Source organism: Mauremys mutica, chromosome 8, assembly GCF_020497125.1.
Source record: "Mauremys mutica isolate MM-2020 ecotype Southern chromosome 8, ASM2049712v1, whole genome shotgun sequence".
Lineage (NCBI taxonomy): Eukaryota > Metazoa > Chordata > Testudines > Geoemydidae > Mauremys > Mauremys mutica.
The window spans coordinates 1,506,382-2,073,316 of NC_059079.1; the positions used below are offsets into that span (position 1 = coordinate 1,506,382).

A 566,935-nucleotide genomic window follows, 5' to 3' on the forward strand; every position below is an offset into this window, starting at 1 on the left:
CACCGCTGTATTTGGCCCGGTGCAATGGCTGCTGGGATCCTGCGTCCAGTTCTGGTGCTTCAAGAAGGATGTTGATGAATTGGAGAGGGATCAGAGAAGGGGTCGAACCGACTATTTTAAAGTCCCGGTTGGATGTTTTCCTACAGCTCTGGCTGGGAGTTGCTCTGGGGACGTTCTGTCCTGGCGCCTGTGCTATACACGGGGTCAGACTCGGGGACCTGGACTTTGACATGTACAAAACCTCTCTGGGCTCTGCTCCACTGCACGTTGTGAAATGCAGCCACCGAGTCCCTCCTGGGTTTCTATTGCCTTTGCAAACTCGATATTTGTAGCCGAAAACGTCATCTGTGTCCTGTGGGGCAGGAGGCGACGCTCGGGGGCTGGGACTCGAAGCAGGAGGCAGCGCAATGGCCCTGGAGCCCTAGTGACTCGAGGGGGGGCCCTAGCCTTCAGCCCCCCCTCCCCCCATTGGCTCCCTCTGAGCCTGGGCAGCTTCCCTGGAGCCTGGATTCTCCTGCGCAGTCACAGTCCGGTTGGTGGAGGGAGGAGGGGAGGTGACGTGCTGGGTCTCCCCTCCCAGGTTCCCAGGGCCTGGCCGTATTTGTCCAGTCCCTCTCCTGGAGGTGGCAGGCCCAGGAGCCGTGTGCCTCTCTCCCTGCACGAGACGCAGACACAAGGCCCCGCTTGTGCTCCCCGGCAGCCCCGCCGTGCAGCCGCAGCACAGTAGCGCTCTGTTCCTGCTGGGAGAACAGGAAAGCAGCCAGTGGAGGCAACCCTCCTGCGTGGGCGGGGAGCAAGCTGGGGGATCGGGGGTGGTTCTAGCCAAGCAGTGCATCACAGGCCCCGTCCCCCATTCCCAGGGCTGTGCAATATTGATCCTTCTCTCACAGGGACCGTCTGCATCCTGACTCCCGTGATGCAAAGGGGAAACTGGCCAGGAGCAGCTCGGCTGCAGGTTCATGCTGGCTCTGGAGCACCCTGTGGTGCTGATTTCCTCCTGGCCACGCAGCATGATCCACGGGACGCAGGCATCAGAAGAGGGGCGCTGAGGCTGGGACCCAGGTGCCTTGTCTGGCCCATCACAGGCCTGTTACAGAGACTGACAGTGGTCACAGCCCCTGGGCAGGAGGCACTTGCTGTCCCATGTGTCGTCTCAGTGTGGCAGACTGGGCAGCCGTTCACCCCTCCTGCACTGGGATGGTCACAAGACCCATTAGTCCAAGTGACTCAGCCTGACGCTGGGAGAAGCCGGTGGCCAAGGCAGATGCTGAGTGAGGTGGGTGCAGCGGGCTGGGCTTGGCGCCAGCCGGAGGAGCTGCCTGGCCCCCCGTGCTGGGAGGGGGAGCTGCCCCTTCTTGGGGGAGAGGGTGTTGGACCTGGAACTGACCGAACCCACTAGGAAACACAGGGGTCTCTGCCCCAGCCAGGGCCCTGCGCACACGCCCTGGGGGCTGTGCAGGTCTGTGTTTGCCGTGGGTATTTCTGTGCCAGCGCCTGGGGGCAGAGGTGCCTGTGCCATGCATTGCGGGGGGTGAGGGATGGTCGCTGCAGGGTTAAGGTACCAGAGCGGGGCTCCAGGAATGTGGGTTCAGTCCCTGGCTCTGCCGTGTGAGCCCCCCAGTCTGGACAGCTCAACCTGGGCATCCATTCCTGTCTCTGCAATGGTGCTGACCCAGCCCTGGCCCCCATGGGGAGAGGATGAATCCATCAGAGCTGGGAGGGGCTTGTTTCCTTTAGGCTGGGCACAGACATGCCGGGCTGTGGGAGGAAAATGGTCTGTCTGGCTGAGTGCAGGGCCAGGGGTTGTGTTGAGCTGGCCAGGTGTCATTTGACAGGGAAGGCCCAGCTCGCGGGACTAGTGGGGTGGGACAGGCTGGCACTAGAGATGTCTGTGACAGTGCCTGGCATGTCAGAGATCCCTGATAAACTCCCCTAACCTAGCTGTGAATTCCAGTGTGATATTAGCACCTGGCAGTGGGGGCTGTGGGTCAGGACTCCGGGGTACCAGCAGAGCCATGCAGGGTGAGGGGGAGCCTGGGGCTTCAGTAGGAGGGGGCTGCGGGTTGGGAGTAAGGGGCACCGGCAGAGGTGGGAGGAGCCCAGGGCTGGGGTAGCAGGGGTCTGCGGGTCAGGAGTGAGGGGCACCGGCAGAGGTGGGGGTAGCAGGGGGCTGCAGGTCGGGAGTGAGGGGCACTGGCAGAGCCCGGGGCTGGGCTAGCAGGGGGCTGCGGGTTGGGAGTGAGGGGCACCGGCAGAGCTGGGGGGAGCCTGGGGCTGGGCTAGAAGGGGGCTGCGGGTCGGGAGTGAGGGGCACCGGCAGAGCTGGGGGAGCCCAGGGCTGGGCTAGCAGGGGGCTGCGGGTCGGGAGTGAGGGGCACCAGCAGAGCTGGGGGGAGCCCGGGGCTGGAGTAGCAGGGGGCTGCGGGTCGGGAGTGAGGGGCACCGGCAGAGCTGGGGGGAGCCAGGGGCTGGGCTAGCAGGGGGCTGCGGGTCGGGAGTGAGGGGCACCGGCAGAGCTGGGGGAGCCCAGGGCTGGGCTAGCAGGGGGCTGCGGGTCGGGAGTGAGGGGCACCGGCAGAGCTGGAGGGAGCCTGGGGCTGGGCTAGCAGGGGGCTGCGGGTTGGGAGTGAGGGGCACCGGCAGAGCTGGAGGGAGCCTGGGGCTGGGCTAGCAGGGGGCTGCGGGTCGGGAGTGAGGGGCACCGGCAGAGCTGGGGGGAGCCCGGGGCTGGGCTAGCAGGGGGCTGCGGGTCAGGAGTGAGGGGCACCGGCAGAGCTGCGGTGAGTGATGGGGAGCCCAGGGCTGGGAGTTGGGGTTGAAAGGTGTTGGCAGAGTTGAGAGGCGCCCAGGGCAGGGGATGAGGGAATGGGACGAGGAGAGAAATGCGCGGCTGGAGGTGGGACTCGGGGAGTGTGTCCTGCATAATAATAAAACGTGCTGTTTGCAGGGCAGGCGCTGCTGGCGAGCAAGCATGACAGACGGGAGTTGGACTGAGCCAGCACAAAAGGCAGGCGCGAGGGAGCCGGTGGCAGCTCCTGTCGGCACTCGCTGGCCTGGCAGCCCTGCTCTGTCCTGTGGCTCGGAGCAGAGGCCCAGCGCGGCCCCTGCTCTCAATAGCTCTTTGTGTGCCGCTCTGCGAGCTGAAACGCCCGTTTCCCGTTAGCTGGGGGAGGGGCAGGTGCCGTCTCTGAGCTACCTGGGCCTGAAGTGGAGAGATGCAAAGCTCAAGTCAGCAGAGCTTGGCCGCCCGTCAGAGCCTCCCCTCCCAGGGCCCGTGGTGCCCCAGCTCCGGTCCTGGGCTGCCCATGCCCGTAGCTAGTCGCGCCAGGCTCTGCTGTCCAGGGCCCCAGGAAGAGGTCAGGGAGCGATGAAGCCGCGGCTGAGGCTGGGGTGGGAGCAGGTGCTGGCACTGTGTGAACCCGGCAGGAGCTCGCCGTGGGGAGCAGCTCTCCAGGTGAGGGCGCATGACGCGGGGTGTGCACCTCTGTCTGCCCCTCCATCCAAGGGGCTGCAGCCTTGGCATAAACTGTGCTAGCAACTTCCCGCCTGCCCGGCTCCTCCCAGGATCTGTGCCCCATACGTGGCATGGACTAGCCTGGTCTCCCCTGGCCTGATCCCAGGAGCTGGGTTTGGGGGCAGGAGCTGGGGGCCAGTGACACAGGCAGTCAGGGTGGCTGGGCTGGTCTCCCCTGGCCTGATCCCAGGAGCTGGGTTTGGGGGCGGGAGCTGGGGGCCGGTGACACAGACGGTCAGGGTGGCTGGGCTGGTCTCCCCTGGCCTGATCCCAGGAGCTGGGGGTCGGTGACACAGGCGGTCAGGGTGGCTGGGCTGGTCTCCCCTGGCCTGATCCCAGGAGTTGGGTTTGGGGGGTGGGAGCTGGGGGTCGGTGACACAGGCGGTCAGGGTGGCTGGGCTGGTCTCCCCCGGCCTGATCGGTGACACAGGCGGTCACGGTGGCTGGGCTGGTCTCCCCTGGCCTGATCCTGGGCGCTGGGTTTGGGGGCGGGAGCTGGGGGCCGGTGACACAGGCGGTCAGGGTGGCTGGGCTGGTCTCCCCTGGCCTGATCCCAGGAGCTGGGTTTGGGGGGGCGGGAGCTGGGGGCCAGTGACACAGGCAGTCAGGGTGGCTGGGCTGGTCTCCCCTGGCCTGATCCCAGGAGCTGGGGGTCGGTGACACAGGCAGTCAGGGTGGCTGGGCTGGTCTCCCCTGGCCTGATCCCAGGAGTTGGGTTTGGGGGGTGGGAGCTGGGGGTCGGTGACACAGGCGGTCAGGGTGGCTGGGCTGGTCTCCCCCGGCCTGATCCCGGGCGCTGGGTTTGGGGGCGGGAGCTGGGGGTCGGTGACACAGGCAGTCAGGGTGGCTGGGCTGGTCTCCCCCGGCCTGATCCTGGGCACTGGGTTTGGGGGCGGGAGCTGGGGGCCGGTGACACAGGCAGTCAGGGTGGCTGGGCTGGTCTCCCCTGGCCTGATCCTGGGCGCTGGGTTTGGGGGCGGGAGCTGGGGGCCGGTGACACAGGCGGTCAGGGTGGCTGGGCTGGTCTCCCCTGGCCTGATCCCAGGAGCTGGGTTTGGGGGCGGGAGCTGGGGGCCGGTGACACAGGCGGTCAGGGTGGCTGGGCTGGTCCCTGCTGCCCATAAGCTGTGAGTGGCTCTGACGTGCTGCTAGAGGCCCCGTAGCTGCTGGGGAAGCGTTACCCCACCCCCGATGTAACGGGCATGGAGATGCGGGGGCTGGCCCAGCTCTTTATTGGATCCCCCCCTGCCGTGCCAGGCGCTGCACAGCACACGGCCCCTGCCAGGGCCTCCCTCCGCAGCTCACACCCGTCAGCGTCACGGCAGCGCCGCTGCCTGTCCTGGGGTGTGGAGGCTTCCTGGGCCGGGAGCCCTGCCGGGGTGGGGGGTGCAGAGGGCTCAGTGTCAGGCTGATGCTCGTGGTGCTGGGCCTGTCCTGGGTCCCGGCTGTGCTGACTCTTGGCTCTGACAGCCAGGTCTTGCCAGCTGCTCCTTTGGCCTGGGGGACGTGCACACGACTGCCGGGCCAGAGCTGTCTGGCCTGGGGGCTGCTGAGGGGAGCCCAGGGGAGCTGACCCCAACCCCCGTGCAGCAGGGGCTGCGAGCCACACAGCCCAGCCCCTGTATGGTCACCCCCCCGCCCCCGCCGGGAGGCAGCTGAAACGTCAGGAGGCGGGAGGGCCGCAGCCCCCAGTGAGCAGCGGGGCTGGGCGACGCGGGGCTCTGAAGCCAACCCCAGAGACGCTGGGGCTGGGCAGTGGGGCCAGGTCCTCCGTTCGGGTTCTTGCCGGGCCCCACCTTGCTCCCTGCCCCCCCCACCCCCCACACACAATAGTAACATGGGGCTGAGCCATGGGCGTCAGGCACCAGGGTCTAGGGGCCGTACGGGGGTAACAGAACGTGGGGTGCCAGGGTGCATGTGTGTGTCTGTGTGGCAGGGCACAGGCTGGGGGTCGGAGGGGCTGTGCTGGGGCTGGGGGTGGGGTGCTTAGTTGGGGGGCAGGGCAGGGGCTGGGTCCGTGGGGTGCCAGGTTGGGGGTGGGGGACACAGCTGCGCTGGAGGACACCAAAGCGCAGAATTTGTTGCCTGTCTGTGCCCACCAGGCTGGCAGCCGAACCTGTTCAACAGTGGGGTTCAGCAGTGGGGTGTGACTCAGTTCCCCTCGCCCCGGGGCTGGGGGGGGCTGCTCCCTTCGCTCTGTCCATCCCACCGCTGGGCTCGCCCCTGGGAGGGCGCCTCTGTCTCACCCCACGGCAGCGAGGGCGGGAGGCTGGGGAGTGGGGATCCTGTTCCGGGGGGATGAGCTGAAGGGGCAGGAAGCCCCCGCCTGTCCCTGCTGAAGCCCCCGGACTCCTTTGGCTGCCCCCTCGGCAGGGCCCGTAGTCGCCCTGTCCTGCTGGGTGCCAGCAGGGGCTGCTCCCGCCATCGGCGCATTCAGAGCCTGGGGCTCCGGGTGCCCCCCACGTGGGCAGCTGCCTGCAGGGGTGGCTCCAGGCCCCAGCACACCCAGGTCCTCCGAAGCTGCGGGACTAGCGGACCCTCCGCAGGCTGCCGCCGAAGGCAGCCTGCCTGCCGTCCCTGGGGCGGGAAAATGCCTAGAGCCGCCCCGGCTGCCTGTCTGGGAACTGGGGGTGATGGTGAGTAGCCACGGCAGCGTCGCCCAGCACGTCCCCGGGGCCGGGTGCGGGTGCGGTGAGCGGCTCCGAGGCCCGGCTGCATGGGCTCCTGGCGCTGGCGAGGGGCCGATGCTGCGGGTGCCAGGCCCTGGGCCCAAGCATGGGGGTGCGGGGGAGCGAGACGTCTGCACTGCTCCCCCCGTCCCTCCCTGCACTAGGGGCCAAGTGTCTGGTGTTTCCCACCGTGTGCGTTGCTGGCCAGCCGCTGGGCTGGAATCTACCAGCTGGGCCGGGTAAGGCCCTGCCCCGGGCGGCTCTGCCCATTGCCGTCGGCAGCCAGGCAGCCCAGGGTCAAACTCCGCCCGTGAGCCAGGGACCAGAACAGCCCTTGGGACTGAGCCTTTCCCAGGCTGGGGACCTGGCTCCTTTCTCAGGGTCTCTGGTCGCCGTGGGACCCGCTGGCTCCGGGGCGCTCCCATGCCCGCCGTCCAGGAGCCACAGCAGGGGCGGTGGAGCTCCGAGCAGACCTGGGGCAGCAGTTGAAGGGACTGGGACCCGTCCTGCCAATCTGGGGGCCCTCGGGGCAGCAGCGTTGTTCGCCGGCGCTGCCAGCCCCTGCCAGAGCCTGCCTGCGACGGTGCTGGGGCCAGCCGGAGCTCGGCCTGCTGAGGAAACATTTGGCTCCATTTGCTTCTAATCACACTAATTGCTCTCCGGCTGCAAAGCCCTTGGGGCAGGGCAGACGCTGCGTGTACTGACAGCCTGCTCCCCCGGGCCCGGTGCCCCTCCCCAAGGAGGCGCTGGCACAGCCGGATCTTAGCAGTTCTTGCTGCTCAGGCACCAGCCTGTTGCCCTGGGGATGCCCCTGCTCCGGTTTAATTGGCCACGAGCTTCCCCTCGTCTGCCGGAGACAACGCGTCCCGCTTGCCAAGCATCTGCTCCCGAGTCGCTGCCATGGGCAGGCCCCAGTGGGCGTCCCAAATGCCAGGGAACTCGCAGGCCGGGGAGGCCACTATGTGCCAATTAGTTTGAAAGCCTCAGAGATAGTGGGGGAGTGCGTCTCCTCCTTTGGGACAGCGTGGCGGAAGGGGTGGCTTGGGCTGGGCTCGGTGTCCAGTCCACTCCTGTGTTCTGGTGAGTTATTCGGTCCCGTGATCAGGGCAAAGGCAGCTGAAGGGCTTTCGCTGTGTGTGGGTGAGGGGGGAATGCACGTCCTGCACCCAGCCGAGGCCCTAGGGAAGGTCCCTCCTGACAGAGCCCAGGACAGCGTTGCCGAATGCGTGGGGGAGCACGACCCCTCGAGAGTTAGCAGCTCGCTGCTGCCTGAGTACACGCACGCCTTGTGCACGCTCACCTTCTCTGTCGTGCAAGTGCATCCCACAGCGGGAGTGCTGCTGCAGGAGGGGCCCAGGTGGGTGCAAGGATCCCCATGAACCGTCCCTCCAGTTCCCGGCAGCCCCAGAGCTGATCTCCCTCCTCTCCTGGGTGATTTTTGTTTCCCAGCTGGTGAAGTGGAAAGGCTGAAGCGATCCCTTTTGCACCTGCAGCTGGGCAGTTCCTGTAGCTCTTGCTGGGCTCCAGAGGGTCGGTGGGATAATCTTTCTGCCTTGGATTAGCAATTTCTTTCTCGCTCAGCTGCCAGGGTAACAGATACAGCAGCATGACTTCAGTCAGCCCACTCCTGGAGCTATTTTTAGGTCTGCCTGTGCTGATGAACAGGAGATGAAATGACAATCTCTCTCTGAGCCCCTTTCACCGCCTGTGCACCAGGATTACAAACTGGAGGTTGGCTGCCTGTTGCCAAGAGGGAAGCTCTGGCGTCCAGGTGAGGCTGGGACATGACAGTTTGGGCACGAGAAGGGACGCTCCTGATCTGGAAAGGAAGAACAAGCTGTAATAGCAACGTTATCTGCCACAGCTCTACTGCATGTGTTTGCGCGGCAGAAATGCCCAACGGTGCAGTGTCTGTTCTATCATTATGGAAGGTTTCTGGTGCCAATGAGTCAGAGGAGGGAAATCCAGCTGTGTAATGCGTGTGGTTTGAGTGTGTCTTATGGTGTCTGGTATTAATTAGAGCTGATCACATAACACACACAGTGGTTTGCAAATATTGTTGGGGTTAAATGTGGTGAGTTCTCGCTGCTGCTAGTTGTGGGGACGTGGGGTTTGCTACTCATGGTGGCTGCAGCTTGGAGGGGAGCGTTTGTGAATCCCCGAGGTTTCACAGAGTCTGTCACCGGTGACTGTTTTCTCGGAAGTGCTTGTGTGAAACTGTTTGGCATTCTCCTTTTTAAAGAGTCATGCAGTGAGCAGACACCATACCATGTGATTTACATGTGGCTAATCGCACGCTACCAATAGCCAAGGGCACGTAGTCAAAGTGAGGAGTTCTTGGCCATTCCTTAGGGGGCTGTTTGTCCTGGGAAGGCTTCCAGGCCTCAGACCCATGCAAATATTAAATTCCCCTCTAGGGGTTGGGTAAAGTCCAAGCACTTCCCTCCTGGCTGCCTCTGAAGTTGGAGGAACATGGGTAGTCTGGGCAGCTGTCGGCAGGCGTTGCCAGCTCTCCTCGATTGTGGGCACAATAACCAAGGCCTCTCCTCAGGGAACTAAAGGCCTCCAGGGAAACCATTTGCTCTGGAGGGCCCGTGTGCAGTTTGGAACAATCCCCATTTTACAAATGCCAATTCATCCTGTAATAAACCAGAGGGAGACAGAAAGGGTGCAGAGGCAGTGCGAGAAATCAGGCCAGGTGAGATGGTTACTGGATCTGTTCAAAGGACGTTAAAGGCCCAGACATCACTCCGTCGGCTATGCTTTCCATCTCCTAACACGGGTCAATGTGCCGCATGCCCATTGGCAGTGTACAGATAGCTCAGAGGGAGCCATGCTACCAGGAGAAGCAGACATGTCCATTTTCTTTCCTTGGCGCAGAGTATGCTGCCCAGGTACTGTGTTCTATTCCAGGGTGGGGCTGCCCACCTGGGGGTGCAGTGGGCAAGGATGCAATGCTGGACACAGAGTTTAGATATCCAGGTGAGAGAGAGGGAGAGCAAATCCTGTCCCCCTGCTACATGCATAGTCCTGGCGACAGAGGAACCTGTGTGGTGCTGAGGACAGCAGAGCAGAGGTAGGACTTGAGAAACTTTCTCAGGGTGCCTTGCAGCTCAGGAATGAGCTAAGTGGAGTGGATTTTTGTTCACAGCAGGGACTATATTGCTGCCCTTCGGGGATCAGGTGCATTTCTGGGGAGGGGGAGGGGATATTCTATAGAGCCCAGCCCTGTTCACTGCGGTATTTAAGCACTGTCTAAGAATGCTCTGAGACGTGATTTGCATGTGCCAGATGTGACATGTCCCTTCTCTCCCCATGGGCAGAATTCTATGTGTAACGTGGGATGTTGCTTTGGTTTTATCAATTAGACGTACATGCTGCTCTGTGTTTATATCCGTGAAGCCTGGTTGGAGAAGTGCCTGGCACAGGGAGCAGTAGGTGGGGAGTTTTGAGGAGCTTCTTCAGGTCTGGGGGAGCTCATTCCATGATCTGGGACAGGCCCCAAGAAAGCACTGTCTGCCACACAGACAAGCTTTATCCTTGTGTTAGACAGTCCTGTTGTGCCTGACAATATTGAAAAATTGGAAGGGATTCAGAGAAGAGCTATGAGGATGATTTAACGTCCGGAAAACCTGCTTTGCAGTGAGAGACGAAAGGAGCTAAATCTATTTAGTACATTCAAGAGAAGGTTCAATGGTGGCTTGACCAAAGTCTGTTGTTGTCAGTTGCTGGCTGTGTGTTCTCTCTGCGTGCTGCACTGGCTGTGGCCAGAGAGCCCACACAGCAGGCTCCAATCCAGCTGCCCCAAAGACCACAGACTCGGTTTCTGTAACGAAGGCACTCGGCCGGGTTTGTTGCCCATGCAGCACGCTCATAGATCCCCGGGTCAACGTCTACACATGCACATGTGACAATGGACGCAGCTCCGTGAATGCTGGGACTTTCCATTTCCCCCCTTGGCCAGACAAAGACACCCCCTCGGACACCCCTCTTTATACCTCAACACAAACAAGTTACGCATTGCCCCGCTGATGTGCTTAGTTACCACCCTTCGCCTTGTACATGTTGGTTTGATCAAAATATCTCTATCCAGCACGCTGGCATCCTGACCTTATCTCTAAGGGGGTCGGTGTGTCCTTGTATCATCTTCGGGGAGTGTTTACACACCATAACCTTCATTCGGGGTGTTCTGGTGCCACCCTTCTGGAATGTGTTCACGTGAATACTTAGCACCTAGGAGTGCTTGTCTGCAAGGCCAGCCCTGCTCTTGCCAAGTTCATGTATTGGTCAGTGACCCTGCAAGCAGGCGTCTGCTTTGTAACGGGGCAGGACCTGACTTTAGTTTGGTGCGTGGGCCTTACACCAGGCCCTTATACTCGGCCTCAAGTCTCAGGCTCTCTTTCTACTACATCTCAGAGAGAGCCCCTTAATCTAGCAGACAAGGCCAAACAAGATCCAATGGCGGGACATGGAAGATAGCCAGATTCAGACGGGAAATAAAGCCCAAATGTTTAACAGTGAGAGCAAGTATTCGTTGGAATGACTGACCGATGGACGGGGTGGATTCTTTGCCACTTTGTCTTTAAATCAAGACTGTTTCTAAAACCTATGCTGTTGCTCCATTACAAATTTCTGAGATCAGCGAAGGAATCACTGGATCAGGTTCGATGACCTGTGCTTTGCAAGAGGCCAGACTAGATTAAAATAGTGGTTCCTTGAAAACATTAGAATGGCCACATGGGGTCAGACCAATGGTCCATAAAGCTCAGTATCTTCTCTCCGACAGTGGCCAGTGCCAGATGCTTCAGAGGGAATGAACAGAACAATCGTCCAGTCAGAGGTTTAGGGACACTTACAGCATGGGATTCCATTCCTGGTCATGTTGGCTAATAGCCATTGATGGACCTATCATCCATGAATTTATCTAGTTCTTTTTAGAATCCTGTTATAGTCTTGGCCTTCACAACATCCCCTGGCAAGGAGTTCCACAGGTTGACTCTGCATCGTGTGAAGAAATACTTCCTTTTGTTTGTTTTAAACTTGCTGCCTGGTTCTTGTGTTATGAGAAGAAGTAAATAACACTTCCTTATTCACTTTCTCCACACCAGTCATTATTTTATAGATATCTATCATATCCCACGCTTAGTCGTCTCTCTTCTAAACTGAACAGTCCCAGTCTTTTAAATCTCTCCTCATATGGAAGCTGTTCCATACCCCTGATCTTTTGTATTGCCCTTCTCTGTACTTTAGAATCTAATGTAAGCAGAGTCTGAATGAGCTCTCTTGACATCTAGTGGTGAGCTGTGGAAAAGGACTTCAGGAGTTGATCTTGTTTGCATGGGCTCACCTACCCTGCCTAGGTGCTCAGCATGATGGGATTGCTTGCCCAAATGGTCACTTTCGGCTGGGATGGGATCCCCAATCTCCTCGTTATTGAGGCAGAAGTAATACTCTTGGCACGGCGAGTGGCCCGCAGGGTGGCTGACGGAGAGGCCTGGCGAGTGAGTGTCCGAGCAGTGGAGCAAGTAGGGTGCCTCTTTACCCCCCCACCCCACCCAGGATGGGAGGTGAACTCGGCAGATGAATCTCTGAACTGTGGGGCTGCACTGACCAAGGACAGTGAGTGGGGTGCAGAGAAAGGATGGGCCCACTAAGGGGACTTTTGGGTTGCTGGACTTAAGAACCTGAGGGGAAACAGACAGTGCCCAACTTACTTGGTGGTGGGTTTTTTACTCATAGTTTATCAACCCTGTTTGTGGTGTTTCCCCAAATTAATGCCATTATTTCCCTCCTTTTATTAAAGGTGGTTTTTTGCTACACTCAGACTCTGTGCTTGTGAGAGGGGAAGTGTTGCCTCTCAGAGGTGCCCAGGGGTGGTGTGTAATTGTCCCAGGTCACTGGGTGGGGGTTCGAGCCGGTTTTGCATTGTATTGTTGAAACGGAACCCCTGGATACTGAACCCAGCCCTTGTTGCTGCCAACTCTGACTGGCAGAAGGGTCACACTAATGTCTCTTCTGACATAGGGCAACCAGAACTGCACGCAGTATTCAAGATGTGGGCGTACTGTGGATTTATATAGAGGCAATATGCTATTTTCTGTCTCATTATCCGTTTCCTAACGGTTCCTAACATTTTTGCCTGTTGCTGCACACTGAGCCAGATCTTTTCAGAGAACTATCCACAATGACTCCAAGATCTTTCTTGAGTGGTAACAGCTAATTTATTCCCCTTCATTTTGTATGTATAGTTGGGATTATGTTTTCCCCTGGGCATTATTTTGCCCTTATCAACTTTGAATTTTATCTGCCATCTTGTTGCTCTGTTGCCCAGATTTGTGAGATCCCTTGGTAACTCTACACAGTCTGCTTTGGGCTTTTGTACTGGCTGCAAACTTTGCCTCCTCATTGTTTGCCCCCTTTTCCAAATCATTTATGAATATGTTGAACAGCACCGGTCCCAGTACAGATCCTTGGGGGACCCCCCTATTTACCTCTCTCCGTTCTGAAAACTGGCCATTTCTTCCTGCCCTTTGTTACCTGTCTTTTAACCAGTTACTGATCCATGAGAGGACCTTCCCTCTTATCCCTCAACTGCTTACTTAGCATAAGAGCCTTTGGTGAGGAACCTTGTCCAAGGCTTTGTGAAAGTCCAAGTACCCTATATCCACTGGATCCCCCTTGTCCACATTTGCTGACCCCTCAAAGAATTCTAGTAGATTGGTGAGGCGTGATTTCCTTTACAAAAGCCACGTTAACTCTTCCCCAACATATCCTGTTCATCTGTGTGTCTGATAATTCTGTTCTTTACTGTAGTTTTAACCAATTTGCCTGGTACTGAAGTGAGGCTTTTGGGCCTGTAATTGCCAGGATCGCCTCTGGTGCCTTTTTAAAAATCAGCGTCACATTAGCTACACTCCAGTCAGCTGGTATACAGGCTGATTGAAGCAATAGGTTATATGAGACAGCTAGTAGTACGACAATTTCATATTTGAGTTCCTTCGGAACTCTTGGGTGATACCATCTGGCCCTGGTAACTTGTCACTGTTTAATGTATCATTTTATTTCAAAATTTCCTCTATTGACACCTCAATCTGGGACAGTTCCTCAGATTTGTCACCTAAAAAGAATGGCTCAGGTTTGGGCATCTCCCTCACATCCTCTGCAGTGAAGATGAATGCAAAAAATTCATTTAGCTTCTCCCCAATGGCCTTGTCTTCCTTGGTGCTCCTTTAGCACCTCGATTGTCCAGTGGCCCCTCTGGTGGTTTGGTGGCTTCCTATCTCTGATGTACTTAAAATTAGTTTTGGTCTTTACATCCATGAATCCTTATGTTAATTCTCACCTTGGATCTGGAATTTTCATCTGCGCACACTGGACTACAAGAGAGAAGTGGCTTTTGTGAGGAAGGAGTATTTCAGGTGGCTGAAGGTTTCAGTTCTTTCCCAGTGCAGTGTCTGTGGTTGGCAGGGTAAGGCTGTTGGTGGAGATGACTGTAATGTTTTGATTCTGTATCTTCTTGTTTTGACCTTTGCCTTCCCAGCAAACTTAACTCTGCCCCCTTCACATGTGTGTTACACCAGGTGATCCTGTAACCCTGGGCAAGATCCTATCCCATGGATGTGTGGCATGGACATTAGATAATATATGGAGATACACCTCTCTCAGAGAGCTGGAAGGGACCCCGAAAGGTCATTGAGTCCAGCCCCCTGCCTTCACTAGCAGGACCAAGGACTGGTTTTGCCCCAGATCCCTAACTGGCCCCCTCAAGGATTGAACTCACACCCCTGGGTTTAGCAGGCCAATGCTCAAACCACTGAGCAATCCCTGCCCCCATGGGCTCTGTTATTGCCTGAGTTAGCAAGACTTGCCTAACTAGCTGTGCCGCTGACCTTGAGTGGAGCCTCTCTCTCGCCTCTGGCCATGTGCAGAGCTGGGGGTACTGGTGGAGTTTGGGGTTCCCTCTTTCCCAGGCTGCAGCTCAGGCATGTTGATACCGGAGTGCTCACCAAAACGTGTGGCTGCTGGGCAGTCAAACGTGGAGTGAGTGAGTGCTGATTGTTTGAGTGGCTGCAGGGCCACTGATCTCCCCGCTGTGCCTGGGACAGTGATAGTCCCTGAGCAGACACCACTTCCGCAGAGATCAGCTTCCACTCCCTCCCCAGGGGAATGGTAATCGCTGGCACTGATGTGCGTGTCCTCACTGCACTGCTGAGTGCTGAGACCAAGAAACCTTCCCCTCTAAGTGTCCTACTGTGCCAGCTGCAGCTCCTTAGCATCCCTCCCCCACGTGGTGAGGCCCAGTCCAGAAGGCAGATGTCAGAGGGGAATTAGCAGGGGAGGCACATTCCTATACCACGCAGTGTGTCTTTGGAGCTGGCTCCTGCCGGGCACTCGGCTGGTAGTGACCAGCGCAATGCGAGCGGCAAACGAACCTGACATGGTGGGTGATGGAACAGCAGTGGCACCCTCCCCTGGTGAGGGAGGGGTGCACCACTCGTGAGTTGTTGTGGCCACCATTCCACATACACCCCCTGGGTCTAGGTCTCTCCTCCAACAACCCAGCAATCCCGTCTTGTGTTGCAGTGAGAGCCCCAGCCCCAGGTATTCCAGAGGGACATGCCAGGTCGACATCGGAAGAGGTTTGCAAGTATAACGATCCCGACAACCCCTCTGTGCAGAGAACAGCTTAGACCAGTGATAGAAGGGTTCTGTGGGAACAGCTTATGGCAGTTTGGGTGTAAAATAAGTGACACTGGTGACACCTGTGCAATGGCCCTTTACGGGAATTGTTTGGACACCCCACCTGTGACTGATCAGCCGATGTGGTGAGACAGGGATGGGGTGATAACTTGAACTCACCTCGTGCTCATAAAAATCAGCAAGCAGCACAGGCGAGTGGGATCGCTGTAGAGTGTAGGAAGGATCTTGAAGGAGTCCCTGTGGCTGCCAGGTGTGTGGCCTGCAGGAAGCAGCAGGTTTAAAACAAATAAAAGGAAGTTCTTCACGCAGCGCACAGTCAACTTGTGGAACTCCTTATCTGAGGAGGTTGTGAAGGCTAGAACTATAACAATGTTTAAAAGGGAACTGGATAAATTCATGGTGGCTAAGTCCATAAATGGCTATTAGCTAGGATGGGTAAGAATGGTGTCTCTAGCCTCTGTTTGTCAGAGGATGGAGATGGATGGCAGGAGAGAGATCACTTGATCATTGCCTGTTAGGTTCACTCCCTCTGGGGCACCTGGCATTGGCCACTGTCGGTAGAGAGATACTGGGCTAGATGAACCTTTGGTCTGACCCGGTACGGCCGTTCTTATGTGAAGCAGCGTAGGAAGGACAAGGGAGCTGGGGTTTAGCCTTGACTCCCAGGTAGCTGGCCTGCCGAGTGCCGGCCTGCAGAGACCAGAAACGCCTAGGCGAGGGGAAGGGCAATGACTGATGTGTCGAACTTGTGTTTCTTTTGAAGAAATAAACCTGAATCCCTGAAGAAAACAGACTGGAATCCTGTGGCTGGAGAGTGCAAGGCCCGGTGAGCTAGACCACTGGCTAACAACTGGCAAATGCACTTTTATGTGGGTATAGCCAGAGCCATCCCTAGGGCACTGCAAATTGGGGCAACAGCTGGGAGCCCCGCGGGCCGGTGCTATTGGCGGGCAGGGTCCGTTCCAGAAGTGTGCAAGGGGTGGGAGGAGTGACACATGACCCCTGGTTTGCCAGCTTGGGGCTGAGAGGGTGAGAGGGGAAAGATGTTTGAGGTGGTGGGACATCCCGGAGAAGAGGGAGGCTGGACAGGGGGATGGGGTCAAGGTGAAGAGTGACCTGGATGTTATCTCCCCTGCGAAGGATCTGAAGTCCTACAGAATCAGACCATCCTTGATCCCCAGGAGCAACTGAACGTCAGTTCTGTGTGACTGACCATGTGCAAGGCCAATGCAGCTCAAGGAAGGCAAGCAATGAGCAGGTTAAGAGGAACTTGGACCAGCTGTGAAGATTGTGCTTGGCAAGGAGAGTATGTCAGAAGCTCAGTTAAATCACGGCAGGGGGCTGTTTGCCAGACCGTGATTATAGTCAGAGCCACAAGCTTACTGCCCTTTTCCCGGGATGTCCTCAGCATGTAGATTTCAGAGCTCAGAATTGTGTTTTAATCCAACCAATCTATTTAAAGTAGAGGAGTGGGCACTTTCCCATGGCCAGGCCAGGAGCTCCTTCCCTGTGCACATGCCCTCAGGCACTGGCATTCTCTTCCTCCAGGAACATGGGCAAGGCAAGCATCCAACTTCATCTGTGTTTGCTTTTGGCCCGTTTTCAATGAAGTGGTTACAGTTTCTGTACCACGGGAACCGTTTGTTTTTAAACTCAAAACCCGCTCTCCAGGTTTTGTTTGAACTTTCAAAAGAAGCCACTTCCCAGAGAGAACCCAGCGTGGGAAATGCCATCGCACCTCTGGTGAAAGTTAGACTGATCTCCAGGGGGCTACAACGGGGGCTGCATGGCAGGTGTAACCCGAGTAGGCCCTACAAGAGCTGCTAGAACACACAGGTGTCAGCTCAACCATGGCCATATTCTAGACTCCTAGCAGCTGAAGGTGAAAAGAGCCTGTTTGATCACCCAGCCCGTCCCTCCAAGGCTGTTCTCTCTGGTATTTTCTAGGGCTATGGCCAGTCTGGATTGAAATGCCTGCAGGTGATGCCCCCCCCCCCCTTTCCTGGGGAGACGATTCACAGCCTGATTCATATCAGTGTCAGGACATTTATTCAGATATTTCACCCCACCCCTCCAGATTACACCCCTTTGTGCCACCTTAAATTATCCCTCCATCCCACCCTGTCATATTTGTAGGCAGTTACTTTTGCGATACCTTTCCTAGGGATGCAGATACATTTTGCACCAGTCTTTACCGTCTGCAGATGGGCTTTTGCCCCAGCCTCCTTCCTCTCCTCCCCGTCCTCGACCCTCCACTGCCAGCCTCACTGCCCCACCCCACCTTCCCCCTAGTCCTCCTCTCCCTCCCTTGCCTTCAATGGCCCTTTCTCCCTCACCTCACTTCTGCTCAATATTGCAACCCCCCCCATCAGAACTAACATGGTATGTGCCAGTGGCCTGACCATAGGGCTTTCCTTGTATCCCTTTTCTCAACGCTTTGTCTCATTTGTAAAAAGCCGCTGTTCCCAGCCTGTTTGTGTGTAACCCAGTCCGACTCGGAGCTGTTCGTTTTAGTGACGACAATCCGATTCTACTGCTGTCAGCCCTGCAGAGACACCAGAGCTACAGGAGAAGGAGCTGGATTCTTTTGGGGCTTGCACATCATTAGTGTAACTAACTGAGCTCCAGCTGCATACTCCTGATGACAAGTGGCAATGCCTAAGGAAAACCCAGCTTCGCTTCCAGCCCCTGTGGTTCATTTGCTGGCTAGGCTGTTAGAAAGAAACCTCTTGCACGCCAAATAACTGAAGGGAACTTGATCTGAAGTCGTTAAGAGATGGACTTCAACACAGAAAAACCTCTGGTGTTTATCCCCCACCCCCACCCACCCACACACACATGGTGTCTTCTTAGGGTACATCCACAGCAACTAAGCCATGCAAGAGATTCATAAGGAAGATGTAGGATTCATCAACACAGAGAAAGAAGAATGGGTTAGATCAGGGGTCTGCAACCCGCGGCTCCGGAGCCGCATGCGGCTCTTCAGCCTCCTTGTTGTGGCTCCCTTCGGCCTTGACAAAAGAAAAAAAAAAAGAAAAAAAAAGAATAACGGTTATTTATTAATTTAATGTTTATTTATATATTTTATTTTTGTTTATTTTGTTGCACAGTTATCTTGGAGTTCGAGCTGATACTTTAACATCGAATTTTTAAAAAGTTTTTATAATTTGTCAATTAAAATATGCGTCACATCCACGTCTATAGCCCTTGCCTTTACCTGCAGGCGGATTCTTGAGTGTGCGACCCCCGCGGTAAGCTAACCATGAATACATCCCAAAAAAGAAAAATCTCAGAAGAAAATAGAGAGTTTAATTCTGCATGGACAGATTCCTTTGCCTTCACTGCCAACGACACTGGCTTACCTGTGTGCTTGATATGTGGCGAGAAATTAGCAAACAACAAAAAATGTAACATTGAAAGACATTTTCAAAACAAGCACTCAGCATTTTCTGAAAAGTACCCAACTGAAGATGGGCGAAAGAGAGCGATTTCGGAACTACTACGGAAAGTTGAGCAGAGCAAACATACTTTCAAGAAGAGGATCAACTCTCCAAACTCAGCTACAGCTGCTAGTTTTGTGGCAGCTCATGAGATCGTAAGGAGGGGGGAAGCCGTTCACAGACGGAGAATACATGAAAGAATCATTCATTAAAATATCAGAGCATCTATTCTCCGAATTAAAAAACAAACAGGAAATTATTCAGAAAATTAAAGAAATGCCCCTCTCTGCAAAGACCGTCAAGGACAGGACCATTAAAATGGCAACAAACATCACCAGTAAGCAAACTGATGACATCAATTCAGCTCAAGCATATTCAATTGCCTGTGATGAGTCAAGTGATGTAAACGATATTGAGCAGACAGCACTGTTATGCAGATATGTGAACTCTGATGGGCCGCAGGAAGAACTGATTGAACTCATACCGCTAAAGGGCCAAACGCGGGGACAGGACATTTGTGAGGCTGTTTTGAGTTGTCTAAAAGCCAAAGGAATAAACACCACTCACCTGGTGTCAGTGTCTACTGATGGTGCACCCAGTATGAGAGGAGCACAGAAGGGCTTTGTGAATTTACTTCAAAAGTCGCTGGATCGAGAGCTGATGATGTTTCACTGCATCTTGCACCAAGAAGCACTATGCGCTCAAACATTCCCCCCTGAATGTGTGGAAGTGATGAGCCTCGTTATTAAGATAGTGAACAAAATAATTGCAAACGGGTTAAACCACCGACAGTTTTGTTCATGGTTAGATGAAGTCGAGAGCGCATATTTGGATCTCCTGCTGCACAACAGAGTTCGGTGGCTGTCAAGGGGAGACGTGCTGAAACGCTTCGCTGCTTGTCTGGAACATGTGAAAACCTTCTTGGAAAGCAAAGGCCTCAGCTATCCCGAACTGGGAGACCTCGATTGGCTGGAAAAGTTTTATTTCATGGTGGATATGACAAGTCACTTAAACACGCTGAATAAAAATCTCCAGGGAAAGGGAAGCACGGCCCTGCAGTTGCTGGAGGATGTTCTGGCGTTTGAGCGCAAGATGACAGTGTTTGCCAGAGATGTACAGAGAGGTATGCTCTCTCACTTCCCCTCCCTGAGAGAGTTCAAAGAAGAGAACAATCACATAAATTGTGATTATTTACACCGTGCAATTATGGCAATGCAAGCTGCATTTGGAGAAAGATTCAGCGAGTTCAGAAAGGAAAAAAACACTCTGTCCTTCCCTGTCACACCGCTGGACATCGACCCATCCCTGCTGAACATATCCGCATTCACAGGGATAAGTCAGCCCGATCTTGAAATTGAACTGGCCGACATAGCGGATAAAGACTTATGGGTGTCCAAGTTCAAAAGCCTGACAGCGGATCTCGAAGAAGTCGCCCGTCAGAAGGCCACTCTTGCTAAAGAGCACAAATGGAATGATATTGAAAACCTCCCCAAACCCGACAAACTTGTTTTTGAAACATGGAGTGCCATTCCCGACACGTATATGAACATGAAAAAGTATGCATTTGGAGTCCTGGTCATCTTTGGCTCAACATACTTATGCGAGCAAGTTTTCTCGAGCATGAACTTCATAAAGTCCAAATATCGCTCCCACCTCACAAATGAGAGCCTACAGTCCTGTGTGAAGATCAAAGTCACATCTTACAGCCCCGACATAGGGAAGATCAGCATCGAGCTTCAGAAACAGAAGTCACATGAAACAGGTGAGAACATTAGCATTTAATAGGCTATTATTATTCAGAAAAAAACATTTATTTCAGACCCGGAGCTGATGTAGTTTTTTATTGTATGTTCAGGTGCTTCGGTTGATTGCTGGCTGAGAAAGAAACCCGAAGAGGATGAGAGCACACTGAAATGGACTTGTCAAAAAAAGTTCCTAATTTTATGTTTACTTTTTTAAAACTGCTAGGCTGCAACTATGTTTTTTTATATTAAAGTGGGCTACGTTTTATTTTAATTTTACACAAATATGGGAAGGACTCAAAAAGGCCTGCATAGTTCAGTGTTTAATTTATTTCAAAGTAGGCCTACACATGCACACTGCACTTCTGTTTGTTGTATTCTGTTGTTGTAACAGGTAAAATTAAAAAAAGATTAAAACTTTTAAAAGTTTATAAGCAGTGTTATGTTTTGCGGCTCCAGACTATTTTTCTTTAGTGGAAGAGGGGGCAAAATGGCTCTTTTGATAGTAAAGGTTGCCGACCCCTGGGTTAGATAAACTGTTAGGAGGAGTTATTTGATATCACATTTGTCTCAGTGGGTCTTCTCTGGCCTCACTGCCTGTGATCCTTTGAAGGGTCGAAGTCCATGGTGAAGAGCAGCAGGTCTAATTGTGGTGTCCTGCCCTGCTTTGACTGGCTCTAGAACTGTGCCGAGTGCTTTCCAGAGTGGGGCTGTCTGCTCCCTGGGCCTTACCATAACCTCACTGGGATTTGGCCAACCTTGGTTCCACTGGCCAGGTCCAGCTCATGAGCCCTGCAGAGCAGCCCTTTTTCCTTTTGCTGCAGCCTCTGGAGGGGGCCCCAGCTGAGATGCTGTCCTCTGAAACACACCTGAATTGGAGAAATTGGTAGCAACATGTGAAAGTGATCATCAGAAAGAGGTATGAAAAGGAACAGCTACTGCAGTCTCTCTGCCAACATGTCCTCTAGTTCAGGGGTTCTCAACCAGGGGTACGTGTACCCCTGGGGGTACACAGAGGTCTTCCAGGGGGTACATCAACTCATCTAGATATATGCCTAGTTTTACAACAGGCTACATAAAAAGCACTAACTAACTAAGTCAGTACAAACTAAAATGTCATACAGACAATGACTTGTTTATACTGCTCTATGAAATGTAAGGACAATAGTTATATTCCAGTTGATTTATTTTATAATGATATGGTAAAAATGAGAGAGTCAGCAATTTGTCAGTACTAGTGTGGCTGTGACACTTGTATTTTTATGTCTGATTTTTGTAAGCAAGTAGATTTTAAGTGAGGTGCAACTTGGGGCACGCAAGACGCATCAGACTCCTGAAAGGGGGACAGTCGTCTGGAAAGGTTGAGAGCCACTGCTCTAGTTGTCTCATGTCCACACCCATCCTGGTGGGCTGAATTCTCCTGGAACGTCATGCCCTAGCGCTACTGGCCAAAGAGTTTTCCTCTCTCCTTCTTGTTTGTGTCATTTAGTAGATTTTGAAAGTCTCACTTCTCTTCTGAGATACCAGATGTGTGTCTAGGAGATGGGAGAACCCACAACGTCTGCAGAGGGAGACCACACTTGCGTAACCAAAGTGCTCTGCAGAGCAGATACAGTGCAGGAAATAGAAGGGCTATCTTCCTCGTGATGCCCTGGCAAAGAGCCTCACGCTCCAGATCCGTTTCTAGGTGATAGTGTGCACATGTTGGTGATAGTGTCAGACACCAAAGATTAAAGCGCAGGGCAGGGAATTAACCTACTCGCGCGGGAACTGTACTAAGATCACCAGCTCATTTGACACAGGTTGTTGATCAGCTGTCAGATAGTGACCAAAAGTTGTTACTGCTGATTTAGATCTGATTTGTATTTCCACTTAGAAGGAAAGAGCTCCATATCCCATTACCATCCCCTGAGCCGTCCAGCTCAATGACCTGGATTCAGCAAGTGCTGAGCTTGCAGCGCGCAAAGTTTCACTTACAGCAGGGGTTCTCAAACTGAGGGTGGGAACCCCTCGGGGGGGACACAAGGTTATTGCATGGGGGGTCGTGAGCTGTCAGCCTCCACCCCAAACCCTGCTTTGCCTCCAGCATTTATAATGGTGTTAAATATATAAAAAAGTGTTTTTAATTTATATGGGGAGGCGGGTTGCACTCAGAGGCTTGCTATGTGAAAGGGGTCACCAGTACAATAGTTTGAGAAACACTGACTTATAGTATGTCTCTGTCACTGGCTTGCCGTACAATGATTGGCAGTTCTCTGAGTCTCACTTTCCCCACCCTCCAGGGGGTGTTGAGGTTCAGTGAGTTAATGTTTGCAAAGTCTGTTGAGATCCTGAGTAGATGCTGGAAAAGAAGCTGTAATGTTATTTCTACTGACAGTAGCAAAGGAAAGTGGGGGTAAAAGGGGTGTGTGTGTGTGTGGTGGCACTCTGCATTACACCATAACTTGTTTCTGAATTATCGATAACTCAGAACCAGAGGATACTGAATGCTTAGGCAGCAGTGTGCTCACAAACCAAGCCCAGGCAGGTGTATGGGTGGGGGGCTGCTACAGACCACTAACTCAAACCAGAGAACAGAAGTTGCTCCTTAAGCATCTATATGTAATGTGTGGAAAGAATAATATCATTGTTATGAGGGTTTCAATTTGGCAGACACAGGTGGGAGGTTTCATGCAGCTAGCAGTAAAACAGCTTTCTAAAATGTGTAGATGATTTTCTAATACAGAAGGTATTGCCACCAACATCATGATGGATAAAGATGAATTAATCAATGGGCTGGAAGGTGGTGGTTGACTAGGGACCAGTGATCATGACATGATTATGGTCAATAAGGGCAAACAAAAAACAGTCCCAGACAGTAATATATATGCTTGATGCTTCAAAAAGGCTAATTTCCCAAAGCCGAGGAAAAGTATGAATGCAATTGATTGGGAGGTAAAATTTAGTTAGAAAAATGTGAAAGAAAATCGGGACTTCTTTAAGATGAGTTTATTAGAGGGCAAAAAACCCCGATTCCACACTCAGGAAAGAGGACAACTTTGGTTTAAAACCCATCCTGGTTCAGTGGCAAAGTGAAGGCAGCACTTCAGAAACAAAAATGCAATATATAAAAAATGGGGGGTGGGAATAGAAATCAATATATACATTTGAAGTAATGAAGTGTAGAAAACTGATAGGGGAAGCTAAAGACATCAGAAAAAATCCATGGCTGGCAGGGATGAGGACAATAAGTAGTTTAAGTGTATTAGGAAATAAAGAAATTTTAACAATGGTATATGTCTATTTCTAGATGGAGATGGTAATATTGTCTACAGTGGTGCAGAAAAGTGTTCAATAAATACTTCTGCTCTCTGTTTGGAAGGATGATGTACTTGTATCATATGAGAATAAGGAAGTACTTTCCAGTCCATTGTTTAACATTCTCCTTAGTTACTAATGTCTGCTAGGGATAAACATTGTAAAATCAGCAGGCCTGTGCAACTTGCATCCAAGAGTTCTAAAAGAGTTGGCAGAGGAGTTCTCTGACCCAGTGATAATTTTTAATAAATCTTGGAATAATGGGGAAATTTCAGAAGACTGGAATAGTGCAAGTAGGATGACTTGGGTAAGGCCAGTTAGCCTAACATCAATGCTGGGCAAAATAATGGAAAAGCTAATACAGGGTTAAATTGATAAAGAAATAAAGGTTAGGCATATAATTAATGCCAGTCTACACGGTTCCTAACTTTCTGTTCGCTTTTTTGACTGCCACTGCACAGTGAGTGGATAGTTCTGTAAAAACATCCATGATGACTCCAAGATCTTTAGCTGTTTTCACTCAAGAATTTAGACCCCATCATTTTATACATATAGTTGGGATTATGTTTTCCAATGTGCATTACTTTGCATTTATCAACATTGAATTTCATCAGACATTTTGTTGCCCAGTCGCCCAGTTTTGTGAGATCCCTTTGTAACTCTTTGCAGTCAGCTTCAGATTTAACTATCTTGAGTAGTTTTGTATCGTCTGCAAACTTTGCCACCTTACTGTTTATCCCCCCTTTTCCAGATCTTTTATGAATATGTTGAACAGCACCGGTCCCAGTACAGATCCTTGGGGGACTCTGTTACTCACCTCTCTCCACTGTGAAAACTGACCATTTATTCCCACTCTTTGTTTCCTATCTTTTAACCAGTTACTGATCCATGAGAGGCCCTTCCCTCTTATCCCATGACTACTAACTTTGCTTAAGAGCCTTTGGTGAGGGCCATTGTCAAAGGCTTTCTGGAAGTCCAAATACACTATATCCGCTGGATCACCCTTGTCCACATGCCTGTTGACACCTTCAAAGAATTCTAGTAGATTGCTGAGGCATGATTTCCCTTTACAAAAGCTGTGTTGACTCTTCCACAACATATCATGTTCACCTGTGTCTCTGATAATTCTTTTGTTTACTACAGTTTCACTCAATTTGCCTGGTACTGAAGTTAGGCGTCCTGGCCTGTAGTTGCTAGATCACTTCTGGAGCCTTTTTTAAAAACAGCATCACATTAGCTACACTCCAGTTATCTGGTACAGAGCCTGATTTAAGCGATAGGTTATATAGTACAGTTAGTAGTTCTGCAATTTCACAGTGGAGTTCCTTCAGAACTCTTGGGTGATACCATCTGGTCCTGGTAAATTAAACAGTAATAAGTCATCAGTTTGTTCCACAACCTCCTCTATTGACACCTCAGTCTGGTACAGTTGCTCAGTTTTATCAGTTAGGAGTAGGAGCAGGGAAGTGATTTTACCTCTTTATAAGACATGGGTGAGACCAGTCCTGGAATACTGTGTCCAGTGCTGGTGTCCACATTTTAAAAAGATGTCAAAAAATTGGAGAGGGTGAAGGAAAGAGCCACAGAATGACTGGAGAGTTGGAGAAAATGCCTGACAGTGAGAGACTTAAAGAGCTCAATTAGTTTAGCTGATCAAAATTAAGCTTGAGAGATGGTTTGCTTACAGTGTGTAAGTACCTTCACAGGGAGACAATATGGGGCACTAAATAGCACTACTGGAGTAAGTGATACCAAGAACCAATGGCTGGAAGCTGAAGCTAGATAACTTCGACTTAGAAACAAGGCACACATTTTTAATAGTGTGGGTGATTAACCACTGGAACAAACTACCAAGGGAAGTGGTAGATTCTCCATCTCCTGGTGTCTTAAAATTAAGACTGAGTGCTTTTCTGGAAGATATGATTTAATCAAAATGCAAATTCTTATGATCAATACAGGCATAACTGGTTGAAATTTAATAGCCTGCGTTACTCAGGAAGTCAGAGTAGACAATCTAATGTTCCCTTCTGGCTCTAAAATTTCTGAATCTATGAAGGATTCTGGGAAGCACAGTCTGGGAAGACACTGCCATTCTTAGCTGGTTGGTTCAAGTTCCAGGTATTTACCAGGCGGGGCAATAGTAACAGGGACTTTCTTCCCTGTAGCAACTGCAGGTGGCAGAATTTATCACCTAAGGTATGATCATTATAACTTGTCATTCAAATGGAACCCGTTTGTATTACTGTATTTTTATTGCAATAGTGTCTAGTGGCCTCCACCAGAGCAGGGTCCCATTGTGCCAGTGTGACTGAGACACCAATGAGAGGGGGAGGGGGACGGACAGGGTATGTCTACACTACAGCCGCGAGTGGGCCCCCCCAGGTGAACAGCCGTGCTAACTTCACTCAAGCTAGCAAACTAAAAATAGCAGCGTGGACATTGTGACGTGAGTGGCATCTTTGTCTAGCCACTTGAGCTCGGACTCGGGGGGGTTGGGCAGCTTGGACTTGGGTGGCTGCCCATGCCTCAATGTCTGCACTGCTATTTTTAGCACGGTAGTGCAGACAAAGCTAGTGTGTCTCTCTCTCCCTGGGCTGGGTCCTGTAGACATACACAATAATACCAGCATGTTTTAGCCCAGATTATCTAAGAACTGTTAATGCAGTCAGTAGCAATTAATCACAATTTGTATCCAATCATGGGGATTTGCATTGCTTGTGCTTGGGGAGCTATATCAAATTCCGTGATAGCTATCTGATTCATTAACACCTACGTTAGGGTGTGAGGCTTCAGTGAAAGTATTGGCAAGAGAGCTTGTGTGATGCAGAATGGCCCAAGTGAGAGGGAATCCAGCAGAGTGATTTATATGTTTGGCAACCAGCATGAACAGGCAGGAAGCGACATTTTCATTCTGGGACAATTTACTGCAGAGAAGAGAGACACAAATGTCACTGGCTTTTACATTCTCCTAGCAATGGAAACATGCTCCTGCCCTGCTGATATGCTGCTCTTACAGGCAGCCTACTGCATCTTCTGAGTTAACGATTGTACATACCATATTGTGGTACTGCTAAGAGTCCTCAGTCTGGCTCGGGGGTTTGCTTTGCCGGGGTAGGTACTGGACAAGCACAAGGGCAGATGCAATCCCTACCCCAAGGAGTGTACAGCCTCCTCTTTAGGAATGGCAGGAACATTTTCATAGGCTAGGACTGATTGACAATCCCTGCCCTTTCACTTGGTCACTTTGAACTGAAGAACTCCACAGAATTCTGGAAAAGAGGGAGGGCAATATGTTGAGATTTAATCAGATTTAATTATTCCCCAGCTGTCCATCTTCTAGCAACATCCAGCTTGACATCTGCTTGAGAATGTGTAAGCTATGCAGGGTCATGTTCATACTAAAGCCCTGGTATATGAGCTAAATTACTCCACTAATCATTGCCCTAATTCATCTCATGGTGATTAGACAGCTGCCTGCAGAGGGATGGCAGTACCTGTTTTCCATGGGTGCACAGTGCTTGCCTCCTCAGATTTTCAGTTTGGGTGCTTTCACCTGATACTGTGAAGTAGTGTGTGCTGACACCTGATAATGTGGAGTAGTGTTTTCAGAGGGACAAACCAGAGGCTGACTAACAAGCCAGAATCTTGTCATTATTGTCTTAACTATCTAGATTCTTGCTTCTCTGGCCCTTTGTCAAAACCAGGTCATCTGCTCTGCCTGGAGACCATGTGGTTTAATTTTATAGACTCCTAGACTTTAAGGTCAGAAGAGACCATCATGAACATCTATCTAGTCTAACCCCCTGCACGTGGCTCATTGCACAGAACCTCACCCACTCACCCCTGTAATTGACCCCAACCTCTTCCTGCGTTACTGAAGTCCTCAAGTCATAGTTTAAAGACGTCAAGTTACAGAGAAAACCTGCAAGTGATCTGTGCCCTATGCTGCAGAGGAAGGCAAACCCCCGGAACCCCCTCAGTCTCTGCCAATCTGAGCTGGGAGAAAATTCCTTCCCAACCCCAAATATGGTGATCAGTTAGACCCTGAGCATGTGGGCAAGACCCACTAGCCAGACACCTGGGAAAGAATTCTCTGTAGTAACCCAGAGCCCTCCACATCTAGTGTCCCATCAGCAGCCATTGGAGATACTTGCTGCTAGTGTAACCCACACACCACCTGGCTGCGGTGTTCTGTTCCATATAGTGGCACCGAGACCACTTGGAGATTGAGTTTGGTACAGCCTAGGTGAATAGCCACATGGCTTTTAGCTCATGCAGTACAGGCTCATGCATTTAGCTCCAGAGGTCCTCGGTTCAATCCAGCCGATGACCAGGGTCTGTCAGTGTTACACTATCAGTCGTAGATTGGCTACCTGCCATTGTAGGCAGTCCCTCATACCACCCGCTCCATAAACTTATCAAGCTCAGTCCTGAAGCCAGTTAATTTTTTTCACCCCACTGCTCCCCTTGGGAGACTGTTCCAGAACTTTTCTCTTCTGTTGGTTAGAAACCTTTGCCTAATTTCAAGCTCAAACTTGCTGATGGCCAGTTTATATCCATTTGTTCTTGTGTCCACACTGGCACTTAACTTAAATAACTCCTTTCTCCATGGTATTTATCCCTCAGTGTATTCATAGGTAGCAATCATCTCCTCTCAGCCTTCGTTTGGTTAGGTTAAACAACCCACGCTGTTTGAGTCTCCTCTCATAAGGTAGGTTTTCCACTCCATGTAGTAGCTCTAGTTTTCTCTGCACCTGTTCCAGTTTCAATTCCTCTTTCTTAAACATGGAAGACCAGAATTGCACATGGTATTCAGATGAGGTCACACCAGTGCCTTGTTTAGCATTATATCATGGTAACACTTCTCAGTCTCTACAAGAAATACCTTGACTGATGCATCCTAGCATTGCTCTAGCCTTTTTCACGGCTGCATCACATTTTGTGATCAATCAGTACACCCAGGTCTTTCACCTCCTCTGTCATTTCCAGCTGATGCATCCCCAGCTTATAGCAAAAATTATCATTGTTACTCCCTAAATGTATGACCCTGTACTTTGCACTATTACATTTCATCCCATTTCTATCACACTAGTTTGCAATATTGTACTGGGTTGAAGGAGCATAGTCCTAGATTGGAGAGGAGATGGTAAGGGATAACCCGCTCAACCTAGGTGCTGACTCCAGGGCTGCTCCAGGGCTGGAGCACCAACAGAAAAAAATTGGTGGGTGCTCAGCACCCACCGGCAGCCCCCCCTTCTCCCTCCAGAGCTTTTTGCCCATCAGCGCTGGCAGCTCCACCGATCAACTCCCCCTCCCCTCCTAGCGCCTCCCGCCCACCTGATCTGCTGTTCCAGAGTGTGCAGGAGGTGCTGGGATAAGTGGGGACAGAGTGTGCTTGGGGGAGGGGGTGGGAAGAGGCGGGGTGGGTGAGTGGGGGAAGGGGTGGAGGGGGGATGGGGCCTGCGGCTGACCAGGGGTTGAGCACCCCCCCGGACAATTGGAAGCTGGCGTCTGTATGAGGATTATTTGGGGTTTACAGAAGAGCTATGGAAGAGGCCAAGAGACTTTCCCTGTCCTTGTCCATAGACACCGCAGGGCATGCCCAGCTGGAGTTTGCTGTGATTGCATTTTCTCTCGGTTATGATCCCTTTTCGTATTTGTGGGTTTTCTTTTTTCTTTTTTTTGGATAAACATCCTCCTCCTAAAACGTGTCTCTAGGCTGCCCAAGCCAAACTCTGACCCCTTGTATGGGCTGCACTCAGCCGTGGCAATCTAGTCTGACCTCCTGTATAACACATGCTAGAGAACTTCACTGAATTAGTTCCCATTTGAACTAGAGCAGACGTTTTAGAAAAAATCCAATCTTGATTTTAAAATTGCCAATGATGGGATGATCCACAACTATCCTTGGTAAATTGGTCCAATGGATAATTACCGGTAATCTGATTAAAAAAATGTGTCTTATTTCTAGTCTTCAACTTCCATCTGTTGGATCTTGTTACACCTTTGTCTGCTAAACTGAAGAGCCCATTATCAAAGTTTTGTTTCCCATGTGAGTATTTATAGACTGTGATCAAGTCAGCCCTTAACCTTCTCTTGGTTAAACTTAACAGATTGCGATCCTGGAGTCTCTCACACTAGACAGGTTTTCCAGTCCCTTAATCATTCTTATAGCTCTTCTCTGAACCCTAATTATTCAACATCATTCTTAAAATGTTGACACCAGAACTGGACACAGTATTGCAGTAACAGTCTGACCTGCGCCACATATTACCTACTCCTACTTGAGATTCCCGTTTATACATCCCAGGATCCCATTAGCCCTTTTGGTCACAGCATCACAGTGGAAGCTCATGTTCAGCTGATTATCCACCATAACTCCCAAACCTTTTTTTCAGAGTCACTGCTTCCCAGGATAGAGGCCCCAATCCTGTAAGTATGGCCGACATTCTTTGTTCCTAGATGTATAACTTTACATTTGGCCATATTAAAATTAATAGATTTACAGGTTCCAAGGCCAGATGGGACCCTTGTGATCATCTAGTCTGATTCCCTGTATAACGGAGGCCAGAGACCTGCCCCCAAATAATTCCTAGAGCAAATCTTTTAGAAAACATGCATCCAGTCTTGATTTAAAAATGGTCAGTGATGGAGAATCCACCACAACTCTTGGTAAATTGTTCCAATGGTCAGGGGCAGCTCTAGCAATTTCGCCACCCCAAGCATGGTGGCACGCCGCGGGGGGCGCTCTGCCGGATGCTCCACCGAAGCCGTGGGACCAGCGGACCCTCTGCAGGCACGCCTGCGGGAGGTCCACCGGAGCCGCCTGCCACCCTCCCAGGGACCGGCAGAACGCCCCCCGCGGCATGCCGTCCCAAGCATGCGCTTGGCGTGCTGGGGCCTGGAGCCGCCCCTGCCAACGGTTAGTTACCCTCCCTGTCAAAAATGTATGCCTTATTCCCAGTCTGCCATTGGATCATGTTAGATCTTTCTCTGTTAGATTGAAGACTCCATTATCCAATATTTGTTCCCCATGTAAGTGTTTGTAGGCTGTAATCAAGTCACTCCTTAACCTTCTCTTTGTTAGACTCAGAGTTCAATCATCACTATAAATGCATATTGTTTGCTTGTACCCAGCTCACCAAGTGATCCAGATCGGTCTGTATCAGTGACCTGTCCTCTCCATGACAACTGTGGGGCACATTGTCATTTTTGTGTGTCAGACCTGTCTGACACCCATGTGTCCTAAAGCAAGTACAATATAATACAAGTGCCATTTGGATATCTCAAAATCCTTTGCAGAATTAGATAATACAGTTGCAACATTTTTTTGCTGCAAAGTCAGTGAGGTTTAAAAATCTGGATAGTTGAAAATAGATGAAGAGCTGATGGGGTGTGGAAATGGCAGGAGCTGCAGAGAAAAGGGCTCTTACACCCAGAGTGGAGAGTTGTGCTGAAAAAGGGAGAGGGGGTCAGTGCTACACAGGAGCTTGGAGTGGGGGAATAAGAGGAGAAGAGAGAAGACTATGGAGGATTTTTAAAGCAGGGAGAACGGGTTTGAACTGAATCCTGCAATGACCAGAGACCCAGTAGAGTTTTTTTGAGGATGGAGTCAGGAATGTCTGGAGCTTCATCACAGGTGAAGCTCAGGCGGTAGTATGCAGGAGGAAGATGGGGGATGCATGCATTTGATTAGCACCAGGTAGAGTTCAGTTAGTGGATTAGATCTCTTTCCATGTATTTTGCCATGCAGTTTACCAGGCTAATATTATTTGCAGGTGTTGGCATCAATCTGGGGGCTTTTGTTTTTTGAGATGTTTGGGAACTGTGATCCACAGCCAGAAAACGCCATCACAGTCGACAATGCTGTTGACAGGTTCCTGAGAGAGAGAGAATGAATGGTACCTGGAGACTGGTCACCCCACCAGTGGTCCATGTAGGACATGCTGTGGGCGGGGAGGGGGGTGTAGGAAGCTCGTGCTGCCATTGCTTATGCTGTACTTATTCTGGGATAAACAGAGAATTTAACAGTGGTATAAATCTGGAACCCTTTACCAAAGAAAAACCATGGTGAGTTATTTTGGGCTTATCTATGGCAGGCATGGGAGAAGTGGTTATACTTTGTTTACTGCTTCCTTTGAATGCATTGTTCTGCTCCCTTGAAGAGCTTCTGCAGCCTCTTTTCTATCCCTGGGACCTGACTGGTGCCGTTGCTGCTATTACTTCCCCAGTGAGTGACTTGTCTGAGCTCTCTGAATCTGTATGGCCTGCTGGCTTTCACTTAGTGAGCATATCTCATCCTTAGTATGGATCTGATGCACTGGAGCAGAGCAGTCTTGTCTTGTTTCCATTCTGCAGCCACCTGAAGGAAATGTCCAGACTAAATAAATAATTTTAGGTGGATTTAGGGACACGGGGGGGAAGCTCCATATTTTTGACATAGGCCCTAATTCTTAGGCTCATGGAGCTCTTCTTTGATTTTTTTTGTTACCAGTGCAGCATGGGCGTTAGAGATGGGGCAATCCTCGTGGCTCCCATACAGTCTGCACAATGCAGGATTGTTCCCTACACTACCTCATCTGATAAAGATTTTCCTGATACCCCACAATTTTCCTTTACCTCCTTGTTCCTCACCTCCTTGTTCCTCTCCCCCTTGTGCCTTCATATCCCTTCTTAAGCCCCAATTCTGCAAGGAGCTCTATGTAGGAATGGACTTTTTGCCCCCAGTGACAGGGCTCTCTGCAACCAGCATCCATCCCCATGGAGTTAATTGCCAGATCAGGATCTTAGTGTGCTCACCCTTCCCATATATTTTATGCTTAAAGCCCAGCTGTACTGTTAATGCACAATCCTGCAGTCACTGAGGGAACTCCATTCCTAGTGCGGACAAAGGCAGTGGAGGAATCTACCTCTTCGCTGGAGGTTCTCAGCACCCTGAAGGATGACCGGATTTTTAGTTCTTCTAATCCAGTCCCTCCAGGGCTTGGGCATTTTTGTTGCTCTGATCGGCACGCCTCCCCCTTCTCCCAGCACCGCCTGACAGGCCCAGGTGCAGTGCCCTAGAGCACTGCCTGCAACGAGGCGCTACTGCCAGGCTGCTCCCTGCCCTGAGTCACGACTGACCTGGAGCAGAGCTGGGACTGTGGTGTGACCGCTCTTCCCGTCTCTGTGAGTGCCCGGGGGTGAACGGCTGTCACGGGCTCCTAGCACAGCCCCTGCACTGCCAGCCCGGCTCCCTCCCGGGGGGCTGGGATGGAGGCAGCGCCAGGGCTCGGGGTTAGATTTTTCCACGTGGGGCCGGGCTGATGTCAGGGCTTGCGAGGTGGTAGCAGCAGCTGGGCGCGCAGCGTGCAGGGCTGGCGGAGGTAGCTGGGTCTCCGCCCCTCACTCGCTGCCACGGAGCCCCAGGGCTTGGACAGGTTCCTCTGGCCAGCGGGGGTGGTGGGTCCTGGGGGGTGACCAGTGTGGGGCGGGGGGATGTGCAGTGGAGGGGGGCGCTGTGTAGCGTGTGTTGGGGGAGGCGTTGTGCAGTGAAGGGGGGTTGTGGTGTGTGAGGGGGGAGGCGTTGTGCAGTGGAGGGGGGTTGTGGGGTGGGTGTGAGGGGTGAGGCGTTGTGCAGTGGAGGGGGGTTGTGGTGGGGGAGGCGTTGTGCAGTGGAGGGGGGTTGTGGTGTGTGAGGGGGGAGGCGTTGTGCAGTGGAGGGGGGTTGTGGTGTGTGAGGGGGGAGGCGTTGTGCAGTGGAGGGGGGTTGTGGGGTGGGTGTGAGGGGGGAGGCGTTGTGCAGTGGAGGGGGGTTGTGGTGGGGGAGGCGTTGTGCAGTGGAGGGGGGTTGTGGTGGGGGAGGGGGGAGGCGTTGTGCAGTGGAGGGGGGTTGTGTTGGGGGAGGCGTTGTGCAGTGGAGGGGGGTTGTGGTGTGTGAGGGGGGAGGCGTTGTGCAGTGGAGGGGGGTTGTGGGGTGGGTGTGAGGGGGGAGGCGTTGTGCAGTGGAGGGGGGTTGTGGGGTGGGTGTGAGGGGGGAGGCGTTGTGCAGTGGAGGGGGGTTGTGGTGGGGGAGGCGTTGTGCAGTGGAGGGGGGTTGTGGTGTGTGAGGGGGGAGGCGTTATGCAGTGGAGGGGGGTTGTGGTGTGTGTGTTGGGGGAGGCGTTGTGAGGGGGGGGCTGTTCCCTGGCGCCGAGGCCCGGGTTCGAGTCCTGCCGGGTGCGTGAGTGAGGCGGGACCAGCTCTCGCCCAGGCACCCCCGTGAGGGGCGGTACCTTGGTGGCCCCCTGGCGTCCCGGGGAAGGACTGTCGGGCCCGCGCCTCCTCCCCTCTGATTGGGCAGCGGGAAGACCACCGCCCCGTTGGATTGGGCAGTGCTGTGTCCATCCGCCCCCCCACTCGGCGCAGGATGCTCCGTGCCCTGGGATTGGCTGGGGGCCGCCCCGCCCCTTAGAGCAGCCTGGAGCCCCGGCCGGCCCGGCACCTCCTGTCGCCGCTACCCGGCCTGGCGGCGTCCGCCCGAGGGGCCGCCGGGGCCTGCGCGCCGCGCCGCGCCGGTGAGAGGAGGGGCCGCCGCCGGGCGCGGGGGTCGGCGGGCTGGGTCGGACAGCGCCGGCCGGTGTGTGGGGGGCTGGGCCCCCTCCGCGCCCCGAGCGCCCCCCCCAGCGCCCCGCCCCCGGCATCCCCGCCTCAGCGCCCCCCCCCGGGCCCCCGCGTCCCTTGTCCCGCCTCAGCGCCCCCCCCGGGCCCCCGCGTCCCTTGTCCCGCCTCAGCGCCCCCCCCCGGGCCCCCGCGTCCCTTGTCCCGCCTCAGCGCCCCCCCCCGGCCCTCCCCACCCCCCCGGGCCCCCGCGTCCCTTGTCCCGCCTCAGCGCCCCGCCCCCGGCATCCCCGCCTCACCGCCCCCCCCCGGCCCTCCCCAGCGTCACCCCCCTCAGCGCCCCGAGCGTCCCAGCGTCCCCTGTCCCGCCTCAGCGCCCCGCCCCCGGCATCCCCGCCTCAGCGCCCCCCCCCCCCGGGCCCCCGCGTCCCTTGTCCCGCCTCAGCGCCCCCCCCCGGCCCTCCCCAGCGTCACCCCCCTCAGCGCCCCGAGCGTCCCAGCGTCCCCTGTCCCGCCTCAGCGCCCCGCCCCCCGCATCCCCGCCTCAGCGCCCCCCCCCGGGCCCCCGCGTCCCTTGTCCCGCCTCTGGGCCCCCCCCCGGCCGTCCCCAGCGTAACCCCCCTCAGCGCCCCGAGCGTCCCCCCGTCCCTTGTCCCGCCTCAGCGCCCCCCCCCCGGCCCTCCCCAGCGTCACCCCCCTCAGCGCCCCGAGCGTCCCAGCGTCCCCTGTCCCGCCTCAGCGCCCCGCCCCCAGCATCCCCGCCTCAGCGCCCCCCCCGGGCCCCCGCGTCCCTTGTCCCGCCGCAGCGCCCCCCCCGGGCCTCCCCAGCGCCCCCCCCCCAGCGCCCCGAGCGTCCCAGCGTCCCCTGTCCCACCTCCTCGCCCCGCCCCCAGCATCCCCTCCTCAGCGCCCCCCCCCGGGCCCCCGCGTCCCTTGTCCCGCCTCAGCGCCCCCCCCGGGCCTCCCCAGCGTCACCCCCCTCAGCGCCCCGAGCGTCCCAGCGTCCCCTGTCCCGCCTCAGCGCCCCGCCCCTCAGCGCTCCCGCGTCCCTTATCCGCCTCCCGGCCTCAACGGCTCCTATCGGTCTCAGCGCTCCCCCCCTCAGCGTCCCCGCGTCCCTTGTTCCCCCTCAGCGCTCCCCTCAGCGTCACCTCCCCCAGCGCCCCCAGCATCCCCGCCTCAGCGCCCCCCACACCTCAGCGTCCCCTTATCCCGCCTCAGCGGCCCCCCCGCCCCTCAGCGCTCCCTTGGCCCGGCCTCAGCGGCCCCTCTTCTCTTGTCCCCCCTCAGGGCCAGAGCTAGAGCAGGGTGGGCATTGGCATTGTGGCCCCTTTGGGAACCAGGGGCCGCAGGGCCAGTCCGGGTGCAGGGCTTGGGGCCATGTGGGTGTTAGGGTGTTTGTTCAAGGCTGCCCCAGGGAAAGGGGGCTGATTGCTGCTTAGCACTGTGACAGCCCTGCTTGGGCATGGGGAGGTGGGGTGGGTTAGGCTTGGCAGCCTCAAGTCTCTTTACTTCTTGTTGTGTCTGAATGTCGTATGTTCCATTATTCAAATTGCACTAACCTTTCTGCAGAGGTGGATCTGTGTCTGCTCCCTCGTCTGCCATTGACTAGGACCTTGACTGGAGGTGCTACACAGCTTCCAGGGCTGAATGAAGTTTCTTGTTTCACTCCTGAACTGTTCAGTTCCAATCTAAATGTTTCTGAGCTCTTCAGACAGAATGTGGCTAAGCTTGGTAGATTTGCCACTCATATGTGGGCTCCTGCTAAGCATGGCTTTGTGTGCATGTGTGCTTGAGCAGCAGTTTATGCTACTGCAGGAGCAACAGGAACCAGTGTCACCGTTGTCTTCTCCAGAATGTATCTCGCCATATCCCTGTTGCAGCTAGTCTCCAGGACGGAAAATTGCATCACGTGACTCTGGCCAAAAGGCACAGAGCTGACTGGTTACCAGAATACAGATGGACTACAGGCCCCTGCAATCACCTGTCATTATCCAGCACTGCCCTCTGAACTCGCTTGGAAAGCTGGGAAGAGAGTTGTTGAAGAAGAATCCCTTCCACTCTCTCTAGATTCCCTAAGCCACCTCAGTTGACCTTGTGGTAAATGGTACTAAAGATTGCCGTCAATGACACCAGATTTTTGCCTATCTCTAGAATGATCGTTAATTAAGTACATCAGTGCAGTCTCTAAATAGCTATTCTTTTGGTAGCTGTGTGTTAAGAATGCTCCTTTAACACAATCCTTAAATCCAGTTTTGAGAATCTTTCCTGGCCATGTCTGTCCTCCATACCAATGCTGTCACTAGCTATCACCTGAAGGGCATGGGTACACCTCATAAATTGTAGCCCAAATTTCCCCCAGTGCATCCTGAACTACTGTAAATGAAAGACGTTCCCCTAATGAAGATGGTACATTTTTTTTTTCACGATTGATTTTGATCCCAGTGAAACAGTCTAGGTGTGGGTATTGTCATTTGTATTTATACCGTAGGTGGAAAATCCTTACACTGATAAATGCTCAGAACTGTTTCTGTGTGGAGGCAGGCTGCTCACTTATGCTGGTGTGGGCTTCAGAGTCTTAGTGATGGAAGAGGAAAGAACTCTTGGTGTCCTCCACAGCTACAGTGTGTCTGACGTCTATGGTTCCATCTGATGAAGGCACCTATGAGGAGAATGGAGGGGTTGCTGTACTTAGTGGTTGAAGACACAAGATCACAATCTCCTCCTTGGCCATTGCCTGGAGCATGACCTTGCTGTAATGTGGCTACCTCCTCCTTTTCCCTTGTCTTGAATCGTCTTGGTGAAGAAGGTGCTATCTGTCCTGTAGTGGTTCATGTGATGTAGAAGAGGCTTGGGGTAGCTGCTGTTCTTATTTTCCCTCCATTGGTCCCAGATGTCTATCTGTAGGCATCTTCTTTGCCAGACTAATTTTGACTAGGGCTCCCTAAGCTTCAGAAATGGAGAAGTTTCTTTAATCATCCTTTTAATTTTAACATTTCAAAATGATCTGAGGGATTCTGATGGTCATTGTGGGAGCGACACTACTAAACCCTGTCACAGTGCTAGAAACTGTAAAGCTACTGCCTTCTTTCTGTGTCATGCAGTATTAGATGGTCAAAAGACTGAACTAAGCAGCATGCAACTCTTTGCTTAATCTTATTCAGAAGTGTGCATAAGGGAACAACAGTGTTATGGGCTGCTTTCTCCTTAGATAACTGCATTACCTGTAGTACTACTTAATGTTACATTTGCCCTGCAAGTAGAAGGGTAACATTTTTCTTCCAATGTACTCTTGTTGTGCTGGCAGGTAGTAATAATGCATGCTGAACTGCTCCTGGGCTATGAATGTTACTCATGGTTATGGGGTAGAGTGCTATTTCCTTTAGTGATGCCCAAGTGTGCCTTTGGGGTTTTAGCTGATTGTTGGCTGGGATACTGAGGGTTTTGCTCTGCACAGAGGCGGCAGGGTGGGTAGAAAATGAACCTGCAGTGATGAATGCTACTCAAAAGCAAAGTAGGCATCTTCAGGAAGCCTTCCTGGTGGATGACCTTTATTTGATATTACAGAACACAGATCTTCTGGTTGCAAATGCACACGAATATGGGAGGCAGGGTATGGGAATTCTGTCAGTTCTACAGTAACTTCCATTGTTCTGTGCAGCTTAGGCCCATAAAATTTACGTCACTCGGGTGTGAATAATCCACCCTTTAATGGAGACAAGGTCTAAGAGTGTCACAGCTAATTATAAGACCAAACAGCTAGTTTACTGTAAGTAGTAAGTACATATTTAAAGGGATTCAAAGTGAAGTGGCTTGTTAACTCCCCTGTACTCATAGGACAAACAGCAGGGGAGTGGGTTACAGATAGTTGTAATAAGCCATAAATCCAGTGTCTTTTTAAGACCATGATTGTTAGTGTTTAGCAAGTTATGAATTTAAGCTCCCAGGCTTGTCTTTTGAAAATGTTGTGCAGGTGTCCTTTGAGGATGAGGACTGATCAGATATAGAATAATCGTTTTGCGAAAAGTGTTCACACACAGGTGATGTGGTATTTGTCTTTTATTATTTTCCTGTGCAAGTTCATTGAGAGTGTAGTGATTGTGTGGTTTCACCCCCATAGTTGTTCTTGGGGCACTTAGTACACTGGATGTGGTAACCACATGTTGTGATAGGCATGCGTAAGATCCTTGGATCTCTAAAGATGTGTTGGGGAGTGCGTTGATAATTGAAGCCGTGGAGATGTCTGCATGTTTTGCATCTGTTGTTCTGGCAGGGTCTGGTACCGCTTTTAGATGGTGTGCCCTGGTCTGTGGAGAACTTGCTTCTGTTGATGAGGTTGGGGGGTTGTTTGAAGACCAGAATAGGGGATTCAGTAAAGATTTCTTTCAGGATAGGGTCCCCATTCAGTATGGGTTATAGTTATTTGATACCCTGTGTGGGTTCCAGTGTGGGGTGTTAAATAATTACTTGGGGGTCTGTGCTTGGAGGAGGTTTTATTTCTGTATTGAAGCCAGCTTTCTAACTACTTATGCTAAGCTTGTCCCTCTAGTTCTACAACAACATATTCTTGGAACCTTTCACTGGGGTTTTGTAGAATCTCCCCAGCATTTCTGAAGTCTGCTATTAAAGTTAAGCTGAGGGGATGTTAATGGAAGACTTCCTTGGTGTGAACTTTTGCTGTGTTTGAAACAGATAGTTTAGAACAAGGCTTGGGGGGGGACGACCCAAACCAGGCACCATTTATAAGTAGACATGAAAGACAAGGTCGGGGTTCCCACCAGCAAGATCGAGGAATACCACGTGGGTGAGAAGTCTACTGTCCCCTCCCCTAGCTGCTTAGAGGAGTGGAGGGATTTCTACTAGGATGCCTTAGGAGCCCGCTTGTGGGGCTTTTATCATTCGTATCAGCCTGTGGCTGGTAGATTTCAGATATACTTAAAGATCCCCATTCCTCTTTTTGCTTAGGCCTGGTTTAAATATAGTTTTTGTATTGGTGTAACTACTATGGTTATGGGTGTGGCATTTTTAAAAAACTGAAATAGTTATACTGAGGTAACAGATTTCACACTAGGGGGTTGTGCCCCTGTACTTTATTCACCTTCCTGTAAAGGTATAGGCTCTTTCAGTAAAAGCATTTTTATACTAATATAACTGGTCCACATTGTGGAGTTGTACTTCCATCCTTCCTTGAATGGGTTACAGGTTTTTGAATCTGTCCACTGGTACTGAGTAAATCTTTAATTGTCATTGCTGAGAGTTATACTTAAGAAATCAACCATCTTCTTCCTCTAACTGGCACCCTTCTCATCTTCACCACACAGGACACTAGTGCATTTTCCTTCCCCAATAAGCTGTTTTGTGAACTTTCCCATATTGCAAAAAGAACAGGAGTACTTGTGGCACCTTAGAGACTAACAAATTTATTTCAGCATAAGCTTTCGTGGGCTACAGCTCACTTCTTCGGATGTATAGAATGGAACATACAGACAGGAGATATTTATACATACAGAGAACATGAAAAGGTGGAAGTATGCAAACCAACAGGAAGAGTCTAATCAATTGAGATGAGCTCAACAGGAAGAGTCTAATCAATTGAGATGAGCTATCATCAGCAGGAGAAAAAAAACTTTTGAAGTGATAATTAAGATGACCCATAGAAGGTGTGAGGAGAACTTAACATAGGGAAATAGATTCAGTTAGTGTAATGATCCAACCATTCCCAGTCTCTGTTTAGGCCTGAGTTAATTGTATCTAATTTGCATATTAATTCGAGTTCAGCAGTCTCTCTTTGGAGTCTGTTTTTGAAGTTTTTTTGTTTCAAAATTGCCACCTTCAAGTCTGTCACTGAGTGGTTAGAGAGGTTGAAGTGTTCTCCCACTGGTTTTGGCATATATCATGTGCCAGCAATGCCCCTCTGCCATGTACATTGGCCAAACCGGACAGTCTCTACGCAAAAGAATAAATGGACACACATGTGACATCAGGAATCATAACATTCAAAAACCAGTGGGAGAACCAGCATGTTGGTATAGAGTGTTTAATGCAGTCTGTTATACAAATTAACTAATTAACACCTTTGAGGATGACATTGGGTGAAGTCTTGAAATGGTGTTTTGTGCTGTCTCCTACTGGTGAGAGTAGTAGATGTAAAATTTAAGCACCCAAGTGAGTTTTCTTCCACTTTGCTAATTAAGGAACCTGTAACAGGATTATGGGGGGAGTTGAGGGAACTGAAATCTATAATTCCAAACACCCTATTTATTACTTCTCAGGAATTCCTGCATGCTCTGAATGTTATGTTTTTCTAATGACACTGTCTGGGCTTTTCTATGCTGCCTCCCTTGGAAGAAGCTTGTTTAGGGTCTGCTTAGCTATGATAGCCTGACACTGTATTTTACGAGGTCAGCTGGCTGCGCGCACACAGTGAATTGAAAGTGAACTGAGCAGGCTTCTTGTTGTTATGTAGTGTCCTAATGGCTCTTTTGAATGGCCATTACTGACTGAGACCAAAGTTATGTTAATGTTAGTTTCACTGGCATCATATTTGGATAACTTGTATGAGTTTTACATTGCTCAGAACATTGACTTGCTTCTTGACTTTCTCATGTTTATAGTGCACTTGCTCTTGAATGAATTGCAAGCTAGATGGTTTAAGGTTCAAACTGTTTTTCTCCTCCAGGTCATGTAGAAGAGCAGATTTCGTATGAAGATGGGATTGTTGGTGTTTATGCGTAACCTGCTGCTAGCCCTTTGTCTCTTTCTGGTACTTGGATTTCTTTATTACTCTGCATGGAAGCTGCACCTTCTCAGATGGGAGGACACAAGTAAGTATAGGAACTCTTGCCAGTCCGTCTTTAAATGCTCATGAAGTAGTTGTTACATGATGATGTGGTTTTGGGTTTTGTGTGTTTCAAGTTTGACGTAGTAGAGTGATGGGAATAAACCCAATCAATTGTTGGAGCTTCAGCATATTGTAGAGGTTGAATTTGTAACTATTTACAGATCCTCTTCATGGCTTTGGATTATCGATGGGTACAAGAACAAAGTTCATGCATCTAATATACCAATTATAGGCTTGCCATTTTTAGGTTTTATTATTTTTTTGTGGAATGGGATCCTTAATTATATTGTCCAAACTAATTGACCTTTGGAATTATTTGCATCTGTTCTGGGATGAAGTGTTGCTCACTGTGTATTTTTTTAAATCTTTTTGGCTTGTGGCAAACAGGTAAAGCAAGATGATCTCTCTCGCTCTCGCTCTCGCTCTCTCTCTCTCCAGGTGCTTTTGAATGTCTTTAGTGGGCTCTTCTTTCCATCTCTGGATGTCTACATTCTCTATCCAGCATCTCCTTATTTCTTCCTTACATCAATTCTCATTTTCCCTTTCTCCACTACCTTCAGTACTTACCAGTTATCTGTCATCTTGAAGGATGTCTCCTCCATCCAACTGAAAAAAAGCTTGTCCTTATTTTTAAGTTATGAAAGCAGTTACTCAAATCCATGCTGATTATTTAATGTTCCTTTGCATATAACTTTGGTCTGCAACTGTTTTTTTCACTATGCTATTTCCGTAGTACAGGGTACTCCTCACTTCCACCTTTCTTGGTTTCTTATCGCATCTTGTCTGATGACTGAGTCCGTGAGCTATAAGTACCCAGCTCTCCCTTATAACATCATTCAGACAGCAGGAATGCTGTTATTGAGTTTGTTTTTAACCTACTATTCAAGTAGGTTAGAAGATACTTTAGATTGTAAGACCTTCTGGGCAGGAATTGTCTTTTTGTGTGTGCTCAGCAACCAGCACAAATGGTGCTTCAGTCCTGATTGGGGCCTTTGGGTGCTATTACAATATAAATATTAATAGCTACTGCTATTAATAACCTGTGGGGAAGTGCTTCCATTCTGAATGGAAGGAACAAGCCGAGTGAGGTTTTAAAATGAATGCAGTGGCACAGCCTGTCAGTCTGAGAATGCTGTGTATCTTCATCCTTCTTTTTCTTCTTTATTTTTTTAACAGCATCAAAAAGTGTTGAGGCTTTCCAGAACCTGTTGAAAGACATGGTTCCTACCCAAACAGATCACAATCTGATTTTAATTTGCTTATGCTATCTGTTGTCTGTACTGTACGTGGTGCATGACAAGATGTTAGCCTAGGCTCTGAATTTCCTTGATTTTTTTTTTTTGCACATTTTTGTCATTTGTTCATTTAGCTTTGTGGGTGGTATGCTAAAATGACTGAAGTTTTTAATTCCAACATGATTCTTTATGTGGTAATGACAAATGCTTAACTTCTTGTTCAGCCTTTTAAGTCAGCACATGTGACATCCCAGATCTCCAGGAATGCAACATGTGAATGCATGATGCTGTTGGTTGCTACAGGACACAGCCTAGCAGAATAGCTTCTGAAGCGCCTGCTTTCTGAGCAGGTTTCATATCCCTATAATGCCCAGACACAATGAGATGAATGCAGGATGAAGTAGCAGCTGTACAAATACACAGAAAAGGATCCTGCTTAAGATGCATCTTACTGATCTCACAGACTGATAAGAGCAGAAAAAGAGTTATCTGTTAGTACAAAAGATGTTACCAGGAACATTACAAATGATGTCTTATTGATCCCCAAAGGAGCACTAACAGATACTGGTGTAAAAATGCAAGTTTTCCTAAGTCCAGACAAGCCTCAGGTTCCCCTTAGATTCTAAGTGTGTGTGTGTGGTGCATATAGTTGATTTTTTTCCCCCAAATACTCTCTCAACTTATTCTTTGAAAGAAAAAGTATGAAGTTTAACTTATGTTTAAAAACAAAACAAAAACACACCCCACAAAACCCTAGGGAACCACATACAAAAACCTGTTAAAAGGAAGTTAAGGTTGCAAAGTCAAAAGACTTGAAATTTAAGAAATGCCAAAAGTAAGGTTGCCCAGGCATTCAGTATTCTTTTTATCCTTATTATTCAGTGTGTGCCCTTACCAAGTAATTAATGAGTGTACAGCATACACATGAGAGAGCAGAATTAAGGTTACATTTACTAACTTAAGTACTTGACTTGACACCCTAAATATACTGTTTCTTTAAGTAATTCTATATACTCTTTATCCATCTTCTATAACCAATGTTTTTGTCCTGACTGAATGATTGACTGAATGACTCTTCAACTTTTGTGGTGTGGTGTTCATCTCCCTTGCCATTCTGCTCCATTCTTTGTGCTACCAGCAGCATGAAATTCACTGTAATCCTGATGACTGATGCATCTGTGCTCTCTTCAGAGATCATGATTCTAGTGAATTTAACTCTTACGTTGTGCTTGCCATAGAGTGGTATGGAGTACAGTGAAAGGTGCAGAGAATAGGAGAGATGCCACCAATGACCGAAGCCCCTGCCACGTCTGGGAATTGATTAGGTAAAATATGCCTAGGTGATCCTGTTAGATGAGTGTGAATGGTGACACTGTAAGGAATCTAGCCATACTAGGCTTTAACCTGCTCTCTAAGCAGTTGCTGTACCGTTTGAGCTAAAGAAGAATGCATGGCCAAAAAGCTTCCTTAACACAGAGTTAAGGTTCCATCTAGTTTAAGGCCAGAAGGGACTGTAAGATCATTGAGTCTGACCTGCTGTGTATTCTGGGCTGTTCATCCAAATATCCTTATATTGGGCTCAATGACTTTAAAGCATTTCGGTCCTAAACATTGAGTGCCATAGGCAGAGAATGGGAGAGATGCCACCAATGACTGAAGCCCCTGCCATGTCAGGGAATTGATTAGGTGAAATATGCCTAGGTGATCCTAGCAGGGGATCCATGCTGTAGAGCAGTGGTTTTCAAACTTTTTTCCTGGGGATCTAGTTGAAGAAAATTGTTGATGCCTGTGACCCAACGGAGCTGAGAGGTTTGGGGTGTGGGAGGGGCTCAGGGCTGGGGCAGAGGGTTGGGGTGCAGGGGTGAGGATTGCAGGATGTGTCTGGGAATGAGGGGTTCAGGGTGTGGGAGAGGGCTCTGGACTGGGGAAGGGGGTTGGGGTGCAAGAGGGGGTCAAGGCTCTGGGCTGGGGCTGCAGGCTCTGGGGTGGGGCCAGAGATGAGGTGTTTGGGGTGCAGGAAGTGGTTCCAGTTTTGGGGAGGCTCAGGGCTGGGACAGGGAATTGGGACACAGGGTTGGGGTGCAGCCTTACCTCCGGTGGCTCCCGGTCCACAGCGCAGCCGGGTGCAGAGGCAGGCTTCCCACCTATCCTGGCACCGCGGCCCACGCTGCGCCCTGGAAGTGGCCAGCAACAGGTCTGGCTCCTAGGCGGAGGTGTGCAAGTGGCTCTGTGTGGCTCTTTCCAAAGGCACTGCCTTCCCCCCAGCTCCCAGCCAATGGGAGTGTGGAGCTGGTGCTCGGGGTTGGGGCAGCACGCAGAGCCCCGTGGCCCTCCTGTCTAGAAGCTGGACCCGCTGCTGGCCGCTTTTGGGGTACAGCAAGGTATCGGAACAGGTAGGCACTAGCCTGCCTTAGCTGGGCAGCACCGCCGATGGGACTTTTAATGTCCCAGTCAGTGGTGCTGACCAGAGCCACTAGGGTCCCTGGGTGCTGAGCAAGGGGACCCAGTGCCTTACATGTTGCGACCCAATACTTGGTTGTGACTTGAACGTTGAAAAACACTGCTGTAGAGGAAGGTGATGGTGAGGGTCCTCCCAAGGTCCCTGCCAGTCTGATCTGGGAGTGAGGGGGTGGAATTCCTTCCCAAGACAAAATCTGGTGATCAGTTGGACCCTGAGTATGTGAGCAAGATGCACCAGCCAGGCATCTAAGAAATAGGATTATATGTATGAACTCAGAGCACTAGTCCGTTCCATGTCCCATTACCAGCTGTGGCCAATCTCTGATGCTTTAGAGGAAGACGGGGGAAACAGACCCCAGAATATATCAGGCCGATTGTCCATATGACGGGGAGGAATCTTTCCTGACCCCTGCAGGCATCTATCTGAAGCATGAGATTTGATCATAGTTATTGTCTTAATGCAGAGCTACAAGTGTTATGAGTATGTTCAGCGCAACACACAGCTTCCTGTTTTTCCCATGGCCTGTGAAGGAGGGGAATGAACAGTGTGATTCACAGATACCAAGGCTGGATGGGACCATCAAGACTAACCAGTCTAAACTTCTCTCTCTCTCTCTCTCTTTCACACAAACACTGTAGAATTTATTTCATAAGCTGAATTCAAGCATGCTTTTAGAAAGATATCTAATTACACCTAATGACTCCAAGGGGTGTTGAATCTACCACCTTCCCTGGTAAGCTGTTCTAATGTTGAATTTTGTTTACTGTTAGGAGATTGCATCTTGTTTCAAGGTTGTTTGTTGAGCTTCAGAATCCAGTGGCTGGAAGCTGTTATGTTTTTGTCAGCAAGGTTGAAAACTCCCACACTATCATATATCTTTTTCCATGTGTAAGTACCTATACACAGAGATTAGGCCACCCCTGAACCTTCTCTGTGATAAGTTTAGTTCCTTAAGCCTCAGTGTAAGGTTTGTTTTTCATCCGCTGGATCATTTTTGGGATCCTCTTTCAAAATCTTGCTAGTATTTTCACATCCTTTTTCAAGTGAACAGGGCACAGTACTCCAGCATTGATCTGACCAATAAGGAGTATAGAGGCAAGATCTCTTACTTCTACTTTATATCTCCTCCTTATACATCCAAGGACTACATTAGCCATTTTTGCCACAGCATTGCAGTGAGTGCTCATGTTAGGGGTCATTGTAGGTAATCACCTCAAATCCCTTCTCTGAGTCACAGCTTTCCAAGCCAGTCTCCCATCTGGATAGATACAGATTGCATTCTTTGTTTCCAGATATATTACTTTGTTAAAACATGTTTTGTTGGATTGTAACGATCTGCAAAGGTGATTCAGATCACTCTGTCAGTAACCCATCTGTCCTCCTTGTTATTTAATACCACCAATCTTTGTCATCTGCAAATATTACCAGTACAGATTTCATTTAATTATCTGGATTAATTAAAAAAAACCCAACTGAATAGTGTTGGACCAAGCACGGATCCCTGAGAGACCCTGCTAGATATGCCCTGCTCCTTGATGTTTTCTCCATTAGCAACAATATTTTGAGATCTGTAACTGAGCCAATTTTAATCCATCTAACGTGTAAGCCTTGTTAGTTCCATATAATGCAAGTTTTTTAATCAAAATGTCATGTGGAACTAAGTCAAATGCCTAGGAGAAATCCAAGTGTACTGTATCAACATAGTTGCCTTTTATCAGGTAGACCTCCAACAAACCAAAACAAACCAACAACCACCCAGGCTTGTTTGGCAAAATCTGCCTTCTGACTGGCATTAATTATATTTTTAGCCTCTAATGCTTTGAAAGTCCTGAGTTAACCATTCCATTATCTTACCCAGGATTGATGTCAAGCTAACTGGTCTGTAGTTCCCTGGGTCGTCCCTTTTGTGCGCGCTCTCCCTCTCTCTCTCCTCTTTTTTTTTTTTTTAACGCATATTAACAGCCCTCCAATCCTTTGCAATTTTGCCAGATATCTAAGATTTGTTAAAAATTAACCTTAGTGATTCAGAGAGCTCCTCAGCTAGTTCTTGTAAGACTCTTGAGTGTAAGTTATCTGGCCTGTGGAACTGAAAGTGTTTAACAGATGTTGCATCACATCATCCTTTGTTACATATGGTAAACTTTCTGTTCCACCTGCAATACCATATGGGATGGACATATCCTTCTGGTTTGTTTCAGAGATAGACCAGTAATATCTATTGAATACTTCAGCCTCTTCTACATCACTATTTACAGTTTTACTGTCGGCATCTGGGAATGGACTTATACCTGACACGGGGTTTTTCTTGTTCCTAATAATTTTGTTAAAAATTTCTTCTGACTGTTTTTAACTCTTGTGGACATTAATATTTCATTTAAGGGAATCCTTTAGCTTCCCTTAAGTCACCTACATTTTTAATTTGTAACTTATATTCACTGCAATTTACTTCCCCTCTCTTCCATTCTTACTTATTTTATTACTGCTTTTACATCCACTTTTAACCAGGATGGCTTCTTGTCTAGTGTAACTTCTTTTCATGTCTATGGAATCATGGATGTTTAGGTACCTGGTAGGATGTCCTTAAATAGCTCCCAGTTTTCATTAACACTTCCCACTTTAAATTTAATGTTCCCATTTATGCTGACAGTTGTTTTAAACTTGAAAAACTGGCTCTTTGGGAGTTCCAAATATACATATTATTGGTCAGTGCTGTGTTCTCTTTGCGCAAAGTAAATGTACATTGATTGCGATCACTGGTGCCTAGGTAATTGCTGGTCTTAGGTCAGCACCTAACCTCCTTGTTTGTCAGAATGAGGTCCAATATTGAATTATGTTGGGCCTAATTTTGCGGGGGGAGGGACTCTGTACATCCTTTCTGTAGCACAGGCGACTTGCTACGTGTAGCATAGGTGTGAAATGGCCCATTTATCTCAGTGGGTGCTGTCAGCTGAATGAGGACACCCTGTAGAGATATTACATGTACTGAACATGCCTGTTCTTGTTTGCCATCACAAACTCAGTCTGTCATGCCTAGTGAACCTGGTAGGAATTCAGTGAGCATCTCCCAGCACAGAATTGCTCCAGCTCTTCTTGTGTAATTTTTACCATGGTACCAAGTCCCCCTCATATCAGCCCAGTGGCACACTACCATACTAGACTTTATATCATGCGCACAATAATGCCCCCCAGCCTGTCCCAGGATGGGATTTGGCACTAGATGATTACTGGTGGAGTGCTGAAATTCCTCAGACTGGCACTCACCCTTCCCTTCCAAAAGATAAATCTGCAATAACTTGAAATATTTTGTTTTCTAAATTGGTTCTAGATAGTGTTTAGTATTTGAGCTTAGGGGCAGTCCAAGGACAAATGGTTCCAAATATTTGAGAATTAAAAGCAGGTGATTTTGGGGTGCTGTAACTTGGGAGCTCCTTGACCAAATGATCCAAGACGTGCACCACCAACATATACCAGGGCTTTGGAGCAGAGCGCTGAGCTGGAGCTGGAGCGCGGAGAAGCTCTGGAGCAGTGGAGCTGCAGGTTTTTGCCTGGAGCTGGAGCAGAGCCGGAGCACAGGTCCAAAGCCCTGACATATACTCCGATCCCTTAACAGTTATAGCAGTTTTCAAGAGACCTAGGCATATAGACTTTAGAACTGATTTTTTTTCCAAGGTGCTCTCACAAAGTTGCCCAACTGTAAGCATGGCAATTACTATCGCGCCTCCATAATTCCCATCAGTGTTCCTGCTAATATTTTCCATTCATGTGCGGAATGAATTTTGTTATGTGCAGCACCAGTATCGAGGTAATATGCGGATGTGTGCCATCACTTCCATACTTTCACGGCAACCCTTATCCCACTAAGAGCTCACAATGTCCCACTGCTAGTACCATCTTAGGGATGATCTGTCTTCAGGTGATGTCTGCAATACCTATCTGTTCATTCCTACAAGCCTCCTTCTACAAGGATCAATACATGCTTTGCAAACTATACATATAAATGCACCACTGAAATGCAGCCACCTTTGAGGAAGAAAGTCAGCAGCCAGCTAGGCCAACAGCATAGAGAGCACTGTGCAATAGTTTGGAAAGAGGAGGGGAATTTTGGATAGGAAGAATGTTTTCCTCTTATGCAAAATGCTTGAAATATTCAATGTTCAGACTGAGCTTCATCTGTAAAGGTCTCATATGAATGTAAAATATAATATCGCAATTTAGAAATCAAAGTAAATGTTTTTTTTTAAATCAGGACACTAAGGCTCAAAATATTTTTAAAAAAAACTCACATTCCCTTTACTATCATCCTCTTGTATTAACAATACAAAGCACTTTAAAAGTCCTATAAACTATTCAGCCTTCATGTTGTTTATATTTTACACTGGATTAGCTTGGACAATTAAAGTAGCACAGTCAAGTTCACCTTCAGATTCTCATGCACACACACAATGTTCCAGTGTCTCGGTTATTACAGTGAAACACATACAGCTCTGTAAATTTACACAGCACTTTACAAATACATGGGCTCAGGCAAAATTTCACTTGACATGAAGTTCTCCCACTTCTTTCCATGAGGCCACTCACATGAGTAACAGCTACATGAGTAATACTTTACTGGATCAGGCCCCTAGATAAACCACATTTCCTCCTGCCCACAAAAAGCTTTGCAAACACTGTGAGGGGTTTAAATTCACAACAGGGAATTATTGTTACTGGAAATCAGACAAAAACAGTCACAAAAACATTTCCATTAGACCTAGTTTTGGTAATTTCCTTTTAAAACACAAATAAAAAAGCCAACAATATTTAGTGTTTTTCATTTATAAATATCACAGTGTTTTACACAGGAAGGTCAATATTATTATTCCCATCTGGAAAATGGGGAAACCGAGACACTGTGTGGGTTGAATTGGGGGTACAGAATAAACATCCCAACCTGTGGCCAGAACAGATACATACCCTCTTTGCAGTTGCTGTTCCAGACCCTGCGATTCCTGCACACTGGTCTAGTTATATTCCTTGCCATGTCCACTGGATACATATAACCATGGACTTTTTCCATTCCTTGGCCCATTCCTTAAGCCCCTTTCTGTAATGGCCTATGCATAGTTAGTGTGGAACCCAGTTCTGTGACATGCGGGAAGTACAGTGTCCTCTGTGCGCTCACTGAACAGTTCATAGAATCATAGAATTCAAGATCAGAAGGGACCATTATGATCATCTAGTCTGACCTCCTGCAAGATGCAGGCCACATAAGCCGATCCACCCACTCCTGAACTAATTCTCTCCCTTGACTCTGCTGTTGAATGCTCCAAATCTTGATTTAAAGACTTCAAGTAGCAGATAATCCACCAGCAAGCGACCCCTGCCCCATGCTTCGGAGGAAGGCGAAAAACCTCCAGGGCCACTGCCAATCTACCCTGGAGGAAAATTCCTTCCCGACCCCAAATATGGCAATCAGCTGAACCCCGAGCATGTGGGCAAGACTCTCCAGCCAGACCCTCTGGAAAAGGCTAACAATATCCCAATATTGACCCTTTGTACTAATTACCAGTGTGGCATGTTATTGACCTATTGACTAAACCTGTTATCCTATCATACCATCCCCTCCATAAACTTATCCAGCTTAATCTTAAAGTCATGGAGGTCCTTCGCCCCCACTGTTTCCCTCGGTAGGCTGTTCCAGAATTGCACTCCTCTGATGGTTAGAAACCTTCGTCTAATTTCAAGCCTAAATTTCCTGACTGACAATTTATATCCGTTTGTCCTCGTGTCCACATTAGCACTGAGCTGAAATAATTCTTCTCCTTCCCTGGTATTTATCCCTCTGATATATTTAAAGAGTGCAATCATATCTCCTCTTATCCTTCTTTTGGTTAAGGAAAACAAACCGAGCTCCTCAAGTCTCCTTTCATACGACAGGCTTTCCATTCCTCGGATCATTCTAGTGGCCCTTCTTTGTACCCGTTCCAGTTTGAATTCATCCTTCTTGAACATGGGAGACCAAAACTGCACACAATACTCCAAATGAGGTCTCACCAACACCTTATATAACGGGACTAGCACCTCCTTATCTCTACTAGAAATACCTCGCCTAATGCATCCCAAGACCGCATTAGCTTTTTTAACGGCCACATCACATTGCCTACTCATAGTCATCCTACGATCAACCAGGACTCCTAGGTCCTTCTCCTCGTCCGTTACTTCTAACTGGTGCGTCCCCAGCTTATAACTAAAATTCTTGTTAGTCATCCCTAAATGCATAATCTTACACTTCTCATTATTGAATTTCATCCTGTTACTAATACTCCAGTTTACAAGGTCATCCAAATCTCCCTGGAGGATATCCTGATCCTTTTCCGAATTGGCAATACCTCCCAACTTGGTGTCATCCGCAAACTTTATCAGCCCACTCCTACTTTTGGTTCCGAGGTTCCGATAAATAGATTAAATAAAATCGGACCCAAAACTGAACCTTGAGGAACTCCACTGGTAACCCCCCTCCAACCCGACAGATCACCCTTCAATATGACCCTCTGCAGTCTCCCCTTTAACCAGCTCCTTATCCACCTCTGGATTTTCATTTCGATCCCCATCTTTTCCAATTTAACCAGTAATTCCTTATGCGGTACCGTATCAAACGCCTTACCCATTCACATGTAGTGTAACCACGACAGTTCTGCTGCACTGGGGGACTTTGTGTGGCAACCTATTTTCCTGGGTGAATTTCAACAAATCTGTGCAAACCTGACATTCACCCTAATGAGGGTTGCATACGGCAACAAACGGACCCCGTAGTTTTCCCAAGGGGAGCTCAACCAACATATACTTGTTTATCATCAGAATATGTCTTCACTATATTTGTCTTACCTAGAGGTCTGTTCCTTTGCAATCTATAAATGAGAGAGGCTCACTCCTTCAGGCTGATACTTAAAGCTTTCATGGAGTGCTTGACACATGCTCTTACTTCTGAATTCAGAGCACAGTTCAAGTTGAGGGACAAAGTTATATTGATCCAGTGACTAACCTCAATGCAAGAAAATTTCTGCCAGCTGATCCAAGTATAATTGATCTCTCATGCAATGGTAAGCCAGGAACAGTGAAGTACTAATTTTGCCATTTTTTAAAAGCATGAGAAAAAATAAATGTAGGTAGTGTAACAGCGAAAAAAAAATTAAATGATAGGTAATGGCCAAGAATGAGGTTTATAAGACCTTTACATGAAGTTAAAACTTATCAACTGGTGTTTTATCGAGGCATTATCTCCTGGCTATTCAGATGGTGACAAAACACATTCTGGTAATTGATACTATGCTGACCAGGGGAGACAGGCATCACTTCGGTCCCCGCTGCTGGCTCTTTGACTCTAAATTGACAAGTCCCTTTGCAGTGGATGTTGGTGCTACTCCTTTGGCAGTGCCAACAGGTGGCTCTTTTGTTGAAAGGGTTTGGTTGCACACTCCAGGGCCCTCTTTCAGGCAGAGGGCTAAGGAAAGAGGAGTGGTAGAAAAGTGGGTCAAATATGTAAACATCGTTGTTGGTTAACCAATTTAAGAAAGCTACTTGCCAGCATGTGGGTCACACTCTGAGGGCATGTCTACACTTAAAATGCTGTCGAACTTCAGTGAAGACACTACTATGCTGATGGAAGAGCTTCTCCTGTCAGTATAGCTACCACCTCTCACAGAAGTGGATTCACTATGTCAACAAGAGAAGCTGTGTACACTGTCTGCGTAGTGCTGTATACACTGGGGGTTAGGTTGGTATAACTGTGTTGCTCAGGAGTGTGGATTTTTCATGCTCCTGAGCAGTATTGTTATACCGATGTAAGTTTGTAGTGTAGACCTGGTCTGATTGTCTGTGTATAGCTACAGCCGTGGTCCAGCAGCCTCTCAGCATGCATCTATCACGCTCTGGCTTCCACCAGCTTTGGTTATCACTTGCAGAGTGATCCTAACACACTCCTAGTGCTGGATTTTTCCCAAAAAACATATGTTTAGCATGGGACAGTGCAGACATATTAGGTCTGTTGCCCATCTAAGGGGATCAAGATACAACAGTTTGCCACTTCAAATGGAGTTACTGCCACAGTTCACTACACTGGATTAGTTTTGATTAGAGGATAAAACAAGTTTGTTTAACTACAAAGAGAGAGGTTTTAAGTGAATACAAGTACTAAGACATTAAAGTCAGAAATGGTTACAAGAAAAGTAAAGAGAAAATGCTATTACTAAACTTAAAAAACTAGCCCAAGGTGAAATTCTTACCACATATTTCGGCTAGTATTTCTGACCCAATTTCAGGTCAAGATCTGCTTTCGAGGTCCAATGGCTGGCTTCTTTTGTCCTCTGAGGTGAAATAGAGAGATGAACAGGGAGAGAGAACTTGGGGTGGTTTTGCCCCTCACTTTTATAGTTGTCACCTTTTTGAAGTGTATTTTCCAGAGAAAGACACACAGATAAAGCTCTTTCCAGCTCAGAGAAAGGAGACGTGGAGTCTTGTGGGAAAGAGGTTTCATGCCATTGTTTGCTAAGATGCAGAATTTGTTTGTTCCTGTCCCCCTTCTTTACCAAAGAATGGCTACATGATAGGTGATGGTCCATCAGCTTTGATGGCACCTGGCTAGAGGTCTTTTGAGAAACAGATTTACCCATTCCTCAGACTTGTGTGGTAAACACACGTTAGTCATGATTTCAGCTTATGTTCATACCTTTGCGTGTAATGTTGCTACATGCATTTCACCGTGATATTACTGACCAGCAAGTTACTAGTTTTTAAATGATACTTTACAAGGCATTTTCTGTGAAAAGATTATTATAGTAGTGTGTTGGGTGTGAATCCAGGGGTGCATTCCATCACAACCTCCTGGGTCTGAATTTTTGAGTTTGGTTTGCTCTCTTGAGTTATTACAACATCCTTGGAAAATGGACAGTATGGTCCTACAAGTTTTCTCCATTTTACTTTTTTCAATTGTATAATATTTCTATCAATATGTCAAGTATAAAAAAAACCTATCTGTGCTTTTGATATTCTTGTCAAAACTTAAATAGTCAAAACAGTAATACTGTGGTGTTGGTCTGAAAGTATCCTAATAATGGTATTGGTCCATTACTAAATGGAAATGGTAGAGTTATCAATAATTATGCAGAAAAGGCAGAATTGTTCAATAAATATTTGTTCTGTATTTGGGAAAAGACAGAGGATGATAACACTCTTTCTAGTCCTCTGGTGTCTCAGGAGGATATTAAACAACAGCTACCAAAATTAGATGTATTTAAATCAGTAGGTCAAGATAACTTGCATTGAAGAGTTTTAAAAGAAGTGGCTGAGGAGCTTGCTGGACCGTTGATGTTGATTTTCAATAAACCTTGGAGTACCAGAAGACTGGAAGAAAGCTAACGTTGGGCTAATATTTAAAAAGGGTAAACAGGATGACCTGAGTAAATTATAGGCCTTTGGTCTGACATGGATCCTGGGAAAGATAATGGAGTGACTGATATGGGACTCGATTAATAAAGAATTAAAGGAGGGTAATGTAATTAATGCAGATCATGGGTTTATGAACTATAGGTCCCAGCAGACTAATTTCATATTGTTATTTGATGAGGTTACAAGTTTGGTGGACAATTCAAGAAGGATGTTGATGTATTGGAGAGGGTTCAGAGAAGAGCCACAAAATGATTAAAGGATTAGAAAATATGCCTTAAATACAATGAGCTCAGTCTATTTAGTTTAGCAGAGAATGTTAAAGGGTGAATTGATCACATCTATAAATACCTACTTGGGGCACAAATAGTTAACAATGGATACTTCAATTTAGCAGAGAAGGTATACTGTGATCCCATGGCTGGAAGTTGAAACTAGACAAATTTAGACTGGAAATGCCTAAATTTTTAACAGTGAGAGTAATTGACCATTGGAGCAGTTTACCAAGGAGTTCTGGTAGATTCTGCATCACTGGCAATTTTTAAATCGAGATTGGATATCATTCTAAAAGCTCTGCTATAGGAATTATTTTGGGACAGTTCTCTGGCCTGTGTTATACAGGAGATCAGACTATATCACAGTAGTCCCTTTTGGCCCTGGAATCTATGAAATGTAAGTTAATGACACTTATATTAATGAGGAAATGTTGAATGTTTGAACAATTAGCTGTATGCGTTTGTATTTGTCCGTATAATTTTCTTACTGTTGTACATTTTTGATTGCTGAACAGCATGACCAATGCATATTTTATGCTTACTAATGCTTTTATTCGTTTCTGTAGAAGTTTTGCAAAGTCTCCTAAAGGTTCCTGAAAATCACATGGCAGGCATCCACCCTGTGGTACTGTAAGTGTGAAACCATTGCTGTCCCAGCTTTGCAAGAGGGGATAGTTCTATTTAGGAATGCTACCAATTTGAGTAATTGTCTATTTAATAATGCTTAAATCACTAGTAACTTTATGGCTTGTTTTACTTACTGCACCATTCTATATTCTGCAAAAATACTGTATCCATTAAAAAGAAAGATTTAAGAACAAAGTGTATTGGGAAGGTTCTCCTAAGAAAGGAATCCAATCACAGGTCTCTGGATGAACAGTTCTGGTCTTGCTTGTTTCTCTTTAGAAACTTAAGGGAGTTCAGGATGGAGAAGAGTACGCTCTGTAGTGAGCTTTGGTAGGCTGGAAGGATTCAAATTGAGGGACAGTTACAGCCGAATGTTTACAGTAGTGAATGCTGGAATCAGGACTTGGAAAGCAGCTTTCATTTTACACCATTATTTTTAAACTTGCTTATAACTTTCTAACAATTTTCCTTCAGGGTTGAAGCTTCCCAAAGCTGACTATTTTTGGAAAGTATAGTGTTACTCATGGACTATTCTCCTAATGATCTGTGGGCAAAGGTTACATAAATACTGATTAACTGCCCAAAAACTTTATTAATGCAGTTAAGGTTATTTAGTGCTCCCTTGTGGACTTACAGACCATGGACAGTGGATAAACATAACCCTCTGAAAACCAAGAAATACAATTAAGGTTATGTGTCCAACACCAAACCTGACCTACCCCTAACAAATTCTGCCATTTTGTGTGTTGTCTAATCCAATTCTATACCATCATTCCCCTTTGTACACTCTGTGGCCCTCACTGCTAGATGCCAGAGCTTGTACTGCCTTTTGAGGAGAGGTTGCAGCAGTTGGGGTCCTTATTTTCTGGGTGTTTATACATAACATCTGAAGAGAAGATCACAATGGGTGTGTCCTATGCTGCAATAAAAGGCTGCGTCTGGCCTGGGTCAGCTTGAGCTTTGGAGCTATAAAATAGCAGTGTAGATGTTTGGCCTCAGGCTGGAGCCCAGGCTCTGAGATCCCATGACAGGGGAGGATTGCTGAGCTTGGGCTTCAGCCCATGGTAAACATCTACTGTGAAATGACATAGCCTTAGATTATGAGCCTGAGTCAGTTGACCCAGGCTCTGAGAATCAGTTCCAGGGTTTTTTTATTGCAGTGCAAGTATACCAAATGTCTCCTTTTGTCTCTGACATCTAAGAATATGTGAAAGGAGTTTCAGGTTTGCTCAGACAGATGCCATTGACATTGCCCTAGGTATGTCAAGAAAATGGGGGAATATGATTGCTTATCTCAGTCTAATACTCTTGCATATTCTCAGTGCCCACTAGAACTCTATAGCTGCATTGCCATTCACCGATGCCTCTCTGCCACACTATTGTACCAGGGAGTTGTAGCCAGCTGTTAGCATATATCACAGAGCAGAACAAGGCTCAGTCAGGGGCAGCCAAACATGGTGTCCTAGAGGGAATTCTGAGGCCAGGGATGAACATTTATCAATATCTGGCAATTCTTCAGGGGTTTGTGAGGAGTAGGTAAATGGTTGAGTGTAAGTCAGGCTTAGCTAGCTACTGTTCAAGTCTAACCTAAGGTTGGCCAAAACCTAAGAGGAGTTCTTTGAATGCTTGTTCCTATCCATTCCAACCAAGTGTGTGCGTGCCACGGGCACGCCAGCTGGATGATTTTTCCCTTAGCAGCATCCGTAGGGTCGGCCTGGGCGCCCCCTGGAGTCGCGCCTTCATGGTGCCCAATATAGCACCCTGCCGGCTCCCCACCCCCTCATTTCCTTCTTACTGCAGTGACGGCTAGCTGGAACATTGCTCGCTCTAATGGCAAGTGCTTTGGCAGTGTCTTCTGTAGTTTTTTGTACAAACGGTTTAAATAGTTAGAAGTTCGTTAGTTACAGTTGTGGTAGTTTAGCTTTGTTTGGGGGTTTTCCCACCAACAACTTCTTCCTCCTCATCTCCGGAGTATGCCTGGGTTCCCAGGGTTTAAGGTCTGTGAGGATTGTGGCAAGTTTATGCCCAAGAATGACCCTCACTCTTCCTGTCTGCAGTGCCTTGAGGAAAGCCACCAGAAGGACAGGTGCAGGATCTGTAAAGGTTTCCGACCCAGAGCCCTTAAAGACTGGGAGCAGAGACTTAAAATCCTGCGAATAGAGGCGGCACTACGCAGTGCTCTGGCGCTGACTAAGGACCTTCGGCACCACCACGGCCTGGGCCATAAGACACCATTGTCGGTGTGGAACTGCTCTCAATCCCCAGTGCTGCTAAAGAAGAAAAGGCCGGAGAGGGGTCAGTCCCTCCCGCCAAAGTCTAAAGACGCGGTGGTGTCCATGGGTATCTCGGGACAGAACACCTCGTCCCTGCAGCCCAGTCAAGTCTGAACCCCCCACGGTCCCCGGATCACCAAGATGACCAGCTCCCATCTACGCCGGAGGCGTTTGAGGTGGCCAAGGACCTGATGTGCCTCTCGGTGCCGACCTCCTCACAGAGGAGGGACAAGTCGCCGGTGACTGCGCGGCCCCACTTCCAGTCTAGGGGCAAACCAGTGCTGATGGCACACCGATCTCCAGTCCCAGCGCACATCTCCCTGCCACAGCCCATCCACGTAGGAGAGCCGCACCAATCCCCGGCCTCTCGGCACCGCTCTCCGGCAGCACAGGGCACAGCTCCTCCGTGGTTTTCCTGTTCGGAGACCCCAGAGTCGGAGGCGGACTCTTACCGCCTCAGCAGGTCCAGATCCTGCCGGAGTCACCACTACTACTCGGCACCGTGGCCTCAGCAGTGGCAGCCATAGTTTCAGTGGCCCTTTTGGACACCCTGGGCATACCACCAAAGCCAGGGACAGGTCCAAGGTCCCAGTCGGTGTCATCAGTGTCCTTTGTCCCACCGCAGACAACACTGGCACTGCCGACCAGAGCGCCAGCCCTGCTGTTACAAACAACAGCTCCAGCACTGACCCTCCCATCAGTGGCATCGGCAATGGCTTTGGCTCCGACTCCACCGGCATCGATGAGGTTGGCACTGCCGCATCCAGTGGCTCCTGCACCAACCGCAGCACCGAGGCTTCAACCTCCAGTGGCCGTGGCACCGCATCCCACGGAATACCGCGTGCCGAGAGATCCAAAGGGTGCTGAAGGCAGTGAGCAGGGTCCACTGCCAGGCCTCTCGTCATCCTCGCCAGACTAAGTGGTTGCAGGGGCATCAGTGGCCCCAGCTCTGGAGGATAATAGGGTTCTCCAGCAGCTCCTACGCTGTGCTGCCCAAAGCCTGGGTATTCAGGCAGAGGAGGTGGTGGAGGAATCGGCCCCAGTTGTGGACATTCTTGCACCCTCAGGTCCATCGTGGGTAGCCTTACTGCTGATAAAGATAATAATTGAAACGACTTAATCCCTGTGGCAGACCCCTCCTTCTTTGGCCTCTATGGCCAAAATATATGAAAGGCATTATTTTGTCCCTTCACAGGGGTATAAACACTTATACCCACCCACCCCCTGACTTGTTGGTAGTTGATGCAGCCAATCAGCGGGAGCACCAGGGTTTCCAGGATCCCACCCCGAAAAATAGGGAGGCGAAGAGACTTGATCTGTTCGTCAGGAAGGTCTGTTCAATGGGGGGGACTACAGCTCTGCATCGCAAACCAACAGGCTATCGTAAGCAGATATGCACGTAATATCTGCGCTGCAATGGCTAAGTTTGCAGAGCTCCTGCTGCAGGACTTTCGTACTGAGTTCTCCGCATTAGTGGAGGAGGGGAAGCTGGTCTCCCGAGCTACCCTACAGGCGGCTTTGGACGCAGCGGATGCAGCCTCAAGTACACTAGCCACGGGGGTTGTAGTGAGGTGGGCTTCCTGGTTGCAGGTCTCTGGTCTACCCTATGAGATCCGCAGGGCGCCCAGAGCCCTTTGAATTCTGCCCGCAGCTCCGGCGGCCGGGCTGGGGCCGGATTTAAAGGGCTCAGAGCTCCCCGCAGCGGCAGATCTATTTTCCAACTGTAGTGAGTGGGATACAGTGTGACGGGTTACTTTTAATAAACACGCACAAAGTGAAAATGTGCTAACACTAAAACAAGTAAAGCTCTCGAGGGGTTTCTTAGAAAATATTTAACCAATGACTTGCTGCATACTAAGACTAACTTTAAAGGGACATTTCCTGTTAAATATCTATTTAACCTTGTGAAACTGCTTTCAGAAGCTGTTTATACCCTGAGGCGACTCTAGCTTTTTTGCCGCCCCAAGCACGGCAGTCAGGCAGCCTTCGACGGCTTGCCTGCGGGAGGTCCCCAGTCCCGCGGCTTTGGTGTACCCGCCGCCAAATTGCCGCTGAATCCACGGGACCGGCGGACGTCCCGCAGGTAAGCCATCGAAGGCTGCCTGACTGTCGCCCTCACAGGGATTGGCAGGGCACCCCCTGTGGCTTGCCGCCCCAGGCATGCGCTTGGAGTGCTGGTGCCTGGAGCTGCTGCTGTTTATACCCTACATCAGAAATGAATTTGTTTAAAAGCACCTCATAGTTCTGTATAAATATTATTATAGGACTGACTAGAGACCCCAGTCAAGTTTGTGGCCCCATAATGGTAGGCACTATGCTAATGTATTGAGAAACAGTCCCTGCTCCGAGAGTTTGCAGTCTAAACAGACAAGACAAAGGGTGGGAGGGAGGGGAAGCAGAGTGATAGGGAGATCAAGTGACTTGCCCAAGGTCACACAGTACTCCTAGATCTAGTGACCTGCTGGCCAGATCATGCTGTATTCCCGATAATCAATAACGCTACATCTGCATACTTCAGAGAACCAACAGCTTATCCAAATTGCTTTCTGGGGGCAGAGATCTTCTACTAACTTTTGTTGCAAATGCAGGATAGCAATATTTCAGAATACTGTATACACAGTGTTCTAAAAGTTGGTAACAATCTAAATGGCTGATGGTGGTATGATGTAGAATACCACAGCTATTAGACAAGGAGTAAGAACTTTGGTAAAGGTTGCTAAAAAACAATTAAAAAAAATACCCCAAGTACTGTGTTTGGAAATTGGGATTTTTTTTTAACCTTTGTAGTTTTCAGCTGTTTTGGCAGTAGAGCTTTAAAAAAAAAAATTGCAAGATTTTTTTTTTATAATGGGAAAGTGTATTTTCATCTATCCTCAGAAACATTGAACTGTGTTTATTAAAACCTTTTTAAAAAATCACTTTCAGGCCCAGATTAAGCCTTTAGAATTATCACATGAAAGATGAATGAAAACGAGGTTATAATGGAAATACTCGCACAACCTTAACTATAGCTGTTGCTAGTGCTTTGGCTATAATTACAAGACTAATTACTATGAATTTAGTTGTCATGACCCTTCTGCTTTGTAAGGTTCTTCCCACGCAATCTCAACACTTGACATCCCAAGTGGACCATAAGTAGTGTTCTACTTACATTGCAATGAAAACAGCAATAGATTTTGTATGTCTAGCACTGCTATATGATCCATTACTGATTAGTGAAGTCTTATTTGGGATATTAAAAGGGCCAGTACCACTTGCAAATATGATTTATTATTACATTTTTGTTATCCTCCACATATTCTAGTTTGATGTTTTTGTAGATGTACAACAGACTATTAAATATAAAAACCTAAGTTAATAGAACATTCAGATCACATATTTAAACACTAGTCAGATACTGAGACTGTTAAGATCATCATTGCTATGCTAACTGACTTGTATTTTATATTGTCCATTAAAAATAACAGCATGTTACATAGATGAACATTTCCCAGCTTCTGAATGCTTAAGTTAGATTTGCATATACTGCTTTAGCTCTGTGTGCTGTGTGTACATGCATTAAAGGTAGTCTCTAATCGCAGGATCACATTTTGCTAATACAATATAATAAACTTTTTATAGAATTTTAGGCACAAGCTTTTACAGTCTGTTACCATGTGCGTCGGACAAATGTCATTTATGCATGAGGTGATCCGTACAAAGTTATGTGACAAATTACTCCTGAGGGCATTCTGCGCCAAAAAATTAAAATTTCTGTGCACAATATTTTAAAATTCTGCAAGTTTTATTTGTCAATAAATAAATGCAGGGGCTCCAGCATGGCAGTGGGGAGCACAGGCCACTGGTTGTATGAAGGTGGGAGATCACCCTGCAGCCTCCCCACACCCTACCCCGGGACACAGACTCAGTGGTGAGGCTGCACCAGACCCTGACACAGCACAAGGCCTGGGCCTATCCCAGAAACACTCTGGGGCCCTGCCCCTCTGTGCCAGGTGCACCAGGTGTGAGGCAGGCAGGCTTAACCAGGCAGGGTCCAAGTGTGGAGGGGATCCAGGTGTGGGGTGAGAGGATTCTGTGTGTGACAATCTGGGTGCAGACAGCTCAGTGGGGGGTTGAGACATGGAGGGATCTGGATGCACAGAGGCTCATTGGGGTGGGGGGTTCCAGGGGCAAAGGGACTTTGTAGGGGTTTCTAGATGAAAGTAGTTGGGGCTCAGTGGAGGGGTCTGGATGTGGGGGCTCAGGAATGTGCATGGGGTGGGGCTTGTCAGGGTGGGGGTTTGAGTGCAGGGAGCTCAGTGGGGGAGGTCTGGGTGCAGGGGGACTCCAGGTGCAGAGGTTGTGGTTCAGTGGGGTTTGGGAATGGAGGACTAGGGGGGTTCTGGCTGTATGGGGTGATGCTTGGCGGGAGTGTCTGTGTATGGGAGGTCCAGATGCATGGGGGTTGGGTGAATGGGGGAGCAGCTCCCCACACAGTCACCCCTCCCCCCACAGGCGGTGGGTCTGACACAGTCCCAGCCACATCTTGCAGGGGAAGAGGAAGTCCTGTCCTCCCCTGCCTCCAGCCCAGCCAGGACTAGCAGCTGATCCTGGCTCAGGGTAGGAGCCCCTGGCTGGGGTGTCCCCAGCCCTGCAGTGATTTATCTCTCTGTCAGCTGCTCTGGGTTCCTGAAACGATGTACCTGCACAGCTAGGGAGTGGTTTGTAACTGCACTTGCAGGTTCCCTTTGCTTCCGTGTCAGAGAGTCATTTTCCTGCGGGGAAGCAAAGAAATCTGTGGGGGATGTGAATCCTGTGCCCATGTAGTGGTGCAGAATTCCCCCAGGAGTAACAAAGATATATTATATGTGTTTCAGTATTTGAGAAATAGTATGTTTTCATGCAATTAAAGACTGTGTATTAAAACATACACAGAAAGAGGTAGAGGTAAGTTGATGTTTCCTAACTTGAGTGCTTAACTCCTAATTTTTCAAAATAGTTTTGTGCAACATCCTTGTTTTAAAAAATAGAAAAAAACTGTCTTGCTCCTTGATTAACTAAACTCCTCTACAGTATGCTGTGCCACACATATCACATGGCATTGTTTCAAAGGATGATTTGAAATCTTTGGATGGAAGGTGCTAGAGAAACCTAAGCTGCTGCTATTTGTATTTATTTGCCACTCCTCTTGTCTTCTCATACAGCCCTATGGAGGCAAACATATCCTGTCAGCACTTAACAAACAGCATTGCTTATGAGAGCTGCATCACAGCTGTGAGTGGGGATGATGGCTTACCAACACACATTCTATGAGAGGAACAACAAGAAGCAATGGTAATAAGATTGCATAAATCCATGGTACCTGAGGAGACAATCCACCAGTCAGGTATCAATGCTTGTAGTGAATATAGCTGGTAATAAGGAACCTGACATTGATAGAAATTTCAGTTTCAATAACTTTAAGAGCCACTTTCATTGACTGAGTTTGAAACCTGTCTAGAAGGCTAAAAAGTCCAGCCTCTGTTGGATTAATTACTGTTCTTTTGTATAGTGTTTTCAAATATACTTCGTTCTCTTATGTAGTACCACTTTAGTTGTTCTTGTATCTTTTCAAGGAGGGAGTTTCCCCCATAGCTACCTTTTTTCACCCTTTGTTTCCCCCCAAGGAGCTTAACTAATCTGTGTTAAAGTTTTCTTAAAAGATTCATTTAAAAAAAAGGTTTGAAATTTGTTCAAGTATGTGATTGGAACTGAGTGGAACCTGGGACAGTTTGAGGTTTGCATTTAATGTTAAATCTTTCAGTAGCTTGGCTAACAGAGCTAGACAAAAACAATATGAATCTTTGCTCAGCTGTCAACTTTGTTGCTTGTGATGTGAAATCAATGACTACACTGGGAGTGGGATGTGAAGAGCTGTTTATATTTGTGAGAAAAGTGTTAGCAGTTTCGTGATGTTTGCTGACAGCCATGTACCTCCTTAGGAACTCTAGATTCTGCCTTTTATGATATCCCTGAGAAGTATTACTACTTTCAGTACTGAGCTGTTTTCTTTCCTTCCTATTTGTCTCTTATCTTTATATAAACAATGATTTTGAAAATGACATGTGTTTTGTAAAACACACAGAACACTACTTGCATTTCTGTTTGAGGACTTTTATTTTCCCTTGTTGGCTTGGTGACTTTGTCCTCTGGCTGGCTATTGTTTTGTTCAGAGATTTTTATGTTTATGAAGCCAGTGTAAGACTGCTGGGTCTATAGGGCTGGAAAAAATCCTACTTAGTTTCTGGAGTTTGAAAAGTAGTAGTACAAAGTGGCTTAGTGAAGTGTTTGCTATGATTGCAACATACCACTTGAGGGCAATATATCTTTTTTTTTTCTGCTCCTGTGCTTGATCCTACTTGAGTGTCATTATTCTTTTATTCATCCAGTGCAGTGCAACATTAACTGTGATTGTTAGACACTTTCTGTTGCATATTGATCAAATCTCTGCCATTTTATATATAAAAGAGCATAGCATACATCTTTTATTACTGTTCCGAAGCTATGAATCCTTAACAAGCATATGCTGCTCTCTGGGTAATTAAAATATACATATTTTTGCCAAAATGTTACTAATGTCATTTACGTTCTCTGCAGATCATTTCCTTTCATTCCTAAGAGAACCAAATTTTATCATGTTACTTTTCCTCAGTGATTCATTTAGTATGATTAACGCTAAGATTTTGTCATGGATATTTTTAGTAAAAGTCACAGTCAGGTCATGTGCAATAAAGAAAAATTCACAGAAACAGTGACCTGTCCTTGACTTTTACTAAAAATATCTATGATAAAATGGGAAGGGGCTGGGCAGCTGTGGGGTGGCAGGGAGCTCTGGGGCCCCCACAACCCATGGGGGCTCAGAGTTGCAGGGGTTCCCCCTGCCCTGCTGCAGCCTCCGGGGAGTTGTGGGGTATCCCCACTGCCCATGGTGGTTTGGCGCTTGGGGGCCCGCTGCCTTAGGCGGTGAGGGTACCTCACAACTCACTGCTGCGGGAGGCAGTGGGACCCTGCACCTCCTAGCCGCCGGGGCTGAAGTCACAGAGGTCTTTGGAAGTTATGGATTCTGTGACTTCTGTGACCTCCATGACAAAATCGTAGTCTTAAATATGATATCTCAGGAATTCATGTCAGTGACTTGTGACAAGGTTGGTCTCCTTGCAGCAGGTTGAATTCACCAGTGTGTGGCGGACCAGTACATAGCCTATACAATGTTTAAATTCTACAGGATCCTGGTCTTGATCAGTGCATGGGATGGATGGGGTTTAGTGAACGAGTCAGCTGCTCAGTATTTTGCTGTATCTTCATAATTCAGTATGTGTCCCCATGCCTTATTTACTGCACAGCATACAAAGCTTGCATTGAATTAGGAATTTTTTAAATTTCCTCCTGGGCTTTTTAATTGCATTCATTACTCTAGTATTTGACAGTCCCAGAAACATTAATGAAATTATCTTCATAACATCCTACTGAGATTGGAAAATATCATAAATCATAGAAGGTTAGGGTTGGAAGAGACCTTAGGAGGTCATCTAGTCCATCCCCCTGCTCAAAGCAGGACCAACCCCAACTAAATCATCCCAGCCAGGGCTTTGTCAAGCCGGGCCTTAAAAACCTCTAAGGATGGAGAGTCCACCACCTCCCTAGGTAACCCATTCCAGTGCTTCACCACCCTCCTTGTGAAATAATGTTTCCTTATATCCAACCTAGACCTCCCCCACTGCAACTTGAGACCATTGCTCCTTGTTCTGTCATCTGCCACCACAGCCTAGCTCCATCCTCTTTGGAACCCCCCTTCAGAATGTTGAAGGCTGCTATCAAATCCCCCCTCACTCTTCTGCAAACTAAATAAGCCCAGTTCCCTCAGCCTCTCCTCATAAGTCATGTGCCCCAGCCCCCTAATCATTTTCACTGCCCTCTGCTGGACTCTCTCCAATTTGTCCACATCCTTTCTGTATTGGGGGACCCAAAACTGAATGCAATACTCCAGATGTGGTCTCACCAATGTCAAATAGAGGGGAATAATCACTTCCCTCGATCTGCTGGCAATATTTTTACTAATGCAGCCCAATATGTCATTAGCCTTCTTGGCAACAAGGGCACACTGTTGGCTCATATACAGATTTTCACCAATGTAATCCCTGGGTTTACTCTGGTTTACAGAGAGAACTGTAGGCACAGAAGGTTTATGGCCAAAATTTGCAAAATTATCTGTTAATTTTGGTTGACGTAACCAACTTGAGATGTCTGGGATCTGATTTTATTTCCAAAGCTGCTGAGCAGTCACAAATCCCATTGACTTTGATTGGAGTGGTTGGTGTAGTCAGCACTTTTGAAGATCATATCCTACATGTTTGTAGTTAGAAACCCAGAAAATGAGGACTGCCTAGCTAGTGGCCACCTCTGAAAATATTTTGGTCTAAGTGACTTGCCCAACATCCTATTAAAAAGTCCATTCCAAGCTCTGGATGCCATTGACACTTTCTAAATTATACAAAGTATGAAATAAACTCAGTTATTCCCACAAACACAATACCCTGTACACAGCAAAGACGACAATAACAAAAACCTTAAACCCTCCAAAATCATCTCTATTTAGTTTCATAATTCTGTTTGCTCCTCATGAGTGAGGGAGAAGTGGTGGATCTTGCAGTACACCCAGACAGTTAGAAACCTGGGTTCTGTTCCTTACTCTGTCAAAAGTCAAGTGTGTGATCTGGTATTTCATCTGTAAAATGGAGCGCGGATGATGTTTGTCTGCTTCCTTGGGTAGAGGTGAGAGTTCTTGCTTAGGCCTGGTCTACACCTAAAATTTAGACCAACCTAGCTTCATCGTTCACAGAGACGTGCCATGACATTTTTAGTCAGGCATGCAAAATAGTGTCTTCTCTTCAGTGTGACCTCACATAGACCATACATGCAAGGTCGCGCTATGCAGAGGATGCCACTTTGTTTGCATGTTCGTGGGCTGGATGGAATCATTTTGCAGTCACAGCCCGTCCTGGGGCATGCTACTGATCGCTCAGGGCTGTGAAAAATGTTGTGACCTGTGCAACGTAGTTAGGTTGACATAACCGCCACTGTAGATGCAGCTAGGTCAACAGGTTGATGGAAGAATTCTTCTATCTACCACCTCTTGGTGATGTGGATTAACTATATCGATGGAAAACCACTTCTGTCAGTGCAGGAAGCATCTGTGCTATGAGGCTGCAGCACTGTAGCTGTTCTGCTGTAATGTACACACACCCTTAGTAACAGAGGTGATTGTGAAGTGTGTAGAGCTACTAACACTGCTCGGTGGAAGAGGTGAGAGTTGAGCTGGTGGTCCAGGGCATCTTTCACTGAACCAAATTTGGTCTATGTCCTGTCTGGAGCGATAGCGCTGCATGGTTATTTCAAAATGACGAGAAAGGCTCTGCAGAATCAGAGAGCATGTGCAGTGAAGTTGAAATGTTCAGAAAATTAAGAATAAGTTGTTTAGCAATTTCTACTGTGCATGTACAGAAGATGAGTTTCTTTAGTTTATAACTGTGCCAAATCTGGGCATATGATCACGGGGACAGTAAAAATCAACTCCCTGACTTCAGGACTTCCCCTGCCAATTTTCAGGTTTCTGTTGCAAATCACAGACCTGTTCAAAAATCGGCTGAAATAATGTAACACTGGCTAACCTACCAATGTTAGCACTAACCAATGTTTGCACTAACCTTGTTCTCAAAAACAACTGCAACGTTTTTGATCAAACCAAAACATTCAGGCTGAGAAAATTTAAATTACTCTGTGTCTCCAGACCCAGGCAGAATTCATACAATGGTACTGAAAGCAACAAAAGACCAAAGAATTATAGAAATGTAGGGCTGAAAGGGATCTCAGAGTCATCAAATCCAGCCCCCTGTGCTGAGGCAGGACCAAGTAATTCTAGACCATCTCTGACAGGTGTTTGTCCAACCTGTTCTTAAAACATCCAATGATGGGTATAAAACTACTTCCCTTGGAAGCCTATTCCAGAGCTTAACTATCCTTAGAGCTAGAAAGCTTTACCTAATATCTAACCTAAATCTCCCTTGCTGCTGATTAGATCTATTACACCTTGTCCTACGTTCAGTGAACATGGGGAATAATTGATCATTATCATCTTTATACCATATTTGAAGACTGTTATCAGGTCCCCTCTCAGTCATCTTTTCTGAAGAGTAATGTGCCCAGTTTTTTAACCTTTCCTCATAGGTCAGGTTTTCTAAACCTTTCATCACTTCTGTTGCTCTCTTCTGGACTCTCTCCAGTTTGTCTCCATCTTTCCTAAAGTGTGGTGCCCAGAACTGGACACTTTATTTCAGCAGAGGCCACACCGGTGCTGAGTAGAATGGGACAGTTACCTTCTGTGTCTTACAGAAACACTTCTGTTAATATACTCCAGAAAGATGATAGCTTTTTTTCGCAGCTGCCTCATTTTGTTGACTCTCATTCAGGGTATGGTCCCCAGATCCTTTTCAGCAGTACTACCACCTAGCCAGTTAGTCTCCATTGCACAGTTGTGCATTCGAAGTTGCCTTCATAAGTGTAGTACTTTGTACTTGTCTTTATTGAATTTCATCTTGTTGAATTCAGACCGATTCTTCAGTTTTGTCAAGGTAATTTTTAACTCTAATCCTGTCCACCAAAGAGATTGCAATCCCTCCTATCTTGGTGTCATCAGTAAACTTTATAACATACTATCCACTCCCTAGTCCAAGTTATTAATTAAAATATTGAATTAGTACCAGACCCAGGACTGACCCTTGTGGGACCCTCCCTGTTTGACAGTGAACGATCAGATCCAGACTAACACGGCTATCCCTCTAATGCTGTTTTTAAAGACGTCAAACTATAGTGCCAAGTACTGTGTTAATGCATCATTGTAAAAACACCACCTGCCCTGGATGATTGCTAACTTCCTAGCCATTTTTTAAGAGAAACAAGGGTGACTGGGTTGGGGAGGGGACGGGGATGGGGGGTGGGGAGGAGGAAAATCTATTACAAAGTGCTTAGATGAACATCTGATGGATATAAATCAGCACAAATACTTCAAACTTTTAAGGTTCTTTGGAAAACTACAGATTTAGGTCAACATAAGGCAGCTTATGTCAACCTAACTCTTGTGCTCTGTGTGTGTGTAATTCCTTTGCTAAACCTGTATTTCTTGCTTTACTGCCATGTCACTAGTGGGGTTACTTAGCAAACCAGAGCTTCCACAGGCTAGTTGTGAGGGAATGAGTCTAAGCAACAGGGGTTTCAGGAGTGCTGTGGCACTGATTCCGTGGGCTAGGTGGCTGGACTACAGGGTCCCACTGTCGAAGAAGGGTGTCCTACATGGGATCTGCATCTGGGATTGTTCATGAGAGACCCAGAGCTAGAAGCCGTAATCAGACACTGCCCATGCTCGGGGACTTAGAAGAAATGGGGTTCAGTAGTTGAATTACATAACAAAAGGCTGGTGTCCAGAGAGTGGGCTGGACCCAATTGTGACAGTTGTATTCAGAGAAACTGAATGTGGCATGATGCCAAAGACCATATCTTTATGTATTTTCACTAGTCACAAGGCTTTCAATGGGCCTGTCTTCTCCGGTCCCCTGGATTTCCCTAGATATCCCTGCACTGTCGTAGCTCTGGTTATTCAGCTGGATGTGAAGGCACTCCTTTTACTCTAATCAGTCTTACTTTGATCTCTAGACTAAGGGACTAGTGGTCTAATCTATTGTTCTTTCTACAATCCTCTGTTCTTTGGGGCTGGTCTTCTGTTCTTATATCATTAACGTTTTCCTCAATATAATCTGTTCTAGTCGTATGCATTTGTCTGTTACCATGAAGAAGGCAAGCTTCCCTAGACAGCAGGAGTCTTGGAAGTCTTCATGCAGTAAATTTTGTTTCGTAACTTACAGAAGAGCCTAAACCATGAATTGACACTCCTCCCCTAAACTCCTTTATTTAGATATTCAGCTGTGATTTATAGCCTACTGAGGTATCAGGTGGATCGGGCAGGACTTTGTGGGTCCCTGGGACTGAAGTACCATACTAACTCCATTACCTCTAAAATCACCCCCATACTCTGTGCTTGCTGGAATCTAGCTTTTTTCTGCAAATTTCAAAATTTCACTGATGTCATTCTAGGTAAAACTAAATTGAGATGTTGCGGGATGTAGGGGGCTCCGAATTAACCGAGACTCTGTTATCTTGAAGTTCTGTTACCAGATAGAGGAGAGAGATGATGTGGAGAAAAGAGCAGAGTGGGTCATGCAGGACTTGTAGACCCTGAACCTCTGAGCCATGGTTCTTTAGGGATCTCAAACTAGTGGAACTGTTTGGAAGAAGAGAGCTATTGCATCCTCCTATGCAATCAGATGGCCAGAACCATGCAGGGATGTTGGATGGGAGGGAGAGAATGTAAATGGTAATTGTGTCATTTGAGATACATTTCACTAATCCTTATTAGGTACTTTCATTTGTGCGCCAATGGAAAAACTGGATTGGCATGGGAACCGTTTCTTGCATTTGAACATATTCCATTATTGCCACCGGCTGTTAGTGTTGGGCACGTCTGGGTTGTGATTACATGTATGGAGGCAGTGGGAATGTTGGACAGAGATCAACTCTTCACCGGAGTTGCTGTAAAATTATATTTGCAAGCTATTTCCCGAGCAAGAGGCTGTTAATAGTGCATTCCTCTCAAATCCAAGAAGTGCAGTGACCTTGCTGAGGATATTTTCCCTTGTGAACATGTGTCCAAAGATCATTTCTGCTTTTTCTCTGCTGAGGGAGGATAAGTTGGGTCCCCCTCTACCTCCCCAGTGGTTGAGCACCCACAATTTCAGTGAACTTAAATGAAAGCTGTGGGTGCTCAGCACCTCTGAAAATCAGGCTGTACTTTGAAATTAAAAAGTCTTAGATATGGCAGGCAGGTGCGTCTGTACCCACAGTACATCAAGTTCTATATTTGTTTGTCCTGAGTGCCAATCCATGGTAGCTGACAAGCTACTTTCAAAAGTAGAGAGACTTTACATTCACTGCATTGCCAGTTTACACACATTCTGTCCCTTTGCTGAATCTCTTCATTTACCGTACATCTATCCTATCTTCTTTGTCCCATACAGTGTGCCATAGAGAGGGTCATGGCAGGGTGACAGTTCCACATAATATTGAATCTTGTTGGACCTTGAAGTCCCATCATCTTGCATTTCTGAACTTTTTCCAAAGAGCTAGTGTGGCAGTCCCACAACTTTCTAATGGGTACTTTGAGGCATTGTGTATATTCATTTTTTTATGAAGTCCCTTTAAATAGTCTTTTAAAGTGTTTTTGTGTTTGTAAATATATGTAATACAACATGAGTTTTTCTGTTCCCCTGATGGCTATAAAGGTCTTTTCAGCAGCGGAAAAAGAAACTGACTAAGGTCCTGATCCTGTACTTGAATCCATTCAGCCAAAAGAGTTCACGTGCGTGGATCCAGTTGCGGGATTGGACTCTGAGTTAATATCCAGGAAAATGAAGCAGAATGCAGGCAAATGCACAAATAACAAATTGAGAATATTTTGTTACTGACTTTTTTCAGTGTTGGTAATCTTGGTTTTTGCATAATGTGTATCTGAGGATTTACCTCCTCAAGAGTGTCTTTTCCAGACCTCATGAAGTTTTAGTTGGGACACTGCACATAAAAAGGAGAGCAAGACCTTGGGGAAGTAAATAGCTTTGTGTCTTAAGCCAGGCTAGTCAATCTGAGAGAGACCAATGTAGAGTGCCTTGACTTTGAGAGAGACTAGATGGATTGTAGGGAAACCCAAATATCCTTGGCTTACAAATAGATGCCTTTGTGAATTTCCTTTGAGGGGGGATTTGATAGCTGCTTTCAACTACCTGAAAGGGGGTTCCAAAGAGGATGGATCTGGACAGTTCTCAGTGGTACCAGGTGGCAGAACAAGGAGCAATGGTCCCAAGTTGCTGTGGGGGAGGTTTAGGTTGGATATTAGGCAAACCCTTTTTCACTAGGAGGGTGGTGAAGCACTGGAATGGGTTCCCTAGGGAGGTGGTGGAATCTCCTTCCTGTGAGGTTTTTAAGGTCAGGCTTGACAAAGCCCTGGCTGGAATGATTTAGTTGGAGATTGGTCCTGCTTTGAGCAGGGGATTGGACTAGATGACCTCCTGAGGTCCCTTCCAACCCTGATATTCTATGATTCTATGTTTGACTAGTCTCACTTGCAACATTAGAGGGCACTGTTGCTACAAGCTGCACTCACTACTGATGGAGAAATGAGCGGTGTGGATTTTTGTAGTCCTGTCTTTGTGTTGGTCTTTGGAGCTATGTAATTGACTGTTACAAGTTTTTCTTTCACGGGTCACCCTCCATGCTTCTCTCCTGTCCTCTGGCTTTGCTATGTGGTTGTGCAGTTTCATGTCCCGCATTTAAGTAGACAGGGTATGGCTGAATTGTTCCAGATGCTCACTGGTTCTTTCAGATTTTTCACTGGGCTGTCTAATATATCCTGCAGCCTTTTTGCATGTTAGAAGGCTTTTAGAACTTGAATGATGCCAGAGTTGCCTAGTTATCTTTTGCATTCTCTGTTTTGCAACTGATAGAGCCAGATCTAAGTGTTGTTTCCAGTCTGTTTAAATCAAGCACCTTTAAAGTTCAAGGATGCATTTACATAGGAGTACATACATACTGTTACAAGTGATCAGAAAATGTTGACTTGTCCACCAGCAAAGCCCATCAGTAGAAAGGAGCTTCTCTGGAGAAGGAGGGGCAAAATTGAGTCCAGTAGAGGGGGAGAGGAGATTTTTCTTCTCCTTTTCTTCCCCTCTCTTACCTTCTGTTGCTCCAGCACATAACAGATCCCCAGCCAGAGCATCAGTGAAACGGATGCAATTCTACAAGCTTCCTTTGTTCAGTTTGCTATTTCCTTTGAGCACAGCAGCAGCAAAATGAAATTTACCATAAGAAGGTCTGTTTCACTTTTATGCCTCCTGGAGCTCTGTTTGCTTAAAGCTTCCCAACATGGGGATTTTTCTAGCATAATTCTGCTGGTATAATATAACTCCTTATGTGGCTACTCTTATTGTGGAATAGGTGTGTCTACATGAGGAATTACACTGGTATAACTATGTGGTAAAATTCCCCATGTAGATAAGCCCTTAGGAAATTTGCCCAGGGACCACTGACAGTAGGAGAGTAAGATGGTGTTAGGTTTTTTTCACATACTCTTTGAGCTTTCAGGGAAGCAAGCCCAAATCTGATAGGGAAAGTCAGGTCTGCATCTTCTTTTACTGGGAAAGTGAAATTTGAACCAAAATTTCAGTGTTCTGAAAATGCTTTTACTCCATGGCTAGTTTGGAAGGTCTCGCCTTGTGCTGTAGAAAATTGTTTAAAATTATGTCTGTTCCAAAAAGAGGTGCTACAAGATGGTTATGGAAGGCCCTCTTCTGGGTAAGGGGTCTATTCCTTCTACGAGATCTCTCTTCATCCTGCGTTCATGTCAGTACTCTAATGATAACATCACATTTTTCATTTTGTAAACGGTCTCTGGAAGCATTCACTGTGGGTAATGCAACCACTGATGACTGATCAGACACCCCAGTGAATACAAGCAAGGAAACGGTCTTCCCCAGGCCCAGCCAGGACTCCTCTCCTGGATTTCCACTGTGCTCTCCTATCCTTTGGACCCCCAGCCTATGGCACAAGGTACTAGAAAGATCTCAGATGAGATAACCCTACCAGATGCTAGTGGTATCATGTTTCTATATTTAGTCAGTATCTGGGACCAGATCGTCTAGGGTAGGATCACACATCTTCCCAGAGCTGGCACACATACTTGGGGTGTTCCTCTCTAACCACTAAAGCCCTTGGCCTTATGGGCCAGGTGCAGTAGATATCAGTGGTGGATAAGCATGATGGAGAATCCACATAACCCTGTCCACCTGACTATGTGTGGGGCATTAACAATTCCAAAAACTCAGCCAAATGTAAAAATGAAAGCCAGTGTGGTCTGACTGCGTTAACAGCACAGAGTAGCTGTCTCTATTACATACTAGCTCCATCAGCAGCAGCACTTGAGCTTCAACCCACACCCCCGATGGGTCAACTAGTTTGAGTTTAAAGCACCACTTACCTCAAGCTACAGGCTTTGTGTTTGTTCATGGGACTTGGGTTAGTGGCAACACTCGAGTTGTGTCTTAGCTAACAATGTTGAAACGAAGACAAGCCCAGAAACTGATTAAACCCTTCTGCAAGACACTGCACCTTCTTTTCCCTGTTCATAACCTACACTCATGGGTAGATCTGTTCCTAATATCTGCCAATCTCATAAATAATATGGTTAGTGACAGTACTGACACTATTGATCTCTCTGATCATGCAGCTGTCTTCCTGGATTTGCAATTTACCCTCATTCGTAGATTCCATGGACAGAAGGGACCATTATGATCATCTAGTCTGACGTCCTGTATACAGGCCGTAGAACTTCTCCAATTTAATTCTTAGAGCAGATCTTCTAGAAAAACGTCCAATCTTGAGTTAAAAATTGCCAGTGATGGAGAATCTACCATGACCCTTGGTAAATTGTTCCAATGGTTAATTATCCTCTCTGTTAAAATTTACACCTTATTTCTAGTTTGAATTTGTCTAGCTTTGACTTCCAGCCATTGGATATTGTTAAAACTTTATCTGCCAGACTAAAGAGCTCATTATCATGTATATCTTATAGACTATGACCAAGCCATGCCTTAACTTTTTCTTTGTTAAATTAAATAGGTCGAGCTCCTTGAATCACAGAAGATTAAGGTTGGAAGAGACCCTAGGAGATCAGCTAGTCCAACCCCCTGCTCAAAGCAGGACCAACTCCAACTAAACCATCCCAGCCAGGGCTTTGTCAAACTGGGCCTTAAAAATCTCTAAGGAAGGAGATTCCACCACCTCCCTAGGTAACCCATTCCAGTGCTTCCCCACCCTCTTGGAACCCCGCTTCAGGTAGTTGAAGACTGCTATCAAATCCCTCACCCCCCACTCTGTGACCAGTGGAGCTGAGGCAGCAGTGCCATAGGAAACCTTTTAAGCACTGGTGCCTAATCACAGGAGACTAGGGTTGGAAGAGACCTCAGGAAGTCAGATAGTCCAACCCCCTGCTCAAAGCAGGACCAACCCCAACTAAATCATTCCAGCCAGGGCTTTGTCAACCCTGACCTTAAAAATCTCTAAGGAAGGAGATTCCACCACCTCCCTAGGTAACCCATTCCAGTGCTTCCCCACCCTCTTGGAACCCCGCTTCAGGTAGTTGAAGACTGCTATCAAATCCCTCACCCCCCACTCTTCTCTAAATAAGCCCAGTTCCCTCAGCCTCTCCTCATAAGTCATGTGCCCCAGCCCCCTAATAATTTTCATTGCCCTCTGTTGGGCTCTCTCCAATTGGTCAACATCCTTTCTGTAGTGTGGGACCCAAAACTGGACACAATACTCCAGATGTGGCCTCACCAGTGCTGAATAGAGGGGAATAATCACTTCCCTCGGTCTGCTGGCAATGCTCCTACTAATGCAGCCCAATATGCTGTTAGCCTTCTTGGCAACAAGGGCACACTCATATCCAGCTTCTTGTCCACTGTAATCCCCAGGTCCTTTTCTGCAGAACTGCCGCTTAGCTAGTCGGTCCTCAGCCTGTAGTAGTGCTTGGGATTCTTCCGTCCTAAGTGCAGGACTCTGCACTTGTCCTTGTTGAACCTCATCAGGTTTCTTTTGGCCCAATCTTCCAATTTGTCTAGGTCACTCTGGACCCTATCCCTATCCTCCAGCATATCTACCTCTCTCCCCAGTTTAGTGTCATCTGCAGAATTGCTGAGGGTGCAATCCATCCCATCATCCAGAGCATTAATGAAGATGTAGAAGAAACCGGTCCCAGGACCGACCCCTGGGGCACTCCGCTTGATACTGGCTGCCAACTAGTTATCGAGCTGTTGATCACTACCAGTTGAGCCCGACAATATAGCCAGCTTTCTATCCACTTTATAGTCCATTCATCCAATCCATACTTTATTAACTTGCTGGCAAGAATACCATGGGAGACTGTATCAAAATCTTTGCTAAAGCCAAGGTATATCACATCCACTGCTTTCCCCATATCTACAGAGCCAATTGAGTCTCACTACAAGGCATATTTTCTGATACTTTAATCAGTCATTCTTGTGTCTTTTCTCTGAATCCTCTTCGGTTTATAAACATAAATCTTCAATTGTGGACAACAGAACTAGACACACTATTCCAGTAGTGGTTGCAGTAGTGACAAATACAGAGGTAAAATAACCTCTCTGCTCCTATTTGAGATTCCCACGTTCATGGATCTAAGGATTGTATTATCCCCAGGGGCGGCTCCAGGCACCAGCATGCCAAGCGTGTGCCTGGGGTGACATGGCACGGGGGGCGCTCTGCCGGTCGCTGCGAGGGCGGCCAGCAGGTTGCCTTCGGCGGCATGCCTGCGGAGGGTCCGCTGGTCCCACGTCTTCGGCGGACCTCCCGCAGGCGTGCTGCCGAATCCGCGGGACCGGGGACCTCCCGCAGGCAAGCCGCCAAAGGCAGCCTGCCTGCCGTGCCTGGGGTGGCAAAATACCGAGAGCCGCCCCTGATTATCCCTTTTGGCCACAATGTCACACTGGCAGCTCTTGTTCCTCTGATTATCCACCACGATTCCCACATCTTTTTCAGTTACTGCTTCTCAAGATAGTCCCTCATCAAGTAAGTATGGCTTACATTCTTTGTTCCTAGATATATATGTTTACATTTAGCCATATTAAAAGGCATATTGTTTGCGTGCACCCAGTCTACCAAGCAATCCAGATCACTCTCTGTCAGTGACCCGTCTTCTTCATGGTTTACTACTTCCCAGTTGTTTGTGTCATCTGCAGACTTTATCATTGATGGTTTTATGTTTTCTTCCAAGTCATTAATAAAAATGCTAACTAGCGTAAGGCCAAGAACAGATCCCTGCATGACCCCACTAAAATGTGCCCACTTGGTGATGATTCTCTGTTTACAATTACCTTTTGAGACCTATCAGTTATCCAGTTTTTAATCCATTTAACATGTGCCATGTTAACTTTATATTTATCTAGTTTTTTAATCAAAAACTTGTGCGGTAGCAAGTCAAACACCTTACAGAAGTCTAAGGCCATGTCTCCACCACAAAGTTAAATCTACTTAAGTTATGTCAATGATCATAAACTGCTGTAATTACTTCACTTGTGCATGTTCACATAACACAGTTTGTGTCAGCGGAGTGCATCCACAGTTGGTGCTCTAATACAGACAGGGAGAGCAACGCACCGTGGGTAGCTATCCCACTGTGCAAGTCGCCACCTTCTGTCGCTAGGAGTTCTGGGAATGGATTGCAGTGCATGATGGGGGCGGGCTCATGGCGTAGAGCCTCCACGTAGGAGCCGGAGGGGGGACATGCCGCTGCTTCCGGGAGCTGCTTGAGCTAAGTGCTGCCCGGAGCCTGCACCCCTGACCCCCTCCTGCGCCCTATCCCCCTGCCCCAGCCCTGATCCCCCTCACACCCTCCGAGGTGTACTTTTTATAATTTTTTAAAAATCCAAATAAATAAGACTTTAAACTATTTGGAAACGCCATGTTTTATTCCTTGAATGAGTGTGATCAGTGGTCCATTGTTATGCACTATAAATGTGTATATCAAGCTTCCACTTTTACTAATCACCTTGTGGCATAGGTGCCAGCTCTGGGTGGTCTGGGCTGGAGCACCCATGGAAAAAAAATAGTGGGTTCTCAGCACCCACCAGCAGGCCCTGCCGATCAGCTCTTCCTCCCCACCCCAGTGTCTCCCACCTGCTGCTGATAAGCTGTTCTGTGGCAGGCAGCAGGTGCTGGGAGGGGGCGCTCTTGGGGGAAGGGGCGGAGCAGGGGTGGGAAGAGGCAGAGCAGGGGGTGGAGCCTTCGATAAAGGAGGGCCTGGGGCAGAGCACCCTCAGGGAAATCAGAAAGTCTGCGCCTGTGCCCTATGGGCTCTCCTCCTCCTCTCTTCTACTTATCCCTTTATTTCCCTGCTTCCTAGTCTATTGATCTTTTTTTCCCTTGGGAGCTGCATTCCTTCCTTTCATTGTATAATTGTATATCTCCACGAAGTCAATAAAAACTTACTATCAAAAATGGAGAGGCAGTGGGCTTGCCACAGACTGGGAAGTGGCCATTTTCCGGTCTGGACTGGGTCACAGGCCTGCCTGCAGTAAGTCTTTTTTAGTTGGCTAGCCAGGGGCGGTTGCACTGGGGAGGGAAGGCAGCTGCTTCTCCATAATAAGGTTGATAAAATAACTATTGCCATTTATGAGGAGCTCTGCTAGTGGAATAATCCAAAAATGGTGAAACTGTAAAGTGTGTTAATCTCAGTAAGTCTATGAAATCCTGGCTTGTGGTGGCAGGTGCCTGGAAACACTAATAAGAAATTAGGTTCCGTCACAGAATTTTAACGGAACACTGGTCTTCCTGAAAATATCCTGTTTTGGTTTTTTTTGCGGAAATTGAATACATTTCAAATTGGAAATTACTCTTGACAACTCTCAGTTTCTGAAGTTCCAACTCATGGTGAAATTGAGCTGGCAGTTTCTTATATGTCTAGCTTGAAGCCATTCAACATTCTGAAGATGTTCATGTTGAAACGGCTGTTCTTCTGCGAATGGTGGTCCCTACTGTATTTCACTGAGGGTTACTCATGTGCACCATGCTCCTGGAGCTGGAGAATTTGAAAGCAGTGTCTGTTGGTCCTCATGTGTGCCCTGGCTCACCTCATGCCTACAGTCTACAATCCCTAAGGGCTAAAAGGTGGGTGGACCGACCACCTCTTCTGTTCCTTCTCACCGCTGCATAGTTCAAGTTGCAACCTTTAGTGTCCACAGTTTCAACTTTGTTCTACAAAATAATCATATAGGTTTTAATAGTTTTTACTGTTTAGCATTAGATTAGCCTAAAAAACCAGGGGAGACCTCCCCCTCAATGCCCCATTTGAGTACCGGACTATGTCCAGGGCTCCAGGCTTCAAACTGGGTGCTTCCTAACCACAATTCTTCTAGGTCAGTGACAACCACCAGCTCTGCTTGTACTGCCTTGGGGAAGCACACATCACGGCAAGGCGCAGTATCTGGCAAGATGATAGTTTGCATCTCTACCTCTGCCCAAACCTCCCTTCCTGTCCCCTTCGGGGAGCACGCTTACAAGAGTATTGTCAAACAAGAGATGATCTCCTTACTGCAATGAGGAGTGATTGAACTCATTTCCCCTCAATATCAAGGGAGAGAGTTTTATTCAACCTGCTTTTGGATACCCAAAAAGAAGGGCGGTTGAAGACCAGTCCTTGACCTCTGCCATCTCTACTGCTTCATTTGCAAACTCAGATTTTCCATGATCATATTGGCAGTGATAATTCCATCTTTAGAAAAGGGCATGTGGTTCATGGCTCTCAGTATAAGGGACACCAACTTTCATGTAGACATTCATCTCGCCAACAGATGCTTTCTCAGATTGATGATGGGCTCCAACTATTTTCAGTCCAGAATATTCAAAACAGTGACCACCCCCGGAGTCTTTTACCAAGATATTCTTGGTAGTAGCGGCCCATGTCAGATGTTGTGGTCTCATTGGCTTCCCGTATGTCAATGACTGGCTCCTTGTTGCCAGTCCTCACGGGGAACCTGTGCATCAATTTCCATGATGCAACACCTCCTCTCCTCACTAGGAGTCAGCATAAACACTGAAAAATCTGTTCTCAGCTCCGCACAGATTCTGGACTTCATTGGGGCAACCTTAAATTCTACAACCGCAAGATCAGACTTGTCTAAGAACAGGTTCCAGTTAACGAACAATATCATAGCTCATATCACAAGCAGCCATCGAGTACTGGTCAAGACATGTCTGTTTCTCCTAGTTCACGTGGCCTCATACCCATATGTCACCCCGTTCTCCAGATTCCACCTTCATTGCCTTCAAACTTGGCTGCAGTTGGTATACTTCTCAAGCTGCCATTCCATCAACCTCATGGTGACAATTCCAGCCAAGTTAGTGTCTTCCCTGTTGTTGCGGACAAACCCTCAATAGATGTATGGGCATCCCTTTTCTCCCTTCCTCTCCAGACAGGATCATTGTTATGGACACATCCCTATTAGGTTGGGGCAGCCCTCATGAACAGCCACACACCCTGAGGCTTCTGGATGTCTGAGAGCCCAGGATGCACACCAACATCCTGGAGTTGCGAGCAGTCCAGAAAGCATGCGAGTCCTTTCTTGCATTCATTTGCACTCACCATTTCCTTATAATGCCGGACAATGTTATGACTGCCTTCTACATCAACAAGCAGGGTGAAGCAAGATCCACCTCCCTGTGTGCAGAAGCATACAGCCTCTGGAACTGGCATATCAGCAATCAAATCACCCTATCAGCAGCCTACCTTCTGGGGAAGCAAAATGTGCTTGCAGATTCCTTCGGCAGACATTTCACAGTTGACCACGAGTGGGAGCTCCACGACTTGGTACTGTACAATATTTTAACTTGATGGGGAACTAGGGATCTGTTTGCCTCTCAAGCAAACAGGAAATATACCATGCATTGCTCTGAGGAGCCCTAGATTGCCACTCCCAGGGCAACGCTCTGCCTGTGCCTTGGTTGGACCAATTCAACTATGCCTTCCCTCCACTACCTCTCCTGCCATAAATTCTACACAAAATCCAGCAGGACAGTGTGTGGGTCATCCTGATTGCCCCCTTCTGGCCCAGACAGTTCTGATTTCCCAACCTTCCACGCATGTCATCCCGACCACCAATCATCCCACCAATCATCCCAATGTTCCAAGTGCCTGACCTAGAGGAATGGCAAGATCAAACACCCTGATCCATGTCTGTTCTACCTCAGGGCTTGGTATTTGGATGGGCATCGTCCTTAGAACTTTCATGCTCCACAGCCATATGAGACCACCTCTCTAATAGAATGGACACTACTAGAAAATGTTTCTATTCTTGGGCACACCAAAGAGGCAGATCCTTCATATGCTATATTCCATAACAATAAGGTTTCTTTGTGTCTACACCCCAAATTCACACCTACAGTAGTTTTCAGAATTTTACCTTAACTAGTCCATTCCTTTACCTGTGTTCTTCCCAAATCTGTCCACTTCCACAGAGGAACAAAGACTCCATTCCCTCAGTGTTTGGCAGGCCTACCGACAGAGAACAAAACCACTCAGGAAATCCCCGAGACAGTTGGTTGCTATTGCAGAAAGAATCAGAGGGCATGCCAAATCCACTCAGATAATCTCCAAATGGATCTCTGGTTGCATTCTACTCTTAGCAGTTTTGGAACCTTCCCACCCCTGGTAAAAGCTCATTACACCAGAGTGCAAGTAAGATCTCTGGCATCTCTTTAGGAGATACCCTCCTTGACATCTGTAAGTGGCCACGTGGTGCTCCGTTCACACATTTGAGAGACATTATGTATTGGTGCAGGACTCTTCTGCTGATGGCTCCATTGGGAAAATGGTACTCCGCTCAGCCCTACTTCTCCATCTTCACACCCTCCTTCCTCCCTATTTAAGTACTGCTTGTCAATCACTCTCTTTGGAATACAATAGGGATCATCACTTGAAGAGGAGGAGGAGGTTTACTTACCTGTAACTGGAGGTTCTTCAGGATGTGTGGTCCCTATCTGTATTCCACTGTCTGCCTCCTTCTCCTCTGCTTTGCATCTTATCTGATGTGTGGTAGAGAAGGAACTGGAGAGGCAATCTGTCTGCCATGCCCGTTATCCCATCAGTCGGAGGCATGAGATAAGCCAGGGAGCATCTGTGGACCAAAGGACACTGCTTTCAAATTATCTGGCTCTGGGTGCATGGCACACATGCGAAACCTACAGTGGATACAGATCGGGACCTGTGACACTGAGCCAGAGAGGGTTAAGCAACTAGCAGATGTGTTGATTTAAGAGGGTTGTGTTGGTTCATGAAACTTGCTTTAGTTAGGTGCTTAGAGTTGGTTCTAAGTCCACTGATCCTTGTTCAGATCAAATACTTCTCTGTATGTAACTTTTGGGTGCTCTGGGAGTTTATTTTTCTCACTGGATTATTTCTTTGCCAAGTGCTAATTTAAAGGGATTCATTATATTTTCATGTTCAGTATAGTGAATAGAATGTTTTTTTTCTTTCAAAAGACTCCAGCTATATTTGTCTAGGGACTGCATAGTTTCATAATTTGCTTCTTCATTTGCTGCTGCACTTTCAATAGTTTTTATTGCCCTGCAGCTTTCTGCATATAGAGATGACCAGCAACTTAATGTGCCTCAAAGCTGTTCTGATGAAGGAGGTTCTTTTTCTTCTGAGATCAAACCAAAAAAATCCAACAACCTAGAAATGGGAATCGCAGCACGTGACTGAGCAGAGCTACCACAGTCTTTCTCTGATTTTGAATTTGACAACTTTCAGATCCTATATCTGTCGTAAACGTTGTGTGAGATGATCAGTTTTTAACCTACTAAGAGTTGTGCTGTTCACATTTCCTCTTAAGTGACTTTGTTCTAGAACATCTTTACTCCTGGTATATTAGAGTTGCATTTTTTTTGGAGGAACACATGTTTCACATCTCTCTGTATTTAGGGGTTAGAAATAAATCATGGTTCTTTGGTGGCTAGAGATGTGCACTGTTTTTCTTTATTGTAAAAAGCGACAGAGTCCTTATAGACTAACAGACGTATTGGAGCATGAGCTTTCGTGGGTGAATACCCACTTCGTCAGACGCATTCACCCATGAAAGCTTGCATCCGAAGAAGTGGGTATTCACCCACGAAAGCTCATGCTGCAAAACGTCTGTTAGTCTATAAGGTGCCACAGGATTCTTTGCTGCTTCTACAGAACCAGACTAACACGGCTACCCCTCTGATACTTGACACCATGAAAGCTTATGCTCCAATACGTCTGTTAGTCTATAAGGTGCCAGAGGACTCTTTGTTGCTTTTTACAGATCCAGACTAACGTGGCTCCCCCTCTGATACTTTATTGTAGAACACATTAAATCACAAATTTCACTGCAGTATGAAGCCAGTGAGCCTGTAGGGAATGAAAAGCCAGTAACCTCTTGAAATTCAAATTCTGGTGATGCTGCCAGTTAAGGCACTGCAACCATGCAAAGACAGCAATGGAAAACAGATCCACAGGCTGGGTCTGTTAAATATCAACTTTCATTCAATAAATGTCCTGTTTTGGGTCTTAGTAATGAAGAAAAAAGTAGGGCATTGCCACTTTCGACAGCGGGTACCTGTAAAGTGCTCTTTGTCAGAAGATAGTGTATCCCTCATATGCCTCTTTTCTTGTACCTTAATCCTGCCTGTCTTTTTTTTTTTTTTTTATTGTTCTCCGTAGAACTGAGAGAGCGGGGAAGTGTCAGTGTAAAGCTGCTGTGAGCTTGCTGACCGTTCTTTTGGCAGCTGGGCCAGATGATGTATGCTTTATGGTTTTGGGAGGCTTTTGACCACTGGCTTCATATCAGAAATACCGGTAGTAGATCATTTTCAAAGAAACCCAAGAGCACATGTTCCATGGTGGAAGTATTTACATTTCAGGAGTACTGGTTACCCCTTTTGATGTAATAGAACTTTTGCTGCAATGTTTTTTACCCTTAACTTACTAGCAGGTACTTTTAACCTTAATTCTAAAAACTTTTTTGTCTGGGAATTATATGAGTGATAATGTTTTGCACTTACTTATCCAAAACTGTCAAAAGTGCTTTATGAGGTTAGGTATTAATCATCTTTTTAATTAAAAGATGCTATCTATATGAAATTAAACATGCCCTCAACCCTGTTTTACAGTCCACTGCATCTGTACTATCCAAACCTTGCCCTTACATTGACATATGAAAGTGATTGAATCCTCTTTCCTTTCCCTTTTGGGTAAACTATATAACTCTTAAAATACTGACATTTCTCTCAGTTTTAACTACATTTGCAAGAAAATCAACATTAAGGAACATTACATTACAAACCCAAGAAATTCAGACTTGCAATTACATTTAAAAGAAATCAAACATGTTGGAGTATGGAAATACACCAGTAAGGCACCCAAACAACCTTAACTCTGTCCTATAGCAACATCATTCAATAACCATATGATTATGGCATTTTAGTGTTTGTGATCTCACATTAGTTTTAAACTGATTTTTAAAGACACATTTGAGTTTTTTCTATATATTTTTCTCTTCATGATGACAAGTCACTAATAGACACTCTCAACCTTAATGCCCTTTTAATGTAGTTTTTTTTTTTTGGTCTCAGAATTTCTTTGGCATTTTAAATAATTATTAAAAGTTTCATTCATGCACCAAACAAGAAACCCGAAGGGAATGCTACCTTACTATGTTGCTAATGATTTGAAGACCTGTATTATCACCCTTAATTTCCTTTTTAAATTTTTTATTTTTTAAGGACATATTGGAGCAGCACAATGTGCTGTCCAGTTGATCTCAGTTTACAGCCAGAGTAGCAGCCAAAGTGTACTGGTAACTTTTTGGCCTTAAGTTGCAGTTGATTTATTGGTTTAGAGGGCTATGTTACAGAGATAAGTGCTGTGTGATAGGAGGGATGGGGGAGCCCAGTCTTGAGTCCAAGTGTCTCTGTATTTTAACAGTTTCCCTGTTGTCCTGCTTCAGTCCTTCTAGCACTCCTGCCTCTGTGACCAGTGGAGCTGAGGCAGCAGTGCCATAGGAAACCTTTTAAGCACTGGTGCCTAATCACAGGAGACTAGGGTTGGAAGAGACCTCAGGAAGTCAGATAGTCCAACCCCCTGCTCAAAGCAGGACCAACCCCAACTAAATCATTCCAGCCAGGGCTTTGTCAAGCCGGGCCTTAAAAACCTCTAAGGATGGAGATTCCACCACCTCCCTAGGTAACCCATTCCAGTGCTTCACCACCCTCCTAGTGAAATAGTGTTTCCTAATATCCAACCTAGACCTCCCCCACTGCAACTTGAGACCACTGCACCTTGCTCTGTCATCTGCCACCACTGAGAGCAGCCTAAACTGCCATGCAGCCATGTAGTCTTTAAAGAGCAGTGATAGTTGAGTCTACCAAGCTACCAATGAGAACTCCTGACACCTATCCAAACTCCATCATATCACTGACTCATTACAATCGATAGGCTTGCAAAACAAATGGTGATTGGTTTGAGTTACCTCTGTTACTATGGCTTCTCTGAAGAGTCACCTGAGCTGTTGCCCTGATCTGCCTGCAGCCTATGTAATCATAACAATTAGATACAGGTCATTAACAACTTAGGCCTACTCTACATTACAAAGTGAGGTCCATGTAAGTTACTCTGCGTTGACTTATTTATGCATGTGTCTACACTCAAATTTGTCTCTGGCTAGCACAAGCATCCCGCTACAACGATGTACTAAAACCATGTCCCCGAATGCTGCAGATCTGTGATTGACCTATTTTGGTCAATGCAGTGTGAGTGTAGACATTGCATGACCTATGTTGATCCTCTCAGTTCTCCAGCCAGTGTCTCACAATGCCCATGTCCAAAGTAGTCATTGTCACATTGTAAACTCTATTGCCCAGGAGTCACAGACCAGAGCTCTGTCCTCCCCTTTAAAAACCCTAGTGTTTTCCTGGTTGCCTGTTTGGCAAGCACACCTTGCAGCTCACTTTTGTTGTATGCATCCAACTAGCCACGGCTCCATGCACACACAGGGTTACTAAACATGCTTTTGCCTGGAGCAGGCAAGAAACGTTGGATCTCCTGGGCCTGTTGGGAGAAGAGGCTGTGCAAGCCCCCACTATGGACCAGCTATAGAAAAGAGGATGTCTCTGAGCAGATTGCCTGGGGGATGCAGGCAAAGGGGTACAGCAGGGATCAGCAGCAGTGCCATGTGAAAACAAAGGAACTTTACTAGGGATATCACAAGATGAGGGAGAGCAGCAAGAAATCTAGTGCTGCCCATCAGACTTACCGTTTTTACAATGAACTACATGCCGTACTTGGCAGGGACCTCACCAGCACCACACAGACCACTGTGTGTACCTCTGCGGAGCCCAAGATAGACACTCCTGCCCTGAACAGTAAGGAGGAGGAGGGGGGAAGACATGGTGGGTGACTCCAATGATGCCACGAGCCAGGATTCATTTGAAACTCAGCAGGAGTCTAACCAGTCCCACCAGGCAAGTGCAGATGAACTGCTCATGAAGGGGAAGGGAGTTCCGGTAACTCTGTGGATGCATTTGTTCTTAAAATGTTCTAGTTGCTTTTCCTTCCCCCTTTCCCCTGCCATTTAAAGATGGCGCCTGGCCTATCCACAAGTGGACAAGACAAAGATATTGACTTTTCATTGTTTTACCGGTATACCATGAGAAAATAAAAAGTTAGAAAGGTAAATTCAGAACCAATTCCTGCACAGTACTATTTCACTCTGATTACATGATCCACATCCATTTAGTGTCCAGTGGTAGGGTAGAGGTGGAACAGAGGTAGAGTCGGTATCTGCCTTTCAGTTCCTTGTTGCCTTGGGGGGGGGGGATTGGGGAGCACTTTATTTATGTGAAGGAAGATGTCCCTTTTATCCCCCTGAGAGATCTCGCTTAACTTGCGTGGGGATACTCTTCAATCCCCTCCCAAAGGTTTCTAGGATTGGCGGCCTTATTTCTTCCTCTGCAATAGGAACTTTGCCATGCGACTCTGCAGTGAGGTTGGCTGGTACCGTTGCAGCAAACAGGCTAGTGACATGTGCGTAGGTGGCTTGGGGGAAACCAGCAGCAGCTTAGTTCTCTGTGCCTTTGTGACATTCAGGAGTAAGACATCAGCCAAAATCCCTACTGCCAGTGAAAAATAGTGCTAATGTTCACTGCCCAGCCTTCTACTTGTACCCATGGAATAGAGGCTGAAATTGTATAGCTTCATACTACAGAACTTCACCCCCCAACCCTTCCTCTCTACCACACCGCACTCACCGTGGCTGGAGCTGGAACACGGTGCTGTACCGAGGATCCCCAGAGCTGAAGTGTCAATGGGCATTTCTTCTTCAAAGCATTGATGGGAATATGGGAAGGGAGTTGTGAAACATCTTTCCCTTTCCATTGTGACTGAAAATCTAATGGTGCATCTGTTCTTAGCAGCAGCTTCTGACATGGTGGCCTGGAGGGGAGCCTCTTCCACACCTGTAGAATTCCTGACCCTGATGAGAAGGAAGAGGACTAAGGAGGACATGTTCTGTGAAATCCCACAAGCCAGGGCCTCCCTGCGCTGTGAACACAGGGCTTGGAAGGCCAATATGACTGAGAGCATGGAGAAGGACAGAGAGGACAGGCAAAAGGCCTGGGAGTCCCAGGAGGACAAGGAGTGGGAAGTGCACCAGGACAATTGGTCTTCTGAGGCAGAAAACCCAAATGCTGCAGACCCGGTTGACGTACTGGTCCCCAAATCCTGGACTCATCAGCCTTTCAACTCCTGGAAAAACTCCATGGTTGCTGCTCCTTACATCTTTGAGTATGCCACGTGGTATTATGGACCACATCCTTATCCCTTCCACTCCACACTGGGGAACAAGGAAAACTTTAGCTTCACATACACTGATGTGTGCAAACCACAGATTGGTGTATGTGTAGCCACAATGGAACAAAGTATCTTTATTAGTTCAGAACAAATATTGCAGAATGCATAGCTGCAGTCAAGAAATCAAACAGTACTTATAAACGTGCATCAAGTACCACAGAATTTATAGCCTCAGGAAAACACCCAGCCATATTTATATATGGACAGCAAGCACCACACAGTTAATAGTGGCAGGCAAAGTCTCAGGCACAGCAGTAGTTATCTTACAGCAGGCAAAAACCAAAAAATACATAATTCAAATTACTAGTGAGGTAATTTGCCAAAGACTCTTCGATCTACCAAAAGTCTTCCTTTTTGTTGATGTACTCAGTAGAATGGTAGGCTGGTCCCAAAATAGGGATGTGTGTTCCATCTATTGCTCTACCACAGTTCAGGAACCCCGTGGCCACAAATCCATCCACTATTTCTTGCACATTGCCAAGAGTCTTCAGTCCTGTGTGTCAGGAGACAATGGCCCTATACACTTGCATGACAGTGGCTCCCCCTCATGGATTTTCTAACTCCAGAATGATTTCCTACTGAGTGATAACAATCTGGCATTGCAAGTTTCCAGAGTGTGATCGCCACTTGATTCTCTGCTATCAATGCTGGTCTCTTTCTGGTGTCCCTGTGCTGGAGGGCTGGGGCAAGCTTGGCATACAGATCCAGAAATGGGGCTTTTCGAACTCAACAGTTCTGCAGTCACTGCTTGTCATCCCAAACCTGCATTGGGACCAAAAGTGACACTCCGCTGTCTGCAGCTGCTCTGTGAATGCCACAAGGAACCTAGAATGTATGTATGTATTTATTTATTTATTTAGCTACATCCATCAACAAATTATCCTTGAAGATACCCTCATCTTCCTCATTGTGATCTCAGCTGTTGCAGTGCTTCCTGAAGGTCTGCAAATACAGGGAGAATTGTGTGTCCTGTATTCATAGTGTTCATGATAACAGTGCTGAGCTCTGTGAGCTCCATGCTTCTGGCAGAAATGCCAGACACAGAAAGCCACTGTGCAGGTTTGTGGAAATTTTTTTAAAAAGGTGCAAAAATTATGGGATGTGGAATGTATTATGGTATGGAGAAAGTTGCGTGCTGGGTACTTGACCTCTAGCTCACAGAAACCCCTGAGTGAATTGTTAGTATCCCAGAAAACATTGCAAAAATGTCCCAAAAGACATTGCTCTGGGCGACGTGGCACACTGGGATTACCTACCTATGGTGCACTGCACTTCATATTGGCTCAACCACATGCAGCGCCAATGCAAGCAGCCAACTATGCACACACCAGAGCACTATACACACTTTGGTGGCGGTACACCAGTGTAATTTGTACTGACCGAAGTTTGACATGTATGCATGGCCTTAGTTTAACTATGATGTAATTTCTTCAAAGATAGACTACGTACAACGTTTCAATTAACGTTAAATCCATGGAAAGTGTCAAGAGTTTGTGGTGTTTTGTCTTTATTACTAGTTATTCAGGACAAAGAAAAGACTGAAAAAGATGCTGAATTTCTTAAAGGACTTGTTTTAAAATTATTTTTAACTCGTAAGCTAAGTAATGGATTTACTTGTAAATTCTCAGAAAATGTATTCTATACTTAAAAAGCAAGTGCTATAAGTTTGGGGGCGATGCACTGTATTTTTCATATGTAACAAAGGGGCTGACTACATCAAATACAAAATAGAACTTAACCTTAACTGTGAACCCTTCACCAGCACCTCCAGAATACTACTATTTGGTTTTCTGGACAATGAGGCCTAACCAGAAATGAAATATCAGAACATTTGAACTTTTAAGAGAACTAAGCACTTTAAGGAGATCAGGTTTTTTTAGGATCTGTGTGGGATTGATCAAAAGTTTTTTCTTTCTGTCATTAAGGGGAAAGTCTTCTGGGATTCAAGATCCTCTCCATCCCACACTACACTCTTGATCTTTCTCCTCTTGACTGAGGAGTAAGTCTGTGTCTCCTCTGCCCTTTAAAATGAGGCTTCTGGAAGCCAAGCTTACCTCACCTTGAGCTTCTCCAGCACCCTGGCAATCCCCAAACCTCTGGCCATACTAGCTTGTATGGGCTTCACCTTCTGGAGGGTGAGTCTTCCAGGAGAGTAGTACAGTCAAGCTCATCTTCCTCCACAACTCCTGAAATACCTGAGGACACCCATAGCCTCAGTGAGACCACCCTCTAGTTCATATGTATGCAGATGTACCTTCTAGTAGGGATGATGATTGGGATTCCCCATGGGATTAGAAGTAGGACCAGCTGGAATCTCACCTGTTGTCTCTGGACAGCAGGCTGGGCTTAGATCCTACTTCCCTGCAAGATATCTGGAGCTCTCAACATCTGTTTCGATGGCTCTGGATCCTAACCTGTTGTTCGTCTAGGGGAAGATCTGGCCATTTGTGCTCTTCAAAGCTAGGGCTATCCAATCTTAAGAGATCAGCCAGCTTTTAGTACACTTTTACTGAAACTCTGGATCTGAGAATAAGCAGCAAGAAATTGTATGTTACCGACTTGCTGTGGAATTCATGGAGGCTTTTCTGGACTGTAATACAAAAGCATTTAGGGCCAAGCATGCTGTTGGCATTCAGTAAATAAATATATTTTTTTCACTGTTCTTTTGGGGTGAAGTTCCTCTCTGACTTGCAATTTGTGCCTGCCCTGTCTTTCACCTCTGGTTGACTGACTACCTTGTGCAACAGAAGCAATCAGAACGTGGTGTGTGTATACTCTGATGCTATGCAGCACTGCTGTTGCTGTACAGCCTGTGCTTATGTGAAAACTGGATACAAGCGTGAGCCCGGTACAGGGCTCCTGTCCGAGTTGTGAAGCGCTGTACGTGGGCCACTTTTGTACAGCAGTCCTTAACTGGTTCCCTGATTCCACCTGCAGCAACTGTAGGAAGGGGACCATTTCTCCTGTTTTTCAAGGACAAACACCAGGCAACTCTGCCATGTCATGGCATTCCTGTGCTGATACCAAGAGAACTTGTACTTCAAATGTTGAGGTTTTTTTGTTGTTTAAATGTGCCTTGCAACAAAAAAGCAGAATACATCTTAGGCAATTTCTAAAGCGGGAAGTAGAAAGAGAAGCCTGTGGAAGATTCTGGGAACTACAGGGCAATGACCTGAGCTGTGTCTCTGAGGAGCTCCAAACACAGGAACACTGATAAATGAAGTGTCACATTATGGTCTCTCTCACAGCTTCGTATACCACTGAGTTGGGAAGGTTACATAACTCCATATTAATATTAGTCTTGAGATTAAATCACATCAAACTTCCCAGTTACTGAGTGACTGTTCCGGAACTGTCAATAAAATCCTTCTGAAACCTTTGCCAGCTGGAGCATGAAAACTAAAGGTTTCCATTGTGGTTACTGCTGGATAAAGGAAATAATTTTAAAATACTTTAAGCACGTTGAGCATGCAGCAGTGTTTGGAATATGAATATTGTACTTCGCTTTGCAAACACACTATTTGTTCATGAATGGCCTGATGGAGAGTGGCCAAATATGACATCAGTAAACATAAGGAAGCGGGAGGCTTTGTAATAGTGCAGAGAAAAGGGAGATTGATCACCTCCCCCATAATATAACAGCGAGAGAGGCTTGATTAAATTAAAAGGTAACTTTCAGCATTGAGAAAAAGAAATACTTTTCAGCCGATAATTAACCTGTGGAACTCAGTGCTACTTGATACTATTGAGGTAAGTAATAGAATCATAGAGTCATGGAACCATAGGGTTAGAAGGGACATCAAAGGTAATCCTAGTCTAACCCTATACCAAGATGCATGATTTGTTGTGTCAAAAGCATCCAAGGCAGATGACTATTCAGCCTCCTTTTGAAAAATCTCCAGTGAAGGAGCTTCCACAACCTCTTTAGGCAGTTTGTCTCATTGTTCTATTGTTCTTACAGTTAGGAGGTTTGTCCTTAGATTTAATCTAAATGTGCTATGCTGTAGTTTGGACCAGTTGCATCTTTTCCTGTCCTCTGTGGCAAGAGAGAACAACTTTTCTCCATCTTTTTTATGGCAGCCTTTCAAGTATTTGAAGACCACTATCATGTCCCCTCCTAATCTCCTCTTTTCCAAACTAAATACACTCATTTCTTCAGACTTTGCTCATGTAGCTTGCATTCCATTCTTTTGATCATCTTTGTCACTCAGCTCTGGAGCCTTTCCAGTTTCTCTACATCCTTTCTGAACATTGGTGACCAAAATTGGACACACTAATCCAGCTGAGGCCTAACCAATGCTGAGTAGAGCAGTACTATCACCTCCCATGACTTGCATGCTCTATACCTCTGATAATGTAACCTTAAATTTCATTTGCCACCCCCCCCTTTTTTTGGCAACATCATCACATTGATGACTCATGTTGAGGTTGTGATCCACCACAACTCCCAGATATTTCTTACCAGTGCTGCTGCCAAGCCAGCTCTCCCCCATTGTGTATTTGTGCATTAGGTTTAAGGGTAGCACCTTACCTTTGTCTTTGCTGAATTTCATTTTGTTGGCTATAGCTCAGTTCTCCAATTTATCAAGATCCTTCTGAATTTTAGCTCTATCCTCCAAAGTATTGGCAACCTTCCCCCCCAGTTTTATGTCCTCTGCAAATTTGATCAGTAAGCTCCCTATTCCTACATCCAGGTCATTAATAAAGCTGTTAAACAACATTGACCCAGAAAAGATCCCTGTGGAACCCCACTTGAGACCTCCCTCCAATTTGACGACATCCCATTAATAGTTACTCTTTGTTTGCAGTTCATAGAATCATAGAATCATAGAATCTCAGGGTTGGAAGGGACCTCAGGAGGTCATCTAGTCCAACCCCCTGCTCAAAGCAAGACCAAACCCAACTAAATCATCCCAGCCAGGGCTTTGTCAAGCCTGACCTTAAAAACCTCTAAGGAAGGAGATTCCACTACCTCCCTAGGTAACCCATTCCAATTCTCACCACCCTACTAGTGAAAAAGTTTTTCCTAATATCCAACCTAAACCTCTCCCTCTGCAACTTGAGACCATTACTCCTTGTTCTGTCATCTTCTACCACTGAGAACAGTCTAGATCCATCCTCTTTGGAACCCCCTTTCAGGTAGTTGAAAGCAGCTATCAAATCCCCCCTCATTCTTCTCTTCTGCAGACTAAACAATCCCAGTTCCCTCAGCCTCTCCTCATAAGTCATGTGCTCCAGCCCCCTAATCATTTTTGTTGCCCTCCGCTGGACTTTCTCCAATTTATCCACATCCTTCTTGTAGTGTGGGGCCCAAAACTGGACACAGTACTCCAAATGAGGCCTCACCAGTGCTGAGTAGAGGGGAATGATCACATCCCTCGATCTGCTGGAAATGCCCCTACTTATACAACCCAAAATGCCATTAGCCTTCTTGGCAACAAGGGCACACTGTTGACTCATATTCAGCTTTTTGTCCACCGTAACCCCTAGGTCCTTTTCTGCAGAACTGCTGCCCAGCCATTCGGTCCCTAGTCTGTAGCAGTGCATGGGATTCTTCCATCCTAAGTGCAGGACTCTGCACTTGTCCTTGTTGAACCTCATCATATTTCTTTTGGCCCAATCCTCTAATTTGTCTAGGTCCCTCTGTATCCTATCCCTACCCTCCAGCGTATCAACCACTCTTCCCAGTTTAGTGTCATCTGCAAACTTGCTAAGGGTGCAGTCCACACCATCCTCCAGATCGTTAATGAAGATATTGAATAAAACCAGCCCCAGCACCGACCTTTGGGGCGCTCCACTTGATATCGGCTGCCAACTAGACATGGAACCATTGATCACTACCCGTTGAGCCCGACCATCTAGCCAGTTTTCTATCCACCTTACCGTCCATTCATCCAGCCCATACTTATTTAACTTGCTGGCAAGAATACTGTGGGAAACTGTATCAAAAGCTTTGCTAAAGTCCAGAAATAGCACATCCACTGCTTTCCCCTCATCCACAGAGCCGATTATCTCATCATAACCAGTTGTTTAACCAGGTATGTATCCACTTAACGGTAGTTCTGCCGAGCCTCCAATTCTCGAGCTTATTTATCAGAATGTCATGTGTGACTGTGTCAAAAGCCTTGCTGATGTCCAGGTATATTCTGTCCACTGCATTTCCCCCAATCCACCAAATCAGTTACCCTGCCAAAGAAGGCAATCAAGCTGGTTTGGCATAATTTGTTCTTAGTAAATCCATGCTGACTGCTAGTGATTACCCCTTCATCCTCCAGGTATTTTCAAATTGAATGTTTTATATCTTGCTCAAGTAGCTTCCTCAATATCGAAATTAGGTGACACAGTGGTTTTCATTCAGAGACATCAGAGTTCTTTCCAGAGGTGTGAGTGTGCATATTTTATATATGAGGAAACGTGACATAGTGAGATTGAGTGACTTGGCCAAGTAAGTGACTCATGCACTAAGTCAGTATTGTAACTGGGGGCGGAGGGGTGGATCTAGATGTCCTTGTTTGGTACTCTAGGTGCATTGGTCCACACTGCCTTCCTAGCTTTGTAAGTTTAAAACTGTGATGTTTATATGAATAAGTATAGCATCCATAGAGAGGCTAGCTTGGATAAAATTATATGGGTGTTTCAATTCTCCGTTCTGCAAGGGATAAGTGGATTGTTACTTGGGTCTGGGAGAAATTTCCCCCTTTTTTAATCTTTCACAGTAATGAGCACTATGGGAACTTTAAGCCTCTAGCTGCCTCAGGTTAGGAAATAACTTTCCCCATTGTGGGGTTTGCTGCCCCTTCCTCTGAAGCATCTGGCACTTGGCACCATCAGAGACCAGATACTGGGTTAGAAGTACCACTGGCCTCATCAACTATGGCAGTTTCTGTGTGCAAAGAATGAAATAACAAGGGAAGCGACTAGAGGGCGAGTGATGGGGAAAATTCATTCTCAACCTGATTGCAGAACTGAGCTCTTACATTTTGATGCTATGAATGTAGTGGAGGCTGTTTTCTGTTGCTTTATCATGGTTGTGCTCTATGGAGAGGCTATACTGAGATATGCTTTAATGCTAAGTTGCTGTGGAAATTGCATTAGTTGATAGATGTATGTATAATTTGGAGAATACATGCTAAAGTAAATCCTGTGTCCTTGTCTGAAATACTCCCTGGTGAAACAGTCTGATATCCTGTTGGCTGCTTAAATTCTTACCAACAGCAAAACATGAAAAATAACTGATGGGCAATGGGTTTTGGGCAGAAGGATGTTAAAGAGCAAAGGACCTGGTGAACACACACAGGAGAGGAGGAACTCTGTTTCTCCATGAGAGTGAAGATATAAACCTTTCTTTTTCCCCATTCTTGTCTCAAGTGGGTAGCAGTCATTCTGAAATCAAGTCAGGTGACTATTGGAATTGTCTTAGAACTTGCAGCCTGTGTGTGCCAAAAACGGAGCCATCATCTCTTAAGAGGTCTTAAACTGCTGGAAGTGCAGGGAATGGGAAATGTAGCAGAAGATTAGGACTCCCACTAAAAATCAGTAAGCGGTTTCTCAATACTTTTTGGTAGTTTTAGGGGAATCTTGTTTTGAGTCTAAGGGGCTCTGACTTGTTTTGGGTTATTTAGCTGTACATTATTTTTAATTTTTTTCTTATGGATTTATACAATTGTTTTTGGCCATACATTTGCTGTATGGTTTAATGGGACAAGAACCTAAGAATGGCCATACTGGGTCAGACCAAAGGTCCATCCAGTCCGCTATCCTGTCTACTGACAGTGACCAATGCCAGGTGCCCCAGAGGGAGTGAACCTAACAGGTAATGATCAAATGATCTCTCTCCTGCCACCCATCTCCACCCTCTGACAAACAGAGGCTAGAGACACCATTCCTTACTCATCCTGGCTAATAGCCATTAAAGCCTCACTATTGGCAGAATTGAAGATTTTGGTTTTCTGTAGATTCATAACTTCCCCCAGGCCTGTCCTGTTAAAAAATGGAAATTTTGTTTTGGACACTTGGGTTGGTGTTGAGCAGAAACATGTTTCTATCTGAGCCAGAACTTGCAAACCTCCCCACACCCCCACCCCAGTCCCAGGTCTGTTTCCCAATACGGAGGTGGCCATGTGGTACCCGGAGTAGGTATTCCAATTTAATGAAACAGAAACACAGTAAGTATGGAATGGAACCTCATTTTGAGGCGGTTTATTAAAGTAGAAAATCCGGAATTTATTGGAAATGGTTTTTACAATCAGATGTTTCCTGTTGTTGGATTCTAAAGTGACTTTTTTCCTCTTGTAAAGGGAATAAGACTGAACTTTGGGCTCAGTTCTCCTATCAGTTGGAGACAATACTTGACCAAGGCTTCATTCACATGGTTCACTTGCCAACAGCTTGCAGTCCCCATGTTTCACGTCACCATGCACATCTGCAGTCAGAAGTTTGTGTGTGCGGTATATATGGTGTGTTATAGATATTCACTCTTGTGCTCATGATATTGAAAATGTTGTAATAACTCAGCAGCGAAAATGTGCGTAAGGTTTTAATTTCTTGCAGTGCTTATGCATGGGAGTACTTTTTGTATTTTTTAAGTGTGTGTGTGTATTGAGAAAATAATTGATGAGTAAAATCTTAGACTTAGTTCCAATAAACCTCACTGTTAATGGGTAAAGTGATATATAAATGGCATTCAAGTAAATGCCCAATGTTGTTGTTTTAAAGCAAAAAATTAACCTTGGTAACGTTCTGCAGCTCCATTTTGGTTAGCAGTGGGGGAAGCGCTGCTGTAGATAAGGTTTCTGCAGCCCCCAGTGTTCTTAACACAGTGCTGTCTTACCTTGCTCAGAAAAAGGACAACAAAAGTAACATGAATTAATGCTGCCAAAGGGAGTGAAGTGAATATAAAGAGCTTGAATGAAAAGACCCGGAGGAAAAGCAATGCTAACTTGAAAGTAGGATCATCGGTAAATAAGGAGCATAAAATTCACACCTTTACTTGATTTGCCTTTACTTTCCTGAGTGTTCCTGTGTAGATATGGCCTGAGAATCGTTAAATGGATGAATTCCTGTTCTAGTCTGTGTTTAATAGGAAAACTAGGACACCTGGGGAAGCCATAGGTCCCCCTGAAAGGGGCCAGGCACCCCCAACCTCTGCAGTCAGAAGTGACTCTCAGCCAGCTACCTCTCTCTATCTGATGTAAAACTGTTAACTCCTGTACATTAAAGTGACCAGAAATAAGTTTAATAGCCACAGGTATGCCTTATTTCTTCCCATCCCCCCACTCCCCCCCCGCCCCAAATTCAAAGAGAGCTGCTTTTGCTGAAATGTTTAGGTTTATTTTTTCATAACTAGCCATAAACCTTTGGGTGCTTGGGAAAGCTGGGTGAGGCAATATCTTTTACTGGACCAACTTCTGTTGTTGGAGATGATTCCTCACTTTTTCCAAAGTCCTTCTGCAGAGTTGGTCTCATAGCCTGGGATCAACACGGCCACAACAACAATGGAAGATACCGAATTTTGCCATCTGAAATGGAAACTCCACAATATAAAAAGGGAAGCTACATTTAACAGCAACATCTACTTCCTTACCAAATGAAGAAACAAAACATCATCCCCAGAGGACTCACTAGCTATAATCCTCTGAACACTATCTACACCTCTAAATATGCTGAAGAACTCTGCAAAAGGACTTCAGAAAAACTGAGGAATCATCTGCTGCATCAGAAGTTGTTCCAATGAAAGATAATACCTCACCCACCTTGTGTCTCTCGCTTAGAAGAGTGAGTTACTGCATATGTGCCCTAACAAAACTCTTCAGAGACATGTTTATTCTGGGAGTTAGTTCCAAGACAGAATGTAAAGTCCATTTAAAAAAAATCCTAATATCTTATTTCTCATAGTTATTTAGCTAATGACCCATACTGTACGTTCAACGCAGTCTGATTTTTAACTGTGTCCCCAGCTGGCTGACTTCCCTTCCCCAGCCAGGGCAGAATCTGTCTCTTGGCTAGTGATGGGGTACACTGTGCCACTCCTGCTTTACATTAACTTTGATTAGGAAGAATCACCTGTGTTCATTCTAGGCTGGATATGTTACTAACTGGAGGTAGGAAACAGCCCAAATCTGTGATGTGTGCACTCCTCATGCTGTATAAATAAGACTGAGACTTTCTCTGTGAAGTCCACGTGTGTGTACATTGATTTGAACTACTCTAAGGCAGTTAGTATGATGACTGAATTTGGCTAGTACAAGGAATGTTTACCAATACTCACCCCAAACTTGGGATCCAGTTGAGGACTGGGGCCTTATTTTGTAGTTTTGCAAATTATTTTTGGTCCAGTTCAGTGTTTTTAAAAAAGGTAATACAGTCAAACCCATTTATCTCGACCTCGGTTAACTTGCCAATCGTATTAAGTCGACGTTTTAGAAGTGGAACCGCCAAATTCTCTCTTTGTCTTAGCATTTTCTCATCGGTTATGTCGATTCTTTTATGTCGCCGAACCCTAATATCTCGAGCACAAAAGAGGGCCAAATTTGCCACTTAGCGTCGGTTATCTCGATCCCCATGACCAATCGCCGGCTTTTGAAAATGTTAGTTATCGATGTTACGTACCCCTCACCCAGGGTGCGTCTTATATATTAGTATATAAATAAAAATGATCGTACTTGGTTCACTGCGCATGTGCTGAGTTCACGTAGCACGTGATCACGGTCCATATGGTCGTTCACTCCCATGCAAGTTCACTCATTCTTGTTGATCTTGTCTGAAGGATAACATGCTGTAGCTATTCTGTTTATTTTTTCCCTTCTAAAAATGTCTGGAGGTGTTAAGAGAACACTGGACAATCAGTCAATAGAGAAAAAGTATGAAATCATACTGCAGCTAGAAAAAGGAACAAAACCGGCAGACCTTAGTCGTCAGCATGGCATTCCAGCAAACACCATTTCAGGATGGAAAAAGAAGGTCGACGTGATAAAGCAAATGTACGAGAAGTCTGTCTTTGATCCAGCAAGAAAAAAACTGCTGGAAGATGCGGACGAAGATTTGGAACCAATTCCCTCAGCTGGTGAGGTGGTAGAAATGCTACAGAAAATTCGACGGTATGGTTCTTTTGTAGGAGATGAAACTGTTTTAGACAGCATAAATAATATTGAAGCATTTGTTTTCAAGCAGACTGTTAAAGGCAAAAAGCAACAAAGCATTTTAGACTTTGTAAAGAAACCATAGTAACCGCGTGTACGATACTTTTCAGAGCTGTGTCAGAGTGAAATGACTCGCAAATTTAATTTTGACACTGGTTAGCTTTTTGTAAAAACGAACTACACCCCGCACGTTTTTTGTGATTTTGTGATTTTGTGAGCGATCTTTGTGTTTGCAATGTTGGAGAATATAATAAAGGTTTGTATCGAGAATCGACGGTGGTTTGTATTGTATACTGGTAAATCTCTGCTGTTAGTTGGTGCACATATGCCTTTTGTTGTTAGCAAACATGTATGTACATTTTTATAGCATGCCGATCGCTTCATCAAACAAATCGCGTGCATGTACATTCTCATTTATTAACGCACATCATGTACATAAAGAAATTTCAAGCACACGTTAATATATTGCCGCCATATTGGTTTTCGTTATCTCGATCATCGGTTATCTCGACGCTTTTTGGCAAACCCCTAGGTCGGCAACATAACCGGGTTCAACTGTATTGTATTTTCATCTTGGACTCTGTTCACAGACCTTGTAACTTGGGGGTTGGATTTGGCAATAAAATTTGCCCCTGTTGTGTGCTACAACAAGGTCCTTCTCAGGCATTTTAACCATTCTTTTCAGAACTAGTGGACAGGTAAAAATGTGTGTAATCGAGAGCTGGATTGATCACAGATGCAGTCTTGGGTTTGTTATGCTGTTTTTGTCAGAACAGTTTCTGTACAAGTCTAATCTAAATTCACATGGTAGACATGAACTCCAAAGGTGCTGTTACAGTCTGGGCTTTTAGTATGCAATCCAAGGATTCATACACCTGTAATCAGGGTGGATTTGATTTAATCAGGGTTTTCTACATAAAAGTGCATTCTTGTTGGTGGTTATAACCTTGATACATATTCTTCACAACTCAGATGTAGGTTTCACTTTTAGAAGGTACACACTATACATTTTTACACAGTGATTTATTTTGAAAACTTTTCACATTAGTTTTACAGCTATATCAGAAAATGAATGATTGTTTGGTTATTTAATTTACCAAGGGTAATTGAAGCAGATATGTATGAAGTCATTGGGAGGTGAGCTATCTCCAATTCAACAGGTTAATCATTAATATTTGGAGGATTTTCTTGCCATACCGTATTAGGAGGAGAACATCACCAGACAGACATTTAAATTGTTTTATTTAACTAAAACAACAACGTTATGTATTCTGGATTTTTTTTCTTCAACAGCAAACATATAATTTTTTAACAAAACAAGCATATGTCCCTCTCTTCTCACATTTATCTCCAGACTTCCTCTCCTTGTCCAGATCTATTCCGCCCCCAACAATCTTCTATTCATTGAACTTTTTGAAACTTTGCACTTTTAGAGAGAGGTAAGGGATTGACGCTGTGTACACAAATTTGCAGACCGACGATAGAGCTGAGGTCTGTTATTTCTCACCTCTCTATATTATTTATTTATTTTAAAACATTTTTGCTGCAAACAAGCATGTTACCTCTGGAGACACTAATCCACAGTTTGAGAACTGCAAAACTAAGCATCCCTGATGGTATCTTCTAGACTGAGCACTGAGTCCCATTGGGTAGATAGAAAGATTAACCTAAATAATCTCTACAGAAGCCTGTGGAACCCCATAAGATTGGGTCCCTAACCCATGAACTATTGGCACTCATCTACAAAACTTTTCTTAAACATTACATGGATATATTGTCTCATACTATAGAATTAGAATTTAAAATCCCTATTCCATGATGAGATATCTTTGAGCTATAATGCATCTTAATTAAAACTATCTTTAGATAAGTTTTTTTCTCAAAAAGCATTTTATCAAAAAATCCGATTTAAATTTAAAAAATCTGATTTTTTTTTAACTCATTGATTTTTATCCACCCTGCCTGTGATGGATTGCTCCTTTTTTAGAGAAGTAGTATTAACAAAGTAAACACATTTTGCTACCTATAATTAATTTAGCCAATGCCTGGTAACTCCTCTCTGCAACCAAAGCTGTCTCTTGGGCTGGCATTTCTTTTCTCCTTTTTGAGGTGGGGAGTGTTCTGATACTGTTGGTTCTTTCTGCCAAGCGGATCCACTGTGGTGTGTCTACTGTACAAAGTGGTGAGTGCTAATCATCCTCCACTTCCCATGCTGAATGGTGGAATGTTTCTCTTTAACATGGCTCAAACTGCTCCTGTGTTTTCACTGCGACATGGCCTTTGCAGAGCTTTGGAAGGGATCAGGAGACCAAAACCTAGTGAGTTGGGAAACCCTACACACCTTCAAGTCACTAAACAAGTAAGAGATTAATAGTGTCTCCAACTATTTAAATTCTTAAATTTTCCCTACTATCTCTTAAACTCAAATAGGCAGTAGTGGTTTTGGTAACTAATGAAAAATATTGATCTTATCCTTTATCAATGTGCCATTGAAAATAGGAGGTCTGTGTTTGCATGACAGACCATTTCACTTACAGTACAATCTTCTGATTCCAAAGTGGAAAAAGTGACTCTAAAGCCTCCCTTGGACTGCAATAGTAGCCTTCTGATTCATGAATGTTGTCATTGGAAATGCCACCCTAAATTTAGGTACCTGGTGATCAAGCTTTGGACACTTGCGGTCTCTGGTGATCAAGCTTTGGATGTGGGAATTTTTAATAGCATTCAGTGCTCCCACTGGTTCTGTAGTGGGCCTGACAGGATATCTGGAGAGCAGTGTTGTGGAATTAAAAACACTGCTGTCCTAACAATGTTCATGATGCACAATTTGGCAGAAAGAAGTACAGTTTCTAAAGCCTGTACTTTTTTTAAGGAGATGGGCCAGAGTGCCGTCTCAGCATATTGCTGTGTTCTGAGTATGGCTTGGTTTGTGGAGTATATTACTATAGTGGTATGTGACATCCTGGCTGAGTTAAACCTTTATTACTAAACTCTTATAACTCCTCTGAGACTAATGGTTTGCGTTTTGTGATTTCTCAGAACCACTTCCAAAACAGCATGCAATATTAGTTGGTGAATGTCTTTTTTTTGTTTTTTTGTTTTTTTTGGGGGTGGGGAGGGGGATGGATTGTTGGGGGGTTAGTCTATAACGAAAATCTGTTCCTGCTGAAAACATCTTCTCTGTGTGTGTAGGATTTGAAAAGATATTACTTCAGCTTCTTTGGTTTCTGGTGGGATAGGGCAGTCTCTCAAAATCCTCTGAGAGAGAATCTGTAAAAAGAACACAAAAGCTGGGAAGTAACTTCACAAAGAAACTGTTTTCCAGTAAAAAGTATTAACTGAAAAGTTGAAGTAACACTTTAGAAAGGTGAACTAAAACTGGATTTGGCTACATCCACTGCACACTGCTGTTGTTCACTATGCTCTGTCTTTTACCCCATCTTACGTTCAGTCCTTGCGGCTGAAGTAAGACTCGATGGAAACACAGGTAATCATATCTTGTACAGGGCATCTGAATTGACTGAGTAGTGGTAATATTCAGCAAACTGGTGTCTTTACTGAATGATGAAATCAGTGCAGGGACAGCAGTTGCGTAAAAGAATGGCTGCCTTACTTGTGCCTGCATCAGTTTGGCCTTACTTGTGCCTGCATCAGTTTGGCCGTACAGCTTGCTGGCTGCTGGAGTTTTGATCACATATTGCTCATAATCGTTGGTGTATAAGTACTGTCAGGAACTGTCTGTGTTGTATCCAGATTGGATTGATTTAAATCAAAACAATTTAAATCACCAGTTTAAATCATAATTTAAATCAGTAAGGAGGAAACCTTGATTTAAATTACTAATTTTAATTGTGTTTTGCATTTGTACTTTTTATTGATTCTCATTAGCTGGTAACCATTAAACATGTTTGCAACTAAAATCTAGCCTTTACACTAAATTTGGTGCTTTTTTTCTAACCAGGGGGATACACTATATCTATATTATCTCAACCCCCTTGTCTTAAATTTGTTTGAGCAATTATGTAGCTTAACTTACTTTTATTTAGATTCTTAATCTGTACATTTGTAATATGTTAGCAAATGGTGAATGATGCATTTCTTATTTACTAGATTATATTTTTACTTGTGATTTGTGTAAAGCTTTGTGGGTGGGAATTCAATTAAAAATACACAAACAGAATTTTAGATTTTGTTGTGAAATAAAACACTTGCTACATAAGAAAAAAGGCTATAAAAGTTTATGAAAGTATGTTTTGTGTTTATAACTAACTGATTTATAAACAAAGGAAGTATTATCTGTAATTAATTAATTGTTTCTGGTTACTGTGCCCTTCAAGATTTTAGAACTAGTAGATGTCATCCTCTCACACGTAGGTTTTTATTAATAGAATGAAAAAGGAAAACAAGCTTCCCTGCTTTTTCAGTTCCCAGTTGGTTTCTTACTTTTGAATGAACTAGTCATTGAACTGAACATGTTGAATAAACTGAAATTAAGAAAATACACTCTTTGCATCTGCAGAAGAGGCTACTGCTGTCAAAAGCTGGTTTAGCACTTCAACAAACTCTGGTTCTAGGTGCTTAACAAGAGTCTTCCACCAGATCAGTGGTTTGACTTACTTTAAAACTTGGCAGCAGACATGTATAGCATAATATTATTTTTTGTATTTAATTTAAATGATTTAAATAGATGATAGGTTTAAGCCTTAACATAGGTTGTCATAATTTCAAATATCAGAGGGGTAGCCATGTTAGTCTGGATCTGTAAAAGCAGCAAAGAGTCCTGTGGCACCTTATAGACTAACAGATGTATTGGAGCATGAGCATCCGACAAAGTGGGTATTCACCCACGAAAGCTCATGCTCCAATACGTCTGTTAGTCTATAAGGTGCCACAGAACTCTTTGCTATAATTTCAAATGTAATTTTAATTGTTTGTTTAAAAAAACCCTATATTTAATTTAAATTTAAAAACAGATTATTTTATTGTGTTTTATTTTATGTTTAACCACTTACTTGATACAGAGTGGATAAAAATATCTATCCGCTCGTGCTCAGTAACTCTTACTTGGAGCAGAAGACTTGTCTAACTAGCTGTGCAGCTGATTTAAGCAAAGCCTTCTTCTCACTCCTGGCCATGTGCAGAGCCTATCAGAGCATGTGGAATTTGGGAATCATTCTTTCCCATGCTGCAGCTTCAGTCACATTGATGCATGCTCACCAGGCTGTGTCATGCTTACAGAACTGGTGGCTACTGGACAGGCAAATGTTTAGGGAGTGCTGATTGTTTGAGTGGCTGCAAGCCTGCAAGGCACTCATATGCTATAGCTCAACCAGAAATGATGGGCTTGATGAAGGAATTATTGGGTGAAATTCTGTGGCCTGTGTTATGCATGTAGACAGATGACATTGTCATAATGGCCCCTTCTGACCTTCAAATCTTATATAGCTTTTGAAAGAGATATAAAAGTCAGATCCTGACCCCCTGATTTTACTAAAAATCCCATGGCTAGAGAGCCCTGTGCGGATACAAAATGTGAATCCACATCCAATCCATAATCCACAAACAGGATCTGTGGATATAAAGCGGATATCTTCAGATTTGCAGGGCTCTACCCGTTCATTTTGTGTCTAATCTAAAAACTGCTGTGGTGACTGAAGAGCTAGTGAAATTATGGTTTAATCTAAAGAGATAAGACTGAAAGCTGAGCTGCTGAGAAGACAAGGGATTTTAAGACAGACTTTTAAAAGTTTTATGTTTTTGTTTTGTATTTCACACTATTTATCTCCCAGTGCTTAAGGAAAAGCATGTCTTTGTTTAAGATTCAGCATCCTTGCCTCTTCAGTTTATCTGTCATAAAGAAGGGAAAATTGTAGATGAAAATTTCCTAACTCAAAAAGTGTTGCATCCAGCACATTACATCCAGCCTGGGGGAATTCTATATAAGACCTCTTCTTGACTGATAAAGAAGAATTTATTTCAGAATTAAAAATTAATGGTTCCTTAGGTACCAGTGATTGTGACTTAATCATATTTACAGAATATTGTCTAGTAATATATGTTTTTGACACTTTAAAAGGTCACGTTCACAAATCTGAAAACAATTATGAGCCAAATCAGGTGGCAGGAAGAATTTAAACAGAAAAATAAATGTGAATAATAGTTGGGAATTATTCAAGAACCATTTACTAAATGTCCAATATACCACAATTCAGGAAGAAGGCTGTATTGTTTAAAAAACCAAAGTAGTGTAGAGGGGAAATAAAAGCAGCTATAAAAGAATGGAAGAAAGGGGAAGTTGATAGGCATTAATATAAATTAGAAGCTAGGAATTGTAGAAATTTGATAAGGGAAGAGTTAAGGACAATAAGGAATTCTTAAATCAGATTAGGAACATATTTTTATGGCTGACTTAGAACAACGCTTCCTTTGCTCTCGTCCCCTTACGCCCCTACTCTACTTGCACTACATTGATGACATCTTCGTCATCTGGACCCATGGAAAAGAAGCCATTGAGAAATTCCACCATGATTTCAATAATTTCCATCCCACCGTCAACCTCAGCCTAGATCAATCCACACAAGCAGTCCATTTCCTGGACACTACAGTGCTAATAAGTGATGGTCACATAAACACCACCCTATACCGGAAACCTACTGACTGCTACACTTACCTACATGCCTCCAGCTTCCATCCAGGACACACCACATGATCCATTGTCTACAGCCAAGCTCTAAGATACAACTGTATTTGCTCCATTCCCTCAGAGACAAGCACCTACAAGATCTCTACCAAGCATTCTTAAAACTACAATACCCACCTGCTGAAGTGAAAAAACGATTGACAGAGCCAGACGAGTACCCAGAAGTCACCTCCTACAAGATAGGCCCAATAAAGAAAATAACAGAACACCACTAGCTGTCACCTTCAGCCCCCAACTAAAACCTCTCCAGCGCATCATCAAAGATCTACAACCTATCCTGAAAGATGATCCCTCACTCTCACAGATCTTGGGAGACAGACCTGTCCTCGCTTACAGACAACCCCCCAACCTGAAGCAAATACTCACTAGCAACCACACACCACTGAACAAAAACACTGATCCAGGAACCTATCCTTGCAACAAAGCCCGATGCCAACTCTGTCCCCATATCTATTCAAGTGACATCATCATAGAACCTAATCACATCAGCCACGCCATCAGGAGCTCATTCACCTGCACATCTACCAATGTGATATATGTCATCATTAGGGTGACCAGATGTCCCGATTTTATAGGGACAGTCCCGATTTTTGGGTCTTTTTCTTTTATAGGCTCCTATTACCCCCCACCCCCTGTCCCGATTTTTCACACTTGCTGTCTGGTCACCCTAGTCATCATGTGCCAGCAATGCCCCTCTGCCATGTACATTGGCCAAACTGGACAGTCTCTACGAAAAAGAATAAATGGACACAAATCTGACATCAGGAATCATAACATTCAAAAACCAGTAGGAGAACACTTTAACCTGTCTGGTCACTCAATAACAGACCTGAGGGTGGCAATTTTGTAACAGAAAAGCTTCAAAAACTGACTCCAAAGAGAAACTGCTGAGCTTGAATTGATATGCAAACTAGATACAATCAACTTAGGTTTGAATAGAGACTGGGAATGGCTGAGCCATTACAAACATTGAATCTATCTCCCCATGTAAGTATTCTCACACTTCTTATCAAACTGTCTGTACTGGGCTATCTTGATTATCACTTCAAAAGTTTTTTTTTCTCTTACTTAATTGGCCTCTCAGAGTTGGTAAGACAACTTTCACCTTTTCATGCTCTCTGTATGTGTGTATATATATATATCTCCTCAATATATGTTCCATTCTATGCATCCGAAGAAGTGGGCTGTAGCCCACGAAAGCTTACGCTCAAATAAATTTGTTAGTCTCTAAGGTGCCACAAGTACTCCTGTTCTTTTTATTAGGAACAAAAGGAATCCTAATAATGGTATGGTTCCTTGACTAGATGTAAGTGGTAGAATTGTCAATTATAAAGCAGAAAATCCAGACGTGTTCCATAAGTATTTTTGTTCTGTATTGCGGCGGGGTGTGTGTGTGTGTGTGTGTCTGTGGCTAAAATAGGGAAAGAATGAGTTAGCCTTGGTCTACACTAGTAATATGTTGGTATAACTAGCTTGCTCAGGGGTGTGAACAATCCACATCCCTGAGTAATGCAGTTCTACTGACCTAACTCCTGGGGTAGACAGCGCTGTGTTGATGGGAGGGCTTCTATAGCCTCTTGGGGATGTTGATTACCTGCCCTGACAGGAGAAGCCCTCCCATCGGCCTAGGTAGCATCTTCACTGAAGTGCTAGAGTGGTGCAGCTGCAGCCTTTTTAAGTGTAGCCACGTCCTTAAGAATTACTTAGACAAGATGTTTTAAAGTTGCCAGAGCCTGGCAAAATACGTCCTACAATACTTAAGGAACTGTCGGAAGAGATCTCTGAGTCATTAGCGATCATCTCTGAGAATGTGTGGAGGCCGGGAGAGATCCCAGAGGACTGGAAAAGTGCAAGTGTAGTACCTATCTATGAAAAGGGAAACAAGGACAACCCAGGGAATTGTAGACCAGTCAGCTTCACTTTGGAACTCAGAAAGATAGTGGAGCAAATAATCAATTTTTACTCTCCTAGGGCAGTGGTTTTCAAACTTTTTTTTCTGGTGACCCAGTTGAAGAAAATTGTTGATGCCCATGACCCAACGGAGCTGGGGATGAGGGGCTCAGGGCTGGGGCAGAGGGTTGGTGTGTGGGGGTGAAAAGGCCCTCTCCCCAGGGAACAATTGGGGTGATTGCTGCGGGGTGGGGCTGGGAATGAGGGGTTCAGGATGTGGGAGGGGGTCAGGGCTCTGGGCTGGGGGTGCAGGCTCTGGGGTGGGTTTGGGGATGAGGTGTTTGGAGTGCAGGAGGGGGCTCCGGGTTTGGGGGGCTCAGGGCTGGGGCAGGGGATTGGGGCCCGGGCTTACCTTGGGCAGCTCCTGGTCAGCAGCGCAGCAGAAGTGCTAAGGCAGGCTGCCTGCCTGTTCTGGCATTGTGGACCGTGCCCCAGAGATGGCCTTTCTGGGGTATAGCATAGGGGCGGTCTCTTAAAACCAGTAATTGGTAAAGTACAAGCTCTAACCACGTGCCTTGTCCTCCAAACAAAAAGGCAAGTGAGGCAATTCTTGGGCCTGCTGGGATATACCAGAGGTTTATCTCTAACTTCACTTCACTCATGGCCCTCTAACAGACCTTATAAAAAGATAGTAACCCCAGAAAACTCCAGTTGGATGGGAATTGTGAAGATGTTTTTAACACATTGAAGCCCCGCCTGTCAATTGCCCATGGTTTTTAATCTTGACTTTTTGCAAGAATTTATATTACATACAGATGCCTCAGATATCGGAGAAGGCCCTGTGCTTTCACAGGACTTTGCAGGTGAGCAGCACTCGGTCCTGTATTTAAGTAAAAGATTGTTCCCTGGGGAGAGGGCCTTCTCAATTATCAAAAAACTAGCACTGGCAATTTAAGCGATTCGTAGATTTTCTCAGTACTACCTGCTGGGTAATCCCTTCTCATTGATCACTGACCAGGCCCCTGGCATTGGTTGAATACCATGAAGGACTCGAACCCACGTATAATGCAGTGGTACCTGGCACGTCAACCTTGTAGGTAAAGAGCGTGTTTTTTCAAGGGAGGTCGGCGACGCAGACACTTTGAACCAGGAACTGCTACCCATTTTGATGGATGGAGCATGTGATGGGGCACACCTTAATCCCAGCCAGGAAAAGGTTAATGAGGTCCTCTGGGCTCAGCTGACACTAAATAGGCATATGTACAGAGCCTCTCCACTGCGAGGAAATGAGCTTAAAAGGGAGACTGTCACAGGAAGGGGTGGCAACCAGGAGGGAGACTGCTGTGCTTCAGAGTTTGCTGATTCCTGCAACAAAGCTGCTGGGAAGAAGACTGCTTGTGAACCTCTACTGCCTATAAGAGCCCACCAGACCAGGCACAAGCTGATTGCAACATGGCGGGATGAAGATAAGTCCTGATCTGGAGTCTAGCTGTATTTAACCTTCAAAGGCAAGCTAGGCCGACGAAGTGGGTATTCACCCATGAAAGTTCATGCTCCAATTCGTCTGTTAGTCTATAAGGCGCCACAGGACTCTTTGCTGCTTAGGCCTCTATAGACTCTCGTGAAACACTCAGAGACCGAGTGTTCCCACAATTGTAAGGACCTTTAAAGGAGAAAGGGTTCTCCAAATACCCAAATGGGATCTACGAAGACCCAGTTTATCACAGGATGACTTGATCACATTCGATAAGTACCTACACGGGGAACAGAAATTGGGTTATACTGTAGAATCCTCTTCAGTGTAGCAAACAGAGGTCTAATGAGATCCAGTGGCTGGGAGTTGGAGCTAGACAAATTCAGACTAGAAATAAAGTAAAATTATTTTATACCTCAGCATCATCCCCCAGCAATGGGGCATTATTATTAACTATTCATGATTTTTTAAATAATGTGTATTCTGGCTGTGTCAGCAAATGCAGGCATGCACAAAAAGAGACGGTCCCTGGCTCAAACAGGATCAGCATTCAAATCCTTTTTTTCTATGATGTAGATAGCAAGCTGAAGCTTCTCCCACTTCTCAACACATGTGAATCCTCTGGGTGCTCCAAGCATTAGACTCTTGCTGTGCTACACAGCTAAACAAATAAATAAAACCCATGCTGAACACGTAAGTGTATCTATCTGTCAGGTTTCATATGTATAAATCATTTATTTTTCATCTGCTAATCACCATCTGAGATTCTCAAACTTCAAACAGCACCCTCTTTTGCTAGATGCCTGTTATTGTCTGTAACACTGGGGAACAGTGGGCATGGATACCTGACTGGTGAAGAGGTTCATGTTCCTCCTGATGGAACATAGCAAGGGGGATTACCTCCTTACAAGAAAAATGCAGAGTACTGCAAGAAACACAATGCAATGATTTGTAGTTCTCTGCCTTGTAATGGCAACGGGGGTATCGCTCAGAGTGACATCTGTAGGCCATATATGCTGGACTGTGGTGTATTTTCCAGATGGCATGTGATTCCTGCCGCAGTACAACTAAACATACTCTGAAGGTATGGATTGATTCATATGCACATTAAAATGTGGAGTATGCAGCCTCTACATGATAAAGAGAAAAGAGAAGCCTCTTGTAAACAATTCATGGATTTATTTAAAAGGGGAAAATGAACTTGTACTCTTGTGTTACAGATTCAGTGGGTCTTTCCTTTGACTCCGTTGGACGTACAGTAGGCTCAGGTACAACATCCCCTTCTTCCTCCTCTATCTCCCTCACAAAAAGGCTTTTATTTAATTAGACTTGGTAGCCATGTTGGGAGGCAGATAACAATGAGTCAGATCTTGGTGCAGGATTACATTGAAAATTGGCTGTCTAACCAAACTGGCTAAATATATCCCTTTGTTATGAGCACTGGAAATGTTAAGGGACTTATTGTGGCACAAGGTCTTGTCTACATTTGAAATGCTACAGAGACACAGCTGCAGGAATGCAGCTGCATTGCTTTAGTGCTTCAGTGTAGACACTACCTATGCCGATGGGAGGAGTTCTTCCCTCGGTTCAGGTAATCCACCTCCCTGAGAGGCGCTGTCTGCACGGCGATTTAGGTTGGCTTAACTACATTGCTCAGGGGTGTGGATTTTTCACATGCCTGAGGGGCGTAGATGGGTTGATCTAATTTTCTAGTGTAGGCCACTTCCAATACTCAGGCCATGTCCACACTAGTACTTTTGTGGGTATAACTTACATCGCTTTGAGATGTGAAAAAAACACCCTCTGAGGGACATAAGTTACACTGACAGAAGCACCAGTGTGGACAGCCCTATGGCTACAGGAGACACTCTCCCGCCGACATAGCTACCACTGCTCGTGGGAGCGGTTTAATGATGTCGACAGAGAGCTCTCGCCTGTCAGCGTAGAGTGGCTATCTGAGCAATCTTGCAGCAGTGCAGCTGCTTCGGCACCGCTGTGAGCTCGCTGCTGTAGATGTGAAGTCAGTCAGGCAGAGGAGCTGGGCGCACTCAGTGAAGTTAATGGCCCAGTTTCTAGTGTGAAAGACATTGAATTGATGTTGCCCACTGACTGGGGAACAACGGTTTCATTCTGCCAGGAGAGGTTCTCAGCTGGACGTGCAATTGAATTATGTGAGGGAATGGTGAGGAGGAATGCTCTGAGGAGGGAGGAGGGGAATTTCTATAGTTTCTCAAGCAGGGCTATGATGTTGTTTTCTGCAGAGCTAAGCAGAGTTAATGAACCCAAGGGGAGCGTCTGGATGATTACATTGCCCTCTGAGTATGACCATGTGTATTACTGGCCATCACATAATTAAATTGAAGCAAAAAACAAAATTGAAAGGTTCCTTTGTGCTTGGGCTGCTTCAGGGAACTAGTGAATATTAGCTTGGCTGTCTGCAGCACAACATGGTCTTTAGTTAAGGCACACGGCACTGAGGTAGACGTTTCTGTAGAGTAGCCACAACATTGGATAAAATTCAGTTGACACAGTTTATAGGGGTGTGTGTGTGTGTGTAAAGTACCTATGCAGGGGTTCTCAAACTTCATTGCACTGTGACCCCCTTCTGACCAAAAAAAAAAAAATTGCTACATGACCCCAGGAGGGGGAACCGAAGCCTGAGCCTGCCTGAGCCCCATCGCCCCGGGTGGGGGTGGGCCAAAGCCGAAGCCCAAGGGCTTGAGGCCTGTAACCTGAGCTCTGGCGCCGAGGGCTGACCCTGAAGCCTGAGCTCTGCTGTCCAGGGCTGAAGCCCTTTGGCTTCGGCCCCAGGTGGTGGGGCTTGGGCTTTGGCCCCGGGCCCAGCAGGTCCAACACAACATGTCCTTTTATACCTGCTAAAAGTCTGGCCTGATTCCCTTCCCTTTTCAAAAATGAAATTTGCTCCTGGATTTCTTTTGTCCAATACTCTTTCCTCCCAGGTTGGTAGGAATAGTTTGCTGCCTTCCAGCATGGTACTAGTCTTCTGCCTGCGCGCTTATCAAACAAAGCCTGCTGCCTGGCACTAACAATGAAGCTTGAGCAGAAAACTCAGACTTACCCTGGCCTTGGTGTCATTTAGTTCATTTTTAAGCCCGAAATGCATTCTGATGTTCTTTCGTCATTCTCTAGAAAACTGATCTGTGAAGAGTGCATGATCTGATTCAGGAACAGCTTAGGGTTGCTGGCACTCCGTGCAGAATGGAAATGCCGCCAGGTTTTGGTGAAAACAGTTGTCTTGGTGCTTTGCATTAACCCCTCCCCCAAACCCTGCGACACTAACTACTGTGCAGAGTTTTCTCTTGTACTAAAGGACAGTTTCTTTAATCCTCAGAATTGGGCAAGAATGGAAAAGATTAAAAGTATATGAAATCTCTGGGTGAATTCAGAGGGGCATAATTGGATCTTGGTTTCCCCTGAATCTTTGCTTAGCTACTGACCAGTTTTAAAGCATAGTTAATTCCATGGATAATCTGAGTTTGGCATACCTGTACAGAATCCTGACCGGTTACTCATCAATGTGGAGTTACAATATTATCTTCCTATGTGCCAGTTTTCTATGAATGTTAAAAATAGGAGCATTATCACCGGAATGGGGTGTTACAATTTGAGAGAAGATAAATAATTAGAAATTTAATTTATTAATGAAAAACAAATTCTCTTGATCAGTGTCTCTGAAGTCGTATTTTTGTGAGGGGTGGGGAACAAGGCTAGTTGTAAGCAGGCTGACTTGCTGGGACTATTTGAAGAGACAAGTCCCTGCACTCTGATTTATTACATCTCAGGGAGAGCAGTTGGAGTCCTGAGGAGGTCAGTAAAACACCCTTCTGTAACTCCATCTCCCCCAACAAAATCCAATTTCTCTCTTCTTATTATGAAGCAACCTGCTACTCAGGAGAGAGGGACTGAGAAATGCCCAAGAGAATAGGTTTTCCAGAGATCTGTGTGCTAAATTGCCCTTGTATTAAAAACCTTGGATTTATTATGCTGCAAATTCTAGCTCATGCTGAGAATTGAGACATGTAACACTGCTCTACAAGCAAAATGCTTCTGAAATAAATGTAGTCAAACTTTACTAATTCTGGGTCACTGAGAACAAAAATGATGCTTAAAATTGTTGATTGGCTCTAGTTTTCAAGATATGCTATTGGGTCAGTATATACGACCCTTGACTTGGGAATAGCGGAGGATAAGTGAGTTATAAAGGGAAGGGATCTCAATTTAAACCAGAAATGACACAAATACATCTTTGACTGGATCTATGAATAAATCTGTGACTGGGTTTGGACAGTACTTGCTTTTTAGGCAAAACAATGAATGATGCAATCTGAAGCTGGTATTGGGTCATACATGGTATGAATTGCATCATGTTATTCCTAGAAGTCATGGATGATGCAATCATAACGAAGCTTACATCACTCTGCTGAACAAATTGCCCTATATCAGCTCTAGAAATCATACAGTGTCGTGCTCTCTTATTTGTCAGTGTTTGATTTTGCAAAGGGACACATTTCTGTTTAGCCAAAGTGAGCAGAGATGCCTCGTACTTGTGTGAACAGTGCAGATAACTTCTGCTATGTTTGTAGTGAAGTGACTTTTGCATCACAAAAGCGCAGTATAATCACTATGGTTAAGAAAGCCTATCACCTTTATTTTGGCTGCAAAATTGGAGATCAGGACAAGAGGTGGGCCCCACACATATGCTGCAACACTTGTGCAACAAATCTTTGCCAGTGGTTGAACAGGAAAAGGAAATCTATGCCTTTTGCAGTGCCAATGATTTGGAGAGAGACAACAGATCATACCATCAATTGTTACTTCTGCATGGTGCCTCCAGTTGGGAAAGGTGTGTCAAAGAAGAAAACGTGGACTGTGCATTATCCAAACATTCCATCAGCTATACGCCCAGTACCCCACGGAGAAGGACTGCCGGTTCCTGAGGCACCAGAATCATTCTCACTTGAGTCAGACGAGGAAGAGGAAGAGGATGAAACTTCTGGTCCTGAACCATCAATGTCACAGGACCCACATTTTCTTCTCCCATCCTCCTCCTCTGAACCACACCTCATAACACAAGGTGAACTGAATGACCTTGTCAGGGATTTGGAACTACCCAAGAGTAAGGCAGAGCTGTTGGGCTCCAGACTACAGCAGTGGAATCTCCTGGCAGGTGATGTTAGGGTTTCCATGTTCCGTGACCGTCAAAAGGATCTTGTCCGATTCTTATTCATGGAAGGTGATCTTGTAGCCTGCAACAACATCAATGGTGTGATGGCAGCCCTCAACATCGTTCACGATCCAGATGAGTGGAGACTGTTCATTGATTCATCGAAGACCAGTCTTAAAGCTGTTTTACTGCATAATGGCAATGTTTTGCCATCAATTCCAGTTGGTCATGCAGTCCATATGAAGGAAACCTATGACAACAACATGAAACAACTTTTGAGGTGCATAAACTATGACCAACATCAGTGGCAGCTTTGTGGCGATTTGAAGGTTGTTGCTTTCTTGCTTGGTCTGCAGACTGGATACACAAAGTACTGCTGTTTTCTCTGCGAATGGGATAGTTGTGCAAGAGATTCCCACTACATCAAGAAAGATTGGCCACTCCGACAGTCATTGGAGCCTGGGAGGAAAAGTGTTCAGCATCCACCACTTGTTGAATCAAGGAAGATTTTGTTACCACCCTTACACATCAAGCTGGGTCTGATGAAGAACTTTGTCAAGGCCATTGACAAAACACAAGCAGCTTTCAAGTACCTCCGTGGAAAATTTCCAAGGTTAAGTGAAGCTAAGATAAAGGAAGGTGTCTTTGTTGGTCCTCAGATTCGTGAACTTCTTCGAGATGATGCATTTGACCATGCACTGCGTGGCAAGGAAAAGACGGCATGGAAAGCCTTCCAGTTAGTGGCAATACATTTTCTCAGAAACAACAAGGCAGACAACTACAGGTTGTTGGTGGAAAACCTCCTCAAGGCATACAAAAGCCTTGGTTGCAACATGTCACTAAAGATACATTTTTTGCACTCTCATCTAGATTTTTTTCCACCGAACTGCGGAGCAGTGAGCGACGAGCACGGCGAGCGATTTCACCAGGACATTGCAACAATGGAGAAACGCTATCAGGGCAAATGGAGCCCATCAATGCTTGCAGACTATTGCTGGACAGTGACAAGAGATGCTCCATTTAATGAATACAAGAGACAAGCCAAGAAGCGCCGAGTAGACACTGAATAGGACTAAACTATGTACATAATAGTTTTTTGCCTTTTGTTTCATAATAAATTTTAGTTAGATAACCCTTTTGCTAATTTTTAAAGTGTTACATAAACAGGACAGGTGAAATATTATGTAAAGCAACCATAAACACATGAAAATACCTAGGTTTACAATTTATGATTAAAACTCTACTATCTACACAATATACATAGACATAAAATGTAAAAACTTAAATATCTTAGAAACAGTAGCCAGTCAGTTGTTTTAATTGTCATATTTGAATTCAGCACATCAAAATACATAATAAATAGCACATTTTATCTCGGAAGCAGACGACTTCTCAAAAATTGTAGACCAGTGTAATAAGACATCAGTCTGAGTGTGGTCTCTGCCCACTGAGGGATAGCTTTCCTTGTTAAACAGGAAGAGGAGAGAGAAAAACTGAGACTTTTGTTCTTCTGTCGTCCATCCCATCACACCTTGCTGCGAACCCAGGAACTGGCAGTGCCCAGAAAGAACCTATAGCTGCACCAGGCCCAGCCATTCTGAGTAGGTGTTGTTTCAGGTCGGGGTATGAAAGGCGGAAAAGTTGAGTATTAAAAAAAATAGTTTAATAAATTAATTATTCAAGATGAAGCTGTCAATCTCAACATCATTCCTAGGATTTCATATTTTAAACAAGCATAAGGAAACTTTCTATTGTTACCTATCAGCTCTGAGTTCTTGGGGAGTCAGGGGGCAGTGTCCAGCCTGTCTGACTCATGAAAGACACCCCTCACCCCCAGCTTCTGCGTGAACCAAAGCCGATCAGAAGCAAGACTTACAAACAGCAATGACAAGACGGTGGAAGACACACCTAAACCCCTCCGGACAAGGGTGACAGCTTGGAAGTGCTGCTTGACCCAGCCTGCTGAGTCGAGGGACATATAAGGCGTCAGCTTGGTAGTGTTGATTAACCTGGTCCTCTTAGATGCACTCTGTTAATGTGTGTGTGTATTTGTCTGATTCTGGGGCTGGAAGAATCTAGCCCTAGGGAACCTAGGTCCTGCAGGATAGCTCCATTGGGAGGGGACTTGCAGAAGGGAAAAGTAGACCTAAAAGTAGATGAGAACACAAGTAGTACATTGATAGAATTATAGAAACCCCCCCCCGCCCCGAAGAGTAACCCTAATAAAGACCATACCCCAAAGTAATGGGCAAATCTGGTAACACTATTTACAAATGGGCAGACTGGGTACTTCGTTTAACTTTTTAGAAGTGCTCAACCATAACCACAAATTCACGTCTTTCTATGGCCAGAATAATTTCTTGAATTGACTGTAAGACTTCATTTTGGTTTTGTATTTACTGTTCTGCTTATGTGCAATTCTCACCTTTCAGGAGTGCTGAAAGACTGCTGCTCTCTTAACTCTTCAGCAGGTGGAGGTCAGGGGGTAGTCAGGATAATGCTGTGAAATGTGCAGAAGGATTGTCCGGTGGTCACTGAGCACCTAGCTATGTGTTGATTCACAGAATAGCATTGGCATGGAGCCTGTGGCTAGCTGATGTGATGAGAGATGGAGTGAGGTTTAGAAGTGTAAAAAGACATATGGCCCTAAATAAAGGGGGTCCCAGAGGCCACATCATGATCTTGTCTGATAGTTGGGGCTGGATGTTTCTGGGGTTCTCCTCTGGGCCATGCATCAAAGATAAAATCTTGAGCAGCAAGGGAAGGGTCTGTGCTTTAGTCCTGGGTGTATTGTCTGGACCAGCTTTTTAGTTGGGGCCAGACATCATAAGAACCTGTGTTCTGAACTCTGGGGTCTTCAAAGCAGAAAACAAAGTAGAGAGGGAGTTTGAGTGGAGCCTGGATCTCATTCACCTGGAATGGACGCTAAGTGCTTTTTTATAGTTGCTTTGTTTTACATTCAGATGCTGGCTACACCCACTTAGAGCTTAAAAATCAAATTTATATCTCCACTAATTTTGTACAAGAGGTTGTTGGGTTTTTTTTCTGTCTGAGAGCAAGCAGATTAATTGCTCTGCTCTAGGCGTGGGGAGGATGAAGGTGCATTGAAGATATCTTTCCCTACAAAGACTACTGGAAGCTATACGTTGAGCTTTACTCGCCATCTTGCTAACATGCAGATTGAAAGTGGTAAGAGTTTTGGTACACACATGCCTGTGTGTAAATCGTATCTGTGCACCTGTCAGAACGTGAGGTTTGATCCACAGTTGCCAACTTCAATGTGGTAAATAAGCACCCCGACTTTCACAATAAGCCAAAAATCAAGCGAATCCTATTTCAGAACAAGGCCAAAACAAGCCAGTCCCTAAGAACTCCGACACCCTATGTGACTAGATCCCCCGGCGTGAGTCTGGGACTATGGTGGGCCCCCTGTGCTCTCTGCCCCTGCTTGTCCCTTGCCACTGCTTGCCAGGAGCCGATCAAAAAAAAAAGAAACAAAAAGCTACAAGTCAAACAAGCTACAAGCCAAAAACTAGCCAACAAGCAACTCACAAGCCAATTAAGCCAAAAACAAGTCCAATTTTTGCATTTTTTTCGTGGGTTTGGCATGTCTTGGCATGTCTGGTTTGATCTCAGCAGTACCCTTTGGTATAATAGCAGCTGGTTTAAGCTGCTTTGTTCAAGCAATTTAAATAGTATACAGGTTTTGAGCCTCCCACATATTTTAAGGTTGGTTTCTAATCTGACCCTTCTCCTCTGGGGGAGTAGTGTGAACTGATGAATATAAAGAGTGGTTTTCAAAAATGTGTGAGTGATTTAAGAGCAAAAGACCTATAGGGATTTAGGTGCTTGTGAAAATCCCACCCAAAATGTACTGTAAAGAAAAGTATGACACAGAATGCAGTACAGAGCTAAGTGCCAGAAAGAGAGTCTGGGATCCTAAATGACACATTTTAGATGGACCCCTCTGATCAAGTACTGACTGCTTAGCCGTTGCGTGTTTGGGGCTGTGTTGGTATCCAGAGCTCCTTCTGCTGAACTCCTGGACCCTGATTCTTTTCTTCAGGAAAAGCTGGAAGGTGTTTCTCGCTCTACAGCCAAAAGGGGCTGTGAGGTGGGAGGAAATATAGCACCTTCTTTTGCAGCAGCCTGCTCTTTATTCCCTAAGGCACACATAGGGTTAATTTGGTGGGTCAGAGGGTTTTGTTTAGTACAGTGGATTTTGGTGGTTTATATTTACTTATTCTGTAGAACTGCTTTCCCTTTTTGTTAATCTTTGATTAATGGGACTTACTTCCTATTTTATTTATCTGACTGTAGTCTAAATGGGAGATGGTGGATTTTTGCCAATGACTTTCATGTGCTAGTTTTCTGATGTAGACAGTCTTTCCATGACTTGACCAACATACTCAGTATCCCTGTCTGTTCCCTCACCACTCCTGTTGAGTGCAGCTGTGAGGGTGTCCATTCGGAAATGCTGAGAATTGGTTTATAATGGATCTTACAGTAATAAAACTTCAATGTCATTTTTCTTTGTCTTTGGTATCTCTGCAGATTGTCAGCCTCCCCTGTAGGTCACTGAGAGCTCATGCACATTACTTTTTTATTAATATTATCTTTGATTTTTACTAGGAAATATGATACAACTTCTAAAATGGAGAAACATATTCTCTTGAAAGATTCACTAAGAGATCATTAACTGTATTTACGCAAGTGGACACGTGGCATTGAGTGAAATAACAGTTTATTTAGCAAAGAATGTGAATTGATTTAAGCAGATAACTTCTTGGGAGAATAAAGGGCATATGCAGTTCATGGGGTGAAATCTTTCACCTTCATACTGGAATTCATTCCCTGAATTCAGGCTAAACCAGACTAATAGATTTTCCTGTCCATGGAAGTTACTGTAATTTATTAGGAAAGGAAAAAACTCTCAAGATTTACACATTCCATTCACTTTATTACGAAAACTGGAACCGCTCAGCCTTTAATAATACTAAAACATTGTGTTTGGAATGACATCAGTTGTCTCATTCTCTGAACTAGTGAAACTGGCACCTATTTTGAGGGCAGGGTCATGACTAAGGCTTTTGTCATGGTTATTTTTAGTAAAAGTCATGGACAGGTCATGGGCAATAAACAAAAATTCACAGAAGCCGTGACCTGTCTGTGATTTTTGCTTTTGTGGCTCCATGGTTTTCCCTGCCAACGTGGTGGCTTGGAGCTGTGGGGTTCCTGCTCTACCCACGGCAACTGGAAGCTGCTGTGGGGGGGGGAGGCCTCCACCCATGGCAGCTGGGAGCTGCAGGGTGACCATATTTTCCAAGGAGAAAATGGGACACCCCCAGCTGCTCACCCGAGGCGTCCCCCTCCTCCGGCACGAGGCCGTCACCCATTTTTGGAACCTTTCAGGAGGCCTCCTGTCACTGGATCCCTGCCAGGGCCCCTCTGGCTGCCAACTCCAGAGTCCCGCAGCCCCTGGGGCTGAAGCAGAGAATGTCACAAAGGTCTCTAGAAGTCACGGATTTCACCTGCAACATAAATGTAGCCTTAGTCATGACTGCTACTAGAGACACCTCTTCTGATGGATCATCCATGGAGTGGTATTGGGGACTGCTTCTCAAATGATTGCTCACTTGCTCTTCTTTCTGGTTGGGAATGAATTAGGTAATCACTTTGTCTAATGAAGAGGACCTCTCTAGTATATTGCTTTCTACAGGATATAAAGCTGGGGCAGATGTCTTAGGGGCACCAGGTCAGAGATTACAGGGAAAGGCAAATTAAGGGATATTACTTACTTTTGCTGTCAAATTTGGAACAATAAGTAGTAGTCTCATGATTTCTGGTGTCACCAGTATTCTCAGGGGATTGGTGATAGGATATGGAGCCTTTCTCCTTGAGCATATAGGTTTGAGTTGCAGCTGTGTTGGTAGAGTTAAAAAATCATTGCCGTGTGATGTAATCTGTGGAAAATGAAGTATTGGTCTCAGGGTATTGGATATTTATCCACATTACCTGGCACAATTATTGTGGTGATTATTATAGGCTGAGCTGGTAATGGCTTTCTACACTTAAGGTTGCCCAACACTTCTTATTATCAGACCCCGTTTTCAGTTGCTTGTGACTGTGCCAAATTTGAATGGTATGGATTGAAATTTCCTATGCTAGCTGTGTCTCTCAGGCTGTGTCTCTCAGGCTGACATTTTGGGAAAGTTTCAGAAAAAAGATTCAGCCATTTCTGAGAACAAGATTTGGGAGAAATACATTGTTTTGTCTGTTTTTAAAAATGAACTTATAAGTGTTTCTTTGAGAGAAGCTCTAGTACTGCCTGTACTTTGGAGTCAGAACGTGAAATTTTGTAAAGGGGGATTGTCAGCATGGTATCAGGGATGTGCCTTCTGCTGCGCCAGTTAGAAATGAATGCCAAGTTTTGTAAGTCTTTGAAAAATCTCAGCTCACGCATGACCAGTACAGACTTGTTAGAACTTGACAGCTAAATTCCCCAGTTCCTACATGTACTGGGCGTGCTCCAGACTAGGGTTGCAGGGGCTGAGCGGCACTTCCTCTGCCATTGATGCTCCTGGCTGCTGTGCCGCCAGGTGCAGGAACGGAGCACAGGGAGACTGTCTTCTGCTCTCAGTGCTCCACCTGCTGCTGCTCAGGCAGTGAGCAAGAGGAAGCTGCCTGACTTGAATGCAGGGGGAGCAGATTGGGAAGAGGAGCAGCATGGGGCAGATAAAGGAGGAGCTTGGGGGTACGGGACTGGAGCTGGGCCAAAAGGCTGGGCCTGGGGTAAGTAGACCAGGCCACCTTAATTCTGGCATTTCCTAATTTTTGACTGCTTGGTTTTGCAATCTTAATGGGTTTTTTTAAAAAACACTTTTTGTGTTTAATTATTTATATAACTCTCCAAATCATGCTACGTGCTTTTATAGCTTTAAACAGGTTCCTGCACCAAAGAGATTGCAATCTAAGCAGTAGAAAAAGGAATCAACTCGAGTCCCTGCTTCTCCCAACACTTTCAATATTACCTTTCTTTAATCTGGACCTATGTTAAATATTGAAGTTATTTAACCCTTTGTTTTCCCTTTCCTATTTTAGTTACTTATAACCCACTTATTCCTCTTCCTCGCTGATTCACATTTCTAGTGACCCTTAGCCTATCCGCTTGCAGTCCTTCCTACCCCTTCCTCTGAATAGTCTTCTCAGTCTTGATAGAGACTGAACTGCACCAGGACAGGGTTGACACATAGTTGGGGAGAACTACTACTACTAGAGGACTTCAATCTTCTGAGTTGTCCAGCTTAATTCCTCTGACAGTCAGTAAAATTTAAACAAAGGAATTGGACTTGCGTTCCCACCATGCTGTATAAGAAGTTTAAAATTGTAATTCCATATGTAGGCCCTGATCTGCAAACAAGCAGCAATTCTTTCTCGATTTTTGTGGCACAAATCATTCTATTCACAGTTATCAAGTAGATGTTGAAGGGGTAGCACTTGTGCCTTCTGGTGTGATTATTTGTGGGTAAATGTTTCAAAATCAGGCTCGTAGTGGGAGGCCAAAAATACTGTGAGCCAAATTCATCCCTGATATATTGACTGCAGTTGAGTTCACACCAGTGAAGAATTTGGCCCACTGGGTTTCTATATATCTGTGTGGCTATCACTGTAAAACACAAATTTGAAAACTTGTATTTGGTTTAATCCTTCATGTCCTGGGACGGTCTGTTTGGGTGGTCTGTTCACAGTTTACAGAGATTAGACTAAGTGCTTCCCACTCACAGACCAGCAGCTGGATTACTGTTGGATGCTTGGGAGAAAGGGCCATATTTGTGCCAGCATTTAACTTGGCACATGATTTGCATCAGTTATAGAGCTTGCTATGCTTGGCTGTACTTCTGTTTTTATAATCCCTGTTACACTTTTATTATTAAATTGTTGACAGCCATTAGGTTCTGATTCAACTCTGGTCTTCCCTACAGTATATAAATGTGTTTTATTTCTGACCTGAGGAGATCTCATGCTCTTCTGGGGTTGGAGGAAATTTATTTCCCATGTTCATTCAATTCTGAGCTTCCCCACATTACTCTGCTGTTCTTTGTCAGCTGTGGTCTATAATTTCCTAGCATGAGTGAGAATGTAGTCACCAGGTCTGTTCAGTTACATCTACCTCTCAGCATAGTGCTTCTTTAGTGTATTTCCCCTGTGGCTTGGAGGGGAAACCCTTTTCCAGATTCTCTCTCATACTGTTCTGCCAGTGAACCCATTGTAAGAATCTTTGTATTTGTTTGTTTATTTTAATATCTTTTTTGGCCTATTATTTTCTATATCACTCCTGTTGTCATGAATGATTTAGCCACAGTGCCTTGGAATTAATGGGAAATCCTGTTGTCCACACCAGAGTGGCATGAGAGACTATGCAAATAGAGAAATCTGAGGGGCATCTTTCTCTGAGGGAAATACTGTAACTATGAGCTCGGATCAGGGTGTGTTTTCCACACACAAAGATGTGTGGAAAGACAGTGAGAGCTGTCTAAAGAGAAGGACCTGGTTCCTCTTTTCATCTTAAAAATGCACTAAGACGCTGTAGCGGTAGGTGTAGTATAAGATTGTAGATCAGAGGTCAGCAGCCTTTCAGACGTGCTGTGCCGAGTCTTCGTTTATTCACTCTAATTTAAGGTTTTGCATGCCAGTCATACATTTTAATGTTTTTAGGTCTCTTTGTATAAGTCTATAATATATAGCTAAACTATTGTTGTATGTAAAGTAAATAAGGTTATTAAAATGTTTAAGAAGCTTCGTTTAAAATTAAATTAAAATGCAGAGCCCCCCCCCCCCCGGACCGGTGGCCAGGACCCGGGCAGTGTGAGTGCCACTGAAAATCAGCTTGAGTGCCAAAGAGGTTGCCTATCCCTGTTCTAGATAGATCTTAGGGTCTGTTAAGGCTATGAAGTTTGCTCGGTAGTACTTTGAGAATGGCTCTCCTGTTTTACCACTTGAGTATACAATGTGTAGTGACTGGAGACTTGATTTTGTAGTAACAATATGCTAAGCGTAATTTCAAATAAGAATACTGTATGGACTTGGGCAATGTCCGCACTGCACTGCAGTGTAGACTATGGGGGTGTGAGCTGCACAGCACAACAGAGTGTTGCACTCCAGCTGCCCTGTATGGACCCTGCTGATGCAAACTAAAAGGTACCTGGTGTGTGTCTCCACACAGGGCAGGCAGAGTGCATCACTCTGGTGTGCTGTGCAGTTCGTACTCAGCAGCACAGTGTCGACAAACCCTAAGACTGCGTTATGCACTCCGATTTCCAAACGTGCTATCATGGATTGCTTTTGTGCCCTCATTGTGCTTGATTCCAGTCATATGGATAGTAATTATAAAGCCTCTGCCTCCACTCACCAGAGTGCTTGTACAATTGCACAATATCATAAAGGCAGGTTAAAAACAAAGCAAAGTAAAATAAAAATCACCTTAAAATTGAAAGTGGATGAATGTACCGTATTTCTACTGTGTGGACATAGCGTATCGTTGTGGGCCTGTTTGTTCAGTGGAGCCTGAACAAAGAAGTCTTGTGGTGCTGGAGTCTTGCTTTTCAGTGTTGTGCTGAACAGTAAGGGTTGACTCTGAACTGTGTTTGAATGAAGTTTGCACCTCAGAAGGCCTGTAAAATGAACTTCTATAGCAGAACAGACAGCACCAAGTTTCTGACATCAAATAGCTATCACCGGTACTTATCTCTGAGTGCCTCATAATCTCTTAATGTATTTTATCCTCACACCACCCCTGGGAATGAAGGCAGTGGTGTTGTCCTTGTTTTTCAGATAGGGAACTGAGGCACAAGAAAGCAAAGTGACTTGCCCAAGGCCACCCAGGGAATCTGTGGCAAAGCAGGGACTTCAACTCAGGACTCTGTCCTAGGCTGGTGCCTTAACTGCTGGACTATCCTTCCTCACTGTTAGTGAAGGTTGGGTCTATAAATCTATAAATAGCCATTGGTAGAAACAGAGGAATTCCCAGAGGTCCATCTAGTCTAGTATCCTGTCTCTGACAATGGCCAGTACCAGATGCTTCTGCAGGGTGTTTACATCTTCCTCTGAAGGAGGTTGTGAAATAAGCTGCCTTCCACAGTAGGCCTCAACCTGATCTCCAGTAATTAGAGATTGGCTTAAGACCTGAAACACGAGGTTTAATATCCCTGCTAATCTTTATCCTTAATTGTAACAACTCTGGATATTTTTGTTATCCATACAATCCCTTTTGAGTCTTAAATTCTTGGCCTCTGTGTGGCAATGTGTTCCACAGTTTAATTACACATTGTATGAAAAAGAATTTCCTTTTTTCAGGTTTGAATTTGCCACCTTTCAATTTGATTGACTGTTTCATTGTTCTTGTATTATGGCCCAGGGAGGAAAGAAGTTTCTGATCTCCCTTCTCTAGATCATTGATTCCATTATATACTTTTATTATTCATAGATTCATAGTTTAAGACCAAAGGAAGGGACTGTAAGATCATCTTGTCTGACCTCTTGCGCATCACAGGCCATTAATTTTCACCCAGTTGTCTCTGTATTGAGCCCAATAACTTGTGTTTGACTAAAGCATCTTCCAGAAAGGCAACCAGTCTTGATTTGATCATGTCCCATCTTATTCGTCTCCTCTCTCAGGCAGGGCCGCCCAGAGGGGGGGGGCAAGAGGGGCAATTTGCCCCAGGCCCCGAGCCCCACGGGGGCCCCCACCAGAGTTTTTCGGGGCCCCTGGAGCAGGGTCCCTCACTCGCTCCGGGGTGTCCGGCAAACTTTGTGCGGCCGGGCGCAGGAGCTTCTGCCGCTCCCGGTCTTCGCCGGCGGGGGGGTCCTTCCGCTCCGGGGCAGAAGGACCCCCCCGCTGGCGAATTACCCCCGAAGACGGAGCGGGACCCGCCACCGAAGTTCAGCCCGGTCTTCAGCGGTAATTCGGCGCTGGGGGGGCCCTTCCCTTCCGGGACCCCACCGCCGAAGTGCCCCGAAGACCCGCGGCGGGGCCCCCCTCTGCCGAATTACCGCTGAAGACCGGGCTGCGCTTCGGTGGCGGGTCCCGCTTCGGCGGTAATTCGGCGGCGGGGGGGTCCCCGCCGCGGGTCTTCGGGGCACTTCGGCGGCGGGTCCAGGAACGGAAGGGCCCCCCCGCTGCCGAAGACCCCGGGCCCCCGGAATCCTCTGGGCGGCCCTGCTCTCAGGGTAAGTAATCACACTCTTTTCATATGAGCCTTTCCTGTGCCCTGGATCATTCTCCTTGTTCTTCTCTTAACTCTTTTTACTTGAATCTTTTTGAGATGGGGACACCAGTCCTGCACACAGTATCCAGGTGAGGCTGCACCACTGATTTATACAAAGGCATTAGAATATTCTCACTGGTCACTATCATATTCCTGATTTTTCCTAACATTGTGTTTGGGGTTTTTTTTTGACCCCAGCTCCACGTTTGAATAGAGGTTTTCATTGAGCTGTCTGCAGTGACTCACTGGTCCCTTTCTTTAATTATTCAATTAATCTAGAACTCTGTAAGGTGTCTGAGTAGTTTAATTGTTTTCCCTGCTAATGTGAGTTACTCTGCTTTTATTGAATTAAATTTCATTTGCTGTCATGTTGCCCATTCATCTAGCTTATTTAGCTCTCTCTGAAGTCCTTCACAGTCCTCTCTGGTGCTGAGTAACCTAAAAGACTGTATGCTATCTGCATATTTTACTCCTGGGGGAATTTTGCGCAACTGTGCATGCATAATTAATGAGCTGAACATATTTTTAATTTTTTGTGCAGAAAATAAGCTTTGCCAAAATGTTGCTGCAGTTCCGCCTTTTGCCCACCAGAGGGTGCTGTGGTGATAGCACAAAGCAGTAGCTCCCGGCCAGCACAGGGAGGGAATAAAAAAAGCCTGCCTTCTTCGCAGTGCCTGTCAGGCCAGGTCAGGAGGCAGGGGCTATGGGGAGACAGACAGCGTGAGGTGCTGGGCGGGGGGAGTCAGATGGGCTAGTGGGGGAGGACAGACTGGGGTAAGGGCTGAATGGAGTGGAGGCATAAGACCACAGGGAGGAGGGAGGTGCAGAGGGAGGGCGTGCAGAGCTACATAGGGACAGGGGTGTGGCTGAGTGGGGGCACAGAGACACTGGGGGATGGGTACAGAGCCACATAGGGACAGGGGCGTGGCTGAGTGGGGGCACAGAGACACTGGGGTACAGGGACACATAGGGACAGGGGCGTGGCTGAGTGGGGGCACAGAGACACTGGGGTACAGAGCCACATAGGGACAGGGGTGGGGTGCAGAGCCACATGGGGATGGGAGGAATCAAGTGGGTGTCTGAGTGGGGGTGGAGGGACACGTGGACTGAGGTTTCAAGGACACATGGGGATGGGACAGATGTGCTTGACTGAATAGGAGAGGCTAGGGGTCAGCCAGGGTCTGCATGGGGGAAGCTCCCTAACAATCCCTTCCCAACCCTCAAAAAACCTGTTCCATACTTTTCCCACCCATACCAACAACCCTCCAAGTTCACACCCAGGCTCCTTCCCAGCAATTTACTTCCCTCTCCCTCAGCTCCTCTGTTACCCCTGACTCCCCCAAGCCTTTGCACTGCTTCGGAGGGGTGCGGGAGATACGGTTCTGTATTGTAGTTTAAATGAATTATTACTCAGAGTTCTGTATTAATATACCTAGTAAGGAATCTATTTGTCAAAAAACATTTCTTGAATCTGTTTTTGTAGTCTGTATTGTTACAGACATACTTGCTGACAGGTATTTTGAAATAAATGACCAAAAATAATTGAAACTGGTGTGGTTATATTGTGTTATTTTGACAAATAAAATGTGCAGAATTTCCCCAGGAGTAATATTTACTGTCTCCCTACTCATTCCCTTCTTTCCAGATAGTATATTAAACATCACAGAACCTAGTTATAGAATCCTAAGATCCCTGCTGTTAGCCTTTTGCAACAATTAAAATGACCTTTTAATTCTAGTCTTTGCTTTCTGTCTTCTAGACAGTTTTTTGTCCATGAGAATAGTTCGCTTCCCACCCTGTGACATTTTAGCTTGTGTAGTAGACTTTTGTGTGGGGCCTTGTCAAAGGCATTTGGAAGTCTAAGTAAATTGTACACATCAGGTTGTTCGGTCATCTAATCCAGTCCCCTGCACTCAAGGTAGGACTAAGTATTATCTAGACCAGGGGTCGGCAACCTTTACTATCAAAAGAGCCATTTTGCCCCCCTTCCACTAAAGAAAAATAGTCTGGAGCCGCAAAACATAACACTGCTTATAAACTTTTAAAAGTTTTAATCTTTTTTTAATTTTACCTGTTACAACAACAGAATACAACAAACAGAAGTGCAGTGTGCATGTGTAGGCCTACTTTGAAATAAATTAAACACTGAACTGTGCAGGCCTTTTTGAGTCCTTCCCGTATTTGTGTAAAATTAAAATAAAACGTAGCCCACTTTAATATAAAAAACCATATAGTTGCAGCTTAGCAGTTTTAAAAAAGTAAACATAAAATTAGGAACGTTTTTTGACAAGTCCATTTCAGTGTGCTCTCATCCTCTTCGGGTTTCTTTCTCAGCCAGCAATCAACCGAAGCACCTGAACATACAATAAAAAACTACATCAGCTCCGGGTCTGAAATAAATGTTTTTTTCTGAATAATAATAGCCTATTAAATGCTAATGTTCTCACCTGTTTCATGTGACTTCTGTTTCTGAAGTTCGATGCTGATCTTCCCTATGTCGGGGCTGTAAGATGTGACTTTGATCTTCACACAGGACTGTAGGCTCTCATTTGTGAGGTGGGAGCGATATTTGGACTTTATGAAGTTCATGCTCGAGAAAACTTGCTCGCATAAGTATGTTGAGCCAAAGATGGCCAGGACTCCAAATGCATACTTTTTCAGGTTCATATACGTGTCGGGAATGGCACTCCATGTTTCAAAAACAAGTTTGTCGGGTTTGGGGAGGTTTTCAATATTATTCCATTTGTGCTCTTTAGCGAGAGTGGCCTTCTGACGGGCGACTTCTTCGAGATCCGCTGTCAGGCTTTTGAACTTGGACACCCATAAGTCTTTATCCGCTATGTTGGCCAGTTCAATTTCAAGATCGGGCTGACTTATCCCTGTGAATGCGGATATGTTCAGCAGGGATGGGTCGATGTCCAGCGGTGTGACAGGGAAGGACAGAGTGTTTTTTTCCTTTCTGAACTCGCTGAATCTTTCTCCAAATGCAGCTTGCATTGCCATAATTGCACGGTGTAAATAATCACAATTTATGTGATTGTTCTCTTCTTTGAACTCTCTCAGGGAGGGGAAGTGAGAGAGCGTACCTCTCTGTACATCTCTGGCAAACACTGTCATCTTGCGCTCAAACGCCAGAACATCCTCCAGCAACTGCAGGGCCGTGCTTCCCTTTCCCTGGAGATTTTTATTCAGCGTGTTTAAGTGACTTGTCATATCCACCATGAAATAAAACTTTTCCAGCCAATCGAGGTCTCCCAGTTCGGGATAGCTGAGGCCTTTGCTTTCCAAGAAGGTTTTCACATGTTCCAGACAAGCAGCGAAGCGTTTCAGCACATCTCCCCTTGACAGCCACCGAACTCTGTTGTGCAGCAGGAGATCCAAATATGCGCTCTCGACTTCATCTAACCATGAACAAAACTGTCGGTGGTTTAACCCGTTTGCAATTATTTTGTTCACTATCTTAATAACGAGGCTCATCACTTCCACACATTCAGGGGGGAATGTTTAAGCGCACAGTGCTTCTTGGTGCAAGATGCAGTGAAACGTCATCAGCTCTCGATCCAGCGACTTTTGAAGTAAATTCACAAAGCCCTTCTGTGCTCCTCTCATACTGGGTGCACCATCAGTAGACACTGACACCAGGTGAGTGGTGTTTATTCCTTTGGCTTTTAGACAACTCAAAACAGCCTCACAAATGTCCTGTCCCCGCGTTTGGCCCTTTAGCGGTATGAGTTCAATCAGTTCTTCCTGCGGCCCATCAGAGTTCACATATCTGCATAACAGTGCTGTCTGCTCAATATCGTTTACATCACTTGACTCATCACAGGCAATTGAATATGCTTGAGCTGAATTGATGTCATCAATTTTCTTACTGGTGATGTTTGTTGCCATTTTAATGGTCCTGTCCTTGACGGTCTTTGCAGAGAGAGGCATTTCTTTAATTTTCTGAATAATTTCCTGTTTGTTTTTTAATTCGGAGAATAGATGCTCTGATATTTTTATGAACGATTCTTTCATGTATTCTCCGTCTGTGAACGGCTTCCCCCCTCCTTACGATCTCATGAGCTGCCACAAAACTAGCAGCTGTAGCTGAGTTTGGAGAGTTGATCCACTTCTTGAAAATATGTTTGCTCTGCTCAACTTTCCGTAGTAGTTCCGAAATCGCTCTCTTTCGCCCATCTTCAGTTGGGTACTTTTCAGAAAATGCTGAGTGCTTGTTTTGAAAATGTCTTTCAACGTTACATTTTTTGTTGTTTGCTAATTTCTCGCCACATATCAAGCACACAGGTAAGCCAACGTCGTTGGCAGTGAAGGCAAAGGAATCTGTCCATGCAGAATTAAACTCTCTATTTTCTTCTGAGATTTTTCTTTTTTGGGATGTATTCATGGTTAGCTTACCGCGGGGGTCGCACACCCAAGAATCCGCCTGCAGGTAAAGGCGAGGGCTATAGACGTGGATGTGACGCATATTTTAATTGACAAATTATAAAAACTTTTTAAAAATTCGATGTTAAAGTATCACCTTGAACTCCAAGATAACTGTGCAACAAAATAAACAAAAATAAAATAATATATAAATAAAAATTAAATTAATAAATAACCGTTATTCTTTTTTTTTTTTTTTTTCTTTTGTCAAGGCCGAAGGGAGCCACAACAAGGAGGCTGAAGAGCCGCATGCGGCTCCGGAGCCGCGGGTTGCAGACCCCTGATCTAGACCATCCCTGACAGGTGTTTGTCTAACCCAGTGGTCTCCAAACTTTTCATCTGGTGGGCGCCAGACGAAGGACCGTGGCGGCGGTCAAGCATCCGCCGAAATGCTGCCAAATTCCAAGCGGCGTCATCGAGAGGCGTCGCCACCGAAATGCCGCAGAAATTCGGCGGCATTTCGGCGGATGCTCGACCACCGGCCAGGACGTGGGCGCGTTTAGATGCCCCCGTGGGCACCATAGCACCTGCAGGAACCGCGTTGGGGACCCCTGGTCTAACCTGTTCTTAAAAGCCTCCAGTTACAGAGAGTCCACAACCTTCCTAGGCAATTTATTCCAGTGCTTAACCACCCTGCCAGGAAGTTTTTCCTAACGTCCAACCTAAACCTCCCTTACTGCAATTTAAGCCCATTGCTTCTTGTCCTAACCTCAGAGGTTAAGGAGAACAATTTTTCACCCTCCTCCTTGTAACAATCTCTGATGTACTTGAAAACTGTTATCATGTCCCCCCTCAGTCTTCTCTTGTCCAGACAAAACACACCCATTTTCTCCAATCTTCCCTCATAGGTCATGTTTTCTAGACCTTTAATCACTTTTGTTGCTCTTCTCTGGACTTCCAGAGAAGATCCACATCTTTCTTGAAATGTGGCACCCAGAACTGGACACACGACTCCAGTTGAGGCCTTATCAATGTGGAGGCCGAGTGGAAGAATTCCCTGGGTTGTCCTTACTCCCCTTTTTATAGATAGGCACTATATTTGCCCTCTTCCAGTCGTCTGGAATCTCTCCCATTTTCTATGAGTTTTCAAAGATAATCGCTAATGGCTCAGAGATCTCCTCAGTCAGCTCCGTGAGTATTCTAGGGTGTGTTTCCTCAGGCCCTGCTGTCCTGAAGGCATCTAACTTGTCTAAGTACTTTTTAACTCGTTTCCCCCTATTTTAGCCTCAGATCCCACCTCATTGTCACTGGCATTCACTCTGTTAGATGTTTGATCACTACTAACCTTACTGGTGAAAACTGAAACAAAAAAGGCATTTAGCAGTCCCGCCATTGCCACATTTTCTGCTACAGACACCCCTCGATTGATGCATTCGTTCCGTTCCGAAAAGCCTTGCGTAACTCGAATTTTGCATAAGTTGGAAACCTGTACATTACGCAAAAATTTCCGCAACTCGAAAATCCTATTTCTGGCTTATGGAACTTTTTCTGTAAGTGTGAATTTGCGTAAATCGGGTCTTGTGTAACCCGGGGAGCATCTGTATTGTCTCCCCCCCACACCACCTCCCATTGAGTAATGAGCCTATTCTGTCCTTGGTCTGCCTCTTGCTTCTAATGTATTTGTAGAATGTTTTTTTGTTACCCTTTATGTCCCTCGCTAGTTTAATTTTGTTTTGTGCCTTGGCCTTTCCAGTTTTGTCGCTACATGCTTGTGTTGTTTTTTTATATTCATTCTTTGTAATTTGACTTAGTTTTCACTTTTTGTAGGACTTCTTTGTTTTTTTTGAGTTTCAGATAATTGAATATCTCCTGGTTAAGACCCAGTGGTTTCTTGCCATACTTCCTATCTTTCCTATGCAGTGGGATAGTTTGCACTTTTGCCCTCACTATCGCTTTGAAAAACTGCCAACTCTCCCGAACTCTTTTTCCCCTTAGATTTGCTTCCCATGGGATCTTACCTACCAACTCCCTGAGTTTGTTAAAATCTGCCTTCTTGAAATCCATTATCTTTATTCTGCTGTTTTCCGTCCTACCATTCCTCAGAATCATGAACTCTCTCATTTCACTTTCACTCAAATTCTCAATCAGTTCCTCACTATTTGTCAAAATCAAATCTAGGACAGTCTCTCCCCTAGTTGATTTCTCCATCTTCTGAAATAAAAAATGGTCCCCAATTCCAATAACTTGTTGGATAATGTGTGCCCTACTGTATTATTTTCCCAAGAGATAAGTCCCCCATCACCACCAATTCCTTTGCTTTGTATGATTAAACTGACTAACCTGATTGCCTTCTATGATGAGATAACTGGCTCTGTGGATGAGGGAAAGCAGTGGATGTGTTATTCCTTGACTTTAGCAAAGCTTTTGATACGCTCTCCCACATATTCTTGCTGGCAAGTTAAGGTAGTATGGGTTGGATGAATGGACTATAAGGTGGACAGAAAGCTGGCTAGATCGTTGGGCTCAACGGGTAGTGATCAATGGCTCTATGTCTAGTTGGCAGCTGGTATCAAGCGGAGTGCCCCAAGGGTCGGTCCTGGGGCCGGTTTTGTTCAATATCTTCATTAATGATCTGGAGGATGGCATGGACTGTACTCTTAGCAAGTTTGCAGATGACACTAAACTGGGAGGAGTGGTAGATATGCTGGAGGGTAAGGATAGGATACAGGGGGACCTAGACAAATTGGAGGATTGGGCCAAAAGAAATATGATGAGGTTCAACAAGGACAAGTGCAGAGTCCTGCACTTAGGACAGAAGAATCCCATGCAGTGCTACAGACTAGGGACCGAATGGCTAGGCAGAAGTTCTGCAGAAAAGGACCTAGGGGTTACAGTGGACGAGAAGCTGGATATGAGTCAACAGTGTGCCCTTGTTGCCAAGAAGGCTAACGGCATTTTGGGCTGTATAAGTAGAGGGATTGCCAGCAGATCGAGGGACGTGATCATTTCCCCTCTATTCGACGTTGGTGAGGCCCTGTCTGGAGTATTGTGTCCAGTTTTGGGCCCCACACTACAAGAAGGATGTGGACAAATTGGAGAGAGTCCAGCAGAGGGCAACAAAAATGATTAGGGGGCTGGAGCACATGATTTATGAGGAGAGGCTGAGGGAACTGGGATTGTTTAGTCTGCGGAAGTGAAGAGTGAGGGGGGATTTGATAGCTGCTTTCAACTACCTGAAAGGGAGTTCCAAAGAGGATGGATCTAGACTGTTCTCAGTGGTGGCAGATGACAGAACAAGGAGTAATGGTCTCAAGTTGCAGTGGGGGAGGTTTAGGTTGAATATTAGGAAAAACTTTTTCACTCAGAGAGTGGTGAAGTACTGGAATGGGTTCCCTAGGGAGGTGGTGGAATCTCCTTCCTTAGAGGTTTTTAAGCTCAGGCTTGACAAAGCCCTGGCTGGGATGATTTAGTTGGGGATTGGTCCTGCTTTGAGCAGGGGGTTGAACTAGATACATCCTGAGGTCCCTTCCAACCCTGATATTCTATGATTCTGTGATTCTATTTTGTTAGTTGTTTTAAAATAGTCTCATCCACCTCTTCTTCCGGGTTTGGTGGTGTATAGTTGGCACCCTGAATGACTCATCTCCTAGATAGAAAGAAAAGAAATAATAATGATTGCAGGGGGTGGGGGTGCACCCAGCCATGGTATAGGGAGGATAATGGGGGACCATGGTATTGTCGGGGGAGGTGGAGGGCATACAGAGACTCTGACATGGGGGAAATGGGGGACACACAATTTCTGGCAGGGGAAGAATGGGGACCTGGGTACAGGCAACATTTGGGACTTGGAGGGAAAAGGGAGAATGGGGGCAGGGCCGGCTCTGGCTTTTTTGCCGCCCCAAGCAAAAAAAGCAAAACACAAAAAAAACGGCGGGGCCGGAGCAGCGAAGCAAAAAACAAAACAAAACAAAAAACACCTGTGTACACCGGCAAAGCACAGACACACAGGAAAAAAAAAACCTGCAGGGCGGCCGGAACCAGAGTGTAGGGGGACTCCCTGTGCTGCAGACATGCAGCGGAGTGCGGGCCCGGTGGGGAGGGGGAGGGAGAAGGGGGCGGCCAGGGCTTCAGCAGGGCGGTCGCCACGCGGCCTCTCCTGCCGCACCGCCTGCCGGGAGGGCTCTGCGTCGCTCTGGTCGGCTGGGAGGGAAGGACGCGGGCTGCCCTGCCGAGTTTGCTGCAGGTACTCCCCTCTTCTGTGCCGCCGCCCCCTACAGGGGGGCCAGAACGGCAAACCAAAAAGAAAAAGAAAAAAAAAGGCATCCGGAATGCCGCCCCTTGGAATCTGCCGCCCCAAGCACGAGCCAGCTCGGCTGGTGCCTGGAGCCGGCCCTGAATCGGGGGCACAGAGCACCTGACATGGGGGGATAGTGGCAGTGGCATGGGCGGGGAGACAGAGCCTCAGGGAGGGGTAAGGGGATTGCATGAGTCCCTGAAATAGAGGGAGAATGGAGGAATGCAAGGAGCCTCTGCTGCATGCAGTAAACTCAGCTACAGGTGCTGTGAAGTGTGCAACCCATTGTGAGCTTGGATCTTAATTCTCCTCATTTACCAAGGGTGAAATCGTGGTCGCATTGAAGTCAATGGAAAAACCTCCACTGACTTTGGTGGGGCCAAGATTTCATCCCAGGTACGTAGTTAAGCTGTCTCCTTCTGGCTGTAGAGTGTGTGGATGACCCGTGAGCTCATAAGCAATATTTACACCAGAGTTTCCCAAATCATTTTATAATGAAGACTAACTCTTAGCAGTGAGGCCATCTTATAGGCCGCCTCTTCTCAACACCCCCCAGTTACTCAGTTTCACAGTAGCACGGGCTATCCTCTTGCTCCTTTCCCCTGGTATGTGCAGGAGCAGCATTTTCATTCTTTTTCCTTTAGTATGTCCTGATTGTTACACTCTTTGGAGCAGGGATCATGGTTTTGTTATATATTTGTACAGCCCCCAGTTCAATGAAGCCTGGCGGAGGCTGCATGTATGGGGGCCCCTAGGCACTACCACAATACAAATAATGCATTATAGTAATAAGCAAAAATTAAGTCTCTTGGGATGTATCACCTGGATTCTCAGAGAAATCATTATTTTACTACAATAGTTTAATTGATTTACAAGATCACACGGTATTTCTAGTTGTTAAAATAAGTGTTTGCATTCAATTCTACACATGAATCATAGAAACAGACTTTCCCATGGGAATGTTTCTGTAGCTGTTCGCTGTTGTTCCTGAGAGGCACAGATTCTGACTAGCTCATCCCCGGATTCTCATTGCAGGGCTCCAGAGCTCTCCACTCCTCTCAGATGCAGTTCCTGCATTACCAGCTGTACCCAGAGCGTAACTGTGCCCCTGTTAGCAACCCTGGTCAGGAGAGCACTTCTTTAATCACAAGGCTGGAGGCAGGGGGTGGTCTTAGGCAGTCAAGAGAAATTGGAAAGCTCTACCAGTTCCCGAAGTGAGGAAGACATTTGCATGGGTGAGTTAGTGACCAGACTAGCCCCACTCCAATCAGGAAAGCATTATATGCCTTCCTATTCCCTGTCTTGCATGGTGCTGCTTCTTTGGGCTCTTCCTGCAAAGGTCTCAACTAGTTCTAATGACTTCGGAATTAATGAACCTGAAGATTCAGAGGAATTATTTTGGGGCTGTGCATTTAATTAATGTTACTCTGTAATGTGTATAGGTTGACTACACTGTATATTCAGCTGTCATTGCCAATCAGAAATAGTTGTGCTGTTCAGTGAGGAGTTGCTGTCCTGTTTTGTGGTGGGAGAAGTGACTAGCTGCTGTTGTTTCATGAAGTCTCCTGTTTTTGTCTTTCAGAATATGACAAACTGGGCTTTCTTCTGAAACTGGACTCAAAACTGTGAGTAGAACAATGGGAATGCTACTTTCCTTTGCTTTTTTTGTTATGGTTTCTATTGCAGACAACAAAAATTCTGGGTTACTCGTGCAGTGTGTGGATTGGTTGAGAGGACAGTGCATTGTCAGATGGGAGAGCTGAGGTTAGGAGCAGACTGAAGGTTCCTGCTTTCTGGGTGTCACTGCTGCATGCCTAGCCAGGCTGGCAGAGACTTTGGTTCACTCCCTTTCAATTCTTGATGGCTGATCAAGAGGATAGTAACATCAACCTTAAACTATGCCTGTCTTTCTGCCTTATGAGTCTTATTCCGAGTCTTCAAAATAAGGAAAGGTTAAATAAGCCTGAGGAAGCATGGAAAATAGTAAGCTGTAATGTAACTCAGAGGTTGGAAACTGATTCCTTCACATCTGGGCCATTCACACATGACCCCAGAAGCTTGTTGAAAAATTGGAGATGGTGCAAAGAAGGGCCACAGAAATTATTTGGGGGCTGGAAAAAATGCCTAAAAGCAAGAAACTTAAGGAACTTAATCCGTTTAGCATATCAAAAAGAAAATTAAGAGGTGAGTTCAATAAAGTGTATAAATACCTTCACAGGGAGATACCAGGTACTAACTGGCTCTTTAACATAGCAGAGAAAGACATAACAAGAATCGGTGTCTGGAAGTTAAAGCCAGACAAATCGAAATTAGAAATAAGGCACAAATTTTATCCATGAGAGTGATTAACCAGTGGAATAAACAACCAAGTGGAGTGGTGGATTTTCCATCTCTTGAAGTTTTCAGATCAAAGGAGGCTGCCTTCTAGGAAGATGTTTTAGCCAAACACAAGTACCATCATCTCTGGTTTTTTTCTGGCTTAAAGAGTAGTAACAAAGTAGCAGAAGATACTATGCATGTATCTGAGATGATAGAAATAATTGTGTATTAGTTACTGTATAGAACCCCAAAAAAACTGCATGAAAAGACTGTTTAGGTTGGAGGTTCAACTCCATTCTACACATGGGAAACTGAGGCACAGAGATTAAGTGAAAAATAGTTAACTAGTTAGGGGTGCCCAATTTGAGAAGCCGTGGGCCTGATATTTCAAAATACTTAGCGTTTTATAGCACTTTCTATGTTTAATGCAGAGGTCCCATTGACTTCAGTTACAGTTGTGAGCGTTTGGCACTTCTGCAAACCAGACCCCAGGTGTTTTAAATTGGGTACTCAAAAAATGAAGCTTATAACTTGGTCAAATTTGGGTAAATTTTCACAGGGATGATCAAAGGTACATCTTTGACACCAGGCTGACCCTCCCCTCCTTCCCCTGCCAAATTTCAAGTTTCTATTTCAAAGCATGGAGACGACAGGGCTCCTCAGTTAAACATCCGTAAGATTTTTTTTTTAACAGAGACAAAATAATGTATTTTCCACCAATATTGTTCTCAGAAATGACTGAAGTGTTTTTGATCTAACTTTCCAAAAACATACAGCCAGAGGCAGAAATCTGGGATAGGAAATTTCAGCCCAAATTGTTTACGTTGGCAAAATTATAAACAAGTGAAAACAGTGTGATGGGTTGGACCCCTCGGAATGCTGCCTGATGTGCTGAGATACCACTGAGTCTACCTGTTCTGCCAGCATGGGCCCCCTTTAACCTGTCTTGCTGAGCCAGGCTCTTAAAACCTCCTGTAACACACACATAGGCAGGGCCACCCCCAGCTGCAGATCTGCTCTGGGCAGACTCAGCCTAAGGGACTTGCTCCAGCACTCACATGTCTACCTCCCTTGGAATACAGACCCAAAGATATATTATGAAATTCGCTCCCTCCCTCAATGTGGAGAGAGGTGTGCACACTACTTGCCCCCACAGTTAGAAATTACAGAAACTGGGTTTAATAATAAACAAAACAAATGTTTTTAAGTATAAAAGGCAGATTTTAAGTGGTAAAAGGGGTAACAAACAGAACAAAGCAGATTACTAAGCTAGTTTCACTAGAGAAATTGGTTACAAATAGTATTTCTCACTCTAGATATTGTTGCAGGCAGTTCACAAAGGTTCTGTGGTTCAGAGTTCCAGTTGTATTCCTTTTCAGACTGGACCCCTGTCTCAGTCTGGAGTCCCCACTTGCCTTCCATTTTGCAATCTCTCTTCTTGGGCAGACAGGCCATGGAGAGGAGGAGTCCTATTTGCCTTCCTCCCCAAACGTGACCCCCCTTCTCTTACAGTGGAAAGTTACAAGAAGTCCCAGGTAATGTTTTCGTATCAGGTGACAAGACCTGTAGGATCACAGTGTCCATGAGTCAGGGGCAGTATGGAGTGTCCACAGCAAGGCCAAGCTTTTCACAGTCCATTGTCTTTGCTGATGGGCCTTCCGCCCTGTCTGGCTTTTCCATTGTTGTACCTGAAGTGGCCTGGGTCTGAAGAGGTGTTTTTTGAAAATGGATTATCACTGTTCATGGGTTAATACTGGGTAGGAGAGACTAACCAGAAGGACTGTGTACCATTTATAATGTGTATAGCAATAATTTTCCTGCATGCGCCAGTCATGATGGGACTTTACTTTCTGTATTGCTTTGAAGAGGACTGGACAAAATACAGCTCCTTCTCTCCACCAGCTACAGTGATACTTCTTATCCTGTTGTGTTTTGAGGCTCCCCTGTTTCTCATATTCACATCTGTACTGCTTGGGTCTCAGGTGTACTCCTTCTGCAATGATGAAATGGGAATAGAACGATTGAGAATGGAAGAGAAAAGATGGGCTAAAAAACAAAATGGATCCACATGAAAACTATATTTAGCCATCCATTCTCTATAGCAGGGCTTACTCCATTGGTACTTCAGACCAAGGAAAGGCAGACCCATACCAGTATTACTCTGAAGAATTTGTGACCAGCATTTCCAGTAAACCAAACCCCACATTTCAGCACTATTGTTATATACATTTTAAATAAATGTTTAGAACAAGAAGAAAAAATATTAACAGTGAAAGTAATTAACCATTGGAACAATTTACCAAGTATTGTGGTGGATTCTCTATCACTGACCATTTTAAAATCAGGATTGGATGGGTTTTTTTTTTTTAAATAAATGCTCTCTCTGTGTGTGTGGCGGGGGCGGTTCTCTGGTCCATGTTAACCAGGAGGACAGTGTGAGTAATCCTAGTGGTCCCTTCTGGCCTTGAAATCTGTGAATCTGGGCAATCTTAATGCAGGCCTTTCCTGATATTTGAGTACTTCTCTGCACGAATTTAACAGTAGCCCTCTTTGGTCGGAAAATGTGCAGGGGAGATCCCTATCCAGCCAGATGGGCCCAGGAAAAGGAAAGTCTCCATAATGGAGCCAGACTCAGGGCAGAGACTCAAGCTGTTAAGAGCAGCTACAGAAGCTGTCTCAGCAGGCACTGGTGGACACTGATGATACCAGACTATACTTGCTACAGTTTTTCCTCTGGATATTCTTTTCCTTCTGCTGTTTGACGAATTGCTCTGATCCACCCCTCATCATCACTTGTCTCCCTCCACCCTGTCCTCTATGCTCTTCTCATTCTCCCTTCCCGCCTTCCAATCACCTCTCCCTTTGTCTTTAGCTTTTAGCTAATCCCTTCCAGCCTTCCCTTCCACTCTGCTTGTGTGTTCTCTCTTTCTCCCACCCTTTGTCTGTCTTGTCTATTTAGATGGTAAGCTCTTTGGAACAGGGACTGTTTGTTATTCTGTGCTGTACCTCGCACAGTCTTGGTTGGGGTCTCTGGGTGATAAAATAATAATATATTTTCTTTACTGACTTCTTAAATGAAATCTGTATATAGCATCATAAATGTGCATGTTTGGCACCCATCATGTGAGTTAGTAAAACACTCCTGAAAAGCTTGCAGACTGAGGCCTGACATGAAGAAAACAAATACTGTGAAATTAGATTATGGCTATGGGGCAGGAAGTGCTGCATGGATAAGATCATGTGGTTGTTTACGGTAGTTGCCATTAGTGGATTTGGTATTGTGCTCTCCTTGTATTCTGAATACATGCTATAAACTCAGTGAAAGGCAAAGCTTAAAAGCTAGGCTAGCTAATAATTTTTCTACAGAACTTAATAATGAAGATAGTACTGTGGTGGGAGCAGTTGGTGTTGGACACCTGGGCTCAAGGCCTGATAGATCATGTGTTCTGTGTTGAAGACCCTGTTGATAGAAATGGCTTCATTACATGGCTGCTGCTGTAGATGTGGTTGGTATTCTGCCACTCGTGTGTAATTTTATAATGTTGCCTTAACTATTGACAGCATGTGAGAACCTTGTGTGACCAGGTGAAACACTTGGGGCAACAGAACTCAGTTCCTCCTGATTCCCGTACTCTTCAGTTGTTCCATGTCTGTCTTTTTTGTCATTAGTTGGTGACATTTAAGAAATTCGTGAAGGACTAACCTCCCTTGTGAAGGTAGCCCTGCAGTAAGACGTAAATGCCTTGATTCACAGTTTAAAACAAATTATACACAGGAAATTATTTAGCTGGAATAAATATAGGGTGATATTTCACATTTGGCAGTTTAATTTTACCCTTGTTGCTATCTCTGCCTCTTTTACACTGCACATGCCCAGTCCAGGTTATTCAGATTGATTTATAGTGTAGTTGTTATAATTATAGCTATATAACAATTCTTTTGCTTTTGGAATTCTCCTGTGTTTATGGGAGTTGCATGGAAACCAGATTTGTTTTTCCCCCTTTGTAGGAATATCTGGAATTGCTTTGAATTCTATTTTCCTTTGAAATCTTGTTTCTGATGCATACCTTCCTGAAATGTTTAGCAAGGCTGGCCTTGCAGGGGGAATCTGACTTGGAAGTGGAATGCAGATCTTTATAATATTGTGCTGTTTGTCTTTTAAAGGGACATCTGGAAAATAGTTCTCTTTGCACAGACTGTTTCAGGCCAAAAACCTTGTCATTAGTGAAGAAAAATCACGCATCCCGAGGAACCCTCCTCTCAGCTGGGAGGAAAGCTTTGCAATATATATGTAGGAGGTAGAGACTTCTTGTTCTCTTCTGGCATGTATTGGCTAACTATTATGTAGACTCATTCTGTGGGAATACTTTGCATTTTTTTTAAAGGTGGGGTTTGTTAATGACTAGCAAGTGGCAAGAGAGAGGGGGGCGAGTGGCAAGGTGGACAAATTTGCAAACGGCACAGGTTCTGAGTACCTTCATGGATGCTCAGGGAAAGAGGTCTGTTAAGTGACTCAGTGAGTTGTTTATTTTTATTTATTTACATTTGTACCTATCATATATGCAGTTGCAGAAATTAGAATCTCTAACCAAAAAATATGCATAGCGCATGAAACAAATTGGACTCCTAGAAGACCTTCCGATTCTAAGAATACTTTAATTTGTCTCGCTTCAACTTCCGGCCATTGGATCATGTTAGTCCTTACTCTGCTAGATTGAGGAGCCCATTATTAAATATATGTGCCCCATGCAGGCACTTATACACTGCAATCAAGTCACCCCTTAACTTTTTCTTTAAGCTAAATATATTGAGCTCTCTGAGTCTGTCACAACAAGGCATATTTCTAATCCTTTAATCATTCTCATGGCTCTTCTTTGAACCCTCTCCAATTTATCAACATCCTTCTTGAATTGTACACTGGAACTGACCACACTATTCTAGCAGTGGTTGCAGCAATACCAAATACAGAGATGAAATACTCTCTACTCCTACTCGAGATTCCCCTGTTTATGCATGGCAGGATCGCATTAGCTCTTTTAGCCACAGCATCACACTGGGAGCTCCTGTTCAGCTGATTGTCCACCAGGACCCTCAGATCTTTTTCAGAGCCCTAGCTTCCCAGGATAGAGTCCCCCATTGTGTAAGTATGGCCTATGTGCTCTGTTCCTAGATGTATACATTTGCATGGAACCATATTAAAATTCATATTGTTTGCTTGTGCCCAGTTTACCAAGCAATCCAGATCTCTCTCTGTTGGTGACCTCTGTGATCTTCATTATTTATTACTCCCTTAATTTTTGTGTCATCTGCAAGATTTATCAGTTTTGGAACAGATTGATAAACTAAACAGTAATAAATCATCAGGACCGGATGGTATCACCCAAGAGTTGTGAAGGAACTCGTATATGAAATTGCAGCATTACTAACTATTGTTTGTAATTTGTTGCTTAATCAGGCTTTGTACCAGATGACTGGAGTGTAGCTAATGTAACGCTGATTTTTTTTAAAGGTTTTGGAGATGATCCTGGCAATTGCAGAAGCCTAACTTCAGTACCAGGCAAACTGGTTAAAACTATAGTACAGAACAGTCTCATCAGACAGCTAGATGAATACAATATGTTGGGGAAGAGTCAACATGGCTTTTGTAAAGGGAAATCATATGGGGGAATCACCATTCTATTGGAATGCTTTAAGGGTATCAGCAAGCGTGTGGACAAAGGTGATCCAGTGGATATAGTGTACATGGACTTTCAGAAAGTCTTTGGCTCTAAAGGCTCTAAAGCAAATTATGCAGTCATGGGATAAGAGGGAAGGTCCTGTCATGGACCAGTAACTAGTTAAAACATAAGAAACAAAAGGTAGGAATAAATGGTCAGTTTTCACAATGGAGAGAAGTAAATAGCGGGTGCTACAAGAATCTGTACTGGGACCTGTGCTTTTCATCATATTCATATATGATCTGGAAAAGGGGGTGAATAGTGAGATAGCAAAATTTGCAGTCTATAAAAAATTACTCAAGATAGTTAAGTCCAAAGCAGACTGCAAAGAGTTACAGAGAGACCTGGCAAAACTGGGTGACGGGGCAACAAAATGACAGATGAAATTCAGTGTTGATAAATGCAAAGTAATGCACATTGGAAAACACAATTCCATTTAGACATACAAAATGAGGGGGTCTAAATTATCCGTTACCACTCAACAAGGAGATCTTGGATCAACTGGAGAGTTCTCTGAAAACAGCTGCTTAATATGCAACAATAGTGAAAAAAGCGAGCAGTGTTAGGAACCATTAGGAATGGGATAAATAACAAGACAGAAAATACAATAATGCCACAATATAAATCCATGGTACACCCCCACCTTGAATACTGCATGCAGTTCTGGTCACCCACCCCATCTCAAAAAACATATAATTGGAAAAGGTATAGAGAGAGGCAACAAAAATGATCAGGGGTATGGAACAGCTTCTGTGAGGAGAGATTAAAAAGACTGGGACTGTTGAATTTAGAAAAGCGATGATTAAGGTGGGATATGCTAGAGGTCTATAAAATCATGAATGTTATGGAGAAAGTGAATAGGGACGTGTTATTTACTCCTTCACATAAAACAATGACTAGGGGTCACCTGATTAAATTAATAGGTGGCAGGTTTAAACGAGCATAATCATAGAATATCAGGGTTAGAAGGGGGTCATCTAGTCCAACCCCCTGCTCAAAGCAGGACCAAACCCCAGAGAGATTTTTACCCCAGTTCCCTAAATGGCCCCCTCAAGGATTGCACTTGTCCTTGTTGAACCTCATCAGATTTCTTTTGGCCTAATCCTCTAATTTGTCCAGGTCCCTCTGTATCCTATCCCTACCCTCCAGTGTATCTACCACTTCTCCCAGTTTAGTGTCATCTGCAAACTTGCTGAGGGTGCAATCCACGCCATCCTCTAGATCATTAATGAAGATATTGAACAAAACCGGCCCCAGGACCGACCCTTGGGGCACTCCACTTGATACCGGCTGCTAACTAGACATGGAGCCATTGATCACTACCTGTTGAGCCCGATGATCTAGCCAGCTTTCTATCCACCTTATAGTCCGTTCATCCAGCCCATACTTCTTTAACTTGCTTGCAAGAATACTGTGGGAGACCGTATCAAAAGCTTTGCTAAAGTCAAGGAATAACACATCCACTGCTTTCCCCTTATCCACAGACCCAGTTATCTCCTCATAGAAGGCAATTTAGGTTAGTCAGGCATGACTTGCCCTTGGTGAATCCATGCTGACTGTTCCTGATCACTTTCCTCTCCTCTAAGTGCTTCAGAATAGATTCCTTGACGACCTGCACCATGATTTTTCCAGGGACTGAGGTAAGGCTGACTGGCCTGTAGTTCACCGATCCTCCTCCTTCCCTTTTTTTAAAGATGGGAACTACATTAGCCTTTTTGCAGTCATCTGGGACCTCCCCCAATCACCATGAGTTTTCAAAGATAATGGCCAATGGCTCTGCAATTACATCCACCAACTCCTTTAGCACCCTCGGATGCAGCGCATCCGGCCCCATGGACTTGCGCTCGTCCAGTTTTTCTAAATAGTCCCAAACCACTTCTTTCTCCACAGAGGACTGGTCACCTCCTCCCCATACTGTGCTGCCCAGTGCAGCAGTCTGGGAGCTGACCTTGTTCATGAAGACAGAGGCAAAAAAAAGCATTGAGTACATTAGCTTTTTCTACATGCCCATGATGCCAACCTGCCTCGCCCACTTATTAGATTGTCAAATAATCAGCTTTGTGCTTCTCCCCTGCTGCCCCAGATTGCTTGTGAGGAGTTCCCTGTAAACGTCTGCATAGCTACCTTATTAACTTCTTCAAATACCTCCTTAGAATTCTCTTTGCTGTGTACACTAAGACCACTGTCTATCATGCTGTCTGATGTTTGTGTTTCCATGTACTTCCTTGTCTGTGTGTCTGTGTCTGTCTTTTGTCTCTTATCCTGTATGTAGATTGCAAGCGGACTGTGGCAGGGATAGTCTTATTTGTTCTGTGGTTAACAGCACTTGGCACAATGGGGTCTGGGTCCAGGACTAGGGCATCCAAGCAATGACGGTGATATCAATAACATCCGCGGAGACGAAGGAATGGTTACGTAGCAGTAACTTGGTTCTTTGAGGTGATGGTGTCCATCTGGAATACATAACCTGCCTCTGTCCTTGCTTTTGGAGTCCTCAGCTAACTCTGGTTTAATTGTGAGGGAATTGAAGGAGTGTGGCAGTTGCCTCACCTGTTATGCCCTCACATGGGCTCATAAGGAGGCATTGGGTGCATGCGCACCCCCAACAGGCACTGCTGTCTAACCTCTCCATCTGAAAATGGGACTAAAAATACTACTACTCTCACCGTGGTTGTGAAATTAAATTTAATTAACATTTGTGAAACACTCAGATATGATAGTAATGAGTTCTATAGAAAAGCCAATGAAGAAATTAGTAATTGTCTCTCCAGAGCAGGGTTTGAATAGCATGTAGTAAATAGGGAATGGGACCACACATTGAACAACAAGGAGAAAATTAATATTGAATAGCTGCTCATTAAATTAGCACCATCCGTTCTGAGGCAAGCGTCCTATGAAAAAAATAGTATGTGATCATATAATTAAGACTATAACATAATGCATATGCACTGGGGGGCCACATTAAGGTTGCACAGGCAGCCTTTATTAAGCATTACCAAACTTTTGAGTGCTTGACTTTGCAACCTTAATAATGTTTTTTGATGTTGTTTTGTGAGGGTAATTTATTTTAAATTATAGAATGAGAATTATATTGTGCTAACTAATTCAATGTAATTGACATAAATATTTATTTATTATGTTGAACAAGAAATATTTGGACTATTTTCAAACTTGAGCAGTAAAGCATGGAATGGAAACATAACCTAATGCTACCAGCCATTTTCACAATGAAGTTTGAATGGAGCATCATTGCATTAATGGCAGGTCTAAACGCACTGATAGCACTTGACTTAATAAAATGATCGTTGCTGATGGGTGACTACACAGTGATGCAGAAGGATACTAGTGTGTAGTGTGAGACATAGAAGTGAGATATTTATCGTATATGTGCAAAAGATTTGCCAAAAAGAAACTATTAGATCAACTTAGATGATTATAATGGCAACCACTATTAATAAATAGGATTTTGTATACATTTTGGGCTTACATCAGCTTTTTGGGTGCTTATTTAAATAAAATGAGGGATGTTCTTTAAATCTTCTGGGCTCAGTGGCTAGACACTCTGTGGTACTGAGTAGTTGGCATATGTTGTCTTGCAAATTTATTTTGTAGTGGAGATGTGGGAGATGTTACAGAGATGTTTGAATATGCAGTGTAATCACAAACCTGATCTCATAAGAAATAAAATGTGAAGAAATTGAGGTCTTTGTAAAAAATAAACGGAGAGCCAAAAAAAACTAACTTTCACCCTCCAAATTCAAATGAAACTTGATCCCGACTGTTAGAGAGCCATAAAAATGGAGGGAGCCTGTGCTAGGAATACAGACAGATTGGATTACTGCTGTTTGTTTAAATTCCTTCCCTTCAGAACTTCAGTAACAGAGCTGAAACAAACCTTTTTCTCTTCACGTTGTTTCTGGGGTGCGAGGTAGATTTGAAAGTGTGTGTGTGTCTTTACGTGGTGCTTTGCCATCAAAAACTGCCCAAAAAAACCCCAAGTGGTAAACTTGTAGAATTCTAGACTTCCTTGGTACTTGTTGCTGAGAGATTTGTCCCTGCCTATCTCTACATTGATTTTTATCTTTTTCTTTCTTTCCCCATAGAGTCATAGAAATTAGACATATCACATTTTTTCCAATCTGCCAGGGTAGGAACATTCTCCGTTGTGTATTTCTCATTGTTTCCACAAGCCAATTTTAACTGTCTAAGGTAATGGAGCTTCCATTGTTCCCCTTGGGAAACTATTCTATGGCTTAATGCATCTCTTTCTTTGCATTATGCGTAAAGGATATATACACTTGTTCTGAGGTCCAGAAGGAGATGGGAGGCAGACCATTTGAGAGTCTCTGGGTAAAGATAAGAGTTAAAAATAGGGGTGATGTCATGGTGAGGGTCTGCATAGACTACCAAATCAGGAAGAGGAGGTGGATGAGGCAATTCTAGAACAAATAACAGAAATAGCCAAAACACAGAACCTGGTAGTAATGGGGGACTTTAACTATCTAGACATCTATTGGGAAAGTAATACGGCAAAACACAAAATTGCCAATAAGTTATTGGAATATACTGGGGACAACTTTTTTTTTCCAGAAAGTGGAGGATATAACTAGGGGCATAGCCATTTTAGACGTGATTCTGACCAACAGCAAGGGATTGGAAGTGAATCTGAAGGTGAAAAGCAGTTTGGCTGACAGTAATCATGAAATTTCAGGATTCTAAAGAAGGAAGGAGCGAGTGCAGCAGAATAAGGAAAATGGACTTAAACAAAAAAAGATGTTAACAAACTCAGAGAATTGGTAGGCAAGATCCCATGGGAAGAAAATCTAAGAGAAAAAGGAGTCAGAAGAGCTGGCAGGTCCTCAAGGAAACAATATTAAAGGCAGTACTGCAAACTATCCGGATGCAAAGGAAAGAAAGGAAGAATAGTAAGAGGTCAATATAGCTCCACCAGGAGCTCTTTAATGACCTGAAAATCCTACAAAAAGTGGAAACATGGTCATATTGATGAGGAACACAAAAGAACAAGCACAAGAATGTAGGGACAAAGTCAGAAAAGCGAAGGCAGAAAATGAGTTACATCTGCCAAGGGACATAAAAGGCAACGAGAAGAAGTTCTTTAAATACATTAGGAGAAAGATGAAGGAAAGTATAGGTCCTCTACTTAGCAAGGAAGGCGAGCTAATAACTGGTGACATCAAGAAAGCTGAGGTGCTTAATGCCTATTTTCCTTCAGTCTTCACTTAAAATATTAATGATGACCAGATACTCAACTCAATTAATATTGACAATCAGGAGGAAGGAATGCAAGATGAATAGGGAAAGAACAGGTTAAAGAATATTTAGATAACTTTAGATGTATTTAAGTCAGCAATCTCAGAGCCATTAGCAATTATTTTTTAGCGCTTCTGAGGACAAAGGAGGTCTTAGACTAGAGAAAAGCAAACATGGTACCTATCATCTTTAAAAAGGTGAACAAGCGGGACCTGGAGAATTATAGACCAGTCTGCCTAGCTTCAGTACCTGGACAATTCTGGAGCAAATTATTAAACAATCAGTTTGCAAGCACCTGGAAGATAATACGGTTATAAGGAATAGTTAGCATGGATTTGTCAAAAACAAATCATGCTAAACCAACCTAATTTCCTTCTTTGATAGGATTACTGATGTAGTGGATGGGGGGAAGCAGTAGATGCAGTATACCTTGATTTTAGTAAGGCTTTTGGTACTGTTCCACATGACTTCTCATAATCAAACTAAGGAAATGTGGTCTAGATCAATTTATTATAAGGTAGGTGCACAACTGGTTGAAAGACCATACTCAAAGAGTAGTTATCAATGGTTCACTGGCAAATTGTGAGGGTATATTTAGTGGGGTTCTGCAGGAGTCAGTCCTGGGTCTGGCACTGTTCAATATTTTCATTAATGACTTGGATAATGGAGTAGATAGTATGCTTAGGAAATCTGCAGATCACACCAGGTTGGGAGGGGTTGCAAGCACTTTGGATAACAGGGTTAAAAGCCTCACATGCACCCAGATGAGCAAAAGCTTGATTCACTAGATGTAAGCAGAACATTGGCCTTCTAGTTGGATCCTCAGCACAGTTATTTGTCAGGATTGCAGACAGGGCAAAGTGGTTTCCACTCAGAGGATTTCCTCTTGCATTCGGTTGTGCTGCCAGTTAGCTAATATCACACCACTCTCCAAGAGCATTGGCTCATTTGACTAGAGTGCAAGTGGCTTCAGCAGTTTTGCTTGGACAAGTTCTATTAAAGACATTTGTAAGGCAGCAGCCCGACCATAATTTCATACTTTTACTGCTCATTTTGCCATTTCCCATCAGTTCAGGAATGATGCCAGTTTTGGATGGATTGTTTTTCAGCTGCTGTTTAGGTAGACTCTGAACCCACCTCCACGTTAATCTGCTTGTGATTCACCTGCAGTGGAATAGATTTATAATCACTTGACGAATTAAAATCAGTTACCTACCTTTCTGTAACTCTTATTCTTTGTGATGTGTTGCATATGTCCATTCCACGACCCACCCTCCTTCCCCTCTCTACTAGAGTCTACCCAGTAAGAAGGGACTGAGGGAGATTGGGAGTGGCTCCACCTTCGTATACTGGCATGCAGAGGCACATGCTACATAGGGCATTCGAGCCACCCTGATGGGAACCTCTGTGTGGAAAAAGTTATACGACGACTGTACACATGTACAATGGAGCAGACGTGCAGCACATCTCAAAGAACAACAGTTACAGAAAGGAGGTAACCATTTTATGTGAATGATAATTGGGAACTATTTTAAGAACAATTTATTAGATGCCTCAAAAACACGATTGCACATTGAAGAGAGAAGACTACACTGGTTAAAAACCAGGTTAGCTTAGAGAGGGTAAGTGAAAACAGCAATAAAAAAATCTAACAAAGGGGAGGTTGACAACAATGAATATAAATTAGAAGCTAGGAATTGTAGAAAATTTAAAGGGGAAACAAAAAGACTCCAGAAGAAAGTTGTGACTAGCAGATTTAAGGACAATAAGTAGTAGTTTAAGTACATCACCAAGAAAAGGAATTCTAACAGTGGTATTGGAACACTACTAGATGGAAGTGCATCAGTTGTAATGCAGAAAGGTAAAAGTGTTTAATAAATATTTCTGTTCGGTATTTGGGAAAAAGCCAAATGATGTAGTCAGATAATCTGATGATCAGTAAGTACTTTCTATTCCAGTAGTAACTCAGGAGGATGTTAAACAGGAGCTACTGAAGACAGACATTTTTAAATCAGTCCATCTGGATAACTTGTATCCAAGATTTTTGGGGCAAAAATGGCTAGGGAGGTTTCTGGACCATAAATATTGATTTTTAATATGGCCTGGCCACTTAAAATTTAGGTTGAGATAACTGCAGTGTTCAGAGGTGTGAAAAATCTGTACCCTGGAGTACTGTATCTATGCTGACCTAAGCCCTTGGTGTAGACAAAGCTAGGAACAAATAATGTAGGCCATGTTACAGGGTGGAGGACACTATCCTGGGAAACAGTAACTTGCGGCCATGGTCGATCATCAGCTGAGCATGAGCTCCCAGTGCAACACTGTGGCTAAAAGGCTAATGTGATCCTTGGCTGTTCCAACAGGAATTATGTTTGTCCATCGTTGTCGATGAAGACCTCAACAACTCATTCATTTGATGACCGGCTCTGTGCGTCCGAAGATGACTGATCAGTCTGATTCGGGCGTGGAACGTCCTGTCACACGTCGGGCAGACATGTGATGGCACTGTCGATGATGTGCGGGCAGCTCTGGACTTGCGCAGCTCACGCTTTCTTTCAGCCTCAGCAGTACGCCTCGCCTCAGAGGTATTACTGCCTGTGTGAATGAGGCTGCGCCATGCTGGACGGTTCAGTGCGAGGGTTTCCCATGTGACGGTGTTGATCTCGAGGGACTTCAGAGAGGTCTTCAGCGTGTCCTTGAACCGCTTCTTTTGTCCTCCATGGGAGCACTTTCCCTGGGTGACTTCTCCGTAGAAGAGCTGTTTAGGAATGCGCTTGTCTGACATTCTCACGACATGTCCAGCTCATCTGGTCTGGGCTCTCATCAGCAGTGTGTGAACTGACGGCAGACTGGCTCTGGTAAGGACTTCAGTATCGGGCACTTTGTCCTGCCATCTGATTTTTAGAAGCTTTCGCAGACAGAAAATGTGGAAGTGATTGAGCCTTCGTGCATGACTCTGATAAACAGTCCACGTCTCGCAGACGTACAGTAGAGTTGGAAGCACCACTGCTCGGTAGACCTTCAGCTTAGTCGGTAGGCTGATCCCTCAACATTCCCAGACGTTGGAGCGCAATCGGCCAAATGCAGAGCTGGCTTTAGCAATTCTGCAGTTTACTTCATCATCGATTTACACTGCTCGGGAAAGGGTACTGCCCAGGTACGTGAAGTGGTCCACTGCCTGAAGTCTCCGTCCATTTACAGTGATGGACAGTTCTGAGTACGGAGCGTGGGGAGCTGGCTGGTGCATGACCTCAGTCGTCTTGATGTTAATGGTGAGACCGAAGTTGTTGCATGCAGATGAAAACTTGTCCATACTGGCTTGCATTTCTGGCTCTGTACTAGCATTCAGAGCACAATCATCGGCAAAGAGAAAGTCTCGAAGTACAATTTCCTTCACCTTGGTGATGGCATGCAGTCGCCTCAGATTGAATAGTTTCCCATCAGTTCTGTACTTCAGGCCTACTCCTTCAGTGCAGTGTTGAAAGGCATCAGTCAGAGTGGCAGAGAATATCATGCTGAACAAAGTGGGTGCTAAAACACACCCTTGCTTGACGCCATTGGTGGCTGGGAAGGCCTCAGATGTTTCACCGTCATCCAGGACACGAGCCATCATACCGTGATGAAATTGACGTACCATTCGTATGAATCGGTCTGGACAGCCGAATTTCGACATGATCCTCCACAGGCCCTGGTGACTGACAGAGTCAAACGCTTTTGTGAGGTCCACAAAAGTTGTGTAGAGTTCATGATTCTGTTCTTGACATTTCTCCTGTAGCTGACGCGCAGCGAAGATCATGTCAATAGTCCCACGTCCCTTCCAGAAGCCGCACTGTGATTCTGGCAGTAAGCCCTGCTCCAGGTGAGTGATCAATCGGTTCTACAGAACCCGTGCAAGAACTTTCCCCGCTGTAGAGAGCAGCGAGATTCCACAGTGACTGTCACATACCTGGCAATTGCCCTTCCTCTTATAGAGGTGCACGATGGACGCGTCTCTAAATTCCTGTGAAATGGATCCCTGCTTCCAGAAGGACTGAAACAGCTCAGTGAGTTTCCGTAGCAGCACGGGTCCACTGACTTTGTACACCTCTGCTGGTATGGCATCTGACCCTGGGGCTTTGCCACTTGACAGCTGGTTGATGGCTTTCTTCACTTCGTCCTCTTCTGGTGAAGCATCCATGGAGTCATTGACTGCAACCTGGGGCATCTTGTCAATGGCCGCATCACTGATGGCTGAGGGGCAGTTGAGAACTGCTTCAAAATGTTCAGCCCATCTCTGGAGAATCTGCGTCTTCTCTGTAAGGAGCACAGTGCCATCAGAGTTCAGGAGGGGAAAGCTCCCAGAAGACTGTGGACCATAGAGTGTGTTGAGGGCTTCATAGAACTGCTTATAGTCATTCTTGTCCGCATATGCCTGTATTTAATCTGCTTTGGCGCTCAGCCACAAGTCCAACAGGAATATCGAGTATGAGTAGGGAGGTTATGTTACCTCTGTATTTGGCACTGGTGCAACCGATATTGGAATACTGTGTCCACTTCTGTTCTCAAAAATTTAGAGAAGGAAGTTGAATAATTAGATCAGGTTCATGGAAGAGCCATGAAAATGATCAATGGACTGGAAAACGTACCTTATCTGAGACTCAAGTGCTCAATCTGATTAGTTTATCAACGCGAAGGTAACAAATGAAAGGATGGGCTGAAGAATAATAAGATCATGCAATTATCTTAACTTAGGCATGAGCACTGCTTCATGGGTCAGTAATAATTTTTTGGGTCCTTTACACATTTTCTTGGTTCACTTTTTATGGGTATCATAGTAGAGGTTACCCTTAAGTGATTTAAATGATCAGACTCTAGTATTTCATTTATCAGAAATCTGAACGTGATATGTTGTGTAACTTTAAGTAAGACTTTGCACCTTTCTGTGCCTCAGTTTCCCCATCTGTAACATGAGAATGAGAAATACCTTCTTCCCAGGGTTATTGAGGCATATTTCACTATGCGTAAAATACTTTGAAATCCTGCAATGAAAACTTTTCTATAAGGCATCTAGTCATAGACTAAGGAGATGATAATTCCTCTTTATATTTCTCTTGTGGTCCCACCTGGAATATTGTGTACTATTAGGGTACCTCACTACCAGAAATACATTGGAAAGTTGAAGGGAGTGCAGTGTGGCAAGTTACCTCCTTCACCTCGTTTGCCTCAGAGTTTCTCCCTCAGAAGGTGGGGGCCTGGAGTAAATCAATCCTACTCTGTTGGGTTTCTAGTCTTCACTCTGGTTTATTGTTCAATATATTTACAAGGTGGCCTCAGGGTTGGCCTGAGTAGTTCTCCTAAGCAAAACAACAAAACCCCCAAACTCGGAACAAAAAAGGATTCTTTTCCCTGCCCCCTTCTGGGGTGTTGCCTTATTACGCTGGCTTCTGGTGGCCAGTTCTTTACCAAAGAACAGTCAACTTCCTATAAGGAGAACAGACAGCCTTCCATCCAGGAGAGACCTTCGCTCCCTGCTGCAGTTTGCTTCTCCTGCCATCTCTTCCTCTCACCAGAAGAGGGGTTTTTAAAGAAATCTTTAAAAAATCACTGGCAGCCCTTAATTGGCCTCAGGTGTCTCTAATTAACATGAGGTAATCTCTTTTCAGTTTATAGGGGAAAGGGCCTTCACCATTTTGGGACTGACATATCTGGCTTCCGCCACTCTTCTATCTGTCAGGTCTGACTTTGTCACAGCAGAGAGGAGACACAAAAATGACCAGAAGACTATAGAGTTTGATTTAGGAGGAAAAAAATAGATGGTAAAAATATGTTTTATATATAATGTAGCTGGGCTAAGTGATGAATCAGTGGTGAAGGTTGTAAAAACCATGAATGTAGGGGAAATATGTATGATGGTAGAAAGGTGGTAGGGGTGATGGGATGAAGCCGAAAGCAAAACTTAAGTAGAACATCAGGGAAAATCTTTTTGACAGTGAGATTCATGAGGCTCTGGAACAGTTTTCCTAGGGAAGTGGTTGAAACCCATCACTAGGACATTTAAAACTAAGCTTGACAACACCCTGCTTCTGTTTTGATCCTTGGAAAGCACATGTTTTCTGGAACTGTCCTCCTTGCATTGAATCTTCTGCAAAATTATCGTAAGTCGTCGTCTTAATGTATGTCTCAGCATCACTCTCTTCCTGCCCTAAGTAGCTGAGGCTGTGAAAGCTCAGTGCATTTCATCGTTTTCATTTAGACCAGCAAATGTTATCTAAAACAACTTGTTCTTCTGCGAATAGTGTCCCTCTAGGTGCTCCGCTTCAGGAGCGCTTGCGCCCTGTCCCTTTGATTGGAAATATTTGGTAGCTGTGCCCATTGGGCCTGCATGTGCGCACCATACATCCTCATGCCCCATGCCGAGACTATGTGAGACTGCAGTGGCAACCCCCTCCAGTTCCTTGTCAATTACCTTTAGCTTGAGACGGAGTCTGTAACCTGTGCCTGTTATCTATTTAGCATTTAGGTAGACAGTTTATAGTTACTTACCTTTTGTGTTTTCTTTGCCCCCCCCCCCAAAATTAGTTTAAAAATAAACCCTTTCATTCTTAGATATAGTTAGATAGTAGTTTAGAACTTCCCCTTCTGGTGGTTGTCCCTTTTGTTGTTTTCCTTTGGGAATGCTGGATTCTCCGGTGTTTAAGAGGTGAGTCTCCTGTTGTGAGACTATTCCCATCAGTAATGGGCATTCTCAGTGCTTCTGTTGTTTGGGTGATACCCATATTCCTAATAAGTGCAAGTTCTTCTTCAAGTGATGGTCCCTGTTGTATTCCACTGAGGGTTTTATGCATGTGCACCATGCGCCTGAAGCCGGAAAAATGTAAAAGTAGTATCTGTTGGTCCGTGCATGTACTCTGACTCGCCTCATGGTTTTATCCGAGGTGATAAAGGGTGGGGCAGACTGACCATGTTTTCAGTTCCTTCTCACTGCTGCATTGTCTGGGCCAGAACGAACAATGTCTGCTTCTATGTGATGGACTTCAACAAACACACTTTTATATTGTTAGATTTTTACAAAATTTCAGGTTTCAGAGTAGCAGCCGTGTTAGTCTGTATCCACAAAAAGAACAGGAGTACTTGTGGCACCTTAGAGACTAACAAAGTTATTTGAGCATAAACTTTCGTGGGCTACAGCCCACTTCTTCAGATGCATAGAATGGAACATATATTGAGGATATATATATATATATATATACATATACAGAGAGCATGAAAAGGTGAAAGTTGTCTTACCAACTCTGAGAGGCCAATTAAGTAAGAGAAAAAAACTTTTGAAGTGATAATCAAGATAGCCCAGTACAGACAGTTTGATAAGAAGTGTGAGAATACTTACAAGGGGAGATAGATTCAATGTTTGTAATGGCTCAGCCATTCCCAGTCCCTATTCAAGCCTAAGTTGATTGTATCTAGTTTGCATATCAATTCCAGCTCAGCAGTTTCTCATTGGAGCTTCAGACTTCTTATCAAACTCTCTGTACTGGGCTATCTTGATTATCATTTCAAAAGTTTTTTTTCTCTTACTTAATTGGCCTCTCAGTATTGAGAGGTTCAAAGTACCATGGAAGACCTCCTTTTTGATGGTTGCAAGCTCTTTGTGTACTCAACCCCTGGCCAAGAGACTAAAAAAAAACCCAAAACCTCCCATCAACTACAACTATATCCTCCCAGACATCCATCTCCTCCAAGTCACAGTTTAGATGGTGGGTCAAGAGTCTCAACCATCCAGCTGATGGGACTTTACAGCTGCGATATCCTACCCGCCCTCCCTTCTTTTGGGTGCCACCTTTACCATTTTCAGGATGCACGGCAGCATACAACATCAGACAAATGAGATTTGGAATCCATACCTTCTGGTTACACTATCCATTTCAAGGCTCTCACTCCTACCCATCCCTGTCCTGCCTCAGGAACCTTTCTCACCATCAATTATTAGAACAAGAAGTGACCTCACTGTTAAATTTAGGAGCAATAGAACCAGTTCCTGTACAACACAGAGGAAGGAGATTCTACTAAAAATACTTACTTGTACCCAAATGGAGGGTGGAGATCAATTTTAGCCATCACGTCAGGCGCTGCCTCCCGATAGTCAGGCCTTGTGGTTGCCGTGGAGGTTGAAACTAGGCATAGGGTTGGGACTGGGCTGAGGGTAGTACTGGAACCAGGTTCTGGGGACAAGCAGGGGTCAGAACTGAGATCAGAGGCCCTAGACAGGCCCAAATCAATACTGTGGCCAGAGACCACATGCAGGCCAAAGAGTGAAGCTGGGTGGTCAGAATCTGAGAGTCCAAGGGGGTCAGGAGTTGGAGGTAAGGCTGGAGTGAGTTGATAAAAGGGCTGGAGCAAGGTCAGAGTAGGGTAAGGACAAGGCTGGAGGAGACTGGAACAGGGCTTGGGCAAGGTTGTGGCAGGAACTGGATCAAGAGCAGGCTGGGAGTCGAGAGAGCCTCCTGTGAGGCACCATGAGAATTCCTGGTCAGGTAGTGCTTTTGCAGACTGATTTGCAGCTCTGGTGAGGTAGAAGAAATATCTAAGCCTGGGGGGGTCATCTGACCTAGGCTGCGCTCAGGAATAGGCTGCTGCTGCATGCCTGAAGGCTGAGTCACTGCAGGCTCCCGTGGAAGGGTAAGTCAATGCAGATGAGTTGTTATAGCATGCCTGATTATTCACTCCGGTTCTGTTTGAGGGGCAGCTGAGCAAGCAGCCCTCGTTTGGCTGTGGGTTTGCCTCACACTTCAAGTCACTAAACAGATACGTAAAACAGAAAAAATTCAGGATGGTGACTCTGGCACCAATAATTCCGTCATTAGAATTAGGAGATTGGTTCGTGACTCTTGACCTACAAGATGCATTTTCATGTCACCATTCCCCCATCGCATAGGAGATGTCTTAGTGTTTGTTGTTGAGTTGGAAGCACCCAATACAGGGTGCTCCCTTTTGGGCTATCTTCAGCACCCAGGATGTTCTCAAAGAGTTTGACAATAGTTGCTGCCCACCTAGGTCATTTGGGCATAATTGTTTTCCCGTACCTAGATAATTGGCTGATAAAGAATAGAACCTGTTGGGAGATGTTGGAGTCTGTAGATCACGTGTTCTCTGTTTTAGTCTGGACCTTCAAATCAATCTTGAAAAGTCTGTTTTGAGTCCACTACAGCATCTAGATTTCATAGGGACTTCCCTGGATGCACTGACAGGGAGAACATACCTACCATCCAGCAGGTTTCTTGCATAGTGAACCTCGTCTCAAGGATTCAGCGCAGTCCTCAAGTTACGGTAAGAGATTGCCTTGAACTGATGGACACACATTCACATTGTCTTTGTAGTGCAGCATGCCAGGTTACATCTCCAGGGTCTACAGGGACAGCTTTTAACAGTTTATAAAGCCAGCAAACACAATCCAGGCAGGTTACTGTCTGTTCCCCAGTGGGTTCTACGCTAGTGGAAGGACCCAACCAACACCTGTGCAGGTTTTCCATTTGTTCAGCTTCCTCTACCATGATGATAACATCAGATGCTTTGCTTTTTGGTTTGGGGGGCATTATCTGACACTTCCCAAGGTACAGAGCAAATGGTCGCCACAATAGCAGCTTCTCCACATAAACCCTTTGGAATTGAGTGCAGTCAAAAATGCTTGCCTACGCTTTCTACCTCTTATCAAATAGAAGTCAATAAAGATAATGACAGACAACGTGGCATCCATGTATTATATCAACTGTCAGGGAGGAGCACATCCCATCTCTCTGTGCTGAAGCAAGAAAACTCTGGAACTGGTGCAAAACCAAACATGTAGTCATCTCAGCTTCTACCTCCCAGGTATTCAAAACACCATGGCAGATGACCTCAGCAGACGTTTCTCTCTAAATTACGAATGGAAACTAAACTGCAGAGTCCTTCACATGATATTACCAGCTTGGGGGCTCCCGTAGGTTGATCTGTTTGCCAGGGCAGCCAGTGCAAAATGCATCACATATTGCTCCATAGGATGTCTTGATCCCCTAGCTCTACGAGTCACACTTCTCATCTCATGAACAAAAGGACTTCTCTACACGTATCCATCAACATCATTTCTCTTGAAGAGTCAACAGGATTGGGCCAGAGTCATACTAATTGCACCAATGTGGCCAAGACAAGTCTGGCATCCCTATCTCATCAGTCTTGCCTCTCGTCCTTCATGGAAGCTTCTGATCATTCTTTACCTACTGACTCAAGAAGCAGGTCAAACACTTCAGCCCAGCTTACATATTGTGAGGCTCCAAGCAATGGTTCTCAAGGATAGAGAGGTTTTGTTGCTGAAATGTACTACAAGTTTTATTAAATAGTAAAAAACCATCTACAAGAAATACGTTAGCTCCAGAAATGGAAACGATACCATCTTTGGTGTAACAGTCCATCAGATTTTCCCAACTCACTCTCCTCTTCCTAGGATACTGGATTAGTTGTTGGAATTGAAGACATCAGGTCTTTCTGTGAATTGTGTTAGGGTACGTTTAGCAGCCATACCAGTCTTTCACACATCCATAGGGGATTTTTCTCTCTTCGCTCACTCAGCTGTGGCAAGATTCCTTTGAGATTTGTCAATATCTTCCCACAAATCGGACACCTACCCCTAGCTGGGACCTGAACCTAGTCCTTAATGGCCTTATGAACCATCTGTTTGAATCACTAACTGTGTTTATTACTAGATTTATCTGTGAAGACAGCCTTTCTGGTAGCAATCAGTACTCCCCTAAGGGTAAGAGAATTGGGGGCTTTAATGGCCAACCCCCCATTTATGGTGTTTTTCAGAGAGAAAGTGTTGCTACGGGTCCATCTAAGATTCTTACCTAGAGTCCTCCACTGTTCCTTTTCAGGTGACTCCTGAGCCGTGTCCCCCTTGTGCAGTAACTGGAGTTCTTTGAGGTGTGTCCCCCTGTGGGTCTTACACTACCTGTCCTTCTCCTCCTCCTCTTCAGAGTTGCTCTTATGGGACTTTGTGGTGAAGAAGGAACTCAGGACAGTTCACCCGTGTAGCCCTGATAGCCTTGGCATGGGGCATGTGGATATGTGGGGTGCATGTGTGGGAGAATCGGGCACCACTACCAAAAAATTCTGATTTAAATGTGCAGGGCATAAATTCACCTGAAGTGGAGGGACAAGCATCTTGAAGAACTTCAGTTACTGCACAAGCTGAGTAACCTCTCCTTTTCATCCTTTCCCTTTTTTTTTTGTCAGAAGAATTCTTGTCAATTATTTCTGCCTTCTTTCTCAACTTTCAGTGTCCCTATAAACACAATTCCCTTATTTTGCTTCTTATGGTGCTAATGTTAAAATGGATGTAGAGTGCAGTCCTATGTAGATGGCATTGCAGTCATGTAACTTAGAGATGACAAAGGCATGAATTATGGTGAGAAGGTCTGTATTTGTGATGAAAAGTTGACTGTACTCAAAAACAAAACAATGTGAAACTTTAGAGCCTACAAGTCCACTCAGTCCTATTTCTTCTTCAGCCAATTGCTCAGACAAACAAGTTTGTTTACATTTACTGGGGATACTGCTGCCCGCTTCTTATTTACAATGTTACCAGAAAGTGAGAACAGGAGTTCGCATGGGACTTTTGTAGCCGGCATTGCCAGGTATTTACGTGCCAGATATGTTCCACATTTGTATGCCCCTTCATGCTGGCCACCATTTCAGAGGACATGCTTCCATGCTGATGACGCTCGTTAAAAAAGCAATGTGTTAATTAAATTTGTGACTGAACTCCTTGGGGAAGAATCCTATGTCTCTAGTTCTGTTTTACCTGCATTCTGCCATATATTTCATTTTATAGCAGTCTCAGATGATGACCTAGCACATGTGATTCATATTAAGAACACTTTCACTACAGATTTGACAAAACACAAAGAAGGTACCAATGTGAGATTTCTAAAGATAGCTACAGCACCCGACCCAAGGTTTAAGAATCGGAAGTGCCTTCCAAAATCTGAGAAGGATGAGGTGTGGGGCATGCTTTCAGAAGTCTTAAAGAGGAACACTTTGATGCAGAAACTACAGAACCTGAACCATCAAAAAAGAAAATCAACCTTCTGCTGATGACATCTGACTCGGATTATGAAAATGAGCGTGTGTTGGTCCGCACTGCTTTGGAATGTTATCGAGCAGAACCTGTCATCAGCATGGACGCATGTCCTCTCGTGTGGTGGCTGAAGCATGAAGGGATATATGAATCTTTAGCGCATCTGGCACATAAATATCTTGCGACGCCAGCTGCAATGGTGCCATGCGACAGCCTGTTCTCACTTTCAGGTGACATTATGAACAAGAAGCGGGCAGCGTTATCTCCTGCAAATGTAAACAAACTTGTTTGTCTGAGCAATTGGCTAAACATGGAAGTATGACTGAGTGGACTTGTTGGCTCTAAAGTTTTACATTGTTTTATTTTTGAATGCAGTTATTTTTTGTACATAACTCTACATTTGTAAGTTCAACTTTCATGATAAAGAGATTGCACTACAATATTTGTATTAGGTGAATTGAAAAGCAGTAGAAATATTTGTATTAAAAATATAAAGTGAGCACTGTACACTTTGTATTCGGTGTTGTAATTGAAATCAATATATTTGAAAATGTAGAAAACATCCAAAATATTTAAATAAATGGTATTCCATTATTGTTTAACAGTGTGATTAATCGCAATTAATGTTTCTAATCACTTGACAGCCCTAATAAGTATGTATATGGGGAACACACATTTAATAATGGAGTCTGCAATCTAGCAGCAAAAGGTCTAACACAATCTAATGGCTGGAAGTTGAAGCTAGACAAACTCAGACTGGAAATAAGGACTAAATTTTTGACAGTGAGAGTAGTTAACCATTGGAACCAGTTTACCAAGGGTCATGGTGGATTCTCCATCCGTGACCATTTTAAAATCAAGATTGGATGTTTTTCTGAAAGCTCTGCTCTTGGAATTCTTATAGGGCAGTTCTCTGACCTGTGTTACACAGGAGGTCAGACTAGATGATCACAATGGTCCCTTTGGCCTTGCAATATATGAATCTGAGCATTTTTAATCCAATTTTCTGAACAAAGGCTGCATTGTTGTCAGGTGGTGAACATAAGCATCACCTAAGGTGCCCAGTGTAGATAATAGACAAGATTTTAAAGCAAGCAGCAAAAAATAGTAAGCTCAGATAATACCATGCACCATGTTTTCTGCTGCCTCATAAAGACCGTCTTATAAAGTGCTCTGTGAATGAGGCCATATCTTGTTTCATAGCAAAGGAAAATAATGACAGAAGAAAGGAAATCCATGTTTGATCCCCAAAGAAGCAACTGATTCAGAAGTTACCTCTAAGTATAAGGTCATCCCAGAGGAGGTACCTGTTTGTTCATTTTAATGCTCTTACTCACCTAGTAATCAGTGCACCCTTTTGTTATATAGCTGTCTGGTTACTGATGTCACCCAGATTTAAACCAGATAACTGTGTGTGAATTCAATTGATGAATTACGTGTGTACTCCCTGCCCTCTTGTACAGCTTCTTCTTATAGAGGAAGGATTGTAGTCTGATTTAAGCAAAGGCTTTAATTCTGTGCCAGGATTTTGGATCTTGTTGAAAAATCATAAAACACGTTTATATAGTTAAATTGTATTCACTTGGATAACCTCATGGGATACATATCTCAGTTTTGTGGAGGTCTCGAGGGGACTGAGGGACAGCAGTCATACAATCTTACTCCAAGATGTTTCTTTGACATGGCCCATGTTCTGTGTTAGACAGCATTAGAAATAATTATCAATGAGCATCTTTGTAACAGTTTCTTAAAATTTGAAAACTATGGTGACTGATGTTAATGTGGTCTAATAAATATGTCCCCAATGGGATTAAAATGTAAAATTCCTATTTCAAGGGCTCTGTAAAAGGCTAACCCAATGTGAGTAGAGTCGGGGAGATAAACAAGTGCTAAATGATTTGCGATAGCAGCTGCGGTTGGCTTATGCGTGCTGTTCTGCCTCTGGCACTCTGGAACATGAGTTTTATGACTGCTAAGAAATGTTAACTGCTTTGCCCCTCAGGCATCAGCAGTTCTGGATATTTTTGTGGTTTTCCTAATTGACAGCTCAAACATCCGCTACACTGCACCCACTGGGCACCGTACATGAGTCAAATGCACTGAACACTTCAGCCTATTAATTCTTTTACAGGAATTGTGTGGATGATGGCATTTTAATTTGATAATGAAGGCAACAGTATAGAAGCAGCATGGGGGAAAATCTGCATGTTTTGTGAGAAGGGGATTTTTGTGTGAATTCTGGGATCATTTTCAAGTTGATCACTGTGGTTTAAATAGTTATGTCAGTCGTTAGCTACTCAAACTGTATGCCAGTAATGACTCTCTACCATGGTGGCTACAGATATATTCCAGTTGCTTTCAATTTCATGTCAACTTTGCTGACAGCATTTGGTAGTGGTCCAGAGGCAGGTATTATAGTGCCTATGTGTGAGACAAGGAGGAAGTAGGGAGTACTAGTTCAGGAGACACTGTTATTCAGTAGTTAGTGCAGGGATTTTAATCAAGACTCTAGGATAAATTCCTGCTTCTCATTGATTCAGTGTTTTGAAGTCATATAATTCAGTGGGCAAGTCATATAATTCCTGTATATTTGAGGGTAGCATAAAAAAGGTCAATTCATTTATTCATGCCTGAATATCACTGATATCATGACAGAATTCTAAGCTCTTACACAGTTGCCGTAGAGTTGAGCGCCAGGGCTGTCTCCGACCGTGGCAGAGATCATCGTATCTCACTGGAAACCACTGCCCACCATAAAACTGGACAGCCCCCAGACAATAGCCGCCTCAGTCTACCTCCTGCAATGGGTGCTTGTAGCTTAGAGTTTTATAACTTGACAAGAGGACTGTAACCAATGCACCAGGCAAATCAAGTAAAAGAAAGAAAACATCCTTAAAGATAGAAAGCTGGAACATTTGCACCATGACAGCTGTATTATCTGAACACCTTGAACAGATCAACGATGCATGTGAAACTGTTGTGATTAGTGATGAGCTGAAACAACTCAATATGGATATCGCATCCCTCCAAGAAACACGGCTAGCATCAAGCAGATTTCTCAGAGAAAAAGACTACACGTTTTTCTGGCAGGGGATAAGTGCAGAAGAAACGCGAGAGCGCAAAGTGGTATTTGCCATCAAGAGCTTACTTCTGGGGATGGTTGAGCCACATACAGATGGATCAGAAAGAATTTTGGCACTATGCTTGTTCACATCTGAGGGCCCAGTCAACCTTGTGAGTGTTTATGCCCCAACACTCTTTTCATCTTCTGACATCAAGGACCAGTTCTGCGACTAGTTGAACACCACCATCAGCAAGATTCCAAAACACAAATATGTTTTTCTGCTAGGGGACTTTAATGCAAGTGTGAGAGTTGAAGCATGGGCCACCTATCTTGGTCAACACGGAACTGGTAAGATGAATGGAAACGGTCAGAGACTGCTAGAATTTTGTTCCTATTACAATCTCTGTGTAACAAACTCATTCTTCCAGATAAAGCCACAACACAAAGTGTCTTGGAAACATCCCAGATCTGGCCACTGGCACCAACTGGATCTTATCATCACAAGGCATATCAACCTTAACATCCTCCTCATTACCTGCAATTATCAAAGTGCTGATTGCGCCACAGACCACTCTCTGGTACACAGCAAAGTCAGACTTAAACCAAAGAAAATACACAGATCTAAAGTAAAAAGATTTCTCATATTAACATCAGTGCCATAGCGGACCAAGAAAAGTCACAGGAGTACAAGAACATACTACAACAAGCCCTTGACACCAGTGATTGTGCCACAAGCACCCAGCTGAAGTGGGAGCAACTGAAGAATACAATCTACGATGCAGCTCTGTCAGCCTTGGGAAGAAGGAAACAAGACCAACGACTGGTTTAACGGCATATTCCGGTGTGTTGACACCAGTCAGAGGCCAAATGCATAGCTCAAACCAACTACAAGAAAGTCCCAAATGAAAAAGCCTTACAAGCACCGAGAGTGGCAAGAACCATGGTACAACAAACTGCTCGACGCTGCACCAATTACTGTTGGCTGCACTTATGTGTAAGCATCCAAGTAGCAGCTGATGGAGGCAACATCAGAAACATGTATGACGAGATCAAGAAAGCCTTGGGTCCAACTTAAAAAAAGACAGCCCCATTGAAATCAACAACCGGGGAAATAATCAACGACTGCACCAAGCAGATGGATCGCTGGGTAGAACACTACTCTGAGCTTTACTCTTGTGAAAATATTGTTATGGATGCAGCCATCAGCGCCATCAAAAGCCTACCTTTTATGAACCAACTCGACAATGAACCAACCGTTGAGGAGCTTAGCTTTGCCATAGATGGCCTCTCCAATGGAAAAGCCCCTGGAAAATACTGCATACCGTCCGAGGTCATAAATGCGGAAAATCTATTCTACTGCAACATCTTCATGGTTGCTCTGCCTGTGCTGGAAAGAAGGCGAAGTACCACAAGAAATGAGATGCCAACATCATCACTCTCTCTATAAAAACAAGGGTGACAGGAGCGACTGTAACAACTATCATGGCATTTCCCTTCTTAGCATTCTGGGAAAAGCCTTTGCCCGAGTTGCCCTCAACAGACTTCAGACCCTTGCAGACAGAATCTATCCTGAATCACAGTGCGGCTTTCAGAGCAGAAAGGTCTACTATCGACATGATCTTCTCACAGAGATAACTACAAGAGAAATGCAGAGAACAAAAGAAGCCCCTCTACATAGCCTTCATCGATCTCACAGAGGCTTTTGACTTTTTGTCAGTAGAAGTGGACTATTCACGCTTCTAGAAAAGATTGGATGTCCCCCCAAGCTCTTAAGCATGATTCAATCCTTCCATGAAAAGATGTACGGCACAGTCCAATATGACGGCTCAGTGTCTGAGGCTTCCCAGATTCGTAGCGGAGTTAATCAAGGCCATGTACTTGCCCCAACTCTTTTTGGGATCTTCTCCTCCCTGCTACTGAAACAAGCTTTTGATTACTGAACTGAGGGACTCTACTTGCACGCAAGATCTGATGGAAAGCTATTCAATCTTGCAAGACTCAGAAGACTCGGGAGGCCCTTATCCAACGCCTCCTCTTTTTGCTAATGACACAGCAGTGGCACCCCACACAGAAGCTCATCTTCAAAGCCTAATGGATAGTTTTCCAAAGCCTGCCAATACTGCGGGCTTACTATAAGCCTAAAAAAGATGAACATAGTTTGCCAAGGAGTTGAGGAAGCACCCTCCATCAAGAGCAACAACTGTGAATGTGAAATGGTGAATGAAATAACATACCAGGGGTCCACTATTGCAGTCGATCTTTCACTTGAAACCGAACTCAACATCCGCATTGGAAAAGCCACCTCAACAATGTCTAGACTTAACAAGAGGGTATGACAAAACAACAAACTGACAGACCCACAAAGATCTGCATGTATGGCGCATGTGTTATCAGCACGCTTTTGTATGGGAGTGAGACAGGGACTTTATACTCTCATCAGGAAAAGAGGCTCAACGGCTTTCATTGCCTTTGTTGAATCTTTGGAATCTCCTGTAGGGACAGAGTCACCAACACTGAGGTGCTCAAGGGCAGCATACAAACACTCCTCAAACAGACACCTGTGCTGGCTTGGGCATGTGTGCTGAATGAATGATGGGTACATACCAAAGGACATCCTCTATGGTGAACTGGCATCTAGTAAAAAACTCAAAGGATGCCCAAAATTGTGTTTTCAAGGATGTGTGCAAGTGAGACCTCAAAGAAATGGACATGGATGTGGACAAATGGGAATATCACACTCAAGACCACAGCCTTTGGAAACAAGAGCTTAACAAAGGTGTCTGGAGTTCCGAGAGGAAGCCATCCAGTTTAGCAGAGGAGAAAAGAGCTTGCAGAAGGCAAAGCCCAAAGGTCAAAACGTCACCTTTAAATGTGACAGATGCAGCAGAGATTGTTCCCCTCAAGTGGGTCTCTTCAGCCATGTTCGCGGCTGCCAGAAAGCCAACTGAGTAAATTCTTTACCTCTCAAGGATGCATACCCATGGTCTCTTGAGACTGAAGGATGCCTACTACTATTACATGACACAATTGTGAGAAGTCTTTTCAATCCATTACTAACTTTCCATCCATCTTTTCACTGGTTGACCCCTACTGTCATGACCCTCCACCATTCCTTCCATAGTAACTTTCTTCAGGTTATTTCCATCTCTACTCCTAGTGTGACCAAAGTACGTAAGTTTCCATCTGTTGATTTCTGGCATCAGTTTTCTCTCCAATAATATTTATAATGTAGGCATTTTTCTTTTTTTCATCCAGGAGATACCTTAGAATGTTTGCTAGCACCACATTTCAAAAGCTTCAGTTTTCTTCTTGTCAGAAGCATTAACTTCCCATGATTCACATCCATAAATTCTGCACATATGTTAAAGAGGCTTGGGGACAAAACACACCCTTGTCTCACACCCTGGCCAGTGGAGAACCACTCGCTATGATTGAATTCAATGAAAGTCTCTACCACCACCACCAGACCATGGTGTGAATAGCAGATTAACATAGTATTACAGTAAACCGGAAACAGCAGATTAGCAGTCTCAGCCATAGGTTTGGAATACCTAGACTCCCTGGAATGCCAGGTTCAAATCCTGGCAGGGATGACTCAGCTTTTTCTACTGACATAAGTGAATTCTACATTATGCAGTTTGATGCCAAGGTCTGTTGGAGAAAACCTTAACAAATTGAAGGGCTTTCTGTCCTGTAAGTACTTTACTGTCTGAACAGTGAAGATCCAGTGTCACTTCAGAGTTAGAGTTTGCCTAGTGCATCTCAAATTTTACCCTCTTTCCTATACATACACACATCCTTACACACTTTACAGTGTGCTGTGGTCTGGCTGACTGGCATATCACGCTCCAACTTCTGGCTGCATTTTAGTGGTTCTGGGGTCTTTTGAGTTAAGAAGAGCCTCTTTCTGTATATGTAAAATATTTACCTCTCTCACAGAGGTGTCTGAGTTATTTGATGTTTGTAAACTACTTTGAGTTCCTTGATTGGACAGCACTGTCCAAGTCCACACAATCATCATCATTGATTAGTAGCACTGCTCTCTGTTTGACAGGAGCCAGGCAGTCTTGGTGACCCAATTATTTATTTAGGGTGGGATTTTTCAAAATCAAAGGAAGTGAAGAACACAAACCCCATTGAAAGTCACAGTGGGACTTGTGCTGCTAACTCCTTAGGCACTTTTTAAAATCCCACCTTTACTGTTTTCCTTTGTATGATGATAGCACCAAGCAGGAGAGGGACCCTGTTGTACTAGGCCCAGCATACAGACATAGTAAGGTGTGGCAAAGTTCCTCCTCTCCTCTAGTAGGTCCTGCGCTTATTGGCGGATTTCCTCCCCTCAGTGGTCTTCCCCTTGGATGAAACCCACAGTCTGGATCAACTCCTCCTATGTCTGATTAGGAGTAGCGAGGCTTGGGGGGGAACCCGGGCCCGCCCTCTACTCCGGGTTCCAGCCCAGGGCCCTGTGAATTGCAGCAGTCTCTATAGTGCTACTTGTAACCGCTGCTTGACCGCTACAACTCCCTGGGCTACTTCCCCATAGCCTCCTTCAAGCACCTTCTTTATCCTCACCATAGGATCCTCCTGGTGTCTGATACTGCTTGATTGTATGGTGTTTCCTCAATCCTCCAGTAGTACCCCCTCTCAATTCTTAGTTCCTTGTGTCTCTGGCTCCCAGCTCCTCATACGCACTTCCTTCCTCTGGCTCCTCCTCCCTTGACTGGAGTGAGCTCCCCTTTTTATACCAGGTGCCCTGATTAGCCTGCCCTGATTGGCTGCAGGTGCTCCAATCAATGTAGCTCTCTCTGGTGCCTTCTAGAAAGTTCTTAATTGGCCCCAGGTGCCTTAATTACCCTGGAGCAACTGCCATTTTGGTTCCCATGGTACTAGGGATTTGCTTAGCCTGGGGCTAACATACCTGTTCCTCAAAAAGAACAGGAGTACTTGTGGCACCTTAAAGACTAACACATTTATTTTAGCATGAGCTTTCGTGAGCTGCAGCTCACTTCTTCGGATGCATAGAATGGAACACACAGACGGGAAATTTATACATACAGAGAACATGAAAAGGTGGAAGTATGCATACCAACAGGCAGAGTCTAATCAATTGAGATGAGCTATTGTTAGCAGGAGGAAAAAAAACTTTTTGAAGTGATAATTAAGATGGCCCATAGAAGGTGTGAGGAGAACTTAACATAGGGAAATAGATTCAATTGGTGTAATGACCCAACCATTCCCAGTCTTTGTTTAGGCCACAGTTAATAGTATCTAGTTTGCATATTAATTCAAGTTCAGCAGTTTCGGGATGTCCGGGATGGAAGCTGGAGGTATGACCACCCTATACCGGAAACCCACTGACCGCTATACTTACTTACATGCCTCCAGCTTCCATCCCGGACACACCACACGATCCATTGTCTACAGCCAAGCTCTAAGATACAACCGTATTTGCTCCAATCCCTCAGACAGAGATAAACACCTACAAGATCTCTATCAAGCATTCTTAAACCTACAATACCCACCTGCTGAAGTGAAAAAACAGATTGACAGAGCCAGAAGAGTACCCAGAAGCCACCTACTACAGGACAGGCCTAAAAAAGAAAACAGAACACCACTAGCCATCACCTACAGCCCCCAACTAAAACCTCTCCAGCGCATCATCAAAGATTTACAACCTATCCTTAAAGATGATCCCTCACTCTCACAGATCTTGGGAGACAGGCCAGTCCTCGCTTATAGACAGCCTCCCAACCTGAAGCAAATACTCACCAGCAACCGCACACCATACAACCTAAACACTAACCCAGGAACCTATCCTTGCAACAAAGCCCGATGCCAGCTCTGTCCACATATCCATTCAAGTGACACCATCATAGGACCTAATCACATCAGACACGCCATCAGGGGCTCGTACACCTGCACATCTACCAACGTGATATATGCCATCATGTGCCAGCAATGCCCCTCTGCCATGTACATTAGCCAAACCGGACAGTCTCTACGCAAAAGAATAAATGGACACAAATCTGACATCAGGAATCATAACATTCAAAAACCAGTGGGAGAACACTTCAACCTCTCTAACCACTCAGTGACAGACTTGAAGGTGGCAATTTTGCAACAAAAAAACTTTAAAAACAGACTCCAAAGAGAAACTGCTGAACTTGAATTAATATGCAAACTAGATACTATTAACTGTGGCCTAAACAAAGACTGGGAATGGTTGGGTCATTACATCAATTGAATCTATTTCCCTATGTTAAGTTCTCCTCACACCTTCTATGGGCCATCTTAATTATCACTTCAAAAAGTTTTTTTTCTCCTGCTGATGATAGCTCATCTCAATTGATTAGACTCTGCCTGTTGGTATGCATACTTCCACCTTTTCATGTTCTCTGTATGTATAAATTTCCCCTGTCTGTGTGTTCCATTCTATGCATCCGAAGAAGTGAGCTGCAGCTCACGAAAGCTCATGCTAAAATAAATTTGTTAGTCTTTAAGGTGCCACAAGTACTCCTGTTCTTTTTGCGGATACAGACTAACACGGCTGCTACTCTGATACCTGTTCCTGAGTACTTTCCTGTAGCCATCCGGCCTTGCTCCATCACAAAGGATAGTCCCTACTTGGAAGAGTTTACAACATAAATAGACAAGACTGCGAAAGGAAGTATTATTACTTTCATTTTCTAGATGAGGAACAGATGGATTAAGTAATTTGAATTAAGATCTGGCAGATCTGAGAATTGGCCCCATATCTCCAGTGTTTTCAACCTGTGCCTTAACCACGAGCCTATGAAGGTTCTAAGAAAGAAAATTCCCAAGTAGGAATAACTTTTCCTTTTCTCCAACTCCCATCTGTTCCCAAATGTGTATAAGCTACATTGCTTAGATGTAAACAGCTCTTCTTATTAAATCAACAGAAGGAAGCTGTTCCTTAAAATGCAGATTTCTCTGTAGCATATATGGGTGTTCCCTTGCCATGAGAGATTATGTTGTGATAAATGGGCCTACAAATTTCCACTAATTGTTCAACTGTAAAAAGTGAGAGAAAGTTCATAAAGTGCCACAATAAGTGATCACAACAAATGTTGATGAGAAAAGACACAAAAAAGAGAGAGACTGAATTAGTCCAAACAGAAAGGGCTGTACTGATTCCACTCAAGGACTGTGTTAAGATGACTGGTAAACAAGAGTAGTAGAGGAATGGAAATCAATGAACCAAAATTGGTGTGTTTAAAATTTGTCTATTGGAGGTCAAAATAATAAGAGGATGGAGTATTATGCCCAACACCCCTTTCTGGGGTTCTTAAAAAGAGAAGACTTTTGGGAAAAATTAGCACAAGAAGCATCTGTCTGCCAATAATTGCTGGAGCCAACTTTATCGTCATGGCTGCCATCCCTACTGTCTCCTCGGACCTGGGACCTTCTTCATGCTAATCCTAAAAGATGTCCTGATCAGACTGGGTCAGAGAGAGGGTGCCCAGATGACATCGCCACCAGCTCCATCTAAATCTTACATGCCACCTGCGATGTGAGACTTTCTCTTCTCGTCACTCACTCACATATACACACATATACCCACCTCTCCCCCACACTGTGCCATGTTTGTCTTCTTTTCCTTCCCCACCTTATTTCTTCTCTTTCCTAGCCTCGTTTTTCCTTCTGTATAATAAGTGTCTGGCTTAGTCAGCCTAGACTGTGTATTTTGCCACACTGCTGTGAGCCCGTGATCATAAAAGAGGCGGCTAAATGCAATATCATAAACAGCCTGATGCTGATACCAGTTTTCCAGGTCTCGGAGTGTCTGGTAAGACTGTGGGCTGGGCTGCTGTTTCTCCAGCAGTGAGGTTGCAAGAGTCAATATCAGAGACAGAAGCTTCATTTTGTATCTCTGCTGGTCTTTTCTCTCCCCCTTCCATGTGTGCGTTTGTCTTGTTTTGTCTTCTAGGAAACAGGATCAGACTTTAACAACAACAGCTCCAGCCTGTTTTAATGAATGTCTTCTCTTTTCCCCAAAAAGGATAGTTATTGCCATCTTAAGAGACTTTAGAAGGAAAACCCTCCATGTTTGACAGACTCTCTTGGAAGGGAAAGAGAACAAGGAATGTTGTTAAAATGAAAACATTAATTAATACTTTACATTTCAAATGCTTTAACTGTGTTTTCTCCCCCACCCCATGTCTTTAATAAAAGGTTAGAAGGATTTTTAATGGCGTATTTGCTGTGGTACTAAGAAGTCTGTGGTCCCTTAACCTTGTTTAAAACTGTTCAGTGTTGATAGTGACTGGTCATGTTAACACCTTTAACTCTTTGGATCTGCATATTCCAAATGAATACAACAGATCCCAGTGCCAACAGGTGTGGGAGGACAAAATAACTAGAGGCGGGATCCATGTAGGCAATGCTTGGAGAAGAAAGAACAGTTCTGGTGGTAACTGAGATTCTTTGAGAGGACTGTCTGCATGGATCCACACTACTCGCCTTCTCTCGCCACTATTTTAGAAACTTATAAAAATGTCATTGTTGAATAGTTGCTATCAATGGTGCAATATATCTCTGTTGCTGTAGGACCATTTCTCATCAGTTTTTTGTTTGGAATAATTTTTGTGTAGTGGCTCGCATCTAGGTATCTACAGATATCGTAAAAGCACTAATGATTTATGCCTTGCAATATATCTGTAATATGGATGAGTATGATTATCTCCATTTTGCGGATGGGAGCAGAGGCACAGAGAGGTTTGCTCAAGGTCACACAGTAAGTCTGTGGTAAAGTTGTGTACTAGACTCAAATCTCCTCTCTGAGTGCTAAGCTTTAACCACTTAGACTGTGTGTCAGTCACTGCTCTTTTCTTTAGGCTTCTGTATGTGGAGACCCTTGAATTATGTAACCGGCTGTGCTATTAGGCCACTTCCCAATAGAACAAGGGCAGCTCTGTCTATTTGGCTGCCCAAAGGATCCATCCCCTTTAAAGTCTAAACAGTGGCTGATGACTGTAGGCTAGTAGAAATCTGCTTTGTAATTTGATTAAAATGTTTGAAACTTGTCCTGTAAGTAATACTTGCACTGACATCTTACTTCTAGCATGTAGTAGAAAAATAGCCTGAACAAGTTCTCTGTTACCTTTTAATCTTCACTTCCTTTTGGAGAGGCAGACGTCTAAAATAGTATCTGGCTAGCTTTAATTCCTTCCTGGAGCTTCACCTTCCTAAGAGTGTGAAGTCCCTCAATAGAAGTAGTGATTTAGTGGTGTTTCAGATATTTCTGACCCCACCTTGGTTTGATATTCTCCCATATTAGCGTAAAAAAACAAACAAAAAAACTTTTGTTTCTGTTAATATTCTTCATAGCTGTTTTGGAGAAGCATTGTTAAGGAAAAGATTTAAATAATAAAAGGATCAGGGTGACACACTCAGCATTTACATACCCTGGAAAGTCTTGACTCTCATCCTTTTTTCCACAGGCCTCCAGAACTAGCATCAAAGTATGCAAATTTCTCTGAGGGAGTTTGCAAACCTGGGTATGCATCAGCGCTCATGACTTCCATCTTCCCAAAGTAAGTGATCAGTTCCCCAGTGTTTGTAATTTACAGCCCTGCTCTTCCCAAACTGTCTTCCCCCTCTGCATGCAGGATTCTATGTAGGCCTGGCTTAACATGAGTAATTGGCTGTGAGTGAGGCCTCCCATTTACCTCCCTAATCCTGTCTCCCCAGAAATGATCAGCAGGCTGGGAACAGAATATTTGTACTAGCTAAGATAAGGGGGGATACCCAGGGAACCATTTACAGTTGACAAGATGATAATGAATCAGATAAACCTGGAATGTAAGATGAAGTAAAGAGTAAGTCGTGCATGGACAGTGTGTGTTGTACATGGATTAGTTCCTACAAAGCGACCGAGCCAATCCCAGAACATGTGATGCAATGTATAGTAAATACAATGTAATGTACAAATGTATATAAAGGAAGAGGTTTGCTGTGTAGCTTTGGATGTGTGGTATACTCTGTACCCACCCCCTATGCTTTAGCCTGATCAACTCAAGTGTAGTTTGATTGTATGCTAGTAAAGGAGGCTGAGTGACGAGACTGGAATTGAACTGAGTTTGTGGGGAACCAAGTGGAAGAGGTTTCAGGGGAACCTTGTAGGTAGCTTGTCTTGTAGATGGTTGCTGCATTATTTTGCTATTCTAGTTTCAGTGGATGCCCCTTGTGAAATCCTGGCTTTATGGAAATCAATGGGGGTTTTGCCATTGACTCAGTGGGACCAGGATTTCACCCCATGAATATACAGTACAGTATCTTCAATGATGCAAGTAGTAGATCAACAGAGAGTGTAGGCTCAGTGCCAAATTCATTGCTGGTGTCAGGTGCAACTCCATTGAAACTACAAGTGCAGCTCCACTGAGTTGCACCTGCTGAGTTAGTGGTAAATTTAGCTATCTGAGGTAGAAGGGTTATAATCTCCTCTACCTGCACACAAGGGCGAACTGGGCAGCAGAGTTTTCTAAATAGTGTTTAGAGAGCCCAAGGCATACTATGAAGAGTCTGCTGGTCTTGCTGTATCTCATTCACTTTTTCCAATGAAATATCACACTAGTCTCCTCATCTTCTCCTCTGAACAAGTCTGCTGTAATATTGTCAACCCTAAGTGTTCAAAAATCATGAATCAGGTCCCCAGAATCATGAAATTGGCTTAAAAATAATGAATTAAAAATAATGTTGGGGTTCTTTTGATTTGTCTTTTGTTTTTTGAGTCTTTCTGATACTTTTGGGTCACATTTTCACGCTTTTCCCGGAAACCATGATGTCTGGAATTTTTTTTAAATGAAAGCTGAGATTCTTCTTCGAGTGCTGGTCACCATGTGTATTCCATTGTGGGTGTGTGTATACACCTGGAGTCAGAGAATTCTTGCAAGCAGTGTCTGTTGGACCACTCGTGCGCCCTTTACTTTCCTTGTGCTTCCAACCAAAGGAATAAAGGATGGAGTGGCCAACCATCTCTCCAGTTCCTTCTTGCTGTCTCGTAGCTTTGCTCCGAACCTCCAGAGTCCAGAGCTTTTCTTCGATTCCTTTGCTCTGTAAATATTTCAAAAGTTGCCTTAGTGCCTTTTTATATGGTTCTTTATAGTTAGTTTTACAGCTTTTAGCAGAGTTTTCTAATTAAATAGAATCCCTGCCTTGGGGGCATCTCCCCCCTCCCCCCCCAATGCATCATTACGGGTATTGGATTATGGCCAGAATTCTGGGCTTCAAAACTGTGTCATGTCCCCATTCTTTCTCAGTCAGCGACAAGCATCAGCATTGTTTGTACTGTCTTGGGGAGGCCCACATCATGGCTAAGTGTAATACCTGCCGCTTTTTCCCTAGCCATACCCATGAGGTGAGGGGACTCTGGCTTAGAAAACCCCTCCTGGAGAAGGCCATGAGGCTGCAGTTGGACCCAGGCTGTGAAACACTCCCCCACGCCCCTGGTACATTGGCTGGTTACACCGCATGCCTCCTGCTGTGAGGTCTGACTCTGTTGCTGGGGAATCCATACCCACAGAGCACCCCATCACGTTTTCATTGGGTAGGCAGAGAATGCTTGCATAAGCATAAGAGCAGGTCTACCTCTAAGTCTGCTTCCGAGATGTCTGACACAGCTCTTCCTAAATCGAGCAAATCCGCTCTTTCAACTCCAGAAGACTTATTATGTCCTGAGTCCCAGAGCCATGTCTCAAAAGCCCGTAAACCAGAGTACTGGACCCTGTACCAGTGACACTCACTCCACCAGTACACTCTAAGTAAAAAAGTTGGAATCTGTTGGTTCTGGCACAATCAGAGCTTCTACCACCAACGGTACTCTTTCTGTCTTTCACTCCAGCCACATGGAGTCTTCTTCCTCCGACGCCATCAGCATGAACGTATCAGACTGCTTGCATTGCAGGGAGGCAAGACTTATACTACACTGTAGGACATCTTTGCTCTCCCCGAGGTCCTGTTTCCCCCATCATCAGGACCTTCTTGCACTAGGGAGATTGACTCTACCAGGGGATGTTACCTTTGACAGAAGCCTATCCCCTCTTCCATCTTCCAACTGCAACTTTCCTCTGTTGGAGCTGCTGTTGGATCGAGACCTTTTCTTCTCTTTCTTGGGAGAGTCTGAAGCTCCAGAGGAGTCACTGTCTCCTCCTCTGAGAAATGTTATCCAGACAGGAGATCCAGAGCTTCCTGGTACTAACCTCCGCCTCAACATTTACCTTGGGACCTTTGGTACCCCATGCCTTGGGGATACCCAGATCCCCCTCCTGAACCAACATACTGTATGGTATGGGACCTGTATGGAAGATAGACAGAGCCCCCATGTGGTCTGCAAGGGAATCACTCCACCATTGCCCTCTAAGGGAACAATCAGCCTCCTCCTGACCTCATGGTGGAGGATGAATACAAACCAGTTTACAGTATTGTTGTCATCTTCTCCTGATGAAGCAGTAACCCCACTATCTCTGTTCACTCTGGATGACCGTAAACAATTTCAGGATTCATTGCGAAGGGTAACAGAGAAACTCCAGATCTCTCTAGTGGAGGTCCAAGACCCAAAACACAAACTCTTGGATATCCTGTAAACCACCAGTTACAGTTAATAGAGCTATGCCAGAATTTGCTAGAGCAGTCTGGCATACAACAGCCACATGTGCCCCTAGTCCCAAGAGGGTAGAGAACAGTATTTAGTTCCAGCGAGGGGAGCAGATTTTCTCTTTACCCACCCTACACTGAATTCTCTCGTTGTGTATGCTGCCAGAGAGAGATCTAGACATCATCATCTTAAATCTTCTGACAAGGATGCTAAACATCTAGATTTCTTGAGAAGGATCACTTTCACATCTACTAGCCTTCAGCTTTGTATAGTGAACTGTCAGACAGTGTTGGCCGAGTACTACTGTCTCAACTATTGAAGATTCACAGATTTTTGTAGACAAGCTACCACAGCAGGACGGAGCTCACTTCCAGGCTCTTATTGAAGAGGGTAAGCTGATGGCTAGACCCTCACTTCAATTAGTGGTTGATGCAGCAGACACATCACCTAGAATGATGGCAGTGGCCATCGTGCTGTGCCATGAATCATGATTGCACACTTTGGGGCTTCCCAGTGAGATCCAAAACACCATGGAGTCCTTACACGAGGGACTCCAGTGTCACCCTCCGCTTCCTGGGTGTAGATACACCTGTCCCAAAAGGGAAGTATCACAGGCAGCTTGCAAACCTAGACCAGTGTCTCAACAGTTTTATCACCAATGGTCTTATAGCCCTCCACATACTAGAGAGAAAGAGTACAGAGTCATTTGCCTGCAGCTCCCATGTCTACAGAACCATGTCAGTCCCATCCCCCAGTAAAAAGATATTTTTGACAGATGCTCAAGAGCTGCACACCATTTATGATGCCACCAGTACCCAATTGCCGCATATCCTTTGGGGTCATTTAGCACTCAGGGGAGGGATAGCTCAGTGGTTTGCATTGCCCTGCTAAACCCAGGGTTGTGAGTTCAATCCTTGAGGAGGCCACTTAGGGATCTGGGGCAAAAATTGGTCCTGCTAGTGTAGGCAGGGGGCTGGACTCGATGACCTTTCAAGGTCCCTTCCAGTTCTAGGAGATTGGTATATCTCCAATTATTACCTATTACTTTGTTTTCACAACTGGAGTGTCATAACCACAGACGAGTGTGTGTTAGATATCATCCATTCTGGCTGTGCGCTCAGCTTTACTTCCCTACATCTTCCAAAACCCTAATCCCCATTCCTCTTCAGGGACCATTCTCTGAGGGGATTCCCAGGCCAGTGTGTGAAATCCCTTCTCCAGCAAGGAGCAATAGAGCGCGTTCTTCAATACCAAAGGAAAGGCTTTTACTCTATGTACTACTTAGTCCCCAAAAAGACAGGAGATTGGAGACCTATTCTCAATCTCAGCAATCTCAACAGCTTTATTTGTAAAATGACATTTCGCATGGTCACTCTGGCATAAATAATCCCATCGCTGGAAAATGGCATATGGTTCACAGCTCTCAGTATGATGGCATTTTCTCAGCTTCACGGAGAGACCTGAATAGTTTCAATACAGGGTATTCCCATTTGGCCTTGCCACTGCCCCTAGTGTCTTTACCAAGGTCTTTCTGGTAAGAGCAGCTCATTTCAGACAGAATGTCTTCTTCATTTTCCCCATCTTGACAATTGGCTTCTCGTTGCCAAGACACATCAGGAAGCCTATAAGTCAACTTCATCAGTGCTTCAGCTACTTTCCTTTCTGAGTCAGTGTGAATTGGAAAAGTCTGTCTTTGCTCCAGTGTGGACTAGACTTCATAGGGGCCACTGTAGATCCAGTCATGGTGAGAATTTACCTATCAAGGGACATCAGCAACCATAAGCAAGCTAAGAGATCCGGTTATGCACGACCCTCAAGCTTTTTTTCCCTCCTGGGCACATGATTTCACGTACTTACATTACCCTGACTCCACCTAGCTTGCCTTCAGACGGCGCGCCGGACCAAACACAGTATAATGCCATAACAAGAATTCCTTGCAGAGTCACGTCTACCCTGAAGTGGTGGAAGTATTCCCATCAGGTACATGTAAGCATCCCCTTCCTATCCTTCTTGCCAGGCAAGGTGATCCTTACAGACACTTCTGTCTTAATGGTGGGCCCACATGGACAGACATATGGCACAGAGCACTTGAAGATCCCGAAAGACCAGGATGCACATCAACCTTCTGGCACCCTGGCTAATCCAAGAAGCTTGCAAGGTTTGTTTACAATTCATCTGTCCCAATATGTCCACATAATATCAGACAACAAGACAAGCCTCTTTTACACCAACAAACAGGGAAGGGCGAAATCAGTCCCCTATGTGTAGAAGCAGTCGCCCTGTGGAATGGTGTATCAGGTATTGAATCATCCTGTCAGCAGCTTATCTTCCAGGAACTCAATGTGTTGGTGGACACCCTCAGCAGGGATTTTGCCATTGATCACAAGTGGGAATCACATGACTCAGTAGTAGATAGCTTCCTCGTTCAGTGTGCTCCCCCACTCGGGATCTTTTTGCCTTTTGAATGAACAAGAAATGCAACATATATTGGTGCAGAGGAGCTCTAGGACTACACTGTTAGGGCGATGTGCTCGTTCTCCCCAGGCAAACCACCTGAGCTATGCCTTTCTTCCCTTACCGCTCTTACCTCAGGTGTTACGGAAAACTCGTCAGGACAGGGCACCGTCCTCATCACCCCCAGTCGTCGCGCAGACAGTTTTGGTTCTCACATCTCCAGTGATTGTCATCTCGTCCTCCATTCAGCATCCAGTCCTTTCCCAATCTCTTGACCCAGGAGAAGGGCAGGATCAAGCATCCCAATCCCAAAGTCTTCATCTGATGGCTTGGTTTTTGGATGGGCATCAAAATTAGAATATCCCTGCTCTGAAGCAGTACAACCCATTCTGAATAATAGCTGAGAGGACTCCACTAGCAAATGCTTCCCTTCAAACCATTAGCCACCTGTTCTATGTCTCACGCCTCAATGAAAGGTGCATTCCTTGTGGCCAGAAGGATGGGTGAGCTGAGAGCCCTAATGGCGGATCTGCCATATACAGTGAAAGCTGTTTTATCTGGCATGTTGGGGGAATTGGGGGTAAGTGAAAAATTCTGGTTAACTAAGAGGGAGGGAGTTGGGTTTGGGATGGGACTCGGGGCAGGGGGTTGGGGCACGGGAGGGGATGTGGGGTGCCAGATCTGGCCAGTGCTCACCTCGAGCAGCTCCCTGCAAGCAGTGACATGACCTGGCTGCTCGTAGGCGGAGGCGCAGCTAGCTGGCTCTGCGTGCTGCCTCCGCCCGCAGGTGCCACCCCTGGAGCTCCCAATGGCCGGGAACTGCGGCCAATGAGAGCTGCGGAGCCAGTCCTCAGGGCGGGGTGGGGGCAGTGCACAGAGCCTCCACCTAGGAGCAGCTGGGACATGTCGCTGCTTCCGGGGAGCCACGTGGAACCAGGTAGGGAGCCTGCCGGCCCTGCACTAACCAAACTATAAACCGGACTTTCAATGAAGATCAGAAATGCCAGTTTATAGAGCGTTCCAGTTGGTGCAGTGCTGGATAATACAGCTTTTTCTGTACTATGTTCCAAAAGGACAAAATCTCTTTACATCCTAAATTCACCCCTAAAGTAGTTTGAGTTTCACTAAACCAGTCAATCCATTTATCTCTGTGTTTTCCAAAACCACATGCATCTGAAGAGGAGAGGAAACATCATCCCCTGGATGTACGATGCACTCTTGCCTTCTAACTGCAGAGGGCAAAACCAATTAGTAGATCACCTCGACTATTTCTTGCTATAGCAGAAAAACTCTGAGGTCAGGCTATATCCTCACAGAGGATGTCTAAGTGGATCTCTGTATGCATCCTGCTCTATTGCTATCTGCTGCATCTTCCTCCCCCCTCATGAGACGAGGGCTTGTTCTACAAGAACACAGGCAATTTTAGTGGCATCACTTCAGGAAGTACCTTTACTCAACATCTGCAGAGCAGCTACATGGAGTTCCATCCCCATGTTTGTGAGACCGTATGCACTAGAGTAGAACTGCACTGCATCCTTTGTGACACCTGTTCTCCGAACGGCTCTGCATCCTTGCATCCTCCTCCTATTGGTCAGTTACCCACAGTGGAATACACCTAGGGACCAGCACTCAAAGAAGAAGAGGTAGGAAACATTGAGGGGAGGGAGTGGCCAAAGCCCTGCTCCCCAAAGGGAGCTAGGCTTGAGAGAGGTGCTGTGAACCCTCTCCTGGAGTTAGATGCCTCACCCAGGTCAGCACTTTCTCAAGAAAGGAGGAAGTGCTGGTGCCTTCCTTACGCTCAGGTTCTCTGGCCCAAGTGAGTGCTGAGCTGTAGTGTTGTTCTCAGTCACTCTTTCTGGCCCAATGACTGTATATTTCAGACAAGGTGGAATATCTTCAACAGGAGGGATTGCGAGAGCCCCACTCCAGAACACCACCTGGAGCCCATTGGTTAGGGCACTCACCTGGGATGTGGGGGAGCTGGGTTTAAGTCCCTCTCTGAATCAGGCAGAGGAGGGATTTGAATCCAGGTCTCCCACATCCTGAGTTAGTGCCACTGGGCTTGTGGATGCCACTTCTCCCATCATATTTTGTATAGAACCGGATCTGATAGGCATGTTCTTAGGCAGCCTCTGGGCACCCCAACCAGAACAGGTCCTGAAGGCAAGATGTAAGGAAACACTGAGTTTGTGAATCCTGCTGAAGCTTCGACATGATTTAGGCACTGAGCTGCTTGGTGCTGTCAGAACTCAGGTGGCTTTGTGCAGGCTCAGTGTTGCTGGTCCCCTCTGGCAGTGGGGAACCAGCTCTCATTTTCCCAGCCTGGCAGTGGGTCACACCAGAGTGAGGATATTGCTGCAAGATTACAGGATTTTCATTGAAGCTCCTTTCATTCTTAATGTCCAGTCTCTGCCGTCTGTTACCTGGCCTATCTGCCATGGAAAATCTACATGCAAGAGAGTGTATGTAATTTTAGCAATGATGTCAGTGACATTATAGCAGATTCTTAGTGTGAGAGTAAAAAACACATCTGTTGTAGAAAGGGGAGTAACTGAATAAAGAGGGGAGGATGTTAAAAGCTGAATAAAATAGTTACCTCTTGTTTTACTGAAGTAATGGGCTTTGTTTTATATTCACTGATTCCACATATTGAAAATGTTAAAGTTGAATAAAGCCATACTTTAAAGTCTTTGAAACTAAAAGTCCTTTGTCTCTGCCTTCCCTGTCTAGGGGGAGAGGTCTGAAACTGACTGGTGTGTATGCCGCCTTTAGAAAAAGCAACAAAACAAAAAGCAGACCTCTCAATTTGCTGTGAAGGGAGACGAACAGCCCCTCTCTCAGGAATGTGACTGCTAAAAATCTATTTTGCTTGCTTGAGAGTAGATGTAGAGAATGAGCACCACCATATTTGCATATCAAAAGGATACCCCTAACCTCTGAGAAGGGTTAGGCTGCACAGGCTTTGAAATAGGTAACTGTGAGAGGGGAATACTGGATTATGAGGCTGAAAATTACTCCTCTGAATCTCTGTGGCAGTGCTTCAGGGCTTGACCAGTCTCAAATTAAGGACTAGGATAAGAACTTCATGGATGGGCAGACTATCCCCCCTCTGCTTGCTGGAGAGTTTTGTGCAACTTTCTCAGAAGTGTCTGGCGCTGACCAATGTCAGCTGCAGGTTACTGGGCTAGATCTAGTCTGACAATCCTTATGTTCCTATGTCTTAAACACCTTTCTTCCTAGTGTAGACAGGGCCTCAGAGTGTACAGGGATAAGCTAAGACCAGTACCTGCAAATTGGATTCTGTTTATTGAATACCAACTTACACTCTAAAGTACTCTAAAGAGATTTAGAAATCCCCTCGTTATTTTTGATCTTTTCAGAGGTTGAGAAGTTTTTTTTAAACAAAATGCTTTTCAGAAACAAAGTTGGAAAATAAAACAGAATTTGAAAGAGATGTATCAGTGTAACTCTAAGAATTTAACAGAAGTACAGTATGCATGTATATGGCAATCATAAGAGAAGGCATTAGACATAATAAAGAGAAGCAGCTAAAGTATCCAGCCTTGGTTGTTTTAGAAAAATTGTTTTGTTCAAATTCTAAAAAAGGAAGGCAAGTTGTATTGAAATCAATATGACCTATTTGTGTCCCAGACACTTTTAAGCCAAGTAAGTCTGTCAGGAGGATCTTTCTTTTTCCAATACGCAGCTAAGGAGCATATTGTAGAACCAACCAGTGAGAAATTAAGTTTAGAATTCTTTAACCTATAATCCTTTTTCACAGGGAAACCCAAAAGTTTCCATAAAGTGTCCAAGAACAGTCTGGATCCATTGATTTCAAGGACTAAATCCAAGATACCAATCCAAACTTGGGCCACCTTCAGACACTTCCACCAAAGGTGGGGTGAAAGTACCACTTCCCAATGCCTGGCAACCTCTCGGCAAGCATGGAATTAACACTTAAACATTTTGTATTTGGAACTACACTTCATAGTGACTTTCTTTTATAGGGATGCACATAGACAGGTTAATAGGTCTTTTCCAAATTTGGGACCACTGCTCAGAATAGTTGTCTTCTATCAGTTTTGCCCCTTTGTCATATTTATCTTACTGTCACTGTTATCTTCTATGCCAGTTTTATGAGTTCTGTGTAATTATTGGAAATTAAACTTTTAGGGCCTGAAGAATCGTGTATTATTCCTTTTCTGTAATAGATGTCTGAAAACCCTTCCAACAGGTGTGTTAAGTGTATTATGTCTTAACTGTAGATATAGGAGAACAGGGATCTGGGGTAGTTTAAATGTGTATTAAAATATATCTAAACTATTCCTATTCTTAAATAACTGACCCATAGATCTTAGTCCAACCTTCTCTCCAGAGTTCAAATGTTAAGTACTAGTTCTCTTGAGAAAAATCCAGGTTATTTCGAATTAGCGTAGTAGGGGCAGGGCAAGACTATTTAATATAGCCATAAAGTTTAAGGCCCAAAGAGACCATTATGATCACCTAGTCTGACCTCCTGCATAGCACAGGCCAAAGAACTTCACCCATTGATTCTGACATCTATCATATCCTAGTTATCTTGATTTAAAGATTTCAACTGATGGAGAATCTATTACATCCCTTGTTAAACTATTCCACTAGTTAATCACCTTCACTGTCCAAAATGCATATCTTATTTCCAGTTTCAATTTTTCTGGCTTCAGCTCCCTACCGTGGGATCTTTTGTCTTTTCCTGATAGCTTACAAAGCCCTAAGTATTAGATATCTTCTCCCTGAGTAAGTACTTATAGACCATGATCAAGTCATCTTTAACCTTCTCTTCAGTAGCACTCCGTGTGTTTGGCTGTCATTGTAAGGCATGTTTACCAGACCTCAGATCATTCTTGTAGCCCTTTTGTCAAATCTTTCCAGTTTTTCAACATTCTTTTTAAAGTGTAGAAACACCACAGTATTCCATTAGGTGTTTCACCACTGCAGTATACAGGAGTAATGACACCTCCCTACTCCCAACTAGATACTCACCTGATTATGCATTCAAGAATCATGTTAGCCCTTTTAGATGTAATATTGTACTGAAAGTTCATGTTCAGTTGATTATCTACCATGACTCCTAAGTCTTACTCAGAGTCACTGCTTTCAGGATGCAATTTTCCAATCTGCATATATGGCCTAGGTTCTTGTTCCTAGATATATGACCTTGTATTTGGCTGCATTAAAATGCGTGTTGTTCAATTGTTCCTAGCTTACTAAGAGATCTAGATGGCTCTGTATATGTGATCTATCCTAATTCTCATTTTCTTCTCCATCAGACTTTGTGTCATCTGTGAACTTTATCAACTGTGACCTTCTATTTTCTTCCAGCTCGTTATTAAAAATATTGACTAATAATGTGTTGGGAATCAGTCCTTGCAGGAATCCATCCAGGGCATCCTCACTAATTTCTCATTCCTCATTAGCATGTACTTTTTGAGATTTTTCAGTTAGCTAGTTTTTAATCTATGATATGTGTCATATTGATTTTGTGTAGTGCTAATGTTTAATCAAAACGTTGTACAGTACCAAGTCAGATGCCTGACAGAAGTCCAAGTTTATTATGTGAACTCACTTACCTTTATCAACCAAATTGGTAATCTCATCAGAGAAGATTAAGTTCTTTTGACAAGTCCTATTTTCCATAAAGCCAATTAATTATAGTACCGTCCTTTAGTTCTTTACCGATCAAGTCTCATATCAGCCATTCCATTGTTTTGCCCAGGACTGATGTCAAACTAACAGATTTATACTTACCAGTTTATCCCATGTAATCTTTTTAAAATACTGACACAACATTGGCTTTCCTCCTGTCCCTGGGGACGTCCCCAGTTTCCCAAGATTTATTACAAATTAACATGAACAGTCCAGAGTGCTCCTCAGCCTAAACTCTTCAGGGCAAGTTATCCAGACCTGCTGATTTTAAAAGGTTTAACTTGAGTAGATTCTGTTTAATATCTTCCTTATTTACTGTTGAAGTAGAAAGTATTTAATCATCATTAGATAAATGTATCATCCAGTTTTCTTCCAACAACCGAGCAAATAGTTATTCAATACTCCTGCCTTATCTGCATTATTATCAACAATTTTATCTAGTAACAGGCCATTATCGCTGCTAGGATTCCTTTTGTTCCTGATTTTTTTTTAAATCTTCCTTATTGTGCCTAACCTTATTGGCTACTGATTTTTTCATTAGAAACTTCAGCTTCCCTTATCATTAGCATGCATATCTTAATTTCTATTTACATGCATTGCAATTAGCTTCCCTTTTTTATTTGTTTCATATTTATTTTTTATTGCTGCTTTCTCATGTTCCGTCTTAAGCAGCATGTTTTCTGTTAACCAAAGTAGCCTTTTTTTGGTCAGGTGCAGGACTGCTGCCTGAGGAATGGTGTGGAGAAAATTAGAAGTAAAAGCACCCTAAGTGACAACCAGTTACTCAAAGTTCAGTGAAATAAGCTATTTTTACTGGGACTTAAGTCAGCTTAAAGATTTCAGTACTCAGCTAATGTTTTGACCTTTTAATGGGGAAGGCTAACTTGCTGCATTTGTGTTAACACCAGAGCGCTCTATATGCCTGGTCTATTTTGTGTGGGTCTGCACATGACTGTCTCCCCTTTCTTTCTGTACGCCCTATTCTTGATCAGAATAGAAAGGACATTTTTACCCACAAACCACAAATCTGCTGTTCATATGCTCGTTAAACAGGGTTCAGCTGCGTACAGCTTTCCAACCACAGACTCGTGTGATGATGGGCTAAGACCAAAAATAAGATTTGTGGTGGATTAGGGAAGGCGTGTTCATAGCCCATGAATGAGCCTGAATTTGCTGCTGAGAAGAGATAATATGGGGAAAGGGTGCTTAAAGGTATTTGACTCAGTGACTGGAATCCTTACGTGCTGAATGTCCCTCTCCCAAAAGAGGTTATCTCTTGAGACTGCCCTTTGACCTAGAGAGTGAAGTGGATTTTGACCAAGGATGAGAATTTCAAAGCAGGAGTAGAGAGAAGAGGGGAAATTCAATAGCATGGTGGAACTGTTAGGTCATAATGTGACCACAGGAATGAATGGGCATACAAGGCAATGGAAAAGATGTATATGACCACAGCTGTAGTGGTAAGAGCCTCTCTTAGTAACCCAAGTCATTGACATGAATCATAGACTTCCTTATTTTGTTGATGGCTGGGAGCAGAAAGGCTACAGTAGTTTGGTTAATTATTTTGATGCAAGCTTTCTAGAGATTCACAGATTGTCATTCTCTCAGTATTAACTCATTCCATTCCAAGTCCTTTCATCTTTAAATCCACAGCTCATTCTCCACGCTGAGAAAAACAACCCCCATTTGAGCACTGCTGGGTTTACATTTCCCTGCTGAGCTCTCCTTTTTAAATAAGTTTCAAAATACATTTTAGCTCTCACAGAAGAAGGGGACCAATAGTGCAGAGTAGAGCCGTGCATAGAACGATAAGTGCTGTGTAAATTTCCACCCACTGCAATTCTGCCAGTGCCCCTCAGCTCTGTTCTGCAGCATCCCTTGCTGTTCTCATCTTGGTCTTTATCACTTCCCCCCTCCCTCTCTCTCTGTCGGTGCATGTCAGTTCTGACCTGAACCCTGCTTCTCTTCCAGTCCTGGGCTTCTCCAAGCTCTACAGGTGATTCTCAGTCCTAACCTGCAGTACTCCCAAGGAGAGAGAGTACTGGATCTTGACAAAATGTATTCTTTTTTTTTTTTTTTAATGTGGGTAAAAATGGGGAAGTAGAATGAGAGTATTACACTCTCTTTCACTGGGTACCTGAAGTAGAATTTGAAGTTAAGACCCACGTAATGAAAAGCTGAAGAGTTAACAGATCATGCCACCAAACTCCATTCCACAGTGAGTGTTGCCACTTTTCCAAATATTTCTTCTTCAAAGTTAAATGGGCATGCATTTTTTAAGACGTACATTTAGTGCAGAGTCTAGCACCATAAGGTCCCAATCTGGTTAACCCTATAGGTGCTTTCACAGATAACCTATTGAAAGAATACAGATTAAAAAAAAATCAAGATTTAAAATCCTACGTGGAACACATTGTTTACCTTAAAATTAAAAATCAACATATTTTAAACTAAAAGGTCTTTCTCCCTTGCCCGGTCTCCTCCATCACATGCTCTTGGCTGCTTGTAAAACAAAATCACATTCACCTCAAAAAGAACAGGAGTACTTGTGGCACCTTAAAGACTAACACATTTATTTTAGCATGAGCTTTCGTGAGCTGCAGCTCACTTCTTCGGATGCATAGAATGGAACACACAGACGGGAAATTTATACATACAGAGAACATGAAAAGGTGGAAGTATGCATACCAACAGGCAGAGTCTAATCAATTGAGATGAGCTATCGTCAGCAGGAGGAAAAAAAACTTTTTGAAGTGATAATTAAGATGGCCCATAGAAGGTGTGAGGAGAACTTAACATAGGGAAATAGATTCAATTGGTGTAATGACCCAACCATTCCCAGTCTTTGTTTAGGCCACAGTTAATAGTATCTAGTTTCCATATTAATTCAAGTTCAGCAGTTATTCTTTGGAGTCTGTTTTTGAAGTTTTTTTGTTGCAAAATTGCCACCTTCAAGTCTGTCACTGAGTGGTTAGAGAGGTTGAAGTGTTCTCCCACTGGTTTTTGAATGTTATGATTCCTGATGTCAGATTTGTGTCCATTTATTCTTTTGCGTAGAGACTGTCCGGTTTGGCCAATGTACATGGCAGAGGGGCATTGCTGGCACATGATGGCATATATCACGTTGGTAGATGTGCAGGTGTACGAGCCCCTGATTGCGTGTCTGATGTGATTAGGTCCTATGATGGTGTCACTTGAATGGAGCTGCCAGCTCTGTACACATATCCATTCAAGTGACCCTTGCATCCGAAGAAGTGGGTATTCACCCACGAAAGCTCATGCTGCAAAACGTCTGTTAGTCTATAAGGTGCCACAGGATTCTTCACAAAGAGAATGGGAGTTCATGGGGAGGGCGCAGGTGCTCCACATGCAGAGCGCTAGATAAAATTAAATCAGTCTGATTTTATAGCAGGAGTTCTCCCTCACTTATATCCTGTTGTGATTTGAGGGACTATTGTGAGTTAATAGGTTTGTGGGAAAAGTGACGAAGATATTAAACTAATAACTGAAATAAATCTCTCTGATAGGAAAACACAGCAGGGGTTAACAACCACAGCAGATCCAACTAGCTCAGTTTAGATGAGTTGAATTAATCTATGAGGACAACTGCAGCCTTTGAATTGAATAGACACTTAACAGCAGCTACTTCAGCACTTGTGCTGAAGCTGAACTGAGGTGAATGTCAGGTTTCAGAGTAGCAGCCGTGTTAGTCTGTATCCGCAAAAAGAACAGGAGTACTTGTGGCACCTTAAAGACTAACAAATTTATTTTAGCATGAGCTTTCGTGAGCTGCAGCTCACTTCTTCGGATGCATAGAATGGAACACACACACTTGCATCCGAAGAAGTGGGTATTCACCCACGAAAGCTCATGCTGCAAAACGTCTGTTAGTCTATAAGGTGCCACAGGACTCTTTGCTGCTTTTACAGATCCAGACTAACACGGCTACTCCTCTGATACTTGACATTCTCTTTGTGATACGTGTTCAAAATGCTGGTATCGTGGGTCTGTTCTTACCCATGCAAGTTAGCTCTGCTGGCGTGGTCGGGTTAACAGTGATGCCACTGCTAATTATTAGTGCACCAAGACCTTGTATAGAGAATGGGGGGAGGAGTTCAAATTGTTCACTGGGTTTTTTTTAATACTTCAGTGCATTTATTGATACATTTCAGAAAAATCTAAAAATCAACCCACCAATAATAATATTAGAAGAAGAATGTATAAAACCTTTAAAAAAGAGACAGCTTGTCTGAAGTGGGGATTCCAACTCCCAGGTACTGTAATGCATCCTGTCCTTGAAGATGAACTTACTTGTAAAGCTTGACCAACCCTTAATAGTACTGCATGTGCAACATGTCTTCACCAACCCCATGAGTTCACAGTGCTGAACAAAAGTGTCCTGGGGAAGCTCTGGTTGTAATTGTTTCCTTCAAATATGCTTTATGCAATCTTTATGTTTTAAAAAGCATTCCTCTGTTCAGTTTAGGAACCTCTTAAAAGTTTAGCATGGGACTGTATTGTTGTGTTGAACTAGAGCTGTTGGATTTTAATTGGGTCCATAGTTATCTTGAAATTGTATCCCTTCACCACAAATTCAGTTCAGTTCTGCACTGACACAAGGTCTTTGTACCTGAATCTTAGTGTCTAGTTCTAGATACAATATGGCTTCAAAATGTGTAAAGCAGAGACTGAAGTCATGTGGGTGACTTGTGTGGAACCAAGACAGATGAATATCAACATTGAGGGCCATTATCTAAATCTGGTTTCTGCGTTCATTCAAGTACCTCATGGCTGGTCAGCAGCAAATGACTGTAGGCAAGGCTGCTGAGCTTAGCGGAAGTCTGGCCCAAAATAAATAGAGTGCTTTATGATAAACAAATACCCAGGCTACTTAAGAGGCAACTATACAAAACCATAGTAAGGTCAGCTCTTCTGTAAGTATCAGAGACGTGAGCGACCAAAAAGGCACTTGAGAAGACATGAAGCCATTGAAATGAGATGTTAGGGGGTGGGAGTGGCAGTGGGAGGGGTGACATTGCTGGACCACATGTAGAATGATGTCATCGGGAGAGAGACCAAGGTCTGTGATATCCAGGCAAAGCTGCAAGAGAGGAAGCTGAGATGGTGTGGGTATGTACAAAGGATGGATGAAGGGGATCCTGTTAGGAAGGCGTTTGAGATTAGAGTTTGGGGATTTGAGAACAAGAAGATAGCCAAGAAAATGGTAGTCCCATTGTGTACCAAGGGATGGAGTGAATATGGAATGAGAGTTGGTCTGGCAAGCCTGGAAAAGCCTGGTCTGGGGATCCAACCCCTGCTAGTTGGGAAAAGGGAAAGAAGAAGAAATCTGCTCAGGACCATGTGATTGTTGGGCATGACTGTATTATGTTGCTCTTCTTTGAGTTATGGTCCCTGTTGTATTCTACTGAGGGTTTACGCATGTGCACCATGCATCTGGAGCTGGAGATTTTGAAAGTAATAGCATCTGTTGGTCCGCATGTGGGCCCTTGCCTCACCTCATGGTTTCATCCAAGGAGATCAAGAGCCACATTTCCAGTTCTTTCTCACTGCCGCATGGTCCCAAGAACCTCCAGTTGCAGGTAAGTAACCTCCTCTTGTTATGGTCGTGTCTAGAGGCCCCAGCTGAGAATGGGGTCCCATTGCTCTAAGTGCTCTACAGACTTAGTCAGAGGTCTCGATACAATTTACTTTTGAAACGGATGGCATTCCTGTGCTAACATACTAGAACGGGGACAGTATTCAGACTCCAGGTCATTCTTCAACTGAGATATTCTGCCATGGACTTTGTTCAGTCTGGATAGTATATGACAGAGACAGAAACTGTTTTAAGAGTCTGGGATTTTATTCAGCTTCCGAGTGACTGCTGCAATCGTAACTCACTGAGGAAATTTGCAAATAACAGTGACAGGAAAAAGGCTCCTTAGAACGCTGATCTGGTAAGTTCAGCGTGGGTTCCTGGAGCTCAAACCATAGGCTGAAACTTACTTTCCTCTGCTGTTCTGAGACAAAGACCTAAGGAGATAGATAACCTGCACACTCTTCACAGTTCCAAGGGTTGAGTTCTGGGTGACAAATCAATACAGGCATGTTTCCCTCAGGAGAACGCTAACTACTACCCACTTCCTTAGGTGGCCCCAGCGCTCAGTCTGTCAGACCTCATGACATCCCAAACCAGTAGAAATGAAGGATAAAATAGCAACTAAACAGAATAAAAGATGCTCTGAGCTATTACAACAATGAGTATTTCAAACTGCTATAAAAGTACCGGTTTCCGTGGATGCTGAGTAACTGATGACTGAGACTCTTAGGACTTCTCTACAATTAAAATGCTGCCACACTTCAGTATAGCTGGGAAGTGTTCTCCCATTGGCGTAGGTATTCCACCCCTCCAAGAATTCTCCCATCCACTTAGCACTGTCTACACCAGGGTTTAGGTTGGTTTAACTGCTTCGTTCGGGGGTGTGGATTTTTCACGCCCCCCTAGTGACTTAGATATAACAAGCTAATTTCCTAGGGTAAATCAGGCCTAAGCTCTCTACCTCTACCACATTTCCCTCCCTTTCCCCAGCTATTCCAGGAATCTCTGTGTTTATGAAACCAAAGTATGATCAAATTGCACAACCAGTCATCCAAGCAATTTTGTTGTTAGTTCCACATCAAATCCCAAACTGGTACTTAGTGGTGCATACAGTCAGTGCCTCTCTCTCTCTCCTTCTTCTTCTGCACCTGCACTCATTAATTGCTGAATGTCTAAAAAACAAAAGCCAGCTCTAGTATTGTTGCCTAGCTGTCAATCTTATGTCTAGAGATAATTTATAGTTGAGCTAGGAGAGAAATCTGAAGTCTCTTCCTATTCCCATCCCTGGTCACCCTCCAAGAAGTTTCCCGTAGCCAATTTATGCTGGCCGTGAATGTGAGTAATGAAGACCTGCCAATATATGCAAGAATGTTAGGCAAATTAGGAACAGTCTGATTATGAACCCGCCAAAACTACAGAAGTCAAATGAGAACATAAGAAACCAGATACATTGGAGGAGTTCCTCTCCCAGTGGGAGTGCTGACATTCAGAGGAGGCTCTTTTTCAGATGGTGTGGACCAGAAACTGGGAATGAGTGACGGGTTGGATTGCTTGATGATTACCTGTTCTGTTCATTCCTTCTGGGGCACCTGGCATTGGCCACTGTTGGAAAAGAGGATATTGGGCTAGCTGGACCTTTGGTCTGACCCAGTATGGCCATTCTTATGGACAGAGGTTACCCAGACTGTACTGGATTGCAGAGGAAAACATCACGGCTGTACTGCCATCTGGGTTCCATCAGTACAGTGACCCTCTCCGCTTGTGCTTTTTACTGTAGTCCTGGGCTAAATACACAGTGAAGGAAAATCAAGGAGTGAATTAGGACAGTATTATATTTCTTCCAAATCCTGCACATGAACTGTGCAGCACCCATCTCCTCCCTAAGTGTCAGTGTGAGAAATAATCAGTTGGCAAACAGTACCACTCAGGATGTCCCCGGGTGGTCTTCTGTCACAGTGTGGTGGCTGCTTTTCATTCCAAAGAGAGTTCTTGCTTTCTCCTTGGAAGAATGCTCCTCTTGGTTTCAGTTGAGGGAGGAAATAGGAGAGTTAAGCTGGAAAGAAGGGACGTTTACAGGAAAATTAGCAGCCTGGAGAATCTTTCTGTTCCTGAAGGGCTCTTACAAACTGATGAAACACAAAACAATCAAAACTATCTAACCTTGAAAGTGGTCACTTTGCTACACACTGAAAACAGAGGGTGACTATAAGTGGATTGTATATAGGTAGCAGAATTTTTTTTTTTAATAATTTCAACAGATATCAATGTTTGTTTTAAGAATTTTTTATCAATTTAAATTGTCACAGTTGTACAAAATTGTGTTTTAATCCTTTTATGTTAGATTTGTATTGATTACATTTTCAGTTGTGGGAAATTAAGGGATATCAGACAGTGGGGTTGCTCAGACAACCAGGATTCAAAAAGTTAGATTTATAATTATTAAAACACAAATTGTCAACAGCACATGTCAAAATATACAAAGTAAATATCTTTAAATCAATAAGTTCTCTAAGTTCTCAAGCACCATTTTTCTTTCTTTGCCTCTCTGTAAAGTTCAATTATTAATCAGTTAAAATATTTTTTCATCAGTTTGTCTGTACAGTGAAATTGATATTTACCAATTAAAAATCTCATCCTTCCAAACCTATGGACACACAAACCTGCTTCACACAACCACAGTCAATGTGTGGAACTTGTTGCCAGGGGATGTTGCAAAGGCCAGAAATATAACTGGGTTCAGAAGGGAATTAGACAAGTTCCTGGAGGATAGGCCCATCAATGGCTATTAGCCAGGATGGGCAGGGACACACACCATGCTTCAGGTGTCCCTAAACCTCTGACTGCCAGAAGCTGGGGGTGAACGACAGGGGATGGATCACTGGATAATTGCCCTTTTCTGTTCATTCCTTCTGAAGCACCTGGCATTGGCCACTGTCAGCAGACAGGATACCGGGCTAGATGGACCATTGCTCTGACTCAGTGTGGCCATTCTTATGTTCTTATAATTACAATAGTCTTAACTAACACACACACACACCCACACACACACACACACACACACACACACACACACACACACACACACACACACACACACACACACACCCACCTCTGGTGCTCGCAGCCTGGAAGCCAGGGAGCGGGGATATGGGTAGGGGAGTTTGGCCTAGAAATTAGAGCAGAGGACTGGGGAGCCAGGACTCCAGGGTTCTGTTTCTGATGGTTGTGCCTTGACTCCATGATTTTAGACAAGTCACTTTCCTGTCTGTGCCTCACTTCTTAGCAAATGGGGACACGAATATGTCCCTCCTGGGTGGGATGGGGGGTTGTGAGGCTACATCCCTGAGTGGCTCTAAGGTGCTTTGGATTGGGGGTGGGGTGAGCACAGCCAGTGGCTACCCCATGCTCTCAAGGGGGTAGCCCTGTCCTGCTTTTATCCTCCCGGCCTGGTAAAGTGTTTTACAGCCCTAGCAGACTGGCAGAGTGCTGGTCTCTGACTCTGTTCCCCTCTTCTCCCCTCCCCAGAACCAAGCAGCCATCAGGGCAAGGAACAAAGAGCAGGTCTGGATGTGCCGGCAGTGGGTCTAATGGGGTGGGGAAGAGGCCGGGGGAGGATGCACTGCCTCTGGGAGAGGTGAGCTGCGCAGAGCCACTGGTGTGTGTCCCCTGCTCCCCAGGGTGGATGGGGAGCTGAGGCCCCAGGCTGGCAGTGGCTGCCTAGCCCTGTGTAAAGTTGCCAGTGGGAACCCGCTGTGTGCTGGCTTGGGGGTCAGGGCATGGAGGTGTGGGGCAGAGAGCCCGCGGAGGTTTGCACCATCCCATGGCCAGGCTGGGATGTGATGTGGCATACACTCTGCTCTAGAACACCAGCTGTGGGGGTGAGGAGGAGGCCTCAGGCGTGTGGAGCAAGAGACAGATCCTAATTCTCTTTAATTTCAGTTGGAGTTAGGTGCCTAAATACCGTGAGGATCTGGGCCAAGATCCTCAGCCACCTGCTGTCATCACCGTGTGCGAGTGGACGATACTCCAGGGTTGCCATCCACACACAACATTCCTGGCCGGCTGCTGGAGTATTTGCATGGCACTGTGCCATCCAGCTTGCTTCGCCCTTCTCCAGGCCTCTCCATCCCAAGGTTTACAGGCAGCCATTGGCCACCCTTACAAACTTTGGTGCTTTAACTGTGCCAGCAGAGTTAAAGTGGCAAAAACTCCTTGTGTAGAAGCAGTTAGCCTGGTATAAAATTACTTAGACTAGTTTAGTGTATTCTGGTTTGGTGATGCCAAGTAAGTTCCAAAGGTATGAAGTATCTCGTCCCAGTGCAAAGGCATCCATACATTAGTGCTAAAATCACTTCCCAGCCAATATGGTTGTGCTGAAAAATCATGATAGGTCAGGGCAAATGGGCTTTACTGCCAGGTTATTCCAATTTAAGTGCCTGCATGTGTCTGGTTTTATTTCTACTCCTAAATAATTAGATGTGTCTCTGGTTGTGGGCTCTCTGCTTTCTCATGTCTCGATCTGAAATGGTCATTTACAGGCTTGGATTTATTTATTTAAATTAATTGACTATTAAAGCAAGAGAAAAGAACTTTTTTGGGGAAAGAGCTACTCCAAATATTAGGAGCTGTTACAGTTACTTCAGGAAGGAGGAACAGAAGCAACTGACCAGAGCTGGGCAGTCAGTGGAGAAGCAGTTTGGGGCTTTCTTCATCATCATGGACTGCTGCAGGACCGGTCTGCTACAAACTGTACAAGAACACCACCCTGGACTAGCTTCTCACTGCTGAACTCTGCACCTGCAGCTCAAGTACTTTGGACAGCAACCTTTATGGTTCACAGCACAATGATCCTTAAGCTGTGCATCTTACACTTTGTTTTTGGAGGCGGGAAAACAGCTTTTGAAGAGTGTGCTAACAGGAATGCTCAAAGCTGAACCTAGTTGTTCACCAGGCGGCAGATGAGAGAGGAGCAACACAAGCAAGCTGTTCCCTGTGTCCTGTGTTTAGATTTCGATGCTGTTTTGTAATGCGTGGTGTGATGGATGGATAGATATTTAAAGCTACCGGCTCCAGGCTGCCTTAATGTAACCTGTGTCTTGGCAAACAGGCGCCTCCATGGAGCAGGTTGTGGCAGACTCTCTGCCTTTGATTTGTGTTTCTTGTTTACTTAAACATCACCTGGGGGATTGAGACAGCTGTAACGGAAGATGTGGGGCTCAAAGCTCTGTTGAATAAGTTAGCATGCATTCTCCCACTGCTGAACTTGTTCCTGCTGCCCTGTGCCTGTTGGCAGGGGAGTATCCGTAACTCCGGGAGGGCAGGGTAGACGTACAGGTCCTGGTGTAAGAGGACAGGAATGTAAAAACCTCACCACCTTCCTCACAAAGCCTGAAATGCTGTCTGGGACTATTGGCCCCCAACAGAATCAGCCTTTGGCCAGCCCTGCTCTACAGGCAAACTACAACGAACTATTTATGGAACAACAGGATATTAAACAGTTTATAAAGGCAGAGTCTGTTTACTTCTGCTGTGTAGCTGGTCATTTCAAGTGGGGATTTCCTCATATGTCCAGGATAAAGAAACTTGGCTTAAATAAACACGAGTTTGTAAGGAAACTGATGACCCTACACTGGACTGGCTCAGCATTCACTGCTGTTAAACTATCCTGGATCAAGTTCTGTTCTCACTTACCTTTGAACTTCTTTGGGTTGCATGAGAATAACAGTATTTGGCTCCTTGAATGTTGTGAGCATGTGAAATTACTTGGGGGTTCCTTGATGGTACAGTAAGAGTAGAACTCCTTGCAGGGATGGGAGCAATGTCTGTGCTTTTCCCTTTGCTTTCAGACTGCTATTTGAAAAGCATTTTTCTGTGCCCTCTGTGGTACACATTAGATCAAGAAAAGAGAAGTTATTTCCCTGCAAAAAGAGCAAGACAGTTTTCTGTCCTGCTCAGCCAGCCAAGTAGGATTTTCTCCTGGGTTCTGCAGGAGAGGTAATTTTAGCAGAAAGAGGAAGTGTCCTTGCCCTCCTCCCAGTTCAGTGCGGCAGCCAATCTGGGAAGTTCCCACACCCCGGCCCAACTAGAGGGCTTGAAGTGTCTGAGAGATACTGACTGCAGAGGCACCCCTGGGTAACATGCTTTTCTTCCTGGCCACACAACTCCGGCAGATGAGAGCTAGGGCACTCCCAAATCAAGCCCAACCAGGAGGCATGGGAGCGTCTGGAACGAACGGCTTTGTTCATATCCAGCAGCAGGACTTGACTTCCCCCATGTGGCAAAGCAACAGAGATAGGCAGGGCCTAGACTAAGCCCTGACCCAGGGTCATGGAGAGTCTAGGGAATGGACTGAGCTACCCTCACAGACAGTGACGTCTCTCTCTGGATTTGGCAGAGGACCTTGTCTGGGGAATGAAGCTGAAGGAAGCCTCGGGTTCCCCTTCTATAAACTGGTTAACGCAGAGAAGCTTTGTGCTGGGAAGCTGATGCATTAAAGTATTTCTCCTTTAGGGTTTTTTCTAGCATTCAATGCTAAGACCCTGACCATGCTAATAGAAAAAGCGTCCCTGTCCTGCACCCCTGTTTGCTGGTTGCTTTCTGTCAGATCAGCTGTGTAGCAACACAGTTCTTGCAGGCGTGTAACACTTCAGCATGTAGTGTGTTTTTATTCCTGGAAAACCTGGATGAGGAAAGAAGCAGCACCCTCTCTGGAGTAGCACTTCCCTCCTTCTCACAGTTAGCATCCAGACACTGCTCTGCTTTCTGAGTTTGAGGAAGCAGTGACAGTAGCTGGCCTTCTGACAGTAACAGGAGTTGTACTGTGAATGAAGCTGCAACAGGTGGCTGTAAGATGCAGAAAGAACCCACTCTGAGTTTCGGATTCAAGGTGAAGTTTATCATGCTGGCCATTAGAACTATCATCTGTCAAACACATGTACTGGGGAAGTCACAGAGTCATTGTGACAGATGCCATTCGGGGGTCACCCGTACAGACTCCTTTTAACGACTAGAGGCGCACTTTTTAAGCAGTTTGTTGTCTTTGTTGTTAAATATTTGTCTTTATTCATGTACTATTTGTTTCATTTTGGTGAAGGTCCTTAGCTTTTTGCAGTGAGGGTCAGTGAGCTGAAAGTCACCCCCATCAGTGAGTTTATTATGGATATTTTCACTGACAGGGCTGTCTTTATTCAGTTAGATTCAAAATATTTGAACGTCATTTTATGATTAACAGTTAGAAGATTCCATCATAAGAACAAGCTAATACCGGGAGGGTGGTTTATTCTGAGATAATCCTGTCTCTAGCTAGACGAAGGGAATGTTTGTCTCATGGGATTGCAGAGCCTTCCTTGTCCTGTACCCTCTTTACTCCGCTGAAGTCAAATCAGCCGAGTTGTTTCCCAGCACACTAATTGCTCTTGGTTTATTACAGAGACTACTTGGTGCCCTTTCTGGAGGACTGTTTGTTCCGGACAGCATGTTTTAGGATATGTTTGTATGTGCTGGCAGATTTTTCAGGTTTTTATTTTTTTTTAAAGGTCACCCTGGGTTTAGGAAAGTTTAGAGAGCAGCAACAGCTAAAATAGACACAAGTAATTCAAACAAATCTAGAATCGTGGAATTCTCTTCATTCTAGATGCTTCTCAGTCTGAACTGCCCTAGAATTGCCAAATGACTTAACTGAATTGACCCGTTCCGAGCCAAACTCCGTTTCATTTGTTGCTTTTTGTGCATCACTGCCTTAGGACTTTCATAGTCTTCTAACCCTGCGATCGGTTATTGGTTTATCTCTGTGCTGCATGGCTGTCTCCCTGCTGCATCAGTCCAGTCATTCCCGGTGGCCACAGCCCACCCCGGAAGCCACTCTATGCATGCACTGCTCCTATGGGCTGCTGCATCATCTCCAGGTCATGCTGTTCCATTTGCTCCATGGGCTGCCAAGCTCCATCTCCACGCTGCACCGTTCCTTTGGGTCACAACACTGTTAGCGTGCACCTTGGGCCACTGTTCAGCTTGCAGCAGCAGCGTGCTATAGATTCATCGCCTCGTTCGAGTCACACAGGCTATTGCCTCAATAATAGGGGTTCGGTCCTGCTGGCGTTGCATTACTTTGTTGTCTCTGAATGTGTAAGACCTGTTCAGCAGCCATCTGATTGGAATAGTTTGATGTGTTGCCATGGTAAGCAGCACTGGAATGCACGTTGGGAACACCAGAAATGCAACCCAACACGCAGGAAATAGCAAATAATTTTAATGGGTGAGGAAACCTGAACCTTTCGAGTTCTGGACTGGCTTCTGAAAATGGAAGATCAGCAAGGTGATGTGGGAGCCCTGGATCCAAGCCGCTGAGTAATGGAACCAAACTGTCCCGTGAGTGAAATTATGTATCATACGGAGCCATAAACCATGGGATTCCATTCAGGAATTGCTTCACAAACAACCTGAGAATATTCCTAAGATTTGACCTTTGCCTTCCATCTGCTCAGCTCAGCTCTCATCTCATCCTTAGGGATGGGTGCAGAAGACTGGGAAGGAAAGAGAGGAAAAGGAGGGGAGTGAGATGAGGCAAAAGGGTCCTGTGATGGAGTGTCTACCCGCACTCACCCTGCAGGGTTTAATGCAGGCCAGATAGGCCAGTTAATCAATTTGGCAGCTAATTAAGGAGGCTCAGCTGGGCAGGAGTAGGCAGGGCCTATAAAGCCCAGGAGCTGAAAGGAAAAGGGGCTGCTGGGAAAAGACAGACACCCCCAGGAGAAAGGGAGGAGTGAGTGGAGACTGCAGGCTGCAGTCAGTCCCTGGAAGAAGGAGGCGGCTTTGGGAACTGGCAGGCCCAGGAAGACAAGGGGAACCAGTAGCAGGAAGAAGCCCAGGGATAGTGTAGTGAGGGCAGAGAGACCAGGCCCAGACTCCTGATCTGAGTGCCCCTGGGCTGGAAGCCAGAGAAGAGGGCAGGCCCGGGTTCCCGTACCAGCCACTGGGTGAGTGGCACTGAGGCACTGAGCGAGAGGACTGCCTAGGTCTGTTGAGGGGCTAAACCCTCCCCAGAATGGGGGAACATGGACAGTGACATGGCTGGAGGGCCAAGCCATGAAGAGGACACTGGGGTTCTTGAGGCTGCGAGAGGGGTTGCAAGCAGACCGCAGAGACAGAGTGATGGTGTGCACAGCACGGACAGGGGGCATCAGCCTCGAGCTAATCCCCAGAGTACCAGGAGGATGTGCCATTCTGGCAATGAGTGATGTGACCCATGACAGGTCCCAACATGTCTGTCTGGAGTAGGGAGGTACCTCAGTTTGAAACAAGTGATCTACCTCTGCCAGATGCTTCCACGAACCAGCCCAAGGAGTTGGAGCCTGGGATGTTGACCAGTTTGTCCACCTTTGGGATAGAGCAGAGGAAGGATGATGCTTTAAGGTGAGATATCACTGAATTGCTGTCATTAATCAGACGGTAGTGAAACCTGCTCAGAGTGTTCTGGACACTCCTGGAATGCAAGAGAAGAGAGAACAGAAGATCAAAAACCAAACTCCATTTGGAATAACAGAAATCCACAGTGTTGAGTGAATTCACTCAAAGGTGACCCGAAATGTTACGTGTCACTCTCGGGAGAAGATTCTGAATTACAGAAATGTCAAGCTGGAAGGGAACTTATCTGGTCATCAAGTCTAGTCCCCTGCACTGAGGCAGGACCAAGTAAAATTAGACCATCCCTGACAGACGTTTGTCCACCCTGTTCTTAAAAATCTCCAGTGAGGGGGATTCCACAGCCTCCCTTGGAAGCCTGGTCCAAAAGTTAACTACTCTCATAGCTAGAAAGTTTTTCCTAATACCGAACGTGATATCCTATATCAAAAAGAGTTACATGCAGCACAGGGGAAATCTATATTAGACCTCACCATGACACACACAGAGGAATTGATCACAGAGCTAAAAATTAATTGTAACTTAGGTACAAGTGATCATGACACGATTACATTTGTTATGTGCAAACACAAAGTCCAGACCAGTGAGGTGTGTGTGTGTGTGTGTGTGTGTATTTTCTTAGTGCTTTAAAAGGGTCAGTTTCATGGAGCTGAAAACAATTATGGGCCAAATCAGCTGTGAGGAAGAATTTAGTGAGGAAAAATGGGAATTGTTTAAGAACACCCTACTAGATGTCCAAAAAGCTACAATCTGACAGTTGAGGAAGAAGGCCATATTGGTTTAAAAATGACTTGGTTTAGGGAGGAAGTAAAGGGAGCTATAAATATATAACAAATGGAAGAAAAGGGAAGCTGATAGTAATGAATATAAATCAGAAGTTAGGAATTGTAGAAAATTGGTGAGGGAAGCCAAGGAACACAAGGCAAAATCTATGGACAGCGGAGTTAAGGGCATGAAGAAGTTATTAAAGTATATTAGGAACAAAAAGAATCCTAACAATAGTATTGGAGCATTACTAGATAGAAATGGTAAAATTGTTGTTAATAAAACAGAAAAAGCAGAAGTGTTCAATAAATATTTCTGTTCTGTATGTGGGGAAAAAATAGATGATCTAGTCAGGTCATATGCTAACAATCTTTCCATTCCACTAGTATCCAAGGAGGATGTTAAGTGCAACTACTGAAGTTAGAACATTTTTTAAATCAGCAGGTCTGGATAATTTACATCCAAGAGTTTAAAAGAGCTGGCTGGGGGAGCTAAGTGGACCATTGATGGTGCTTTCCCATAAGAAGTCTTGGAACACCAGGGAAGTTCCGGAAGGCTGCAAGAAAGTTCTTGTTGAACTAATATTTTAAAAGGGTAAATGGGATAACCCAGGTAACTACAGGCCTGTCAGTCTGACATCGATCTCTGGCAAGATAATGAACAGCGGATACTGGACTCGATTAATACAGAATTAAAGGAGGGTAATGTAATTAATGCCAATCCACATGGGTTTATGAAAAACAGATATCAGGTCAGTTTGATAGGATCTTTTTTTGATGAAATTACAGGTTTGGTTGATAAAGATAATAGTGTTGACTTCTGTAAGGCACTTGACTTGGTACCAAATGACATTTTGAATAAAAAAACTAGAACAATATCAAAGTAACATGGCACATATTACGTAGATTAAAAACTGGCTAACTCCGGTCTCAAAATGCAATAGTAAATGGGGATTCACCATGGAGTGGGTGTTGATGTTCTAGTGGGGTCCTATAGGAATCAGTTCTTGGCCTGACGCTATTTAACATTATTATTAATGAGTTAGAAGAAAACAAAATCATCACTGATAAAGTTTGCAGATGACACAAAAATTCGGGGAGTGGTAAATAGTGAAGAGGACGGGTCATTGATACAGAGAGATCTAGATTTCTCGGTAAGGTGGGCACAAGCAAACAATATGTTTTAATATGGGTAAATGTATACATCAGGGACAAAGAATGTTGGCCATACTTACAGGATGGGGGATTCTATCCTGGGAATCAGTGAGTCTGAAAGATTTTGGGGGGGTCGTGGTGGACAATCAGCTGAACATGAGCTCCCAGTGCAACACTATGGTCAAAAGAGCTAAGGAGTAGAGAGATTATTTTACCTCTATATTTGGCACTAGTGTGTCTAGTTCTGCTGTCCACAATTCAAGAAGGATATTGGTAAATTGGAGAGAGATCAGAGAAGAGCTACCAGAATGATTAAAGGATTAGAAAATGTGCCTTTAGTGATAGATTCAAGGAGCTCAGTCTATTTAGGTTAATGAAGAGAAGATTAAGAGCTAATTACCATTTATATGTACGTGGGAAACACATTTAATAATGGGCTCTTCAATCTAGCAGAGAAATTTATAACACGATTCAGTGGCTTGAAGTTGAAGCTAGACAAATTCAGACCGGAAATAAGGCCTAAACCTTTAACAATGAGTGTAATTAACCTTTGGAACAATTTACCCAGGGTCATGGTGGATTCTCCAGTCGGGCAATTTTTAAAGCAACATTGGATGTTTTTCTAAAAGATTTGCTCTAGGAATTATTTTGAGGTTGTTCTCTGGCCTGTGTTATACAGGAGGTCAGATTAGCTATCATATTGGTTCTTTCTGGTCTTGGAGTCGATTAATCTATGAATAAGGTAAATTTCCTTTGTTGCAGAATAAGTGTATTACTACTTGTTCTGCTTTCAGTGGCATGGAGAACAATTTATCACTGTCCCCTTCATAACTGCCCTTAACCTATTTGAAAACTGTGATCAGGTCCCCCCCTCACCTCACTTGTCTTTTCTCAAGATTAAACATTCTGCCCAGTTTTTTAATCCTTCCTCATAGATAAAGTTTTTTAAACCTTTTATCATTTTTGTTGCTCTCTTCTGGACTCTCTCCAATTCATCAACATATTTCCTAAAGTGTGGCACCCTCTTTGGACGCAGTGCTCCAGCGGAGGCCTCACTAGTGCTGAGTAGAGCAGGACAGTCATCTCCCATGTTTTACATACGACACTCCTGTTAAAAAACGCCAGAATGATATTAGCTTTTTCCACAACTGCATAACATTGTTGGCTCATATTCACTATGTGCAGTACTATCACCTAGCCAGTTATTCCTCATTTTATATATGTGCATTTGATTTTCCTTCCTAAATATAGTGACTTCTCAATTCTTTATTGAATTTCATCTTGTTGATTTCAGACCAATTCTCCAAGGTCATTCTGAATTCTAATCCTGTCCTCCAAAGTGCTAGCAACCCCTCCTAGCTTGATGTAATCCGCAAATTTTATAAGCATATTTTCCATTCCATTATCTAAGTCTTTAGTGATACTGGACCCAGCAATGACTCCTGCGGAACCCACTTAGATATCTCCTCCCAATTTGAGAGAAAACCTTGATAATTACTCTTTGATCTTTCAACCAATTTTGCACTCACCTTATAGTGATTTCATGTAGATCATATTTCCCTAGTTTGCTTATGAGAATGTCATGTGGGACTGTGTCAAAAGCTTTACTAAAATCAAGATCTATCACATCTACTTCTTTCCCCCATCCCCCCTAGGTCAGTAATCCAGTAAAAGAATAGGGTTACTGGCCAGTCCTGCATCATAGAATCATAGAATCTCAGGGTTGGAAGGGACCTCAGGAGGTCATCTAGTCCAACCCCCTGCTCAAAGCAGGACCAAACCCAACTAAATCATCCCAGCCAGGGCTTTGTCAAGCCTGACCTTAAAAACCTCTAAGGAAGGAGATTCCACTACCTCCCTAGGTAACCCATTCCAGTTCTTCACCACCCTACTAGTGAAAAAGTTTTTCCTAATATCCAACCTAAACCTCCCCCTCTGCAACTTGAGACCATTACTCCTTGTTCCGTCATCTTCTACCACTGAGAACAGTCTAGATCCATCCTCTTTGGAACCCCCTTTCAGGTAGTTGAAAGTAGCTATCAAATCCCCCCTCATTCTTCTCTTCTGCAGACTAAACAATCCCAGTTCCCTCAGCCTCTCCTCATAAGTCTTGTGCTCCAGCCCCCTAATCATTTTTGTTGCCCTCCACTGGACTCTCTCCAATTTATCCACATCCTTCTTGTAGTGTGGGGCCCAAAACTGGACACAGTACTCCAAATGAGGCCTCACCAGTGCTGAGTAGAGGGGAATGATCACATCCCTCGATCTGCTGGAAATGCCCCTACTTATACAACCCAAAATGCCATTAACCTTCTTGGCAACAAGGGCACACTGTTGACTCATATTCAGCTTTTCGTCCACCGTAACCCCTAGGTTCTTTTCTGCAGAACTGCTGTCCAGCCATTCGGTCCGTAGTCTGTAACAGTGCATGGGATTCTTCCGTCCTAAGTGCAGGACTCTGCACTTGTCCTTGTTGAACCTCATCATATTTCTTTTGGCCCAATCCTCTAATTTGTCTAAGTCCCTCTGTATCCTATCCCTACCCTCCAGTGTATCAACCACTCCTCCCAGTTTAGTGTCATCTGCAAACTTGCTAAGGGTGCAGTCCATACCATCCTCCAGATCGTTAATGAAGATATTGAATAAAACCGGCCCCAGCACCGACCCTTGGGGCACTCCACTTGATACCGGCTGCCAACCAGACATGGAACCATTGATCACTACCCGTTGAGCCCGAGGTCATTTCAGCTCAAAACTCCTATTTACAGACACTTTTAATTTGGGGGGGGGTCCTTAATGGAGTGTTCGCAAACTTGCAGATAGGTGGCAATGCAGGTTGGTCATGGAGAAGGGGGAAATCTTACTTCTGAACCATGTTGAAGTCTTCACTACTGCAAGTTATACTTGAATTTGTAAACTAGATTGACTCCCCTGGTTTGGACTGAAATGACAGCCTGCAGATGAGAAGACCAATTGTGGAACATTTTGAAGGCGCTAATTTTGGTATGGTTAATTAGCATTCTGTGTACTCCCTGGGTGCACTTTGTGCATTGAATTAATGCAGCTCTGTGTTTACTGTCATGTATTTGTTCCCATGTCCTCCCCTCAGCGTGATGGTAAGGAGAGTTATTTCTCTGAAAGAACAACAATTGCGGCTATAGCGTCTTATGTAGGAGGGTGAAGGAAATGTAAAAGGACGATAATTCTGGTGCGAAGGTCAAACCTCTGCCTGCAGATACTTAGGAGACTCGTGTTAAAGGAAAAGGCAAATCGTTCCCATTTCAGTCTAAAGGAGAAGCATCTCTTGAGGGCACTGCAGGTGAAATAGCAAAGCCCATGCCAGTGACAATCACTGCATTTTCCAGCAGTGTTATCTGTTGTGTGTCATATTGAAGCTACCTGTTGTTAGCATTAATAATTGTATGCAAAAATGAACATTAATGCAGCTAGATGTATGGCAGATATTTAATAACCTGAGTAATTTTAGGTAAATTTTTCAAAAGTGCCTAAAACTTGTGTGTCAGAATGAAAATATTAATGGAAAATGTTACATGTGAGCAGTGTTGCTTAGTCAATGTTAAAAAGCTGAACATTGGAATCTCTTGGCTTTTGTGTGGTTGTATTCTCAGCTTAGTGCAATACTATATTAATGTTAGTTTAAAAAAAAAATTAAAAGGGAAGAGACTGTGACCAACAAAACAACAACTCAAAAATCCTTCACTGCATCTTCCCTAAAAACCCTTCACTAAGCAGTTCTAGCTTAAAGGTGCCAGGAAAAAATGAATAGAAAATACTTTCATAAGCTGAGAGAATTTTTGCTATCTCGAACCATTCATACCTTTGAAAGCACTGAAATGCTTTTCTCCAAACCTGTATTGTTTCCAATGATCACAAACTCTGTAAAATAAACTAAGCTTGAGGTCTGTAGATTCAAACCATCATTTTCAAAGTTGGATGCCTATAAATTAAGTAATCCAGATCCATAGTTTAGGCATGTGAATAAACAATTGACTGATTTTTCATAGGTACTTCAGACAATTAGAGCTGCATGAGTCAGTACCTCTGAGCACAAGACTATTTTAGTTAGGTGCCTAAAAAATGGATTTAGACTGCTTGCCACTAGGAATCCATGGTTGAAAACGTTGCCCTCCATCATTGCTGAGCAGGAATGCACAACATTCTATTTGGCACATTTGGAAAAAATGTCTTTCAACTCCAGCAGGCATTACTCAGAAGTGACTTGACTGAGTATGTGCTAAAGCTTTCTAAAATAAGTCCCCTTTGGGATGAAAGCTATTACGGATCAATTCAGCTCAAAAGACGTTTGAAAAGGCTGTGTGACAGGTATCGAGGCCCTCCCTGGTCACTAGCAATGAGGGGCTTCACGCAGCTCTCCCCCCTCCTTTCCTTGCACAGGTGCTGGGGAAGATAATGAGGTAAGGCTGGGGTCTCCTGCAGGCTCATCAGCTTCCACAGGAAGAAGGCGGACATCTCCATGAAGGTAGCTTCTTGGGAAACAGGAGTGTGAATTAGAGGTGTGTCTTTGGCCTGTGTGCAATGGGTTGTGTAGATTGGTCAGTATGTAGAGTATGTGATAATGTATTGAGGGTAAGCAGGTTTTATGGGAGTTCAGAGAAAGTGCTATGGGGTGCGCCAAAGATTTAGGAAATGGGATGGTTGGGGATTCAGCTGGTGGCAAAATGTGGAAGTGTGTGAACCTTAACTCCGAATTTCTCCACGTGTAATACAGTGTTTCCCCCACCCTAATTCTGTCTTAACAAAATGTCTTGTTTGGGTGTTTCATGGTCATAATAGAGCTTACCAGTGGCAGTGTTGGCTCCACATGCTGGGTCCATGTGCTCTGAAGATCCCCTGGGTCTCAAAAGGCTCCAGCAACAGTCTCAGCCTCTGACCTCTTGAGCACACTTCCTAGGCACAGACTCTGCCTGGTGCCACCTCTAGGAATGGAACCCTGTGATCCAACTGCCCTGGGTCCCCAGGATAAGTGCTGATCCCTCAGTTGCTCCAGCACATCTTCCCCAGACCTCTATCCTTGTGGGTTCTCGGATTTACAGTTTAACCCTTCAGTGACTTGACAGTTGAAGCAAGTAGGACACAGATGTTGCAGAGTAATTTCTAAACCAATCTTTGTTTACTCACAAACAGAGCAAAGGAGATACATAGATGTAGGCAAAATAAGAGACATCTGTGATCAGCTCCCTCCCTCAGAGTCCTCACTACTCCTGAGTGTTCTTTAGGTTTGGGTTGGTGCCTTCGGAGTCCCAGGTTCTTTCTGCTGGATGCTATTTCACCAGCCTCAGGCTTCTCTGACTCCTACAGCAAGCTTCCTTCAGCTGATTCAGGTCTGTGGTTACATTTTGTTCCCAGAACTTCCCAAAATCTCTTTTAAAAGCCAGTTCCAATACCTTGTTTCTTGGATTCTTCTTTTCTGCTGGGGATTTTCTACTGCTTCTACATCTCCACCTTCAGGCAACCTGGACAGAACTGGTTTCATCTGTGCTATGGCCATCCCATTGTCCTAAGGTTCTCCAGTTTGAATGGCAGGATTTTCAGGTTAATGATTTAGTTGTTCCTGATCTGGAAGATACATGACGCCAGCTCTGGTAGCAAATGGGTGATTCAGTATATACAGCAGTTTCATAAAATCAGTCGGAATTTATAAGTTTCAGATAGACAAATTTCCCAAATATCACAGGGAATATAAGTGTTTATATCTGAATTTTGCCCACCAAGGGTTCCATGAATGTTGGAAGTACATTAAATATGGCAGATGTATGTATGTTCTTTGTGGGTTGAGTTGGGTACTCCAACTACCTACCTTTTGAATCAGCAGGCGGTCTGCTCTAAACGACTTGCTGGTTGGATGGATTTTGCAACTCCTGAGGGCTTTGCCTACAGGATGACCCTTCTGAGGTCATATTGGGATCTCTATTGGGATTTGCCATGCTTTTCGGTGGATTTGTTCCTTATTGCTTTATGCACAATGCTATGAATTCCTGTCCCTGATTTATAATGAAGGATTGAACACTGGGCTGCTTCTCCTTCTGTGATACAATTCTGTACCATCTCGTGCGTCTCCTGCTGAAAGCCTCCAGTAATGAAAATACTAGTTCAGTGTGGAGAAGATTTTGGTTGAACTCAAGGACATAGAAGAATGAACATAAGACCTTTTCATTCGGCCAACAATTTACAGGCTTTTTTTATTCTAACAACCAGTTACCTAATTATCACCTCCCCAAACTCCAATTTTTTCTTACACCCCACTCCCTGGCTGCCACCAGGAAGTGTAACAGTTCACAGACATGTGATTTGAATTAAACTACTGCCGTGCCCCATGTTTTTGTTCTTTCAAGGATATTTCATGGGGCGGGTAAAGCTTTCTATTTCTGTCTGCTATCTATCTAAACTGATCTCTTGCTTTGTGCCTTTGCCAGTCCAATAGGCTGGATGCTCAAATGATGTTAAAATGAAACTCTCATATCAGAGAAGTGGGAAAACAATTACCTCCTCTATTAGTCTCCAGAAATATCATGCTTTTATCCTGGTTGACCCCACAGCTAGGTACAAGGTTTTGAAGTGAGGTCATGTGCTCTGAGCTGTGCCCTTTCGGAATGTAATCGCTCCTGTGCCAATTGCTGAATGAGTCATAAAAAGGCTGTTGAGAACTAAAAGAGAAGCTGGTGGATTTCTGAACTCTGCTAAGATAATTCTAGGACAAAACTGAGGGCGTTTAAAGCTTTTTATTACCCCTATTCCCCAGCTTTGTTGCTACTGCAACTCAATCCTGACCTGCAGCACCCCAGCTATTCCAGTCCTGGATCTCTTTTCAGTAGACACAGTTCCAGATTGTGTGATGTATTCTGATGTAAGCTTATTTATAAGTGCCTCCGAGGCCACCTCTGTTAGAATTAGAAGGTGCTGAGCTATCTGAGTAAATCTGATGCATGGAGTGCATCTGAAGAAGTGGGTTTTTTACCTATGAAAGCTTATGCCCAAATAAATCTGTTAGTCTTTAAGGTGCCACCGGACTCCTTGTTTTTTGTGTGGATTCAGACTAACACGGCTACCCCCTGATACTTGAGTAAATCTGAGGTGTTTATACAGTTATTATGAAGCAGGAAAACTAAACCATAAAATAGAGAAAATCACTTTTTTGTCAACTAATTCCTCCCTCTTCCTCAACTCAATCAAAGGGGAATAATCAGTAGCCTGTAATAATAGCTCCTAGGCAACAGCAATCGAGAGTATTTTCTTTTAAAACAAATGGTATTCACATTGTAAGGGCACCCTCAGTTCAAAGTCCGAGGGTTGGGAATGTATAGCTTAACACATTGGTTGAGTGCCCCTTAGGTGCTTTCTGATGGGGACAGATGCCCACTAGGAACTGGATTAAGGTACCCCACAGCTTTTACTTGTGATAGGTGCCAGGCTTGACCTGGGGTCTCCAGAGGTGAACGTCTCTAGCCCATGACTCCAATGTACCTCAAGTTCTACTTGTCCTAATATTAGCTCATTTGAATAGCTCCCATGAAAATCAAATGCCATTTTTCTATCTTGAAATCTCATCACTGTGAGCTGGTTGGTTGAGAACTGCCAGAATTTGTCAGACATGTAGGTCTAGCAATCCATTGTTTCTGAGACTTGTACAGGGGAGGAACTTGACTAGTCTGATCTGAACGTTCCTCGTTATGTAGGGAGTAAGCAGGGCAGGTGCTGACCAGTGTACAAAGAATCCATGAGGAGGACTAAAGGAAGCCTTTGCTTTCTTCTCTAAGAGTTCTCTTTCACCTCTTTGCTCTCACCTTTCACTGACCTTCGCAACATTCCCTGGCATTCGCTTTAAACACTGGTGAAGAACTGCAGTAACTACACAGTGTCTTGGGGAGTAAGACGTAGAGGCAGGACTGAGGGACCCTTCCCTTTTTACATTCTCAAAGTAGCTACAGAAGGTAAATTAAAAAAAAGTTGTACTTGAATTTTAAGTAAAATTGGGCTCTTTTGTAACTGTGTGTATGTGCCTGGGGGGAGAGGGAAATTATCTGTTCTCCTGTTCAGAACTTGTCTCTTTCATGGTACAGGAGGAACACTTGCAGGTACTGAGTGGCAGGAACTTTGTAACCTGACCTCCTGCCTCTCGTCTTTCCAAGTCCCTGTGGTAGGAACAACTTCAGCGAAGAGCAGCAGAAGCTCCCTAAAAGTGAGGGGGGGCACTGGCGCCTGAACTGGGGCCATGTCTCTCCTTTCCCCGAGGCCCTGCCCTTGTGCCTCCCCTCCCCCCTGAGGCACCCTGTCCCCCTCCCCTCCGTCGCTCGCCCTTATGGCCGGTTAAAAGTGAAAGGGCATAGTCCTCCCAGATTTAAAAGTGATGGAGCCGTGGCCCCTCTTTGGGGGGCGCGTGTTCCAGCGCCCCCCAAAGCACTGCCAGAAGAGGAGGTTTTGGGCTGAACTGATACAGTCACCACAACAGCATAGCTTTCATTCAACAGTTCTGTGAGGGCTGAAGAATGAAGGGACTGAGCGGCTAACGAAAATATGCAATCTCTCATTAAGTTTCTGTACAGGAGGACTTGAAGTAGCAAATGTGTTCCCTAAATTTAAAGAGAGACAATAGAAGATGGTACTGGGCACTACAGATCAATTAGTCATACTTCAATTAAAAATAGAATTATAAAACACTTGGATGGTCATGAGATGATAGCAATAAATGAACAGAGGTTCTATAAAGGAAAATTGTACCACTCTAATCTGCTAGAAGTTTGAGCGTGTTAGCATTGGTCTGTCTCTTGGTCTTACCCAGACTTACAGTCAATCAGCATTTGACTTGTCATCTGCTCTCAGACTTCTCCTTCGTGCCCTCTCTTCCTGTCTTCCGTGATACGGTTATTGATTCTCTCCGTAGATTCTTAGATTCCAAGGCCAGAAGGGCCACTGTGATCATCCAGTCAGACCTGCTGTGTAACGCAGGCCAGAGAACTTCCTTGAAATAAATCCTGTTCAAACTAGGGCAGATCTTTTAGAAAAAATCTAATTTTGATTTAAAATCGCCAGTGATGAAAAATCCACCATAGCTCTTGTGCTCAGTTCCAATGGTTAATTATTCTCACTATTAACAGTTTACACCTTATTTCCAGTCTGAATTTCTCTATCTTTAACATCCAACCACTGGATTTTGTTATATCTTTATCTGGTAGGTTGAAGAGCCCATTATCAAATATTTGTGCCTGTAACAGGATGCTGGCCTAAGAGGCACTGAACCAGCCCCTGTTAGCTCAGAACCTGCTAGCACAGCTCCCATGCAGGGGAACTGGCTGGAGCTGGCAGGTGTGGCTCATTAAGGGAGCCTGAGAGTAATCACCTGTGAGCCTGCTGGGGCGAAGGCCTATAAAGCTGGCAGGAAGGAAGTGGAAAGGCGGTAGGGGAACAGGAGGAGTGAGGACCTGCTGCTCCTAGCTAGCAACAGGAACTAGCTGTCCCCCGGGTGGCTACCTAACGCCTATTGAATTGTACAGAGTTGTATGTAGATGGTGATGGGAACGAACACAGGGAATAAAAGGACACTGGGGTTTGCAAAGTAAGAGATCTCCGGCTGATTTGTACCATGAGCGATGAAGCGCTCGTCTACAGTGCCCCATTAGGTACCTAGAGATTGTGATTATCATCCCGTAACTTTTTCTCTGCTAAAATAGATTCAAAAGGAGCTTAATCTATTTAGCACTATAAATTATGCTTTCTAATCCTTTAGGCGTTATTGTGGCTCATCTGAGCCCTCTTCAGTTTGTCAGTATCCTTTTGAATTGTGAGCACCAGAACTGGACACAGTACTCAAGCAGCAGTTGTACCAATGCCAAATGCAGAAGTAAAGACCCCTCCTAAGGGGATCGTTTCTCGAAGACCAGCCTCTTGTTCTGCACTTTGCTTCCTGCAGCCCTTCATTCAGACCTGAAGCAAGGGCGCTTCACACAGCATTCCACTCACCCAGGCTAAACCAGAGCTCTGGATCTCCCTTGCCCCATTCTCCATCACTCTGGAGAACACCACTATTCTGCCTGTCACTCAGGCCCATAACCTGGGTGTCATCTTCAACTCAGGGTATGTCTGCTCAGTGACTAGACACCTGCAGCTGGCTCCGGGGCTCAAATTGTGGGGCTGTTTCATTGCTATGTAGACTTCTGGGCTCTGTCTGGAGTCCGAGCTCTGTGAGCCTCCCACCTCACAGGGTCCTAGAGCCCAGGCTCCAACTTAAGCCAAGAAGTCTATGCAGCAATGAAACAGCCCTGCAAGCCCACATTGGCTGGCACGGGCCAACCAAGGCTTTTTCTTTGCTGTGTGGACCTCTCTCTAGGTCCCCGCGTCCAGGCTATCTCTGAATCTTGCCAGTTCTTTCTGCAGAACACCTCTAAGATATGGTTTATCCTGTCCATCGACACAGCTAAAACCCTCATCCAGGCTGTTCTCACTTTTTGAGTACTGCAACAGGCTTGACTCTGGCCCTGACAAATGCAATCTGCCCCGCTCACCTCCATTTGAAATGCTACTGCAAAGATCTGTCTCCTCGCCCCTCATTTGGAGCACCTCATCCCCCCACCGGCTCCCCCTTCTCCATTGTATCAAACAAACTACTAGTCTGCACTTTTAAGCCCCCTTATGCCTGTCTCCACACTATCATCTTTCCTTCATTGTCGAGATGTGGAGTCCTGCCTTGGATCAGTAGTGATGCCAACCTTCATCATCCACTTGTTAAATGTTCAAATAAGCACCTTTGTGCTTTCTCCCTGCTGCGCCTGATGCTTGGGAGGAGCTGCCCACAAATACCTGCAAAGCTGTCCCCTTCAAACTCTCCTTTGCTATGATGCCTACAAAAAACTGGGTAGTGATTAGGCTGGCTCGTGCAGTGAGACCACTGTCCCTCATATTGACCAATATCGACTCTCTGTTTCCTTGTACCTCCCTGTCTGTCTGTATCCACCTGTTGTCTCTTGTCTTATATTTAGATTGTCAGCTCTCTAGGGCAGGGACTGAATGTTTGTTCTGTGTTTGTACAGCTCAGAGCATAATGGGGACCTGGGCCATGCCAAGGCTCCTAGTGCTACGATAATAAAAATAACAGTATATAAAGGAGAACTAGTTGATATAACTTATGTGGTCTTTCAAAAAACCTCTGACAAAGTCCCTCAAAACAAACATAATAGCCATTGTATGAGAGGGGAAGCACTGTCATAGGTTAGAAATGGGTGAAGATACTGAACTTACAGAGGGAATAAAGAGTCAGTTTTCAAGATGACAAAAAGCTAACAGTAGGCATCCAGGTTCTGTACCGAGGCTGGTGCTCGATACACTTGTTAAGGACCTGTATGAGGGGATTGAATGGGGATGTGGCAAAATCTGTGTATGATGCAAAATTATTTAGGGTAGTTAAGGCTAGAGAAGATGGTGAGGCGCTTCAGAGCAACCTAACAAATCTACCTGACTGGATAGCAAAATGGCAGATGAAACTCTCTGTTGACAAATGCAATGGGAAGAACAATTTGAATGTCTCATGTACTCTCCTGGGTTCTATATTAACTGTAACCACTCAGGGAAAAGATTTGAGCATCTTTGTGGCTATCTCAAGGAAAACGTGTGCTCAACACTCTGTGATGGTCAGCAAAGTAAACACAATATTAGGGTTCATAAAGAATGGGGTAAGAGATACTGGAAATGTTTTGCCATTGTTCTCAACTAATGGTATACGCTCCCCTGCAGCATGTGCCGAAAGGATAAATGTCACTCTTATTTACCCTCTCTCATCATAGAACAAGGAGATCTGCAACTGAATTGAAAAGCAACATTTTAAAAACTGGTTAAAGAAATGCTTTTTTACCTAATTAACCTGTGGAATTCAGTGCCACAGTATATCACTGAGGCTAAGAGCTGAACAGGATATAAAAAATGAGACCATCCACAGATACCTTAGATAGGAAAAAAGAGGAATATAATATATACCCTCCCGCTTCGGGGCATTTGTCAGTTACTAATTGGGGAGAGTTCTAAAGAAATGTCCTCCATGAGTGGTGTATTCCACAATTGTTCAGTACAGCGTTTTTCACATACATCTGAAGCATTTGTTACTAGCCCTTGTTTTAGATGAATCGCTGGCCTATTCTGATACCACTTGTGTTATGTTTCTAAGTAACACATGTTCCACTGTCATGTAGGTGGATCAACACACATGGCTGTGCACATCTCATAGGAAATGTTTTTTCGAACCTTGACCTAGTCTGATTTTAACTGTGTGGTTAAGTGATTCCAGCTCCTAGCACAGCACTATGTCAGCACTTCCCATATGGTTCTTGGTCTTAGGTCATTTTTGCTGTACCAAAGACCAGGTAACCAGATACAAATATGTGCATTTTACTGGGCTTCCCACAAAATCAGAGACAATTGTGGGTACACAAGACACTCCTGCCCCCGTTCCTGTGCGTGTGCGCGCATGCACAGACACTCCAAACCTGGTCATCTACTGGTGTTGAGATTACCTTGTTGGGACCGTGGAATTACACTACTAGACTGGTTCATAGCTACCAGTGAGACACTTTTTCTCTCTCCTTCCTGTGTCTCAGACTTGTTCATATGCCAGCTCTGTGACAGCTGCTGACATTGCTACAGAGACAGTTTTCCTACTGAGGTTTGTTCCCACGCTAGCTGTGGGTCAGGGGAGGGCCTGATCTTGTAGCTATTTGTCATTTGTAACTGCATGTGCTCCCCATTTCCATGTGAAAAATTTGCATTCAAAAAGCCACATTTTACTTCTCATGGTGCTGGACAACCTTGTCGAGATCCAGTCAGAGCTGCTGATGGAAGACATGGTTGCTTTTTCCACCCCTTCCTGTTCAGAACATCGTGTTCTAGGGACCTCCTGGCATTGTGTTCTTTACAAAGCAGAAGCACGATTCCCTTGACTTCCTTTCGTTGTTGGCATTCCCCGGAGCGTGTCGTGTTTTGTACAGCTCTGATGAAATGGCAATGCCATTTTAAACCTTTATGTTCAATTGTTTACAACTTCCTCAAAATCATTACCTTTCGGGCTAACATTTTTCATGCTTGGTCTGGAGCCAGAAGTAGAGGTTTTTGTGGGGAAAGAAGGCTTAATAGCAATTGGTTCAGTGGGTTTGAAAAGCATGTAGTAGTTTGTTTCAAAAGTTCTCAAAATTTCAACTTCTCTTTGGATTATTGAAAACCAACTTCCCCAGAGTTCTGAGTGACTTCAGGTGTGCTGTGATGTGTCTGAAGAAACTAGATTTTATTTAATGGTCCCAATTAGTATTCAAGACTCGCCATTTTTGAATTGCATGCAGAACTTAGTTTTACACTAACTTCAGAAAGAGGCACCAGGCTGCAGTGTACAGCAGAAGCAGATGTTGGCTATCTGCATTTCTTAAGGTCCATCACCATAGGATTTAGGTTGTTCTGACTAAGACAAGGGAGATTTTCTGACACGGAGACCTTGAGGTATTTCGCTACATGATTCATGTCTTCTACAGACTCTGGACACTTCACTTGGTGCGAGTGGTGCTCTTTGGCTTTTAACTACAACAGTAACTCTTGGTCACACTTGAGGTTTGTCGTCTGTGCAACATTTGAAAACTTTTTAATATAGCTAATTGTACCTCCTGGCTAGGTAGGCTGTGAGCTCTTTTAAACAGGGACTGTCTACTACTCTGCATTTGTGTAGTGCCTAGGCCTTAGGCACTAGTGTAATAAACATAGCTAATAATAATATTAGCTACAGTTATGGTTTTCCTTTTATTCAGAATTACTATTCTCAATTGCTTACAGAGCTACAGTATAAGTAGGAATTCCAGATTTAATTAATAAAACTTGACTGGATCTTAAGAGCATGTGTTTTGTTGTTGTTCGTTGCTTTTAGCCCAGCCAGTATCAGAAGGTTTGTTGATTTGATCCACCTGAAGCCTGACATCTAGCACTTGAGAAACAATCATTGTTTTCTGCAAAACAGAATGACAGCTGAAGAATGTCACTGTGGAAAAATACCAGGGAAGGTCAGAACCCTTCACCACATGCATACCTAGAAGGAGGCATGTAAACAAGTGACCTCATTTTCAGAGGCCTGAGGACCTGAAGCTCCCATTGAATTCAGTGAGAAAGACAAGTGTTCAGAACCTTTGAAAATCAGACTACTTTATTTATGCATTTAGGTACCTAAGATTAGGCACTGATGTTCTGACAAATGTTGGCCTGTTAACTTGAAAGTTTTAATTCCATTGTTTCTGGACATCATTGCCAAGCACACTCAATCTGCAACTCAGCTGAAAACAGAGGGTGGGAAACAAGGGTGGAAGGGAGGGATTGGTACGACTTGTGCTTAGCCTGATCATTATAGGTCTTAATAGGAAATGTGAAATAAGGTGAGATGTTACTCAGGTGTTTGCTCGTGTCATGGGTCAGTCTGGAGCCAGTTTGAACTGTTGTGCAAGTGAGCACCTGTAAACATCCATAGGAAGCAGTTCATTTAGCTATTGAATACGAATATAGTAGTGCTATTTTGCTAACTAATGACTATCTGCACCCTTTTCCCCCCAAAGTATCCAGGGCTAGTCAGCTGAACCAGTCCCTTTCATCCTTTCAGTTCAGCCAGGAAAATTGAGTGGCCCGAGTGATTGGATTATGTTGTGTATTTTAGCCCTTTTAGTGCAATGCGCAAATACGGAAAAATTGTTTTTAGAGAGAGACATTTTTGGAAAGGATTTCCAAGGACTCTCTTAAAATACACTATGGAATTTTGTTATGGCTTTGAGCTATAAATGAATTTCACTTTTTTTTTAAAGTTGTTTTTTACTACCATTTTGTATTACCCCTTCTAACATATATTCTCACAAGATAAAAATATTGTAAAAGATAGCTGGGGAGTTTAATGATGGTTAATGTTGCCTGAGTATTTCCAGTATAGCCCCCCTATTTTTATTCACCAATACCGTCCCAAAGCATTCCATTGTAGGTGTACGGGCGCCCACATGCGTGGCCATCAGAGATTTTTGCCTTGGCGCTATCCGTAGGGCTGGCTGCGTCGCCCCCTTGAGTGCCATGCTCATGCACTGGTATATCAGGTGCTGCCGGCCCTACTCCCTCCCGCGGTGGTCAGTCGGAGTGCCTTCCGGGCTTGTCAGGGGCTGGTGGTTTCTTGTCTTGGACTTTGTGCCTTAAGGCCTTGTATATAGTTATCCTTTGTAGTTAGTGGTAAGTATCTGTTGATTAGTTGTTTATTGTTAGTTAAGGTCCCAGCGGAGACTTTGCCCAAGGCGGGACATGCCCCAGTCTCCAGGTTTCAAGCCCTGTGACTCCTGTAACGGGCCTATACCTGTTAGTGTGTGTGTGTCTCTCTCTCTCTCTCTCTCACACCCACCCACCCACCCACCCACCTGCTGTCTCAAGTGCCTGGGGGAAGCACATGTTAAAGAGATGTGCCGGATTTGTAAAAACTTTCGGCTGCAGAAGGAGCGGGACATCAGCCTTAGAGCTCTCCTTATGGAGTCCGCCCTGCGCCCGCGGCGAATCTCCAAGAACCTCGACATCGGTGTGAAATGCAGCACCGGCACTGGGCTCCGCCCAGCACCGCTCTTCGTCACCGGTACTGAAAATGAGGGCGAAGAAGCATGGTTCCCGGCACCGGTAAAGAAGGGTCAGGCGATTTTGAGAAAAGAGCCTGTCCCAGCCCACTCGGCCATCCCGGAGCCCCACGGTTGGCCTTCTCCATTTGGAGCTGTTAACCCGGTGAAAGGTGGTCCTCCTGCGAGCAGGACTGGACCAACTCCCCTGCTGGCACCACCGCCTTCGAGAGGCCCTCAGGCATTGAAGGAGTACTGGCCTGCACCCATGCCGCCAGCGCAGCAGGTGCTGCAGTCTTCAGCAAAGGCTCCCTAAGAGGGCAAGCCAGCCAATAAGGCTCCCCAGGGAGCGGTGGAGTGCTGCCGATCCCACGAGACAATGGCACGCTCTCCACCTCTGCGCCACTGGACGCTGGTGCCACTATCAAGATCAGCACAGACTTACCATTGGTGGCCAAGAATTTGGACCTGGAAGTGGGGAAGATGGCTGAGCAGGAGGATTCCTTGTTCAATGTCCTGTCAAGCTTGACCCTTACCTGTGTCCCACTACCAATGCACAGCGGGGTCCTCAAAATTGCCCAGGCCATCTGGCAGACACTTTCCTCCATCCCTCCCACCTCAGAATGGGCTGAAAAGAAAAGAAATACTTTTTCCCAACCAAAAGTTTTGAGTATTTGTATACCTGCCCTTCCCCAGCTTGCTGGTGGTCTCTGCGGCCAATGTAAAAGAAGCAGGGGCACTCCAGCTTGACCCTGAAAAATAAGGAGGCCAAGCGACTGGACTTGTTTAGAAGAAGAATGTTTTCACAGACGATCAGGGTTGGAAGGGACCTCAGGAGGTCATCTAGTCCAACCCCCTGCTCAAAGCAGGACCAATCCCCAGACAGATTTTTGCCCAAGATCCCTAAATGGCCCCCTCAAGGATTCCACAGCAAGTTTACAGTTTCAAGTGGTAAACCACCAAGCCCTTCTGTGCTGTTATAATTTCAACGTCTGGGACTCCCTCCGTAAGTTCAAGGAGTCCCTCCCACAGGATCAGGCCCAGGAGTTTGACACCCTGGAGCAGGAGGGCACCACGACAGCCCGTAGTGCCCTGCAGATGGCATTGGATGTGGCAGGTTTGGCAGGCAGGGTGGTGGCATCCCCGGTGGCGATGAGGCGCAGCACCTGGCTTCAAACCGCTGGCTCTCCCAGGAGAAAGGGAGGGGCCAGATCCTCAGCCCTATGTCAGGAGGTGCTCAGCCTCTGGGACTTCTGTGTGTGGCATGCCATTCATCTAATCGCCACCCACCTAACTGGCTCCAAGAATGTCCTAGCAGATCACTCCAGCAGGACCTTCTCATCTTGCCACAAGTGGTCCTTCCATCCGGAGATGGTTGACATAATCTTCCAAAGGTGGGGACTCCCCAGGTGGACCTGTTCACATCCAGACAGAACAGGAAGTGCCACCAGTTCTGCTCCATCCAGGGTCTGGACAGAGATTCCCTTTCAGATGCCTTCCTCATCCCTTGGTCGGGAGTGCTCATGTACGCCTTTCCGCCAGTGCCGTTAATCCACAGGGCCTGGTGAAAGTCCAACAGGACAGAACAAAAGTCATTTTGTGGCCCCTGCATGGCCCCGCCAACACTGGTTCAGCATGCTGTTAGACATGTCAGCAGCCACCCCTCTTCCGCTGCCTCTTCGACCGGATCAGCTATCGGAGAACCACAGCAACCTGCTGCATATGAGCCTCATTGCGCTGCATCTGATGGCTTGGCTCCTGCATGGCTAAGTGCGGATGAATGGGCGTGTTCAGGCCATGTACAGCAGGTTTTTCTGGGCAGCAGAAAACCCGCAACCAGGGTGACCTACCTAGCAAAATGGAAAAGGTTCGAGTATTGGGCCTTGGAACGGCGCCTTCGGGCCTCGCAGGCCTCGCTGCAGGATGTCCTGGACTACTTGCTTCATCTCAGGCTTCAAGAGTTTTCCCTCTCTTCCATTAAGGTCCAACTGGCAGCCATCTCAGCATTGCATTCCCTGGTCCAGGGAAGGTCTCTCTTCACCCATTCCATGGTGGCACGATTCCTGAAAGGACTGGAGTGCCTCTACCCACACATCTGGGATCCAGTCCCCCCTTGGGACCTGAATCTTGTGCTGTCAAGGCTCATGGGCCCTCCCTTTGAACCCTTGGCTTCCTGCTCTCTTCTGCTTCTCTCTTGGAAGGTTTCTTTCCCTGGTCACTATAACTCGGCCTGTAGGGTGTCTGAGATCAGGGTGCTCACCTTGGAACCGTCCTATATAGTCTTTTTCAAGGACATGGTCCATTTGCGCCCACACTCGGTGTTTCTGCCCAAGGTTGTTTCCCTGTTTCATATTGGCCAGGACATATACTTACCAGTCTTCTGTCTGAAGCCTCATGCATCGGATGAGGAGCACAGGCTTCATATCCTGGACGTCAGGAGCGTGCTGACTTTCTACATAGATAGAATGAAGCCGTTCTGTAAGTGGATGCAGCTGTTTGTGGCAGTGGTGGATAGGATGAAAGGTCGCCCAGTGTCTGCTCAGAGGATCTCGTCCTTGGTCACAGCCTGCATCCACTACTGCTATGAGCTGGCAAAGGTGCCCCTGCCGGTGATTGTGACAGGTCACTCGACTAGGGCACCGGCGTCATCGGCAGCCTTACTCACTCAGGTGCCGATCCAAGAGATCTGTCGGGCTGCGACCTGGTCGTCCAGCCACACATTTGCATCGCATTATGCACTGACCCAGCAAGCTCGAGATGACGCTGGCTTTGGCAGAGCAGTGCTCCAATCTGCAAGACTGTGAACTCCGAGCCCACCTCCAAGGATTCTGCTTGTGAGTCACCTAAAATGGAGTCGACATGAGCAAGCACTCAAAGAAGAAGAAAGTTACCCACCTTTCATAACTGTTGTTCCATTACCTGCCCCTCTGTCGGAGTTGTCGGCAAGAAGGAACCGAGAGGGCGTAAGGCCGGCAGTGCCTGATATACCAGCGCATGAAAGCAGCACTCCAGGGGGCGACACAGCCAGTCCTATGGATACTGCTAAGGCAAAAATCTCCAATGGCCGCGCACATGGGCGTACGCTCACACCTACAATGGAATGGACATGAGCAGCACATCTTGAAGAATAACAGTTACGAAAATGTGAGTAACTTTTTTTCTCCACACGTCTCAAATCTCTGTGTGAAATCTCGTGAGATGTACAGCAGCAGTGGTCAAGGAGCCTATCCACAGCTGACTAATCTGCTGATAAATGCATATTGGGTTTTGATTCGGGGCAGCAAGAGGTTGAAGGATGTTAGTGTAATAACACCAGTGAGTATAGTGGCTGCAAAGGTGAATCAAATTGACTGGCGCCTGCAGTGGAAATGGGACAGGAAAGGTCATCTGGGTTCATGATTTTTGTTTGTTTGTCATGTTAATCAAGTGGAACCTCCATTAGCCAGTAGTTCTCTCCCCGGCCTAATCTTTAAGCTCATCTCACAGGTCTTAGGAAGGTATTTTCACTATAATGTGATGGGGAAAGGACAGCATACCCTTCCTGTTCCCCAAGTTTTATTAACGTGTATAGAATGTGATAACACCATTTCCCCTGGAAATTAGAATCAATTTAAATTGGCGTTGGTGTCCGTCCTACGAGCACAAGGATGTCCAGTTTGGAACTAGCTCTCTGCACCTCCATCTGTGTCTGATAATTTTCCCCACCTTTGGGGTAAACTTGGGCCATTTCTGAAGGGAACGGAAAAGCCATTTGCTCCATTGTTGTGTGGCCTGTCTAACATGGGCACTTTCTTCAGTATCCATTCCTCAGGCCGTATCTCTCAGAGCAGTTCTCAGAAAGAGGTTTTATAAGCTCAGTGTCTTACCCTTGTTTTGTTAAAATATTTGTTTATTTTTTTAAAAATTTATTTAATGTCCCCAAGGATCAAAGGAGAGAGGGTTATATTAAACAGCGCCAATGTTATCTGGCAGATTGGAAAGCATGTTGCTTTACTGATAACTCTGAGTCTGGGGGCTGGAATTAGTAGGGCAGGCAGACAGAGAAATACATGGAACTGGGCACAGGGTCCCTATCTCACATATCAATCACTCTCTGGAACAGCAGGGAGACCTGCTGGCACTGGCGCCTGAGGAGGCTGCTTTTTAAAAACCCTTTCTAAAAAGGCTCACTTTTCACTTGGTGTGTATATTTTTGTCTGCTCGGTCTATCTCTCTCAGCCAAAGGATGGAGGATGCTAAAATCACTGGGGATTCTTATATATGCTCAGAAGGAAAAAAGGTCTCTCTCTGGACTTCAAAACAGCCACAGTTGGCTGACACTAGTGGGTCTTGCAAATGTAATGGAAAGTGGATTTCCTTAGTTGAATAACATCTGGGATATTTTCCTGTCCAAATTGGGATGGATTCAATAATACTTGCTTTATAGTTTCACTGTAACAAAATCATTACATTCTATTATTAATGAATTCTAGTACATGTTTTATAAAATGCTGGCTTGACCATCCTTCAGTTAAATCACCCTGCACCTCACTGTTAAAGGGAACAACCTCATTCTAGGAGCAGGTGAACTATGCACCTTTGATTCACAGAACTGTTTAAAAGTTGCATGTGTGTTCCTTGAACAGCCCTATGCAAGAAGCAGCATGCCCAGGTAAATTCTGTTGGCATTAGGAATTTGTCCAACAGAAACCATTTCTACCCACAATGTTAGTTAGGGTATATTTCGTGTCCTGGATGTCAGAGTATGCCAGTGCTGATCCCAAGCTGGATATCCTTCCTACCCAGTGATTAAAAATAGGGCTGTCACACAAGAGCAAACTGGATAAAAGAAATCACGAGTACAAAGAGAAATGTACTTATCCAGTGTCGTGTGTGTGTGTGGTTTTTTAACCTTTTCCTTTTATTGCAGAATTGTTTTGAGTAGGTCTTTCTCCTTCCCAGCTCAGATTTCCTCCTCCTTTCTGCAGTGAAATCATAATCCTGTGTTTAACATCAGTTGACTACCATGGCAATAACTGATGTCATAAAAACAGCTTTATGAAATGGGGGTGGAAGCCTCCTGAGTTATACACAAATTGACTTGATAGTTAGCAAAAATGCTAACTAAGAAACGTCATAGTTGGAGTATCCATGTGATCCTCATTGCATGTTCATTTATGCAGTGGCCTGACAAACTGAATGAACTACCTTCTTTCCCCTGCCGTGGTCCTTCTGGGTTTAATTGCCTGCTTACCTTGAGTGCTGTTGGTGGGCAGCCTTGCTAGTGGCCTCTCTACACCAGTTTCTGCAGCTCTTCTCTTCTGTCACTTGCATTCTTCTGGCCCCCTTCCTGTGCTCCACTTACATCTCCTCCACAGGCTCTGTTTCTCTGTAACACCTTTAAAATGACTGTCAACCCAAGGTGGTTTGTTTTGTTTTGTTTTAGAACGGCAAGTTGGGTTCTTTTAATATGCCTTCTGGTCTGTGAGCCTTTAGCTCTTGGGGTACCTCGCCAAGCTTTTCTTGCAATCATGAGGCCTAGAAGCTTTCTTTCACAAAATAACTTGACACTGGGAACCAGGGCCTCAAAAAAAGCACCAAATATTGTGATAAAATTATGAGAGTTGGCATCATTTCTCTTAGTATCTTGGTGCAGTTTGTTGCCTTTTACGTCCTTGGTTTCACCCCCCACAAATAGAATTTCTGGTGTACTCAGATCCTTCTATGGCACTCCTCACTGTGGTACCTGAGTCTAAACAGTCCTCTTCCAGACAAGTCTTTCCACTATAAAAATAAGTCAACATTAACACCGCTTCTACCACAGAACCCCTACCACTAAAAACATCTTAATACAACACCCCTCCAACCCTACCCCCAGCAGCTCTCTGACCCTGAAAAGGGGAGCAGTATCAGAGACTTCTTGAAATCCACTAGCGATTTAGAGTCTGCTATTGATTCGTATGTGGAAGTAACTCATACTGTGGTGTTGGTCAGCAGCATAGAATCCCAAAATAGACCATACAGTAGGAGTAGGATGGGAGCAAAGAACTCCCAGGCAGTGAATGCAGTTTAGCATTTATTTTCCAAGAAACCTCCAGTGCAGTTCAGGACAGTCGCACGCAATCACTGCAGCAGTGGCAGGTAGTGAAGAGATGGCTGAAGCAGTTGGACAGGGAAAGGCTTTCATGTCCACATTTGTCTCTGCATACAGGGTGAAGAGCACTGAGATAATCTTGTAAAAACCTTTGACTCTGCACAAGGATAGTCACTGTTTTAACTGGCCAGAGTACTTCTGAAATACGCTTAGTAAATTGGACAGGGTTAATGACAATGTGAGCTGTGCCCCTTGCTTGCATTCCCTGTCATGTACACTTTCCTCTGCCCTAAGGCCTGTTCAGAAGGGATGACACGCCCTTTCTCTGTAGTGCCGTTAACACGCACTCTTGAGTAATAGTACAGGCTGTGTCCAGCTGATGACTGCTCTCCCCCTTCCTCTGTTCTGTTCAGTCATTAGAAACAGCAGTTGCCCCCTGTCCTGATGAAATGTGATCTGGAACATAATTGTGCTAAACTTTGTCTGACTGATGGAGTTGCTGACTCCAGGCTGTGCGTGCCTAGGCAGGCCAGTATCTGTGAGAGCTGAGCCCCTGTGCCATGGAATACGGATTGAACCCTTGCTCCCCTGCTCCCCGTGTCTCCCTTCTTTACTTTGCACAGGAGGCTTTACACACTCAAGGCTGCAATTTCATCCTGTTTCCAAATACCATGACACTGTAACCTTATCTCTTCGGCTCAGTCCTCTCTCTGCGGCCCTGAACGCCCCACCTGGCTTCTGGTAATAAAGACTAGTTGTAATAGAATCTTGCAGCGCTGACAGTAACACATGAAATACAAAACATGACACTGAAATAATATTAAGAGACTAGTTTTTAAACCAACATCTTTCCAACCCCATGTCTGAAACTCTGCTTTTCATCTCTTGCCTCATTGTGCTGGGTATCAGAGGGGGCTGCAAACAATGGTGGATTTTGCAAGCTGCAATCTCCGGGTATAATGGGGCAGGTCAGGACAGCTTTTTTCTGCCTTAACTGAGTTTCCTGGCTTTTGACAAGTTGGCTCCAAACACTTAAATACAAAACCTCTCTCTTACAATAAAGTTACTTTTATTTCTTGTCTTTCACAGTATTTGGAGAATCAGTGCGGGACACACTTAGGGCTTCTTCAGAGCAGGTGAACTGGTGACTCGTGTTTTTAATTTTGTAGTCGTCATATCTCCAAAGAGTCTCCATTATCATGAGTCGTCATTTCCATTGCACAGAATCACTGACGGTTGCCTGTTCCTGCACTTTGTTAGACTGGCTCGCACATGTCAAGACATACACAGCAACAGTCATTAGCAGAAGAGATTGGATCCTCCTAGTCCTGGACTGGTGTGCATGATTGTGTTCCTGCATGCGTGTGAGCAGAGGCTAAGTGTGAGGTAAGGTTAAGTGTGAGGAAGCAATCCCAGCTGTGCTCCTCCAGTCTCAATGTCACGTTCTGGTGAGGAAACTGCTTTACAGCTCTAACTCTGACGTGACTCCCTTCGTCTCGACTCCCTTCCCAAGCATTAGAACATAGGAATATAAGAATGGCCATACTGGGTCAAACCAAAGGTCCATCTAGCCCAGTGTCCTGTCTGCCGACAGTGGCCAATGCCAGGTGCCCAGAGGGAATGAACAGAACAGGGAATCGCCAAGTGATCCATCCCCCGTTGCCCATTCCCAGCTTCTGGCAAACAGATGCTAGGGACACCATCCCTGCGCATCCTGGCTAATAGCCATTGATGGACCTATCCTCCATGAAGTTATCTAGTTTTTTTTTTAACCCTGTTATAGTCTTGGCCTTCACAACATCCTCTGGCAAGGAGTTCCACAGGTTGACTGCACTGTGTGGAAAAAATACTTCACAGGAGCAATGGACATCATGTGACAACAGATACCATATTTCAGGGAAATGAATGTCTGATGCCATTGATGCTTCCTCCTCCTGGGGTCAACCCTACCAATGACTATCGGTATTAACACTGTTTCCATTACTGCTTTGCCACCATGTTTCCAGCACACTCACCACTACTCCAGGAACCTATTGCTCCAGCTCTGCTCATTCTCAGCCAGATTACAGTTCCAAAAGGTATCCAACAGACCTGCCTTTCCCATGGCATCTGGTGAACCAGACAGCTGTTGTTCTACTCAGATCATCTCTTAGAACAACCCATTTAATCACCTAGCATAGTCCAAACTGTCAGGAACACCCCAAAGAAACAGAAAAGCAGACATAGGAAACCAGATTCCAGACCTCTAACATCTGTACATTGCACAGGACCACTAGCTGGGCATGGACCAGAGCAAGACAGCACATAGCAACATGAACTAAATGTGATTTTGATCAACAACAGGCTCTGCTGCTAACAAACCATACACTACTGCATCAGCAATGAAGCACCCAGCGTAGCCTGCATCATTGAGACCTGACTGGATGACACCACGAACCCTGTGCAAGTTGCCTTGTCTCCTCAGGATACTTGGTACATCACAGACCTATGCAGGACAAGAAGGCAGGTGGTACTGTGTTAATCTTCTCTGCATATGTCAAATCCAAGAGGAGACCTGAGGCAAGACAACTTTATTTGAGTTCATTCATCTGATAATAGAAATCAGAGCCAAAGCTAAAATAATTTTTTATGCTCAGGTACAGACCACCTCACATGGAAAGGGATTAATGAAGGAGCTCACTGGCACCTTATTAGTGATGATTGTGAAATACCCCAGACTTGTTGCCCTAGGAGATCTCCACAATCATACTGACAAGGCTGCAGATGCAAAAGCCCTTCCCTTCTTACGTGGGTCATCTCTGGTCCAACCCACGCAGCCAGTCCTACTTTTGGTCTAGATGTCAAGACTGCGGACATCGCAACCCAGCCGCTGTCTTGGACAGACTATCACCTCATTAACACAGTGGTCAAAGGGCTTCCAGCTCCCAGGCAAGAAGAAAGACCTGTGAGCCTGATGTGATCACAAAAACTCATGGACTTGAACAAATTTCAAAGGCTGCTAAATGACTGCAGCACTCTGCCCATAGGTTGAGTAGCTGAGGAAGGATGGTCCACCAGTTAGAGAACTAGCCTGGGACCTCCAAGACCCTGGTTCAGTTCCCTGCTCCATCTCAGACTTCCTCTGTGACCTCTGACAAGTCACTCAGTTGTTCTGGCCCTCTGTTCCCCATCTGTGGAATGGGGATGAAAGCACTGCCCTTCTTCTCAGGTGAGTTATGGGGCTAAATACATTAAAGATTGTGAGGTGTTTAGAAACTATGGAGGTGGGGGGCTATATAAGCACCTTAGAGGACCTCGTGAATCATTATCATTGTACCCTAGCCTTGTCCATTGACATGGCCTAAAATGGCCCCTTCCTCCCCATTACCCATGCAGATTTGCTTGGTTTTCAAATATCATGTGACAGATGAGGAGAGCAGGGAAACTCAAGTGATGATAGTAGAAAACAAAGGCTGAATCAGACAGGATCAAATATAACAAATGTCTCCAAGTCTGTGCTGAGGCCGTATTAAAGGCCAAAAGAATCTTATTAGCCTCCATTGAAGCTGCTGACTCCTGCCCCAAGGAGCTGTCCAGGGTGGTAAACCACTTCATCAATCATGAGTGACCACGACCTGCATCAGATCCCAGCACCAAGTGTGGCAAAGAACTGTCATCCTACTGCCGTGATAAGATCACATGCATTCCAGAAGCCTTCTCAAACACCGTGGATCTGCTCCACCTGCAGCCAACAGCCCCCTGCATTACCAGCATTCAGTACAATCACTCATTGAGAAGAGCTGGACACCCTAAAGGAGTCTGTACCCAAGACCTGTGAATCTGACCATGCCCTTCCTGGCTTGTGAAAGAGAGTCATGAACAACTGTTGCCACTCCTGATCAAAATAGGCAGCCCCTCATTCAAAGAAGGAATCTTCCCTTCCTCCTTGAAACATGCAGTAATCTGAGCAACACTGAAGAACCCCAAACATAGTATACATCTGTTTTAACCAACTACCACCCAGTGTCAAGCCTCCATTCCTGAGCAAGCTCGTGGAGAAGCTAGCCAAAGGCCAACTATAAGCTCCTCTAACTGAAGCTAACGTTCTAGCTCTGGTACAGTCTGGATTCAAGCCAGGACATGGAACCAAAACCATGTTAGTCGCACTGATAAGATGATTTGTCAATAGATAGAGGGCAAACATCCATTCTCATTCTCCTGGACCTCTCTGCACTGCATTTTGACACTGACCGTGAAATACTGCTTTCTCCGTTGAGAGGTGGCAGGGGTCCAGAATAATACACTAAATGATTTCAGTTCTTCCTGGAGAGAGACACCCAAAGAGTTGTAATAGGAAATTGCACATCTACCACTAGACCCCTCACTTGTGGAGTCCCACAAGGAACAATTATCTATCTCCAAGTTCGTCTCAAAATGTATATGCAGCCATTAGGTGAACTGGTCAGACAACATGGACTCAAGTGCCAACAATATGCAGGTGAGACACAGCTCTACTTTACCCTAAGAGGCTCTTTCTGGTGGTAGGTTCTTGTGGCTCTCCTGGAGCAATCAGAGACTGCGTGGTAGGTTTGGGGAAGACGCTCCACCAAGGCAGAAGTCTCCTTTCACAGCATAACTAAGTACCGGTTGTGAAGGCCTGTTACACGACAGCAGCAGTTCTCAAACTTCATTGCACTGCAACCCCCTTTTGACAACTCAAATTACTACATGACCCCAGGGAGGAGGTTGGGGAGGGGGAGACAACGCCTGAGCCCACCCCCAGGCCCTGCCACCCCAGGTGGAGGGGCCAAAGCCGAAGCCCAAGGGCTTCAGCCCCAGGCAGGGGGCCTGTAACCTGAGCCCCGCTGCCCAGGGCTGAAGCCGAAGCCTGAGCCCAGGGATTTAGCCCTTGGGCTTCAGCTTTGACCCTGGACAGTGGGGCTCGGGCTTGGGCTTTGGCCCCAGAAGTCTAACACTAGCCATGATGATGCCATTAAAATGGGGTCACAACCCACAGTTTGAGAACCCCTGTCCTACAGTATTACTGTAGCCATGGGCTGGTAACTCCCTCCTTAGAATGAGAGCTAACCATCAAAGTTGGTGGTGCTAGAGCACAACACTGTGCAGTCAACACCCTCTAAGTATTACCATGCAGAGCAGGACAAAAAGGGAGAGCCTATAACCTTCTTGGGGACAGTATATTACCCCTGATCTCTCTCACAGCTGCAAAGATCTACTCAACGTCAGAGAAATCTGTGGTTAGTCTGTGACTAAGGAGAACCCTATATCTCGGATTAGCTGCTGTTCTCACTCAGCTTCCACCTAGAAGTTCTCTGATATCAGAACCCAGGAATCCAACAAAATCTGGGAAGGTATAGACACTGTTTGCGTGGAGACTGTAGGTGCAGAAGGCCCTGGGAACATCAGCATTGAGACCAATACCTCACATGCAGACAGAGAGCCCCTCGGGTGCAGATGCTGCCATTGATGAAACAGCACTTCAGTTCTGTTGATTTCTGAGTTGCCGCAGGGTAGAGTGTGATCTAGTGGTGATGTTATTATTGAGAACTTTGAAGCCATCCACCTTTGTGGCTGGGGTCCAAATTTGGGGTTCCTTTGGAATGTCTATTGAGGGCTTCAAAGGAGCCACCCAGAAGCAACTGATTGTCTCATCAGTGCTCTGTGCCAGGAGCCCAGATGCATCAAGTGGCCCAGGATTCTGGAAGGAACTAACTGGGATGTTCAAAGGGCAGCAGCTTGAAGGCTCAAGAAGGGGCTTTGTTGTCAGCCTGGCCCTACCGCTGTCTGTGGGGCCCAAAATCCACCTAGACCTTGGATGTTCCGCCTGTGTCATGCTAAGAAGCTGAGACCTTGTAAAACAATCCTGCACAGATGGTTATCTTTAGAGAAGAAATCTTTCAGCTTTTCCTCTCCCAGCCAGCCATTCATGGCACAGCCTGCCATGTTGACTGAGGAACGGAAGTGTGTCGTTTGCAGGATGGGGTTAATCCTTTTACATCCCGTTTCTTAAACTGCTTCACCTCCCTGGAGCTTGAGGAATCTTCAAGCTCATTTGATTTTTGACAGGGGATTAATGTCAGGAGAGATGTGAAGTCAGGCTAGGACAAGCCTCCCCCTTCCCCTGCACTATCTCTAGAGGAAGGGGATGAGAAGCAGAATGTACATCAGGGCTGGTTGGAAGAGATCTCTTACCTAAATTAACCTTTCTCTTCATGCTTCCATAAGTGCTGGTGTCTCAAGAGCTGAGCCAGTTATTCTGGGGGGCTATGCTGGGTACTTAACAGGGGTTTGTCAGGTTTGGTCGGTCTTCCACTAGCCTTTTTATTACTAAACTCTCTAGCTCTTGTGCCTGCTTTAGAAGGTGTTGAGCTAATCCTGAGTACATCTGAACCTGAAAACACAGAGGAGATAGGTTTCATGCCAAAACAAACAAGTTGTATGTGTCTATTTTAGAAATCTGATTTTGGAGGCTATATGCTGCCTTTGTAAGCTTTGCAGATGTAATGTGCATACTGCGTACATGACATTCCATCACTGGAGTGGGTTTTTTCCTTCTCCCTCTAGTTCCTATCTGCTGCTCCTCACTAATAACAAAAGGTCAAGACCACAGGAGAACTCTTATCAGTCTGTGAGAGTGTCTTAGAAAAAACCTGCAGTTCATGAGGACTGTAGCCTCTATACAGTACTCAGCGGCTGTCAGCCTCACTTCTTGTTGCATTCTTACAACTTAAAACAGTCTCTCTCATCCTCATGCATTTTCTCCTCCCTTCGCAGGCACGTGGCCGTATCCTGTTCTGCCTCTTTCTTGGGCCTCCCTCATTCAAGGGCCAGCACTAGCTTCCTCTTCCTCCACTTTTGCTCTAGTTTCGTCCCTCACAGGCATTTACGGCTAGATTAAGTGTTTGCCCAAAACCAGCATGTAAAGACAGGCGGATTTGTTCAAGTTGTTGGGCTAGATTTTGATCTGACTTAGACTTTCTGAAACACCGCTATCATCAATGGTGGTAGATGAGGATCAAATTCAGAATTTAGCCCAGTATGTAGGGAACTGGATGAACATACACATAATGTCACGTGACTAGGTCAGCACCTGAAACAGACAAAAACGTAGTCAAAAATAGCAGAGCTACTAATCAAGGTGCACAATGTCGGAGAAAAACTTAGTTCTCACTTTTTGGTTGGGTGCAGCAAAGTCAGATACTTAATTTCTCAAGCAATTGCATAGAGGGAGAGAGTGTGCTAGGACACAGGGTTTCCCCCTCCTATGCAGGTCTCTCTACAGGTAAACAATTACAGCAGCATTTATACTTTTTGTTACATACAATAATAAGCAACAGCTGCATTTTGTTTATACATAGGTCATCCTGATATCTTATTTTTCTCACTTCTATTTAGACGCTAGTCTACATTCCACCTTATCGACACAAGGTCGCAACAACTTCTCACACAATTCTTTCCCACTCGCCTCACGCGATCCTCGCTTCTACAAATCTCGCGTTAGTAGGGTTACAGCTAGCCTGACTCTTGCTCTACTTCCACAACAATGAAATGTTCAGAGAAGCTGGTTTGACAGCTTCCATCCCAACAGGACAAAGCTAATAACTGTAAAGACAGTTCTGTGCCAAAGGAAAATGTAATCCTCCTCAAAAGTGTATGTTTTCGAGCAGGACTGTCTCTTGTCATCTGTATCCGTTGTTCTGAGCCTCTAGGGTTTGGTTTAGGAGAAGATGACTTATGATCAGGTGCAGGAGCTGTAGTATGAATCCACACTCAGAGCTGGTAAGGCCTCATAAGTAGAAACATGTCAAGATCATGTGTCTCCTTAATAATTAAGGAAGAACTGATTGGAAATGCCTAGTTTTGTGTTCTGAGCAGGATTCCTATAATCCAATATCTGTGTCAGTTATCCATAGTCCCATATAGATTGACCTATTTGGGGATATTTTTCTTGCAATGCACTTATTTCCAGTGAGCAACATCATGCAGAGAGATTCTTAATGGCTTCTGTATTGTGACGGGGCAGCACCGCCCTGCACCAGCCCCAGCAGTGTCAGGCCGGAAGCACTGACGGCGGAAGTCCCGGCCCATCCATACTGGGCATGCTCCAAGTCCTCTGGGAGTATAAAATGAGGGAGCCCAGCTCAGTCTGGGCTGGCGGCTGCAGGGGAAAAACCTGACCGGGAAGCTCCTGCGAAGGACCAGCCACCGCTCGCGGAGGCGCTGGGGACTGTGAAGCCTCTCCAGGCTGGCTCAAAGCCCTACTACAGGAGGAATCCGGCAAAGTGACTGACCCAGAGGCCCACAGGGAACCTAGGGACTCGTGGGAGACCTGCACATTCAAACCGGTAGGAAGTGACCCGGGGTGGGGGGGGCGGTGATGGACTGGTACCTTGCCCCCAGCAAGCCTCAGCGTGTTTCGGTCGGACCCCCCCGCTGAGACAGGGGCAAGGTCCTACACCATGGTTAGGGCCGGAGGCTGGGACCCAGTGGAGTGGGAGAATCTCTGGCCACCAGGCCACATTGCCCCGCAACCTGGAGTGACCCTAGAGACTCTGGCCACTAGGCCACATTGCCCTACAGCCGGGGGTGATTCTATGGACTCTGGCCAATAGGCTGTACTGCCCAGTAACCAGGGGAGGGTCTATGGACTCTGGCCACTAGGCCGCATTGCCCTGCGACGAGGGGAGGTTCTATGGACTCTGACCACTAGGCCGTACTGCCCTGCGACCAGGGGTGATTCTATGGACTCTGGCTAATAGGTTGTACTGCCCTGCGACCAGGGGCGGGTCTATAGACTCTGGCTAATAGGCCACATTGCCCGGTAACCAGGGGCGGGTCTATGGACTCTGACCACTAGGCCGCATTGCCCTGCGATGAGGAGCGGGTCTATGGACTCTGGCTAATAGGCTGTACTGCCCTGCGACCAGGGGCGGGTCTATGGACTCTGACCACTAGGCCGTATTGCCCAGTAACCAGGGGCATAAACCCTCACATATATAAGGAGGACAAATCTCAGAGCTGGGAGCAACATCTATTGCATCTTGTGTAGTCTGTCGTTTCACCCTGTCACTGTGGTATCTGGATATGCCACTCAAATGTCTTTCTTCTCCTTTGTCCTCCTGGACCATCAGGTGCATAGGGCGTCAACCCGTTTCTGCCATTTATTTCAGTGTTATGCAGGTCTGCTCAGGCTTCTGAGTTTTATGTTGACAGATTTGGCTTCTTTCTCTGTAGTTCTGCTTAGTGTTTCTCAGGGTTGCCCTCTTTTTATCTTCTGAGATGCTGTCAATATTAAGAAAATAAGAACGTCCATCTTGTCCAGTATCCTGTCTTCTGACAGCGGCCAATGCCAGGTGCTTCAGAGGGAATGAACAGGGCAATTATCCAACACCTGTTGTCCACTCCCAGCCTCTGGCGGGACACCTGGAGCATGCTGTAGCATCTCTGATCATCTCAGCTAACGACCATTGATGGACCTGTCCTCCATGAATTTATCTAATTCTTTTTTTTAACCTAGTTATATTTTTGTTCTTCACAACATCCCTTGACAGTGAATTCCACAGATTGGCTGTGCGTTGTGTGGAGAAATATTTCCTTTTGTTTGTTTTAAACACGCTGCCTATTGTGTGACTCCTGATTCTTGTCTTATGTGAAGTTGTCAATAACACTTTGTTATTCCCTTTCTCCTTACCACTCATGATTTTATAAACCTCCATCATATCCCCCTTTAGTCGGTTGTTTTCCAGGCTGAATAGTCCCAATCTTCCCTCAGATGGAAACATTTCCATATACCTAATCATTTTTGTTGCCCTTCTCTGTTTGTTGACCTTTTCCAATTCCAATATATCTTTTTTGATATGGGGCAACCAGAACTGTATGCAGTATTCAAGGTGTGGATGTATCATGGATTTTATATAGTGGCATTATGATATTTACTGTCTTATTATCTATCCCTTTCCCAATGGTTTATAACATTCTGTTCGCTTTTTTGGCTGCTGCTGCACATTGAGTGAATGTTTTCAGAGAACTATCCACAATGACTCCAAAATCTTTCTTGAGTGGTAACAGCTAATTTAGACCCCATCATTTTGTATGTGTAGGTGAGATTATGTTTTCCAATGTGCATTACTTCGCATTTATTAGCATTGAATTTCATCTGCCATTTTGTTGCCCAGTCACCCAGTTTTGTGAGATCCCTTTGTAACCCTCACAGTCTGCTTTGGATTTAACTATCTTGAGTAATTTTGTATCATCTGCGAATTTTGCCACCTCACTGTTTATCCCTTTTTCTAGATCATCTATGAATATGTTGAATAGGACTGGGCACAGTACAGATCCCTGGGGAACACTGCTATTTATGTCTCTCCATTGTGAAAGCTGACCATTTATTTCCTGTCTTTTGAACAGTTACTGATCCATGAGAGAACCTTCCCTCTTATCCCATGATTACTTACTTTGCTTAAGAGATGTTGGCTAGGGACCTTGCCAAAAGCTTTCTGAAAGTCCAAGTACACTATATTCACTGGATCACTCTTGTCCACATTTTTGTTGACACCCTCAAAGCATTCTAACAGACTGGTGAGGTATGATTTCCCTTAACAGAATCTGTGTTGACTCTTTCTCAATACATCATGTTCATCTATGTGTCTGATCATTCTGTTCTTTACAATAGATTCAACCAATTTGCTTGGTACTTAAGTTAGGCTTAGTGGCCTGTAGTTGCCAGGATCACCTCTGGAATGTTTTTTAAAAATTGGCTACATACATAGGTTACATACCACAGTTAGTAGTTCTGCAATTTCATATTTGAGTTCCTTCAGAAGCCTGGGGTGAATACTCTCTGGTCCTGGTGACTTTACTACTTTTAATTTATCAGTTTGTTCCAAAACCTCTTCTACTGACACCTTAATCTGGGACAGTTCCTCAGATTTGTCACCTAAAAAGAATGGCTCAGGTGTGTGAATCTCCTTCACATCGTCTGCAGTGAAAATCAATGCAAAGAATCCATTTAGCTTCTCCACATTAACCTTGTCTTCCTTGAGTGCTCCGTTAGCACCTCGATTGTCTAGTCACCCCCCACTGATTGTTTGCCAGGCTTCCTGCTTCTGATGTACTTAAAATTTTTTTTGCTGTTTTGCTGGTCTTGCTAGTTGGTCTTCAAATTCTTTTTTGGCCGCCTATTTATGCTTTTACACTTGTCTTGCCAGAGGTGATGCTCCTTTCTATTTTCCTCAGTAGGATTTTACTTCCAATTTTTATTACTTGACATAGAAGTCATGCTGGTGGGATCCTTAAAGCATGTTCCAAATGTGTTCATCCTTATCTTTTTACAACTTTGACACTGGGAAAGGGGTGAATGTGGGGGTGAGTGGTAGGAGGCTAGGGAGGAGAATAACGACAGGGGCACCTAGTCCAAACCTTTGTAGACGTGTGCAGTAAAGATTTAATCATTCATGTTGCTTGCTACACTTTGTCTCTATTATAACATGTTTTTATTTTATTGGGAGGTTTCCTGGGAACACAGCAGAGCAGTCAGCAGCCAGTCTAACCAAAGGTTTTGTTACATTGGGTGGGGAGAAGCTGGAGACAGGCAGGAGAGGGTGGGAAATTAGGATAGGCAGTAGGCAAGCCTTGGACTGTTTGTTTGAGAAAATCTATATTTTACTAGCTTCTCGAGGAGGATTTGGGGTGTGTACAAGTGGCTGCTACTTGATCTCAGGGCAGAATAATGTGGTGGTTCAAAAGACGACTCGTGTGGGGGTTTGAAACTGGTCATGCAGGTACCTTGAGCTCTGAGGGAAAAGAAATATCTACGCTGACGGTTGACAGCACGTTGATTCTGGGCCATTCCTGGGTCACGGGGTTGCAGAAGCTTGTGGGAGAGCAAGCAGTGCACCATGACACGGGGGTTGCTGACTACAGGCTGATTGGGGCGCAGAGAGGTGGTCTGCACTGGCATCTTGTTTTGCCCACTCTGCAGCCTCTCACCGGTGACTTACGAGGTTGTGAGCTACTGGACATAGTGATGATTCAGTCAGGTCAAAATGATCTGGGCCTTGTTCCTGATGTGCACCTCCTACGGGGTCTGAGGGCAGATATGGAACACATCTGAGAGATTTGTCAGGAGCTGTGATAGTTTTCTGTGCCTTGGCTGAGTGTCTGAATGTGATGTGGCATCTATCCAGCCTTCTCTGCTCCCTGCTGGACTGACACGCCCTGCCTGTGGAAAATCCATTCAGAGTGGGTAGCCAACAAGAGAGTCCTCCAGAGGCCGAGAAGGGCCACAAGGAATACAGACCAATCAAGAACCAGTAGGCCAGTTTTGCTCAGAGGCAGAGCTGGGTGAGACTTGCCCAGGCAGGGTCTTGCTCTAAGCCAGGGGTAGGCAACCTATGGCATATGTGCTGAAGATGGCACACGAGCTGATTTTCAGTGGCACTCACACCGCCCAGGTCCTGGCCACCGGTCCAGGGGGCTCTGCATTTTAATTTAATTTTAAATGAAGCTTCTTAAACATTTTAAAAACCTTATTTACTTTACATACAACAATAGTTTAGTTATATATTATAGATTTATAGAAAGAGACCGTGTTAAAATGCATTACTGGCACGCAAAACCTTAAATTAGAGAGACTAAATGAAGATTCGGCACAGCACTTCTGAAAGGTTGCCGACCCCTGCTCTAAGCGCTGCACCTAAGCGCTTGCATTTTGAAGGTTTGAGCGAGTTTTTCTCTTTGTTTAAAGGTGCCGACAGCAACAACCTGAGTTGCTGTTTTGTTACTTGATTGTTTAGAGACTGACACCAAGCTTACGGCACAGGCTGCCAACCCTTGCAGGTGAGGGTGGAGAGCACCTGCAGTATCACTCATGGAAATCAGAGGGTTCATGGCTGACCAGAAAATGTAGGAGCTCTGACACCTCGCTGGCCCTCGGAGAGGGCGTACTCCTGTTGATCAGCGGTCAGAGGTTCTCTCTCTCAAATGTAAAGCTGTCAGTGTTTTGGAACAGAAACCCAGTCGGTGATGTCTCTCGCCGGCCCTGCCACAAACTGCCCCCTCCAACCATTCTGAAACACGACCAGGAACACCATTCGGCTGTAACATAGTTGTCCTTTGCTCAAGGCACTGCCTGTAAGTCAGGTTACAAGGGGGCGGGGAGTAACAGCAGTAGAAACCTTTGTATAGCAGAGAGCGAGCGCTTCAGGGAGATGTGTTCCCTTGGTACAGAAGTGGAGTGAGGGGCAGGTTGGAGACGGGGGTGAATGGGTTGGGACATAGCTGGGGAGGTGTGCCAAAAGTGGGCCCGTGGGACCCGCTGATGTGCGGGGAGGCGGGCTTGGATGGCTCAGTATACAAAGTGCAGGAGATGATATGTACACCTATCTAAATGACTACTAACAACACAGCTTGTCCTGTTCAAAAACCCTGTGGTGTTGTCCTTTAACAGCGGTAGATGGAATCCTGTGGGTGATGGTGAAGGGTTGTAAAAGGAAGTGACCATTTTAGGACTGTGGGGTTGGCAGAGTAAAGGTCTGTGTGTTATTGAAGCATTGGGGCATTACTGAAAGAGAGTAGCGTTAAGGTTGCATGGGCAACTAATTAGAGGCAGGCGCAGCTGGGAGGAACAGGAGGGGCCTGTAAAAAGCCCAGGAGCTGCAATTAGCAAGGGGGGGCTGCAGGAAGGCAGGCTACAGTCCCTCCCTGAGAGGAGGGAGTTGGGAGGCTGGCGTACCCAGAGAGGGTGGGAGCCAGTGATGTAGGAAGAAGCCCAGGGAAACAGCAGCAAGGTCTATGACAGTACAGGCCTTGGCTAAATGTTATAGGATCCCTGGGCTGGAACCCAGTGTAGAGGGCAGGCCTGGATTCACCTGCCAGCCACTGGGTAGTGGCACAGGGCATTGGTTCAGAAGGATTGTGATTTTCCCTGGAAGGAGAGGAACTCAGTGACCTGGCTAAAGGGCCAAGCCACAGACCAGAAGCTGCCGCTCCGAGAGGGGGAGAGAGGCTGCAGACCAGAGCAGAAGATGGGTAGAGACACCGCTGATGAGGGCGAAGCTCCTGGCAGAGCTGATCCCCAGGATGGCCAGGAGGAGGCGCCGTGAGCAGCGAGGGAACTCCGTCACAGTGCCCCCGTGACCTTATAGTCCTGGTGACAGGAGATAGGACAGCCTGGAATGATGAGCTAATGATCTTGTCCATCTCTCATTCCTGCCTGGCTTTTTGTTACAATAGCGAAGCTTAACCAGAAAAGTAGCTGCTGTGCATTTGCGGTGACTTTTTCCGCCAGGAATTCCAGTACAGTATGCAGTTGTATATCCATGGTGCACACCCAGATACACATGATGAAAAGCACTGTCACAGCAGGTAAATAATACACCGTGGGATGAAATTCTGGAGCCATTTGCCTCTATTCAGTACATAAGGGACTGTACTCTTCTGCAAGTACATTTTTCTTCATCAAAATAATGGGAAAAATGTAATTATGATCCTGTAGTCGATACTAATCGAAGTCGAGGCATGCGTGTTGTCAGTCACTGAGGCAGATTCTGTGCTCTTCCCAGCTTCCTTTGGGCACATCAAACTGGGGGGCTAACAAAGAGTTGGTCACAGGTCTGTGATTCTCTGCCCCAGGCCAAGTTAGAGCAGCCTGGGCCTGCTATAAGTTGCCTAGCTTGGTGTGGTCACTGAAACGCTATACCCAATGGGAATGGCTAGACACCTCTCTCCATCTATTTCCCCCTCCCTGACCTCAGCACACCCCTGCACCAGCAGCTGCGGGGAGGGGGTCACATAAGAGCCTGTTATGCCAACTTTTGTCTGCTGAGGGATCTGCTCCTCCTCTCAGCTTTTCACAAGCATCACTGAGGGCTTGGCTACACTTACGGTTTGCAGCGCTGGTAGTTTGCAGCGCTGGTCATCCAGCTGTGTAGGAGCAGCGCTGGTGTGTGGCCACACTCACAGCTACCAGCGCTGGTGTGTGGCCACATTTGCAGTATTAGCAGCGCTGTTGGGAGTGCTGCATTATGGGCAGCTATCCCAGCATTCAAGTGCAACAACGTGCTTTTCAAAAGAGGGGGGTGGAGGGTGGTGTACTGTGACAGGGAGCGGGGAAGATAGAGTGGATTTTTGGAGCCAACACTGTTGTGTGTTAGCTTCCTGGATTGGAAAAATCACAAAATGTTCATGAGCCCTTAGTCTTAACTCTTAATTGCATACAGCCTGCCTCCAACACGGCCCCCCCCCCCCCCCCCCCCCGCTGTTTCACTCACTCCCTGTGGTGTTTGCTGTGATCAGTGTTTGTTTTAGATTAGCAGTTCAACGGAGCTCCGATCGGTTCTGTTTCATTCACTCTCCCTGCCTCTCATTTGATTGTTTACAGCCAGGTACAGATGATCACAGCAAACAGGAGCTCTGTTCGGAGCTCCGATCGGAGCTCGTTCACAACAAAACAAAGAGAGGCTGCATAACAAAACAAAGAGAGTAATTTATAAAAGCATTCTGGGATACACCTTATACCCTGGAGGCCAATCACAGCGGTGGTGTGTGGCCACACTTGATGACCAGCGCTGCAGCACCAGCGCTGGAATCCTTATTCCCCATGCCGAGTGAGGTATACGGCCAGCGCTGCAGCCAGGGAGTTGCAGCGCTGGAAGTGCCCTGCAGGTGTGGCCACTTACTAATTGCAGCGCTGGTGGAGGCTTTCCAGCGCTGCAAATCGCCAGTGTAGCCATACCCTTAGCTAATGTAACGCCAATATTTAAAAAGGGCTCTAGGGGTGATCCCGGCAATTACAGACCGGTAAGTCTAACGTTGGTACCGGGCAAATTAGTTGAAACAATAGTAAAGAATAAAATTGTCAGACACATAGAAAAACATAAACTCTTGAGCAATAGTCAACATGGTTTCTGTAAAGGGAAATCGTGTCTTACTAATCTATTAGAATTCTTTGAAGGGGTCAACAAACATGTGGACAAGGGAGATCCGGTGGACATGGTGTACTTGGATTTCCAGAAAGCCTTTGACAAGGTCCCTCACCAAAGGCTCTTACGTAAATTAAGCTGTCATGGGATAAAAGGGAAGGTCCTTTCATGGTCATCCAGCTGTGCAGGGCCAGCGCTGGAGTGTGGCCACACTCACAGCTACCAGCGCTGGTGTGTGGCCACATTTGCAGCATTTGCAGCGCTGTTAGGAGTGATGCATTATGGGCAGCTATTCCAGCGTTCAAGTGGCAGCAACGTGCTTTTCAAAAGAAGGGCGTGGGGTGTAGTGTGTAGTGTGACAGGGAGCAGGGGGAGAGAGAGAGAGTGGATTTTTGGAGCCAACATTGTGAGTTAGCTTCCTGCATTGAAAAATCATAAAATCTTCCCGACCCCTTAGTCTTAACTCTTAAATTGCAAATAGCCTGCATCCCAACGGACTGCCTTTCTCTGTCAAGCAAACACTCACTTCCTGCCTGCCTCATCCACAGGGGGTTATCTCATTTGATTGTTCACAGCCAGATACAGATTGATCACAGCAAACAGGAGCTGTCAGTTTGTTTTTATAAGCAGCTCCGGTATCAACGGAGCTCAGGACGGAGCTCAGAGTTCACAACAAAACAAAGAGAGGCTGCATAACAAAACAAAGGTAATAATTTAGTTACAAGCATTCTGGGATATCTCCTTATACCCTGGAGGCCAATAACAGCGCTGGTGAGTGTCCACACTTGATGACCAGTGCTGCAGAACCAGCGCTGCAATCGTTATACCCCAGTCAGAGCCAGGTGTACGGCCAGCGCTGCAGCCAGGGAGTTGCAGCGCTGGATGTGCCCTGCAGGTGTGGCCACTTACTAATTGCAGCGCTGGAAAGCCTCCACCAGTGCTGCAACTCGCAAGTGTAGCCATACCCTGACAAAGGAAAGAACTCTCCAACCAGCATTGGCCTAAGCAGTCAGTTCCTGACTTTTGCCCGTTTGTGTCTGCTGCAAATAAATACCAGAATTGGAATTCAGGTGTGACATCCTCCTGCATTGGTTAGAAGTGATGAAAACTATATCCCAGTCAGTGCTGGGAGGGGTGGGGGAGTTCTATATTTCCCAAGTAGTAACCAAAGAGAGGTACTTTCAGTTTTTGGTATTTAATGTAACTCCATGCTTAAATCTGATAAATCCTCCAGTGTAAATACTGACAGTTCTTTTGGCTGTTTAATCTTTGATAGTTTCAGAGAAATATTGAATCTAATATTGTTTAGATTATAGAAAAATTACTTTACCTGACTTCCAGAGATCCCAAGGTGATTCCATGGGCTCTTCTAGCATCCTTGGGCCTGCTGCGCATTGCAGAGTTGTCTTCCTCTCCTTCTAGAGCTGTCACGCAATCCATTGTGTCCTACTTTTATGATTGTGGATTATCTTGTTAATGGATGCTTGGGTGGGTGTGACTCATTCTGTTCTGGTAGTTCATTAGATACCCCTGGCTTCTCTCCCCCTCCCAGTGATTTGTGCAGGCTCTTTCTGATTTAACCTGAATTTGTGGTTGCACCAAATTTCAAGTGATATGGAATTCAGCCAATGTTCCTTCTTCCTGTGTGGTGATTGTACTAGGATCTGAAAGTGGCTGGGTTGCATTTGTTTCCTAGCTTCACCTGCAGCTTTCATGCTTTTTCACAGCTTGCTTTTCAGTTTTGCATTGGTAGGGTGCTGCTGCTGTTTTAATGCTCTGAAATAAACAGATTTCTGATAGTTTGTACAGAGTAGAACCTCAGAGTTATGAACTGCCCAGTCAACCACACACCTCATTTGGAACTGGAAGTACGCAATCAGGCAGCAGCAGAGACAAAAAAAATATGCAAATACAGTGCAGTGCTGTGTTAAACATAAACTACTAAAAAAAACCAGGAAAAGCCGCATTTTTCTTCGGCATAGTAAAGTTTAAATGTATTAAGTCACTTTTCAGTTGTAAACTTTTGCAAGAACAACCATAATGTTTTGTTCAGACAGAGTTATGAACATTTCCGAGTTACAAACACCTCCACTCCTGAGGTGTTCGTAACTCTCAGGTTCTGCTGTACTTGCTGGGAAATGCTCTTGCTGTATTCCATGCTGACTAGTGTTCCCTGCCAGGCCTCTAAATCTGTCCTCAACTCCTGCCTCTCTTGGCAGCTAATATTTCCAGAGTTGCTCCTGCATGGTAGCGTGGTGACCTTTTCCTTCACAGTGGCATTGTCTTAGCTGCAGGCCAGTGATTCTTCATCCAGAAAAGAAGAAACTAGCTGTTGTCTTTCCCTAGCGGGAATGTTTCCACAGGCTTTCAGTCCCAGAAGTTAAGGGCAAGTTCTCTTTCATTTGTAAGTGGTTCTGGAGTCACGGTACTTGCCTGGCTTGGTGTGACATGTCTCCTGGATCATTTGTATGTTTAGTGAATGGATATTCCTGATTAGAGAAGAAAAGAACTGCATCAGTTTACAGTCTCTGTAAACTATTAAGTGCTATTTCACAACCTCCTGAACCATGTTTGCATTCTTGTGTTTGTGTGGTAGCTCAGCTAGTAGCTCTGCATGCATAGACCAAACCAATGCAGCCACCTGTGTAGATGCCCCTTTATCTACTTTCACAACTCACCCTGCACATTCATATACTCTGAGTCATACTTGTGCATCTGTATCTAAAATACACCACAAACACACTGGTGCAGCTCTACCTACATGCACATCTTTGCACCCATGTCTGCGTGAGCACCCATGCTTGCCTGTGCCCTCGCAGGTGTACCTCGACTTCCAAGAAAAGTGCTCCAGGCACTGCTGTGCCCACAGAGGCTTGCCAGAGTGCCAGTCCTGGCAAGCTTCAGTTATGCCAGACAAACCGGCTTGTGGTTGAAGTGATTAGGGATTAAATGCTTTGCTACACAAGTCTGTGTTGTCTTGCCAAGCAGCCCCTCTCTGCTATTTTAATCAGAAGGTGGTGGTTATACGAGATGAACAATTTAGGCTCCCCGTCCACTAGCCCCTGCCCCAGCAGATTCTGTATTAAGAATCCGACGAAGTGGGTATTCACCCACGAAAGCTCATGCTCCAATACGTCTGTTAGTCTATAAGGTGCCACAGGACTCTTTGCTACTTGTATTAAGAACGTGGCAGTGGCTTGTTGGCATCAACTAAAACTCATTCTAACTTGGATAGTTCTTCTTCGAGTGCTTGCTCATATCGATTCCAATTAGGTGTGCGCGCGCCACGTGCACGTTCGTCGGAAGATTTTTACCCTAGCAACACTCGGTGGGTTGGCTGGGCGCCCCCTGGAGTGGCGCCGCTATGGCACTGGATATATACCCCTGCCGACCCATCCACCCCTCAGTTCCTTCTTACCGCCTGTGTCGGTCGTTGGAACAGTGGAGCGCGGCTTAGCTGACCTCCACTTCCCTAGCTTCTCATAGTTCTCTTGTTAATTCTTGTGTATATAGTTCAGATTTATATTCCCTCCACGCCGGAGACATTTTCGACGGCGAGGGAATTGATTGCAATGACGGAGTCTGTGCTGCCTCAACCCCCGGCACCGCCGGTGCGGGTTATACAGTCGATCGGCAAACCTGCCTTGATCAGACCACCCTCCGTCGGCACCGCAGAGCGGCACCATTCACGATCGCGGTCCCGCAGACGTTCTCGGTCCCGACGCCGCTTGCAGTCCCGGCACCGTTCTCCATTTCAGTACCGATCATACTCACGGCACCGGTCAGCGTCCCGTTCGCCGGCCCGGTACACTCGGCACCGCTCCAGCTTCCGGCACCGCTCCACGCACCGTGACTCCCATAGCCACTCCTGACGTCGAGCCTCGAGATCTCGGTCGACTTCCCGGCACCGCTCCGGTCGCAGGTCCCGTTCTCGCTCCCGGTACCGGTATGCTTCCTGGTACCGATCCCTGGTGCCGTGTTGAGCGACGTCAGCTAGAGAGGGAGACTCTGCCCAGGGCTTTTCAGCTCCTCCATGGCCATCCAGACATGCATCAGTGTTGTCCCACGCGGGCAGTTCATACGCACAGGACCGTGATTTGGATGTGCCCACCAGAGTCTTCCAGGAGCCCCAGGCCCAGGACCCTGGCCCCCATCCGTGATCATTCTGGACACCTTGGGCGTACCACCAAGCCCAAGGCGTACCTGTGATCCCATCTCGCTCTCTTCCGTCAGAGCACCGGGTGCCGGAGGTGACAGTTAGCCTTCTCCCTCCGACTGGTACGGAGGAAGCCCCGGTTCAGCCACCGGACTCCCAGATCCCACCGGAACAGGAGGTCGTCCAGGAGCACGAGCCCACACAGGACCCGCTTGTCCCCGGCCTTTCTTCCTGCCACCGCCTCATCTGGGGAGGAGGAAGAACATCCTCCTCGGGCCCTCCTCCAATCGACTTGAGGGCCCATCAGGACCTCCTGAGACGGGTGGCACTCAATATGAACCTCCAAGTGGAGGAAGTCTCGGAGATAGAGGATCCAGTCGTAGACATTCTGTCGGCTGATGCCCCCACTAGAGTGGCCCTACCGTTCATTCGGACGATCCAGGCCAATGCGGATACCATCTGGCAGTCTCCAGCCACTATCCCGCCCGCGGCCAGGGGAGTCGAACGCAAGTACATGGTACCCTCCAGGGGGTATGAGTACCTATATGTACATCCTCTCCCCTGCTCCCTTGTCGTCCAGTCCGTCAATGAGAGGGAACGCCATGGCCAGCAGGCACCAGCCCCTAAATCGAAGGAGGCTAGGCGAATGGACTTACTGGGCCGTAAGGTGTACTCAGCAGGGACCCTGCAACTCCACGTAGCAAACCACCAAACCCTGCTTAGCCGCTACAATTATAACACCTGGGCGGCAGTGGGCAAATTTACGGAGTTGGTTCCTCAGGACTCCCGTCAAGAGTTTGCTGCCCTCCTGGAAGAAGGGAAGAAAGTGGCGAAAACTTCCCTCCAGGCCTCATTGGATGCAGCCGACTCCGCTGCCAGGACTCTGGCCTCAGGTGTTGCCATGAGGCGCATTTCATGGCTCCAGGTGTCGGGCCTTCCCCCGGAGCTGCAGCATACTATACAGGACTTGCCCTTCGATGGCAAAGGCCTGTTCTCCGAAAAAACTGACCCTAGGCTGCAAAGCCTAAAGGACAGCAGGGTGACTATGCGCTCTCTCGGCATGCACACGCCGGTGACTCAGCGCCAACCTTTCCGTCCCCAGCCTCACCGCCCTTACCCTGCGCCTAGACAAAGACAGGACTTTGCCAGCAGGCGTGGCCGAGGCAGTTGTAGGCATCAGTCAGGACCCCAAGGGGGCCAAAATCAGGGTCCCTCTAAACCACCAACGGGGCCAAAGCCTAACTTTTGAAGGCACGCCCGAGGACGGCGTACCAGTTATTACCCAGGATACGTAACCTCCAATTTATTTCGTCCCCCACCTCCCACCCTCCATCCTCGTCCCTCTTCAGGGACCCCTCTCACGAGCAATTCCTCTTGCAAGAGGTGCGGATGCACCTCGCCATCGGAGCTATAGAAGAGGTACCAAAGGACAAAAGGGGCAAGGGGTTCTACTCCCGCTATTTCCTAATTGCCAAGGCGAAGGGAGGTCTCAGACTTATCCTAGACTTGCGGGAACTCAACAAGTTCATGATAAAGCTGAAGTTCCGCATGGTATCCCTGGGGGCCATCATCCCATCCTTGGATCCCGGAGACTGGTATGCCGCCCTTGATACGAAGGACGCGTATTTTCACATCGCCATTTATCCTGCACACAGAAGGTACCTCCGGTTTGTGGCCAACCGTCAATATTTCCAGTTTTCGGTCCTTCCGTTTGGCCTCTCTACAGCCCCAAGAGTATTCACAAAGTGCATGGCTGTAGTCGCCGCCTCCCTCCGCTGCCATCGGATACACGTTTTTCCGTATCTAGACGATTGGCTAATTCGAGGGACCTCCGAGGCCCAAGTTACCTGTCATGTGGGCATCGTCAAGGACCTATTCCTGCGTCTAGGCCTGATGATCAATATAGAGAAATCAATATAGAGAAATGTGCAGTGAGGTGGCTCGATGGAACATGGGCCAAGTCATAGCAGGTGCGGATGCACGACGTCACCCAAGATGAAATCCTCTGGGAGGAGACAGGTAGGCCCTTCATTCGGTCTGCCAGTACGACGAAGCATGGCCCAGGCAGCACTGGTACACCATGTTGCTAGACCTGTCGATAGCCAACCCGATTCCCCTGCCTCTTCACCCAGACCTTATAACGCAGGATCACGGCAGACTTCACCACCCAGACCTGCAATCCCTGCACCTCACAGCATGGCTGCTGCGTGGCTAAACCGATCCGAGTTACGTTGCTCTGCCTCGGTACAACAGGTACTCCTGGGTAGCAGGAAACCTTCCACTCGGTTAACATATCTGGCCAAGTGGAAGCGTTTCTCCTGCTGGTGCAAAACGCACAATGTTACTCCCACCGAGGTCCCGATCCATTCCATCTTGGACTACCTCTGGTGTCTCAAACAGCAGGGCCTGGCGGTGTCATCATTGAGGGTGCACTTGGCAGCCATCTCTACCTTCCACCCCGGGGAGAGTGGCCGCTCCATATTCTTGCACCCTATGGTATCTAGGTTCCTCCAGGGCTTGGAGCGCTTATACCCCCAAGTTCGCCGCCCCGCCCAAACCTGGGACCTCAACCTGGTTCTAACCAGTCTTATGACTGCCCCATTCGAGCCACTAGCAACCTGCTCGCTGCTATACCTGTCCTGGAAGACAGCTTTCCTCGTAGCCATTACATCGGCCAGACGAGTCTCCGAGCTTCGGGCTCTCACGGTGGACCCACCATATACTGTGTCAAGGTGCAGTTGTGACCACATCCGGCCTTCCTCCCTAAGGTGGTGTCGGCCTTTCATATCAACCAGGATATCTTCCTTCCGGTCTTCTTTCCGAAGCCACACTCATCGCGAAGGGAGCAACAATTGCACTCCCTAAACGTCCGTAGGGCGCTCGCATTTTATATCGAACGGACAAAGCCCTTTCGTAAAACGCCCCAACTCTTCGTCATACTGGCAGACCGAATGAAGGGCCTACCTGTCTCCTCCCAGAGGATTTCATCTTGGGTGACGTCGTGCATCCGCACCTGCTATGACTTGGCCCATGTTCCATCGAGCCACCTCACTGCACATTCCACCAGGGCTCAGGCTTCTTCTGCTGCCTTCCTGGCCCACGTTCCCATCCAGGAGAGATATGTCACGCAGCTACCTGGGCCTCGGTCCACACCTTTGCCTCACATTATGCACTGGTCCAACAGTCCAGAGATGATGCAGCCTTTGGCTCAGCAGTTCTACATTCTGCAACATCTCACTCCAACCCCACCGCCTACATAAGGCTTGGGAATCACCTAATTGGAATCAATATGAGCAAGCACTCGAAGAAGAAAAGACGGTTACTCACCTTTGTAACTGTTGTTCTTCGAGATGTGTTGCTAATATCCATTCCAAACCCGCCCTCCTTCCCCTCTGTCGGAGTAGCCGGCAAGAAGGAACTGAGGGGCGGATGGGTCGGCAGGGGTATATATTCGGCGCTATAGTGGCGCCACTCCAGGGGGCGCCCAGCCAACCCAACCCACCGAGTGTTGCTAGGGTAAAAATCTTCCAACGAACGTGCATGCGGCGCGCGCACACCTAATTGGAATGGACATGAGCAACACATCTCGAAGAACAACAGTTACAAAGGTGAGTAACCGTCTTTTTCTGGCGTCTCTGAGAGTTTCCTGCCTTGCTGTAACTAAGCTCACCTGGGAGGGCTTTTTAACCCGCTGAGTGGGAAGTGAGTTGCAGGTTTGTGAAGTGCCACCCTTGGTTCCTCTGTGGGCGGATTCCAAGGTAGTAATAAAACCTCACAGTAGACCTGCTGTTGTTTTCCTCCTGAGCGTTTGCAATCAGCACTTGGGCAGTGAGTCCCTGGAGCCTCCTACAGAAAGTTATTCCTCCCCTGGTTCACATTTGTGTGTCTCTTGTTTTGTTTTTCAGGTTCTCCAAGCCAGCACCAATGTTCTTGGATGATTCCTTCAAAAAGTGGGCACGGATCAGGGACTTTATGCCTCCCTTTGGAATTAAAGGACAAGGTATGATGGGACTGTATGTCAGTGAGAGAGCAGATATGGTTGTGGAGTCAGGAAATTGGCCCTGTAATTTTGTTTTCCTTTGTAAATGCAGAGTGTTTTGATCTGTTGTGCTGTGGTTTCTTTCCAGTTTGAATACGGAGTACGTATGCATGCTCGGAGAGACCAGCACGGCACAGCCAGAGCTTGTGCCCCAGAAACTGGCCTTTGCGAGCACAGTTAAGACCCCAGTGAGAATCCGAGTGTAGCAGTGCCAGTGTTCTGCAGAGCACTCTACTAGTATAGACACTATTCCAGTGTCACTAAGGATGCTGGTTTGTAGTAATTTGGCTGGCAGCAGCAACTGAAATGCCCCTTCAAGCACCAAACTGATTTGAAAATCATTCTAATTGGCCATTGGCAGAAGGGCGAGTAGTGCGTGTAGTACTGCCTACATCGTTAGCCTACTTGTGGGTTCCCTGAGGATCCACAATGGACTCCAAAAACTCACTCAGATACCACAGTGATGGGCTTAGTATAAGAAAAACAGAAAATGTGACCCTTATCATTAGCTTTTATTCCTGTGGCTGTGATATTTGGAGCTGTGACACCAGTGGTAGAATATACTGAATGCAATGAGAAGGGCGCTTCTCTCTGTGGGGTAGTAATCTGGTCTGAAATTTCCTTGTTGGAGATAAGGCAGGGCAGATTATACGGAAGCAAACTGGGGCCTTGGGCACATCATAACATGGTGATGATGGTGGGGTAGGGGTACGGGTCCATTTCCATGGCCCTGCCCAACCATTTGGAGTGCTGGTGGCAGGGTAGCTCCCGTCCTCCTTCCTGAGAAAGGCAGGCATGGCAGCAGGGAAGCGTGGACAATTAACTACCCCTGCAGCCAAGGTGTGTGCCTGCTTGGGTGAGTGGAAGAGGCCTGCTTTCATTCTTCTTCTCCTTCCATGCCACAGTTCTCTGCCGGTGAGGTGCTGGTGTGCATCGTGTCGTGTGTCGTCTCCCCCACCCCCGAGCAGTGGATCTCAGGATTAACACTCCATCGACATGAATGGAGCAGTTCACATCTCTGAGCTCTCATTTCAGATTGTCGGCAGACCCAGGCAGATGTTGCTGCATCACTTACATGTGGGTCACATTTTCAAGTTTTTTCACAACTTTGAGGGCTAGAAACTTCTTTTTTCCTGCTTAAAGTTAAAGCTTTAGATTAGATTCTGATGTAACCGCGAACTGGGGGGGTCTTAGGCATGGTCCTTGAGTGCCTGTGTCTTGGTCGAGCCTTGGAGGCAGGTTCAGTTAGCTGAACGTGGCAGCAGTAGGAACAAAAAGTCTCTGATCAAAGCTCAGACTTTATTGAGCAAGTTCTCCTGTCTGGCAGTGTAGACCTTCTCCCCTCTGGTTCCCTCCCAGCTCAGTGAGAGAGTGATTGCTGCTGGGTAACTCAGCCAGAAGGGGTTGCTGCAAAGGGCATTAGAAGCCACAGTGGAAGCACAAGTGGAAATGCTACATCAAGCACAAGAGAGGGGATCTTTGCTTTAAGCAGGCGTACAAGGGCAGGGGCAGGCATCCTGACCGGGCTGGGGATGAGGTTTGAAGATTACACATGACTGCAGCCAGGCCTAATAAAACTCATTTTGCAAAACTGAATCCAAGTGGAGAAAGTTGCCAGAGGGGAATGACTGAGTAGCTTTGGCAGCTTTGCTCTGGGTTTCCTGGCTGCTGCCAGCTTGTGTCACCACCAGTGTTATGTAAATCTGGTGTTTTTTATTGGATTTCCTCAGTGAAGAAGAGAAATGGGAAATTGCCATTGTTTAAATGGCTGAGAGCTGAAGCAATGGGACAGAAACAGCTGAATGGGTTTTTTTTAATGCCCTCCTGGGACTAAACTTTGTGCCAAGTTTCAGTCTAGAGCAATTTCTGTGTGTGGGAGGGATGAGTTATAAAGCTGTGTAAAGCGGGGTTTCTAATGGCCGTGCTGACAGGCGGAGAGCTCCAGCGATGCGAATGGCGCCCCGTTTGTGTCACACGTCACTTGGAATTCGTGCATCAGGCTTTTCTAGCCATCCCACGGGACGCGTTCTGGATGAATTGAGTGACTTGATGATGGGATCAGCACCTCATTAGGGCCTTCAGTCAGAGCATGTCTAATGATATCCAAACAACTGCCCTAGGCAGGCACCGTGCTTGTGCAAGCTGAAGACTGTCAGAGCTGTGCTGTGCGTGGGAAAGACAGAGCAGACTGGGTAGCTCAGGAAATTAGGAGGAGATATGCGTACCTTGAAACGGATGGGGTGGGGTTCTGTTCGGTGTGGTAGGAAGCCCCTTAATGCTGAGAGTTGGAATTTCCCTACAAGATGTACCTTGTGAAAGGTGTTGGGTGTTTATTGGCACCAGCTCCAGCTAGGCTGAGGTCGGAAAGGTTTTATTGAGGACTTGTGAATCTCATCATGGTCTAGTCCACGTGCGGGAGTTTTGTGAAGTGATGTTACAGCAAGGGTTTGCTGACCTACTACTCAAGGCATTCCTGGAGATTCCTACCCAATAGTTACACTCTGATCTAATTACTTAAGGTAACGATGCAATGGAATCAGCAGTTTTTCAGGCAGAACCCTCCCATTCTACCTTGTATTATTGAAGCTGCTTTCTGTGTTCCAGGCTTTGAACTCCGAAGGGCTTTTGAATTCATGGCCTTTTGTTCAGTGCTTGTGTCTTTGAAGTGAAACCGGTAGCGGGGCCCTGTTTCACCTAGTCTCTGGTTTATTCATTAGGGTTCCAGGCAGGAGCGATCTTGCAGGGCCGCCCGGGGGGGAGGGGGGGGGAGGGGCAAGTGGGGCAATTTGCCCCAGGCCCCCACGAGAATACAGGGATTCTATAGTATTGCAACTTTTTTTTATGGAAGGGGCCCATGAAATTGCTTTGCCCCAGGCCCCCTGAATCCTCTGTGCGGCCCTGCGATCTTGCAGAGTCCTGTTTACAGGGTAACATGTCTGTATAAATTGAGTCAAAGGCCAGAATTGGGTCAGAAAGGCACAGGCCAGTGTTACAAGGTCTTTACACGCTATCACATCAAGAGGAGGCAGCATGTTGATTATTCTGACACAGTTCAGGAGGAATCCTAATTTTCTGTGAGAAACCTCACTGTAAAGACAGCTCCAGCTCCAGATGTGAAACATTCACTTTACACACTCCATTGCAGAGACCTCCACGTAGCTGCACCAGTAAGATCCCCCTTTCCTCAGCGCTTCACTTCTTAATTTGGCCATTGGCCTATGAGGAGGGATTTCACAGCCAATGTGCTGAGTCACGTTGAGAAGAACAGCTGCACATAAAGGTCCCCAAGGTGAGTGTAGCCCTGAATAGGTGAGGACCTTCAGAGACTGGGTGTGGCTGTGAGCCAGACAGTGAGGCCCATCATATGTTCTTCATAATCAAGCAGTGAGGCATTGGGTGCCCACCTACCCTGCCAGGAATCCCTGCAGGCTTGGCAGCTTGCAGTGCAAACTTTCCTGGGATCAGTTACCTGCTAGGTAAGAGAGAAACACTTGCAAACAGGATAAGCTGCTCAGTAGTAGACTCGCCATGAATAGTCCCTGGAGCAGGAGGTAGTAGACAAGAACTTTTCCACCTGAGGTAAACAGTTGAAAGTCATGTGGAGAGCTTTGCTGAACAATGAGCTCCCAGTTCTTTCAAACAAGTCATTGGAAATAGACAGCATTGTGGAGAAATCTCTCTGGCACCTCTGCTAGGCAAAGATCCTGACCGTGATAGAGACAGACCAAAGTCCCTCAAACTGTCTGAGACAAATATACTTCTCAGCTACTTTTAGGGGTGGTGGTCTAGTTACATCTGATCACACACAGCCAGGACACCTGTTTACATCCCAACCTGGGATCCCTCTCCCTGTATGTATGGTTCCCGAGAAGGTAGATATCTTGCATTTCTGAGCAAATGTGTCCAGTCATAGGTTTTAAGACCAGAAGGGACCATCATGATCATCTAGTCTAATCTTCTGCTTAGGGTTGCCAGATGTCCAGTTTTCGCCCGGAAAATCCAGTCGAAAAGAGGACCTGGCCATGTCCATGTGACCCAATACCAAAAGTCTGGTTACTGCAGGTGGGAGGGTGTGCCAGATCATCAACCCACACCAGCCCCTAGTCAGCTGGGGCCCTTCCTACCTGCATCTCATGGGTGGGCAGGCAGCAGGCGCCATATCAGGCTGCAGCTCCCATTCTAGCCTGGAGCAGAGGGAACCCAGCTGGGGTGGAGAGGATTGAGGGATGAGGAAATGGGAGAGCAGCGAGTGATTGGGGGGGGAGAGAAGAGTGAGTGGGGAGCAGGGCCTCAAGGGAAGAGGCGGAGCAGGGGCGAGGCTTTGGGGGAAGAGGAGGGGCAGGGGCGGGGCCTCTGGGGGAAGAGATGGGGTGGGAGGGGGTTGGTTTTCAGAACTTAAAAAGTTGGCAACCCTATTTCTGCATAACACGGGCCCTAGATTTCACCCAGTGATTCCTGCTTTTAGACTAATAATTTGTGGCTGAACTAGAAGGTAAACCAATCGTGATGAAAAGACTCCAAGTGCTGGAGAATTTGCCATGCCCTGGGTAATCTGGTCCAATGTTTGGTTACACTTGCTGTTAAAAATGTGCATTTTAGTTCCATTGTGAAATTTGCTGCCTCCTTGTAGTGACTTGGCTAAAGCCTGGAAATAGGATGCATAATTGCAAGTGACAGCGTTTCCAGTCTGTTGCAGTCACAGACTCAGATCCCTGATGAACCATCCAAGAGATCAAGAATTTGTGTATATTTAAATTCTGTTGAATAATTTCTCCTTAATTGGCCTTGTGTTTATATAAATGTACTTCCCCCACCTCAGAGGTGAAAGGTGGCAGCTGTTCTGGGACAGGAAGTGAAGGATATACTATCTAATTGAAAGTGCTACGGTGATTGGAGGCAGCAGAATGAAATTATCCACATTAGAATAGCCCAGGATACCGAAACTCTTACTCTGACACAGAGTGTCCTAGGAACTCCGATAACCCCAAGTGCCGACACCTCCAGCGGCACTGCACCCTCTGTGTTATAGTGTTGGTTCAGTATGTCTACACTTCAATGAAAGACAGTGGCATGGCTGCGGTTGGCCTGGGGCTGCTGATTCAAGCTCATGAGACTTGGCGCATGGGGCTAAAAATTGCAGGGTAGACGCTCGGGCTGGAGCCTGAGATCTGAAACCCCGTGAGGTGTCAGAGTCTCAGCTCCTGAGTTCCAGCCCAAGCCTGAACCCTGCAAGCCCGAGTCAATCGACCCGGGCTTTGAGACTTGGTGCTGCCGTTTTTTTATTGCTTGGTAGATGTACCCTAAAGTGCCACCGACAGAAGAACCATCACCATTTCCTATACAGTGTCTAATATCAGGGGGTAGCCATGTTAGTCTGTATCCACAAAAACAATAAGGAGTCCGTGGCACCTTAAAGACTAACAGATTTACTTGGGCATAAGCTTTTGTGGGTAAAAACCCCACATCTTCAGATGCATGGAGTGAAAATTACAGATCTATGCCTGTATCTATGCCTGCATCTGTCATTTTCACTCCATACATCTGAAGAAGTGGGGTTTTTACCATAAAAGCTTATGCCCAAATAAATCTGTTAGTCTTTAAGGTGCCACTGGATTCCTCATTGGTTTTATACAGTGTCTAGGTTTTCCCTTAAGGCTGTTTCCCACCAAGCACTGAGTTCAGCCCCGGGGCTTATTTTATGAGAACAAGGCGATCACAGCACAGAGTAGGATGGTTCCAGGAATCCTGAGCAGTTTAACTCTTTGCGGGTTTTTCAGTTGAAATTTCTTCTTTTCTCTTTGTACAAGTTTCTGGCAGCACTCCTCTGTTGGCATGGAAGGTTATACAGGGCTGCGTGTGCATGCAGTGTCAAGGGCCCTCTGGGGTTTCTCTGACATGTGCACTGCTTTATGGGCAGGATTCTTCAGTGAACAAACAGTGCAAAAGGGCTTACAGCACCAGAGAGACTAGTTTCAGAGTGGTAGCCGTCTTAGTCTGTGTCAGCAAAAACGAGGAATTTTTGTGGCACCTTAGAGACTAACAAATTTAGGTGCCACAAGGATTCCTTGTTGTTTTTTCAGTGAGACTAGTAACACTAGAGGAATCCACCTCTCTCAGCTGGGTTATCTGGAGTATAGAGGGACAATGAGCAAGATCGGAGGACTCCCTAGCTATTTTTGGAAATCTCAATGAATAGCATTTGTCGTATAAAAAGTGATTAAGCGGAGAAATGTGGCTAGTATCTGTCCGTGGTCTCTGATGTGAGAAAGGGAGAGTTAACAGGTTCTTTGCTGGACTTCAGTTTACACTCTGTCAAATGCTTTTGGCTTAAAAACTAAACAAACAAAATGTAATGTGTTAATCTCTCCTCCGTGTATTTAGCCAGGAATCGTGTCATTGTTTAGCAGTAATTGCCGCTCTTCAATTAGCTTTGTTTCCTCCAGAGCTTTTTTTATGCAGAAGGCCTGCTTTGCTGGCACTGAAATCTGCTTGCCTTTTGAGGTGATATCTGTTCCACTGGGCGGGACGGTCCTGTCACCATCCCAGAATTTGCATTCCGCTCGGAGATCTAAAAAGTGTGGGTTTTTTTCAGCTGTAATAAGGAAATGGGAAGTTCATCTTGATGCATCTTGGTTTTGTTTAATGTAAAATACAGCAATAAGAAGGGGACTTGCTCCCTCCCCGTGACAAGAGTGACAACCGGAATTAGTGACAGATTGTGTGGCAAAGAAATCTAAGGCTTTGCCTGGGCACACAGCCTAATTGCTGTCTTCTGCAACAGTTAATTGTCGTTCTTGTGCTGACTGTATGTTTGGATGTTTTCCTTGGTGTGTCAGTGCATCTGGGAGGAACTCTGGGTTCAGAGCTGCCCAGCTACTTTCTGTTTTTTATCTGACTTAGAAAGCTCTGCTCGCTCAGTGGAAATACAGGGTTTGTCTACACATCCATTAGACTCCCGCGGCTGGCCCGTGCCAGTGACTCAGGCTGCGAGGCCCTTTCATTGCTGTGCAGGCTGCTGGGCTCAGACTGAAGCCCAGCTTCTAGAACAGTGCTCCCCAACCCGCCAGACGAAGGACCATGGTGGTGGTGGAGCATCCGCCGAAATGCCGCCAAATTTCTGCGGCATTTCGGCGGCGATGCCTCTCGATGTTGCTTGCTGCTGACAAGCGGCGTCATCGAGAGGCGTCACCGCTGAAATGCCGCAAAAATTTGGCGGCATTTCGGCAGATGCTCCACGCGGGCACCGTGTTGGGGACCCCTGTTCTAGGACCTTGCGAGGCGGGAGAGTCCCAGAGCTGCACTGCAGTGAAATAGCCCCTTAACCTGAGCCCCGCGAGCCCAGGTCAGCCGGCATGGGCCGGCCGGGGCTTTTCTTTGCAGTGCAGGAACACGCAGAGAATGCAAGGGCAGGTTAGAGCTAGCCCAGCAGCGCCCCATTGGAAAAGCTGGCTCCCCTTTCCTTTGCCACACACTCGAGTGGCATAGCACTGTCTCCTCCACCTCTGGCTTCCTGGCATGAATCATGTTTTGACATCAAAACCAAAATTTACAATGGACCAAAATATTTCTTCCCCCTCCCCAGGACCATGTGCCTCCCTGGAAGTTACAGTGGTGCATGCAGGAAACTTACCAGGCTTTTGGGAGGGCCATCTCCTAGCCAGGTCTCTCTTCCCTGTTTCTCTCACCTCTCCAGCTGGGTAGGGGGGGTGTCTTTTTTATATTTATTGGCTGGGCAGGTTCTGTTGCACTGCTGTCTGTCCCAGATCAAGCATTTTGGCCCTGCTTGAATCCCCTCTAACTAACAAAAAAGCAATGCAAGGATTTGACATCTTTAGTTCTGTCCCAGAAGAACCTGGGATTGTGAGCCATGTTAGCTGCTAACACATAGTTGTTTGTCCTTCTCTGATGATTGGTTCAGGCAAAATTCTGAGTTAACCACCAAATTAGAATTTTTCTTTGGACCAAAGCTGGGAATTGCTTATTTCATGCAGATTTCCATGTGGTAAAAGTTGCTCTTTCCCCAGTTCAGCTAGTGGATATGGCCACAAGAAAGGAAACTTTTAAATGAATAAGTTGAGGGCAAGAAGCCGAGGATTCTACTGGAGTACAGGCAGTGGCTTTTGATTACTAAACAAGGACTCCAAGGTGAGGTTATTTTGTGACTGTCGGGGTTAAAACAATAGATCTCCCTGAACAACCTCTGGAGAAGAGGAGAATCCCTTTGTGGAGTCCCCTATTTCAGTCAAGTCTGGTGCCTCACTCAGTAGTGGGCTTCTCTAAACCTGATGAGATTTTTCTGAACAACCATCAGAAAGAGCAGGGACCAGCTCTTGGGTGAGGTCTCAAACCCTGAGTCCATAGTTAATCAACTATGGGGTGCTGAGAGCCATTGAACCAAACTATAAACCCTGTATATAATGGAAACCACTTCAAGCCAGGGGATGCAGCAGCAATCCCCGCAGCCCTAGTTCCAGCACCAATCTAATCAAATGACTTGTGAGCTCTGAATTAAAATTCCTCACGGATGTGTCTCTGAGTGACTAAGACGTAGATAATTTCCCCCCCTTTTCAGTCTGCTCAGGAGAGAGAAACTCTCACACTCTCCTGCTGACTTTTAGGAGTTGTGTCTCCCCCAGGGAAATGTAACCTCCTGATGCTTTTGTGGGCCTTAGAGGGATGAGAGGAGGTCAGACATTGAGATGTGGTGGATATGGTTTCGGGGTCACATGATGCTACAAGGCAAACAGAGAACCCAGTGGCTAGTCTAAAAATCTCATTATTTTTATTTTTAAGGTAATCTCATAATTTTTGGAGCTTAACTCATGACATCTGAATGCTCTGAGGTTAGCACTACTGGCACCGGGACTTGCTGTTCATTCAGGAACTTGACTGACGGGGACATACTGCAAATTCTCTTAGCCGCTTTACCTGAAAAGAGTGCAGGAAAGGCCTGAATCACTCACTGCCAAGACAGAAACTGGCACCTGGGAGAGCCATAGGTGACCCCTACTGGGTCAGAAATGTTCCGCTTCTCACTGACCCAATAATAAAGATTGCTGAAGTTCACTGGTCAGTCTTGCTGATGCAGCAGTGAAGTTTTCTGCCTTTCCACTTAAATAACCTCGATGGAAATGTTAGTCAGACTTGGGCTGGTTCTCTCTGTGTGGTCATTGCCTGCCTGTTTCCTTACTATTTACTTTTAGCTTTTTCCAGAAGCCTGCAAACTTCAAGGTCAACCCGAAGTCAAGTCCAGAGAAACTGCAATGCTGCCCTGCTTTTGAATCTTCTGATATCTGGAGACAAAATCTGGCAGAATATATCACAGCAACACAGGGTTCTTAGATAATATCTAGCCAGGATGGAGCAGCTTCTAGCCTGGCCTGGAAATGCAGGGAGCTTGCTGAGATGGCTTTGGGTACAGTGACTGTGCCCTGGCCTTCAAAGGATGCAGAGGCTCGGCTGCAGAATCATTGCATTGTTTGGCAATGACACATGACTCGTGTGTAGCTCAGTGGAGGGGCAGGGAGCTCCAGGGAGGTAGAGGGGAGATTCCTTGAGTAGTGCCAGAGGGAAGTGAGGGATGAGTAATCGGGCTTCATAAACAAATGCAGCTGGTCCAAAGGGCTGTTCCTGTGTTTCTTCATTCTCGCTCCCCTGGTGTCACGCAGCAGCCTCTGCATCCCCATGCTGGCAGGAGCAGAGGTGCATCTCTGGCTTCCTTGGGAGGTGAGTCAGAGGCCGTCGAGCAAACAAGACGGCTAAGGGGTCGGGGGAGCTTAAGCTTTTAAGAAAGGAAGAAGCTAGTTTATGAGGCGTCTGGGAGATGCAGCATCGCATGGACACACGTGGCATGGAAATGTTTCCAGCAAAGGCATTTGAAGGGCCCAGGCTCCTATTATCTGTGAGTAGAGGTGCTCATGAGGGATGTACCCACTATGACGTGTTGCACTCCCAGGAGTCTGCAAACATCCACAGCATCCCTAAGCACAGTTGCATTGTGCAGGCCATTGGGAGTATAATTGACTGGCTGTAGCTGGAAGAAGGGGGTTGATACTGAGTAATTTCCTCGAAGCTGCCCTGGCGTTTGACTGTCCACGTTTCATGGGAGTTGCTGAAAGCTGTGACCATCAGATGCTGTTTGGTGACCTGTGTGAAACCAATTTGATGATTTGAGTCGGGTTCCCAGTGGGAAGGTGTGTGCTTCACAAAACCATTCGAGCGGTTAATACGTGCGGGTCCTTTTGTTGGCAGGCTGAGGAGAGAGGCCAAGCACTGAATGGGTTTTGGAGCATGAACTCGCCTTCAGAGGAATGTTGGCAGGGGCCGGAGAGAGCTGTGTGGTGATGCTGCCCGTGGGACAAGAGTTAAATGGAAAGTGCTAGGGAATCTTCCCATACGTGTAGCTCCTGCTCCCATCATTCTTTTTTTTTTTTAAATAGCCCAATATTAAAGCAAGGGGCAGAGGCAGCTAAAGCCCTTCACCAAATGAATACACAAGGGTAACCAGGAACAGATCCTCCACGTGTGCCCTTGCACTGCTCCAGTCTGCGAGTCCCCGTTCCTTGCTGGGTTGAATTCAAGTAGATCAAGCGTCCTTCTTGGGCCTTGTCTACATTTGAGAAACTTTCCATGCTAAATATCTTGTGGTCAGGCTAGCGTCCCATCCACACACAAGTGCTCGGAGTGGGGTGTGTGCATATCAACTCCAGTTTGGATTAGACTTGCTTTCAGCAGGTTTAGTAGAAACTGCTCCAGTTGGCACCATTTTAGTGCCAGTGTGGACGGCCTTAGAATAGTTCAGATAGCCCTGCCACCACTTTCCCACAGTCTAGCTTGGCCTCCAAAATCTCCCAGAATCCACTGTTTCCTGTGTGTCCATAACACTGTCGGGGCATGCGTGTGCTCTGCACCGGTGCTGGCGCAGTCCTGCCCAAAGCCGAGCTCCTCGTGCTCTAAAGTGAGAGGATAAATAGCAGAGTTGCCCCACCACTCCTTCTGTTCCTTACCGTCTGTGGTCAGTGATCGGAGCATTTGTTCCCTTCTTGTCGTCTGTCCTTTTCATCACTCGAGGCTTTTAAAATCTTTAGTTTAGTTTAGTTCTTTTTAGTTTTTTTCCAGTCAGCAAGCCCTCCAGGCCCTGCCCAGTACCGGGGAGCCTGTGCCAAGGTCTCTGCATTTTAAACCTTGCTCAGGCTGCAGAAACCTTTGCCTGTCAGTGACTCTCATTCTCACTGTCTCAGGGCTTAAGCGAGGGTCACAGTGGAGACAGGTGCCCCATTTGTCCTGTTTCAAATGCAGGCAGGGGAGGAAGGAGCGTCTCACTTACATCCTCATGGAAGCTGCCCTTGCACTGGCATCAGAAGCCTCTCGGTCATCCCAGGGTCATTCTTTGACTGCTTCCCCCAGCTTTGCCTGCAGACAAGAGCCACAGGAGAGCCCTGTCTGCAACAATCTCATTCCAGGCCCATGGCTTCAGAGCAGGCCCAGCCTCAGATGCACAAGAAGAAATTAATATTGGGCTCTTCTGAGTCCAGACCCCAGGACTCCTCTACAGCTGGTCATTCTGGTACGAATGGTAGAGTGCACCCTCCGGCTTGTATAGAGGAACCTGAGCCATCGATTCCTGTTCCCTTCCAGGGACCATCGAGACTGGTTACCTCTCCAGCAGCAACGGAGCAGTTCTCCCTGCTCACAGTCATGTGTGTCTGTACTGACTACTCCCAAAGCTTATGCTGTGGCCAGCATCTTGTTTTGTCACCACTGATTCAGGGTGAAGTCCCTCATCTGGCACCGGCACAGCTGCTGAGACAGCACCTGTATGTTCTAATTCAGGGTCACCAGCGTTGGGCTTGATACTGCCTCCTTCCACTTCTGGTCAGGGACCACATTCTCTGCATGTTATGGGTGGCTAGAAAGTCATGCACACTTCCCCTGACATCAGTCTATATCTTGGTCACTGAGGACCCCACCCAGTGTCACACCACCCCGGCTCTCAGAATACTCCAATTCATCAGACTCTGAGGCAGGCTATGGCGGGTGTTGTGACTGAGAGTTAAGAGCTTCCTCCCAATCTTGTTCTTGCTCCCACCCATGTGGGTTTGAGAAGACTTCAGCGAGGGGTCAGGACACCTGGACCAGACATGCCTGGGGACTGGTACCTTACCAGACCCCTCCATTGCCCTATTGGATACCCGGGGGATGCTTCCAGGATTCATGTCTCCATCACTATACCTCAGACACATAGTTCCCCCAGGAGAGACACTTCTCCAGACAGTGCTGAGATCTGTGATGGTGGGAGCTAATCCACCTTTGGACTGTCAAGCTCAGAACTTACCTCAGCCTGCTCTGGATTTGCAGTCTGCCCTGGTAACTTTTGCCTCTCCTTCAGGTATCCACCTCATCAGCTGATGAGGCCATTGTACCAGCAGCAGCATCCTCGGTACTCGATGACTTCAAGACAGATCGGGAGCTCCACGGAGAATGGCAGCCTCTCTGGGCAGTCAGGTGGAGCTAACTGAGGAGAATATCCACCATCTGATCAACATTCTCTGTCCCCCAGTGGTGGGAAAGGTAGCCCTGCCTATTAACAAGGCCATAATACACCTGTTCAAAACTCTCTGGCAAATCCATTCCTCCCGTGGCCAAACAAACCAAATGTCAATACCAGGTTCCATTTCCAGGGTTTACACAGCATGGTCTGCATCCCACACCTGGCTCTTTTGAGATGTGGTCACACTGAATGAGAAGACCCAGCAGGCCCAGGCTAAGTCTACCCCCAAAGACAAAGATGGAAAAACTCTCAACCTGTTCTGTGGAAAATTTATTCTACGGCAGTTTAGAACACCACATTGCCAATCACCACACTCTGTTGTAGAGGTATTGCTTCTCGAAGTGCGAGGCAATATCTCAGTTTGTAAGCAAGCTGCGGGAAGGCTTGAGAGAACAATGTCAGTCACTTGTTGCTGAGGGCTGCCTCATCTCTCGATCCACTCTGCCGGCTGCTTTAGACACAGCAGATTCCGCAGCCAGGGCTATAGCGATGGTGGTGATTCTGCACAGTTCCTCCTGTTTGCAGTCCTTGGGGATTCCGATGGACATGCAACAAACCACCGAGGCCCTCGCCTTCGAGGGATGTGCCTTGTTCTCATCTAAAACAGGTGAGGCATTGTACACGCTATGGGACTTGACAGCAGGTTTGAAATCCTGGGACCTTTATACTCCAGTGGTGAAGAGAACAAAGTGTCATCCCTAATACCAGTCTAGGCAGCAATAATGCCCCTTTCATCAGACTGCCCAGTCTAAGAGGTGGCAGAGGTCCCAGAGGAGGAGACCGCTCCCTTCTGCTTCCTCAGTCTCTTCATCTCAGCATTGTCAGGACCTGAAGAAGCCAATTTGACTCTTTTGTGTCAAGGACAACATACTACCCAGCCTAGACCTTGCTACCCTTCCCCACCTTTCCAGGACAGGATATCCTATTTCCTGGGTGCCTGGCAGTCCGTCACCTTGGCCACATGGGAGATAAGCACGGCAGAATCAGGATATCCTACGTTGTCTTTCTATCCTCCCACCTCCCTAGCCACTCCCTCTTCAGCAACCCCTGTCACAAGTCTTTACAAAGATGAGATGTGCAGACCCTACATTGCTTGGGAACCATAGCAGAAGTTCCATTTCTATACTGGGGAGTAGGGGGGGGTTATTCCCCTTATTTTCTAATACCCAAAGCTCAGAACCATCCTAGACCTTTGGAAGCTCAACAAATACATCAAGAAGATAAGGTTCTTTATGGTATCCTTGGCTAAGATTATCCCCTCCTTGTGCCTGGGAGACTGATATTCTGCCCTCGATTTATAGGAAGCCTACTTCCATGTGATGAGGTTCGTCATGGGAATGACCATTATAGAATCATAGAAGATTAGGGTTGGAAGAGAACTTAGGAAGTCATCTAGTCCAACCCCCTGCTCAAAGCAGGGCCAGTTGCAAACTAAATAATCCCAGCCAGGGTTTTGTCAAGCCTGACCTTAAAAACCTCTAAGGAAGGAGACTCCACCACCTCCCTAGGGAATCCATTCCAGTGCTTCACCACCCTCCTGCTGAAATAGGTTTTCCTAATATCCAACCTAGACCTCCCCCACTGCAACTTGAGACCATTACTCCTTGTTCTGTAATCTGGTACCACTGAGAAGAGTCTAGATCCATTCTCTTTGGAACCCCCTTTCAGGTAGTTGAAAGAAGCTATCAAATCCCCCCTCACTCTTCTCTTCTGCAGACTAAACAACCCCAGTTCCCTCAGCCTCTCCTCATAAGTCATGTGCCCCAGGCCCCTGATCATTTTTGTTGCCCTTCACTGGACTCTCCAATTTGTTCACATCCTTTCTGTAGTGGGGGGCCCAAAACTGGACACAGTACTCCAGATGTGGCCTCACCAATGCTGACTAGAGGGGAATAATCACTTCCTAACCTTTAGATGCACATTTAGATGTAGCCAGGCTGGGCTGCAAGGATCATTCTGCCATGATCTTGCTTGAGCTTGAGAATGACTCTAAGAATCAGATACTAGCGGGTATCTCCCCTAAATGTGCCAAATGCAATTCTGATCCCCCTGTAGTAGACAATCTCCATTAGGCACCCATTCATGTTAGTGTTTGAGTGGTTGTTAGATTTCACTTCAGTGAATTTTTTTTTAACATTACAATGCCTTTGTAGGGGGATGGGAATAACTCTGCTTTTACAGTTTGTGGCATGAATTCTCAGTTGGTGTAACTTGCACTTTCTTCTGGCTCCTTCAACATGGATGAGACACCAATTTAGACTGTGTTAGACTTGCTTATTCACACTCGTATCCCCTTATCAGCAACGTGTAACTTACACATCACCTCTGAATGTGGCACATGAGATCCCCTTGAGTTCAAGTATCTCACACCCTGAGAGTCTAGACTTAGAGCAGCTACTAGGAGGATATAGGAACAGGTAAAGTTCAGTGGGTTGCCGCTGCTCCTAACGGACACTTACTGTCAGGTCCTCGGCGTGTAAGTTGCACTCGTAGACTCCCTGACTTACTCCACCTTGCACATAATCTTCATTAAAGGTGAAAACTTGTTTGAAATGGTCTGACCTTTCTAATGCCTTCTTTCCTTTCTCCCCAGATAATCTGATAAAAGCCATCCTGTCAGCAACCAAAGAGTATCGCCTCACTCCAGCCCTTGACAGGTAAGGTGAGACCCTTCTGAAGCAGAAGGAGCAAATAGTGACACTTCATCACATTTCCTAAACATCCCAGGAATTGCCGGTGCTTTGGACATAGGTCAGGAGCTGAGAATAGAGTTCTCATTCTAGTGAACTCCGGGAGCTTTGTTAGCTCAAACATACAAAGGGTACATTTACATTTTGACTGCTTCCTAATTGTTTGCTTCTAAAAGCACAAAAGTAACGCGTACCATTGCATAGCTACACCCTCCCCTCATCCCCCAGCAATGTACTGGCAACACAACCAAATCACGCAAAGGTTTATTCAAACAAAAGAAAAGGGGTGCAGCTTGTTCCGACAAGAACAGTTCACTAATATATCACTCTTAAAGCTGGTAGGTGTGACTACAGTGGTTGAGTTGGTGATAAGATGGATGTAGGAACTTTTATGGGGACTTGAAGGCTTGAGCTGGTATAATGCAGATTTGTGTATTCAGAACAAGCTCCTTCAGACTTTCTGGTCCTATCATAGAGCTTGTTCTGGAAAATCCTTGGCATGTTTATGATCAGCTGTCTGATCCTTTACCCTCTTGCATCCTGAGCCTTCTCCCCTTGTTTGACCTTCAGCCTTGAATCATAGACTATCAGGGTTGGAAGAGACCTCAGGAGGTATCTAGTCCCACCCTCTGCTCAAAGCAGGACCAAACCCAACTAAATCATCCCAGCCAGGGCTTTGTGAAGCTGGGCCTTAAAAATCTGTAAGGATGGAGATTCCACCACCTCCCTAGGGAACCCATTCCAGTGCTTCATCACCCTCCTTGTGAAATAGTGTTTCCTAATATCCAACCTAGACCTCCCCCACTGCAACTTGAGAACACTGCTCCTTGTTCTGTCATCTGCCACCACTGAGAACAGCCAAGCTCCATCCTCTTTGGAACCCCCCTTCAGGTAGCTGAAGGCTGCTATCAAATCCCCCCTCACTCTTCTCTTCTGCAGACTAAATAATTCCAGTTCCCTCAGCCTCTCCTCGTAAGTCATGTGCTCCATCGCCCCCTAATCATTTTCATTGCCTTCCGCTGGACTCTCTCCAATTTGTCCACATCCTTTTCTGGGGGGAGGGGGGGCAAAACTGGACGCAATACTCCAGCTGTGCCCTCACCAGTGCCGAATAGAGGGGAATAATCACTTCCCTCGATCTGCTGGCAATGCTCCTACTAATGCCGCCCAATATACCATTAGCCTTCTTGGCAACAAGGGCACACTGCTGACTCATATCCAGCTTCTTGTCCGCTATAATCCCCAGGACCTTTTCTGCAGAACTGCCACTTAGCTAGTCGGTCCCCAGCCTGTAGTGGTGCATGGGATTCTTCCATCCTAAGTGCAGGGCTCTGCACTTGTCCTTGTTGAACCTCATTAGATTTCTTTTAGCCCAATCCTCCAATTTGCCTAGGTCACTCCAGACCCTATCCCTACTCTCCAGCTTTCTACTTCTCCCCCCATCTTAATATCATCCGTGAACTTGCTGAGGGTGCAATCCATCCCATCATCTAGATCATTAATGAAGATGTTGAGAAAACTGGCCCCAGGACCGACCCTTGGGGCCATTCTGCTTGATACTGGCTGCCAACTAGACATCAAACCATTGGGGGGAGGGATAGCTCAGTGATTTGAGCATTGGCCTGCTAAACCCAGGGTTATGAGTTCAATCCTTGAGGGGGCCATTTAGGGATCTGGGGCAAAAATCTGTCTGGGGAGTAGTCCTGCTTTGAGCAGGGGGTTGGACTGGATACCTCCTGAGGTCCCTTCCAACCCTGACAGTCTATGATCACTACCCATTGAACTTGACAATTTAGCTGGCTTTCTATCCACCTTATAGTCCATTCATCCAGCCCATACTTTAACTTGCTGCCAAGAATACTGTGGGAGACCGTATCAAAAGCTTTGCTAAAGTCAAGATATATCACATCCACCACTTTCCCCATATCCCCAGAGCCAGTTATCTCCTCATAGAAGGCAATCAGGTTAGTCAGGCATGACTTGCTCTTTGATTAACTCCCTCACTAAGTGTTAATTTCTGGACCTAGGGTAAATTTTTTCAGAAGCTCTTAGGTGGCTTAGGAGCTTTTGAAAACCTTAGCCCTGTTCTTTACTGAACATTCTCCCACTTTGATCTCCCACTAACAAAGTTCTTGCTTTCTGACCAATTCATTTTTTGCCTCCTGACCCCTTCTGAGCTTCCAGTCAGACTTTCCATGACCACCAAACTCATCAGCATTCCTGATATCTCTGCAGCTGTCAGCTGCCTCCCCACTCGCCTCTGCTTTGTTGCTTCCAGAGCAGTAGCTCTGCAGTAGTTAAGGTGGAGAATTGCTTACTGTTTAAAATATGACTATTCTAGGTGCTCTAAAATGCACATCTGGATCTAAAATCTGCAGACTCAGATTATCCTGAAATTTCCTGTGCCTCATGGGAGTGTGGGGTGGGCAGGGTTAGTGTCCAATTTGGAGTTCTTTGAGAAAGGGGCTCTTGAGATATAGCCCCCTTTTAAGAAATCATGTGTTTAGAAAATTACCGGGTTCTGCAGAGGGGTTTTTTGGCTCACACCTGGGGCTCAAACAGTTGTTCTAATCCTCCCCAAACTGATCTCACCCACTCGGGAATGATCTCAAGTAGTGCACGGCTTGCACTGCTCCTTTGGGGAAGCAATATTTCAAAAGGTGTTGAGGATTAAGTTTGTAATTCCAGCTCAGTTTGAGCTGAACGGACACACTAAAGAGGGTGAAGTGCACATGTGCCACAAGACTAGTGCTCTTTTGCAGGTCAGAGGCTTTGCAGGCAGACTTATGTCACAGTAATTGGGTGGCTCGAGGTGACATGCTGTGGCCCTTTAACCTGAGCAGCATCCATGGCCTATGATTTTGAGTCCGAACCTTGGCAGCTTTTTGAGACTGTTGAGCATGTTGTTATGTCTCTGCCTGCGTTCATTAGAAACTTCTTTAGGAAGTTTTTCCCTGAGACCAAAACTTCTGGTTTAAGAGCCAGTATTTCAGAGTTCTCTAAAATCCACGTGCAGCCTCTGATTCTACGTTAGATGTGTTATCAAGGAAATAGGCATTAATTTAAGACAACGGACTCTAGTAAGTAGTTAGGGTAATATAATCACATCTCATTTTCCTCACCTGTTTCTTGAACAATGTGACTGAATGGGATCAAAGGAAAGCAAGTCACTGGGTTACTTCATCAACTCTAGAGAGCTGGAAAAGCTACTGTTGCAGCATTATTTTAAAAGGGTAAATGAAATGACATCAGTTCTGGGCAAAATCATGGAAAGTTTAATATGGAATAGAATCACTAAAAAGATGGTATCTCAACTAGTGCAAATTAACATGGGTTTTATGGGAAATGAATCTTGTCAAGCAAATTTGGTATTTTTTATGAGATTACAAGTTTGATTGATAAAGTTGTGTAGTTAGACTTCTGTAAGGCATTTGACTTAGTCCAAATGACATCCTGCTCTAAAAAGAGTATCACTATACAAGATAAACGTAGACCATATTATATGGATTAAAAGCTAATTAAATGAGGGATTTCAAAAATTAATTATAAATGGGAAATCATTATCTAGTAGATGTGTTTTTAGTGTGGCCCTGCCGGAATCTGTTCTTGCCCCAATGTTGTTCAACATTTTCATTAGTGATATGGAAGAAAATAGAAAATCAAGACTGGTAAAACTTGCAGATAACACAAATGGGTGGAGTGGTAAATAATGATGTGGACAGGTCAGTTATAAAGGCTGCTCCAGATTGCTTGTAAACGGGACTCATTTGAACATGAGCTTCCAGCGTGATGGTGTAGCTAAAAGAGCAAATGCGATTCTGGGTTGCCTCAGCAGGAGGATATTGAGTAGTAGGCAGGTGGCATTACTCCTCACGTGGCACCAGTGAGACTGTTACTATTTCAGCACTTCAAAAAAGATGTTGAAAAATAGAATGAGTTCAGAAAAGAGCTATAAGACTGATTCAAGGTATGGAAAATCTGCCTGAGAGTGAGACACTTGAGGAGCTTAATCTACTTAGTTTATCCAAGAGAAGGTTAAGAGATGACTTGATCATGGTCAAAAAGACACCTTTTAAAAATTGGCAGTCAGATCCTACTGAGGCAAATAGAAAGGAGCCTAAATCCTGGCACGTCAAATGCAAAAGTATAGTTAGGCAGGCCCAGAAAGAATTTGAAGAGCAACTAGCAAAAGACACAAAAACTAACAGCAATTTTTTTTTTAATATATCACATGTAGGAATCCTGCCAAACAACCAGTGGGCCACTGGACAGTCTAGGTGCTAAAGGAGCACTCAGGGAAGACAAGGCCATTGCGAAAAGTTAAATGAATTCTGTGCATCAGTCTTCATTGTAGAAGATGTGAGTGAGAGTCCAAAACCTGAGCCATTCTTGTTCGGCAGCGTTTCTCAAACTTCATTGCACAGCAACCCCCTTCTGACAGCAAAGTTACTCCATGACCCCGGGAGGAGGGGGACTGGGGCAGAGCCCGGGCCCTGCTGTCCCGGATTGGGGGGAGAGGGGGCTGCAGCCCGGGCCCCGCGGCCCCAGGTGGGAGTGGATCTTGGGCTTCAGCTTCTGCCCCTGGTCCCAGCAAGTCTAATGCTGGCCCTGGAACCCCATTAAATGGTGTCCTGACCCACTTTGGGGTCCCAACCCACAGTTTGAGAACCACTGTTCTTAGGTCACCAATCTGAGGAAGTGCCCCAGATTGAGCTGTAAATGGAAGAGGTTTTGGAACTAATTAATATGTTTAAAAAGTCATGTTATCCCGAGCAGATGGTATCACCCAAGACTTCTGAAGGGAACCCAAATATGAACTTACAGAACCAACTGATATGTAACCTATTGCTTAAATCAGCTCCTGTATCAGATGACTGGCAGATACCTAATGTGATGCCAAAAAAAAAGGTTCCAGAGGTGATCGTGGCAATTACAGGCTGGTACGCCTGACTTCAGTACCAGGCAAATTGGTTGAAACTGTACATAAGAACGGCCATACTGGGTCCATCCAGCACAGTATCCTGTCTGCCGACAGTGGCCAATGCCAGGTGCCCCAGAGGGAGTGAACCTAGCAGGTAATGATCAAGTGATCTCTCTCCTGCCATCCATCTCCACCCTCTGACAGACAGAGGCTAGGGACACCATTCCTTACCCAGCCTGACTAATAGCCATTAATGGACTTAACCTCCATGAATTTATCCAGTTCTCTTTTAAACACTGTTATAGTCCTAGCCTTCACAACCTCCTCAGGCAACAAGTTCCACAGACTGACTGTGCGAAGAAGAACTTTCTTTTATTTGTTTTAAACCTGCTGCCCATTAATTTCATTTGGTGGCCCCTAGTTCTTGTATTATGGGAACAAGTAAATAACTTTTCCTTATTCACTTTCTCCACACCACTCATGATTTTATAGACCTCTATCACAAGGGTCGGCAACCTTTCAGAAGTGCTGTGCCGAGTCTTGATTTATTCACTCTAATTTAAGGTTTCGCGTGCCAGTAATACATTTTAACATTTTTAGAAGGTCTCTTTCTGTAAGTCTACAATATATCACTAAACTATTTTGTATGCAAAGTAAATAAGGTTTTTAAAATGTTTAAGAAGCATCATTTAAAATTAAATTAAAATGCAGAGCCCCCCGGACCGGTGGCCTGGACCCAGGCAGTGTGAGTGCCACTGAAAATCAGCTCAAGTGCTGCCTTCGGCACGCGTGCCATAGGTTGCCTACCCCTGCTCTATCATATCCCCCCTCAGTCTCCTCTTTTCCAAGCTGAAAAGTCCTAGCCTCTTTCATCTTTCCTCGTATGGGACCCTCTCTAAACCCCTAATCATTTTAGTTGCCCTTTTCTGAACTTTTTCTAGTGCCAGTATATCTTTTTTGAGATGAGGAGACCACATCTGTACACAGTATTCGAGATGTGGGCGTACCATGGATTTATATAAGGGCAATAATATATTCTCCGTCTTATTCTCTGTCCCCTTTTTAATGATTCCTAACATCTTGTTTGCTTTTTTGACCGCCTCTGCACACTGCGTGGATGTCTTCAGAGAACTATCCATGATGACTCCAAGATTTCTTTCCTGATTAGTTGTAGCTAAATTAGCCCCCATCATATTGTATGTATAGTTGGGGTTATTTTTTCCAGTGTGCATTACTTTACATTTATCCACATTAAATTTCATTTACTATTTTGTTGCCCAATCATTTAGTTTTGTGAGATCTTTTTGAAGTTTGTCACAGTCTGCTTTGGTCTTAACTATCTTGAGCAGTTTAGTATCTGCAAACTTTGGGATAACTCAGTGGTTTGAGCATTAGCCTGCTAAACCCAGGGTTGTGAGTTCAATCCTTCAGGGGGCCACTTAGGGATCTGGGGCAAAAATCAGTACTTGGTCCTGCTAGTGAAGGCAGGGGGCTGGACTCGATGACCTTTCAGGGTCCCTTCCAGTTCTAGGAGATTGGTATATCTCCAATTATTTAATTTAATTTTTAATTTTGCCACCTCACTTTTTACCCTTTTCTCCAGATCATTTATTATTAAGTTGAATAGGATTGGTCCTAGGACTGACCCATGAGGAACACCACTAGTTACCCCTCTCCATCCTGAAAATTTGCCTTTTATTCCTTCCCTTTGTTCCCTCTCTTGTAAACAGTTTTCAATCCATGAAAGGACCTTCCCTTTATCCCATGACAAATTAATTTACGTAAGAGCCTTTGGTGAGGGACCTTGTCAAAGGCTTTCTGGAAATCTAAGTACACTATGTCCACTGGATCCCCCTTGTGCACATGTTTGTTGACCCCTTCAAAGAACTCTAATAGATTAGTAAGACACGATTTCCCTTTACAGAAACCATGTTAACTTTTGCCCAACAATTTATGTTTTTCTATGTGTCTGACAATTTTATTCTTTACTATTGTTTCAACTAATTTGCCCGGTACTGACGTTAGACTTACTGGTCTGTAATTGCCGAGATCACTGCTAGAACCCTTTTTAAATATTGGCATTACATTAGCTGTCTTCCAGTCATTGGGTACAAAAGCTGATTTAAAGGACAGGTTACAAACCATAGTTAATATTTCCGCAATTTCACATTTGAGTTCTTTCAGAACTCTTGGGTGAATGCCATCTGGTCCCGGTGACTTGTTACTGTTAAGTTTATCAATTAATTCCAAACTGTAGCAAAGAACAGAATTATCAGATGCAGAGATGAACACAGTATGTTGGGGAAGAGCCAACATGGCTTTGTAAAGGGAAATCATGCCTCAGAATTCTTTGAGAGGATCCTCAAACATGGATAGGGGTGATAGGCCCAATGACCACAAGATTTGTTAAGGGATGAAGACACCCAGCTAGGTTCATTATCAATGAAGCACTGTACTAGTGTTCCGCAGACTTTACCGGACCACTAATACATGCATGCCCGTAACAATGGACCAGCTTAGTGAACGGCAGGACTTTCCGTTCCTCCCTAGGCCAGACAAAGATACTTCCTTTCAGATACATTTTATACCCCAATACAAACAAGTTAGTACTGCCCTTCTGACATAGTTACTGCCTGCTTACCTGGCTAGTTATCACTCATCACCCTGTACATGTTGGTTTGATTAAAACATCTCTCTCCGTACTGTCATCCTGACCTTATTTTTTTAGGCGGAGTCCATGTTTTTCCTGTTATCCTTGGGGTTTGTCTTTGTACCATCCTTGATATCAGAAAGTTCTGGTACCACTTAATATCAGGATGTGTTTCTGTAAGTACTCTGTAACTAGCACGTCTTAGGAATGTGTATTTCTGCAGTATCAGCCCTGTTCTTGCCAAATTCTGTGAGCAGGTCCTGCCTCATACCAGGCCTCTAATACAAGGGCTTATGTCTCAGGCTCTCTTCTTAATACAGGGATCAAATTGACTACTTCCTCTCCTTCTTGCCTCATGTGAGGGCTATTACCACCAAGTCCTGCCACTGCTTTCTCCACATCATTTAGAAAATATATTCTTTGCTTTCTGTCCCATTGTCTAAGGCTCTTGTTCATACCCTGGGTAAGTGTCTGCCTTGACAGGTGTAACTATCACCTCCTCTCTGCCCTCTGTGACATCTATATTGCATTCTCCAGACACTCCAAAATACAGTGGCCAAAATTATCTTAATTGCCAATTAATCCAACCATATCATTCTCCTTGCCACATCTCTCCAGCTTGCTCTCCCTTGGTCAGCATGTCCAGTTTAAGATTCTGGTCCTCCCATCAAAGCTCTGCACAGCTCTACCCTTGCCTACTGCTTTTATCCTGTGATGTATCATGACTTTCCAGCAATGCCAGTCTTTAAAGCCCTTTTAGGATCTTCTCCCACTCCAGTGGCAGTGCCTTGGTGCCATTCGTGGTATGCCAGATCCCCATACTCACCTTGTTATTGGGGCCGCTGGGAGCCGCCTCGGTGCCAGCCAGGACCCCATTGTGCTTGGTGCTGTGTCAAAGACCTAGCATGCTATTCGGGGCAGGGGCTATCTAAAGGCTGGAGTAGCCTCCTAGTGAGAGTAGCGGGGGAGGGGGGTAACAAACAACCGAACTAGTTTTAAGGTGGATCTAGATAAGTTTATGAATGGGAAGGGATGATATGACGGGGTTGCCTGATATAGCAGGTGACTAGACTCGATGACCCAGGAGCTCCCCTCCAGTCCTATGTCCCTATTCTAAGACTAGATGCAAACAGCATGAGGGAAGTGGGAAAGGCAGCAGTGAGTAACGAAGATGGCTTATACCTCACATGCTGAGTTTTGCACAGCTTGATTCCTGATGGCTCCAAAACAAAAAACAAACCCAAAAGGATGGTTTTAATTTAAAAAAAACCCTAATTACATTAAAATCTGCCTTCTCCCACTAGTCCATGACTTAGCTCTTGCTGGTTGGCTGATTGTTTTTAGGGCTATTTCAAAGGAGAAGTTGGCCCTAAATTGGGCTTCCTGTCTGTGTTCCAGCCCCACATTAGCTGCTTAGAGATGTTCAAAGAAACTGACCCTGCCAGAAGCTTTCACAGCTGGAATAGCGGGATTTCTGGCTTTCATTAATACGCGCCTTGGTTGTGCTGAGAGGCTCGGTTCTTGTTGTTCTCTAATATCTTTTTAGCTGTGCTTGGAAGCAGTTCCTGAGTATTCCTTGGGCGCTGTATTTGTTAATTCTGTGCAAGTCTCCCCCTAACAGGCCTGTCAGCAGGTCAAGCCTCAGTTCTTTAACCCAAGCCAGGACATTCGCTTCAGGCCCAGTCTTCACGAACAACAGCTAAGCTCGGCGGGGGATGGGTTTCCCATACAGTTGTGTTAGGAGGTGGTTGCAGCGAAGCGAACTCTTGGTGATATCAAAAGTTGGCTCACCTAATCCCCCTTCCCCTGTTATAGTTCTGGCGCTGGGTCTTCTCTTTGGACTGATGTATGTTTTTAAAATCTCAGCCATGTGCTATAGCTTTGAAGGCACCTCTTATGTTGGGGAGCGGGTGTGGTGAGGATACCCAAGAGAGAGCATTTTGGCTGGCTCTCCCAGAATTCCTCTGTAGAGAACACACTTGAGCCGCTGCCCTCCCACTTCAGAAGGTCCGGTGTACACTCCTCTCACTGACAGCTGCACTGGGCCCAACCCTTTCTAGGGAGACCAGCACTAGGCTGAAAGTCCTTGTGTTCCCTGCTGTGAGTGTGGGTGGCCCCTTCTGGGGGAACCCGAAGGGGAAGGTCTAGCCAGAGTCTGGCCCTTCATTTTTTCTGAAGTACATGGCACAGGTTATGAAAGAATGTGCAGGTCTCTTACATATATGTTTGGTTCTTAGTAGTCTCTGATGAGTGGTTCCTTTTTATACAGTACTGTCACTTCTGCCATATGAATGATGGGTGATCTTTGGCTGAGCATTTTAATGGCTTGTATTCCTGCAGAATAATATAACACGGCCGCGCTCTGACATAGCACTTTTCATTTGTACATCTTAGAGTGCTTTATAAAGGCGTGGTCAGTATCACTGTCCTCATTTTACAGACCAGGAACCTGAGGCACAGGGAGGCAAGTGACTTTCCCAGGGTCAGCCAGCAAACCAGTGTCAGAGTCAGGAATTGAACTTAAGTCTTTTGAATCTGAATCAAGTCCTGCGTCATGATTGTGTGAGGAGAGAGGCTGCCATTTAATGTCCCCATCCTGTGCATTATCAGATACTGTGTGTCAAACAGCTATTCGTTTCTAGACTACAGACTGATTTATTTACATCTAGTGTAGTCTATATAATGAAGAGAAGGGACATTTTATTATTTATGCATTTATTTCATTATGCAACAATCAGTTGCACACATACAAAATGGGAAACAACTGCCTAGGAAGGAGCACTGCAGAAAGGGATCTGGGGGTCATAGTGGATCATAAGCTAAATACGCGTCAACAGTGTGACACTGTTGCAAAAAAAGCCAACATAATTCTGGGATGTACTAGCAGGAGTATCGTAAGCAAGACACAAGCAGTAATTCTTCCGCTCTACTCCGCGCTGATTAGGCCTCAACTGGAGTATTGTGTCCAGTTTTGGGCACCGCATTTCAGGAAAGATGTGGACAAACTGGAGAGAGTCCACAGAGAAGAGCAACAAAAATGATTAAAGGTCTAGAAAACATGACCTGTGAGGGAGGATTGAAAAAACTGGGTTTGTTTAGTCTGGAGAAGAGAAGACCGAGAGGGGACATGATACCAGTTTTCAAGTACATAAAAGGTTGTTACAAGGAGGAGGGAGAAAAATTGTTCTTCTTAACCTCTGAGGATAGAAGCAATGGACTTAAATTGCAGCAAGGGAGGTTTAGGTTGGACATTAGGAAAAACTTCCTAACTGTCAGGGTGGTTAACACTGGAATAAACTGCCTAGGGAGATTGTGGAATCTCCATCATTGGGAATTTTTAAGAGCAAGTTAGACAAATACCTGTCAGGGATGGTCTAGATAATTAGCCCTGCCATGAGTGCAGGGGACTGCACTAGACGACCTCTCGAGGTCCCTTCCCGTCCTGTGAGTCTATGAAATGGAGGTTGGGTAATTGTTTAAATAATTAGTGGGTTTCATGTGACCCAAGCAGAGTGAGGAAATGATGAGAGGAGATTGCCCGCCCTGGTAGCCCATCTCTCCATGCCACATGGGGTGTGCAATACCGGGCAGTTTGCCACCTCGGCACAATGGGGTGAGCTAAGGATGAGTGCAGCTCTGCCCTCACCCTCGACTCAGCTTCCTTCTCTTCGTTCTGAATGTTGCCAAAGATTTCCTGTCATGTCTGGAGAGATGCAGGCTGCACGGAAACTTGCCTCTAAGCAGCTCTGTGTGACAGTGAATTTTGACATGTTGTTACAAGCAGCCTTTCTCTGCGTTTCCTCCTCAGTCTCAGCTGCCGGCGATGTATCATTGTGGGAAATGGAGGAGTGCTTGCAAATAAGTCATTGGGGTTGAAAATTGATGACTACAATGTTGTCATCAGGTGAGTCCTTGGTATCCCATTTTGGATATTTTTGTATTCGTTTTCAGTATAGCACGAACAGACTGTATAGAGGTTCAGCCTCCATTGTTCACACTTTGACCAGGAACAATCGACATTGGTAGGGACGCTTAGAATGAAGTGTAAAATAAACCAAGAATGTACAGATTGTCCGAATTCTAAATGTCCGTGGTCCTCCTGACGGGGAAGGTAGTTTGTCTCACTTATCCCACAAGTGCCTCCATGCTGTCCCTTCCGTGAGTCAAGCTCTTACCCTCTCCGTACTGAAGTTCTTCCCAAACAGCCACCTCTTCCATGGTGCCCGCAGTGTGTGTGCGTCAGGACTGTCTGACTAGCTGCTATTGAAGAGCGGCTCCCAGTTAGAGTCCATAGGCCAGGTACTGTCACACACACCTTCTGCTTCGGAGCTAGGCAGGAGCAGAGCTGTGTCCTGCCCAAGGTAGGAGAGTCTGCGGCAGAAGCTGCTCGCTTCTCCCCTCCCTGGCCCTGGACACAGGGAAAAGTGCTCAGAGTGGGATAAATCTTTTCCACCTCACGCCCCCTGGAAGAATGTGCTTAATTCTTTCCAATGGTCTTGTGATTACTGTTCCTTTGGGCTGCAACAAACTGTTCCCAGAGGGCCCTTCCTGGGACTCCGACTCTGCTCAGAAAGCAGGAGGAGGAAAGGCCTGGTATTCTTTGCACTAAGCCACCCACTTCGATTTAAATCCAAAATACCTCAAAAAATGAGACGCTCCATGAGGAGTTCAGTGGTCTGGCAAAAATAAACCCATTCCTATAGCTAATAACTGGATGGGTTGCCTGTAGTGTGTCATTGCCACACCCAACATGACCCTTCTCCTCACATCAGTAAATCTGAAGCTAGTCTGTGGCCTGGGATGATGAGGGTGGTATCTGAGCATCTGTGCTGGCAGGGGGCTGTGAGAGGAAGTGAAAAAGCAGCCTTAAAGGTTAAGTGAAGCCAGGTGCTCAGCTGTGTGAGAGAGCGGGTGAGAGCAGACATCTTCTTAAATGTCTCCACCTGCTAGCTTGAGTCCCATGGAAGTCAGGGGAAGGAGAGGTGCCTTTCTCTTGTCCGTTGAGCGCCTTTCGTTCTGGGCTGCTTGGCTGCATTAGCAGGATTTGGAGGAACTAGACCTGGGTGCTAGGGGGTGGATCTCTGCAGCAGAGAAATATGAAGAATCCGTCGGTGCAGCTAGCAGATAATGCAGGGGCCCCGTCACATAGTGGGGTTCGGATTGACTCCTAACAGGGCGTAGACCAGTTTTCCTGAGGTAAAAACAAAGGCAGATGTGCCCTAGCGATCCCAGGCTAGCGCCACTTGGTGCTGCATGAAAAGAGGAGTTGAGCTGGTCTGAACTATGACACTCAGCTGACAGGGGCAATCCCCACATGCTGTTAAGTGCAGGCTTTAAAGCCTGAGCACCTCCGGGGGCTCCTCCATGGGATAATATTGGCAGTTTGGTTTCTGGTAGCATTTGGAGGCTTCAGTCAGGGATTGGAGCCCCGGGGATGTCCAGGAAATAAAGTCAGTCCCTGTGTGAGCTGGCTGGAATTTGAAGCTAGACACATTCAGACTGGAAATAAGACTTGCGTTTTAAACTGCGAGGGTCAGGTTAGGCGGAAGCTCCCTGTGAATGAGCAGGCAGAAGCTTAAGGGGAGAGAAAGTGAGGGGAGGTACTTAGTGGTGGGTGGGGCAGCCAACTCCAGGTCTGGAAGGAGGATCCCAAGGGTTCCAAGTCAATAATGTAACCAGGCTCTGCTCCCCCACCAGAAACGCAGCCTGAAGTCACTGGGACTGTGCACCAAAGTCAGATGGGGCTTTTGAAAATCCCACCCTTACGTGCCAAAGTGTGGGCTTGAGTTCTTAAATCAAGTGATTTAGTTTTGAAATTTTTGGCCTGTGTATAAGAAGTTCCCAATAACTTTAATTTCTTGAAAGTCGTAATAACTTTGTACTGTTAATACTGTAGGAATTTTGTTTTAAAGTGACAAAGATTTTGTGTCACTGAGAAAAGTTTTAATAGTACAGACGAAGCCCCGTATGCTGTAAACACTTTAAGCACATGAATAGTCCCACTGACTTGACTCTTCATGCGAGTAAAGTTATGCACCTGCTTAAGTGTTTGCAGGGCCTTAATTTTCAGTGTTTTGTTTGTTGTCTATAGCAGTGTTGTGAAATTCAGATAAGTCACTTTAGCAGTAGTGGCTCTTAAAACAACACTATAATTTACTCCATAATGATCTTTTCTCTAAAGTTTCAAGAGCACAAATTTTTAAATTAGTTTTCCAAAGCCCTAGCCTGATTTAAATCATTGGAGCTGTTTTTTGGTTTCTTAAATCAAGTGTTTTACATTGCCTTGACTGAAATAGCTTCATAACGAACCTGACTGATAACAATAAGCTATGGCTGTGGTTAGGCATAATGCTGGGTTTCATGGTCAAGGAAATCACTGCCCAATGGCTGCTACCTCACCAACCGTATGTGAACGTAAATGAGAGTCTCTGGTAGTTTATCCTCTTGTCACCCGGCAGGCTGAACTCTGCTCCAGTGAAGGGCTTTGAGAAGGATGTGGGTGGCAAGACAACGCTGCGGATCACGTACCCTGAAGGGGCCATCCAGAAACTGGAGCAGTATGAGAAGGACTCCTTCTTTGTTCTGGCCGGATTCAAGTGGCAGGATTTCAAGTGGCTCAAATACATTGTTTACAAGGAGAAAGTGGTAAGACTTGGTCTGTGTTGCTTAGGTGGATGGGGTGGGGCACTATTAGTAAGTCATGATCTTACCTACAGCGTTTGGATCTGGGCCCGGATTCTCTGCCCCTGCCCAGGTGTCTGCATTTCACTGGGTGGTCTGTCACTTCCAGGGACCCCATTTTTAATGAAATAGGCTTTGTAATGCCAGCTCAATGGATCTGGCTGCCTCTGTAGAATCTGGGCTCACACCATAAGAATGTAAGAACAGCCAGACTGGGTCAGAGCAAAAGTCCATCTAGCCCAGAATCCTGTCTCTGACAGTGGCCAATGCCAGGTGCTTTTGGCAGTTGGAGATTTAGGGAAACCTGGAGTATGAGGTTGCATCCCTGCCCATCTTAGCTAATAGCCATTGATAGATAAGTTCATGGAGGATGGGTCCAGTTCTTTTCTGAACCCAGTTATACTTTTGGCCTCCACAACATTCCATGGCAACGAGTTCCACAGGTTGACTGGGCATTGTGTGAAGAAATACTTCCTTTTGTTTGTTTTAAACCTTCTACTTATTAATTCCATTGGGTGACGCCTAGTCCTTGTGTTATGTGAAGGGGAAAATAACACGTCCGTATTCACTTTCTCCACACCAGTCACGATTTTACAGATATCTATCATATCACTCTTAGTTGAACAGTCCCAGTCTTTTTAATCTCTCCTCATATGGAAGCTGTTCCATGCCCCTAATAATTTTTGTTGCTCTTCTCTGCACATTCTCCAATTCTAATGTATATTTTTTTAGATGGGGCAATGAGAACTGTGTGCAGTATTCAAGGAGTGGGCGTACCATGGATTTTATACAGTGGCATTGTGATATTTTCTGTTGTATTATCTATCCCTTTCCTAATGGTTCCTAACATTGTTCGCTTTTTTGACTGCCATTGCACATTGAGCAGATGTTTTCAGAGAACTGTCCATGACGACTCCAAGATCTCTTTCATGGGTAAGAGCTAATTTAGACCCTGTCATTTTGTATGTATATTTGGGATTATTTTTCCATACAAAATGATGGGATCTAAATTTACTTTTACCACTCATCAATGCTTGACTTGCCAGAGTTTATGCTCCTTGAATGAGTCTCCCTATTAATCTTATGAAGCCTGTTACAAACAGTGAATTTAATTGTATACTGATCCCAAATTATGTGAAAGAGCGAGTGTTGATTTTAATCTATTTCATCGATTCATAGAGTTTAAGGCCAAATGGGACCATTACAGCGTCTAACCTGACCTCCTATATATCGCAGGCAAGTAACAAGAACCAATGGCTGGAAGTGAAGCCAGAAAAATTCCAATTAGAAATAAAGCTCAGATTTTTAACAGTGTGGGTGATTAACCACTAAAGCAAGCTGCCACGGGAAGTGGTGGATTCTCCATCTCTGGATGTCTTCAAATCCAGACTGATGCCTTTCTGGAAAGTAGGCTGTAGCCAGACACAAGTTATTGGGCCAATACAGGGGTACCTGCATGGAAATGTAATGGCCCGTGATATACAGGTCAGACCAGATGATCTAATGTTCCCTTCTGGCCTAAAACTCTATGAAATCTATGAAACCACACACACAAGTTTGAGAAGAGAGGTGAGGGATCTGTGTGGAAACAAGCTTCCACAGAGGGATTTAGCTATTTTGTCTGATGTGCTGCCTTCGTAGGCTGCTCTGTATCACATTTTATGATGTTCTGATATTCTTTCTTTAGCTGCTTGAGAATAGAGACGCCAGCATGTTGTGTGGAGCTTTAGATCAGAATCTTCAGAAATGTGGAGGGGAGGCCAGAGAAACAATATTCTCTTCTTCAAGTAGTTGACCACATGGATTCCACTTACGGTGTCAGGCACCTGAGATTAGATGCTGTTGACTGAGTATCTGGGGCCACCCTTGGGTTCTGGATGCTCTTGTGCCCTTCCCACCCCAGGCCATAAAGCGAAGACCCGGCCCAGCCATCGTATCAGATCCTTGCTACCACCCATGGCTGTCTCTTACTGTTATAGCCAACAGAGGTCATCTGCGTCTCCAAGGCAAAGGCAGTGCCTGAGAAGAAGACCCTCTTCCTGCTCCTCTTCTGCCACATACTCTGTGTTGACCTCTTATCAGCAGATTTAAAGCTATGGTCAAAAGCCATATAGAACCATTGGCTCCATCCTACCCCTTTGCGCCTCTTTGGCAGCTATCTCTTTGGTTTTGGGACACCTGGAACCGAATAACATCTGACCAGTCAGTCCTGGAGGTGATAGACTAGGAGTATTCTATCCAGTTCCTCCCTACCCCCTTCCCTGTCCCTCCTCAGGGATCAATCTCACAGGATATGGCTAAGGAAGAAAATAAACTTCTGTCTGCAATTTGGGGTGCCCTGGGAGTTCCAGGGCCAGGGATGCTTACTCACATTATTTCCTGATCCCAGAGAAGAAAGAGGGGGCGCCCCATTCTGGACCTCTAATGTCTCAACAAAGCCCCTTTGTTTCAAGTTCAGGATGGTAACTCTAGCGTCCATAATCACCACTGCTGATCCACATACCTCTCAACTTGCAAGATGCCTGTTTCCATACAGCTAGTCACCCAGCCAGGGGCGGCTCTAGAAATTCCGCCGCCCCAAGCAGGGCGGCGCACCACGCCGCTCGCGCCGCCCTTCTCCGGTCCCACGGCCGGGGGAGAAGTGGTTGCGGACGGTCCCGTGGTCCTGCGGCTCTGGTGGAGCATCCGCAGGCATGCCTGCGGGAGCTCCGTCCGAGCCGCGGGACCAGCGCACCCGCCGCAGTCATGCCTGTGGGAGCTCAAGCGGAGCCGCTGGAAGAGGGGACCCTCCACAGTCATGCCTGGAGCAGGTCCACTCGTCCCGGGGCTCCGGTGGACCTCCCGCAGGCATGACTGCGGAAGGTCCGCCAGAGCCAAATGCCGCCCTGCCAGGACAATACCGCCCCATGCGCCTGCTTGGCGCGCTGGGGTCTGGAGCCGGCCCTGCACCCAGCCCACAGGAAATATCTCAGGTTCCTGGTGGGGAAGTCCCACTATCAGTCCAGAATGCTTCCCTCCACGGCTCCCAGAGTACTTTCCAAGTACCTGCTGGGCCATGGCAGCCCTCCTGCAGAGACAAAGGATACACCTATACCCAGACCTCGCTGGCTGGCATATTCAGGGGCAGTCACCTGAACAAATGAACAGCTCCAGCCAAGTAACTCTAGTGCTCTTCGCTGCTCTGGGTCTCAGTGAGCAGAGGTGCCTGTTCTCTCTCCTGCTCAGAGCATAGTATTCACAGGAGCAGTATTAGATTCCAAAGCAGCAAGAGCTTACCTACCACAGGAAAAGGTTCACTCTCTACTGAACCCTGTCAGTCAACTCCAGGCACGCCTGAAGACATCACTTAGAGTATGCCTCGGCTCCTGGAACAGAACATGTTTGGTGAGCTCTTAGAGTTGTTTCTAATTTTCACTTGAACCAAATAAATCCATCTGCCTGTTTTCTTTCCTAAGCCTCACATTAGCCAAGGGAACCTAAACTTCACACCCTCGATGTTGTGAGGTCCTTATCCTACTACCTGGATAGGGCAAGACCCTTCAGAAACTCTCCCAGACTGTTACTGGCCTTCGTTGACAGGATGAAGGGTCAACCTGTGCTCCCCCAAAGACTATCCAAATGGGTATCTGACTGTATGGGACTGTATGGGACCTGCCCTTCCCAGCTACTGCAGAGGCCTGTATCATCTGGATTCTGTTTCAGTGAAGGGACTGAGGGGTAGTTGAGCTAACTCCACTTTTTATACCTGTAATTGAGAGAGGATGAGGGCATCCAGGGCACAGGCGTGGTTCCAACAGACAGTGCTCTTCAAAAGATGCAGATCTCACACCAGAATCTCATTTCATCAGAATCCATGTGGACCACACATCTCCAGGAACCAGTTACTGAAAAGTAACTGTTGGTTGGATAGTTGTTCTGGCCAGGAGGGGGCCAAGTGGCATGCTTACTCTAGTCATCCAAAAAAACCCAAACAGAATAACAAATCAGAGAATGAAAGATTGTCTACTATGTTCAGAGCAGACAGTTCCTGAAACCACAAGACCAGCATGTGCACACCCTTATGCAAACTAGGTATATAAGGAAATGGAGTTGGGGCTGAATCAAAGAGAGTTCTTCGTGGATCATTTCATCAGAACAAGTTACTGCATTTTATACATTCATAGATCCCAAGGCCGGAAGGGACCACTGTGACCACCTAGTCTGACCTCCTGTATAGCATGGGCCAGAGAACTTCCCCAAAATAATTCCTAGAGCAGATCTTTCAGAAAAACATCCAGTCTTGATTTAAAAATGCCAGTGATGGAGAATCCATCATGACCCTTGATACGTTGTTCCAATGGCTAATTACCCTTGCTGTTAAAAATTTACACCTTATTTCCAGTCTGAATGTGTCTAGCTTCAACTTCCAGCCATTGGATGATGTTAGACCTTCCTCTGCTAGCCTGGAGAACCCATTATCAAGTATTTGTTCCCCCTGTAACCGTTTATGGACTGTGATCAAATTACTCCTTATGCTGATTTTCATTAAGCTAAATAGATCGAGCTCCTTGAGTCTGTCAATAGAAGGCAGGTTTTCTAATTCTTTAATCAGTCTCGTGGCCCTTCTCTGAACCTTCACCAATTTATTAACATCTGTCTTGAATTGTGGACACCAGAACTGGACACAGGATTCCAGCAGCGGACACACCAATGACAAATACAGAGGTAAAATATCCTCTCTGCTCCTATTCAAGATTCCCATGTTTATGCATCCCAGTATCACATTAGCCCTTTTGGCCACAGTGTCACATTGGCAGCTCATGTTCAGCTGATTGTCCACCACGACCCCCTCCAATCTTTTTCCAAGTCCCTGCTTCCCAGGATAGAGTCCCCCATCCTGTATGTACCGCCTGTCTTTGTTCCTAGATGTGTACGTTTACATTTAGCTGCACTAAAACACAGACTCTGTGCTTGCACCCAGCTTACCAAGCAATCCAGATTGCTTTGTATCAGTGTCCTCTTTATTATTTACCACTCCCCCAATTTTGTGTCATCTGCAAACTTTATCAGTGATTATTTCTTTTTCTTCCAGCTCATTGACAAAAATGTGAAATAGCCTAGGGCCAAGAACCAATCCCTGCAGGACCTCACTAGAAACACACTGATTTATGATGATTTCCCTGAGTACGATTAAATGTTTAGACCTATCAGTTAGCCAGCTTTTAATCCATTTAATGTGTGCCATGGTAATTTTATAATCATTCTAATTTTTTAATCAAAATGTTGTGTGGTCACAACTGAAATGTCTCACAAAAGTCTATTACATCAGCACTGTTACCATTATCAACAAATCTTGTCATCTCATCAAAAAAAGATACCAGATTAGTTTGAGAGGATCTGTTTTCCATAAACCCATGTTGATATTAATTGTTGCTCTCCTTTAATTCTTTATTAACCGAGTCCTGTGTATGCTGCTCCGTTATTTTGCCTGGGATCAGTGTCAGACTGACAGACCTGTAATTACTCTGCTCATCCCATTTACCCTTCGTAAGTATTGGAATGACATGAGCTTTCATTCCAGTCTTCAGGAACTTCCCCAGGGTTCCAAGACTTACTGCAAATCAACATTAACAGCCTGGGTAGGGCTCTCTTCCCTGAACATTTGGCACATGGTGGTAAAGAAGCCAAGTGAGGGCAAAGGTTTCACTGGAAATTGGCAGCTTCCGGACTTCCTTCTCTTGTAGTAATAACCATGCTAACACTTCCAGCTGCAACCTGAAGAGCCTTCGCCAGAAGGAGCAGCTTGTGGAGAAGTGCCCGAGGGAGCAGGAAATTCTTTGATAGTGAAAGTCTGGAGGTGAGTGAGCCTGCTTGCAAGTGAGGCCAAGTTCAGGTGTTTGCCCGTTGTAGAGGCATGTCTGTCTGGCACGCTGCACTGTGCAACGACCAGCAAGTATCAGCACCACAACAACAGGCAGGGCATAGACTCTGCCCCGTCTAAACCTAAAGTGCATCTGCTGCCTGTCACCTGTAGGGATTCAATAAGGTTGATCTCTGAGTAATGCTCCTGGATGAAGGACATTCTAATGCATCTCTCTCCTTTGAAGTGGAAAGTTTCCCCTCCTGCCATGTCTTGGTGCTGAGGACTTTGGGGACCAGCAGTGGAGGAGGACTTCGGTTTTCTTTTGACTTGAAATAAATACTCTGAGATTTCTACTTCAGAGCCACATTTGTGTGTTTAGTCAGTAGGCTGTTGTGATCCTAGCTGAATATAGAGTTGGTAAGTGCATGGCTCCCTGGCTGGATTTATCATGCCACACCAAAGCTGGACCCCTCAGTGCTACAAGAAGACAGAATATCTGAGCGCTTTTTCTGGAGGCTCCCTTCTTCCCTCGTTTGGTGGCCCTGCCATATTACCTGCTTGCTGGGGCTGACTGATAACTTCGCTGCTCCTTTCTACATTGCCGGTTTCTGATCTCTGACTGATAGGGTTTGTTTGAGAGCCTCCATCCGATGCTATCTCACATCTCTGGGAAAAGCCGGGACAACCACCTAGTTGGGCCAAAGCAGCAGCTGATTCTGAAGGATTCAAAGATTTTCCCTGCCGTGCACTGAGGAGGAAACTGCTTCGTTAGAGGGCTAGAAAGTAAGTCCAAGAGCAGAGAAGGAAAGCCCAGAGATCCCCCCGTGTGTGTTACTCTTATGCCTCCAGATCTTTGACCAGTAAGCTTGTCAGGGACAGTCAAACAGTCAGAGGTGAAGACTAAATGTTGCTGTTCCAAAAGGTCTCTTTGGAAGTGGAGCAGTGTCCGTGCAGCTGCATTGTCCCAGGTGAGGGTGCAAGGTCCCACTTTCAGGCCACAGCACTCCTGGTGAATAGCTTCCTGAGATGCTGACGGGTGCCGCCTGGGATTGGTGATGTGATTCTCATGTCAACTGTAAACCAGCCACTGAGTGGCACAGTACAGAAGAGCCTCTCTTGGCTCTGGTTAGTATTGCTCATGTCATGGCATACCTGGGTCCCATTTGGGAACCCCTGGCACCACAACTGAGATCAGCATTGTTCCCTCAGTATAGAGGGGGTGTTGGTGGGAGGCCATTCTCGGCTAGTCCCTCACCTGGTCTGGAATAGCCCTCCATCTGTTTGTGCGGCTTTGGGACGGAGTGCTGCTTGAAGATGGGTATTCCCCTTGTTTTTCCTTTACTGGTAGTATTGGCATCAACTCTAAGTCTCTGTTTGTTTCTTTGGACACACCACCTGCACACTGCTCCTTTCTCTCCTGTGCCCTGCCGAATCAGGGAGTGGGGAGTGCAGGTATGTGAGGTGGCGGGCTGAACAAAGGCTTCATCATTCTGTGCCTTGGCATAACCTCTGCTGTCACTGGAGCCCAACAGCCCTGGGCGGGCGCCCTCTCTCTGTGCTGCTGTCTGCTCTGGCACTAGTGCACTTCCATATCAAGTGTGTGCAATTGCTGTCTTCTCTTTACACAGGCTTCTCCTCTCCTTTGCTGTTTCCCACTTGCTGCCTGTTACGTTCGTTCTCATTAAAATTGTAATGCAAACAAGTAATGTCTCGTTCCCTCTGAACAGACGGGTCAGATGCTCAGTGGGAGACAGCAAAGCCAGCCACTGCAGCCACCCTGTAGCATTGATTCATTAGAGAAGCCCATGCCTGGTGACGCACAGCCAGATGGGGGTGCTGTTCAGTTACTTGTTGGACTTAGGAGCCTGGCACTGGACCCTGTAGTTCCCTCTGAATTTCAAAGACGACACTAAAGCAATTGCTGCAGCTTCCTGAGCTGGGTAATGAAGTCTTGGAATCTCTCTGCAGTTACTGTGCTTTCCAAGCTCTCTGGCTCTGCCTTGAAACCTATTTTTAAATTTAAAAAATTCCTATGTGCTGCAATGGGCAGAGTTTTTCTGAAGGCCTCTCTTGACTGAAGCTAGCCTTTGGGATAAAGCCCTGGTAGGCAGAGGCCAAGAGCTATTCTGACAGGAAACATGGGACCAGTTTGTCCAACACAAGAAGCTGGAGTTTGGAAAGCAGCTTTTAAATTCAAGTTGTGAGTGGAGTGTTATGGGAACTGTGTATAGGTAGACTCCTCCCCTGTTGTTGGTGACAGTCTCCGATGTGAAGAGCTACAGGACTCTGAACAAGTCCATGTGCGGTGTTACACCCCGCACTACATCCGCCTGTTCTGGTGTAACTGTCCAATGGGAGAGGACAGGCCCTGGGCTCCAGGATGTGGTGATGTTGAGGGGAGGTGGTTGATTTGAGAAACGTACTTAGAGGTTGTGCCTGTTTCTTTCAGAGTACTGCAGTGCCGGACTCAGGGCAGCTGAAGTGTTAAATGTGACCCAAAGAAAACACCCTCCGCAGCTCACCTTTCAAATCTGGGGGGCGCTGCAGCAGCGTGGCTGCACTCATGCAGCTGTAGAGTGTCTGGTGAAGAGGGTCTGTGCTGATGGGGGAGAGCTCTCCCACTGACATAGTGCTGTCCACACCAGCCGTTAGGTCGGTGTGACTAACGTCACTCGGGGGGTGACCTGTTCACACCCCGCAGCACCATAAGTGGTGGTGTATGTACAAACCCTGAGGTTTTAAAGGCAGGTGAAGAACATTATAGTGAACCTGGACAGTAGCTGAATTGCACCTGGGGAAGAGATTCAGGACCACAGAGTCCTGAGGCATGAAGCTTCCCTGAGCCCTTGTCATTCAGTCTGGGTAGCTTTTGTCTGTCTGTCCTTTACAGCCATGACTCCCACCTTAGAAAGTGTTTTTACCCTTTGTTCTTAATTCACCTGCTGTTAACTTAATCAGGTGACACATTCTCATATTATGGGGTGGGAGGGATTTATCAGTTATGGGCTCGGTGGGGAAATCACTGGGTTAGATCTTCTGGCTTGTGCTTTTCAGAAGGTCATAATAGATGGTCATAATGGTCCCTTTTGGCTTTAGAATCTATTCAATGTCCTAAGACAGTGGTTCTCAACCAAGGGTACGTGTACCCCTGGGGTATGCAGAGGTCTTCCGGGGGTACGTCAGCTCATCCAGGTAGTTGCCTAGTTTTACAACAGGCTATGTAAAAAGCACCAACGAAGTCAGTACAAACTAAAATGTCATACAGACAATGAGTTGTTTATACTGTTGTCTGAAAAGAGACTCCCTTACTCAGCTCCAGGGGTTTTGCTATCGGCATTTGTTTTCTGTACACCAAAAAAAGTCTGAACAAGAAATATTTATCCGAGAAGTGTGGTGGTGAATCCAATCCAGATTTCAGTCATTCGGAACGGGGTCATGCCGACAGACGTTAATTCAGAAAGGAATACAGATTGGGTGATTTATGCCTGAAATACGTGTGTTCCTTGGCGGGCTTCAGAGGTTACTTGTAGAGTTAGGGCTGTCGGAGCAGTTTGTAGGGCTTGCTGTGCCTCAGAAGAGCGAAAGCTCCAGGACAGGAGTTTGATCTACATCTCCAGTTTGTGTAGTAAATGCTGAGGTAGCCATATGCCCCATCTTCATTTATCTGCCTGGCTGATTACAGTGCTGCTGGCTTCTCCCTGGGAGGGAGGCGTGTTTTTCTCTGAGAAAGGGAAGTGTCCTGCTGGCCTTAGAATATGAGTCCTGAATTCCTCATCTGTGACAGGTTTCAGAGCGGTAGCCGTGTTAGTGTATATCAGCAAAAAGAACAGGAGTACTTGTGGCACCTTAGAGACTAACACATTTATTTGAGCATAAGCTTTTGTGGGCTACAGCCCACTTCATCGGATGCATACAGTGGAAAATACAGTAGGAGGATATATATATACAGAGAACATGAAAAAACGGGTGTTGCCATACCAACTGTAACTAATCGATTAAGGTGGGCTATTATCAGCAGGAGAAAAGAAACTTTTGTAGTGATAATCAGGATGGCCCATTTCCAACAGTTGATAAGAAGGTGTGGGTAACAGTAGGGGAAAAAATTTGCATGGGGAAATAGCATAGCCATGTCTTCAGACACAATAATTAGGCCGTCTTTCAAAAGTGACTCTTCTCCCCTTACCTGTGGGTTACAGGAACAATCAGAATAACATTCAAACTAAGTGTGTTTTGTAGGTAGCCTTAAGGGTGTCATCTTGATGTCCACTTTCTCCCCAATAATCTTTCCTGCAGTGTCCTGTCCTCACACTGCGGACTACGTTCTGCTCTGGCCTGCACCATTGTAACGCCAGAGAGACACGTTAAAACCAATAGTGTCACTGGGGATTTATACTGATGGAACTGAGAGCGGGACTGGGCCTCCTGACTCGCAGAGGCAGGCTTGTGTCTCGCACGGCCCATGTACAGCTAACTGGAAGCGAGCAGGCAAGCCAGGAGAGGTGGGTTGCACCACAGGAACTTTGCATTTTTCGCTCAGCTCAGCTCAGCTAGAAATTCTCTGCTGTCAGGAGGAGTGCTCACAAATCCGCACAGATTAGACAAAGCCTGAAAGTCAGGGGGTTGTTTGTTTAGTTTTCCACGTGTTCACAATGTGTATGCAGGGCAGAAATGTCCCAACGTCAGCCACAGGAATGCACAGGCAATCATGGGTGTTGTAAAAACGGAACTTGTGCTCAATACAACAACGCCACACCCTCCCCGCAGCTCACCTTTCACCTCCCAGCACTACTGAAGTTGTCAGAGCAGCGTCCTGCACTGCAAAGTCCTTAGCTAGAAGATGTGGTCTTGCCTGTTCTTGACATGGTCCTCTGCTCGCTGAGGGTACTGGTCAGATCATATATAAAATAGTCCGTATATTTAATCCTCTTGAACTCAAAAGCCTAAGACTGCTGCTTGGAAATAATACTCTGCCCTTCCCCAGAGTAGGGAAACACACTTGGCAGAAATTAATGAATCAGGCTCATACCAATGTGATGAAGCATTATTAGCCCCCTATACAATGGAGACGCATAGGCACAGAGATGATAGGTACTTGTCTAGGTCAGGGGTTCTCAACTTTCTTTCTGAGCCCCCCCCCCCTCCCCAACATGCTATAAAAACACCACAGCCCACCTGTGTCACAACAACTGGTTTTCTGCATGTAAAAGCTAGGGCCGGCATTAGGGGGTAGCAAGCAGGGCAATTGCCCGGGGCCCCATGCCGCAGGGGCCCCCATGAAGCTATATTGATCAGGCTTCAGCTTCAGCCCCAAATGGTGGGGCTCAGGGCCCCGGGCTTCAGCCCCATGCAGCAGGGATTCGGCTTTCTACCCTGGACCGTAGTGAGTCTAATAGTGGCCCTGCTTGCCAGCCCTCCTGAAACCTGCTCGCGGCCCCCCAGGGGGCTCCGGACCCCTGGTTGAGAACCACTGGTCTAGGTTGCAGAAAAAGCCTTAGAGAGAGCTGGCGATACACTTTGGTTTTCCTGACTCTGCGCCATGTCTTATTCTCTGTCTCATTGGAGTTGCTCTTGCTGTGGAATCCCCTAGGAAGAGTTCTTCACCGAGCAGAGAGAGGAGGGGTGAAGGTGAAGGTGGCAAAGAGGTTAAAGAGAAGTGTGGATTTGGTGTGGCTTGTCAAGAATTCTCTTCACTAGAATCACCCCTTGTGTCTGAGCCATCAGTCCCCTGAGAGTGTCGGGTGGGAGACTCTTGCAGCGGAATATGGTGAAGAGTTTGAACAATGAATTCTTGATGTGGAACACTGGGGCGAGTTCTGAGAAGAGCGACTAGAATGATTAATGGATTGGGGAGGTGGGGGAGGAAATGCCTTGTAGTAAAAGACACGGGCTCAATCTGTTCCGTTTAAAGAAGTGATGTGATCACTGTCTACAGGAGGTGCCTCGGCGGGAAGAGAAATTTGAAAATCGAGGCCTCTTCAATTTAGCAAAGATCTAATGCAATCCAGTGGCTGGGAGCTGAAGCTAGACAGATTCAGACTGGAAATAAGGCTCACGTTTTTACCAGCAAGGGTCACTAACCTCTGGAACAATTTGTCAAGGGTCCTGGTGGATTGTTCATCACTGGAAGTTTTTAAAACAAGACTGGAATTTTTCTAAGTGATGTGCTCTAGTTCGAAGAGCAATCAATTCAGGGAAGTCCTGTGGGCCTTGTTAGGCAGGAGGTCAGGCTGTATGGGCACAGGGGTCCCTTCTTTATAATCTATGAATTTATTTCAAGAGGAAACTGTTTGTAGCAGAAATGAACAAAAGCCAAAGAGGCCTAGACATACACAGCAAGCGCTGCAATCTGGGGCTGGATTTCAGAAGTGCTTCATGTTGGCCTCAAACTGCTCCCGCCACTGTCACTGGGAATTTTACCATCAAGTTCTGGGGGATCAGCCAGAACATCCCACCCCAAGCTCCGCAATGAGAGAGAGTTTTCTAAGACCTTGTCCCCAAGGGAAATTGACTGGCTTAGTACAGTGGGCTAATGACTCTGTGTTAGCTGTGCAGGTGTAACTTCCTTAGTGTCCAGCACTGCCTCTCTCTGCTCCTTAAACAAGAAAGTAGTGGGGCGAGAAAATCGGTCACTGAGGGCTTGTCTTCACTGTAGGTTATGTCGGTACAACTTGTATCATTCCAGGGTGTGAATAGGCCACCCTCTGAGCAATGGAAGTTACGCTGACAGGTAAGTAAGACTGACGTAGTTACACCAACCAGCATAGACAGTGCTATGTCAACAGGAGAGCTTCTCTCGTTGACGTAGCTACGGCCGCTCGGGGAGGTGGTTTGATCATGCGGACTGGAGAGCTGTCCCCTGGCAGCAGAGCGCGTTTTCACCTGGCTGCTGTAGCACTGCTAGAGTAGACTAGGCCTGTGTCCTTCCTGTGGGAAAGCGTTCCCAGCTCTAATTCCAGAACAGGCTACTGCTGCCCTACTGAACTGAGTAGGAGTCCTAGAATTTCTCTGTAAATGTTTGCTGCAGCTTTCGGACGGTGCTGTGGGCCTGCACCCTGTGGGGATTTGTTAGTTTCTTTTGAAATTCCCTTTCACATTGATTAGCTGAATGCTAGTGCTTATGAACGTGAGGCCCAGGCTCAGCTCCCCCTGCTCTTCCAGCCTGGGTCTCCCCGGGTTGTTCTAACACTACAGCCCCTACCCCTCAGTCCTGACCCACGGCACCTCCCTCCCCCTGTTCTCATTGCTGAGATGTTTAGTGGAGGTGATGCAGTTTTATTTCATTTTCCCATTTATAGAATTGCATTTTCTAGGCCTTGGTACCTACTTATGCTCCTCAGACATGCAGCGTGACCTGGAAAGATTGTAATTCCCCAGTGGGAATGCACTGTCAAGATCTAATCCAGTTATGTCTGAGCAGAAACTTTTTCAGAGCCTCCACAGGTGGTGGTGTAACACTCTTGTCTGTTCCTTGTGTCAGTGTGACAGTGCGTGTTTGTGCGGAGATGCGGATTGAATAGCCACTTCCCTACCTGAGTGGGGAGAGCCAGGAGGTTCTCAGTGAACTGTGCAAACCAGGGCGCTGCAGGGCCTTGTGACTGCCACATCTCTTTCTTTCTGTGGCTTTTTCACTTCCTCATGCCCACCTTTCTCCCCACTTCAGGCACTGCCAGTGACTGCCAGCTAATGGCTTTAGGCTTGGTCTACACTCCCAGCTTATGCTGGTAAAACTACATTGCTTAGGAGAGTGGGAAATCCACACCCCCGAGCAACACTGTTATACAGACCTAACCCCTGGTGCAGACAGTGCTGTGTTGACGGGAGCCCTTCTCCTGTCAGCAGTGCTGCCACCTCTTGGGAAGAGAGTATCCATGCCAACGGGAGACATGTAGAAGTGGCTTCACTAAACACGACAGCAGCTCAGTTACAGCGCTGTAAGTGTGGGCCAGTAACAGTCATCATAATTAACACAGTGTCTACACTAACACTGGGTCAACCTAACTGCTAACTGCACAAAAGTATTCAAAAAAAAACAGGAGTACTTGTGGCACCTTAAAGACTAACAAATTTATTTTAGCATGAGCTTTCGTGAGCTAAAGCTCACTTCTTCGGAGCATAGAATGGATGCATCCGAAGAAGTGAGCTGCAGCTCACGAAAGCTCATGCTAAAATAAATTTGTTAGTCTTTAAGGTGCCACAAGTACTCCTGTTTTTTTTGCGGATACAGACTAACACGGCTGCTACTCTGAAAAGTATTCCAGTTAGTTACATCCAGAGCAGACTGCAAGGAGACAGAGAGAGGGTTCTCACAAACCTGGTTGTGTGGGCAACAAAATGGCAGATGAAATTCAATGTAATGCACATTGAAAAACATAATCCCACCTGTACGTATAAAATGATGAGGTCTAAATTAGCTGCTACTACTCAAGGTAGAGATCTTGGAGTAATCGTGCATTGTTCCCTGAAAACTTCCACCCAATACACAATACCCTAGTCAAAAAATCTAGCAATATATTAGGAACAATTAGGAAAGGGTATGAAAATATAATAATGCCACTAGCTAGATCCATGGTGCACCCATACCTGGAATACTGTGGCCAGTTCTGCTCCTCCATCTCAAAAAGGATACAGTGGAACTAGAAAAGGTTCAGAGAAGGGCAACAGAGAGGATTAAGGGTATAGAACAGCTTCCACATGAGGAGAAACTAAAAAGATTGGGGCTGTTGAGTTTAGAAAAGAGACAACTGAGGAAAGATATGATGGAGGTCAATAAAATCATGACTGGTGTGGAAAAAGTGAGTAGAGAAGTGTTACTCTGTCGCACAGTACAAACACCAGGGGTTAGCCCAGGGGTAGGCAACCTGTGGCACGGGTGCCGAAGGCGGCGCACAAGCTGATTTTCAGTGGCCCTCACACTGCCCAGGTCCTGGCCACCAGTCCAGGGGGCTCTGCATTTTAATTTAATTTTAAATGAAGCTGCTTAAACATTTTTAAAGCCTTATTTACTTTACATACAACAATAGTTTAGTTATATATTATAGACTTATAGAAAGAGACCTTCTAAAAACGTTAACATTTTTACTGGCACGCGAAACCTTAAATTCGAGTGAATAAATGAAGACTCAGCACACCACTTCTGAAAGGTTGCCGACCCCTGCGTTAGCCCATGAAATTAATAAGTAGCAGGTTCAATACTAACAAGAGGAAGTGCTTTTTCACATAATGCACAGTTAACCCGTGGAACTCATTGCTATGGGTTGTGAAGGCCAAAAATATAACTGGTTCAAAAAGAACTGGATAAGCTCATGGAGGGTAGGTCCACCAGTGGCTATTAGCCACTGTGACAAACTGGGATTGTGTTTTCAGTACTTGGGAAGATCAAAGCTTCATAGTGGGAAAACATCAGGGGGACGAAGGAAGTGTATCTGAGTGACACCCCCAGTGAGAGAGAATAACCTTCTGAGATGCCTTGTTTTCTTGGCAAACTTCCCATGCTGCCAGCCTGAGAGTGTTTCTGTTTATTGCTATAGTGCAGGCAGTAAAGAAGCACGTGGGGTGGAATGGGAAATACGCAGCTGAAAGCAGCAGGTTGAAAGGTAGGGGAAGCCCCTCAGTATGTCATGTCTTCGTGACACAAATAATGTGACGTTCAGTGATCCAGCAATGTCTGCCTAGGGCTGGAGCCTACGATTTCCAAAACTGATTAGCAGTTTGGCCTGCCCACCAGAAAGGGGCCTGGTTTTCAGAAAGTACCGAGCGTCCAGCCTCTGGAAGTCAAAAATTGCTGGTTCCTTTTAGTAATTGGGCATGTCTGGGAACCTAGCCACGGTGCTGCTCAGGTTCTTGTGGGAGGAAGGTCTTGCCATTTTCCTCTCTTTGATTAGGGGGCTGGAGCACATAACTATGAGGAGAGGCTGAGGAACTGGGATTGTTTAGTCTGCAGAAGAGAAGAATGAGGCGGGATTTGATAGCTGCTTTCAACTACCTGAAGGAGGGTTCCAGAGAGGATGGAGCTCGGCTGTTCTCAGTGGTGGCAGATGACAGAACAAGGAGCAATGGTCTCAAGTTGCAGTGGGGGAGGTTTAGGTCGGACATTAGGAAACACTATTTCACTAGGAGGGTGGTGAAGCATTGGAATGGGTTCCCTAGGGAGGTGGTGGAATCTCCTTCCTTAGAGGTTTTTAAGGCCCAGCTTGACAAAGCCCTGGCTGGGATGATTTAGTTGGGGATTGGTCCTGCTTTGAGCAGGGGGTTGGACTGGATACCTCCTGAAGTCCCTTCCAGTCCTGATAGTCTACGATTCCATTAAGAGTGTCTTGCAAAGACTCAGCTAGTGACTGGGAGGGGACCTTGGGCGATGTAAGGTACAGAGGTCAGACACTGGCTAACTGGAGAAGTGTGTTCCCCAGCCATGGGGCAGGTGATCGGCTTTAGGAAGGTAAGATGGGGGGGATCTGCTTTATTATAAGTGGCCAGCCAAGGAGCCATTGTGCTCTGTAAGGATGGAGGAGTGGGGAGCATGGGAGATATGGGGGCCTTTATCAGTTTCATGTATGTGGTAGCGCCCCCACTGCTTTTACTATTGAAAGACAGTGAGGTGTGCATTAAGCAATTCATGGCTGGATTCTTCCACCTTATCAGAGTGTCATAGCTGAGTGAGGTGGAGTGCCTCATTAAAAAGTATGACCTTGCTTTCCTTAGGTGAGCTGCTTGCAGAATCGGAAGTACGGGGGTTTGTTTGGGCTCTGGAGAGGGCCCAGGCTGTGAGTGGGGCTGGCCCTCCCTTTAAAACAGGCCCTGGAGAAAAAAGGGAAGGGCCCCCCTGCAGCCCTGCCCTTCTGGGCCAGGGTCCTCAACACTGCAGTGTAGGCTGGCCCCCTGGGTTGTGCTTGTGGCCTCTTTATTCACTATTTAGCTAGTGCCAAAGATGTGCCTAGCATGTTACAGGGCAGCTGGAGCCAGGTAGCTGACAGTGTAGGCAGGGCTGCTGGAGCCATGTGGGTCCAGGATACTAGAGAGACAAGATGGGGGTGGGAATAGTTTCTGGGTGGTGAGAGAGAGACGCTTTGGAGCTTACACAGAGCTCTTCCTCAGGGCTGGGAAAGGTGCTAAGAGTGTCACACAGTGGAAGTGGAACAGCTTGTTTAGCATTAGTAGTTAACACACATTCAAAGGACCATTCAAGGCTGGAGGGGCCTGGTACCACCCCTCCAGTCATAGGGGAGAGGAAGGAAGGGGGTGCGGCAGAAGGTAGGTAAGGTAAGTGGGGAGTTGTTATGTAATAAGCCATAAATCCAGTGTCTCTGTTCAGTCCATTATTTTTAGTGTCTAGCAAAGTTATGAATTCAAGCTCCCAGGTTGGTCTTTTGAAAGCGCTGTGCAGGTGTCCTTGGAGGATGAGGACTGAGAGGTCAGATACAGAGTGATCACTTTGTGAAAAGTGTTCTCCCACATGTGCCACCGTGTTTTTGTCTTTTATAATTTTCTTGTATGAGTTAATTCGAGACCGTAGTGATTATGGTTTCACCCACACTTAGTGCACTGGATGCGGTACACCACATGTTGTGATAGGCATGCGTAGGTCCCATGGATCTCGAAAGGTGTGTTGTGGGGGGTGTTGATCATTGTAGCAGTGGAGATGTGTCTGCATGTTTTGCATCTGTTGTTCTGGCAGGTCTGGTGGCGCTTTAAGTTGGCATGTCCTGTTGTGTGGGGAGGTTGCTTCTGATGATGAGCTTGGCACAGTTGGGGGGTTGTTTGAAGGCCAGAAGAGGGGCTCTGGTGGGTGCGGAAGGGGCGGGGCTGGGGTTCACCCACCGCCCATGCTCTTAACAAGTGTCCTGCTTGCTTCCCTTGCAGGGCAAGTGCTCCTAGATTCAGTGGCCTCCTACCCAGAGGCAGCACAGTGTGTCCCCACGGGCACGGCAGCATCACCCCTCGCTCTGCTGCGATCTGCTGCTGCTAAGAGTGCTGGGACTGCCTCTGGGCTGGGCTCAGATCCTTCTCCCACTTGGGCTCTTACAGCAGAACGTGCCCTCCGTGTGGTGCCACTGCACTCGGTCTTGCTCTGTTGACTTCCCTTGGTTTTGTGACCTGTTGTACCCAAATGTGCCTTTCCCAGGGCCAGAGGTGGTACTGAGAGGAGCTCATGAATCTGGCTGCAGAGAAATGTGGGTGGTGCTTGTCAGTTGTCCTGTTTCCCTCCTTTCAGCCTAAAGAGGGACACGATTCATGGGTAACAGGTGGAGCCCCACTTTGGGGAGGCTAGTCCCCCCCGACCTCCTTCCACAAGAGGCCCCACCCCCCCCGCAGCCAGAGCCCCCCCAGCAGGTCCTTGCCTCCCCTTCTGAGACCCCAGCCAGCTCGTGGGAAAAGTGTCTCTCTTCCCAAAGAACCACCTGAGCTTTTCCTATGCCCCATGCAGGTTCTGGGGCAGCTGAGGAGGCAGCATCTGCTGCTCAGCTTCCTGGATTCATCAGTCATCTCCCTGGAGTTCAGCACACACCGCCTCCTCAGCCGCCCCGGAACCTGCATAGGACATAATAATAAGCAAAAACGTCCTCGTGCAAACCCTACCACCGGCATCCTGCGGCTGTGCCAAGGAGGCTGAGCCTGCCCTGGCCTATTATACCCTCCACCTACGCCAGGATTCCATGATGGGATGAAAGTAACGGCTTTGGAAAGGTCACTGAACACCTGTGTCCAATCAGACGTAATAGAGGCTGCCCTAGGGGAACACCAGCACAAGGGGCTCACAGCTGGTGGCGTTAGCAGGCTGCCTGTGGTTTGCATTGTGGTGGTGCAGTGCATTGCTGTGCGCCTGTGGTGAGCTGTCGAACAAAACCACAAACCGCGAGATACATCACAAAACTGCTGGGTTTGCAGAACCAAACCCTATTGGTGAGAATGCCAGTAATAACGAGCCAGGAACTAGTTTCCTTCGGCCCTTTGACAAGAAGGCCAGTCTTGAGACTTCGCAGAGGTAGCAATGTGAGGATCACTCTTCTCACTTTCTTCTGTATTTTCTTTCCAGATTCAGTCTAGTGAAATTCCCGAGGAAAATGTTACAGAGGGAAAGGAGATTCCGCAGGAGGAGCCGCAAGACGTGGAAGGGAGTGAGATGAGGCAGCTAGTGAGAGACGAAAGGGAGACTCCTGAGCCATTGCAGAGCCACAAGGAGCTGAGAAAGGGAGATGCAGGCAGCTAGGGAGGTAGCAGTACCAGAGGAACAGCCATATTGAATGCACCAAAATAGGCAGGTGATTCGCCCAGAGCTGGTAATATCCACAGGTATTTTGTATCTACCCCGAGCTGTCTGAGAGCACCACAGGTATTTGCCCAGCTCTTCACGCAGGGCCACCCACATGTAGAAAAATCCTCCGCAGCATCTCCCCTTCCCCTCGATCTCATTCCTGTTTCAATCTCCCCCGTTTGCCTTTTCTGCCCCTTGTAAAACTGCTCCATTCTTGCTGTTGGGTTAAACATCACCCCAGTAACATCCAGAGCCTGGTAAAACCACACAGATGTGTGTGGGATGGGAGGGGAGTTCCAGGCTGGCCCAGGACGGCTGCAGCCTGACTTGTATGGGTGATTCTGGGGGATACGGACACATGCCCTTTAATGCATAGTAACAGCAGCCTTTCAGGCCTTGCAAAGCAGCCTAGGAAATGCTGACATTTTAGAACAATCAGATGTAAGCTGGCTTTGCTCAAATGAGTGCGTTCAGCCTTGCTCTCTGCGTCATCCCGGGGCAGTGCAGGAGCAGGGCCTGCTCCCAGGGTTGCAGAGGGCTGCCAGTTAAGGCTGTAATTCAGGGAAGGCACTGGAGTAGGGGAGGAAGGAGAGCCTGGCTGTCATGCCCAGTCCCTGGCTTCCGTATGGGTGCTGTCAATTTCCCATCTCCTCTTCGTGTGCAGGGCTGTATTTCTCACACTCTGACACTCTTGTGAGGAAATCCTGATGTAATCACTTGCAAACAGCGAGAGAGCAGCGCAGTGAGGAATGCAGAGAGAGCCCTCCAAGCAGGAGCAGCCAGATGCCCAAACAGCCACATGGGTGAATGACTGACACAACTTCAGCCTAGCTGTTCAGTGTCAGTCTGATCCCAGAGCCCTGTGCAGGGTACCTCGCAGGCAGTGAGGGAACCGTTCGCTACTTCCCACAAATTCCTCCATTTCCTGGTGAATTCCTCAGGTCAACCCTGCTGTCCTCTCCAGATTCAGCTCAGTTCCCATTGCACTTCCTCCTTGGCATCCCGCTGTGCCAAGTACAGCGCATGAACGCATGGAACACCTGAGACCTGCTTACATCTGGCTGCAATATGGGGGCTTGGCGACCATCTCCGAGGCCCTGAACTTCCTGCACCCAGGTGCCTGAGCTGACTGCCTCACCCCTTACATCCCGCTGTGAGTGGGTGAGTTCTCTTAGTAAAGGTCTGTCCCCCAGGGCCCTTCCTTTGGCTTGGCTGATGACTCTTGGCAATGAGGAAGGGTATGTGCAGCCGCCCATTTCCCAGTAATAGCAGTTTATTAGACTACCAGAGGCGAGGCCTTATCTGTTTTTGAGGGTGGTTTGTTCTTGGGAACTAAGATGCCCAGAGGCTAAGCTGACATAGAAAATACTTGTAAAACTAAAGTGAAACACAAACATCAGAGCTAGCATTGCTCTGTGAAGGGCCATTCTGGAATTCAGTCACGGGGGGATGTTAAACTGTGTTATGCTTTGTAAGTTACTGTTTTATGAAAAGTGCAAAGCAAAAAGCTTTGGTGGTTGTTAAGGTTTTGTTTGTAGCTTAAAACCAGTTTCCATTTAACTCCTGTAACCTCTTCAGAAACTGCTGGAGATGTAGTCCAGGCAATAGATAGTTCAGAGGGGCACCTTCCCCCCCAAGATTTCTGCCTTCCGTTTAGCAGTGTTCTGAGGGGACCCATCCAGAGGGACCACTGCAGACTCTGCCCCATAGGGCAGTGGGAGTGGGCAAGGCCTCGGGCTGCTTCTCACCCGGATGCCGCGAGGAGGCAGCAGTTCCCCCTGATGGCAACACTCACCGTTCGTCCATGCAGCCCGGGGAGGAGAAAGCAGCAGGTCAGCTGGCTAAGGGCTGAGCTCCCCACCCCCACCCCACTACATGGGGAGCATGATTGTAGACTTTGGGAAGCCTTGGGTGCAAGTAAAGCTGCAAACTTGAAACTAAATAGAGAGAAATGTATCCTAGGGGCTACAGAACTGTCTTTTGTTGGAGATTTTATTTCCAACCAAGGTATAAAACCTAATAAGATGAAGGTTTCAGCCATTGAAATGATACCATGTCCCCAGTCAAAGAAAGATTCCAGCAGTTCCTGGGAATGGTTAACTATCTTGGAAAATTCATACCAAATCCATCAGCTTTGAGGAGACTGCTAGAAAATAAAAATGAATGGTACTGGGCTGCAGAACAGGAGGAATCGTGGGAAGGGTTGAAACAACTGATGCAAGGGCCAGTGTTGAAGTTCTGTGCGCCAGGCGAGCCTATTAAAATTTCAGCAGATACTTCACAGACTGGGTTAGGTGCAGTGATGTTACAGAGACACAGTGATTGTTGGCAACCAATCTCATAAGCAACAAAATCACTGACTGAGGCAGAAACCAGATATGCCCCAATTGAGAACAAGCTTTTGGAAATATTGGTTGCCTGTGAGAGAGTCAATCAGTATATAGGGTGTTGAAATGGACCACAAGGGCCGATAGCATTATTTAGCAAACCGCTAAATGACTTCACCTTAAGGCTTCAAAGAATGATGATAAAGCTGCAAAAGTATGATTTGGTTGTGACCTACGTGCCCAGTAAATTCATGTTTACTGTGAATTCACTTTCCAGAGAGGTGACTCCCACTGTGAACCCAGAAAAGACCTTAGAGACAGAGATGCAAGCCTATGTAGATTTGATTGTAAAGTCAATTCCCATAGCTAGCGAGAAACTGTACCAAGTTAGACGGGAAACGGAGGAAGTTGAAGCATGGGGGACCCTTAAAGAAGTGACAATTGAAGGGTGGCCTGATGAAATAAGCAGTTGCTGTGCAAGTATAAGAGACTAGTGGAACGGCAGACATGAACTTACTGTGATAGATGGGGTGATTTTTTAAGGGCAGCAAGATTGTAATGCCAATGAGCCTCCAGAAAGAAATGCTACAGAAGACCCATGAGGGTCATTTAGGAACTGAGAAGTGTGGACGAGCAGGAGAGGTGATTGTGATGTTCCCGGGGTACAGTCTGGACGGTTGAACAGCTGTGTCCCCTCAATTCTCCAACCTGGGTGCCTTTTACACGGCTTCGCTGTGAGCGCAACTGCTCCTGGCAGGGCCGTCCTTAGAATTTATGGCTCCCGGTGCAAGTTACCTGAGGGGGGATATTGAGAGACGGGGGTGGGGAAGGTGGGGGCTCCACTGAAGGCAGTCCCCAGCCAGCGCCGCTGACCATGGACCCCTGCCCAGCACTGCCCTTCCCTCCGCTGCTCACCCGGCGTGGCTTCTGACAGGACTCCCAGGCGAGCTCAGGGCCTCTTCCACCCTGCGGCTTGGGCTGTCTCTGTGGGTGCCCATTTTTCTGGGTACCCCATATTGGCCGGGGGGGGGCCTCTGGGCCCAGGCCCTGTTGGCCTGTGTGTTAATCTGCATGGAGGGGTGATGGAAGCTCTGGCCAAGAGCCCCCCCACACCCCCAGCTTTGAGAGGAGATTCTGCTCTCCAGCACGCATGGCTCCCTCCCGGCACCCACATCACCACTCCAGCTCCTACCTTGTTGATCTTCCAGGGGGTGGAGAGAAGCCCTCCGGCCAGCGGGCAGGCTGAAGGGAGTGAACAGCAGGCGAGGGGGAGGAGCCAGGGGACTTCTTCCACTTCCCCCCTTCTTTTTTAAATTTCCCACCCGTGCTGCTGATTGGTTGTCCTGATTCACTCTGCACATGTGCAGCAAGCGGCACACAATCCCAGCCAGCCTCCGTACGGGTAGCGACAGTGGAGTCAGAGCACAGCACAAGCAGAACAGGCTGGGGCCCCAAATTTCTGGGTGCCCGACGCAGCTGCGTATACCTAAGGACGGCCCTGGCTCCTGGCCTGCTCACACACAGCCTCCAGCATTCACTCCCAGCTATATTGTCTAAGTGCTATAGCCAGCCACTTTGAATTGCACTGCAGAGCAACCCCAGCAAACTCGCAGTCCCAGATTTCCCCCAGAAATGTGCGTCTTTTACTGCCCAGCTCCCTCCTGCACAACACAAGCTCATATAAAGTCTGTCATTTCATTAACAGCAAATGATACGCACAAATCTTGTTACCCCAAATGGAGTTTCCCAAACACTTCAATCCAAACAAACACTGGTTTAGATAAAGCAATCAAACAAGTTTATTAACAATAGAAAGATGGATTTCAAGTGATTACAAGTCATAAGGCATAAAAGTTAGAATTGGCTACAAGAAAATATAAGATAAAATGCAATTAATATCTAACTTAACAAGCTAAATGAATTCAAAGTAAAGGTTCTCTCAGCACATGGTCTAGCAGTCTTACTGGCTGGACTCCTTTCTGCCAGGACACTGTTCATTTCCTTGTCCTTCCAGTATTGTTGATGGCATGAGCGGAGAGAAAGGAAAGAGAATTTTGGAGCGTCTGTTCCCCTTTCTTACAGCTCTCTTTTTCTTTGAAAATCATCTCCAGCTGGGTTTCAGAAGACAGCAGGTCTTTGAGGAAGGAAACTCTAACTGTTTCGTCGCCAAAATGTAGATTTCTCGCTCACACCCTTTTTCCTGCCAAAGAGGAGCTGCTTAACCAAGTGATGGTCCATTTGATTTTGTTGACACCTGGCTGAGGCATCTGTTTGCCTTTTGTCTTCAAAGAACTGGTTTGCGCCTGCTTTTCTAAACTTGAGACATGTCTCGATAATATTATATAGCACAATCTTATAACTTTACATACAATGTTGCCACACATATTTTACCAGGACAATAATTGGCAAATTATGAGTTTTCAAATGAGCCATTATAGTTTTGTAAACAGGGTGAACGTAGGGACACAGATTCGCAATGTTGTACTGCCCATGGGTCAAACTCTGTGATCGGAAACTGCTTTCATGCTTGAAATACAAGCCATTCCGACAGGCAGAGCTGCTGACACCTCACCCAGTCCCACAAAGGCCTTATGAGAAGGTAGGCGCTGATTTGCTTATCTGGCAGTCAAAGATTATTGTTCTCTGTATCCAGAAATGTGCACACTGCACAGTACTAGCAGTAAGTAAGCGATAGCTGGCGTGAAGAGAATCTTCTCCAGACGTGGACTCCCAGATGAAGTCTTTAACAATAATGGGCTGCAGTTTTCCAGTGAATGGACTTGTGGAACAGTCTATAGGGACAATAAAGAACCTTATGAAAAAGACTTTTGACAGTGGGGGTTGATTTGCATAAAGCTTTATTGGTTTACCGAAATACACCTCTGGCGAATGGCTCTTCCCCAGCTCAGTTGTTTATGGGAAGAAGGATCAGGTCTAATTTACAAATCCCTGATAACTTGCTGAAATCTTATGAACCATATAGAAGATGAAAGAAAATCAGAAGTGGAAGCAGAAATATTTTAACAAAAGGAGCTGTGATCTCCCATCTCAGGCGCTAAAACGCGCCTGAGGAATCACACCTCTGATACTTGGGGCTGAAGGGGTACCATTAAAGAACAGCAACATACAAGGTCTTATGTAGTTCAGACAGACCAAGGGGCCACATTTCAGCATAATCAAAGGGATCTAAGAGCTTGTCTACTCCGCTGTAGCTACACCAAAGACACTGTCTATGACGACGGGAGAGGTTCTCCCATTGGTGTAGGTAATTTGCCTCCCTGAGAGGCAGTAACTAGATCGACAGGAGAATTCTCCTGTTAGCCCAGCACTGGCTGCACCTGGGCTTAGGTCCATTTAACTGTGTTGCTCAGGGGAGCGGATTTTTCACCGTCCTGAGTGATGCTGACCTAATAGACCAGGCCTGAGGGTAATCCCAGAAAGTTCTGAAACACTGACGGTAGATGTGGACTCTGGCATTCACCAACTGACTGACTGTTTATCATCAACAGACAGAGGAGAAACAGCCGCGGAAGTAAAGAACGAGGAAGATTGTAATGAAAGGCTGATACTGAGATCAGCGAGAGAGATTAAACATCCTGGAAGTCTTATAGAGATTTGCTAACCTGCCTGGAAAACGGGTATTTGAGAAAAGTGAGTGGTAGAGACTTACTCCAGAGTGATGTGCTTGTAACCTCTCCTCTCTTGGTAGCCGACATGCTGGAAATGTTGATGGAAATGTACTAGAGTTGAGAAGGTAACGATGTGTTATCAGATAGTTGTTAGCTGTTTCTGTATATGGACATAAGAGCTCATTGGGTTTTTTAGGAGGGAAGTTGTAGAGAGATGTTTGTACAAGAATATAATTTAGAGGGACTCCCTCATAAGGAACACACAGGAATTTTGAGCCATGCCCTGGAAGCAAGGGGTGAGAATACAGGAGCTGTGTACAGCAGTTCACCACAGACGTTCTCTAGTTTGTTTTTAAAAGGTTCCTTTCTTATTCACTGGCTTGTTGTTTAACGAACCCCAAGCTCATTGCAATAACTCTGCTAGGTACCAAAACCCATGGACTGAACAGCGACGTAATTCACTTAACCCCTCCCTTTCTCTCCCCTCCATGATAGGAGGGGTGTTAACAGGCCCCTTCACCTTGAATGGCCTCTTGAAATGTGTGTTACCACTTATGCTAACAAATCCCAGACTGTTTCCAAGGAGCTGACTGAGGAGATATCTGAGCCATTAGCGATTGGCTTTGAAAAGTCATGGAAGACAGGCGAGATTCCAGAGGACTGGAAAAGGGCAAATCTAGTGCCAGTCTATAAAAAGGGAAATACGGACAACCCAGGGAATTACAGACCAGTCAGCTTAACTTCTGCACCCGGAAAGATAATGGAGCAAATGATTAAGCAATCAGTTTGCAAACAGCTCGAAGATAATAAGGTTTTAGATAACAGTCAGCATGGATTTGTCAGGAATAAATCACATCAAACCAACCTGAGAGCTTTCTTTGACAGGGTAACAACCCTTGTGGATGGGGGGGAATAATAGAGGTGGTAGATCTTGACATTAGCAAGGGGTTTATACTGTTTCACGTGACTGTCTCATAAACAACCTAAGGAAATACAACCTGGATGGAGCTATTGTAAGATGGATGCATAACTGGTTGGAAAACTGTTCCCAGAGAGTAGTTATCAGTGGTTCACAATCAAACTGGAAGGGCATAACAAGTGGGGTCCTGCAGGGATCAGTTCTGTGTCTGGTTCTGTTCAATATCTTCATCAATGATTTAGATAACAGCATAGAGAGGACACTTATAAAGTTTGCAGACGATACCAAGCTGCGGGGGGCTGCAAGTGCTTTGGAGGACAGGATTAAAATTCAAACTGATCTGGACAAACTGAAGAAATGGTCTGAAGTAAATAGGATGAAATTCAATAAGGACAAATGCAATGTGCCTTCCTAAGTGGAGTACTGTCAGTTGCACACATACAAATGGGAAACGACTACCTAGGAAGGATACTGCGGAAAGGGAGCTGGGGGTCAGAGTGGATCACAAGGTAAATATGAGTCAACAGAGTAACACTGTTGCAAAAAAAGCAAACATAATTCTGGGATGTATTAGCAGGAGTGTTGTAAGCAAGACATGAGAAGTAATTCTTCCGCTCTACTCCACGCTGATTAGGCCTCAACTGGAGTATTGTGTCCAGTTCTGGGCGCCACATTTCAGGAAGGATGGTGACAAATTGAAAGTTCAGAGAAGAGCAGCAAAAATGATTAAAGGTCTAGAAAACATAACCTATGAGGGAGGATTGAAAAAACTGGGTTTGTGTAGTCTGGAGAAGAGAAGACTCAGAGGGGACATGATACCAATTTTCAAGTACATAAAAAGTTGTTACAAGGAGGAGGGAGGTAAATTGTTCTCCTTGATCTCTGAGGATAGGATAAGAAGCAATGGGCTTAAATTGCAGCAAGGGAGGTTTAGGTTGGACATTAGGAAACACTTCTGAACTGTCAGGGTGGTTAAGCACTGGAATAAATTGCCTAGGGAGGTTGTGGAATCTCCGTCACTGGAGATTTTTAAGATCAGGTTGGACAAACACCTGTCAGAGATTGTCTAGATCAAGGTGGGCAAACTTTTTGGCCTGAGGGCCACATCAAGGCATAGAAATTGTATGGTGGGCCATGAATGCTCATGAAGTTGGGGTGCGGGAGGGGGTGAGGGCTCTAATTGGGGATGCAGGCTCTAGGGTGGGGCTGGAGATGAAAGATTTGGGGTGTAGGAGGATACTCTGGGCTGGGATCAAGGGATCAGGTTCAGAGAGTGGGAGTGGGATCAGGGCTGGGGCAGGGGGCTGAGGCGTGGGGAGAGGCTCGGGTGCAGGCTCCGAGCAACGCTTACCTCAAGCGGCTCCCGAAAGCAATGGCATGTCCTTCCTCTGGCTCCTACACAGAGGTGTGGCCAGGTGGCTCTGCACGCTGCCCTGTCCGCAGGCGCTGCCCCTACAGCTCCCATTGGAGCACATAGGAGCTGGAGCGGGGCCATGCCATGGCTTCTGGGAGCTGCATGGTGCGGCCCACAACCCTGAGCCCTGGCTGGAGCGCTGGAGCAGGGCAAGCCCTGGACCCTGCTCCCCAGCGGGAGCTTGCGGGCCGGCTTAAAACAGCTCACGGGCCGTATCCGGCCCATGGGTTGTAGTTTTCCCACCCCTGGTCTAGATAATATTTAGTCCTGCCATGAGTGCAGGGGACTGGACTAGATGACCTCTCGAGGTCCCTTCCAGTCCTACGATTCTGTGATTCTATGCTGAACAATCTGTTCCACCTTGTATTTGGCTGTGGTGTTCTGAGTGTGTTTGGCAGAGCTGGAGAAGAGCTGTTAGCTCGAAAGCTTGTCTCCCTCATGAACAGCAGTTGGTCCAGTAAAAGACATGACTTCACCCCCTTCTCTCTCTAAGGCAGGGGTGTGGAACCCTTTTTCTATCAGGGCCATTGACCCACATCAAAAATAAGTTGGGGGCCACACACAGCCCCAGGGTGGGGGGCACGGAGGCTCAGGGCTTCCCTCCGCAAAGGGGAGAGTCAGTGCTCATGGTTCCAGGCCTGTGGGGGGCACGGCGGCTTGGGACTTCCCTAGGCTCTGGGATGGGGCCAGAAATAGGTTCAGGGTGCGGGAGGGGGCCCTGGGCTGGGGCCAAGGGGTTTGGGGTGTGGAAGCAGGCTCAAAGCTGGGGCAGGGGATGGGGGGGATGCAGCTCCGGCTGGGGGTGGGACGGGGGTGGGGGTGGGAGGAGGTTCGGTGTGCGGGCTCCAGGTGGCAGCTTGGGTGCAGAAGGGGGTTCAGGGCTGGGACAGGGTTGGGGAGGTGTGGGGGGGGGTCTGGGAGGAGGTTTGGGTGCAGAAGGGGGTTCAGGGCTGGGACAGGGTTGGGGGGGTGTGGGGGGTAGGGTCTGGGAGGGAGTTTGGGTGCAGGAGGGGGATCTGGGCTGGGGTAGGGGGTTGGGTGCAGGAGGGGGTTCAGGGCTGGGACAGGGTTGGGGGGGGTGGGGGGTGGGGTCTGGGAGGAGGTTTGGGTGCAGGAGGGGGATCTGGGCTGGGGTAGGGGGTTGGGTGCAGGAGGGGGTGTGGGGTGCAGGCTCTAGCCGGGAAGCACTTACCTTCCGGACGGTAGCGCAGCGAGGCTAAGGCAGGCTTCCTGCCTGCCCTGGCTCCGTGCTGCTCTGCTCCGGCTCCGTGCTGCTCTGGCCCCTAAGCGGAGGGGCCAGGTGGCTCTGCACAGTGCGCACTGTCCACGCCCTCTGGCACTTTCTCCGCATCTCCCATTGGCTGCAGTTCCTGACCAGTGGGAGCTGCAGAGCCGGCACTGGGGGCGGTGGCAGCACGCAGAGCTTCCCTGGTCGCTCCTCCCCCTAGGGGCTGCAGGGACATGCCGGCGAGCTGGTGGTCGCGGCTCCAGCCCCACAATGGGGAGCCAAGGCTTGGGGTATCTGGCCCACGGCACAGAGACTTGCCGCGGGCCGGATGAAAAGAAGCAGTGGGCCAAAGCCCCACCTGTGCTCTAAGGAGAACGTTGCAGTTCTGTCGGCTCTTCCGTCCAGAGCTCTCAGATCACTTTTACCAAGACCACAATCTGAATCACAGCGTAGAACACTCCTGTCCTGTGGACATAGAATGTGTGCAGTACACAAACAGCTTCATCTGCCTGTGAAGTGCAGCCCCCTTTGAGGCGGGACATGGGACCATAACATGGTTGTCACAGCATCTTACACTGTTTCATTTGGGTAACAATCTGCATCCTCATTCCCTGTCCCAACCAGCTGTGTAATGTTGCTTATTACTATATAATTATTATTATAAAGCTAGGGGTGCTTGCAGATTTTTTTCCAGATCTGAACTTCCCCAAAGTTTGTGTGTATTTGCAAAGGGGAATTTGATTCAGGCCCTTCTGCATAGCAATGTTTGTACTGTCTGAGTTTAGGGCTTCTCCCAATTGTTCTAATAAATTTTCTTTTTTATGTAAATTACCTTGGAATTCAGGTGTGTTGGGGATAATCCTCAGAGACAAGGCAAACAAAATGTTTGACCTGTGGTGAGAGGTGGAAACGGTGGGACCAAGGCATCTGAGCTGTGGTGCTTTGGTCAAAGACAATAGCACAAAATGCTGATTGAAGTCATTGGGGAGCACAAGGAAAGCCGGGACTAGGTGTGTGTGCTTTTACTCTACTCTACGGATGTCACAGGGGAGACCAGTGTTTCTCAAATTGGAGGTCCTGACCCAAAAGGGACTTGCAGGGGGGTCACAAGGTTATTTTAGGGGGTCGTATGGCCACCCACTTTTACTTCTGCGCTGGGCGGCCGGAGAGCAGTGGCTGTTGGCCAGATGCCCAGCTCTCTGCCAGCAGCAGCGCAGAAATTAGGGTGGCAGTGCCACAACCTCCCCCCCCAATCATCTTGCAACCCTCCCCCCACAGCTCCTCTTTGGGTCAGGACCCCTACAACTACCACACTGTGACATTTCAGAGTCAAATAGAAATTTACGATTTTTAAAATCTTATGACCATGAAATTGACCAAACTGATCTGTGGCATTGTAGGGCCCCGTTTAGAATAGGGGCCTGTATTTGTTGGAGCTGTTCTGTTTGTGTTCTTCTTCACCCACCTGTGGATACCGTCGCATACAGGCTGTTTTCCCAATGGTCTGTTACGAAGTCAACACCACACTCGAAGAAAGCAGTAAAAAAGATGCTTAATCCAGTTTAGACATGAGTCAAAGGTCCCGCTTCCTTATCTGTCAGGCACAGCTGTCACTGGATTTATGCAGTGTTCCACTCCGCAGTCAATTACTCTTTCCCACAGCGAGGGTACGAAAGACTCAGGCAATCTGTCCTTTCTGCTGCCAGAGTGAGGGAAGTGTGTGACTGCAGAGGTCAGTTTGGGGGGCAGGCAGGCAGAATTTCACTGTTCTTCTGTTCACTGTATTTTGGGCTTAGCTTCAGCTTGGTGGTTTTGGGGGGATAACAAGAGTTTCCAGTCACAACAGTAGTGGAATTGTGGCGGGAGTAGCCATGGTCCAGAGCGAATGGTTCTAGATGCACCTAGTGTCTTTTGGGGCATTCCCTCCCAGGCCCTGCCCTCCAGCATTGGAGGAGGAGTTGTGTACTTACTGGACACATGCTGCATATCTGTATTGGAAGTCCATGTTTCTGTGGCTCGATCCTATGAGGAATGTGACTGATGCTCCCTAGGGGTATCCAGGGTTGGGAGGCATCTCACCACCACCTGCCCTTAGTGTGAGGCAGCCTTGTCTGTGTCTGCTGTGGGTCAACTCCCCAAAACCACCAGCCTCTGGCAGCACAAGCTCTGCCTGCCAGGCCTCTGCAGGCCTCGCGCTCTCTGTACAGGTAGCAATAGGCTCACACCAACCCCCGAGTTCCCAGCGCGTTCCCTGCAGTGTCCAGCCCCTTCTCCTCTGAGCACTGACAGATTTACCAGCCCTGCTGTTCCCAAAGGAGAGAACACACCAGCTTGTCTGGGGTAGTGCAGGACCACCTTGCTTAACCACAGCACTTAGATACATTCATAGTGAAAACAAGAATCAGTTTATCATCAAAGAGTCAAGTAATAGTGAGTAAGAATGTAGGAAACAAATGGTTAAATATAAAACAAAATCACGATATTTTCTAGAGAATAACCCTAACTAGCACGTTAACCTCCTGAAGTTTTGTCTCACCCAAAATTCTCTTCAGCATTTTCAACCAAGTCTGGTTGAGACCTCTTTTCCAGGAAGCAAAACCACTTGTTTTTCTTTCTTCCTTGGTGAAGGGTGCCTGGGTGTCTTCCCTGCATACAGTCAGGCAAACCTTTGAAGTGCATCTCCAAATACGGTTCTTTCTCCCCCACTGTTTCTCTTTGACCGTGACTACACTTGGGCTTGTCTGGCAGCAGAGCTGCAGCACTTCAGTGTGGAGACTCCCTGTGCCAAGCGGACTCTCCTGTCTGCATAGTGAATCCACCTCCCCATGTGGCGATAGCTAGGCTGAGGAAAGAATTCTTCCATTGACCCAGCACTGTCTATACTGGAGGTTAGGTTGGCTTAACTGCGTCTCTGCAAGGTGTGGATTTTTCACACTCCTGAGAGATACGGCTATGACCATGGAACTTTTCACTGTAAACCAGTCCTTAGTTCCTCCCTCTGAAGTCCTCACACTCAATTTACATATTAACAGGTTGCTGGATAAACATTCTTGTCTGACAGAAAACCTGTTTTTCACCTTCACTGGTGACCAGTACCTACTGACTTCAGGAACATAACTTCCGTATATATACATTTCTCCTTGTATAGTTTGTGTACATACATGTCACAATGATTTTGATGACTGTAGTGGCACAGGCATTTATTCAAGACCTCACCTGACACCCTTTGGTGAACTAGAATGGACACCCCAGACCTGGGGAATCATCATTGAGTGGGTCTGATTCCCGTGGGGTCCCGCAGGGATTGGTTTTTGGCCTTATGCTGTTTCACATCTTTATCAATGGCCTGGAAGAAAACATAAAATCATCACTGATAAAGTTTGCAGATAACACAATACTTGGGGGAGTGGTTAATAATGAAGAGGACAGGTCACTAATTCAGAGTAATCTAGATTGTTTGCCAAACTGGCCACAAGTAAACAATATGTGTTTTGATACAGCTAAATGCAAATGTATACCTCTAGGATCAAAGAACTAGCGTGATCCTGGGCTGCAAAAACAGGAATCTCGAGTAGGAGCAGAGAGGTTATTTTACCTCTGGATTTAACACTGGTGCAACCGCTGCTGGAATCCTGTGTCCAGTTCTGGTGCCCACAATTCACGAAGGATGTTGATAAATTGGAAAGGGGTCCAAGAAGAGCCAGGAGAATGAGTCTAGAAATAGACTCAAGGAACATAATCTGTTTAGTTTAACAAAGAGACAGTTAAGGGATAATTTGATCACAGTCTATATTTAACTGGGGAACAAAGATTTAATAAGGGGCTCTCCAGTCTAGCAGAGAAAGGTCTAACGTGATCCAATGGCTGGAAGTTGAAGCTAGACAAATTCAGACTGGAAGTAATATGTCAGTTTTTAACAGTGAGAATAATTAACCACTGGAACAATTGGCCAAGGGTCTTGAAGGATTCTTCATCACTGAGTTTTTAAATCGAGATTGGAGGTTTATCTAGAAGACGTGTTCTAGGAATTACTTGGGGGCAGTTCTCTGACCTGTGCTGTACAGGAGGTCAGACTAGATGATCGCAGTGGTCTCTTCTGACCTTAAAATCTATGTCTCTAGAATCTGTGACCCACGAGAGGCCTGTAACCCTCTACATCCCCTTGCCATTCGGGATTAAGAGGTTCCTGGGTCACTGTGACAAACAGGCAACCTCAGCTAGCAAGTGTTGTTACTGCATTTTGGCTGTGAATGGATTAAAAGCCCTCTAGTTCTTCCCATGTTTAAATTCTGCTTTCCTCTGATGTAAAGATCCAGAACACTACCAGGTAATCATGCCCTAGATCCCCCAGACGTGGTTTGTTCTTTAGCAATTTTATTTTACACCTACAAAGTTCTAGCTGGGTGTGTATTCCTAAGGGTAAACAATCTGATACAGAAGCTGAGGATGAGGCTACCTGAGCATTGCAGAGCTGTGTCTGCCAAGAGCTAGGAGAATCTCTGAAACACTCAGCACTGCTTAGTTATTGCCCAGAAAAAGTGCATCCTGTCACATGTGTGAGATTTGGTGAATGCAAAAAGGGTTGGCTAGAGAACGTGATTAAAACGGAGAGAAACTATCCATGGTCATTAGCAGTCATTTTATCAGCCACCTTCTCCCTGTTCTTGTTATGATCATGAATGTTCTCTCTTTGTCTCTTTTCTTCTCCTGTGTGTTAATTCCCAGTTGTTTCCCAGTGAGAGGACACTGGAAGGCGAGTAGGACAGTTCTCTCGTAATTGGCCCCATCCCCATGTCCTATGCTCCTCCCTCCTTTTTTATGTTTTCCACTTTCTGCAGCTGTGGGATATTTCTGGAGGCTAGTGGCTCCAGGGTAGCTCTGAAAAGGCCAGCTTGGCACGGAATGAGCCGTGTTCATAAGGCAGCTTCCAAAGCCAAGTGGCTATGTCCATCCCACTGGTCTCTCAAGTTTGCTGAGTAAACACTCTAGGAAGGCCAGTTAATGGGGAAGACACAATTACCCTGTTTATTTATGGTTTGTTTGTTTGTTTTTATTCTGCACATGCGTGTGCATGGCAGTTTACAGAGCAAGATAGTCTCTTATAAGCTTACAGCCTAATTCAGGTATGACCCAGCAAGGGATGACAGTAACTCTAGAGTAGAAGTAGAACATGGGAAAATATGATTCACGCACTGGAGGAGTATGTGGCATATGTCATCAGTTAGAGATTTTCTTGGATGTTTGGCTAATGATTTTTGATCAGTTGTGACCAGTACTAGTAGCTGTGTCCAAGGGGAGAATGAGAACAGCTGTCTCTGGTGGATTTTCAGAGGATGACAGGGACATGGCATCTGTGTTCTCTAACCACCTGTGCTTGTTTTGCTGTCTCCATTCCCTAGAGTGCATCTGATGGATTTTGGAAGTCAGTGGCTACCCGTGTCCCAAGAGAACCTCATGAGATCCGCATCCTGAATCCGTACTTCATCCAGGAGGCAGCTTTCAGCTTCATTGGCCTGCCTTTCAACAACGGCCTGATGGGCAGAGGGGTAGGTGCAAGGTGGGGCAAAGAAATCAGAGGGGATGGAAGAAGATGACACCAGAACTTAGTCTGTTTACACATCTGCTGCTGGTTGAAAAGGAAATGTGAAGTATGAGGGTGCTGACAACAGAACTTACCCTATTAAAAGTGTGTCAGTAGAGATTGATTGGAGCATTCGAACAGGGCACATTGTGTAAACTAGCAGAGTGAAAACATGTGTGTAAGGACTTAAAGAAACATGTATATCGTATTGTATAATTTGGGAGACAATCTGTGATCATTTAATCAGATTGTATTGTAATGCTGCATGTACACAAGGGGGCCGTTTGGCATTGCCGACTTGTGTGTGTTTTACCATGCCATCTTAATGTGCCGTTAATTTTTTCCTCCTAGATTAATTCCTCCAACCCCGTTATCAGCTATTCCTCTTCTTCTGACTCCCTTCAGTGGGTCAGTATCTTTCTGGCAATGAGAAGGTCAGAATTTGAACACAGTGTTTTAGGTGTAGTTACCCCAGAGTCATATTGAGACAGACTGTTGACTCCACACTGTGTGGTGTGATGGCTTTGCGTACAGCCCCAAACTGCATCCCAAATTGGGTCCCAGTCTTCAGTGTTGAGATGTGAGAGATTAATGTCCTCATTAACAAGAGCAAGTGTGAATCTTTTCATCAGCTCCTCTAACCTGACCTTTTCTTCAGGAATATAGCAGTTGCCAGGCCAGATCAGAGCAAGAGCCCCCAGCCCAATATCCTGTCCCCATAGTGATCAATGTGAGCTGTGCTGGAGGAAGGTGCAAAACATACATATCACACACACACAAACTACATTCCAATAACACTAGTAAGGGTGCAGGGTCAAGCTCTCAAAGCTGAGGAAATGCCAGAACTAAGGCTGCCTGTGTGATCTTAATTCCGCACCTTTGTGCATCTACATTAGGACAGTCATTATTTACACAATCACATACTGTCGCTTCCACACAAATCCTGTCTCAGTCAGTGCCCAGGGTGGACAGCGCTCACAGAATGAGCAGCTGTTCAATAGTTTGTTTTCTCCATATTGTTCAGTGTGTGGCCCTATGCCTCGTTTATTGCACACTTCAGACCTTGCTTGGAGGATAGAATTACAGATCCCCACTGGCTTGTCTCGGGGGCTCAGCACTGTAGCACCTGAGCACTTTGTGTACATTAATTTATTTATTTTCACAACACTTCAGTGAGATGAATGGGTTTTATCTCCATTTTCTCCTTTGAGTGTGCGCTGCCTGTTCCTACTCTTGGGATGCTCTGACACGGCCTGAAGGGTAGAACTCTAGCTAGCAGCACTCTTTGGAGCGCTCACATGCCTCCCTCACCCCTCTCCTCCGTCACCATGGGAAATTCCAAGGTGACGGTACAAACAGGACGGGACGGGACGCTCTCACAGCCTCAGTTCCTTCCAACCGCGAGCAGCAGAATGGTTTTCTGTGGGGCGCCAGAGTCCCCTCGGATCTGTGATCAGTTAGCTGGTTTAAATCTTAGTTACGAAGTAGTTACATTGTTGTCAGTTAGGTAATAATATAGTTACAGTAAGTTAGTTACTTGGTCTGGAACTGAAGAACAGGCCTGGTTTCAGAAGATGTGTATTTTGTCCGGTAGTGTTCCTGGCATCAGATACACGTGATAGATGCCTCCCATGTTTAAGTGAAGGACACTCACCCTCCAAGTGTTCAGTTTGCTCAGTGTTCACAATGAGGTCAAAGAAGGAAAGACAAAAGAGGCTTCAAGCAATTCTCTGAACAAGAAGTACAGTTGGCCAAATCCTCCGGAACTTGGAAAGAACAGGATTCCAGGAAAGCCCACAGGCTGGCACTGGCAGCAGACATGTCTACTAGAAAGAAAGATAAATCTTCCTCCTCTACATCTACTGCTAAAAAAAAAAATCCAGCATGGATTTGTAAAGAACAAATCGTGTCAAACCAATCTGATAGCTTTCTTTGATAGGATAACGAGTCTTGTGGATAAGGGAGAAGTGGTGGATGTGGTATACCTAGACTTTAGTAAGGCATTTGATACGGTCTCGCATGATATTCTTATCGATAAACTAGGCAAATACAATTTAGATGGGGCTACTATAAGGTGGGTGCATAACTGGCTGGATAACCGTACTCAGAGAGTAGTTATTAATGGTTCCCAATCCTGCTGGAAAGGTATAACAAGTGGGGTTCGGCAGGGGTCTGTTTTGGGACCGGCTCTGTTCTATATCTTCATCAACGACTTAGATATTGGCATAGAAAGTACGCTTACTAAGTTTGCAGATGATACCAAACTGCGGGGGATTGCAACTGCTTTGGAGGACAGGGTCATAATTCAAAATTATCTGGACAAATTGGAGAAATGGTCTGAGGTAAACAGGATGAAGTTTAATAAAGACAAATCCACTTAGGAAGGAACAATCAGTTTCACACATACAGAATGGGAAGAGACTGTCTAGGAAGGAGTACGGCAGAAAGGGATCTAGGGGTTATAGTGGACCACAAGCTAAATATGAGTCAACAGTGTGATGCTGTTGCAAAAAAGGCAAACATGATTCTGGGATGCATTAACCGGTGTGTTGTGAGCAAGACACGAGAAGTCATTCTTCTGCTCTACTCTGGGCTGGTTAGGCCTCGGCTGGAGTATTGTGTCCAGTTCTGGGCACCGCATTTCAAGAAAGATGTGGAGAAATTGGAGAGGGTCCAGAGAAGAGCAACAAGAATGATTAAAGGTCTTGAGAACATGACCTATGAAGGAGGCTGAAAGAATTGGGTTTGTTTAGTTTGGAAAAGAGAAGACTGCAAGGGGACATGATAGCAGTTCTCAGGTATCTAAAAGGGTGTCATAAGGAGGAGGGAGAAAACTTGTTCACCTTAGCCTCTAAGGATAGAACAAGAAGCAATGAGCTTAAACTGCAGCAAGGGAGGTTTAGGTTGGACATTAGGAAAAAGTTCCTAACTGTCAGGGTGGTTAAACACTGGAATAAACTGCCTAGGGAGGTTGTGGAATCTCCATCTCTGGAGATATTTAAGAGCAGGTTAGATAAATGTCTATCCGGGATGGTCTAGACAGTATTTGGTCCTGCCATGAGGGCAGGGGACTGGACTCGATGACCTCTCGAGGTCCCTTCCAGTCCTAGAGTCTATGAATCTATGTATTAACGAAGCTCATAAATGAATGAGGTTGTCCCTTCCTCAGCAAATTAGAACACATTCCACTAGATCGAAGACAGCCTCTGTGGCTGTTTCTGGGCATATTCCTCTAACAGAGCTGTGCAGAGCAGCAAGGTGGAGTTCTGCTCACACCTTTCTTAAACACTGTTCCTTAGGTGAAGAATCTAGAGCTGAGGTGAGATTTGCCACAGACGTCCTGCTGTCGTCCTCCAGTGAGGACTCCACGGTCCCACTGGCCTGGGTCAGAGAACTGCTTATTCATCTGTCCCATGGGTGGGAATGTGCAGAAGACACTCAAAGAAGTGAAAGTGACTTACCTGTAACCAAGGTGCTTCGAGATGGACTCTGCACATTGACACTCCCCGCCCTCCTTTCCCTACTGCTTCAGAGTCCTACTGACCAAAGGGCTTGGGTCATGGGGGAAGGACCAGGGGTGGCTGGAGCACCACGTCCCTTTTATACCCTTGCCCTGGAAGATCAGGCGTTCCTGGAGGGAGGGACGAGGGAGGTGTGTGAGCGCTCCAGCTACTTCTGCTAGCTGGAACTTTGCCATTCAGGCTGCCGGGCAGAACATCCCGTGAGTGGGAATAGGCAGAGTCCATCTCAAAGCACCTGGGTTAGGGGTAAGTCCCCTTCGTTTACAAGTGGGGAGCCGCGGCAGAGACAGCAAGTGTAAAAATAACCATTCATTTTGGGTGTCCAATTTGAGACACCCACAGACCTGAATTTTCAGAGTACTTACAGTAAGTTTATGGATTGCTCTGCAAAGCACAGCTTCCACTGCCCTCAGCAGCACTGTGGGTGCTCAGTGCTTCTGCTGATCAGACCCCCGCATCTCAAGTCAGGCACCCAGAAATGAGGAACTCACAGCTTGTGACCCCTGTGAAAAGTTGGGGTTAAGCAACTTGCCCGGCATCACACAGGAACTCTGTGTCAGGGGCAGGGATAGAATCTGGTTTCCCAGGGCAGCATTCAGCTCCTTTAACCACGAGACCATCCTTTCTCTTCCTGCAACGAGCGAGGCCGGGTCCTATAGACAACAGCCTCCTTCACTGCACAGCCCTGATTCGTCCCCAGGGCAAATCCTGTGCACTGACTGAGGAGTCATTTCCTAAATTCTGAGTGCTTGACTTTGCAACTGATTTTTGAGAGTGATTTCCCAGGATTTGTAAAAAGGCATACTGAAAACCCAATTCCCTCATGTGGCATCATGCTGACACCCACATGGGTCTTCAGGGGGGCTAAATCTAGCGCACAGACATCTACCACTTCAGCTAACAGAGTAACCGATAGCAGTAGTAGGTTATCATCTATGTGGACCAGCACTAGAGGTGGTTTTGCCAGTGTGTTGCACAGATATTTGCGGAGGGCAGAAGAATGGTGAGACTCATGAATCTTGGGTTCCATTCCATGCTCCTCGGGGGAGTGTGTTCTAGTGGGCACAGACTTTTCCCATCCCCCCAAGCTTGACCCTTTCTCCCCCATGTTCTCCAACCTGTTCCCATCCCAGTCCTGTCTCCCCTCCCCCCCCCCTCTGGCTCCTCATGCCAGCCCCATTCTCCGCACTTAGGCACTTTGTCTCCTTGCCCAGCAGTCCCTAGTCTCCCACCTCTGGACTCCCAGTTCCCCCTGCACACAGCTAAGTTCCATCCCAGTCTCCTTGTCTAGCCAGTCCCCATTCCTCCTGTCCCCCTGGATTTTCAGTTCCTCATCCAGCCTCTCTCTCCCCCAGCCTGGCCTCCACTCACCACCTCCCAACACTGCCCATGTTCCCAGTTCCCACTGGCTCCTGGTCTCAGCTTCCCACCCCAGGCTCCTCATCCAGCCTCGGTGTCTTTGCCCAGCCAGTCCCAGTTCTTCCCCTGGATCCTGGCTTCTCATGAGATCCGTCTTCTCTTCCCCTTTGCCTCCTTTCTCCTCCCCCGCAATGCTCTCCAGTCTGACCTGCTGGCTCCCAGGTTTCCCTCCACGGCTCCTAATCCCAGTGTTCTGGGACACCCAGTCCCAGTCTTTCTCCTCTACTGCCAGCCACCAGCTCCAGTTTCTGTCTCTCCCCAGCTCCTTGTTCCATCTCCTCCTGAACCCAGTCTGGCCCCGGCATTCAAATCAGGCAGCTTCCTGCCCCACATTGCCTGGGTCCAACGAGAGAGGCATTGAGAGCACAGAAGAGACCGGCTCCCGGCTCTCAGTCAGGTGCCTGAAACTGGCCCTGGCCTAGTCCATAGCAGCACAGACCTGCAATTGCAGGGGAGCCCTCTCAGCGCTGCACTGGAGCGTGCTGTGGACAGGCTCTTCAGGGAATTTAGCTGCTAAAATCTGAGCCTCTCTTGAGCAATGTTTCAAAGGCTTATACCGTGCCCGAATTTGGACAGATTTTCACAGAGTTGGCAAAAGGGCACCCCATCCCAAAGGTCAAGTTCAGTGGTGGGCAACCCGTGGCCCGTCAGGGTAATCCGCTGGCGGGCCGCAAGACAGTGTTTACATTGACCGTCCACGGGCACGGCCGCCTGCAGCTCCCAGTGGCTGGGAACAGCAAACCAGGAGCTGCGGGTGGCCGTGTCTGCCAACGGTCAGTGTTAACAAACTGTCTCATGGCCCGCCAGCGGATTACCACCACTGGGCAAGTTCCTTCTTCAACGCATGGCAGGATCACAGCAGGCACGCTGGGTTCCCTAGCTCTGTGCTTTCTGGTGGTAGTTTTAGATTTCCTCTCCCTGTGCTGGCACACTTCAACCATTATTCGTTAATAATGAAGTGCAAAGAGAGAGAGAGAATATAAAACCAGTTAACAATCTCAGACTTGCCTCAGAACGGCATGCCTCAGACAGCTTCTGAACTGAATCTCCCTGGCCTCTCACAAACGCCCTGTCTCTGGGTTCGTTTTATGACGCTGAGTCCTGCACCTGGCACTTGGTGAGCTAGTGCCACTGACTGGTGCTCGGCCAGCCGACCTGCTTGCTCCTAACTGAGCCAGCCCAGAGCATGCTAGTGCATTGGATCTGATGGATTAAACACGGTGTTTGTCGTGCTGTGAATGAAGAGTGAACTGTTTGGAAACATTGGGAGTTCGGTGCTTGATTTTTGTCCAAGTGCTGATAGGTGGATGCCCGAAGATAGGAAACACTTTGGATGCAGCCAGTGTGCCCCATTAAAGAGCTGCAGACAGAGTCAGTCTAGGAGGACTGTTCATGTGCGGAGGGTCGTATGCCTCTGGTGGCGTTCTGCAGCACGCGCACACACACGCTGCCATGCAGTTCTGGATGCACCAAATTTCTGCTCTAGCAAGTAGAGTTCCCTACTTCAGCCATTCCCTCCAGGTAGGAACCACTTAGCTGACTCTTGGTGTTTGCTCTAATGGCTACCCTGGGAGGAGGTGTCTGCCAGGCCCTGAGGAGGGACAGAAACCACCAGACCTTTATTTTTCTGGACTTGGTTTTATTTTTAAGCATTGTGTCTTAATACACGAGCTGTTTCATTTGCTGTGAGAGGAGCAGCCAGTGTCCGGAAATGAGAATGCTCTGAACTGAAGTTTATGAGGTTTTGATAGGTTGTTTAACACACATCAGATTGGGAAACCAAGAAGGCTTAATTGGAACCTGATGTTTCACTTCACTGGGCATTTAGAAGAAAACTAGTTTATGAGGCTTTCTGAGACGCGGGCTTTGTGGGTGACCTCTGTCGGACTGTGTAGCCGATAGTTCGCTCCATCGGCAGGGGAGCCGGGGCAGGAACAGCATGATGCAATGATTCCATCAGAGCTTGCCTGAAGGGAAGGGAGGAAGGTCCTGTGGGTGCAAATACGATGTTTAACGTAATGCAAAGTCTTCCATCAATGAGCTTCCAGGGCTGCCCCTGGTGCCCAGTCTGCCTGCACTCCAAAGGAGCATGGCTGACTTTTGCAGCAGCCCAGAAGCTGAGCAGTTACAGAGGGGAGGAGAGGGAGAGTAGGACCCTGTAGCTAATACAGACCATGTCGCCGGAGCGTTGAAATGGGACCCTGCAGGTACAGGTATTGTGACTCATTCTCCCAGACCGGGAGTGTTCCTGGAGGGAATTTGGCCCCTATAATGCAGGGATATCAATGAGCATAATCCAGGTAGTTTCACCAGTGAGGCTGTGGGGAAATAAAACCCTGCAGCTGCATTACTGCAGCCTGTTCAGTCCAGAACTGTGCTCTAGAAGCCCCTGCCCTTGGAACGGCTGTGAGCGTGCGAGGGCGCTGTGTTGTGGGGAGGGCCAAGGAGAGCCCTGAGGAGCGGTATAAAGCTGTGTCCCACGGCAGGGTCAGACATTCCACTGGGGAGTCTGCTCGGGGGCCGATTGGCGCCCTGCACCGCTCGTGTGTGTCAGGCAGGCCTCGCTCAGGAGGGTCAGGGCTCATAGACGCCTCAATAACCAAGGCCGACGTGAAATCCTCGTCAAGCGCAGTAATATTCCACTGTTTCAAGCAACGCCCAGGCTTCTAGCGCACCGCGTATGGTAACAATATGCTGCCAATTACTGTTCGGGCTTTCGCAGTGAGGTTGAGGAGGGTAAGTAAATGGTTCAAGGCTGATCTCAAAGCGTTTTTTCCAGGATTTAATAAAGGGTGAATTCAGGGACTTGCTCTGCTTTGCTAATGTAATTGGGGCCAGATGGGCCCGGAGGATGACAGCAGGTCCGAGGAAGAGGCGTGTTCAGGTTGCACGTGCAGCACGAGTGTCAGAAGGTTCCTTTAAAGCAGCGTGGGGTTAGATTGGGACACAAGCTCGCTGGGAGGGAGAGTCCAAGGCTGGACCGACCGTGAACAACGGCCCCTCTTCGGGAGTGAGCAGACGTTCCTGAGGCTGTGACAGTCTGCCTGGGGGTCGGCAAGGGATGGGGAGCACGGTTAGTCCAGACTCCTAAGAAATGAGCAAACCATTTGCGGTGCTATGTTGTCTGTGCTTTGTGGGACCAGTTGGAGGCAAGGTTGGTTGGGATCCCAGTGATGTCCAGGGGAAACTGCCTCTCTCCTAGCGCTGGGCACACAGAGGGGCAGGGGCTGGCTCCGGGCCCCCAGCAGGCTTGTATGCTTGCTGACCTGCTTCTCTTGGATGTAGCGTGTCAGTTGAGGGCTGGGCCAGGCCAGGCCATCTCTTTCACCCTGCCAGGTGGCACTGGGAGTGGAAAATCCCAAATTGGCCAGAGCTGAGTCTGTCTCATTATGTATTAGGCTACTGATAGGGAAGGGATGGGGGAGCTGCCTCACTTGGGACACATACAACTAGAGTAGGCAAAATGCTAAAATGTACAGTGAACAGTTAGGCTGTGGGAGGAGAGACTGGCGCCTTTGACAACCCTCCTCAGGCCCCGGAAGCCCCCTGTGAGCTCCTTGCAGCCCAGGTTCTGCAGACGTCAGCAGGGCATGGCTGGCCGGGAGGAGGAGGACAGGCACTTTATGGAGCTTCAGCCCCCAAGCACCTGTAGGGAAACATCCAGGGGAATGAAAATTGACCCTGGCAGCATTAACTCCTGCAGGTTTCACCCATCATCTCAAATGCCCAGGGTGAGGTTGTGTGGCCCAAGAGCAGATGGGGGCAGAAGAGTTCTGACCTTGCCAGTTATTCTGCCCTAGAAGGATTAGGTGTTTTTTAAGTGGTGTAATGTACCCACACAAGAATAGTCTGCTTTTTTGGAGGACATGCCATTGGGAGCCAGGCTGCTGAAACCATGGAAGCAGGCGTAGCAGCGTCCCTATCAGGCCAGAACCTGGCAGATAAGGCGTGTGAGCATCCCAGTGCTCCCTGGGGAGAGCTCGCCCTCACTGGTGCAGCGATAGCACGAGTCCCCCATGGCTGTTCCCGGGGTGCCATGTGTGCACTATGCAGAAAGAGGGGCCACCTCAGCACCCAGGACACTTGGTCCATCAAGATGGATCCAGAGCAATTTAATTGGTGTCCCTGTTGGCTGCACTGACTGACTGGAATCCGGGATCCCTGCGTGGTGCCCAGAAGGGCATTTCAAATGTCACACTTGTAAATGAACAGCGCCAGAAGTGCTCATGCTGCCGTGTGGATTTGCGTTTCTCTTCATGCTGGTACCGATTGTCTGTGGCACAATGAGCTGTAGATGACTTAACATCCTGTGAAAATTGGACTCTGCAGCCCAGAGTTTCCTTCTAATCCTTTGTTTTGTCCTGTTATGGAAACAGCTGAGATTTTCAGAACCTTTGTTAGGGAGATAAAAATGTCTCCCCGGGCCATCGCGCACTGGCCAGGCCTGACTTGGCCAGGAGGAGCTGTGAGCAGGAATGTTATCAGCATGTGTCAGGCACCCAGCCATGGATTCCTGCCTCGGCAGAGTGCTGACAGCCCTGCTGCACATACGGGATTAACCTTTGGCGCTGCAAAGTTAGTGCTTCATTTCCCAAAGCTCCTCTTTGCTGGGATGTAGCCGTGTCCATGACGGGCAGGCGACCCTTCCCTGGGTGCCGGTGGTAAAACCCCTGTTTGGTAAGTAGATGGGGACGCAGTCCCCTGAGGTGCCCATGGTAACCTCTGGGGGTGGGGGGGGGCAGGCAGTTCCTCAGGGCACCAGTCATGACCCTTGCAGGATAAGGGTCCCATCACACCATCATTAAGCTCTACTTTCTCGTCACTGCATGAGGGCTGTGTATTGCAATCCCTGGGTTCCTGCCACTGTGTGGGTGGGTGGGTGGAAGCAGCGTAAGGAATGGAGGGAGCTGATGGCCATCCCCATTATTCCAGTCTCAGCTGTGCTTCCTTTTCCTGCACCGTATGCCATCCTAGGAGGCAGATCAAGAACCAGGGAAAGGGGCCACTCAGCTGCATTTCCAGTTACAGCAATGATTTGAGTTAAACACAAGCTTTGAGTCTTCAAGAGAGTGAATGTACTTCTCTTCAGTCTCTGCTGGACAGTTAAATCCATCAGCACTGCCAGGCAAGCTACTGAGTGTCAAAAGAGATCCCCTCTTCCTGATCCCCATGCTGTCCTCTGCAGTGCCAATCATCTGCCCAGGAACCCTCCTAGACAACAGAGTTGGGAGTAGGGTTTTGAGGTGCCCAGTTTTCAACCAGAAAGTCCAGTTGAAATAGGACCTGACAGTGTCCAGTCAGATCTACTGACCGGACACCCAAAGTCCGGTTACTGTGGGCATGGAGACACCAGGTCATTACCCGTGCCAGCCCCTACTCAGCCGGGGCCGCCTCCTACCTGCGTTGGGCAGCTGCAGCTCCCAACCCCAGCTCTGTAGGTGAGTCCCTCCCGACCCGGGGAGAGGGGAAAAGCAGCTGGGGACGGGGGTGGGGGAAAGAGAAGCGAACAAGGGCGGGGCCTTGAGTGGAAAAGGCAGGACCTCGGGAGAAGAGGCAGGGCAGAGGCAGGCCCTTGCAGGGAAGAGACAGGTGGGGTGGAGGGGTTCTGGCACTCCTGCTTGAGTGTCCAGTTTTTAAAGATTACAAAACCCTAGTTGGGAGAGCTCATTACACGCTAGCTCAACAGTGGTCAGAGTCCTGGGATTGAGGCACAAATCATTCAGGAAAGAGAGTGACGGGCTCTCCATCTTCCATTAAATAGCAAAACTAAAATCTACTGGGGCATTACATTTCCTCTGTTGGCCAGTCACTACCTTGTCCCTTCTCTCCACCACCAAGTCACTGACAGGTTCAGGAGAATCCCCCATTTACAGAAAAAGATGAGATGAGAGGCTGGGGCAGGGAAAGCAAAGAGGCATTTTTGCTTGTCTATGATTCGGGTTCTGTCCGCATGGAGTCAGCTGCAGCCTTGGAATTTGAGCTCCTCCGGCAGGGACCACGTCTGTCTGTGTGTTCTGTAGAAGGCTGAGCACTTTCTCGGTACTTAATAAGTGACTAACTTTCTATTTAAAATGGTGCATTTTCAAATGCTGGACCTTTTGGGTCATAAGAGCTACTCGTCAGCAACATGTCAGTTTAGGAGAGCTGACCAGCAGGCACCATCTGACCACCTGAACTATGGGATGTTTAATGCTTTTAGTGACCATTCTCCACGGGAACATCTAGAACAGCTCAGCACCATAATAAAGGAGGATCAGCTCTCGGAAAAAATTTCACAGCAGTCTTCACTTGATGCGGCAGACACTGCATCCAGGTCCATTTCCACTGCAGTAGTGATGAGGCAAGCTTCCTGGCTTCAGTTGTCTGGGTTTCTGCGAGAGCTACAATCAACGATGGAAGATTTACTTTTCGATGGCCAAAAGCTTTTTTCAGATTCCACGGAAACTCACTTCATACCTTAAAGGACTCTAGAGCAGGAGTCAGCAACCTTTCAGAAGTGCTGTGCCGAGTCTTCATTTATTCACTCTAATTTAAGGTTTCGCGTGCCAGTCATACATTTTAATGTTTTTAGAAGGTCTCTTTCTCTAAGTCTATAATATATAACTAAACTATTGTTGTATGTAAAGTAAATAAGGTTATTAAAATGTTTAAGAAGCTTCATTTAAAATTAAATTAAAATGCAGAGCCCCCCAGACCGGTGGCCAGGACCCGGGCAGTGTGAGTGCCACTGAAAATCCGCTCGCGTGCCGCCTTCGGCACCCATGCCATAGGTTGCCTACCCCTGCTCTAGAGTGACACTTGGGTCTTTAGGGATATACACATCTGCAAATAAAAGAGAGTTTACCAGGTCTCAGTTGGCACAAAGATCCTGCCCTGCTCAATTTTCCGCCCTCTGTTGGCCACCAGAACCACTGGCTTAAGAGGTCAAGGTTTCAAAAAAAAAAAAAAAAAAAAAGCCTTGCAGCTATCTCGACTGCTTCAGCCCAGCCATCAACATTGTCCAGACTATAACATCAGACAAACGGGTATTGGAGGCCATTACTTCTGTTCATTCTATCCATTTACCTCCATCCCACCCTTCCAACCTCTTCAGGGACCTGTGTCACAGAGTCCCCGGGCGCTGCTCTGGAACTGCTCCCCACCAAGCCAGGCAGGACTTTGGGGAGCCTCCTCTCCCTTGGAGCAGACTGTCTGCAGGGCAGGAAGCTCACACGTAGCATTCAGCAAGTGCCCCTCCGTGCGATTCCCACAGCGAGTCCACCCAGGCGGGGTCCTGGGGAAGCCACAGGGGCCTGCACCCCCACCTTGCAGTCAGACGTGACTCTCAGCCAGCCAGTAGCACAGAGGTTTATTTAGATGACAGGAACACAGTCCAAAACAGGTCTTGCCAGTACAGACAACAAGACCCCCCCTTAGTTAGGTCCATCTGGGGCCCCAGGGAGGCCAGAGCCCTGCTGGGAGGCCCAAGCCTCCTCGAGGCTCCCCTCCATTTTCCAGCCAGGTTCCAAAAAACTATCAAACCCCCTCCAGCCCCTTCTCTCTGGGCTGTGTCTCTTTCCTGGGCCAGGAGGTCACCTGATCTCTGTCTCCAACACCTTTAGCATCCCCTTGCAGGGGGAGGGCCTGGCCATTAGTTGCTTGGCGACAGAGGGTCGGCCAGAGCTGAGGCCCCCCCCAGTATTCAGAGGGAACATTAAAACCAGTCCCACTACGTCACACCTGTCTCATGATCAGTTGCTGACACAGGAAATCTTACTACTCCTTAGTCTAGGAGCCACAGACCCAGTCCCACTTCAACATGGGAAAAGGGTTCTATTCTGGATATTTTCTGATACCCAAGAAAAACAGGAATTGGAGGCTGATATGAGATCTCAGACAGCTGAACAAGCATGTCCAACATCTGAAATTCAGGCTGGTGTCCCTAGCAGCCATAATTCCCTCCCTGGAACTAGGGGACTGGCTTGCGACCCTTGACCTCAAAGATGCTTACTTCCATGTAGCAATTCATCCTTCTCAGTAAAAATTTCTTTGTTTCACATTCAATCACAATCATTACCAGTGCCAGATTCAACCTTCTGCCTGTCATCCTCCCCAAGGGTGTTCACCAAAATCATGGCAGTCTTTCCCTACCTTGACAACTGTCTCCTCCAGGATCGGTCATGTCAGGAGGGATGGTCGGCAGTTCAAACAACAACTTAATTATTCCAAAGTCTAGGCCTGCAGATAAATCTCGAGAAATCTATCTTGACACTATATAACAAATTCTCTTTATGGGGGCATTTTTGGATTTGATCATGTCCAGAGCTTATCTCCCTCTCGACAGGTTCCTTACACTAAAGAAGAGTGCAGCTCAGCCCTCACGTTTCAACAAGGGCACATCTGCAACTGCTGGGGCACATGGCAACTTGTGTTTTTGTGACACACAACACCAGGTTGTATTTTCAATGTCTCCAGAGGTGGTTTAGGACAGTTTTTGTACCCAGCATAAACAGTCTGAACAAGCAGGTATCAGTACCCAGCCGGGTCCCACAGTCACTCACCTGGTGGATGAATCCTTCCAAGGTTTCCTGTTCAACCAGAATCCCCCTTTGGTCATGTTAACATCAGACACTTCCCCCTTGGGATGGGAAGCACACTTGGGTCCTCACGCAGACCAAGGCAAATGGTCACAACAGGAACAGCGCTTGCACATCAATCTGTTGGAATTAAGAAATGCTTGCCTGAACTTTCTTCCCCTACTCAAAAAAAAGCCCATCAAGATCATGCCAAACAACACAGTATGCATGTATTACATCAATTGTCAGGACAGGGTGCAGTCCCCTTCACTCTGCACCAAGCGACAAAGCTTTGGCACTGGTGCATAGCTAATCATCTCGGCTTCTGACCTCCCAGCTACACAAAACACCATGGTGGGTGACTTCAGCAGACATTTCTCTCTAAATTACAAGTGGAAGTTTGATTCTTCTGTTCTCAACAAAATATTCCTAGCCTGGAATTTCCAGACATCAACCTCTTTGCCACAGCAGCCAACATTAAAGTGCAGGAAATTCTGTTCCAGAAGGCGACGAAATCCCCAGTCCCTAGGAGATGCTTTTCTCATTACATGAACAAAAGATCTTTTTTATGCATATCCTCCAACTCCATTGCTTTTAAAGATCAGACAGGACCACGCCAAAGTCATTTTGATTGCACAAGCTTGGGCAAGACAAGTCTGGTTTCCTTATCTCATCACTCACCTCTCACCCTCCATGGCAGCTCCTGATCATACCTCGGCTAGTATCTCAGGGTGTGGGTCGGATGCTTCACCCCAGTCTGGACATTCTGTAACTGCAAGCTTGGTTCCTCAATGGTTCTTGGGACTAGAGATCGCCCGTTCATTGAAAGTACAAAAGGTACTTTTAAATAGCAGAAAGGAAACTACAAGGCATACGTGCCATCAGAAATGGAGAAGATAACTTTGGTGTAATGGGTGCCATCTTTCTCCTGTCCACTCATCCCTTTCCTCAATTTTGGATTACCTGTTGGCATTGAAAAATGCAGGCCTTTCTATGAGTTCCATGAAGGTTCGTTTAGCTGCAATAACAGCTTTCTATGTGCCAGTCGAAGGTTTTTCAGTATTCACGTGTCCAAGCACAGCGAGATTCCTAAAAGGATTTATCAATCTTTTTCCATACATTAGAGCCCCTACACACTTTGGGATCACAGCCTTGCTCAGCTACGTGCTCGCTGCTACATCTGTCTATGAAGATGGTGTTTGTGGTGGCTATCACTTCTGCTTGAAGGTTTATGGAGACAGGGGCTCTAATGGCAGACTGTCCTTTTACTTTGTTCTTCAGCGAGAAGATATCTTTACAACCCCTCCAACGTTTTTATCTAACATATCCCCTGAATTTCACATCAACCAAACTATTCACCTTCTTGGGGGGGTTCCTAAGCAGCATCAGTCCATACAGGAGTCAGCCTTTCACATGCTAGCTGTTAAGAGGGCATTAACCTTTCATTTGGACAGGACTAGGCCACTCAGGAAGGCCCCCTTGACCCTTTGTTTCTATTGCAAACAGGTCTAAGGGAGCACCTGCCTCCATGCAGAGGTTTTCTGAGTGAATCTCTGGATGTGTTCTTGCTTGTTATGGTTTTGCTGAGGTGACACCTTCCCTACGAGTGCCTGCACTCTTCTAGATCACACTCTACATCTGTAGCCCTACTCAAAGACGTTCCAATTGCTAAAATCTGCAGGGCTGCAGCGTGGTCCTCGGTGCGCCCATTTTCCAACCTCTGTGACCAGTTCAGGCTGCAGGATCAGATGTGGCAGCGAGCAACACAGTTGTTTCTTCAGTGACGGACTCTACTCTGAAACTCCCACCTCCTTAAAGGGTTACTGCTAGGGAGTCACCTAAAGTGGGCCCCTACAGGGGTGCTGCTCAGAGCAGAAGGAGAGATTACTCACCTTCCGCAGTAACTGCATCCCTCTGTGGGTGCGCCACTTGCCCTTCTGCTTAGAGCTGCCTCTGTGGGCTATGCCGTAGAGAAGGAACTACGGGTGCTTTGCCCACACAGCCCTAGATAGCCTCAGTACAGGGCACAAGGATGTGTAGGGTGCACGCATGGGCTGAACAGGTACTGCTACCGGAACTCTTCGACCAAAGGGACTGGGGCACATGTGCACCTAAAGTGGAGGTGGAGGGACCCACACCTCAGAGAACTCCTGTGGAGCACCCAGAGGGGGACCCACCTCAGAGAAATCGCATGGAGCACCCACAGGGGGACCCACACCTCGGAGAACTCGCGTGGAGCACCCCCAGGGGGACCCACACCTCGCAGAACTCGCATGGAGCACCCCCAGGGGGACCCACACCTCGCAGAACTCGCATGGAGCACCCCCAGGGGGACCCACACCTCGCAGAACTCGCGTGGAGCACCCACAGGGGGACCCACACCTCGCAGAACTCGCGTGGAGCACCCACAGGTGAACCCACCTCGCAGAACTCGCGTGGAGCACCCACAGGGACCCACACCTCGGAGAACTTGCATGGAGCACCCACAGGGACCCACACCTCGGAGAACTCGCATGGAGCACCCCCAGGGGGACCCACACCTCGCAGAACTCGCGTGGAGCACCCACAGGGGGACCCACACCTCGCAGAACTCGCATGGAGCACCCCCAGGTGAACCCACCTCGCAGAACTCGCGTGGAGCACCCACAGGGACCCACACCTCGGAGAACTCGCGTGGAGCACCCCCAGGGGGACCCACACCTCGCAGAACTCGCGTGGAGCACCCCCAGGGGGACCCACACCTCGCAGAACTCGCGTGGAGCACCCCCAGGGGGACCCACACCTCGCAGAACTCGTGTGGAGCACCCACAGGGGGACCCACACCTCGGAGAACTCGGGTGGAGCCCCCACAGGGACCCACACCTCAGAGTAACCTCTCCTTTTTCCCAAAGAAATAAGGCAACATTAAGTTACTGTATCAGTTGACGTCAATGTTAATATTCCATTGTATTTATGCTGCTTTCCAGAAATGGTTTTTAACAACACTTGTCCTTTTATTTAAAGATAATGGAAATATTTGGAAAATTTAGTATTTCTTTAACTGAACTAGGTAAAACCCCGTAAATGACTGGAACTCAATTACCGTAAGAAGAGTGTCAAATATTTTGAAAACCAGATTTACAGCAGCCATTTCCTTCCAGCCCAAAGGCAGTGACACGGGAATGACCCTGGCAAGGCATTAAGAGCAGCAAGAGATTTCGCATGCAGCAGTTAAAGTTCAGTGAAAGTTTCACTTGGGTCCTGTTGCTTTTAAACAGCACAGGCTCTGTGGACCCAGGCTGGTGGGGCATCTGGTACCTCCCCATGTAAACTTGCAGGCTGGGGATGGAGAGCGAAGGGAACTGTGCAGTAGACAGGGTGGAGTTCTCTCTTCGGGGGCAAGGGACAGGAGCACAGCCGCCAAACCCCACAGACAGCAGGGATTCACAGGGGATGGAAACACCAATCCCTTATAGGAACACCCTGTTCTCCTCTTCCTGTAGCGTAGGACAGCATGGAAGGAACAGGCATCTTCTAAGAACATGCTTCCCTGGTCCCAGTGAACCCCCAGAGCTGCAGTTCCCTAACAGACCAGAGCCGAGAGGTGCTTCCACTGGGTCATAGATCTTGGGAGTGCTGCTATATTGGGGCGCCTCTGTACTTTGGAGAAGAGATGGGCTGGGGGGCACCCACAGGATCCTAGGGCTTTCACTGTGGAATTGAGAGCTCACTTCATTTTTAATGGAGGGAAGAAAATCAGAGACCCAGGGCTTGTCTGGGGGCAGACAGAAGAGTTAACATTCATTTTCAGTGAGTCTCCTGGTGGCTCTCCTGTAGGCGGCAGGGTTTCACGCTTTGAGATTGTGATACTGTAGCTCAGCAGCAGTGGTGTAAACACATAATGGCTGCATATTTCTCGTGGCTAGCTGAGCGCCACAGACATGGGGGACTGAGAACATGGATTTAGTTGTTATTTAGTTTAATATCATGTTGCAAGGGAACTATATAGACCAGGGGTCGGCAGCCTTTCGGAAGTGGTGGGCCGCGTCTTCATTTAGTCACTCTAATTTAAGGTTTCACGTGCCAGTCATACATTTTTAGAAGGTCTCTTTCTATAAGTCTATAATATATAACTAAACAATTGTTGTATGTAAAGTAAATAAGGTTTTTTAAATGTTTAAGAAGCTTCATTTAAAATTAAATTAAAATGCAGAGCCCCCCAGACTGGTGGCCAGGACCCAGGCAGTGTGAGTGCCACTGAAAATCAGCTCATGTGCCACCTTCAGCACGCGTGCCATAGGTTGCCTACCCCTGATATAGACATTTCTGCTTAGTTAATGTAAAAGCTGCTGCCACAGAGTCAAGTCTTCTAATTTGATGTTATTTTAGGGGCATACGCAATTATTTTTCTAAGGACTGTGGGTCAGTTCTTAGTGTAATGGGACTAGACAGCTGTTGCTGGTGTAATGTTAGAAAACAAGAAATCTTTGGGGGTTGTTTGTTGGGGTTTAAAGAGGAGCAGCCAAAGACATGCTCAGAAATCCTCACGATAGGGACAATGCAGGAATTGTACAAGTTACACCCAAATAGGTACTTAGCTCAAATGTCTGTGACCAGGAGAAAATTCACCTTTTATTACTAAAAAGCGACACAGAGTCCTGTGGCACCTTATAGACCAACAGATGTATTGGAGCATGAGCTTTCGTGGGCGAATGCGTCTGACGAAGTGGGTATTCACCCACGAAAGCTCATGCTCCAATACATCTGTTAGTCTACGAGGTCCCTAGGACTCTGTGTCGCTTTTTACAGATCCAGACCAACACCGCTCCCCCTCTGATACTTTTATTACTAGAATCTGTGTATTAACAAGCTGTATGCAAACAGAATCAGAATTGTGTTTAAAAAATGTAAAATTGTGAGAGTTTGGAAATTCCCAGTGAAGACTGGGTGTGATGATCAATTCTCATTAGTTTATACGTTTCATACTAGAACGTTTGCTCTTGTGTGTTTACTTGGCCAGTAAAAATCCCTGCAGGCAAAGGCCACAGGAAGAGAAGGAGGGAGGGATAGCTCAGTGGTTTGAGCATTGGCCTGCTAAACCCAGGGTTGTGAGCTCAATCCCTGAGGGGGCCACTTAGGGATCTGGGGCAAAATCAGTACTTGGTCCTGCTAGTGAAGGCAGGGGGCTGGACTCAACGACCGTTCAGGGTCCCTTCCAGCTCTCTGAGATAGGTATAGCTCCATCAGCTACCACATTGGAGTGGGGTCAGAGTCCGGCCATCAGACTCTTCAACAGCTTTGTCTTCTCATGAACATAACCATTTTCATGCTGCTGCCACACAGTGTGTGTGTGTGTGAGAGAGAGAGAGAGAGAGAGACTGCAATGAATGGAACTAGTGTCACTAATGGAGAGGGCTTTATGGGAAGTACATAGAATTGTAGGGCTGGAAGGGACCTCGAGAACTCAAGTCCAGTCCTCTGGGCTGAGGCAGGACCAAGTAACCCTAGATTATCCGTGACAGGCATTTGTCCAACCTGTTCTTAGTACCCTCCAATCATGAGGATTCCACAACTTCCCTTGGGAGCCTGTCCCAGAGCTTAGCTACCCTTAGAGTTAGGAAGTTTTTCCTAATCCTAACCCGAATCTCCCTTGCTGCAGATGAAGCTGATTACTGCTTGTCCTACCTTCAGTGGAGGTGGAGAACAATTGATCACTGTCCTCTTTATAGCAGCCCTTAACCTGTTTGAAGATTATCCAGAGGTCCCCCCCCTTCAGCCTTCTTTTCCCAAGATTAACCAGGCCCAGGTTTTAACCTTTCTCCGTAGGTCAGGGCAAGGTTTCTAAACCTTTTACCATCTGCGTTGCCCTGCTCTGGACTCTCTCCAGTTTGTCCACACCTTTCCTGAAGCCTGGCACTCAGTGCTTCAGCTCAGGCCTCCCCAGTGGCGAGTAGAGCGGGACAGTCCCCTCCCGTGTCTGGATGCTTTGCTGGGGAGCTTGGAAGAAATCCGTTCAGGTTCCCTGTTTGTTTCAAGTGGTCACCTTTCTAATGGCACTAGGCAAGTCTGAGCTTAATCAATGTTGTTATTTTAGTCACCTGTAGTTTTTGCCCTTTCACGGGTACCTCCAATACACTACAACTCCCAATAAACTGCTGTGCACTCCATCCTGCTCGAGCCAAGGAGCTGTGCTCTCGGCTGCTGCTCCCTCAGGAGCAGGTCGGGGGGAGGTCTTTGTGTGGCAAGTGCTGGTCACATTGAGTAGTTCTTTGCCAGGACAGTGGTGCCAAAGAGAGGACAGAATAAATCATAATAAAATAATAATTGGAGATATACCAATCTCCTAGAACTGGAAGGGACCTTGAAAGGTCATCTAGTCCAGCCCCTGCCTTCACTAGCAGGACCAATTTTTGCCCCAGATCCCTAAGTGGCCTCCTCAAGGATTGAACTCACAACCCTGGGTTTAGCAGGCCACTGCTCAAACCACTGAGCTAGCCCTCCCCCTGGATCAATCTTTCACTGTCTCTTGAGCTCAAGAAGAGCTGGGCTACTGAGCGATGGGCAGTGCTGTTTGGGTTCACCCGCCTGGGGAGCTCTGTCGAGCAGTGACTTTACTCACCTTGCATGAGGACGTCACTAAGGCCTGTCTAAACATGGCAGTTGTGCTGTTTTAACTAAACCGGGGTAGTTAAAGCAATACAACATACTGGGGACGTCAGGTTGCCAACTTTGCAAAATTTCAAAACCGGATCCTCCAGCAGGAGTGCGGGAATCTTCCCCTAAGGCCCTGCCCTGCCCCGCCCCGCCTTGTCTGAGGCCAGGCCCCCTGCTCGTTCTTCTTCCCGCTTTCCCCCATCTGCTCTTCCCCTCTTTCCTACCAGGAGGGACTCACCTGTGGAGCCAGGGCTGGGAGCTGCAGGTAGGAGACGGCCCAGGCTGAGTAGGGGCTGGCGCAGGTGATGACCCAGCACCTCCCCCACCTGCAGTAAGCAGACCTTGGGAGTCCGCTCAGTTGATCTGACTGGATGCTGTCAGGTCCCCTTTTCGACCTGCCATCCTATGGGGTGTACAGCGGATTCCCCTGCCCCTTTCGTTGTGCTTTCAGGCTTTGAGTGGGTGCATTAGGAGCGAAACGGAAAGACGAAGGGAGGGCGGGGGTAATGAGAAGAGGGTGTTGGGGCAAACTGATCAGCCCACGGGGGAGACCATTCGGAGTGAAAATGCAGCAAACGCTCGGACACCCTCTGTGTTCTCGTTCCCTGCTTGGACGGTTCTGCAGCGGCTCTGCTGACTTCAATCTCTGGCTCCTCCCTGCAGTTCTTTCTCTAAGGCCACATGGCTGGGGAGTCCTAATGCCCTAATGGGGGGTTCCCCCAATCCAGAAGTGTGCAGGGGTGCTGGTGAGGAAGGGGTACTCCTGGCTGGCCCCATTCTGCTCCCCCCAGTGCAGTGGTACCTGCTTACACTGCTTTGAAAGCTGCTGACGTTGAGACTCCGCAGAACCCCATGCGTTACGTTCCCCATTCAGCATTAGTATTCCCCCTCTGTTATCTGAGAACCGCTCCTGGATTTAGAACAGCAGCTCCGTGCTTATGGCTATTTTAATCTCTGAAAACAAATTTACCCACTTCCAGCAAAGAATTGACCTATTTCATGCTTCCTCTCCCAGCAGTGCTCACTGTCCTAGCCCCAAGATCCAGCGGCTGGAGAAGGGCGGTTTAACCCTGTGCGTGAATCACTGTATTCATGCAGGAAAGGCCGAGCATGGTCACTTGAACAGGAGCCTCTGCTTGTGGGCTGGGAGTTTCAGATGGCGCTGGCTAGCTGGGCAGGAGGCAGCTACTTGGCAAGCCGGAGGTGGTGGTGTTGTGCCTAGGAGACCTGAGTTTCTCTACAGATCCAGAGGCTGGTGACTCTGAGAGTTGGCACTTGGCAGCTGAGGTGCAGATGTGGCTGAAGGCCCTGCAGAGGCAATATCTGTCCAAGAACCATTGGCTGGAAATCAGTTCTAAGGATGACAACTAACAGTGTCTATTCCTTCTTTTCCCCACCTCAGAACATCCCCACCTTGGGAAGTGTCGCCATCACCATGGCACTGCACAACTGTGATGAGGTAGCAGTAGCTGGATTTGGCTATGACATGAATTCACCAAATGCACCACTACATTACTACGAGAGCATCAAGATGTCTGCCATAAAGGAGGTAAGGCGCCCGGGTGCTCGCTGAACCGCCTGAGTCCTGGATTGTGAAACTGGTGCTAATGGATATTGCTTTTCCTGTGGAGGAGCATGAGCCAAGGGTGGCTGGGCTCCAAGCCTCTGCCAAGCAGACGACAGCCGGATGTTTACACTTCCACTTCCAGGGACACTCTCAAGCATAATGTATGTTACCAATGGCTACAGGCTGCTTGGGAAAGTCCTCTGGCAGACACGGGGGTGTGAGTCCTTCCCCTTTGCAGAGCTAGTGCTGGAGGCCAAAGGAAAGGATGGAAAAGCTACAGATAAATGTAAACTAGAATGGGCTAATCCTGCACTGGTGCTGGGGAGATGGGCTCGATGGGGGCTGGTAGGATTTTTCCATCTATTTTATTACTCTAACCAATATACTTTTTGTCATATGACCCTCTCCTCTCCGCTCCTGCTGAGAGCTGTGGAGGAGAGGGTTTTGCGGACGCACGTTGTCTTCCTGCTGCCTGTGAGCCCGCAAACGAATATACACACACGTCCTTCCACCTACACAGAAGTATTTGACGAGGCCGGATCGACACTACCAGCTTTTACTGGGACAGCAATCCTGGGCAGGGGTGTGACGTTTGCAACATTTCTATACTGATAAAATCCCTGGTGTAGACACAGTTATACTGACATAAAAATGGTATTGCTGGTTGTCACGGAGTCCCCGGGCGCTGCTCTGGAACTGCTCCCCACAAAGCCAGGCAGGACTCTGGGGAGCCTCCTCTCCCTCGGAGCAGCCTGTCTGCAGGGCAAGAAGCTCCCACGGCTTCACCTCCTGGGTCTGACCTTGGAGCATTCAGCATCCTCTGCCCCTCCATGCGCTCCCCACAGCGAGTCCACCCTGGCGGGGTCCTGGGGAAGCCACCGGGTCCTGCCCCCTCCCCCCCACTTTGCAGTCAGACGTGACTCTCAGCCAGCCAGTAACACAGAGGTGTATTTAGACGACAGGAACACAGTCCAAGACAGGTCTTGCTGGTACAGACAACAGGACCCCCTCAGTTAGGTCCATCTGGGGCCCCCAGGGAGGCCACAGCCCCGTTGGGAAGCCCAAGCCCCGTCGGGGCCCCCTCCATTTCCCAGCCAGCTCCAAAACTGAAAACTCCCCCCAGCCTCTCACTCAGCCTCCCCCCGGCTCCTCCCCCAGCCTTTGTGCAGTGTCCTGGGCAGAGGTGTCACCTGGCCTCCAACCCCCGTCCTGGGTTCTCAGGTTACATGCTCAGGTATCCTCCCTTCCCCAATGCAGGCTATCCCAGCACAACTCCCCTGCAACCTTCCCAGGTCAATACTCCCCACTCAGCATTCACATCTCACAGCAAGAACATTCCCACTGTGTCACACTGGTATAGCTTATTTCAGTCGGGGAACTGGTGTAAGTTGCATGGGTGAAAGTGCCTTTTTGCCAGTTTGAGCTGTGTCTGCACAGGAAGAGTTTGCTGATATAGCTAAACTTTCCTAGTGTAGGCCTGGCTTCGGCCTTTTTAAAGGTACCTCCTGTGGTTTGCCAGCTCTCGGGCATGGTGAGGGGACGGGCCTGGCAAAGGGAAGGATGGCTCAGTGCTTAGGGGTGCTAAGCTGGGACTTGGGAGAGCTGGGTTCAGTTCCTAGCTCCTGATACAGATGTTCATATATGAAGACACCTTGGATAAGTCCCTCAGTCCCTCTGTGCCTCAGTTTCCCTATGTAGCCACTGAACAAGGGAGCTTCCTTTCCTCACAGGGGCGTTGTGAAGAGAAATATCTTGGGTTGCAAGATCCTCTGGTGATGGAGGCCAGCTAGCTAACCTGTGATAGGTAAATAGTGGGCTGTGGCAACTCTCCTTCTTGTACAACCTCTGAGCCCATCCACTGGCAGGGCTTCTGTTGCCACATGTGGAAATGACCCTCAGATCTACCCCACACCTGTGGCCATGTGCAATGTTCCGCTCTTTCCTACAGCTCTTCCAGGTTGTCCAGCCATCATAGCTAAACCAGAGCTCCCACCGTTCTGAGCTCCTCGCCCCACCCCACAGGCTTCCCATCCTCTCTACATCTGTTCCAAACACCTGGTCCTCACTTCCAGGGCTCCTCCCTGCCAGCCATGCTCCTCTTCCGGTTCTGTATTCTGTCTGCTTCCCCCTGAACAACCTCCTGCCCCGTCCATGCTGCCTGGGAGTCCTCCCTGGCGCTGCATGCGATACAGCCCCCCTCTCCTCTGTCAGATTCTCCACCGTCCCGCTGAGTCCCCTAAATGAAGAGCTTCCTGGGAATGGGCCCGCTGGGACTGTCTCACCCAGGCAGCCCCAGAACTCTGCTCTGTACGTTCCTGCCTCGTGCCGAGCCCCGTGCTTCTATCTCCCCGCAGTGCCTTGCCACGATCACTTTACAGTAGAAACTCTTCAGGGTGGGACCCGTGTTCTTACTTGAGCTGTGAAGTGCCCAGCATAGCTCTGACCCTACACCCAACTGCGATCTAATGCCACAGCCCACAGCGCTGTGCAGCTGCTGCAGAGCCACCGGGGTGCTCAGCTGTTCCTCACAGACAAGGGTTGTTTCCTGGCCACGGCCAGTTAGCTCAGCTCAGTGCTCCTGCAGCAGAATCATTGCTGAGCCCTGCCTCTGTCAGGCGAGCGCGCGCACAGCTGCATTCACACAGGGCAGGCTGCGCTGGAGAACGGGGATGCTGCATGCCAGGCCTCAGCAAGCCACCGTGGGCATTGCTGCCTCCATTGCTCTGGTACAAAAAGGCCGGGGAGAGATGCTCAGCTCTCTGCTCTTGCATGTTCTCCATACGCTGCTATTACATGTCACAGGAATTTAATTCAGGTGTGTAGGGGGCTCCCGCTGGCGAAGTCCTGGTGAGTCACAGAACGTGGCAGTAGAGCAGAGCTCTCTCCAGGGAGGCTGCAGGAAGTTGCACTCTGTAGAATGGAATGAGCCCAGGGCTTTGCTGTGTCACCATTAGCATAGTCTGTGATGCAACTGCACTAATGTGGAGAGTCCGCTCCAGCACTCTGTCATGAAAACATCATCTTCTGCTGGAGGGGCACGTTTGTAACAGCTGCTAGCAAGGAAAGTTTTGTCTCTTGGTGCATTTGACAGCACTTTGTGCAGAATCTGATTAGCTGTTTTGTTCAGTTGCCCTTCCTGTCTCCCATTTAATGACCTCACTCTCTTGCCGTGTCTTGCCCTGGGCATGGGGAGAGCTCACCGGGGAGCAGGCCCTGCACTAGGGTATTTAATCGCTCACCAACAGAAGCTAGCCCAATAAAAGGCCCTCGCCCTCACCCACCTGCTCTCCCCGAGTTTGACTCGGGCAGCCTGGGAAAGAGGTGCACAGATTCCAAGGCCAGAAGGAAGCATTGTGATCATTTAGTCTGACCTCTTGTATAACACAGGTCAGAGACCTGCCCCACAGTCATTCCTAGAGCAGAGCTTTAGAAAAACGTGCAGTCTTGATTTAAACATTGCCAGTGAGTCACCATGACCTTGGTACATTGTTCCAGTGGTTAATTTCCCTCCCTGTTAAAAGTGTATGCCTCATTTCCAGTCTGAATTCATGTAGCTGTTGGGTTGTGTTTTCCCATCCTCTGCTAGACTGGAGAGGCCATTGTCAAATCTTTGTTCCCCATGCAGGTACTTAAGGACGGTAATCAAGTTACCCCTTAACCTTCTCTTAGTTTAGCTAAATAGACTGAGCTCCTTGAGTCTGTCATTGTATGGCAGGTTTTCTAACCCTTTAATCATTCTCATGGCTCTTCTCTGAGTCCTCTCCAATTTACCATCATCCTCCCTGAATTGTGGGCACAGGATTCCAGCAGCAGTTGCACCGGTGCCAAACACAGAGGTAAAATATCATCTTGTCTCCTATTTGAGATTCCCCCATTTATGGATCCCAGGATCACATTAGCTCTTTTGGCCACAGCATCGCACTGAGAGCTCAGGTTCAGCTGATTATCCACCATGACCCCCAAATATTTTTCAGAGTCACTGCTTCCCAGGATGAGTCCCCCATCCTGTAAATGCGGCCGACATTCTCTGTTCCTAGATTTATACGCTTATATATAAGCCATATTAAAATGCATAGTTTCCTTGTGACCAGCTTACCAAGCAATCCAGATCGTGCTGTATCAGTGACTTGTCCTCTTCGTTATTTCCCACTCCCTCAATTTCTGTGTCATCTGCAAACTTTAACAGGGATGATTTTATGTTTTCTTCCAGGTCGTTGATAAAAATATTAAATACAAAGGGACAAGAATGACGGGAGGGTTACATGGAGACCTATCAGTCAGCCAGCTTTTAATCCATTTAATGTGTGCCATGGTAATTTTATATCCTTCCAGGTTTTTAATCAACATGTTGTGCAGTGCTCAGTGAAGCTCCTTGCAGAAATCTATAATATCAACACTCTTACCTTTATCAACCAAACTTGTAATCTCATTAAAAAAATACCAAGTTGGTTTGACAGGATCTGTTTTCCATTAACCCATGTGTTTGGCATTCATTATAGTACCCTCTCTAATAGAGCCCGTGGGGGCCAGGAGGCCTGTTGGGTAGCGCACCCAGGACCGTGTCTCAGAGAGAGGGCCTTTCAGTTCCATTCGTCACCCAAGGGCAGGGTTAGCTTCACCTTGGGTTTGCAGTGCCCTTGCCCTCTTCGTATCGGAGGTGAGTGAGACTGGAATGGGGCTTGTGCCCCTCCCGCAGCGGGGGCACTTGGAAGGGGAGCCTGGACCCCTCCACTCCACCAGGCTCCGTTCCAGCTCCCTGCAGTGCCCTCAGCGTTACCCTCCCCGGGTCATTTCCTACCACCTACCCCTCCCGCCAGCTCCAAGTCCAATACAAGGTAACAAAAGAAAAGACAAGTAAACCTTCAGCCTTGCCCGGGCTCAGAGTGCAGCCCTGTTCCCCACAGCCAGTTTTCTTCCACGCCCCTGTCCAGGACCCCTCAGACAGGTCTGTCTTCCTCCCACCCTCCCACTTCCAGGGCCGCCCAGAGGATTCAGGGGCCTGGGGCAGGGCCGGGTCTTCAGTGGCAATTCAGCAGCGGGTCCCTCTCGGAGGGAAGGACCCGCCGCCAAATTGCTGCCAAAGAATGAAGTGGTGGCAGTAGAGCCGCCGCCGATTGCTCCCCCCACCCTACCACTTGCGGCGCTGTGCTCCGAGGCTGCGGCGGGTCCTTCACTGCACTGAAGGACCCGCCGCCAAAGACCTGGAGCGAGTGAAGGGCCCGCCGCAGAAGTGCTGCGGAAAACCTGGAGCAGCTCCAGGGGCCCCTGCGGGACCCGGGGCCTGGGGCAAATTGCCCCACTTGCCCCCCTGCTCTGGGCAGCCCTGCCCACGTCTGAATGGAGTTGCTCCCTTTTAAGCTTCCTCTCCAGCTGGAGCATGCTTTGCAGGCCTGGAGGGCAGGGCTATCATGGCTCTGTGTTATCCATTAACCCCTTCGGGCCAGTGTAGGTTTTGTACACATCATCACACTCTCCTTTAATTCTTTACTAACAGTCCTGTATCAATTGCTCCATTATCTTGCCCAGGATCAGTGTCAGACTGACAGGCCTCTAATTACCCAGGTCATCCCATTTTTAAATATCAGCACAACAGTAGCTTTCTTCCAGTCTTCTGGAACTTCCCTGGTGTCCCAAGATTTTTTTGAAAATCAGCATTAGCAGTCCAGCGAGCTCCTCCGCCATCTCTTTTAAAACTCTTGGATGCACGTTATCCACACGAGCTGATTTTAAAATGTCTAACTTTACTAGGTTCTATTTAACATACTCCTGAGATACTAGTGGAATTGAACGAGTGTTCTTATCATCATACTACATGACTACCTCATTTGTTCTTTTCCCAAACACAGAACAGAGGAATGTATTGAACACTTCTGCCACTTCTGCATTATTGATGATTCTATCATTTACATCTGTTATGGACCAATACCATTGTTATGATTCTTTTTGTTCCTAATATATTTTTAAAACTCTTTCTCATTGTCCTTAATGCTGCTGTCCATAGATTTCTCCTTGTTTTCCTTTCCCTTACTTTCATTTGTTATATGGTGTGTTTCAGTTCAAACCCACCTTCTTTCCATAACTGGCCTGATGGTTCAGTCTTTGGTTGGGAGCATGGCACCTCAGATTTACACTCCTCTGCTCCCTGAGAAGCTATCTGTCACTTTGTCCAGGGTGTTCTGTACAAAGGTAAGAAAGGAGCACAAACACGGCCAACTTAAATGCAAGAGTGTAATAAGAAAAGCCAAAGAGGAGTTTGAAGAACGGCTAGCCAAAAACTCCAAAGGTAATAACAAAATGTTGTTTAAGTACATCAGAAGCAGGAAGCCTGCTAAACAACCAGTGGGGCCCCTTGATGATCAAAATACAAAAGGAGCGCTTAAAGACGATAAAGTCATTGCAGAGAAACTAAATGGATTCTTTGCTTCGGTCTTCACGGCTGAGGATGTTAGGGAGATTCCCAAACCTGAGCTGGCTTTTGTAGGTGACAAATCTGAGGAACTGTCACAGACTGAAGTGTCACTAGAGGAGGTTTTGGAATTAATTGATAAACTCAACATTAACAAGTCACTGGGACCAGATGGCATTCACCCAAGAGTTCTGAAAGAACTCAAATGTGAAGTTGCGGAACTATTAACTAAGGTTTGTAACCTGTCCTTTAAATTGGCTTCAGTACCCAATGACTGGAAGTTAGCTAATGTAACGCCAATATTTAAAAAGGGCTCTAGGGGTGATCCCGGCAATTACAGACCGGTAAGTCTAACGTCGGTACCGGGCAAATTAGTTGAAACAATAGTAAAGAATAAAATTGTCAGACACATAGAAAAACATAAACTCTTGAGCAATAGTCAACATGGTTTCTGTAAAGGGAAATCGTGTCTTACTAATCTATTAGAATTCTTTGAAGGGGTCAACAAACATGTGGACAAGGGAGATCCGGTGGACATAGTGTACTTGGATTTCCAGAAAGCCTTTGACAAGGTCCCTCACCAAAGGCTCTTACGTAAATTAAGCTGTCATGGGATAAAAGGGAAGGTCCTTTCATGGATTGAGAACTGGTTAAAGGACAGGGAACAAAGGATAGGAATTAATGGTAAATTCTCAGAATGGAGAGGGGTAACTAGTGGTGTTCCCCAAGGGTCAGTCCTAGGACCAATCCTATTCAATTTATTCATAAATGATCTGGAGAAAGGGGTAAACAGTGAGGTGGCCAAGTTTGCAGATGATACTAAACTTCTCAAGATAGTTAAGACCAAAGCAGATTGTGAAGAACTTCAAAAAGATCTCACAAAACTAAGTGATTGGGCAACAAAATGGCAAATGAAATTTAATGTGGATAAATGTAAAGTAATGCACATTGGAAAAAATAACCCCAACTATACATACAACATGATGGGGGCTAACTTAGCTACAACGAGTCAGGAAAAAGATCTTGGCGTCATCATGGATAGTTCTCTGAAGATGTCCACGCAGTGTGCAGAGGCGGTCAAAAAAGCAAATAGGATGTTAGGAATCATTAAAAAGGGGATAGAGAATAAGACTGAGAATATATTATTGCCCTTATATAAATCCATGGTACGCCCACATCTCGAATACTGTGTACAGATGTGGTCTCCTCACCTCAAAAAAGATATTCTAGCACTAGAAAAGGTTCAGAAAAGGGCAACTAAAATGATTAAGGGTTTAGAGAGGGTCCCATATGAGGAAAGATTAAAGAGGCTAGTACTCTTCAGCTTGGAAAAGAGAAGACTAAGGGGGGACATGATAGAGGTATATAAAATCATGAGTGATGTTGAGAAAGTGGATAAGGAAAAGTTATTTACTTATTCCCATAATACAAGAACTAGGGGTCACCAAATGAAATTAATAGGCAGCAGGTTTAAAACAAATAAAAGGAAGTTCTTCTTCACGCAGCGCACAGTCAACTTGTGGAACTCCTTACCTGAGGCGGTTGTGAAGGCTAGGACTATAACAATGTTTAAAAGGGGACTGGATAAATTTATGATGGCTAAGTCCATAAATGGCTATTAGCCAGAATGGGTAAGAATGGTGTCCCTAGCCTCTGTTCGTCAGAGGATGGAGATGGATGGCAGGAGAGAGATCACTTGATCATTGCCTGTTAGATTCACTCCCTCTGGGGCACCTGGTATTGGCCACTGTCGGTAGACAGATACTGGGCTAGATGGACCTTTGGTCTGACCCGGTACGGCCTCTCTTATGTTCTTATGTTCTTATAAAGGTAAGGGAGAGTTGGAAACTCCTGACATAAGAATGGCCATACCAGGTCAGACCAGTGGTCCTTCTATCCCAGTATCCTGTCTTCTGACAGTGGCCAATGCCAGATGATTCAAATGGAATTAACAGAACAGAGCAATCATCAAATGATCCATCCTCTGTCAGTCAGAGGCTTAGGGACACCCTGAGCATGGAGTTGCATCTCTGAATGTCTTGGCTAATAGCTGTTGATGGACCTTATCTAATTCTCTGTTGAATCCAGTTATAGTTTTGGCCTTCAAAGCATCCCTTGTCAAAGAGTTTCACAGGTTGGCTGTGCATTGTGTGAAGAAGTACTTTGTTTTAGGGCTGTCAATTAATTGCAGTTAACTAATGCGATTAACTCAAAAAAATTAATCGCGATTAAAAAAATTAACTGTGATTAATCGCAGTTTTAATTGCACTGTTAAACAATAGCATACCAATTTAAATTTATTAAATATTTGGGATGTTTTTCTACATTTTCATATATATAGTATTCTGTGTTGTAACTGAAATCAAAGTGTATATTTTGTATTACAAATATTTGCACTGTAAAAATTATAAACAAAAGAAATAGTATTTTTCAGTTCACCTCATACAAGTGCTGTAGTACAATCTCTTTGCTGTGAAAGTGCAATTTATAAACTGTTTGTTTATATATACCTGCCCCTGGAAATTTCCACTACATGCATCCGACGAAGTGGGTATTCACCCACGAAAGCTCATGCTCCAAAACGTCTGTTAGTCTATAAGGTGCCACAGGACTCTGTTGCTTTTTACTGTACACTTTTTATTTTGTGTTGTAATTGAAATCAATATATTTGAAAATGTAGAAAACATCCAAAAATATTTAAATAAATGGTATTCTATTATTGTTTAACAGTGCGATTAATAGCAATTAATTTTTTTATCACTTGACAGCCCTACTTGGTTTTGTTTGTTTGAAACCTGCTGCCTAGTAATTTCATCACTAATCAAAGCATCATGAATCCCCTTTTTATTTTGATTTCTTTCCAAAGCTGGGGCTGTTGGTGAGAGCCCTGAAGGACCATGAGCTGCTCACATTTGATCTTTGTAGATAGGGTCCTGTTCTGTTTGAAGTGTGGTCATTCGATATGTGGCTGCCAGTCTAATCCTCACCTCACACACAGGTTCCTCTTACGTTTCAGTTCCTTGCTACAAGAAAAGCCATCTGCTCCCAACTATCAATAATTGATGCCCCACGAGCCTCCTTGCCTGCCCCCATGACAAATGGTTTGTGATATTGTGGAATCTGAAGAGAGGCAAGTGGATTGCATTTCTTCCTCTCATGTTAATAGTCATGGTAGCTGGTGCCTGTTAGTCACCTGGGGAGAAAGTTGGACGGTGAAGGGGACAGTTGCCTGGATTGTGCCTGCTGCTGCGTCCCTCAAAGAGCTCACAGGCTGGAGTTGACCAAACTGAATAGTAGAAGTCGGCTGAAGACAGCGTTCAGAGAAGATACCAATATGTTGTTCCCAACCAGAAGGCTTTCCCCAACCTGCCATGTTGGTAGCCTGTGCGAAATGCTGCTCTTAGCGCTAAGCCTAAGCTGAGGTCCAAGTGAGACTTGTCTCTTCCAGTTGTTACTGTGTCCCCACGGAGGCTTCATCCCACAGACCTAGAGCATCAAGTGCACTTACTTCGGCTCTGCCTGTGGGCCTCTGTGGCCCAGCCCTTCCCATACTGTCCCTGTGGCCCGGCCCGGCCCGTACCTGGAGGAGCAGTTCATGGAGTTTGCTGTATTGAAGCCATTTGTATACTAACTGTTTTTAGTTTGACAGAGCTCTGCAGAAATGGGAGGGAATCTAGCGTAGGGAGCGGGGGAGGGACTTTGTGTCTCTTAGAACACAGCTGAGGGTAGCAATGTGTTAACACTGAGGCACACTGGAGCGAGTGTCAGGTCCGTTCTACAGGACTTTCGGTGTGTCACAGAGAAGAGCCTCCCATGTTTGTTCTGGACTGACTTGGGCAGAGTGTGTCTCTAAAACGGGCTCTCCGGAGAGCTGGGAGCTGACCCCCTGAAGTAGCCATGCTGGGTGGGTGGAGTGTACCAGTGAAACTTGAATTCCTCCGAGTTGTGCATAAGGCAGAGCCATAAAGCCTAGGATTAAATGAGTCCAGGGACAATTTCCTGTCCCTCCTTGCTCTGCCAGTCAGCCACTGAAATGAAGTCAGGATTGCTAAGACAAGGGACTGCAATCTGGAGACCTGCCTTCTCGTTTTGCTCTGCCACAAACGTGCCATACAACCTGGGGCAATTCGCTGCACCTCAGTGTCCCTCTCTTCAAAGAGCATTAAGATCTGCCAATGAAAAGCACTAAGGGAGGCTAAATACCAATAACAGCTGAGCCTGCATGCGGCTCGACAAGGGCCCCTTTGGTGTGATAAGGAGTTGTGGGGAGATATTGGAGGTGGGGTGTGATGGGGTATCACGGGGTTAACAGAGGCCTGAGAGAGGGAGGAGCGGGGTTACCTGAAAAGGAAGCTCAGCTGGGGCAGCGTATAAAGCCAGGGAGCTGGGAGCAGAGAGGGGCTGCAGGGGAAGGAGTCCCCAGGATGAGGGAGGTCATCAGGGGCAAGGAGTAAGTCCGGGGCAGAGTGAGCCCTGGAGAAAGGACTCTGGCAAGGAGCTAGAAGGGGCTGAAGCAGCCACAGGGCGTAGAGTCGGCTCCCATGGGAAACCCAGCATAAGGCAAGAGAAGATAGAGAGGCTTGGTAGGAAGGAGCCCAGGGAAACAGGAGCAGACCTAGATTGCTGGTTCTAGGTCCTTGGGCTGGAACCTGGTGTAGTGGGTGAGCTGGTTCCCCCACCAGCCTCTGGTAGAGCGGCACAGAGCCCAAGGAGGGGCTGAACCCCCCCTGGAAACAGCATTCGGACAGTTCCCTGGTGCACATTGTAACCCCAGAAGGGGTGGACTCTCTGGTGAGTCAGAGGGCCAAGTTACCAGACCAGAGGCTATTGCAGAGCAACCAGCGAGCCGCAAGGGAGAACCCAATGGAGGGGCAGCGACGTTTCCAGACACAAGGAGGCGTGTTGTGAGCCCCGTTCCAGATGTCCTGCCAGGGTCTGCTTTGGGCCTAGTGCTATTCCAAATCGTCCCTAGCAACTCTGAGGGTGCAGTGAACAATGGGGTGATTCAAAGCTGTGGGGGTATCAGAGGATGGCCTGGGTCCCCTACGATGGGCCTGGGCCTGGGCCTGGTGCGGGGGGCTGGCCTGAGACAGCCCCCATTGGAGGTCTCTTCCAGCGTAAAAGACTGTGAAACCTTTCCAGTGTCTAAGCACTAGTTAGCAGCTGCAGAAAGGTGCTAGAGCTCCTCCCCAAAACCACTGTTATTCTTACAGGGAACGTAAATACAAACTTTCTCCCACCTGTGTGTGTGTGAGCATGTGAGAGAGAGAGAAAATCTCTTTGGGAATGTCCATCAAACCGACTGTTCATTGTGCTGTGTCTGGAAGGGAACAGGCCTGCGGGCTACAGTGTGCGTTTCCCAACCACAAGGTGTGTCACTGATTTACATGAGATGCCTACTTGACATCTCCCTGGATACCCCCGAAAGCCCAGTGACTCATCTCTAAGGAATTGGTTCTGATTACACAAAAAGGCCAGTGAAAGACACTCGTTGGCTCACTGCTGGGGGTGGGGGATAATTTTTCACTGTAGAAATGCTGAGTGGCATGGAGCTGTACAGAAGAGGTGAAGCACAGTCTGAACAAATGTGTACACTTGCTTGGTCTCTGCTTTCCTCATGGGACAATGTGTCATGGTCCCTCGATGTCCAGGGAAGCACCATTATCTGTGCGCAGAAGGCTTCTCCCTGCATCGTGTCCTCCAGTGTCCTGTATGGCTGTACGAACATTGCGTGCCCTGCCGCCAGGAGGAACGGCTGAGGACACCTGAATGCTGTGGTTTCTTGGCCATCCGAGAGTTCTGTGTATGTTCCCTGCGGGCAGAAGTCTGGGTTTGGAACCACTGAACTTATTCCTCATGTGCCCCTTAGGACAGTTTAGCTGCCCAGCAAGGATCCCTGTGGAGCAGAACCCGAGGGTCAGCTTGTGAGAGCTCCTGAAGGCCAGGGAGTTAATTTCCTCGTAGGTGAACTTGCTTCCCTCCACACAGGGGGCAGATTGACTTTAATGGAGCTAAGGCAGGTTAGCCCAGCTGAGGATCTGCTAAGAAAGGGTTGTTTTTCCTAGTCCCTTTTGTGCTGGCAGGCATGCTTTAAAGGACGGTGAAGCCAGGGCCAGCCATCTCCACAATGGTTTCTGGTGATCTTGAATATTTCTGATGATGAGCTTTGTGGTTGCCTCTTGTGTAGCACCAGTGCTGCTGGTAACTCTAGCAGAGCACAGGCCTTCTGGTTAATGACTTCCCTGGGGCTGCGTAGTTCTCCAGCAGGCAAGAGAGGCTGACTGTGGAATTCACTTCAGTTCACAAGGAAATGTGATCATATGTGAGAAACTTCAGAGTGAAAGCCTGCTGCTGCTCAGCTGGCCATTTAAACTCCTGCTGGGGGACAGCCAGGTCCCCACCAGAGTGTGTCCCATTCAAAGGTGTCCCTGGCAGCCCAGGCCTTCACAGAATTTCGGTGCTGCTTGGCATTGTCTCCTCCTGGGGGTGACATGAAAGGTTGTGTATGATCTGTATGAGCTTTACCTGCAGTACCATCCAGGGGGCTCATGTTTCAATCCCAATTTCTTTTGCTAATAGCTCTGGCCAGGACTTAGGCTCCATGTTGTTTGGAACGTCTTGCAGGCTTTCAGCAAACCTTGTTTGCAGTGCTCCCGAGCTCTTGACAGGGTTGGCTCATTCTAGACTTTTTTTCTTCTGCCACTTTCTCATCCCACACTGCTACTGCAGTAAGCAACAGGATGGCACCAGTAATGGTGTCGTGCATCTCAGCTTTCTGCATGAGACCAGATGATGCATTTTTGAATAAGAAGAAACCCTGTTCGGGGGGAGTCAGCAAGATGTCATAGAGAAGGTTTTGGTGATCTGCCCAACACTGGAGGACCTGGCCGTACCCTATTAACATAACCTTAAAAGCAAGATTCCCTCCCTCAACCCCCATGCATTTCCTCCTGGAGACCCCACTGGTTCCACTCGCCACCTCGTCCAATATCTTCACAGCTCAGGGATGTTCTCTCCCTCGGCTCAGCCCAAGGGGTAATCTGAAGCATTTTCATCCCATTACAAAACAGCTGGGTTATTTTGATTTCATTTCATATACAAATATTTGTAAAAGATTAAAAACATGTAACTAATAAACTCGTCTTGATGGTGATCCAGCTGAACCTTAGCAACCAATCATCTTACAACACTGAAAGCAGGAGAAACGAGACTGTCTCAGAAAACTAATAAATGTCTCTAAAGATGCACTTGCTCCAGTTACCGTTTATTGAGAGACTTCTACTGTCTGGGGTACTGGAAAATTCCCCCTGATTCTCACAGCTTGATTTAGAACAATACACTGTCTCAGTTAAGCAAATGGCAGTCCCCACCCTGTCTCAGCCATAGTTGCTTCAAGGACTTCTTCAGCCCCCAAGGAATAACAGACTAACAAAGCCACACAACATAAACAGCATCGCAGCTACGACGAGGCTTAGCAGTTCTCGAGGTATTTTTGATTCTTCTTTTCCAACAAACTGCACAACAGAGTGGGCGGTCCCATTCTGGTAATACAATCTGTTAATGGCAGCTATTGCAAGACATGGACACTGCTGAACAGTCACTGTGCAGACGTAGAGGAAGACACAGTCTGGGGCTTCTGTTCTAAGCTGGTCAAACAGGAACTCGCTGGTCTGAATTGTACTCTGAGGTGGGGGGTGCCCTGGGGATCATTTGTGTAGGGAGATCCTGTGTACCCATCTCCCCTGCCCACTCAGAAGTCACCTCCAGCATGCTGTCTCCAGACCTGTGGAGGATGCAGGGAGATGCATAGAATCATAGAATATCAGGGCTGGAAGGGACCTCAGGAGGGCATCTAGTCCAACCCCCTGCTCCAAGCAGGACCAAGCTCCAGACAGATTTTTGCCCCAGATCCCTAAATGGCCCCCTCAAGGGTTGAGCTCCCAACCCTGGGTTTATCAGGCTAATGCTCAAACCACTGAGCTATCCCTCCCCCCCATGTTGTGAGGGAGAGCCCTGCAGGGGGAACCCCTCTTCCTGTGGGATATTCTGCAGGATTTGCTTGCACCATCACTTGGTGGGAGCTGGAGGAGGGAGGCACAGAACCTCTGGATTGGTATCACCAGCTGATCAGCAGAGCTGAGGAGCTGGACCTGCTGCTACTTCAGAGGGTTTTTAGGTGGAGGAGCCAAATCCTGCACCCTGGTGGAAGAAGTTGGGGGACAGGGATGGATACATTCTGGACAGTGGATTACACCCTCGGGAGCTGTGGCCTATAAGTGCATCCGCTGGATAATTTTGGCTTTACATACCTCTCACTCTCACACCTATTGGTACCCGCGGAGCTTGTTCCCAGCAGAGCATGCATCGACCTGCAAATCTTACTGACTTTATATCTCAGGTTCTGATTTGTGTGTTCTGTCTCCCTCTAGTAATTCTTACAAAACACAGAAGCCCTGAGCAGCTCATCTCTTAGGGAACAATTTTTTGTTGTTGTTTCCAATAACTTTCTAGCAACTTTTGACCTTCAGCTGCCTCTGTGAGTGCTGTGCAAAACAGAGAAGCAATCAGTGGCCCCTTGCCAGGGTGTGGGTTTCTTGCTTGTTCTGCCTTCATGGTGACCAGCTCATTGGCACTGAATATTAGTACAGTTTGCAGTAGCTCAGGTCAAGTCTGTTCAGGGTTCCCCCCCTTGCTCCCCAAATGCCCCATGAATGTATATTTAATCTCACAAACCACTTTTACTAATAAAGGGCAGGGGAGACGGAACATCCCCAGGAAATATCCAGAGGGGGAAGAATGGGGCTGGAGGAGAGAAGAGTAAAACTGGCCATTCAAACCAAGAACCCAATAGTAAGAATTCTAGCCAAGGGTTTTGTTGCTATCACGCTACCAAAGGAATCCTCTGCTTCATGGAGAAATGAATTCAAGGTGGACAGTGACAGCCACTGAAACAATACAAATGTGTTCATGGAACAAGAGCTGTGAGTAAAGCAGTGGGGGAATATCAGGTGAAATTCAGCCCTGTGCACAAGAGCAGGCCTGGGCCCAGCCTTTGAGGTAGTGATACAGAGACTGTGTCTTGGCCCCTCTGCGCAGGGGTGACGTCCCCCGTAGGAGATTAAAAAATACTGATATGTTCCTGCAGGAGATGCAGCTAGGTAAAGACCCACCACGCAGGGTGTCAAGGGGGAGGAGTTAGGCCAGTGGTCCCCAACCTTTCAGACGAAGGACCACTATGGCGGTGGAGCACCTGCTGAAATGCCGCCGAATTTCAACGGCGATGCCTCTTGACGTCACTTGTTGACGGCAAGCGACGTCATTGAGAGGCCTCGCCACCGAAATTTGGGAGTGACGCCTCTCGATGACGTCACTTGTTAACGGCAAACGATGTCATCGAGAGGCGTCGCCGCCGAAATTTGGGAGCGATGCCACTCGATGACGTCACTTGTCGACAGCAAGCGGCATCATCGAGAGGCGTCCCCGCCGAAATTCTGGGGTGATGCCTCTCGATGACATCACTTGTTGGCGACAAGCGTCGTCATCGAGAGGCATCCCTGCCGAAATGCCGCTGAAATTTGGCGGCATTTCGGTGGGTGCTCTCCCAGGGGCCAGGACACGGGCACATTATGATGCCCCCACGGGCACCACGTTGGGGATCACTGATTAGGCCTTCTCAGCGAAGGGCCCACCGGGGTGCTACAGTCCTGTATAAAAAGCAGACACTTTGTTCTGCTAAAACTGATAAAAATGGGTGGTATGTGGTTGCCCACCCATCAGTCTGGTCCCGTCTGGGTCTGTCCTGAAGCCTGCCCTGGTGGTGCTGCTCTCCTAGCTCTGCGGTAGAGCACGTGCCCATGCGGACATCGTTCGAGCTCTCCGGTGCCTTTGACACAGCTGGACGTGGGATGTTGTTGACTTAGTCCCATCCAGACCTGGGTGGGTGTAGAGGGCATTGCCCTTCCATGGCCTCGTTCTCCTCTGACCGAGATAAGCAGGCAAGGGCTCCGCTTGCCTCTGAGCTCCCAGCATGAGATGCTGCAAGGCGCTTTCTTGTTAGCTCTGGGGGCAGAGCTGTCCGTGTGTGGATGACACTCAGCTTTGGCTCTGTCTCATGCAGCCAGTAGCTACCTCTCCAATGAGTCCATAACGTAACATTGCCTTTGTTTTTAAAGGGGCAAACAATAGCGCTGTGTTTCCATCTGAACTCTGTGCAACCGTCCGCTGCGTTTTAAATCAGCAAACGTAGCCGGGCAGGAGGGGGGCTGCCCCAGGCGTCCGGCTATCCGAAGGGTTCAGCAGCAGGCTAGAACAAAACTCCTTTAAATACAGCGTAGATGTCTAGCCTGGTGATTTATGGACTGAGAACAGAGCCATTCGAGCCTGGCTGATGGATTGTCACTGGCGTGCAAGAAATGGTGGTCAGCGTCAGAGAGGGGCATAGGGTTTGGAGACAGGGGACCTCCGAAAGGTCAGTCTGTTTTGTGCCATGATGACTGATGAGGTTGTACAATTTTAGCCATTGTTTAAAGCCACCTGTTTGACTCTACCATCCTCTTGATTAGATGGAGGCCTCAGGCTCCGTTTCTATGCGTAGGACAGAAATATACCAGCAGAGACACCCAGGGAGTGAACATTAACTACCTAGCACAGGACTGAATCGAATGTACGCAGTATCAACTGCTGGGTTATGTACTTTGGGGTAAGAGAAATGAAAGCTGCTGGCAACACAGCTGCAAACAAGACAGTAATGGGAGTCCTTCGAATGAGAGATCTTTTACTGTGAGCTCTTATCCCTGGCGGAAGAGATCCAGGATCCAGGTGAACCAAACCTGTACTGATCCAGCTGCACTGCATCCCCCGCCCCCCAACCCCCAGTGCTGCCATCAGACAGGACGAAGATACCCAGATGGGGGAGGAATTTGGTGGTACAAGGGGCTCTAACGAGGGAATATGGGATGCAGCTGAGCAGAGAAGATCTCTAGAGGCATTTAAAATTAGACTGACCAATGCCTGGGTGAGTGAGATGCACAGACCCACCAGGAGATGGATGTGCATGGATCTCATAGATCTTGTCCATCCCTAATTTCTACCACTTTCCTTATCAGGGACATTGAACGGCCGCTGTGCCCACGGTGAAAGCTCAGGATTTGTTCAGGGTTCTGTGAGTTTGAGTGTCTCTGCTCTTCTGCTTGTCCTGGCATCTCTCTGCCCTTGTGTTCACCATGCTGCTGCAGTCCCTCCTCCCCTCCCTGGACTGACGCAATCCCTGAGTGACTGTGGCCAAACTTCATCTGTCCTGGGCGACTGGGTGGGAACTAAGAATCCCTGGCATGACTGGTGGTGTCCTGTGTAATTGCCCCACAGCTCTAGGGTGCTCCGTAGCACCAACCTGGCACATGCTGTCTGAGGTCAGTAGCTGGCAGGGTCTGTGCTCTTTTGCTTGTGCTGGTTGCTGTGGTTTTGACATCCCCAGTGGATGCTGCTTTATGTAAAACACAGCAGAGGGGGAAAGGCACCAGGGCTTCACAAGGCATCAGATCTGCTTAACCCATCAAACCCAGCCTGGCAGCAGTGAGGATTCCAGATCTGTCTCGCTTGCAATATCTTGTGGCTCATGAGAAGGCGTCCGCAGGGCAGCATCGGGGCAGGACAAGAAGCAGAAGGCATTGCTTCAGAGACAGATGGGAAGTGGCACTTGGACAAAGCCTGGCTTTGCCAGACCAGTCCAGTTTCCTGGTGTGATGGCAGCCTGGGGACTGTGGGACCACTGTACCCCCTTAACTCTCTCCTGCCTGGGCTGTCTCTCACAATGCCGTGCTAGTGACCAGCAGCAAACCCCTCCAGGCGCTGTGATCACTCAGCACAACTGCATGTGGAGCGCCACAGCCAGCTAGATTGCATGAATGCTGCCAGAGCCACTCACAAATCACCCAAAGAAAGGCACCAGCCAAATCCCCCCAGCTCCCAGCCTTGCATTTTAGGAATATACCATCTTGCACCACTCAAGAGGAGCAGTGCAACTTTATTAATTGGTTCACCACTTCATCAATGGAACGTGGACATAGACCAACCTTTGCAAACCTGAGCACATTTGCCACACACTTCAGGCAAACTCGCTGGTAAAGATAAACAGTTAAACAGATTTATTGACCACAAAAGATAGATTTTAAGTGATTATAAGTGATAGGCAAAAAGTCAGAGTTAGTTGCCAAAATAAAATAAAATCTAAGCACGCAGTCTAAACTCTCAACCCTCTTAGACCGGGCAATATCTGTTGGAGTCTCAAGTCTTCAGTGTCCTTGTTGCTTGCAGGATAGATGGGGGCAGGAGAAAGGCCAGACATGGGGCCCCTGTGTTCAGTTTTATACTCTCAGTCCCAGGTACTTGGGGAGCACAAGTCCAGGTCTGTCTGATGGGCATTGCTGAGTCTCCAGGCAAGACTGAGCAATTCCCCTGGTGCGGCCTCATGCAGGTGAGTCGTCGCATTGTAGCTCCCTTGCTGGACAATGGCTGTTGATGGTGGTTTGACACCCCACCGGGCCGTTGATTACTTTCCCTGCTGTTGTCTCTCAGGAGCTAATATCTGGCTGGTTCCCCCAATTTACAGCATGTTTTAGTGACAACCATACCTCACAATTCTCATAACTTCATATGTGTTAATGATACACATATCCTTTATATGTAAGATCACAATTATATAAAAATGAGGAATATGGGGGTTCCAGGGTGCTCCCCCCAGACACAGAATGTCACACCTGGTTTGCCCACGCATTAGTGCAGTACTCAAGAGGCAGTGTTGCCTACTGGGTAGAGTATTGGACTGGGGTCTCTTCCTGTCTCTGACACTGACCTGCTGTGTGATCTTGGGGTTGGCATTTCACCTCCCTGTGCCAGAGTTTCCCATCTGTGAAACGGGGATAATGCTACTGACCCCCTTTGTAAAGCACTTTGAGAGCAATGGGTGAAAAGTGCTATGTACAATCTAGGTGCTATTAGCATTTAGTTAGTTAGTGAAGAGAACCCTCCCCTCCCCCTCCCATTGCAGCTCAGAGTCTGCCACTAGCTATTTCACATTGCAATCTGCCCTGTCCTTCTACCCTGCTGGCCTGCAGCTTTAAATACGTTTTGAGATGCAGCAAGTCCAAGATAATGTTGTTGATGGGAATGGCATGAATAAAATGTTCTGTCTGGTAGCCCAGAGCGGAGACTGCCAGGTGGGGAGTGAGTGATCAGAGCTCATCCATCTCAAAGACTGCGATGGGTAGGTGCGATGCCCCACTGCCCCTGCTGCAGTCCCATGGGCACTGCAGGAGTAAATCTTCCCCACTGCTTGGAGCAAAGGTTGAGTCCTGTTCCTATAGCTCCCAATCCCAAGGAGACAGCAAAGAACAAGAGCATGGGCACGCTGGCCTTGAGGCTGCTGGCAATGTGAAGTGGAGACCGCTGAACGGTAACCTGAAATGGGCGCGTGCCCTCCTTTTGCTGCTCTAGGCTGGGTAACGGTGGCCCCAAATGATTTCTGGGGCATAAATGACCTTGTTTTTCAGCCTAAGGTCTTACATTGCCTAGAAGACACTGTGGCAACTGGAGAGCTAGAGTGATCCGGATGTCACAAGAGGCCAGAAGCTGCAGGTCCTTGGGGGAAGGGGCCGGACGAGTTTTAAGCGTCTCTTTCACGTCACTGCCTGATGAACAAAGGAGACTGGATTTCAGACCTTCTCCCCACCTGCAATGGGTGCTGCCAAGACACAACTCCAGGAGAGCCAGGCGAGAGCAGGAGTTAGCAGTTCCTATTTACAATGGGCAAAGCAGAATTTAAAAAACAAGCTCTTGAGTTTTTAAGGTTTTTAAAAGAAACCTTTTTATACAAACCGTAAGAAGAAAAAAGGGCACAAAACCGAATGATTTAAACCCCCTTTGCTGGTCATCTTTAACCCTGATCACGCAGAGTTTGGCTCTAGGCAGCGAGTAGCCCCATTGAACTCAATAGGATTACTCACTAGTGTAAAGATAGCACGTATGTAACTGGGGACCCAGTGAGGGGAGAGAGAGAGAGAGACTTAGGCTGGTGTGAGGAGCTGGGCTAGTAAAATACGTATAATACAAACAACCAGATCCCCTGGCTCCAGTCACATTAATTGACCATTATTCTCTACAAGACAGTAATTATGCCTCCAAACGGTTAAAGACATTGAAGTTGTTAGTAGTTTCTGTGATAGGAAAATGATTTGTGAGGGAAAATTCCATCTCTTCCCAACAGACCAGAGCTCAGATCCTACTTCCTCCCCTGTTTCAGTACCTCCAGCTAAAGTGCCATGCTGGCAAATAGGGGAGAGGTGATTGAGGCAGGACAAAGCATTCAGCAGCTATGGAGCAGAGTCTGACATGAACCTAGCAACGCTGCAGAGGTGCTGGCAGGCAGCCTTGAAAAGTCCAGGGTCAAGGATAACCCCAAGGCTGTAGACCAGTGGTCTCTAAAGGGGGTGTGCAAGAGGATCCTTGGGGGTGCATGGCAGGAGGAGCGCTTTTTTTTTCTTCTTCGTCGGTTTGGGCGGAGGTCTGAGCAGTTTTATTTATTTATTTATATTTTTTGCTTCTGCAGTTCGGGCAGGAGTCCAAGTGGCTCCCCCCCCCCCCCTTCGGCAAAAATGGTAGAGCCGATGCGTCCAGGGGTGCATGCTCAAAAAAATTTTACTGATAGGGGTTTGCAATCAGAAAAGTTTGGAGACCTCTGGTGTAGACATTGGAGGCACTGGGAGGTCAGAATGGAGGAGGACAATAGGGATAGAATTGGACTGGAGGAGAGCCCGCTCCCCTGGCAGAAGCACTTTGGTTTGAGCGTCCAGTACCAGGTGACATGATCACATGACCCTGCAGTGTCAAAGCAGGCATGGGTCAAAGGCTTAGCATCCCAGGAAGCTTCTCGGGAAGGTGGGAGATTAGCATCTTCAAAGTCCTATTGTTCTCCCTAATGGTCCATCCAGCCTGATTGCATTCTGTCTGGTGGGCATTCCCCAGGTGCAAACACTTTTGTAATTGATACATAGTCAATAGCTCTATCTTCAGGTACAGAAATGATACAGGCATACAAATAAGATAATCATATTCAGCAAGTCAGAACCTTTCCAGTGATATCTCGCATGACTTACCTTGCACAAAACACATCTCAGTTGTACTATATTTATATCATAACAATAGAAGAATATGAGGCATAGTGTCACACCTGCACTGGCCTGGAAAGGGTTCATGAGGCTGGGAAGGGGCCAGTTAACCGGACAGGCCACCGCTGAGGGCAGTGAGGTGACCTAAGCAGCCCCTGAGTAATGATGGAGCCCAGCGGAGAAGGAACAGCGGGGCTGGTATAAAGCCAGGAAGTTGGCAGCATGTCATGTTATTGACTTGAACTGAAACCATACAGAACATGGTTGCAACCAAGGTCCTGTAGTGGCACCAAATCTTGTATAAAGGGGGTCAAATAAGATGTCTAAGACGAGGTTATGGTTGGCTGGTTATGATTGTGCTGTCTGGGTGCATGTGTCATTTTGTAGTTGAAGTTATGAGTATTGGCTCTGTCCTGTCTGTATTTCAAACTTCTGCTGTGCTGCTGGGTGACATCCCAGACAAGTTGGTGTTAGTTCTGCCTGGCCTGCTTGATGGCCCATTAAGGACCATCAGCTACACAATTGACCCACTGAGGGGAGGCAGATACGCCTTGTAACTCAGCAAAGTATGCAGGGACTTGACATGTGACTCCAGACCCCATTTTGCTGTAATTTTCCACAGTAAGAACAAAGAGGTTCTTACACCTGGGAAAAGCCTATAAAAGGCTGATGCCTCATCTCCATCTGGTCTTCAATCCTGCTTCTTACCTCTGGAGGGACTTTGCTACAAACGGAAGCTTTACACAAAGGACTGAATGACCCATCCCTGCTGGGGATGTTCCAGAAACTTAATTTAAACCTGCAGTTTATTCTATCACTGCTACATGCCTGAACCATAAACTTTGCCATTACTGTATGTAATTGATTCCATTTAATCACTTCTAGCTCTCATCTATATCTTTTTCCTTTTATAAATAAACCTTTAGTTTTTAGAGTCTAAAGCAGTGGTCCCCAACGTGGTGCCCGTGGGCGCCATGGTGCCCGCGGGAGAGCACCCGCCAAAATGCCGCCGAATTTCAGCGGCATTTCGGCGGGGACGCCTCTCGATGACTATGCTTGTCACCAACAAGTGATGTCATCGAGAGGCGTCGCCCCCCGAATTTCGGCAGCGACGCCTCTCGATGCCGTCGCTTGCCGTCGACAAGAGGCGTCACGGCCGAAATGCCGCCGAAATTCAGCGGCATTTCGGCAGGTGCTCCACTGCCGCAGTGGTCCTTCATCTGGTGCCCGTCAGACGAAAAGGTTGGGGACCATTGATCTAAAGGATTGGCAACTGCGTGATTTGTGGGTAAGATCTAATTTGTATATTGACCTTGATCTGGGGCTTGGTCCTTTTGAGATCGGGAGAACCTTTTTCTTTTACTGGGGCCTTCGTCCCCAGGACGAATGGCACTGGTGGTGATACTGGGAGACTGGAGTGTCTAAGGGAATTGCTTGTGTGACTTGTGATTAGCCAGTGGGGTGAGACCAAAGTCCTCTTTAGTTGGCTGGTTTGGTTTGCCTTAGAGGTGAAGAGACCCCAGCCTTGGGCTGTAACTGCCCTGCTTTAAGCAATTTGTCCTGAATTGGCACTCTCGGTTGGGTCCTGCCAGAACCAGCATCGTTACACAGCAGAAAGCGGCTGCAGTGAGGAAGACTTCGCTCACTGTCTGGTCATTAGAGAGGGCCAGGAAGAAAGCCAGCGGGAGAGTAGAAGCCCTGGGGATCCAGGCCCTGAAGGAAGGTTTACCCAGAAGGACGTTGAAGCAGAAGCCTGAGAGAGGACAGTGTAGGAAAAGGCCCAGGAGAATGGCAGCAGGGTTTATGACAGAACAGACTGTGACTGCTGATTAGAGGGTCCCTGAGCTGGAACCTGGACTAGAGGACAGGCCAGGGTTCCCCTACCAGCCCCTGGGGAAGTGGTACGGGCTGGACAATGGCGTTGAAGATGGCCTGAGACAACTTGTCTAGTGAGACTTTGATGCCCCAGAAACAGGAAAACACGTAGTGCTCTGGCCAGAGTGCAGTTATACGAGAGAGCACTGTGTGTCCTGGAGAGCGAGCGAGGATGCAGCGTGAGAAACTCACAGAGAGGGCAGCAAACCTTGAGTGGAGCCAATCCCCAGATGTGGTCACCAGGCGGCACCTGGCAGTGGGTGACATCAGGTGTCCTGTAACTTGGTGCAATGCAGAAAGCTTTCCCTTATGTCCTCCCTTCTGTGAGCCCCACTGGCAGATGCCTCACCCTTAACATTCTCCTAAGTCCCATCATAACCAGCTCTCCACTGGCACATGTGCCATTTCCACGTGTTTGTTCGTATCACTGCTGGATTCTGCAGCCCTTCAGTGAGAGCCAGTGGAGCACCTGGTTCCACCAGAACCTGCCAAAGTGCAGCTGATCCTTGGGCCACCCTGCTCCTGTGTGAAGAGCAGCAACGGTTCCCTTTTCCAAATCGCGCCAGTGACTGAAGAGCCCAAGGGCATTGAAAGTCTAGGGCTCCTAAATACCATTTGAAAAAGTGAATTAGGAGCCTAAGTATCTTAGGCACTTTGGAAAGTTTGACCCCACATCTTTCTCCCACCCACCGTGGGACACATTTGTGAGTGCCGGCTAAGCTGGGTCTGTCAGTGGGAGTAAATCCCTCTCCAGTAATATGTAACCTCACCCCTCCTGCCTGTACCCATGCAAAAGAGTCCCATGGAGAAAAGTCTTTGTGGAGCAGCACCACGTTGAAGCAATGGTGGCTGCACCACATTGGAGGCTCTGGAATTGCCAGCCCTGGTGTGGGTCAGAGCCCTTCGCTATGAGGGAATCGCTTCTGCTGTGACTTGATATTCAACCACCAATCGTGTAGTCGTAGCCCCGCAGCCACCAGCCCACCGGTTCCACATGCAGGCTGGGATCTCAGTGATGTGGCCTCTTAGTGCCAGGTGGAGCTGCTGCTGGAAGTAGCCATTGACCATGCCAGGCTTACAGGTTGTCCAAGAATGCTCCTTGAACGCCGGGAGCCAGATTCAGCCATGGTCAGAGTGCCCCTCTCCTGCCTTCACTGGCCTTTCCCCAGGGCTGAGATTGGCATGGGAGGCTTTGCACTCAAATCCTGGCTCCACTTTGCTGTTGCCTCTGGACAGGGCGTCCCTAGGTGCCAGTGTAAGGGGTGCTCTGTGGGAGTGCCTGGCATTTCAGAAAGTGGGTTTGGCCAGAGCTGGCTGTTTCTCCATTTCTGTGCATGCTGAGGGACCCAGCCAGGCTGTAGTGAGCGAACCCATAGGATTCTTCTGTTGTGTTAGACGGTGCAGAAAGAAGACACCCAGGAGGAGCGCGTACAGTCAACCCCCCCAGCACTCCATGCACACCTTGGGCACCGTTTCTCACAGCCTGACGCCAGTGAGATGGTAAACTGGCCATTTCAGAGGGGACTTCATGAGAGAGGCCATTCCAGGGAGGTTATTGCACATACATTTGAGCTCTGCATCGGAGCCCGTGTGACCCAGTGGACAGAGCGCTGGGCTGGGCTTTGGGAACCAGCTTCTGCTCCTGGCTCTGCCACGGGCCAGCTGGGTGAGCAGGTCACTTCCCTCCTCTGTCCCGCACTCTCCCCAGCTGTAAAAATATCTGCTGCTTGTGTGAAGCGCTGGACGTGAGACCCGTGTGTAGGAGACTGGTCACAGCTTGCCGCACTCTCACCTCGTGTGCTGTGATGCTGAGACCCTGCACAGACTCTGATCTCTCTAACTCAACCAGGAGGCTTTGATTCTTAAGGGCATCTTGCATTTCATTTTTTCCTCTTCAAACAGTAGGGTATGGCCGTAGTGGAGATGGGTGTCTGCCCCTGGCGGAGGGGAGGGGGGAGTGGGTTTCTGCCCTGGTGCTGGGGAGAGGAGGGAGGTGTGGGTGCCTGCCATTGGGGAGACGGGAGTGGGTGTCTGCCCCTGTGAAGCTCTGTGCAGCTTGTGGCGGGTGTGGGTCACGGCTTTGCCCCAGTCTGGCTGCTCCTGGAGTGCTGGGCAGGGTTTGCAGGAGCAGAAGGAGCTATTGTTTTGGGAGGGATTGATGGGGGGGGGGCAGGAGAGCGGGGGGGGAAGGGGCATAGCCTGTTCCCTTAACTTCTCTGTGGTGCTATTAACTCCAGGGGAGTCTCCATGCACTTGCTTGCTCAGCCAAATCCTCTCTGGAGGGAGACCCAGGAGACAGGCCACAAGCAGGTCCAACGCCACAAGCTTTCTGGGGGAATGAACAACCCCCCGATGGTCTCCGAGCTGGCGGTCTCCATTCTCAGAGAAGCCGTTTCAGTTTACAAGGCATGTTCCTTGAATGTATTGTTCGTTTGGTCAGGGACTGTCCTGGAGGCATTCTGGGCCATTCCTCATTGTTAGCCCGGAGCAGCCATCAGAACTGGAGTACGCCACCCCAGAGCAGTGGACCCCAAGCCAGGCCACCTTGCATGAGCTCAGCACTGGTGAGCCGCCGCCTGACACAGCCTCAGTCCAAAGCAGAGAGGGCTTGGATCACGGGGTGGGAGGTGCTGCTTTCCGCTGAGGTCAGCCCAGCTGCCCTGGGCTCTCCCTGGGGCAGCAGCCACCACTGCCCTGAGCCTGGGTCTCCACGTGTCCTTCCTCTGCGTGTGTGGGAACACTTGCCCTTCTGTCTGTCAATTGCTTGCTAGAGCACCAAACCCAGGGTGCCTGCCCCCCTCCCTTCCCGAAGGGCCCCTCAGCTGGCCTCTGGGCTGGATCCCGAGGCACAGCTCTTGTCCTGTGCACCCTGCTAGCCCCAGAGGGATGCCTGGCTGACCCTTCCAACCTGGCCAAGTGTGTAAGGAGCAGGCTGTTCTGGCTGAGGGCCACGTGTGGAAGCAGAGGACGTGGCTAGGAATCCTGATGTTGTTCCAGGCTCACCCTGTCCCTGAGAGCCGCGTGTGTTGGACTCAGGCCAGAAACAGATTTTCTCTGCAGGCACTGTCCCTTTCTCCATGGCCACAGGACATCTGCATGGCCCCTGACGAGGGGCCGGAGCCAGGCCTGCCTTTGCAGCAGAGCAGCTGTTTCAGGAATCCTGGATCAGGTTTCATCCACTCTGCACTGGCAGCCTGTAAAGTGAAGGATTAGGTTTAAATTAGCCTGTTGATTTGCAAAGCTCTTGTCAGAGAGGGGGCTTTGGCTGTCTGCAAGGCCTGCCATGGACCCTGCTCCTGGTAGGTGTCTGTGTTCTGAGGTCAAGTATCAGAGGGGGAGCCGTGTTAGTCTGGATCTGTAAAAGCAACAGAGAGTCCTGTGGCACCTTATAGACTAACAGACGTTTTGGAGCATGAGCTTTCGTGGGTGAATATCCACTTCGTCAGATGCATCCGACAAAGTGGGTATTCACCCACGAAAGCTCATGCTCCAAAACGTCTGTTAGTCTATAAGGTGCCACAAGACTCTTTGCTGTGTTCTGAGGGACCTCCTGTCACAGGGTGTGGGGGAGTCAGGGCCCTGCACCCCCCATTTCCTGCGATTCCCCGGGACTCTCAGCCGGCCAGTAACACAGAAGAGTTATTAGCCGACAGGAACACAGTCCCAAGCAGGACTTGTAGGTACAACCAGGACCCCTCAGCTTGGTCCCTCTGGGGGCAAGGAGCTTAGACCCCTGATTTGAGGTTCCTGCCTCTTCCCAGCCAGCCCAAAAACTCAGAGAGACCCTGTGACAAAGTGGGACTGTGAATACTGTGTGTGTGCCTCAGTTTCCCCAATGCATTTCTTAAGTCTCCAGTGTGCATAAATGGCTGACACTCTGTATCCTGGCAACAAATGGCCAGGGCCCTTCCCCCCTGCAAGAGAATAGCTAAAGGTGAACAAAGAGGTCAGGTGACCTCCTGGCCCAGGAAAGGAACTCAGCAGAGGAGCAGGGGCTGGAGGGGGTTTCAGTCTGGAGCTGGCTGGGGATGGGAAGTGAGGGCAGACGTGGGGGTCTGGCTCGCTGGGCCCCAGAATGGACCCGGCTGAGGGGTCCTGTTCTCTGTACCTACAAGCTCTGTTTTAGACCATGTTCCTGTCATCTAATAAACCTCTGTGTTACTGGCTGGCTGAGAGTCCCGTCTGACTGTGCAGTGGGGAGGCAGGACCCTGTGGCCCCCCCAGGACCCCGCCTGGGCGGACTCGCTGTGGGAAGCGCCCGGAGGGGCAGAGGATGCTGAATGCTCCAAGTCAGACCCAGGAGGTGAAGCCGTGGGAGCTTCTTGCCCTGCAGACAGGCTGCTCCGAGGGAGAGGAGGCTCCCCAGAGTCCTGACTGGCTTGGTGGGGAGCAGTTCCAGAGCAGCGCCCGGGGACTCCGTGACATCCCCCCCCCAGCCAACTCCCTCCCCTCCCCCCAGCTCCTCCTCCAGCCTTTGTCCATTTCCTGGGCAAAGGTGTCACCCAGATCCAACCCCCCTCCTAGTTCTCATGTTACATACTCAGGTATCTGGTCTCAAGGAAAGTCTCCCTTCCCCAATGCAGACAGTCCCAGCAAAACTCCCCTGCAACCTTCCCAGGTCAATACTCCCCTCTCCCTGCTGCATCACAGGCACCCACACAGTATTCAAAGAAAACACGAACTGTCCCAGTTCATCACAGCTTCCTTCTGCCAGAGCCCCCTGTCCCCACTTCAGTGCCCCCCCCAACTCCATTCAACCAGTGTGCAGCCCCCTGCCCCCGGCTCATTGCCACTCGTGGGCTGGTTCGGCTACACTCGTACTGGCCTGGCAGCCACAAGCGGCATTCTTTCCCTGGGACGGGCTCTCAGGGTCGTCACATGCCTGGGCCTTGCTGTCAGAGAGAAACTCTGTGTCTATGGGAGAGGAAATGCCCCGAGAAGAGGCACAGCCAGGCTTTAAACATCTGGGCCTGTCCCTGGGGACGGAGCTCCTCCAGCTGCATGGTGGTGGAGGAGGTCCCTGGCTTGTAGACAGCTGCATAGGGAATCGGGCTCATTCCCAGGCTGGCTCTCCGGAACGCATTCATGGCATGGCGGAGTGTCTGCCTTGCTGCTGCCTAAGGCAGGACGTGTGTCGGTGAGGAAGGTTGAACGGCCAGTTTGTTAGCTGGTATTGGAAGGTGCTGCCGTGAAAAGATTGTGCAGGCAGAGCTCAGGGCGGCTGCTGGCGGGAGGGGAACGTGAGGTGCACACATGCACACTGAGTAGGAGAGTGACTCTCTTCTTATCTCTTCCTTTCAGTCCTGGACGCACAACATCCAGCGAGAGAAGGAGTTCCTGCGGAAGCTGGTGAAAGCCCGAGTCATCACCGACCTCACCAGTGGAATCTGAGTTGTCCCAGATCCCGCGTCGGAGGGAGGCGAGGGACGCACGCTACAGCCAAGGGAGCAGGCAGTGGGAGAGCCACACAGGAATCCCAACTCAAAGGAAACACAAGAAATGCACAGGTGCTCTGCGAGAGACTTCCCGGATCTCCAGTCGGCACCAGTGCTGCACCTGCTGCATCCCTCATGGGGCTGGCAGGGGCGAGCTGGGAGTGGGGCTGAGGGCGGTTTCTTGACCGCAGCTCTGCAGCTAGAACTTTTGTGTCTAGAATTAGCTGGAAAAGCCTGAAGAGAGAAGGGAAGACAGGTCAGTGACACACAGCAGAGAGTGCCAAACAGGAGCGGTGCTGGCCGGGGCAGCACCGCCTGAATGTACAAAGTAGTCTTTTTAAAAGAAATGTTGAATCATGCTAATAATATCATGGTACAAAGCGAAGACTGGCTTGTGCCCACCTCCAGCAGGAGCCAGGCCTCCCCACATGCAGTCCGCAGCTCCTGGCCTCAGTCCTTGCCCTGGGAAAACAACTCCGTCCATGACTTCACTCCTGTTGGTGCTGCTATAATTTAAAGAGACAATGGCCTTCCGCTGTTCTCCACCCAGGCTGCTGGTGGGAGCTGAGCATGGGTTTATTTTTCTGCACTTTCCTTGCTTCCTGCATAGGCGCTGGAGCTGCCATTTATCCAGCTGCATTTTCCACAAGCTGTTTGCCCCACCCTGGCTCTGCCTTGACCCTGAGCTGGAGCCAGGAGCCAACTGCCTCCTCGGCCTTGTGTCCTGGAGGAGTGGCAGACAGGACCCTGCCTGGTGCTGAGGGGCGTTCGGCCCTCGAGCTGAGCCGGCCAGGCAGCACGCCATGGGCAGGTGCATCTCTGTGTTCAGTGGTACCAGGGTTTCTCAACAGTGTCAGACTTTATCTTTATGTGGGGAGAGGGATAATTTATTTTGAGGGAGGTCAGCGTTCATGTTGCGATCCAAAGCTTCAGTGTTCAGCAGCAGACAGCTACAGCAGGGTTAATTTTATGTTCCACACCTGGTCTTGTTCCCTGCTAATGACTCCTTGATGATGGACCCCCCTGGCAAGGGGCAGGGGAGCGACCTGACTGGAAACCTTCACTTCTCGTCCCCTTCCCAGGCATTTCCTGGCTGCTCCCACGTGGCTGGGCCGCTGCTGTTGTCAGCGGGGTACAAGTGTGTCCGTGGCTTTGGCAGCGTGGCTTTGGCAGCGTGGCTTTGGCATGCAGAATTTGCACATTGGGTTCTGTCCCTTCTGCACAGAAGGTGGCACTAGACCAAGCAAAGCAAGCGGCTGGGTGGGGCGGGAGCTGCCTCAGTTATTCTGTGTCTGTGCAGAAGAGGGGGGCACTTGGGAGGGGACGGACGCTGAGCGATGTAACTAACCTTTCCCTCCTGTACTGTAATGTGAATACATCAGGCTGTGCTGTGCGGCAGCATGTGCTCTGGATCTGAGCCCCAGGGCAGAAATGGACTGGCTACTGGTCCGGGATAACCTGGCCCCACTCTTCTCCTCCTGCCAGCTGCACTTCTTGTGCTGCTTGATTTGGGTGCTGGGGAGGAGGCCGTGCAGAGGTCACAAACCTGAGGCAGAGAAGGTGCCTTGAGGGTCCCTGTAATTCGTTTCCAGAGGGGTCAGGGTCTTGCTCTGGATTGCAGAGCGAGAACGCGGGTCCAGGATGTGTAACTAACCCAGGACAAGGGGCACGTGGAGCAGACCAAAGCCTACAGCTCGTCTCCTGCTCCTCCAGCCTTTCCTGGGGCAGGGCCCGTAAACGTGGCGAGGGAGGTTTGCCAGCGCAGGACACGCTGCCTGGGTCAGAAGACAGAACCAGCAGTGGGCGAGTTGAGCTGTGTGAGGGGCTGGTGCAGTAGGCGCTGTCGCCTGCAGGGGGTAGAGGCGCTGCCTGACACAGGCCTGGTGAGACATGGCCTGGGCTGCCCTTGGCAGGGCTGCCTGCTCAGATCAGTGCAGGGGAATGAGCCGTCTCCTTGCAGCTCCCAGTCTTGGACAGCACCTCGGCTTTGTGTCCGGGCCGCTCCCAGCGTGTATTCTCTGAACAGCTTGCAGAGGCCTGGCCCTGCTCCAGTCCCTCAGAGACAAGGCAGCTGGGGGTCCTCCTGCTCCTCTCTGGAGGGTGGGTCTGTCTGTCTAAGCCTCCCTGCTTCCTCTTTTGCCTCTGGCTCTCAGTCCATCGCTCCCCATGCTGCTGCTCGGAGGGAGCTCGTTTGAATATTCTCCCGAGTTGTTTTTCCTGTTCCATTCAGCCCAGGGATTGTGTTTCAGTAAATGTCACACGCAGAAGTTCACGCTACATTTCCCAATCGTCCAAAGCAACCCTGGTAGGTGGGGCAGAGTCCCCAGCCCAGCCCTCCTGCTCCCTCCGCCTGCCCTGCTCAGAGGGGCTCAGGGCACCTCCAGGTGCATCCTCCCTCCGCATGTGCTACAGCAGAGTGGGAAGTGCTCACCCCGGGAGCTTGGGAGGTTTGTCCACGTGCTCTCCAGGCCGGACCAGACTCACTTCCCTCCCTCTTGTCACGTCAGTGCCATTGTTGTTACCTTTGCGGTAGGGCAGGACCCACCAGCCGGGGCGTGCAGGTGCAGAGAGCTGGCTCAGGGCCTGCAGTGGGCACTGTTGGCCAGCCAGCCGCAGGAGCTGCTTTCCTCACACCTGTGCCAGGCAGGGGGCAGTGGAGCAGAGGAGAGGGACTGCTTGTATTACACAACAGCCATGCGTGCTGGACCCCTTCCCTCCCGCAGCGATTGTCTGACTTCCTGTATTACACCAGCCATAGCACATCCCCTGACCAATTCCTGCTGCAACCAGGGCAGCCCTTAGCAAAACGTCCCCTCTAGATGTGCAAGTTGCCAGGCCAGGGAGGCGAGGAAGGGAAGTGACTTCGGCTCACCCTGTTCTTCAGCTGGGTCACCTGCACAGCGCCTGCTATTGATCCTTCTCAGAGCGGTGATCAGTCCCCCGAGACCTCTCCTGCCCTGGACTGAGTATAGCGACGCTGGCCCCTGATCCTTTCGGTGCCGGAGCAAACCAGCCGCAGCCCCGGTGTGTGTGCCAGGAAGTTGCCCCTCGGCGTGGTTCTAGGTGGGTTTTGTGAGCGATGCTCGTGCATGCCCGTCCTGCCACCTCCAGATCCCTTGATCCTTAACAGGTGCAGACACTGGCAGACTGTAGCCCTGCCAGCCTGCCCTGCTCCCGCCCAAGCACTGCAGCTACGGTGCTGCTGATTCAGATCAGCGTAGTGCTGAGCAGCCCCAGTCACGGGCCAGGGCTCCGTTATGGTAGGTGCTGGACAAAACGAATAGAAGGACAATCCCTGCCCCGATCTAAGTTAAGCCAAGAGACAATGGATGGATATGGACAGACAAGGGAGCACGAGGAAACAGTGGGACATGGGTCAGCATGAGCGGCCCTGGGCTCAGCACACCCCCCATAACCGTTGTCAGGTTGCTTGTTGATGTCACAGCAAAGGAGCGTTTTAAGGGGGACTTTGCCCATGCTCGTCGCCACAGGAGTGAGCGTTATGCCAGGGCTATCCCCATACAGGCCTGTGCCCACTGTCCCTGCGACAGTCAGGACTAAGGGGTTTCTTCTCCTGTCCTCTACCCTCTGCTGTGCTGCCAGCTTGCTGGTTCCCATGCGTCCGAGTCCAAGGTCCCTTTGCTCTGTTCTCACCATGGCTGGAGCTGGCTGTGCGCAGTACCGGTGCAGTGCGATGCTCGGGAGGGCCAGCGGCATGGAGCTGGGTGCTGCATGAAGCATTTCGAGTCAGACTGGCCCTTTGAGCTCCTGGCCATGTGCTCTGTGACCCATCTGTCTGTCAAGGTGGCCTTTCTGATAGCTAGAACATCAGCCAGAAGAGTCAGTGACCTGGGAGCACTTACAGCGGGTCCACCATGTACTACCTTCTATAAAGAAAAGGTCAGATTCATATCCAAGGTAGTTTCATGAGAGCCAAGTCATCATACTTTTTCCTAAACTACATGCCTTGGAATAGGAGAGATCTCTGCAGCCTCTGGACTTCCCGAGGGCTTGGCTTTTTATCTGCAAAGAACAATGGATGTTAGAAAGGCACCTAAGCGATTTGTTTCCATAGCAAAGTGATCAAGAGGTCAACCTATATCAGTGCAGAGACATTTGAAATGGACCTTGGGTTATATTGCATTTTGTTATAGAATCATAGACTATCAGGGTTGGAAGGGACCTCAGGAGGTATCTAGTCCAACCCGCTGCTCAAAGCAGGACCAATCCCCAGACAGATTTTTGCCCCAGATCCCTAAATCCCTCAAGGATTGAACTCACACCCCCTGGGTTTAGCAGGCCAATGCTCAGACCACTGAGCGATCTATTAGCTGGCAGCGCCCTGGCAGGGATAAAAGGGCAGGCTACTTCAGCTGCAGCCCTGAGAGACGTACCCATCTTTGAGGTATGTAGGGCAGTGACTTGGAGCTCTTTGTAGGCCTTCATGAGACATGACACCCTGGAACACTCAGCAGCTGTGGATACGGCTGCGGGGACAGCCCTACTGCAGGCGGCTATCACCCACCATCTGTTTGACTACTGCTTGTTCATCTTCCATGCATGGAATACAATAGGGACCATCGCTCGAAGAAGAGGAGGCTACTTACCAGCAACTGGAGGTTCTTCAAGACGTGTGGTCCCTGTCTGTATTCCACTGCCTGCCCTTTGTTCCCTCTGCTGTGTAATCATTACACTGCAGCGAGAACGGGCAGCCTACGTGCCCTTTATGCCCTCGGCTGGGAGCAGAGCAGAACTACAGCACATGTGCCGGCCAACGGACGCTGCTTGCAAGAAATTCCAGCATCAGGCGCGTGGTGTGCATGCGTATCCCAGGCATGGAATACAGAGAGGGGCCACACATCTTGAAGAGCCTCCAGGTACAGACGAGTAACCTTCATGGATTTGCTGAGCTCTCGTCTGTGCCCAGGGTAGATGTGATGGGCGGGAGGCACAGTTTGCCCTGTCCTGTCTCTGCATTTCCCTTCTCATTGCTGCTCACCAGCTTCCTCTGTGACATCTTGAGACTCCCATCTCTTGTGAGATGCTGTCAGAGACCCCCCCACACACACACTTGTGACCTTCCCACCTCAATGCAGGTGCTGGGAGGGGAAGGGAAGTGCAGAGATGGGACATGGCACCAAAGGGGGTTGGGTAAAGGTCTGTTAATTGGCATTTACCCAACTGTGATGGGAGCTCTTAACTGACATGCTGGCCAGGTGCTCAGGGAAGCCACCGAGAAAGAGATAGGGCCAATGAATGATTTAGTTGGGTCTGGTCCTGCTCTGAGCAGGGGGTGGGACTAGATGATCTCCTGAGGTCTCTTCCCACCCTGATAGTCTATGAGCCTATGACTGCTTCACAACGCCTGTGAACGAGAGCAGAACCAGCCAGAACCCAGTATTCACTATGCACAGCCTGCATGAAAGCCAGCGGTACAATCCGAGACACTTCCTGTGGTATGAGTGAGCCCCAGGCCCTGACCCTGACCCCTCGATTGTCCCACGCTGCGGTTGCTCACGCCAAAGGCTCGGTGGGTCTTTGTATTTTACCCAGGTGAAGTATTCGAGCTCGTGGAGTTTTTAAAATAGTTTTAGTTTCTATTTTTTGAATTTCCCCTGTAGGCACAGAGGCCTCGCAGGGAGGGCAGAACTTTTGTGGGCTTCTCCATGGCTTGTGTCACATCAATTCAGTCATATCCCAGAAGCAATAAAACTATCAAACTAGCCCGGTTGGTCTCTTCATTCTGCTCGTTGGTCTCCCTCCCGCCCTCTCCTAGAGGAGGTGTTGGGGGGGACTTGCCTGCTGTTTGCCTGTATCTCTCTACAGGTGTCACCCCTGCATGTTCATTAACCCTTAAAGACCTGCATGAAAAGGTGACTATAGGACACTGCTCCAAGAGTGCAGCTCACTCCTCACCTGCTCTCCCGGATTCCGCGCCTGCTTGTCATTGGCATTGCATGGAGAGACCAGGGCGTTCCCCTGCAGCACCAGCACACTTGGAACACGAAGGAAATACAAACTGTCCTGCTCCCTCCCTGGTGGTGCGTGGGGAAGATGGGCAGGATTTTAATTGCAGCCAGCAGCAAGCGTTTCACCTAGTGCTGTGGGACCCAGGCCTGCTGGGTACCAAGGAGAAAGGGGTGGAAGAGCCAGCAGGAGAGCCGTCCCGGGAAGAACACGGTTGGTAGCCGTGCAGAACCTGGGCTTCTTTTAGGGGTGTCCTTGCCACGGTACTAGGCTGCAGGAGAATGAGACTGGTGAGGTCTGTACAGCCGGACGTGCTGCTGCTGGCAGGGCACATTACACACACACACAGCCTGCCAGCCTGTGCTTCCTGGGAGGTGCGTGAGCACGGCCGTGCCTCCGGCTCACATGAGCTGCTGCTAATGGTGGCTCTGACACCTGGGTTCTCCAGTTCCGCTTGTAACCCAGGATGCACTTCCAGAGGCTGTTGAAATGCTTTGACACCTGGTGCAAAGTCTGACTCCTGCTAGTGTCTATCGGGCGTGGGTGGGAGGATTTGGGGTAAACGGCCCACGTACGATTCTGAGCCACGCCACACGAGGTGTTGTACAGCACTGAGCTTCTTCGCTAATGTTACTGGGGAGTGGGGCCCGACAGTGGCCATGCCTGAGCGTTTGTTCACCTCACCTCCAGCCACCAACTGCTGCTCCTGGATTCAAACTCCTACCTCCTCTGCAGGCTCCGTACCAGCATCACTGTTCCTGGGAGCACGAGTAACAGCAAAGCCTGGCTGAGGGGCCTGTCCTTCCTTCCTCCCACTTCCGAGAGCTGCCCGAGTGCCCAGCTAGCAGCTTGGTGGGATATAACCGAACCAAAGCTGCTCCCGCGATGCTCTAGCGCAGACGCTGCCCTGCCAGCCCTGGTCCATGTGGTGACTTTGTGTTCCTGACTGGCGCAAGGCCTGGCTCGCCTGTAACCACACACACAGTAGCAATGGCTGGGTCGGGAGCCAATTAGCCCAAAGGAATACAAGGCTAATTAGGATGAATTAACATTTGAACAGCACTTTGAAAGGCTAACACGCAGCATGAGGCTGCTGTTCAGAGTGTGTTTGTGGCTGCCTGCCGGTGGGCACTGTGGAACCCGAAGCAGCTCCGCGTGGGTTCCTTTCTATGGAGGAAGAGCCGGACGACCTAGCTTAATAGAAACCTGGCCAGTGACGCCAGACACGGTAGGAAGAGCTGTGCCGTCCCTGCCTCTCGCGAGGAATTGGGGCGTTTGCCTGACGCGAACACGCTCTGGGTGTCTCTTCCTCTTTGTCATGCTATTGCCACAGTGACAGCATCGCCTGCGGTGGGGGAGCCATGGGAAGGCCAGAAGATTTGTATTCTCGTGTTTGTGATGAAGAGGAAAACACACGGCAAATCCAGCGGTAACGCAGGACGCTGACCTGCTTAGCCCACATGCCCATGTCACGAGGAGTGTGTGGCTGGAGAACCAGGAGGTAGTGAGTTAATGCCCTTCGGCAGAGCTCCCTGATGGTGAGCATCCACGGAGCACACGAGAGAGAGAGACCATGGGAAGGGGGCGCAGGGACCAGTCGCCCAAGGTCATTGGGCTTCCTCTTCCCAAAGTGTTTTAGCCCAAATAGCAAAATGCCACTAACAAGGCTTTAGCCCCCTGGAAAGGCAAACCCGGGGCAGGCACAGGAGTCTCTTCTTACTGTCTTGCAGAGACTGCAGATGCTGGTTCTCCAGGGAGCACTGGGAGGAGGAAGCACAGATACAGATTTTGCAAGCACAGGAGCCAGTCGGCATCCTGCTGGAAGGAGGGATAACGCTCCGATTCAGAACAGGACCCATGCGGGGGAGGAAAAGCAAAAAAGAACCAGTTCAGATCCTTTGAATACATGCTTACGGGGGCAGTGTCCAGCTTAGATCAACCTCCGAATGCAACCCCTAAGAAAGGCAAAGAGGGGGAATCAGAGTAGACATCCCCCTCACCAGCCCCAAACAGAATCTTACATTCCTCTCAATGCTGCCTTGATAGGTATCAGAACGGCCACACTGGCTCAGACCAATGGTCCATCAAGCCCAGTCTCCTGTCTGCCAACAGGGGCCCATGCCAGGTGCTTCAGAGGGAATGAACAGAACAGACCAGTCACCAAGTGATCCATCCCCTGTCGTCCAGTCCCAGCTTCTGGCAGTCAGAGGTTTAGGGACACTCAGAGCATGGGGTTGCATCCCTGACCATCTTGACTAATAGCCATTGTTGGACCCATCCCCCATGAACTTATCTGGTTCTTTTTTTAACCCCGTTATACTTTTGGCCTCCACAACATCTCCTGGCAACGAGTTCCACAGATTGACTGTATGTTGTTTGAAGAAATACTTCCTTATATTTGTGTTAAACCTGATGCCTATTAATTTAATTGGGTGACCCCTAGGGCTCGTGTTTATGTGAAGAGGTAAATAATACTTCCTTATTTACTTTCTGCAAGTAGAAAGGGGAGTTCTCACGAAAACCTAAGAGACGGAACAAGGTGGCTAAGAAACCTTATAATGAAACCAGTCTAAATCAGAGTTTGTTTCCCTTCCTAAGGTCAGTGCTGCACTGACCTCCCTAGCTAAGGACACAGCAATACCTACAGAGCGAGACTCAAGTCCTGGGAATCCCACAGAGCTGAGGATGGACATACCACTCGCGAAACACTTTGAGACACCTGCACATCTCCAAGACTTTCCACTGAATCCACACGCTCAGTCTGAGCAGTATGGGCCTGGATGGATGGTCTGTCTGACTCTGTCCCCCTCAGATGCAGAAAACACCTCGGTCTGGGGCTGCCTTCAGTTCAGACTCTTCTTTGAATGTCCTCAGGTGCTCAGCAATAGTCATGGGCTTCAGTGCTGCTACCTGGTGGCATGTGTAAGGCAGATGTCCAGACTAAGTGACTTTGGCATCAGTTAGCATTCAGGAGGGAAATGATATGGGGAATCGATGGAGGAAGTGGTGTCTGACTCCTTAGCTAAAGAGAAAATGACTCTGGCTCCTGCCCAGCTCCACAGTGGGAAATAAAAGTTCCTGTTCCAAACCCAAGCAGTCTTTTTAAGGCTTCCAAGCCAGCAGTTTAGCAGACTAAACGATTCCAGCTACTCCAGGTGAAGGTGGCCTAGAACCAGAGGTGGCCGCTCCAGGGGGTAACACATCCACTCAACTGTCTGGTCCTCTCGGACACCCAGCGTCTCCTCCAGCTTGCAGAGCGTTGGCCTCAAACCCCTTCCAGCAAGTGGGTTCTGGAGATTGTCCAGAGAGTATGTGCCCTGGATCTCCTCCGTTCTCCTCCCAGATGTCTCTGCTTAATGAGATCCCGAGGCTGCTGAGGTTCAAGACAGAAACGTTAAAGTCCCCCTGGCAGCTGTCGACAAAGGAGAGGGTCTGTTGTCAACAGGCAGCCCATTCGTCGATCTTCGTCCATAAGTCTGACCGAGTGCTCTCCATTTCCCCCTCTGGATCCCAGCACGTCCAGTTCAGGTCGTCACTCTTTGGCCTGGCCACGAACCACAGGGTAACTGCAGATGTGTTCCTGGTCTTGGTAGCGGCAGGCACGAAGGAAGGGCTCAGCTCTAGCCATTCCTTGACAACCTGTTGCTCAGAGCACCAGCCAGAGGCAACATGGCACAAAAGGACAGCCTGGATCCTCAAGCACCACAGGTTTTTGTGTCTCTGAACTAGGAAAAGCGCCACCTACCCCACAGCACGAGCTCCCCTTGGCGGTGCCGTCCCCTAGGCCAATACGAAGATGCCCCTGCTTCCACTCTTCTTTTGTCCACTGATACAACCAAGTTACGCATTACACTCAAGCTGCTTTTCGCTACCACCCTGTACCTGCTCATTCAAATAACGTGTCCTCACCCATTACCCTGTCAGCCCCTCCTGGTCGTGCGAGAGGCTGTGTGTCTGTGCCATCTCATAGGAATGTGCGTACGTAGTTACTGGAGAGCCCTGTGGGGTCATGTACCACTCAGGACTGGGCTGACCTGGTCCTGCCAAGATCTGCTTTGGTCCATACGCTTAGTCGTGCCCAGGGCTCCAGCAAGGCCTGGGGGGGCGTGGAATCCACACAGCCTCACAGGGGGGTTAGCTCTCAAGAGACTGAACAAATTAGCTGCTTTGGCCAGGACAGTCAGCAGCCTCCAGGACACTTCAGACCAGCCCCGGTGTCCCTGCTGGGATGTTTGTATCACATGGAGGGTGCAGTCGGCTTGAGCACACATGAAACCGCTCCACTCCTTTCTGCAGTTCCCGTCTCCTACCGCCAGGACAGCCCCATAATACAGAACTCACCTGTAGGCGAGCTGGACAGACCTGTGCTTGCACTGATGCCAGCCGGGAGGGAGCGGTAGCTCACATGCAGATGGTGAAGTCAACACAGGCAGTTTGGACAGCATGCGGGGAGTATAAACTGGGTACTGCTCAGGGCAGTTCCCTAGAGACTCCGCATGGGTGAACAGCTCCTTGGTCCTGATCATGACAGACAATGGCCAGTGCCGACAGAGAGGGTGGGGCGAGGGCCTCATCCCTGCAGAGGGAAGCCCGTTGGCTGATGTCCTGGGCAGAACAAACCCTCCAGTCTCTGTGAGTGCTACATGTTCAAGGACAGAAAACCACTGTGGCCAAAGTCTTAAACCAGAAATGTTTCAGTTCCCAGTGAGGAAAGTCAGGGTCCCACTGAGACCTAGTCACACCACACACACTTCAAGCTCCTACCTGCCCCCAGTCATCCATTCAGACTCCTCCAGATTTCACAAGCTGGACAGCTCAGGCATCCCCGGATGCTGCCTTCAGGAGGAGAATGGTCTGCAGGGTAGGCTCCCCGTAGCAGAGGAGGAACTGAAAACTCTGTATCTACTCCCTTGTGACACCTCCTTGAGGGCTCACCACTATAAAACCCTGTTGGGCACCAGGTCTGTGGGCCTTGTAGACACAAGAAAATAGGACAGTTTTATTTGACTTACTGAAAATGTCCTTTCTCTGAGTTAGAAAGCCCACAGCTTCCCCCTCGCCCCCCTTCTGTGGAGGCCGTCCTGAGCCGTGGGATAAAGAGTTCTGTTTGGTTTGTTCCAATTGGCTCAGCAAGTTCTGCTCTGCAGTAGGAATTGGTTATTGCAACACACACAAGTTCAGTAAGAAGCGTGACGAAGTCAGGCCGGGCGGCTGCAGGAGGCTCTTGGGAGGCCGAGATGGGAGCCCTACAATGTTAACGGCCCTTTTCCCTACAAGCTGAGAAGGGGTTACCTCAGGTCAGTCAGGGACACCTGATTCCAATTAGGGGCTGCCTGAGGCCTTTAAACACCCTCCTCTGGGCACAGAAGGGGGGAGGAGAGAGAGACAAGCTGCTGCCCCGCTAGGGAAATGAGAGGCCGGGCTCCTTCCCAGAGGGGGAACGGCCAAACCTGGGTGCCGGCCAAGGGACGGACTGGCACCCGGGTACCCAACAGGACGACACCCTGCCCCAGCGAGGAGGCGGCGAAAGGTGCCCTCCGCCCCGGGGTTTTGTTTCCTTTTTGTTTGGTGGAGGATCACCCCTTAGGCCGACCCTCAGGCCTACCCTGAAAATACGACCAAGGGAGCACAGAAGGGAGAAGGCAAAACCCTGCCTGGAGTGGGGCTGATTACCCCAGGCCTGCCATGGCCAGAGGGAGGGCGTAAGTCTGGCGAGACGAAGGAGGTGCCTTGCCACACGAGCTTCAGGGCACGGGCCTGTTGTCCTTTGCTACAGACACTGTCTCAAGTGGTGGCTCATCAGTGTCGCTGGTGGTGCCTTCCCCGCGGGGTCAGTGACTGACGGGTCTGGTTCTGCTTCCTTAGCTGTAGCCAGGCTGAGAGAACCTCTTCTGTGTGTCAGACTCATTTTTTCTGGACTTCCTCTGACTTGGGTGTCCAGTTTCCATGACACTGCATGGAGGTAAATCTTGGTATAAGCCAGGGCACAGACTTCAACCTACGCAGCCTTTTGGCTACTTCTTTTCTTGGTTCTCCATGTTTCTACTGATGGAAACCACCAGTGACTAACCCGTTCCCCATCAGTTCCTCAGGGCCCCCCAGAGACAGCCCCGGCTCACAGACCTTCATGAACTTTTACTTAAGGTTGCTCAAGTGCCCATCCTGCCCAGCAAGTGGCCGGGACTTGAGGTGCCGAGGTTAGCGGAGCGGCACATCACCAGCAGCCCCAGCTCCCACGTGCGCTGACCCCGCGACTCCCTTGGTCACACACTCCTAGCACCGAGCCTGGGAGTCCTGCTCACGCACGTCCCCTGAGCTCCCTCGGCCCGACGGAGGCAGCCTCGGGTAGCCATGCCTGCGAGGTCACCAGCCTCAAGGGGTTATTTATCCCAGAGAGCGCACAATTAATTATAGGTTTTACCGACTCCAGGGTTTTTGCTGCCCCAGGCACATGCTTGGGACGCTGGAGCCTGGAGCCGGCCCTGTTACCAACCAGCTGGGCAAACCCCCATCAGGGATGGTCTGGGGGTACTTGGTCCTGCCTCAGCAGGGGCCTGGGCTGGCCCCACATTCCATGATTCTGTTATGGGGGGGCAGTCACGGCTCCCCAAGCTCCCAAGGGAGCCCTTCATGTGTCCCAGTGGAGCCCCGGGGTGACGGACTGCCCGGCTCAGCCAGGCCCGGCTCAGCCCTTGGTGGTTGTGGCCGCCCCGCCTGAGGAGCTCCGGCAGCGAGGGAGAGCAGCTGCCAGCCTGACCAGACCGGCTGGGGGCTGAACCTGCCTGGCAGCCAGGGAAGGTGAGTGCGAGGGGCTGCAGGAGTAGCTTGTCGGGACGCTGCCCAGCCTGCCCCACAGCTGCAGTCTCCAGTCGGGCCAGGCCAGGGAGCAATTTTCTGGGTGCTTCTGCTCCCCCCTGCTGTCTCCCTGGCCCTGCTGCCCCCTCCACCTCTGCCAGGTCGGGACTCCGCGAGGCAGGGATGTGGGGAGCAGCTGCTCCGGCCCGGCCTGTCTCTGACCAGCCCAGCCTCGCAGGTGCAGAAGGAGGGGCAGGAAACCTGTAATGAGCCATTCTGGGATCTGGTGCCTGGGGAGCCCCTCGGTCACCCCCCTCAGACAGCCCAGCCAAGACGACAGGACCTATCACGTCCAAGCTTTCTGTACTTTGAAACCATGCTAATGCACTTCTGGCCATTCTCATTAGCCATGCAAATGGCCAGCGCTGCTGAGCCCTTGGTCTCCTTGAGAGCTTGTGGCAGTGAGTTGCACAAGTGAATTGTGCATTATGTGGAAAAACAGTGTGCCCCTTTAGGGGTCTCAGCTTGCTCCCTCTCCATTTCATGGGCTGTCCCTTGGACTGTGCATTACGCTAGAGGGTAAAGAGCTCCCAGTCTGTTTTATGGCCCTGCAGCACAGCCCCTCATTTGTCAGAGTCACTGAGCACGTGAGGTTACATTTAAAAACTGGGTTTTAACTGTTTGCGCTCAAAGTAATATCAGCGCTTTTAATCAACAAGACTCAGTTTCCCTAAGTGGTAATTGTGAGAAATCAGGTGTGACTTGAATAATTATATGGATCTAAGGCCGTTAGTGGGCCCCTCTGAGCACCTCCCAACTGTTAGTGCCCGGCAGGGCCAGCTGTGGTCTCCATTGAAGCCCAGAGAAGCTAAGGGACTTGCCCAAGGTCACACAAAGTCTGTGGCAGAGCAGGGTCTTTCAAGTCCTCGTCTAGTGCCTGGCCTGCTGACACGTCCATCCTTCGCCCTCCCTTAAGTGAACAGCAAATTGCTCTGGTCGCTCTGGGGTGACTCCTGCTGCCTTCGTGATCCAGCGGCTGCTCGAGTTTGGGGAGTGAGCGCGGGCTCACTGGGGCTTGGACCGGAATTCAAATTGGCATCACTGTAACTGGGGCTTAATTCTTGCTCCTTTGGAAAGAAAAGTGGGAGCTGGTCTAATGCCAGACACATCCCATGCTGACTACGGCCCCAGGAGAACAGCTGTCCGCCAGCGCCAGGGCCAGAGAACCCTTCAAAGGGTTACGCTACTTGTGGTGCCGTCTTCACCCCCCACCAGCCTAGAAGGGGTTAAGGAGTCTGGGAAGGGGCCAATTAGCTGGATAGGCCACAGCTGAGAGGAATTAGGTGGCCTAAGTGATCCTGGAATGATGCTGGAGCCCAGTGGAGAAGGAGCTGGAGGGGCTGGAGCCAGGAAGCTGGCAGCAGAAAGGGGCTGCAGTGTGGACGCTGGTGCTCTCTAGCCTTAGAGAGGGAAGGAGGCCAGTGGGGAGAGAGGAGCAGCGTCGGGTCCTGGCCCTGAGCGAAGAGCATGTCCAGAGGAGGTGGAGGTGAAGCAGGAGCAGCTCAGGGAAACTGTAGCAAGGTTTGGGGCTGTGCAGCCCTTGGCTGCTGGTTGTGGGTCTGTGGCTGGACCCTGGAGCAGTGGGTGGGAAGTGGCCGACCAGGCAGTGGGGCAGGAGGCTGCCTAGGACAGTTGTCCAGTGGAACTTTTATACTCCAGAAGGAAAACACGGTGCCCCGGCCCTCGAGCCGAGCCACGAAGACAGAGCCCCCCGAGGCCCAGAGCGAGGCGGCAGGGCCCACCATGCCTGGCAGAGGAGGGGGTTGGACCTGGGAGGAGCTAATCCCCAGAGCAGCCAGGAGGTGGGGAATGGACCACACAACTGAGGTAACTTGGTCCAAGGCCTCCCGGAGTCCGAGCTCCCCCGTGTACTGGAGGGGAGAGTGGCCCTACGTGTGCCTCGTTTGACTCCCCATGGGTCCCCGCTGACCCGAGTTGCTGCGCTCTCTGCAACCTGGCTTTTCTCCCAGGTGCAATAGCTGAGATCCAAGGCACAGACCCACGCTGGCAGCTCTGCCCTCCTCTGCCTCACGGCGGTGGGTGCTTGGCAGCCGTCATGCAGGAATCGCCAGCGCCTTGTGAGCCAAGACCACAGTGGTGCAGCTGCCTGGTGACGGCCTAGCGGGAGCCAGGTGGAGCCAGGACCCAGCCGAGCTTGGAGCTGGCTTTGGCCCCTGAGGGGCCTCGGGCTGCAGGAGCCGGGTGAGGCACGCCGGGAGAGGAAGCATGCAGAGAAGGTCTGTGGTTTGCCGTGGGGACTTGCCTTGGTCTGCTGGGTTGGGCTGGGTTTGAAGCCTGCCCTGGCCTATGGGAACAGGGCTGATGCATACTGAGGTGTGCAGTGGTTGGAGCCCAGCTCTCCTGCTCTGAGGCAGCTGCGCTGGAATGCAAATCTTGACAAGAATTTCTGCTGACGAAGCCAGGAGGAGGAGCTGCTGCCCGTTCCCAGGGCCTCTCTCTGCAGGGCATGGACCGTGTGCGTTGCTTCCACCTGGCTGGCTGGCTGCCCCGCCTCATGCACCAGCTCCGCTGGGGGCGCCTGCTGGGCCGCCTGCTCGCTCCAGCCACCTCTGGGCTCCTGCTGGAGACCGGGCGCCTTTTTGTCTTTGCCCAGCCCCCCTCGCCAGGCCACTCATGACGCCTCCAAGGACGGGCCCTGGGCCAGGCACTGCACAGAGCTCAGCCCTGCCCCCAAGGGACCCCCAAGCGGTGGCAGTTCGCAAGGAGAGCTTCCCCCTGCACCCTGCCAAGGCCTGTGGGCTGTGTCCTTTCGCCAGCCCCTTAGTTTCCGGTGAAAACTGACTCTCTGCAAGGAAGGGCCAGTAGCGTTCCCTGGTGCCCCTGGAAAGTGTGGGAGCCATTTTCCTTCCCCCTGTCCCATTGCTCACCCCAGAAACCCCCCCCCCAGCATTTCACCCCTTGTGCACCCAGGCAGCTGTCTCAGAACTGACCAATCGCAGCCACCTGCTGCCCAAGGAGCCTGCCCTGGATTCGAAACATCAGGTTTGTCCTAGGGCTAGAACCCCCCAGCCCTGGACCTAGCAGGCTCCTTGCTGCTCAGCAGCGCCTCGTGGGCTGCAGGTGTCAGTGTCTCCAGAGCAGGACCCCTGCCCTTCCCCTGGGGAGCCCGTGCTCCAGCCTCGCAGGGCTCCTGGGGCGTGTGGCCGGAGCGATACCCGGGGCTGCTGCAGGCGCATCGGCCACCCTGCTGTGTTGCTGGGGCCCGTGGAGCCCGGGGCCCTAGCGCTGGGACCTGTACGGGGCAAGATTCTGCCCAGAGCCCCGTGGCCCAGGTCAGTGGCCAGGGTCGGAGTGGACAGGCTGGGCCCAGTTGTTCATGGGACCATGTGGGGGGCAGTGGTGGCAGGACGGAGGGGCCAGGCAGCAGCCCCTCAGGACGACCACACCCCTGTATTGTCTGTCGCCCTGAATCCTGCTCTTCGGGGGCTGGGGCTCTGCTGCCACCTGGCCGCAATGACTGCGCCCTCCCAAGCAGAGAAGGGCTGGCCTAGCACCGCTGAGCAGAGCCGGGCCTGGCCCATGAGCACTTCGCTAACCCCACGGGGGGCCCCAGCAGAGTTCCCAGCCCCACACCCCCCGTCTGGCTTCTCCTCTGCTCTGGCTCCCCCAGGGACCCTGCCTGACTCCGCCTGAGGAGCTGAATCTCTGGCCAAAGCCGCTGGGTTTTACTGCACAGCACCGGGGCCGGGATGCTTCCCTGGCCTGGGGCTCACCAGGCACTATCATGGCAGCGCAGAGTCTGCAGCCCAGCAGGCCAGGAGCGGGACAAGGAAAGGGCACCTGGGGCGTTAACAGACTCCTTCGCTGGGGCCGGGCTGAGCAGCCCTGGGGCTGGGATTCCACCCCTGTGCCCTGGACTCGTGGGCGTCCTGCAGCCTCCAGCCCTCAGCAGGAGACGGGCCCGCAGCCTGGAGCCGTTCGTCTTTGTTCCACTCGCCAGCATGTTCCAGGCAGCCTCAGCTGCTTCCCTGTCAGTCCCCAGGCCTCTGCCTTCCCCAGGGAGCTGCACAGCTGTGACTGGCGCTGGGTGCAGAAGGAATCTGGGTGTCCAGCCTGGCGTGGGACCAGGCCCTGTTCCCACCTGCTCCAGTGGCTGACCCGGGCGCGTTAGTGCAGGGGGAGACTGGGCAGGGAGGCAGCTCAGGGGAGAGCCCACCAGGCAGGAAAGCAATGGGCCCCACCCGCCCTTTGGGATTTCCGAGTGAGGAACGACTGGCGCCGCTCCCCAACCATGTCCTCAAAGCGCCCACGTGCTCCCAACTTCCCAGCGCTGCTGCCAGGACCGGAGGGGGCAGCAGGGACCAGGAGGCACCTGTCAGCCCATCAGAGCCGTGCCCAGCGCGCTGCCCCCTGCCCCCAACCCAACGGGGAGCTGTTCAGGAACGACACCAAAGGGCAGTGGTGCGGGCTGCAGCACCAGGCCCTGGCAGGGAGGGGCTCCTGGACCCCTGGCTTGGCTCCTTGGGAAAGGAGAGGCAGCATGAGCGGCGGGGGTGGGGGGGGGGCAGATCTGTTAGAAACCAGCCAAGCCCGATGGAAACATTGTCAGTGCTGGCGACTCCAGCATGGCCCCTGGGCACTAGCGCCCCGTTCAGTGCCCACCTTTGTGCCAGGCGGAGCTGGGCCCCAGGCAAGGCTAGCTGGGGGGCCGGGGGTTGGGCCCGGCTGGGTTTGGCGTTGCTGTGGCTCTGAAGGGCCGCGCCAGGTCGGCTCAGCACACAGCGGGGCAGAGCAAGAGGGATGTGGGGAGGCGGTTGAGCTCCGAGCTCAGGGCTCCAAGGCTAATCCGGCTGCATTAGCCAAATGGGTTCCGCGGAGAAAATGCCGCCGGCTGCAGTGTAAGAGGTGCCAGGCCGCAGGCCTGCAGGCGTTAGTGTGGCAAAGGGGCAGGCTGGGGGGAGGAGGGGGGGACAGACCTGAACTGGCCACGCTGAGGCCAGCATGCAGCAGCCCGAATGGCCACGGTGAGGCTGGCCTGGCGCCAGCCCGGTGTGTTACATGACCCCGTGTTCCCTACGCTCACAGCGAGCACAGGGCCCGTTCCAAGAGCTGGTTACAGGGAAGGGCGCCCAGCCCCGGGCAGCTGTGCACCAGTGGCAGAGCAAAGGGGGGGCCCTGCCGAGGGGCTGCCGGAAAGTGCAGGAACAGCCTCGCGCTTTGGCCCGGCCGCAATGGGATTAAGCACAAAGGTGCCCGAGAGGTGAAGCGACTATTTCCGTGGGCTCAGTGGTGCGAGCGGATTATGCGGGGTGGTTTATTTGGGGTGGGTCCAGGAGCACCTTGGGTGGGCAGGGCAGAGACTGGCAGAGGGGTCAGTGGAAGGGCTGGGCACACACAGGAAGGGCAGAGGTTCTGCAGTAATGAAGTGAGAGGGGCGAGGAACTGAGGACTCAAAGGGGCGTTAGGGAGCTTTGTCCCTGGGCACTGCTGTGGGCTCACACCCACTGCTGGGGTGAGGGCTGGGCAGGTCAGAACCACCCGCTGGAACAAAACCTGAGAGAACGTGAAGGGTCCTCATGGCCGCCCTAAGGGGGTGTCGGGCTGGAGAGGCTGAGTGGGGCCAGCTGCTGCCCACCCTAGCACCTGAGTCTGTTACCCAGAATCCCCTGGGGCCCCCACCCTTGCACCCCCATCTCTGTTACCCAGAATCCCCAGGGGCCCCATCCTAGCAACTGAGTCTGTTACCCAGAATCCCCTAGGGCCGCACCCTAGCACCCCTGTCTCTGTTACCCAGAATCCCCTGGGGCTGCACCCTAGCACCCCTGTCTCTGTTACCCAGAATCCCCTGGGGCCGCACCCTCCCACTCCCATCTCTGTTACCCAGAATCCCCTGGGGCCCCACTCCTCTGTTACATGATTTGGCCCAAGCAAACCAGGACAATAAAGGGACAGGCCTGAACTTGAGCAAGCCTGTGTCTGTCCCTGGCTGGGGGGGGGTCCGTGTGTCTGTCCCTGGCTGGGGGGGGGGTGGTTCCGTGTGTCTGTCCCTGGCTGGGGGGGGGTCCGTGTGTCTGTCCCTGGCTGGGGGGGGGTCGGGGGAGGGGTCCGTGTGTCTGTCCCGCTGGCGTGGGGGGGGGGTCCGTGTGTCTGACCCTGGCGGGGGGTGGGGTCCGTGTGGGGGTCCCGCTGGGGGGGGGGGGGGCGGGGGGGGGGGGTCCGTGTGTCCGTCCCTGGCTGGGGGGGGGTCCGTGTGTCTGTCCCGCTGGCGTGGGGGGGGTCGGGGGGAGGTCCGTGTGTCTGTCCCTGGCTGGGGGGGGGGTCCGTGTGTCTGTCCCGCTGCCGGGGGGGGGTGGTTCCGTGTGTCTGTCCGGCTGGCGGGAGAGGGGTCGGGGGGGGGGGTCCGTGTGTCTGTCCCTGGCTGGGGTGGGGGGTCCGTGTGTCCGTCCCGCTGGCGGGGAGGGGTCGGGGGGGGGGTCCGTGTGTCTGTCCCTGGCGTGGGGGGGGGGTCCGTGTGTCTGTCCCGCTGGCGTGGGGGGGGGTCCGTGTGTCTGTCCCTGGCTGGGGGGGGCGGTCCGTGTGTCTGTCCCGCTGGCGGGGGGGGGGGGGTCCGTGTTTCTGTCCCGCTGGCCGGGGGGGTCCCGGCCGGTGGGTGCCCCCAGCTCCGCCCCGCCCGGGGATCAGGTGACGGGGCCGCTGGAATTTGACACCAGAAGCGGCCGGGCGAGGAGGATGGAGCCGGCTCCTGCCTCCCAGAGGCCGCCCGCGAGCCCCGCCGGCAGCCGCAGGTCCGAGCCCGCCCGCCCGGCCCCGGAGCCGCTTCGCCCGGCCCCGGAGCCGCTTCGCCCGGCCCCGGAGCCGCTTCGCCCCGCTCGGTGAGTCCCGGCCCGGCTCGGCGAGTCCCGGCCCGGCCCCTGGTCCCACCTGCCAGCTCCGGGGGGGGGCGAGCGAGCTCCGGCCCGCCCGGCTCTAACCCGCCTCCTCTCCCGCGCAGGGCGGCGCAGGCAGCGCCGGGCACCTGCCCCCCGGGGCTCGCCATGCGGACAACGTGAGCCGGCCGGGCAGGGCGGCGAGTCCCGGAGCCCGGCCATGGCCCCCGGGGCCGGCTGAGCGCCGGAGCCCCCCCGGGGATGCGCCCGCAGCGCAGCCAAGAGGTACCGGGTGGGGCCTGGGTCTGTCTGTCCCGGGACTGCGGAGGGGGGTCGGTCCGTCTGTCTGTCCGGGACCGGGGGGTCGGTGTCCCGGGCCGGTCGGTCGGTCCCGGGACGGGGAGGGGTCGGTCTGGTCGGTTTGTCGGTCCCGGGACTGGGGTGTCCGTCGGTCGGTCGGTCGGGTCGGTCGGGGGGGGGGGTCGGTCTGTCCCGGGACTGGGTGGGGGGGAGGTTGGTCTGTCGGTCCCGGGACTGGGGGGTCGGTGTCCCGGGCCGGTCGGTCTGTCCCGGGATGTGGGGGTCGGTCGGTCCCGGGACGGGGAGGGGTCGGTCTGGTCGGTTTGTCGGTCCCGGGACTGGGGTGTCCCTTGGTCCGGGGGGGAGGTCGGTCTGTCCCGGGACTGGGTGGGGGGGAGGTTGGTCTGTCGGTCCCGGGACTGGGGTGTCCGTCGGTCGGTTTGGTCGGGGTCGGGAACCCCAGTGATTTTGTCCCTTTGGCGGCCGCAGGGAGCGGACTCGATGCCCGCCAGGGACCGGTGCCCGGGGCCAGAGGGAGACGCGTCCCAGCCGCGACCCCCGGAGCATGTTCCGCAGGCTCCCGGCGCGCACGGTGAGTGGAGCCGGGCCTGGGGGCTGGGGGTGGAGGTTTCCGGGCCGGGGGGGCCAGGCCGGGGTCCGCTGCAGCCGTTTCCCTAGACTGAGACCCGAGCTGCAGCTGGCCCTCCCCGGGCAGCAAACGTGGGGTTGTTGTGGTAGGGTCGCGCCGCCGTGGCTGGGGGGCGGGAGTTGTTGTGGTAGGGTCGCCGCCGGGGTCGCGCCGCAGGGCGGGTTGTGGTAGGGTCGCTGTGTCCAGCCTGCCCTGGGCTGTGTGCAGGGGAGGGAGGCCCCGAGGTGGGTCACTCTGGGGCCGCCCCCAGTCAAGGCACACGTGGCCCCACACGCTGGGCCCAGCTGAGCCGAGCCACTCTGGGCTAATCCCCTGTTTAGTCTCTGGCAGCTGCCCAGATTAGCTCCGGGCAGGGGCCTCCCTCCTCCGGTCCCCGTGCCTTGTCCCCCCGCCCCCGCCCCGCAGTGCGTCTCCTTCCCAGCCTTAGGGGCACCCTGGGGCTCTGCCGGGCAGGCTAAGCCCTGCTGGGACCCCCTCCGGCAGGACACGTCCTTCTCCTGCCCAAGGGGTGGGTGCAGAGGCCAGGCTGGAGGTGCCCGGGCCTGGGATCTGTGGGGCAGGTGTGTCTCCACGTAGCACCTCTGGCCCCGGGGCGGCGCCGGTGTCCCGCTCCGGAGCCCTCGCCGGCGGACTCGGGGACAAGAGGAAGGGGTCAGCGTGGGGCAGAGCGGGGGCCTCCGTGCTGCCTCATGTTCTGGTTCCCAGGGGTTGATTCATGCCTCAGCTATGGGTGGCTGGGACCTGGCAGTTCTGTCATCGGCCACTTGACGGTTGGGTTCCTGTGCACGTGCCCCGGGCAGTGGAAACCTGCCAGGACGTATCTCGCTGGGGATGTGCCTCCTCGCCCCCCCCCACCCTCCAGCGAGCGGCCTGGAGTCACTCCTGACTCACGCCCCCCTGGCCTGGCTGGAGCGTGGGGGTAGCACAAGGCTTCTCGTTGGGCTCTGGCTGTGGGCAGAGCCTGGGGCTGCGGGAGCCTGGCCGGCCTGGTGCCGCTGGGTGCCGCCCCGGGCTCTGGCTGCGGTTTAGGGGGGGTGCGAGGCTGCGGTTGGGTCGGCCCCAGGCAGGAGGATGGGCTGGGCGCTGGGTTCCCATCTCAGCCACGGAGCCGGTGAGCTGGGCCTCGCGGAGGCAGCTCCGCAGGCGGGCGTGATCCGTCCTGGAGGCGTGGGGCGTCTCTCTGTGAGGTGAGCAGGACACCAGGCCCTTGGGCAGCTTCCAGCCCATGGAAGGCTTCACGCTGACATTTCGAAGTGTTTGTGTAGAAACGTAAACATAAATCTCCCTCCTCCCTTCCTCTGGAAAGTTTCTCCCGGAGCAGCAGCCGGAGCTCTGGCTTGTCCGGGCAGCACACGGCCCTGCAGCCCCTTTCTGCAGCGTGCTGCCTGCGGAGGCCGGGGGAGGGGAAGCCCCAGGTCGCTCTTCCAGCCATGCCTGGTGTGGGAATGAGGCGTCCTGAGGCAGTAGCCCCTGGGAGGGAAGAGGATGTAAACATCCTCTGGTCTGCAGGGACGATTCTCCAGCTGGCTCAAAGGTTTCCCCTCCCCCCCTCCCCCCCCAGCAGGAGGGACCAGGGACCCTGTCCCGTCAGCCCATAGCCACCTTCGTTGGCTGCATCGCCCTTGCGGTCTGTGGAAATCAGTCACTGGCAGGGACCTGCTGGGAGCGCCCAGTCCCTCCCCCTCTGTCAGGCCTGGGCAATTTGTCCTTCCCTGTCTGCGATGGGTGTCTAGGCCCAGTGAAGACTAGAGAGAGCCCTGAGGGTCAGGCCAAAGGAGATGCAGGAAGCTTGGGGTGGCGGTTTCTCCAGAGCTCTGGCAGAGTTAATGAATGTGTATTTGCTGCAGACACTCAGCTAATCCTACTAACTAGCACCCGCTTGCCGAGCTTGATGCAGCGTGGTCTGCCTGAGCCTGCAGCCAGCTCCAGCATCTCTGCTGCTGCTCATCACTGCTCTCCCCTCCCCCACAGCTGCCTGCTGAGCTTACCTGGACCCATGTCTGTTCAGCTGCTGCTCTCCAGAGCCCTGGGGTGGCATTGATGGTGACCAGAAGCGTGTTGGCTTTACTTAGCTCTGAGCAGCAGCAGGCGCGGCCCTGGAGCTACTTGGGGACTGGGAAGGTAGCTCCACAATCCTCTTTCTGCAGCAGCCAGGAGACCCAGGGAGGGCTAGAGTCACAGCCACGGCCCCCAGCAGCCCTGGTCTCCGACAGGATGCACCTGGCTCCCACAGATCTTAGGTGGGATTGCCCCAGCAGAGCTCCTGGAGCAGGTCTCCCCCTCCCCCCACGCTGCCCTTTGGAGCCTGGAGGCAGCTGGGGAGAACAGTGTCTCCCTCCCAGCAGGCAGATTGGGGTCATGCTAGCCAGAGGCTGGCAGTGTGTATGTGGGCAGGGGGCTGCCACCCATGGAACTCCCCCCCCCCACACACCCTGGCCCTATCTCCAGCCAGCAGAGCACAGCCAGGCCGAGGGGGGGGGGCGGAGAGGTGCGCACTCGTTTTCGGGGGCCAGGCGTCCTTTCAGGCAGGTGTGCGTCCCAAAGAGCCTGTAGCCTGAATCTGCCCTGCTGCAGCCTGGGGCTAGTGAGCAGGATGCACCCTGTGTCTCCAGCACAGCACAGCTGCAGAGCAGGCCCCGGGGCCCTGGCCCCCCCGTGACTCCGGGTACCCTAGCCTCTCTGCACCGAGCACTCACCAGTCCATCCCTGGAGCCTGGCGGAGCCCAGGGCAGCGGGATAGAGAGGGTGCGGGTTACGTGGGGTTCTCACTGATGTGCCCCAAGGGAGTGCCATGGCTTGGGCCCAGCCCAGCGCCCCTAGTCCGTGCCTGGGGCCTGCCTTCCTGCACGAGCCACCAACCGCTTCCCTTCACCAGCTGCTGCTGCTCCCAGCCCGAGTCCGTCATTCCTCTGGCGTGGGCTGTGTCCGAATGTGCCCTGCCTGCACGCCACACGGTCTGCGTGACCCCCGCCAGCTTCGGGCCTCTCTGCCTTACTCGGGAATCTCCAGGAGAACTGGAGTCCCCCCCGGGCAGTGTCTCTGGCAATGCTGGGCTCCATGGCCAGCTCTGGCAGAGAGAAAAGGAGCCAGGAGCCTGCAGGTGCAGCTTCAAAGGGAGGAGGAGCCAGCCCGATGTGAGCAGCCGCTCTCCAGGGGCCAGAGCTTGGCAGTGACTGCCCAGTGCCCAGCTCTCCTGGCGCTGCGGGTACCAGGTACCTGAGGCTCGAGGATCCCCGTCCCCCTCATAACGCCGCTGTCCTGCCTCCTTGTGCTGCCTCTGCCTGGCACATGCCCCAGGCGTGGCACTTGCTTTCCGGCCCTCGAGGGGCCTGTCCTCCCTCCCCAGCCTTCCTGCCCCTCCCGCCACCCCTGCTGCCCTGCAAACTGCTGCAGCCTCCCCAGCTCTGCCTTCCAGTCCTGGCTGCTCTGCGTCTGCCGGTCCCTCCTGTGACACCTGGTTCCCTTGGCCTCCTTCCGCGCTGCCCGCCTGGCCCTCTGCACTCAGCGGGGCTGGTGGCCCAGACGCCTGGGTTCTGCCTGCAGTGCTGTGAGCTGGCAGCTGTGACGGTGCCATGTGTGCTCTAACCCTCCCTGTGCTTTGCCAGGCACCTTGTCTGGCTCAATCCTTTGATCCCACGGCTGTGAGCAGCCTCCCAGCCATGGGCACCATGCTGGGGCCTTCCTTCCCACAGAGGCTCCAGGCGCCCCGGCCCTTCCCTCCTGGTGCCCCCCGGCTGCCTGCCTTTGTGTTGTGTCCCGCTTGAGTCACTAAAACCTGCTGGTGGCGAGCAGTGCCGGCCATGCCGTGCTCTGTCGCCCCACCAGCAGGGTACTCCCTACGGGAGCTGTTCTCTATGGGCCTGGCGAGCCGGGGAACCGGGGCTGGGAGTGGCACGTGCCAATCCACAGGCTGAGGAGCTGTTGGAAGAGAAACTTTGGGGCTGGCTCCCGTGGCAGGAGGGGCTGGGAATCCCAGATCCGGACCAGCTGCCCTTTCGTGCTGAAGGGTGGCGTGACCTTGTCCTGACCCTCGTTGTGGCCCCTGGGTGGGTCTGAACAGCTCCAAGCCTACTAGGGTGGGGGCCTGGGACAGGTATTTCCTGCAGACCTGCCTGTCTCTGTTGCCCAGCGGCAGGGAGACAAGCCCAGAGCCCTGGTCTCCTGTGACTTGGTGATTGAGGCCAGGGCTGCGGCTGCAGTTAACAGGCCTGCTGAGAAGGTGACTTGTGGGTCTGTGTGTCCTTGTGTTTCCCCAGGTGTGACTCTGCCCCCATCCCAGTCCCTGAGGGTGTGGGCACAGCTAATGGGGGGGGGGGCAGGGGAGCCGTTCTTGCTGGAGCAGATGCGGTTCTGTCCTGGGTTCCCTCCCCATGGGCCCTGGGAGGGGCGGAAGCTGCCTGCCCGGCCCCTGGGTGTCTGCACTGCCGGGGCACAGTGCCCCGCTCTGAGCTCCGTCCCAAGTGTCTGGCACAGGTGGGCACGCCTGGCCTGCGGGGAGCCGGCGGCCCCCTCTGCTGCCCACAGTCCCTGACAGCTGGTAGGGGTGGAATCGCTCCTCCAGCAGAGCTGGGCTCTGAGCTCAGCCTCTGCTGGGTCTGGCAAGGCAGCCGTGCGGGCTGAGGTGTGGGCAGCGTGTGGGCACCCTGCCAGGTGACAGACTGCCCGTTCGCCCACCCCCCTCGGGTCAGGCTGAGGCCAGAGTCCCCTTCGCTGCGTCGAGGGGGGTGACCCAGGGGGCTCATGTCTGCCAGCACTCGGGGTCGCTGGGTGCCCCTTGGCCGCTGCGGATCCTCCTGCCTGTGAGGTGCTGGCCAGTCAGTGTGGGACTGGAGGTGACCGTGTGGGGCTGGCTGGCCCCTGGGGGCGTGGGAAGGGATGGGGAAGGGGGGATTCTCTCCGGATTGAGAGTGACAGGGTGAAGGGCCGGCACAGGCTGGGTTTGTGCTGCCACCCTCAGGGCTAGTGGAGAATTGCAGCTCAGCCAGCCGTGGGATACCGGAGCGGGACCAACCTGGCAGGGCCGGTGGCGCCCAGATCCCCATGCAGGGAGGTTCCCAACCACCCCCAGGACCAGCTGAAGCTGGGCAGAGACCCTGCTGGCATCTCTAGCGGCACTGGCCCCACAGCCAGAGGGGATGTGCCCGGGCCCCGTCTCCCCGGAGGCTTCGGAGGGGCCCAGCCGGAGGTGACTGCCCACGGCACTCGCTCCACGCTGGGCCTCGGAGCAGGGCTGGCCCATGGGCTAGGTACCCGCTGCTAAGGCCTGGCCCAGGCCCCCTTCTCTCAGGCTGGCATCTCCAGCCCTGTGCCAGAGGGAGCTCGCCCCCTTCTCCTGCGCCGCTGCAGCGCCTTGGCCCAGTGGGTTACGACTCGGGGGGGCTGGGCCGAGTCCAGGCGTTGGTCGGGGCCGCCTGGGGCCAGGACAGTCACGGGGATGGCATGTGGCTTTCCACAGGCTGCTCAGAGGGACTGAACTGCTCTGGCTGGCCCAGGACAGCTGCTGGGCTGGGGAGGGAGCGGTCGCCACCCAGGGGGTCGCCAAAGGCCCTTGTGGATTCCCATGGCCAAGCCCCAGCCACGGCTCTGCTGCCAGCACCGCTCTGCCTTCCTGCAGCTCCGGGGCTGGGGATGCAGGCCAGGCCGGGTGGGCCATGGGAAGGCAGCTCAGCCACTGGGGAGGGGTTTGCTCTGGGCGAGGCAGGTGAAGAGGGCACTGCCCGTCCCCACTGACCTGGGGCCTGCCATGGGTGGAGCGGGGAGCAGCTGCAGCCCCCAGGTAACAAAGCTTTCCAGCTGGATGTGACGAGCTGCCTGTGCGCTGGGAGCCAGGGCACTTGTGTAAGTACCTGGCTGGCTTTCTGCTCTGCGGATCTGCTGGCAATGGGCCACATGCCTGCCTGGCCGCTGTGTGCGGGCGCAGGGGGCTGGGCCCAACTCCTCCTCCCTCTCCCGTCAGGGCAGAGGCCAGGCCGGGGCTGCAGGTGCTGGGCTTGGGGTTAGGGGGCGTATCCCTCTACCCATGCCCTGCACCCTGCTCGTGGGGCTGGCGCTGGCTTGATGGTCCCCTTTCTCCGGCAGTGCCCATCCCTCACCAGACATCAGTCAGCAAAGGCAGGCCAGCCTGAGTCCTGCCATGGCCGGGCAGGGGCGATGAGACCCGATTTGCAGCCGTGCACAGGCCCCCGGTTGTGATGCATTGTGGGTGATCCAGTGCGGGCCCCTGGGGCTGGCCAGTTAATACTCACTGCCCCGTTGCCGGCTGCTTGAGTGCCCACAGCAGCCATTTCTCCTGCTTCTCCCGGGCACAGAGCAGGAACGGGCGGAGCTGGGCAGAGGGGTGTGTGCGTGGGTTGCAGCCCAGGGGCGGGTTGCCCCATGGCAGGGGGCTGCCCAGCCGCTCTCAGGGCCAGGCGCCACATGCAGCATGGGTCTATGGCCAGGAGATCTGCTCAGCCCCGAAGGGATGTGGGAATCCAGCTGCTGTGGCAGAAGGCGCCATCCGGTGCTGGCCCATGTTCTGTGCAGGGGGTGCTGCAGGGTAGCTTGTTGCTGGGTTTGGCTTGGTTTGCTCAGGGACTTGGTGCCCATGGGATGAGTGTCCTAGAGCTGGTCTCTAGTGTGCTCAGGCACCCTCCCCGGGCTCCCCTGTTCTGCTCCTGGCATCTCCAAAGCACGGCAAGACTAGGGGAAGGAGGGGCTCAGGGCGTGGCACTGACCTGGGTCAGAGGCCAGGAGAGATGGGCAGAACTATCTCCTTCTCCCGATCTCCTTCTTTGAGAAGGTAACCGATTTTTTAGACAAAGGAAATGCAGTGGATCTAATTTACCTCGATTTCAGTAAGGCATTTAACACGGTTCCACATGGGGAATTATTAGTTAAATTGGAAAAGATGGGGATCAATATGAAAATTGAAAGGTGGATAAGGAACTGGTTAAAGGAGAGACTACAACGGGTCGTATTGAAGGGTGAACTGTCAGGCTGGAAGGAGGTTACTAGTGGAGTTCCTCAGTTTTGGGACCAATCTTATTTAACCTTTTTATTACTGATCTTGGCACAAAAAGCAGGAATGTGCTAATAAAGTTTGCGGATGACACAAAGCTGGGAGGTATTGCTAACACAGAGAAGGACCGGGATATCCTACAGGAAGATCTGGATGACCTTGTAAACTGGAGTTATAGTAATAGGATGAAATTTAATAGTGAAAAGTGCAAGGTCATGCATTTAGGGATTAACAACAAGAATTTTAGTTATAAATTGGGGACACGTCACTTAGAAGTAACAGAGGAGAAGGACCTCGGAGTATTGGTTGATCACAGGATAACTATGAGCCGCCAATGTGATATGGCCGTTAAAAAGGCTAATACAGTTTTAGGATGCATCAGGCGAGGTATTTCCAGCAAAGATAAGGAGGTGTTAGTACTGTTATACAAGGCACTGGTGAGACCTCATCTGGAATACTGTGTGCAGTTCTGGTCTCCCATGGTTAAGAAGGATGAATTCAAACTGGAACAGGTTCAGAGACGGGCTACTAGGATGATCCGAGGAATGGAAAACCTGTCTTATGAAAGGAGACTCAAAGAGCTTGGCTTGTTTAGCCTAACCAAAAGAAGGCTGAGGGGAGATATGATTGCTCTTTATAAATATATCAGAGGGATAAATATCAGGGAGGGAGAGGAATTGTTTAAGCTTAGTACCAATGTGGACACAAGAACAAATGGATATAAACTGGACACTAGGAAGTTTAGACTTGAAATTGGACGAAGGTTTCTAACCATTAGAGGAGTGAAGTTCTGGAACAGCCTTCCAAGGGGAGTAGTGGGGGCAAAAGACATATCTGGCTTCAAGACTAAGCTTGATAAGTTTATGGAGGGGATGGTATGATGGGATAGCCTAATTTTGGCAATTGATCTTTGATTATCAGCAGGTAAGTATGCCCAGTGGTCTGTGATGGGATGTTAGATGGGGTGGGAGCTGAGTTACTGCAGAGAATTCTTTCCTGGGTGCTGGCTGGTGAGTCTTGCCCACATGCTCAGGGTTTAACTGATCGCCATATTTGGGGTCGGGAAGGAATTTTTCTCCAGGGCAGATTGGCAGAGGCCCTGGAGGTTTTTCGCCTTCCTCTGCAGCGTGGGGCACGGGTCACTGGCTGGAGGATTCTCTGCAGCTTGAGGTCTTCAAACCGCAATTTGGGGACTTCAGTAACTCAGACATAGGCTAGGGGTTTGTTATAGAAGTGGATGGGTAGGATTCTGTGGGCTGCATTGTGCAGGAGGTCAGACTCGATGATCATAATGGTCCCTTCTGACCTTTAAGTCTATGAGTCTATGACTAGGGGAAGCACCGGATTAGCCTGTGGAACTCACTGCCACTAGATTCCAGAGGGCCACCCAATTCAGAGAAGGACTGGCCATTCCTATGGAGAAGGAGGACCTCAGTTATGCTAGTGAGGAGTTAAACCCTTTTGCTTGGGCCATGAGCCTGCCAGAGACAGGCTGCTCCATCCTGACTCCCTCCCTCCCCCGGTGCTGGTGTGAAGACAGGGGGGGGCTTCCCCTGGGTTTGGGGTTGTGGTTCCCCAGTGACCAGTGCTCTGGGCACAAACAAGCCCCCTGTGCCATCCCTGGGGGGCTAGGAGCAGAGCTGGACCTTGCACCCACCCCCCGAAATTCTGCCTTCGAACTGAGCCACTAGAGCCTGGGGCTAGGGGCACCTCCAGCTGCCCAGGAGCCTCCCAGGGCTACCCAGAGGAGCTGGTGGGCTCTGGGACACCCCGGCTCCCCCCAGGCTCAGGGAGCGGCTCCCATGCTCTGGCCCAGCCTGCTCCTGACCAGAGATTGTGGGGACGGGGACATGGCGCCTTCTGGCTGCAGATCCTGCCTTGGCTGCAGGGTTCATGGGCTCCACATGGGAAAGGGGCCTGGGGCTGGTCCCCTCTGCCTTCGCGGCCCAGCAGAGCCCCCTGCGCCTGCCCAGCTGGCCCCATAGCGGGCAGGGCAGGCGGGCGGTTCCTGGGGGGCGCAGCAGGGTCTGCTGAGCCTGAGCAAGGCTGGCAGGATTGTCCTGGGCTGGCTGGTCACATGGTGCCCCCCGCCTGCCTGCAGCACCCACAGCTGGAGGCTCTCTGCCAGTCCATGCTGCCCGGGGACAGCTCTGGGGCCTGTGCCCCACTCCAGCCCGAGCAGAGGGGGTGGGTGGGAAGCCACCCATGGCCCCGCAGCCCTCCCCCCAAGGAGCCATGCTCACACTGGCTCTGGCAGCGTGGTGGGCTCCCCTGCCTGTGGGGCTTCCCTGGAGAGGGAGGGTCATTGCAGGGCTCTGCACCCCCTGCCACTCCCATGGTCCAGCTGCCCTAACCCTGGCATCCCAGCTCCCCTGCCTCCACCACTGGGCACGGCTCCTCCTCGCATGTGGGTCGCAGCAGCTGGGTGCAGGGCTATGGACATGAGACTGGCAGAGCTGGGCATACTCTGGCACGTAGAGACCATGGCGCTAATGGATCTCCGAGCTCGGGTCCCACCCTGAGCAAGGAAAAGGTTCCCAGGGAAGGGCCCTGGGAACGGCACCCCCAGTACCCTGATCTCCTGCCAGGGTGACCCTGGCAGCCCAGCCTGTGCCAGTCAGGGGAAGCCACGTTCCCAGGGCCCTGGGAAGAGGGCCCAGGCCAGACTGGCCCTAACCCCTGTTGGGAGGCCATGGGCTGGCCAGCTGCTAGTTACAGCCCCAGGGACCCACGGGGGTGGGGGGATATTGGGAGTCGGAGGGCTGTCTGGGGGCGTCAGTGTTGGGGTGGAGGGCAGTGAGGGGAAGGTGGGGGGGTTGATGTTGTGGGTGGGGGGTATTGGGCTGTGTTTACTAACAGGCTGGAGGGAGCTGGGTCCTGACCCCCCGCACCCCACGTAAGTCCAGCCCTCCCTGGGAACGCTGCCTGTCCGGAGCGAGGCAGGGGCCAGGCATGTGGGGCTGAGGGGTGAAGGCGCCATGTGTCCAGGGCAGGGGGTGGTTGGCCGGGTGGGGTCGGTGGAGAAACCCTGTGGGTGAGTTTCCTTCCCCGGCATCCCCAGCCCAGGGGCGTTCACACTCACCCCCATCTTTGTGTTTGCAGACAGGATGGAGCAGCCAGCGGGGGGGGCAGCCTCCCCCCCCACGAGGACTCTGTGCCAAAGGCCCAGGGTGAGTGCAGCCCCATGGGAAGCAACGCACGGAGGGCTGGGGCAGCAGGGCCCAGGCGAGGGCTATGCAGCCTTGGCTCGTTTGGCTTTCCCCTGTGGGCCCTGCCCCCCCCCGGCCTGCCCTCTCCTGCCCCCCCCCCCCGCTCTGGCCCTCTCCTGGGCGGGCTGGGAGCCCTGCCTTTGCGGCTGCTGCATGGAGCGCCCCGTGCCCCCGGCCCGCACCCTGTGCGCGTTGCTGCCATGCTAAGCCTGTGCTGTGTTCCAGGAGGGGGCGCTGTGGGGTGCCCTCGCCATCCTGTCACTGCTGAGCGGCGTGGCCACGGGAACCCCGCACACCTGGCACCGCAACACGAGCCTGGGGGCTGCACCCACTGCGGGTGGCATGGGCACCGCCAGCCCTGGAGCAGAGGCCAGCCTGGAGGCACCGCTCACTGCAGCCTGGAGCCGCCTCTCCGGTAGGTGTGGGTGTGGGAGGAGGGGCATGGGGCAGGAGAGGGGGCCTGGGGTCAGTATTGCTCAGGGCAGGGCTGGCCCCTTGTGCCCCTGCGTCATGCCTCACGCTCCGGGAGCACAGCGCCCCGTGGGCCCCAGCACTGCTCGGGGGCTGGTGACCCTGAGCCCCAGAGCTGAGGCAGGAGTGCGCCTCCCAAAGGGCCCTTGGCCACCCCAGGAGGGGATGGGTGGCGCCAAGGGCAGTGGGACCTGACCCTGGGCTGTCGCTAGGACTGAGTCCTGGCCGCAGGAGCCACGTGGCATCTCCCTGCCTGCTCTGAGCCCTGGCCGTGTGCGTGGGCAGGTGGGTGCTCCCCGTGCGGCAGGTCCCGCTGGCATCAGACCGCCCCTCTGGGGGCAGGAAGGAGTGGGGGGCACGTCCTCTGGCTGACTAATCTGTGTTCCCAGGGGACAACGTGACAGCAGCGGGGCCCGGGGAGGGGGAGCTGGCCAAGGAGCTGCTGCTCCGGGCCGAGCGCTCGCCCCCGGGCACCGCCAAAGGCAGGAAACCAGCCCAGCGCAGGAACGGCCCCAACTGCACCGTCCGCAGGCTGATGGTGAAGGTGCGCGACCTGGGGCTGGGCTTTGACTCGGACGAGATTGTGCCCTTCAAGTACTGCAGCGGGTCCTGCCACCGCAGCCGCAGCAACTATGACCTGACGCTGGCCACCCTGCTGCAGGAGAAGGCCATCAAGCCGGGCCCACCGGGCCACGTGGCCAGCCATCCCTGCTGCCGGCCCACCCGCTACGAAGCCGTCTCCTTCATGAACGTGCAAAACGCCTGGCAGACGGTGGAGAAGCTCTCTGCGGCTGAGTGCAAATGCATCGGCTGACTGGCTGCAGGCTCGGTGCCCACTCTAAGCTCCTGGCACTGCCCGCCTGGCGCCGCCCAGACTCGGGGCCTCATGGCACATGGGGAGCGGTGGGGATATGCGAAGGCTGCAGTGGTGCCAAACCTCCCAGAGGAGCGGCTCAGTGGGGAGACGAGAGTTCTCCCTGCCCCGGGCGCTTGGAGAGGAGTCCTGTCTGCTGAGACCGGGGGGCAGCGGGACCCCCAGCTTGGGGCTGGTGGCAGCAGGGCGAGTCTCATTGCTTGGGCTGAACACCGCCGCTCCCTCCAGTCACTGCAGCCAGGAGTTTGCCAAGCAGTGGCAGGGAGCCTGCCAGCTGGGCTCTGCTCTCTGCTCTGCCATGTTCACTCAGCAGCCTCTGAGCTGCCCGCTCCAGTGCCAAACAGCCATCCTCCTCTGCCTGGCATGGCCTGCCCAACCCTCCCCGGAGTGCCAGCTGCAGGGCTGGCGTCCGCTCCGGTCCCAGCTCAACAACGGGCTTCCCGGGCCCCCCACTGCCCAGGCTGGTGGCTGGGAACCTGAGCGCATCTGTTGCAGAGTCAGATGTATGAGAACCAGGCAGCCGCTGTGCGCGCTCTCCTGGCCCAGCTGCACCCCCTAGCACCAGGGGCAGAGCTGCCAGGCTGGGCCCTTGGCCGCATGGGCTCCCTGCTTGGTCCTGGGCCCTGGGGGATGCGTGACCCTGCAGGACACTGTCCCCTGGCTCCAGCTGGCGCTAGCCCAGCTGCAGAGTGCGTGGGAGGCAGCTGGCCCCAGGGCCCGGGCTGGGGCAGTATGAGAGGCTGTGCTGACCTCTGAGCCCCATAAAGGGACAGACCCCTCGTTGTGCTTTGGGGTGCACCCTTCCTAGCTGCTTGTGGCCTGGCCCCTTTCCCTGGGATTTAAACCCAGGACCCCCCCCCCCACTCCTGGGGGGGGAGTTTTTAGCCCCCTGTATTTCTGGGGGAACAGCTGCCAGTGCTGTGGGAGCGAAGGGGCGCGGGGGCCTCCCAGACGCTCCCCACCTTCTCCTGCCTGCTGGGGGAAGCTGGAGCTGAGCGTCCAGCCCAGCAAAGGAGGTGCGGGGGGCTAGAAACCAGGCAGGCCTGGCGTCCCATCCTGTCCCTCTGGAAAACATCCCTGGCCCCTTGGGACAGGGCAGCTGGGGGTGGGGGGCAGGGAGCTGTCCTTGGGGGCCCATTGGGGAGCAGGGTGGCTGCAGCAGAGGAAAGTGCTGGGGGCCTGAGGGCTGCTGGCAGAGGAGCAGGTGCCAGCCCGGGGGTGCAGGTGGCAGGGACCCAGCCTAGGGCAGAGGCCACAGCCAGGCACGGGCACCCCCTGCTGTGGGGCTGGGCAGCCTGTGTCTGCCCCCATGGGGAGCAGTGTCGGCTGCCCAGCGCTGGGGCCCAGGCAGGGGAGCTGGGCCGGCAGGGCACCCCCCTGGCCATGCTGGGCACTGACTATTTATTACTCTAAGTTATTTATTTATTGGTCTCGAGCGGCGGCTCCTATTTATGACATTGGGCCGGACGTGGGGCGGGGCAGGGGGGGAGGCTGTTGCTGTAAAGCTGCTGCTGCTATGAAGGCCTGGGCCTGTGGCCAGCAGCCCTGCCCCCACCCCCTTTTATATTATTCTGACCCGTATTTGCATTTGTAAAGTTGGATAAACTCTATTTTTGTACAGTTGTATTTTTCTGTAGCAATAAAGTGATGGACCATGTGGCTGAGTCTGAGCCTGGGGCGGGGACAAGGGAGGCCACCACCCTGCCCCACACTGCTGCCCCATCTCCCATGCTCCTAACGAGTCTGCCCCTGGGCTATGACCTCATTTCAAGCCATACCGCCTCAGGAGCCCCCCCCCCCGGTGCAGTCCCCAGGCCTTCCTGCCTCTGGGGTGCACCCGTCCCCTCTGTGTGACCCCTGCCCACCCCAGCATGGGAACTCCCCCATTCTGCTTTGCCATGGGGCAACAGCTGGGGCTGTCCCTCCTCTCCTGTCTGCACTGGGCCCCGGCCCTCTCCAGCCGGTGCGGGACGGGGATGTCACGTGGGCATTTCCTCATGAAGGCAGCTACAGCCCCACTGCAGCTGCCACGTCCCCACCCACACTGGGAGCTCTGGGCCCTGGAGATGGGGAGCCAGAGTTGGGCAGGTAGCAGGTAACCCAGCCATGCCCTGCGCCAGCTTTGGAGTCAAATGCAATTCAGCCATGGTGCTTATGTGGGGGGAGAAGGGGGCTCTGGCAGGGGCACTGCAAGCGGCTGCTACTGTCTGGCCTAGGGCTCGGCAGCCTTTCTGAAGTGCTGGGCCGAGTCTTCATTTAGTCACTCTGATTTAAGGTTTCGCGTGCCAGTCATACATGTTAACGTTTTTAGAAGGTCTCTTTCTCTAAGTCTATAATATAGAACTAAACTATTGTTGTATGTAAAGTAAATAAGGTTTTTAAAATGTTTAAGAAGCTTCATTTAAAATTAAATTAAAATGCAGAGCCCCCCCGGACCGGTGGCCAGGACCCGGGCAGTGTGAGTGCCACTGAAAATCACCTCACGTGCTGCCTTCGGCACATGTGCCATAGGTTGCCAACCCCTGGTCTGGCCAGAGAGGCCAGGTGCCAGGCCATGTTGAGGGGTGGGGCTCCAGGCAGCTCTGCCCCTGCCTTGCAAAGGAGAAATGCGCTGTACAGACACAGGATGACCAGGGAGTGGGACTGACTAATTCACCTGTGGAACTCTCTGCCCCTGGATAGGCAGCAGGCCAAGAGCTCAGCAGCATTCCTGAATAGAGGCATTTCTATGGAAAATGGCAACCGGTGTCACAGACCCATGCTGCTGGGCATGAATCCACCAGTGACTGATGGGGTCAGGGACACGTTCTCTGTGGGGGGGGGGCAGACACAGGGGGTCCTACCCTGCCCTCAGGAACATGCAACGATCATCCCATGAAAGCCAGCAGGCTGGCCAGTGACCCATACCCCATATCCACCCAGCACAGTCCCCCACTGACCCCTATGTACCCCCAGCACAGTCCCCCAGTGACCCCTATGTACCCCTAGCACAGCCCCCAGTAATACCCCATGTACCCCTAGCACAGCCCCCAGTGATACCCCCCATGTACCCCCCCAGCACAGACCCCCAGTGATACCCCCCCGATGTAACCCCCCAGTGACGCCCGTGGCCACGTGTCACGCCCCCAAGCCCCGGCGCTGGACTGACGAGGGCGGTGCCCAGCAGCAAGCCGCTCCCCTCTGGCCGCCAGGGGGCGCCAGAGCGGTAGGGAACTACAACTCCCAGGGTGCATCGCCTCGGGGTCCTGATTGCGGTCGACCGGGCTGCGCCTGCGGGGAGGGGTGCCGGGCCAGGGGCCGGCGGCAAGGGCGAAGGGCGGAACCGGGCCTGCGGCAGCCAGCGCGGCGGAGCGGTAGGGCGGCGGGTCGGTTTGGGCCGGTCCGGTCAGGCAGCGCGGCGGGCAGACCCCGCCCGGCGCCCGGCCCCGCTGTCAGGCAGCCAGGGCAGCAGCGGGGCGCGAGCGCGGCGCCCGCAGGCCTCGGACCCCCCCGCCCCCTCGCGCGCCAGCCGAGCCGAGCCGGGAGGGAGGGACTGGCCGAGGGAGCGGCGCGGGGCAGGGCAGGGCGCGGACAGACCGACCCGCCTGGCGCCCGCAGCCATGGCGCTGCCGCCCCCCCCCGCGCCGGCCCGGGGCCGCTGCGGCGCTGCCCCCGCGACCCCCCCCCCCCCCCCCCGCAGCGATGGAGCGAAGGGGGCCGGCGGCGCCGCAGAGCCTGGACTTCACGGTGGAGAACGTGGAGCAGGTGAGCGGGGCTGGGCCCCCCGGTATCGCCCCCCCCGCGCTGTGTGCACCCCGGGAACCTGCCCCCCCCGCCCCCCGTATCGCCCTGCCCCCCCCGCGCTGTGTGTACCCCGGTATCGCCCTGCCCCCCCAGCGCTGTGTGTACCCCGGGAACCTGCCCCCCCGCCCCCCGTATCGCCCTGCCCCCCCCCGCGCTGTGTGCACCCCGGGAACCTGCCCCCCCCGTATCGCCCTGCCCCCCCCCGCGCTGTGTGCGCCCCGGGAACCTGCCCCCCCGCCCCCCGTATCGCCCGCCCCCCCCCCGCGCGGTGTGCACCCCGGGAACCTGCCCCCCCCGTATCGCCCTGCCCCCCCCCGCGCTGTGTGCGCCCCGGGAACCTGCCCCGCCGCCCCGTATCGCCCTGCCCCCCCCCGCGCTGTGTGTACCCCGGTATTGCCCCCCCGTATCGCCCGGCCCCCCCCCGCGCTGTGTGCGCCCCGGGAACCTGCCCCCTCCGCCCCCCGTATCGCCCTGCCCCCCCCGCGCTGTGTGTACCCCGGGAACCTGTCCCCTCCGCCGCCCGTATCGCCCTGCCCCCCCAGCGCTGTGTGTACCCCGGGAACCGGCCCCCTCCGCCCCCCGTATCGCCCTGCCCCCCCCGCGCTGTGTGTACCCCGGGAACCTGCCCCGCCGCCCCCCTTATCGCCCGGCCCCCCCCCGCGCTGTGTGCACCCCGGGAACCTGCCCCGCCGCCCCGTATCGCCCTGCCCCCCCCGCGCTGTGTGTACCCCGGTATCGCCCCCCTGCGCTGTGTGCGCCCCGGGAACCTGCCCCCTCCGCCCCCCGTATCGCCCTGCCCCCCCCGCGCTGTGTGTACCCCGGGAACCTGCCCCGCCGCCCCGTATCGCCCTGCCCCCCCCGCGCTGTGTGTACCCCGGTATCGCCCCCCTGCGCTGTGTGCGCCCCGGGAACCTGCCCCCCCGCCCCCCGTATCGCCCTGCCCCCCCCCGCGCTGTGTGCGCCCCGGGAACCTGCCCCCCCGCCCCCCGTATCGCCCTGCGCCCCCCCGCGCTGTGTGCGGCCCGGGACCCTGCCCCCCCCGCCCCCCGCATCGCCCTGCCCCCCCCGCGCTGTGTGCGCCCCGGGAACCTGCCCCCCCGCCCCCCGTATCGCCCTGCCCCCCCCGCGCTGTGTGCACCCCGGGAACCTGCCCCGCTGCCCCGTATCGCCCTGCCCCCCCCGCGCTGTGTGGTGCGCGGGTACCTGTCCCCTCCGCCCCCCGTAGCGCCCTGGCCCCCGCGCTGTGTGTACCCCGGGAACCTGCCCCCCCCGTATCGCCCTGCCCCCCCAGCGCTGTGTGTACCCTGGGAACCTGCCCCCCCCGTATCGCCCTGCCCCCCCCGCGCTGTGTGTACCCTGGTATCGCCCTGCCCCCCCCCAGCGCTGTGTCTGGCCGGGCTGGCTCTGCCCTGGTCACCTGGCTCCCCTGCCTCCCCAGTGCTGTATCTGCCTCCGGCACCTAGCTGGGCCCCACCCAAGCCTCACCCCTCGCCCCCAGACCTGTGACTGCCCTGGCACCCCAGCTAGGCCCTGCCATCCCTGCACATCACTCCCCCTGCACCTCTCCCCCCTGTGCTGTGACACCCTCCCCCCCAAGCTCTGCCCTGGGCACCCTGGCCCCGGGGTGTCCTTACCCCTGCTCCCCCAGCACTGCAGCTGCCCTGGCCCATCGCCCTGCAGCATCACCCTGTCCCCGCACTGTGACTGCTCTGGGCGTCCCGGCTGGGCCCCCCTGCCCTGGGGCATCACCCTACCCCATTGGCAGCTGGGGCTTGGCCTGGGCTTCCACCTGGCACAGGCCAGGGTGCTAGGGGTGATCCACAGCCTGCCTGTGCCTTGCCCAGCTGTCGCTGCTTGTGGCTGAGGTGGGCGGCTTGGGGATTCTGCTCCCCATGGAGGTGACTGCCTGTCAGTTTGAGGCAGGGTGGAGGAGCCTCGCCATGATGGCTGGCATCCCTGTGGATGGGTTTTTCTTTGGTTTTTGCTGCTATTGGGGTCAGTGACGAGAGCTGGTGCAGGTCAGCGGGTTTTATCCAGCCTTGGTGGTTTGCTCCTGCCTGTTTGCCTCACTTTGCCACTTCCCCTCGGGCTGTGAGCCCAGGGCCCTCTTTGGAGACAGCCCTTAAAGGTGACCTGCAAAGGGGACAAAGAACGTGGGCTTGTGCCCTTCCTTGCTGATGGACATACAGGGTTGGAAGGTATGTTTCTTCCCCTGCTTGTTTTGTACATTGGACATTCAGATGCTGTCTGGCATGCCAGTGAAATGACACTACAGGAGCCAACCTTCAGCCGCGGGGGGGCGGGGGTGTCATCATAACCTTCTGGAGAAAGGCCCTTTCAGTGAAAGATTCAGCATCTCCATCCTTCCAGTGCACATCTCTGAGGCCCCCTAAGGCCTCGTCTCTGCTAGGGTAATTGGTGCCCAGAATTCCCTGCTGGTGCTGCACTAATTGTAATCACAGTGATGGAAACTGGAATGCAGACACTGGTCAGGTGTCTTTTAAAGATGTCACCGTCTTCTGAGCAGGGTTGGTTGACATGCGGCTGATTTGCCCTGAGGAGCTGCTGTGGTGGGAGGATTTGAGAAAACCTCATAGCGCAACCTGTGAAGTAGATCAGGAGCATTCTCCCCATTTCACAGAGGAGGAGAATGGAGATCCAGTCCCAGAGCAGTCAAGTAACATGCCCGAGGTCAGTGGCAAAGCTAGCGGTAGAATTTGGGCGTCTAGTGTTTTGCTGAGAGATTCAAGTTATTTAAACTTTAATTTCTCTCTTCAAACCCCAAACTCAACAAAACAAAAACCCCTCCCAGGAGTTCTGGCTCCCAGTCCTCTGCTCTAGCCACTGGCACGAGCACCACTCCTCTCCCCGCACCGCAGCAACTCTTTGAGCAGAATGCTCCTCTTCTCTTCTGCCCACTTGCTCATGATGTTGGTGTGTATTTTGACTGACGAGGCTCCCAGCATTTCCTGCAAATAGGCCAAGGGGCCACGGACTAGTTACTTTCACCATCTCCTGCAATAGCAGTTCCCACACGGTCTTTTGATATTTTTTTGAGGGGTGGGGGAGAGAATAGGTTTTGTGACTAACTGGGTGATCCATGTGCTGCAAACCCTGCTCCCTTGTCACTGGATTCATGCCATTCTAGGGGTGGTGGGTAATGATAATACACACTTCCATCGTGCCTGTTGATAGTATTTGGGTGCGGTAATAGTCTGTTCGTTATGCAACAGCCCAGTGGGCTATCAAGAAAACAACTTTGGTAGCCTGCCACCCCCGTGCCTACAGAGGGGTCAGATGAGCAGACTTGTGTGTATAATCATAGAATTGTAGGCCTGGAAGAGACCTCGAGAGGTCTTCTAGTCCAGTCCCCTGCACTCATAGCATGACTAAGTATTATCTAGACCATTCCTGACAGGTTGTCAAGGTTTCTCCCCTACTCTGAACTTTAGGGTACAGATGTGGGGACCTGCATGGACACTTCTAAGCTTAATTACTAGCTTAGATCTGGTAACACTGTCACCATCCAGAAATTTCAGTGTCTGGATCACTTTCTGTCCCCCCCAAAATCTTCCCCTCCCTGGGCAGCCTTGAGAGGCTTTTTCACCAAGTTCCTGGAGAACACCGATCCAACCCCTTGGATCTTAACACAAGGAGAATTTAACAATTCTCCCTCCCTTCCCCCACCAATTCCTGGTGAGTCCAGATCCAATCCCCTTGGATCTTAACACAAGGGAAAAAATCTATCAGGTTCTTAAAAAGAAAGCTTTTAATTAAAGAAAGGTAAAAAAAATCAGGATGGAAAATACTTTACAGGGTAATCAAATTTATATAGTCCAGAGGAACCCCCTTCTAGCCTTAGGTTCAAAGTTACAGCAAACAGAGGTAAAAATCCTCTCAGCAAAAAAGGAACATTTACAAGTTGAGAAACAAAAATAAGACTAACATGCTTTGCCTGGCTGTTACTTACAAGTTTGAAACATGAGAGACTGATTCAGAAAGATTTGGAGAGCCTGGATTGATGTCTGGTCCCTCTTAGACCCAAGAGCGAACAACCCCCAAAACAAAGAGCACAAACAAAAGACTTCCCTCCACCAAGATTTGAAAGTATCTTGTCCCCTTATTGGTCCTCTGGTCAGGTGTCAGCCAGGTTTACTGAGCTTCTTAACCCTTTACAGGTAAAAGAGACATTAACCCTTAACTATCTGTTTATGACACAGGTGATTGTCTAACCTGCTCTTAAAAATCCCCGGTGATGGAGATTCCACAACCTCCCTAGGCAATTTATTCCAGTGCTTAACCACCCTGACAGTTAGGAAGTTTTTCCTAATGTCCAACCTAAACCTCCCTTGCTGCAATTTAAGCCCATTGCTCCTTGTCTTATCAGAGGTTAAGGAGAACAATTTTCCCCTTCTTCCTTGTAACAACCTTTTATGTACTTGAAACTGTTATCATGTCCCCCACCCCTAGCTCCCCAGTCTTCTTTTCTCCAGACTAAACAATCCGAGTTTTTTTCAATCTTCCCTCATAGCTCATGTTTTCTAGACCTTTACTCATTTTTGTTGCTCTTCTTTGGACTTTCTCCAATTTGTCATCATCTTTCCTGAAATGTGGTGTCCAGAACTGGACACTATACTCTAGCTGAGGCCTAATCAGTGCAGAGTAGAGCGGAAAAATTACTACTTTTGTCTGGCTTACAACACTGCTGCCTAATGCATCCCACCATGATGTTTGCTATTTTTGCAACCATGTTACACTGTTGACTCATATTTAGCTTGTGGTCCACCATGACCCCCAGATTCCTTCTGTAGTAACATAGTCCTCACTTATACAGGACACTTCATCTGAGGATGTTAAAGCACTTTACAAACGTGAATTAATCGTCAGTCTCTGCAGAGAAAATAAACCCTGTATAAAGAGAGAGATGGTGATGTGGCTGGCCTCAGATTATACAGCGCCAGAGCTGGGAGTAGAACCCAGGTATCCAAGACCTGTGTTTGTGCAGTGCCTAGCACTGTGGGCTCCTGGTCCATTATTCAGGCACCTGGATGCTATGGTAATATAAAGAATAATTAACAATAATCTCTCCTCTGCTGTAGAAACAAAAGGGCACTGGCAATTAGTTTTAGGCACAGTTATGTTTTTTAAAAGGCTTTTCAACAGAATAGAAATATTGTTAAGACTGAGTGTTCTACAATGTCAGTGAAAAGAGGGTTCTGGTTGCACATGTTCTCCGGAAGGGTTGGGGACACCGTGTGCTAAATCACTGTGGATCACACTAGAGCCTGGAGACCCCCAACCGTGGGGGGCAGTGTCAAGCATTGGGTCAAGCACTGGACAAATACACGCAAGAGGGGAATCTTACAACCCGCTATGGGGCAAAATAATGATTCATAGATTCATAGACTCTAGGACTGGCAGGGATCTCGAGAGGTCATCGAGTCCAGTCCCCTGCCCTCATGGCAGGACCAAATACTGTCTAGACCAGGGGTCCCCAACCTTTTTGGGTCCAGGGACCGGTTTCGTTTGCCGGACCCTCCGCAGGCGTGCCTGCGGGAGGTCCAGCTGAGCCGCGGGACGAGCGCTCCCTCCGCAGTCGTGCCTGCGGGAGGTCCGCTGCTCCCGGGGCTCAGCTGGAGCTTCCGCAGGCATGCCTGCGGAAGCTGCACTGGGTCGGTTCGCGGCCCGGTTTCTAAGAGGCCGCGGACCGGGGGTTGGGGACCCCTGGTCTAGACCATCCCGGATAGAAATTTATTTAACCTACTCTTAAATATCTCCAGAGATGGAGGTTCCACAACCTCCCTAGGCAGTTTATTCCAGTGTTTAACCACCCTGACAGTTATGAACTTTTTCCTAATGTCCAACCTAAATTACAGGCAAGGAGCAGTTCTAGAGGGGATGTGGTAGAGGGTGTAAGAAGTGATGACGGGGCTGGAGGTGGTGGGGAGGTACTCCCTACCATCTGTCATGAGAACAAGGGTCAGCCAATTCCAATGAAAGATGACAAATGGAAAATCGAATAAAAGAAATAGTTTATGTAATTAACTTGTGGAACTCATTGCTACAAGGGAACATTGAGATCAGGAGCTTAGTAGGATTAAGAAAAACTATTGGACGTGCATATGGATAATAGAGCATCCATAAATACAACTTTTCTGATGGGAAGTGTGTGTGTGTTGTGGGAGGTGCCAAGCAGTCAGGTCATTCCCTACTTGCCCAGTAGGTGGTTTCTTGTGCCTTCTGCTGAAGCATCTGGCCCTGACCACATCTGGAGACAGGACACTGGCATAACCAGACCATGGGTTTGATTGGGTGTGGTGGCTGCTCTGTTCCTGAGAGACTGCAGTTGTTTGTAACAACTATATTATACACTAGCCATGAGCACAGCGAGATTGATCAGTCATTCAGGTAGTAGGTAATATTTTTTATTTGCCCCTTCTGGCCACTGGCTTAACCCTTGTCTGGAGCTAGAGAGCCAGAAGGTGAAGCTGACCTGTCTGTTGTTGCTGTCTGACACAAATTAAACATGGTGAAAATGATGGACAGGAAGTGGGAGCTGAGTGGCCCGGTGAACAGGTGTTCTTCAGGACATTGTTACAAAGACCCAAGGCTGAGGAGGGGGACGGACCTGGTTCTGTTTGGGGCTTGAGCACCCCATTTTCTACTTGCCTCTGGTGGGGTCCTACACCAGCAGCTCTGCAGAACTTAAGCTTTCATTGTCAGAAAATCAACCTGTTTCTAGCTCTTACAATTATGAAGAGCTTTCAGAGTGTGACTGATAAGGTGAGATCTGCCTGAGCCTGCAGCCAGCCAGCCGCAGTGCCTCTGCTACTGCTCAAGGCTCTCCTAAGCAGTGGCAGAGTAAAATGAAACAGGGTGTGGTCAGTTGCATTGATGCTATATAGAATCTAGTGGGCATGCTCCTGCTGCTTCCCGGAAAAGCTCTGAGCAGCATCAAGGCCAGCCAGGCATTTGAGTTAACCATGGAGTCGCGGACAACACACAAATGACTGCTGGTGAAGGCAGAGTAGCAGAGAACTTTCCTTCCAGCAGCCAAAAGGCTCTGGTGCTTGCTTTGAGGGGTGAGGGGAGTGATACAGAGGTTCTCTTTCACAGTCATATCTCTGGGATGGACGAGCTTAAAATGGATTGGATGTGCACTCTCCAGGGGCTGCTTCAACAGATGGATCCAGTCGCAAGCTCCAGAGACAGCCAGTGGGAATCCCAGTATCCTCCTCTTTCCCAGAAAAAGAGAGATACTGGTTTTCTCACCAAGGCATTGCCTGTGGGCACCTCGTTCATGTTTGTCCCGGGTCTGTGTTTGGAAGGCTTACTCCTCTGCTTTGTAGGTGGCAGTGGTCAGGACTCTAATCCCATCTCTGACACTGCCATCCTTTGTGCCTTGGGTGTCCCAGGTCCACCCATCTACAAAGCGGGGACAATGCCCCTGGGAAGGGTGTGGGGCTGGTAGTTAGGATTAGTGAATCTCTGCAAAGTGCTCTATAAACACCGAGCTCTGCAGTCTCATCTGCATATGTTCTAGTCTACTGGATCATTCTGCTCCTGAATTTTCCCCCAAGGGCGCACGCAGACAGAGACGGCTCTTTTGTTTGCGCCAACAATAGAACAAATGTTGGCTTTCTGAAAGGTCAGTGGCACTCCGGGTGGTGATTAGCCCAGCATGTGCTGGGTGAGGTGCTGTGTGCGGAAATGGAGCTCTCCCTGCTGCTCTGGAATGAAGCTCCCTGCAATCTGGGAGTAGGTGAATGTGCTCACTTGGATCCGCTGCTTCCCTTCCCCCAGCCTGCCTGAGCCTTCCCCTTTGCAGGCCTGGCAATCTCAATGTTGTGCTTTCCTGTAGCTGCAGCTCTGTGCTGGGTGGGCTCAGAACTGCTGGCGAGCTGTTCTGGGTGAGGGGCTTGACAATTTGGGGGTGTGGCCCTGTTGGTGGGGGTGGGGTTTCAGGGGCACAGCCCCAATATAATGAGTCGATGTCTGATCCGGGCAGTGAATAAGAATTAAAGGCAACTCTGGAGACATGGGGCTGGAATCACTTAGTGCAGTGTAAGCAAAGCCCTGGGGTTCAAAAGCCCTTTGCAGTGACAGCACGGAAATCTCCTGCATCTCTGCTTTTCCAGAGCAGGGTTTTAGACTATTCCAAGACGAACTGAGTGAAAAATTGGCTCTTGCTGGGGGCTGGACTCCTGGGAGGGCTACTGGGGGAGCAGCTTTGTCAGTTGATTCTAATGAATAGACAGCGCTTCTACCGGGCTGGGTTTTCTCTGCCGTTTGAGTTTTAGGGCAGCTCTAGTAATGACATCCAACAGGTCTAGAAATGGGAGGTTCTGACTCCCATCTGGGTCAGGTTAATGCAAACACTGGTGCTTGGAATATGAATGGCCTGAGAGAATTGGGAATGGATTATGGAGCCTTTCATCTCCAGGCCATGAGATCTAAGCCAGACCCGAGTAATGGTGGAAGGTGGTTATACACTGATTGTTTGGTGGGGTGGCCTCCATCCAGACAAGTGGCTGCAATTTAAACACTTTACTGGCGTCTCAGCAGAGCCCAGGGATAAGTCGGAAATCGTCTTTTGCCTGTATAGGGGGCTGGTGCACTTGCGGTCTGTGCTGCACTTGCTCTGTGGATATTCAGGGTCTGTGGTGTGTGAATCCAGCACCTTTTGCTTGCATGAAACTGCCAAAGAGAGAGAAAACAGTGGTGGGGAAGGTGGGGCTGTGAGGGTTTCCTAGGCACGGCAGGCATGGGCTCGGCCAGGTCTCCCTTTCACCATCCTGCTGGTGCCATTGATTTAACCTGAAAGCTCACTGCCAACAGCTAAGAAGCAGGTAATGCTACTGGTTCCCAAGACAGTGCCAAGTGCTGCACCCACCCCAGGTGCCTGGGAGCTCTTTGGAGCCATATTGAAATCTTGCTCTGGTCTCTGTGCTGAGCTCCTTCCTGGCAGACAGGAGGGGAGAGGCCCCATCTCTGGCTGATGAGGCTCAGGAAGGTTTTCCTTGTTGTCAGAGGGTCTCCCAGCCCCAGCTCCTGGGCTCTAGAACTTCATTGCTTTCTTAAGCCAGGCTTTACAGGCAGAAGCTGCACTGGCTTAAGTTAAATCATTTAAAAAAGCAAATGACTTAGAATCACAGACTATCAGGGTTGGAAGGGACCTCAGGAGGTATCTAGTCCAACCCCCTGCTCAAAGCAGGACCAATCCCTAGACAGATTTTTGCCCCAGATCCTTAAATGGTCCCCTCAAGGATTGAACTCATAACCCTGAATTGTCCCTGAAAGTGACAGTGCTGTTGGAAAGAAGCACAGTGTGCACAGATGCTGAGGAAGCTCCTCTCACCGTCAGCCCTCTGCTGAGGCTGCTTGGTCCAGATCCGCGGCCTCCCTGCTGTTCCAGTCCTGTGCTCCCTTGCAGCTCTGCTGGTGCACCTATGCCATGCAGGTGTTTTCCTATCCTCCCCATACTGCTGCAATAGGGCGGGCTATTGCTGCTGTAATTATCCTCCCTCTTCCCCTCCACCGCAGAAATAACCAAGCCTAATGCCATCGCCTCTGCATGGTCCATTGAGGCTTCAGGCGCCCCCAGGCCTAACCTGCCATCGCTGAGTTGGGAATGATCTGCCTGAGGAGTAACTGGCTTGGCTGGAGGCCCCCCAGTGTGTGGTGTAGGGAAGGGACGATGTGGTTACTGCAGGATTGGCCCAGTGTCATTGACAAGGCCAGTGTCACCCCACCTTCCACCCAGGGGAGGCAGTGCTGGCTGCCAGCGACCCTGCAGGATCACTGGGCCTCTGCTGGAGGGGAGCAGCAGGCTGCCCATGTGGTCTGGAAGAGAATGGGCTTGTCCATGGGGAGTCCTAAGAAGGCTTGTCCCCAGTGACTGTGCTTGGTGAGGAATGAGCTGGGAATTTCCATTTTGTGCCCTGTGTTTCACTGCCTGCTCTCGTTAGGGATACTCTGCGTTCAGCCTATCCAGTCGTGGCAAGGGGAAGGTGGTTGGCTTTTCCTGGGGGGCCTGGAGCTCTGGTTGCTTGGTGTAGCCATGGTTTCCGTTGCTTGGTGGCAGTAGGCAGGGCTGACGCAAGGATAGGATGCTGGCTGCGTAGGTCTGCCTTTGGCCCGTGGGAAAGGAGCATCTTCTGCAGGAGACAACCCAAGAATGATTCCTTCTGGAAATAGCAGCATGATGGCTAGTGCTAGCCAACAGTGCCCTCCTTTAGAGGGGCAGCCCCCACTGTCTTTGCTTTGTGGGGCTGCCAGTGCTAGGTTGCTGGGGCCATGCCCTGCATACAGGCACTGTGCTCCTGAATTCGCTGCCTGGTGTCTTCCAGGCCTGCTTCACAGGCCTTGCACCAGCCCCTGTATTGTCTCTGTTTGCTCGGGAGATGCGCATCTTGCTTTCATGAGGCTCCTGGGGGACAGCAGGCTAGTGTGCGAACATACAGTGCGTTCCCGGTACGTGGGGTGCAGGCCCGACACCGTACCTTACCCCCTACTGCAGGGAGCTGAGAATTTCTGACTTCTCCTATCAGCCCTCCGACTCCACTGACGGTCTTGTCTGGGCACCCACCTCTGGCGAGCTGGCAGCCCCAGTCTTATTTATTTACCTAGAGTGCTGTCAGGGAGACAAATGGCTATTTTTTCCCCTCTGTGCAGAAGCTCAGAGGAGGCCAAGAAAGGGAGGGGAGGGCTCCAGGGATGCCAGGTCTCTGGCAGGTTCCGACGCTCCCTTTTTTAAATACTAGTACTAGGATGAAAGCTCTAAAGCTGTCAGCTGGCACTCAGGCTCCTGGGGCTTGCTTGTTACTCCTTCCCCTGCCCCGCAACATAACCAGATTAAAAGCCCTGAGCTGTCTCTAGTGGGCACCTGCCCTGTCACAATGGGAGGCTTGTCGGAGTTCCCAGGTGGCTGCCACGCCGTGCAGGTAGCTAGGACCTTACCAAAGCTTCATGCACAGCATTGTAGAGCAGAGAGACTGACAGCAGGCTTACCTTACTTTCACTCCAGCGGAGTTCTGAGATGTTGGAGAAACCTCATCCTCTGGCCGAGGGCATGCCAGGCAGGCCTGGCTGTTTACAAGGTCTAAGGTTACCTGGTGAGCTGTGGAGAGACACACAAACACTGGGCGGGTCAGAATCCACAAAGCCCTCCCTGGAGCTGTCACTCTCCTGCCCCCCTCCGCTGCACTGAGTTTCATTCCTTTTTCTTTCGCTGGCATCAGACTAACGTGCTTGTCTCCTATCACCAGCGCTTCATTGTGGAGCCGAAGCCATGGTCCAGCAGGACTGAAGCAGCCTGGAGTGACAGTCAAACAGCAGCAGGTGCCAACACTTGCCTCTCAAGAGCCCTGGCATGAGAACTTTGCAGTGACCGTGTCTTCTCTGCCTGGGGGCATGGGCACGCATGCACTCGGGGAGCGTTCTGTAGAGCACAGGTAGCCCTGACGCGTGCTCTCCCAGCGCGGCACGCCCTGGGTAATACCTGCTGGGGTAGGGAGAGAGCACTGCGGCACCCAGTGTAAGAAACTGGATCAGATTAGACCAGATTTCAGTAGGTGCCAGTCCCAGTGGATCTGCTAGCTGGATTTCTCACTGGCATGCTGCAGGCAGTGACAGATTCCGGGCACAAATGCAGCCAGTCAGAACACTCCACATCAAACCTGAATCAGCAAGCCCCAGCGCAAACACATCGTCTTGTCTCTAGCTGCCTCCCTGTTTGATTTCTTAATGCAAGTTCTTTTTCATAACAGGAGTGAGGTTCTCCGGGCAGCACATTGTTGGGTGAGGGCTGTGCTTCTCAGGAGGCTCCTAGCTGCTCTAGCTAGATGTGTAACGCTATGTGGAGAGGATGGGCAGGGGACATGCTCAAGCACTCAAACGTCAGGAAGTTCCAGTGGCAAAGTCAATAGTGCACCCTTAACTCTCCCCCCTTACATCTGGTTACCACTGCTTCCCAAATACTGCAATATAACATAGACACGTGTCTTGCCTTCGCCTTGCGGGAGGGAGCTCTAGTCCTAGCTTTCATTTTGTGCACTCACATTTTGCTCAGTGTCACAGTGTGCTAGCCAGGCGTAGATTTAGACTGCGTGCTAAGGTCTTCTCTGTATAACGCAGGTACAGTATTTTAATAGTTTACACTGCAATCTGGCTGGTCAGCAAGCACCAGGCTCTGTGTGCTCAGAGCCAGTGGCAGGATCAGGTTCTAGTCAGCAACTCTTTAATCAGCATCCACTGTCACCTTCTAGTCTGAGCTCAGAGAATGAGCTTGCAGCTGCATTAGCTTCGTAGTTGGGTGGGCTGTATGTGGCAGCACATTTTCACCAGTAGTCTGCCATGTTGTACTTAATGTGTAATGTTGTGTAAGAATTGTTTACTGTGTGCTTGTCACTTAAATGACTTTAATGGACACTGTTTGACATACACGCAGGAGTTCACTGTACTACAAATTGCTGCACCCAAGCTTGTAGATAAAACGGCATGATACCTTTGTATTTTATTTGAGAAACTGTATGATTGAGTAATCACAGACTCTGCTGTAATGCATAATGGTGCATGCAAAGGGGTAGAGTTAGGGTTATATGTTCAGCCTTATCGTTGGCATCTCCTGACAATTATTATTCGACACTTGTAATGCAGTAGCACCTAACGGTCATGACCAGGTTGGGTCCCATTGTGCCAGGAGCTGTACAGATGTGATGGTCCCTTAGCAGAGTACTCACCAGGTTTTCCACACTGCTTGATGTGAGATTTTTTTTAAATCCCCTGATATAGAAGTACTCAGCAGGACCCCTCGGACTGGCCTGACTCTCACACTTTGGGATGGCACAGGAGAGAGCTCCTCTCCTGCAAGCCTGGTACAGCTTCTTCCTTGCAAAGGGCACTGTGGCAGCAAAGAAAATGATTTATTTTTTTTACTGCAGGGAGCTGAGTTCTAGTCAATCAATCCTGGTTTCATGCTATCCCTCTTGCTTCCCCCACTTCTCCCTCCCGGGGTTCTGCAGCCTCCCAGAATCCTGCTGCCTGCTTTCTTGCCCAGACTCCATCCGCTCCAGTCCCAGCTGGGACCTCGTTCATTTCAGTATTGCTGTCTGTAGTCTTAAGGCTCTGCGTGGGCTTCCGCCAGCCAGCCTCTCAGGACAAGTCTCTCCCTTCCCCCCTGCTTTCCTTGCTCACTCTTCACTGAGGACAACCCTCTTCTGCGTCTGCACATGCATCCCATCGGAGGTGCAAGAGCCTCCTCCTCGGCATCTCCTGCCATCTGGAACAGCCTCCCTGTATGTCTCTCGGAAACTCTCTCCTATTTTCTCCCCTTCACAAATGTTTAAAAACACCTTCATTGTGTAAACCTCTTCCTGTATCCCCCCTCCTGCTACTGCCTTAAAAACAGATGCCCTAGAGACCATGTCTTCACCCTGCCGTTTTCTGTAATGTATCTGCCATGCTTCCGTGCTGTCTGATCTCATGCTGGGAAGTGGGGAGGTTTGGTCAGGAGGGTTTACCTCCTCTCTGAGGCACGAGAGCCCCACGGGAATTCCATAGGCTTTTGAGGCTGGGGGTGACCTCTGAGGCCCAAACAGAGGAGGGGGTGTTATGCTGTTTCTTGACAAGCAGCAAATGACAGTGATGAGTCAGAAACGAAGCTGAGCCTGTTAGCGTCATGGTCCAGACTAAGTGAAGGGTAGAATGGGAACAAACTGACTCAGCGGTGAGCACAGACGTGTAAGAGAAGAAAACGTTTTTAGCATTTGGGGATGCGAGGAGAATGGTAACTTCTCTGCAGCTCTTCCCCCCCCCCCCCCCCGGTGCTGTGGTACAGTCCTGTGAAGCAGGTTGCTTAAATCAGCTGTTCTAATCCAAGACATGGGAAGTGGGGTGGTGTCTTTGGAGACCTAATGACCAAGTGCTTGGAGAGCTGGTTTGGGGGCCTGTCCCTTGTGCTGTTGACTGGCCCTTGGGCTGAGGGTGAGCCATGGCCCAGCCCTGCTCCAGTTCCAATATGCTTTTCTCTCTCTTCCAGGCACTCCATCAGTTGTATTACGACCCAAATATTGAGAACAAGAACCTGGCTCAGAAATGGCTGATGCAGGCACAGGTCTCACCCCAGGCATGGCACTTCAGCTGGCTCCTCCTCAATCTGGACAAGGTGCCAGAGATCCAGTACTTTGGGGCCAGCGCCCTCCACATCAAGATCTCCCGCTACTGGAACGACATCCCTGCCGACCAGTACGAGAGCCTCAAGTCACAACTCTTCAGCCAGATCACCCGCTTTGCCAGTGGCTCCAAGATAGTGCTTACCCGGCTCTGTGTGGCGCTGGCCTCGCTGGCACTCAGCATGATGCCTGACGCCTGGCCCTGTGCTGTGGCGGACATGGTACGCATGTTCCAGGCAGAGGACTCCAATGTGGATGGACGGGCACGCTGCCTGGCACTCCTGGAACTGCTGACAGTACTGCCTGAGGAGTTCCAGACTAGCCGCCTGCCTCAGTACCGCAAGGGGCAGGTGCGCAGCGTGCTGGCCCAGGAGTGCAGCTCTGTCTTCCCTTTGCTGGAGCAGCTGCTGCAGCAGCAGGACTCCCCAGGTTTCATCAAGCAGAAGGTGCTGAAGTGTTTCTCCAGCTGGGTGCAGCTGGAGATCCCGCTAATGGACTGCGAGAACCTGATCCAGGCAGCCTTCACCTCCCTGCAGGACCCGGAGCTCTTCGACACGGCTGTGGAGGCCATCGTCAATGCCATTTCCCAGCCGGATGCCCAGAGGTAAGAGCGGCATTCCCCATTCCCTGCTCAGGCTGTGTCGTTTGAGCCTGCAGTGATGGCCTGGTCCCCTTGGATGAGAGTGGAGGGGAAGCCTCGGGATTGTGGCTTACTGAGCTGGCTGCGGGTGGAGGGATGATAGTGATGGTGCATGTGGGCATAGGAGACTGGGAGAGGGGAAGAGAAGCCCCGGCCTTGAGGGTTTCAATGCGATGCTAGTCTGTCTGGGTGACTTCTTCCCCTGCCTTACCCACAGACCCAGGAGGTCAGGGCTGCCAGTTCTCTACATACATGTTACTGCTCCTGTCCATCCCACTGCAGGCTGCCCAGGTGCCCGCACGCTGAGCTGGCTCAGGCTGGAGAAGGGGGACATGGTTAGCCATTTAGTCTCCCTAGTGACTGGAGAGCAGGGCCTTGAATGCCATGGGTGCTGTTCAGAGGCCCCTTGCCACTGACCCATGAGCTCCTCTGCAGACTCCTGCTCTGTCAGACTCTCTGTCTGGGGCTCTCTCTGAGGGGCAGCAGCTGCCAGCTCTCAGTTCTCTGAAGAGCCCTCAGGAAGTAGATGCTACGCAGCTCTGCCCCTCTTCTCTCCTGTGGACAGGGTTTCCTGTTGTCACGGTGTCTGAGGAATGAAACACCTGGCTGAGAAACAGATGGCTCAGCTCAGTCCAGGGAGACCCCGCTCGGCTGCACTGCAGACACTGGGCAGCCAAAGAGCATATTTCATGTAGGCTTGTCTCCTCTCTCCGTGTCCCTAGCTTCTTTGTACGTCCAAGGTGTGTCGATTCCCCTTTGATCTTGGCTGTGACTCTCCCTGGAGAGCAGAGCCGTGAGACGGCAAGGGCTAGGGGAGAGTCCCCCTTGGACCATGGCTCCCGAGCCCCTAATTAGGCCGTATCTGAGCAGCAACCATCCTCCAGGCCGTGGCACTGATGCCCACAAAATGGAGAGTACATGGGTCTCATCGGTCATGTTCCCGCTTCATTGCTTACCACCTCTCCCCATTTTCCCTGGGAGGAGAAGGGCTGAATTAGGGATCTGGGTGAGCTAGGTGCTGCTGTGCATCAAGCTATGACTCTTCCGCAGGAGTCTGAAGAACTGCCGGGAATCCCAGTGTTGGTGCATAGGCTGATTCTAGGCAGACGTTGCTGAAGTCAAGGCCATGGTTCACTGGGTCCTCTAAGATACAGGTGCTGCTTCTGGAGACTAAAGATCCCAGCATGCATTGTAGCCTGATTGATTGGCTCGTGATGGAGCATTGCTTCCTGGAAGCTGTAGTCTCCTTTACCAGTGGGAATTGGCCTCAAGGCTGGGACTAGAACGCAGGAGTTCCTGGTTCCCAGCCTCCTGCTCGGTCCGCTGGACTCTGCACTCTGACCTGTCCCCCCTGGAGCGGGCAGGGACTCTAATTCTCCTCTCCCATGGTGTGCAGGGATGAGGATACTCAGGCTTTGGGCGCACTGAGTGTATGTTATCACCTACGAATGTGTAAAGCACCTTGCACTGAACACTATGGAATGAGCGCAAACCTGACCGTCCAGTTCAGCATTCATCGTTCTAGGGCTGCCGCGGCAGGAAAACAGAGATGGGACGTGCCGTCAGCACAGACTCGGTGCCAGGCACTGCGCAGCACAGATCTCCAGGGGGAGGGAATACCACCAGAGGGGCAACGTGAGGCATCAGGCCTTGCTCTGAGACATTGTTCTGAGCTGGCAGCTACTCAGGAGAGGGATTTACACAGTGCTGAGCGCGCAGTCAGTAAGGTGTGATAATGAATGGTGAGGGGCTGTGGGCAGATCGCGATGCGACAGCAGTAAATGTAAAATGGGGAGGTGTTAGTGCTGCTAATACAGCACCTCATGCCGTCAGTCAGCAGACAAACATCATTCTGTTTGAGCTGTGCATCGTGGGGAGGTAGGTCAGTGTTATCCCTGCTTTGTGGATAAGGGAGCTGAAGTGCTGAGGGCGTGATGTGACCACGGTGACAGTAGCGAAGGACCCATCCCATCAGGACGTGCCAAGGTGGCAGGTCCCAACATTGGGGCTGGATGGTGGGAGTCCACTCCCCTTCTCTCCACCTGCTCTTTCCATCTGTCTGGCCTGCCAGGATGCATGAACCTGGGGCCTGAGTGCTCCTCCTTGGTGATGGCGGGTGTTGGGTCTGAGCTACTGCTGCTGACACCATAGCAGGTGCTCTCTCCGTAGGCTGTAGGTCTGTGGACTGTTGACGGTACCCTCGGTGCATTACCGTTTGTCTCAATCCAGCAACCAGTTTCCTCTGCTCACTTTAAGCTGCTGTCCTGCCCCTCCCCCTCCTCCTGTCCTGGTTCTTTTGTCATGCTGGTCGCTCTTGTGGCCCGAGGGCACTGAGATCTATCAGCTTCCTGCCCGGGATTCACAGCCACCTCCCTGCTGCCCAGAGCAGGCTAGTGGATGTCTGCTCCTTTGGGGTATGCCTATGCTGCAGTTAGGCACCTGCGGCTGGCCTGTGCCAGCAGCCTTGGGCTAAGGGGATGTTTAATCGTGGTGTAGACATTCGGGCTTGTCTGGAACCCTCCCACCTCACAGGGTCCTAGAGCCCAGGCTCCAGTCTGAGCTCAAACATCTACATGGCAATTAAACAGCCCCTTAACCTGAGCCCCCCGAGCCTGAGTCAGCTGGCAGGGGCCAGCAGTGGGTGGGTGTTTGCAGCCTAGACATAACCAATGTGTCCCTCACCCCCATCGTTTGTTCTGTGGGACACCAACCAGCCATCCCTGTCATCTGTCTCACCTGCAGGAACATCTACCTGCTGGTTAGGTGTGACTCCCCACTGCCTTCCTCTCTGTCTCTAGCTTTGGCAACATAGGAGAGACCTGAGGTTCCCTAGAACGGACTCCATTGGCTTTGGGAGGGGACAGGGTGTGTCTGGATGCGGGTATCCGACAGTATCCTGGGGCCAAACAGTGTTTCCTCTTGTAACTCCTCCTTCACTGCATCCCCGGGCTCCTTGCGGCACTCTGAGCCGGCAGAGTCACCACGAGCAGCAGGCACACGGTGCTGGTCCACCCGGGCTCTGCCCCACTTGTTTCTTCTTCCTGGATGCGCTCAGCCCCACCCACTCCTGTCTGTGCCGCTCAGCGGTGAGAGGAGCCGCAGCCCATCCAGTTCTCCCAAAAGCCTCCAGGGAGTCTCCTGACCTTTTTGTCTGTCTGGCTCTTTCCACATCCATCTCTGAGGTTCCTGCTGCTGCTCAGCCTCATTCCTCCCTGCTCTTTGTTCTTGCAGGTGCCCAGCCCTGGCGCCTGTGCTGCTTGTGCACCCTCCCTGCCTCCCATCTTGGAGCTGCAGGCAGAGACCATCCTTAGTGTTCCTCCACTGACCTGGACCTTGCTCGAGTGACAGACTCCACACAGTGAGTCACTCACCTCCCCAAGGAGGGCTGGTTCTGGCCTCCTGGGAAGTAGGAACTCTGAAAAAGATTTGGGGGTCGTGGTGGACAATCTACTCCTGGGGGAATTCTACAGCACTGTGCATGCACAGAATTTATGTCCCCCACAGATTTCTTTGCTTCCCTGAAGAAAAATTACTTTTTGATGGGGAAGCAAAGGGAAGTCACAAGAGCAGTCATGTGACCTTTCCCAGCAGTATGTTTCGGGTGCCCATGGCAGCCGGCAGAGAGAGAAATCACTGTAGGGCAGGGGGAGAGACTGGGGAAGACCTGGCTGGTGGCTCCTATCCTGCGCCAGGCTCAGCTGCTAGTCCTGGCTGGGCTGGGGTGCACAGAAGTTCCTATTCCCTGGCATGGCGTCCAGGGCAGATCCACCCCCCAGATTTCCCCCACAGCTGTAGGAAGCTCTGCAAACTCCCCCACCCCCCGGCTTTCTGCACCTATCACTCGTCAGCTGCAGGGGAAGGGGGGATCACTGTACGGAGACCTGCTCTCCCATCCGACCAACAGCCGTGCATCCAGATCCCCTCATACGCAGACCCTCCTGCGGTGCCTCACACCCCCTTCACAGGGGGCCTCATTCCCCCTGGACCTAGACCACTCCGATGAGCCACCGGCACCTGGATCCCCACCCCGCCAAGCTCCAACCAGCTGCATCTAGATTGCCATGCTCCCCCCCACACCCAGACCCCGCCTGCTGAGCTCTATCCCTCCACACACCCAGCCCCCCCTGCAGAATGCTCTCAACCCACACCTGGATCCCTCAGTACTTGCTGGACTGAGCCTGCCTGCCCACACCTGGTGCACACTGGGGTGTTTCTGGGGCAGGCCCAGTCCTCGCACTGTCTGGGTTGGGTGCAGCCTCAGCACTGAGTCCGTGTCCTGGGGGGCACTGCAGGGTGATCTCCCACCTCGGTGCAGCCAGTGGCCTGTGCTCGCCAGTGCCATGCTGGAGCCGCCACATTTATTTGACAAATAACATTAGCAGAATTTTAAAATATTGTGTGTGTGTGTGTGTGCATGCGCGTGTGTAGAATTTTTAATTGTTTGGCGCGGAATGCCCTCAGGAGTAACAATCAGCGGAACATGAACTTCCAGTTCTCGACCTGTGATCACAATGGGCCTTTCTGGCTTTGGAATCTGTGACTTTATTAATCTATTTCTACTCTTCCTTCTCTGTCCCCTGACCACTCCCTCTCTCCCACGTTTCAATGGCCTTCAGAGGCACTCCTCCCCTCCCATCTCCCTCTGCTTGGGTCCTCGGAGCCCCTCCCATCCCTTCCCTCCTCAGCCTGCTTCACTGAGATAATCTATGACCAGACGACCCTTTGAAGTTCATTTTTAATTCTGATAACGGGCTGTCAGCATGGAGCTAATCTGATGGGATCTCCCTTTGGCTCAGGCTATGGGATCGGCATGGAATGCAGCTTGTCACTGGGCAAGGAGAATCTCCCAGCCGTGTTCTCCTGGAGTCTGGAGCATTGACAGGGCAAGTGGAGTCAGCCGTGTCCCTCACCCTCCCACTAGCAGTGGTCCCAGAGAGGAAAGCAGTGCTGTGTGGGCTGACCTGATAAGGGACTTCGTTAGAAACTGCTGGGCTCTAGCGTCTCTGCACAGACTGGTGGAGCCTTGGGAACTGCAGGCAGTGCCTGCATAGACTTAGGGAGATGCAGAGAGAGACTGTCTGAACTGGTGCCAATAAGAAGGCTGGGGTGGGGGCTATCTCCAGCGGCTGGAGAAAGGGATGGAACTGGGTCTCTCCGTCTGCCTAGCCCCTTCTATCGGCCGGGGGGATATTACTTAGGTTTTTGGTCTCTTTCTGCTAGTAGAATGACACATCACCACTTCACACTAGCATGTGGGGAGATGGGAGCCAGGAGGTAAGGCTCGCCATTTGAAATGGGCAGTTCCTGTCTCCTGAGAAGGTGCTGGGTGGATCACATGGTGTCCTTGTTTGCTGTTCTTGGTCTATCCTCTCCAGTAACCAGACTACTGGATTCCCATCCCAGAAGAGGAAGCATCTCTAGGAGAGCAGGCCCAGAGCTTCCCCTGGTGGAGTACACACAGATTCTTTGATCAGAAGTCTCTTAGCTCTGCTGCTGGATTGCTGGTCAGGGAAGATCAGATTGGCTGAAGAATGAGGGACATTCTTCCTCTCCTGGTGGTTAGATGGAGGATCTGTCCACAGTTTGATTGCACTGGAATTTGATTGCAGGGCTCAGTAGAGAGCTGCCTCCTTTATACTGAGGCTCTTCCACCAGGTCATTCAGGGCAACAAAATCCATCTTCTCTGCCACAGAATCCTAATGTGTCTCACTTTGGGGTGGCCAGCTCTCTGCCTGTCGTTACACATTCTCAGTGCTAGTCGCTTAGTGCGGATTCCCCAGGCCCATTCTGTCCTGGGTTTTCCCATATGGTAAAGGCACAAGCCCCTGTTTTATTTTCATAGGTCCCAAGGCCAGAATGGAGCGTTATGATCATCTAGTCTGACCTGTACAACACAGGCCAGAGAGCTGCCCCCAAATAATTCCTAGAGCAGAGCTTCTAGAAGAACATCCAGTCGTGATTTTAAAATTGCCAGTGATGGTGAATCCACCACGACGCTCGGTAGATTGCTCCAGTGGTTAACTATCTCCCTGTCAAAACTTACGCCTTATTTCCAGTCTGAATGTGTCTAGCTTCAACTTCCAGCCACTAGATGGTGTTAGACCTTCCTCTGCTAGCCTGGAGATCCCATTTGTAACTATTTGTTCCCCATGTAGATATTTACTCAGAGAGCTCAATCTATTTAGCTTAATAAAGAAGGTTATGGGGTGATGATTACAGTCTGTCGGTAGAAGGCAGGTTTTCTCATCCTTTAATCATTTTCTTGGCTCTTCCCTGAACCCTCTCCAATTATCAACATCCTTCTTGAATTACGGCCACCAAAACTGGACACAGGATTCTAGCAGCAGTCGCACCCAGTGCCACAGACAGAAGTAAATTTACCTCTCTGCTCCTACTCAAGGTTCCCATTTATGCACCCCAGGATCCTATGAGCTCTTTTGGCCACAGCATCCCACTGCAAGCTCGTGTTCAGTTCATTATCCACCATGGCTCCCCAGTCTTTTTCAGAGTCACTGCTGCCCAAGACAGAGACCCAATCCTGCAAGTGGGGCCTGCGTTGTTTGTTCCTAGATGTGTACATTTACACACAGCTGTATTTAAACGCTGCATTGTTTGTTTGTACCCACCTTACCAAGCAATCCGGATTGCTCCATATCTGTGACCTGTTCTCTTCATTATGTATGGCTCCCCCAATAGTTATGTGATTTGCTAACTTTTTCAGTGATGATTTTGTTTTCTTCCAGCTCATTGATTCAAATAAATTAAATAGTGAAGGGCCAACACCCGGCCTTGCGGGATCCCACCAGAAACACCCACGCGATGGTTCCCCTTTTGCAGTTACATTTTGAGATCTATCAGCCAGCTTTTAATCCATTTGATATGTGCCATATTAATTTTATGTCTTTCTATCCTTGTCCCTGAGATCTCCACACCAGTGTGGTTTGAGGAGACCATGTTGTTGATTCTGGGTTCTGGGAGGTCTCTTCTTGGTCTTCAGGGTAAAGGCTGCTTTTGAATCAAGTGAAGCCCTCAGCCCAGCCCTGCCAGCTCCATGGGCTTGTAAAGAGTCTTTCAGCGTTTTAAAGACTTGGCAGAGTCATGTCTCTGAAATAGGATAGGATCTGTGGGGGAAGCACCCCCACTCTTCATCCTGCCCTTGGAGCCTTCACTTGGAAGGTCCTGACTCCTCGGCCACAAAATCTCAGCCTTCACGTACATCATCATTCTTTCCATTTCCTTCTCTTCCGGAAGAGATAATAAAAATGCCCCCAGTGAGCACTCTGCACTGGTCCTAGGCAGTACTTCACTCGCCATGCCTCGTTCATTGGCAGTGGCACTCTCAGGTAAGGGCCAGGGGGTGCTGGACACTGCGTGCAGCTTGTGTGTCTGCACGTTCTCTACCGCTGAGTGAGGGCGGAACAGCTGCATCTCCAGATAATATGCCTCATATTAGCCTCCAGCACAGCCTCTCTCTGGGGGCCATCAGCTGCTCTTCTCTGTCACTTCTCGCTTGTCGCCATGGTTATAATCACTTACTGGCAGCCCTGAGTAGATTGACGTGTGTGGAATTGCTGCACGTTGTTCTGGAATGCTGCTGTGCGGGGGCCTGGGCATGGGAGATGGGCACGCACGCAGTAGCTGATCCAGGGAAAAGGGGGCCAGCTTGGCAAGAGCCCTCCACGGTTGGCTTGGGGAAGGGAAGGATGCGACAGGGAGCATGCAGTGCCTTCTCTGTCATAAAGGACCACTGCACTGCGCACGCAGGGATGCCTGCTCAGAGAGGCTCTGTTAGCGCCGGATGCGGGGTGTCCGTAATTCATGTGTGGCAGGCACTTCCCAGGTGCTGTGACCTCCCTGATGTCGCTTGTGTAATCTGGATAATGTTTCTCCCAGGGAAACGTCACTCACTCCCCTACTTGGGGGTGCTGGTACAAACAGTGTCCATGTGGAGTGGGGCCTGAGTGCTGGACTCTCGGTGGGAGCTGCCGCTGTGGTTCGCCTTGGTGCAGGTGCAGCAAGTGTGTCTCTCCCACACTCAGCGTGGTGTGTAATGGTGATGGAGGTGCTGGGTGGGCATGGTGCCAGGGGACTTCCTCCCCTGCTTCAGGGCACTGTGCCTAGGCTTGGGTGTTCGGCTCACTTGGAGCTATCAGGTGGCCCAGAAAGTACCTTCCCGCTCCCCGGAGCTCCCCACTGAGCAGGGCTGGGGAGTCAGCAACCAAGGGACAAGGCTCTCCTTGACGTAATCGATGGATTTGTTTGAACGCTGACTGGTGTGATGCTGCTGCAAGGCAGGCCCCTGCGCGTGAGCTGCCTGATCCTCTGCACAGGACCAGTGTATGGTAGCTGTGCTCTCCCCAGAGCTGCTGCCAGCCCACCCTGCCTGGAGAGGGCAGGAGCATGGCAGAGTGGTCCATGGCTCCTTTATGCACACAGAGTCTGGAGGTGAGGACGACTAATCTCCCCTCCACACCCGTTCTTCTGGAGCCACAGCTCCCATGGCTCCTGCCCAGGGCAGCACAAGCTGCTGGAGAATTGTTGGGGAGCCTAGAGGTGACAGAGGGCCGGGGACTACCCCCACAGGCCTGTTCTGTATCGATGCTGGTTCTGGGCCCCTCTCTCTGCTGCAGGGGTTAAGCTGTGGGAATGGTCCTGGAGGGCCTTGGCTCCCCCATGGACTTCCTCCTCAAGCCCATCTCCTGCTGATGGGAAGAGAGCATCCCTCTGGGGATGAGGAGCTACCAATGGCTCGTTTGAGCCGAGAAGAACACAAGAATGGCCATACTGGGTCAGACCAAAGGTCCATCTAGCCCACTATCCTGTCTGCTGACAGTGGCGAGTGCCAGGTGCCCCAGAGGGAATGAACAGACCAGGTAATCATCAAGTGATCCATCCCCTGTTGCCCATTCCCAGCATCTGGCAAACAGAGGCTAGAGACAACATCCCTGCCCATCCTGGCTAATAGCCATTGATGGACTCATCCTCCATGAATGTATCTAGCCCTTTTATGAACCTTGTTATAGTCTTGGACTTCACAACATCCTCTGGCAAAGAGTTCCACAGGTGCGTTGTGTGAAAAAGTATTTCCTTTTGTTTGTTTTAAACCTGCTGCCTATTAATTTCATTTGGCTTCCCCTAGTTCTTGTGTTATGAGGAGTAAATAACACTTCCTTATTCGCTTTCTCCACATCAGTCATGATTTTATAGACCTCTATCATATCCCCCCTTAGTCGTCTCTTTTCCAAGCTGAAAAGTCCCAGTCTGATTAATCTCTCCTCATATGGCAGCCATTCCATAATCATTTTTGTTGCTCTTTTCTGAACCTTTTCCAAGTCCAATAGATCTTTTTTTTGAGATGGGGCAACCACATCTGCACAGAGTATTCAAAATGTAGGCGTACCATGGATTTATATAGAGGCAATATATTTTCTGTGTATTATCTATCCCTTTTTTAATGATTCCCAACGTTCTATTCACTTTTGACTGCCGCTGCATATTGAGTGGATATTTTCAGATAATTATTCACAATGACTCCAAGATCTTTCTTGAGTGGTAACAGCTAATTTAGACCCCATCATTTTGTATGTATAGGTGAGATTAAGTTTTCCAATGTGCATTACTTTGCATTTATCAATATTGAATTTCATCTGCCATTTTGTTACCCAGTCACCCAGTTTAGTAGCTCTTCGCAGTCTGCTCTGGACTTAACTATCTTGAGTAGTTTTGTATCATCTGCAAATTTTGCCACCTCGGTGTTTACCCCTTTTTCCAGATGATTTAGGAATATGTTGAATAGGACTGGGCCCAGTACAGACCCCCTGGGGGACACTACTATTTACCTCTCTCTCCATTCTGAAAACTGAACGTTTATTCCTACCCTTTGTTTCCTATCTTTTAACCAATTACTTTTAACCAGAGACTTGGCCGTGTGATGGGAGGGAGGGAGGGAAGGAGAGACCATCTCCTGGCAGGGGACAGGGCCTGTGGGGTGGGTGAATGTCTCCTTGTACCTGATGCAGGCTCTCTTCTGCTGGCAGGTACGTGAACACTCTACTGAAGCTCATTCCCCCCGTGCTGGGCCTCCAGGAGCAGCTGCGCCAGGCTGTCCAGGGTGGAGACATGGAGACGTCTCATGGGATCTGCCGTATTGCCGTGGCCCTGGGAGAGAACCATTCCCGGTGAGTTCCGGATCTAAGGGCTTGGTGCTGCCCTGGAAGCGCCCATGCTCTTGTGGAGGGGGAATGTCCGCTTGGGCTGATGCCATGATGCCCCCTGGGGTTAGGGGAGGAGGTACTTGCTCTCTACTGCGCCCCTCCTCGTCGCTGTGGCTGGGCAAATCTGCATGGTGCTGTGTCAGATTTCCTGGGAGGCGAAGGTGAAGGGCGAACGTCGCCTTCATATGCTGAGCTGAACGGGCCATCCCCTGAGATCAGTCTGCTGGCAGGACTACCAAACATGCTGACATGCTGCTCCTCCCACCTCACCTCTGAGTGCGTATGGAGGAGCCCATGGGACCTGTCGTCCTCCCCATCCCCTCTTGGGGCAGCCTGCTGCACTGGTGAGCATACCTGGGCCTGCACCTTACCCCGCGGGGCCTCTTCACTAGAAGGGAATTTTAAGGGGGACTGAGTCCGGACTAGCCAGCTGCACCAGCACAGCCTCACCTCAGAGATTGCACCCAGCCACAGTGGCATATCCGTGCTCTTGGTGGGGCTTGGCCTTGCACTGGCCCCTTATTAGCGCAGGGGCCTGTTGTATTCATTTAGATGGAATAGATGGGCCCCAAAAGCCAAAGATGCTAACTAGGGCTGTCAAGCGCATAAAAAAAATTAATCACAATTAATTGCGCAACTAAAAACATGAATCGCGCGATAACAATAATAGAATATAATTTAAATATTTTTGGATGTTTTCTACATTTTCAAATCTATTGATTTCAATTACAATACAGAATAAAAACTGTACAGTGCTCACTTTATATTTATTACAAATATTTTCACTGTAAAAAACAAAAGAAATAGTATATTTCAGTTCACCTAGTACAAGTACTGTAGTGCAATCTTTATTATGAAAGTTGAACATACAAATATAAAATTGTGTACAAAAAACTGCATTAAAAAATAAAACAATGTAAAACTTTAGAACCTACAAGTCTACTCAGTCCTACTTCAGCCAATTACTCAGACAAACAAGTTTGGTTACAAATGCAGGAGATAATGCTGTCCACGTCTTGTTTATAATGTCACCTGAAAGTGAGAACGGACGTTCGCATGGCACTGTTGTAGCCGGCATCGCAAGATATTTATGTGCCAGATGCGCTAAAGATTCATATGTCCCTTCATGCTTGAACCACCATTCCAGAAGACATGTGTCCATGCTGATGACAGGTTCTGCTCCATCACGATCCAAAGCAGAGCGGACCGATGCATGTTCGTTTTCATCATCTGAGTCAGATGCCAGCAGCAGAAGGTTGATTTTCTTTTTTGGTGGTTTGGGTTCTGTAGTTTCCTCATCAGAGTGTTGCTCTTTTAAGACTTCGGAAAGCAAGCTCCACACCTCGTCTCTCAGATTTTGGGTGGCACTTCAGATTCTTAAACCCTGGGTCGAGTGCTGTAGCTATTTTTAGAAATCTCACATTGGTCCCTTCTTTGCGTTTACTCAAATCTGCTGTAAAAGTGTTCTTAAAATGAACAGCATGTGCTGGGTCATCATCTGAAACTGCTATAACATGAAATATATGTCAGAATGTGGGTGAAACAGAACAGGAGATGTACAATTCTCCCCCAAGGAGTTCAGTCACAAATTTAACACATTATTTTAACAAGCATCATCAGCATGGAAGCATGTCCTCTGGAATGGTGGCTGAAACATGAAGGGGCATATGAATGTTTAGCATATCTGGCACGTAAATACCTTGCAATGCCGGCTACAAAAGTGCCATGCGAATGTCTGTTCTCACTTTCTGGTGACATTGTAAATAAGAAGCGGACAGCATTATCTCCAGTAAATGTAAACAAACTTGTTTGTCTTAGCGATTGACTGAATAAGAAGTAGGACTGAGTGGACTTGTAGGCTCTAAAGTTTTACATTTTGTTTTTGGGTGCAGTTATGTAAAAATAAAAACCTACGTTTGTAAGTTGCATTTTCATGATAAAGCAATTGTACTACAGTACTTGTATGAGGTGAATTGAAAAATACTGTTTCTTTTGTTTATAATTTTAAGGTGTAAATATTTGTAATAAAAAAGTAATAATATAAAGTGAGCACTGTATACTTTGTATTCTGTGTTGTAATAGAAATCAATGTATTTGAAAATTTAGAAAAACATCCAAAAATATTTAATAAATTTCAATTGGTAGTCTATTGTTTAACAGTGCGATTAATCACGATTAATTTTTTAAATCACAGTTTAAAAAAATTTTAGTTAATTGCGTGAGTTAACTGTGATTAAACGACAGCCCTAGTGTTAACATGACCCTGAAACTGTCCAGTGTTAAACAAGGGTCAGGGTTTGCTATCCAGAGACCTCGGACTGCTCCGTCCCAAGGCAAAGACACCAGGAACAACCCTTCAACTTTTCATTAAAGATACAGGAAAAGAAGGAAATCCAGTTGAGGCCTTTGAAATGTGAAGTATTTAGTCAGGTTTTCATTGTAACAACATCCCTTGTTTTAGAAGGACCCCGCCCCTCACTCGACAGGCTGGTAGATGGTGTCAGAGATGGGAGTAATTGGCCTTTTGGGGTTAGTGGAGCTGGGCTGGAGCTGGTGCTGTTGAACTTTGAGCCTGTTTGCTAGAAGATGAAACCAGACAAACACACATGGAAGGGGGAGAGAAAAGAGCAGCAGAGATAGAGGCTGCAGCTGCTGTCTATGATATTGACTCTTGCATCCTCACTGCTGGAGAAACACAGGCCCGGCCCACAGTTCAGCATGGATTCACCAAGGGCAAGTCATGCCTGACTAACCTAATTGCCTTCTGTGAGGAGATAACTGGCTCGGTGGATGAGGGGAAAGCAGTGGATGTGTTTTCCTTGACTTTAGCAAAGCTTTTGATATGGTCTCCCACAGTATTCTTGCCAGCAAGTTAAAGTAGTATGGGCTGGACGATTGGACTATACGGTGGATAGAAAACTGGTTAGATCGTCAAGTTCAACGGGTAGTGATCAATGGCTCCATGTCTAGTTAGCAGCCGGTTTCAAGTGGAGTGCCCCAAGGGTCGGTCCTGGGGCCGGTTTTGTTCAATAACTTCATTAATGATCCGGAGGATGGCGTGGACTGCACCCTCAGCAGATGACGCTGTGACGGGTTGGATCACAGAAACCCTCTTGGGAGCTGCCAGCTGATGTGCCAAGACTACTTCTGCCCTTGCTTTCCTGCCCTGTCAGCTCAGGACTAAAGTTCCCTGCCTGGTTTGAGCCAGACTCGCTAGCCTGCTGCAAACCCAGACCCAGGTCTGAACCAGTCCCCTAACAGCTGTAGGCTTACCTGAAAGCAGCTCACAGAAGTGTTCTTGTCTTTAACACTCAGATGCCCAACTCCCAGTGGGGTCTAAACCCAAATAAATCCATTTTACCCTGTATAAAGCTTATGCAGGGTAAACTCATCAATTGTTCGCCCTCTATAACACTGATAGAGAGAGATGCACGGCTGTTTGCCCACACACATACTCTGAGTTAGTTAATAAGTAAAAAGTGATTTTATTAAATACAGAAAGTAGGATTTAAGTGGTTTCAGATTGTAACAGACAGAACAAAGTAAGTCACCAAGCAAAATAAAACACAAATCTATGTCTAATCAAACTGAATACAGATAAGATCCTCACCAGAATGCTCCCTTTTACAGACTAATCTCCTTTTAGCCTGGGTCCAGCAATCACTCACACCCCTTGCAGTCACTGTCCTTTGTTCCAGTTTCTTTCAGGTATCTTTGGGGGTGGAGAGGCTTTCTCATTAGCCAGCTGAAGACAAAATGGAGGGGTCTCCCACGGGCTTAAATAGACTCTCTTGTGGGTGGAGACCCCATCCTCTCTCCTATGCAAAGTCCCGCTCCACGATGGAGTTTAGGAGTCACCTGGGCAAGTCGCATGTCCATGCATGACTCTCAGTTTTTACAGGTAGCAGCCATTGTTTACATGCTACCTTGAACATCTTCAAGTAGACTTCTTATGTGGACTGGAGCATTCCAAGATCCATTGTCCTTTAAGTGTTTCTTGATTAGGTACTTAATGTCAACATTCCTTTCTCCAGGAAATGCTCTGCTAAGGTTATTTAGAAATCAAGCCAGTACACAGCCAACATTCATAATATTCATAACTTCGAATACAAAAATGACACATGCATACAAATAGGATTAATACATTCAGTAAATCATAACCTTTACAGAGATATGCTACATGGCATATGTAGCATAAAACACATTCTAGTTATGTTATGAGTGTGTGCGTGTGTGTATGTATGTATATAAAAGCATATTTGCATAAAGCCTTATGGGAGGTACCGTCACAGATGCTAACTGGGAGGAGTGGTAGATATGCTGGAGGGTAGGGATGGGATACAGAGGGACCTAGACAAATTAAAGGATTGGGCCAAAAGAAACCTGATGAGGTTCAACAAGGACAAGTGCAGAGTCCTGCACTTAAGACATAAGAATCCCATGCACTGTTACAGACTAGGGACCGAATGGCTAGACAGCAGTTCTGCAGAAAAGGACCTAGGGGTTACAGTGGACGAGAAGCTGGATATGAGTCAGCAGTGTGCCCTTGTTGCCAAGAAGGCTAACGGCATTTTGGGCTGTATAAGTAGGGGCATTGCCAGCAGATCGAGGGCTGTGATCATTCCTCTCTATTCGACGTTGGGGAGGCCCTGTCTGGAGTATTGTGTCCAGTTTTGGGCCCCACACTACAAGAAGGATGTGGACAAATTGGAGAGAGTCCAGTGGAGGGCAACAAAAATGATTAGGGGGCTGGAGCACATGACTTATGAGGCGAGGCTGAAGGAACTGGGCTTGTTTAGTCTGCAGAAGAGAAGAATGAGGGGGGATTTGATAGCTGCTTTCAACTACCTGAAGGGGGGTTCCAAAGAGGATGGATCTAGACTGTTCTCAATGGTACCAGATGACAGAACAAGGAGTAATGGTCTCAAGTTGCAGTGGGGGAGGTCTAGGTTGGATATTAGGAAACACTATTTCACTAGTAGGGTGGTGAAGCACTGGAATGGGTTCCCTAGGGAGGTGGTGGAATCTCCTTCCTTAGAGGTTTTAAGGTCAGGCTTGACAAAGCCCTGGCTGGGATGATTTAGTTGGGGATTGGTCCTGCTTTGAGTAGGAGATGGGACTAGCTTACCTCCTGAGGTCCCTTCCAACCCTGATATTCTGTGATTCTTATCAGCCACTCCAAGGCCCGGCAAACTGGTACCAGCGTCGGGCTCTTTAGGGCATTGATTTTAGTGGCTTCTCTAGTCACAAGCTTTCAGCAGCGCTGCAGAATAGACAGTATTGGCCGGCTCAGAGAAACTCTGCTGAGCCAGAAGGCAAAAGGAGAGCTATAGGAGAGAGAAGAAATAAGATGGGAAGAGAAAGTATACATGTGGGGTATCCATCCCAGGTGGTTGGAAGTTTAGCCAGAGCCATTAGAGTCAGAGGTGGCAATGTCATCTGGGTGCCTCTCTCTGGCCTGGCCAGGACGTGTCTCAGGCCCAGGATGACCAAAGCCCTCCCCTCCCCCCAGTGTTAGGGTAGATCCTGGGATCCCAGGAGACGGTGTGAGTGGCAGCCATGATAAAGCTTGCTGCAGCAGTTGTCAGTAGACAGCTTATTCTTCTGCTGCTGATTTCCCCCCAGAGTCTTTTCTCTGCAAGCACCTGAAGGGAGTGGAATGTGGAATAGCCCATCCCCTTGTTGTTTTGTTCACCAATTAGGCCCAATTTCTGATACACCCATTTTGGCATTTGATTTCCGGTCCTGCACTGTTCCTGTGTGCCAGCCGTGGTGTTAACGCAGTCCTCGAGTTCCATCAAGGGGCCTTTCTGTTTGGACTAGTCCAGGCTGCCTTGCTGTTGGCACCTTTCCCCAGCAACGTTTGTAGTGGTGGGCTATTGAAATTTTGTAACTTCCACTCACTTCTTCTGTGGGTCCAGTTATCACAACAGTCCTGGTGCTCTCTGCTGTCCCCCCAGAGCCCTGCTGGACCAGGTGCAGCATTGGCAGAGCTTCCTGGCGCTGGTCAACATGATCATGTTCTGCACTGGTATCCCCGGGCACTACCCTGTCAACGAAACCACCAGCTCCCTGACGCTCACCTTCTGGTACACGCTGCAGGTGAGTGACTGTCCCTCATGCAATGGCAGAGCTGTGGGCACCTGGCCAGGTCACTGCCATGCTCCCTGGCTCTATTAGCACCTCACAGCCCACACTGCAGCCCTGTTTGGAGGGGTGGCAGGGGCGAGAGCTGGGAGTCCTGCCCTCCCCAGGCATGGATTGCACTGGGCAATGTTGCCTGGAGCAGCTCATGGCCAAGTCAGGGCTCAGCCTCCACTTGCAACTAAGTGTGGCTCGGTGGCAGAGCTGGGGGGGGCTGGGGGGCCGTGCGTGCAGGAACACACATACGCTGCTCTCTGGCTCAAGGTCACTGCTGTGTGAGCTAGAACACTGGGTGTTCCCCCCCTGCATGGTCCCAGGCATGTCAGGGGAACTCGGTGGCCACTGGCTTAGTGAGGGGCTGCGCACAGATGGGTATTGGGCTTCCTGCTGGTTTATGGCTCGAGTGCTGCACCCAGGCCTTTCCCCTCCATGTGAATGTCTGAAACGGGCCCTTTTCCCCGCAGTACTGCCCCCGTCGGGGTGTGGCTGAGCAGAGCTGGGACCAGAGCCCGGCTCCAGCCGGGAGAGGTCGGGGGGTGAACTGACTGGGGCATGTCACCAGTCAGCCGTGGTAGAGGAGAGGCTGCTGCTGTTCCCTTTCCCTAGCTTCCTCCCCCATGCAGCCCAAACCCGGGCGCCTGTTCTAGTGCAGGGGAGGGGGGGGGCCACAGGTCTGCTTGCCCTTCGTAGAACTTCTGCCATGGCTGCCAGAACTTGCGGAGAGGGGCTTGGTGTGTGCCAGCTGAGGGCTCTCTGGGCAGGCATGTCCTCTAAGTGTCTGCCTGCCTGCCTGCAGCTCTGCATGGCCAAAGTTTGGCTCCAGCAGTTCCAAGCCATTGCAGGAGGGTTAGCTTAGGAACATAGGCCCTGTGGCTCGGTAGCCCCAACCCCACGTTCCCTTGGGGTCTGAGCTGGAAGGAGAGCCCAGCACTTCCAGGGCCTCATTAGCATGGCTAATTAAAACTTCACACCCCAGCTTTGCCCAACTGCAGGCCTGATTGTCCAGCCCCTGGTTGCATCTCTGGCAGTCAGCTGCAGAGGTTGCTGGGGTGACACATTATCTGTTATTGGGCTTGCAGTCTTGTCTCCTCCAACACTGAAGAGGCGTCTGGCTTGGCCTCCAGCAGCACTGCCTGTCTCCTGGAGCCAGCCGTTAGAATCTGATGGCCTTAACCCTGGGCTGTTGGGGTCGGTGCAAGTGGCATGGCTAGTGGACAGGACTGGAGTTTGCTACGGGTCTCCCTCCTCCTGGACTTTTGCAATCTCCCTTTTCCATGTGATGATACAGCAGCTCAATGCCAAGGTGCCAGGCCTTAGAGCCCTCCACACCTTGGCAGGCTTCACTGACTCTATCCCACCCTGTGTGTGCCCTTCCCTTCTTCTGCCCCAGCATCTTCGCTCCGATGAGGAACAGTCAAATGAAAAAAATACCATTCAATTACATCACTTAATGGCAGACAGCTGAAAAGTGACACGTTTTTAAAGTGCTTATATACCAATGCTGGGAGTCTAAATAATATGATGGATCAGCTAGAGTGCCTCGTATTCAGTGAGGATATTGATATAAGAGGAATCACAGAAACTTCTTGGAATGAGGATAATCAATGGGACACAGTAATACCAGGGTACAAAATCTATCGGAAGGACAGAACAGGTCGTGCTGGTGGGAGAGTGACACTATATGTGAAAGAAAGTGTAGAATCAAATGAAGTAAAAACCTTAAATGAACCAAAGTGTACCACAGAACCCTATGCATAGTATTTCCATGCTTGAATAATAAGAATATAGCAGTAGGGATATCTTACCGACCATCCAACCAGGATGGTGATAGTGACTGTGAAATGCTCAGGGAGATTAGAGAGACTATTAAAATTAAAAACTCACTAATAGTGAGGAATTTCAACTATCCCCATATTGACTGGGTGCATGTCACCTGAGGATGGGATGAAGAGATCAAATTTCTAGACACCATTAATGACAGCTTCTTGAAGCAGCTAGTCCTGGAACCCACAAGAGGAGAGGCAATTTTTTATTTAGTCTGACGGGAGCACAGGATCTGGTCCAAGAGGTGAATATAGCTGGACCGCTTGGTAATAGTGACCATAATATGCTTAAATGTAACATCCCTGTGGGGGGGAAAACCCCACAGTGGCCCAACACAGTAGCATTCAATTTCAGAAAAGGGAACTACACAAAAATGCGGAGGTTAATTAAACAAAAACTAAATGGTACAGAGCCAAAAATGAAATCCCTGCAAGCTGCATGGAAACTTTGTAAAGACACCATAATAGAGGCTTAACTTAATGTATACCCCAAATTAAAAAACATAGTAAGAGAACCAAAAAAGTGCCACCCTGGCTAAACAACAACGTAAGAGAACCAGTGAGAGACAAAAAGGCATCCTTTAAAAAGTGCAAGTTAAATCCTAGTGAGGAAAATAGAAAGGAGCATAAACATTGGCAAATTAAGTGTAAAAATATATTTAGGCAGGCCAAAAAAGAATGTGAAGAACAGCTAGCCAAAGACTCAAAAAGTAATGGCAAAAAAAAATGTAAGTGCATCAGAAGCAGGAAGCCTGCTGAACAACCAGTGAGGCCACTGGACTATTGAGATGCTAAAGCAGCACTCAAGGACGATAAGGCCATTGCGGAGAAACAAAATGAATTCTTTGCATCGGTCTTCACGGCTGAGGATGTGAGGGAGATTCACAAACCTGAACCATTCTTTTTAGGTGACAAATCTGAGGAACTGTCACAGATTGAGGTGTCATTAGAGGAGGTTTTGGAACAAACTGATAAACTAAACAGTAGTAAGTCACCAGGGCCAGATGGTATCACCCAAGAGTTCTGAAGGGACTCAAATGTGAAATTGTAGAACTACTAACTGTCATCTGTAACCTATCATTTAAATCAGCTTCTGTACCAAATGACTGGAGGATAGCTAAAGAGATGCCAATTTTTAAAAAGGGCTCCAGAGGTGATCCTGGCAATTACAGGCTGGTAAGTCTGACTTCGGTACCAGGCAAATTGGCTGAAACTATAGTAAAGAACAAAATTGTCACACATAGATGAACATAATTTGTTGAGGAAGAGTCAACATGGTTTTTGTAAAAGGAAATCATGCTTCACCGATCTACTAGACGTCTTTGAGAGGGTCAACAAGCATATGGGCAAGGGGGATCCCAGTGGATATAATGTACTTAGATTTTCAGAAAGCCTGTGACAAGGTTCCTCACCAAAGGCTCTTAAGCAAGCTAAGCTGTCATGGGATAAGAGGGAAGGTTCTCTCATGGATCGGTAACTGGTTAAATGATAGGAAACAAAGGGTCGGAATAAATGGTCAGTTTTCAGAATAGAGAGAGGTAAGTAGTGCTGTCTCCCAGGGGTGTGTACTGGGCCCAGTCCTGTTCAACATATTCATAAATGATCTGGAAAAAGGGGTAAACAGTGAGGTGGCAAAATTTGCAGATGATACAAAACTACTCAAGTCCCAGGCAGACTGCGAAGAGCTACAAAAGGATCTCTCAAAACTGGGTGACTGGGTGACAAAATGGCGATAAAATTCAGTGTTGATAAATGCAAAGTAATGCACATTGGAAAACATAATCCCAACTATACGTATAAAATGATGGGGTCTAAATTAGCTGTTACCACTCAAGAAAGAGATCTTGGAGTCATTGTGAATAATTCTCTGAAAACATCCACTCAATATGCAGCGGCAGTCAAAAAAGCGAACAGAATGTTTGGAATCATTAAGAAAGGGATAGATAATAAGACAGAAAATATTATGTTGCCTCTATATAAATCCATGGTACGCCCACATCTTGAATACTGCGTGCAGATGTGGTCACCCCATCTCAAAAAGGTTATACTGGACTTTGGAAAAGGTTCAGAAAAGAACAACAAAAATGATTGGGGTATGGAACGGCTGCCGTATGAGGAGAGATTAATAAGATTGAGATTTTTCATTTTGGAAAAGAGACGACTAAGGGGGGATATGATAGAGGTCTATAAAATCATGACTGATGTGGAGAAAGCGAATAAGGAAGTGTTATTTACTCCTCATAACACACGAACTAGGGGTCACCAAATGAAATTAATAGGCAGCAGGTTTAAAACAAACAAAAGGAAATACTTTTTCACACAACCCACCTGTGGAACTCTTTGCCAGAGGATGTTGTGAAGTCCAAGACTATAACAAGGTTCAAAAAAGGGCTAGATACATTCATGGAGGATGAGTCCATCAATGGCTGTTAGCCAGTCTGGGCAGGGATGGTGTCTCTAGCCTCTGTTTGCCAGAAGCTGGGAATGGGCAACAGGGGATGGATCACTTGATGATTCCCTGCTCTGTTCATTCCCTCTGGGGCACCTGGCACTGGCCACTGTCGGCAGACAGGACACTGGGCTAGATGGACCTTTGGGCTGACCCAGTAGGGCCGTTCTTATGTTCCTCCGAATCCTCCACGTCCCCAGGACCGGCTGTGGGGTGAGCTGATGACTGGGGCAGCTGTCTGGGAGCCTGGAGAAGGAAGGAGTGGTTTCACTGGTGTTTCCTTGGCCTCCTTTAGCACCCAGCCAGCGGCTCTGGCGCTCAGCCCCCAGTGATAGGGCTGGTGAAGCACTTGCACAGGATGGCGAGAGCCCTGCTGGTCACTTGTGATCTGAGCCCAGGGTTCAGAGATCCCCTGCCACTCCCAGCCCCCTGTGCTGCCATGTTGGCCGGTACCTCTGTGCTGAAGCAGGGACCACTCCCCAAGCAGTGCCTGCCATGCCTTCTGCTGCCAGCAGCCAGGTATGGGCCAGGAGCTCCCCACTGCTGTCACAAACAGACTGCCTGAGGCTAGCCCAGGGAACTTGGGAGGCCGCTGTGTCCTGGAGCTCCGGCTGATGGCCGAGCTCCTTGGCCTGACCTCTCTATGGCTGTTGTGTGGAGGCAGAGCATAAACGCACAGGGCCGTGGGACTGTGTCCCTGCTGGCTGACGTGTCCTAGCCACTCTGCGGTGCAAGCCGCTTCCCTTGCGTGGCAGTGAGGAGAGACGAGGGTTAACCCTGGACTGGGATGTGCCCTGGTGTCTGCCTGCTGTGGGAATATGGCACTTTGCAGGCAACCTCTGCATCTCTCCAGGAGACAGCGGCCTAACACCCCTTAGCGCTGTGCTCAGGCCCTGGGCTCTGTACTGAGTGCCGGGCGAGCGCCCCAGCCTGCAGCACCCATGGCGGTATTCACCAGGCACCAGCCCCTCTTAGCTGGCGTCACATGAGATCACAGCCCACATCTTGCTGTGGAGTGGGGGTGGGGAGAGCCCGAGGCTCTGTCTGGCCTTGCTGGGAGTGGAGCGGAGCAAACGCTCCTGTCTGCCTCTGTCCCCCGCTGGAAAGAGGCAGCAGAATGTCACCATCAGGGTAATGGTCTATTTTTAGCCCCTAGTTCAACCTCTGTGCTCCTTTGCTTTCTGCTCTGCAGCTGCCAAGGTGCTGCTGGTTGTGGGCAGGGGGAGGAAGGGTTGTCAGCTCAGTGCTGGCCGCTCTGATGCCAGCCAGGGCTCAGCCAAGTGGCTGGTCTCCAGGCAGCCCCGAGGAGAGTGTGGAACCCTTGACCTTTACTCTGAGTCCATGTCAGCCCCTGCTGTCACTCAAGGAGCGGGGAATTCTCAGAGCTTGGGGCTGAGGGTGCTGTGGGGAGGAGGAAGTTGTCCCCTACCTGGGGCAGAGGTGGCTGAGTCTTGTGAGCCTTCCCTGGAAGCATTGGCTAAGCAGAGTTTGCATGCAGGGGGCGTTTGTGCCCTGGATCCCAAGCCCGGAGCCCAGTGAAGAGCGGGCCAGGTGGTGTGACGTGGACTGTGAAGGCCAGCAGGTCTGCCACGGCCCTTGGCATCTCCTCCAGGGACACGGCCCCAAGAGCCATCCTTGGCTGGGGCTCCAGCAAGTTCTGCCCGGGGCCTGTTCCTCAGCTGTGTTGGTGAATCTCCAGCAGATCCCTGCTAACCCTGGGGAGACAGCTGAGGGCTCCCAGGATGTCAGTGCTGTTGGGCCCAGAGGTGGGCTGCCTCCTCCTCTCTGAGGTGTGGTTTGTTCCTGCCCTCCTAGGACGACATCCTGTCCTTCGAGCCGGACAAGCAGGCCGTGTACCAGCAGGTTTACCGGCCCGTCTACTTCCAGCTGGTGGACGTGCTGCTGCACAAAGCCCAGTTCCCCTCCGACGAGGAGTACGGGTTCTGGTCCTCGGATGAGAAGGAGCAGTTCCGGATCTACAGGTAGGTTGGGGCCATGCCCTGGGGGTGCCAACGCCCCTCCCTGCCTGCAGTTGTCTCCCCTGGGGGTGACAGGAGGTGAGCATGCTGTCCTGTGCTCAGATGTGCCCTGAGGGGCGGTGTGCGTGTCAGGCAGCAGATGGCAGGGGATAACTGCCTGTCCGATGGGGTGGCCTGACCTCCAGGAAATGCAGAGCCACTGGGGGATCCCTGTGGATGGTCAGTGGGCGCTTTGCTTCCTCAGGGAGAAGTGCGGCGTGAACCTCTCTGGGGGCAGGAGCTGCGGGAGTGGGTTGGGGTTTGGAGCTGACCTTGGGGTGCTGGCGGCTCAGAGCACCTCCAGAAGTGGCTGGGAGATGGTAGAGCTCTCTGTGACAGGAGGGGCAGTGCTCGGCGGTGTGATTCAGGTGGGTGGAGGCACTGCGCCCCTTCTCCCCTGCCAGGGACCCACAGGGCAGTGCTTCTGTGGTAGCTTCTTGGCCAGAGCTCTTTTTGGGAGCGGGGGGGGGCACTGCTGACAGAGTGCTGGGGGGAGGTGGGCAGCACTCGGTGACTCACACGGTGCTTCCCTCCCCCAGGGTGGACATCTCCGACACCCTGATGTACGTGTACGAGATGCTGGGAGCAGAGCTGCTGAGCAGCCTCTACGACAAGCTGGGCCGCCTCCTCACCAGCACAGAGCAGCCGTCCTCGTGGCAGGTGAGCGAGGCGCGCTGGGGCCTGGGTCGCCCCCCTTTGGACAGGGCTTGGCGCAGGAAGGGAGAACAAAAATACCAGCCTGCGTGGGGAACGAACAGCAGAAGCTGTTACCCCCGGGCGTGTGCTGGGAGGCATCCGGAAGGGTCCACGGTGTCTCGTTTACAGGCTCACCATGAACTAGTTAGGCAGTGCCAGGGCCGGGCCGAGCCGGTGCTGCGGCGTGGGAGCCAAGGGAAGGCCAGGGCTTTGCTGTGCTAATCAGCATGTATCTCCTCCCCTTGGCATCCCAGTCAGCCGGCGGGAGAGCTGATTCACAGCCCAGGCACTGCCAGCACTCAGCAGCTGAAGGCTGCAGCCTCCCTGGGTGAGCTGCCCCTGCTGCCAGACTGTCCCCCACGTTCCCTTCTGGTGGGCAGTGTCCGTCTGGAGGGGCAGCGTGCAAGTGGGTGGGCCCCTGCTCGGGCAGACGAGCGCGCAGTGGCTCTGAATCACACACCCAGGGTAGGGGCTCTGGGGGCCCAGCCCTGCCCTCAGTTACCACATTTCTGTACTGATGGACACAATGTGGAAATTATCAGGGGACAGGGCACCCCGGAGGCTTGGGCAGCTGGGAAGGAGGTAGAGGGGCTTTTGGCTTGTGGGGTCAGCCGGCTGTTTCTGCTAAAGGGATGTTGCCACTGGAGGTCCCATCTCTCTGGGGTTGACTCTGTGGCCTATTGCAGTGGGGAGGTGGGTGCCAAGGGAAAGCAGCATAGCCCACAGAAAGCAGCATTCTTCCTAGGGAGAACACCGGGACTCTGCTTTTCACAGCCTAGCAACCCTGCAGGCCCCTGCTAGCCCAGCGCTGGGCTCCCCCACAGCTCTGCCTGTGCCCCTCACTCCTGACCCACAGCCCCCTGCTAGCCCAGCCCTGGGCTCCCGGTTCTCCCCCAGCTCACTTGCAGGCAGTGAAACCAGGCGGCCTTTTGCCCATGTGGGTAACCGTTTAAACCTCTGGCTGAAATTCACTCACCAAGCCCCAGCAGTGTGCCAAGGAGCTGGAAGGTGCTGCAGATCTCAGCACAGGTGGAGCTGCCCTGCCGCTGTGGCCCAGGGCGGGAACCTGGGCAGCGAGCTGGGTGGGGTGCTCCTCGGGGCTGGGGCAGGGCTCTGACTTGGGGTGTCTCTCTGCCCCGGTAGCACACGGAAGCCTTACTCTACGGGTTCCAGTCCATCGCAGAGACCATCGACGTGAACTACTCTGACGTGGTGCCGGGTCTGATTGGCCTCATCCCCCGGATCAGTATCAGCAACGTGCAGCTGGCCGACACTGTCATGTTCACCATCGGTGAGATGTCTGGGGGGGAGGGCTGTGCTCGCCGGGGGGGCGCACGCTAGGGGAGGAGCTGAGCCTTCCCTCTGCTCCTCCTTCCAGGCTCCAGCTGCTAGGCCCTGCTTCCTCCTCCCCACTGGCAGCACTTCACGGTGCAGTGTTGTGCCTTGAGTGCCACAAGCCACTGGCTGCAGGGCCAGGCCTTCTGCTGCCTTGACGCTGAGCGTCTCCCCTCCACCTGTCCTTTCCGGGGAGCAGGGCTGGGATCTGGCAGGGCTCTCCTGGGGAAAGAGGCTGCGCTGCTGGTTGCAGTGAGAGGTAAGAGCAGGATGAGTGACCTGTGGCGTGGTGGCGCCACCCTGCACTCCCTGACCCTGCCTCCCGTCCGCTGTGCGCAGGGGCCCTGTCCGAGTGGCTGGCTGACCACCCCGTCATGATCAACAACGTGCTGCCCCTGGTGCTCCAGGCCTTGGGCAACCCAGAGCTCTCCATCTCCAGCGTCTCCACCCTGAAGAAGATCTGCCGGGAGTGCAAGTACGACCTGCCCCCCTACGCTGCCAACATCGTTGCTGTGTCCCAGGTAAGGCGTAGGTGTGGCTGGGCAGCAAGCGGGAGCCTGGAGCGCGCCCTTGGTCTCCTGAGCCAGGCCAGAATCGGGGGGCAAGGAGGGGTGGGGCTGCCCAGCATGGCACTGGCCCAACGGTGCAAGGGCAGCGTGGGGCTAAGGAGCGGAAGTGGACAGCGGAGCAGGAAGCGGAAGTGAGTAGTGGGGAGGGTACTTGGCAGGCCACTGAGCAAGTGACACCAGCAAGGGGGCAGGACTGCATTGAATTCAGTCTGGGCCTTTGGTGCTGCCTTCGGTGGGGACTGTTCTCCATGCCACGAGGGGGAGCTCTGCCCACCCAGTGGGCTGCTTCCTGAGCCCTGGAGGAGGCGCCTGTCGGGAAAGCCCAGCCCTTCAAAAGCTGCCTGCTGAGCTCCCTTCTGCAGTGCTGCCGTGGGGTGTTCCCTGGGGCCTGCTCAGTGCCAGAGATCAGCCGCTCTGTGCACTAAAGATCTAGGAGCAAAGAGTGGGTTCGTTCTCTCCTAGTCCAGCCTTACGCCCTGGCTAGCTCTTTCAGGGCTGTAGGGCTGCCACAGGGCTCCCGCAGCGCCCTGCCTGTGAGTGGAAAATGGCAGGCAGAGGCCAGGAGCTCACGGGAGCCCCGTCCTCGCTGTTAGAAACCAGGGAAGGCCCCGCCCCAGAGCCCAGTGCTCGCTCACTGCCCTGGCACCACGGGGCCGGCACTCAGAGCACAGACTGGTGCACAGCTGGCATCAGCACGTCCCACACCGGGAGAGCTGTGAGACTGGGGGGTGGTTTGAGTTATCCAGCCACACAACTGGGCCATAGCACGGGGTCAGGTGCAGCGGGAAAGCTCCGACCGCCCACCTTCCTCTGGGACTTGGACTGGTAGGGCCAGCAGGTGCGAGGCCCGGGGACTCCAGAGCTTGGCCAGTTTCAGCCCCACGGTGAACAAGCCGTGTTCAGATGGCACCAAGGGAAGCGGGGTCTGGGCCCTGCCATCCTGCTGGGCTCTGACCCAGCCCTGGGGCTCCCCAGCACCCGGTGCTGCACAGGGGAAGGGAATCGGCCGGAGAGCCCCTGCCCGGGACAGAGATGGATTTAACAACTCCTCCTCCTGCTGCCCCAGCCCAGCGCTCGGGTGCATGGAGAGCCGCACACTGCTCCCGTCTGCTGAGCGGCACAGAGTTGAATTTGGTCAGCAGTTGTAACTTGCTCTCCCCTGGCAATGGGGGAGGGCACTCCTGAGATTCAGCCCCTCTCTCTCTCTCTGCCCCTTTAGGACGTGTTAATGAAGCAGATCCACAAGGTAAGGTGTCCTCCTTCCCCTCCTCGGTAGTGCTGCCAGCCCCCAGAGCAAGGCTTCCCCGGGGCCCGCAGTGCAGCACAGCTCAGCATCCTGGCAAGGCAGAGAGGGGCAAGACCAGGATGGGGGCAGCCTGAGGCAGCTGCCATGCGCTGGCTGTCGTGGGAAGGTGTGGTCCCTCCCGAGGAGGAGCGGGAGACCTAACGGCTGCCTCTGCAGCACAGCTCGTCTCCAGGCTGCCTCCCTAGCTTGACCTGGCAGCAAAGCACATTGCAGAAAGGGAAGCACTCCTCGGTGCGACGCACGGGGCCAGACTGGAATGGGCCTCACAGTTCCTCCGCCCTTAACGTCTGCGATGGCTCCCTGCCACTCTGTGGGCTGCCTACCAGCCACCCCCAGCCTGAGGGGATGGCAGGTCTCCCCCTCTGTCCAGCCAGGAGCCTCTCCACCTCGCCCATTCAGCAGGCAGGCCGAGGGCAGCTGTCACCCCAGAGATGAGTTAGCAGAGGCAGGTGGCAGCCGGAGGACATTTGTTGTTCTTTGCGCCATGGAGGTGGTGTCCCTCTCTACCCAGCTTGGGGCAGGCACTCCTAGCATATTCTAGTCAGTGCTGGGCCTCTCGTCCCGGCCCGGTGCTGCAGCACTTCAGAGTCCCCTGGCCTCTCCCCAGCCCAGAGCTCTCAGAGTGCTGACCACAGTGTGTGCTGGGCCGTGACCTGTCCCCTAAATCTTCTCCCCAGACGAGTCAGTGCATGTGGCTGATGCAGGCTCTGGGCTTCCTGCTCTCGGCGCTGCAAGTGGAGGAGATCCTGAAGAACCTGCATTCTCTCATCACTCCCTACGTCCAGCAGCTGGAAAAGCTGGCTGACGAAACAGTGAGTCACCAGCCCCTGGGGTTCCTCCTCTCTCTGGCCAGCCCTGCCCGGCCCCGCTCCAGCTCGGCTGGCCCAGGCTCCCTTTGGAGGGAGGAGCTGCTGAGCAAAAGGTGCTTTTCCTCCTGGCCTAGCCCCCCATCAGACCCAGAGGTGCGGGGCCCTCGCCATGGGGCCGGCCCTTGGGGTGCAGGTTGCCTTTGCCGTCCCCTCTGCACCGGTGGATCTGCGAGCCTCCATCCCTCACACCAGAGACTCCCTGGGCTCTCATGGGCAGCAGTCCCCTGGCTCCTCGGGGTCGTCCCACGTGGCACCCATGCCACCTCCCTAGGGTGTCCCGGGGCACACTGGTGCCAGACGGGCTGCCTGTTAGCTCTGCCACCTGGCCTGGCTCACAGTAAGCGTCCCCACCTCCTGCTGCTGCCAACAGCTGGGACTTCGCTTCTTCCAGGGGAGGCACACGGGGCTCCCGGAAGTCACTGGGGCTCCTCAGCTGGTGGGGGGGTGTGGTGGGGTGAAGGTGGGGGTGCATTGACCAGATGTGAGGAGTGACTTGGGCAGGGAATCCCGGTGTGGTTCTGGGCTGGGAGAGGCTCCGTCCCAGGTGCAGGCAGGGGGGACTGATGGCTTTGCTTCCCCTGCCAGCCCAACCCCTCCAACAAACTGGCCATCATCCACATCCTGGGCCTGCTCTCCAACCTCTTCACCACGCTGGACATCAGCCACCATGACGACGACCACGAGAGCACAGAGGTCAAGAAGCTGCCTGTGCCGCAGGGACCCAACCCGGTGGGTGTAGCAGATGTTAGGCTCCAACACTTCCCCACCCTCCCTTAGCGACAGGCTCTGGGCGAAGGGCAGCCCTGCTGGGGCTCTCTCACTGCCGCCTTCACCCGCCCACGGAGCAGCTGGCCTGCAGCCCAGCCGGAGCCGCCCCTGCCGGCTGGCAGCGTGAGGCTGGTACAGCCAGGCAAAAGGAGAGGCAGCTAGCGCAGGTCGTGTCCTGTGGATGATGGTGCTAGGGGAGCCCAGCTGCACTGCTTCCCTCCTCGCGGCCTCTCCTCAGCAGCATCCTCGTGGGCTGCTCTGGCTGGTGGCTGCATTGTGGGTTGCCCACCTGGTGGGGGGGAGGAAAGGGTGTCACAGTCTCTGAATGGCAAAGGTTTGGGTCTGGGCCTTGTTTAACACCCACGAACCCTGGACATGGGCAGAGCCCTGTCCGTGACGGGGACTCTGGGTAGGGCAGCTGGGTGCAGTACAGCCGAGTGACTGGGCCGTCCCCTCTCCTCCCTGGCAGGTGGTGGTGGTTCTGCAGCAAGTCTTCCAGCTCATCCAGAAGGTTCTGAGCAAGTGGCTGAACGATGCCCAGGTGGTGGAGGTAACTGGCACCTGCTGGGTCAGACTGACGTGCCATACTGCAGCCTCACCCAGAGCGGGCAGTCCGATGGGCAGGGTGCTGGGTGACACCGCTGGTCACCAGCTGTGGGCAGACCCTTTCTGTTCAGCAGATTGAGGGGCACCAGCAGAGCTGGGGGAACCCTGGGCAGGGATAGCAGGGGGTTGTGGGTCGGGAGTGAGGGGCACCGGCAGAGCTGAGGGGAGCCCAGGGCGGGGCTGGCAGGCGGCTGTGGGTCGGGAGTGAGGGGCACCAGCAGAGCTGGAGGAGTCTGGGGCTGGGCTAGCAGGGACTGTGGGTTGGGAGTGAGGGGCTCCGGCAGAGCTGAGAGGAGCCCAGGGCTGGGATAGCAGGGGGTTGCAGGTTGGGAGTGAGGGGCACCGACAGAGCTGTGGGTGGGGGAGCCCGGGATTGGGAGAGCAGGGGGCTGTGGGTCAGTGAGGGGCACCGGCAGAGCTGGGGGAGCCCAGGGCTGGGCTAGCAGGGGCTGCGGGTCAGGAGTGAGGGGCACCGGCAGAGCTGTGGGTGGGGGAGCCCAGGGCTGGGATAGCAGGGGCTGTGGGTCGGGAGTGAGGGGCACCGGCAGAGCTGAGAGGAGCCCAGGGCGGGGCTGGCAGGGGGCTGCGGGTCGGGAGTGAGGGGCACCGGCAGAGCTGAGAGGAGCCCAGGGCTGGGCTGGCAGGGGCTGCGGGTCAGGAGTGAGGGGCACCGGCAGAGCTGAGGGGAGCCCAGGGCTGGGCTGGCAGGGGCTGCGGGTCAGGATTGAGGGGCACCGGCAGAGCTGAGAGGAGCCCAGGGCTGGGCTTGCAGGGGGCTGCGGGTCAGGAGTGAGGGGCACCGGCAGAGCTGAGGGGAGCCCAGGGCTGGGCTGGCAGGGGCTGCGGGTCAGGAGTGAGGGGCACCGGCAGAGCTGAGGGGAGCCCAGGGCTGGGCTGGCAGGGGCTGCGGGTCAGGATTGAGGGGCACCGGCAGAGCTGAGAGGAGCCCAGGGCTGGGCTAGCAGGGGGCTGCGGGTCAGGAGTGAGGGGCACCGGCAGAGCTGAGGGGAGCCCAGGGCTGGGCTGGCAGGGGCTGCGGGTCAGGATTGAGGGGCACCGGCAGAGCTGAGGGGAGCCCAGGGCTGGGCTGGCAGGGGCTGCGGGTCAGGAGTGAGGGGCACCGGCAGAGCTGTGGGTGGGGGAGCCCAGGGCTGGGCTGGCAGGGGCTGCGGGTCAGGAGTGAGGGGCACCGGCAGAGCTGTGGGTGGGGGAGCCCAGGGCTGGGATACTGTGGGGAGGGAGGTGCATTGCCGGTGGAGTTAATCTGCACAATGCAGCATGCTTCTCGGTCTAGCTGTCTCTGAGCCCGTAATGCTGGCTCCTTCCCTCCCCCTGAGCCAGTTCTGCCCTGCGCGGTGCTGGGTGCGTGCTCTGAAGTGTGACTTACGAGGCCCCTCCTCTCGGCAGTCCGTCTGCGCCATCTTTGAGAAGTCCGTGAAGACCCTGCTCGACGACTTTGCCCCCATGGTTCCCCAGCTGTGTGAGATGCTGGGTCAGATGTACAGCACCATCCCTCAAGCGTCTGCGCTGGACCTCACTCGGCAGGTAAGTGTCAGTGCTGCACGGCCCCCAGCGTGTGCCAGGCGCTGGGATCTCAGAGCTGGGGCCAGAACCCCACTTGCTGTTTTTGCTGGCTTGGCCTCTTCTCTTCTCTCCAGTTGCCTCCCTTGCTCCTGCTGCGCGAGGGCCTCCCACACAGGCCTCACGATCCAGCCCTGCTGCTGGGGGCTGATCCCCCCACCTCGGAGAGCAGGCTGTGTTGTCGAGGTGAGCCCCCAGCTGCTCCCTTGGCCTCCAGCACCCTGTAAGCGGGGAAGGGCAGGGGTCTCTCTGCCCGTCCAGTCTGGCCGCAGGCCAGGCATCGCTGCTGGGACAAAGCGAGGCCTGCAGCCAGGCTCGCAGCTCCGCCTGGCCGCCCTGCAGCCCTGGCTGGGTCACAGGCCACCCATAGCTTCCATCCCTCTCTCTCTTCCAGCTGGTTCACATCTTTGCTCATGAGCCTGCCCACTTCCCTCCCATCAAAGCCCTCTTCCTGCTCGTCACCTCCGTCACGCTCACCCTCTTCCAGCAAGGTACGTGTACGAGCTCTCCCTCCTGCTGGGGGCCTGGTCAGCCTGTTACGTGCATGGGCTCTCGGGTGTCTTCCCAGGAATGGCCATTTTCACTCCTAGCCAAGCTCACGGGGCCCCCTCTGCTCCTGGGAGGCGGGTCCCTTCCCCTCCGGCCCAGTGGAAGTGATGGGCATCTCCTCCCGCAGCACAGAACTGAGAGTTCAGCTCACAGCCCAGCCCCACGCAAGCCGCTGAGAGCACGTTCCAGGGGGCTGGTGTACGTCGCAGGAAAGCAGGGCCTCAGTCCAGGGTTGAGGGTGCCCTGGAGTAGGGAGCGGCCTCGCTGGCAGTTCTAGCCGTGCCTGTGCTGCTCTCATGGGACGAGGCGCACTGGCTGGCACCAAAGGGTTAATGTAAAGCTGGTATCGGGGTTCTTCTCACAGGCCAGTGGCGTTCTAGTTACCCCGGCACCCAGCAGGTGCAGGAGCAGACAGGGACATCCCTCTTCAAAGCTCCTGCTCCCCTTCCATGGGCTGACCCCGGAGCCTGGGTTCCGTGGGGGCAGGGTCGCCCCGACCCAGCCCAGAGCTGGGCTCTCAGGGGTTCTGCTCCCCTGGTGTGTGGTGGAGCTGGGAGCTCTGGAGCCAGCCCTCTCCGCTTTCTCCCACTGGTGGAACCGGGTGCACGGGGCCCCTGGCCTCTCAGACCATGTTGGCTGTGCTGTGCGCTGCCCCCCACCGGGTTTGGGGACATGCAGCCAGCCCCTGCACTCCCTGGCGTGGTGTGCCCTGAGCCCTCGGGGGCTTGCTGGGGTGAGGGGCCTGTGCTCACGATCTAGTTCTGGGTCTCTGGCAACCGGCTGGGCCTGCTCCCCTGGAAGTCGGTGCAGAACTCTGCTGATGTCAGCGGGAGCAGCCTCGGGTGGGGTCCCAGTGGGCACGGCACCCCCCAGGGCAGCGATGGTCCCGACTCTGAGGAGCGGGGGGTAGAGAGCCTCACCCGTTTCAAAGGGCTGGGAAGTGAGCGAACCAGCCCCAGGGGAGACTGCCTGCCCGAGTGCAGCCCAGCGCCCCGCCCATGGGGGCTTCCCCCCTTCAGGATACAGGGACCCTGTTCTGTGGCAAACAGCCCTGAGCCGAGCAAGTGGATGCTGCGTGCGTGCTGGCCGTGCCTGCGCAGGGAGCTGGACTGAATGCCTCACCTGTGTTAGCGGAGAGAGGCTTGTGTAGAATCAGAGGCCAGGTGGCCGTCCCGTGGAGTTCGCGAAGCTGTGAGCGCTAGCACGGAAGGGACGCGGGGAGCCGGCTCTCGGGTTCCTGCACGCAGAGTGGATCGCAAAGCCAGCCGAGCGTCTGGGGAGCAGGGCCGGGGAGGGTGGCTGTTCCGGAGGCTCCGGTGACTTGGGCCCCTCCTGGCCTGTTGAGCATTTGCTGAGGTTTGTCATTTATTTGTAGTTATTTTTTCAGGACCAAATGGTTTTGCAGACTCCCGTTCAGTCCCCCAGTGCAAACGCTCTAACTCTCCTTGTGGAGATGGTGCCCAGTGAGCCCCCCACCGCTTCTCCTCCCGCTCCTCCTCCTCTCTGAGACACGAAGAGCTCCTCCCGGGCGCTTGGCCGCAGTCCCTGGGGGCTTCGGACCCTTTCCTTTGCGGTTTCTTTTTGTTCTTGGGTTCTCCAGTTTCATGATTTTTGTATGTTTTGTTTCTTTAACTTGCTTCAAGCTGCTCATGTCCCCCCCTCCTCCCCCCTCGCACTCCTCCCCCGTCCCCCCACACTCCTGTTTTCACTTGTAAATTCTTTCCGTATCACATAACTATATGATGTTGAGTTGCTGTTTGTATGATTTTCTCTTAAGTTACATCTTTATTATATTTTTAGGGCCCAGGGATCATCCTGATATTGTTGATTCATTTATGCAACTCCTGGCACAGGTGTGTTTTAGTTTCTTATTCATTCACTTTCTGTTCTCTCTCTTTCTCTTATTTAATTCAATTTAAACCTATTTTTAGCTTTCTGTTGACAACGTTTTTTTCCTTTTAGTTGAATATCGAGTTTCTCCATCTGTTTCCGTGGAAGTTGAAAACAAAACATTCTCCTTTAGTTCTGGGTTTGCGCCATCCCCCGGGCAGTGCCCTGCTCTGCAGGAGCCTCGGAGCTGCCGCCTCCCGGCGAAATGCAGGGGGGTGGGGGCGGCCAGAGCCGGGACGGGATCCTCACGCTGCTCCGAGCTCAGACTTGTTCTAAAGAAAACTAGAGCGTTTTCCACTCCTCCAGCTGCCTCTCTGCCAGGTGGGAGGTCCCCTGGAGCCGAGACCAGCCTAGCTAGATGGCTCTCTCAGGGGGACAGAGCTTCCTTGCCCCCAGCCATCGCACCGTGGCCCCAAACTGCCCTTTAGAAAGGCAGTCTCCCTCCACGCCTGCAGGGGGAGCAGCATCTGGGGTTCCATCTGGAGCCGTCTGGTAATGGGAGCAAGATGTCTGTGGTGGCAGCTGGGCATCAGCCCATCTGCCCTGTGTGCCGCCTGGGCAGAGCCCCTACTGTTGGAGGCTGGTGTCTGGATCGGGGAGAGCCCTGCACCTGTTCTGTGCTGCTCTCACGCTGGGAGCCGTCCTGGGGCACCGGCTCGGGGAGGCTGAGACCCGAGCCCAGCAGGGTGGTGCTAGAAATGCAGTTTCTGAGGGCAGGCCCTGAAGCTCCATGGGGAGATGCTGCCTGGCTCTTTGGCACGGGAGGAGACGGGGCTGTCTGTCCCAGGGACGGCAGAGCTGGTGTCTGCAGGTCTCTGACACACCATGCGCTGGCCACCCCTCTTCATATGTCTGGGCTCAGTGCCGTTCTCTTGGCCGCTGAGTCTCGAGCTGAGGGCAGCCGCCTGCCCGCCAGAGGTGGGCCACGCAGGGCTTTGATCGCTGCGGCTCTGCCGGCATGGCAGTGTGAAAGGCCACCGCGCCTGGAGTGTGCTTCACCAGAGGCAGCGCTGGCTGCCGTCACAAGGAGCAGTGTCCAAGCCAGCCCAGCTGTCAGAACGCCCATGGTTTGGAGGGGCTGGAGCACAGGGCTGTGCAGAGGCAGGAGTCTGTGTTATGCTGGTGTGTATATACACCTGTCGGGGGAGACACCGGATGCCAGCGCCTCGCCCCCACCTGGGAGCCAGCTTCCCAAGAGAACGTCTAACACCTCCGCAGGAGGGGGGCAGCCTCCAGGCACAATGCTGTGTGCAGCTCCAGCTTCCCAGGACAGGGGGACCCCTCACCAGGGCCTCTCCATCGTGGTGGGTTTGAAGAAACCCCACCAAGGAGCTGGCATGCGGCTCTCCTCAGTAACAAAATGGCCAGGCCTTTGATGTGTGCCCGCATTGCCAGGAGCCATGCGGGTGCCTCAGACAGGGCCGGGCCTCTCTGAACTAGCGGGTAGAGCAGCCTCCTGACTGGGTTGGTGGGATCCCAGCCCCAGGGCCCTACAGACATGGTGGCCATGGCCTGGCCTAGGCAGTCGGTGGGGTGGGGTGGGGCTGGACGCAGTTGCGATGAGTGGTCCCCATGGTCCTGAGTCGTGTGTGGGTCCCGCCTGGCTGGTTCACTCGCTGTGGCCATGTCTGCCATTGGGAGTGGATTGAGACTGCACCTGCTGCTCCAGGGGAGCCAGGCTGGTCAGCAAGTCACAACCCCAGCCCCCTCCAGTGCATGGTGCCTCTGTGGGGAATGCTGGCACCAGCTTCTTCCTCCAGTCTGATGTTCTTACAGGGGCTCTGCCTGCCTGCACAGTGATGCGCCAGCGCATGTCTGGCCCCACAAACCCGCGTGGCTGGAGCACACACTGCAGTGGGCTGTAGATACAGGTACGTCTGTCCTGCGCTGCTCCTAACCGGGCTCCGCTCCCTCCTCCTGCGCTCCCTAGCATAGACCAATACAAGCCCAGTCACCACTTGGCTTTTGTTTTCCAGCTGTGCACCTCCTCCCAGCCCCTGCCCCAGCTGCTGTAGCCCTGCAGCCAGCAAGAGCGCTGGGCAGCCGGGGCCTGGGCACAGCGGAGTGTCTGGGATCGCTGCCTTCTGCCTCTGAAATGTGCCCAGTTCTTTCAAGTGCAGAACTGGCTGGTGCTGGAACGGGGCGGTTAGTACAGGGGCCATCCTGGCAGCCCTCCTGAGCTCTTCCTAGCATTCCCGGCTACCAATTCCCTGCCACCTTCCTGCCCGCCCTGGCTTTCCCCTGTAGATTGTCCGGCTGCCCCCTCTAGTGGGTGGAGCTGCCAAAGGAGTGGGCGGTGAATTATCTTGCATTTCACAGACTCGCTTTGCCTGACACTGCTGTAATGAAAACCAATGCATAAGAGTGGTGTTTTGAAACTCAGCCTTCCGACCCCAGCCTAGTTCTACCCACCTGCGCGAGAGGGACTTTCAGGGGCTGGTCGCTTCCCATTGAAATCCATGAGTCATGAGACAATTGCAGTGTCTTGAAAATGTTGGGTCTCCTCTGAGCCCTCCCAAGCCGTGGTGACCCCTCCTCTGTGCAGGGATGCAGCAAAGGTGCAGCCTGGCTACTCCATCCTTTGATGCTCATGCTGTGCCCTCTGCCCATCCTAGATAGTGCCACACCCGCTGGCTTCCCGAGGCCAGAATCAGCATGTTTCTCTAGACATTGCCCCAGCCCTACCAGAACCTGGTAGATGCCCACGCGCCCAGCCTTCCTGCCCCCAGGAGCACTGCTGGCAGCTGGCACCATGTCTGCTGCTTCTGGGAACGCCTGCGCCAGCATCTCTGTCAGTGGAGGGGAAGGACTTCGCACCAGGGGTGGCTGTTGGGCTCAGGTGGGAGATGCAGCGACTGCACCCCACCCCTCCCAAAGCCAGCCTCTGCCTCAGCATCTGTTGGATGCTCGTCACCCCCCGGCCCTTCCTCACCCCTCTCTTGCAGCCCCATGCATTCCCCTCTAGGACGGCAGCCTCTCGGGCATGGGGCACAGCATTTCTCCACCACACGTTGTGGCTGAAGGCCACATGTTTTATTGCAGCCTCCCAAGTCCTTCCAGCTTGCCATAGCTGCCACCTCTTTTCTGGCCAAGGCCAGGGCAGCTCTCCACATGCCCAAACCCAAGACTTGGAGGAATTGCCTTGTGCAGAGGAAGGCAAAATCTCCTCCTCCTGAGGACTCTGCTTCCAGGAGCTGATCTGACGTTGTGGGCCTGGGCGGCCTCGCTCACCACATCCAAGTGCAGCAGTTTTCTGATGGAGAATCCACCCCTGCCCTGGCGCTTTGGTCCAGCGGTTAATCACCGTCCCCGTTCGAAATCTGGCCTGATCTCTGATTGAATTTGTCCAGTTTCAGCTTCCAGCCCTGGGTCCTTGGCCAGCTTTTCTCTGCTCGGTTCAAGAGCCCTTTTCTCCCCGGGAAGGTACCTGGAGATAGTTGTCAGGTCAACTGTCAGCCTTTGTTTTTATAAACTGAACAGACTGAGCTCTTTAAATCTCTCCCTGTCAGGCATTTCCTCCAGCCCTCCAAACAGAGTCTCTCTTTCCTGCACCCTTTTCAGTTTTTCCACATCCTTTTAAACATGTGGCCCCCAGTGTGCCAATGTGAGTCGTGCCAATGCTGTGTACAGAGCTGCAGTCCTGCTCTCCTCCCACTCCCTGCTCTTCTGTGGCTTTATCCCTCTGTGCCACAGCAGGGCACTGGGAGCTCCTATTGAGTGGCTTGTCCGCTGTGACCACGGGATCCTTTTTCCAGGCCCTGCTTTCCAGGATACAGCCGCAGGCTGCAGGGGTGGCTGGCATTCCCTGTTCTCAGATGGATGACTTGGCATTCGGCTGCATTAAAGCACAGTTTGGTTCCCTGGGCCCAGCTTGCCAAGCCATCCGGTTTGCTCCATATGACTGTCCTCATTACGTAACATGCTGCCAGACTTCGTGCCACCCACAGATCTGCTCAGCAGTGATTCTGTTTTTATTTCCAGGCCACTGACGGTGGTGTCAGGCCTTGAGCCGGTCCCTGGGGGACCCCACTAGAAACACCCCATTCAATGAGATCGGTCAGCCAGGCAATTCTTTTCTTTAAGAACATGACAACATGAGAATGGCCAGACTGGGTCAGACCAGTGGTCCGGCTAGCCCAATATCCTCAGATGGAAAGAACAGGACAGGTATCAAGTGATCCATCCCATCGCCCAGACCCAGCTCCTAGCAGTCATTTATTTATAACTCCTGTTTATATATTTATATTTTTCACTTTCTTATACTAACCCAAACATTCTAGGTGCCAGCCTATAAAAGCACTCTACACACCAGAAGTGAGAGAGCAATAGATTCCTGAAATCCTGGGTTCCCACATACTAACCGTACTGGTTCTAGAACATGGATCTTTAGGGTATTGGGGAGGAGAAAGAAGTTAGCCAGTTCTTAACCCATTTATCAGGTGCTTTCTTGAAGGTGTGTAGTGGTGGTTTTTAATCCGAATTTCATTACAAACCTCTACAAAAGTCGAAATATTCTATCTGTGCCCTCACCTCTACCATCCGGACTTGGCATCTCAGCAAAGAACGAAATGCGTTTGTGTAGCAGAGCCTGCTGTCCATAAGGCCATGCTGTCTGGCATTGAGTACATCACCATTCTTTATCCACTGAACCAAGGCCTGCCTGGGATTGGTGTCTCCTCCCGAACTGAGCAAGCCACTGCCCATGTCTGCCGTGTGCTTTAGAAGGTCCAGAAGCACTTGTGCCTCCAGACCAATGTGGATGCCTCGGGCCTGAAGCCACCCAGAAAGTTTGGGTTTCTGGCTGAGGGCTCTGCCTCCTGCTCAGACCCAGCAGTGCATGCGGGAGCGGTTGCTCCAACACCAGTATGGGGCCTCCCTACCTCCTTTGCATGACGCTGGCCCTGTGGGACACAGATAGACTCACCTCTCACCCTAGCCTGGAGAAGGAGGAGAGGCCATGTTTTTCATTATCTGGGCAGCCCTCGTTCCCACTGGCTCTGTCTTAGCGGAGCCGTCTGTCAGCAGCAGGAAGACGCGCACTCTGGCTCCTTCCCAAGCTTTGAGCTGCCTGGGGGCCCGGTTCCTGGTTCAGCAGCGCCCCTCCTTCCATTCACCAGTGCCTCCCAGGCGTGTCCCAGGCCTGCCTTTCCTGTCCACGTGTCACAGCAGGCCAGGGGCTCAGGACTGTGCTCCAGGCCTTCCTTCTCTCTGTCAGTCTCTGGGATGGGGGCTGCTGGGGAGAAATGTGACTTCCAGGAAGCCTCACCCAGAATCCCAGCGGATGCCAGCCTGCCCAAAGGGGGCAGGACCGGGGCGTGAGCTCCTGGAGAGAGTCCACGCGCCCAGGCTCGGAGCAGAGGGCCCAGACCCTCCGCACTTTCTCCACCACTCTTGATTCAAACAGAATGTCACAGTTGGGCAACAGGTGCCGGTTACTGCCTGGGCAGCCCCAAGAGTTTCTTCCTCAGGACCCAGGCTCTCTGCATCTCAGCCCAAGTAGAGCGCGCCCATCGGACCAGCCTGGCCCCCGGCGTCCATGGGACGCTGGAACTAGGCAGCTGGGATGAGCAGAACAGCCCTTTGCTCAGCTGAATCCTGCAACCCTCAGCAATGCTGCTCTGTCCCAGCTCAGCAAGCAGCCCCAGCCGTGGGGGGCTCACACCTTCCCCTTCCATTGGCTGGGGCATGGGCAGACCTTTCCCAGGTAGATCAGAGGGTACTGAGTGGGGGTAACTCTCATTGGGGCCAAGGCCTCTGTCTGCAGAGACTCCCCTGTGGCCGCAGCCATGCTGCAGTGGAGGTGGAGCTGCTGAAGTTAACGGGCTGGAGGTTGGCTGGCTGCTCCCATCTCTCAGCTGATCCCTGTGAGAGAAGCCATTTCACACAAGCCATCGGCAGCCTGGGCGCCCTTTCCATGGCATGAGACTCAAAGCCTTCATCCTTAGGGGTGTGGGGATTCCCCCAAACGGGGTTTAGTAGGGGCCCAGCTATGGGGCTGTGTAGGAACTACTGCTGCCTTGGAGCTCAGCCACAGAGCCCATCTGGGCAGCTGCTCACGTCAGGCCCACTCGCAAGGGCCCGTCGAGAAGTGGAGTTTCGGTTTGGCCCCTTGTGTTCTCACCATGGCTCCTGTGAGCCTCCTAGAAATGCTTCTCCATCTCCGCCCACGGAGCAGGGGGCCCTGCCTGGGTCAGCTCCCACCCGCCTTGTCCATCAAGAGCTGGCTGCTCCCTCCTTGTGCCCTACCCCCTCCTCCAAAGGAAGCAGCTCTGCCTTGTCTGACAGGCCAGGCCTGTGGCCACTGCACTAAGGGGCAGCGTGTCCAAGGCTCTGCTCTCTGCAAAGTGTGCCCAGAGCCCTCTCCTGGACTTGTCTCGCTCCCGTCGGCCTTGCCCCGAGGAGGACAGAGCCTCCTATGGCCAGGCCTCGGGCTGCAACCTGCCTGCCTTCCTCCTCTGCTCTGCTGCTCCGCTCCCTTCCTGGGCCTTGCTGTGGGGTGGCCTGCACCCTTCCAGAGCCCTGGCTGTTCTCTGGGATTTTGGGCGCCAGCATGGCCCGAAGGATACGTCTACACACAGCTCCACACCGGACCTGGATACAGCTGACTTGGGATCAGGCTGTGGAGCTGTACAATGACTGTGTAGATGGTCGGGCGCAGGCTGGAAGCTTGGGTTCTGTCTACACAGCAATTTTTAGCCCCGCATTGCGAGCCTGAGTCAGCTGATGTGGGCCTGCCATGGGTCTTTCATTCCGGTGTGGTCGTAGCCGAGCAGGGCTGGTGCGTGGAGTGTGTGCGTGTTCCTGCCTCCAGGCAGGTGGACAGAGGTGTCCCGCAGAGCTCGCTGGCTGGGGGAGGCCTGCACAGGTCTCAGCGCATGTCAAATCTACTCCTTGCTCTAGAATAAACCCAGTAAGGGTCTCCTGCCTCAGGCGTATGGTGCGAATCCCTTCCTGGGTAGTGCACGGGGTGTGCATGGATACACCTGGATATTGTGCCTACATATGAGGAATATCCAAATGTTACACTGAGCTTCCTCCCCGTGGCATCACTGATACGTGGCTGAGGTGGAGGCAGGTAAGTCAGCTGCCCCAAAGCAGTGCAGAGAAATCTGCTAGTTCCAGCCGCAGGCTGCGCTGCTTGATGTATAACCCCTGTCCTGTGGGCGCACAGACCGGGTAGGTGGCTTTCATTCCTCGGGCCTGTGTCCCTGGACGACTCCTGTAGTGTCCGCGAGGTCAGTCTGTGCAGTGTGAAATGCTGGTTAAGTGTAACCTGTGCAGTCACAGCAGCAGGTCGTGCATGCAGACAGCTGCCCATCCGCAGACGCTGATGTCCCCTTTGATGAGAACAGCTGCAGTGACACTATGCTAGAAATGAGGGGTCTCAGTCCTCACGCTCCAGAGCACAAAACTTCCATGCCATCCTACAGGGAGGTGCAACGTCCTGCAGACATGGGCCTGGCCTGTCACGCGGGGATGTCAGGCCAGCCAGCCTGCTGCTCTGTGGGGAGAGCCCCGTGCGGTCACCACAGCCACGCTAGGGGAAGGGCCGGGGAACCACTTTATTTTTTACGGTAGACGTCTCAGCCTTTCCCACTGCCCTGCGAGCAGACAGGGCCACTGGCTGGCATGGAGGGCTGCATCCTGTTTGTCTATACACACCTGCATCGTCCGGCCCCCCCATCACAGCAATAGAAACAGCCGTTTGTGAGGAGCCCAGCTCATGGCTGGCCTGTCACTGCTGGCTCAGGCCTGGTGACACGCTGCAGATTCTCAGGCCAGGGTGGAGCTTGTGAGAAGGGCAGGGGCAGTCTGTTGGGATGACGGGTGCAGCATGCTGAGGGGCTGGCATTATCCCAGGCAATGGGAATCGGGCAGCGGCAGGTGTCTGGGTCTGCGTCTGCCCCAGTAGCTGGGCACGCTGCTCAGCGAGAGGCTGGTCAAATGGCCAGCGGGGGCAGAAGCCGGTTTCCCGGCTGGTGTTTGTCCGGCTGTGTGCAAAGGGCATGGGGCCTGTCTGCTGGCGGGGGTTTCTCTGGGCACAGAGCTGCAGCTGCTCTCCCGGTGCTGCTGTGACCAGGGTGGGAAGGATGGTCAGCTGCTGCGCTGTCCGTGGTGCTGGCAGGCTGCGCTGGGCACTAGCCAGGCCAGCAGAGTGCGTGTCCTCCAGGCTCCCTTGCAGGCTGTGGAAATGGCACGACTCTGCCTGGCCAGTCCCTCCTGCCATGGGAGGGCTCTGGGATCAGGGAATTCCTTGGCTTTCTCCCGCTGGGCCCACGCCGGAGCAGCTCGGGTTGAATCCCTACATTTCCCATTAACTGGTGACACATCCCCTGCCTCTTCTTTGAAGGCCCCATGTCTCGGCGGGGGTGGCCTGGCATGCCAGGGCGTAGGGCGTCCCTCCCGCCAGTGGGGGCGGCTGAACAGCAAACGTCTGAGCCCACCAGGCAGCAGAAGGCCGAAGCGCCTCACACTTCAGAGCCGCTTGCTGCTCAGGAGATGCCAAGCAGTCTAGAGCTGCCTCCCCTTCTCCAGCCACGCCCCGTTGATCTCTGGCCCCCAGCCCCAGAACCAAGGTGTAGGGAGGTGACCTGTTCAGCCTTGGAAGCAGGGCCCTTGCTCTGACCCGGTAAACTCTGTTCCCCCCCCCCGCCCCCGGGGAATCCTCTCTTCATAAGAAAAGAGGTGGCCAAAACAGGAGTGTTTCTACTGCCTCCTGCTGAGCCAGGCCCTGCTCGGCCCTGGCAGCGTCCCTCTGTCCGCGTCCGTGTGCCAGCAGTGTGCACGCAACAGCCGTGGCCACTGGCCACAGAGTCCTGGGGCCTCGGGGAGCACTGGGATGGGCTTGGTGGGTGTTTTCTGGGGGAAATGGGTTTCCCCCTTTCTGCTGTGGGAAAGCTGCTCTGCAGACTGGCCGTGCCAGGTAAGTGTGTGCCCGGTGGTGGGGCAGCAGTGAGCTCTGGGTTCGCTGTGTCTGCTGGCTCTGCAGACCGGGTTATTGTGGCTCTGTCTGCTTTGCAGGCTCTCAAAAGGAAGCCCGACCTGTTCCTGTGCAGCAGCCTGGATGTCCAAGCGGTGTTCCAGTGTGGTGAGTAGGGCAGCTAGCCCCAGCCCCTCTAGGGAACCGCCTCCCCGTTGTGGGGAGCTGCGGGGGTGTCCTGGAGAGGACCGGGGAGGGGTGGTGGCTCTTCTGGCTGCTAACCCTGGTGGTTTCTGCCCCTCAGGTGTTCTCTCCTTGAAGTTCCCTGAGGCCCTGACCGTCAAAGCTTCCTGTGGCTTTTTTGTGAGTATTGTGGCTTCCCTTTGTGGCTGGTGGTGGTCGCATGGCTGCACTCCAGGGTGACTAGGGGTCTGCTTGGGGGAAGCTGTTCCCATGCAGTCCCCTGGGGGCCCCAGGCTGACGGGCCCCATCCCTGGGTCTGGAGGAGGCTAGATAACCAGGGCTCCTCTCCTGCTGCAGCTGTGGGACTTGGCGGCCTGAACCTGGCTGGGTCCCCTGTGCCCTGGGGTTGGCTGCAGCAACCTGCCAGGCCCTGCTGTGCAGTGTTCTGTGCCCCTCCCCCTGGCTGTGCAGGAGCGGCAGGGTGCTGGCACCAGGCGTCCTGCTCCTTTGGGCCCTGGGCCCCCCGCATTCTGCTCCAAATTCACTGACCCCGCTACGGAGGGGAAGGGCTTGGGGGCCCCGTGCCCTGGGGGTGGGGGAATGGCGGCTCTCCCGGCTCGCTGCTTGGGTGCTGCCTGAAGGGCTGCCCTCTGGGGCTGGACTGAACTCCCTGGGTCCCGTTGCAGACGGAGCTGCTGCCTCGGTGTGGAGAAATCCCCCCTGTGGGGCAGGTGGTGCATGAGAATGGCAAGCTGCTGCTGCAGGCTGTGCTGGAGGTAAGGGGGCAGGCCCTGGAGTGGGGGAGAGGGAGGGTTTGGGGCAGGACCCCGGGGAGAGGGAGGGGGGCAGGGCCCTGGGGGCACTACAGGAGTCGGGGGGCAGACCCTGGGGCATGTTCACCTGCCAACGTAGCTTCCCCTCAGCAGGCCTTGGCCAAGTGTTGAGTCCTCCCTGCGTGGGCCTGTGCCTGGTGGGTCTTCCCACTCCCGCAAAGGGGTCTGCGCTGTCCCTGCAGCTCCTTGCGCCCTGGGCAGTGTGTTCTTGGGGCACAGGGTGATGCTCCACCAGGGCTCCCCGCAGGAGGAGGGGCCCCGAAACTCGGGCCCTTGGCTGGTGCTGCCAGTCGGGCGCTCCTCTGGCACGCGCTCAGCAGGGTCTGTGCTTCGCAGGGAATCGGGGGCCAGGCCTCCCGCAGCCTGATGGATCACTTTGCAGAGATCCTCTTCGCCCTGAGCAAGCACTGCTTCAGCTACCTGAGCGTCTGGATGAAGGCGGCCATGCAGCAGGAGGGCTTCCCCTCGGCCCGCCTCAGCCCGGAGCAGAAAGACACCTTCAGCCAGCAGATCCTCAGGTGGGCCTGACCCGAGGAGCCCACAGAGTGATCCCAGAGGGGAGGCACCTGGGGCAGGGGCCAACTCCCCCCCCCCCCCCCAGGCTGCTCTGCACACCTGCCAGCCGGCCCCGCAAGGGGAGCCCCCCCTCCCCCTCCCCCCGGCTCTGCGTGCCAGCCGGCCCCGCAAGGGGAGCCCCCCCTCCCCCTCCCCCCCGACTCTGCGTGCCAGCCGGCCCCGCAAGGGGAGCCCCCCCTCCCCCTCCCCCCGGCTCTGCCTGCCAGCCGGCCCCGCAAGGGGACCCCCCCTTCCCCTCCCCTCCCCCCCGGCTCTGCGTGCCAGCCGGCCCCGCAAGGGGACCCCCCCTTCCCCTCCCCTCCCCCCCGGCTCTGCGTGCCAGCCGGCCCCGCAAGGGGAGCCCCCCTTGCGCTCCGCTCCCCTCCCCCCCGGCTCTGCGTGCCAGCCGGCCCCGCAAGGGGAGCCCCCCTTCCCCTCCCCTCCCCCCCGGCTCTGCGTGCCAGCCGGCCCCGCAAGGGGAGCCCCCCCTCCCCCTCCCCCCCGGCTCTGCCTGCCAGCCGGCCCCGCAAGGGGACCCCCCTCCCCCTCCCCCCGGCTCTGCCTGCCAGCCGGCCCCGCAAGGGGAGCCCCCCCTCCCCCTCCCCCCGGCTCTGCCTGCCAGCCGGCCCCGCAAGGGGAGCCCCCCCTCCCCCTCCCCCCGGCTCTGCGTGCCAGCCGGCCCCGCAAGGGGAGCCCCCTCCCCCGCCCCCCCGGCTCTGCGTGCTGCCCCCGCCCGTTCTCCCCTTTGGCTCTGCCATGCCGGTGCTGCTGGTCCCCCAGGCAGCGAGCTGGCTGTGGGCCACGGGTGAGTATTGGCAGAGTCTGTCTGGCTCATGCGTGTCCCTGTCTCCGTGTTAGCAGAGAGCGCGTGAACAAGAGGCGTGTGAAGGAGATGGTGAAGGAGTTCACCCTGCTGTGCCGGGGGCTGCATGGCACAGAGTACACAGCCGACTACTGAGAGCCCCGCCGGGAAAGCAGACGGATCGCCCAGGCCAGCTCTTCCCCGCACGGCAGCCCCTGTCCTCCCTGCCCCGCTGCAATCCGGCTCGTAGAATAACCCTCCACCTCGAAGTAACCCGCTCCGGACGCTGCTCAGCTACCACCCTCCGGTCCCCCAGCATGCTCCCCCGCAGGGGCTGGGAGCGGGCGGCAGCGGCTGCAGGACATGGCGGGGAGACTGGACAGACGGACCTGGCACAGTGACTGCCCTTCCCGTGGGCCGGAGTCCCGGCAGGAGGCTGCCCCTAGCGTGTCCATGGTGGTGACCGTCCCGCACCAGGGCCCTTGCCCTCTGGCCGTGTGTGTGTGGTTTGGGGGAGCCCTGCACCTAATTATAGTCAGGATATTTCTACGCTGTGGCTGTGTTTCTTCTGCCTGGGTCCTGCTCAGCCCAGCACCAGGGGCACCCCCCAGAGCCTCCCCTCTCCACTTGGTACCCCTCTGCGCATGGCCAGCAGGGGGTGCTCAGGCTGCAGCCCTGGGGGAGAGGAGCTCAGCACGCAGGGGTGCTGGGAGCTGCTGTCTGCCAGGGGTTTGGCTTGTTGCTCCTCACTCTGCCGCTCTCTGAACAGGCTCGGGGACCTGGGCAGTCAGCATGAGGCTGGTGTGACTTCGCCCTAGAGGTGGCGGCTTGGGACCCATCTAGCTGCCCGAGGAAAAGCACCAGGCCAGGGCCGGGAGAGCTGGTGGCCGTGCTGCAGGTACTGGCCTGAGAACAGAGCAAGCAGCCGCTGCATCTGACTGCAGCTCAGCACTAGCCAAAGCGGCCTGCAGCAGAGCAGGCGAAGACTTGGCTGTCTGTCCATCTGCTCTGGTGGGGGGGCAGCTCTCACAGGGGTTAGGGCTGCTGGAGCATCTCTTGTGCCACCCCAAGCGTAGGCAGCCAGGGCTGGAGTGTGGCTACGGACCAGTGATGCCCAGTTCCCAGAGAGCCCTTCTCTTCACAACCACCATGTGGCCACTCTAAGCAGGGGAGTGGGCCACTGCTGAGCTGCTCCAGCAGCTCCTGTCGTCCAGCGGATGGGCACAGCTCTGCCTCAGCCCTGTGAGAGGTCAGTGTAGGGTGCCCAGGGGTGGGCAGGGCCCATCCTCCCTAGGGCTGCAGGCTCACCCAGCTTGTGAGAATGCAATCCAGCTGGCCAAGCCCCCAGCCCCACCCCCAAGGCCTGAACTTCAGCTGGGCCCAGCCCCCAGCTCTTGTGCTTAGCGGGGTTCAGGGGTGGCTCTGGGGCCTGGCACAAGCAGGGTGGGAGTGCCAGTCACAGGGAACAGCACCCCCATGCTGCCAGTTTGCCCTTTTGCTTGGTTCATCGTAGCCTCACTAGCTTCTCTCCAGCCACAGGTACAGGGAGGCCATGTGGGTTTCATAGAATATCAGAGCTGGAAGGGACCTCAGGAGGTATCTAGTCCAACCCCCTGCTCAAAGCAGGACCAACCCCAACTAAATCATCCCAGCCAGAGCTTTGTCAAGCCTGAGCTTAAACACCTCTCAGGAAGGAGATTCCACCACCTCCCTAGGGAACCCATTCCAGTGCTTCGCCACATTCCTAGTGAAAAAGTTTTTCCTAATATCCAACCTAAACCTCCCCCACTGCAACTTGAGACCATTGCTCCTTGTTCTGTCATCTACCACCACTGAGAACAGTCTAGATCCATCCTCTTTGGAACCCCCTTTCAGGTAGTTGAAAGCAGCTATCAAATCCCCCCTCAATCTCCTCGTCTGCAGACTAAACAATCATGTGCTCTGGCCCCCTAATCATTTTTCTGGCCCTCCCCTGGACTCTTTCCAATGTTTCCACATCCTTCTTGTAGTGTGGGGCCCAAAACTGGGCACGGTACTCCCAATGAAGCCTCACCAATGTCTAATAAGTGCTTCAGAATTGATTCCTTGAGGACCTGCTCCATGATTTTTCCAGGGACTGAGATGAGGCTGACTGGCCTGTAGTTCCCCTGATCCTCCTCCTTCCCTTTTTTAAAGACGGGCACTACATTAGCCTTTTTCCAGTCGTCCGGGACCTCCCCCGATCGCCAGAACTTTTCAAAGATCATGAGGCGCTGCACCGGTTAGCTGGGCGCTGACCGTTCTATGTCCCCGCGGCATCCGGCCGGCATCTCCTCCTGTGCCACTCACAGCAGCTCACGCGGTGCGGGGAGCCCCTGTGGCACGGCAGGGACTAGACAGGCCAGCGCTCACAGCAGGTGTCTGCCCAGCTTGCTGGCACGTTCAGCACCAGCTGGCTCGTTAATGGGCACATGCCAACCTAGAGTCAAGCGCAGCCCTTTGGGCCTGGCCCAGCTGGGTGGGCTGCAATTCCTCTCCCGCCTGGGGTGGGGAGGGTGGGCTGGTGCCCTAAACCCTGCCCGTGTGGGCGCATCACATGCCTTAAAACAGTCCCTGTAACCCCGCCCCCACACCCCCCCACACACCAGGCAGTGCCGAGATCTCCTGGGCCCACATGCAGGTGTGCACAGGGGTCACTGGTTGTCACGGCGTGGGGGGGCGGGAGTCAAGGCCCTGCACCCCCGGCTTCCTGTGATTCACCGGGACTCTCAGCCAGCCAGTGAATCAGAAGGTTTATTTAGACGCCAGGAACACAGTCCCAGACAGGCCTTGCTGCTACAGACAACAGGACCCCCTCAGTCAGGTCCATCTGGGGGGCCAGGGAGGCCAGAGCCCTCAATCCAGCAGCTGCTTCCTTATCTCGCTGGGAGGGGCGGGGGTGTGAAACGGGCACCAGTCCCTTTATGGCACTATAGAAACCAGGCTGGGGCTGGCGCTGGGTCTAGCCTGAGGCGGAGCTGGGCGGGGTGGGGGAAACCTGCTGTCTCCAGCACCTGCCCCCAAACCCCCTGCCCGGGTTCTGGCTCCCAGTGGGAAGATGCCTGGGGAAAAGGGGAGCTCCCCCCACCCCACCCGCTGGGATTCCTCGGGCCCAGGGAGGAGCCAGCCGCTGCTCTGCCGGGGATTAGCCACGCCTGGCACCAGGGAGGGGCCGGCTGCTGCTCGGAGCCCCTGCCCTCGCTCGTGCCCCCTGGAGCCAGCTCAGGCCTGGGGGCTGGGGCGGGGGCCGTCCACACACACAGGCTGGGGGTGCCGGGAGCTGAGCTGGAGCGTGACCCTCTCCCTAGTGCGGGGGCTCTGACGCAGCCTGTCCCCATGCGGGGGGGGGGGTAGTGAGTGATGGGTGCTGCCCCTGGGGGGGATTCAAACCTGGGCCCCCCGCCCCCAGCAGCTGTAACCCCTTGGGTGCCAGGCCCCCCAGGCTGCAGGGCGGGGAGCGGGGACAGCACTGGGGGCCGGGTCACGCCCCCAGGGGACCCCCAATTGCTGCTGGGGGCTGAGGAGCTGCCCCCGCAATGACTGTGCCAGAGTGGGGCCGGGGTCCCCGCCGCCCTGGCTCCACGGCACCACCCGCCCCCGCCCAGGGGAGAGCGCCGGGCCCGGGCAGGCAGGGGGAGGGGCCCGAGCGGAGGGGCGGAGCCGCGGGAGCGGGTATGCAGATCTGTGTGCGAGCAGAGCATTGTGGGAGCGGATGCAGGCTGCCCAGCGGGGCCCGACTTTGGCACCGGGAGCTCGGTGTGGAGAAGGGAGGGGCTCCGGGGCCGCGTCGGGGCAGCTGTCGGCAGTGGGGGCCGGTGTGCGCGAGGCCGGCGGTCGGGGCGCGGCGGTCCGCCCCGTGTGTTAGAAGTGAGGGGCGAGCGAGGGCGGGCGGCGGCCGGGCGGCAGGAACTCATACTTACCTGGCAGGGGAGATACCATGATCACGAAGGTGGTTTTCCCAGGGTGAGGCTCATCCATTGCACTGCGGGTGTGCTGACCCCTGCGATTTCCCCAAATGCGGGAAACTCGACTGCATAATTTGTGGTAGTGGGGGACTGCGTTCGCGCTCTCCCCTGGCGAGCGGTGTCAAGAACAGACAGATCCGGCTTGGAGGAGCCTTTGCAGCGCTGCACTTGCTCAGCTTTGCTTTCTCTGTTCCTTTCGCTGGCGATCCCTGGCTCTTTGGTTTCCTTTGTGTCGTTATCCGCTTTTTCCACGCTTCTCGGGCCGCTTCGCTGCTCTCTTTTCTCCTCTCTAGAGCTGCGGTTTTTCTCTCGCTGCGGCCTTTGCTGCCTCGTCTCTTCCAATTAGGCTCTTCTTTCCCAAAGCAAAGCTCTCTTCAAAACCTGCCTTTCAAAAGGCTGCTCTCGGGGGCATAGTCTCTCTCGTGGGACCAACCATCTTACTGGGACAGACACTGGGCTGGCACCACCCTGGGGGGGAGGAGGTTTTCCCACGGCTTTAGGCCCACCCCCTCCCCAAATGCCATTTGCTGCACTGGATCTGCTCACTGTTGGGGGCCCTTCCCCCCAACACACCCAGCTGAGGGGCTGCCCCAACCCACTCAAGTGCTCAGCTCCACCAGGTAGGCGCGCTCAGTCATGGCACATGCAGCCCCCGCGGGGCTCCTGCCTCCCTTCCCGGGCCTGGTGGGACATTCAGTCTCTCTGCCTTGAGGCCGGGCTGGGTGTGCCCAGAACACCTCGTCCCAGCTCTCGGGGCCGAGCGCCCCAAACTCATTGCATGGCCAGGCGCAGGCTGAGACAGCCGGTGCCCTTAGCCAGCAGGAAATGACCCTGCGTGTGCCCCCTGCCACCAAAGAGTGGAGGGAATGGAGCCCTGGCATCTCCCCCACCTCCCGGTCCTGCCAGCTCTGCACAGGGGCCTGGCACCCCCAGACCCTCACTGAACACACCACGGGCCTGACTCGCGTTTCTGGGGCTCCTGGCTCTGTCCTGTGGGCAATCGCTGAGTGGGGCCCAGTGTGTGATTAATTTGTGGGGCCTCAGCCGGCCATCACTGATATTTTCATACATCTGCACAGCTGCTTCCTCGCACAATTGGTGTCCAACCCCCCGCACTCCCCGTCCTGTTCACAACGTGGTCTGCCTCTGATGCCAGCCTCCCCATCCCCCCACCTGCTGAGCTGCTCGCCCCCCCGGCCCTCGATTTTGCCCCATGCAGGATTCTGGAACTAGGCAGAGGGCTAGAACCCAGCCCAGCTGCTCTGCTCTAACCACAGGGCCCCGCTCCCCTCCCAAAGCCGGGGCTAGAACCCCCTGCTCTAACCACAGGGCCCCCACACGCTCCCAGAGCTTGTTAGAACTCAGGTGTCCTGATGCTGCCTCTGCTAGCCCCCACCCTCCCATCTAAAAGGGCCCAGCCCCTCACTATTTGGTCCGGCCCCGCGAGTGCGGCCAGGCACCAGCCTTGTTATGTGTTTTTAAACAAGCCCCTTTGCATTTGCTGCCCCGCAATGAGCTCCCCATAAACATCCCAGAGCGCTACCACGATGGCCCCTTTGAGTGCGTGTGACGGTGCTGCCCGTGGGAGCCAGCTGAGGTCACTCAATCAGGGTGAACTGCAAACCAAACGGGGCAGACAAACCCCAAACGCTGGTGGTTATTCCAATACTTAGATTTACCAACCAGCACAGAACAGCTCCTGTGTGACCTCACTGGTTACTCAGAAGTTCAAACACCGCAGTTCCCTTAAAGTGCCCGGCCTCAGGCCTCCATCCGGACACACTTGTCAGATATGGTGATGATTCCTGAAAATCTTACTTCATCATATAAAAGAAAAGGTTCTTCCAACACCAAATGATCAGCCACATACTCAGGTCCAATTATAAATTAGATCTTTACTCCTTGTTCTGTCATCTTCTACCACTGAGAACAGTCTAGATCCATCGTGTTTGGAACCTCCTTTCAGGTAGTTGAAAGCAGCTATCAAATCCCCCCTCAATCTCCTCGTCTGCAGACTAAACAATCATGTGCTCCGGCCCCCTAATCATTTTTCTGGCCCTCCACTGGACTCTTACCAACTTTTCCACATCCTTCTTGTAGTGTGGGGCCCAAAACTGGGCACGGTACTCCCGATGGCGCCTCCCCAGCTCTGCTTGTGCCCCCACCCTGCCACTCCCAGCCTGCAGCACCCCCTGCTGTTCTGCTGCCTGACTTTGGCTGGCATTACCAGTACCCCCCACCCTGACCCACAGCCCCCTGCTAGCCCGGCCCTGGGCTCCTCCCAAGTCTGACAGTGCCCCTCAATCCCGACCCGCAGCCCCTGCTAGCCTGGCCCTGGGCTCCTCTCAGCTCTGACAGTGCCCCTCAATCCCGACCCGCAGCCCCTGCTAGCCCGGCCCTGGGCTCCTCTCAGCTCTGACAGTGCCCCTCAATCCTGACCCACAGCCCCCTGCTAGCCCAGTCCTAACTCCTGACCTGCAGCCCCTCCTGTTCTCATTGGAGCCCTGTTTTTCTGATGTGCCTGCGTGGGGCTCCCACTCCCGCTCGCATCTCCAAGCCTGGACGCTGCCCATCCTCAGCCCCTCACCCCACCCCGCTGAGCCCTTTACTCCCAGTGACTCTGGAGCCCAAAGGCCGTGAGGAGTGGGGTGCAGGGCCCCTGTTCATGCCCACTGCCCAGCCTGGCTGGGGTGGGGGGCAGAGGTTATTCCAGCAGCTGCCTCCTTATCTCGCTGGCAGGGGCGGGGGTGTGAAACGGGCGCCAGTCCCTTTATGGCACCATAGAAACCAGGCTGGGGCTGGCGCTGGGTCTAGCCTGAGGTGGAGCTGGGCGGGGCGGGGGAAACCTGCTGTCTCCGGCACCTGCCCCCAAACCCCCCTGCCCGGGTTCTGGCTCCCAGTGGGAAGATGCCTGGGGAAAAGGGGAGCTCCCCCCACCCCACCCGCCGGGATTCCTCGGGCCCAGGGAGGAGCCAGCCGCTGCTCTGCCGGGGATTAGCCACGCCTGGCACCAGGGAGGGGCCGGCTGCTGCTCGGAGCCCCTGCCCTCGCTCGTGCCCCCTGGAGCCAGCTCAGGCCTGGGGGCTGGGGCGGGGCCGTCCACACACACAGGCTGGGGGTGCCGGGAGCTGAGCTGGAGAGTGACCCTCTCCCTAGTGCGGGGGCTCTGACGCAGCCTGTCCCCATGCGGGGGGGGGGGGTAGTGAGTGATGGGTGCTGCCCCTGGGGGGGATTCAAACCTGGGCCCCCCGCCCCCAGCAGCTGTAACCCCTTGGGTGCCAGGCCCCCCAGGCTGCAGGGCGGGGAGCGGGGACAGCACTGGGGGCCGGGTCACGCCCCCAGGGGACCCTCAAATGCTGCTGGGGGCTGAGGAGCTGCCCCCCCCAATGACTGTGCCAGAGTGGGGCCGGGGTCCCCGCCGCCCTGGCTCCACAGGCACCACCCGCCCCCGCCCAGGGGAGAGCGCGGGCCCGGGCACGCAGGGGGAGGGGCCCGAGCGGAGGGGCGGAGCCGCGGGAGCGGGTATGCAGATCTGTGTGCGAGCAGAGCATTGTGGGAGCGGGCGCAGGCTGCCAGGCAGGGCCCGACTTTGGCGCCGGGAGCTCGGCGTGGAGAAGGGCGGGGCTCCGAGGCCGCCTCGGGGCAGCTGTCGGCAGTGGGGGCCGGGGTGGGCGAGGCCGGCGGTCGGGGCGCGGCGGTCCGCCCCGTGTGTTAGAAGTGAGGGGCGAGCGAGGGCGGGCGGCGGCCGGGCGGCAGGAGCTCATACTTACCTGGCAGGGGAGATACCATGATCACGAAGGTGGTTTTCCCAGGGTGAGGCTCATCCATTGCACTGCGGGTGTGCTGACCCCTGCGATTTCCCCAAATGCGGGAAACTCGACTGCATAATTTGTGGTAGTGGGGGACTGCGTTCGCGCTCTCCCCTGGCGAGTGGTGTCAAGAACAGACAGATCCGGCTTGGAGGAGCCTTTGCAGCGCTGCACTTGCTCAGCTTTTCTGTTTTTTTTCTTTTTCGCTGGCGATCCCTGGCTTTTCGGTTTTCTTTATGTCGTTATTCGCGTTTCCCAGGACCGCTTCGCTGCTCTCTTTTCTTCTCACTACCGTTAAGCCTCGTTTCTTCCTTTTGGGCTCTTCTTTCCCAAAGCAAAGCTCTCTTCAAATCCTGCCTTTCGAAAGGCTGCTCTCGGGGACATAGTCTCTCTCGTGGGACCAACCATCTTACTGGGACAGACACTGGGCTGGCACCACCCTGGAGGGGAGCAGGTTTTCCCACGGCTTTAGGCCCACGCCCTCCCCAAATGCTATTTGCTGCATTAGATCCACTGGCCCTTCCCCCCAACACACCCAGCTGAGGGGCTGCCCCAACCCACTCAAGTGCTCAGCTCCACCAGGTAGGCGCGCTCAGTCATGGCACATGCAGCCCCCGCGGGGCTCCTGCCTCCCTTCCCGGGCCTGGTGGGACATTCAGTCTCTCTGCCTTGAGGCCGGGCTGGGTGTGCCCAGAACACCTCGTCCCAGCTCTCGGGGCCGAGCGCCCCAAACTCATTGCATGGCCAGGCCCAGGCTGAGACAGCCGGTGCCCTTAGCCAGCAGGAAATGACCCTGCGTGTGCCCCCTGCCACCAAAGAGTGGAGGGAAAGGAGCCCTGGCATCTCCCCCACCTCCCGGTCCTGCCAGCTCTGCACAGGGGCCTGGCACCCCCAGTCCCTCACTGAGCATAAGAACATAACAAAGGCCGTACCGGGTCAGACCAAAGGTCCATCCAGACCAGTATCTGTCTACCGACAGTGGCCAATGCCAGGTGCCCCAGAGGGAGTGACCCTAACAGGCAATGATCAAGTGATCTCTCTCCTGCCATCCATCTCCATCCTCTGCCAAACAGAGGCTAGGGACACCATTCTTACCCATCCTGGCTAATAGCCATTTATGGACTTAGCCACCATGAATTTATCCAGTCCCCTTTTAAACATTGTTATAGTCCTAGCCTTCACAACCTCCTCAGGTAAGGAGTTCCACAAGTTGACTGTGCACTGCGTGAAGAAGAACTTCCTTTTATTTGTTTTAAACCTGCTGCCTATTAATTTCATTTGGTGACCCCTAGTTCTTGTATTATGGGAATAAGTAAATAACTTTTCCTTATCCACTTTCTCAACATCACTCATGATTTTATATACCTCTATCATGTCCCCCCTTAGTCTTCTCTTTTCCAAACTGAAGAGTCCTAGCCTCTTTAATCTTTCCTCATATGGGACCCTCTCTAAACCCCTAATCATTTTAGTTGCTCTTTTCTGAACCTTTTCTAGTGCTAGAATATCTTTTTTGAGGTGAGGAGACCACATCTGTACACAGTATTCGAGATGTGGGCGTACCATGGATTTATATAAGGGCAATAATATATTCTCAGTCTTATTCTCTATCCCCTTTTTAATGATTCCTAACATCCTGTTTGCTTTTTTGACCGCCTCTGCACACTGCGTGGACATCTTCAGAAAACTATCCACGATAACGCCAAGATCTCTTTCCTGACTCGTTGTAGCTAAATTAGCCCCCATCATGTTGTATGTATAGTTGGGGTTATTTTTTCCAATGTGCATTACTTTACATTTATCCACATTAAATTTCATTTGCCATTTTGTTGCCCAATCACTTAGTTTTGTGAGATCTTTTTGAAGTTCTTCACAATCTGCTTTGGTCTTAACTATCTTGAGTAGTTTAGTATCATCTGCAAACTTTGCCACCTCACTGTTTACCCCTTTCTCCAGATCATTTATGAATAAATTGAATAGGATTGGTGCTAGGACTGACCCTTGGGGAACACCACTAGTTACCCCTCTCCATTCTGAGAATTTACCATTAATTCCTACCCTTTGTTCCCTGTCCTTTAACCAGTTCTCAATCCATGAAAGGACCTTTCCTTTTATCCCATGACAGCTTAATTTACGTAAGAGCGTTTGGTGAGGGACCTTGTCAAAGGCTTTCTGGAAATCTAAGTACACTATGTCCACCGGATCCCCCTTGTCCACATGTTTGTTGACCCCTTCAAAGAACTCTAATAGATTAGTAAGACACGATTTCCCTTTACAGAAACCATGTTGACTATTGCTCAAGAGTTTATGTTTATCTATGTGTCTGACAATTTTATTCTTTACTATTGTTTCAACTAATTTGCCCGGTACCGACGTTAGACTTACCGGTCTGTAATTGCCGGGATCACCCCTAGAGCCCTTTTTAAATATTGGCGTTACATTAGCTAACTTCCAGTCATTGGGTACCGAAGCCGATTTAAAGGACAGGTTACAAACCTTAGTTAATAGTTCCGCAACACACCACGGGCCTGACTCGCGTTTCTGGGGCTCCTGGCTCTGTCCTGTGGGCAATCGCAGAGTGGGGCCCAGTGTGTGATTAATTTGTGGGGCCTCAGCCGGCCATCACTGATATTTTCATACATCTGCACAGCTGCTTCCTCGCACAGTTGGTGTCCATCCCCCCGCACCCCCCGTCTTGTTCACAACGTGGTCTGCCTCTGATGCCAGCCTCCCCATCCCCCCACCTGCTGAGCTGCTCACCCCCCCCCTCCCCTCGCTTTTGCCCCATGCAGGATTCTGGAACTAGGCAGTGGGCTAGAACCCAGCCCAGCTGCTCTGCTCTAACCACAGGGCCCCACCGTCCCCCCCAAAGCCGGGGCTAGAACCCCCTGCTCTAACCACAGGGCCCCCACATGCTCCCAGAGCTTGTTAGAACTCAGGTGTCCTGATGCTGCCTCTGCTAGCCCCCACCCTCCCATCTAAAAGAGCCCAGCCCCTCACTATTTGGTCCGGCCCCGCGAGCGCGGCCAGGCACCAGCCTTGTTATGTGTTTTTAAACAAGCCCCTTTGCATTTGCTGCCCCGCAATGAGCTCCCCATAAACATCCCAGAGCGCTACCGTGATGGCCCCTTTGGGCGTGACTCCAGGCACGAACAGCTCCGCGGACCGCACGTTCCTGGGGGCTGTACATGTGCTGTTAGTATAAGCTGCCTGGGTGCAGGGCAGCGGTGGGACTGAAGGGGCTCATGCCTCCACCACCCCCCGTTCATTTGGCTGGGCCCCGGCTCCCCCCACACTTTGCAAAGCTGCCGGCGGCTTTGGCACTAGCGAATGGGCGCCGTGTCAATGCAGAGCCGGACAAGTCCTTTGGCCCAAGCGCTGGGTAGGGGCGGCCCCGGCTCGGCAGCACGTGGCAGGTGCCAGACAGCGGGTCCACGGGACTCCTTTCTGTACCGTACGGCTCGGCCTAGAATCATAGACTATCAGGGTTGGAAGGGACCTCAGGAGGTATCTAGTCCAACCCCCTGCTCAAAGCAGGACCAATCCCCAACTAAATCATCCCAGCCAGGGCTTTGTCAAGCCTGACCTTAAAAACCTCTCAGGAAGGAGATTCCAGCATCTCCCTCGGGAACCCATTCCAGTGCTTCACCACCCTCCTAGTGAAAAAGTTTTTCCTAATATCCAACCTAGACCTCCCCCACTGCAACTTGAGACCATTGCTCCTCGTTCTGTCATCTGCCACCACTGAGAACAGTCTAGATTCATCGTCTTCGGAACCCCCTTCCAGGTAGTTGAAAGCAGCTATCAAATCCCCCCTCAATCTCCTCGTCTGCAGACTAAACAATCCCAGTTCCCTCAGCCTCTCCTCATAGTCATGTGCTCTGGCCCCCTAATCATTTTTCTGGCCCTCCCCTGGACTCTTTCCAATTTTTCCACATCCTTCTTGTAGTGTGGGGCCCAAAACTGGGCACGGTACTCCAGATAGGGCCTCCCCAGCTCTGCTTGCGCCCCCACCCCGCCACTCCCAGCCTGCAGCACCCCCTGCTGTTCCACTGCCTGACTTTGGCTGGCATTACCAGTACCCCCCACCCCGACCCGCAGCCCCTGCTAGCCCAGCCCTGGGCTCCCCTCAGCTCTGACAGTGCCCCTCAATCCTGACCCGCAGCCCCTGCCAGCCCAGCCCTGGGCTCCCCTCAGCTCTGACAGTGCCCCTCAATCCCGACCCGCAGCCCCCTGCTAGCCCAGCCCTGGGCTCCCCTCAGCTCTGACAGTGCCCCTCAATCCCGACCCGCAGCCCCTGCTAGCCCGGCCCTAACTTCTGACCTGCAGCCCCTCCTGTCCTCATCGGAGCCCTGTTTTTCTGATGTGCCTGAGTGGGGCTCAGGATGGGTCCTCCCACTCCCGCTCGCATCTCCAAGCCTGGGTGCTGCCCACCCTCAGCCCCTCACCCCACCCCACCCCGCTGAGCCCTTTACTCCCAGTGACTCTGGAGTCCAAAGGCCGCGAGGAGTGGGGTGCAGGGCCCCTGTTCATGCCCACTGCCCAGCCTGGCTGGGGTGGGGGGCAGAGGTTATTCCAGCAGCTGCCTCCTTATCTCGCTGGGAGGGGCGGGGGTGTGAAACGGGCACCAGTCCCTTTATGGCACCATAGAAACCAGGCTGGGGCTGCCGCTGGGTCTAGCCTGAGGCGGAGCTGGGCGGGGTGGGGGAAACCTGCTGTCTCCAGCACCTGCCCCCAAACCCCCCTGCCCGGGTTCTGGCTCCCAGTGGGAAGACGCCTGGGGAAAAGGGGAGCTCCCCCCACCCCACCCGCCGGGATTCCTCGGGCCCAGGGAGGAGCCAGCCGCTGCTCTGCCGGGGATTAGCCACGCCTGGCACCAGGGAGGGGCCGGCTGCTGCTCGGAGCCCCTGCCCTCGCTCGTGCCCCCTGGAGCCAGCTCAGGCCTGGGGGGTGGGGCGGGGGCCGTCCACACACACAGGCTGGGGGTGCCGGGAGCTGAGCTGGAGCGTGACCCTCTCCCTAGTGCGGGGGCTCTGACGCAGCCTGTCCCCATGCGGGGGGGGGGTAGTGAGTGATGGGTGCTGCCCCTGGGGGGGATTCAAACCTGGGCCCCCCGCCCCCAGCAGCTGTAACCCCTTGGGTGCCAGGCCCCCCAGGCTGCAGGGCGGGGAGCGGGGACAGCACTGGGGGCCGGGTCACGCCCCCAGGGGACCCCCAAATGCTGCTGGGGGCTGAGGAGCTCCCCCCCCCAATGACTGTGCCAGAGTGGGGCCGGGGTCCCCGCCGCCCTGGCTCCACGGGCACCACCCGCACCCGCCCAGGGGAGAGCGCCGGCCCCGGGCGGGCAGGGGGAGGGGCCCGAGCGGAGGGGCGGAGCCGCGGGAGCGGGTATGCAGATCTGTGTGCGAGCAGAGCATTGTGGGAGCGGGCGCAGGCTGCCAGGCAGGGCCCGACTTTGGCAACGGGAGCTCGGCGTGGAGAAGGGAGGGGCTCCGGAGCCGCGTCGGGGCAGCTGTCGGCAGTGGGGGCCGGGGTGGGCGAGGCCGGCGGTCGGGGCGCGGCGGTCCGCCCCGTGTGTTAGAAGTGCGGGGCGAGCGAGGGCGGGCGGCGGCCGGGCGGCAGGAACTCATACTTACCTGGCAGGGGAGATACCATGATCACGAAGGTGGTTTTCCCAGGGTGAGGCTCATCCATTGCACTGCGGGTGTGCTGACCCCTGCGATTTCCCCAAATGCGGGAAACTCGACTGCATAATTTGTGGTAGTGGGGGACTGCGTTCGCGCTCTCCCCTGGCGAGCGGTGTCAAGAACAGACAGATCCGGCTTGGAGGAGCCTTTGCAGCGCTGCACTTGCTCAGCTTTGCTTTCTCTGTTCTTTTCGCTGGCGATCCCTGGCTCTTTGGTTTCCTTTGTGTTGTTATCCGCTTTTTCCACGCTTGTCGGGGCCGCTTCGCTGCTCTTTTTTCTTCTCGCTGGAGCTGCGGTTTTTCCTGCCTACGGTCCGTTAAGCCTCGTCTTTTCCAATTGGGCTCTTCTTTCCCAAAGCAAAGCTCTCTTCAAATCCTGCCTTTCGAAAGGCTGCTCTCGGGGACATAGTTTCTCTCGTGGGACCAACCATCTTACTGGGACAGACACTGGGCTGGCACCACCCTGGGGGGGGAGCAGGTTTTTCCCACGGCTTTAGGCCCACCCCCTCCCCAAATGCCATTTGCTGCACTAGATCCACTGGCCCTTCCCTCCAACACACCCAGCTGAGGGCTGCCCCAACCCACTCAAGTGCTCAGCTCCACCAGGTAGGCGCGCTCAGTCATGGCACATGCAGCCCCTGCGGGGCTCCTGCCTCCCTTCCCGGGCCTGGTGGGACATTCAGTCTCTCTGCCTTGAGGCCGGGCTGGGTGTGCCCAGAACACCTCGTCCCAGCTCTCGGGGCCAAGCGCCCCAAACTCATTAAGAACATAAGAACATAAGAAAGGCCGTACCGGGTCAGACCAAAGGTCCATCTAGCCCAGTATCTGTCTACCGACAGTGGCCAATGCCAGGTGCCCTTGAGGGAGTGAACCTAACAGGCAATGATCAAGTGATCTCTCTCCTGCCATCCATCTCCATCCTCTGACGAACAGAGGCTAGGGACACCATTCTTACCCATCCTGGCTAATAGCCATTTATGGACTTAGCCACCATGAATTTATCCAGTCCCCTTTTAAACATTGTTATAGTCCTAGCCTTCACAACCTCCTCAGGTAAGGAGTTCCACAAGTTGACTGTGCGCTGCGTGAAGAAGAACTTCCTTTTATTTGTTTTAAACCTGCTGCCTATTAATTTCATTTGGTGACCCCTAGTTCTTGTATTATGGGAATAAGTAAATAACTTTTCCTTATCCACTTTCTCAACATCACTCATGATTTTATATACCTCTATCATGGCCCCGATTATTAGCCTCTTTTCCAAACTGAAGAGTCCTAGCCTCTTTAATCTTTCCTCATATGGGACCCTCTCTAAACCCCTAATCATTTTAGTTGCTCTTTTCTGAACCTTTTCTAGTGCTAGAATATCTTTTTTGAGGTGAGGAGACCACATCTGTACACAGTATTCGAGATGTGGGCGTACCATGGATTTATATAAGGGCAATAATATATTCTCAGTCTTATTCTCTATCCCCTTTTTAATGATTCCTAACATCCTGTTTGCTTTTTTGACCGCCTCTGCACACTGCGTGGACATCTTCAGAGAACTATCCACGATAACTCCAAGATCTTTTTCCTGACTCGTTGTAGCTAAATTAGCCCCCATCATATTGTATGTATAGTTGGGGTTATTTTTTCCAATGTGCATTACTTTACATTTATCCACATTAAATTTCATTTGCCATTTTGTTGCCCAATCACTTAGTTTTGTGAGATCTTTTTGAAGTTCTTCACAATCTGCTTTGGTCTTAACTATCTTGAGTAGTTTAGTATCATCTGCAAACTTGGCCACCTCACTGTTTACCCCTTTCTCCAGATCATTTATGAATAAATTGAATAGGATTGGTCCTAGGACTGACCCTTGGGGAACACCACTAGTTACCCCTCTCCATTCTGAGAATTTACCATTAATTCCTACCCTTTGTTCCCTGTCCTTTAACCAGTTCTCAATCCATGAAAGGACCTTTCCTTTTATCCCATGACAGCTTAATTTACGTAAGAGCCTTTGGTGAGGGACCTTGTCAAAGGCTTTCTGGAAATCTAAGTACACTATGTCCACTGGATCCCCCTTGTCCACATGTTTGTTGACCCCTTCAAAGAACTCTAATAGATTAGTAAGACACGATTTCCCTTTACAGAAACCATGTTGACTATTGCTCAAGAGTTTATGTTTTTCTGTGTGTCTGACAATTTTATTCTTTACTATTGTTTCAACTAATTTGCCCGGTACCGACGTTAGACTTACCGGTCTGTAATTGCCCTAGAGCCCTTTTTAAATATTGGCGTTACATTAGCTAACTTCCAGTCATTGGGTACCGAAGCCGATTTAAAGGACAGGTTACAAACCTTGGTTAATAGTTCCGCAACTTCACATTTGAGTTCTTTCAGAACTCTTGGGTGAATGCCATCTGGTCCCGGTGACTTGTTAATGTTGAGTTTATCAATTAATTCCAAAACCTCCTCTAGTGACACTTCAATCTGTGACAGTTCCTCAGATTTGTCACCTACAAAAGCAAGCTCAGGTCTGGGAATCTCCCTAACATCCTCAGCCGTGAAGACTGAAGCAAAGAATCCATTTAGTTTCTCCGCAATGACTTTATCATCTTTAAGCGCTCCTTTTGTATTTCGATCGTCAAGGGGCCCCACTGGTTGTTTAGCAGGCTTCCTGCTTCTGATGTACTTAAAAAACATTTTGTTATTACCTTTGGAGTTTATGGCTAGCCATTCTTCAAACTCCTCTTTGGCTTTTCTTATTACACTCTTGCACTTAAGTTGGCAGTGTTTGTGCTCCTTTCTATTTGCCTCACTGGGATTTGACTTCCACTTTTTAAAGGAAGTCTTTTTATCTCTCACTGCTTCTTTTACATGGTTGTTAAGCCACGGTGGCTCTTTTTTAGTTCTTTTACTGTTTTTCTTAATTTGGGATATACATTGAAGTTGGGCCTCTATTATGGTGTCTTTTAAAAGGGCCCACGCAACTTGCAGGGATTTCACTTTAGTCACTGTACCTTTTAACTTTTGTCTAACTAACCCCCTCATTTTTGTATAGTTCCCCCTTTTGAAATTAAAGGCCACAGTGTTGGGCAGTTGAGATGTTCTTCCCACCACAGGGATGTTGAATGCTATTGTATTATGGTCACTATTTCCAAGCGGTCCTGCTACAGTTACCTCTTGGACCAGCTCCTGCGCTCCACTCAGGATTAAATCTAGAGTCGCCTCTCCCCTTGTGGGTTCCCGTACCAGCTGCTCCATGAAGCAGTCATTTAAAGTATCGAGAAATTTTATCTCTGCATTTCGTCCTGAAGTGAAATGTTCCCAGTCAATATGGGGATAATTGAAATCATTGCATGGCCAGGCCCAGGCTGAGACAGCCGGTGCCCTTAGCCAGCAGGAAATGACCCTGCGTGTGCCCCCTGCCACCAAAGAGTGGAGGGAATGGAGCCCTGGCATCTCCCCCACCTCCCGGTCCTGCCAGCTCTGCACAGGGGCCTGGCACCCCCAGCCCCTCACTGAACACACCACGGGCCTGACTCGCGTTTCTGGGGCTCCTGGCTCTGTCCTGTGGGCAATCGCAGAGTGGGGCCCAGTGTGTGATTAATTTGTGGGGCCTCAGCCGGCCATCACTGATATTTTCATACATCTGCACAGCTGCTTCCTCGCACAGTTGGTGTCCATCCCCCCGCACCCCCCGTCTTGTTCACAACGTGGTCTGCCTCTGATGCCAGCCTCCCCATCCCCCCACCTGCTGAGCTGCTCACCCCCCCCCTCCCCTCGCTTTTGCCCCATGCAGGATTCTGGAACTAGGCAGAGGGCTAGAACCCAGCCCAGCTGCTCTGCTCTAACCACAGGGCCCCACCGCCCCCCCCCAAAGCCGGGGCTAGAACCCCCTGCTCTAACCACAGGGCCCCCACATGCTCCCAGAGCTTGTTAGAACTCAGGTGTCCTGATGCTGCCTCTGCTAGCCCCCACCCTCCCATCTAAAAGGGCCCAGCCCCTCACTATTTGGTCTGGCCCCGCGAGCGCGGCCAGGCACCAGCCTTGTTATGTGTTTTTAAACAAGCCCCTTTGCATTTGCTGCCCCGCAATGAGCTCCCCATAAACATCCCAGAGCGCTACCGTAATGGCCCCTTTGGGCGTGACTCCAGGCACGAACAGCTCCGCGGACCGCACGTTCCTGGGGGCTGTACATGTGCTGTTAGTATAAGCTGCCTGGGTGCAGGGCAGCGGTGGGACTGAAGGGGCTCATGCCTCCATCCCCCCACCCCCCGTTCATTTGGCTGGGCCCCGGCTCCCCCCGCACTTTGCAAAGCTGCCGGCGGCTTTGGCGCTAGTGAATGGGCACCGTGTCAATGCAGAGCCGGACAAGTCCTTTGGCCCAAGCGCTGGGTAGGGGCGGCCCCGGCTCGGCAGCACGTGGCAGGTGCCAGACAGCGGGTCCACGGGACTCCTTTCTGTACCGTACGGCTCGGCCTAGAATCATAGACTATCAGGGTTGGAAGGGACCTCAGGAGGTATCTAGTCCAACTCCCTGCTCAAAGCAGGACCAATCCCCAACTAAATCATCCCAGCCAGGGCTTTGTCAAGCCTGACCTTAAAAACCTCTCAGGAAGGAGATTCCAGCAGCTCCCTAGGGAACCCATTCCAGTGCTTCACCACCCTCCTAGTGAAAAAGAGTTTGCCTAATATCCAACCTAAACCTCCCCCACAACAACTTGAGACCATTGCTCCTTGTTCTATCATCTGGTATCACTGAGAACAGGCTAGATCCATCATCTTTGGAACCCCCTTCCAGGTAGTTGAAAGCAGCGATCAAATCCCCCCTCATTCTTCTCTTCTGCAGACTAAACAATCCCACTTCCCTCAGCCTCTCCTCGTAAGTCATGTGCTCTGGCCCCCTAATCATGTTTGTTGCCCTCCGCTGGACTCTCTCTAATTTATCCACATCCTTCTTGTAGTGTGGGGCCCAAAACTGGACACAGTACTCCAGATGAGGCCTCACCAATGTCGAATAGAGAGGAATGATCACATCCCTCGATCTGCTGGCAATGCCCCTACTTATACAGCCCAAAATGCCGTTAGCCTTCTTGGCAACAAGGCCACACTGCTGACTCCTATCCAGCTTCTCGTCCACTGTAACCCCAGTTCACTGTGCAGGCACTGCTGGGTATCCTGGCTCATCTCCCCCGTGCCTGGGGCTCTCTCTGTGTGTGGCTGGGGTGGGCAGCTGGGCCGGGGCGGGGGGGGGGCGGGCGTGGCTTCCGCAGGCTGCACAATAACTTACCCTGCCACAAAGCAGGGACACCCAACCTCTGCTCCCAAAGCCGCAGCCCAGGAATCTCACTGGGGAGCTGCTGGCAGCAGTGAGAGTCCCAGCAGCACAGCGGGGTCCATGGCAGGCAGGCGCAGCCGGGGGGGCCCAGATGGGGGTGAGTGGGGATCTTGCTGTGGCTCCGCCCTCACATGCAGCAGTGGGCGTCACTGTGGAGCTGGTCTAGGGCAAAGCCCCTGAGGGGTCAGAGCTGGGACGCCTGCCCCATGGAGCAGACCATAGACTTGGGCTGTTCCTCCCCCCGACCCCCAAGCCAGAGCCTCCGGGGCACAAGTGTCCCCATTGCCCCCCCGCCCGGGCACCACTGGCCTCGCCCCCAGTGCCCCAGGCAGGAGTGTCTACACCCCAGCTCGTCCCATCCACTGCTCTAGGCCCCTTGGGGGGTGCGCGCCTTGCAGGCAGTGTGGTGCTAGGGGGTGCTGTGCTGCTGGAGGTGGGTGCAGCCGGCGCTGCTCCTGCAGGTGCTGCTAGATCCTGGCCAGCATGGGGTGCAGCAGGAGAGTGTGTGTGTGTGTCACACACACGTATGTACATACAGCTCCATCCGTCTCCTCCCGTCAGCCCCAGCGCCTTGGGCACCCCTGGGCGTCTGCTTCGGGGCCTGGTGCTGTGGAGCCCTGCCCTGGGCTGTGTTTGAGTTTGATCCAGTCCCAGGTGGCGGCTGGCACAGAGGGCCCTGGCCTGGCAGGCTCACCCCTCAGGTTCGGCATTGCAGTGCAGGCGGCGACACTTTAGCTGGCTCATGGGAGGGCTCTGCCCACTCCCTGGGGGGGGTGTCCCATGGCTTGTGCCTGCCCCCCAGGGTCACACTCTCGCTGGGGTCAGCCCCTTGGCTCTCCCCCACCCCCGGGACCAACCTTGGCCCCTCCAGCAGGGCCAGGAGCTGCCCACAGCGCGTCCGCCTGGCTTGCACCCCCCAGGGAGCCCCCCAAAGGGAGCCGTGCCCCTGACTCTGCCCTTACCCCACCAATGGAGTCACAGCATAGAGGATCCCTGCTTAGCAGCAACTGACAGCGTGTCCCTCTGGGTCAGCCTGGAGCCCAGTGCTCTCCTCTCCAGCCAGGAGCTTCCCTGGCGGACCCCCTCCGGCCGTGTTCTTGGTCCCGGGGAACCAGTGTCACCTGGCTTCCTCCTCAGGCCGTTGCTCTCCTGATCGCTTTCCAGAGGGTGGCCCCTGGTTGTTGGTTGGTAGGTACCCAGTGTCTGGGCAATTGGCTTTGGGGACTCTCCATGGCATGGGGCCAGGCCCCAGCTAGGCATTAGTTGCACCCAGCTCTCTGCAGCGTAAACAATCTCCCCAGTCCTAGTTAACCAGCCCTAGTTAACCAGGCAGCTCTTGGGGGAAACTGAGGCACACACAGTAGTCATCCCAAAGGGAAAAGTCCCCACCCAATCACACAGGGTGAGAGTTCATGTTTGAGTGGCTCATTCATTCCAGGCAGCAGGTTTAACACAAACAAAAGGAAGTATTTCTTCACACAACACACAGTGAATCTGTGGCACTCCCTGCCAGAGCATGTGGTGAAAGCCAAGACTGTAACAGGGTTCAAAAAAAGAACTAGATACATTCATGGAGGACAGCCACTGATGGACCTATTAGCCAGGCTGGGCAGGGGTGGTGTCCCTAGTCTCTGTTTGCCGGAATGAGCAACAAGATGGATCACTTGATGATTCCCTGCTCTGTTCGTTCCCTCTGGGGCACCTGGCACTGGCCACTGTCAGAAGGCAGGAGACTGGGCTAGATGGACCTTTGGTCTGACCCAGGCTGGCGGCTCTTATGTTAGGGCCAACACTGCTCGTGCCACACCCTATAATGCGCAGCGCCAGCGGCCGGCAGGGGCTGTGATCAGCGAGTGCAACCCCCCCCCCCGCTACATGCACACACACGCGCCAGAGAACGGCCCCCGAGCAGAGCTGGGGGCTGCCTGTCAGGGGGGGACATGTGTCCCTGGAGGTTTCATCACATAACACAAGCTTTCTAAGATTAAGCTTTAATTCCTGGTGACTCCAGGGCACTCCTGGAGGGCTGGCAACCCTACCCAGCCCATCTCCATGGAATGGGGCACATAGGTTTCCACCCAAGGCAAGAAGGGGTTAATAGCCCACCTGAAGGCCCCGTTAGCCCAACTGGAGCAAGGGGGCAGGCGTCTGGGCCGGGGCTGAGGATGGACCCTGCTCAGGGCAGGCTGGGACCTAGACAGTCTGCTGGAGAGAAGCGAAGCGAAGTGTTCATGTCATTTCCTGTGTGTTCTGGACAGGGAGGGGCAGAGCAGCGGGGAAACTGAGGCTGGATGGTTCCGCACCCTGCCAGCAGGGGGCGCTGTGGTAAGGCTGTGCTACAGTGGGCTGGGGGCTGGGCTGACAGAGCTTGTGCTGAGCCAGAGGGGCTGTCGGGCCGGTTGGAGGAGGACGGGCAGGTGAGCGAGGGGTCGTGCTGTGCTGGGTGGGAGCGTGATAGGTGCAGCCGGGGCCCAGTGCCAGACGCTGGGGAGACACAGGCTGTTACCGGCTCTGCCAGACGTCCTGTGACCCTAGGCAGGTCACGCCCCTCGCCAGGCCTGTTCCCCCACACGAGGCCCAGCAACGTGCCTGATGCTAGCAAGGCCTCACCCTCTCTTGGCTGGTCTGGCGGGTGCTGCTAAACCCGGGGCCAAGGCCGCCCCGGGAGCAAACTGTGGCCGTGGGTTTGTGGGCCGGCATCAGCTCTGCTCCCCCTGCCCCTCAGCACTGGCCTGGCTTTGCCTTTAGCCCGCAGGCGGCAGGAGCCCAGAGCCGTGGGCACAGCCAGGGCTGCCAGGAGAGGTGCCCATGAGCATGTGCCTGGAGCACCTGGGCCTGGCCCATGCCCCTTGTGGGGCGCCCCGCCGGAGGCAGAGAGTAGGGGACATGGCGCCCACCCTTGGCCTGGGAAGGGGCGGAGCTGGGGCACGTAGCAAGGTGCCCCTCTGCCCATGGGCAGCCGGTGAGCCGGGCACCGACAGACTCTGCTAGGGCTGCAACCCAGCACCCCCTGCCCGTGAGCAGCCAGCAAACCCACGGGGGGGGATGGGGGGCAGCAGCAGCCCCTGCCCTGGGACGCTCCACAGCTGGGCCCGGGCTCCCTCAGACAGAGCACGGGGGAGGGGAAACACACAGCCCCCCCCAGCCCAGCTCCCCCCACGGCACGTCCCATGGAGCCACTGGCAGAGCAGGGCAGCTCGGCTGAGCTCCCTGGCGCTGGGCCAGGCCTGCCTGGGCACCACCTCCTGCCCTCAGACCCGGCTGCCTTTGCCTCGCTCTCTCCAGGCTAGTGCTGGGCGGACGCTGCAAGGGGAGCCGGGGGGACGCCAAGCTCCTCTACCCGCCCTCCGGCGCTGGGCAGGAGTGGGGGGGACACAGGCTCAGGGCGGAGGCCATGCCCTGCCCAGCCCAGGCCTTGCTCCTGGGAGCAGCCAGCTGGGGTAGCAAGGAGGGGCGGTCGCTCCCATGTGGCCCCTGTCCATGTGGGGTCACGGCAGAGTGGGCCGCGGGGGGTGGGTGGATCCGTGTGTCCACCCACCCCGCGGAGTCGCCCCCCGAACGCCATGGGGTTCACTAATACACAGCTGTATCCAGAGCCGTGCCGGCAGCCCCCAGAATCCTGCACTCCCGCATCCGGCTCCGCTACCAGGCCCCAGCAGGAGAGGGCAGCTGTTGGCATCGGCCCCAGGACTGAGCTGCACATGGGCCCGGCCCGGGCCCAGGGCGACCCACAGCAGGAGGCTGGAGCCCCACAGGGCCCGTCTCCCAACAGTGGCATCCTGCAGGGTCAGGGTCACCCAGAAGCCTCGTCCTCGTAGGCGATCGCAACCCCCCTGCGGCCCGGCACGGCCTTTGTCACGGGCGTCTGGCCCAGCTGCTGCTCCAAGCCCCGCCAACTGCGCGACTCCAGGAAGGAAGCTGGGAGCAAGGGAGGGAGCGGTTAGTGGGGACCGGGCACAGCCCTGTGAGCGAGCTCCAGGCTGCATCAGGCCTGGCCTCTCCCAGCAAGCGGCGCTGCAGGGACAGGAGCACTGGATGGGGTTGGGGGAGGCTGGGGGGGTTCCGGGTACTCCAGCCCCAGCAGGGGGCGCTGGGGGGGAGGCTGGGGGGGTTCCGGGTACTCCCGCCCCAGCAGGGGGCGCTGGGGGGATTGGGGGGGGCTGGGGGGTTCCGGATCCTCCAGCCCCAGCAGGGGGCGCGGGGGGGGAGGCTGGGGGGGTTCCGGGTACTCCCGCCCCAGCAGGGGGCGCTGGGGGGATTGGGGGGGGCTGGGGGGGTTCCGGATCCTCCAGCCCCAGCAGGGGGCGCTGGGGGGATTGGGGGGGGCTGGGGGGGTTCCGGGTACTCCAGCCCCAGCAGGGGGCGTTGGGGGGATTGGGGGGGGCTGGGGGGGTTCCGGATCCTCCAGCCCCAGCAGGGGGCGCTGTGGGCAGAGGTTTGGCATCACTCTATGGGGTGGAGGGGGGGCAGCGGAGGGGAAATAAAGCCAAGTACAAACCGGCCGGGCTGATCTCAGCCAGCGCCAGCTCCGGGGTCCGGCAGGCCAGGGCAGAGCTGGCGGACGGGGCCGGGGAGCTGGAAAGCCCAGTCGCGCGCAGCTCCCCAGTGATCAGCGACACGTCGGGAACGTCGCTGTCCCCGGGGACCGTGTCTGGGAAGCCGACATGTGCACAGCCACCTGCCAGGGTGAGACATCAGAGAGCAGCCTCCAGGGGCCAGCCAGCCCCAAACCCACCCACACCCACAGCTCCCACACCGGGGTCACCCTGCGTCTGGAGCCTCACGGGGTCCAGCTCGCCCAGTGAGTCAGGGTGGGAGCTGCGGCCATATAACGTGAGAACTGGGTATAGCAGGGCTCCCGGCTACTCCAGCCCCGGCCTCTCCCAGCAGGGGGTGCTGTGGGGAGCGGGACAGGAGCATTGGCTGGGGGGAGCCCCGGCCTCTCCCAGCAGGGGGTGCTGTGGGGACCGGGACAGGCGCGCTGGCTGGGGGGAGCCCCAGCCTCTCCCAGCAGGGGGTGCTGTGGGGACCGGGACAGGAGCATTGGCTGGGGGGAGCCCCAGCATCTCCCAGCAGGGGGTGCTGTGGGGAGCGGGACAGGAGCATTGGCTGGGGGGAGCCCCGGCCTCTCCCAGCAGGGGGTGCTGTGGGGACCGGGACAGGCGCGCTGGCTGGGGGGAGCCCCAGCCTCTCCCAGCAGGGGGTGCTGTGGGGACCGGGACAAGAGCATTGGCTGGGGGGAGCCCCAGCATCTCCCAGCAGGGGGTGCTGTGGGGAGCGGGACAGGAGCATTGGCTGGGGGGAGCCCCAGCCTCTCCCAGCAGGGGGTGCTGTGGGGAGCGGGACAGGAGCATTGGCTGGGGGGAGCCCCAGCCTCTCCCAGCAGGGGGCGCTGCAATAGCTCCCGATGGCTCTGGCGCTGCCCCCTTGGCATGGAGCCGGCCTGGTGCCTGGTACCTGGCAGCAGGTCTCTGAAGTCAGTGACGTAGAGGCTGCTCCACTCCCGGGTCGGGTTACAGGCCAGCTCCAGCTCGTAGGGCGTCACCACGGGCCGGTAGAAGTCCCTGGAGTCCAGCAGGGAGTTCTGGGGACAAGCCACCAGCACGAACACGTCCACCTCCAGGAAGTTGGCCAGCTTGGCAGGGCTCAGCTTGCCCATGGCCAGGGTGTAGCTGCGCTTGCCAGCCCGGTGCAGGGTGCCCCGCAAGTGCTCCAGGATGGAGAGGTAGCCGGCCACGCCCAGCGTGCCCACCAGGATGCCCACCACGCGGGCGTCCCGGGCCCGCTCCACCAGGTAGAGGCGCCGCAGCAGCGCCCGGTTGGCGTTGAGGCTCTCGTGCCGCCCGCAGCCCGTGGCCGGGTCGAAGGAGCTGAAGGGGCAGCGGTTCCAGCTCAGCATGAAGTTGGTGAGGGCCAGGCCCTCGGCGCCCACGTAGAACACGGCGTGGTCCTGCAGCTCACGTCGCGCCGCCACGGCAAAGCAGCGCCCGAACTGCCGCACCAGCCCCGGGCCCTGGGGGCAGTCGGGTGCCCCGTCACTCGCCAGGCGGGAGAAGACGACGTGGGGGTACTCGGGGCCCAGCAGCCGCTCCAGCTCACCTGGGGGGAGGGGATGACAGGTTGAGCAGGCCCCACGCAGGCCAGCCCCATGCACACAGCCCCCCGGGCGCGGCCAGGAGAGGGCTGCCAGGCCTGTGTATGGGGGACCCAGGCTGGGGCAGGGGATGGGACTGGCCAGCCAGCCCGGTTTGGTTCCTGCTGCTCTGATCCACCCCCCAGGCCGGGCTGGGCCCAGGAGAGGGCAGGCTGACACTGCACCCCATATTCCCCCCTGTGGTATGATGATGTTACATCTGGTACAAGACTAGTCGTGTGAGGGGTCCTGGGAAAAGTGATGATTTGCCAGCTAGGATCACGCACTTTGGGGGCGTGTGTCAGTTTTGTATCTGGAGTTACAAGTATTGACTAGGGAGCTGCAGTCCCCACGGGCTCACTCTGGGCGACACCACAGCCAGCAGCGCCCATGGCCCATCACAAAGCCAGTGGCCCATGGAAGAGCTGAGCCTGCCGGTGAACGGTTCAGCCAGCCAATGACTAATGGCTGCTAGGCCCCAGCAAGGACATGTGACCAGACCACATGACCCCAAACTCCATTTTGGTACCTCTATTTTTCCACAAACTGGGCTGGGAACTGAGCTGGAAACAAAGGGCTCCCGCCACAGGGAGAGACGTCACGACTGGTCTTCACGCCCCCCCACCCCCCTGGAAGAAGCGCCAGAAGACGAAGGGCTTGGACCGGGGGAGGGGCACCCAGGCTGCCCCGCAATTGCAGTCTGTGCCCTAATCTGCAGCCGCTGGTACCATCAGTCAGGCTGAGAAACAGCTCATTGAAATCCCACCTATCTAGCAGGCTGGGCTTAGCTTGCGGTTTTGTTTACTTGCTCGGTATCTGCTTTGCTCTGTTTGCTGCCCCTTCTAATCACTTCCAGTCTCCTTCTGTAGCTAATAAACTCGGTTTGTTTTCTCTTAACCGGCGTGACTGGAAAAGTCGCCGCTTGGTTACCGCAGGCTTGTGGTGCACGTGAGGGAACCACCCTAACGAGCCTGCACTGTGCAGATCCCCGTGCAGCGCAAGGGGCGGTAACGCTGGGTTTACACTCCAGCAGGGGTCTCCCGCCGGGCTGGGGAGCTGGGAATTGCCTGGTGTCTCCTGTTTGTCCTTGAGTGGCTCAGGTAAAGCACTCAGGTAGCGCAGCTGGCTGTGTGGCGCCACCTGCTGTCGCGTTGGGTGATAACAGGGCCTGGACAGGCCGGCTGAGTCACCATTGTGAGACGGGCCAGCCCAGCTGGATGGTTCAGGGGCACAGCGGCTCCCACGGCCCCCAGACGGCACCTGGGGGTGACAACCCGTCAGACACGGCCCACCCTGGATGCCACTCTCACCTAGCGCGTGGGCGTAGACCACGTCACTCAGCACCACCACGTGGCTCTGGGGGTCAGGGTAGAGCTCCCGGAAGGCCCCCGCACAGCGCTCCGTGTCCAGGGGCTGCCGGCCAAACACGTGCAGCACCGGCAACTTCCTGCAGGGGCTGAGACACGCGGGGCCGTAGTGCACCACGGCCTCCGCCCCCACGTGCTCCGCAGCCACCTCATCCACGCAGCAGCTACCGGAGGAAGGGAAAGCGTCAGCCGGAGACACGGCGACCTGGGGGGGCCGCGGGCAGCACAGCGCAGGAGACTGCTCTCCTCTGCCCCCACCTCCTCCCACTGGGCCCTGCGCTTCGACACCGGGGTGCCCAGCCACTCGCGGCACAGTCACAGCAGGCCCAGCATCGCTTTGGGCAACCTCCCTGGAGCCTGCACTGGCCACACGGGGGGCCTGGCAGCCCAGCAGTGAGCAATGCACCCTGCTCCTCACCGAGCCAGGAGCCCCTCAAACCAACGGGGCTGGCACGGGCGACCCATCAGTGAAATCAAGCCCAAAGCTGCTGTCGCTTACGGGGCGGGGTACGAGCCATGCCCCCCAGAGGGGAGCGGCTGGTTGATCACTGTAGAGGGACCTGGCACAGAATGATCAGGACGGGCGAGTTAACAGGACCCAGGGAAGCAGTGAGAGAGCCCGAGGGGCTGCAGGACAGGAGGAAAAATGGGGGGAGGGGGAGCCCTCCGAGCCCCAAGAGGGTGGAAGGGCCAATCGGGGGGGCGGGGGGATCGGCCACCCGGCAGCACAAGGCTGGTTGCACAGCGGTTCCTGTCCTGGGGGGCAGCTTCTCTCCTCCCACTGATCCAGCACGGGGGAAAGGGCTGGGGCTGGAGCCCAACCTGAGCACAGGTGGGGGTGGGGCACCTACCTGCCGTACGACGTGTCCCCCAGGATGTACATTTTGCTGCCGGTCGCCTCCTCCATCTTAGCTGCGACGGCGGCTGAATCGGCCAGGAGCTCGTCGGGGAACTGCAGGGCAACCTGCCGGCGGACCCAGCGCAGGGAGACGTGGATACATACAAGGCCCAACCCACCCTCCCCACACATGGAGCCCCTGCCCAGGCACGCTTAGGGCAGCCCCACCGCCCCACGGAGCAGAACAGGAATCTCTACAGCCAGCCTGTGAGTGAGCCGCCTGGGGGCCGGGCCGGGGAGCCCAGGAGCCATTTCATTCTCGGTGACACCCCCTCACAGCTGGGATGCTGCTGCCTGCTCCACCAGCAGCGGGGAGCGGCTCCCGAGGGAACCTGCCCCAGCTGTCTGGAGAAGCGGAGCCGGGCTGCAGGGCACATGGGGCCACATCTCTGTGGGAGGGTCTCCAGCAGTGCCTGCACCCGGGGCTGGGAGGTGGGGCTGATGCCAGCATGCTATCCAGGGGAGCTAAAGGACCAGGCGGGCGCTCGGACAGGCTTGGGGGGCGGGGGGAGAACGTCCGAGCCCTTGGCAGAGACTCACCCGGTGAAACCTGCTCGCTGTGACGAAGGCTGCGGCTCGCTGCAGCTCGTAGAACTCATCGAGGGCCTCAGCGGGGGTCCTGCCACTCGACTCCTTGGCAGGCAGGGCCCTCTGGACCACCTCGGCCCCATCGTTACTGAAGAGGGTCGCCATGGTTACCCCAGCATCACCTGCAAGCACAGGCCATCGGGAAGGGAGCGGAGTATTTATCAGTGATGGGTCAGTGCAGACACTGCAGTGCCGGGGAACCCCTCGGGTCGGTGTGGGTACCCCAGCTCCCCTCCCACCAAGCTAGCGCCGGCCACACGGGGCTTAGGTCAGTTTCCCCACGGCGCTCACGCCCCTGAGTGACTCTGCTGCTGAGGGCAGCCCTGGCCACAGTCTCTGCACTCGGCGAGGGCATCACCGGGCCTCACACAGCCCCAGGAAAGGAGAGGGGCAGGAAAGCACTGGGCAGAGCTCCCCAGCTGGCACCAGCACAGAGGGTGCCCTGCACTGACCTGGGAAGGGGACTCAGGGCCTTTGGTCTCGAGGGGGCGCCGACCCCGATCCGGCTCCAGAGTGGGGGGCTAGCTGATGGGGGGGTGTTGGAGGGACTGGCTGGCTCAGGGGAGAGCTGACGGGGTGGGACTGGCTGGCTCGGGGGGGGGGGGTCTGGCTGGGGGGCGGGGGTCTGGCTGGCTGCGGGGAGAGCCATGGGGGCAGGATTAGCTGGCTGTGGGGGGTGAGGTTAGGGGGGTGGGGACTAGCTGCCTGGGGGGCGGTGTCTGTCTGGCTCAGGGGGGGCCGGGGACTGGCTGGCTGGGGGGTGGGGGCGAGGTCAGGGAGGCCAGGGACTGGCTGGCTCGGGGGGGGCGAGGTCACGGTGTACATATGGCTAAACGGAGAGAGCCGGGGGGGCGGGACTGGCTGGCTGGGAGGGCGGGGGACTGGCTGGCTGTGGGGGGTGAGGTTAGGGGGGTGGGGACTAGCTGCCTGGGGGGCGGTGTCTGTCTGGCTCAGGGGGGGCCGGGGACTGGCTGGCTGGGGGGTGGGGGCGAGGTCAGGGAGGCCAGGGACTCGCTGGCTCGGGGGGGGGCGAGGTCAGGGGGTCCAGATGGCTCAGGGGAGAGAGCCGGGGGGGCGGGACTGGCTGGCTGGGAGGGCGGGGGACTGGCTGGCTGGCTCGGGGGGGCTGGGACTGGCTGCCTGGGGGGGCGGGGGTCTGGCTGCCTGGGGGGCTGGGGACTGGCTGCCGGGGGGTTCCAGGCGCGGAGCGGGGTAAGTAGCCCGGCGCCCAGGTCTGGTCGTCACTAGGGCCCAGAGTGAACAGCCCCCGCCCGCCCCAGGGGGGGTCCAGCCGCTCGCACTCACCGGCCTCCCGAGCACAAACCACGTGGACTCAGCCGGGACTCGCTTCCAGGGCAAGGACAGAGCCAGCCAATGACGAGCCGGCACTGGCCCCCGTCTGCAAATCCCGCCCCCAGATCTCGGAGCCAATCGCAGCACGTTTGGGACTGAGGCTGCGGCCGCAGCCAATGGGAGGAGCCGGCACGGATGGGCGGAGAGGAAAGAGCTGGCGCGGAGCACTCTGGGCTTTGTAGTTTGGTCCCCTGGTACCGCCTCCCCTCCCCGGAGCCAATCGCCAGTCTCGCCCCAGTCACGTGCCGGGGCCCCGTCCCGCCCGGTCACATGGTGTGAGTCAGGTGACCTGCTCGAGCCCCGGCCGGTCCTTCCCCGCAGTCCGCGCTGAGGAGCCGCCGCCATGTCCGGGCCGCTGCTGCTGTACACGGGCCTCGGGCTCGCCTTCTGGGCCACGCTGGCCGGCGTGGGTGAGCGCGGGGGGGTGCGGGAGGGGGTCGGTTGGGGGAGCAGAGTCAGAGTTGGGGGTGGGGGTGAGGGAGGGGTGGACAGGGAGGGGGTGCGGGAGGGGCTCAGTTGGGGGAGCAGAGTCAGAGGTGGGGGTGAGGGAGGGGTGGACAGGGAGGGGGTGCGGGAGGGGGTCAGTTGGGGGAGCAGAGTCAGAGTGGGGGGTGGGGGTGAGGGAGGGGTGGACAGGGAGGGGGTGCGGGAGGGGGTCAGTTGGGGGAGCAGAGTCAGAGTTGGGGGGTGGGGGGGAGGGAGGGGTGGACAGGGAGGGGGGTGCGGCAGGGGGTCAGTAGCGGGAGCAGAGTCAGAGGGAGGGGTGGACAGGGAGGGGGGGGGGGGAGGGGGTCAGTTGGGGGAGCAGAGTCAGAGTTGGGGCTGGGGGTGAGGGAGGGGTGGACAGGGAGGGGGGTGCGGGAGGGGGTCAGTTGGGGGAGCAGAGTCAGAGTTGGGGGTGGGGGTGAGGGAGGGGTGGACAGGGAGGGGGTGCGGGAGGGGGTCAGTTGGGGGAGCAGAGTCAGAGTGGGGGGTGGGGGTGAGGGAGGGGTGGACAGGGAGGGGGGTGCGGGAGGGGGTCAGTTGGGGGAGCAGAGTCAGAGTGGGGGGTGGGGGTGAGGGAGGGGTGGACAGGGAGGGGGGTGCAGCAGGTGGTCAGTTGGGGGAGGCAGAAGGGGTCAGCATTGGGGGGAAGGGTGGGGGTTCGGGGGGCACAGGCAGGAGTCCTGCTGTGTGAAGTCCCTTCTGTCTGGGCAGGGATCCGCCTCACCCCCCGCCCCAGGGCAGCGCCTGCTGCCTTCGCCTGGCACCGGCTGGGGCAGGGGAGTTGGACAGGGCTGGCTCCAGGCAGGAGCCAAGGGCTTCTTGTTCCTGTCGCCCATTACGCTGAGCCCAGGCTGGTGGCGACCCCCAGACTGTGGCAGTGGGGCGGGGGATCTGGCTGCTCCCAATCTCCTCTTTGAGCCCAGGCAGCTACGGTTGGGCCTTGGGCCGGCCGCCTGGTGGGCTCTGAGCGTTCCTCCCGTCCGGTCTGGCTCTGGCTGTGGTGCACGGGCTGAGCTGCAGTTTGTACCGGTGTGCTTGGCCCCTGGGCTGTGTTCCTTAGCTGGACACTCGCTTGCAAGTGTCTGCCCCGGTGGGGTCGAGCCGTCCAGCTCTTAGTGAGTCCAGAGCCCCATCTGTCCCCTTTGGCAGCCCCTGTAAAGGCCAGGAATGAAGGACCTCTGGAGACTGAGCCCCCCTTGTGCCCACTGCGCCTGAGCATGGCAGTGATGGGGGCTTTGGCAGGACCTGCTGTGTGTGTGTGGGGGGGGCAGTCTTCAGAACAGAACAGGGTTGAGGGGCATCAGTGGGAGGCTGTGGCAGGTTTGCGTCACTGCTGTCTGCTCGACAGGTCCTGCAGACGAGCTGGGGGGAGGCTGGACTGGTCCTGTGGGCCAGCGAGGGCCCAGTCTCCTTTCACTGCAAGGATTCTCCCACTAAGGCTTCCCTGGGGTAGGAGCCTCTCTTCCCTGCTGAGCCCGAAGGACTCTTACACTATCTGTAGTTGTTCTGGGTGAGCATCCCCCAGGAGTGTCTTCAGCTGGATCTAGATAGTCACTTTTGGGGGGGCATTTCACTTCAAGCCCTCATGTTAAATGGGACAGGTCTACCCATCAGCACAGAACTGGGAGCCAGGCCTCCTGGGTTCTGTTCCTGGCTCTCTGACCCACACTGCGCCCTGCTTCACCTCTTCCCCGCTGGTAAACAGGGGTGGCCGGTGGTGTTGGGGGGGCTAGTCTGGGTCTATCAAGTGCGAGACAAGTTGTCATTTGGCTCAAAAGGGCGGGAGGGGCAGCAGCAGGACCGCAGGAAAACAAGTCACTGTGGCTTTCAGGATGGGGTAACCCAGCCTCTTCCAGGCTGAGAAGCTGGCTCTCTGTAGCAGTTGTCAGAAGTGTGTTGTTTTGAGTAGGTGCACACGTTTTTCCAAGCTTTGGCTTGAAGCCTGTGGCGTAGCAATTCTGCAGCGCAATGGAGATGCCCCGTGGAAGGGCACCTCTCCTGGCAGTGGGGTCAGACTGTCTGGTATCCTCATGGTGACCACGGTTTTGAGGGTCAGAGTGTCCCTGAACACTGAGGACTAGTCAGGCCCGTACTTTGTTGGGGTTGCAGGTTAGCGCCTGCTCTCGTAGCTGAGTCAGGTGGGCATGGACAGCCTGTCTCCTCTGTGAGAGACGACTCCAGACTTGGAGCTCAGATGAAGGGGCAATTGAATAACAAGGTGACAGTGCTGCTGGCTCGCTCGCTCAGTCAGGATCTCCCCGGAGGTCCTGTGGGCCTGCACCGCTCTGATCCACCCCCTGCCAAAGTGAACACCACATCAGGAGTCGGCTTAATGAGATCCATGAATCAGGCGGCTCTCGGAGATGTGCTGGGTGCAGCATCTGTGACGTGGGCTTGCTGAGCCATCGGGGAATGGTTTTTAGTTGAGGCCGGGCATTGACTGCCCACGTCCTGTGCAATCCCGGCTCCAGTAAAGAGGAGGCCAGAACTGATCAGCGCCTTTGTTTCTGCATTCTTGGATGGTCAGCGAAATGCCAGAGAACCCACTGGGAATGCGCCAGGGCTCGCAGCCTGCAGTGACCCCTGCCTCTGGCCTCGCACCTGGGCCGTGCAGTCTGGGAGCCGGCACACAATGGAAACAGTGTCTGTTACCTGGCATGTTTTGTCAATAAAACCCAGGCCCGAATATGTTCTGAGCCGGTGAGAAGGTGCTGTAGGAACCTGCTTTGGTTTGGCCTTGTGCTAGTCAGTGGCAGCTGCGACTGGCTGGGCCTGGGGGCTGCCCTGCTCTGTGGAGCAGGAACTGTAGAACCCAAAACAGTAAACAGCCCCAGTGCAGACAAGTCTGCCCTGGCGGAGACACTCGGGCAGCTGGGCACATGTGGGGGTGGGGAGAAGGGAAAGGGGCCCAGAAATGCTTCCGCCCATGTGATAGGAGTGGGAACAGCCTCCCCGCCCTGGGGTGCCTTTGCCAGAGCTGCTGGCGGGAGCAGCGCTGCCCCTTGGGTGCTGTGCAGCTGGGCGGGTTGCTCAATTGGCGAGGGTGACTCGTTCCTTCCTCCTTTCGTGGTGGGGCCTACTGGGAACAGTTTTGCTTCCTCTCTTGTGTTCCTCACCCCGTGGCCACTCCAGCCAGAGCTTGGGGTGTTGATTCACCCTCCCCCAGGCTGCAAGGGGCCCCGCGTGGCATATTGCAGTCAGCCTGGCAGTAACTGACGGGCGTGTGGCGACCCCAGTCCTTCGGCTCCTAGCGTGGGGAGAACACGAGGCACTGTGGCTATGGGGGGGGGGTCTCCCATGGGCCCAGGATAAGTCTCCGCAAATGGCCCTAGAGAGGCCTGGACTTTGTCCCAGGTCACAGGCTGGCGACAGAGTTCTTACCAGCCAGTGGGGCAGGAGTGGGCAGGGCCGGGGTGCGGGGTCCTGGGCATCGCAGACACCTGTTCCTCAACAGAAGTGAGACCCAGCAGGCTGGAATAATCTCCTGGCAGGCACTCGGCTGGTCTGGAGCAGGCCGGGGCTAGACACCTCCCTTGCCCACCTTCCCTGCCCCAGCCGGCCAGAGACTGGGAGGCAGGCTGGGTGTAGTGGGCTCTGAGCTGCTTTTCATGCAATTTGAGCACTGCCAGCTCCTGCTAACCCCGGTGATTCAGGGGCTGGAGCTGGGCGTCCCTGGGTGACTGGCTGTCCGGCAGTGGCCGAGCCTGACTCCCCTGCATACAGCCAGAACTGTCCCCTCGGCTGGCTGGCTGGAGCATTGACACTGCCCAGAGCAAGTGCCCCAGCCAACCTGGTGGGTTAACTCTGGCCGAGTCCCTCCAGCTAGAGGCTGGCCACAGATGTGAGGGGCCTGGGCAGCCAAACACCTTCCCTCAGTTCCCCTAAGGCATCTGGGGCAGCCTGGGTGTCGTCCTCCATGCAGGCCACCCTGTGTGTTCTGACCCACGTGAGGTGGCCGAGTTAGCTGCCAGGTGACTCTCCGCGAAGGTCTGCTCAATGCACTGAGCGCTCGGTGCTTTAGAGACTGCCAGGGTGCCAGCTCCCTGCCCCAGGGTGCCTGTGAGCGCCCGGTCTGCGAGGTGCCAGGCTGGTCTGCGTGCAGGTTGAGCACTGGCTTGACGGCAGCAATACAGCACTCACCCCAAATCAGTGCCTGCACTAGGGGCTGGCACGGGCTGGACTGCACTGATCCCTCGACAGCTAGTTCAGTTGGTGCAGCTTGTTGGTGGACCAGGCCTAACCTGGGCTCGGTGGCTGGTGAGCAGGGGGAGAGGAGCCGGCCTGGGCTGATGTGAGCCCTCTGATCCGTCCACTCCCTGCTGGGGCTGTTTATGGCAGTGACTAGGGGGCGCAGGCCCGTGGGGAGCCTGTGAATTCGGGGGGCGGGGGGGGCTGGCGAAGCCCTGGATTCTGGCCTTGGCCTACGGGGGGAGGTATTTGATGTTTTGGAGGTGACTTGCCACCGTCTCTTCCTCCGTGTTCCCTTCTAACCTGCTTTGCTGAAGGTGTGACTGACATGCTGCATACACCATGCAGCCTTCGCTCTGTTACCCACCGCCTGTGTCTGGAGTGATGCCAAGGCTGGAACGTCTGCCTTCCGTTATCTGCTCCTCGGAGCAGGGGCGCGGCCTGGACGTTTCTGGGGCTGTGTCAGTAATGCACGTCTTCTCCGTTCGGCAGCTCGGTTTCCCAGCTTGCGCTTCCTAGTGCCCCTGGGAAGCGCAAAGGAGCTGTGCTGTTAGTGAGGGGAAACGTCTCACAACCAGTGTCCAAGGAAGAGCTGGGCTGCTGGAAACCGTTCTGCGTCCGATGTTCCCGCACTGGAGGGGGGTTCAGTGCATGTGAATTTCAAACGCTGTACAGGAGGGAGCTGCACCCTGCTGCTGGCCCTTAATTGTGCTTGTTTGAGGCCTGGGTTCTCGGCTGTGACCTGACAGATGAGTTGTTTGCCTTTTCCTCTTGCAGGCAGAAATTGGTTACTGCTCTAGCCTCTGCACACCATGCTGTGTTTCAGAGCCTCTCCTGCTCCGTGCACTGGCCAAGCTGGCCCCGATCGGGGAGCGTTTGAACTCCCCGGCGGAGTGCTCGTTACTCATGCCTTCAGAGCTACTTATTTTCAAAACGCAGCGTTTGTAGCTGTGTAGTGAGGCATCCCCCTCCCTGGCCAGCCCTAGAGCTCTGCCCAGCTTCCTGTGTTGTATCAAGCTTCTGGCCCCAATGCAGCGCCACCTTTCGGCGTCACCGGTGCCTGTCACTGCTCAGTGGGCGCGGAGGGAGATTGAGGTGGCACTGGGCAGTTCCCTGCTGCGAAGGGGAAACTGACCCAAGGCTTGTTCATGTCTTGCTGCTATTGCTTGGGCAGGCTCTGAGCAGCAACTGGCCCTGAATCCGCGTGGTGGCTGGTCTCTCTCGTATCCCCTCTGGCTGGCTGAGGAGTGGGACGCTTTCAAGTCCTGGTTGGGGGGTCGGGGGTCAAACTGTTTGTTTAGGACGTTTTACGAGTCCCTGCCATGCAAACCTCAGAAATCCTTACACCAGTGTGAGTTGGTTTAAAGAGACCTTGTAAAGGATTTAGTCCCCGGCTCTCGGTGGTGTGACCATGTTCGTGAGCTTGGGTGCAATGCCTGCGCCAGGTGGCTTCTAGTGATTGAATTACAGCTGATTGCAAGCACTTACCGGGGGCAGGCCCTGCGCTGTGCACACCCCTGTAAAGCAGGTGGTTTCTGTGGGGAGGGTTCTAGGCCCAGTGTCTCCAGCAGGGCTTGTGCCAGGCAGCTGCTGCGAGTGCGAGAGAGCGCCGTGGTCTGAAAATAGGGGAAGAGGCCAAGTGCTGGGGCACGAGAAATACCCTTACAAGCAAGACTGTCATGGGAAGGAGGGGGCTGAGTCCCCTCCGCCAGCCACTGAAATGAGAGAAATGGCCCCAGGCTAGCGGGAAGGCCAGTTTCCTTAGACCCCCTTTACGATGGGCACTAGGGTGCTGCTGGGGTGCTCAGGGATCTGCTGAGCAGGGCTTGGAGGCCTTTCCTAGCCCGGCTGCCTGAGCTGGGCTCCTGGCAGCTCTCGGCATCACTGTGATGGGCTGCTAGCGGGGGGGTGAGTCTCACCCCACCAGAGTGTGGCCTGCTGCCCCAGCATGCATGGCCCCCTGCAGCGCCCTCCCCAGTCCCCACAGTGCTGGGCCCCCCGCACCGTCGGAGCAAGGAGAGAGCTGTTTTTCAGGAGTCATGGACGAGAACAAGCCCCGGGTTGGAAGGTGAGGTGATGGGCAGAGCCCACGCGGCCTCAGGCTACGGCCGTCTCCACGGCTCCTGCAGGGCCTCTGCCAGGGCGAGGGCCAGTGTCCCAGCGTAACGGCCCAGGGAGCCCCGCAGGATCGTCCTGGAGGGGCAGGGGTGCAGCACAGCTGTGAGCATGGCTGGGCGAGGTGACGCTGTGGCCAAGAGCACCAGAGACACTCTGCCCTTGGGCTCCTTGGGACCGGGGCCGTACAGTCCGCAGACACGGGAACACAATCCTCCTAGGCCAGCAGGGGCTCAGCCGAGCCTGGGACCCTCCTTGGGCAAAGGGGCCGGTGGGGGCGCTGATGGCCACATGCTCCTCCATCCGGCTCAGGCTGTTGCGGCTCATTTCATGCCTGTGGTGGGGGCAGTATGGGTCTAGTGCGGTGATTCTCAACCCGCGGGCCACTTGTGGCCCAATCAGCACACAGCTGCGGCCATGTAACGCCCACAGGCCATACAGGTGGTGTATATATGGTGTGGATGGGGCCCACATAACACAGAGAGCTGCGTATGCAGCCCCCAGTGGTAACTAGGTTGGGAACACTGGTCTAGTGGTTAGAGCATGGCTCTGGGCGCCATATCCTGCCAGCACTGCTGCTGTGGCAGCCTGAGCCAGCCCCTGCCAGCACAGCGTGTGCCCAGCCTGCTCCTAAGCCAGCAGCCGTTCCCGCGCAGGGCTGTCAGGCCTAGTGCCCCAGGAAGAGGGGCTGCCCATACCCATCCTGGATTGCTGGGCCCAGCGGGGTGCAGACTGTCCCTGCCCGCGGCGCTGACTCACGGGTGCGGTCGCAGGCTCAGGGTGACGGGGCAGCATGTGAGGATCACTGCACCGTGGAAGGAATGAGCCAGCCTCACTCACACTCCCTCTGAGTCAGGGGCCCCCGCTGGGTGAGCCGGGCAGACCCCGCTGGGCCCCGAGGGCTGCCTTGCCCTGGCTGGGGGAAGGGGAATGGCGGGTGCAGGGCCAGATTGGCACCAGCTGGAATGGGCGGTTGTCTCTCACTGCTGACCCTGCTTTGTGGGTGGAGGAGGGGCCAGATACCACAGTGACGGGCCCAGGAGCAGCACGTGCAGGATCTGTCTCAGTCAGCATTGGTGTATGCGAATGAGGTGGTCGTCAGGCTGGACCGCGGCTGCTTTCAGCGTATCTGGCGGGAATCACGGGGGCAGCTGCTGGCGGGGGCGCCCTGGGCGTGGGGAAGCCACAGGGAACCCGTCCCCCCCTAAGCTCCCCAGAGCAGGGCTCTCCGTCTGTCTGGAGGGCCCTGCCCTAGAGCGCTGCCTGGTGCCCATCTGTCCGCGGGCAGCCAGGCTGCTGGGTTGGTGTGGGTGGCTCACAGCAGCCGGGCTGGGCAGGGTGGGAGCAGCTAGGCCAGGCTGGGGCTCGGGCTGACTGGAGGTTTCCCTCTTGCTCTTCTTTCCAGGTATCTGCTACACGATATTTGACCTGGGCTTCCGTTTTGATGTGGCCTGGTAAGATGGCTCTTAAGTGCCGCTCCTGTGGTTGGGCGCCCTGCCGGGGCTAGGCGGGCCGGCTCCAGCCAGCAGGGCTTCCCGCTGAGGTCGCTAGCTGGCAGAGGTGACCAGAAAGCAGCACTTGCTCCATCACGCTGGCCAGCAATCGTCCTCGGCCAGGGTCGTGCAGGGAGAACGTGCCCTTCCTGCCCCGTGCGGCTGCGCGGAGAGACTGCAGCTCTAGCAGCAGAGACCCAGAGCCTTCGTCACTCCCCCGGCATAGGAGCCGCTCCTCTCTGTCTCTCCCATGGCGTGGAGCCCGCTTGGTGCTGGCTTGGACTGAGGGCTTGCTACACCTGGCTGGCCCAGCCCCCTGCTCACTCCCGCTGTGCACTGTCCCATTCCATGGCTGGATCCTGCCACAGGGCGCCGGGCTGCAGCTCTGCTCCCCTCCCCATTGCAACCAGGAAAGCCTGCAACCTGCCCTCAGCACCCAGTCGCGCTCTGCTGCCCCTGCCCTGCCCCAGCCTGTGCCGAGTGCTCTCTGCCAGCTGCCTGTGGCTCTGCTCGCCGGCAGGCGCGATCCAGATTGCCCTGGGCTGGGCTGGCTGATTCCCCCAGCAGCCGGCCCTACGCCTTCCTCCTCCAAGGGCAATGGGAACAAGGCTGTCGGGTGTTCTGCCTGGCCTGGGCTGGGCCGCAGGAGGAGCCTGCCTGGCCACGTCAGGGCTCTGGGGGGTGAAGGCTGGGGACGAGGCATGGCTGGGTCTGCTTGGGGGGCTCTGCCACGTGCTGTGGTTCCTTGCTCTGTGCTGCAGACCCCAGGCCGGCGGCTCCCCTGCCCTTTCATGGACCACCCACGTGGGCAGCCGTGGGTCTGGGGTGGTCAGGAAAGCCAGTGAAGTGTCTCCGCATGCTGGAGCCCCCAGCTGGCTGTGCGCGCACATGAGGGTGGCCGTTGCATTGCGGGGACCTGCACAGCAGGCAGCCGTCTCGCCTGCCGCCCTCCTCCCGTGGAAGGGAGGCGCTGGGCTGTTGGCCCCTGGAGTGCTGGGGTGGGTGGGGCCAGCCCTGACTCTGCACTAACGAGGTTCCTTTCTGCCTCTAGGTTCTTAACGGAAACCTCCCCCTTCATGTGGTCCAACCTGGGCATCGGCCTGGCCATCTCGCTGTCTGTGGTGGGCGCCGCCTGGTGAGTTGAGTCCCATTGTCTGGGGCTGCCGGTCCCATGGGGTTTGCTGCTCCCAGAGCCTGTCTGCTGAGGCTCCTGCTCGGGGGCCGGGACTAGCTATCGTGTGGGTGGTGCTGCCATGCCTGAGTCAGCCCCTCGCCAGCGGCCTGGCTCCGACATCACAGCAGGGCACCCTTGGGTCTGGGGCAGCACCTCTGACGGGCCTCACGCTCCTGCTGGCGGCTCCGGAGAGCTGCCAGGGGATGCTGGTGGACTGGGAGACGTCAGGGTGTCTGGCTGGTCTCTGGGTTCTGTGCCAGCGAGTCCCGGTCAGGCTGGCAGCTGCCCTGTGTCCCTGGGTGCCGTTGCTTTTCCCAGCCCGTCTCACCGTGCGTGCCTATGGCGTGAGCAGGGAGCGCTGGGCATTCAGCTCCCGCTGAGCTTGCTGCGAGCTCTCTGGTCAGCGCTCAGCTCTGCCCCAGGGAGGCACCATCTCCTCGTTGGCAGCGCCCCAGGGCTCCCTCGCTGACTGCCCTGTCTCTTGCAGGGGGATCTACATCACGGGCTCCAGCATCATCGGCGGGGGAGTGAAGGCCCCCAGGATTAAAACAAAGAACCTGGTCAGGTAAGGACAGTTGGTCCCCAGTGTTGGGGCACCAGGACAGGACCTGGCACCTAGGGGGAACAGCGCCCCAGGGAGCCAGTCAGCAGTTCACCTGAGCTGCTCACGCTTCCCCAGCACGCTGGCCCCTCTGGGCTGGGCAGTACAGTGCTGAGCCCGTTGGGCTGGGGCGAGGGCTCCTGTCCCCACAGCCCACGCGCTCTGGTGTGCGGGGGCACCAGTCAGTCCACACCGGAAGGAAACAGCTTCTGCCCAGGCCTCTGGGCTCCTCGCCCTGGGAATGTGAATCGTCCTGAAGCACCAGTGCATGCTGGGAAAGGCAGTGCTTCCTATCCCTGCTGGCTGCAGGCCCCCAGGGGCTGTGGGGGGTACCAGGCCCCCCACCCTGTTTTCTGCCTGTTGGATTCCTGTGGGATGCTTCCCCTCTGCTGGGTGGCGAAGGGCCAGTGCCGCCCCCCGCGGGAGCGTCTCCGCAGTGGGGCCGGGGGAGATGCACTGGGCGGTGTCAGCATGGGAGCCCCACAGGGAGACGACTCATCTATCAGCATGACAGGCAGTTGTGGGGGGCAGAGGCTGGGCTGTGGGTCTCTGGCTCCAGTTGCTAACACTGTCCCTCATCCTCAGCATCATCTTCTGTGAGGCCGTGGCCATCTACGGGATCATCATGGCCATCGTCATCAGCAACATGGCTGAGGTGCCTGCGGCGGGAGGGGCGGGGGGGAGGATGCACCCCCGAAGCAGCCCCTGGAGCTCTGCACAGTCTCCCCTGGCCTGTCCCTACGGGGAGAGGAGGGGCGTAGCCAAGGCTCAGGGTCTCTTCACTGCTTCCCTCCAATATCGCTGGGCAGGGCAGCAAACCCAGCGCAGGCGCCTGGCAGGGGGAGCCTCTTCCACATGGGGTGTCCCTTGGCTCCCCTGGCCTGCGGTCCTGGCTCTAAGTGGCCTGTACCAGCCGTGGCAGTGCCAGGAGCCCCGGGAGCTGGTGGAAGTGGGCAGAGCCTGGTGCCCCGCTGGGCTGGGTGCTGTGGGGCGTTTCTTGGCTGGGATAATGGGCACCTGGATCCAGGCTCTGTGAAGCCACTGTGGCATGGAGGGTTTGAGCTGGGCTGCAGGAGGGGAGATGGCAGGGCTCTGGTAAACGCTGTTCCAGCCTAATCCGGGGAAGGGGCAGTGCCTGAGCTCACCGCCGGAGCAGGCCTGGCCCCCTCGGGAAGGGTTGTGGTTCCGTTGTCCAGAGCAGGGCAGGACTCGCCCCGGGTCCCACCGTGACTTGAATCAGATCTGGCCGTGAGTCCCAGCCCATCTCCCTGGCCCGCCAGTCACACTGCAGAGCCGGGCACGTTTGTCCAGTGCAGCGCAGGGAGTGTGGCTTGGGCAGGGCAGTGTGACACAGCAGGGTCCCAACCTGCGGGCGATACCTTAGTGGGCGTGTCTTGCCGCCATACGCCCGCTCAGACAGACAAAGCCGCTGGTTATGTGCAGGGGGAATCTCCCTCTGCCCCGGTATGTGGCGGGGAGGGGCCTGTGGAGCAGGTAGCTAAGGCCCTGGACTGGGACTCTGGGGGTTCGGGTCCCAGCTCTGGGCAGCCTGTGCCCGTCCCCATGGCAGGGAGCTCTGGCCAGGCTGCTGTATCCCTGCCGCTAACCCTGCGCCATGTGTTGTCTTCCAGCCTTTCAGTGGCACCACCCCAGAGACCATTGGTGCCAAGAACTACCATGCAGGTAAGCGGCATCCTGCACCATGTCTGGAGGGGCCTGTGGGGCCAGCGGGCTCTGCCCTGAGTGGAGGGAGACTCCTGCACCCCAGCCCCATGCCAGTGCCTGTTCTCGGTGCACGCTCCGGCATGCTCTCCCCTTAATGTGTGCACCTGCTTCGCTCTCCCCAGTGAACCACGGGCCCCTGTGTGCGCAGTGCAGCCCTTCCTGGGATGCTTGGCGGCAGCCGGACCCCTGTGAGAGCAGCTGTGAGCCCTGTCTGGGCCCGGGGGCAGCGCTCTGCCCTAGGAGCTGCACCTCTCCTCGGGGGCAGGCAGGCCTGGGGAGCAGTGGCCTGTCCCACTTCTGCCCCTGCAGGCCCAGCTGTTCAGGGTGGCAGCCTGCCTCTCTGGCTGGGTAGCGTTGTACTTAAAGTGCTGCCCAGGATCTTTTCAGGGGGAATAGATGTGTCACTCCACACTGTACCATGTGCATACGAGATAGCGTGTGGATGGATACCTGTATTACCAATAAACGTGGTGCTTTGCTGCCTTATTCCCCCGAAAAGATCCTGTGCAGCACTTTAAGGACAACGCTTTGGTGGAGAATTGCGAAAGGGGGAAAGGTACCACGAGCATTTATCGAGTAATGAAACAAACTTTGAGAAGTACGGGAAAGTGATGCTAAACCTTGGAAAGGATTAAGAAGTGATCGCTCGTTAAGGGGTGCACACCCCCGGTGGTAGAGGAGAAGTCGCTTTCTCGCTCCCCGGGTCGGGTCGTAGAGTTCCCGGCGTTAGCAAGAGAGGAGGAGAAGTAGCGTTCTCGCTCCAGGAGAAGGGGTCGTGGTAAATAAGAGTAGAGAGAGAAGCGTGGCTATTGAGGCCCAGTGGGAGGCTGGGTGCACTAGGAAAGGGTTAACCATAAGCAGTCTCTTAAGAAGGCTCCCAGAGAGGAGACTGAGAAGTTGGCCTTTGTAAAAGATGTTACCCCTGGTACAGCCCAGCCCTGCCTGAGCCTGCCAGCAGAGCGCCCTGTGCCTCCCCATCTCCACCCTACTGGGCGCCGGCAGCCGGGCTCTGGACCCAGGGCGGCTGCCACAGGGCAGGGAAATGTTGCTTCCCCTCAGATGCTCCTATGTAGCCATAGGTGGGGGACCAGCCTCTGGGGGCATCTTCCTAGGTAGCTGGGGTCTGGGTTCACACCTCTGCTTCCCCTGCCCCAAACGCACAGTGCCACTTGCTCTTGGTGCACGGCAGCGATTTGAGCTCACCCAGGCACTGCCGGCGCAGGTCACAGGGCCCTGCCTGGCAAAGGCACTTCAGGGAATTTGGCAGCCTTGGTTTGTCCTCTTCATATTCTGCTCTATCCCCTTAACTCTGCCCCTGGCAACTCCTAAGAGTTTCCCAGCCTGGCCAGTGCCTGGCCAGCGGGCTCTCACAGGAGGAGGCCAAGCTCCTGTGCAAGCCAGGCCTTGGCCTGGGGCCTGCTGCATCTCACCACTCCCTGCCCCACCCCCTCCAGGTTTCTCCATGTTTGGGGCCGGCCTGACCGTGGGCCTCTCCAACCTGTTCTGCGGGGTGTGCGTGGGCATTGTGGGCAGCGGGGCTGCGCTGGCCGACGCCCAGAACGCCAGCCTCTTCGTCAAGATCCTGATCGTGGAGATCTTCGGCAGCGCCATCGGGCTCTTCGGGGTCATAGTCGCCATCCTGCAGGTACCGGCTCCTGCCCTCTGGGCCCAGCGTGCTCCTGGGGCCCCCAGGCGTGGGCTGCCCAGCTCATCAAACAGGCCTAGGTGTCTGCAAGGCCTCAGGGCCCCCAGCGGGGTGATGGGAGGGATGCAGCCACTGCTCTCTGGTGAACCGAGAAGCCCACCCAGGGGACACTGGTGGGCGGGCGGGGGGAATGATGCAGCGGCTCCATGTGGTGGCACCATCTGGCCTGGCCACTGGAACCTATCGTGGCATAGCCACAGGGCACTGGAATCGGAGCGGTTTGTGCCCAGGGCTGATCAGGGAGGAGCAGCCTGCGGGTCCTGCAGCTTAAGCCAGGCTGCCTGAGCAGGGCAGTTGGGGGGCGCTTGGCAGGGTGTGCTCCTGGGAGGGGCTTGGGGCGTGTTCTGACCTGTCTCCTTTCTCTCTGCAGACATCTAAAGTAAAAATGGGGGACTGAGCCCCTGCCCGTTCCGGCCTGGCCCCCTGCGGGCGCGACTGTACATATTTATTTAATGTTTCTATTTCCTGATCGGGGGCGTCGCTTCGCCGCGTCGGGAGCGGGTGCCCAGGTGTATAGAACCGTCCCTGCTGACCCGCCGCCCGCTGGCCCCATCTGTGTGTGAATTCGGCTCCCTCCTGTTGGCCCAGCCAGCCGGGGGTGGGGGTTACTGCCTGAGTGTTCCCGGTGTGTGTACAAATCAATCGACCAGTGTAAGTCAGTGTCACGTGAAATAAACATGGTTCCTGTCCCTGCCTGCTGCATTCTGTCTGTGCCATGCGCTCCCCTACTGCCCTCAGGGCACTGCCAGCCCTGCCTGGCCACGGGACATGGCATTGTCCCCGTGCTCTTCCAGCAGTGGCAGGGCTAGCTCGGAACTGGCTGGATGCTGCTGGGAGCTATGGGGCTGCCCTCAGCTTGTGCCGGGGGAGGCACAAGAAGAAAATTCTTAAGCTGGCATGGACCTGTGCCCAGTGTGCCAATGGGTTAGTGGAAGGGGGGCCTGCCTCAGAGTCCTCCTACAGCTGCCTCAGATACTGCTGCAGCTGAGGGAGACCCTGGGGTTGGGCTGGCAGAGAGCTGAGGTGGGGAGTCAGAGGCGCAGTGGACATGGTGGGGAGGGTAATGTCATAAGAACGGCCACACTGGGTTAGTTTGCGGATGACACAAAGCTGGGAGGTGTTGCTAACACAGAGAAGGACCGGGATGTCCTACAGGAAGATCTGGATGACCTTGTAAACTGGAGTAATAGTAATAGTATGAAATTTAATAGTGAAAAGTTCAAGGTCATGCATTTAGGGATTAATAATAAGAATTTTAATTATAAATTGGGGACGCATCAGTTGGAAGTAACAGAGGAGGAGAAGGACCTCGGAGTATTGGTTGATCACAGGATGACTATGAGCCGCCAATGTGATATGGCCGTTAAAAAAGCTAATGCAGTTTTAGGATGCATCAGGCGAGGTATTTCCAGCAAAGATAAGGAGGTGTTAGTACCGTTATGTAAGGCACTAGTGAGACCTCATCTGGAATACTGTGTGCAGTTCTGGTCTCCCATGTTTAAGAAGGATGAATTCAAACTGGAACAGGTACAGAGAAGGGCTACTAGGATGATCCGAGGAATGGAAAACCTGTCTTATGAAAGGAGACTTGAAGAGCTTGGCTTGTTTAGACTAACCAAAAGAAGGTTGAGGGGGGATATGATTGCTCTTTATAAATATATCAGAGGGATTAATATCAGGGAGGGAGAGGAATTATTTAAGCTTAGTACCAATGTGGACACAAGAACAAATGGATATAAACTGGACACTAGGAAGTTTAGACTTGAAATTAGACGAAGGTTTCTAACCATTAGAGGAGTGAAGTTCTGGAACAGCCTTCCAAGGGGAGTAGTGGGGGCAAAAGACATATCTGGCTTTAAGACTAAGCTTGATAAGTTTATGGAAGGGATGGTATGATGGGATAGCCTAATTTTGGCAATTAATTTTGGCAATTGATCTTTGATTATCAGCAGGTAAGTATGCCCTGTGGTCTGTGATGGGATGTCAGATGGGGTGGGATCTGAGTTACTGCAGATAATTCTTTCCTGGGTGCTGATGGGGGAGTCTTGCCCACATGCTCAGGGTTTAACTGATCACCATATTTGGGGTCGGGAAGGAATTTTCCTCTAGGGCAGATTGGCAGAGGCCTTGGAGGTTTTTTGCCTTCTTCTGCAGCGTGGGGCATGAGTCACTTGCTGGAGGATTCTCTGCAGCTTGAGGTCTTCAAACCACAATTTGAGGACTTCAGTAACTCAGACATAGGTTAGGGGTTTGTTATAGAAGTGGATGGGTAGGATTCTGTGGCCTGCGTTGTGCAGGAGGTCAGACTAGATGATCATAATGGTCCCTTCTGACCTTAGAGTCTAGGAGTCAAAGGTCCATCTAGCCCAGGATCCTGTCTGTCGACAGTGGCCAATGCCAGGTGCCCAGAGGGAATGAACAGACCAGGGAATCATCAAGTGATCCAGCCCCTGTCACCCATTCCCAGCTTCTGGCAATCAGAGGCTAGGGACTCCCTGCCCATCCTGGCTAAGAGCCATTGATGGACCTACCCCCCATGAACTTACCTAGATGCTTTTTGAACCCTGTTATAGTCTTGGCCTTCACAGCATCCTCTGGCAAGGAGTTCCACAGGTTGACTGTGTTCTGTGAAGAAATACTTCCTTTTGTTTGTTTAAACCTGCTGCCTATTAATTTAATTGGGTGACCCATAGTTCTTGTGTTATAAGTAAATAACGCTTCCTTATTCACTTTCTCCACACCAGTCATGATTTTATAGAGCTCCATTATATCCCCCCTTAGTCATCTCTTTTCCAAGCTGAAAAGTCCCAGTCATTAATCTCTCCTCAGACGGCAGCCGTTCCAAACCCCTGATCATTTTTGTTTCCCTTTTCTGAATCTTTTCCAATTCCAATATATCTTGGTTGGGCAACCACATCTGCACACAGTATTCAAGATGTGGGTGTAACATGGATTTATAGAGAGGCAATACTATATTTTCTGTCCTCTTATCTACCCCTTTCTTAATGATTCCCAACATTCTGTTCGGTTTTTTGGCTGCTGCTGCACGAGTGGATGTTTTCAGAGAACTATCCACAATGACTCCAAGATCTCTCTCAAGTGGTAACAGCTAGTTTATAGTATCAGAGGGGGAGCTGTGTTAGTCTGGATCTGTAAAAAGCTACAAAGAATCCTGTGGCACCTTACAGACAAACAGACGTATTGGAGCATGAGCTTTCGGGGGTGAATGACGTGTGTCTGATGAAGTGGGTATTCAGCCACGAAAGCTCATGCTCCAATACATCTGTTAGAAAATAAGGTGCCACAGGACTCTGTAGCTAATTCATAGTTGGGATTATGTTTTCCAACGTGCAGTACTTGGCATTTATCACCATTGAATTTCATCTGCTGTTTTGTGAGATCGCTTTGAAGCTCTTAGTAGTCTGCTTTGGACTTAACTATCATGTAGTTTTGTATCATCTAGTAAATGATTCTAGTAGACTGGTGAGGCATGATTTCCCTTTACAAAAACCATGTTGACTCTTCCCCAACAAATCTTGTTCATCTATGCGTCTGACAATTCTGTTCTTTGCTAGAGTTTCCTATAGAGTCCTCAGCGCTGCACCTTATTTCTAGGAAGGTTTAATGTTGAGCAAGGTGCTACTGGCCAGGGCCCTCTGGAAGCTGCGCCTGATTTTGGGAGGGGTGCGTTCGGGGGCTTAAAACCAGCAGCAGAGCTCCTGCTTGGCCCCACTGCTAGGTGGGCTGGCAGTCGTCTGTGCCCCTGAGTCCAAAGCACAGCAAGCCCCTAGGCAACCAGCAGCTGCGCTCTGGGTGGGGAGGGAGCATCTCTGGCACAACCTGCCCCTCTCCAGGCTGGAAAGGTGCAGCCCCCCTGTGCAGCCTGGGTCCCCAGGGGAAGGCTATAGCCAGCCTGCCCCACATCAGGCCTGGGTCCCCCCATCCCAGGCAGTGGGGCTGCCTCTGCTCTGAGACTGGAGCCACCCTGCCCTCGGTTGTGGATGCTCCTCTTCTGCCTACTCCAGTGGTTGGTCAGTCACTGGCCTGGGGCCCACGCAGCAGCGGTGGGCACGGGCTGGAGATGGCTTTCTGGGCACTAGATTCTGCAGTTGCCCCCTCTGCCTGTGTTCCCTGCCAGGGCATGGGTAGTGGCTGGGCTCTCGGCTAGGAGGGTATGTGGGGGTGTCTGTAGCTAACCTCCCCAGGGAGTGCCTGGGATCGTTTCCCCATCTGCCCCCCCCCCGGCTGCTCTAATTCAGCTGCTGTATGGCGAGGCTGGGGAGCTGTCGCAGTTTTCTCCACCCCTACCCCCAATTGGCGAAGAGCTGCCCACATGTCTGCGCTGCAGCTGGGCCCTCCAGCGAGAGGTGGGGGGCCTGGGTGTGAGGGGAAGGGGCACACAGCAGCTGCAGCGTCTCTGCTATGGGAGGGCCTCGTGCTCTGACACACCTGTCGCCTCGATCTGTCCTGGGGCCTGAGCCTGTGTGGGGAAGAGAGCAAATGCCTGCGGGTCCTAGCCGGGTGGCTCTGCTGCCTGCTTTGGGAGACCCCGGGGGGCTGGGGAAGGCCAGGTCCGGCTGCCCATTGCCCCAGGCTGGGGATGTGACATCGACGGGCCGAGAGCGAGGGGGCCTGCAGCGGGGTTAGCGCCGCGTCCCGAGCTGCACCGAGACCCCTGCGGTTCTGCATTAGCGCCTCCTGCGGGACGCAGTGAGGGCCCTGGGCAGGGCTCGGGAGCTCTGCTCGCCAGCTGCCGCAGCCGGGAGCCAGCGAACACGTCGGGCAGTGGTAGCCAGCAGCGCCTCCCAGGCTGTGCTTCACTTTCACGTAGAACAGCTCAGCCCGGGGGCCCCAGCCAGTGCCCGTGTGCTCACGTGGAGGGTGAGTAAAGCTGCCTGAGCAGGGTTTCTGGGGGCCACTGAGGTTTCTGTGGCTCAAGGGCAGAACTGATCCGTTGTCAAGGGGCAGGACAGGCTGGACCCGCCGAGCGGGCTGCGGGTGTCGGCTCGCTCGCTGTGGCCCGGCCTTGGCCTCCAAGGGGGCACCTGTCCCTCGGGGGCAGCGCTGAGCTCCACTCACCTCACCTGGCCCCTCAGCAGAGGGGATGAGCTTCACTGCCTGGGCTTGGAAGGGAGAGACGCAGCTTTAATATCAGTCCCATGTCCCAGGAGTTCTCGCCAGAGTACAGCCTCCTGCTCTGCCATGGGCATCTGCTACCTCACAGGGGGCTGCCCTGCGGAGCTGTCACACGTGTAACATGCATGTGGGCTCGGGACGTAGGATCACATTCCTATGAGCAAGGATCTGTCTCTGGTGGAGCCCCAGAGTGGGTCAGACCTATGTCCAGCTAGCCCAGGGTCCTGTCTTCTGACAGCAGCTAGTGCTGGATGCTTCAGAGGGAATGAACAGAACAGGGAAATCATGGTAGTTTCTGCCTTATTATCTCTCCCTTTCCTAATGGTTTCTAGCAGTCACCCCTTTTATCGCTGCTGCATGTTGAGTGGGTGTTTTCAGAGAACTACCCACAATGGCTCCAAGATCTTTCTCGAGTGGTAACAGCTAATTTAGACCCCATCGTTCTGCGTGTGTAGTTGGGATGATGTTTTCCAGTGTGCATCGCTTTGCCTTTATCAACAGTGAATTTCATCTGCCATTTTGTTGCCCAGTCACCCAGTTTAGTAGCTCTTCCTAGTCTGCTTTGGACTTAACTATCTTGAGTAGTTTTGTATCATCTGCAAATTTCACCATCTCCCTGTTTACCCCTTTTTCCAGATCATTTAGGAATATGTTGAATAGGACTGGGCCCAGTACAGACCCCCCAGGGTAGGCTGCAAAAGGGAGAGCAGCCCTGGCGGGGGTTTATCCAGCCTGTTCTTAAACACCTCCTGTGATGGGGCTTCCCCACCTGCCCTTGGGCCCCTGTCCCGGAGCGTAAGTCCCCTGGGAGTTAGCCAGCTTGTGTCTAATAGCTAACCTCCAGCTCCCTGGCCGTAGAGTCAACCCATCGTGCCCCCAGCCTTGAATTCTTGTCTGGGTCCATCCCACTAGCAGTCTTGCCCCAGCTTTGTCTTGGGCTGAGATCAGGCTAATGGGTTATAGCTTCCTGGGTCCCCCGCTCCCCCCTTGAATCGTGGTGCAGTGATAGCTTTTCCTCAGTCCTCCGCTGGAGCGTGTTCACAACGACACACGGGATTTAGAGAGCTCCTCAGCCACGTCTTTTAACACGTTTGGGTGCAAGTTATCCAGGCCTGTGGGTTCCAATGGTTTCCCTTTAATACTTGCTGTCTAGCATTCGCCCTAGTTCCTGAGGGACTAGAAGGTGTTTCGTTATCACACTCAGATGTGGACGTATCGTCCTGTCGCTCTCCAAATACAGAAGAGAACTATTTGTTGAGTACTTCTGTGACTGACAATTTTACTGTCCTGCTCTACTACTGGCCGTGGCCCATTGCTAGGATTTGGCTTGTTCCTGATCTATTGAACGGATTCCTTCTCGGTCCTTACCCCTCCGGGCCCTATTCCTCGCTGATACCTTTAGCTTCCCGAACAGCCGGCTGCAGTTCCTAACTTCCAATTTCTACTCATTGCTACCAACTTCTCGTTTTTCCATTTTGGTTTGGGGGGTGGGGAGAGGTTGAGTAGCAGCTGCCTTCACCTCCCCTCTTTTAACCCAAGGAGGTGCCTGTCCTGATTGCAGAATTGGTTTCTGGGTGTCGAACGCTGCGTCCTTAAGCAGTGCCTCACCTTCACAGGTTTGTTGACATTTCTCCTCTCGGTCACCCACGATTGTTTTCAGCCTTGGGAAACTGGCCTTTTTAAAGCCCAAGTCTGTCTAGTACTAGTTGGGAGACTGCCATGCTCACAAATGAGCTTAGTTCGTGGTCGCTAGCACTCAGGTGTGACAGGTTCGGTCACAGAGACCCCCTTGGGACTGTCACCTGATTTCCCTGCCAGCTTGGGACTCCAGAACCCTGCCTTGTTGAGCCAAACACGCCAGCCTGCTGCAACACAGACCCTGGGTCTGAACCATGTCCCCAAAGCTGCAGGCTTTAACTGAAAACCACTCAGCAGGTTACCTGTCTTAGCACCCAGCTCCCAATGGAATCCGAACCCCAAATAAATCCGTTTTGCTCTGTATGAAGCTTATACAGGGTAAACTCATAAACTGTCTGCCCTCTATAACACTGATAGAGAGATATGCACAGCTGTTTGCTCCCCCAAGAATTAATACTTGCTCTGGGTTAATTCATAAGTAAAAAGTGATTTTATTAAATACAGAAAGTAGGATTTAAGTGGTGTCAAGTAATAACAGAAAGAACAATGCAAGTCACCAAGCAAAATAAAACAAAACACGCAAGTCTGAGCCTAATACGTTAAGAAACTGAATGCAGGTAAATCTCACCCTCAGAGATGTTCCAATAAGCTTCTTCTATAGACTAGACTCCTTCCTAGTCTGGGCCCAATCCTTCCCCCCGGTACAGTCCTTGTTAGTTCCAGCTCCAGTGGTAACTAGGGGATTTCTCCTGACTGGCAGCCCCCTTTGTTCTGTTCCACCCCCTTTCATGGCTTTGGCACAAGGCGGGAATCTTGTGTCTCTCTGGGTCCCCACCCCTCCGTCTAAATGGAAAAGCACCAGGTTTAAGATGGGATTCCAGTATCATGTGACATGGTCACATGTCACTGTAAGACCCCAGTCTCCATTCTTCCTGGGTTGGCCCCCAGGTACACGGGAAGGCTTGCAGGTAAATAAACCATCTACAACCAATTGTCCTAGTCACTGGGAGCCATCAAGATTCTAAACCACCATTAATGGCCCTCACTTGGCATAATTACAGTAGGACCCCAGAGTTATACATCATATTTCTAGCTTCAGATACAAGAATGATACATACGTACAAATAGGATGAACACACTCAGTAGTTTATAAGCTTTGTAATTATACTTTACAAGAGACCTTTTGCGCAAAGCATATCCCTGTTACATTATCTTCATCCTCATAAGCATATTTCCATAAATATATGGAGTGCAACATCACGTCAGGCAACCATAATTTTTTAGTGAGACAAGGTGGGTGTATTAGCCCAACCTCTGCGGGTGAGAGAGACTCTGTCGAGCTTACAAGACCTAGTCAGCTTGGTCTAATGCCCGGGTCCCACCTGGCTATAGTGATCCTGCATCCATCAGTTGTTAGGTCAGTGAAGAATTCAGCGTGATCAGAGTGTCTAATACAAGCTTGGCTCTTGTTGGTTGCAATACTGTTTGTGTAGAAAGTTCTGTTTTAGACTGGCCCACTGAGCTCTGCAGCCTGTGTCCCACAACCTGAAATCCCCCATGATCACACATTTCTACACATTGCGATGTTGGAGGAGCAGCTCCTCTGACTGGGGGGCTCTAGCCAAGCCCGCTCGTGTTTTGGGATGTATGGGAACATTGGCCCAGGAGTGCCCTGGATCTTGTCCTGCAGTAGCAGTAATGCCAGAGCAGGGGATGGTGTCTCCAAGGCTGGGGGCCACCTGCCTGGCCGTGACACCCCCATTCCTAAATGGGGCGGAGCCAGAGTTTAACGTTGCAGCCGGGTGACTCCCCCCACCAGAGCTCAGGGAAACCTGCCCATGTGTAGCACATTTGGTGTCATACACCAGTGTTTCTAATTCCTCTTGTCTATTACCCAGGAGTCTGATGCTGGAGCCCAGGCCCCGTCCCTCAGGGCACAGCCCTCTGCCCCACAGCCCACTCGCTGGTGCACAGGCCCCCACCCTGCCCCACTCCCACCTGCCCCCTGGGGCCCCCACCCACACACTGGTGCCCCCTGCCAGTCCCCACCTGCCCCCCTGGTGCCCCCTATCTCGCACCACCGCCATCCAGCAGTGCCCACCCACACTTGTCTCCCTGGTGCCCCCTCACCCTGCCCAACCCCCACTCGCTAGTGCCCCCACCCTGTCCTGTCCCCCCTCACTGGTGCCCAAGCACCAGGGTCCTGTCCCCAGACAAGGGGAGGATCCTGCCGGGAGTCAGCCCTGGGGGTCCCGGGGCGGTGCCTGGTGCTGCAGGGACAGAGGGAAGGGGTGGGGATCGGGGGCAGGGAGCGAAGCAGGGGTGGAGCCACGACCTTGCCAGGTCTGGAGGTGGGGCCTATGGATGGAGGGGGCGTGGCCAGTCTTTGTGGGGGAGGAGAGGGCGTGACCTATGGAGGGAGCCGGTGAGGCCAGTCCTGGGGGGTGGGCGGAGAGGAGGCAGGACGAGGGGAAGTGGGGCTGGATCTGGGGGGCGGGGCCTAGGGCAGCAGAGGCGGAGTGGGGCCAGTCCTGGGGGCAGAGCTAGGGGAAGCAGAGGCGGGGCCAGACCTGGGGGCGGGGCCTAGGGCAGCGCGGGAGGGCTAGACATGGGTGGCGGAGGCAGAGAGGGGGCGAGGCTAGGCGAGGGGTGGGGCCTGGGGCGGGGCCTAGGGTGACGGAGTCAGAGAGGGGCGGGGCTAGGCGAGGGCGGGGCCTAGGGCGGTGGAGGCAGAGAGGGGCGGGGCCTGGGGCAGGGGAGGCAGAGGGGCGGGGCTAGGCGAGGGGCGGGGTCTAGGGCAGCGGATGCAGAGAGGGGGCGGGGCTAGGCGAGGGGGGCCTAGGTCGGCGGAGGCAGAGAGGGGCGGGGCTAGGTCGATGGAGGGGGCGCGGCCTAGGTCGGCGGAGGCAGAGGGGGCGGGGCCTAGGGCGCTGGCGCTGCGGTGCGGGAGCGGCCGGGCCTGGTCGCCGCGGAGCGGAGCGGAGGAGCGGGCGGGAGGCCCCGCAGCCCGCGATGGGCGCCCCGTGGCCCGGACCGGGCGCTGCCGCTGCTGACGGGGCCGGGCTGCGGGGCTGGCGGAGGAGCCGGAGCCGCCCGCACTGAGCTGGGCCGGGCCGGGGGAGCCGCCCGGCCCCCGACACCCGGACCGGTAAGTGCGGCCGGTCCGACAGCGACCCCCCCGCCCCGACACCCCCCATCGCCGGCCCTCCTCCATCACCGCCACCCCTGATACCGGCCTCCCCGCCCGATCTCCGACCCCCCATCGCCGGCCCCCGATACTGGCTCCCTCGCCCTATCACCGCCCCCCGCCCCGACACCCCCCATCACCGCCCCCCCGCCCTGACACCGCCCCCCGGTACCGGCTCCCCCGTCACCCCCCCGGCCCGTCACTGCCCCCCGGGAGAGACCCCCCCATCCGACAGACCCGTCCATTCCCCCCCGCCCTTCCCATTGTCCCCATCCCCCGGGGGGCTGGGCGGGGCCCCCCAGCTGCCGGCTCCCCCTGTGTCTGCCCCTGCCCGGCTGCCCCGCGGGCGGAGCGGGGTCGGGAGGTCCCTGGCCGGGGGGCTCCTGGTCCGTCCCTGCAGCCCCCTGGGCTGGGCCAGCGCAGACCGAGCGGCCCCAGGGCCCCTGTTTGTAACCCCGGGGCCTGTTCTAGTGGGGGGGGCATCCCGCTCAGGCCCCCCCGGGCGAGCCCGGCAGCACCCCCCCCCCCGTCACACACGCTTAGCTCCTCCTCGCCTTTATCCACAGCCATCTCCCACCCCACCCAAAATGGCTCCTGCACAGTCCCCCAGGCAGCTCCTCCAGGAGGGGGGGTGGGCTGCCTTGGGGGGGCCGAGCCTGGGCCACTGGCTGGGTGAGGGGCCTTGTCCCGGGCAGAGCCTGGCGGGTGCAGCATCACCCCGGGGTCCGTCCCTGGCAAGGCAGGAAGCGGGGGGCTCCCCGTGAGAACAATGCAGCTCGGGAGCCAGGGAAGGGGGGCAGGGAGCTGCCGCTCCAGGCTGGCTAATGGCGTTCGGGGAAGATAATGGGGTTTGCTCTGGCAGTACTTGTGCCTGGCGTCTGGAGCCATTCAGCAGAGCTGCCCAGCTACCCTGGAGACGGGGGGGGGAGGTGGTGATAGCTGTTGCTGGACCAGGTTGCGGGTGCGAGAGACGAGCTCCTGACAGAAGCTGGTCCAATAAAAGCGATGACCTCACCCGCCTTGTCTCGCTCGGATCCTGGGACCCAGCGACGCTGGCTGTGCTGGTGGCTGGCATGACGCTCACCTCTTCCCAGCAGCCTTCCTTGCTCTGGGGCCCGGGCAGCTGCTCTGAGCTCCTGAGAGACTGCGTTTGGGCCCGGGTCAGGCGGCCAGGTCTGAATGGGGCTCCCCAGGGGCAGCATGGCCAGCTCTGAGTGGCCTTTGGATGGGGTACCCCCAAGTGCAGGGCTGTAGCTCAAATCACGTTATGTGTCACGGGAATGTCCCTGCCATCTGCCCACACCTGGCGACTCCGGAGCCGTGAGGACAGCCACCCACAGCGGGGAGGGTGGGTTTGAATTGTGACCAGCCGGGACCCTGTTTGTTTGTGCTCTGCCAATGTTTGTGCCAGCAGCGTTTCTGCCTGGGAGCGGCTGCTGATCCCGGCGGTCACACGGGACGGGGGGTATTCAGGCTCCAAAAGTTTCCCTCATCCAGTTGGGCCGTGGAAGAGGGAGCTTCTGCCTCGGGCGACCGGTCCTGGCTGGTCAGAATGGCTGGCTGTGAGCTGTGCAGTCCCAGCTGAGCCGTTTCTGAGTCCCAGAGAACTGAACGGAAATCGCTGTTTTCACGGGCAGTTTGGAAACAGGGAAAATGCTGAATTGACCCAGTCAATTATTCACAACCGGTAACTGGCCTGGCTCTGCTCAGCTGCAGCAAACTCCACTGATGGACTGTTACAATCACACCCAGCCTCCTTCCCCCAGCAACGCCGGCACAGCCGGCCTGGCCCAGGCCTTAGCGACACCACATCCAGCTACACGCTTTAGAAGGGGGAAGAAATAAAACATTTCTCACAGGGGCCACCTGGCCAGGCCCATGTCGCTGCTGTTAACCCTTCTCTGCATTTCCACAGCCCGGGGTTCCTAGCGTCCCACCCCCAGCTACTGAATTAATGGACGGAAGGCAGAGTAGGAAGGGAACTGGCTTGTGGTGCTGTGGGGTGGGAGGCAGAGCTGCTCTGGTCCTTAGCAAAGTCTCTCTTGCTCCCGGACTGCAGGTCACTGGGCTTCCAAGCACAGCGTGTGTGTCTAGTTACAGTCGCTCCTCAGCCTGTAGCCGGCTTGTGCCCGACTGCTGCTGAAGTGGTGAATCTGGTCTGGATGGAGCATGGCTGCTGCTGCCTCTGTCACCCTCTTCCACACCCCCCGAAGGCCTTGTCTGCAAGGTTTCCCTGGCGGGCTGGTGTGTCTGCCAGCAGCCTGGCTGCCCCCGGGGCTCTGGACTGTTGTCTCTTTTCTGGTCCTCAGAGCAGGTCAGCCAGCTGGGCCTGTCAGCTCCTGAGGGTCCCCCAGCATGTCTCAGCCGGCTGACGTGTTTCTAGCAATTCCCCCGTCTGGCTCCCTTGTCCTGTGTGAAAAGGGCGGGCGGCTTTTCCCTTGGCGTGTGCCTTCCGCAGCACTTGCTTTCGCTGCAGCTGCATTTGCCGCTCTCCTAGAATCACACCTCCCAGTTCCTGTGAGAACGGCACCTCTGACCCCTTCGTGCCTCCCGTTGGCCATATCCTTTCCTGGGGGGGGGCCCTGTGCCATTCCACTCCCGCCAGACCGGGGACTTAGGCTGCAGTGCCTCCTATCCTGCCCTGTCATCGCCTCGGCACCTGCCTCCTGTTACCCCCAGGGTTAGCCAGCGGTCAGTCAGAATGTGGCAGTGCCGTGACAACACCCTAAACCCAGAAACCGCTTCCCCCCGGGCCTGCTGCGTAATGCCGGTGCTGGTCCTTTGGAACCCGTCAGACCCAGTCTGTGCAGCGCCCCCGGGATGGTTCCCCCTCGCGTGCTTTTCAGGAATTGTGCCCAGTGATGTTAGCTCCTGCTGCTTCATCCAGCCTATCGTCTACGTCCTCCAGTCCCTGCCTTGCTTGTCTCGTTTCAGGAAAGACTAGAACCCCTTCCGAGCCTGTGGGTAACCATCTGAGGGGAGAGGGAAACTGAGTCACCCACACCTTTCATAAAAACACATCCGAGTTGTGCCAGTTCTCTGCACTCGGCTTCAGGGCAGGGCAGCCTCTCTGCTGCTGTGATGGGTGATTTCTGGGGCTCTGGCTCCCACGCCCCCCCTTTTTGGTGTGTGGTGGATGTTTGTATTGACAACCCAGGTCTGCAGTCCAGAAGTTGTTGAGAGTGGGGGCGATCGGGGCTTTGGGGGCTGGGGCGCCTGGCAGGCAGGCTGGGAGTGGGGGAGAAACGGGACCTGGTGACTCTGCTGAAGCTAGGGTGTTGCCCCGTAAGCTGTGATCTGTAGGTGTCACGCTGAAGGAGGTGTTGGGCTTCAGTTACCCTCTGTTGAACTGCAGTACATGCTACCGTGGGCATTGCCAAGCCTGTCGAGATGGGTGGGCCATTTCACACCTCTCTGAGCCATTGTTCAGGCTCTTTGCAGACTCAGGCAGGCAGCATTGTATCAATATACTTGGCTCAAGGCTCTTCACAGCCAGGAGGGCTGGACACAGGCCTGCTGAGGCTCTGGAGCACCACAGGCCCTGACTGTAATGAACTGGTGCCTGTCTGTGCCACTCCACCCCCCGCATGAAATCCACTCTAATCATAGGCCCTGTACTGCCCTCAGCTAAGGGAGAGTCTCTGAGTGGCTGAGGAGGGTGTGTGTGGAGCAGGATAACCTGTCACTACAGTGTGCAGCGTAGTGCTGGCCGTGAGTGGCCCTGCTGGTCTCTTGCCAGGTGGAGGGTGCTGACAGGGCTGTGTCTTCCCCCCGTGAGCTCACGAGTGCTGAAGTCAGTCTGTGCACTGGCTGGATCGTTGTGTGGTGGAGCCTGTGCCACTCGGGCAAGCTGCTGGGATGGCGGCAAAAGGGTTTGAAACTCGTCATCTTGGTAACCCCGATTGACCTGCAGCATGGGAAAGCTGCCCCTGGGGGTGGGCCCTCCCGGGCACGTCTGGGACAGCCCGCGGCTCAGGCGGGTGTTCCTAAGCACAGTCCAGACTCTGTCTCTGCTCTGAAGACAAACACGGGGGGGAAATGCTCCATTTCCAAAGAGAGACTTTGGCGATCGCCTCTGAAGCAGCCCCAAGGCCAGCAGGGCCCTCTGATCACCAACTGTGACCACCTGGACTGCACAGGCCGGAGACCTGCCCCAGGTAACTCTAGAGCAGAGCGGTTAGAGAAACAGCCAATTGCCAGGGATGGGGACATTGTTCCACTGGTTAATTACCCTCGCTGTTAAAAACGGACACCTGAATCCGTCTAGCTTCAGCTTCCATCATTGGACTGTGTTAGAGCTTCCGCTGCTAGATCGGGGAGACCATTGCCAAACACCGGGCCCGCCTGCGGGGACTTCTAGACTGGGATCAAGTCACCCCTTAACCTTCTCTTTGTCAAACCAGATCCATGGGGCTCCTGGAGTCCATCACTAAAGGCAGGTTTTCGAATCCTTGAATCATTCTCCTGGCTCTTCTCCGAACCCCTCCAGTTTACCAGCCTCCTCCCTGAATTGTGGCCACCAGAGCTGGATGCAGGATTCCCACAGCGCTCGCAGCAGTGCCAAATGGAGAGGTGAAAATAACCCCTCTGCTCCTACTCAAGATTCGCCCGTTTATGTATCCGAGATTCGCAATTAGCGCTTTTGGTCAGAGTGTCGCCCTGGGAGTTCATGTTCCGCTGATTGTCCACCACGACTCCCAGTCGTTTGCAGAGTCCCGGCTTCCTGGTACGAACAACCCATGTTCTGTGTTCCTGGAAAGAGCCGTTTATGTTTAGCCGTATTAAACGGCATATTGTTTGCTTGAGCTCAACCTGCCGCGTGCCCCAGATGGCTGCGAACCGGTGCCCTGTCGTCTTCACCCTCCCCCAACCTTTGTGCCGTCTGCCAACTTTTATCAGTGATGATTTGATGTTTTCCTCCAGGTCATTGATAGACGCATTCAGTGGTGCAGCTGCGGGACCCCTGGAAACGCACTCGGTGCCGATTCCCCCGTTGCGGTGCTGAACTCGGCCCATGACCAGACCCAGCCTGGCCTTTCTACCCGCTGGCTGGGGAGTGACATCGCTGGGAGGGAGTGACCTCGAGCACCCCATGTCCACACCCTGCCGCAGACTGCGCCTTGCGGGTCTCTGGTACAGGAGCGACACAGAAGATTAGGTTTGGAAGAGACCTCAGGAGGTCGTCTGGTCCCACCCCCTGCTAGAGGCTAAGATCAGTGTGCAGGTGGATTAACACGAGCTGAGCGAATACGGCTCCTTCCTGCGCTTGTGCTTTCAAGTCTGTGACCCTGCCCTGAAGGGCCCAGTGGGGCTGCGGGGAATGAAGACGGAGGAGCCTTACTTGGAAGAAGCGCAGCTGGGCCTGAAGCAGCCAGGAAGCTGCTCGTGGGGAAAGGCCGCAGTGGCTCTCTGGGTGGAGAGGGGGCGTGGAGGTGGCAGACATGCAGGCTGGGAGGACGAGTGCTGACACCAGGGAAGGGGGAGAGAGCCAGGTTTGGAAAGGGCTCGGTGAAATGCAGCAAGCTCTGGGGTGGAACAGGCATTGGCTGCTGACTAGAGGGTCCCTGAGCCGGAACCGAGAGCAGAGGGCGGGCCCAGCCCCTGGGGACGTGGCACCGGTGGGGCAGTGAACAGGAAGACGCCTGAGCCTGTTTGTCAGAAGAGACCTTCCTGCCCCCAGAAGGGGAAACCCCGGGCGTGACCTAGCTGGAGGCTGAGTCATGAGGAGGCCGCAGGCAGAGGGACAGCGAAGGGCCATCGACCTCGTGAGCTAGGCCCCAGCGTGGCCAGGAGAAGGTGCCGGCTGGCCAGAGGATCAGGTTTTCCCCCAGATGGGAGGGGGAAGGCAGCTGGCTCCCTGTCTCCGGTGGAGTTAAGCCGGAACGTGCCCAAAGCCAGCGGCACCCCCTTTCCAGCCGCGTGCCCAGGAAGGGACGAGCAGCGGGAGCTCATCCTGAGCGCAGGACAGAACAGTGTGTTTGGGAAGCGGAGACGAGCAGAGGTCTTGGCGTCCATCGCTGGATGGACAGGAGGGGCCGGAGTGCGAGCGACCTGAGGAGGAGGGGTTGTTCCGCGGGGGGCTCAGCGTCTTGGGGGTCTGAATAAGGTGAGCCCCCTGCTGCTCGCCCGGCAGGCCCTGGCAGAGAGCCGGCCATGGCTGGGAGGAGGAGGACCAGTAAGACCCCAGGCGGCAGCTTGCAGAGTTCAGGCTGAGCCCCTCGGAAGCGCGTGTGACTCCGATTTGCTGGTATTTAAACTCCCCTACAAGCGTCTGTGTTAATAACTGGGGCTGGCTGGGAACAGGAACTCTCTGCGCACGAGCGACAAGCCTGGGTTTCTGGGCCCCGGGAGAGGGCTGGGCACGTCGGGGCAGACGGCTTGGGGGGGCCTGCAGGGCATTGGGGTCACTTGGCTGGGGAGTAACAAGCAGCTGGAGTCGGCGTGGCTGGATGTGTCCACAGGACACGCGGGGACCCTGGGCTGTGGGGCGCAGGAGCCTCGTCCTGACTGTGCCGTCCCCTGGCAGGAGCGGTGCCTTGGCGGGAGCGCCCTGGAGCTCGGCGCACATGCACGCCCACCAGCGCCCGGAAGATGAGCAGGCTGCTCCTGGGGGTGACCCTGGAGAGGATCTGCAAGGCCGTGTTGCTGCTGTGCCTGCTGCACTTCGTCATCATCATGATTCTCTACTTCGACGTCTACGCCCAGCACCTGGACTTCTTCAGCCGCTTCAATGGCAGGAACTCCTCCCGGGCCCAGTCCTCCAACTCCTCCCGGCCCAACGGCACCGCCCCCAGCTGTGGGCCGGCCGGCGCCGACCCAGCCTCCAGCGCCAACCGCTCCGGCACTGAGAAGCCCTTCCCGCCCTGCCAGGAGGTGCCGCCTGGCTTAGGTGAGCAGCCAGGGCCGGGGAGCTGGCGGGGGCCGGGGAGCTGGCGGGGGCTGGGGGCCGGGAGCTGGTGGGGGCCAGGGAGCTGGTGGGGGCTGGGGGCCGGGAGCTGGTGGGGGCCAGGGAGCTGGTGGGGGCTGGGGGCCGGGGGCCGGGAGCTGGTGGGGGCTGGGGGCCGGGAGCTGGTGGGGGCTGGGGGCCGGGCCGGGGAGCGGGCCAGGCTCAGTGTACACAGGTTCAGGGGGATGGAGCTGACTGCTTCCAGCCGATGCGAGGGGTTGCCCCATCAGAAGTGGCTGCACCCGACTCCTGGGGCACTGCCAGTCCCGGGTGGGGAGCCCAGGGCGGGGGTGCCGGGGGCTGTGGGTCAGGACTGAGGGCACTGGCAGAGCTGGGTCACAGCGCCCCCTCTTGCTGGTGAGCCCTGCCTGCTGCTCCCAGGGGCTGTGGTGGGGCGCCTGGTAACGGGCTTCCCCAACCCCCCGCAGTTGGCCGGCTCCTCATCGAGTTCAGCTCGCCCATGAGCATGGAGCGGGTGCAGCGGGAGAACCCAGACGTGCGGGAGGGTGGCAAGTATGTGCCCCCGGACTGCCAGCCCCGCCAGAAGGTCGCCATCCTCATCCCCTTCCGCCACCGGGAGCATCACCTGCGCTACTGGCTGCACTACCTGCACCCCATCCTGCGCCGGCAGAAGGTCGCCTACGGCATCTACATCATCAACCAGGTGGGGGCCCCAGGGCAGGAGAACAGCCCCTCCCCCGCTGCCCGGGGCCCAGCTCCCATTCCCAGCGGGAGGCTGAGCCCCGGCAGAACTCTCCCCCCTGCCCGAGGAGGGCCCTGCACTCTGGCCTGTGCGTGGTGTACTGGGCTCCTGGCCGGGCTGGCTCTGGGCACCCTGCCGGCTGAGCCCAGGGCAGACCGCACGGCTGCGCCTCTGCCCGCGCCCCGCACGGCTGGCTCTGGGCACCCTGCCGGCTGAGCCCAGGGCAGACCCCACGGCTGCGCCTCTGCCCGTGCTCCGCACCGGCTGGCTCTGTGCACCCTGCCGGCTGAGCCCAGGGCAGACCCCACGGCTGCACCTCTGCCCGCGCCCCGCACCGGCTGGCTCTGTGCACCCTGCCGGCTGAGCCCAGGGCAGACCCCATGGCTGTGCCTCTGCCCGCGCCCTGCACCGGCTGGCTCTGTGCACCCTGCCGGCTGAGCCCAGGGCAGACCGCACGGCTGCGCCTCTGCCCGCGCCCCGCACCGGCTGGCTCTGTGCACCCTGCTGGCTGAGCCCAGGGCAGACCCCATGGCTGTGCCTCTGCCCGCGCCCTGCACCGGCTGGCTCTGTGCACCCTGCCGGCTGAGCCCAGGGCAGACCGCACGGCTGCGCCTCTGCCCGCGCCCCGCACCGGCTGGCTCTGCTCCCTTCCTGGCTGGGTTCCAGGGGGGCCCCTGGGGTGAACTGTGCTAAATAGACCTGTTTGCCCGGGGCGGCTTGCGTGGCAGCTGGCCCAGAGAGCCACTCTGGCCCACGGGCTCCCTGGCCCTGCAGCTGCCGATGAGAGGGGGCCCAGCTGTCGTGGGGCATGGTGCCGAGCCCTACCGGCATGTTGGACGGGTTTGAGGCCTGGCTCTGCTCACGGCCCAGCCGGTGCCCCTCAATCCCGACCCGCAGCCCCTCTGACTGTGCTCGTGGTTACGGTGTCTCCAGCCAGGCAGGGCGAGCCGGGGACACGAGGCTGGTGGCAGAGGGCTCTGTCCTATCACCACGCGCTGGCTGCCTCCCTCCCTCCAGGAAGGGCCATTCTAAGGCCTCTCCCTGGCGGGCCAGCATGATCTTGGGGTGCTGGGGCCGGCTGCCCTCCCACGGGGCTGTGTCCACCCGGCCTGCAGAAATGGGGCAGCACAGTGGGGTTCTGGGGCCGGTGGGGCAGGGCTGTCTAAGTGTCAGTGTGTGGGGCAGGAGTGCCGGAGGGTGGGCGGCTGGCGCTGGCCTGGGAGCCCCCCTCCGACGCTTGTCCCCCCACCCCGGCGCAGTACGGCGAGGACACCTTCAACCGGGCCAAGCTGCTCAACGTTGGCTTCCTGGAGGCCCTGAAGGACGAGGACGACTACGACTGCTTCATCTTCAGCGACGTGGACCTGGTCCCCATGGACGACCGCAACCTGTACCGGTGCTACGAGCAGCCGCGGCACTTTGCCAGCGCCATGGACAAGTTCAGCTTCAGGCGAGTGCCGGGGGCCGCGGGTGGAGCTGGCAGGGGTTGGACGCCAGAGCGGGCACCTGCCGTGGAGCGAGCCGGCCCTGGCCCAGTGTGCTGGGACCCCGCTCGGCGGGCAAGGAGATGACTGTCTGGGAGGAGGTTGTGCCCTGGGCTGCGGGGAGCATGGGGGCGGGTGGAGGAGGTGCCGTGCTGGCATCGCAGAGCGGCAAGGGGTGCCAGCTGGCAGAGAAGCAGGCCATGGGGGGAGAGGGAGACGGGGGCTGGTGGGCTGGCAGCAGCTTCCCTTGCAGGCGCTCGGTGCCTGGGAGCCTGGCCCCCTTCCTGAGCCAGAGCAGAGCCCAGACAGCGCCGGGGGTGGGGGGAAAGAGAGCACTGCCCCCGGCTCCCCTTGGCCTGCCCGTGCCCACGCTGACGCCAGCTGCTGCTTGTCCCTGCAGGCTGCCTTACGCTGGCTACTTCGGGGGCGTCTCAGGCCTGAGCAGGTCCCAGTTCCTGAAGATCAACGGCTTCCCCAACGAGTACTGGGGCTGGGGAGGCGAGGACGACGACATCTTTAACCGGTGGGTGAGCCCCCAGTGCTGCTGGGCCAGGTCCCTTGGTCAGCTCACCCCACAGTGCTGTGGTGCCAGCCCAGAGCCCAGCCCTGCACTGCGGCTGGAGGGCCCGGAGCCCAACCGTCAGGCCCTGAAACAGGCCCCTGCCCCCCAAAGCACCTTCCCAGGCAGCCCCACCCACGGACGTCACAGGCCCCGGCGGGCGGCGCTCTGCCCCCCTGCGGCCGGACTCGGGATGGACAGGGCTGGCTGGGGGCGTGTGGCCCCATGGAGTGGGCTGAGCAGGGGGAGGGATCCTGGGTCCTGCCCGTCATTCGGCTCGCCGCTCGCTGCCACTCCAGCTGCCCGTTCGCCTCCGCCAGCAGGGCCTGTGTGCTGCACTTGCGGGGTGGAGTGCTCAGCTCCAGGGCTGCGGACGGGAGTCGCCATCTCTGCAGCCTCTGTCCCACTGCCCGGGAGAGGAGCCAGCAGTGCCCGGCATGGCGAGCCCCCTGAGCTGCCTGGCAGTGCCCGTGCCCTCGGTGCTGTGGCACGGCTGGGTCACGCTGCTGGGCCCTGCCCTGCCCCAGGGGGTCTCTGCAGCTGTGGGGTGGCTGGCCTGGTTGTGCTCCCCCAGGCTGCCTGCTGGGAGCAGCTGTGGGGTCCCCTGGCCCTACGTTGGGAGGGGCTGGTCAGGCCCAGCTGGGCGCGCTCTGGTCCCCGTGCGGGATCTGCCCCCGAGCTGCTCTCGCTGCCCTGGCGCTTTGCCGGCTCTTGTGGGACTTTCAGCCTCCGTGGCCACATAGATGCTGTCGAGATGGAGATGTGGCCGAGTGCTGGCACGGGACAAAGCCAATGCAGAGACAGCTGGGATGGGGGGCATGTGGGGAGAGGGGGGGTGTTGGCGCTAGGCCGGGCATGGAGCAGGGCAGTGCCTGGCCTGGGGAGAGAGAGCAGCTGCCGCTGATCCATCAGGGAGCGGTTGAGGCTGGGTGAGTCCCATTCCCTGAGCCAGCAGCTCCCCACAGTGGCTGGCTCCACTTGGCAGCAGGGCGGGTTGATTGAAATCCCTGGGTTCAGTGGTGGTTTGCATTGGTCCGTTTGAGTTCTTTGTGCCAGGACCCTGTGGGGTTGTAACCCCGAGAGCCTCCCGCTCAGCCCGGGGCTGCTCCTGCACTGGCCTGGCGCTGCTCCAGCGTGTCCCTCGCTCACGGGCACATGCATGTACTCGTCCCTCGGTCCCGTGCCCCGGGTTGGAACACGGCTCTGGTTTGCTCCGGGGTGACCCTTTACTCCTGGCTTGGGGTCAAGCTGGATTGGGAGGGTGTCACGGAGTGGGGGGGGTCAGGGCCCTGCACCCCCCACTTCCTGCGATTCCCCGGGACTCTCAGCCGGCCAGTAACACAGCAGGGTTATTAGCCGACAGGAACACAGTCCCAAGCAGAGCGTGTAGGTCCAACCAGGACCCCTCAGCCAGGTCCCTCGGGGGGGGGGGGGTTAGGGAGCTTAGACCCCAGACTTGGGGTTCCCTGCGTTTCACCATCCAGCCCAAAACTGAAAGCAAAGCCCCCTCTAGCCTCTCTCCCCCCCTTCCCCCAGCTCCTCCCCTCCCTTTGTCCAGTTCCCCAGGCAAAGGTGGCACCTGGGGCGTGTGTGTACCCCCCCCCTCAGGTTACAAGCTCAGGTAACTCTCAAGGAGAGTCGACCCCTGCTCTCCCATCCCCATCTGGGGCGTGGCTGGAAACGGGAGGTCAGTTAAAACGCACAAACCCAGCACTTGAACCCCGCCCTGGTGGCGGGAGACCCGGAAGAAAAGCCCATCAGACCGTGTTGGCGTTGAACTGGGCGGTGTTAAAGCAAGGGGGGGGGCAACTGTAGGTACTGAGTTGAGATTTGCCTGTGCTCCCCAGGGGCCAGGCTCCCAAGGAATTTAGGAGCCTAAAGATGCAGCTGGGTGGCTAGTGGGACTTTGGAAGCAGGCTTAGGGGAAGGGCCCGACTCCCATGAAATCCAGCTCAGGTGCTCTTGAAATCCCCCCTAGCCACCTGGCTTCCTCTTTAGGCGCCTGCCCACTAGGCAACCCTGGGCGGTCACCGGGGGCAGCAGGATTTGGGGGGCGGCATTTTGCCGCCGTCGGCGGAAATTTGGCAGCAGAGGGTCCTTTTGCTCCGGGACCCACCGCCGAAGTGCCCTGAAGACGCGGAGCGGACGGACCCCCCGTCGCCGAATGCTCAGAGGAGGGGCGCTGCCCCCTGGGGTGGCGAAAACCGTGGCGCCGCTCCTGCTGCCCAGCTGGCGCCGTCCCTTGTGCACGGGGTTGGCAGCTCTCCTTGCAAGGGGAAACCAGCTTTCGAGTTCCTCTGCACCTGCCAGACAACCTGGCGCCCAAAGGGCTCGTGGCAAAGGCTTTTCGGCAGCGCCGAGCCGGCGGAGCGGGCCTGGCAGTGTCGTCTCCCTCGTAGAGGCGGAAGCCCGGGTCTGGCCAGTTCAGGCAGTTCCTGGCACGGTTCTGGAGCTGGAGCTGACCCCAGAAGCTGAGGGGTTTCCCCGATTGTGTAAATGACACAAGGAGCCGGGCCTTGAACTCCCTAGTGCACAGCGGCTTTTCCACCCCGCTCAGCGGTGCGGCCCTGCTGCAGGGCCCTGGCTGGCACTGCCCCCTGCTGGCGTCCCGGGGGTGGTGCAGGTGGCACCTGTGGGCATGGCCGGCTCCCTGAGTAGACAGGAGCATCTGGCCCTGGCCCTGGCCAGTCATGCTGGGAGCGGCAGGAGCCTGGTGCCAGCTGGGGCCGCTTCCCGCCCTGGGGCCGTGTGCAGAGGGGCTCATGCCAGTGGCCGTCAGGCTCCCTTGGCTATGTGCCCCTCTTGCCAGCTCGGCTCGCTCTGCCCCCAGGATCTCTCTGAACGGCATGAAGGTGTCACGTCCCAGCGGCCACATCGGGAGGTACCGCATGATCAAACATGAGCGCGACAAACACAACGAGCCCAACCCACAGAGGTGAGACCCCCGCCCGGCCCGGCCCCACCCCCACAGCTGGTCACCACCTCCAAGGCTCCATGTGTTGCCTGGGCTCTGTGGCTTGGCATTGCCTGGGGGACACCTGCCTAGGAAAGCTCCCCCCCCCAGGCTGAGGCTGCTGGCTCCCCCAGCTCCAGCTGCAGATGGGCACCTCAGCAGGCAGCAGATGGTGGGGACAGCCGCTGAGTAAACCCTGTGGGGGTGTGCTGGGATGCAGAAAGACACCTTCTTTCTCTGCCACTGACTCACTGTGTGGCCTTGGAGAGGCGCCCCCCCCTTCTCCGTGCCTCAGTTTCCCCACCCCCAGGTGAGCCTGCTCCCTTTGCACACACGGTGCTCTCTGGCTGGGTGAGAGGGAAGCCTGCCTGTGCAGTACTGAGCTCTCCAGCCTGCCTGTGCCGGGGCTACTGCTGGCCAGGGGAGAGCTCAGCCCTGCGCCCGCTCACACCTCTCTGCGCCTCTGGCAGGTTCACCAAGATCCAGAACACCAAGGTGACGATGAAACGGGACGGCATCAGTTCCCTGCAGTATCAGCTGGTGGAGGTGACGCGCTGGCCCATGTACACGAACATCACGGTGGACATCGGCAAGCCGCCCCCACGCCCAGCCCGGGGCTAGCATGAGGCTGGAGCCCAGGGTTGGCCGTGCCCTGGCAGGGGAGGCTCTGTGCCCTGGGCTGGCTGGATGCAGAGGAGCCTCGCCATGGCCCCGGGGTGTGGATTGAACCAGGACGTGTTCGGCCCACTGCCTGCCTTCTGGACATGGCTGCGCCCCAGAATCCCCCCTCACCGCACAGCGGTTAGCCCTGCCCCGCGGGTCGGGGCCAACGCAGCAGCCCCCCACTATTCAAAACAGCCCTAGCCAGGGGCTTGGGGGAGCTTCAGGCTCTGGCTAACGAGCTCCCCCCCTTTACGAGGAGATCCAAGCCCTGAACTCCTCCTCTGCGCTGTGGTCCTGGGCTGGGTGGGCCACTCCATCGCCGCCCTGACTGGCTCAGTCTGGGCCAGCGGCAGCAGGGGCTCTGTGCCCCATGGGTTCAGCTCTAGCTGGGCCAGGGCTCGGTCTGTGGTGCTCGCAGGGCTCCCGTGGGGCAGCGGGGCTGGGAGAGGGGCCAGTGGGGCTCCCTCTCACCTGCTCCCCCTCCCGCCCTGCCACGTGGGATGCCTTCTCCCAGTGGGGCACGGGGCTCTGAGCACAGACGCAGCTCCTCTCACTGTCTTCCTCGGCCATCTCAGCTAGTGCTTGGAGCCCAGGCCAGGACACCTGGGTCCTAGTCTCAGCTCTGCCCCCCTTTGTGCCTCAGTTTCCCCCTGCCAGGGTCTCATGGGCTGGCCCCTCCTGCACACTGCAGCTGGGTGTGTGGATGTACTGTAGCCTGGGGGCTTCAACGGGACTATTTCCATCCTGGCCCTGCCCGTGGGCTGCACTGAGGGTTTCATAAAGTGGGGGAGCCCTTGTCTGCTCTGTTCCCTCCCTGCAGCCCCCCCGAGCAGCGGCTCCACTTAATGGGGCGAGGCGTCTCGCAGCCTGGAGAGGCATCACACCAAAACGGCTGCGTGTGCAAGGAAGGTTGGAGGCTCTGTGGATCTCCCCTGCTGCAGGCCCCGGCCCCAGCCCCTCGCACGCTGTCCCCTGGTGCTTCCTGCCAGGCAGCCCTGCACCTCCCCTGCCTGCTGCCTCCAGCCGCGCCTGCTGCTCACCCAGCCAAGGGCCTGTTACAACTCAGAACATTCCAGCCCCGCTCTTCTCTAGGGCCTCGGCACGGGGCGGCGCTAGCTCCAGGACGAGTTTGCCTGGTACCCTAGGAAGGGGAAGGCTCCTTGGTGGGGATGGGCACTGCTGGCCCTGGAGGGCAGGAGCTGGTGGTGGGGCAGAGCCCTGTGGGGTTCCCTCCCTCTCCCCCCGGGCCATTGCTCCAGCTCCATGTATAGCTTAACCTCTCCACCCCCATGGCCCCATCCCTCGCTGCCTGCCCCGGCCGGGCCCCAAGCGTGCTGCGTGCGAGAACACTGCCAGGGGGCAAGGACCCGTACCACCTCGACTGCCAGGGAGTGGGGGGGCACCGCACCCTGCCCAGCCCCCTCCCACTGCTCCCCCCAGGTCTGAGCCCAGCCCTAGCTGGGGGCGATGAGAGACGAAACCAGGGGTGCGCGGGGGCCCCCCTCAGTGCTGACGCTCCCTCTGGACACGGGGGTGGGGAAGGCAGCGGGCAGCATGCCCAGGCCAGGGGCACCGCTGACTTTTGTACATTTGAATGTTTGACCTGTTTTGAGCGTATCCTGAATGCAGCCTTTGGTCCCAGCGACCAGACTTTTGTATTTAATAAAGTTGCAAAAATTCAGAGCCTGGATTGTGGATTCAGGGCGAGGGGACCGGGGCCGAGCCGGCCCTGGGGCAGGGGACTTCTCCAGACCTGGGCCCCCTTGGTGTTGGTCAAAGCCGGGGGGTGGGGAGCCCCTACCTGCTGGTAGAGCTGGGGGACCCCAGGGTCTGGGAGCCAGCCCAGCCCCCCGGCCCCTCAGGCCCAGGATGGGGGCAGGTCCAGGCAGGAAGAAGCCAGAGGGAGCTGTACCTGGAAGGAACTTTATTGCCAGTGACTCGGGGCTGTTCACGCAGGAGCCTCCATCCAGCTCCCTGAGGGCTTCCCAAGTTGGAGCTGGGTTTCAGGGTCCTCCCAGCAAGGCTGAGGGTGGGGGACCCTGGGGTGCCCCCTACCTACCCTGCTGGTGTGGGCATCCCAGCCCCCACGGGGGCACTGCTCAGGGAGAGCTGGGAGCCCGTGTGGCAGGGATGGGTGGGTTTGCTGCCCACAAGGCGGGGGGAGGGGGGACTCCAGAGGGAGCCTGGCCAGGGCTGAGGGGGCAGGTGCTGGAGCTGGGCTGGGGAGGGGGCCTCCTGGTGCAGCCCAGCTGGGGGGCAATGGGGAAGAGCCTGGGATCCAGCCATGGGGCTAGGGTGGGACTGATGGTCCAGAGGAGACTAGTGGCATGGCTGGAAAGGGGTCAGTGGTGCAGCTGGGGGTGCTCTGGGACCCAGCAGGGAGGGGGAGGGGTGTTGGGGGGGGTCTCTGTGGCCCAGCGGGGGAAGGGTGTTGGGGGGGGTCTCTGTGGCCCAGCGGGGGAAGGGTGTTGGGGGGTCTCTGTGGCCCAGCGGGAGGTGGTTTTGGGGAGCGGTGGCCCAATAGGAGTGGGGGAGCGGTGGGTCTCTGCAGCCAGCGGGAGGTGGGCAGGGCTCCGGGGGTGGTGCTCAGGAGTTGTGCCGCTCCGGGGGGCGGCAGTTACGGAGCCGTTCGCACTTGGCCAGCCGGTTGCCCTCCCAGTAGCCCACGTCCTGGCCGTCGTGGCAGCGGCACCAGGTGCAGGGCTCCACCCAGACGGCCTCTCCGGCGGGGATGACGCGCGTCCGGCTCCTGTCCGCGTAGCAGTTGGGACCTGGGGGGTGTGGGGCTCCGGTCAGCAGGGGGCACAGCTGGGTGGCTCCTGGTACCACCTGCCACGGGAGACTCCAGCCAGGCTCCCCCAGCGGTGCAGAGCCTGGTGCCCCCGGGGCCCTGGCCAGCCCCACCTCACCCAAGGCCATTCCCCAAAGTTCAGGCCTTGCCTTCCCCTCCCTGTTACCTGGCATCCCCTCTCATTCTCCGCCCCACCGCTGGGCACCTCTCCCCTCCCCCACCCTTGCCCAGGGCCCCACAGTGACTGCACCTCTCCCTGCCTCTGGGGCCGCTGCACCCCGTCTGCCTTCTCCCAAGCCAAAGCCCCTCCCCCCTGCTCACCGTCCTGGCACGTGGGGCAGCAGTGGCCCGTCTCGTAGACGGCGTTGACGCAGGGCGGGGGGGCGCAGTCGGCCACCAGGCAGCGAGCGATGCCGTCCGGGTCACAGGTGCACTGCTCACACTCCGAGGGCTGGGGACAAGGGGCCGTGGGTCAGAGGGTGGGCTGGCCCCAGGGGACCATCCTCCCCGCTCCCTCGCTGGGGGTACAGGTGCCCCCCACGTGCCTGGCTCCCAGCACCCTCAGTGCCCCGCTTGGCCCCGCTCTGAAATCCGCCAGCCCTGTTCCCAGCTGGGTGGCCCAGCCGAGGGGGCACAAACCCACATGTGCTCTGGGATCCCTGGTCCCGCCCGTGCCACTGCTCGAGCAGCAGCAGTCAGGCCTCTGTCCTAGCGGCGAGGGTGCAGTGCCAGGCTCTGCACCCGTGGAGGGGTGATGGCCTGGGCCGTGCAGCGATCCCACAAGGGGAACTACCCCATGAGCCAGCCAGTTCCCCCACCCTGGGGCTGAATGAGAACCGGTGCCTACTCCAGGGGAAGTCTCTGTTTGGGAAGCTCCTGCTGGCAGCACCCCGGCCCCAGCAGACCTGTAGTCAGAGCCCGCTGGGCCCAGAACCGAGGTGGTGGCTGGAGCTGCTCCGACTCCCAGGCCAGGCTGTTTCGGACGTGCCCTTTCGCACGTTTTGGTGGCAGAGGAAACGTGGCAGCAGGAGGGGCCATGCCCCGGGGCACACTGAGCCTGGAGGAGATGGGCACTGGCCATAGGAGCCTGGGGACACCCGGACACCAACCCCTCCCTGGTTCTGGCTGGCCCAAGGATCCCCCTGGCAGAAGCAGGCCAGTGGGGTCCTGCCTCCCCTTGCTCTCAACAGGCCAGAGCAGGGCTGGGCCCTCCGCCAGGTCCCACCAGTGCCCCAGGACTGGGGATCGGACTGACTCAGCTCCGATATAATCCCCTGCACAGTCACATCAGTGCCGCTCCGCCAGCCCCGGCGCGTCGCACCGTCGGCTCCGGGATGGGGACACAGGCACAGACAGCTGGACCCAGCTCCCCTGCAACCTGCAAGCCCAGAACAGAACCCAGAGGAGTCCTGGCCCTCAGCTGGACCCACCAGCCCTCCCTCTGACCCAGGGCCTGCTCTGGCGCTGCTCCTGGAGACAGCCCTGGCCCTTGGTGCCTTTTAACCGGCCCCTGGCCCCTGACTGCAGCAAATCCCCCTGCCCAGTGCCCATCCCTGCCCCCGCAGGGCAAGGGGCCTATGCCCAGCCCCACCCTGATGCCTGGCACCCACCCACGGCCACCTCCCAAGCAGGCCAACACTGGCCAGCCCTGCACCCAGTCTGCCCCTCAGTGCCCCCCAACCAGCCCTGCCCCCCAGTGCCCAGCCCTGCTCAGTGCCCTGCATCCACCCCCGGTGCCCAGCCTCTACCCCTCAGCCCGCTCAGTGCCCACCCCCCGGCCAGCCCCGCTGGGCGCCCGGCCGGGGCGCACCTGGAACCGCTGGCCCAGCCCATAGACGCGGCCGCGGTGCTCGCAGCCGACGCGCTCGCAGCGGGGGCAGCAGGCGACCGGGTAGCGGCTCACGTGGATGCAGGCGGGCGGCAGGGCCGGGCAGGGGGCGCGGGCGCAGGCGGGGCCCCGGGCCGTGCACTCGCAGCGGCTGCAGGGCTCGCCCGGCGGCACGAACCGCTCGCCCGCCGAATAGCGCCTGCCGCCCGCCTCGCAGGGCGCCGCGGGGCCCGCCGCCGCCTGGCCGGGCAGCGCCGCCGCCGCCAGCAGCAGCAGCAGCAGCAGCAGCAGCAGCAGCAGGGGCCGCATGGCTCCAGGGGCCGCTCTGCGCGCTGCGAGTCCCGCCGGCCGGGCGAGCTCCCACCCCGCCCCCTGCGCCCCCTCCCCGCTGCGAGCCCCGCCCCCCTGCGTCCCCTCCCCTGTACCCCGTGTCCCCTCCCCGCTGCGAGCCCCGCCCCCTGCGCCCCCTCCCCGCTGCGAGCCCCGCCCCCCTACGCCCCCTCCCCTGTACCCCCTGCGAGCCGCGCCCCCTCCCCCGCTGCAGCGCGTGTCCCGCGGGGACTCCGCTCCGCCCCGCCCCGCCCCCTGCGCGGGAGGGGGGGGCGCGGGCACCGTTTGGTCGCTTCTCCTTTAAGGGGCCGAGCTGGCGGGAGGGGGCGGGGCGTCTCTATGGAGACGGGGAGTTTATCCTGGTAACGGGGGATGGGCGAGGAGCGTCGGGCTGGAAGGGGCGGAGCTACCCCCCTCCCGCGGCTGTGCGGGTTCGGTGGGGCAGGGCCTGGGGGGCTCCATGGGGCGCGGGGTAGATGGGGCGGCTGGGATGTGGGGGGGTCAGGGGATAGATGGGGTGGGGGATGTGTGGGGCGGGGGGGTAGAGGGAGGCTTGGGGGCAGTGGGTGTAGATGGGGCAGGGGTGGATGGGGGGTTAGTAGTGAGTCGTAGATGGGTTGGAGGGCAGTGGGGTGGCAGACGGGATGTGGGGCAGGGGGGACAGACGGGGTGGGGGAAGTGGGGGGCAGACGGGATGTGGGGAAGGGGGGACAGACGGGGTGGGGGCAGTGTGGCGGCAGACGGGATGTGGGGCAGGGGGGACAGACGGGGTGGGGGCAGTGGGGTGGCAGACGGGATGTGGGGCAGGGGGGACAGACGGGGTGGGGGCAGTGGGGCGGCAGACGGGATGTGGGGCAGGGGGGACAGACGGGGTGGGGGCAGTGGGGCGGCAGACGGGATGTGGGGCAGGGGGGACAGATGGGGAGGGGGCAGTGGGGCGGCAGAGGGGATGTGGGGAAGGGGGGACAGACGGGGTGGGGGCAGTGGGGAGGCAGACGGGATGTGGGGCAGGGGGGACAGACGGGGTGGGGGCAGTGGGGCGGCAGACGGGATGTGGGGCAGGGGGGACAGACGGGGTGGGGGCAGTGGGGCGGCAGACGGGATGTGGGGCAGGGGGGACAGACGGGGTGGGGGCAGTGGGGCGGCAGACGGGATGTGGGGCAGGGGGGACAGACGGGATGGGGGCAGTGGGGGGCAAACAGGATGTGGGGCAGGGGGGACAGACGGGGTGGGGGCAGTGGGGTGGCAGACGGGATGTGGGGCAGGGGGGACAGACGGGGTGGGGGCAGTGGGGTGGCAGACGGGGTGTGGGGCAGGGGGGACAGATGGGGTGGGGGCAGGGTGTGGGGCTCAGCCGAGGAACAGGAGCCTGCCTGCACTGAGCCAGCCTGACCCCCCTCTCCCCTCCTCTGCAGCGGGCACTGGCCCCATGTTCCCTGCCCCCGGCGGGCCTGGGGAGCCCTGGCAGCCGGTGCCCTCGCTCTGGAGGCTGGTGGAGGAGCAGGTGGTGCCCAGCGAGAAGCCCGAGGTGAAGAGCATCCTGGGGGCGGACGTGGTGGAGCGCAGCTTGGAGCTGCATGCGGAGGTGAGCCCCCCGTGCCAGCCCTGGGTCTGGCCCCCCGCTGCCCCCCGCGCAGGGAGCTGCCCTCGTCCCACAGGAGCAGTTCATTTCCCTTGGGGTTTAGCCGCCCAGCCCCAGCCCAGTGCCCCTCCTGGCTGGGTGCAGGCGGCTCCCCTGCTGGGGGGGAGGGTGCCCAGTGGGGCAAGGGGGCCTTGTGGGGCGAGGCAGGATCCTGGCATTGAACGGGCTGGGCTGGGATATCAGGGATGTGGCCCGAGGGCAACCCTGCCGGGGGGTGGGGATAGGACCTTCCCATCGGAGAGCCAGGCCCGGGCTCTCCTGCAGCCTCCTGGTCTGGGCTTGGTCCTTCGCTTGCGCTGCTAACGGCCTCAGCAGATGTGGGTCCCCTCCCCCCGGTCCCCTGCAGAGGGGCCTCATCCCATGCCAGGGCTGGGCTCAGCTGTTGCCCGGTGAGCTGTGTGGGGCTGTGCCGGGGGTGGGGGGACAGTCCTTTTTCCAGTGGGAGAAGTGTCATTCTTTGGCACTGTGGGTGGTGCCACCCTGGGCACGGGCCCCTCCTGTGTTTCCTGCGGGGAGAGTCCTGCCCCGAACAGAAACGCCCGCCCTCAGGGAACATGGGGTGTTGGGGGTGGTGGTGTTGCAGCGACTGTGCAGCCTTAACTCTGTGCTCCCCTCCCGGCCCCCACCAGGATGCTGCCAGCGCTCCCAGCGCCTGACACACACCCAAGGGCCCCCGCCCTCCTGCGCTTGCTGCCCCAGGCTGGCCCCTGGGTGAAGGGATCCCACGTAATCTCCCCCCACCCAGGGGGGGTGTCTCCTTCACCCTCGTTCAGGCCCCGTCTCTGTTGTCAGCTGCTGCGCCAGAGCCGTGATGCCCTGGGGCAATGCCAGAGCTGCAGCCTGGCTCCTTTCACACGCTTCTCTGTGGGCCCTTAAACAGCCCTTCCCGCTCCCCCCTGCCCCTCACCCTGCCCCCCCCCCCGCGACCTGCACTCATTTCTACATGGCAATGGCCTCAGAACGGGGGCCTGCCCCTCCCCCTGGGGAATGATGCATGTCTGCATCCATCCCGCCCCCCATTGGGAAGCGAGGGGGCCTCTGACCCTTCTCCCGGGGGCGAGTCCCAGCCGGTTCCCCCTGCTCCGGCACTGCCCTGTGATGCCTGGCTCGCTCCTCACACTCCTTGCTCAGGCTGTGGGACACTGGGGGAGAGTGGGGGCAGCAGCTTCAGGCCTTTTCGGGAGCCCAAATGCTGCTGGCCTGTGCCCTCTGCCCCGGCTGTGGAGTCTCGGTGCCCTGGGGCTCCTGCCTGGGGGCGGGGGCGGGGAGTGTCTGCATGTGTGGGGGGTGCATGTGGGAGGGGTGACCTCATCCCTGCCGCCAGCCCGTGGGGGCCTGCCTGCCCCTCCCCCTCCATGCAGAGTCCCCCTTGGGCCACGGGGCCAGAGCCGGTGCAACGCCATGGGGCTGAGGTGGGGCCCAGGTAACGCCTCTCCTGCCCCATGCTGTCTAGGTGGAGACCCTGGTGGAGCTGGGGCGGGAGGCGCGCTCGGCCTGCACCGGGCTGGATCAGTGCCCCCCGCAGGGGGTTGGGGGCTGGGCTCTCCTGACAGCCCCCCCGCACCTCAAGGAGCTGGTGAGACAGGAGCTCCGGCTGCTGCTGCTCAGCCTCCAGCAGAAGGCGTCCGAGGAGGGCAGGTACCTGGGCTGGGCGGGGTCCTGGGCACTGAGCCCCCCATGGTCCTGCCATGAACCCCCAGGATTGTGCCCTGCCCCCCGCTTGGGAACAGTGTCTGGGAGGAACCTTCAGTGCGCCAGACCCCCACCCTCCAGGGCCGGCACCACCACCTCCGAGACAGCTCTGGGCACCCCCCTTCTCCAGCGCGTGCCCCGAGACGCCCCTGGGGGAGCTTGGTGCAGGGACTGACGCACCCCCAGTGCCTGCAGCAGGGCCAAGCCAGGTGGGTTTATTGGTCAGCGGGATGCAGCATGGCCCGCCCTGTGTCTGCCTGACCCCCGGGAGCCCCCGCCTCCTTCCTGCAGCCTCCCCCACCAGTCCTTTGGTCTGGGCTCAGCTTCCCTGCCGAGAGGTGGGGAATCCAGCTCCCTTGGGCCCCCCACCAGTCCTTTTTCATGGCCCATCCTGGCTCAACCAGCTGCGCCATCCCTATCTCCATCTCCCAGTCTGCCTGTCCCCCTCCCCGCCCCGGTAACGCTGTATCACGGACTTGCGCGTCATGCCCACTCTTGGCCCCGTGTGGTCCGGGGGGGGGCCCCTTTCAGTGCCACAGCCCTTCTCGGGGGTCCACTCTCTCTCGGGGTCAGGCCCCTCCACCTCCTGGAGCTGCACCGCTCTGAGCCTCAGCACGTCTGTCTGTCGCTGCCGTGGGCCCCCCAGGGAGTCCCCTCGCTCTGGGCCCCCCGGGCCTCCACTCCCAGAGGGAATAATGCCCCCCCCCATTCTCTAGACTGGAGGGATTCTCAGCCAGTGGAAAACAGGGGGGTTATTGAGCGTTGTTCACAGCAGAGGAAACTCTCAGGGCCTCAGGCCTGGCCTCCCTCAGCCCAGCACATCCCAGTCTCCCCTGCATCCAGGGGGGCTCTGCCTGCTTCCCCTCGCCAGCCCCGAGCCCCCCTGCTTCCCAGCTGGGCATCTGATATCCCCGGCCCCAGGCCCCACCTCTGTCCATTGTTTGTTTTCTCTCCAGGTAAACGGGGTCATAACTTGGTTCCAGGACCTCCTCCCCTCCCTTCTGTCCTCTGGCCCCTCGGGCTGGAACCAGCTGGTTAGGTCACGGGGTCCTCGGGGTCCTCTCTTCGCAGCCCATTGTCCTCCCACTGGCCAGAACCAGTTGGGGTTGTCCCTCCTCCAGGCCATTGGCCGGGGTCCCAAGTTCCCTCTCCGGTCCTCTGTACCAACAAACTCCCTCTCCCCTCTCCTCCTTAAACCAGTAACACCCAGGGAAACTGAGTCTCATCCCCTCTGCATGCAAACATGCATGTCCTGCTTTGAGCAGGGGGTTGGACTAGATACCTCCTGAGGTCCCTTCCAACCCTGAGATTCTATGATTCTATGATTCAAACCATTGGAAAACCACAGAAAAACAAGAACATCCCCCACGTTGTCACACGCTGACAACAGAGGGGAAACTGAGGCACACAGCTGCTTCATGAAAATGCTACAGGAAATTCCCCCTTTGTCAGACTCCCGCACCGCTCAGTACCCAGCCTTGGAGTCCCGCCTCCTCACCAGCCTCCCCAGGGCCCCGAGCCCTTCCTGATCGCTGCCCAGCTACAGGAGCGCGGTGTGTGCGGAGCTGGCCCACCCTGCGACCTGCATGCCCATCGGCATGGGGGGCACCTTGGGGTGGGGGTTACCCTTGCGCTGCCCCCGCTGTGCTGCAGGGTGCTGCTGGAAGGGCCCTGCTGGGGGTGGGGAGGCGAGGACCCATGCGTGTGCAGCCGGCCCCCGCCCCCACCTGGAATTCCTGGCTGCCTGGCAGGGCCGGGGGGCGCAGGGCCTGTCTGCAGGGCTGCGCTCACGGCTGGCTGAGCCCTTCTCCCTGCTGGGGCTGGGCTTGCAGAAGAGCTGACACAGCAGCCGCCCGGCTTAGCCAATGTCTGGGCCAGCTGAGCTGCCCGCAGCACTTCGAAGGGCTCTGGGGGCCGGACATTAGCCAGGGGCGGCCCAGTCCCTCGGCAGCGCTGGAGACTCTGCTTGGGCCAGGGTGAGGGGTCACGTGCCGGGCACCTGCAGCTGGAGGGGGCCGGGGCAGAGCAGGGAGATGCCCTGGGATGGGCTGGGCACTGAAGATCCTACCAGGCAGCAGGGCGCCAGGTCCTTTCCATTGCTGCTGGCTTCCTGTGCCTGGGCTCGCTTTGTCCTCGCCCCCGGCTCTGCCAGTGCCCCTTGATCCCGATCCCCAGGCTGGGACTGTGCCCAGCATGAGCAGCGCTGGGCGCTCTGCCCTGGGCGAGGTCTGGCACCTGGTCCGGGCTCCCTGCTCGGGGGCATCCCTAATGCCAGCTCTGCCTGCCCACCTGGGCCTGCTCCTCATGGGCTGCCCAGCCATGGCTCCTGAGCCCCTCCAGCTGGTGTCCTGGGTCGTTTGGTGCCCTGGCTGGTCCGGGCTCCCTAGCCCAACCCCCCAGGGTCCAGCCCAGGGCAGGGGGATCACGCCACGTCTCCTTCTCACCACAGGGACACAGCCGAGGCCATCGCTAAGTACAGCCCCCACGTGGTCAGCTTTGCCCTGGGGCCGCACGCTGGAGGGGAGTGTGCAGGACAGGACAGGTCCCTGGCTGGGAGCACCAGCACCAGGTGGGGCTCTGCCCGGGCACGGTGAGTGCTGCTTCTGCCCCTCAGCTGGACAGGTGGTCAACCCAGCTGGCCCCCATCCTGTGGTGTCTGGGCCCCTCAGTCACCCTCCGCCCTGGGAGCAGGGCTGGGCTCGTCCCCAATGGACAGATGGGAACTGGGCCACCCACGAACTGACACCCCCTGAGCAGCCCTCCCTCCTGTGGGTCAGCAGCAGGGCAGCACCTGCTCCGCACCGTGAGCTGGGGCCTGGGGGTGGCGGTCGGAGGACAGGTAGTGCAGGCAGTGTGGGGCCAGCACGGTGTATGCCAGATCCTGGCTCCTGCATTGGAGCTCTCCTGAAGCTGGGCACCACGACGATGCCACCCACCTGAGTGCTGCGCCCCAGTCGTCTCCACTGTCTGGTAACTCTGGAACCTAACGATGACAGGACACTACAAACTGGTTCCTTCCAAACCCCCAGCTCCTGGTGCTCTGGCTACATTGGGAACATGTGCACATCTCCCGGCCCAAACTGCCCCTGACACCTCCCCAGGGACTCAAAGTCCTGCTATCCCCTTCCCGTCCTCCCACCCCTCTCTGCCAGCGCCTGCCACCCAGCCCTGCACCAGGGCTGAGCCTTTCTCTGCGGGGTTCCTAGGGGCTGGCTGTGGGGCCCAGCCCAGGGCCTGGGTCTGTGAGCACGTGGAATGCCCCTGCCTCAGTTGGGTGGGATGAGACAGAGCTGCCAGCCCTGCCCCCACGGGAGGTGCTGCTCCCTACCCCCCAATGGTTCTGGGAAAGGGCCCCCCAGCATGGTTCCCTGACAAACTCTGTCTGCTCTGCCCCAGCCCAGGCGCCAGTCTCGTCCACTGCCTGGAGCCCCTCAAGGACAAGCTGAGCATCTCCCGCATCCACCAGGCGCAGGCCCATCTCCGGTAGGTGAGCTGGGCTGGCAGAGACCATCCGCCCCACCGCGGCCCAGTGCTGCCTACGGGGAGCCGGGGAGAGGCCCAGGGGAGCAAGCGCCTCAGCGCGGCACGGGGAGGGGTGGGTTGGAGCAGGGGGCCGTGCCAGGGCTCAGAGCGATGCCCCCAGTGCCGCAGCTCTGCCCTTCCAGCCCAGCACCGCTGTGACCTCACTCTGGGCTCTGCACCAGAAAACCTCCCAGCTTCACCCCCCATGGCTGCGTCCTGCCCTGCAGCAGTCTCCTGGCAAGAGCCAAGTGCTAACGCCCCAGCTGAGGGTCCGGACTGAGGGGCACTGCAGAGCTGTGGGGGTGGGGGGAGCCAAGGGCTGGGATTGCAGGGGCTGCGGGTCGGGAGTGAGGGGCACCGACAGAGCTGTGTATGGGGAGCCCAGGGCTGGAATTGCAGGGGCCATGGGTTGGGACTGAGGAGCACTGCAGAGTTGGGGGTGGGGGGAGCCCAGGGCTGGGATAACAGGGGCTGTGGGTCGGGACTGAGGAGCACTGCAGAGTTGGGGGTGGGGGGACCCCAGGGCTGGGATAACAGGGGCTGTGGGTCGGCACTGAGGGGCACTGCCCCAGCGCCCCCCGGCCGCCTTCCCTGGCAGGGCTGCTGCTGCATCCCGTGTGCAGAGCCTGGGGAGAACAAAGGGCGGATTGTGAGGAATGAGGAGCCGAGAGGCCAGAGGGGAAGCAGGTCCTGTGGGCTGTCTGGGCTGCCCTGCCCCCTTGCTGCCTGGCCCCTGTGTGCTGCCAGCTGGGGGGCAGCCAGGCCTCCTAGAGGGGAGGGGCACTTGGGGGGCAGTGGCCGTTCCACCCCTGCAGGACCCAGCGGGCTGCCCAGGTGGGGGCCGTGGCCTGGTGTGCCCAGGGGCTTGTGCAGGGGAAGTCTTCCTGCCAGGGGCGGCTCTAGAAATCAGGCTGCCCCAAGCAGCGCGGTGCGCTGCGCCGCCCTTCCCCGGTCCTGCGGCGGGTCCCCTCTTCCCGCGGCTCCGGTTAAGCTCCCGCAGGCATGACTGCGGCAGGTCAACCGGAGCCCGGGACGAGCGGACCTGCCGCAGGCATGCCTGCGGGAGGTCCAGCCGAGCCGCGGGACGAGCGCCCCCTCCGCAGTCATGCCTGCGGCAGGTCCACTCGTCCCGGGGCTCCGGTGGACCTCCCGCAGGCATGACTGCGGCAGGTCCGCCGGCCCAGCCTCCCGCCCTCCCCAGCGGCAGGGAACGCCCCCTACATTTTGCCGCCCTAGGCACCAGCTTGTTTTGCTGGTGCCTAGAGCCGCCCCTGCTTCCTGCTCCCAGGCAGCCTGGGGCGGGGCCGGTGCCCCCTGCTGATCCTGCCATCCCAGGAGAGCTTGATGGGAGGAGCTGCACACAGAAAGGGGAGGGGTCCCCGCTGCGCTGCTCCTGGCCTGGCCCAGGGCTGGGGCGGGGGCAGCGGGGGCCCAGGGCTCTGTCCCTGGCTCTGCCGTTAGCTCCCTGGGTGCCTGTCCCCAGCGGCAGGGTCGTGATGGTTCCCAGTCCCGGGACGGGGAGGCCGTGGGCACTGGGGGTTACCCCCTAGGGCCCAGCCCCTCCTCCAGACATGGACTCCCACCCCAGGAGGTTGGTCCTCTGTCCGCTCTCCTGACCCTAGGGGCAGGGCCGGTCTCGGTGCCCCACACAGCTCCAGGACTGGGAGTCCCTGGGAGGCAGGTTAACCCTGGCATCTGGTGAGACAAGGGCCCACTGCCAGGTGCTGTGAGGGGGCTGGCCGTCAGCGTAGTCACCCCCTTATTTCCCATCCCCATCTCCTACTGGTGCAGCATCCCAGGGAAACTGAGGCATGCTCCGTGTTAGAAGAAGAGAGTAAACTAGTAGAACTCCCATGCCCCATTCCCAGGTTAATACTCCCTAGTCCCTTCTCCGTCACACCCGCCTAACCCACCTGTCCCTTCTGCAGGGCCCTGCTGGAGGAGGAGTGCCGTGCCCTGGAGAGACACATCTGCCACCTCCAGGTAGGACCCTGGGATGGTGGGATCAGCAGGGGGCACCGGCCCTGCCTCGGGCTGCCTGGGAGCAGAGTGTCGCCCCCCAGCCACCCTGCACACCTCACCAGGCGGGTGACTGTCCCTGGTCATGCAAGGCCGTGGCCCCCACTTGGCTGGTACCCCCAGGCACTTGCGGGCACTTGGCTGGTATCTTTTGGCCGTGGGTGGGTAGCACCTGGGTGGTGCTGTTGGATTGCCCTGGGCTGGTGCGGGCTGCGGGGGAAAAGGGGGTCCCTGAAGGTGCATCGCTGCCCCCTGGAGTGGCTGAGGGGTGGGCTGAGCTGAGATGTCCGGAGGTGGGGGTCTCTGGGGCCTTCGTACCAGCTGCGCTGAGAGAGGGGGCAGCTTCTTGCAGATCTCTGCAGGCCCGGATCCAGGGCCTGCCTGGTCCTGCCAGCCCCGCAGGGCACAGCCGTGGCCCCTGGCACTGCGAGAGCTGTAATGGGCAGGGGCTGGGAGATCCCCGGGTGCCTGGACCAGCACAGGGGGTGGCCCAGTCCTGGGCAGCCCTCCCTAACAGCAGCTCTCAGAGCAGTCCCTGCAGGGGGGATTGGGAGGGGGGGCAGCGTAGGCTACTGGGTAGAGTGGGGGGAGTGGTGAGGCTGTGAGCCAGGACTCCTGGGTTCTCTCCCTGGCACTGGGAGGGGAGTGGAGGCTGGTGGGTTAGAGCAGGGGGGGCTGGGAGCCAGGACTCCTGAGTTCTCTCCCCTGCTCCGGGAGGGGAGTGGAGTCTGGTGGGTTAGAGCAGGGGAGGGGTTGGGAGCCAGGACTCCTGGGTTCTCTCCCCGGTGCTGGGAGGGGAGCGGGGGCTGGGAGCCAGGACTCCTGGGTTCTGTGCTGGGGAGGGTTTTGTGGCCAAGTGAAGTGGCAGCGCCCTCTGCTGGGCGCTGGCGGCCTCAGCCGCTGCACGGTTGGGCTCTGGGTTTCCCAGTCCAGCGCGTGCTGGTGGAATATTTCACGGGGCCTTTTCCGGGCAGTGCCATGGCGACCGATGGGCCAGGGACAGTCCGGCCCCCTGGAGGCGCTCAGTTGCAGGCACTCCCGTCCCGGGGCGGGTGTCCATCAGTGGGGGTGGCAGGGGCCCCCGCCCTGCACGGAGAGACCCTACAATAACAAACATCCCCACTCCACCCCTGGGGCAATGGGGCAGGCCGAGCTCTGACTCTCTCCCCCTCTCCCCAGAGCTGCCTGGAGGAGGAACACCGGGCCGCCACGGGGCCAGTGCAGCCGGCACAGGAGCCAACGATGGCTGGTAAGGGACCTGCCTGACCTCTCCCGGGGTGGCCCGTGCGGGGAGCACACAGCCAGTGCCCCGGCCCAGCCTCCCCGCCACGTCCCCAGCATGGAGATGCAGCTGGCTCTGGGGAGGGGTGCGGGGGTGTTTAACAGCCACACTGGGACAATGCCCATAGTGCAGGGCAGCCAGGAGCTGGCTGAGCCGGTGGCACTGAGGGAGGTGAGCTCACACTGCACCCCCTGGGCAGTGCTTGGGGCAGGCCAGCGAGGGGCTCTGCCTCTCACCGGCACGTCCCGTCCGTGCAGAGCTGCAGGAGCAGAGACGAGCCATGGAGCGGGACCTGCAGCTGGGCCACTTGGACCCCAGGACTGGCCTCTCCCAGGAGGTCCAGCGCCCTGAGCCTGCAGCCCCCCCACAGCCCAGGTAACCCCCTTTGAAGAAATTGCCCAGAAATTGCATCCCAGCAAATACAAGCACCTCAGGCTGGGGACTGAGGGGCACTGGCAGGGCTGTGCGTGAGGGGTGGAGAGGGGGCCCCAGGGATGGGATGGGGTGGGCTGTGGGTCAGATCGAGAGGCACCGGCAGGGCTACAGGGACCCCAAGGGGCAGTGGGTTGGAGTGAGGTTACACTGGCAGGGCTGCAGAGGGCAGGCTGGGACCCCGGGGGCCCTGGGGGGGGGTGAGGGGAGCAGGCTGGGACCCCGGGGGCCCTGGGGAGGGGCGAGGGGAGCGGGCTGGGACCCTGGGGGGCTCCGGGGAGGAGCGAGGGGAGCGGGCTGGGACCCCTGGGGGCTCCGGGGAGGAGCGAGGGGAGCGGGCTGGGACCCCGGGGGCCTCCAGGGGGAGGGGCGAGGGGAGCGGGCTGGGACCCCGGGGGGGCTCCGGGGAGGGGCGAGGGGAGCGGGCTGGGACCCCGGGGGGCTCCGGGGAGGGGCGAGGGGAGCGGGCTGGGACCCCGGGGGCTCCGGGGAGGGGCGAGGGGAGCGGGCTGGGACCCCGGGGGGGCTCTGGGGAGGGGCGAGGGGAGCGGGCTGGGACCCCGGGGGGGCTCCGGGGAGGGGCGAGGGGAGCGGGCTGGGACCCCGGGGGGGCTCCGGGGAGGGGCGAGGGGAGCGGGCTGGGACCCCGGGGGCTCCGGGGGGAGGGGCGAGGGGAGCAGGGGGGCCCATTGCTGGATTATCGCAGAGCCTCGGCCTGTCACCGCAGGCTGGGGTGGTGGGCTCGGGGTAGGTCCCGGCTCAGCCCTGCTCCCAGGGGTGGGCTGCGGGGCGGGGCGGGGCGGCCGGTGCTCCGTCCCACCCGTGCTCTGCTGATGGCTCTGTCTCCCTGGCTCTGCAGCTGCCCCGTGGGTGTGAGGAGCCCTGCACCAGCCTGCGTGTCCCCCCGCCTGGCACCGGCTGCTCCGTCCCTGTCGGGCCGCAGAGAGCCAGCCCCGCGAGGCCTGGGCAGTGCGCAGGGCCGAGTGCCCCCCGCCGGGTGCATCTGCTCTCAGGGTGGCCTGGCTGGGGAGCTCCATGGAGGGGCTGCGCCCCCCGGCTGGACCCATGGCCAAGGCCAGATGGACAGTGATGCTGAGCACCAGGACCTGGCCACGCCGTCACCCCGGGGAGCTGGGGTCCCTCCTGCAAGCCCAGCCTGCAGCCGCCTGGTGCCCCCGCCAGCAGCACCAGCGCCCAGCCTGGCCTTCCTCCCCTCGCCACCCCCAGAGCAGCGCCCGCCCCTGCGCCCCCTCTCCGGCCGCCGCCTGAGGCTGCTGGGCTGCCTGGCGCCCAGCTAGTGCAGGGAGCCTCGCCCGCCCGCCCGCCCGCCCTGCGGCATGGGGAGGGGGTCCTGCCCCAGCTGCCCCCAGCTCCAGCACTACTTCCTGCCCTGCTGGATCCCTCTGCCCCCAGCTCGGCCTTGCTCTGCCCTGGAGGCACCCCACCTGCCGGGGCATCTTGGGGGGCAGATCCTGAGCTGAGCACTGGGCCTGGCCTGCAACGCCCCCTCCTGGCTGCCCCCTGCCACAGTGCGTGGGGAGCTGTGCAGCGTGCACGGGCCTAGTGTCAGGTGGGGGAGGGGCTCAGGTACCATGTGCCCAGCGGGTGGGGGGCAAGAGGCTGCCTGGGGCCTGGGCACTTCTCAGTGCTCCTGCCGCCGGGGGGACGGGGGGGGGGAATGGGCCCTTGTAGCCGGAGGCAGGCGCTGGGTTTCCTGACCCCAGGCTGGCACCGTGCCCTCTCTGCGGGGCCCCCTGCCCTCACCCACCCTGGGCAGGACCCACACAGCTGCCCCCCCTCCCCCCGGCATGAGGCTAGGGGCTGGGCCCTGCTGTGGGCCTGCCGGGTGCCTCTGCCCAGCGCCAGCGAGTTGCAAGGCCAGGTGTCGGGATCGGGGCCTGGCTGCCCTGGGCCAGGCCTGGGCGGGCAGTGCCGGGGGGGGGCGGGGTACCAGGGTCTCTCAGGCGTGCCCCTCCCCCAAAGAAAGGCAGCCGCACACGCACGCAGGAATATAAATTTCATTAAAATCTATCAGACTTTAAAACTCTACACGGGGCGGCGGCGCGGCCCAGCCCCAGCACCGTATCGCTACCGATGAGCCGGGACGGGGAGCGGGGGCATCACGGGCACACGGGGCAGGGCACAGGATCCATGCGGGAAGAAGTGCAGGCGGGGAAAGGTGCCCACAGGGCTCCGCAGGGCCCCCTGCGTTGGCACGTTCCCCAGCCGCTGCCTTGGTGGCAGGAGTGGGGCCGGCTCCACTGCCCGTGGCCCCGGTCCCCGGGGACGTGGGTAAGTCCCACCAAACTCGCTTCGAGGGTGGCGTGAGCAGCCCCACGGCAGCGCCTGCCCCTGCCCTGCCCGTGAGGCTTGGCTTTGAGCGGTGCCCTGGCAGGGTGGGGGCGAGGCCGGGCCTGGCCCAGGTGGGCGCTGGGCTCCCGGCTGGAGGGGGGATGCCCAAAGGCGTGTACCCGCCCCCCCCCATGGGCCAGGCCCAAAGCTGGGTTGGGGGCAGGGCCCAGCTGCTCCCTGGCCCCTGACACACACAGAGCCACGGCTTGTATTGCCCCTGGGTCCCACGCGGGCTGGGAGCTGGTCCCTCCCCACGCCTGTCTGAGCCAGCCCAGCCCCATGCTGTGGGCACCCTCTGGGGGGGCTGCAGAGTGATCTGGTGAGCACCCCCCGCTGCAGCCCCCTCTATTAATATGCGTCTGACGCAGAGCAAAGCGCCTCCCCCCCTCCCCCGCCAACTTAGTGCTTCTGGCCCCAGGGGCCTCGTGTGCAATTTAGCAGCAGGCTGGGGCGCTGCCCCTCCCCACCATGGGGGCTGTGGGGCCCAGGGTGAGTCCAGCTGGGCCAAGCGATCCCCCTCGCAGCAGGGGGCTGGACTCGGCCCCTCCGGCCATAAAGTGCTTCCCCTCCCCGGGGCAGAGCCATGAGGGTGCAGGGCCACCCCCCGAGCCAATGCCCAGCCCCCTGCTCAGCCACACCAGCAGGGAGCAGACAAGGCCGTGGGTCCTGCTAGCTCGGTGAAGCCCCTCAGGCAGGGCTGAGCAAATGGAGCCCCCCCGACCCCCGTGCCAGCCCCAGGCTAGGAGTTGGGGCCTGGAGTGGCTGGCTGATGGCACAGACACCTGGCTGGCACTGGCATATGGACCCAGCCAGCTACCTCAAGGGGGGGTCCAAAGGGGATGGATCTAGACTGTTCTCAGTGGTACCAGGTGACAGAACAAGGAGCAATGGCCTCAAGTTGCAGTGGGGGAGGTCTAGGTTGGATATTAGGAAACACTATTTCACTAGGAGGGTGGTGAAGCACTGGAATGGGTTCCCGAGGGAGGTGGTGGAATTTCCTTCCTTAGAGGTGTTTAAGCTCAGGCTTGACAAAGCCCTGGCTGGGATGATTTAGTTGGGGATTGGTCCTGCTTTGAGCAGGGGGTTGGACTAGATACCTCCTGAGGTCCCTTCCAACCCTGATAGTCTATGAAGCCCGACTGCAGACCCCCCCCTCCCCCCCCCCCAGATGGGTTACAGCACGGGGGGGGAAGGGGGGGGCTGCACTGGGCACGCTCTGCTCACAGCGTGTCAGGGACATGGCCGGGTCCGGCCCTGCGCCCCCAGGCAATGTGCGTGTGAGAGAGCTGGGTGAGGGTGTATGGGTGTGTGTACACGCATGTGCCTGGGCCGTGTGCGCATGTGCATGTGTGTCTGCACGTCTGCTGTGCATGTCTGGGCCGTGCATGTCTGTGCACGTGCCGTGTGTGTGTGTGGGGGGGGCTGTGCCCTAGGAGTGTGCTCTGTGTGTGCTGCGAGTGTGCGCATGTGCATGTGTGTCTGCACGTGTGCTGTGCATGTCTGGGCTGTGCATGTCTGTGCACGTGCCGTGTGTGTGTGGGGGGCGGCTGTGCCCTAGGAGTGTGCTCTGTGTGTGCTGCGAGTGTGCGCATGTGCATGTGTGTCTGCACGTGTGCTGTGCATGTCTGGGCCGTGCATGTCTGGGCATGTGCCGTATGTGTATGGCTGTGCCCTAGGTGTGTGCTCTGTGCCGTGCGTGTCTGTGCACGAACCAGTGGGAGCAGTGCATGTGGGTGCACATGCTGGCAAAGGGGCTCCCCCCCCGCCCCCGGATCCTCGCTGTCATCCCTCTCCAAGTGCTCCACCCTTGGTGCCAGCTGGGGGGAGGGAGGGGCTCTGGGGCTCTGGCGGGGAGATGGTGGCACACTACGGCTTGGGCCTTGCCTGGGGCACAGGTCGGAGTCCTGCTGGGTGGGTTGGACCCTGCCTGCCCCAGACACAACCCTGGCCTTGGCACTGCCACTCGCCCCCAGGCTCTGCCCCTGCCCAGTCTCAGCCAGACACCATCTCCCGCCACGCTAGCAGCAGCCCCCACCCTGCTTCAGCCTAGCCAGGAGGGGAGGGCCTGGAAGACAGAGCAAAGGGCCGGGCTAGCCTGCCCCCCCTGCTGCCTGCCCCCCACCCCACTGACTCTGTGCTGCCCTCCCCTTCACTGCCCCTCCACAGCGGGGCCGGCGCCCCCTGGCCCTGGCAGCTGGTCTCCTGGGCCCCCTCCTCCCAGAGCCCCATCTGCACGGCCCCTGTGGCAGCTGGGAGCCCCTGGCCCCCAGCCCAGGACACGTGGGCCCTGGCTTCCCTGTACCCATCACGGGCTGGGCAGGGGCCGAGCTGCCCCTGGGCTCCTACTGCTCCCCCCAGGTCCACCCGCCCTCCACGGCTCCTTCGGCCCTTGCCGAGCGGGCCCCCCGCGGGCGGGCTGGGGCTGGGCAGCCGCTCCCCTCTTGCCGGCGGTGCGCTGGGCCCGGCTGCGGGACCCTACTGTAAACACGAGGGGTAACACAGCGTGGGGAGGGGCACGGGGGGGACGCACACACGGGGAGCCCCCGGCGGTGCCCGGTGCAGGGGGCACTGCAGTGCGCCACCGAGCAGGGCGGGGCAGGGTCACAGTCTGGAGTCCTGGCTGTGGGCGGAGCCGTTGCTGCCCTGCCCCGGGAGGGCGACGTCCTCGCTCCGCGGCTTCTCGGGGTTCAGCAGCTGCACCTCCAGGCGGCGGCTGGGGGCGGGGGCGTAGCGCCCGGCCCGGTGCTCAGCCAGCGCCGGGCCCCAGTCCTGGCTGGGCTTGGTGGCATTTTTCAAACGCTAGAGAGAGAGAGAGAAGGGGCGTCAGCTCGGCCACGTGGGCACCAGCCCAGAGACAGGACGCGAGGGGCCTCGAGCGCTCGCCTCCACCTCAGACCCCTCCGCGACCCCCAAGCCGGGGAGCAGCCAGACATTCAGCCAGGCCCGAGGGGCCAACAGGGACCCCCAGCCACCTCCAGGGCAGGAGTCCAAGCCAGCCCACTAGACTCCACTGCCTCCTAGATAGAACCCAGGAGTCCTGGCTCCCTGCCCCCCTGCTCTAACCCATCAGACCCCACTCCCCTCCCAGAGCCAGGGAGAGAACCCAGGAGTCCTGGGGGTGGGGGGCAGGCTTTGCTGGCCAGGGCACTGGAGTCCGCCCCACAGTGGCAGCAGGGCCTGGATCGCAGCACAAGGGGACAGCCCGTCTCAGCCACGTGGGGCTGCCGGGGCACAGGGCAGGGGAGCAGCCCCCCCACACACACACACCTGGAGCAGCGTGTCCCCGTCCGCGCGGCAGAGCTTGTAGACGGCGTAGAGCGGGATGCAGAGCACGGAGGACAGCGCCATGAGGAACCCGATGCCGATGGCCCAGGGCGGGTAGACGTAGGTGTTGTAGGCGATGGGCCGGTACTGGATCACCGTGAACACCAGGATGAACTGGGGGGCACAGAAGGGGGGGTGCAGGCTCAGCTGGGGACCCCAGGCCTGCCCATGGCCCCTACACTGGGGTGGAGAGCAGAGCAGGTCCCTGTGTCCCACGGGCTCCACACCTACCAGCCCCACATCCCTGTCAGCCCCCCAGCGCCTGCCACCCCGTCACCCCTGCCCCATAACCTCCACCCCCACCAGCCACCCATCACCCCCCCTACAGCCTGACATCTGCGACCCCCATCACCTCTGCCCCCACCAGCCACCCATCACTCCCCCCCCCCCACGGCCTGGCATCTTCCACCCCCACCACCCCATAACCTCCACTCTCACCAGCCTCCCATCACCCCCCCTACACAGCACATCCCTCTTCCCTGCCTCTCCCCAGGCTGGGATCCCCCCCCCCATGGGCTGGCAACCCCCTGCCTTTCCCCCACCCCTCCAAGGGCTGGCACAGCCCTCCACCCACCTCCCCCACGGTCTGTCACATCCCTTGCCCTGCCCCCCCCATGGGCTGGCACCCCCCGGCCCATCCCTGCCACGGGAGGGGCGCAGCACTTACGAAGATGATGGCGGGCGAGAAGAACCTCCAGCAGATCTGGAAGAAGAGGGGGGGCGGGAAGCCCAGCATCATCTCAATGTCCTTGAAGTAGTTCCGGTGCCCTGGTGGGAGCAGACAGGGACACTCACTAGGAAACAGCGCCCGGGGGCATGGGGAGGGCAATGCCCCCCGAACGCACACACACTCCCCTGGGAAACCTGGGTCTGGGTTGGAACAACCATGCCCAGTGCTCAATGTGTGCCAGGGCTTGGCAGGGCTGAGCCCCGGCACCGCTGGGCCTGGCGGTTCAGGTCCCGGCACCGCTGGGCCTGGCGGTTCAGAGCCCCGGCACCACTGGGCCTGGCAGGTCAGGTCCCGGCACCGCTGGGCCTGGCGGTTCAGAGCCCCGGCACCGCTGGGCCTGGCGGTTCAGAGCCTCCTGCACCTCTGGGCCTGGCAGTTCAGGTCCCGGCACCGCTGGGCCTGGCGGTTCAGAGCCCCGGCACCGCTGGGCCTAGCGGTTCAGAGCCCCAGGACCCCTGGGCCTGGCGGTACAAAGCCCCGGCGCCCCTGGACCTGGTGGTTCAGAGCCCCGGCACCACTGGGCCTGGCAGGTCAGGTCCCGGCACCTCCGGGCCTGGCGGTTCAGAGCCCCAGCACCGCTGGGTCTGGTACCTCCGGGCCTGGCAGTTCAGAGCCTCCTGCACCTCTGGGCCTGGCGGTTCAGAGCCTCCTGCACCTCTGGGCCTGGCGGTTCAGGTCCCGGCACCGCTGGGCCTGGCAGTTCAGAGCCTCCGGCACCGCTGGGCCTGGCAGTTCAGAGCCCCGGCACCGCTGGGCCTGGCGGTTCAGGTCCCGGCACTGCTGGGCCTGGCAGTTCAGAGCCCCGGCACCGCGGCGCTTGCCACATCAGTTATGAATGTAAAACAATTGCTCAAGCCCCGGCCCCTCTTTCATAATAAATGAAGTGCTGCCCGCACCCCCTGCCCATCACCAGCACCCCCAGTTGGGAAGCTCAGCCCTTCACCCCATAGACCAACACAGAGAGGCCGGGACCGGTGGGAACAGAACCCAGGAGTCCTGACTCCCTCCCCCCTGCTCTAACCCACTAGACCCCACTCTCTTAGCTTGGGATAGAACCCAGGCGTCCGGGCTCCCTCTCCTGGTGCCATTAGACTCCATTCCCCTCCCAGGGCGGGGGATGGAACCCAGGAGTCCTGCTCCTGGCTGGCACTGCACTGCGAGCTGCTCTTTGGGCATGGGGCCCAGCCAATCAGAACGGTCTATTCCTGATGGCTCTGGTGTCTTCATCAGCTGGGCCCCCATTGGCTGCTGACAGGCCAGGTACCCCACCTGTGATCGCGGGGCGGAGGCTACGGGCCACCGTTGCTGTGGCGCCAGCAGGTGGCGAACCTACCGTAGATGTACATGATGGAGACGCACATGATGCAGGAGATGATGACCAGGGAGAAGCTGGCGGCGTAATTGTCCATCAGCAGGAGCCAGTATATCCCAGCCTGGGGAGAGCAGGGTGGGACGTTAGGAGTGTGATAGAATAGCTCACGGAAAGGTGGCAGGGCCAGAAGCTCCCAGATGGACCTCACCCAGAGCCGAACTTTAGAGACTGGTGTGACGTTATTGATATAAATGGGGACCATATAGAACATGGGTTGCAACCAAGGTCCTGTAGTGGCACCAAATCCTAAGTAAAAGGGGTCATATAAGGTGTCTAAGACCAGGTTCTGGGTTGCTGATTATAATTATGCTGTCTATATGTCTGTATCATTTTTAGTTGAAGTTATGAATGTTGGCTCTATGCTGTCTGTATTTCAAGTTTGTGCTGTGCTTCTGGGGGAAGCCTCCCAGACAAGCTGGTGTTAGCTCTGCCTAGCCTGTTTGATGGCCCATTAAGGACCATTAAGGACACAATGGACCCATGGAGAGAAGGCAGACACGCCTTGTGACTCGGCAAAGTATGCAGGGACTGGCCCATGTGACTCCAGGCTCCATCTTGCTGTAAATTTCCACAGTGAAGACAAAGAGATTCTTACACCTGGAAAAGCCTATATAAGGCTGATGCTTCATCTCCATCTTGTCTTCAATCCTGCTTCTGACCTCTGGAAGGACTTTGCTACAAACTGAAGCTTTACACAAGGGACTGAACGACCCATCCCAGTGGGGGATGCATTCCAGAGACTCAATTTGAACCTGCAGTTTACTCCAGCACTGCTGCAAGCCTGAACTAAGAACTTTGCCATTACTGTATGTAATTGATTCCATTTAACCAATTCTACCTCTCATTTCCACCTTTTTCCCTTTGTAAATAAACCTTTAGATTTTAGATTCTAAAGGATTGGCAACAGCGTGATTTGTGGGTAAGATCTGATGTGTATATTGACCTGGGTCTGGGGCTTGGTCCTTTGGGATCGAGGGAACCGTTTTCTTTTATTGGGATGTTGGTTTTCATAACCATTCATCCCCAGGACGAGTGCACTGGTGGTGATGCTGGGAGACTGGAGTGTCTAAGGAAATTGCTTGTGTGACTTGTGGTTAGCCAGTGGGGTGAGACCAAAGTCCTTTTTGTCTGGCTGGTTTGGTTGGCCTTAGAGGTGGAAAAACCCCAGCCTAGGGCTGTGACTGCCCTGTTTGAGCAATTGGTCCTGATTTGGCACTCTCAGTTGGGTCCCGCCAGAATCGCTCCGTCACAGTGGCGTAGTCGTGCTTGGATCCACAGGACCAGGTCAATTAAGCTTTGGGTCAGAACCCCACGCTATCCAAATTTTAACTTTGGGATTGAGAGTTTGGTTGGTTAAAGGTCAGTGACCATGAGACAGAAAGCATCAGGAAAAGCAAGGAAACTGCAAGCCTTGAGAGACAGCCTGCAGTTTGATTATGAGCAAGAACTGGCAGAAATTCGAATGGAGAAAGAGGCTGATGAGAGAAAGAAAGAAGTTGCTAAGAGAAGAAAAAAGCTCGTAAGAGGCGTCTGGAGCTGCTGGCTGCTGAGGAGAAACTCGACAGATGCAACAGGAGACAGCTAGACTCCAACTCCAAGTCAAAAAAGCAATGGAAGAACAGCAGAGACTGTATCCTCTTGAAAGTCCAGTTTGTAACAATGTTGGTATGTTGTATAACTCTGAGCAGTTGTCTGGGGGTAACCAAATGTACCCCAACAATGCCACCTTTTATGTCAATGCTGTTACTGTGTGTTCAGTAGGGGGTGGCCCCATAAATTGTGCCAGTGCTATGGATGGGAATGGGAATGGAAAATTCATAGAGTGTGTAAAAGTCAATGGTAAAAGCTGTTTAGGGCAAATTATGGCTTCTAACATCACTCTTGTTAGAGCAGATCTGGTCAAAGAGGAAGATTATTTACCAAATCAGAGTGTGAATGTTGTGATCCTCTGTGAGTTTACTGTCCGTGTGCCTTTAGCCAGAATCCACCTTGAGTGGAATGGGGCTCAGCATGAAGTGATAGCTGGCGTCAGGAAGTTATTGCCTAAAGATCTTTTAATTGGGGAAAATGTTAAAGATTGGTTCAGTCCAGGTAGCCAGTCACAGGAGAGGAATGATCTTAAACCTGTGTCTATTGTGGGCAATGATTTGCCTGAGGTGGGTTGCTCCAAAGGTTTGTCTGTGCCAAGAAGCAGTGTGTCTGGGAATGAAGTTTCTGAATGTCTGTCTGATGTCTCAGAAGTGAATCTGGAGTTAGATCAAGAGCAGAAAGATCTCATGGATGAGGAAAATGTTTCTCAGGAGCAGATTAAAGTAAATGGTCAGGTTAAAGCCCTAACTGAGGAAGGAAAGGGTAAATTTGTGATAGGTAATGGATTGGTGGCTAGTGCAGCTTGTAGAAGTAAACCTGAAATGGGTAACTGTGATTTGCTAAAAGTAGCTCAGTGTAGTGAAAAGAGCAGCAGCTTATCTGTTGGGAGAGGCAATGTGCCTGGAAGGGAAAGTTTGAAGGAGCCTAGGCAGCCTTGTGAGCTGATGGCTTTGTCTAATCAGCAGTTTGGGAAGGGAGGGATAGTGGAAAATGAGTGTCCATATCCCTTACCTGTTTCCTGTGTGGAGAAATGTGACAGTGGAGGGAATGTGCCTGTCTCTGTCAGGAGTATTGACTTGCCTATGAAGGAAGCTACCCCAGTCTCCAAGCAGTTGTCTGTGAACAGCCCTGTGTGCTGGGACAAGGGAAGTGAAATCCCAAGCTGTGTGTCTGGTGAAGGAGAATGTGTCTCCGGCTCTTCTGTGTCTGTGGAGCAAACAGAAGGGGCCTTTCAGCCTGTGATGGTTGAGGGTGATTCAGTTGTCTCGGAGTTGGTTGTAAATACAGCTAAAGCCCAGGAAGGGAATAGTCCTGAGTTTGTGTCTGCTGGGGAGAATGGCACTGTGACTAGATTGCATCCAGTTAGTGTCATAGCAAAATCCCAGAGAACAGACAATTCTGGTGCTTGTAGTTTGCCAGTTGCTAATGTGTGGTTGGAAAAGGGTGCAGCAACTCTGTCTGATCAGGGAGATACCCTAGCCAAGGCACAAGGAGAGCATGAAAGTAATTTAAGGGTGTTACTTACTGACAGTTTGACAACTTGTAGCAAGAAGGAAAAGATTCCTGAACTTGTTCATGGCCAAGGGAAGGAGACTGCTTCTGACCTGTTATCTAGAAAGTCTGTAGGTGTGCCTAAAAGGGGATTGTGTAGAAATCCGCCTGTGGGGCCTGAAGTGAGTCTAAGTGTAGGTAAGACCCAGAAAGCGGCTGTGGTTGCTCAGGGAAGTGTTCCTGTAAAGCAAGCCCTAGGTGGAGAGGGGAAGGGCAGAATTTCTGTGAGGGGTGAATTGCTGCTTAGAGAAGCTCCTAGGGAAAGGAATCCTCATGGTAGCCTGTGCAAGCAGTTTACTGCAACTGAAGGGTGTAAAAGTGATTTAATCAGGGAAGTTTCAGTTCCTAACAGCCAGAAATTTTCTGTTGTGAATGGATCCACTGACTTTCCTTTTGAAAGATCCAGTGTGGGCAGCTTTGAAAAGGTCTCAGGTGGAGTAGAAGCTGTTAAGGAAGTTGAGCAGCCCTATAACCACCTGGCTGTGTGTAGCCAGCTTGTTGGGGAGACAATGCTGTTGGGACAGGAATGTCTCCATGCTGAATCGGTAAGTGAGCAGTCTGTGCTTCAGGATCTGAGGACAGATTCAGTTACTGGTTTTTCAAAGCAGAACAGTTTTATGGCTAAATGCTTGAGGAGGCAGGGGAGAGCAAGCCAGCTCTCACCCTCAGACTCTTGGGATTTGTGTGGTATCTCTGTTAGACAAAGTCCAGCCGTGGAATCCATAGCAGCTAAGAAGTTAAAAGCTAGTGTCTGTGTTGATGCGAATTACTTGGCTGGCAGGGAGAAGAAAGACTTGCTAATAGCTGTTAGCACAGAGGGCCCACCCCATCAGCCAGTGAATTCTGTTAAGCAAGAGAAGTCAGGGTTTAATCCTGCAGGACAAGAAGGAAAGAGAAGACTGAATTTTGCAAAGGGAAGCCACAGGTTAACCCTAAAAGGCCCAAACTCCAATGGTATTGAGCCAAGGGTGTGGCATGACAAACATGTTTGTAGATGGACACTTGCAATCAGTTTGTTGTTATTGCTAATGCTAACTGTAATAATGTATAATGTGCCTAATCTTTTGGAAAATCCCTTGAACATGTTGAAAGGAATACATGAAAACACACTTTATGTTAAAGGGCCTTGCTATACTGATGTTTCACAGTTAATGCCTGTAAACAGTGTTGGAACTTTTCACAGGGGAAAATACATTCCAGACCTGATGTGCTGTATGAAAGGGGAAACTGAGGCACACTACCATATTGCGTTCATGGCTAAATGCCAAAAGTCCTGTACTATGAACAACATCAATATCTACATTGGTTTAATGTTAATTGGGTTCAAAACATTGGCCAAAGCTGGTATGGATAAAGTAGCTGTTTTCTTTAGCTCTTGGCAAGATCACCTGAAACATACAGGAACCATGCTGCAAAAGCTAACCAAGTTATACCTTAAGTTTGTAAAGAGATCCATTCATGTTATTGAACAGGACTTTGATAAACCATTTCGGTTATACACTGGTACGGCCTCTAGCCCAACACTAGCTGTAGTGAGACAGACCCAAGGAAAGGGGGCTCTTGGGATGCAGTCTGCGATGTTTTGTCATCCCTTCCTGCATCAATTTTGCGTTGGGGGTGTGACGTTATTGATATAAATGGGGACCATATAGAACATGGGTTGCAACCAAGGTCCTGTAGTGGCACCAAATCCTAAGTAAAAGGGGTCATATAAGGTGTCTAAGACCAGGTTCTGGGTTGCTGATTATAATTATGCTGTCTATATGTCTGTATCATTTTTAGTTGAAGTTATGAATGTTGGCTCTATGCTGTCTGTATTTCAAGTTTGTGCTGTGCTTCTGGGGGAAGCCTCCCAGACAAGCTGGTGTTAGCTCTGCCTAGCCTGTTTGATGGCCCATTAAGGACCATTAAGGACACAATGGACCCATGGAGAGAAGGCAGACACGCCTTGTGACTCGGCAAAGTATGCAGGGACTGGCCCATGTGACTCCAGGCTCCATCTTGCTGTAAATTTCCACAGTGAAGACAAAGAGATTCTTACACCTGGAAAAGCCTATATAAGGCTGATGCTTCATCTCCATCTTGTCTTCAATCCTGCTTCTGACCTCTGGAAGGACTTTGCTACAAACTGAAGCTTTACACAAGGGACTGAACGACCCATCCCAGTGGGGGATGCATTCCAGAGACTCAATTTGAACCTGCAGTTTACTCCAGCACTGCTGCAAGCCTGAACTAAGAACTTTGCCATTACTGTATGTAATTGATTCCATTTAACCAATTCTACCTCTCATTTCCACCTTTTTCCCTTTGTAAATAAACCTTTAGATTTTAGATTCTAAAGGATTGGCAACAGCGTGATTTGTGGGTAAGATCTGATGTGTATATTGACCTGGGTCTGGGGCTTGGTCCTTTGGGATCGAGGGAACCGTTTTCTTTTATTGGGATGTTGGTTTTCATAACCATTCATCCCCAGGACGAGTGCACTGGTGGTGATGCTGGGAGACTGGAGTGTCTAAGGAAATTGCTTGTGTGACTTGTGGTTAGCCAGTGGGGTGAGACCAAAGTCCTTTTTGTCTGGCTGGTTTGGTTGGCCTTAGAGGTGGAAAAACCCCAGCCTAGGGCTGTGACTGCCCTGTTTGAGCAATTGGTCCTGATTTGGCACTCTCAGTTGGGTCCCGCCAGAATCGCTCCGTCACAACTGGTTAGGAAGATATGTAAATGACCAGAGCTTTGAAATGCAGCCGCATTGTTAGAGATAGAAGGGGAGGTGTTTGCTCGGGTCTTACAAGTCTTGTCTATTACTATGGCGTTGATTCGAAGATCAAAAAAGGGAATATTAACATTTAGGAAGACACTCGAGGGAACTGGTATTATTGTCTATGTGTCTGAAGATTGTGGTAACCTGTGTCTGAACTGTTAATGGATAAATTACCCTGTGCTAATTGCCAGGATGTTTGGGAGAAGGAGTTAAGCCTGTTGTTTTCTCAGGCCAAAAGGCTGCTGGAAATGTATAAGAACCTGGGACACGATCCTGCTTCAGCTCAGATTTGCTTTGGGTTTCAAGAGGGGGAAACCTTAAGCCATAAGGATTGAGATCCTCAGTCACTGACTGGAGTCACCCTGAATATGGACATTGAACTATAACCCATGGACTATATCGAAAAGGACTTTTGGCAACTACAAGCTCATCTCGGCTATATGTCTGAACCTCAAGAATTGAATTCAAGTCTGTCTGTATATTGATCTTTTAACCCATACTCTCTTTTCTTTTTTACTACATTTTAGTTTAGTTAACAAGAATTGACTATAAGCCTGTATTTTGGGTAAGATCTAAGTTATCATTTGACCTGGATCTGGGCTCTGATCCTTTGGTGATTGGAAGAATCTGTTCTTTTATATGATGAAATAAGATTTTCAGAATTCATTATCAGATGTTTGACAGGTGTGTCTGGACGGAGGCCTGAGGCTGGGCACTTTAAGGGAACTGCGGTGTTTGAACTTCTGTGTAACCAGTGAGGTCACACAGGAGCTGTTCTGTGCTGGTTGGTAAATCTAAGTATTGGAATAACCACCAGCATTTGGGGTTTGTCTGCCCCGTTTGGTTTGCAGTTCACCCTAATTGAGTGACCTCAGCTGGCTCCCACGGGCTGCACCGTCACACAGAGGTCAGAGTGAGACAGTCTGGGGACCGCCTTCCCCACCTGGCACCACTGCCTGGCACCACCTTCCCCGCCTGACACCACCATCCCTGCCTAGTATGGGCATCACCACCTGGCACCACCATCCCCACTCAGCACCACCCCTGGCGCCAGGCACCGCTATCACAGCCCAGCTTTGCCATCCCCACCTGGCAAGGCACCCAGCAGGGGGAATCACCATCCCGGCCAGGCATGTGTCTCGCCACCCAGCCTGGGCATTGGCACAGGCACGGCCCTCGGGGAAGGGAGGGGAGGAGATACAGAGGGCGTACGACGGGGACCAGCTGGAGCCTGCCTGCACACACCGAACCTGGCAGGAGCCGGGCTGGTATCGCCAACACCCGGAGTTGTGCTCGCTGCTTTCCATCAGCCAGGCTCGGCCTGCCCCCTGCTTCAGTTCAGGCCTCAGCCAGGCCCACGTCTCCAGCTCCCTCTCTACTACACTGCCGGGCAGGGGCCGTAACACTCCCACGCTGGGGGCCGCGGCAGGGAGCAGACAGACCGAGGGGGCAGGAAGGAAGGGGGCTGGGGGGACAGTGGGGGTGGGTCAAAGGGGGCCCAGCAGGGTGAGGCCTCTTGCTCCCTCCCAGGGCAGCCCCGTGCCCGTGCGGCGAGTGGGACGCCCAGCGGGGAGCCCCGTGCCTGTGCCTGGGTGGCGAGCGGGACGCCCGGCGGGGAGCCCCTTGCCCGTACCTGGATGGTGAGCGGGATGCCCGGCGGGGAGCCCTGTGCCTGTGCCCGGGTGGCGAGCGGGACGCCCAGCGGGGAGCCCCGTGCTTGTGCCCGGGTGGCGAGCGGGATGCCCAGCAGGGAGCCCCGTGCCTGTGCCCGGGTGGCGAGCGGGACGCCCAGCGGGGAGCCCCGTGCCCGTGCAGCGAGCGGGATGCCCAGCAGGGAGCCCCGTGCCCGTACCTGGGTGTTGAGCGGGATGCTCACCGGGGAGCCCCGTGCCCGTGCAGCGAGCGGGATGCCCAGCAGGGAGCCCCGTGCCCGTACCTGGGTGTTGAGCGGGATGCTCACCGGGGAGCCCCGTGCCCGTGCGGCGAGCGGGATGCCCAGCAGGGAGCCCCGTGCCCGTACCTGGGTGGTGAGCGGGATGCCCAGCGGGGAGCCCCGTGCCCGTACCTGGGTGGTGAGCGGGATGCCCAGCAGGAAGCCCACCACGGCCATGCCCAGCGTCACAAACGTCTTCCTGCGGATGATCCAGTCGTTCCCCACCTCGTCCACAATGGCCGTCACCAGCGTCTCCAACAGGCAGAACTAGGCAGGGAGCCAGGGTCAGCCAGTGCCTGGCCTGGGCATGGTGCCCCCGGCTCCTCAGGCTGCCCCCAGCCCCTCGGGCTGCCCCCAATTCCCCCAGATCCTCAGGCTGCCCCTAGCCCCCCTCAGCTTTCCAGGCTGCACCCAGCCCCCTTGGCTGCCCCTCCCAGCCCCGTCCCTCGACTGTCCTCAACCCCTCTGCCCTCTCTGTCCCCCTGGGGCCTTCTCACTCTCCCCCCTGCCCTCCCCACCCCCCTGCGGCCCCTCCCCTCATCCCCCTGCCCTCCCCACCCCCTGCGGCCCCTCCCCTCATCCCCCTGCCCTCCCCAGCTCCCTGCGGCCCCTCCCCTCATCCCCCTGCCCTCCCCACCCCCCTGCGGCCCCTCCCCTCATCCCCCTGCCCTCCCCACCCCCCTGCGGCACCTCCCCTCAACCCCCTGCCCTCCCCTCCCCCCTGCGGCCCCTCCCCTCATCCCCCTGCCCTCCCCACCCCCCTGCGGCCCCTCCCCTCATCCCCCTGCCCTCCCCAGCTCCCTGCGGCCCCTCCCCTCATCCCCCTGCCCTCCCCACCCCCCTGCGGCCCCTCCCCTCAACCCCCTGCCCTCCCCACCCCCCTGCGGCCCCTCCCCTCATCCCCCTGCCCTCCTCCCCACCCCCCTGCGGCCCCTCCCCTCATCCCCCTGCCCTCCCCAGCTCCCTGCGGCCCCTCCCCTCATCCCCCTGCCCTCCCCACCCCCCTGCGGGCCCTTCCCTCACCCCCCTGCCCTCCCCCCCCCCCTGCGGCCCCTCCCCTCATCCCCCTGCCCTCCCCACCCCCCTGCGGCCCCCACTCTCCCCACCCCCAGGCCCTGGTACCTGCGTGCCCAGCCCCAGCAGGATGAGCATGAAGAAGAAGAGGACGGACCAGAGGGGCGAGATGGGCAGCAGCGTCAGGGCCTCAGGGTAGGCCACGAAGGCCAGGCCGGGCCCGTGGTCGGCCACCTGCGAGACGTCCACCCCCAGGTGCTGGGCCATGAAGCCCAGGATGGAGAAGATGACGAAGCCGGCGTAGACACTGGTGGCGCAGTTGGTGATGCTGATGATGATGCTGTCCCTGCAGGGCAGGCGGGTCAGAGAGCAGCCGGGGGAAGGGGTGTGGCCTGAGGGGGACACAGCCAGGCAGAAGGAAGCAGGGGGTGCAGTGAGACCAGGGGGGTGGGAGTTGGAGGCCTGGCCCAGTGGGGGGCTGGGAGTCGGCGGGCGTGGCCCGGGCAGATGGCAGGGGGCAGTGGGTGTCTGGGGGCATGGCCCAGCAGGGGGTGGGAGTCGGGGGGCGTGGCCCGGCAGGGGGTGGTAATCGGGGGCGTGGCCCGGCAGGGGGTGGGAGTCGGGGGGCGTGGCCTGGCACAGGGCAGGGGGTGTTGGGGGACGTGGCCCGGCAGGGGGCAGTGGGTGTCTGGGGGCATGGCCCAGCAGGGGGTGGGAGTCGGGGGCGTGGCCCGGCAGGGGGTGGTAATCGGGGGCGTGGCCCGGCAGGGGGTGGGAGTCGGGGGCGTGGCCTGGCACAGGGCAGGGGGTGTCTGGGGGTGTGGCCTAGCAGGGGGCAGTGGGAGTTGGGGGGCATGTCCCGGCAGGGGGTGGATGTCGGGGGGTGTGGCCCAGCAGGGGGCAGTGGGAGTTGGGGGGCATGTCCCAGCAGGGGGTGGATGTAGGGGGGCGTGGCCCAGCAGGGGGTGGGAGTTGGGGGGCGTGGCCCAGCAGGGGGTAGGAGTCGGGGGGCGTGGCCCGGCAGGGGGTGGGAGTCGGGGGGCGTGGCCCAGCAGGGGGTGGGAGTTGGGGGGCGTGGCCCAGCAGGGGGTAAGTGTCGGGGGGCGTGGCCCGGCAGGGGGTGGGAGTTGGGGGGCGTGGCCCGGCAGGGGGTGGATGTCGGGGGGCGTGGCCCGGCAGGGGGTGGTAGTCGGGGAAGTGGCCCGGCAGGAGGTGGGAGTCGGGGGGCGTGGCCCGGCAGGGGGTGGGTGTCGGGGGACGTGGCCCGGCAGGGGGTGGTAATCGGGGACGTGGCCCGGCAGGGGGTGGGTGTTGGGGGGCGTGGCCCGGCAGGGGGTGGTAATCGGGGGCTTGGCCCGGCAGGGGGTGGGTGTCGGGGGCATGGCCCAGGCTGACCTGTAGCAGTTGTTGTGGAACTTGTTGTAGGATGCCATGGTGATGAGCCCGCCCCAGGCACAGCCCAGCGAGTAGAAGATCTGAGAGGCAGCGTCTCCCCAGACCTGGCAGACACAGAGATGTTACCACTGCCAGAGAGGGCAGCGGCGTCTCGCCCCCACAATGCCATGGGGCAGGCGCCCAGCCCAGCATCACCCTCACATGATAGAGCCAGCGTTGGTAGCCGGAGACGGCCCAGGGCTGGGATGGGGGTGGCTGCAGGTCGGGACTGAGGGAGGCTGGCAGAGCTGAGGGGAGCCCAGGGCTGGGATGGGGGGGGCTGTGGGTAGGGACTGAGGGGCGCTGGCAGAGCTGTGGGGAGCCCAGGGCTGGGATGGGGGGGGCTGCGGGTCGGGATTGAGGGGCGCTGGCAGAGCTGTGGGCCGGGGTAGCCCAGGGCCAGGCTAGCAGGGGACATGGGTTTGGCCTGGGGTCAGGCCCATGTGGGACCCAATGCTGCTGCCTCAAGACTCCTGTGTGGCCAAGACTCTCTCCCTCCCCCCCCCGTCTGCCTGTGGGGCAGGGCGGGGGCCAGGTGACCATACCGGGCCGTAGTGGGGGCCGGGGGCCTGGGCGAGGCATTCCTGGGGTGTTCCCAGCCCGGCCTGAGCACGGGAAGGATCCTGTGCCCCAGGGAGGGGCAGGACCCCCGCCTAGTGGGGACGGACACTGCCCTGGGGGCTGGAAGGGCAGAGCGCCGCCCCAGGCTCAGACCCACCTTGGCATCCAGGATCTTGTCCCACTGGGGCGTCAGGTAGTACATGATCCCGGTGACGGCGCCCTCCAGGGTGATGCCGCGCACGAAGAGGATGGTGAGCACCACGTAGGGGAAGGTGGCAGTGAAATACACCACCTGGACGGACAGACGGACGCCACGCCTCAGCCACGGCCCCCGCCCCCGTCCAGCCCAGCCAGGGAGCAAGGAGGGGGCACCACTTGAATGGCTGCCCCAGGAAGGCGGCTCAGCGAGCCCAGGGCTGGGGGGGGGAGGGGAGCCACATGTGACGAAGGTGGGAGTTCTCGGTAATACCGGGAGGAAGGAGGTTTGGCTCCGTGCCAGCCCCCTCGGCAGAGCTACCCGGGGGGCGCTCGAGACAGAGCTGCCAGGGCTGGAGCCAGCCGCGGGCCCGGCACATGAAGGGAGCCCCACGACTGAGGGGTGACCCCCGCACGGCCACGCAGCCGGCCAGGGGCTCGCAGCCTGGCGAACACAGACGGGGGCGGAGCTCGCGGAGACATGGGGCTCTGACCTGGCACTGAGCGGGGACCCGGCGGCATCGTCTCTCCTGCTAACCCGGCGCTCCCGGTGCCAGGCCGGGTGAATGCCAAACCCAGCCTGTTCGGCCAGGGCTGCCGGGGTCACAGAGCCCTCCAGAGGGTGAGTCTCCTCCAGGCACCTGCACAGAGCTGCACTGCGGAGCGGGGGGCTGGAGCCTGGAGGCGGTGGGGCCACGGGGCTTGCCCTGGAGAAAGGGGGCAGGGTCCCTTGGGGGGCTGGTGCCCTGAGGGCTCCTCCAAGGGCAGGGCTTAAATTCCCATGGAGTATTTCCTGTAGCCCCCCCAGCCCCACCCCTCAGCAGGGCCCAGCGGGTGGGGCTCGAGGCTCTGGGCCCAGCCGCTGGGCTGGGGTGTGTGGGGGAGCTTGGGGCTCCGGGCTTTAGCCACGGGGAGGGGGGTCTCGGGGCTTCAGCCCGGGGGGGGGGAAATGGGCGCTGGGGCTAGTGGCTTCTGCTCCACACCAGCTCCGGCTGGATGGAAGCCCTGCCCAAGGGACAGTGTAAAAGCCGGGGTGTAGCACAGAGCCCGTGGATCCCTGACCAGGCACAGGGAAGAGGAGCCAAGCATGGGGAGGGGAGGGGCCAGGCACAGGGAAGGGAGGAGCTATGGAGCGGGGCGGGGCCAGGCACAGGGAGAGGAGGAGCTATGGAGATGGGCGGGGCCAGGCACAGGGAGGGGAGGAGCTACGGAGAGGGGCGGGGCCAGGCACAGGGAGGGGAGGAGCTACAGAGAGGGGCGGGGCCAGGCACAGGGAGGGGAGGAGCTACGGAGAGTGGCGGGGCCAGGCACGGGAGGGGAGGAGGACCTGAGGGGAGGGGCCAGGCACAGGGAGGGGAGGAGCTACGGAGAGGGGCGGGGCCAGGCACAGGGAGGGGAGGGGGAGGACAGACTCTACTTGCTTTTCCTGATGACTTGACGCCCTTGAAGAGGCAGAGGAAGACGACGACCCAGGAGATGCCCAGGCAGCCCAGCAGGGGGAGCCGCACCTCGCCCAGGTTCCCGATGTCGTCCGAGAGCTTCAGCACGTACCGCCTGCCCCACGGGGACAGCGAGCGTGAGACGCCAGCTGCACCCGTCTGCCAGCCCCGCCTCTGCCCCAGAGACCCTGCTCTGCTCCAGGGCCCCGCCCCTCTGCCTGCAGCTCCACCCCTCTGCTCCAGGGCCCCGCCCCTCTGCCTCGGAGCCCCACCCCTCTGCCTGGAGCTCCACCCCTCTGGTCCAGGGCCCCGCCCCTCTGCCCCGGAGCCTCACCCCTCTGCCTGGAGCTCCACCCCTCTGCTCCAGGGCTCCACCCCTCTGCTCCAGGGCTCCGCCCCTCTGCTCCAGGGCTCCGCCCCTCTGCTCCAGGGCCCCGCCCCTCTGCCTCAGAGCCTCACCCCTCTGCCTGGAGCTCCACCCCTCTGCTCCAGGGCTCCGCCCCTCTGCTCCAGGGCCCCGCCCCTCTGCCTCAGAGCCCCACCCCTCTGCCTGGAGCTCCACCCCTCTGCCCCGGAGCCTCACCCCTCTGCCTGGAGCTCCACCCCTCTGCTCCAGGGCCCTGCTCCTCTGCCCCGGAGCCCCACCCCTCTGCCTGGAGCTCCACCCCTCTGCTCCAGGGCCCCGCCCCTCTGCCTCGGAGCCTCACCCCTCTGCCTGGAGCTCCACCCCTCTGCTCCAGGGCTCCGCCCCTCTGCTCCAGGGCCCCGCCCCTCTGCCCCAGAGCCCCACCCCTCTGCCTGGAGCTCCACCCCTCTGCTCCAGGGCCCCGCCCCTCTGCTCCAGGGCCCCGCCCCTCTGCCTGGAGCTCCACCCCTCTGCTCCAGGGCCCCGCCCCTCTGCTCCAGGGCCCCGCCCCTCTGCTCCAGGGCCCCGCCTCTCTGCCTCAGAGCCCCACCCTTCTGCTCCAGGGCCCCGCCCCTCTGCTCCAGGGCCCCGCCCCTCTGCCCCGGAGCCTCACCCCTCTGCCTGGAGCTCCACCCCTCTGCTCCAGGGCCCCGCCCCTCTGCCCCGGAGCCTCACCCCTCTGCCTGGAGCTCCACCCCTCTGCTCCGAGCCCTGCCTCTCTGCCTCAGAGCCCCACCCCTCTGCCTGGAGCTCCACCCCTCTGCTCCAGGGCCCCGCCCCTCTGCCCCGGAGCCTCACCCCTCTGCCTGGAGCTCCACCCCTCTGCTCCAGGGCTCCGCCCCTCTGCTCCAGGGCCCCGCCCCTCTGCCTGGAGCTCCACCCCTCTGCTCCAGGGCCCCGCCCCTCTGCCCCGGAGCCTCACCCCTCTGCCTGGAGCTCCACCCCTCTGCTCCAGGGCCTCGCCCCTCTGCTCCAGGGCCCCGCCCCTCTGCCCCGGAGCCTCACCCCTCTGCCTGGAGCTCCACCCCTCTGCTCCGAGCCCTGCCTCTCTGCCTCAGAGCCCCACCCCTCTGCCTGGAGCTCCACCCCTCTGCTCCAGGGCCCTGCCCCTCTGCTCCAGGGCCCCGCCTCTCTGCCTCAGAGCCCCACCCCTCTGCTCCAGTGCCCCACCCCTCTGTCCCAAAGCCCCACCCTTCTGCCCCGGAGCCCCACCCAGGACCTCTGCTCTGGCCACAGCAGCCCTGCCCCTCCCCCAGAGCCCTGAGGAGTGCAATCCCCTCTCCCCCAGGCAGTCAGGAGAGCCTGCCCCCCAGGGCCTGGGTGTCCCGTCTGCCTCGGGGCCCCGTGGGGCTGGCACCTCCAGTACTCCTCGCTGGGGCTGGCGCGCTTGAGCGTGTGGTTGAGGAGCTGGGTGAGGTTGAGGGGCGGCGCGGCGGAGCCGTTGGTTGCATCCAGCACCCCGGTGCAGTCGGGCGTGTTCCAGGGGTTGGTGCAGTAGGTCCAGGGCAGCACCCGCGTCATGGAGGAGAAGAAGTAGTAGAAGGCCAGGCAGATCACCACATTGTAGTAGATGCCAATGTACGTGGAGACCACCATCATCCCGTAGCCCACGCCTGGGGGGACAGCAGCACATGAGGGGAGGGGAGGGGCAGGCCTGGGGGGGGGCGAGCGCAACAGGAGTGAGGGCTGGGTGAGTGTGCAAAAAGAGTGGGGTTGTACCAGAGCAAGTGTGTGTGTGTAAGTGTGCAACAAGTGTGTTCACAAAGAAGTGTGTGTGCATACAGGACCAATCACACAAACATGTGTGTGCATGCGCATGTACAAGAGTGTGTCTAAGAGCACGTGTGAACATACAGGTGAGTATGCAATGAGGCTGTTCAGAGATGAGCCTGTTTGTGTACAGCAGGGAATGTGTGAGTGTGTGTGCATGTGAGTGGACAAGCTGGATGTGTTTACAGGGACAAGTGTGTAAGGAAGTGTACACATGAGTGTGCGATAAGAATGTATACAAAGGTGAGTGCACAGGTTGAGTGTACAGGAGCAAGTGTGCCAAGGTGTGTGCAGCCTGTGGGCGTGTTGGTGCATGAGAGGGAATGAGTGCACATGGTGGTGGTGTAGGAAAGCATGGAGGAGCGTGAATGGGTGTGTGCAAACCTGGGCGTGTGCTCCCTAGAGTATTTTTGGGCAGGTGCATGAGCGCGATCAGGGCTGGGCATGAGTGTGCACAGGGTCAGGTGTGAGCGTGCACTGGGGTGGGTGTGAGTGTGCACTGGGGGTGTGAGCATGCACAGGGCTGGGCATGAGTGTGGGCAGGGCCAGGAATGAGTGTGCACTGGTGTGGGCATGAGCATGCGCAGGGCAGGTGTGAACATGTGCTGGGGCAGGCATGAGTGTGTGCGGGGCTGGGCGTGAGCATGTGCTGGGGGCTGTGAAAGTGCACAGGGTGGGTGGGAGCATGCAGAGGGTGGGTGGGAGCGTGCAGAGGTTGGGTGTGAGCGGTCCTAAGCATGCACAGGTTGGGTGTGAGTGTGTGCAGGGCCTGGCATGAGCGTGCACTGTGGGGGTGTGAGTGTGCACCGTGGGGGCGTGAGAATGTGCTGGGCCAGGCATGAGCGTGCGCCATGGGGGCGTGAGTGTGTGCTGGGCGGGTGTGAGCGTGCACTGTGGAGGCATGAGCGTGTGCCGTGGGGGTGTGAGTGTGCGTCGTGGGGGTGTGAGCGTGCGCTGTGAGCGTGCGCCGTGGGGGCGTGAGCGTGCACCGTGAGTGTGCGCCATGGGGGCGTGAGCATGCACCATGAGCGTGTGCCGTGGGGGTGTGAGTGTGCGTCGTGGGGGTGTGAGCGTGCGCCATGAGCGTGCGCCGTGGGGGCGTGAGCATGCGCCGTGAGCGTGCGCCGTGGGGGCGTGAGCGTGCGCTGTGAGTGTGCGCCATGGGGGCGTGAGCGTGCACCATGAGTGTGCACTGTGGAGGCATGAGCCTGCACTGTGGGGGCGTGAGCGTGCGCCATGAGCGTGCACCATGGGGCGTGAGCGTGCGCCGGGTGGGCGTGAGCGTGCGCCGTGGGGGCGTGAGCATGCACCGTGAGCGTGCACCGTGGGGGCGTGAGCATGCATTGTGAGCGTGCGCCGTGGGGGCGTGAGCGTGCGCCGTGGGGGCGTGAGCATGCGCTGGGCCAGGCGTGAGCGTGCACCATGGGGGTGTGAGTGTGTGCCGTGGGGGCATGAACGTGTGCCGGGTGGGCATGAGTGTGCAGCGTGGGGGTGTGAGCGTGCGCCGTGGGGGCGTGAGCGTGCGCCGTGAGCGTGCGCCGCGGGGGCGTGAGCGCCCTCTCACCTTTGAACATGGGGCTGATCCTCCAGACGCCGAGGCAGCCCTGGCTGGCGAACTGCCCGAAGGAGAGCTCCATGAAGAAGAGGGGGATGCCGCAGAAGACCAGCATGATGAAGTAGGGGAACATGAAGGCTCCTGGGGGCGAGGCACAGAGGGTGAGGGCAGAGCTGGGACCCACTGCCGCCCCCTGGCCCTGGGAGCCAGCCCTGCCCTGCAGAGCCAGCCCCCCTGCTGCCTTCTGCCCCCTGCCCGCAGCCCAGCGCCCCCTGCTGCCCCCGCCTGCAGCCCAGCCCCCCTGCTGCCCCCTGCCCACAGCCCAGCGCCCCCTGCTGCCCCCTGCCCGCAGCCCAGCGCCCCCTGCTGCCCCCGCCTGCTCCCCGCAGCCCAGCCCCCCTGCTGCCCGCCCCCGCGCCCCGCAGCCCAGCCCCCCTGCTGCCCCCGCCTGCAGCCCAGCCCCCCTGCTGCCCCCTGCCCGCAGCCCAGCCCCCCTGCTGCCCCCGCCTGCAGCCCAGCCCCCCTGCTGCCCCCTGCCCACAGCCCAGCGCCCCCTGCTGCCCCCTGCCCGCAGCCCAGCGCCCCCTGCTGCCCCCGCCTGCTCCCCGCAGCCCAGCCCCCCTGCTGCCCCCACCTGCTCCCCGCAGCCCAGCCCCCCTGCTGCCCCCGCCTGCTCCCCGCAGCCCAGCGCCCCCTGCTGCCCCCACCTGCTCCCCGCAGCCCAGCCCCCCTACTGCCCCCACCTGCTCCCCGCAGCCCAGCGCCCCCTGCTGCCCCCGCCTGCTCCCCGCAGCCCAGCGCCCCCTGCTGCCCCCGCCTGCTCCCCGCAGCCCAGCCCCCCTGCTGCCCCCACCTGCTCCCCGCAGCCCAGCGCCCCCTGCTGCCCCCGCCTGCTTCCCGCAGCCCAGCGCCCCCTGCTGCCCCCGCCTGCTCCCCGCAGCCCAGCGCCCCCTGCTGCCCACTGCCCGCAGCCCAGCGCCCCCTGCTGCCCCCACCTGCTCCCCGCAGCCCAGCCCCCCTGCTGCCCCCGCCTGCTCCCCGCAGCCCAGCGCCCCCTGCTCGCAGCCCAGCGCCCCCTGCTGCCCCCGCCTGCTCCCCGCAGCCCAGCGCCCCCTGCTGCCCCCTGCCCGCAGCCCAGCGCCCCCTGCTCCCCGCAGCCCAGCGCCCCCTGCTGCCCCCACCTGCTCCCCGCAGCCCAGCGCCCCCTGCTGCCCCCGCCTGCTTCCCGCAGCCCAGCGCCCCCTGCTGCCCCCGCCTGCTCCCCGCAGCCCAGCGCCCCCTGCTGCCCCCTGCCCGCAGCCCAGCGCCCCCTGCTGCCCCCACCTGCTCCCCGCAGCCCAGCCCCCCTGCTGCCCCCGCCTGCTCCCCGCAGCCCAGCGCCCCCCGCTCGCAGCCCAGCGCCCCCTGCTGCCCCCACCTGCTCCCCGCAGCCCATCGCCCCCTGCTGCCCCCGCCTGCTGCCCGCAGCCCAGCGCCCCCTGCTGCCCCCTGCCCGCAGCCCAGCGCCCCCTGCTGCCCCCACCTGTTCCTCGCAGCCCAGCCCCCCTGCTGCCCCCACCTGCTCCCCGCAGCCCAGCCCCCCTGCTGCCCCCTGCCCGCAGCCCAGCGCCCCCTGCTGCCCCCACCTGCTCCCCGCAGCCCAGCGCCCCCTGCTGGCCCCACCTGCTCCCCGCAGCCCAGCCCCCCTGCTGCCCCCGCCTGCTCCCCGCAGCCCAGCGCCCCCTGCTGCCCCCTGCCCGCAGCCCAGCGCCCCCTGCTGCCCCCACCTGCTCCCCGCAGCCCAGCCCCCCTGCTGCCCCCGCCTGCAGCCCAGCCCCCCTGCTGCCCCCTGCCCGCAGCCCAGCGCCCCCTGCTGCTCTCACCTGCTCCCCGCAGCCCAGCGCCCCCTGCTGCCCCCTCCTGCTCCCCGCAGCCCAGCCCCCCTGCTGCCCCCGCCTGCTCCCCGCAGCCCAGCCCCCCTGCTGCCCCCTGCCCGCAGCCCAGCGCCCCCTGCTGCCCCCTGCCCGCAGCCCAGCCCCCCTGCTGGCCCCGCCCGCTCCTGCCGCCAGGCCGCAGTGGGGCACACACCTCCCCCATTGCGGTAGCAGAGGTAGGGGAAGCGCCACACGTTGCCCAGCCCCACGGCGTAGCCCACACTCGTCAGCACAAACTCAATCTGGTTGGTCCAGTTGCCCCGTTTCACATTTTCATCTCGCTTGGTGGCCTCCCCGGGGACGGCGCCGTTCTGCAGAGAGAGGGGGCAAGTGCCATTAGCAATGGGGTGCCCCCACCCCCAGGGCCCTGCCCAGCTGGAAACAGCCCCCCCGTGGGAGAAATTAGGGAGGGGAGATACTGTGTTATGCTGCCAGCTCCCCCCCATGGCTGCTCCAATCCTCCTCCCCAGATGCTGGGGGCTCCCCGCCCTGCAGGGAGGAGGAGGGGGAGGGGAGGGGAGGGGAGGGGGCACCCACCCTGCAGGGAAGGGGAGGGGGAGGTGGCAGTGGCCCCCCAGCTGTGCCCCCCCCCACCCGGCTGCAGGGAAGCGGGAGGCTGCGGCTCATACAAAGCAGGGCTGAGCCGAGGCAGCACAAAGCCGCCTCTGTTCCCACCGCCCCCCCGCCCGGCCTGCGGGGCCCGCTGGGTAGCCGGAGCCTCCGGCTCTGCGAGGCTGGAGCCGCAGGGGGAAGGGATTGACCCCCTGCCCCCCACCACGTCCCCTGGGGGCCAAAGTGACACCCCCACAGGGGAGGGCGCCCAGGGGGTGGGGAAGCTGGCCCTGGGGGGCTGGGGGGGGCAGGACTCCTGGGTTCCCACCCCAACTCGGGGAGCGGGATCTAGGGCGGGGCTGATGTGTCTGGCGCCCCCCAAGTTACACCTCACTTAAAAACCCCTTGATCCAAACTCAGAACTAAACTAGAGACGTGCCTGGGCCACTGGTACTGGGCGATTCCTCCGAATCAGGAGAAATCAGTGGGTTGGAATATTACACCGGCCTTGTGTGTCCGTGTGCCGCACACACAGCCGTGTACACAACTCCCGACTGTGCTAGTGCTTCTCCTGCCGCCCAGGCACATCCCTTCCCCCCGGAGGAGCTCAGGCCCCCTGGCCGAGACCCACTCTCCCCCTCCCTTCTCCGGCCCAGTCGGCAGGGCAGTGGGGCTCAGCCTGGGTGGGGGACAGAGTCACTTTTCTCCTTGCAGGGTCAGCTGGAGCAGGGCTGATGGCTGGGACGCTCTGTGTCCAGCGCTGATTTGGGGAGCAAGGCACTTCTAAGGGAGGTGAAAGTTGGGGTCCGCAAGACAGGCCAGCTCCCTGCCAGGGGAAGGCTGAGACCGGCTGCCATACAGCACGTGTTGGCCTGTGGAACTGGCTGCCACAGGGAGTCGTCGAGGTCACAGACTCAACTCAAAGGGATGAGGTGTGTGTCGGAGTGACAGAGGGCCCAGAGTCATCACAGTTCACAGGGAGGGGCAGATGCCCCTCTCCAGGGCAGGGTCCGGAAGCCGACCCCCGGCTGGGAGGGTCAGGATGGGCCCTGGGTGGGGGATCGTCCCCCATCTGCTGCTGTGGGGTTCCTGCTCCCCCATCCACACATGGTGCTGGGCATTGCCGGCGCTGGGAGAAGGGGCTGTATGGGCCATGGGCGAGCCCAGTGAGCCCTGCGTGCCGATGCTCAGAGCCCACGGGGACAGGGCTGCAGGCACCCGGCCCACACCCCAGCTCCCTGCCGGGAGAGCGGCGGAGTCAGGAGGTCAAGTATCAGAGGGGGAGCCGTGTTAGTCTGGATCTGTAAAAAGCAACAGAGAGTCCTGGGGCACCTCGTAGACGTATTGGAGCACAAGCTTTCGGGGGTGAATCCCCACTTCGTCAGACACACGTCATTCACCCCCGAAAGCTCATGCTCCAATACGTCTGTTAGTCTACGAGGTGCCGCAGGACTCTCTGTCGCCTTTTACAGAGTCAGGAGGGCACCTGGGTTCTAGGTCACCCCAGGACCACCAGAGGGGAGACCAGACCGGCTCCTGGCGGGTGAGAAAATCCTTGGGGAGCGCTAGGCCACCCTTGCGAGCCCCACCCCCCTGGCGAGAGAAGTCCCTGGCACCTCCTGCCCAGTGAACGCACAGCGGAGATTACAGGGGCCTGGGGCTGCTCTCAGTTATGCCCGCCCAGCTTTGCACCCCCCAGCAGGGGCCTGGGCCCTGCCCCACGACAGCGAGTGCTCAGTGCCAGGGCGGGAGCTGGGCGCCCGATGCCAGGTGGGCACTTCCAGCACAGGCAGAACGAGCTCATTCTCTGGGGGCAAGAATGGCGCTTTGTCCCGGGCCCAAGGCCCCTCCTGCGGGGCGGCCGGGCTCGGCTCCGTGTTGGGCGCACAATGCAGCCTCACACCAGAGCCCAACAAAGGAGCGGCTGCGGCTGGCGGCAGCCTGGGGGCCCAGCACCCCTGGCCCTGGGCAGGCAGCTCCCTGTGAGCGAGGGGCACCTGCACCGTGAGCTCGCCCTGGGCCAGGCTGGAGCCGAGCCCCCCGGTGCCCTCACTCATCATGGCTGGACCTGCCCGTGTCCCCTGGCCCAGGCGGAACTGATTCTCCTCCAAGGGCGCCAGGGAGCCCCTCCCCTCCCCTCCCCTCCTCTCCTGGGAGCAGAGCCCCCAGCTCCGGTGAACCCCGTCCTGCTCACTGTCCTGCAAACAGGATCCCCCTCCAGAGACACAGCGCCACCGCGCCCACCTCCTGCTCCCCGCCTGCCCCCGGCTCTGCCCCTGCGGAGCAGCGCCTGCTCTGCGCGGCCCCCAGCCCAGCCACCCCACGGAGCCCAGGTACGGGGAGGGGCCCCTGGCCCTGCCCCAGCTCCCAGGTGGGCCTGGCAGTGACCCCGGGCCAGGCCCCCCCTTGCCTGGCTGGGCAGGGAGACGGCACCCCAGGGCTTTAGGGGACCTGTCTGCATCTCCTTGCCCCAGGGGCACGGGGTGGGGGCTCCAGGCAAGCTCTCGGCCCTGCACTGGGAGCTGGGGGACGCCGGCCGTTCCCCCCGCACCACGGGTGAGCCTCCCGATGGCTAACAGCTGCTGCGAGTGCTCTGCCAATGCAGCCGTCGCTGCGGCTCGGCCTCAGGCGCGTGGGGCGCCGGACCGTGTCATTCCATTAGCGCCCGGAGCAGCCACTTATCCCGCATGGCTCGGCCAAGCCCAGCATCTGCTGAGAGCCGCCCAGCCCCACCAGCGCCGGCCCCCCAGCGGAGCCCCAGCCTGGCCGGGGGGACGGGTGGGATGTCCTACCCACAGAGAGCCAGCGGGGATCCCGGCCCCCCAGCGGAGCCCCAGCCTGGCCAGGGGGACGGGTGGGATGTCCTACCCACAGAGAGCCAGCGGGGATCCCGGCCCCCCAGCGGAGCCCCAGCCTGGCCGGGGGGACGGGTGGGATGTCCTACCCACAGAGAGCCAGCGGGGATCCCGGCCCCCCAGCTCACAGGGCATGCGGGGGGACAGGCGCTTTGGGCCTCTCTTCTCCCAGCCTGCCCCATTCCCAGTGGGTCCCAGTGCCCCATCCAGGGGCCCCAGTCCCTGCCCTGCCACATGCAGCCATGGGGCACGCAGAGCCTTGGCCCTTCCCGCTGCGCACAGGGGCCCAAGGCGGCCCTCCAGCCCCACACACCACTAGGCCGCCAGCCCATGCCTCGCTCTGCCGCTCCCAGAGCCTTCAGTGCTGACCCACGGCGGGTGCCATGCGGGCTCTGTGGGAGCCTGGCCTGGGGGGGCAGGAAGTGACCCCAACCCCCCAGGAGCTCCGCGCCTGCTGGGAAGCTCAAGCCACGAGGCTGGGGGCCCGGCCGGCTGCATGTGACGGAGCCGCACAGCTGCCTGCCCCATTACCGGGCTTACATGCCTGGGTGCCCGGCTGGCGTGGGCACGAGGTGCACAATTGTGCAGGCATCTCAGCTCGGAGCTGTGGGCTCCTGATGGAGCACAGCCCCGGCTCATCTCTCTGCTGGGGGAACAGCTGCCCACGTCTCTCCTGCAGCCCACGCAGTCCCCCTCCATCCCCAGGGCCTGTCTGCTGCCCTGCCCGGGCCCCTCTCGCCCCCGCCGGCAGGGAGCCGGGGGCTGGCACGTGCGGCGAGCGGGTCTCCCTGGGCCTGCCAGGCGGGGCGTGCCGGCCCTGACCCCTGGGCTGGGGGAGGAGGCGCGGGGCGACTGGGGGGGCTGTGCAGCCCACGTGCGCAGGCTAATTGCCTGATTTGCAGAGCAGTGGAAGCAGCGCTAACGAGGCTGGCGGTCGTTCAGCCTAATCAGCAGCCACGTGCCTGGGCCAGGGACTGGGCGCCCAGCCCCCCATGAGCTGAGGCCTGAGGGGTTTGGTTCAGACCCAGGCAATGACCCTGGGGGCAGCTGTGCCATGCGGGCAAAGCAGCCTGTGGGGCCAGACCCAGCGTGCCGGGCCCCTGCCATGAGGCCCTAGCTGCCCCCCCCGCCCTGGCAGACAAGGCCCCCAAGCTCTGCTCCCCGGGGGATGGGCCCAGAGCCCAAGTCCTGGGGGGCATGATGGTGCCACAGCCGTGCCCAGGCAATGAGACGCCGTGGGGCACCAGGGCCCTCATCACACAGTCACAACACAGGCCCCACTGGGGACCCAGCAACCAGCATCACCCGGTGAGGCCAGAGTCACTGCGCCCCGTGCTCCCTGGCACCAGCCCGGCTCGAAGCTGGCTCTGCTCTGGGCCTCGCTCACAGCCAGGCCCCTTGGACTGAGTCCGGCTGACGGCAGGGGGTGCACCCACATGTGCATGTGCACACATGCAGGGACACTCCTGAGCACATGCGCACACACTCACATGTACACACATGCACACACGTGTACACACATGCATACATATGCACACATGTGCACACACTCACATGTACACACATGCACACACGTGTATGCACACACATGCATACATATGCACACATGTGCACACACTCACATGTACACACATGCACACACATGCATACATATGCACACGTGTGCACACCGTCACATGTACACACATGCACACCCACCCACGTGCACACACATGTGCAGGCACACTCACATGCTTACACGCACACACATGCACTGGTGCAGGTACACACACAGGAGCCAGCTCATCTCAGCCCTTCGCCTGCCCTGCCCGTCACCCCAGTCACACCGATGCTGGTGGGGTGAGGCAGTGCCATGCGCCCTCCCGCAGGCCCCGGAGGGAAGGGACTTGCCCGACATCATACATGGGCTGGGCCAGAACCCAGGCGTCCTGGCTCCTTCGCCGAACACCCCTCCCCCTCAGGCTGGCCCAGCAAGCAGCCCGGGAGGGCGGCCAGGCGGGAATCACGGCCCAGTGCGCTCACCGGCCCATCACGGTGCCCGGCTCAAAGGGCAGAAGGGGCCATTGTGATCTGGTCTGACCCGCACATGGCCCAGCCCCTCACCCCCCTCCTGTAACAGACCCCGACCTCTGGC

At 52.0% G+C, this 566,935-nt stretch overlaps 9 protein-coding genes, 1 long non-coding RNA gene and 3 other non-coding genes across 14 annotated transcripts in view; 9 read left to right on the top strand and 4 right to left on the bottom strand.

Moving 5' to 3' along the window:
* Window positions 1-949: 949 nt before the first annotated feature.
* On the top strand, window positions 950-365,230 carry ST3GAL3 (ST3 beta-galactoside alpha-2,3-sialyltransferase 3). The gene is made up of 13 exons (XM_045026125.1): window positions 950-1,276; window positions 40,620-40,764; window positions 109,109-109,156; window positions 114,549-114,674; window positions 134,579-134,621; window positions 170,914-171,006; window positions 244,820-244,914; window positions 260,097-260,160; window positions 271,573-271,668; window positions 274,223-274,409; window positions 308,453-308,599; window positions 330,165-330,311; window positions 359,073-365,230. The coding sequence occupies exons 2-13, from the start codon at window positions 40,644-40,646 to the stop codon at window positions 359,160-359,162; spliced, it is 1,257 nt and encodes a 418-aa protein (XP_044882060.1). The 5' UTR covers window positions 950-1,276; window positions 40,620-40,643; the 3' UTR covers window positions 359,163-365,230.
* Window positions 214,165-217,293, bottom strand: LOC123375347. Its single transcript, XR_006581410.1, has 3 exons — window positions 217,139-217,293; window positions 215,302-215,393; window positions 214,165-214,405 (listed from the first exon to the last, which is right to left on the bottom strand). It is a non-coding gene; the product is annotated as an uncharacterized LOC123375347 (long non-coding RNA).
* Window positions 365,231-379,003: 13,773 nt separating the features above from the next.
* On the top strand, window positions 379,004-393,031 carry ARTN (artemin). The gene is made up of 5 exons (XM_045026107.1): window positions 379,004-379,140; window positions 379,645-379,747; window positions 389,907-389,974; window positions 390,239-390,428; window positions 390,874-393,031. The coding sequence occupies exons 1-5, from the start codon at window positions 379,117-379,119 to the stop codon at window positions 391,296-391,298; spliced, it is 810 nt and encodes a 269-aa protein (XP_044882042.1). The 5' UTR covers window positions 379,004-379,116; the 3' UTR covers window positions 391,299-393,031.
* A 1,822-nt stretch (window positions 393,032-394,853) lies between these two features.
* IPO13 (importin 13) lies at window positions 394,854-454,612 on the top strand. 2 transcript variants are annotated; one of them, XM_045027008.1, is made up of 20 exons: window positions 394,854-395,102; window positions 409,180-409,916; window positions 419,991-420,131; window positions 426,128-426,269; window positions 432,399-432,565; window positions 433,141-433,261; window positions 434,441-434,588; window positions 434,972-435,153; window positions 436,421-436,447; window positions 437,185-437,319; window positions 437,962-438,105; window positions 438,614-438,694; window positions 440,158-440,295; window positions 440,726-440,822; window positions 442,681-442,733; window positions 451,792-451,858; window positions 451,995-452,053; window positions 452,560-452,649; window positions 453,043-453,224; window positions 454,120-454,612. In XM_045027008.1, exons 1-20 carry the CDS (start codon window positions 395,040-395,042, stop codon window positions 454,217-454,219), a joined length of 2,874 nt encoding a protein of 957 aa, XP_044882943.1. In that variant the 5' UTR covers window positions 394,854-395,039; the 3' UTR covers window positions 454,220-454,612. The 2 variants fall into 2 exon arrangements, with proteins under 2 accessions (XP_044882943.1, XP_044882942.1); XM_045027007.1 differs by having other exon boundaries at window positions 395,022-395,102; window positions 454,123-454,612.
* Window positions 454,613-457,993: 3,381 nt separating this feature from the next.
* Window positions 457,994-458,157, top strand: LOC123376767. Its single transcript, XR_006581938.1, has one exon. It is a non-coding gene; the product is annotated as a U1 spliceosomal RNA (small nuclear RNA).
* Window positions 458,158-461,808: 3,651 nt separating this feature from the next.
* On the top strand, window positions 461,809-461,972 carry LOC123376779. The gene has a single exon (XR_006581949.1). It is a non-coding gene; the product is annotated as a U1 spliceosomal RNA (small nuclear RNA).
* Window positions 461,973-467,480: 5,508 nt separating this feature from the next.
* Window positions 467,481-467,644, top strand: LOC123376789. The gene has a single exon (XR_006581959.1). It is a non-coding gene; the product is annotated as a U1 spliceosomal RNA (small nuclear RNA).
* A 7,215-nt stretch (window positions 467,645-474,859) lies between these two features.
* On the bottom strand, window positions 474,860-483,264 carry DPH2 (diphthamide biosynthesis 2). The gene is made up of 7 exons (XM_045026089.1): window positions 483,156-483,264; window positions 481,803-481,972; window positions 481,216-481,328; window positions 480,308-480,528; window positions 478,322-478,963; window positions 477,363-477,542; window positions 474,860-476,782 (listed from the first exon to the last, which is right to left on the bottom strand). The coding sequence occupies exons 2-7, from the start codon at window positions 481,953-481,955 to the stop codon at window positions 476,658-476,660; spliced, it is 1,434 nt and encodes a 477-aa protein (XP_044882024.1). The 5' UTR covers window positions 481,956-481,972; window positions 483,156-483,264; the 3' UTR covers window positions 474,860-476,657.
* Window positions 483,265-483,462: 198 nt separating this feature from the next.
* Window positions 483,463-497,384, top strand: ATP6V0B (ATPase H+ transporting V0 subunit b). Its single transcript, XM_045028390.1, has 8 exons — window positions 483,463-483,613; window positions 491,398-491,446; window positions 492,537-492,620; window positions 493,147-493,224; window positions 493,846-493,915; window positions 494,892-494,943; window positions 496,440-496,630; window positions 497,061-497,384. Exons 1-8 carry the CDS (start codon window positions 483,547-483,549, stop codon window positions 497,085-497,087), a joined length of 618 nt encoding a protein of 205 aa, XP_044884325.1. The 5' UTR covers window positions 483,463-483,546; the 3' UTR covers window positions 497,088-497,384.
* Window positions 497,385-506,399: 9,015 nt separating this feature from the next.
* B4GALT2 (beta-1,4-galactosyltransferase 2) lies at window positions 506,400-521,640 on the top strand. The gene is made up of 7 exons (XM_045027663.1): window positions 506,400-506,612; window positions 513,178-513,540; window positions 514,026-514,261; window positions 515,560-515,750; window positions 516,185-516,307; window positions 519,174-519,278; window positions 519,767-521,640. Exons 2-7 carry the CDS (start codon window positions 513,243-513,245, stop codon window positions 519,915-519,917), a joined length of 1,104 nt encoding a protein of 367 aa, XP_044883598.1. The 5' UTR covers window positions 506,400-506,612; window positions 513,178-513,242; the 3' UTR covers window positions 519,918-521,640.
* Window positions 521,634-524,851, bottom strand: LOC123375763 (von Willebrand factor C domain-containing protein 2-like; the record flags this gene model as incomplete). Its single annotated transcript, XM_045027006.1, has 4 exons — window positions 521,634-522,412; window positions 522,464-522,730; window positions 523,072-523,201; window positions 524,561-524,851. Coding segments are annotated over 3 exons (606 nt in total), but the record flags the coding sequence as incomplete, so codon positions are not given.
* Window positions 524,852-525,262: 411 nt separating this feature from the next.
* On the top strand, window positions 525,263-538,794 carry CCDC24 (coiled-coil domain containing 24). The gene is made up of 9 exons (XM_045027514.1): window positions 525,263-525,270; window positions 526,324-526,493; window positions 528,004-528,188; window positions 530,692-530,832; window positions 531,639-531,725; window positions 533,693-533,747; window positions 534,963-535,032; window positions 535,323-535,440; window positions 536,357-538,794. The coding sequence occupies exons 2-9, from the start codon at window positions 526,338-526,340 to the stop codon at window positions 536,793-536,795; spliced, it is 1,251 nt and encodes a 416-aa protein (XP_044883449.1). The 5' UTR covers window positions 525,263-525,270; window positions 526,324-526,337; the 3' UTR covers window positions 536,796-538,794.
* Window positions 538,795-539,342: 548 nt separating this feature from the next.
* SLC6A9 (solute carrier family 6 member 9) overlaps window positions 539,343-566,935 on the bottom strand; it is a 55,965-nt gene continuing 28,372 nt past the window's right edge. The window contains exons 3-14 of the mRNA XM_045027513.1: window positions 561,549-561,705; window positions 559,491-559,622; window positions 557,514-557,769; window positions 555,733-555,865; window positions 554,274-554,408; window positions 553,517-553,620; window positions 552,230-552,467; window positions 551,240-551,374; window positions 543,237-543,336; window positions 541,841-541,941; window positions 541,117-541,287; window positions 539,343-540,648 (exon numbers count right to left, since the gene is read on the bottom strand). Coding sequence (XP_044883448.1) covers window positions 540,451-540,648; window positions 541,117-541,287; window positions 541,841-541,941; window positions 543,237-543,336; window positions 551,240-551,374; window positions 552,230-552,467; window positions 553,517-553,620; window positions 554,274-554,408; window positions 555,733-555,865; window positions 557,514-557,769; window positions 559,491-559,622; window positions 561,549-561,705 — 1,860 coding nt within the window. The 3' untranslated portion in view covers window positions 539,343-540,450. The remainder of the gene's footprint in view (window positions 540,649-541,116; window positions 541,288-541,840; window positions 541,942-543,236; window positions 543,337-551,239; window positions 551,375-552,229; window positions 552,468-553,516; window positions 553,621-554,273; window positions 554,409-555,732; window positions 555,866-557,513; window positions 557,770-559,490; window positions 559,623-561,548; window positions 561,706-566,935) is intronic.

What these genes read in the sequence shown, in the direction of transcription:
- IPO13 (XM_045027008.1), top strand. Translation starts at nt 395,040, where the DNA reads ATGGAGCGAAGGGGGCCGGCGGCGCCGCAGAGCCTGGACTTCACGGTG. An exon ending in CCTTCTGGTACACGCTGCAG is followed by an intron (nt 426,270 to 432,398) that starts GTGAGTGACTGT and finishes CTGCCCTCCTAG; the next exon opens with GACGACATCCTGTCCTTCGA. An exon ending in TGCTGCAGGCTGTGCTGGAG is followed by an intron (nt 452,650 to 453,042) that starts GTAAGGGGGCAG and finishes TGTGCTTCGCAG; the next exon opens with GGAATCGGGGGCCAGGCCTC.
- ST3GAL3 (XM_045026125.1), top strand. Translation starts at nt 40,644, where the DNA reads ATGAAGATGGGATTGTTGGTGTTTATGCGTAACCTGCTGCTAGCCCTT. An exon ending in ATGACTTCCATCTTCCCAAA is followed by an intron (nt 171,007 to 244,819) that starts GTAAGTGATCAG and finishes TTTGTTTTTCAG; the next exon opens with GTTCTCCAAGCCAGCACCAA. An exon ending in ACGGCCTGATGGGCAGAGGG is followed by an intron (nt 308,600 to 330,164) that starts GTAGGTGCAAGG and finishes TCCCCACCTCAG; the next exon opens with AACATCCCCACCTTGGGAAG.
- ATP6V0B (XM_045028390.1), top strand. Translation starts at nt 483,547, where the DNA reads ATGTCCGGGCCGCTGCTGCTGTACACGGGCCTCGGGCTCGCCTTCTGG. An exon ending in TTCCGTTTTGATGTGGCCTG is followed by an intron (nt 491,447 to 492,536) that starts GTAAGATGGCTC and finishes TTCTGCCTCTAG; the next exon opens with GTTCTTAACGGAAACCTCCC. An exon ending in TGCCAAGAACTACCATGCAG is followed by an intron (nt 494,944 to 496,439) that starts GTAAGCGGCATC and finishes CACCCCCTCCAG; the next exon opens with GTTTCTCCATGTTTGGGGCC.
- CCDC24 (XM_045027514.1), top strand. Translation starts at nt 526,338, where the DNA reads ATGTTCCCTGCCCCCGGCGGGCCTGGGGAGCCCTGGCAGCCGGTGCCC. An exon ending in ACAGGAGCCAACGATGGCTG is followed by an intron (nt 535,033 to 535,322) that starts GTAAGGGACCTG and finishes CCGTCCGTGCAG; the next exon opens with AGCTGCAGGAGCAGAGACGA. An exon ending in GCAGCCCCCCCACAGCCCAG is followed by an intron (nt 535,441 to 536,356) that starts GTAACCCCCTTT and finishes CTGGCTCTGCAG; the next exon opens with CTGCCCCGTGGGTGTGAGGA.
- DPH2 (XM_045026089.1), bottom strand. Translation starts at nt 481,955, where the DNA reads ATGGCGACCCTCTTCAGTAACGATGGGGCCGAGGTGGTCCAGAGGGCC. An exon ending in GGGGACACGTCGTACGGCAG is followed by an intron (nt 480,529 to 481,215) that starts GTAGGTGCCCCA and finishes TTCCTCCGGTAG; the next exon opens with CTGCTGCGTGGATGAGGTGG. An exon ending in GGCTGAGATCAGCCCGGCCG is followed by an intron (nt 476,783 to 477,362) that starts GTTTGTACTTGG and finishes CCTTGCTCCCAG; the next exon opens with CTTCCTTCCTGGAGTCGCGC.
- ARTN (XM_045026107.1), top strand. Translation starts at nt 379,117, where the DNA reads ATGCGCCCGCAGCGCAGCCAAGAG. An exon ending in GCCCGCAGCGCAGCCAAGAG is followed by an intron (nt 379,141 to 379,644) that starts GTACCGGGTGGG and finishes TGGCGGCCGCAG; the next exon opens with GGAGCGGACTCGATGCCCGC. An exon ending in CTCTGTGCCAAAGGCCCAGG is followed by an intron (nt 389,975 to 390,238) that starts GTGAGTGCAGCC and finishes GCTGTGTTCCAG; the next exon opens with GAGGGGGCGCTGTGGGGTGC.
- B4GALT2 (XM_045027663.1), top strand. Translation starts at nt 513,243, where the DNA reads ATGAGCAGGCTGCTCCTGGGGGTGACCCTGGAGAGGATCTGCAAGGCC. An exon ending in ATGGACAAGTTCAGCTTCAG is followed by an intron (nt 515,751 to 516,184) that starts GCGAGTGCCGGG and finishes TTGTCCCTGCAG; the next exon opens with GCTGCCTTACGCTGGCTACT. An exon ending in AACGAGCCCAACCCACAGAG is followed by an intron (nt 519,279 to 519,766) that starts GTGAGACCCCCG and finishes CGCCTCTGGCAG; the next exon opens with GTTCACCAAGATCCAGAACA.